This window comes from Marmota monax, unplaced genomic scaffold, assembly GCF_021218885.2.
Source record: "Marmota monax isolate L192 unplaced genomic scaffold, Marmota_monax_Labrador192_F-V1.1 WCK01_AAM20220418_F8-fsc00072, whole genome shotgun sequence".
Lineage (NCBI taxonomy): Eukaryota > Metazoa > Chordata > Mammalia > Rodentia > Sciuridae > Marmota > Marmota monax.
The window spans coordinates 3,054,372-3,546,673 of NW_026692356.1; the positions used below are offsets into that span (position 1 = coordinate 3,054,372).

The 492,302-nt window shown below is 43.1% G+C and overlaps 1 protein-coding gene across 4 annotated transcripts; it reads right to left on the reverse strand.

The window, feature by feature from the left end:
• Nucleotides 1-12,510: 12,510 nt before the first annotated feature.
• On the reverse strand, nucleotides 12,511-417,755 carry Camk1d (calcium/calmodulin dependent protein kinase ID). 4 transcript variants are annotated; one of them, XM_046442306.2, is made up of 11 exons: nucleotides 417,602-417,755; nucleotides 241,432-241,563; nucleotides 150,309-150,383; nucleotides 72,295-72,433; nucleotides 65,821-65,947; nucleotides 50,293-50,368; nucleotides 30,526-30,638; nucleotides 28,664-28,742; nucleotides 21,357-21,444; nucleotides 20,128-20,245; nucleotides 12,511-18,469 (listed from the first exon to the last, which is right to left on the reverse strand). In XM_046442306.2, exons 1-11 carry the CDS (start codon nucleotides 417,691-417,693, stop codon nucleotides 18,351-18,353), a joined length of 1,158 nt encoding a protein of 385 aa, XP_046298262.1. In that variant the 5' UTR covers nucleotides 417,694-417,755; the 3' UTR covers nucleotides 12,511-18,350. The 4 variants fall into 4 exon arrangements, with proteins under 4 accessions (XP_046298262.1, XP_046298263.1, XP_058434605.1 ...); XM_046442307.2 differs by having other exon boundaries at nucleotides 20,124-20,245; XM_058578622.1 differs by lacking the exon at nucleotides 417,602-417,755 and adding an exon at nucleotides 220,907-220,990.
• Between the last annotated feature and the right edge of the window lie 74,547 nt (nucleotides 417,756-492,302).

The window sequence follows — 492,302 nt, forward strand, 5'->3', positions numbered from 1 at the left end:
ATTTTCCATTCCAATTCATTTTCAGAAGAGTAGACCCTTCTCAGAGTCAAAATCATCAACAAGACACCAGAGCCAGGGGTGGTTTTGCATCCCTCTTTCTATTTGCCAGTGAAACCTCTGCTCCATCCCCTTCCCCCTTTAGGGGAACACCCTGCCTGTTCCTGACCAGGCCCTCAAAGTTTCTCATGTTCTCCTAGGCCTCTAGGATATATCAGACGCACACAATCAACAGGCTGAAAGGAAACATCTGGAACTGTCTCTGATGGAATTGATTTGGCTCACTGCCCTTTGAAGTTGTCGTGAAGACTGCTCACGGGCCAGGCATGTCTGAAACTGAAGGCTGGGAGACGTCTGTACTGGTGGCGAGTGGGCCTCATCCATGCTTAAGCAAGGTCCAAGCACGCTGGTGGACTCCTGTTCCCAGTGTTTCCCAGAAGCCCCTACACTTCTTAAATACTTGACTGGAATGCTCTGTTGTGCACCATCATGTTTTCAAGTGTAAAATGAATGACCAGAGGGAGTGCAGAGCTTGGATAAAGGGAACATGAACTTGAGCTGAGGAAGTCAGTGCCCAAATGCCCTGGCTTGGGGAAAAAATACCCAGAGGTGAACAGCATTAGGGAATCATCGGCATTCATCCAGGATCTGAGACTGTCACGGAGGCTGCCCAGCTAAGAGCCACTGCTGTCACTCCCATCACTGACTCAGTAAATCAGTGATTCATCTAACAAATGGATATTTAGTGCTCACCAGTACACTGGGGATATGATGGTGGAGAGCCAAAGAGTCATGGTCCTTGCTCCCGTGTCCCTCCTATCCACTCTTCACTGTTTAGATTTGTAACAAAAGAGCTGGGGGTAAGAGGAAGCCAGAGGGTGCAGCTGCTCATCCTAAATGAGGAAATTAACCTAGTAGCCTCCTCAAGTCTGCTCCAAGTGTGAATCTGTAGGAGGGTGCCTTTAAGAACATCACAAGCTAATTCACAGCCACTTCAGGAAATGTTCCAAAACCATTTCATATTCCCTGGGAAAAACAGGACGGCACATACTAATCTCTGGGGTGCTGGGGCACCTTGCTCTGCTTTACCCAAATTTAACATCACACAGTTTTCCTAGTCCACAGCATTTCTCTCTGCTAGAGATTGAGTCTAAAGGGAGACCCTGCCAGAGAGTAATCTTTAATCTCCATTTAAAAAAAAATGACAATAGAAGTTTCCAGCTACTTTTAGCTACTTTGCAGTTGTGGTGGGGGGTGGAGGGTCTCTGAGGAGAACATAAGGAGAACCAGCTATGTGGTCTCCAGAGAAAGCAATGACTACCCCTTTTGTCCCCTGGATCTTACCTTGTAGGTTGGAGAGGATGCCGGAAGAGTCCTGCTGAGCACTCCTGACCCTCTTGTTCTTGCTAGAGTTGTAACAGGCTAAGCCACAGAGTGATTGTCCCTTCCTTCCATGAAGAGCTACAGTAGAAGGCTATGTGCCCACAGCCCAAACTGAGGGGCTATTTCCCTTCACATCTTTGACCAGAGACTCAGCAGTGGCTTCTTCCCTAAAGAGCACCTGGTCTCCCCTGTAATTTCCTCCTGCCGGCAGGGGGCGCTGTGGTGCCCAGGAGCTCTACTCCAGTTTGGCTGCTAGATCTGCTCCTCAGAGGATGCAGCAGCCAAAAGGCATTTAACCCAGAGTTGCCATCTTATTAGGCTGGAGGTGTTGAGAGACAAGGCCAGGTCAAGATGGTGCCTGGCATTTTGCCAGAAGGGGCGGTTCCTGCTGCCTCCGGTGCCCGCTATTTTTGAGCTCTCGCGGAGTTCCTAGAGAGTTCGCAGTGGGTTGGTTGAGTTCCGGTTGAGCTCGCAGAGTTCCTGGAGGGTCGCGTGGGTGGCGTTAGTGTGAGTTTGAAGATAAAGTTCGTTCGTGCTTGAATCTACAAGTGGCTCGACCTCCCGGTTATTTGTGCCCAGCCAGACTGTGGCATGGAGGTATCACTGAGGAGTTGGTAGTTTGTTGGGCAGCCAACCTCTTGATAATTAATTACTACCTATAACTCCTGTGCTTTATGTATAGCTCACCAACACCATCTTCTTCTTTGATTCCTCACTTGTTGATTTCTGTCAGCAAACAGGTCCAAGAAAGACTGTGTTCCTTGTTGAAGAGGCACATATGCTGGGGCTGGTTACTCAGGGTGCATGGGTTTTGGCCAGCAGTGCCTGGGCTTCCTGGGAACTTTACAGAATCTCAGGCCCCATCCCAGAGTGACTGAATCATGATCTTCATGTTAACAAAGATGCCCTAATTTTTCGTGTGCACATTTAAGTTCAGGCAGCCCTGCACTAGGGGACGTCTTTAGGCCTCAGTAATACCACAGATGGTGCTCTTTCTGGTTAAGCATCTTATCTGCATCTCTCTCCATTTAACTCTTTGTACCACAGGTCACAAACATCAGTCAGCAAGCAGACTGGAACCAGAAAAGGACTCACAATTTCACAGTGCCCATTTCACTCCTAGATTAGTGTAAGATTTACCGCTGTGTGGTAGGCTTGGGTTTTCAAGACAGTCACCAGGAGGTCTGGAAGTACTTTCCCTGCCACTGAGGCAGTGTCCTTAAAGGGGTCTTGGTTACAGTCTAGGCTACAGACTGGTTGTGAGGGTTGTCTGATTCCTAAGTATTCTAAGCCTTGCCTGTGGATGGATGAAATGTCTCCTGCATGTATTAATCAGTTATTATAAAGACATAGATGCCACTTTGATTGTTTTAGTCAGCTTTTCCACTGATGTGATTAAGATCTGACCAGAACAACTGTAGAGGAAGAAAGGTTTATTTAGGGGCTCACAGTTTCAAAGGTGTTAGTCCATAAGTGGCTGGCTCCATTCCTCAGGGCTCAAGGTGAGACAGGACATCATGGCAGAAGAGTGTGGCAAAGAGAAGCAGCTCACATGATGATCAGACAGCAGAGAGAGAGGATTCCACTTGCCAGATACAAATATATACCCCAAAGTCACAACCCAATTTCTACCTCCTCCAGCCACACCCCACCATTTCAGTTACCACTCAGTTAATCCCTATCAGGGATTAATTCATGGATTGGGCTAAGACTCTCACAACCAATCATTTCTCCTCTTAAAGTTCTTACATGGTCTTACACATGAGCTTTTGGAGTACACCTCACACCCAAACTATAGCATTGATTAATAAAATAAAAAATTATTTTAAAGGTTTTTGCGCTGTCTCTTCGTCGATTCTGCTCAATACTAGGCTGAGTTCCATGAAAAGGGGCCATGTTCTCCAAGTTTCTCTGGTGGTCTGAAGCTATAAGCTCCCCAGGAGTACCTTAACCAAGAGAAAAACCTTCTATTTTCCATCCAGTTGTAAATTCTCAAAAGATTTGTCTTTATAAAGAATTAAATATAAATATTAACCATAATATTAACCTATTTTAAAAAAATAGACTAAGAGAATTGTTTGTGCATGAATTATAGTTGCAGGTTCATGAGGCTTGATTTAAAGAGGTACAAAAGCCCTTGGCAGAAGGAAAGAAAAGAAATGGGAAAGAAGGAACCACCTGCAATGTCCCTACCTTCAGTCTTATAAGTTTCCAATTTGCATATGGTCATGTCCCTAATTACAAGCACCTCTAATGATAGACTTCTTCCATTTAGATCTATGTTTTTTTGAATCATAACTTTTTCACTTTCAAGAACACTTAAAAATCAAGAATTTAGATCCACTAGACTTGAAAGCTAAATTTCAATTTGCTGTGTTACAAACTCTTAAATCATTATTAAAACCCCACATTAATGTAGCAAAGATAAAAACTTTGTTCTGTGGAAGAGAGTTTCTTTTGTTCTGATCTTGTCCCTTTAATTTCCCGACTTTGTGTTTGTGTGTGTTATATGTTCATAAGTAGGTTTAGTACTATAATTTCCAAGTACATAAACATCCATATATTAGGAACATGCTCAAAAATATTTTATCATCAGGATTCACAATCAAAACTGTTTAGAGATCACTGACCTAGATTAATGATGTCTTGCTGTCTTTTGTCAACAAAAGGACCAGAAAAGTCCTCTTACTGCCATTATTTAAAACCAGTGTCATGCTACCCACATTCCCCGAGCCTGAGTCATCTTGTTAATGTACACATTTGAGCTTGTTAATTTAACACCAGACTTGGAGGGGAGTAGCAGGAAATGTGCATTTCATGACGACTAGAAAAGTTTTACCTCTTTTTCTTCTCTGTTCTGGGCTGGGATCCAAGTTTGAAAAACAAAACAAAACAAAAAACACACCCTGAAATTCCTGGGCTCAGCTGATTTTTTTCCCATGTTACTCAGGAAACAGCACACCTGACTTGGCAACACCTTTTTCCAGGCAAAGAGCAAGACCCAAGAGGGGTGCTGGAACCCATTGTAATTCTAACATGGCACTTGGGCTATGTCTGAGCAACAACCAGAAAGTTTTGAAGGGCTAAAGTTTACCTTAGAGGTCTTCTTGTCAAATTCATGTAGTCAATGTATAAATGGAAAACAGAAGGACAAAGATTGGAATGAATCACCCAAGATTATAAAGCTCATTAGTGACACATCCGGGACTAGGACCAAGTTTCTGGACTCCCCTTGGGTTCAAAGACCTTCCCTCAGTGGCTGATGTGGAGGAAATCACCATGAGAAATATAGAGAATTTTTGGCTTATGATGAGACAGAGCTAGATAATGTCTAGTGCTCAATGATCCCAGACAAGTAGACTTTTTTTTCCTCATTTTTTAAATTGGTGCATTATAGTTGTACATAATGGTGGGATTTGTTGTTACATATTCGTACATGCACACAATATAACAATATAATTTGGCCAATATAACTCCCCGGGTTTTTTTTCATTTCCTCCCCTCCCTTTCCTCTATTGATCTCCCTTTGATTTTCATGTCCCCCCCCCCACACACACTTTTCCTTTCCCCTCTAGCTTCCACAAAATCTTCTCTAAAGCACTTGCTCTTGAGCCAACAAACCCTCACCCCCATCCTTATGTTGATAAAGGCTTGGAGACTACTGTCCCCAGATTAGTAGAAGACAAAATAGAATTGATTGGCCCCTTTCTGAATTCTATACTCCCCCAATCAACTATTGGGACAGATCAAGTCCATGAAAACCCTGGACAACCGACACCCATTGGCAACCCTCTCTTTGGACTTCTCTCTCTTCAGGACCTCTGTTTTTTCTTTCTTTCTTTCTATTATTCTAGTAAATTTTGTTACTTTACTGTCACCCTTGTGTCCCTGGATTTCATTCTTCAAATTTTTGAGACAAAGAACTCACCTGGCAACCTGTTATAACCTGCCATAAAAGGGAGATGGGGAAAATTGGGGAAATGAATGGAAACTCAGTGAGGATGCTTGTGTGTGTATGTGTGTGTGTGTGTGTGTGTGTGTGTGTTACTCTCTTCCGTATCCTCAGGGCATGGATCAGGGTCCAGCATGTAGGAGTGATATAGGACAGATTAGGCTGGATACCCAAGGAATTTTCAATAAACAGGTTTATTTAAGCTGCAGTGGTCCAGAGGGGCTCATGCCTCAAAATCTCTGGACCCCGAGTCTGGAAATTCTTTAAATTTAAATACTCAGTGGGGTGGTTACATGCCAGTGGGTGGGTATGTAACAGTGACTCTCTGTCCTAGACTCTGAGGCTGGACAGATGTTTTACAAGTTTTTACCAAGAAAACAGAGATAGCATCTTTTGCATAGCAACAAGTTCTCCTTGAGACACACTCTATCACACCTTTGTTTGCAAACTTGGCACGTCCAAGAAAGAGGAAGTTTCAAACCACAATGCCCTCTATGGAAACCCTGCTGACATTCTTTTGACACTCTTGGAGACTTTAGGGTAATTATGGGGAGGGTCTTTGGAGAAGCTGAATCATGGCAAGGGTCTTTTGGGTGGGGGTTCCTGGTATGTTTCAGGAAGTACTCAGGAAGTTTCTGTTGAATGCAAATATCCTCCCTGAGAAGACGGAGGGGGTACCGATGGAGAGGAACAAGCCTTCACGGTGCTTATGCTTTGCTTGTGAGTGGCCAAGGAGTTGACAGCTGGAAACTCAACCCAGAGAGCAGGTGAGGAAAGACGCAGGATGCGCCCCGTCCACCTCCTCCTCTCAGTATCCCGCCTGCTGTGGGTTGTGTCACCTGCACTGGGGAGGCCTCAGTGAAAATTCACTTTCTAATTTTCTTCTAGGCCCTTTTTTTAGCGGGTTTCTGCTGCTACTTTCCAGTCTATTGGGTTGCAGGTGAGAGATGCTGCACTGGCCCTGAGCAGACCTGACTGTGACCCTTACATGTCACTTTCTCTTTCTCAGACTCAGGTTCGTCATGTATGTGGCAGAGCTGTGATCTGTGCCATCCCCACTTATCTCCAGGGGCTGTTCTGAGGACCCTGTGGTCATTCATGGCAAAGTGCTTCAGATCCCGTAACCCCTCCTCTGTGCATGCATATCAGAGGGCAGGGCCACCTCTACTCAGTCCAGCTGCACATTTTGCCTGGGAGCTTGTCCCTGCTCTTCATCAGACAGGGGATCCAGTCCACCTGACCTCTTCCCAGGTAGCCTCTGCAGGTGGGTTTAATCCTCACTTCAAGGACTTATTTTCCATTTCTACGTGGAGGATCAGTACCCACATGCTCTTTAAAAAGCACCATATACTTTGCCATTTGGTGGACCGTGTGTGCCTTTGGACTTGAGGTGTTTGGCTCAAGTTAATTTTTCTTTGGAGGGTTCAAAACTCCTTCTCAGTTGCAGCTTCAAACAACCTCGGGACAATTTGTTAATGCTGTTAGTGTTTTGTACTATGCTCTTGCAGAAAACAGAATTATTTACTTATTTACTTACTTTGTGGTTCTAGGTCTGAAACCCAGGGCCTTGCACATGCAGGACAGTTGCTCTACCACTGGGCTACATCCTCAACCCAAACAATAGATTTCAAGACATAGGTGTGTAGCTTTGAAAACCACTTGGTGTTTCCCACCCTCCAGTGTCTCCACCACCCTGCGTACACTTAGAGTCTGCAGCCCAGGCTCAACCTGTCTTTCTGTTCAACGAGGACTACTATGCAGTCAGGAGCACATGGACAGCAGGAAAATGGTGTGGTGGGCAGACTTTTAGAGCCCCCTGTGGTCCCTGCAGCCTGGTCCCTGGCACTTTTGAGCAACCCTTCCCTTGAGTGTGGGCTGGGCTCACTGACTTGCTTCTAATGAACAAAGAATGGCAGAAGTAGTGGGGTACCTCTCCACAATATGTTACAGAAAGACGGCACCTTCCATCCATCTGGGGCATTTCTCTCTCAGATCACCTCATTTCCTAGTGAGCAGGCCCACATGGTATGGTAAGGAATGAGACTTCTACCATGAGGTGCCAGGGACGAAAGCCTAGCCATGGCCATGAGTGGGCTGCATGCAGTCCTTCAGTCCTGCTCTAGTCCTGAGATACTGTGGCCCCAGCTGACAGCAGCTGGACCACAGCCTCTGAGAGTCCTGGAACCAGTGGCACCCAGCCAAGCTGGACCCTGACTCCTGAACACAGAAGCCATGCGACAGTCCATATTTATAGTTAGAATCGCTTATTGCCACGCAGCTGATAGATAGCTGACATGGATGGAAATACACCAGAAAAGGTAGAAATGGATTGAAGAAAATGAGGGGATCGAGGGTTAGTACTTCAACATGGAAATTGAGGGGAGGGAATGCAATTTAATCCATAACAGTCCCTTACTATTGGTGTGGCTGGGACAAGGCTTTTGACCTTTTTGTGCCTCAGTTTTCTTCATCTAAAATGGAACCATTGAGTAGGGTTGTTATGAGAAAAGGAGTTAGTATTTGGGGGATGTTTGAAACAGCGGCTGGTAATAGACCACTGCAAAAATCTGTCAATTCCCATGATAATAGATGATATGATAATAACTGTGGGCTGGGGTTGTCTAGTCTGCAACCAGCCACTCGGTGGCCAGGTCTCTGGGTTCCCCCCGGCTTTGCAGGGGAACTTCTCTCTGTCTCTCTCCATCTACACAGAATTTAGGAGATTTTGCTGATGAGGGTCAATGAGTTCCAGAAGGTTCAGAGGGAGGGTCCAGGAGGACTGGTAAAAGACAGAAGATTAATTCAGACAAGAGGATATACCATACGCTGGCTGAAGCAAGACCGGGAAAAATTGGGCTGGACTATATCCTGGACTCTTTTAGAAAAAGGCTGGTTATCATTTATAGTTCCAGTCCAGATTTGCTTAGTTGGAAGCCATGGAGTTTCCAGGTAGCTGCTCAATCTCCCAGCTCAAGGTGGTGTGATGATTTGGCTGCGATAGTTCCGTCCTAGTGGTACTTGAGAATCACCAGCGGTCCTAGTTCAATTGACTTGGACCTTAAAATTTTCGAAATGCTCCCAAGGTGATCTGAACATGCCACATGGATGAGAATCACTGGAAGAGACTCCCCAGAGCTCCCCTTGCTGCTACTCAAAGGTGGTCCAGGGACCAGCAGCAGAGGAGCCTCCTGGGAGCATGTTAGAGATGCAGCAGTTCTGACCCCAGCTGAATTGCTAAATCAAAATCTGCATTTTAGCTGAATCCCAAGAGATGAAGTGTGAGAGGCCCTAGGCTGCAGCTCAGGGAACGCAGCAAGGAGGAAGTGGGGCCCTTTCCAATTGCCTGGCTCTTAATGCCTTTGTCAACTCCAGGTAGCTCTATCTTCTCCCTGGGAGTGCCACCTGACAAGCACCTTGGGCTAGGTGGGTTCAAAAGTCAGCTGTCTTCCTGTGCCCCTGCTGGGGAACAGCTGGCCCTCATTAGAGAGGATGTCCCAGTGCTCTTCTGCATAATTAGAGCCAGATTGGCCTGGCGGCTCAGAATCTCTAGTGTGCTTGTGTTCTGATATAAACAGCCTGACCCAGCAAGGGAAGAAAAGGTTTAGATTCTGCCTGCTCAAGAAAGCCTATGTACTGCTGAAGCCAAAGAAATGTTCCAGGGAGGGGGCAGGAAACAAAGACGGGGGGCAAGAGAGAAAGGGAATCTGGACTCTGTAACCTGTTGATCAAGAGCTGCCTCTTCTGGCCCCTTGTCTTTCTGGAACATATGTTGCTGGTGCAGACACATTAGAAAGATGAGCTCATGCTCGGTGCAGTTCCTCTCAGGGGAGGCTGAAAGAACAGGAGAGATTGGAGACGCTGTCTTAAAAAATAAATCAGTAGCTTTGAGGGCAACTCGGAGAAGAAAAGCAGATACCAGGGCAGCGTGCATGTCAGGGATGAAACTTCATGTGCACAGACATAACTTTCCAGCGTTATTAATCAGGGCTGGAGAATAGACTTTAAAAAAATAGAAAAACAAAACCCAGCCATGTTATCATTATTGTCTGCGTCTCGGATTCTAGATCAAATCCAGATTCTATGACATCTCTCCTGAGAAATAAAAGTGAACAACAGAAAACATATGGGCTGATACACAGTAATGATTATGATCTCTCCGCAGGTCCTCCTTTATTATACCACATGTAAGGCCAGACTGAGCTATTACAGAAGATAAATTTCCCTTGGCGGTATAGAATGGACCCTAATAACGGTCATGTTCCAAAATGTTAACTGATTTGACATGTCACTCCTCAACTCAATAATTTGCAATGGCTCCCAGTTACCTACTAAATAAAATCCAAATGTCATGGTTTGGAATTCAATGATGGCACCAAATCATGAGAAGCAGGACAGCAGAATGGGCTTTTGTGTCGACACAAGCTGAGTTTCAAACTATATTCACACATACAACTGACTCTGGGTAAATAATTGATCTTTTTTGAACTCATTTGGATAATCAGAACCCCTTCCTTGCTAAAGCTGAGGGTCAATGTGATATTGAATGAAATGCACTTAGCACAGTAAGTCCTCAGTAGTGACACTAGTTGCAGTGGTTATTATTGATGACAGTAACAAGGCTCCTCCAGTCTACCTCTCTCTCCTTTGGTTTGCCCACATCTTATGTGCCCACCCAGTGACATAGGTGCTGCATTCACCACCTCTGTGCTCCTGCTCACATTGTTCCCCCTAAATTCTTCCTGTCCTTCATGCAGCTTTTGAGAGTAGGAGATTTACTTTAATTTTCTCAGAGTGAAAACTCTGAATATGGCAAGTGCTCAAAAGAATGTTGAATGCATAAATGAATGAATGTATGAAAGTGTGAGTGGATTTACCCAAAAGCACTGCTGGACCCTGTAGGAAAAACAGATCAGGGAGGACTGAGGGTCCCTAGGTCTAATTTCAGGGCTGCCAATGGATCTCAGTGAAGAGAGGCAGGGGAGGCCAACCCACTCTGGAACAGCATGATGCCTAATGAGATCTGTAAAGTGCTTTTCTGTGTACCAAGCCCTGGGTGATAGACTCATGAAGGCTAAATGTGCTCTTCAATTCTCAAACCCTTGAATAAAAGAAGACAGATGGACTCCCACTGGAGTCTGGCCCTGGCTTCTGAGCTCCCAGCTGGAGCTCTCTCCAGCCTTGCAAACCTGATCAAAGTTCCTGCTGGGCACACAGCACATAGTCTAATGCTCCAAAGTCCTCTGAGCCCACCCAAGACAGCGGGGACCTAAAGGGCGTCTTTGTATGAATTGAATGGAAAACAAGCACCTTGTCCTCCAAGCCCTAGTGCTCGACTTGGCACAGAAGGTGCAGATTGGAAGCCAACCCCGACTGTGGCATGGCATACACACATGTGTGTGCGCACACTGCTATGCTGAGACTGTGTCATTGGGGTACTCTTTTAGGGACTGCACAATCTGGGAGCTCAATATAGGTTTTGCAACCAAGTGGGCAAGAAGATGTGGTTGGGCACAGTTCCTGACCAAGTATACATACCTTAAAGGCCAGCAGCCCAGCAGAGTGGCGACCTGCATGGGGATGGATGTGTTCTGGTTTTTGAAACGGTTTTTATGTTACAGTAATCCTTCTTGGGAAATCCTTCAGAGAAAGGCAAGGGGATGTGGGTACACACAGTCTGTACCTGCTTTGGCCATCAAGTACAGTGTGGCTCTTTCCTGGATGAACAATCCTACAACTGTAAGGAGGCATTTGTTTACTTTTGCACTTGATTTAATAAATCACCTCGTAAGCGTGTTCTGGTCACCAACAGATATTTCCAAGATAATTTTTAAGACTGAAATTCATGTTAAAATATAGGAAATTTGGCATGAATTTCAGCGCCAGTGGAATATTTTGTGGGTCAAAGGGAGCTTGGATCAAAAGGATAGAGGTGCTGGTCCATGTGACTGGAGGGACAAGCAAAGAAAAATAAAGTTTGACTTTAAAACATTTGAACTCCTAGTCCCTTAAAAATACCTGCTTTCAATTAGGGTCAGTTTTATACTTCTGTGTATTTCTTTGGATTAGATTTACAGTTAGTTTGTTGGACATCTTTACCATTAATAGTTCTTTCAAAAATGTTTAGACTGCCAGGTGTGGTTGCGCAGGCCTGTAATCCCAGTGGCTAGGGAGGCTGAGGCAGGAGGATCACGAGTTCAAAGCCAGCCTCAGCAAAAGTGAGGCACTAAGCAACTCAGGGAGACCCTGTCTCTAAATAAAATACAAAATAGACTGTGGCTCAGTGGTCAAGTGCCCCTGAGTTCAATTCCCGGTACCCTACCCCCCCAAATGGTTAGACTACCAAAATTCTTTTGTCCCATAAATGACAAAATTCTTTGTCCCATCTCATTAATGATGTCACCTAGCCATCCTCTGAAGGATCCCTTTGTTTTGATACACCTCCTTATTAGGTTCTGGTCTAAGAGAAGAAGAATCAATTTTAAAAGAACACATCAGACAGTAACCCCTCTACTTCTGGACTCCAGTCCTTATTTCCCTAAGATCCATGTCATTGTTTCTGATACTGGCTGGAAGGGACAGTTTTGAGTCTACATTTCTCAAATGCATATTCAATCATTTTCCCCCTCTATACAACCACTTCATATTTGGACTGGAGGAGTCCACAAAAAAATCTGATGAATTATGGATTATAATTCCTCTCTCCCAATTTCCCTCAAAATATATTAAACAAAAAAGCAGGCGGCTTTCTGTTTGGAAAAAAGCTTCCTTTGGGCATTGAAAGTATAGGCTGTGTTGGGGATGTGGAGGTGTGTGAGTGTGGATTGCTCCAGCCTGGGACTGCTGTGCCCCCCCTACTCAGAGGTTCTTCCTGAGGAATCAGCATCGGCTTTTCCTCCAAATGCCTTTGAATATATAGTGTGATCTGAGTTCCTGAGACCGCCTGCAGCCAACTTGTGCAGTAGCAAGAAAATGGGGGAGTTTTCCTGTCCAGTGGGCATTGAACTTGGGCACACCCCCACCCCTGAACTCAAGATGTGCTCCAGCCCCCTGCCACTTCCTGCTCCCAGAGTAGGCAATATAAAATATTTAGGGGCAATGCAGGAGTTTCCAGGGTCTCAATCCAAACCCCTTCCTTCAAATTCAAACTTCAGAGAGAGGAAAAAAACAGACCACGTATATCTGAAGGTGATTAATTGTCTTTATTGGAGGAAAACAAGAAGTCATCAACCTCATTATCATTATGATAGAAATCTTGATATGTATACATGATTGTCAAGGCAGAGAATCATTTGCTACATAGACCCATGAACAACTTTGCAATGCCGCAAACCTATGGGGGTTAAACTTCTTGCAGAGTTTATTACATGCATGGAATAAGTGCACAGTTTCCCTTCTTTTGGACAAGCATGTTTTTATGGGAAAATTGAACCCACCGCAAGCTGGTAGTAGTCGACATGGGAATGTTCCTGGGTTTGACATTGTAAGCTTTTGGAAAACATGCTCACTGTTGAGGGAGAGCCGAAAGAAGGGTAATTACATTATGTGTAGCCACAAAAGCCAATTTGGAAATAGTTCCAATGTTTATTCTGGGCAGAGTGTACCTTTGATGTCTTCTCACCTGAACGTGGGACTAAGATAAATGTTCTCTGAAACATGCCACCTTGTCTTTCAAAATGAGCACCCTGTTGCCATGTTACTGCCTTTCTGTTGACATTTGGACAGCATCTCAGGTCACCCTGAAACAGCCCAAGACCATGGAAGGACAGTGGCAGGCTTCAGAGATACAGGACTCATTTCTTTCCTTCTATAGCTCTTTTGCAGCCTGACAACCCTGTGCCAAAGCCCTGTCCACCCAAGTGCAGGGCTTCTGGAAGGCTGGTCTGGCAAAACTAAGATTTTTCTTTGGGAAGCACTTCAACTAGTGTTTGGGGCTGTTGAGTCCCTAGTGATGTCTCATCTCTGTGATGAAAGCCTCAAACACTCCTCTCATTTTCTTTTTTTCCTGTCCATAAGAAAATAAAATCACCTGTAAGTAAAATAATACAGCAAATCATCAGAAGACATAATAATCACATGAGAAGTTCCCCAGAAACAAAAAAATAATGTTAAAAAACAGTACGGCATATGCAGAAGCGGCCTTAATACAAAGGGTGAACGCAACAGTTTGTCCCTTTGGTGTAGAAAGATACAGACACTGAGAAGCCATGGCAGTTTGCTTTGTCCACAAAACCACATGCTGAATGTTTGGCTTCCAAATGCACAGCCTTTGGATTTGCAAAAGCAGAGCCCCCAGAGCCACAAGCTGTGCTGCTCCTGCTGCAGGAGGCAGGGTAGTCTGGGAAAGGCTAACTCCTTCCCGATGATTCTGGAGGCATCGGCTGTCATGTGGAGCAGGAGGCAGGCCAGGCCTTGGCCAGCATGCAGGGCAGACTTCCCAGCGGGGCCGGCTGCTGTGCATATGCCTGGGCTGCAGACCACGATGCACTGAGACCACCAAGAAGGGACCTGGTGAAGGAGTGTGGGCTTTTATCTTCCTCTTTCTCCTCTTCCTTAGATCTCCCTGCCACCGAGTTGAAGTTTTCGAGCTTACTCATCTGCATACAAATCTTCTTGGAGCCATCAGGAGATAAGCCCCAGTTTGAAAAAATAAACTGTTTTTCCAATCTCAACATTTTTCAATTCTGCAAACCAAAGGATTGGAACACCTTTTGCAAAGGTCTGGTACATTCACAGCCCCAACCTAGGACCAGGTACTCCCTCAAAAGGGTGGTGGGTTACATACAGGTATATACATTTTTTTTTTCTTTTGGAAACAAACTGAACAGTGTTTGGTCTGGAATGTGTTTAAGGAAAAGGTAAACTTTGTGGTGTATGAGGAGACAGAACAGGAAGTAGTACTGTTTCAGTAGAACATGCAAAGGGGTCGTGCACTGCCTGAATCAGAGGACCATCACTGCGTTTGCCAGGAGTAAGTGTGCAAACCTGGGAAGGAGTACATTTCTGTTTATGAAAATGGGAGGAGCTGCCCTTTGCTGGCCCTTGACTTTCTTTCTTATATCCAGCAGTGCATCTATGGCGGTCATGGGAAGGAAGGGGTGTTGGGGGCTGAAGCAGAGGCACTAGCCCCAGGTCTCATGTCTTTGACTCTGGAGCAATGGATCCAGTGTGGCTTCCCCAGCATGGAGAATCTATTTCAGCCCTGGCCCTCTGGATCCAAGGGGCCATGGGTCCAAAGCTCTAAAATACTGAGTCCATCTTCCCTGGGATATGGCCTTTTCTTTCTGTTTCCACAAGTGGAGAGAAGTCCCCTCTCCCACCCATAATTCACCCAGGCCATACTGGGCACCAAGGTGGACAGGTGGACAGCATATCAGTCCTGGGTAAACCAAGTCGAGGCTCACTATGTGGACTGCGTTCATCAGAATGCTGATGTTTTCTAAGAGCCAAACCTTTTTGCCTATTTGACACAGCCATCTTCTTTTGCCCCAGGCCTGATGGCCAAGCTCCCTGGACACTACCTTAAGACCTAGCTGGAGAGTGGCACCCTCTCAAAGTCACGAGCTGCTCCATGCTTTTGAGGTGAGATTCTTAAAGAAGTGACCGGAATCAAGGTCAAGAACACTATGTCACACCTGCTCTGTTATTTTATTTTTGACATGCTTTCAGCATAGTTCTTTTCTTTCCAAAGGAGACATGAAGGGCGATATTGTCTTTTCTAGTTTCCATGGAGGCAGGAGCAGCACACACTGGTTATTGCCAATCCCATAAGCATCCCTGGGGGTTCTGTCTCTCTAGCTGGGCAGCACCCGATCTCCTCAGGGGTTTTGTGGTGAAGTGCACTTCACCTAGGTATCCCTGCCCCTCCCAGACTCAACTACCTTGACCTCCCCAATCTGGGACTCCAGAGCATACTGTCTCTGCTGGAAAGCAAGGCTCTGCAGAGCAGGGAGCTACCAAGACTCTAGAGGTACCTTGGTGAAGAGTGATAAGCTGATAGCCTGTGGGACCTGAGCATAGCACCCACTCAATTCCAGATGAATGCCAGCTGCTCCTAATGCCTCATTTATGAGATGAAGATTAGGGGGTCAAGAGAGACAGACAGGCAGTGAAGGGAAGATGATTCGAGAACACATTCAAAATTGAATATCCATGTGAGGGGAAATAAATTCATTTGCACAGAGAAGGTGAAAGACCAAATGGGGGACTTGGGGGTCAAGAAGAAAGCCAGAAATGGGGCCTGTGTGTCTACCCATGGCTCAGCTGAGCATTCTGGGTGAGAGTATGAAATGCTCAGTTAATCCTAGTGGAACTGACATCAGTGGGGGGCTTTGCCATTCCATTTGTGAGGCTGTAAGCAAAGGTCTACTCTGCATCCTCTTCTTGTTTCCTCATAAAACATAAATAATGCCAAGTGGTTGGAAGAGAACCTTTATCTTTTTATACCAAGGGCTCTCTCAAAAGGGCAGACTCTTCCATATGGTATTTACTTCCCCATCTTTCTAAAACAATGGAAAATAACCTAAGTCCAGTGGCATCAAGACAGTGATGCTTCCTGATGTCATGATCAGCAGAATCTACTACTGGGCCCAAACCAGTCTCCATCTTGCACTGTTTTTGGGACCTGACACTCCAAGGGCCAAGTACTGACCCAGACAGCTCAGAAGGTACCTGCACAGGCTCACCCTTCACCTGTTCTGCATTTTTCAGGTACAAGATACTTTTAAATAACTGCATATAACATGCATCTCAGATATCAGCGCCAGAAACTATTTTCATCACCAATAACAGAACCTGGTTTTAAATGTTGCTTTCTAAACACAAATGCTGTGTGTTGCACACAGCAAAAAACAAAAACAAACAAACAAAAAAGAAAAAAAACACAACTCTACGCACATTACAGGTACCAAACTCAGGCTGATTATCTGATGCCCAGTAAATTTCTATTTACTTTTTTCTTATACTGTATGAACCTGAATGTTTCTGTGACACTTATTGGTAAGCAACATCCTAATCAACCTCTTAGAGTTTTCTCAAGAACTGTTTATAATACTTATGTCCTTGTCTTTCTGAGGGGGAGAGGTTGATGCTTCTCCAGTTTACATGACACTTGATTTTCAACTGGGCCTGCTATCATTTTACAGGCTTTTTCTAGACTTTTTGCACATTTTGAAGAGGGTAAGCTTAAATTTTCACCCCGTTCGCTTGTGTGGCAGATGCTCAGCAGGACTCCTGCCAAGCAGTGAGTGCATGTGACACATGTAGAACAGGTAGACCAGCTGCCCCTCTTTCCAGTTGCTCATCTATATCCTGCACTAATGTCCTTAGGAAGACAGGCTGGGGCTGCTGAGCCTGATAACACTGTGTATGTGTGTGCATGTGTGTGTGTGCATGTGTGTGTGTGTGTGTGTGTGTGTGTGTTGGGAGGGCTGTGTAGCACTAAAAGTAGGCAAAAGTGTAGAAGTGACAAAGATGGTTTGCCCAACAGGACCTTCCATGACTGGCCATTCACAGGAGAGGGGTGTGAGGCCATCAGCTGGGATGGCCACTAGACCATCAGGTGGACCTACTGACACCCTCCGTGGGCTCAAGGATGACTGTGCAGAATTGAGCCAGGGGCATTAGATGGGCACAAAGGCAGAGGGAGGCTTTGGAGCCACCTGCCTGGGTCTACAGAGAGCCTCCTGGGAAAGTGTGCCCTCTGTTGCACACTGCTCTCTCTCTCCTGCACACCTATCTACCACGTGGGTGCACAATGTGGCCTAGTGTCCCTGGACATTCCTGGTTTTAACATTAAGAGTTCCACATCCTGGGAAATCCTTCGTACCAGGCCAACTGGGGCATTTTTGATTTCCGGTTCCACTGAGGAGAGGGATGCCTTCACATACACGCAGGGCCTGGCTGAGGTCATCTCTGAATGTTTCCATGGGTGGCCAGTGTCCTGCGCACTTGGTAGTCACTTCTTCTTATCACCCCAGATAAATGGTTCCTTCTTCAGGACTGTTATCCTCCCCTCCCTTAGATAACATTCATAAACCAACAGGGTAAAAATATGGAGAAGCAACTTGTGAGTGTTGGAGGCCATTTTAAGTATAAGATTAGAAATGCATCTTTAAAAAACAAAGAGAGATTAATTTTAAAACTGCATAGCTGAGATCAGAGTTTCGTCGGTTTTCCCTCATGAGAAAAGAAGGGTGCACATGGGTTCACTTTAAACAGCACAGCAGCTTGCCCTTTGGTAAGGGAGGCTCCTAAATCTTGGCATTGTGGACATCTCGTTGACTGGTAAAGTCAGCCTGGGAAGCTGATCCCGGGTCTCCGGGGAGCAGGTGTCTTGGTTTCTGCTGTGGTTGGTGTGGGTTTTGCTGGAGAATCTGCGAGGAAAAGTTTTCTGCAGGCTCCTCCCCAACCCCCCAGAACTGCCCCTCCAGAGAAAGAGAAGTAAAGTGCACTCTCAGCCTTAGAGACAGATTCTCGATCCTCTTATTAGAATTTTAAAAAATACCTTGAAATTCTCCCCGGAGGGGGGGAAAAATCTCTTAAAGGTTAACATAAAATTACTATTGAAGAGCAAACGATAGAGGTCATGTAACTGAGAGATATAGAGCAAGAACACATACTTCTTAAAAGGAAAACAAAATCCTAATGCATAATATTTACTAATATTTAAATAATCCAGTTGAAACCATATTTTTTTTCCATGAAAAAATACACCCTAGACGGTTGCCTACGCTGCAGAGAGTGGAAATGGTGGAGTTGGGGGAGAGGAAGAAGAAGGTCCATTCGGTTAGAGCTTTGCAAGATTCATATATACAGCACCAGGTCCTATTAATTCAGCTCCCCTTGAGTCAGTAGAGTTTGTGAGAAATGAACACTTCAGAATTGCAGTATAAAATATGGCCATAAAAAAACTTGTGTCTTCCAGTCCTACGCAGGAAGGTGCACCAGGCAGGGCAGGGTCTTGGTGGCCCAGGGCTCCCCTTCCCTGGCTCCGCCCCCTGGTTCCCACCTCCAGAGCCGGTCACTTGCTTCCAGTGTGCACTGTCGTCACAGTGGTGGGCCTGGGTCTCCGCTCGGCTCCAACTCCTGAGACCCCTGACGAAGAGGAAATGAAACTACAGAGCGTGGAAGGTTCCAGACCTGCAGGGGAAGAGCAGACACTTGGGTTCAGAGATTCAGAAGAAAATTTGCAGCCCTTTCCCATCACAAGGGTCAGATGGGTTGGGTCTGTGGGGGACCAAACATTTGCCCACCCACGTGACTCTACAAGGTTTTTTTTTTCAGTGCTAGGGGTTGAACCCAGGTCCTTACACATGCCAGGTATGCACTCAACCACTGAGCTACAATCTCTCCATTTTTGCCTCCCCATAGGAAAACCATTGCAATATGTTCAAAATGCTTTATGCATAGACCCAACTCTCCTCTCCTCTTTTTTTTTCATTATAATTATAAATGCTTTGCATTTGTCTTGGCCACCATGATGAGTAGGCCCATCTACTGAGCACTTACTGCATAGGCTTTGGTTGGGTGTGGAACATATACTGTCATTGTAAGAATTGTTCAAATCTTTCAACAGCTCCATTAATTAGGCATTTTAAGAATGAAGAAAGAATCAGATATCCTCTTTTGGCCCCTGGTTGGTGTGTTGTCTATACTCTGGGCTAAGAAACACTTGGCATTGTGAGCATCTCATTGACTGGTCAATGTTTACTTTTTCTTGTGAGAAATCAGCAGCCCTTTGACCTGGAAAAATTCCTCCCAGGCTGCACGCAAACCCTCCATGGGCCCTGCTGCGGGCTGCATTAGCTGCTCCAGCAGTGCATGTCCCCAGAGAGCTTTGCACACTCAGACACAGGGAGATCCATACAATTAATTAATAAGATGAGCTTTGCCGTCAATGCCCACACACAATTCTTTAAATAAAAAACCAACTGTGGGTTCCCTCTGGTCAGAGTGGGGGAAAGATCTCTATTGACACATGAAGGTGGTCCACAGGTGTATGTGACTGTGTCAAGGAAGCTCATGGATACATCCTAGGAAGATTGTGATTGTGTGTGTTGGGGGGTTGCAGTCCTGAATGAAATGGGATGATCTTTAGTGGAAGGAGAACTTTTTCTGGGAAAGAATTTGATGTTCAAGGTGGAGCCAAGCTGAAGGGCTGCTAAGTGGTTAGGGAGATGAGAATTGATGGGGACAATCAAGGCAACTGTCCAAAGCAGAGAGGAGCCACTGGATGGCCTAGCATGAGACAGAGAGGACAGTAAAGAGAGGGCAGTGGAGGGGGGACTAAGATCTTGAGGATGTCAATGCTAAGTAAGGATAAGGGATGAAGAAAGACTAATACTATTTTTTTTATTGCAAAGTCAATGTACTTCCAATAAATGAGCTCCAATTATCATCATCCTCACCAAAAAAAAGTTAAAAGTCAGTGAGAACAACCATCAGGAGTCCCTACCACTCTCTCCTCCATCCACAGAATTACTGCACAATGAAAAGCAAATTGGAGGGGAAGGAGCTAGACCACGAAGTATCTGGGTCTCACGGAGACAGGCCCAGCTGTAGGGCCCTGGAGCCATAGGTGGATTTCTCATCTATAAATGGCAATAACAGTATCTGGTGTGTGTATTAAATGGTTCAATTAAAAAAATAAAGCCCTAGGGTGGTTGGGAGCATTAAGTGGGATAAAATATGGGAGGTGCCTGGCAGACAGAAGGCACTGGGCAGGACAGCTCCCTCTTCTCCGCCCCAGGCTTGTCTCAAATGCCCGCTAAAGAATTCTGGTTTTGCTACATACGCACAATCTTTTTGGCTGGCCAGACTGAGGCTGCTTGAGACACCTGCATTCGAGCTGTCCAGGCTGCTGCCGAGATGTAGTCTTCTCATATGCCTCACGACAGCTGTGGCATTAAATGCTTGCTGAAATTTAAGACAGGAAAATACCGGACAAAATATTCCAGATAGTTAGAAAAGACCCTGATGGCTTCCTTTTAAGCTCTGCTTACCCCAAGTGTTGCGAACTTCTCAAACCATTCTCAGGACACTTCAGAAAGAAAACTTCTATTGTCCCTTCTTCCAAAGTGTGCAAAGTTATTTTAACACCCCCCCTCTCCAATTAAAATAAATTTTGGAGATATAAGAAGAGAGTTTTCTTCTGACCTCATAAATATATACAACAAATGTAAGACAATTCTCTCCATAATTTAAGAGATTTTCGAATGAAAGGCATATTAGAAGAGTGTAATATATTAAAATGTGATGCTTTAGAATAGTATTTATTTTCCTATAATTGATACTTTTGTCCCAATTTATGGCATTTCCTCTGAATAAAATAGGGCAGTGGAATTAATTGTGTTTCTATATAGTCACTCGCTATTGACTCTCATGGAAAGAAAGCCAGCCCTTAATTACCCATGTTTTTTAAAACATAGTTTAGATCAAAAATCCATGATCACAAAACCTCTGTGGTTTATTTTCTATATTTTTGAATTTTGCATTAAATCAAACAGCATAGTGGGATTCGTCATTTTCTATTTGTACATGCATCTAACATCATTTGGTCAATTTCATTCCCAAGTACCTCCCCTTAACTTCTATGGGTTTAAATCCATTGCATTTTTATCAGAAAATATTGGTGAAGTCAACTCATATTTCCTGTTTTCTTTCCCCTTCCACATCACTTTAGTAAAAGCTGACTCTTCAAAGTTGCAGCAAAGTGAAGAGAGATGAAGGGGTTTATATTGCTTATGAAATGGCAAATGAGTAAGAGCCGGCAGGATTGCTATCTTTGAATCTCAGAGGGGAAAGGTTCAATCACACATGGTATCCCTCTTACACTATGGTCCTCCCTCCAGGTCTTAATCATTATCAGTTAAAATTAACAAAATTAGCTGGATGAGGTTCTGGGAATTTCCATCCAATTAGGGTGATAGTGACCTTTAGAAGTAATAACGCTCAAATGACAGAGCAAGATTCACGAGAGTGGTTAAAGTCACTGCGAATTAAAAAAAAAAAAATGCTCAGGACTTACTCTCCATTTGCTTTTGGCAAAGTTCTTCCGGATCTGGGCACTGACGGACTCATGGATATTTTTGTTGAGGGCCGTGTCACCAGCAATCCTGAAATAGAGGCAAAGATATTCCTTCAAAAAGGGCAAATGGGTCCCAGGTTGTTTCCCAGGGAACCTCCTCCTGTCCTCAGGAAAACATAGCCTCGTGAGAGGGTGACTTCTCTCACCCTGTGACTCACCCCTCAACTCACACACGCCACCACATCACCCCAAGGTCCTAGCCCACTTTCTGTACTCTGTACCCTTCCCTGGATCTGCAGACACTCTCCTCAGAACCTTGCCACCAACCTCTTGTTTTTCCCTCCTTTGCCCTGAATTCACTTCCAGCCTGTTCCCTTTCTGGGACCCCCTCCCTCCACTCCAGCTCTTAACCTGCAAGTCTCTGAGCTCACACATGTCTTCTGACTGCTCTGACCACCAGAACCTCCCCAGGGCCTGGCTTCTAGCTTCCTTGCAGCCAAGGTCCTGACTTTCTGCCCTCCTCAGGGCCTCTCCTCCAAGGACCCTGTGGGTGTGCTCACCTCCCTCCTGGCTCCATCTCAGCTGAGCTAAGCTCTGTGGTGACATTCTATCCATCTGCCCCAGCCCTGTTCTCCTACCTTCTCCACCTCAACTCAGTCCTGCTTAGTGCATCCTCTATACTTGTACTTTCTAGAAAGTTCCAAGAACTTAGAGGATCATGTCCAATCTGTATTCAACTGGGTCCTTGATTGTCCTGGGCAATCTTTATTATGGTTTTAGTTTATTTCCAAGCCTTTTCTATTGGTGTGCTCTTCTACTCCATTCTCTCTCTCTCTCTCTCTCTCTCTCTCTCTCTCTCTCTCTCTCTCTCTCTCTCTCTCTCTCCCTCCCTCCCTCCCTCCCTCGTCTTGCAATTGCCACTTCTTCCTCATCTTACAATTGCCAATCTTAGGACCTGGAGGTCACTCACAGCCACACTCTTCTCTCACCCTTCTTGACCATGACATCACCTTCCCCTTACATCTGACACCTTGGCCTGCCCCTCTGATCAGAGAAAGCTGTAGTCTTTTCTTAGTCTTTCCTGGGCTTTGATCCTTCCACCTTCCTTTTCCAGTTTAATATCAAACAATACGATTTTAGATTGGTATCTGATGCCTGGAGTTTATGGAATCTTGGAAAAGTCAAGGGGCAGGTGCCAGAGTTGTGGATCACTCTCACTGGCCGGAAGGGAACTGGTACAGGAGAAAACCTTGCACCACCCAGACCCAGTCTGCCCAGGCCATGGAACATTCCAGATATCACATACTATTAATCCCAACTGCTTCGGGAAAGGAAAGGAAGAAGCTCAGGGCTTATTCAGGTAAGAAATCATCCCATTAAACCTTTCTTTCCCTTCAGAATTGCAAACTTGGTCAAGGGCCAAGACACTGAGTCCATACCAGGTAGGTCCACATTTAGAATCCAGTCTAATATTCCCAGCTGACAGCATCTTTCCCCTAAATATATTCCCCTCTTCTCCCAGCAGGGATAAAGACACAGCCAAGAGGAGGCTCAGAGAGCAACTGATGTGAGCCAAGTTTTCATTTCCAACAATTGCCAATTGCCCCCTTCCCCAGACACACATGGGTGAGACAGAAATAGCACATAGGACTGGACAAATCCAAAATCAGAGGAGCAAACAGGTTGGGGAGCTGTAGGCCTCTTTATTAAGTGTTTTCTCACGGGAATGCTTTTTTCTGGACCATTTTAAAGAGCTAATCCTCAGAAAAGTATAGCAATTCCAATATGTTGGTGGCCAAGTCTTTCTTGGAAATAACTGGGCCAAAGTGGTAGGAAATGTGGAATTCCTCAGATTGAACGCTGCTTCGGGCCAGAGTCAGACTCCAAACCAAACAGGCTGGGGAGCAGGGGATGTCAGAGAGTCTGGCCCTGGGGTTCCACCTGCTTCTTGGCGGTATGGTCTCTGATACTTTGGGCCTGGGGCCTGCTGCCTGCGCTGTGCTTCCCACACCTTCTCTGTGGGTTATCCTGGGCCCAGATGTAAGGAAAAGGCAACTCTGAGTTATTTTAGGAATGTTTCATGTTCACTTCCCACAGAGTCCTGGGCTCTACTACAGCTGGGTGAGAGTCATGCTGGGCAGCAAGTGGCCCAGAGGCTCCTGCCAGGCAGTCATCGAGGGTACAGTCACCTTGGGCCACAAGTACACAGCATCGTCCTTAAATGCGCACCATAATGAAATGGTTGCTACTGCTCACAGTAAGCTAGGAAGGTGACCCTAACGACGTGGCCACCCTGACGCTCAGTGATCCTAGCTTCAGCCCTATTCATCAACAGCACTGGAAGAGTGGGGTCTTAAAACGGAAGGGATCAGTGGTCTCCCAGATTGTCTAGGAATTGACGAATGTTTCTGAGACAGAAGAATTCCTGTAGAAATCTGTAAGCGCACACAGATTCGGAAAGCTATGGGTAAACATCTTGTTCACGTCTCTTGCTCCCTGGTTTTGTCCTCTACATCACCAGTGTAGACGACCTTTACAAATCGCACCTTTTGTGGCCTGTCTCACTAGCCCCTGCACTCCCAGAGCATACACGTGCCCACTCCTTGCCCTTGGTGCTTGGGGTTTTGTAGGTGATCCACTCTCCCTCCGTGGCCTTGGTTCTGTTTCTCTAGCCACTTGCTCAAGGTAGGCCTGATGCTATTCCAAACAGTGCTTTGCTGGATTCTTGGGCTGCTTCCCAATTCCTATGGCCAATCAGTGCTAGCATGGCTGGAGCCCTGAGGAGGGGAGGGGGTCTCTGTCAATAATCGGGAGCGTGATGGTTAATTTTATGTGTTAACCTTGGCTAGAACATGGTACCCAGATGTCTGGCTAAATGCTAGTCTGGATGTTGCCGTGAAAGTATTTTTTAGATGAATTTAACATTTCAATCAGTAGGCTTTGAGTAAAAACTATTTTTATGGGTGGGCCTCATCTCATCAATGGAAGGCTTTGAAGAAAAAAAGAGGAAGAGGGAATTCTGCCTCTGGACTGTTTTCAGAGTTGAGCTGCAACATCCGATCTTGCCTGGATTTCTGGTCTGCTAGCCTGCCCTACCCATTTATCTAACCCCACAGTCACATGAGCCAATGCCTTAACTCCCTAACATCAACCAATCTTCTATACACTCATCACTTTAGTTCACTTGTCAATGAAACTGGAGACAGGTGCTCAGAACAATCCGACCTGAATAAATGATCTCTGGTAAGATGGCAGGGTGCTGCCCTATAATGGGGATGGGTTCCCATGCTGCCGCCCGTCTTTCCCTACCCTTGGACCATCAGTCAGCAGCCTGTGGGTTCCTGAACCTCAGTGAGGGGCTGGGAAACATCTGCCTTCTCCAAGGAGGGCTTTACAAAGAGCCTTCTTCTGCAAAGAGACGGGTCTGTTGTGAGGCTATGGGAAGGCATCTGTGGCTCCAAGGCCTTGCCTAGTCCTGGGTGGCTTGGAATAAGTAGGACAAACAGTGTGCAATACTGAATGATGGCTCTGGTATGATGGTATGTTGGCTGTGCTGTGGTCACAGCTTCTGGAAGAGCGGTGTTGGATAATGCTGCTCTGCTGACGTCCTTATTTCAACAAGTCTGCATTACCTTCTGAATCCTCTGCCTGGCCAATTTTACCTAATAGAGAAAGTACCATAAATGCAGGCAACAGGGGGTTTTGGTGCTAATGTTTGTATCTGATGCATTTGATGTTACTGTTTTCCGTGTTTGACTTCCTGGGAAGTCAATCAATAATAAAATTCTAAGAGCCCTTGGGGGAAAACCCCTCTAAATCAGGTGACATTCAAGAGACTGCCCGCAGGCAGGCACATCCTGCCATGAGACACGGGCTGACAACTCTGAGGCCTTCACCTCTGGCTTGACCTCTCTCCTGAGCTCCACACTCCAGCAGTGCACCTGCCGCAGTCCAGCACATGCAAAGCCCAGCTCATCTCTCCACCTAAGCCCTTCTCTCCCAGGCCTTAAGCTGGAAACTTGGTTATAATCCTGGGCTCTCCCCATGCTCTGCCAACACCTGGGGCCTTTCCAGCCCTGACTGGAGTGGACAGACCCCTCCATCGCTGTTATGCTCCCGTGGGAAGGCCACCTCCCCATTCTGGCCTGCACCTTCCTATCCTGCTCCACACCCATCTACCACCCACCTTTATCCTGCAGCTGGAGGGGGCTTTCAAAATCAAACCTGACTTCCCAGCTTAAAACCAATCCAGGCCCCATCACCCAGAGGGGAAAGTACAAATTCCTTAGGTCGATAATAAAACAGTGGTAAGTCACATATATTAGGTGTCAGATTTGGTCTCTTTGTCACATGCATTATTTCATTTAACTCCTTGAAAAACCCCTCAGGATACGTATATTGTTACTTATGATCTGCATCCTATAGAGGAGACCAAAAGCCAGGCCAGATACCTGCTAGTTCCAGTTCTTCTTTCTAGTCTCATTTTCTACTTGTTGTCTCTGTCCACTCGGACTCCAGAATACCAGGTGCTGGTGGCACCGTGAGTAGATGCACAGTGTTTGGTCCCCATTCTGTGGCCCAGGTTGCTCGTCCTGCTTGGAGCTCCCTTCTCTCTGCTGGCCAGGTGGAAACCTCAGGAGCAGGGCTGGGCTCACCCTGCCTCTCTCCCTGCCCCGTCAGAAAGATTTTGTTTTGATTTTCAAAAATGCTCAGTAAACTGGACATGGTGGAGCATGCCTGTAATCGGGAGGCTGAGGCAGGAGGATCATGAGTTCAGAGCCAGCCTCAGCAACTTAGTAAGACCCTGAGCAACTCAGGGAGACCCTGTCTCTAAATAAAATATAAAAAGGGCTGTGGATGTAGCTCAGATGTTAAGCACCCCTGGGTTCAATCCCAGGTACCAAAAAAAAAAAAAATCGCGAGGAAGGAGAGACCAGGTTTGTACTGGCCATCTTCCCACCTTCTAGAGAGTGAGGCTGGCTGAGTGAATGGGCGCTAGGAGGCAAACCATTTCCCTTTCCTCCTCAATAATTGCAAAGTCTCACAGCTTTAACGGCCCACTGTGTATGAAATGGGAAAGTCTTTACTATCTGTATTATCACATACTTGCCACTAGTGTCTCAGGTGACTTTATCTTTATTTTTTATAGACGAACAAGTTATCTTTATTATTTATTTATATGGGGTGCTGAGGATCGAACCCAGTGCCTCACACATGCCAGGCAAGCGCTCTGCCACTGAGCCGCCACCCTAGCCCCTCAGGTGACATTTTAAGAAACATCCAGACACACAGTGGAAACTCCATGCCTTTGAAGAAAACCCCTCCCCCCACCTTCCTTTCTCCCTCTTCTCTTCTCCCTTGAAGTGAGGCAGTTCTGGCTGGAATCCTGCCTTTGACATTAGTTAGTTGTGCATTTTGGTTTAAGTTATCTTTATCTTTCTGTTTCCTTAGCTCTGAAAAGAAGATAAAACCTACACTGCAGGGTTCTTCTGAAGAGAGAAAGTGACACTGTAAAGCCTTCAGCACAGTGCCTGGAACAGGAGACTCAACAAGCAGCTGGCGTTATGAATCAGAGTGCTGTGACGCTCGGTCAGGACAGTGCCTTTCCACAGGTCCCCTGTGGGAGGGAGGCTCACAGCATAGGGAACTCTGCAGGCGATGCTTCAGAAGATGGTGGGCTAACCAGGGCAGTGTCCTACAGTGCTCCTTAGGGGGTCTCCCTCCGGAACTCAGCTCTTTCTCCATGTATTATCCTCTCTTCTCCTTTACCTGCAGTGCTGGGGACAGAACTCAGGGGTTCATGCTGCCAGGCAAAGTGCTCTACCACCGAGTGACACCCTTGAGCCCCTAGTTTCATTACAGTGGGTGCTATAGTTTGGGTCTTAAATGTCCCCGAGAACTCGTGTGCTGAGTGCTTGTTCCTCAGAGTGGCACTATTGGCAGGTGGTGGCACCTTTTAAGAGGTGGGGCCTCTTTTTTTTTTTTTGGTACCTAGGATTGAACCCAGGGGTGCTTAACATCCGAGCCACATCCACAGCCCTTTTTATATTTTATTTAGAGACAGGGTCTCACTGAGTTACTCAGAGTCTTGCTAAGTTGTTGAGGCTGGCTCTGAACTCATGATCCTCCTGCCTCAGCCTCCTGATTACAGGCATGCTCAGTGGCCTTTTAAGAGGTGACACCCTTGAGCCCCTAGTTTCATTACAGTGGGTGCTATAGTCTGGGTTTTAAATGTCCCTGAGAACTCATGTGCTGAATGCTTGTTCCCCAGAGTGGCACTATTGGCAGGTGGTGGCACTTTTTAAGAGGTGGGGCCTCTTGGAGGTCTTAGGTCATTGGGGTTGTGCCCTCAGAGATTGTGGGACACCAGTCTCGTTGTTTCCTGGCCACCATGAGGTGAGCATCTTCCTCTACCATGTGCTCTCACCGTGATGTGCTGCCCCACCACAGACCCAAAAGTGACAAGGCTACTGACTATGGACTGAAAGCTAAAACAAACCTTTCCTCTTTTTAAGTTGACTGCCTCACATATTTGTTATAGTAACAGAGAGTTGACTAACACATTGAATATTTTACTACTCTTAGAATTCGTTTCAAAATGGATGCCCACTGGGGTTTTCATAAAAAGAGTTACAATTAACTAACATTTGCTCTGCACAGGACATTGTAATAATCCTTTACATGTGTTACTTCCTTATTTATTATGTCAAATATATACATTTGGGAATGCTATGCTCATTTAATAATGAGAAAATTGAGGCTCAGAAAAGTCAAGTATAGACTCAAGTTCACGGCTAGTCAACAGCGAAGCTGGGTTCTAACTTAGAGAAGCACAAACACAAGGCAGCCCCAACTGCTCTGCTGAAAATGTGCAGAACTCCATGAAGCATCAAGAAGCCCCTCTAGAGTGAAAAAAAAAAACTCACTAATTGGAAAACCATCTGAAAAGGAAAACACATACAACTTCAATCCGTTTAACTACTAATAAACTCAAGGAATGGAACTCCAATCCTAACACCTCCCTGGGTGATTACCTTCAATAAAAATGATCCTCAGCAACTTTCTGTAAACTGAAGAGCTGCAACTATCTTTTGCACCGTTGACTTCTCATGAGTGCATTCAGAAGATTGTGTCCGGTGGACACAAAAGGGTTCAAATGTCAGCTTGGGCAGAGGAAGGGCCCTGGCCAGGATGAAATGAAACGAAGACTTGGGTGGATTTCCTAAATGAGGGCCAGCAGGAAGTTTTTTTCCCTGGGAGCACATGACAGACAACATGGTCTTCACTGTGTGGGGGTGGGTTCTTACCATGGGTGCCGAGCTGCCTGCTCACACGTGTATCTTTTATTTGGATCTTTCTCCATCAGATTCCGAATGAAGTCTTTTGCTGTTCAAAAGAAAGATACAACAAGGCATTACTTTGTGGTGTGACATGTGACAACAGGATGCCCCCACATATTCAGGAATGTCATATGTAGCATAGGATACCCAAGACCAGCCCTTCATGGACCCTGCTGTATCTCAGAAACAAAAGGTACCAACCCAGGCTTTGACTCCAAGGGTGACTTGGTGAATGAGGAGACAGCAAAGCCAGTCTGGGACCCTGACTTCCATCTCCAGGTCCCTTGTCACTAGCTCATCTTTGGTTCTGAGAGGAGAGGCAGTGACCAGATGATCACACGCCTGTCTTCAGTTCACCACTGCCTCAGGGAGGTCCTCCCCATGGGCTGGACAATGCTGTCAGGTCCCGGGCCAGGTGTGGAGGGAAGCCAGTCCCTAGGGCCACCATCCACAGCCCACTCAGCCCATTAGGAACCCATGGACATGAAATGAGCCGTACAACGAGGTACTCCCTGGGGAAGGAGAGTGCTCGGGACCCAGGCCAGGACCTTGGCCCAGAAGCAGGATGCTGAGGCCAAGAGGGCAGGGTCACAGAAATGAAGAATGACATGGTGTGACAGCCTGAAGCCTGTTGTGCTTCAGGTGTGGGAGCACCCTGCCCACCAGACTGGGCCTTCTGGGGGCCAATGCTTCTGGTTATGCCCTCCTGGGCTCAGAAGCACAATATTGCCCAGGGGGCTCTTTTCTGCAGGCCTTGTAGGTCTATAGTGTGGGCCTGGGTGTCAGAAGATTGAGGAAGAAGGCAAGGTGTTTCCAGTTAGGAGGAAATAACAATAAATAATAAAGTGCTCAGCCGGATCAGCTTGTCAGAGACTGTCTGTTGTTCCATCTGATCCTCTGGAAGATGGTGTGTTACTCCTCCTTGGGGAAACTGAGGCCTGCAGACACTTTGCCACTCTGCCCGGGTTTTGGTTTGGCTCTTTTTCCCTCAGGAAAGATGGTGAACTTTGTCGGGGACATTTCTGTGTGGTACCACAGCTAAAATGCAGGGGCGGGAGTGAGGGCTGGGGTTTGAATCCTAGCTCAGCTGCTTACTTGCTGTGTGATTCTGGTCCAGTTATTTTATCGTCTGGGACTTCAGTTTGTCCATCTGTCCAATGGGGATAAAGCAATACCTTCTTGATGGGTTATCCTGAGGACCGAGGGAGTGGACACACTAGTGTTCTACACACAGTTGGTGCTTGATAAATGACAGACAATAATGTTTCACTCCCAGGGCATGGGGAGGGGAGGTGGAGAATGAGGAAGTCCAGGCCCTTTGGTAGGGCTCAGGTTAGATGTTCCAAGCCTGTCTTCCATTCAAGCCAGCCTCCAAGTCAAGGCCAAATATGTAGCTCATAAAGCTCCCTTGGAAGAGGTCATGGACTAGAAGTTCATGTCCCCTAGAATTCATGTTGAAATCCTAATTCCCAAGATGATGGAATTGGGAGGTAGGGCCTTGGGGGACGGATTAGGTCATAAGGGTTGAGCTCTCAGGAAAGAGATTAGTGTCCTGTAAAGAGAGACCCCAGAGAGCTCTCTGCTTGCCTGTCCCCCATAAGGACAAAGCAAGAAGATGGTCTATGAACTGGGAAGCAGCCCTCGCTAGACACGGAATGTGCCAGCAACTAGATCCTGGACTTTCAGCCCCCCGAACTGTAAATGTCTGTGGTTTAATCCACCCAGGCTGTGGGTATTTTTGATCCAGCAGCCCCAATGGACCCAGACAAGAGCCCTGGGACCATTCTGGTTTAAGTGTCCTAGGGAGCAGCAGCGCAGGGCAGACCTACCAGAGTCGGAGATGTCATCCCAGTAGGGAGAGTCGAACTCATATTCTGCCTTGAGGATCTGTTCAAAGAGCTTGGAGTCGTTTTCGTCATAAAAGGGAGGGTAGCCACAGAGCCTGGAAAACAAGGCAGGGTAGGGTCTGAGGGTCTGTGCCTCTGCTGTGCCGCCTCTGCACTTCCCCTGGAAGGAAGAGATGTGACCTACCCTGTTGAGGTCACCTGAGCTCTGCAAGCTTCGAGGACCATCTGAGCAAAGGAGCCACGTGTTCTATGGGCACAGGTGGCCCCCCAGTAATCACGATTCAGAAAGTAGCAGAAAGGGTTAATCCCAGTGATCATCAGAGGTAAATACATATATTTAAACTCACATTAACTCTACAGTATATTAACCAGAGACCCAGGCATCCTAGCAACCCTAGTGTTATTGATCTTATGTGGTCCCTAATAGATGATGAGTTGGTGGAAAGAATAAAGGAAATATTTTAAGTTTAATATACAATCTAGGGTCCCTCTAAGTTCATTTTATTTAAAAAATTATCATAGGAAGAAAGGGAAATTTTGCCACCTTGAGTACCAGCCTGCCCTGAGTGGCCGTAACCCACCCAGGATTGCCCTTCTATGCCCACAAAGGGTATGGGGAAGGTTATAGTTTCGCCCATAAACATGCAATAAGTGTCAAAAGGAGGTGACATGTTTGTGACTCTGCAGTATCAGCCACAGTACCATTTCAAAGTTGGCTTTTAGAAGGTTTAGTTAGGATGTTGGTGGAAGAAACTTATAGATCCAGAAGGACTGAGGATCATCGAACAAAATAAGAGGAACAGAAATTTTGATTGAAATATACCAAATACAATTTTGACACAAAATTGTGCCTTCTGGGGGTCGGGGCGAAGCTCACTGGGAGAGTACATGCTTAGCACGCATGAGGTCCTGAGTCCTGTGTTCTACCCCCAGTATAAAAAAAAAAAATTAGTTTAATTTTTCAAAAGCATGGTTTCTCCTTCCAGCTCTGTTCTCAGTCTCTTTACCTCTGGAAGGCCACAGATTCATTTCTGGGTACAAAATTTCCTTTTCTGAAAATAGAGGCCACCAGACTAGAAAATTCCTAATTCTTTTTGGTTTAAGCTACTGCAGCTCTTCTCCCAGTTTGTTCGATTGGCTAAAACAGGTAAAGACCTGGAGAGGGTGGGAGGGAGGGAGGAGGGGATGGCGGGGCCTAGTCCCGGAAGGCCAGGTGCAAAGCTGGACAGCACATATCTGGCTTCTGGGGACAGAAGGTGACAGCCACCTTGCTGTCCCTGTGCTAAGCCCTGGAACTTCACGCATAGCATACCTCTAGGTTGTTCTAAACACAGCCACAGCCTAGAGACCAGTTTAATGAGAACAAATTAGTGGGAACCAGAAGACTGCAGGTCTGTGAGGATCAAACTCTCAGCCTATGAGAAATGTATTAAGGTGAGAACACGGCGTGGGACCACCCATCTTCAGCTGCTCCCACCAGGAGAGGCAACTGGCACCAGCCACTGCAGAGGGCATGAGTGGTGGCATTTTTCAAGGCTGAGAAACATTCTGCAGGACGATAAGATTCAAAATCATTTATCCCCACTAGGCCATTTCAGGGGCTGAGTGTTTGGAAAATTTCATTTTTCAAGATTTGCTGCTTTTGGCGAAATGAACAACAGCCAGCACTTCGGAAACCACCAGGCACATACTTCATGCACAAGGAAACCCCAGGCCGCCTGGAGATGGATATGTAAATTTTTCCCATAATGAGGATTTGGGCTAAGTGAAATGTGCATATTAGGAAAAGCAGACAGAGCAAATTGTTAGTTTGTCTTGGAAAAAAACTAAATTTCAGATATGTGAGGTTTTTGTTTATTAAAAACCGAGTATGTTTTACTTTATGGTTTGGCTTTCTTTTCAAGAAAAAAAAAATCTTAAAAAAAAAAATCCCAAGAAAGATTTATTCTTCTGGTGCCAATTTCTTTTCATTTTAGCTCTTTTTTTTTCTTTTTTCTTTTATTGGCATACAATACTGTGTTCACACGGGTGTACTGAGGACAGGAGAAAATGAAATGGATCTAGCTTGGAACCTAAGTGAGTTAAAATTAAAGAAGATTTTTAAAACAAAGATTATTAGTAGTTTGTGTGGAGGAAACCCAAAAGAGCGCCCTCTTCTGTTCATATATGGAAAGGGGATCTGGAGCAGTCATGGGGATGCTATTAGCACTTGTAATAATCTTCTTTTTTCTTTCTTTCTTTTTGTACCAGGAATTGAACCCAAGAGCGCTTAACCACTGAGCCACATCCCCAGCCCTTTTTATTTTTATTTTGACACAGGGTCTCACTAAGTTATTTAGAGCCTCGAGAAATTGCTGAGGCTGGCCTTGAACTTGTGGTCCTCCTGCCTCAGCCTCCTAATCCTCTGTTCTTTATGGGTGTTACTGAAGTGTGATTTACTTTTTCATATCAAACCTTTTAAATAATCCTTGATATATAACTCAAAGATGATAAAGCCATTCTCAGTTTTCCAGGCCAAAAAGTTTATGGTTCAGAATAGCATGGAAATTTCTCAACCCGATGATGGCTGTGCCTCAGAAAGGGAACCCACTCTCAAAGGACCCTCTCATGGTCCCCATTGCAGCCATGGAACTATCATCCAGGAAGTACCCTCATACCTTCTAGATTTCCTGTTGCTGTTTAATTTGTCATCCATCAACCTGTGGCAAGTGTGTGCAAACAGACTGCTAGTTCTAGTAGCCTCAGTTGATTCCTTTTGGTGGATTGAGAACTCCACCAAGATCAATACTGCACTATTTTACATACACCTCTCCCCAAGAGCTAAATGTCCCAGACATCTCCCATCAGCCCCTTTAGAGCCACCTGCCCTATGCCCCGGAGGCAGTCTGTATGGACAGGTGAACAAGGGCAGTACTCTCTGACATTGGAGGGGACCAGTCCATGGGGACCACAGCAGAGATGGGGAAGAAGGGAGAAGATCAATGATAAGCCCCTCTGACCTGGCTCTCAGGCGGGTTCACCTTTGGACAGAAGGCTGTGCCTCTCCTGGGAGCATACTCAACTGGATCCTGTCTCTGATCCTGGTAACAAATCCTTCCCTCCCATCCTTCCTTGGGGCCTAGCAGGATTTGATCCCCTCACACCACACCTTTCTGTACAGTCCTGATACCATTCTCATTTCAATGGCCAAGGGACTAGCAATGCAGCAAAGCCAGGGCTCAAGCCCATGCCACCTACTCAAGATCTGTGTTCTTAATTCCTGTGTTGATTCGCTGAAGGGAAGCCTACTTGAGAAGGGAACCTTCTGCTCCAGTCTTGACTTTGAATTTTCTATGTGGGTCATTTGCTTTGCTCTTGCCCCAACCCCTTCATCTGCAAGGAGGACCCTGTGATAATAGGATGCTACTTTTCCAAGCCCAGCTCACACAGTCTGGGGCCTGTTTGCTAAGGTGCTCAGAGCTAGCTCCTTGTACACAAGATGTTTCTTGGTTCTGGACTGGGGTAAAAGCTGAGCACATTACCTGGACTGTCCTGTCCCTGGCCTTCGCCTGACTCTGGCACACCTTAGAAGACTAGTTGGGGTGTTATGAGGAAGGCCTGGCCTCTCTCTGCAGGTGGAGCAGGTGTGTCACAATGTGCTTTCACTGCAGTGCACAGAGCTGTGGTGCTACTTCTCACACTGTCCACGGCCTGATCTGTCCATGAACTCCTAAGGCAGGACCATGCCTTACCTTAGTATATGAATTCTCAGTCCCCAGGCCAGGACCTGCCTGCAGCTGATGCTGGACAAATGCTTAGATGCCCGGACACATACTTGGAAAAGAGGCTCCCTCCATGGCTGCTGAGCCCCAGAGGCTGGGCTCTGAAGCAGAGATGAAGACCTGGGGTGCAGCAGAACCCCACTGCCCCAGCCCAGGGGGATCTCAACGTTCTCTCCTAACCTGACTCCCCACTGCATGTTCCCCCTACAGGAGGCATGTTGGAAAGACCAACATTCTACGTCATTCACAGACATTCCAGAAGAACCCAGTGTGCAGGCCCGCCTTTGAGGGCAGACTGGCCTGCTTCTGTGGAGAGGATGCAGTGTGGTCTGGGTTCCCCAAAATGGCACTCCTGGGCATGGACCTATTCCATACAGGAGAAGTTTTTCCATGGAGAAGGCTTTTAACCTAAATGAATGTGAACATCAGCAATGGCCCACTGTGGCTGATTCGGCAGTGAACTGTTTTTCTTGGAAACTGAAATGCTATAATAGCATAAAAGCTCCTGTCGAGAGGCCCAGTGAGTTTACCATGGTCATTATCCTACATTAACTTATGTTCTTCTGCTGGCTTGTCTTTGGCCACGGTTCTGCCTCCCTGCAAAAAATGGACATGTGCTGAAAGGATGTGCAAATATGCCACCTCTCTGTCTTTATGTACCTTCATCTCCATCATTCACCTCAGCCCTGGATTCTTGCCCATCTCTTGCCCCTCTTGAATGATGAGCTTAAGGTCCTGTTTTTCCTAACGGCTTTTGATATCAGAGACAGACACCAAAAGGTCAGGAAGAAGATGGTAACAGAAGGGACAGTGAGAAAAGGCAGTGACTTGAATTATAAAATTAATTTTATTATACCATTCTTTTCTATGGTAAGAACGCTTTAGATGAGATCGACCCTCTTAATGCATATTTATACATTATTGTTGACCTTGGCACGACATTGTAGGCAGATCTCTAGAGTCTATACATCTTGCTTAACGGAAATGTTGTGCCCTTGGTCAGTAACCTCACCTTTCCCTCTCCCTCGGCCCTGGCAATCACTCTTTGATTCTACAAGTTTGATTCTTAGACACCTCGTGTAAGCAGAATCGCGTGTATTTGCTTTTCTGTGCTCCTTTATTTCACTTAGCGTAAGGCCCTCAAGGTCATCCATGTTGCAACGCATTGTGGAATTTCGTTCCTTTTGGAGGCTGGATAGTATTCCACAGTACGTATACACTATCTTTTATTTCTCCACTCATCTGCTGATGAACATTAGGGTCGTATCCACCCTTTGGCCATAGTGAATAATGTTATGAACATGGGGGTACGATGGCTCTTTGTGATTCTGATTTCAATTATTTTGGAATATTTCTAGATTGGATGGGTGATACTATTTTGAACTTTTTGAGGCACCTCCAGAGTGTTTTCTTTAGTGGCTGTCCCACTGCATCCTCACCAATAGTCACTGTCTTCTGTTTTCTTGATTTCCTCCAAATGCATACAAATGGTCTACAAGTATATGACAAAATGCTCAGTGTTACTGATCATCAGGGAACTGCAAATGAAAATCACAATGCAAACCACCCCACACCTGTTAGGATGGCTCTGATCAGGCAGTGACTTTTAAAAAAGTATTTACACATAAATCTTATAGTACTTCAAGGTCTTAGCTAACATATACATTCTACTTAGTGCCTGCCATGGTTTGAATGTTGCCTTCAAAACTCATGTGGCGTTTAATCACCCTTGTGACAGTTCTAATCACCCTTGAAGAGGTGATTAGGTCACAAGGCCTCTGCTCTCACAAGTTGAATACTGCTGTTATCTTGGGACAGGGTTCCTGATATAAGGATAAGTTTGGCTCCCTTCCTCCCTCTCTGTTTTGTAAACTTGCCCTTGCCCTCTCTTGCCCTCTGCCTTCTGCCTTCCACCATGGGATGATGCAGCATGAAGGCCTCTCCAGAGCCAGCACCATGCTCTTGGACCAGAACCATGAGTTAAATAAACTTATTATTATTATTTTTTACAAATTACCCAGTCTAAATTAGCAACAGAAATTGGACTCATATATTTCCTAAGGTATACTTAGCATACATTTACCTAATATTTATTTTGTACCTACTATATATACCAGGCACTGGATCTGATACTGAAGACATAATGATAAGAATCACTTCCTGCTATTAAGAGCACAGACCAGTGGGAGAGAGACCTAAGCAGATGACCATGACATAGGCAGTAACAATCACAGAGCTATGCAGAGGCTATCATGGGAATGCACAACATGGGCATCTAGCCCAAGTTATTTTGTGGGGAAAAGAAGAGGTAGGTTCCAAGGTCTTATCTCAGAGGATGAGTAGAAGCTTTATAAGAGAAAGAGTAGGGGCCTCAGGCAGGAAGGGCCGACCAGTGATAGGGCCCAAAGGAACACAGTTTAGTAAAAAACCAAAGAGAAATTTCTGCAGCTGTTGCTACTACTGCAAAAATATAAGTGGGCTGATGGATCAGGCAGTGGGCCTGTGCCCTACACTAAGTGGGGTACTCTGTCCTGCAGGAAGCCCCTGGTGGGTAGACAGAGCAGCAGTTGGGCCCCTGGTTTTGCATTGGGAGGGTTGGGCTTGAGGCAGAACAAGTTAGCAGCTGCACCACAGGTAAAGGGGAGACAGGAAGGCCAGGGAGTGGTGGCTGGATTAGAGGAATACAGGTTTCAACAGCAGCTCAGAGACAGAGTCTCCAGTGTGATGACCGGAGCTGCCATCCATGCAGGGAAGAGCACAGGACAGAGTCAGTCCTTGGACTAACTGTCTACATCCATAGCAGTGCTTGGCAATCTCAACCTCCCCTTCCATGGAAACTGCTGCACTCGGGAATAGACTCCAGGCTGCTCCTGGTGGGTGGGGGGAGGGGCTGAGATAACACAGGGCAGCACAAGGCCACCTGACATCAGGCCGGTTAGCCCAGTAATGACACTGGAGCTTGTCTAGGTTTGGACTAGAGGCCGAGCAAGGGCTTGGAGGACAGGAAAGCCGATGGTAGGAGGCAAAGGCCTTGGCTCAGAGGTGATATTATGAGAGCAGCCGTGCAGGGCTGCGGGTACTGGGGCTTCCAGTTCATTCCACACAAAACCATGTAGCAAATCTCTTTTCCTGTGGCGACTGAGGAGAATCTATTCATTGTAACCAGGAGTGCCAACCACCCATGGAGCACAAGATAGCAATTCCATTCAGGCCTCAGTGAGCGGGACCAGGTGTATGTGAGGGATCCTGGCTAAGGCAGCCAGCAGGCAGCTGGAAACGAAGGCCAGAAGCCAGGGACAGAGCCTGGCCTAGCATTTGCACTAGAGCTGAGAGCGCGGATTGGCTCACTCAGTGCAATTCCACAGACATGACCAGGGGTCGCAGACATGCCCTCCACAGGCCTAATCTGGCCCACAAATGTGTCTGCTTAACCAGCAGTGATTTAAGATTTATGTGACTTGGAGTGACCACAGACAGGAGCTGCTCTAACCACCTTACACAGTCCCCACCAGACCCCACTGTCTTATGTACACAACATTTCTGCCTGCGCATGGGCTACCAAAGCTCAGATTTCCCAGAAGCTTAGAATGGACTAGATGGCTGGGTAAGAAGAGCTTACCCGCACTGCAAAACAAACAGGACTATGGGTTCCTGGGAGACAGAGGCTGTGGTGTATATAATATTTCTGTTCTATCTTTCATTAGCACTAGAAATGATTTAATGGATATTTGATTATGGACTGTTCTTTGATGAGTGGGAAATGTGTGACATGAAACATGTGTGCTGTGTGAGTGTACATGTGTCTACACCCGTGTGTGTTTGCAACAGCACATACTTAGAGTCATTTAAGCAGGATTGTGCTGGACTGGAGAGGCAGCTCAGTGGTAGAGAAACTGCCTAGCCTGCATGAGGCCCTGGGTTCAGTCCCCAGGATCAACAACAACAACAACAAAATAGGACTGAACTCTCCAGAATGGATATATATTCCATTTTCCCACGTACAATAATTTTTCAGTAAAGTTTCCCAATGGCCATTGGCATCTGCCATAGCCCAAAAAACCTTCAACAAATACTCCCTGACTTTCCATTGTCCAATCCTGGACACCTTCCTCCATGTGGCAGTGTCCCTCTCTGCAGCTTTTCCTACCAGCAGTTGCCTATATGATGACCACTCAGAGCTGACAGCCCCTGCTCTCAGTCCAAGACCTCAAACCAGTAGCTGAACGTATGTTTGAAGAAGTACTCTGCAGCCAGGTGTGGTGGCACAGACCTGTAATCCCAGTGACTTGTGAGGCTGAGACAGGAGGATTGCAAGTTGGAGGCCAGCCTCAGCACTTTAGTGAAGCCCTCAGCAATTCAGTGAAACTCTGTCTCAAATAAAAAAATTAAAAAGGGTTGGGGATATAGCTTAGCAGTAAAGCTTCCTTGGGTTAAGTCCCCAGTGCCCAAAAACAAAACAAAAAAACTTTGCCCAGCAGTGGGGCAGGGGGTTGTCAACAAGTCATGGGAGTTCTATTCTGAGGTTCAGAAGTCATCACCTGACCCAACCCCTCATTTAGGACACTGGGAAAGAGAGATGAAGGGATGGTCTCAGGGACATGGTAGAGCATCTGCTCAGAGATCTGGCTTAGAAAAACAAAGCCTGTTTTGATTCCATTCTACTGATATTTATAGAGCATTGACAGGGGCCAAATGCTAATAATCATATAGCAGTGGATAAAACAGACTTGAGTCCTGCCCCTCCAATTCTATAGTCCAGCCTTATCTAAAGGGACAAATGGAACATCTTCTACAGTAAAGAATCTAATTGTGGTCCCATAGAGGTTAATCACAATAGCCACCATCTATTGAGCATTTGCTGTGTGCCAGGCACAGAGCTAGACAGGTTAGGTATATTGTCTCATTTAATTCACAGCTGAGAGGTAAGTTTTCCTTTATCCTCAGTTGAAGCAATAAATGCATGGGAGTTTAGACAACTCGTTCCTACCTAACAGGTAGAACAGAATTATGTTTCTCAATTGTAAATCTCCTGAGCCAAGTCATATTAATATCCAGCCAGACATGTCGCTACAAAGACAAGGGACATACCAAACATGTTCTTTTCCCAGCCTGACTCTGAAGCCAGGTCATGATTTTTGTTTATGATACATTTGGAAACAGAGCAGGAAACAAGGCCATGTGACCTGCCAAAGAACAGCTCAGAGTGCCTGCAGTTATAAAATCAATGCCTAATGTTCTACCCAGTCTGCCTTCCTGGAAGACAGATGGGAGGGAAATGGCTAGGACCATTATGGTCCTGTCTGTGGGAGAGAGGGGGAGAGAAAAAATGAACCTCGTCTGTATTGAACCAAATTCCAATAGGAGCCTGTCAAACTGCTGGCGTTCAGTGCTCTGTTCCCATGCATAACTGTCCAGACCTACAGAAGCAGCAGCCCCCTCCTCACAGGGTCTTAGAAGATTGATGGATGGGGCTGTAGTTCTGATGGGTCTTGTTTCCCGATGGGGGAGCTGGGAAATAAAGATACACATAAGCAAAATTTCTAAGTATCTGTGAAATGTGCTTCTGAAATGCTGAGACTTATTTTTAAATCATAAAAATATGGTAATGCAACAGTCCATACTGACAACGAATGGCAACCCCGAATTCTCTGCTTTAGTCTACCTGGGGGGAGAGGTTCTGAAGGATGATGAACCCATTTTTCAAGGAAAGGTTTGTGCTGCTCTCTAAGGACAGATTCCAACTTGGCTCTCAGCACTGCAGAGTGGCATGGTGCTGGCGTTTGGGTGGACGTTCCCCAGTGTCTGTATGTTAAAGGCTTGGACCTCATGGTGGCACTGTTGGGAGGTAGTGGGGCCCAGTGGGAGGTATTTATGTCACTGGGTGGGGTGCAATGACTGCACCTAATCTTAGACTCTCTAAAACTGTTAGCCAAAATAAACCTTCACTTGTTATAGGTTAAGTATTTCAGGTATTTTGTTATAGTGACAGAAAGCTGACTAGCACACATGGCTCCCTCAGACTGGGATGTAAAGGAAAGGAGACACAGATTCAAATCCTGGCTCTTCCTAGCACTGGTTGAGTGACATTGGGGAAATTATTCATCCTCTCTGAGTCTCAGCTTATTTTTTTTCATGGGGAAAACAGGGCCTACCTTATGGAGATAGTAATATGTAGGATATACACACATACATTTGAATGTCAAATGTATGTATGTGTATATACACACATATGTTCATAATGTATATACATATTATATACTATATGTAAACACTATATACTAATATATATAATAGGTAAAACAGGCAGAAAGATGAGTGGATGAATAAAGTAGCTAGATGCAATAGATAATAGATGCTAGAGATTTTACACATATAGATAGCTAGAAGTACATAGAGATATATATTATATATATCTTTATATGTATATATATTATATATATCTTTATATATAGGTATATATATATATAATATATATATATCTATATATTTCTATTTATGTATAATCTATATCTATCTATCTATCTATCTATACCAGGGTTTGAATCCAGGACACTTAACCACCAAGCCATATCCTCAGCCCTGTTTTATATTTTATTAGAGACAGGGTCTCACTGAATTGCTTAGGGCCTTGTTAAGTTGCTGAGGCTGGGTTTGAACTTGCAATCCTCCTGCCTCAGCCTCCTGAGTTGCTGAGATTATACGCATGTGCCCAGCAGATGCTAAAAATATAACATAAGGAAGTGGGTCACACAGCAATCACTAAATGCCAATTCCCATACCCTTATCTCTGTCTTCCCTTTTCCATTCCACCAATCCCATCAAATCTTCTTCAGGTTCCTTCAGCTAAAATATTCTGATGTAGGAGAGCGGCTGCTGAGCCACTCTGAGAGAAAAGAGCAGATGAGTTCCAAGGGACTCAGTCCCATGTCCCATGACAATCATGGCAATGAAGCAACACATTGTAAAATGTTGGACAAGTCTCCGTTAACAACCATCCACTCTGAACTAGGTGTCTACACTGCTACAGAAGCAAGAGTAACAGAGGTAGCCATGGTCATCATTTGTGTGCCTTGTGTTGACCGCAGCGGTGGAGGGTAGCAGACCTGCTCTTAAACTTAGTTCTTTTGTGCCATATTTCTGAGCACTGTAAGAGCGGCCGAGCTGTCCTGAGAGCACTTTCCCAGAGGCATGCTCATTGAGAAGGCTTATACGCAATAGGCTGAGGTGCCCCAAGTGACTGAAACAAGTCAGCCCTGTTTATATTGCAAACTTGATAAGCTACATAAGGCCAGCCCAAACCCAGTGGGTATCTAAAAAGCACTAGCAAAATTAACCACATCTGGGCATCCTTCCTTGGAACACTCAAGTACCTGATGTGCAGGGGCCATTGAGAGGAATTCAATGAGTGTTCATTGAGTGATTGTCTGGGACATGCACTAAGGAATCTGAGTTTCATTCATCTTACTCTGGATAATATGTCTGATTTTAAAAAAATAATAAAATAAATCAGAGCTTTTAAAGGTGACATATCTGTTGCATTTATGTACAAAGCCCCTTTAGTGAGCAAAACAGGTTTCATACATTAATTGGCTTTATAGAATAGAATGACCAAAGAGATCTGAGTCGTTACAAAAATGCAATCTGATAATTTTGCTGAGCCTCTGTTTGATCATGTGTGTTCCCAGGGCTTTCTTATTGTAAACTTAGAAGAGAACCAGAGAAACTAGGAATGGTTCACAAAACCACTGGCAGGGTAACTCCAGGTTCTGTGCTTTTGATGCAAATTCAACAGATAGATGTCCCCATCATCCCCTCAGGGTGGATAATGCCCTGAAAGCTGAGGATGGGTAAGCAGATTAGGGAAAGTGGTTTTGTGTGTGTGTGTGTGTGGGGGGGGTTGGGGGGGCCACATTCCTTAAAGAACATCACAAATGGAACAGAGAGGCTTGGGAATGGAGGAAGGAGAAAAAGAGGAACAAAACACTTCCCCTCAGGTGAGAAGTGCACTGCCCAATCCATCAGGAGTCAACTTTTTGATTCTTGCATCAGCCAAACAGATATCACCCCCAGGAATTTCCAGGGCATTAGCAAAGGGGCCCTGGGACTCCTCCTTACAGGGCCAGGCACATCACTCAGCTCTTGTTCACCCTGAAACTGAGGACACAAGGCAGACCAAGAGGAGGGGCGAGGAGAGCTTCCCACAGCCTGGAATGCTGAGTTAGGAAACCCAGTGAAACTTTCAGCAGTGAAAATTAGTTTTTACGGGTAATGAACTTCAGACCAAAGCACCAAGGGGTGCAGACGTCCAATCTGGAGGTGATCAACACCAAGCACAAACCGAGCATGCTACAACCAGGGAGGGTTCCAAAGAGATTTCTGCATCTAGGCTTTGCCTTCTCTGTAGTTAGGTTCCTTCTCCTTCCTGGGCTTCCTTCCTTCTTTATCTCTTTCTTTTCCATCCTTTCCTCCCCTCCTCCCTCCCTCCCTTCCTTTCCAGGTCTGATGCATGGGCAGCCAGCCACCGGCATGCACTAGCAATCCAGCTGGGAGATGCCTCAGGCCCTGCATCCCATGGCTGGGGCCTCTTGCTGCACCTCGTGGTGACCTCTGGCTTTCCTTCTCAATCTCACAGAGCACTTTGGAGACCAGCTTGAATGCAAGCCTGGGATGCAGCGAGGAGAGGAGAAGCCAGAAAGAGCTCACAGGGCACCACAATATTTGGAGTTGCAGCATGGGCTTTCTCCCACCCACCTCCACCAGGGCTTTCTGGGTGCAGGTGCGGACTCTCTCCCCTTGCCACTTCCACGTCCACTCTGTTAAGCACAGAGCCTGCTCAGCACCTGCTACAGGGCTGCCTCGTGGAGGGCTGGCCGTTCTCCTTTCCGTGCCCTTGTTTGTTCTTTTCTCTGTCTATGCACGGTCTCTTCCCTGCTGTTGCTGATACTCCATAGCAAATATTTAAAAGCACAACAAAAGCCTCTTTTGATTCATCCATGTGCTCAGTACAGCGCTAAAAAAACCCATCATATGGCCTGACATACATTAGGCTCAATAAAAGAATTAAAAATCCCGATAATTCTAAGATTATATTTTTCTGATCCTCGTGTTTTATATATCGATAGTTTGAAGCTGGTTCAACTCTTTCAAGCTGTATTTTTTAAAATTATGTTTCCAAATGAATGGGGCATCTTCTCTCACACACAGGAAGCACATCTTATCCACAGATAATTGGGTCGTGAGGAATAAACCGTCACTCTGGCTATGTGATGGTCTTGCAGGGACTATTTGGGGAGGGAGACTTTCCCTCCGTCTGGCTGGCTCTCTCCTGGCAGATTCCTTCCTGTCTTTCCAAATCCAGATGGCTGTCACCTGTCCTGTGAAGTCTTCCTCAGGCCCCAGGCAGTTCCTGGCTCTGTCCCAGGAGATACCACAGTGGTCCCCTCTCCTTTCATGACACCAGCAAGACTGGATTGTAATTTATGTTTACTGTCAGTCGCCTCTGAGATCGGGGCAGGGATGGATCCATTTCTACAAACCCATCATATTGCCTGACATACATTAGGCTCAATAAATGTTAATTAAGGGCCTGCATGTCAATCCCCTGCCTTCCATTCTCCAGGCTGAATAGCCCAAAGCATTTAGCTGCTACGTAAATGACAGTTTCCAGGAGATGATGCTGAGATGGAAATAACAGAACAGAGGAAGTAAAATGTTTTTCCAATGGACACAAAGCCATACCATCTAGGGTCAGAAATTAATATATTTGAACCACTCTCTTCCATCTTCTTTGTCCATGATACCCTTTCAACCCCAGGGCCTTTGCAAGGCAATGACACAGATATTGAAGGCTGCCACTCTTCCTGAAGTCACTGGCAGGGAGTTGTTCCCACTATCTTGGGAATGCAGAATTTCTGTACTTCAACTGCACTGTGGTCAAACGTCTCCCTCACTCCTGTGCATACTTTGCACCCCCCATTTGAAACTGGAGTATTTTGAGGAGATGGATGTAAAGCAATCGGCACAGACAACGAATTAAGTCCCTTCTCTGAAGCAGTGGAGTCAAGATCATGGCCCCCAAAACAAAGCTGAAATATGGCCAAGGAGGACTTGCATCTAGACTAAAGCTACAGGGACTCACAATCCACAGGAGGAGTTTGGCATCCTTAGGGCCCACTCTGTATAGAGGACAGAGGGAAGCTGGGGATCTTTCAGAAAAATCCTTGCAAAGCAGACAAATTGGAATCTAATGAATGACCACAATTACTAAACCTGGGAGTTATAATCACCCACCCCTGCGCAACTACAGAGGGTTAGGCTAGGACAGAAGGGAGGGGCAGAGTGGTCTTTACGGCAAGATAGAGGAGGGGTGGGGGAAGCTGGTCAGCCTCAGCCCCTCCAACCAGACAAGAGGAAGAGATTCCCTGCTGGAGAGAAATTGCCCTTGGCTGAGAAGGGCGGGCTAGAAACTAATCCAGCCTTTCTGAACACACCAAGGCTACCAACTCCATCTCTCTGACTACTTGTCTAGGAAGAAAACTTGTGGTGTTAACTGGTTTCTCCTGGACTAGTCCCCAGGCGGGGAGTGGACATGCTTGTCTGTTGACATGCATATCAAATTACCTTGCTGGGCACAAACTTCATGGTGATTTAGTAATGAATACTCCAGTTTTTTTTTTTTAAACCTCTTTTGTGTCTAGTTGCTCACAAGGAGTATCTGAGCAAGATGAATAAACAGATCTATTTAGTTTCTAAATTTCTAAAGCCAAAGTCCAGACAGTAGGCCCAGGGTGGGCTGAATGGGACAATGTGACTCACCTGGCAAAGCTCACTCACATAACAAGATGGGTGCTACCTGCAGGCAATGTCCGTGGATCTTTCTTATTCTTATTAACACTCCTTGTACTGAAGGGGGGAATGGCCCGTGCATGCTACAGGCTTGGGCTGGGGCCTGGTGGTTACAATGCATTCTGTTCCATGGATGCTTGCTTTCTTATTTCCTCCTAGGACATATGTATTCCATAAAGAGCCAGCTGTCAACTGCTTAAAGGGATGGGGACTGCCTTAGTGAGGATCATCCTTTGTCTCAGAAAATGGCCCCAGCATGCAGATTAGGCATTTCCAGCTCCACTCTTAGGAAGCTAATGAAACTATCTACATGGGCAAAGCAACATTTATGTGACCTAGTTTCAAAAAGTGAACAATCTAAGAGCCCAGTGAGAAAGTAAGGGCATTGCTGTAAGTGTTCTGCCTAGAGTTTCTTCTAGGCAGAGAGGTCAGAGGTCTCATGGCCAAGTCCACTTGAGCCTGCCCAGCCTGCCTTCATGCCAGATTCAGTTGGGGAGTGGGAACCTCCTTAGGATCTTACTCTGTTTTCATATCAGCCAAGAGTCCCTGTGCATTTCTGCAGCATGTTGTAGCCCCAAGCATAATTTAGGGAAATGATCATTAAAGAATCTCCTTGAGGTTGTGAGAAGAGAGGCAGACTATTTGTTATCACAAAATCAAATTTGGCCTGGGAGCTGCTGATTCGAGTTTTGAGTATAGAAAATTATTTCTCTGGAACTTGTGCTGCTCTGGCTAAGCCGGGTCCATTACACTGCGTCCTCTATTTCTCCTAGTAGCTGAAGCTATGTGGGAAAAGATTTTTATTTTTTTGGCAATTCCTAATCCCCAAAGGAAGATCCCTGGCAGGATAAGGACCCCTCCAGTGATTTTTCATAAAGGCACATCCTTGATAGGAAAAACTATTTCTCCTTCCAAATGACAGATAATAGAGAAATGAGTGTTGAGGCTGAGGGAGCCAATTTAGCTGTGTCTGCCCTGGCCAAGGGAGCAATGTTTACATAGAATGTGGAAAGGTAAAAGAATCGGTGCTAGGGCCTGTCTTAGCCACTTTTGCTGCAGTCTGATATCTCAGTGTGACAGGCCTATCAGATGAAAATAATAGTGCTGAGCTCCAAGAATCTACAGAGGCTAACCACTTTTCCATTCCAGTTCAGAGGAAGAATGAGGAGCTTGATGTGATCCCCTGGGCATTGAGGGCTCCCCTGGGAGCTGCCTGTTGGTCTTGGCATGCTCAGCAATTTTGCTCACAGCCTTCAGTCAATAGATAGGAATGTGAGACTGGGCATGGTGCATGGAGAAGTAGCAAGAGCCTGAGATTGTGACCCATAGTTCTACCTTTTAATTCTGGTTCAACCTGGTGCCAACTCTGTGCCAAACACCAACCCCAGGCACAGCACTGCCCCACAAAGTCTTCATGAGCCCTCCAAGTGCCATAGCACTCCTGCCCCTGTGCCTGCAACCCTCTCCTGCTCAGATGCTCCATCTTGCCTCTCAGCTTCTATGAGTTTTATCCAACCTTCTAGATAGACCTCCCCACCCAGAACACCACCTGCCATGATGGATAAACTCCGTGAACTCTTGCAGCTTGCTGTGCATGTCAGATCACCAGCCTCAAATTAATCATTCTCAGTGCCAACAAGTAGCATTTCTAGAGTACCTTCTCTGCTTCAGGCTCTGTGCTAGGTCCTAAAGATGGCAAAGATGCCTCTCATCAGAGTACCAGTAATGTATATGGCCAGACACGCTGGACTCACAAGCCGGTTAACATATTGATGATGCTAAATTTGTGATTGGTGGTTCTCCATGCTCAGCGTGTTATATAGTAAAGTAAACCCAGGATTTGGCCTGTCACTCAGAGGAGTCTGAGCATCTTATAGGATATAACTGATGCCCAAAGTTCATTCACTCGCAGCTTGGGGCCCTTAGAGCTTTGCAAGGAGTCAAGAAAATCAGCTTTCCATGCTGGAGCCTGACAGTCATGAAACTGATGTGAAGGTTTTTCTGGGACCAAGTTGGTGGTGCCCAGGAAGTGAACTTATCAAGTTGTTACTTAAAGACAAAGAAATATGGTCTTTGCTTACTACTATACTTGAACCCTGTTATGGTTTGCATATAAGATGTCTCCCAAAAGTTCCTGTGTTGATTCAGGAATATTCAGAGGTAGAAGGATGAGACTATGAGAGGTGTGACCTGTTCAGTGTCCCCTTGTTTGAACAGACAGACTGGGTGATAACTGGAGGCAGGTGGGGCATGGTGAGAGGAGGCGGGTCACTGCGGCTGTGCCCGGGAAGGGTGCATCTTCCTCGAGGCCCCTTGCCCTTTCTCTGCTTCCCAGATGCCCTGTCCTGAGCAGTTTCTCTCTCTCATGCCCTTCTGCCATGAGGTGCCACCTCGCCTGAGGCCCAGAGCAATGCAGTCAGCCTATGATGGGCTAAATCTCTGAAACTGTGAGCCAAAATAAACTTTCCCTCCTCTAAATTGTTTTTGTCAGGTTTTTTTTTTTTTTTTGATCATAGCAACCCAAAGATGACTAACACAAACCCTGAAAAATATAGCACTGTATACTACAATTTAAGTGGAGGTGCCACTGTTGAAGTCATACCCAAGTCCATGTGCCGTCCCTCCACCTCAATGTCTTCTAAACCCCACGTGTGCACGTGCTCCTCAGTGGGTACCTCTGACCATGGTGGCCCTCTTTCCACATTTTCGTGCCAATGGGTAGGTACCTGCTGCCACTCCATTCCCTGCCTGCTTCTTCGCTGGCAGAACGGTGATTTCACTTTGGGTTTTCCCTCCTCCACTCTCACTGCTTCACTTGCCAATCAGGAGGATCCCATTTACTTTGCCAGTAACTGGTTTAGAAAAGGAACCAGTTAGTTCACTCTGGCACTTGCTCTATCTGCCTCGTGAGAACACAGCCAGAAGGCAGTAGTCTGCAAGCCCAGGGGAAGGTGCTCACTAGGAACTAATCTGGCCCAGTCCCCTTGGACTTCCCAGACCCCAGAATGGTGAGAAATGAATGTCTGTTGTTTAAACTACCACTTTATGGTACTTTGTTATAACAGCCTGAGGATGGAGACCTCATGACTTAGTTTTAAGTTTCCACTCCCAGTAATTCTAAGAAACATCAGTCAACATGCATCTCTAATAGCTGTAATAAATCTCGCCCTTAATGCCAAGAATTCAGGGAAATAATTGTGTGTGTGTGTGTGTGTGTGTGTGCATGCACATGCGTGTATCTCTCCAAGGTGAGTCTAGAGACATGGATGCTGACCTAACTAGTGGTTCAAGGTTCAACCAGATACAAAGAAACAACCTGCAGGCCAGAAAAAGGGGCTATTCCCCCCCTCCCCAGTTTCAGGGAAGATTTCTCTGGACTATCAATATCAGTTTTGCTCCTTGGTGGGAAGGGGACCAACCTATCTATTTCCTTAAGTCATGTACAGGGAAATTGGGAGAGGCAGGACCTCTGATCAGAATTTTGGTTGAGAAATTATGGAGCCAGGGTGAATAACACAGAATGTCCAAGTCTGCTTACACAGAACCCCCCCCTGCCCTCGCTCCAAAATGACATGCCAAACTGTGTGCACATGAGATCTGATTCAGAGTCAGGGTTTGTGACTTATCAGATTCCCAAGAAGGTCTGTAACCCACAAAAGGAAGAAATCCCTGCAGAAGATGCCGGCATGCTTTGAAAGTGCTGTGGAAGCGTAATATCTTAATTTTAGAGCTCAAAGGAAGCTGCCTTCATCTATTTCCATAAATGGGAGCCCTAGAGGCCAAGTATCATAATAGATAAAATTCTCCTGCAATAATGGCAAGAATGTACAGGAACCGTCACCTGAGTCCACAGTAAACTACAAAAGCTACCCAGTGGAATGCTGTTGTAGAAAGACCATTTGCTTCCCAGATAATGAGGCATGGCCAATGGGCAGGGGGTTGTTCCTATCATTCCAGAAGGAGAATAGGACATTACATACTGTCAGAACCTTCTCCAGTCCCAATCTCCTACAGTCCTTCATTGTGTGTAGGGTGCTCTGTTTGTCCTTCTTTGGGGATGATGAGGAGGGGGATTAATTTCTATTCAATTTCAGAAACTAGTTGGCCTAAATCAACCCTAAAAGTTTGTCACAAAGTAAGCATTTGAAAGTACAAATTGCAAAAAGAAATTGCAATTAAAAATAGCTTTATGGTAGACTTCAGCAAAACAAAATATAATGATAAGAAGCAAATACCTAATCCTAAAATAATTACAAGTATATCATTTAGGACTCCATTTCCTGGGTATGGAGATAAGGTATCTAAGAAGAATTGAGGAATCCAAAGGTAAAATTCTAAATTTTCATCATGATTTTTCCTAATTGCAATTTCTTTGGAATATGTCCTATTATCTTCATAGTGATTGGTATTCTACCTGACCTCCCCCCCCAAAAAAAAAAAAAACAAAAAAACAAAAACTAACAGGGCATATGAAAAGATTTTCAATGTTATTAATTACTGGGGAAATAGAAATCAAAACCAAAATGAGATACTAGTTCCTACTCACCAGGATAGCTATAATAGAAAAACTGGAAAGTGTCAGCATTGGCATGGACCTGGAGAAATTGGAACCTTGTACACTTCTGGTGGGAAGGTAAGCAGATGCTGTTGCTATAGAAACTACTAGTGGTTTCCTTGAGAGCTAGACATAGAATTATCATATAATTATATTATCATATAATTCTATGACCCAGCAATTCCATTTCTAGATTTATAATGCCCCAAAGAATTGAAAGCAGGGAATTGAACAGATATTTGTATAGCCATAATCACAACATAATTCCCAAGGGTCAAAAGACAGAAGCACAAATAAAAACTTTTTTAAAAAGAAGAAACTCAAATGTCCATTGATGGATAAATGGATAAACCAAGGGCGGTAGATAGATATAGTCAAATATTAGCCTCAAAAAGGAAGGGAATCTAAAATGCTACAACATGGATGAGCCTCAAGAACTTTAGGATAAGTGAAATAAGCCAGCCACAGAAGGACAAATACTGAATGATTCCACTTCTACGAGGTCCACAGAATAGTACAATTCATAGAGACAGAAGGTAGAGGGCAGTGGCCCAGGGAGGAGAAGCCCGGGCAGCAATCAATACTTACAAGATGTAGGCGATGACTCCGATGGACCAGCAGTCAACGGCTTTGCTGTAAGGTTTCTGGGCCAGAACTTCAGGAGCTGTGGGATGATAAAGAAGATACACAGGCCTGATCATTTAAATGTCTGGGACTGAAGATGCTTATTAGGACTCTTTCCCCCCTGTATGTTATTCACACTGAACTCGCCATGAGTTTGAAAACTGCGTTGAGGGCTGAAGTGTAGCTCAGAGGTAGAGTATGTAGGGGCTTAGCATAAACAAGGCCCTGGCTTTGACTTCCAGCATCAAAAAAAAAAAAAAGATACTAAATATAAAAATTGAGTAGAGAGATAGGACCCATTTTATTTGTTGACTTTTCTAACTAGAAAAACAATTGAAGATGTGTGTGTGTGTGTGTGTGTGTGTGTGTGTGTGTGTTTGACTAGAGATGATCAATCCATCAGCAAATCTTTCCTAGATGGCTATTTCATGATAGTGCCAGGCTCAGCACTAAAGCTCAGCCCAGCCTGCCGTGAGAAGTTACCCTCAGTGTGGGGTCTGGAGGATGTGACTGCACCTCAAATTGACTCAAGGCAAATTTCTGGCCCTGAGTAGGTGCCCCGGGGACACAAAGGCAAAGGACCCTGCCTCTGCCTTCATGGACTCTCAATGAGATTTGAGGTTTGGGGTGAGCTACTCATCAGTACCCTCATTTTGTTTGCTCACTTTTGAAGCAGGAAAAATGTGACTGAATCTCACTTTTCTTGAACCTAAACCAGCATCCCCGCAAGAGCCACCCCTCCTCAAGGCTTGGGCTCACTTGTACTATTCCTGCCCTCCCTGTTCCAGGCTGTGGGCTCCAGCCCAGAGTCAGAGAAACCACCCAGTGTTTAGTGACCAGCGGCATCTGGTATGGTTGGCGTTCCACGCAGGCTTATGCTGAGTAAATACATAGGAGACAGTGAGTCTTACAGGCAAGTCAAAATCTCCTCTCTCCCCAAAGGTGTCTTTGGTACACACTTCCCAGAACAATTAAAAGGATAAAGAAAATAAAAACCGTGTTGTCCTTGTTTGGAATTGTGTGTTCTCTGACCTTTGGCTGCATGAACCCACTAACATCCTGACCATCATTATTCTCAAATTATAGGTGATGACACAGAGACACTGAGAAGTCAAGTAACTTGGCCAATGTAATATGGCTGGAAAGTGGCCTCTACATCCATTTCCTCAGAAGGTACCTAACCCCTATTAAGTGCCTGCCATCAGCTGGGGCCTGTGTTAATCATTCATAAATATTTTCTACTTGAATCCTTTCAAGAAGTCTGAGGATCACCATGATCTGCACTTCAGAGATAAGGAAACTGAGCCACAGAGAAGCTAAGTAATTTGTCCCACGTCAAACAGCTATACACAGAAGAGCTAGAATTTGAAACCAGGTCAATCTGACCCTTGACCTGGCTCTTTTACTAGAACATACAGTTTGAGAAGAAAAGAGCTGCTTCCGCCTCTAAGAAAAGTCCTCTTGCAGAAAAATCAACAGGGAAATCCTCTCTTTCATTCTGTTGAAAATAAAAACCTTCCTAAGCAAGAATAGGGAGGTATATAAACTATTGTTTAGTGTCTCTGTTCATGAGAGGCAAATAACATCCATAGATCATTCCCAAATCTAATTTTAGGTTTGAGTCCTAAATTCCTCCAAACCTCTTATCTGATTTTTTAAAAATGAGAGCGTAAGAAATATAGTTGCATACCCTTTCTTGGCTATGCTCACTCTCAATTCACTAGTAAAAGGAGGGACAGAGCCATATAGTCACCAACTGGAGAAGTAGTCCCTGGACAATTGTCCAAATTGAGGCTCCTTTATCCTCCAACTGCTAAAGAGCATATTTCTCAGACTCTTCAGTTATGGGAATTGACAAAGAGAAGTGGCCACACTGGCATAGATGGTCCAAGAAGTGACTGAACTCTCAAGGACTTTCCAGGGCCATCCTGTGGCACAATGGAAAGGAGGCCATAAAGCACCCACTGGCCACTTTCCCCTCCCTCAGAGCTGCTGTAGATCTCGGGAGAGCAGAGCCACGCTGGTGGGGCAGAGGCCCTGAGCCCATCACAGGAATCCACAGGGCCAGCCAACCTGCTTTAGCTACTCCACTGACCCAGGTGTCAAATGGCACAGAGTTACAGGGAGTCAGCCCAAGGTGCAAAGCACAAAATGTCATACACCAGGTACCCAATGGTGACAGACACACAAGGGAGCAGTGCAGAAAGGAAGCCATGGACACTTCTGACAGCTGCTACCAGGGTATGAGCATGGATTGGGCCCATGTCCTGAGCCTCAATGTACTGAGAGAGGACAAAAACCATAGTCCCTGAAAAACAGGCATCTCTCCTAGGATCAGTTCATTCTGGCTTCCCTATCTCCACCCTCATGCATGGGGGGAGGGAGAAGGCTTTAAAAGAAGATCCTCCTCCTGCTTGTCTATTGAAAAAAGGACTGTACTGGCCACCATCCACACATTGGGGAAAATGTTTGTACATCAAACATTTCACCTGGGGTTGGAGCTCAGTGGCAGAGCACTTGTCTAGCATGTGTGAGGCACTGGGTTTGATTCTCAGCACCACATATAAATAAATAAAATAAAGGTCAATTCATATAAATCATTTCACCTTCAGTCCAGCAAATTCACCAACATACTGGGCAGTTGTGCAAGACATGGCCAAGACTTGAAAAGCAAGTGGCTGACTTTTATGTAGCTTGGAGCTTGGATGTTACATGAGATGTTAAATAGATCCTTGCAGCCACAGACTACACTTAAGTAAGTCCTAAATTGTGAGATTCTGCTTAAATGATGAAGTTCATAACATCAAATATGTGGTTAAAAACAATTTCTGGTTTGGATCAGTAACATGGATGTTAGGGGGAAAGTTCTGAGTTATAAATATTAGGATAATAATATTGTGTGCAGAAATCCATGTATTTGTGCCAAACTTTTCTTGTTCTCTTTGTTGTGTTGTATCTGGGTTATGTCTACAACATAATTTAAAAAAATATATTGTTTTGATTTTTTGTTTGTTTGGGTTTTTAAGGTTTTTGAGACATGACCTTGCTAAATTTCAGAGGCTGGCCTTAAACTTGCGATCCTCCTGCCTCAGTCTTCCAAGCCGCTGGGATTCTAGGTGTGTGCCACAAGCCTGGCTAACATACAATTACTTTTTAACCAACTGGCTGTGAGTAAAGCGTCTGCATTCTGGTGAGGATCTTAACTGTACTTGGAAACAAACGCAGGGGCGAAGATACAAGTGTAATGTCATGATAAAAGATAAAGCAAATAGCTTCAGAAGTAACAATCCCATCACCTTCAAATACTCTGAAAACTGAATAATGACCCATATGCCAATGGCCTGAATTCTAATTTGACTGTAATGTGATTGCAGGAACCAAGTATCCTTTGGAACCCTGTTTGAGAAAGCCTACCTGGATCATTTCCAAGAGCTTCTTTTCATCTCATAAGAATTCTTGAAATAAGATAAATTCTCAGACAATCTTTAAAACCCTGGCGATGTAATGTGCCGACCAAATCATGGTGAACTCCCAGACCTGGAGGATAGTTTTGCTTGCTCTCCTCCTGTGTTCTGGAATTGGCTCTGCTGTTTCATCCATCTGCTGAATTGGCTGGGCTGTTTTGGGCTGACTGACTCCCATTTTCCTGGTTCCTTTCAGCTCTGGGGAGTTCACGTCTCCCTCTGATCTTTTCAGAGGTCAGTTTTCATGGTGAGAACCAGTTAAACTCCTTGGTATTGTGATATTGGTCTCACGCTGCTTGACAAGAATTCCTCGGAAATTCTAAAATATGGCAAGCATCCTCTTTGACAAACTTTGAGAAGACAAATGAATTCCCAGGCCCACGAGGGGCAGAACACAGTCTATCCAGCCTTGGAAAATGACAAGGCTCTCTGGGCCACGCCCTCTCAAGGCTGCCTGGAGATGCTGACGAACTGCTTCATAAAGGAGAAATAATGTTTTCCTTTAAGAATCCCAATGTGGCAGGAGGCCCTGGCAAGGACTCCCTACCAAAAGAGGGAGACTTTCAATTGGAATAACTTCACTGGAGCTCTTGACCAAGACAGTAGCTATTAAAAGGCTCCTGGTTAGTGGAGAGGCCATCAGCCGCCAGGCAAAGCAGGAAAGGGTTTATTTTCCTGGCACAGCCACAGTTGAAGGGACAGCCACACCAGTGGAGAGGGGCACATGCATTCCTCCTTATGCGGATGATGCAACCAAGTCCCTGGGGGCTGTCGGCCTGTAAAGAGACTCATCCACTTGGAGTTGTTGAAATGGGCATATGCAAAGTAAATGGCAGGTCTAACCTAATCATCTCTTAGGCTTGGCCAAAGCCAGCCCTTTAGACTTAGAGAGAGGGAGGCTGGGCTCTGAGTGTCATACAGGGCATGATGGTCGGGTTCCCAAGTCCATTCGCTCAAATCCTACAATACGCTAGCCACCTGTGATTCCCAATGTGTCTTAAACACCCTTTACTGCTGTGTGTGACTCACACTGTCAAACAGCAGACTTGAAGGTACTGGAGAACAGGGCCATGCTCTAATCACTGATGTTGAGGGCTAAGCACATTCCAGTGGTTAACATGTGGTTATCAACTGAACCCAATCAAGTCACCACACATGCCATTATTTCTACGCAAAGATGTTTTCCAAATTCCATACATCAGAGCTACCAATAAATTTAACTGTACCAAATATTTTTGGCGAGTAGGTACAGGAAAAACAAAATAGAGAAAAAAAAGACAAATTGATTTTTGGAAAGCCAGCCATGATCTATTGGGATATCCCTATATTAAGTAAAGACTAAATTGACCTCTAAATATATTTGCATGACCGATGAGTTCTGACAGGAATTTGGGGCCTTAAAAAAACAGAACTCTCCTAATTCTCTACAAATGGATATGTTGGTCGATCAGGCTACTCTTCTTTTAAAACTCTTAAAGGGATTTCAGAATTATTAGGTTTAAAACTAATAGGCCAAGCTATTCTGTTCTATGAGTGCTCAGAACCACCGTCCTGTTTGGATCTCAGGTGCTATTCCTGTTGGAAACTTCCTTAGTTGACATCTATAAATCCAAGCTCATCTCCATGTGAACCCTGCAGCCTCAGCAGAGCATCCCCTGAGCCCTCAGAGATCTCTGTGGACAGATGTGGTACCCTGAGTCCCCGGGCCTAACTCGGGCAATTTAGAAAACAGTAGGTTTAGAATTTTAAATAACTGGATTTACTACTGTGAGATCTGCCTCCAACCCACTTATGGAAAATTCCAGTTCCTGGGCAATGTCTTCTATAAACCAAGCTATTTTATGTGGATTTACAGGAAGTATTCTTGGTAAAGGGAAGGACTCCAGAGATTTGGGGAAGGGAAAAAAAAAGAATTTCCGGAAGCTTTCATTTTGTCAAAAAAAAAAAAAAACAACTTAATTGCTGATTTTCCTTACCAAAGGGGAGAGAAGAAAACAGAGAAGGCAGAGAGCCTTCTGGGGGTGGGGCACTGTAAGCAATCTTCCTGAATTCATAAAGTAGAAAAAGAAGTTTCCCTTTTCCTGAGCACCCAAGCACATGTCACAGAGTAGTTTCTGATGGGAGGGTGCAGGAAACCGAGAAGGCCTCACCCTGTTACTAAATTCATGGTCAAGGTGATTCATTCTCCTCTTTGGATATTTGATCTATGTTTCCTCTCAGGACTTCAAAGATGACTGGGCTGGAACACAATGAGGAGGGAGCAGCCCCAACAGGACCTGGAAAATATTTCTCCCTTTATTCAATCATTTAACCAATAGCTAGCGAAGGGCCTCCCTGGTCCCCTCCCTGGGGTGGAGCAGCAGACCCTGGCTCCAGTCTTACAGGGAGCTCAGACACAAACCACAGAAGTAACCAGGGACCAGCTGTAGCTGCAGCCAGGGAAGAGGCTGAGGCCAAGAGAGAGGAGCCCAGCAGGCAAGATGGGAGAGGTGTTTTTGATTTTTAAGTCAAATTATTCTGAATGAAACTCTAAAAGTACTGATTTTACTCTAAATAAAAACCTATGATTTCAGTCCCTGGATTGAATCAGAGGACCGAATTAAGACGAGGCTCTGTGCCAGTATATCTTAAAAAATTATCTGTTCATGCCTCAGTTTCCCCTCTTCAGGGGCACCTACATTCTGTCCTAGAGTACCTTCATGGGAATGAACTTGAGCTCAGCTGGAGAGCTGCCTGTGGGGCCTCCTCTTAAGAAATACCATTAGATACAACTTCAGAGCTAGACACTTGGGTCACAGTGGCCTGCCAGACCTTCAGGAAGAGGTGAGAAGAAACACAGCCCCCAGACAGATGTTGTGGCACACAACACCTATAATCCCAGCTACTTGGGAGGCTGAGGCAGGAGGATTGCAAGTTTGAGATCAGCCTGGACAATTTGGTGAGACCCTGTCTCAAAGAAAAAAAGAAAAAGAAAGAAAGAAAGAAACACAGTTCCCCTTGCTGGTGATGAGAGACAATTGTCTAAATCCAATTTCAAAAAAAGTAGTGACACTGCAGGTCAGAGTGGTGCTTTCTTTTAAACAATGGGAGAGAAAGATGACAGTGGCCTGCTCCGAGAAGGTGATTAACAATTTTAGAGATCAAGGAGAACCAACACTAGCTTTTGTCTTGTTAGAACGCAGACATACATTTCTGGGGAGAATTTGGCTCCAGTAAGAATTTCACCATCACAGGATGCGATGTTGGAAGTGCCTGGTCAGGTTTGCTTCCTGGCAGTAGAACTGTCCGAAGCAGGGACATTAGAGAGAAGGAAAAAATTTCACATAAAGAGGGGCTTTCCTGTGAATGACGTAGTAAACAGCTATTGCTTCCTCCACATTTAGAGTTTTGTGATGTGGATTGGGGGCAAATTGGATACAGCTGAAATACAGAGTCATTCATTCCTTGCCCGTGGCCTCTCCTCCACCCAGAGTCTCAGAAGAGGAGTGGAAGTTTCTTGGGACAGCTCTGATCTCTTCCTGCAGGTATAGATTCCTTTGCCGTTTTTCATTCTTCACCGACAGCTGTAATTTACTACAACTGTCTTGCTAAGGAGCAGTACTCTGATTTTCCTAGTAGCTTCTTAAATTTTACCACAGGCCTGGAAAGTCCCCATGAAAGCACTCTTCTGGTTTTGTAATTACCATGCTGATCTGAGCTGGGATTACTGTCGAATGCTACCCAAGCCAAGACGCAGCTGGTGGGTGGAAGAGCAAGGCTGAGGACTGGGAAGGGAGTGGTGGGGTTTGGGGGGAAGCTGGGATTTTGAAATGTGGGAGAGACTTGGAATCCAGTGGGCTGGAGGACATAAATGTCTAAGTAAGGCATTTCAGGGCGACATGGCAACAGATAACTCTTCTGCACGATCCTTGCAGGTGCTCCAAGAATTTAGCCTCCCACCTGTCTGGTTTGTGACCATTAGTGATGGCTACTTTGCACTTAGGTCAATCCCGACTTTTGAAACCTGACAAGAAGCAACAATTAAAAATTAAGAAGACTCCTATAGTCATCCCAATGTTTTGGGTGCAGAGGGAGAAGGAGGAGAAGAAGAAGAAGAAGGAAGGAAGGAGGAGGAGGAGGAGCAGAAAGAGGAGCCACAAAATGCTGCTGACCCTCCTTCCCATCACAACAAAACGGTACCAGTTCAGAAACTGTGAACCCCATCCCAACATCAAGTGTTTCGAGGAGAATCACTAGAATAATTCCAGCAGGATAGATGGTGCTTTAGAAAAACTGCATTGAGAGGGAAAAAGGAGGGGATAAAAAGGGATATTCGTAGGACTGGGGATATAGCTCAGTTGGTAGGGTGCTTGCCTTGCATGCACAAGGCCTTGGGTTCAATTCCCAGCCATACACACATATACAGAGTGATTTAGAGGTAAGGGTGTAGCTCATGGTGGAGTCCTGGGTTTGACTGCAGGCCGCACCTCCCCCTTCCAAAAAAGATTTATCATAATTGTACATGTTGAAGGGGCTCCTCAAAGGCAGGTTTTATCCTAATGATGAACTTTTGGTGCCTATCCATGTTTGCTTGTGTCCAGGAAGAGACCCCACAAGTCTCTCCAGGCAGGGAGCCCTCTCCTCTGTAAAAATGGGGTGGAAGCAGCACCTGGTGTTGCATCTCACACATGTTATGGTGTGAGATGCTCCCTGTGGGCTGTCACCAAGTGGCTGCTGACAAGGAAGGAAAGAGAACATTCTTATCTGGATCCTCCACCTACTCCTCTGCCCCTAGGACAATTTATCAGTTTCAACACTAACAGTCTGAGAGGAGGACAGCAATGATGTAATGCTTCCAATCAGGACTAAAATATGGCACTTAGGGGGGAAACAGTGAAAACCAAGCTCTGCCAGGGGTGGGGACACCACCACATTGAAGATGAGCTTTAAAGGGCTGGGGCAGAGAAGCTATGAGGATTATGAAAAGAACAGAGATTATCAGGCTGTCGAGGACAGAAATGGGTGACGGCCATCAGCTTAATTCAATTTTTTCTCGTCTGTTCTGAGTGAAGATAAGAAAATGACCGCCATTCTCCTTGACATGTGGATACTTACATACTTCAAAGACACAAAGTCACATATCTATAGAAACACATAATATTAGAACAGAGGAAAAAAAATCACAAGGGGACACATAGTTCAGCTTGTTTACTTTACATAAGAGAAACTGAGAGCCCAGGTGTTTAAGTCAAGAACCTCGACCTCTCTCGGGCCAAACCAATGGCAGGGAGACTCACATTCAGGTCCTCTGCTGTGACGGCCACCAACTACACTTTGCCACCTGGAGGCTGGAGGTCCCCATTCCCATGCCGTGGTTTTCAAAAGCGCATCCTAATCTCAAGTCTCACATCAAGTTCTAAAAATGCAGCGGTCCCTGCATTAAGGGCATTCCTCTAACTGGACGAAAATACACTCTGAGCACGCTGACCAACTGTTCTCCATCTCCAATTAGAGAAGAGCAAGACAAAACGTGCTTAAACTATTTTAGACAAGTTCAGTCAGAGACAGACTAAAGAGGGCCACCATGGTGTGCCCTGCCCTGACAGCCCCAGTAACTTAGCCATCAGCCACCATCTCCAGAACCAAGGTAGAGTTCTCCTACTTCCAGGTAACGTCCAATCCCGAAACAGTTGCTCTGCCCTCCAAAGGAAATACTGATCAGTCAGCACTCAACAAGGCTTCAGGGAAAAAAAAAATTCACTTAGTTCAGAAACATCACAAAGCTGTTAAAAACCTCCATCACCAGCCTCCTCTCTCTAAAGTGAAGATGGGGAAATCACCCTGGTAGGAGAGCAACATGGTGCCTTTCTCTTGAAGACATTTTGACACTGGATCTATAGACAAAGATTTGAAGTTCTGTTGAAAGAGTTTAGTTTGCTTTCTGGTTTCAGAGGATCCGAGCAATCCTATCAGTGTGCAAATTGCAACATTAAGGAAAAAACCCATCAGGCTCTTCTCTACCAAACCTGAGTACATTTGTCATCTCTGATCTCTTTTATCAATTACATGATTGAAACACATGCATTCTGTCATTTACTATTGATGTTCAGTGAGTCAAGAGAATACATTTGGATATTTTAATTAATGTAATTGAGCAGGCAATGTAAATAATTTACTAAATTTCTTAGCTCTGAATTTTGCTTCTTATTGATGTCAACAAAGGGAATGTTATTCTTGACTTCAATTAAATGGATTCCATAACCAGGTCAATATTATATTGACAGCTAGCATGTTGTTCTGAGAAGCTAATTTCCACCAGATGGGTCCATCGCTTCTCCTAAATTATCAGCAATTACTAATCTGTACCAGCTTTATCTCCAAGCCTGCTCATTTCTCCAGATCCTACAAGTAGCAGATGGTGACTCTGAGCCTCTGTTCCCTTGCTTCTTCACATTGCTAACTGTCCATATCTTTCTATCCTTCCTTCAAATTCCATTTTCTCCACGAGTTTTTCCCCTGGTTATTCCATCCCTTGGCAATCCCTCTTATACCTGCATTTTCAAGTTGCTTCTGAAGTACGTGAGTCAGATCATATTTGAAACATGCTACCATACAAGTATCTGTACTGCACACTTGCCACGTTCTATTGGGGAACCTCTAGATAGAGCCAGCCCTCCAAGTGGCCTGCAGCAGGAACACAGTGACCTGGCTGGAGGGATGTCTCAATCCCCTATCAGTGAAATGACTTTTGTCTCCACGGGCCAAGGCTCCCCATAAAATCCTAGCAGCTGCTACACATAAAAGGGCAAAGTTCAAAGTGCTTAGATTCCTGTTACCTTCTCCTAGAGCACCGAGTGCTTGAGGGTCACTGGGGGAAAACAGTTCTGCTTCATTGTCTCTTCATTATTGTTAGAGAGTTCCTTTAAATTAAAGTAATAACTTGATATTATAGTAATAACTATTAAGCTGAAGAGTCATTTAGATAATAGCAATAATAAAACAAGGTTTCACAAATTGAAACCAACACTTCTAACTATAATGAGTTTGAACTAAAGCTGTAGAGCTGTAGAAGCCATGGTAGGTGGGGGGTGCGTTTTTCGTACCACATACACAAATTTGTTTTTAAATCTGAATGTGCCAGGCTGGGAGCAGACAGAAACCCCCAGGGCACACAGCTGAAGAACTGTCTGGCATTTCTGAGAACAAGAGGGCTGTGCTGTGCCTTCTGGAGAATATTCCTCCATTGGACAAACTTAGTTCAGGCATGAGTGATAGTGCTGTCAGCTCTGCCTCCAGTGTTAATGAATCAACAATGTGTGTTTAAAAAGTGATTTTAACAGAAACATACATAAAACAAGGTCATGTGCTGACCAGTTGACGAAAATGTTGTGACCAGAATGTTGTGACCCAGCAATCTGCACAACTCAGAAGCAAACTTATTTGCAAACTTCTGCTCAATTCTCAGGCTCTTCCCCTGCAATTGAAGTCAACAGCCTCCTTCTGGATGTTTAGGCTGGAAAACCTCGAATTATCCTTGACTTTTCTCACCAAAACCCCACTTCCAATATCTCAGAAAATCTTCATGACCTTGACTTGGGAATATATTTGGAATCAGACAGCGTTTCATCACTTCTGTTGTTACCAACTTGGTCCAGGCCCATATTATTTCAGCCCTTCTAACTGGTCTCTCTTCTCCCACCCTGGCCCCTCCCCACTGTCATCTATCCTGATCCCAGGCTCCATCCCAGGAGGATCCTGTTAAAAATCAGATCATGTCCTCCCTTAACTTAGCGCCTCCAATGGCTGGGCATCATCCTGAGCAAAAGACAAAGTCTCTACAGTGATTTCCAAGTCCTGGTTTGTACACCTGCTGCACCTGACTTCTCTGGTCTTCTATTCCTCACCCCCTAGTCCTTGCTCTTTTCTCACATACTTCTGCTTTAGGGCCATGACACTGTGCTTGGGTGTGTTCCCCCCAATATCAACATGGTCAGCTCCTTCAATTTTTTTTTTGGTACTAGGGATTAAACTTAGGGGCTTTAACCACTGAGCAACATTTCCAGCCTTTTTTATATTTTATTTAGAGACAGGGTCTTGCTGAGTTGCTTAGGGCCTTGCTAAGTTAGTGAGGCTGGGTTTGAACTCAAGATCCTTCTGCCTCAGCCTCCTGAGCTGCTAGGATTGTAGGTATGTGCCACCGTGCCTAGCTAGCTCCTTCACTTCTGTCAAATCTTTACCTTGTGTCACCTTAATGACGGCTGCCTGATCACACCCCTATACAGGCACGTGGACACATGCACACCCTTATCCTCTCCACCACTTTATCTCTCCAGGTAGCGCTTACTGCCATCTAACAGATACATTAATTTACTCAGCTTTTGGCATATAGCCTGTTTCCCTCCCGCTGGAAGGCAAGGGCCAGAAAGGTGAGGATTTTTGTCTGGTTTTCTCTTTTTTCTTTCTACTGATGCATTTCCAATGCCTCAAAGAGAAGGAAGGCACGAAATCAATAATTCTCCCATGGAGGATGAATGTCACACTCAATGTACACTGTCAAGGTTCACCTGACTGCCTGTCTCTCACAACACTGAACATTTTGAAGGCAAAGCGGGTACCTTACTCGGATTTGCATCCAAATCCCATCATTGGGATTTAGTGCACAGTAGGAACTAAATAAAGGCATGTTGCATGAATAGAAGGAAAGGAGACAAAGAAAATATGCTAATATTTATGAATTTTGTGCTTTGCTTCAAAAAATCAACAAGTGTCCATTCAAAGATGAATAAGAGTCAATCAATGATTGAGAAAAACCCGTGGTGTGGTGGAGAGAGACACAGATAAACATAAACTCTAAGGCAAGGTAAGCAGAGCTACCATACTGCAAAGGACCAAGGAAAATAATTAGGACAAGATGGGAAAGGATGTGGATTGAAGGAAGCAGCTAAAAGGAGGTTGCATTTCAGCTGGGTTTTGATGGTTGAATAGGAGCTTGCCATGCAGATTATGGGGGCTAGAAATGACTCCAGCTCAGATTATGACTGCCCAAGGGATATTGGTGAGGATATGAGCTCTTCCGACAGCTCTGCTCTGAAGTTGAGTCCCCTCCACAGGTTCACTATAAAGTCAGACTCTCCAAGGAGTCTCAATGCTCAGTAAATATGAACAAACTGGAAAGCTACTATATCCCCACAGTCTTCCTCTCCCTCATCTCCTCAAACAAAACTCTGTAGCTGATGACAGAATCACCTAATGGCTTGCCCAGCTGCCCTTTAAAGCAGGGGACCCTTCTAAACATTGTTCCTGGATTACTAGTGCCTGACACAGCAACAGATAGAACCAGCAAATAGATCTTCAGGTGGCAGTCACTTAGAGACACATGGAAACCTCCATTCTGTGGGTTTTGCCAATAGGCAGAGGAGCGAAAATCAATCTAGAAAGTGCTAGAGCTTTCCAACATCAGAGCCCAAAATGAGAACAGTGAGATGCACGTGTAAACACACACACTCCTGGTCAGAGCATTTAAATCACAGCCCAGGAGCCAAGTCCCTGGAGTGGAAAGTGGACATCAGGAGCTCCACAGCCTGGGGAAGGTAGCCTGGCCTGGGGACCTTGCTGAAAAGAACACAGCCTCGGGACAAGGAGATGGGCCCCCCCCATGACCTAACAGACCTTCTCATTTCCTAATGGCGACAATTCTCTGTGGTTGGAACAGGATCCCCGCCCATCTTTTTCCGAAGCCAGAGGGTAGGCTTGTCTCATTCATTTTTATCTGTTGCTTGCATACCACACACACCCACATTTCTGCCCAGCCCCTGGCATACACGTCTCGCTCACAATCCAAACCCAGCACCTCTCTTCTGTCCTATCCTGGGAGAGAAGATCACTGACTGTGTGCTGCTCTCCCTCAAGGCTGCACTGGCCTCTTAAAAATGTTTAGAGCTGCACCAGGTGTGGTGGCGCAGGGGCCTGTAATCCCAGCTACTTGGAGGCCGAGGCAGGAGGATCCCAAATTCAAGGCCAGGCTAGGCAACTTAGGGTGACTCCATCTCAAAATAAAAATACAAAGATCTGGGGGTGCAGCTCAGGAGTAGAGTGCCCCTAGTTCAATCTCCAGGCCCAGAAAAACAACAAAAACTGGCCCGAGCACCTCCCGCTCTTGCTCCTGTGCATAGTCACCAGCCAGGCACATGAGCCTCCCGTGGGAGAGCTCCCCACAGCTTCTCCTCTCTGCCACTTTTATGCCATGTGCCTCCCTCCTTCTCCATCTGCTCCCTTCCCTTCTCTTGTTTTACTACCTATTCCCCTCCCTCTTCTCTTTTCTTCCTTTCTTTGATTTACTCTGAGAATCAAACAGTTGCCAGTTTGACATGACACCCTAATTTCGTCAGGCCTTAAAGGGCCATGAAGGGGCTGCAAGTTCGCTGGGAATTTCCCACAGTGCTCTGGTGCCTCCGGACCCAGAGTTTGAGGCTAACTTTTCTTAGCTCCCTGGGATGGTTCTATGGTTGGTGCCAAAGATGCACAGGAAGGATGCAAGCCAGGCGGTACTGTCTCCTCTTCCTGGGGCTCACCCACTGTCCTCATGGAGAAAGGCCATCAGGGTTGACGTGACAAGAATTCAGCCTTGTTCTCCGTTTTCCAATCTCCTTTCCCCTTTGCTCTCATATATGGGTGGCTGAGACATACACCCTGTCTTTGGGTGTTTGCACAAGTGCATCTTCTGCCTGGAACCCCACCTTCCTACCTCACCTGTGGCTGGCCTATTCCTGTCACCTACATAAGTGCCCGTGTCTCCTCCTGGTCCTAAAGTCAGTCCTATCTCCTTCTGGCCCTGAGTTACTCTACCGTGTGCCCTCAGTTTTATTTTCCTCCTAGCACTCATGATCTGAAATGGTCCCATTTATTTGTTTCTCTCTGTCGCTCCAACTATAAAGCAAGCTTCGGGAGGGTAGGCTCTGTGTCCACCTTGTTCACAACCTCACCCTTGGGTTCAGAATGAAGTGGGGTTCCCAGTAGGTATTGTGCTGAGCGAGTGAACACATGGATATAAACAAAGGTCTCAACATGTTCACCAAGAGTTCTTGCTATGGCGTGGAGAAGTGTCCCCCAGTGGCCTTTGTATTAAAGATCTGGTCGCTAGCCTGTGGTGCTTTTGGGAGGTAATAGAGCATTTACGAGGTGGGGCCTAGCAGGAGGTGTTCTGGTCATTGGTTATGTGTCCTTGAAGGGGATATTCAGACCCCAGTCTCTTCCTCTTTCATGTGTAAGCCAGGAGGTGAATGGTTTTGCCACAGGCTCCCCCATGAGGTGCTGCTTCACCACTGTCCCAAAAAGCAACAGGACCAACTGATTATGGACTGCAGCTTCCAAAACTCTAAGTCAAAACAGATCTTTTCCCTTTAGAATCTGACTCTCTTAGACGTTGGTTCCAGTAATGAAAAGCTGACCAGTAGTTCCAATGGCCTCCCTCCAGGTCCCAGAAGACAGAGGATGAAGCTCAGCATTCAAGGGTTGAGATCTGTCAGTATGTTCTCTGCATTTTTATGTGTGGCACAGGATCTGCAGTTCTGATTTTAGGAAAAGCTTGAATAATTCCTGGCGTGGCCAGTACAGATCAGGATTGGCTTTTTTGAGAGAATGACTTTATCACAGTTTGAACCAGGTTCCTCATATCAATATTTCCTCTCTGGCTGCATCTGTCTCAACATTTTGAATGTTTTATTGTGTCTGCACCTCATTGTCATCTCAATGTTTTGCTGTAAATCACTCAAAAAATAGATACATGCAATATTTCTGGTATTAGAATCCGGGAATTCATCCAAATTAACTGCAGGCCTCCAGTTGGGCTCCCAATCAAATCAAATAGGATTTATACTCGACTGTTAAAAGGTTTCAGGGGAAATCACTTCCCTGCTAACTTGTTCCAGTGTTTTTATTCTTCCCTCAAGAGAAATGAAGGCCAGTGTGATCACATGCCAGACTCGGAAGACTAAAAAGACCCAAGGAGTTGACGTGGGGACACACACATACGTGCCCATACTCTGCTTACCCACATAGCCGGGGGTTCCACAGGCAGTGGACATCACATCTCCTTTGCCCTCCATTTTTGACAATCCAAAGTCACTGATCATTATTTTGGATTCTTCATCTTGACTGTAGTACAACAGATTTTCAGGCTAGAAAAAAAGGAAAAGATGAAAATTATTATTATTTTTACAAATCATGTTTAAAGCTGGGTTAAATATGGGGAACTCCTCACCAAACCGCAAAGCCTGTTCACACTTAAGAAAGTCCTTGACCTTTAGGCACAGCAGGTGCACCAATGAAAGCAACATTGGTAGGCATGGTCCAGAGGGCGGCAGGGAATCTGGCCCAGGGTGTTGAGTATTTTGCCGACTCATGAAGATTAACCATATTTTAAGGCCATCTAAAAAGCTGATGCTTCTTGGACTTGAGGATTCAGTTCTTGGTTAAGGAAGGGGGCTTCACAGTAAATAAAATCACTTCTGCGGGTGGGTGCTCATCTGTTCCTTTCTTATTAGCAGCCCTTGCCCGCTACTTTTCTCGAATCCCAGGGCCTCTCTCCCTGTCCTCAGCATCCTCCCATGGTGTCCTGTAGTTGTGGCAGATGGGCTGCGTCAGTGCCTGCTGAGACTGTCAGGCACCTGCTCGCTTCCCTCCCTGGGAAGCAGAAGGATGGCATCTCCGACAAATCTGGAGTTGGAAGATGCAGTACTTTCCAGCCCAGTGTCCTTAAAGACTCTGAGATGCTGTGTGCATTTCTACAAAGCATGGGTTGCTTGTTCTCCTCTGAAGCACACAGGACAGAGCTCAGACAGCAGGCGTGCAGAGCAGAGGGCTTTTGACATTTCTTACAGTTTCTGTGTTCCTTTCTTCACTGCAGTTCCCTAATGCCTGAGTACCTCGGAAGGGCTGAGGGGAGGCAGCTGAGGGATTGAGAGGGGAGACAATGAAGCATCCTTGTCCATTTTATGTCAAGCTGGGGAATCTCATTGCTCAGTGTGTAGGGCTCACAGAGACTGAGTTGCTACAGCCTTGGAGCTTGTCCTATGTCACTGAGCTGACCACCTGAACACAGAGGACGGACTTGCTTTTTTTTTTTTAATTTTGGAAAGAGTGGCTTCAGCCAGGTGCAATGGCACAGGCCTATAATCCCAGCAGCTTTCGAGGCTGAGGCAGGAGGATCGCAAGTTCGAAGCCAGCCTCAGCAATTTAGCAAAGCCCTAAATAACACAGTGAGACCCTGTCTCTAAATAAAACATTAAAAAGGGCTGGGGATATGGCTCAGTGATTCAATGATTAAGCACCCTTGGATTCAATTCCTGGCACCAAAAAAAAAAAAAAAAAGAGTGGCTTCAGTTAATGATGCTGTCCCTGTGATAACATCAAGGACTGTGGACTTGGCTGTTGTCCAGGAACATTCACCCTACAGGATGTTTATAAAGATTTACTGAGTGAATAATCATGGCTCTCATTTACATGAAACCTAAAGGAAACACAGCGTTAGGAATCTGAGGAGGAAAATCCTTTCCCCACACATTTCCCATCCGGCTTCCTCCACAGCCTGAGGGTGAAGCGGTTGCTTCTCCTATCAGAGGTTCCTAGTGAATCTTTGGTTCTTAAGTATCCAATTTTAGGAACTATTCTATTGTTTAGAGTTTAGAAAAGTGGTTCTTTGCACTGTCTCGAGGCAGAATCACCTGAGAATGTTATTAATGACATTATGAATGTATCCTATGGCACATCTGAGATGGGGCTCAGACAGCTGGATTTCAGAGCTCCAGGATGGTGGTAGGAGGGTTGTATTGTGCAGCCACTGCTGTTAAGAGGTTCTGAGAACTGGCCAAGGCTCTGTTCTGGACCAAACTTGAGTCAGGCTCCTCTGATACCTCTTCTCCAAGCCTTGACCTTGGCCTCCTGTGGCTCCCTCCCCTGCTCACCCTGCACAGCCCAGTCTTAGTAAGACTCTGGCTCATCCAGCATAGAGAATTCCACCCCTGGAATCTGATCATGTTCTTCATCCTCCACTTGTGATGTTGTTAAAGAGAAAAATTATTCAGACACTTGTGAAAGATGGTAAGCACTCTTTACCACTACACTGGGGATTTGCAGTAGGGCGAGATCAAACTCAACCCCAAATACTACAAGTGGAGATTTATAGCCCAGGAGGAGGGTGGGGTCAGTGGAAGAAACAGCAATGTGAGGAAACCTTGGAACTAAGGGAGATTCTGGCTAAACTGAGATTTTGCAAAAGGTGGGCCAGAGGACATATATTGTGGGTGGGGGTTAAGGAATTTGGTCAGATATGATATCAGGTATATGATTTTTGCTAAACTGATTAAGAGGATTCTTGCTAACCCTGGACTAAGTTTAAGGCCAGAGCCCAAGTCAGGGACTGTTTAGAGAAAGCACTAGGGAGCCTGGATGAGGTTGGGCCAAGTTAAAGTTTAGCCAAGGAGAGTCTTGGCCAGTTCTCAGAATTTCTTCACAGCAATGGCTGCACATCAGAATCCCAGTCACCCAACCACTCAGAGCTCTAAATTCCAGATACCTGGGCCCATCTCAGATCTAAAATCCAGATGCCCAGGTCCCATCTCAGAGTTGCTGTCCATTTCTAAGTCCTTGGCTTGTCTAAGCAAAGATCTTGTTATTTACTTTTGGCAAAAGTCACCCTACCCCCAATGTCCCCTCTTAGTAATTTTTTCATCTAGGAGCCCACCAACAACTGTTTCTAGATTCTAAGCAAGGAAGAACAACCCCTGTTCTTGCTGTGTCTGGAGCTGAGCTCTGTCTCTCTTCTCAACTATGCCAAGTCTTGAATAAGGGCTACCTTACCACTTTAAAAAGTGTCGACTGAATTTTGTTCTTTAACAACCCAAAGGAAAAAAAAACTATCCTTCATCCCTAATAATAACAACATAAAAAGCAACAGGATTCAATAGTCACAGTGACAGGCCTGAAGCCTGAGATGAGATCAAGTTTGCAGAAGGATGCTTTCAAATCAGTTTTAAAAGAAAATAAAATGGGAGAATCAGAAGTTGAAATAGGAATAAGGCTTAGGAAATGGGGGAGGGGGATGGTCTCAACCTAAAAGTGTATGTTGCTCATGCTCTTTTCTGAAACACAGATTGGGGATTATCCGTTGATGGACAGCATGGATCTGCTGATACATGCATAAAGTGGACTTTTCCTATTTCTGATTTTTAATCTTCCTCGCCCCAGGATGTCTACAGCTGTAGAGGTGAGCAGGAAGGAACGGAAGGCAAATCATCTCAGGCTGCTAAACAACACTTAAGACAGGCACAGGGCTGCCAAACAGCCAAGAGGCCCTCCCCACACATTCCCCCTAGAGGAGACTCTTTTGGGTCAATAGAAAGTTCTTTTGAAGAACCATTGCACCTGAGGATGGTCAATCAACTAGTCTTTCCCAGTCTGGATGGATAATTTGAATTGGCTCAAGTCTAAGGAAAGATAATAAGACTTTTCCTGCAGGGTGGAGGTAGGGGAGCAGGGTTGGAAGGCCTAGAGACATTCTGGATGGGAGGCCCCAGGGTTTGTGGGAGGACTGTCGGGGTGGGTGGCATGGGGAGGGGACCTTGTCACACTGTATTATAATTCTGCCTAGAGTCCTAGAATAGCCTGGACTCACCTGTAAGATTATTTTGCTGCTTATTACAGCATCTTTGCAAGACAACTAGTGGCCAATACTCAAGGTACAATATCAGTCTCCACCCTATATAACGATTCCAGTAACAGTCTTTAAAAAGATCTGAATCAACATACTTTGGATAAAGCTAATGTCCTATAGAATCACACTCTTAAACCGGTAATCGTCAACTGGGGGCAGCTGTGTTCCCCAGGGGACATTTGGCAATGCCTGGAGATGTTTTCAGTTGTCAGGACTCCAAGAATGGTGCTGGAACTCATTGGGTAGAAGCCAGGGATGCAGCTAAACATGAGGGACAGGATGGTCTCCCGTACAAAGGACGGACTAGCTCCAAATGTCAGTAGTGCAGGGGCTGAGAAACCCCAGTCTAAACCAAGGTGGCAGTTGTGGGTACTTCCTGTCTCAGTCCGTTCATTTTGAAAAAAAGATCAGATGATTGGCCCTGGTAGATTCCAGGGGCAAGGAGACACAAGAACACCTTTCTAGAAAGGAGGAGGAAGTTTATTTGCACATGGGGGTAGTGTCCAAGTTGGGCACTAATTTTTCATTAACATCATCAAGCTCTCTACTGCTCCGGCTTGGACCACAAAGGTGATTTTAATTTTCTCAGATGTTAATGAAAATATAATGTTGCAATCCCCACTTCCTCTACGTAGATCAAACCTATCTGTACTTCTGAAAAGAGATCCCAAAAAATGTACTAAAAATGCTTATGTTCTTTCCACAGTGATATGCATAGTGGGTTTTTTTTGTTTTTTTTTTTTATGTTTTTTTTTTTTTTTGGTACTAGAGTGGAGGTTGAGAACCCAGGGGGTGATTTACCACTGAGAAGCCAGCCCAGCTGTTTTTATTTTGAGACAGCATCTCACAAAGTTGCTTAGGGCCTCCCTAAGTTGCTGAAGCTGCCCTCAAACTTGCGATCCTCCTACCTCAGCCTCCTGAGTCACAGATTACAGGTGTGCTCCTGTTGCCCACAAGCCCGGTGTTCTTAAAGTGCCACAGGCTGGGAGCACCAAATATGTCTCCAAAAGCATTACATGGAAGCAAAGAGCAGAATCTCCCACTCAGCCCATCTGCCTTTCTAGGAGGTAAATAAAACTGCTCTTCCTGGATGTAGCTTATCTGCTTAGAAATTGTTTTTCTAGTAAGCACAGAAAATCAGACCCTCACACCACATCCCTGCAGTCACAACACTAACTTATACGGCTACAGCTGCCTGCTGTGTTCTGGAAGCACAGAATAGGCACTTGGTGGAGCTGCAGGAGAGCAATGAAGCTCCCCCCAACTCCCCCGGCCTGAGGGCACCAGGCCAGCTCATCTAGACTGGCCTTGGCTCTCTGCAAAGCTTCCAGGCCCTGAAAATTAGCTCATCGTGCTCATGCCCATTTCACCCATCAAGAGATCTGCAAAGGGCAAAGGCTGAGAGGACTCAACTGACATCTCCATATCCCCTCATCCAGTGGTTCTCCAACAGAGATTCCTACACCAGCATGAGCATCACCTGCAACCCCTTTAGGTATGAAAGCCCTCCAGCCCCTGGGAGCCTGGCAGAATCAGGACTTCTGGGCCAGGCCAGCAAGCTATGGTTTCACTACCTCTTAGCCAGTTCTGACGCATGCTAACATTCTGCGTATCTGAAAAGAGATCAATAAAATAAAATAAAACAAAAGGTCCTAAAATCGCCTTTGGCAAGGAAAAATGGAAAAAATGAGAGAGAGAAATTGATACCTGGAGAGAAGAAAACTCCACAATGAGTCAGTGTGTGTGTGTATGTGTGTGTGTGTGTGAGTGAATCCAGGGCCTTACACATGCCAGACAGGTGCTCTACCACTGAGCTTTATACCCCTACCCATCCCAAGTGTGAGTTTTTATAAAAAGAAAAGCTATACCATTTTATCTCATTTTATCTCTTGACATCCAGAAACAGATAAATGGGCAGATGCTGAAGTTCCATTTAACAAATATTTATTTATGATTGATTCCTGACATGGATTCAGATTCCCCGCAGTTGGTATACAGTGTGGCTTCGCTACAACATGGTCCTTTTATTCATGCTATGGGTGGTGGGTGTGCAGGCTGGGGTGCATTTCTCTCTGGCCTGGTGCGTTTAGCTCTGGGGCCTGGACCTGTAACTATGGTAGCTTGGATCTACTTAGAGCACGGCGACTGGGCTGCTGCTTTTCAGTGTTCTGAGAGGTTCATCTGGGTGACATCTATGCTTTGTTACCTACATGGACCTGGGTCGGGGGATAGGAATGTGATGGGAAGGTGCCCACAGGCAGGCCTGGATCCTTCAGCACTAATGGATGAAGGGTCAACATGTCAAAGCCTCAAAAGAAATGATGAGGAAGGAAGCCGCAGGACACTGGCAGAAGGCTGTGCCTATAGCTCATTTAGCCGACCTTCCCGCAAACCTTCCATGTCCCCTCTCTCTCCTCTCCTGGTGCCTGCCTCTTGCTCCCTCTCTTTCATGTGCCGTGCTGTGCTGAAATGGGAACTGAACTTGGGCGAAGGGCTTTGATGGTGTTTATGTCTCGAACAGAACGATCTTTCCGATGGGCTTGAAGTAATACACACCCCAGTTCTCTGTGGCCCTCTGGTTTTATCGTGGTGATAAGATCTCCCCAAACAAAGATCAGCCACATTGAACTTCATCTTGTTCCAAGCTCCTTCTAGGCTCCCAAAGAAATGACAACCAAAAATACACTGATACCCGCAGTGTGTCCCACTCCTCTCTACTCAAAGCATCATTCCTCTCTCAGAATCAGTCCTCTTGGACAGGTGCACTGGGGGTTGAGGAGTAACTGGGGGGGTGTTGCTAAGCAACGGCCTCACCTTGAGGTCCCTGTGGACGATGCCCATTCTGTGCAGATAGTACACAGCATCCAGGACCTGGCGGATCAGAGTGCTGGCATCCTTCTCTGTGTAGAATCCCTTCTCCACTATCCGATCAAACAACTCACCACCGGATACGCTGTTTTTTAAAAAAAGAAGAAATCAAGAGTTTGAGAGGAGCTGTCATAATTACTCAGGGAAAACCATCAATAAGGTGATAAAAGACCCAGACTGCATTTCAAAAAGGAATCCATTTTCAGGTTTAGATTTTGCCCCACCTCTTTCCCAGAAGTGTCCTCAGGAAGTGTTCCACTGTCACGACAGTGGAAATGTTCAGAACACAATAAAAGGAATAAAGCCAAACCAGGATACATGTACTCGTCAGGCTTTAAGAAATCTCTCCTGACCTTGGCCTCTGTTCTGCTGTGATGATATAAGGTCAAAATACCCTTCCTAAATGTTGGCACCATCAGATAAGGGGAGGGGGCAATCCTGTCTAGAAGTTTCCTTTGTGTGAGAAAGGACCCTTACACAAGGGGGGATGCTGTGGGCAAAGCCTTGGCCTCCCAGCAGGACATCTGGGTTCTTGATCAAGTTCTGCTTTTAATATACTGAGTGGCTAAGCACTCCTTGTCTCCTGGGACCTCAGTTTTTGCCTCTGTAAAGTGAGAGCGTTAATCTAGTCAGCCATTTCAACAGAGAGCAGGCACATGCCCTTGGAGGTATCACCACGTCCATCAAAGTCATTTGAGATTTACAGAAGAGAAAGAAATAAATAAAGACACTGTATCATATTATCACATGGCTTTGCTTTGGTGTTTATGGCATAATTTCATTTTAATTTGTTTTGAAATTCAGAATGTCTTTAATGGTTGGTTGGTTTGTTTGTTTGCTTATTTGTTCGCATTTATCAAAATGGGGACAAAGGTCAAGGCCTGGGGGACAAGCTCCACAGCCCCTTTCGTCTCTGAGATTTCATGCTTCTCTGGGTCTAATGAAGTAATGGAATGGTACAGTCCAGAAAAGACTCAACTAACTGCCTTCACATTTTTTAGAGTATACACTTCTCTAAGAAAAGCAGTGCTTTGTTCAAATCATCAAGCCTTTCTAGAAATAAACTTCAGGGACACATGAACACTATTACAAAGAAAAAAGAAGAAACAGATTTTTCAAGAACAACATGAAACAGTTTGTTTGAAATATTAAAATCATAAACCAGTTTTGAAACAACTCTACAGCTTTAATGCAACAGAAGATGCATCCTGGTAGAAACACACACACATACACAAAGGTATTAATTTCTACAAGTCATATAGCAATTAATGTGCAAGAACTTTGTAAAAAGTTAATAAAGAAATAAAAAAACCCAATTGCAGCTATAAAAGGCTTATGTGTTAGTTTTTTCTATTACCTAGAGTCATTCCAAGTAATATTGTGCTTGGATGTTTCATTTCCAAAGCAAACTGACAAGCTAGATCAGAAAGGAAAGGCACTCAGGAGAAATAAAAAGCAATTCAAAGAGTGAAAAGAAATGGAAACAACTGAAAAGACACTACTTTTTGACAGCTATGTTGTTGAAAGAATCCATCCTTAGGTAATCCAAGGTATCAAGACATATTCTCCTGGTAACTGAGACCAAGCTTGCTCCATTCCTTGTTTTTCTAGAACTTTTCCCAGTGAGTTTCAAGGTCTGAACCTTTGCAGAACTCAAGGATGTACTACAGGAAATAGATGTCTGCCAAGGGCCAGGTGAGCCCGAATGCCTGGAGGCTTACACCTCGTTATTTATTGAACACTCATTTGACATTTATGGGGTGCCCACTATGTGCCAGCACAATGACTATGCACACTTGGTGGCAATAAGGCAGCATTAACGCCAAGGGGGAAAGTTTGTTGTGTTCCTGACCTTGTACCCATCTACCATTGGTCCACCTTCCAATGATGGCACAGCTATCTAATGTTCCAGTACTTTCTCTCTAATGGCCTGCCTGCTACCACCGCCTCTCCTCTGCAGCTGTTGTTGGAGCTGGGGAAGGAATGCTTACCCCTCCTAGCAACCTTGCCTCCTCCTCTGAGCACTCCACCTCCCAAGTCTTGCCCAGTCCTCTGTCTCCCTCAAAGCTGATCTGCCAAGTTCCCCACTCTCTCAAGGTCCCTTTTTTTCTGCTACAGGATACATATGGTATTGATGAATTCTGTTCAATTTAAATATGTGCACTACCAAAAGGGCCACAATCCAGTGAAAACTAAAGAATCAGTATGGAAAGATATGTAACATCACTATATTCTGTGCATTTAATATTCTGCTTCTTAAAACTGCAAATTGCACCAAGGCTCTGTTTTTGAACATTACTCAGAAATAATTTGGTTTCCTTGGAAACCAAGGAACAGGGGAAATGTTTAGAAACTTGACAATAAAAAAATATGTAACAATACTAATTAAAAAGTCTAAATTTGCAAATCATTTTAGACTTTTCAACTATCTCATTAAGTGTGCTTTTTAAAAGTCCGCTGTTAGGGAATGAATGTTCCCCTTCATTCTTACTTGGAAGCTGTAAGCCTAATGTGATGGTATTTGGAGGTGGAGCCTTGGAGAAGTAATTAGGTGTCAATGAGGTGATGAGAGTGGACCCTGGGGTTGGAATTTGGGCCCTTATAAGAGGAAGAGAAACCAGTGCTCTCTCCCTCCACCATGGGAGGACACAGTGAGAGGGCAGCCATCTGTGAGTCAAGAATCTCACCAGAATCAGACCTTGTTGGCACCCTGAGGCCGAACTTCCAACCCCCAGAATTGTGAGAAAATAAATTCTGCAGCCTATGGTATTTTACTATGAAGCCTGAACTGAGACACCCACTTATTCTCAAAAGCACTTGAGAGGTAGGCAGGGCTAGTATGATGGTCCAAGAATCACTGCTGAGGAAATAAGTTTAGCTTCATGGTGAGGCACAGGTGTCACTCTCCAGTTGGGAGGCCAGGCTTTGCTTGGCTGCTGTTTGGCTGCAGAGCTGACTGATAGGTCATTTTCCTGAGTCAATAACCTTCCCTGGGAAACCTCCTATGCATGTGGTTTAAAGCTCCTTGTTAGACATGGAATCCTCCAATTACAGCATCCGAAAAATGTTGGAAAGGACTAGGGTCAGGAGATTAGGAGAAAAAGAGTAGAATCATAACAGATCAAGAGATAAAATGGAATCAATGGTAGCTGTCTTAGTCTATTTTCTGTTGCTAAGAACACAATACAATAGACTTGGAATGTTATAAAGAATAAAGGTTTATGTTTCTAGTCCAAGGTCAAGGGGCTGCATCTGCAAAGCCTTCTTGCTGGCAGAATCCTGAGGTGGTGTGGGTCTTCATGTGGAGAGTTGGGGAGTTTATAAGAGGCCCAGCCAAACTGCTTTTTATAACAGACCCACCCTTGAGATGACCCATTAACCCAGTGATTTTCTTATCACATGAATGCATTAATCCTTTATTGAAGGCAGAGCCCTAATCACCTCTTAAAGGTCCTACCTGTTCCATTTATTAATATCTCATACTAAATATGACATTTCAATGTATATTTCAGAAGGGAAAAACCATTTTCCAATCATAGTAGTGGCTATTGGGAGAGAGACTCAGCTTCAAGGGTGCAAAGGTGGAAAGATGAATGGAATGCCAAACATTAAGGAAGCAGAAGAAAGAAGAGATGGTCAAAAATTTGCTGCTCTTCTGAATTCCATCTTTGAATTTTATTTAGAACAACCTGTCTTGGCATGGAACTTGGGTTCACTCAGTCTCTGATCTTCCTCACTCATTAGAATGTACTGCTATCATATTGTATGTGGATTTGAATTATGCAAATGTGAAATAATTCGATATAATAGTCTCAGCAAAATTTCAACTTATTTGCAAATTTATCAGTAATACAAATCCCTTCAAAATGAAAAAAATTAATTGTCAAGAAACATAAAAGTTGCTGGGTTGAATAAAGAGTAGCTCTTTGTCAGTATACCATGCATTTTTTTTATGATTCTGGGAAAACCAGTTATTGTTTATATGCACTTGAACTTCACCTGATTTTAGGAGATATTATCATTTTATCTTAAAATTAATTGCTTATTACAATTGAAAATGTCTGTGGCTTCCTAACATTACCAACCACACATTTGCTATAAGGAAATACGGGCATTATTGCTGTAAAGTGGGCTCCATCAATCTATTCCTCTAGAACAAAGTCAGATGTAATAAAACAACATGCAGAAGGCCAAATGGTACAGGGCTTCGAGTACTCTGAGAAATATTTGCAGCAGTGCTGGGTCATAAAAAGCAGTGGCACAGAAAATATGCCTTGAAATTCACGAAAGCAGAGACAGTGGAGAGGACACAGGTGACATGCTACAAGAACAGTGTGGTCTGGATGTGCCCCAGAGCTAGGCTGGTTACAAATATGTTTCCTAAGAACCATCTGCCCCTTTACATTTAGTCCCAGGGGAAGTGCTCTTGAAATATACAGGCTGTAGTTAAGAAACCATTTTTCAATCAAGAAACCCCAAGGTCCAGAGGACGGATAGGTACATTTTAACCCAGTTAAGTGAAAGGAAGTTTCCCTTCTCCATCTTTTCCTCAGTCAAACCCCAACCTGGCACTGTCTGGGATTCCCCTCCTCCCCGGCACCATCATCGGGGCTGGTGCCTAAAATCCCCACGGCTGTATCTAGCTTTGGTCCCTGCATACCCTGCTCCTGGGGGATCAGGGTACCCTCTCCAGGGAGATCCAGGCTTAATCTCACACAACCTTGCCCTCAATATGTCCCTCCTTCAACAAATCCTACTTTATTAATTAAAAAAACACCTTTATTCTTAAGAATTCCATTTCACAATATCTGCCAGGTCTTGATCTGTTCAGAAATTTCCAAAATATAAATTCATGCCTCTCTATCTAGTAAGCCAGACAGATTCAACCCCTTCTATTCCTTATACTCTGATTTTGACCATTTTGCCTTCCTGGTTTTGGGGTGTAACAGACTGATTTGTGTCCCCCTAAAATCCCTATGAAGTCAATCCCCAGTACACCTTAGAATGTGAGCACATTTGGAGATAAGGCCTTTGGAGAGGCAATTAAGGTTAAAGAAGGTCACAGAGGTGGGCCCTAATTCAACTGGACTGGTGTCGTTATAAATAAAGGAAGAACGATCGGTGGTAGAGTGGGTACTTAGCAGGCTTGAGGACCTGGATTCAATCCCCCAGCACCCCCAAAACAAGAGGCACCAGGGGTACTGTGGATACAGGAGGGACCATATGAGGACAAGGTAGTCATTCACAAGACAAGCAGATATTCTCAAGAGGCACCAAACTGCTGACATCCTGATTTTAGACTTCCAGGCTCTAGAACTGTACCAATAAAATCCCATTGCTTAAGCCACTCCATGGTGTACAGTCATGGCACCCATAGCAAACCCATCTGATGGGCACCAAAAGGGTGTTCCATATTCACACTGTGTATCTTTTATTTAAGAATTGTATGCATCTTTCCTCAGCATGCTGTGTATCTCTGAATGTACAGTCTCTTTTTATTATTTTTTTCAAAGTTTAGGTTCAGGGGGTGGGGGCTCAATGTTTGCTACTTTATTTGTATTGCATGCTTTGTTTATTCACCAGATCATTGACCAATCCTATATGGAGCCAGTCAGTATGTTGTCCCTAGTCAAGTGGGGTTGTCATACACAGCCGAGTGAAGCATAAAATCAGTGTTCCGATTGTGGTAGGAAGAGGAGTGGTGAAGGTGTTTGACTATAAAGGTCGCTGAAAGGGACCTTGGGTACAGGGCGGAAGGATGGGACAAGAGGAAGTGAATCTGTCCTAAAAGAAGGAGCCATATTTAACTAAGTGGAGAAAAGCCAATGGGCAGGCAGAGCCCAGAATTTGAATTATCAGGACACAGGGGAGTTAGTGGAAGGAGAATTTGCTGAGCTGATATCTACAGGGAAATCGTCCATGAAAGAATGTTATTTCAGCACCTAGAGCACACCAACCATTTGGTGCGCAGTGCAGGTTTGTGATGGGGGAGCTACAAAAGAAGCTCCAGTTGATGGTCAAGACTACCGGGACTAATGACAAAATTGCCCAGCAGGACATCACAGAAGGGAGAAACCAGATAGTAACAAGGCTTCCTGGAGGACATGCCTGAACTACCTCTGTGTCCTGCAGCCTGGCATAGTACTCAGTGAACTTCAGAGAAACTGAAGCTGGACCTTGAAGGGAGGGAGCCTCTGAGACCTTTGCTTGGGTGGGACCTCAGTGACAGCATCACCTGCCTTCCATCTATACCTTCAGTTCCCAGCTAGCTGCCCCTGAGGCTGACCAGGAAGAGTGTGGCTATGGGTGAGAAAGAACTAAAGGCATCTGGATTTTGTTTGGGAAATCTACTTGTGGAGACGATAGAGAAACTGTACTTTTGTATTACTTAGGGGAAAGAGGGTTAAAAGATATGTGAAGAAACTATTTGCATGATCAAGATTTTGAGAGAAAAAATAGCTAATCTCATCTAAACCCAAAGCACCTGTTCACATTCCAAAAAAAGATCATCACAAATCATTTTTGAAATTTTTTTTGTGCCCCAAGAGGGCACGCTATTCATATTGAATCCCCAGCACACATGACTTTTCAAGTGGGAGAAAAGAAAAATAAGTAAATATGTGAAAAAATAGATAATGTGAAAAAGTGCCAGAGGATTGGAAATGCTGTGCAGAGTTAGACCCAACGGCATGAGTACCTGGTACAGCCACTTTTAAATGGGTTGGGAAACAGTCCTTCTCAACAACAGATCATAAGGAACCAGTAAGGATCGGGGGGAGAACACTCCAGGCAGAGGGATAAGCCTGTCCTAAGACCCCAAGTGGGGCAGAAGTCTGGAGTGACTATAGCTTGATGGGAAACAGGGACAGTGTTTTCAAAAACAAGTTTATGGGAAAGGAAAGCCGAGGTTGCAGAGGACCATGTAAGCCGAGGGTCAAGCAGGGTAGGTCTATTCTCCATTTGATAAGAAGTCACTGGAGCGTTTTTCAGTCTGGTGGGAGGCAGGTGAAGTGATTTACCCTTTTAAAAGATCACTCTGGTGCCTGCTGGAGGTGGGCTGTAGATGCATGAGAGGAAGCTGGCAGATCAGAAGGGGGTCAGGTGAAGTCTCTCACTGGGGAACACAGGAGTCAGAAGTGGACAGAGGCAGGGTACGTGTTAGAAACACAGTAGGCAAGGCTCATGGAGGAAGTTGGTAGGGGACCCCAAGAAGGAGAGGATCCCATTTATTTTTTCTTGCACAAGTCGATGACGACACCACTATTTAAATGGGGGCTGTGATTATTAATTTTATGCATTAACTTGACTGGATGGGGGGGGTACCCAGGTTATTTGAATAACAATGATTTCTGGGTGTGTCTGTAAGGATGCTTCTGGATGAGATTACGATTTGGATTGGTGGGCTCAGTAAAGTAAATTGCCCTTCGCCACGTGGGTGGGCAAATAATGCAATCTATTGAGGGCCTGAGCAGAAAAAAAGGTGGAGGAAGGAGAAATTGACTCCTTTTGCCTCCTGCCTGACTCTTCAGCTGAGGTATCAGTCTTTTCATACTCTTGAACTTGAATTTATACCATTGGTTTCCCTGGTTCTCAGACCTTTGGATGCAGACTGAACAATACCACTGACTTTCCTGGGTCTCCAGCTTGTAGATGGCAAATTGTGGAACTTCTCAGACTCCATAATCACATGAACTTATTCCAACCAACCAGTCAACCAATCAATCAACTGATCAATCGATCAATACCTCCTATGGGATTTGTTTCTCTAGAGAACACTGACTACAACAGGGGCCCTGGATAAAGAAGAGATTTAGAGGAATAAAAATATCTAGAGCAGCCTTGACCAATAGAATTTCCTGAGATGATGAAAATGCTCTTTGTGGGTATTGCCCAGAATGGTAGCCACTAACCATGTGTGGCTAGTGTGCATTTGAAACATGGCTGGTACGACTGAATAACTAATTTACAAATTTTATTTATTTTAATTAATGTAAACAGTCACTTTGTTTTCAGTTACCACATAGGACAACGCAGATCTAGAGCCCTAGGTAGAATATGTTGAGTCTGCGATGCCTATTGGATGAAGCAATCAAGCAGGTAGCTATTTTTTTTTATAAGTCTGAAGTTCAGAGGACAGAGATTAAAATTAACAAGACATCACTATTTTGAAGCTCTTTAAAGCCAAAATGTGATCAAGCACTGAAAAAGTGTAACTCAGTTAGAGAAAGGGGTATCTAATGGCAGAACTCTGTTAAACTAGGAAGAGCTAGCAAAGTAACAAAGGTAGGAAGCAAAGAAGGAAATAGGGTATTATGGAAATCATGGCCAGTCCTACAAATGCTGCTGAGAGATCACGTAAGAAGGGGACAGAGAATGTCCATTTTGTTTGGCAAGATGAAGGCAAGGACTGGGGCGGAGATTCATGAGTCCCCGGCATAGGAAATGGCTGTAGACCCTGGGACTGGAGAGTTTCTGGGTATGCAGAATACCCAGCTCTGAGCTCTCTGAGACTCATTTTTCTCATCTAGAAAAGGGCTGATTGTATCCATTTTAAGAATTAAGTAACACAATAAAAAGAAGATGCCTCTGTGAACTCATGGCTTGTTTTAGGTCCCTTGTGAATGATAATTCTCTCTGCCTTTCCTTGGGGGACCTGGTACCACGAGCACTGATTGACAGGGAATTCTCATGAAGGAAACTTTGAGGATCAAAAGAGTTGCCTCTTGGGCAGGATGACTGAGGGGCTGCTGGTTATCCACATTGAAGAATCCCTACTTTTATATTTCTGTTTCCCACAGACAGGCAAGGGATTTTTTTTTTAAAATATAGCCAATCATTTGACCAGGGTAAAAAATTCTGTCTTACAACACAATCTTATAAGTGAATACTGTGACTTCTGCACCAACTAGATCTCTTTCTGTAACTTTATAAAATAGGACTTGCAGGTGAAGTTCAGAAGGTATGGACCCAGTCTGGCATATTCCTGGAGATGTTCTAGGTAAATGAAGTGCTCATTAACCCCAGATGGTGACCTTCTGGTGGAGCTTAAGCAGTATGAACTTTATGCCAACAGATGTTCCTGAATGTATTAAACATAATATTAGAAAAATTATCTCTTTGACTATTACATATTGATTGGCCTTTCTACAATTAGTTCCAATTGGGAAGATTTTACTTGGCAGCACAATTATTTTTCTATTATAGTTTTTCTAGTTTTAAAGCAATTTTGCATCCCTTGAGTGGATAACAACTGAAAGAGATAGAAGACAGTTCTGGAATGGGTCTAGGAATACAATTTGGTTACAGATCGCCTGCAAAATTGACAGTTCCCGCATGGGGAATTGCCAGTTGGCTGTAAGCACATCTTGGTCTATCTTGGGTAAATGACTGCTCAAAACTGATGGAGAACAATTATGCAATTTCACATATGCTCAGAGAGTTGGAATCTGAAGGCAACTGATAGGGCCCTAATTTTATGACAAACCTAAAAGATGCATTTTTAATTTCATTATTCAGTTTTAATGGGAATTCATTATACGTGTTTATATTTGTTCTGGTGTTCCTAAGCCAACGTGGATTTCTACTGAAAAACCAGCACATGTGTGGGAGAGCACATGAATTTAGATGATTCAGGAAGGATTTAAGATGTCCTTTGAAACAGCAAGGATGAAACAAAAACTATCTGTCCAAGGGTCAGCCTTGCAAGATGTCCACTGCCTGTGCTGGTAAAGTCTCAGTGGCTCTCAAGTTCACCTTCCAGCAACAGCATTGAGAAAGGCACACAAGGACAGGTGCCCAGTTCTGTCCACTGCTGTGCCTCAGACCCTTTCCGCCTACTGAAGCTTCACCTGTTTTCATCTTTCTATTCCTACTCATCCTTGAAGCTCCTGCTTGAATGTCCCTACTTCAGAAGAGCCTTTTCCTAACCTCACACGAGATTAGGTTGCCCATTCCATCCTCTCTCGGCACCCTGTATTTCTAGAGCACACACCAGCTGTCAACAATCATTAGCATATTCATGTGTGAGGCCTGTCGTACTGTGCCACCCCAGCCCAGACTGAACTCTATGAGGGCAGGGCCCTGTCTGCCTTGTTGGTTGCTTGTCCCCATCCCAGACTACTGAACTACCTGCCCCAGAGAAAAAGCAAATGAAATATTTGCCAAATAAAGACTTGGACAAAACTGCACAGTGAGTGGAGTGTGGGTCTAGCTGGGCGTGACCTTACATAGTCTGTGCCATGGGACACAGACAGAAATTTCCTGCAGCAACTGGATGCCAAGGTAATTCTTTCTCAACCTCCACCTCCTTAATTAATTAATTAATTAATTCTTGAGTCCCCCACCCACCTAAATTGGTTACTGGCTTGCATATTATAACTTTATCTCGCTAATCATCTCTCCCCTTTGTCTCTTCTGCTTTGAGTTTTGCTTGGAATGTGCACTGTACTTTCTGAATTATGTTCTAGAGCCCCTGACCCATCCACTAAATGGCTTTTCCACTTGGCTGTCCCTGGTTTTTCGCAGGGACCCTGAATATAAGGGTCCCTATGCCACAGAAGGTCACATCTTAAAGCATATAAACAACAAAACCCTTGAACACATTTTCATAACCATCAATTTAAAAAATCATACCAAAAAATCATTTACAGCAATGCGGTAAAGATGAGTTAGTGATACAGGGCAGCCTGTGGGGACAGAGTGACCTCCCTCGGATGTCGATGACTAAATGGCAACGTCATGGTCCAATCCATGTCACGTGGACAGGGTGAGGCAATCAAAACTGACAGATCAGGCCACAGAACAAAAGCTGTCAAGTCATGGCCACTGGTTGTCACTTGTATACTTTGACAGATAACTGCCTTCCCTTGTAATTGCACAACTATGCATTATGCATGGGAATGCCTTTGTCAATTCCTGTGCTTATTTAGAATTAAGCAGATGAAACAGACCAGGTGCCAGGTAGGCAGCCACTGCACCTGGTTCCTGCTCACTCGGCTCCAAGGGCTTGCAATCTGAGAAGAAAACCTCTCCTCCTGGCTGTGCAGCTTGAAAAACACATTGCCTGTGTATTCTAGTACTCACAGTAGGCAAAAGTACTTCTTACTGAAGGATTCCATTTTTTTTCTTCCTAGCACCCACACATTCATCCTTCACAGTTGGTGTAGAGGCAAAGAGATACCACATGACATTGAATGAGACTACTACACATTCCAAAAGAGCATTTTAAACGACCCATAAGATCACATTATGTTTGCATTATGTAGTAGCCTTAATGATACAAAAATGACAAAAGAAGTTTTTTCCCCCCAATATTTCTAAGAATGGATATTACTAACCTCAAAGAATGAACAGCAACTGTATGAAAATGATGGTCTTGACATTGGGGTTGTAATTTAAGATGAATAGCTCCTTTGCATTATGCCTGAAATTTAGGAGCTACTTCTGGCAAAGATTGTTAGTCAAGGTATATAGCCCTGGTTAGACCTATTCATGCTTTTACACTTGGATTCATTTCCCTATAAAGAGAAATTATCTACTAAACTATCTGCAGTTGAAATCAAATTTAATGGAGAAACAGAAACCACATAATGGATTAGCAGTCTTTGGGGCCACATTTTGTTATACTGTCGGTCATTACTGATCGAATAATCAATCACCATTGATTGACTAAAGAACATTTGGGGGCTGTGCTGCCTGGCACAGTAAAAAGTGTCTTCTGGTGGGCAATAGAACTAGCTATTGTCCTCATGGAGGAGTCACTCTGGCCACCAAGGACCCCACGACTCAAAGCTTATGGCGACTACCAGTGCTTTTTCAAAGCCTAAAGAGAAAGCTCTTTCTAGGAGTCCTTTGCTTTATTTCTTCAGGTTTTATAACTATCCTAAAGGAAAACTCTACCAGTGTCTCCACCCTCCTCCTTGAGCCCCTCCTGACCCTTGGCATCCCTCCAGGCCAGAACCTAAGTCTCTGGCTCAAGCCTGCAACCCTAAGAGCTTTCTGCAGTCCTGTCCTTTATTCTCAATATTAGGACATATTGGCTCTTCCCCGCTACAGTTTTACAAGAGACCCTTGACAAAATTACTTCTCACTCAGAGTATTCTGATGGCTACTAAGTATGGTTGCTTTTGAATAATTTTTATTTATTTTTTCTTATTTTTCAGGACTGGGTATTGAATCCAGGGCTATGTGCCTGCTAGGAAAATGCTCAACTGCTGACCTGCCTCCTTGGCCCTAGAAAAATCTTTAACAAATAAGAATAGGAAGAGTTTAGTTACCAAGAAGCATGAAGATTAAAGACAAAAATCTCATTGTTCTGGACTAGACCAGATGCTGGGGCAGATTCTTAATACCTCTTTGCTGCATCTCTGACTTGGGCTGTGATGGTTAATTTCATGCAACTTGATCAGGCCACAGTGGCCAGATTTTTGACCAAATATTTTTCTGAATGGTTGTGTCTGTGAGGGTCTTTTTGGATGAGATTAACATTTAATTTCGGTGGGTAGAATAGGGCTAACTGACCTGTCTAATGTGGGTATACCTTATTCAATCAGTTGAAGGCCTAAATAGATCAAAAAAATGTTCTTTCTCCCCTGAATAAGAGGTAACTTCCTGCTTGACGACCTTAGCACAACCCCAGTGCTAAAGTAGTCAAGCACTGGCCTTTTCCTGCCTGTGGACTGGAACTGAAATAATAGCTCTTCCTGGGTCTCGAGTCTGCTGGCTTTTAGATTGGAACTTAGACCAACAGCTCTCCTGGGTCCTAATTTGCCAACTGCCAATCTTGGGACTGTTGGCTTCCGTAGCCATATGAGCCAAGCCTTTAACTTATCTGTCTATGTACATCCTGTTTGCTCTGTTTCTCTGGGGCACCCCAACACAGGTGCTTTCAGCTCTCAGGGATCCATTAGCCCCAATTCATGGCATTATGTATGGCATCAGATGGAAGAATGCCTGGGCTCTGTGGTACAGGGACTTTGGATGCCTTTTATTGATGTCCCTCCTTTCACTTGCAGGGAAAGCCACATTCTGAGCTTTAGGGGTGCTCATCTGCTGTCCCTCAGCTCTGCAGAGGCACAACTCCTTGGCCCTGCCCCAGGTTGTATCCTGGGTAAATCACCTTGTGTCAGTAACTCCAATCACAGCTATAGAAGGGAAAACATGGGCAGCACAGGGTCAAAGAAGAGTAGAACAGCAGGGGCAGTGAGGTTAGGGAAGCAAGACAGAGAAAGTACTTTCAGGCATTCTGGTCTGAATTATTGAGAGTCTCCACAAACATTTTCCTGGAATGGGAATGTTACTGCACAGAAAAATCACATTTATAAAGAATTCACCTACCACTGCAATGTCCCTCTCAATTTCTGGCAAGCTTTTCTAAGATGCACAAGCCCCAGGTGGACAGGTTTAAGATTCAGTAATGTATTCATAGCTACGCAGGTAACTCTAGGCATTGAGCCAAGTGGTAAATGTATTTCTGAAGGACAAAAACATAGCAGAACCAATTAGAAGTCTGAGATGCTATCTAAGTAGGAAAGGGGCCCTGAAACACATCTTCAACAAAGTTACAATTCTTTTTTAAATTAGTTCATGTTTTTTTGTGGTGCTGAGGAAGGAACCCTGGGGTTTGTGCAGCCAGGCCCATGCTCCACCCCAATCCAAAGCTACTGTTCTCCATTCACAGTGTTCTGGACTAAATGTCTTTCTCAGACTTTCTTGTATTTGGAAAACCAAAAAATCCACATGGAGCAATTCTTTAAAACCTCACCTTAGGGAGAGAGACACCTTCTGCAGTGCTACCTGCATTATTTACCTTTCTTATTCTCTTTGGCACATTCCATTAGTAGTATCTTAGCTTGGTGTGTGTGGGGGTGCATGTACATGTTTGTGGTTGTATGTTTATTTTGAATTAAGAGTTTTGGTTCATGTGGGTCTTAAAAAGAAGAGTAGGTCCGGGTGCAGTGGCGCATCCCTGTAATTCCAGCGGCTCTAGAGGCTGAGGCAGGAGGATCTTGAGTTCAAAGCCAGCCTTAGCAAAAACAAGGTGCTAAGCAACTCAGTGAGACTCTGTCTCTAAATAAAATACAAAATAGGGCTGGGGATGTGGCTCGGTAGTTGAGTGTCCCTGAGTTCAGTCCTTGGTAAAAGAGCCCTTATGAGCATCCTTTACATCCTGGGAGTACAATGGCTATCAGCAGCCATGACCACTGAGCACTGGTAGGAGGCTTTGTGTGCACAGAACTGAGAGCTTCAAGTACAGAACTGGACTTGTGTTTTGAACATTCACCTTCCTTTGCTAAGTCTTTTTAAAAATATGCCTCTCTGCTGTGCACATGCTAGAATGGCTAGAATCTAAAAACAAAGCAAAAAAAAAAAAAGGAAAACAAATGTTGGCAATAAACATGTAGAGAAATTGGAACCTCAGCCATTGCTGGTGGAAATAAATGAGAACTACGGAAGCCACTCTGGAAAATAACTTCACAGTTCCTCACAAAATTAAAGTGTAGACTTACAATATAACCTAGCAATTTCATTCCTAGGCATATACTCAGGAGAATTCAATACATATGTTCATATAAAAACTTAAATGTCAATGTTCATAACAGCTTTATTCTTAATAGTTGGAAAAGAGGAAAGTACCCAAATGACCATTGATGAAAAAAATGGATAAATAAATGTGATCTACATAATCCATTTATGGAGTATTATTTTAACCACCAAAGGAATGCAGTACTGATAGATGCTGCAACATTTTAAGTACACTGAAAACGTGCTAAGTGACAAATCCAGACACCAAAGGCCACATGCTGCAGGACCCCATTTATATGAAACATCCAGAATAGGCAAATCTCTAGAGAGAGAGAGAGTAGATTTGTGATTATTCAGAGGAAAGGGGAACAAAGAGTGACTGCTAATGGGCACAGAAAGTTTAATTTGGGGGTGACGTGAATGTTCTGGAATTAGTGTGGATGGTCCCACAACTTTGTGAATGTACTAAAAACCACTGCATGGTACTTTACCAAGAAGTATCCGACTTACAGCCCTTTTTGACAAGGTACCCTCTTCTCTTTTCCTAGACCCATTATTTTATTAAAAGGATAACAAATAAGTCCCCTGAGGGTGTACTCTTATGTCAACCTTGGAAATATTTTTGTCTTGCCCTGTCTTGACCCATCTCCTCTGTGTCTATTCTTTCATTTTTAGTGACATGGAAAGATGGTGTCTTTCTGGAGCAAATCTTTCTTTTTTTAGACAGCCTTTTCTCTTTTTCCACTTTCTGTCTGCACACACCTATCCTTACTTAAACAGCCCCCACCTGGAACCTGGGTTCTTATATTTGGAATAAAGTAGAAGAATTATAAAGCACAGAGCCCTTGTCAGAAGTGGTATTCTTAGACAGCCTCTGGGAGTGAAGAACTCCTTGGCACAGCCAGTTGAAGACATTTTCTCTGGAAACAGCTCTTCATTACATCTTCCAAGGTCTTAGGTGACCTCAACGAGCTGCTAAATGGCATCTCACTCACATATTATTCCTATCAATAGATCCTTTCATTTAAGAATTTAATTGCACTAAAATCTCACTAATGTAACTTGCTTCAAAATATACTAGGCCAATTTTTTTTTTTAAACGAGTGTGCTATTAACAAGATGAAAACGTTCTAAAACTGGATCAGGGAGATGGTTTGCACAACTTGGTAAATTTACTAAAAATCATTGAATTCTATACTCAAAATGAAGGAAGATTATGGTAGAGGAATTTTTACACCGTGATAAAGTTGCTATAAAAACGAAAACAAGAAATAAAGAGCCCAGCACGGTTATACACACACCTGTAATCCCAGTGGCTGAGGCAGGAGGATCAGGAGTTCCAAGCCATCCTCAGCAACTTAGGGAGGCACTAAGCAACTCAGTGACACCCTGTTTTTAAATAAAATACAAAAAAGGGCTGGGGATGTGGCTCAGTGGTCCAGTGCTCCTGAGTTCAATCCCTGGTACCCAATAAATAAACAAACAAACCAGGGTTTGGGAGCTGGAGAAGTGGGTGGGTGCAAGTCAACAGCAGCTCAGTGGCAGAAACTGGTGAAGGGTCACTGTAGTGGATGCTGTCGTGTCTGCTTAGCTCACTCCTTAAGGACAGTCTAGGTGCTGGAGTATTGGTTGATGATGGTTCCTGGCTGGGTCCTTCTGAAGGCCTCTCCTATTTAGCATAAGAGCTTGCTTGCTTGTCCTATGTCACCCTCGATTGGGGCAGCCTACATCTAGACAATGAGAAGATATAAACATCTATCCCTGCACCCTTGTTCCAAGTCAGGAGAAATAACTGAAGGGTCGCTTCAGCTCCAGAGTTCTGGGAAGTGGCTGAGGCCTTTGTCTGGGTGGATTTGCAGGGCAGCTCCCCTGAATTCCTGCTCTGCTTCCTTCCCTGCTTTCACAAAACCACCTGCACCCAAACCTCTGCTTCAGAGGTTGTTTCTGGGAAAACTGACCCAAGACAGAGAGAGACTCATTATATATTATCTCCACATTTGTAAGTGTTGAACATTTTTCACCATAAGAAGCAAGAAAAACAAAAAGTTCCCCAAGAAAGAAAGATGGGTCTGATGTTTTCACAGAGTAGCTGTTAGGGTGTCCCTCAAAACTCATGTGTGAGAAAATGCAAGAAAGTATAGAGGTCAAATGATTGGGTTATGAGAGCCTTAACCTAATCAGTACATTAATCCCCTGATAGGAATTAACTGTGAGGTGACTGTAGGCAGGTAGGGTGCGGCTGGAGAAGGTGGGTCCCTGAAAGTGTGCCTTTGGGGTATATAATTTGCCCTTGTTGAGCAGAGTTCTCTCTCTCTCTCTCTCTCTCTCTCTCTCTCTCTCTTTCTCTCTCTCTCTCCTTCCTGGTGCAATGTCCTGAGCCACTTTCCACACTCTTCCACTATGTGCCTTACCTTGGGCCTAGAGCAATGGAGTCAGCCATCTATGGATTGAGACCTCTAAAACCATGAGCCCCCAAATAAGCTTTTCCTCTTCTAATTGTTCTTGCCACAGTTCTTGGTCACAGCAGTGGAAAAGCTGAATAAAACACTAGCTAATATGAAATCTGTTGTTCAAAGGTAAAAAGGAATAGAATAAGGAGGGCCAAGAGATGGCCCTATCTGCCGTGAACTAGATTGCTGGCTAAGCATTTGAGCAGTGCTCGGTGGGCACTGTGATAAGAACCATGAGATGTACTTGATGGGTTTGCTGAATTGATAAGGCCTCTTCTCAATCTGGCTGTCTGCCGTAGTTCCAAGAGTGCACAGTCTCTGCTAAGCACAAAGAAAGCAATACAAGGAAATCAGAGAGAACTGAGATTCTCAGAAAGATGAGATGCCAGGAGAGTCTATATCCAATCATGAATTTAAAGTGCATTTGTTTCCTACACTTAATACAATTGCACCCTCTACTAGAGAGCCTGTAGGCCGGAGGATAATAAGATTTCAGTGATTCGATTGAAGTCACTGGTGGGAGCATTTTAGAACACACTCCACATATTCACTCTGTTACATCCAAAGCAGGGTCTGGATGATCCTATTCCTTTAGAGAGTCCAGGAGCCACTAATTATCTGAAATTGCTTTGCTTAAAAAAAAAATCCAATATCTTGTTAGAAATCTCTGGTTATCTGACCATTACTAACTCCCCGTGGCCCAATAGATGAAGGCCATTGTTATATTAAAAAGTCCCCAACCAAAGAGATGTAAATTGTCCCATGCAAAAAATAATCTCTTCAAAAGAGATGCGGCCTTGGAAGTTGCTGAAATTTGCTCCTTGGCTCCCCTCCTTGTTTCTTGTTTAGTCTCAGCTTCTCCAGCTTGAAGCTCACCTGGCTTTGTCATTCTCCCCTGTCTGCCCTTCTGGCTGCATCTCTTGGTTTTGATCTTGTCCCTCTCCCTTGACATGAGACCGATAAGACGTGAATAATTAGTCAGCCCGCTGCATCTGAGGGCTTCCCATCCTTGGATTCAACTAACTTTGGATCAAAAATATTAGAAATCAAAACTGCATCTGTACTGAACATATCCAGAGTTTGGGGGGGGTGTCATTATTTCCTAAATAATACAGTATATAATGACTATTTGTATAACATTCACACTATATTATGTATCATGTCATCCAGGGATGATTTAAAGTATATGAGAAGATGTGCAGAGGCTCTATGCAAATCCTATGCTGTTTTACACAAGAGACTTGAGCATCTGCAGATCTTGGTATCTCAATATCAGATACCAATGGGGGATGGGTACCCCCCCGTGGGGGTCCTGGAACCCATCCCCCACAGGTATCTGACATTGAGGAACCTCACTCACAACACCAGGTTCTCTCCTACCTGTGGATTTCCCTCACAGCCCAGCCTCTCTGTGGATCTTTCTCAGCAACCAGACCAGGGGTGTCAAGTAGCACTGCCCAGGAAGAGGGCAGAGGAGGGGCTTGGGACACTGCTGGGTACAGAAAAATGCAGAAGGGAAGCAGGAAAATGACCCCCCAAATGACGGGACAAAAGAGCATGAAGGACGGCTCTGTTGCCATGCTAGTTGTTACATAATGTTTTCACAAGTCAGAAAACACATTTGTCGTAAATAATACCACCTTTCAACCCATCACTGCCGAAAACTTTTCACTTCGCAAAAACATTTTATGCAACGGGGTGAATTCATTTGATTCTCACGGGCAAGCTATCGTTGGCCTTATCTTAAGGATAAGGTTACAGGAAGGAGAAGTGATTTGGTTGGAGAGAAGCAGAGATGAAATGAAAGAGAGAGTACATTACACTTAGAGGCCTTTCAAATATTCTGATTACAAATAGTAAATGCTCAGCATAGACAATATGGAATATATGCAAAACACCTAGAATTTTAAAAGCCACCCCAAATTCTACCAGCTGAGGGCTCCCACAGTTAACATTTTAACTTTCTTTCTCTTTGTTTACATTTTGAATTATGCCTAGACAAAATACTGGGATGCAAGAATTACTCACTTTCGTTCCCATCAAAATTCGAATGTCCAGCTGGCTCCACTCTTGGCAGGATTAGCTTTATTTTAATCTTTACTCATTTCATAGTCTACACACACACAAACACTGCTTTAATTTGCATTCTTTAATATTGAACTTGAATGTTTTAAATTTTTGTTAGCCACTTCTAATTCATCTACTTGACTCCTTATATGAAATTGGTTTTCTTATCCATTTTTCATGCATTTTTGGTTGGGTTTTATATTAATACAAATCCTTATTTAAAAAGGACCAGAAAACTTATAATGTTATACACTGCTTTGTGCTTCTAAAAATGCATTGCTTGAGAATCAATAAATTGTCGGTGCTACCTTTACTAGAAGTTGGCAGTTATATGAATAAATAAAATTATTCTGCTAAATACAATAATGATGTCTATCTCTCCTACAGTTTGAGAACTCATTCTCTTGAAAGTCTGAGGCCACTTGCAACCCAGGCTCTTCTGACTTTCCTCCCTGGGGACACAGGAGGTGGTAGGAGAAGGGGTTGGGACAAGGCCTGGCCTGCAATAAGAGGCAGTGGGAGAGGAGAGGAAAGAGGGCACATGGTCCTCCCCATGGGGAAAAAAACCTCATGAGCTCTGTGGAACAAGAGAGCCTTCTTGGAATCCTGGCATTTGACATAATGATGAAAATCCCTGGATGAATAAGGAGGTTGTCCTCCATGTCAGCTCCCAGCCAGTGCCAAGACTCAACAAGGGGAACTCAGCATTCACTGGCTCAGTGCTACTGTACCGTAAAATGCTTCAAGGTGCCTGCAGTGGAATTTCAATCAAAATCAGCTTATCCTTCTGTTTCCCTTGTGATCAGATCATACTGCCAGCCATCTCTCAATCCCACTGTGATGGAAGACATGGGCGGGAAGCAGACATTGAAGAGTGCAGCTTTTAAATTTATCTCTCTAAAGAAGCAGGTGCCAACTAGGCTGCCCCATAACTCTTGGGATTAGGACCTGCCAGGCCGCCAGCCTCACATCTCAGTTTGCTGCTCCCAGCTGAGATCACAGCAGGGTCCTGGGGTTTGGCAACCAGGGCCAAATGGTCCAGAGAGAGGGCTGGTGCCCCCAAATGTCTACAAGCAACCAGCTCCTGCTGGGGATGCAGGCCTCTGCCAGAGCTGTCACTTGATGGGACAATGCAGGGTAGGGGTGAAGATGTTCCTCTGCTTCTTGCTTCCTGAGTCTGAATAAGTAACTTTCCTCTCTAGAGCTCAAATTTGTAAAATGAGATATTAATTGCACTTACGAACCTAAGTAACATGAAAAATAATTAGACAAAGCAAGCACTTGACATATGCTACCCATTATTATGTATTATGATGATTATGGTGCTGATGTTATTCTAAGGCACTCAAGCTAGGCAAATTCCTGGGATTTGCCATTTTACACATGGGACTGAGTAAATGTTTTCTGATTTAACGAATGTTATGAATGCTGTGTTGTGCCAGGTTCTCTGCTAGGTGTGGGGAGAGCCCTGATCCACTAGTAAAGAATTTTTTATGTTCAGTCCCATAACAGGCAGCTTAAAGGGATGCAGACAACACAGAAAGATAAAGCATGCTTAATATTAGTAAAAAAAAAAAAGACAGCTAAGGAAGGGAATAAAATCTAAGGTGAGCAGAAGGGAGAGCTTAGCACACAAAATCCAGGCAATGAAGTTGCCTGTGCTTGGTGACTCCTCTAAGATGTTTCTCATAGCTAAGAAGAAGATACAGGCAAGTCAAATAGGTTTGTCTGTATAATTAACACAAATCAATCTTTCCAGGAAAGCACAGAGATCTAGGATTTAGCTCACACAGTCAGCTCCATCCACAGAGTATTTGAGATATATAAGATTGGATCGTCTCATCTTTAAATCTCTGATCTTTTGAAGTTTTTAAAAATAATTTAGAAAATGGACACAGATTCAATAATCATATATTTCATAGATACATATGGTTATTAAAAGTCATAATGAAATAAATTTCTGGCCAAGGAAGCAAGTTCAATTCAGGAACCATTGAACCATGTGAGCTCAACGGCCCAAAGGAATTCTACTAATGTGTCGTTATCAGCAACAAAAATTGGATTGGGGTGTAAGGCACAACAAAAGTGAAAAGTACTGAATAAAGACCCAACTGGGTAGTGTTTTAATTTTGGTGCTTCTAGAATATTAGCTGGTGCTATAATTCTTCTATGGTTGAGACATTCTGGAATGACTGGTTAACTGAATGTCATGGGGGATTGATGATATTTGCCACCATCTGACTATTGCCAAGCCAGATGGAAATCCAGTCAATTAACGAAGCGGTTCTTTGTCATGAAGTATTAGAAGATTTCTGCTGTGTTTTTCAACTCCTCTGTCTGGTCACCAAAACCCCAAATCAGTAGATCATTTATGACTCCCACCTGATATTAATTAAAAGCTACTGCCATATAAGAATAGAAAGAAAAAATACCACTCTCCTCCCAGCTGAAGGCATGGGGCCTCACATGAAGATTTGGGGTAACATCATGATATTTTAAGTAATTACTATATACCAGGAACAATGCTTGACATCTCACGGACATGATCTTATTTAGCCTTCAGAACTGCCCAGATATATACCACTATACCTCCACTCAGCAGGCAAGGAAACTGAGAATGTAAGGAGTTAGTGACCTGCAAGATGTAGGTGGTGTCGTTCAGGTCTGAAGTGAGGTCCTCTTTGGCTTCACTGTGCTGTCAATCATAAGATCTAGAGGGCCTGGCCAGATGCTGGCACCACTGCCCCTCATGAGTGCTGTCACCTATGGACTTCAGGTCACTCCTTTTTATTGATCAACAAGCCTGTCATATTCTCCAACACACTCCTTTCTTAACAGGCATGGAGATGCTCCTGCCCATCTCAGGTCCTTGAGTGCAAGTCCACAGATCTTCCGATGGTTTTTCCCACCACCTTCCTCCTCACCCACTCAGGCTCCTGATCACACCCTAGACCTCGTCATTACCAGTAACCGCAAGGCTTCCATGATCTTACTACCAGGCATCCTCTCTCTCATCTCCACTTTCCGTCTTTCCAGCCTACTCCTTCCAGTATCTAGACTTCAATAATCCTTCAACCCCTTGGAGACCAGCACCCCACCTTTCCACCTGTCATCTTTATGTTGCCCCATGCCAACTCCACTCTCTGTCTTGCTCCCTTACCCAGCTTCGAATCCACAACCAAGCCTTATAATTGCTCCTTTCAAAATACCCAAATTCTTCTCCCTGGCTTACTTACTTGGCAAAGCTGGGACCCTGGTTACATCCAGCGTTACCTGCTCCACATCTGCACTGTGCAGCTGAATAGAAGGTGAAAGACGCAGGTTTGGTGACCAGTCTTACCGGCCTTATCTTGAGACTGAGTCTCCTATGTTGCTCATGCTGACCTTGAACTCTCGCCTCTTGCCTCAGCCTCCTGAAGGTCTTCAACTACACGTGGCCCACTGTGCCTGGATGGCCTCACTTCCAACTCCTGTTCGTGCTGACCCCTGATGGTGCCTGACCATCAAGGTCCATTTTCTCGTCCCTTCACTTTCTGACTCCTGCTGACAATCATTTCACAACTTCCCTCCTCCATCTGTGTTTTGCAAGATTCTCAGCAGATGATCCAGTTTTCACCTTCACTAGGAAAATGGAAACATCAGAAGAGAATTTCCACAGACGCCCACCACCTGAAGCATCTGCGTCAAATTACCTGGCTTTCCTCCCCCTTATAGAGGATGATGCCTTCCAAAGCCAATCCTTCTGCATGGGCACTAGACCATATCCCTCTCCACCACTCAAGGACCCTGTTTGGGCAATTCTCCCCACTTTCTTCCCCAGTAACTTTCCTTGCTCTCTGCAGGATCACTTTTATTGGAACACAAATAGAAAGTACTTTTCCTCATGAAAACAAAGACATCACTTATCCTGATCTGACCTCACTTCCCCTTACAGGTGGGTTCACTAGACCATCCCTCTCCCACAGATGTCCCTCGTCTCTCTGTATACACTGGATTTTTCTACAGTACTCAGTCCCTTCACATAAACTACAGTATTTACTTATTTAATATGTTTTTGGCATTTTCTATGTTTGTAACCTATCGAAGGGGCATATTCAATCAAGATTTATTGAATGAAAGCACACGTCAGAGTGGCCTTGTCCATGTTCCAGAGCTCCATTATTGTCGGAATTCTATTATTCTCGACTGTGATGGCATAAAAAATGGATTGGTCAGAATTTTAATAACTTTATTGAGGCAGTAAGGATCATTTCAATTACTTTCCAATTTTTTTTCACGTCTTGGAGAATCTTCTTGAATTTTCCCCCCTCCTTACAGAATCTGTAGTCATTATATAACTGCTTACTTTGGGGAGGGTTGCTGCACATGATCATCTCTAGTGATGGGGGTCTCCTTTAGAGATCTGTAGGCAGGTCCCTGCCCTAAGGTGAGCAAAGAGAGACAGACAGACAGACAGACAGACACACACACACCAAGGCAAAAATGCCAGAGCAACTTAAAAGGAGGCACTGATTTGGCAGCCCAGGCAAGCAGCTCTGCAGCATGGACAAGGTGGGGGAAGGGTGAGCAAGTAGTTTCAGGGCCAAGAAGCCAATCTGCTGCATCTGATGGAGCTGTCCGCAGCTCAGAATCATCTTCTAATGACATTAGAAGCAAAGTCTCTGTTTCAGGCTTATTACCACACCGATAATGCAATACTGATCCCTTTTTCCAACATGCTGACACTCACAGCCTGCAGTTCCAAAGCATGGATGGTGTCAGGCCACTTTAAACACTTCTGAGGCCAATTCACAATCATAGGCTATCTCAGCCCCGCAGTGGCTAACTATCCTCCGTCAGGGGGTCTGCTAATGGACTAAAATGACTAGGTAATTCAAATGCACAGACTGACATATCTAGTATGGCCCGAGGATCTGCACCAACCAGACTGCAAAAGCAAAGGGACTGACTGTCCTTGCATTTTTTAGAACCACATGGGCAGCTAGAAAAACATGCAGCATTCCCTTAAATCTTCAATTATACAAGAATGCAAATCTGCCATATTTCTAAAGAAATACAGGGCTGTGACTGATCAGCATATGGCAAATCTGGACCTGCAACTCAGTGGGGTGGAGACAGCATCTCTGCCTCACTCACAGGGAGGCACTCGACACATTTTGTAGGCTAAATGGCTGTGATCCATTTAGAAATGTGCACATTTGAAAAAGTCTCTAGCTATTAGCTGCATCCTATGGTACATAACAATACCCTACAAACTGTCCTCAGAAAAATCAAATAAGAGAAAGAGCAAGCCTCACTATGCGAGGTTGCCAGTTGTACTTAGGGCTGTGTGTGTTTATGAGAAACACAATGATGTACAAGATTGTGCCCCAAAGACACTTTCAGCTCAGTTACGAGATAACTTATGCCTCTGAATGTCTTATCATCCCGACAATTATGCTTGTTCTATGAAACATAATGGGCCAGTACTCGTGCACAATCCAGTACAAATGCTGTCAAAACACAAACTACTTAGGTATTCACATGCTCTTTCAGTAAAAATGCTACAGGAAACCAGTTATTAAGAAATACTATTATATAAGCGCAGGCCAGGGATGCCTGCCTTGTCCTCAATGATGATTTGACCTCAGATCACAGAGACACTGTGACCTGATATTTTTAACATTTTTGGACTGGAAAGGGATTGTTTAAAAATGTCTTCAGAGGGCTTTAAGTGGTAGCCTAACATAGTCAAAATAAGCCCTGCTTCTCTTGCTCAAGTAATAATGAGGTTTTGTTTGTTTGTTTTTATTTTTACAAAATGGTAAAATCCTAGCTGCCGGCTATTTGCCCCATGATCCACAAGCCTCTCAGCACCAGCTGCCTGAATCTGAGCGCCTGGGCAGAGCAACTTGATGCAGAAATGCCTGGATATTTGTCACAGGCACCGCTGGCCATAGACCTGGATTTCATACTATTGCTCCTCACCTTGGAGCTCTATGGCTGGAAACATGGCACAGAGAATAGTGGGCTCAAGTAAATTCTTACCCGGATGCATGAACATGTGGAAAGAGTTTTTGAAATGAGCTTTGAAAACCACAGTCAGAACAGGTGAGGTGGTGGGTCTGAGATTCTGTGAGATGTGGGTGCCAATCCAAGCTCTCTCACTTAGGCAAGTCACTTACGCCTCCATATCTCAGTTTCCTCAACCACCATAGAAGGTGGGTGACATTTTGATGATTAGAAGCTGAAACTGTTGAGCACAGCTTTGCACGGTATATAGGAAGTATAAAAAGAATGGCTAATAATGATAACACGTTCTGGCTGTGGCCTCTGTAGAATTGTTTTTGAGGACATGTCTCTCTTAATTCTGCTGCAGAAGTAGATCTAATTAAAGTTGACACTGTGTAAGTGTGTGTTCTACTTGACCACAGTATTCCATTTATATCATTAAAATGTCATCAATTCTAGTTTATAGGTTAAGTAAAAAATTTTGAGGAACTATTAGTAGAAAGAAGTATATGACATATGCATATGGATGAGATATTGAAGGGTTGTGCCATAAGAATTCCTTTTCAATGTGTTTATGATGTGTGGGCAGAGTAGAAAAATGAGCATTTTTTATTTTGAAAAATTTAAGTGCTTCCTGCCTATAAATCTGTTATGCAAACAATGAGATTTAATGAAAAACATTCTTGGTAGGGGAGGACCAATTTTAAATATATGCAACACCCAATATCCAAATTCACTTATGGCCAATGGCTGTGGAACAAAATTGGAAATCCTCATAGCAAATACTATTTTGAGTACATTTTTGATACTAAAAGTCAGCAGAATACAGTAAGCGTTTTTGACCTTGGATGGATGTGAATTAGGAATGTTTCTTTAAAAAGAGAAATTGTCTATACAATTTAAAAAACACATTATTCAGTAGTGTGTCATAACCTGGAGAAAAATGACCAATTTTGGAATTCTTCATGTTTTTCCTCCTTCAGAAACAGGTGTAGACATGCCTTAAGGTCTTAGTCTAACCTGCTGGATTCCAAAGTGAGAAAAGAAGTATTTTGAAAAAATTAAGTATTAATTGACATTATCAGTGGGTATTTATAATTGTTGTTTTGTTTTGTTTTTCCAGTGCTGGGGACAGAACCAAGGACCTTGCACATCGTAGGCAAGTGCTCCACTACTGAGTTACATCCGAAGTCCTAAGACTTTAAGAAAGTTGTTAAAAGTTATCTAATTACTAACTGTTCTAGCTAAATATTCCCTTAAAAGACCTTGAAATGTTACCCTTAACCTATCTAAGTTGAGGTTTCATTTTATTCTCTCTTTAAAATGACCACTTGCCTGTCCTTTAGGCCTAGGAAGAAAGAACCCTGATTTTTTTAGTTTAATGTAAAGGAGCTACAAATATATTCCCACACAGAAACATACGAATGCCTCGGGCTGGGGAAGCTTTGCCATGTGTGACAACATACTTTGGCTCTTGCATTTTGTTACTGAATCCTAGAGCATGTGGCAAGGAGCCAGGGCAGGGATCTGCAAGCTGATTTCACAGAGGACTGCAGATCTGAGGGGTTCTCCAACTGTGTCTCCAGTCCAAACGGCTCAACAAAAGCACGATGGAATTCTCACTTCTGCTGCCAAATATTGGACAAATGTGCTGAGTTATTATTTGTGAAGTTTAAATTGTTGAAAAGAATCATGGTGGAAAGAAACACATCTTTACTTCTTCTGCGATGATATCAAATAGCTCCAGTGCAGAAGCTGGGATCCATCCCATCTGGTCACCTGTTAGACTCCAGGGAAGATGCAGGCTGAGCTTCAAGGCAGACCACGCACTTCCTCACCTGTCAATCTCAGGCAGCTCATTGCCCTGGTGTCAAACTCTTTCACGGATTAATGCCTCCCCAAATAGCCTTTTAAATGCAAGGACTTCTCCCTTGACAACAGGAATGTATTTGCTTGCTTTCTTTCAAGTGGAGTTACAAGGTTGTATTTTTGTGCAGTAATCACATTCCATTCTTACTACAGAAGATGCTGAGTTATAGCTGTAATGATCTAAAGCAGATGAGAAGCAAGAACTCGGCAAAGCGATGGTCACCCACCCAGAGTTACTCCAGAACCCATTTGGGACTCTGAAAGCCCCAGAACACAGATCCTGAACACTGGATTCCTTCTCCACACACTGAAGCCAACTTCCTTACACTTTTCTAATAAAAGGCAGCCAAAGATTAAAAAAAGACACGAATCCAGAAATGCAGTTTAAAAACCAATGGACTGCAGATACCACTCAGTAGCACAGCACTTATTCAGCATGTGCAAAGCCCTGGGTTTGATCCTTAGCACCGCAAAACCAAAACAAAACCTGTTAATGGAGTTTAAAACCACTGTGAGGACATAAAAATGGTAATTGATGGTATATTTTAATGGGAAAAAATCCTTTCAGCTTACATAATAACGATTCTACCACTAGGAATTTCGCACTCATTAATAAATGTATAGATGAGTGATAAGCTTATATAGCAGCAAAAGATACATGTTCATCTGAGCCATATTTCAACTGCTGCATGTTTTTATGTGACTGCCACTGTGTTATTTCAAATAATCCATTTCCTTTACTTTCTGAGATACCCTGAAAATAACACTGGGAAACATAGGTGTTAATTATTTGGGGGGGGGGCGGTGTCTGTCATTAACCAGCTGTGTGATATCAGGGAAGCTACCTAACCTCTCTGAGCCACAGGTCCCTCCTTGCCATACAAGAGAGGCACAGTGCCTTTTCCTTCTGGAGCAAAAATTCTATAATTTTCTTATTTAGATTGTCAAAACACCTAATGAACTTCTGTTCTTCCAACTGTAGCCTGTCTCTTTCCAAATAATCATTAATCATAAATTCTAAATTAAAGTGTGACTCACCGAGACAGCCTTCATTAAGAAGGTGTGGGTCTGTACATGTACAAACCCACAATACAAAGCCCTGGGGCTCTGGTATCTTCATCTAAACATGCTCTTTTTTTTTCCCCCCGCCTAGTACCTCCCATTCTCCCTCCCCTGAAACCCTTTGTTTTCTCTACTGGTCTCCCTTCTATATTATATTTTTAATTTAATAGATACACGAAAGTGGGATTCATTGTGATACACGTGTGCACATGTACACAGCTTTGATCAACTTCATTCCCCATTATTTCCCCTTTCCCTTCCCTCCCCCACCTACCTCCCCCTAATCTCCTTTCTCTACTCTATTGTCTTCCTTTTATTTTGTGAGAATGCATGTGTCTGTCTGTCTGTCTGTCTGTCTCTCTCAACCTGACTTCTTTCACTTAGCATGATGTTCTCCAACTCCATCCATTTATCAGCCAGTGACAGTGGGAGAGATATTCCCACACCTGGTTGGTGGGACTGCAAATCAGTGCATCCACTTTGGAAAGCAGTGAGGAGATTCCTTAAAACACGAGGAAAGAACCACCACATGATCCAGCTACCCCACTCCTCGGTATTGATCCAAAAGAACTAAAACCAGCGTACTCTAGCGATGCAGCCTATTCAGTGTTTATAGTAGCCAAGTTATGGAACCAGTCTAGGTGTCCAGTCACTAGGTGAATGGATAAAGAAAATGTGGTCAATACACACAATGGGGTTTCTATGAAGCCATAGGAAGAATGAAACCATACATTTATCCTCGTCTCCTCCCTGTGCTCAGGAGCTCTTCCTCCCTCTCCTCCTTTCTACCTTTTCTCCACCTACTACTGAAATCCCAGCTCACACACTCCCCACTTGCTTCAGGGACACGACTGCACTGCCACTAGAGAGCCTTCGTTATTCTTTACCAAATAATCCCACTGTCTGTTTCCTGTTTTCTCATGTTCCAAGCAGTTCTTAAGAAAGCTCAGGCTTTTCAACATCAAGGGCCCTGCATGACATTTCTTCTATTTCTGCCATGACACTGGACAGTCAGTGAGGACAGTTTTATATTGTAGTTTCAATATAAAGCCCTTTGACTTTACCTGGTCCAGATCCCTCTGTAGGCTGTGGAGGAGGGAACCGACCAAGTGCTTCACTAAGTACTCCTCAGAACACCCCAGAAGTATTCCTGTCTCCATTCCACAGATGAGGGTCCTGAAAGACATAATCCCACTACTCCCAGGAGATGACTTGATCATGTCTCCTGTCAAGCCTCTTTGGATCATTTACAGTGTTATAGACTTGAATGCCTGTGTCCTCTCCCAGATCTGTATGTTGAAAGCTAAGCCCCAGGGTGGTGGCATCAGAAGGCAACTGGCTCATCAGAGTGGAGCCTCATGAACAGGATTATAAAGGAGGGCACAGAGGGCCGCCTCACCTCTCCCTCCATGTGAGGACCCAAGAGATGGCTGTCTGAGAACCAGGACGCTGGCCCTCTCCGTACACAGACTCTGTGGGTGCCTGGATCTTGGACTTTCAGCCTCCAGAACTGTGAGAAATAGATTCCTATTGGTTTTGTTTTGTTTTGTTTTTATACCAGGGATTGAACCCAGGGGCACTTAACCACTGAGCCACATCCCCAGTCCTTTTTTATATTTTATTTAGAGACACGGTCTCTTTGAGTTGCTTAGGGCCTTGCTCAGTTGCTGAGGCTGGCTTTGAACTCGTGATCCTCTTGCCTCAGCCTCCCAAGAGCCTCTGGGATTAAGGCATACACCACCACACCTGGCATTTCTGTTGTCTCTGGCATTCTGTGAGAACAGCCTGAACAGACTAGAACAAAGTCCAAGAGGATAGAGTGACAGAAAAGCATTCACGAGCAACACAAACCACCAGCTGAGGTTTTGAAGGAAATATCCAGGAGGGAGGGAGCCCTGAGATCTGCCCAGAAAACAATGCGAAAAGGACCCTCCACCAGGTGGCTTCGCCCTGAAACCCATGGTCTCCTCGTGGGTCACCAGAGGTTTCCCTCTGCCCAGCTCCTCCCCTCTCAGCCTGGCTCCAGCTTCTCTCCAAACCTCTCACCCGTCACTCCACCCTACAAGTCCTTCCCACTCACATTCCCTAATGCATCCCTGAACTCAGGAAGATGGGCCTCTGGTCACAGAGCCCATGCAATTAGAAAGCAAGAAGGATTTAGATAACTCCTATACAGACTTCTGCTACAGATTTTAGGTCTACACTGGTAATTCCCACAACTGGAGCCCAGTGCTGTGACCACTAGCACTCATCTGTAGAGAGGAGGCCCTAGGCTTACTCAACCCTAATCTCCCCCCCAGTCATTTCCCATCTGGCCACAGGTCCCGTGAGTACTACCAGAAGCACCTTGCTTATGCATGTGTCTACCTACTAGTAAAGGGGTTCCCTCTACTAGACAGTGAGCTCTGGGAGTGTAAGATCTTTGTCTGCTTTGTTCCTGCTATCTACCTGATGCCTAAGGCCCTGGTACCTAGTAGATGCTAAAAAAAATATTTCTTGGATGAAAGAATAAATAGTAGCCAAAGAAGGCAACACTCTCAAGGGCAGCGCTTGGACCAGCAGGAGCCATTAGAAATGCAAATTCATGACCCTTTCCTACCCAGAACATGGATCCCAGATTTTGATTTGCCACCAACAGGGCAAAACTGAGTGATAAGTGACCTCCTGACATATTCCCTCTGATTAAGTTCCTGTATGGGGTTCAAGAAGGTGTTTTCATAAGCTGGATGGGAAAGGAGTGAGAAAGCAGAGAAATTGCTAGCTCTTATCAAGGACATCTGTTCTGTGAGAAAATGCATCATGAGTCGTGTTACATTACTAGTTGATTAAAATGTGCTGGAACCAGGGCAAGCAAGGAGACTGCGCAGATTGCACCACCGCCCGGCCCCTGGTCCTGTTGAGCTATGAAAAGGCCATGCGATTCCATATGCCCGTGTTCCAGACATTAGTCCCTGGCAATGAAGAGCCCTGTGATGCCTGGTAAGTTCACCCTCCTTCCTCCAGGTGTCTGCTCCTCCCTCATCAGTAGCAGCCTCTCCACCATGGATACTTCTTAAATACACAGGGATGGCTTAATGTCTGCTGTTCCTGTGGCATGATTTGGCCAGCCATGCCAGGCATCTTTATCTTGCCCAAAGACACAAGCAAGGCCTACCCTTTTAATCATCTCACATAGTGCCTCATCAAAGGTTTCTGTTGAATGAATTAATCAATTCCAGAACACAGCTGGCCCTACTCACATGGATCTTGCAATTACTTCTAAGGCTAAAAAGATTAAAGAATGATAGAACACACAATAGGTTTCTCAGCATGACTTGCCAAGAGCAACCACCTTTCGGGGCGGGGGGGGGGGGTTGTTGAAAAGCCATGGATATGAATACTTGTTGATTCCTCTGGGCCATTAAAAAAAAAAAAAGCTCCTATTTTCATATCAAACTTCTGCTAAGACAATCAGAGCATTGTGCCAGACACTGGCTTAGGACAATGGAGCAGTGTTTGCTTGAGTTGAGATTAGAGAATTTGTCAACAGTCATTTTATCTGAGATGTCACCTCTGGCTCTCATTCCCCATAAGCAATGGTTGGGTTGAAAGATTAGTAGGAATGCCTGGAAGTGACTTGTTGGAGCAGCCTGGTCACAGATTTGTCAGCTTTCCATCACTTGATGTATATCTCTCCATGCCGGACACCAGTTCTTCTGGGTTGTTAATGGTCAATGTCTAGACTCTTGTCTTGATTGTGTTCCTCCAGATATACCTGGAGACCTGAAACCCGGAGGGCCACACTCTGCATAATGCTCTGATGCCTGCCTCTTCCCTCACTGATGACCCAAGAGTTACTCCTTGCTACAAAGAGTACACCCTGACTGAAGTTCTGAGCCGCAGTCACATAAAATCACATGCAGTTCAAATGGAAAATACTTTGATGGACATTGCCCTGTCATTTGCCTCTAAGAGGTGATAACAGCTGAGTATTAGAAACATGTTCTCAAAATTCTGCGCTGCTCAAGGGGTAATCGATGGACAAGTTGGATCCAAAAAGTCTGGGAGCTTGTTTGAAATGCAAATTTGTGGCTTGTCTCCTATTCAGACTTATTTATCAGAATCTCTGCAGGTGGGCCTGGAAGTCTGCTTTAACAAGAATTTCCGGGTGAGCCTTAGAGGTCCAAAAACTTGAGTTCTGTTCTAAAGCTCTCCCACCTTGAGTTCTCAGTCTAGAATCTAATGCTGGAATGAGCAATGATTATCTGCCTGTATAACTGCTAAAAGAGGGTTATCTGTGGGTTTACTCTGGGATAACTGCTCCGCAGAATTCAAGATGAAAAACTATTCACTGAAGGAGGTTAAGATGGGCAGGTGCATGGCCTGGGAAAAGTGGTTTTAACTCCCCAAAGAAACAAAGCTTGCTGGTGAAGGTCCACTTAATCTATGCTTCCTGATGCTGCCCACATCTCTGTGGTGAGGGACATAGGTGAATTTCTCCTTAGACTGTGTGCACCATGAGACCTACTGTGGGGCAGTTGTGAAGCCAGGGGAATGTTTAACAGTCCTACTGGGAACCTGCAAGGAGAATCCATGGTCAAACTCCAGGGTCTGTCTCACACATACCCTGCCCTCTGTTTCTTTTTGATGATATCAATCTACCCCATTGGGTTTCTGTGTATTTGCAAATGTGAAAGTACCCCCAAAGGACTATGGGAAAGAAAGAGGCAAGTTTAGCAGGTAATATTAAATCTGACGAGCCACCTGTGCTGCTCTAGGTATGGACCTCCAATGCTGTCCTTGGGGAGGGGAAGGCCCACTTATGAGCCACCTAAAAAGTACAATATATTTGGTAGAGAAACACAAGTGGAGAGAAGAAGAATCAAGAGATGAGACATTTCATCTTTGAAACAACAAATTCATAAGCTAACAGAAATGACGAGTCATGGCACATAGTCATGCATCCTGAAGATCTTGTATCTTTAAACAAAGTGGCCAAACCCTCCAACCAGCAACTCTAAACCTATTAATTCAGCTTGAAGCTATGGAGGCCTGCTTGCATCATGATTTTAAGGCATCCTTTCAAATTCACTCAAGTAAATTTTTTAGGGTAAGACAATTTATTTCCCCCAAGCATAGATTTTAAAACCTAAGGGAGCCATCTGGTGGCTTAAGTGTCTGCTAATTAAAATCCTCTCGGGCACAAGATTCGCACCCCCTGGGCACTGTCACTGGGCACAAGATAAAACAGTGCTGAATAAAAGCATTTTAATAGTGTATAAAAATCCAATCTTGCCATTTGGACACAATCAAATCAAAATTAAGGATGAGTATATAGAAGAGTAATTCTGGTATTATTTTTTTTTCTATCCCACTGAAAGAGAACCCAAATAATCAGTAATAAAAAGTTGCATTTTGAACTCAATTTTAAAACCACATTTCAAATACAGTAGGAGAAAATTGATTCAATAATTCCAAAACTAGAAGTCAAACCAAAAACCATGCCCCATTGGCTGGCTGAAATAATGTGCAGATTTGCTTGGCTTTGGATCCTGCTCCCACATTGCAAGGAATTCCATAAAGTGGGGTGGGGAGGTCAGCAGCAGCTCAGAAAAAGAAAGATTCAGCTCCCAAGCACTGTTCGTAAAACTGATTTGGTTAAACACACCTTTTCTTTCTGGTCTGCAGTGTCACGCTGCAATTATTAATGGCTTCAGTACAGCAGCTCTTTCTTCAGATGTTGACATTCCTTTCTCTGTAAGAGATCTTTTCTTTCCTCCTCATGGAGAAAAATGTCCACATATTACTCTCATCAGGAAGAAGCAAAGATCACTCCAAAACTTCAGACGGTGCCTTGAATAAGATGCGGTTCTGCTCACAATGAACTTCATAAGCTTTTCCACTAAGGTCTTGCTTTTTCCAGCTTGCCCAGTGCCAACTGCATTACTGGGAAGGATTGTTATTGTATTTTTTATGAGGAAAACCCAGTTCCTTTCATGAAAGCCTAATTATACCAATTTCACCAGCAGCCATGAAGAACAAGCAGTTAGGAGGTCCTCATTATCTCCTTTATAGTTACTGTTAAAGTGTAACTTGGCTGTAAAAATGTGCCAGAAAGTTGGCGTAAATGTTGAAAATCGAAATGTAATTTTTCAAATTACTTACAAAACCAATACAAAGACTGTTATTAAAAAAAAAAGATACTATGTCTCCTGAACTAGAATTCAAACCAAACATAATAAGACAAGACGATAAAATGTACATTTGGCTGGACTATTTCTAAATTTAAGGCATTCTGCTTTTAATGTTGACAACACATTCAAAATGAGAAAATATCACGGAGTGGGACAGCGCACCACACCTGCGCTAACACACATGGTTAGAAGCACTGCTGATGGCATCTGGGGTCTAGAAGGGACTGGGGAATGTGCCACACTACTCCTTCCTTTGTCCCTTGCTCCCTGAACGTGGACCTGACGGAATTCCAGACCAACCTGGTGTCGTGCCCCTGCATCCACTTCCCCGTGGCCACCTATGCCCTGGTCATCTCGATGGAGAAAGCCTATCATGAGCAGCCCTCGATGGTCGAGATCACCAATGCTTGCTTTGAGCCGGCCAACCAGATGGTGAAGTGTGACCCTCACCATGGCAAGTACATGGCCTGCTGCATGTTGTACAGGAGGGACGTGGTCCCAAAAGACGTCAATGCGGCCATTGCCACCAGCAAGATGAAGCGCAAAATCCAGTTTGTGGATTGGTGCCCCACTGGGCTTAAGGTGGGTATTAACTACCAGTCCCCCACAGTGGTGCCCGGAGGAGACCTGGCCAAGGTGCAGCAGGCTGTGTGCATGCTGAGTACACCACTGCCATCGCAGAGGCCTGGCCCACCTGGACTATAAGTAAGTTCCATCTCACATATGCCAAGTGGGCCTTTGTGCACTGGTACGTGGACGAAGGCATGGAGGAAGGGGAATTCTCAGAGGCCCGAGAGGGCCTGGTAGCGCTGGAGGATTATGAAGAGGTGAGTGTGGATTCTGGGGAAGCAGAGGCTGAAGAAGGGGAAGGATACTGACTGGGAGGGTGTGACTGGCAACTCTCCCTTTCTCTCGCTCTCCTGGGCGCACACACTGTAACATTTATAGGATATATTTACCTATTAACTCTCTCAAGAGAGAGTTCCCATAGCTGGGTTGTGGCTGATGGCAGTGGCCTGGTGTCCAACCCAGTCTCGGATTGCAACATCCTGTGCAGTGGGCCGAGACCCCAGTTCAATTTTAAAAATTTACTTACAATGCTACTTAGGCAACTGTCCAGGCAAAGTGTGTGAATGACCCCCGCTGATTTAGTTGGATTGTTCTAGCTCACATCCCACAGCACAGCTTTTGTCTCATAATGTGGGCAACAGGCACGAGCAGGGTGCTGGATATGCAGGATGTGGATGTGACAAGTTCCCATGAAGTGACACACGGTTATTGTCATGAACCAAGTGTGACATTTCTCCCAGAGCCCTTCTGTCTCCATGCACATCTGTAAGGCTTTGGGAACAAACTGGTTCAGCCCAACAGTAGATAATCCCATAGCCAATTCATCTACCAAAGTTGAGAAATATGGCAGGTCTAATGCCGTCAATGGTCTAATTTGGGGTGATCTTGCCCATCTTCCAGGGGACATATGGCAATATCTGGAGACATTTTTTATTTCATGACTACTAGGGTGCTGTTGGCATCTGTTGGAAGAATCCATGGATGCTGCTCAATATCCTAGAATACTCAACACATCCCTCCACAGCAAAAAAATTATCCAGCCCAAAATGTATAGTGCTGAGGTTAAACATTCCTATCCTAAAGAATTTGAAAACTACTTCAGAAGGATGATTTGTTGGTACACATGAGGACAAGAGAGAGGTGTTTTTTCTATTCTTCTCCTTGGAAACAGAAGCTTAGTACGCTGCCTGACACATAATAGGCATTCAATAATTATTTATTAAATTTATTTAAATAAGCAAAATGTCATCTCCCTGCCAGATCCAAGTATAATCTGATGGAAGGTATAAAGGTCTCTAAGTTTTGTACATTGAACTTAAAAACGTAGCATATTATGGAAGATCACATGGTATTTTTGTACTTTGCATGCAAAAATTGGATTTTCATAGAAGCAATTTGAGCTCTGCATTGTGGCAATGACTTCTTTCCATTAGTCAAGTCTGCAGACAATCACTGGGTCTGCACAGTGGTATTGGCTCCACTGTTTGACTACCTGGAGCATTTCCCGATCGTCATTTATGTTTTAGAAAGTGGAAAATGATAAAAATGCAACTGAAATAAGTAGTAAGAAATGAATATCTCAAATGAATGACAGTAGAGGGGGTAGAGAGAGAAGAGGGGAGGGGAGGGGAGGGGAGGGGGGATAGTAGAGGATAGGAAAGGCAGCAGAATACAACAGACACTAGTATGGCAATATGTAAATCAATGGATGTGTAACTGATGTGATTCTGCAATCTGTATACGGGGTAAAAATGGGAGTTCATAACCCACTTGAATCAAAGTGTGAAATATGATATATCAAGAACTATGTAATGTTTTGAACAACCAACAATAAAAATAAAAAAATTAAAAAAATAGTCAATAAAAAAAAAGAAATGAAGATCTCATAATACTTATGCAACCGAGATGGGACAAGATGGGAACTCGTGAAATGGAGCAAAAGTGCCCAGGTGGATGCTCCATCGTCTCTACCTAGGTAACCATTTGCATTTAGTTGAAAGAACCAAAAGCCAAGAACTATGTGGCATGCTGGTAATATATCATCAAAAACTGTGACTTTAAAGACTTGGGATAATTAGAGACTTTAAGTCTATTGCCATATACTTATGAAGATATATACAAATATATCTTAAACCTTCTGAGATAGGAATATTTAAGTATATGCATTGTTCAACTTCTGCACGGTGGTGCTTGCTTTGGAGACTACACTATGTGTGAAGGTAGAGAGTTGTCTAGATTTATATTCTATAATACAGAATGTACCTATTGGGACAGGGAGGGATTGCGGGGAGTCAACAATGGGAGCATAAAGTGGGGAGATCATCCTCATGGTCAGCAGGGCCTCCCCAACATTGCTGGGGAAGACTGAGTCCTGGTCACTGGCTGTGATGAGCTCTGGCAGGGATGTGCCCACAGGGGAAGTGGAGATTTCAGAATATCTATGAAAGCCCAATTCCACCAGCCAGCAACGTACCCCCACGCCCCTCTCTTGCTCTGCTTCCACCCATCCAGGTAATCTTCTGATTATAGTTTCCCTTTGCAAGTATTTTTGCCTAAAGGGAAACGCTACATTGCTTAGCAAACACAAACCCACTTGACAATTATACATTTCAGTATGAATTAATAAAATAGTCATTCTGTGTCTTTTGATTAGCGAGATTCTGTTCTGACGAAAAGATCCAAGCTTGGTATGTTGGCACACCAGCAGAGGTCTAGAAGTTGGGCTGCAGGTCCATCTGGGTCAATGCCACACCATGGGGCTCTGCTGACATGGCCAGCTACCTTTTCCCAGGTCTTACCCAATCCTCATGAACACCAATAACCAATCGAGTGACTAGCCAAGGATAGCCCACCATCCTTTCTTCCTTTCTCCCTATTCAGATTTCTGCAAACATTGATCAAAGTCTGCATTCCTTCCTTGGATTTTAGCAATGGGCACTCCTGGAATTCTGGGGAGCAAAGTTAACCTAAGACCATACTTCAGGGCTGGGGATGTGGCTCAAGCAGTAGCGAGCTCGCCTGGCATGTGCGGGGTGCTGAGTTCAATCTTCAGCACCACATTAAAAAAAATAAAATAAAGATGTTGTGTCCACTGAAAACTAAAAAATAAATATTAAAAAATTCTCTCTCTCTCTTAAAAAAAAGACCATACTTCAACCCCCAAATCAAAACAAGAACTATAATAAGCCTAAGTCTCCTCCACAAGCTTCCTGTCATTTGATTTCTTAAGAGGTGCCCACTTACAGAAGCCCTACAAGATATCTGAAATGGAAGCAGTATCTCCAGGAATGGCCAGAAGGGTCCTTGCCTCAGGAAATGCACTTGGTCACATGACTGCTCAGCTTTTTTCACAGTGACTTTGTCTTCTCATCAGTAAATGTGTGTGTGTGTGTGTGTGTGTGTGTGTTTTCAATCCTCAGCACCATATAAAAATAAATTAGTAAAATAAAGGTATTGTGTCCAACTACAACTAAAAATTAAAAAAAAAACTCTTGTTGTAAGTAGTAAGGTGAATGTTTGATCCCCAGCTCCCCACCCATAAATTCATATGTTCAAGTCCCATGCTCCAATGTGATGGTATGAGGAGATGGAGCCTTGGGAGCTGAGTAGGGTTAGATGATGCCATGAGGGTGGGTCCGTGTGATGGGATTAGTGTCTTTATAAGAAGAGACACTTGGGCCCTCTTTCTACCCACCATTTGAGCACACAGTGAGGAGGTCATCTGCAAACCAGAAAGAGAACCCTCTCTAGGAATGAATCAGCCAGCTCCTCAATCTTGGACTGTGAGAAGCACACAGCCTCGGACAGGGTTTTGCTGTGGTGCTTTGCTATGGGAGTACCTCCCCACTGGGTACCTCCACATGCAATTCTTGGGGTTGGCTTTGCATTGTCTTGCTGTGTGTGCCTGTTCTAGCACTTGCCCTTCCCATTACTGCAAGGACTCTCGACTCAAGGACTGCAGCTTAACATCTGTGAACCCACCACAATGGCCCTGGCAGCAGGATGCTTTGAGAAATTCACTTCATGCAGACTCTGGGGAGCTTCCACCAAGGGAGAGGAGGGCTGTCCTTGGGAGGGCTCTTGAGCTTCTTGGTGAAATTCTGAGAAGCATCTTCTACATCTGTTCTGTCTCTTATCCATTCATAGTAGCAGATGATCCATAGACAGGCATGGATAAAATACACAGATCAGCAAGGAAACGAGCCTTTGCTCCTCAAAAGCAGCAATAAACCAAACCAAGGAGCACATGACAGGTTTGCCAAACACACTTTACAAACAAAAATTTGGGAAGAAAATGATCTAATGTAGGCACACAAAGCATCTGAAATTAAGCCTGCCTAAGAAAAAAAGTGTTACCTTTATGAGAAGTATACAAACAGAATTTTGATCAACCTTTATTTTGGATCAAGTTATTTTTCACGGAATATTTAAAAAGTAACATTTTATCATCTTGCTGCCAATGTTCCCTTAATTCTAGACTGGCACTGGTTTTCCTACAGGAATAGGCGGTGCAAGGGGAGCAGATACTTAGATCTGTTAGAAAGGACAGACACGCAACAGTGTGAGGACCCTGGCTCATGGCCACGTCCTTCCCTACCTCCTATCAACAAGGATTGCAATGACCTCCACTTCCTCTCAGGGAAGCAAAGAACACTCTGTATGGCATTGTTTTCTATGAAAACTCATCTAGCAGTATTAACAAAGAGCAATACCTTAGAAACCATTTAGGGTCTCCACACTCAAAAAAGGATAAATACAAATGAAACATTTAAATGAAAATTAATTGTAAAATCCACAAAAGGTAGGAAGGAAGAGAACTTGTTAGTCGATGTGTTCTTGTGCTTATTAATCTAGACCGAGTTACAAGCCGAGTTCTTTGCTTTCCATCAGGTAAGGACAGTTTCTTTCCCCTTTAAATGCCTGTGAAACAGGGTCTGTGTTCATTGTGCTCTTCCCCCTCCTCCCTCCAGGTGGCGCCTCCGTCCCAGTCCACTTAGACTGCCCTGTTATAATTCCTCAGAAGCCATATCACCTTCTGTGACTTAAACAGCCAGTTTCTGGTTTGCTTTGTGCCAGAAACCAACTAACTGTTCCTGGAATCCCAGTGTGGGAACACTTTCTTAAACTGAAATTAATACAAAAAGGCAGAGGGGTGGGGGTGAAAGGATAGATTTTCATGTTTCACGTGCTATACAATAGATTTATGTGGGAGATGGATTCTGCTGTGATCAAAGACTAGCAATGTCTACAAAAGCACAGTCCACCAGAAAAGTATCCATTTTATAGTCTAAACAAGGTGGTTGTAAACTCCCCTCCTGATGGGTCAAATGCCAAACACAACGGAAATGCATCTATGCTCAGTTATGGACATATCTTAGTGTACATTTGGGGGGCACATGTCCTTGATAGGGTTTTGCTCATCTTTGTATGCTAAAAGCACTGCTGTGACATTAGTTCTTTGTTCTTAGTAGATTACAGTGTTTTTCTTTACAAGCTCCCTTCTGCCTGGGTCATGCTTCCAAGTATTGCATTTCCACCGAGTAAGGCTGGATCAAGCCTAGGCAGCAGCTGGTGGGTTAATCCAAGCATTTCTGGCCACATATTATTTATTCCAGCCTCATAATTTGCAGGACCTGAGTCCTAAAGAAGCCTGTGGTGGTCTTCCTACTTGCTCTCCAGAGGCTAACAACTTTGATACACAAAGTCAACGGCTGTCACATTGTAGCAATATATCTATGGGCTCTTAATTTTTTGCCTTTATGTTTTACACAGCTGGTGTAGTTTCTATTATATTATAGATGTTCAATAAACGTGTATGGAATGAATGATGGGGTACAGCTCAACTTCTGAAAGTTATCTGTAGACTGTTTGAAATATTCTGGTGGATGCGGCATGATGTTACATAAAAATATTTGCAGCATAAACTATTTCCATTCCATCTGCAACCAGCTATGGTTTTTATTTGCAGAAACATACCTTGAGTTCTGAGCAGGAAAACAAAATAAAAATGAGTGTCTGTCTTTGGATCAGTTGGCTACAAATAATAACAGATAATTTTCTTTTGAAAAACTGTATGATGTATACGGTTCTAAGTATACATATATGTAAAATTTATACATAATGAAGTTATATATACATATTTGATAGGTTTATATATACATATGTATAAAACTTAATCCTCACAACAATCTGTGAAATAAATACTATGATCATCATATTTTAAAGAGGAATCTGAAAAACAGAGAAATTAAGAGATCTGTTCAAAGCCACTCCATAAGCTGCAGTGTCAGGCTGTAAAAACTATACATTTGGACTCCAGAGCTGATTTGCTTATTCACTGTACTGTACAGCCCCCCCCCCCCATACCAGGTGGGTGTCTCTCATTCTCTTAGTGGCAAGATTTAAGTGGCACCCCCACTAAAACACTAATACCAGGAACCCTGGTGGGAGGTGGGGGTAGGAAGGTCTTTGCAAATCTGGCCTCACTCAGCTCCCCCAGTAGCTGGTCGTTGGTGATGGTCTAGCCTGTATGTCATCATTCGCCACGGGAAGTTTTAAGTCCTTCAGTTGAGAATCTCTGCTGCTCTTGGAATTTCCAAGTGCTTCTTAAAGCTCCCCTCTCTAATCATGATGAAATTATGATGACAACCTCTATTAGTCAGGAGATGCTAGCTGTAGGCACAGACAAAGCCCCCAAATGCATAATGGCTCAAATGTATTTCCTGCTTACGCAAAGCTCACCATCAGTGCCCCCTCCTAGAAGTGACCCAGGGATCCACTCTCCTTCCTTCTGGATGTTGAACCTTTTTTTCAACAGGAAGCTGATTTTTTCCATCGGTCCAGAAAGCACATAAAGGATTTTGCACTGGAGGTTTTGATGAGCCAGGCCTTGAAATTATACATATCATTTCCACTCACATTCCACTGGCCAAATGCAAGTCACTGGGCTGAATCTAACTGCAGAATTAACTAGGAAATGCAACCAGCTCTGTGCCCAGGAAGAAAAGTTAATGAGTTTGGTGAAAAGCTAACAAGCCTCTGTCACAGAGGCTAATCTCAGAATTAACAAAGAAACAATCGATAAAAGAATGTCTAGCCCCTACATTACATCAGTACATCAGACATTCCTTTTCTCTTTTTTGGGTGTGTTTGAGAAAATGATGACATTAGAACTTATGAATTCTTCATTTTTCCTAGGTAGATCGATTTTGATTTCCAGCAACCTTTTCTAGAGAGGATCCATGCAGTAAAGGAGGAGCTCATACAAAATAAAGCCAAATAAGATCTTGGGGCTTCTTGATTAATAGGTTTCCTTCCAGGCAAGGAGACTACTGTAGATCTCTGTCCATGCCCACTGGTCATGGATGTGCTGGCAGGAGGATGCTTCCCCCAGCAATTAGGACTTCTGCTTCTACCTTGCCTTTACAGTGAACGTCACCAGTATTCCAAGTCATCCTCTGATGGGACTAAAGCCACATGTGATGGGTCACACAGAAGCAATGGCTGCCGATGCTTTTAGAAAATGTAACAAGTGAAACTGCTGTGGAGGAGACAGGGATGAGGACTGGAACCCACTCCCCCTATCGTGATTCTGAGCTCCCTGACTTACCTGAGGACCCCAAGGGGGATGAATTTGAAAGCCACTGTTCAGGAGGAGCAGCAGCAGCCACTGCAGAGAGCTGTGAACAGCTGGGGATGTGGCGCATTGGCAGAACACAAACAGCAGGCGTGAGACCCTGGGTTCAGTCCCCAGGACTCCCCCCGCCCCAATAAAAAAAGATAAACTGACAAGTAACTCTGTGCTGTTACTCCAGGAGTCAGTATTTCTATGGCCACCTCCACAGCTGTTTCCCCAAGTATAACAACTACATGCCATGGAAGCATATTTACTGGATGAATGAAAAAATGATGAATTTATCTGCCATTCACCTGTCAGCAGATCACCTTTCTGGGCCAACACTGGGAACACATTTAGAAAAGCTTACATGCCTAGGGTCCAGCCACCACATGCTGCTAGCTCCCCATGCCACCTTCTGCTGCCAAGAACGCACGTGATCATACCACCACTACCAGAAATCCCAAAATTAGGACTATATCTTTGTCTCTCCCCAGTTCCATTTTAACCCATCAAACCAAAGGACTGTGTAGGATCCCAGATTAACTCAAGACTTAGAATGAATACAGAGTGACTGACAGCACATTGCAGTAAGAATCAAGCTGGGTGAGATGGTGCACTCCTGTAATTCCAGTGACTCAGGAGGCTGAGGCAGGAGGATCATAAGTTCCAGACCAGCCTGGAAAAGTAGCTCAGTGGTGGATTCAATGTCTAGTAGCACCAAACAAACAAACCCCACCCCCCAAAATAGGCATTCCAATTATTCCTAAGCCTTTATAATGAATTAACGGCCCCTTAAAGGACTTGTCTTTTGGAAGATACAAATATTCGAATTCCAGAAGACAGAACTTCACTGAACACAGTTGTTTTAATCCCCGCCCGCCCTCCCCCCACACACACACGTACTTCAGATTATAAGCAGGGCCATGAGGTATCATATCCATATTATCATTGGCACCATCCACGGTGGTTGGCAGGGGCAGATAATAAATAGTGGTGAAAGGAACCAACCAAGAAAGCAATGAACAGAGAGGAAGGCACGGGGTAGGAGGCCATTTTGTAACACAATCTGAAATACTCTTAAAGCCATGCTGGATTTTCACAAGAAGAAACTGAAGTCAGACAAGGGGCTACCCTTTATCCTAGGCCCACGGATAAAGGGAGAGTGAATCCAAGTCCCACAGATGGTGGGCTGCGTAGGCCTGGTCTGGTTGTACGGGTCCTTGATCTGGAGCCCAGAGATCTGGGGACTGGCAACTTGTCTTTGCTAGACAGCTGGAGAGCTGCTGGTCTTCATGGTTTACGTTTCTTCTGGGGCTGATTTTCAGTGTTTTAGAGTAAGCATGGTACTTTGTGTTCTATGTCATAGGGAACGGGGAAGAGAGCCGGGAGCAGGAGAGGCTGTGACCAGTCAGTACACGAGGAAGGCAGAAGAACAAGCAGCTTGGGACCAGGAAAGGACCCCCCAAGTGCATGTGCTCCTGTAAATTCAAAATATAGAAGACACTGCAGATTACTTTTTCACTTTCAAAATGCACTATCCAAATTTTACGAAACTAGGTAGTAACAGTGTTTCTATCCTGGGTTGAGATCTCAGAGATAACCATTTCGAGCACCCTGTGGGAGGGGTTCACGGAACAAGGACCAAAAACAATAGGCCAGTTACTCTGCTGGGCTGGCCTCCAATCAAGGTAACAGACCAAGAAAATGACCCAAATTCCAGCTACATTCACCTATCCATCATGTAACTTTTTTTTTGGAGGGGAGAGTTACCAGGGATTGAACTCAGGAGCACTTGGCCACTGAGCCACATCCCCAGCCCTATTTTGTATTTCACTTAGAGACAGGGTCTCACTTAGTGTCTCACTTTTGCTGAGGCTGGCTTTGAATCCTCCTGCCTCAGCCTCCCAAGCCGCTGGGTTTACAGCCATGTGCCATCACACCTGGCTCAACTTTTCTTTTTTTATTAGGTAATGAGGAAAATCATGTATGTATCCAAAATGATGAATTAATGAACAGACCTAAAAAAACAGGGCATCTGCCTTATGCTCTTTATGGCACCTTCCTGAACTCTTCCCCTTAAAACTAGCAGTGTTTTTATTTCATTGTTTGGAAGCATCTTAAGCAGTCCCCATATAAACATGACAAGCTTATAAACAAAGGCGAATAAACACATAAAAGAAAACATACACACTATCTACCACCACCACCACCATCAACAACAACAACAACAACAACAACAAAAAAAACAAACAGTAAATACAGTAGACAGAGCCTAAAACAAGAAGTGCCCAGCATCTGTTGTTCTTTCTTCGATTTCTTCCTGGTAGCTCCTTAGCAAAGGTGATCCTTCCTTAGTAATCTTTCCTGCTAAATCTGCCTGCAGTCCACCAGCCACCAAACAATAAAAAAAAAAAAAATTAAATTAAATGAAGCGACAAAGCTCAGCAGAAATATTTTCAAACTGATTAAATCATAAATTCAAATGTCTTCCCAAGGCATTAGGTAAATAGATATTTTCATGAATAGTGCCACAGGGAGGAAACTGAGTCACCCAACAAGGCTTTTGTTGACAGATGGAACCACACAGGCCCTTCACGGTCCCTCTTTGCACACCTCAAGAGCTATACTTCCTTTTGTTCTTGTGAAAAGGCTTCCTGCCATTTCTGAGTTAGCAGATTATTTGCTTTGGGCTATGAGTCTCAGTTCAAGATAATTTTATTCTCTTAAGATTTAAGAATGCATTGAATTCTTTATATTTCTCCTGTTTTCATTTCCTTCCCCACATTCTACTGCATTGCAAAGTCTTCTATCCTTAGGTTTGTTTTAACAATGCAAACGGGGTGGGGACAGTGGGTCCCCTCTATAGCCACTGTCTTCTCCTTTAAACAAAGAAAAAAAAAATCCAAATCCTCCAACAACTGTCTCAGCACTCCCCACATTTTCTCAGCCAAGAATTTTCTCAGCTACAAGTATTGCATCTTTACAAACCCTCAACATCTTTTTGCTGTTGTTGCTGTTGTTGTTGGGTTTTTAAAAAGCTTTCCATTTCTATAATTGTGGAAGCTCCAGGCTCCACCTGGGCTTTCCCAGAGACCCCACAGTCAGGTTCTCACAGCCCCTAGACAGAGTGACTCACCCAGGGGGAAGGTCTCACAATGAGGGGAGATGTCACCTTCTCCCAATAGACCTGTGCTCTCCCCTCCTCTGCCACAGCTCAGGCTGTGTCCTTGCTCTCTTGGCAACAGCTCCAACCAGATTCTGCTAAGAGGGGCCGCCTCCTCCCCACCTTCTTCCAGCTCCCAGTTTCCCGTCCAAGGTCAGGCAAGCTTCCAGCACCATCTCAGCTGTCTCTTTAACCCCTCCAGCCTTTAGTCCTTTGAGGCTCCTTGTGGTTTTTCAAATATTTTGATGATTTAGACCTGCCTGGTTCAGTTTGAATCTCCAGGACAACCATGAGTTGTCCCTACACAGCACACTGGGTTAGGCACTGTGGAAAACAAAAGTCATCTTCTTCCCCAAAGCACATTAACCGTGGAGCCTGCAGAGCCTCTATCCCTGCCCCATGTCACCTTATTGTTTTATGATTGCCTTGTACATGGGAGGCTATCAGCATCTGCCACCAGGGATTGAACCCAGGAGTGCTTAACCACGGAGCCACATCCCCAGCCCTTTCTATGTTTTATTTACAGAGAAGGTCTTGCTGAGTCACTTAGGGCATCGCTAAGTTGCTGAGGCTGGCTTTGAACTCACGATCCTCCTGCCTCAGGCTCTGGAGCCGCTGGGATTACAGACATGTGCCACCATGCCCGGCTCACTTCACTGTTTCTTTTGAATCCCGTGCCACACAAGCAAGGCAAGGCAGATGCTTTCCCAGCTCACAGAAGCTCAAAACTAAGCTCAGAGGATTTGGATCTGCCTCCAGGGGCCACAGTTAGTTTGAAAAAAAAATGAAACTTTTTCTTACTTCTAAAGTTCAGTCTTCATACTGCCTTGGGTTTTGGACAATTGCTACAAAATTGCAAGTAAGTTTCAAAATCAATCATGGCACAGTTCATTAGAACTCACTATAGTTATTATTGGCAATAAAGGAAATGTTCCAGATTAGCCCAGGAGGTGACTTCCTTTTGGGAAGCGACTGCAGTGGCCTGGACAGGTTGTAGGTAAGGCCCCGACCAAGATGGGACAATAATGTTTTAAACTGATACGGATAGAGGTCAATCCTCCCCTTCTACCTGTGGACATTCAGTTCATTCTAGGACTTAAGGTGGGGGAGGGACTCACTCCAAGAACTTCATAGAATCAACCAATGAGGCTTGAGCCGGACTCTTCCTCATGTGATAAAACAGGCCTGCCCCACAACCTTCCCTCCTAGACACTGAGTCTCAAATCTCTTCAATTTTACAATATGCAGCTTTGAGAGAATTCATATCTAAATGTAGAATGTAGATGTCTATGTGTAATGTAACATGCTTCCAAAAACCAAAATATTGGGGAAGTTAACACTGCATAAGAAATTCCCACAAGAATGAAAGGGAACAGGAGAAATACATTTTGAAGGATGGAGTGTAGATTCCAGCTAAGGCTTTTACTATATGACATAAAAACTTCAAGACCCTCACATATAATTGGAGTCATTTAAAACAAGCAAGTTGTCCCTATTTAAAACTCAATAATATCTTGGTTAAGGAGTTCATACTACCTGAAAGTCAGTATCTAACCATCTCAAAATGAAGAGATGTAAACCACCCATGTATCCAAAAGGCTGGGAACGTAAACTCTTCTGGAAGTTAATATCTATAAAATGATTCCAGGAAATGAGTGCTCTTAAAGAGAAAATAGACATGCAAATTATTTTAAATTAGAGGCAAAGAAAAACATCAGCTCTTTTGCTGAGGTCATCTAAAGATCATGGGAAGAAGTAGCAAGAAGTATATTACAAACTTGGGCCCCCAGAGGCATACCTGTAATCCCAGCTCTCAGAAGGCTGAAGCAGGAAGGTCACAGGTTCAAGGTCAGCCTTAGCAAATTAGCGAGGCCCTAAGTAATTTAGCAAGACTCTGTCTCAAAATAAAATAAATAAATAGATAAATAAAGGGCTACCCTGGGTTCAATCTCAAGTACACACACACACACACACACACACACACACATAACAGAGTTGAACAAAAAAACCAAGTTGCATTTATGTTATCTTGAGTATAGTTTTATTATCCCAAGTTGAGGTCCAACTAGGATCAGAGATAAGACAGGAAAAACATAGAGCATATTTGTTACCTTTCCTATGCTTTTCTGATCATCAGATCCTGTTAAGTTTCTTCATCTTCTTCTCACCTCCTACACTCTCACCACCACCCAAAGCCTGTATTTTTTACAGAGAAGGTAAACATGTTCGGTTGCCACCAGGACTTTTGGAACCTCCAGAAATAATCTGGGAGTGCCCTGTCAGCATGGTACATCATCCCTGTAACACAGGTGGCAGAATCCCAGTTGCACTCACACATCTGCTGAGAGGGGCATGAAGGACAAGGCTAAAATGATGGGACATTGAACTTTACTGTGTTGCAGGAATACATTCTGACTTCTAGAGAGGGAGGGTCAAACAAGATATAATGTACGTCCAGCACTGCAATGACAAAGCCACCCTGATGATTCCTCATCAAAGAGTAACCCAGGATCACATGTGGGGCTAGAGGTCAGGAGGGAGAAAATCCATTCACAGAGCACATCCTTTGGCTGGACTCTGTAATAAGCATACGTAAATCCTTAGGAATCCTCACCACGAAAAAATATGACTTCAAGAGAGTATGTTTGGGGCTGATTTTGTAGTTATGGAACGACTCAAAGAGGCTCTTGCCTGATGCGTTGGAGCTAGAGGGGGCCTGGACTTGAAGGGCAGGACTGAATTTGTTCTGGAATTCCCCCATATCAGTGCCAGTGCCAGCCGTTGCTCCATCTTTATTCCACGTCTGCCATATAACGACCTCCAGGAGACAGTCCCTGCCCTTCCTCCCCAGGTTTGCCCACCTGCCCTGCCACAAAAGCTTTATTTGACCCTCTAACTCTCTTCTCCTTTTCAATAAACACTCGCAACTCTTGTGGAAAATAAGGTATTGAGATGCCTAACCGGATTAGTAAATTGGAATTCAAAATCAAAATTACACAGAACGAATTCTACCCCAGTCACAACAAACAAAACAAAACTAAACAACAGCAAAAACAACAACAAAAAACCATTCACTTCATATTAAAACACATTATTTATTGCTGCTTTCTGATAAACTGAATTTACAGAAAACGTAATTATCCAAGTCTCCAAATTTTTTTTCTAAATTCTCTCTCTCTTTTTTTTTTTGGTACCAGGGATTGAACTCAGGGGCACTTAACCAAACCACTGGGCCACATTCCCAGCCCATTTTTGTATTTTATTTAGAGACAGGCTTAGCAAGGCTTGCTTTTTGCTGAGGCAGGCTTTGAACTCATGACCCTCCTGCCTCAGCCTCCCGAGGCACTGGGATCGTAGGTGGGTATCACTGTGCCTGGCTAAATTCTGTTTTTAAGAGAAAGAAGCAATTGACACTTGAAGTAGATCAATTGCTGAGTGAACAAAGTAAATTCCAAGCTATGTTCTGGAGTCGGGATGTGTCCCCCAACGCCTCTCCTTCTCTAGCTGGAAAACTCTTATTTGCCCGGCAAGTTTTCCTTTAGGGATCTTTGTGATGGGTGATGTCTTCCCAAACTGCAGTTAGTAACTTCCACTAAAATCCCAGACAACTTTATGCATACCTTTCTCCATTCTCAACCTTCTCATCCCATTACAGTTTGGAGGTTGAATGACCAGAAAGGCCCATGTGTTAAAGCTTTGATCCCTCACCATTGGGCGGTGAGGCCGACTAGAAAGTCTTTAGGTCATTGGGATGTGTCTCTGAAGGGGACTGTGTATCCAGCCTCTTCCTCTCCTGTTTCCTGGCCAGGAGGTGAGTGGTTTTCGCCATCACATGCTCCCCACCATTGCCAGTGGGTACCCCCACCAGAAACCTAAAAACAACAGGTCCACCTGATCATGGACTGGAATCTTTAAAACCATCAGCCCAAACAAACCTTTTCTATTTATAATTATCTCAGGCATCTTGTTACAGTGATGGAAAGCTGACTAACAAAGACCCTAAATAGCCATCAAGTATCTACAGGTCCATTTCTGCCTCTGGGCAGATGAGTAGCTGCTCAAAATTTGCTCAAAAATTGCTTATATTAGACAATAAATGACACAACCACAGAAACTCTATCTTTTCTACATAATATCTACATATATTTTTGCTGCACCACCATTCTTAATTTTGGCATACTGTAATTTCCTAAATTAATTAAAAATGAAATGATTTTAGTATAACTAACTATTGAATAAGGATGTTACAGTATTACGCATCTTGTAAAGATGTCCAATTACTGCTACCATGAAGCCACCTGTTTCTAGTTAGTATTACCTTTAGTTAATCTATTATGCAATTAATAAAAGCATTCCTGTTCCCTAGGCATTCCAGCTAAATGAGATATTGCCTATTTTTGAGTAGCACAGACCAAATATCCTATTTTGATGAGACTGAGAGAAAGTCTATATCCTCTGTAAGTATGCTGAAGACCTTCATTCTGGCCTAAGTCCTGGTTGCACAATAATGCACTTTATTCCTGGTTCCACTTACCTTGAACAGGAGTAGCTCTCTGTCTGGAAAAGCATACAGTACACACACACACACACACACACACACACACACACACACACTCTTCCGTAACAAAAGCATAAAACATTTTATTATCCTTACTATGGGTGGTACTTTATAATTTTCTATTCTGTTTGATTTTCTTCTTTTTAAACCTGGATATAATGCACTGAACTGATCTCAGTGTTCAATAGTTCAAGACCTGGGTGTGACAAAAACCTAACCTGTGATCTGAAACCATTCATTAAGTGAGCTCATTAATTTATCCCCAATCCCTGCTGAGCAGTAACACCGGACCATGAGAGACAGCATACCCACTGCCCCTACAGTCTGATTCTGCCCAACAACCTTTTTTTTTTTCTTTTTGGTACTAGGAATTGAATCCCAGGGACCCTCAACCACTGAAGCAAATCCCCAGTCCTTTGTATTTTTTGAGGCTTAAGGCCTTACTAAGTTGCTGAGGCTGGCTCTGAACATGGGATCCTCCTGCCTCAGCCTCCTGAACCATTGGGATTACAAGCATGTGCCACTGTACCCCATCGATTCTGGCCAACAACTTTTATCAGTTTTTAGCTCATTTTCCTAGGATCAAAATTACTACCAACACCACTACTGCAAATAATAATAATAATAATAATAATAATAATTTATTAGAACAAAAATTAAATTATATTTAATTCATATTACATAACAGAAAATAGGCTTTTTATGGGAGATATATGAAATGATTGCTGTCACACATTGAAGGGAGTAACATGGACAACATTGCCTACTGTCTAAAGTCTCAACAGCTGTGCCACCTTGCACTCACAAAGTTTGATGCAACTCATTTTATTGTCAGTTGTCACATTATAATCTGTCAATCATCCAGAACACACACTGCACTTGACTTCTAATACTTGATGGGTCATTCAAAGAAAATCTTTTTGAGGGTTATCACTTTAAAGAAGAAAACATAAGACTCTTGAAAATATGGCATCTTCTGGAAGATGGCTGTGGCAGAGGAAGGTCTCGGTGTGTCCACATTTCCATTGTCCCTAGCCATTTTCACCAAATGTCTCATACAAAACTAAGATAATAACTCTAATGATGACACTGAACTTTTATTTATAGTCCTGCAATGATGAGAATTGCTGACTGTAATTAGCCACACTTACACTGAATGCTGGGTAACAGCAAGGGGCTTTACATAAATAACATTACATTTTTTAACTTTGCCCTGATGAGGATTCTTCTTAAAATTATATTTACGAGAGTAAGAAGAGGGGCTGGATAGAACACAGTTCTGGGCATACCTGCGGTGAGTGTTAATTAAGACCACTAATTGGAGGGTCAGTTGAACACATTTCAAAAAAGCTGGGAAATAATTCAAAGAACAACACCGAGTTATTTTTTGACTCACCATAAAGAGAATCAAGTATCAAAGCACACAGGATCCATCTGTGGAATTCATGCTTTTGAATAAGCAGCAGCATTTACTTTATGATGGCTTTTCACCTTTTTATTGAAGCCAGATCTGTCTCTCACCACATTTAGGCATCACAGGGATGGGTGCTGTTGGACAGGTGTCACTTGCAGGTTGGCCTCTCCTTGCTGTGTTATCACTTGGCCTGTCATTCTGGCGGCTTCCATATTGGCTGTCCTGAGGAGCCCTGCCAGCAAGGCTTATTTGACAAGTAGTTATCTTCTTCATGGTGACCAGCCACTTGCTTAGAATGAAGCCTACTTGGAAATGACTCTGAACTATTATGGGACCTTAGCTGTGCCATTTATTTGCTAAGCCTCAGTTTCTCTGTCTGTAAAATGCATGTGTGCATTTCTCAGTAGCCCTAGCCTGGGCATCACCATCTGAAGGGAATATGCTCTCTAGCAGGTAACTAAGATAATGCACAGTCCCAGTGACTTTCAGCCACTGTGATGCACAGTATCTGAGATCTTCTGGAAGCACGAAGTGGGACTATAAATCGCTCTCAATGCTACCCTCTGAAATCCTAGCTTGGCTGATCAGGCTATGAGACTGTAAGCAAGGTATGTATCTTTGTGTACATGGTTTCCTCACCTCTAAAATAGGGATCTCAATAATACAACCTACCTCAAAACGGGGATTTAGGGATGAAGTGAGATAATTTAAGCCAAGTGTTTGCCAGTCTAGGCCCCACTACATGCATAAGCCGTTGTCAGGACACAAGCATTTTTGCACTGATGTTTGTTCAAGTTGCCCTTATTGGGTGTCTTTGCTGCATGAGGCACAGATGGAGCCTGTCATCGAGTAGCTCCTGTGAATGTCAGAAACAGATGCCCAAAGGGCTGGGGGTGTAGTTCACTGGTAAAGTGCTAGCCTAGCATGCACGAAGCCCTGGGACTGATCTCCAGCACCAGGAGAAAAGAAAAAAGAGAAAGAAAAGAGAGAAACAGACACCCATGCCTGGTCATCTGGATGACTGATCAAGGGCTCCTATGCCTCCAAGACAGACCAGGTTTAGCAGGGGTTTAACTTGGAAACAAGGACAATCTGACAGAAAAACTTCCAACAACCTCATTCCCTTGACGTTGACCTCAGTTCGTATGTAATTTTGTATGTAATGCAGTACTTTCTGTGCTGTGTCGGGGACAGCTGGCTGTCTGGGAAGAACACACATGCTCCCCTGTCATAGAACAGAACGCTGCTTCTAGAATGTGGTTCCCAACAAGGGAGCCCCCATTTCCAGCCCACACATCAGCTCCCCATGCATCTAAAGAGGAGCCACATATATGAATTCTGGCCCAAGAATGTGGGAAGAGTGTGCACTGCTTCTGGGGCCTTCATAAACACGCCCACCAGACCCCCTACACGCTTCCTCTTCCCTTCTGCCAGCCAGACATCTATACCCATGTGCGGAACAGGAGACTCTGCCTGCCTGGTCTCTGAATGGACAGTTGGAGAAGCAGCGCTGGTCCCCAGCCAGGCTCCCAGATGGATAGCCCATGGATGGGAAATATGCCTCTCATGTTAATCCCCTCTGATTTGGGATTCATCTACCCTAGGGGGAAAGAACTAGAGATTTCCTTTCTAGGAATAAGTGGATATGTTTGGAGAAAAATAAAACTTATAGCAGACTCTTAAAGTGGATATCAGGAAATGATGCAAAGGCCATTGGAAAATGGATATTGAGAGAACATTTTAAAGTGGAAGGCACAGTCTGCAGAAGAAGCTACACTAACTGAAACGAAATTGAATCCGGGAGAGGAAACAATTGAGCTGACCAGAGGGAGTCTTCTCCACTCCTTGCCCCTTCTGTACTGGAAGATGTCTGAAGTCTGATCAGTAAGGAAGCCTTAACATTCATCATCATTATCTCATTAATTAAAATCTTTGTGCAGGCTTTTCATTTTGGCATTTTCTTTCTTTTTTCTTTTTTTGGTGAGTTTTTGCTTGCAAATCACTTTTTCATTTTGGTGATCAAGCCATAGGAAGTGAAAACCCTTTGGACACTAAACAATCTATGTGCAACTAAAAAGTAGAAAAGTCAACTTTAAAATAGCGGTAAATATTCAATAATCCCCAACAGGCAGGGGGAAATTTTATGCTTCATATATCTGTAGAAAAGAAAATTAAAATATAAGCACTATCAATCCTCATGACTGGTGAATTCTATATTTGCAAATTCATACTCTTTGCTATGATTCCTTGGTAACTACAAAATCAGTACTTGTAGTTTTGAGGCAGTTTTGTGGTCTTTCTTGAAAAGGAGCAGAGGAGAGAAAATTTGAGTCACCAGATGCACATGGTCCCAGCTGAGGTCAAACAAAATTCATACCTGTCACACTGGTTCCTCTCACAGGTGTCCGTTTTTGCATCGATTTAGTGCCAGATTTTTCACATTTTTGTGCTTTTTGTTTAAAACAACAGCACTCACACATAGTGCTTAAGTGCTATCTTGGTTTCCTGAGCTCAGGAAAGCTGTGAGAGGCCTTATGTATTCCACAGCTTTGTTCAGGTCTGAGTTCTAGTGCTGCTGGTTGCAAGTTCAATGTCAATGAATCAGCTACACGTATTAAATGAGGTGTCTTTAAACAGAGGCATACATAAAACAAGGTTATGAAAATTTGCGACAGCAAGCTCAAAGGAACCTAATCCTGTGACTTACCTTGGTTCAGTGTTTGCTAATCCAAGGTACATTCTTGGGTACACCTAAGAATCTCAGTGAATTTTAGAATTTCATGAGCAACTATTAAGCATCAAACATCGTGCTGAACTCTTGTGCCAGCATTATGTGTCTGCAATTTAGGTGGAAAGAAAACCGTATCCAGTCTGACAATAGACTGCTATTCATAAAGTCCCTATTTTTAGAAAATTTGGCCCAATTAGTCACTATTTCAGTAAGTAGCAGCTACTCCAAGGCCACACAAGCTTTCCTGTCAAAGTTGCAATTCATGCCAAGGGAACTGAATGCACTTCATGAGATTTAGTAGCTGACTTCTGGAAACCGCAAAGGTCATTTCCTATAGAAGACACCACCCAAAAGGCCTCCTGACCTTCCACGTCACGTGGCCACAGAATGGACACAGCCCACAGCCCACACCCAAGCCATGCTTGGCCAGATTCCAGACCAGAGGCAGAGGGTCAGGCCCATGGGTAGAAACACTGGAAGAGCCCCCGTTTCCAGGGTCTTCCACTGATTCTCGATTGTACAAAACATCTTTGCCTTCTCAGACACCCAGTGATGCTGCTGCAGTTCAGCCAGTTTCCTATTCTTATTCTTGGTTGTTTTATATTTAACACAAAGTAATAATCCAGGAGGTCAAAGCCTGAGCAGCTTTCTCTAGTTTCTAGGGACTCTCTAGACAAAATCTAGACTCATTCTAGATCTTGAACATATGAAAGGTAGCTTGAGCATCCCTGATCTGAAAATCCAAAATCCCAAATGCTCCAAAACCAGAAGCTTTTTGAGCCTTGACATGATGCCACCGGTGGAAAATTCTACACCTGACCTCATACAACAGGTCTTGGTAAAAACATGGGTACACTAAAAATATTGTGTAAAATACCTTGAAGGTATGTTTATAAGGAGAAGATGAAACATAGATAAATTTCCTGTTTAGACTTGGATTCTGTCCTCAAAATATCTCCTTAAATGCATACGCAAATATTTTAAAATCTGGAAAAAACTCAAAATCAGGAGACTTCTGGTTCTACATATTTTGGATAAGGTATACTCAATCTGTATTTAACTCAGAGTTGCTTCCACAGTTTCTTTTAAATTCTAGGTGTATTATCAATATACCCTGTTTTGGCTTGCATTTTATACTGCTCCTAAGAGAAGTTAATTATTTAATAGAAATCATATTAAACTTATTGTCATTTTTTTTAACTTCAGTGAAAAGTAACACACATATTGACAGCAAATAAAACTGCCTAGCTGTGAACTCTGATCCACTTTGAAAGGATCCAGGCAGCTATATGTTCTGGAATATTCCATAATACTGCCAAGATGGAGACACTTCCAATCCTGAACTATTTTGTATTCATACAAAACTGACACATCTTCATAAGCTATTATCTTTGAAGATTCCATTTTCCTATCAAAGGAGGAATTTACTAGGACTACTTGTTCTACTGCATAGAAAATTCTTATGTTTCCAAATACAGGAAGAAGCACATCAAGAATTACAGGTAGAATTGAGCCAGTAAGTGACAGCTTTCAGAGAATGACATCTTCATCCATTAAGGCAATTATTGTTGAACACGAATATGAACATGTAACTCGAGGAGATGGATATATTTTAAGAAGCTCAGACTCCTAGGACAATTTGAAAGCAGCAATTTCCAAGCCTTTCACTCTAGAAAAATTGTTGAATAATCCAGGAAACACTGAAGCACCACATGATTCTTTAATACGTTATTTTCAAAAAGTTATCATGGTCCTTTATTTTTTAACAGGCTACCTTTTGAATTGACTATTCTTGAGTCATTTGGTAGCTCTGTGGATCATATCACAGAACTGTTGAATTTTGGAGCCAGGTATGACATAGCAAGGAGTCATCTAAACAAGGTCCTAAGTAACCAAAAGGAAGAAGCATGAAGGACCCCTGTGGGGGCAGGAGGCGCTTCTGCATGTCATTCTACTCCGCCATACACTGAAGAACTACGCCCCATAATCTAGTGTCAACTATAATTTAAAATAATCATCAATGCTGGGCATTATCTCACTGTCAGATTTTGGTGACCACAGGGCCAGTGGGGACAGAGAGGAAGTTGGGCCTGGGTGGGGCTGAAGCTAAAGGAATCTGGCTATTCTGAGAATAGAAGCTGAGGGAGGCAGAAACCATGGGTCCCAACGATGTCCCAGGCCTAATCCCAGAAACCTGTGAGTATGTGAGGTGATGTGGCAATCAGGACTTTGTACACGTGGAGATTGGGAGATTAGCCTGGACCCTCCGGGTGGGCCCAGTGTAACCCAAAGGTGTTTATAGGAGCCAAGAAGGAGATGTGGTGACGGAAGCAGAGCAGCAGGGCAGGGGAGAGAGAGACTTGAAGATGTTTTGCTGCTGGCTTTGAAGAGGGAGGATGAGGCCAGGAACCCAGGAAAGCAGGCGGCCCCCAGGAGGCAGGACAGGCAGGGATCTCCCCAGAGCCGCCAGGAGGAACACAGCCTTGAGGACACCTAGACATAAACATCTCCATAACATAATGAATGTGTGCTGTTTTCAGCCACTAATTGTGTGGTGATCTGGTACAATGAAGTAATATGCAGGCCAACACTTTGTAGGCCACTGCCGTAGGGGTGAGATGGTGAGATGGGGTAGGGTCAGGTTGTGGTCAGCACTACAGGGTTCAGTGCACTAAGCTGGGGAGCCCATCCAGCTAGAAAGAGAACCTTGGCCAGTGACTAGAGGAGGCAGGCTAGAGGAGTTCAGGGCCCTAGTCCCAACAAGGACACCATAGCACCAGTCATACTGTGCTGAATGCTAAGCCCTGGAACTTGGGTGAGCTGACTGGAGGTCCCAAGATCAGCTAAGGGACTTCAGGCCTGCAGGCACCCAAGAAATTACCCCCAGGCATGCCTTAGGGCAAGAAAGCACATTCCAGGTCCTATTCAACAGAGTGGGAAGAGTGGGTAGTATCTTGCCTGAGGGACTGGGGTTGTGGCTCAGCAGTTGAGCTCTCACCTAGGACATGGGAGGTGCTGGGTCCTATCCTCAGCACCACATAAAAACAAAGAAATCAAATAAAGGTATTATGTCCAACTACAACTAAAAAAATATTTCTTTGAAAAAAAAATCTTGCCTGATTAATCAGGGAAGTCCCCCAAAAGAAACCCAGGATCTGGTCAGACAGACTGAGGATGATGAGGCCTGAAATAGTAGTACCTGGGGTTACTATGCAATAATGAGATAACAAAATACTAAAGATAATACTACTTTTTTAATCATATAGAGTTGTAAAACATCTGCCTATGCGTGATATAAACTCAGAAGTAATAATATCAATAATCTTGACTTCATGAAAATAAAAGATAAAAACTTGGTTGTGGCCAAAAACAATTTAAAAAGTAAAGAGAAACTGGAAAAATGTTGGTAAAACATTTAACTGACCCAAGAGTAATTTTTATATTAACCAAAGTGGTCTTATAAATCAATAAGAAAAGCACAAACAATTTAAATAGAAAAGTGGGCAAAAACATAAGCAAGTAATTTCCAGAAAAATAAATTCACTGATTGTCTCAACACACATGGATTGAACATCATCTCTGAGCTAGACTGAGCATCTTCTACTGCTGAAGTTACTAGAAATGAGCAGTAGCAAGACAGGCCAGGAGCCTGCTGTAAGGAGCAGCAATGGTAAATTTTAAGTGTCAACCTGGCTAGACCAGGCATCCAGTTCTTTGGTCAAAAACCAATGTAGATATTGCTATAAGGCTGAAAATTGGGAACCCTCCCTACTCTACCAAGTTCAAACTCAGCAGCAACATAAACTCTTGCCTAACTTGAGGTTGCTGACTTGTCTTACAGGTCTGAAACTTTAAACTGATTTTCTCAAGTATTTTGTCACAGTGTGTGAACTTTCTGATCAAATGTTAAACTCCCAAGTCAAAATGAACCACAGGAATAAACTTACCAACTGCAAACATCAGTTTGTTTTCTGCTTAGTAATAAACTGAATATGAGGACATTTTAAATTATAAATTACAACCTTGGTTCAAACCCATTCTTAATATCTACTCTTTTGTGAAAAAAAAAAAACTTCCTTTATATGTGCTTTTAGCTGCATTCTCTGTTCAAACATACTTTTAATTTGGGGTGAGCGGTGACAGAGAGGCACAAACTCCTCACAAAACAATGTCAAACCAACACAAGGAGAAATAGGTTATTAGAGCAATACTTTGTTTGGTGAATGAGAATACTTAACCAATTAATAGAGATTAAGCTTAGTCTGAAAGAGGTGGTGGTGGGTGGGAGGAGAGAATTAGAGCTGGTTGCTGGGAAACCTTTAAGTCAACAAATACAGTCACCCCCTGGGTGACAATAATGGTCATAATCTCTCTTAGTTTACTCTGCATTGCACAAGGCAGGCGCAGGAGGCTGTGGGATGCAATCTGCTTCTTCTATGCCGCTGAAAGGCAACTTAAAGCTTCCTTTCTCTGAAGCATAAACAGCCTCTGAAACTCTGAAAAAACAGGGCTCATTACCAAAACACCGAGGGTGAGCTCGAGCTATAAAGGTTTTAGAATTTAAAGGAACTTTATGCTCCTGAAGGATCAGTACAGCCATGCTACCTCCTTCATAGGAATAAAGACTTGAGAGGAGTTCTGTCCTCCCAAGGCAGGAAAAAGCTTGTGAAATTCAGCCTCCAAATTTCATTGAGCTGTTAGTAATTTCTGTAATCTCTTCTTTATGCATCTTCCTTTATAAGCTAACTAGAGATTAGTAACTACTACTGGGTTTGTATTTGTTCTTATTTCAATCAGTAATTTTTGATTTTACTTTTTTTAGGATAAAAGCAGAACTGCATTCTGGATGTTCTTCTAGGAAAGCCACTGACACCAGGTGGAGCTTTGCCCCTTGAGCCACATGGGCATAATCATAAGCACCCGTTCTGGTGGACAAGAAGGAGTTCAGACCAGGAACAAATGAGCCCCTTAAAAGCCACTCTTGAAAATGCAGTGACATGTGTCACAGTGAAACGTCCTGCTCTTGCGAAACAAAATGGGATCAGAAAAATACTCTGTAGGCAGAGCCTGATTAAAATTGGTATTTCATTTACCTCCATGCCCAACTCTCATGTCCATTTCCTATGAGCAGGGATTATTTATAAGAATCAGTTTTCAACTGATTTTAACACTTAGATCGAATATAGGTCTAACCTGCAAATGCATGTCTCTATTCAGTTGTAAGTCTTTTGATCATAGAAGCCAAAATACACATGGGCTTATGAGTTGAGAAGTTCCCAAGATGTTTTGAGGGAAGATCAGGAGGTCTATTGACAAGAAGGCACAATTGTTTTGAGCCACATAGTGGGAAAGAGAATTCCTGATATTGCAACTCTTCACGGCTATTAACTTCTAGCATTTTCTCATTTGTATTCAGCTCCAGAATTGAGAGAAATGGCCTCTGGGTTTGGCTCTCTGACTTGCACTGTGGAAAATGATGTCTCCCATCCTATCACCGCGTGACATCCTTTGGTTTGGGAACTCTCAGCAGCACATGCACATATGCTCTTTGGTTTCATCTGGTGATCGGTTTTTCATGAGATGATATAACTTAGTTAGGATTTAGGAGCCATCCGTGACCATCCATCAACAATTACATCACATTACAACAATATCAGGAGCTCAGGAACTCACCAAGAGTCCACGATCATATATTAAAGTAACAGTAGGAATTAAATAGCATCTTTAATCTTACTATGAATGTAAAACTCAGTAGAGAGAGGGGGGTGGGGAGAGAGAGAAAGAGAAAGGAGAGAGAGAAAGAGAAGTAAACATTTCTGGCACATGAATTTTGGAGCACAACACAGTAGGCATTGTGTTAAAAGACAATTTGTCAAAACATACTGTGTCATTTTTTTTTCTGAGCACAGAATCAATAAATCCAAGAGAATGGCTTATCTTCAATCAACATAAATTGCTCAGTGAGATAATTAAAGACCCAAGTCATTAAGGGCTCAGTACGAAGGCTGATATTAAAAATGAATCTGTTCTGAAAATGAGCCACATCGGGTCTCTTCCTAGTTAGAGTATGATATTACACATCAACGAAACCACCTGCCTCCCTCAATCGCAATCTCTATAGAGGAGGATTTAGGTTCTGATTATGCCAGTAAAATGAATTTTTTTTTGTCACAGTGGTAATTGATTCTCACAGCTGTAAGAATTATTGGTGGTAGCAAAATAATTACTATTGGAGGTTGGTGGTGACAGCTCCAGTCACCACCAACTAGAGAGAACCAAAGGTTCTTACAGATCTGGCAAGAGATATGGCTTTACAATGAAGCCATAAAGTCCTATGGATGAACATAAATGGGGCCTCATTAACTTTTTTAAAAATATGGCAAATAAAGAAAAAAAATTCAAATGGTATAAAATGGTATACCGTAAAAAATCATTTTTCCTGCTCTTTCCTCTAAGAATCAACCCCTAGCAGTTTTCTGTATATTCCTCCATGCACTTCTGCACATAGAATCATAGGTGTCCATATGCAACACTGCTTAAAGACATAAATAAAAGTATACACTACAATGTCAAGCTGCTGCTTATTCCTTCACATCTTATCTTTGCAATTATGCTGTATCAGCACATGCAAAGTAACCTCCTTCAGATATACAGTTAGTAAGTACTTATATGATACAAATGAGATCACTTCAAATGTACAAACAATCTTAACTTCCAGATAGGCTAATGAGCATCAAAGAACCTTGGAAACTAACTGTGCCCATGGAACTCCTTCTGGCTATTGCCATTGGGACTCAAATCCAGAAAACTCAAATTCTTTACATGCACAGCAAAATGCATCAGCTCCCTGGCCATAAACAGAGGGGGAGCTGTAGTTGGGAGATAATGGAAGAAAATAAGATGCACTTGAAGCTAAGAAGCAGGTAAGGCAGAGTCCCACCTAATCCTCCTAATCTCCAGCAAAACTACTGAGAGTCCAAATTCCTCATTATTGTCCACTTGTCTGTTCCCAAAGCAAGAGTCAATTTTCCTTGGAGCCCTCGCCTGTCCTTATTCTTCCATGACTTGGTTTCTGCTCAAAAATGCCATCCACTCTCTCCATCAAGCCCAGATGATTGAGAACAGGGAAGACAGTAAATCATCACCGAGAAGGCCCGGGGTGGATTTTCTGAATAAAAATATGCATAATTCAGGAGTCTGAAGAACTATTCCTGGAAACAGATGATGAAGAACTCAGGCTTTTTCCAAGGGTCTGGCTCAATTCACTATCAGTTAACAAGCTGTACATCCCGGGAAAGCAGATATTTGATTAAACTTAGTAGGCAAGAAAGGCACCTATTGTTGGGTCCTGGTGGCTCCTCCAGATGTTAGAGGGAGTCACTCAGCACTGAATCCTGTATCAGATGCTAAAATGCAGGCACACTTGGTGTCCCCAGAGAGTTCTACCATGTAAAGGTCACAGTTCTGGTACAGTGGAGTTGGTAGTGACTAATGCTGCATACCTCTTGGGAGACAAGGCTTAATCCCCAGGGGCCCTCCAGAAACACATTAACTTGCTACTGTCCTGCCTCAGCCTCTAGATTAGCTGGGATTGCAGGCACATGCCACCATGCCCTGCTCTTCTCACCCCTCCAGTAACCATTTATTCAGAGCCCCTAGTGACTAAGCAAATGAGAAAGTGTTTGGGGGCAACCAAAAAACATGGTATTTTCACTCATAACAGATGCATAAGTACACTTTAAAAGTGATGAGGTTAATTGCATACAGATGTGATCTTTAATATCTCTGACACACAAAAAATTAAGCTATAAGACAGACCAAAGACTAAGGATAGGGAATTTATTTTATTTTGCCTTTGAAGGAGTAATGCATATGCACACTGCAGAGCCTGTTGGCCACTTTGGGCTAAGTAGGGCAAATCAGAGAGGCCCATGTGCAGGGACTTGGTGGCAGCTCTATATATTTTCTAACATCTCAATGTTTTAAGGACCCAGCAGTCTCCCTGGAAGTGTCAGGTTTACCTGATGATAGAGGTGTTGGGTAGATCCATAACATATGATGGCATCTCTGTAGAGTCAGATATGATAGGAAAAGAAAAAGAAAACTATTGTTGGATCAGACATTAGAGAACAGAGTGTCTGAGAAGGCTTCCCACCCAGGATATTTTCTACTGATTTATGCCAAGTTCTTTGGAACTTTTATATCAAGAGCCCTTGGTAAGGATCACCAGAGGAGGTAGCTAATTGTTAAGACGTTCTTAGGTAGAGTAGAAAATTATTGATTTATGGGTCTAAATACTAAAAAACATGCAAATGAGATGGTTCTAAAATAATTTTCAAAAAATTGTTTATTTAAAAAAATATGAATTGAACAAATTACTATAGCCACGGTATGCAAAAATGATATAATTGGTCAGGTTCTTGTGTAAATATCATACATTCCGATTTGTGATTCTTATAATGAAAAGAAGAAACTATAAGAAAATGTTCAGAAGATGTTCAGGATTGAGCCAGATTTTTTTTTCAATTGTTGCACTAATTTATCTATTTATTAGACCTCCTAGTGACTAAGCTAAGCTAAGATCTCTAAACTCTGGAAATACAGTTCATCTGGAATAGGTCATCTTGTATTGTATACAGCAGGTAAACATGTGCCTCAGGTGGTTGGTATATAATACTCCAGATAGAAATGGAAGCCAAGGAGCTGCCTCCTGAGACTCCACCAAGATCTGTAACTGAATAATGTGTTTCCAGGACCCCCCTGGGAATTAAGCCTTGCCTCCCAAGAGGTATGCAGCAATAGTCACTACCAGCTCCACTGCACCAGAACTGTGACCTCTGCTAGGCCTTAAGGAAGCAAAAATGCTAAGAGAGTGATCCTATTTTCCAGGAGTGTAAATTAGAAAAGGCAACCATGTAAACAAATAAGAGCAAAATAAATAAATAAATAATAAAACCACAGTATGAGGCACAGTGAAAGAAGAAAGAAAGAAAGAAAGAAAGAAAGAAAGAAAGAAAGAAAGAAAGAAAGAAATCAGGAAGGACTATCTTAATTCTTACAGGGAAGGGAGGTTAAGAAGAATATTAGAGGGCAGAGGATAGCTCAGTGATAGAGTGATTGCCAAAGCCCTGGGTTTGATTCTAACTCCAGAATTAAAAAAATATATATGTTTTAACTTCTTTCTGTTAATTATCTAATTATTAGAAAATAACATGTAGAATAATTATTCAGCACAAATTCACATGAATTAATAACTTTTTAAAATTTTATGTTTCTCAATCCGTATCTGAAGAATTCATTTTTTTACCCAAATTGGATTTATTCTTTTTGTTGTAGAAATCATACCCAGCAAGGCACCAGGTGCCACAGGGAGGGATGGAGAACTCAGGTTTATTGATGCCAGAAGACCCAAATGAGTTAGTACTCTGAAGTTCTGAGCTGAGGTTACACAGGGCGTTTATAGGAAATCTGACATTATTTCTTAACCATTACAACATTGGTGGGTTTGAATTCTCGGCCTCCATGGCCAAAGACTATGCACAGGGAATTTACGATAAGTAGTTCACAGGTGTAGAACAAAGACAGTAAAATATATGTGATGTTATTGAGAAGTGGCCTTCACCACAGGCACAGTAACTTCAGATGACTTGAGTTTACCTCCTTAAGAACTATAGTTCTAAGAACTAAGCCAACAAGGTTATAGTTAAGATAGCAGTTAATTGGCCTAGCAATTAAGTGATATAGATACATTTCTACGGAGTTCAGAAAGTTACAAAGTATAGGAAAATTAACCCTTTCCCCAGGCATTGATTCTCATCATAATGTTCATATAACTCATTTTATAGTCAGATTTGGTGTCTCTGACACATTTTAATTTTTCATAAAATTGTCTATAATTCACTATGAAGTTGCATTTTATGATTACTAAGTTTTAAGCTGCCCACAACTTCAATTTTTTCTTCTCTACTGACCATAATATTTTTAACTTGGAAAATACTCTTTCTGTACATGCTAAAACACCTAGTAAGTTCACCACAAATCCTGATAAATGTGCAGATTCTGAATTGTGAATTTTTAATCAAAATATATAAATGGTTCAGCCTAAACATTTTTTTATAGGTATGGTTATTTTGCTACTTTTCTTTAAAAAATATGAACTTTCTTTGAAAAAAATACTTTTTTTAAAAGGATACAACTGCGAAATAAATTATCCCTACTAATGATTTTTAAATTTTTCTCCCAAATTGGATGCTGCAATCTATTCAGACTTCTCAATTTCTTCCCATTGCTGTACAGATATAAAATTATCCAAATAAAAATAGAAGCTTCACTAAGATGCTTTCCACAGCCTGAATTATTTCAAAGCACAATTATAGATTTTGAAAACTAACTCATACACTATTTAAGCTTTCATCATTTAATTGGTTCAGTTTCTTTTGTAGGGATTTGCTTCAAGATTTATTTTCAATCAATGATTGCAATTACCTATGAACTTCAAACATTACTGTTTGGGGCACTTAATATATTAGTACATTGATTATAGATTTCCAACTTTTTAAAAAATTTTCGAATTTGTTTTAATTAGTTATATGTGACAGTAGAATGCACTTTGATACATCATATATAATACAGTATAATTTCTCATTCTTCAGGTTCTACATGATGTAGAATCCCACCAGTCATATAGTTATATATGTACACAGGGTAATAATTTCTGATTCATTCTATTATCCTTCCTACCTCCCTACCCACTCCCCCTCTTCACTCCCCTCTACCTAATCTAAAGTAACTCTATTCTTTCCTAATCGCCCACCCATTGTGAGTTAGCATCTGAATATCAGAGAAAACATTTGGCTTTTGGCTTGGGGGGACTGGCTTATTGCGCTTAGCATGATATTCTCCAGCTCCATCCATTACTGATAAATGCCATAATTTCATTCTTCTCTAAGGTTGCGTTTTTTTAACCAATGCAACCAAAATATGGGGAGTTTGTTCACAAAGAAGTTTGATACCAGTTTGGTACATTTAAATCAATTTCCAAAGTACTCTCTTCAAAGGCCATGGAGCAGATAGCTTAGGAAGGATAATACGTGCCTAGAATAAACAGGAGAACAGAAGAATCTAACCAGAATTGCAGGAAAGGAGATCAGACCCGTGCAGAGAGCTGGGCTCAGGCTGGAAACCTGCCTAACTCTATGGTTTCCTGCCCAGGCCCTGCAGCCCAGATGCAGATGCAGAGGAGGCAGGCTGCTGCACTGGCGCTGGGTTCTGCATTGCAAGGTGGCTGCCTCAAGCAAAGAGGGAAAGATGCTGTCAAGAGAGTGACCATGGGGATGAAACTGGAAGCTTGTTAGGCAGGATAGGGAAGCCCTGGGGGTTGGGGAGACACTCAGGGGTCCTCAGCAATGTCAAATGACAGACATCAAAAAAAAAAAGAAAAAAAGAAATTGAATTGCCTCAGCTAGCCTGAAGGCAGTGAGAGAACCTAAGATTTCGGAGCTGGGCAGTCTTGCAGAAGACAGTCCTAGAGAGTGGCCACAGTGTTGTGTTATTTTTTACTGCAGATGTAAGACAGGAGCCAGTTGGTCATGGAGCGCGGTAGGTCACAGTGTGGGTTGTCCACATCGACACTGAAAGCACCACACTGGTCACCCTGGTCACAGAAGCTGGGGAAGGGGGTAAAACTCTATGAGTCAGTCACCAAAGTCAACATATGAAAGAGCCTGGCCAGACATACAGGAAGGAGGAAGGCTGGCTGGGGACAAGTTGAGACCTGAGCCACAAAGGAACAAGGGTTTTTCACTTCAAGATGTAAAATTAATCCTGGGGATGTGGCCAAGGGGATCTAACAGAACTCTACACACCTGTTTCCACACCAGAACCAAAGCCTCTCCACAAGCTTTGTTCCTTTCCCCCAGGACAAAACTTGGAATTTCATGCATTCCAGGGGCTGCCACACCCCAGCATCACCAAAAGGCACTGTTCATAAGGTTCCACAGATTCAAGGAGATGAGATTTTGAAAATCTCATCTCAGGAGCTGAAAAGACTTCCCTAGCAAATGCAGAAAACCCACCAACTGGATTTCTAACAACTATACTTGTTTCATGCAGATTTAGGCTGAGAACACGGGGACAGCAAAAGACACATGAGATCATAGTATTTTAAACCTGGGACCTCAAGCTTGTCTCATAACAAACAAACAGAACAACAACAATAAAAACCCCCCTCGGTTTCCCAGATAGACTCATATCATAGATAGAGGCCAGGCACTGAATAAGAGATCTCATCAAAGACAGAAGGGAGTCCGGAGTCAGTGGCTTCCTCCTTTGATCCAGTGCTCTTTCCACTTACAACATTACTAAATCAATTTCTTAAATAAACCTTGTAAGATTTCCCCCCAATATCTTTCCAGATGGCTGATAAAATCTCTCAAGTGAGAAACGTTTGAGATGATGGACACGCCAAATACCCTGATCGGATTGTGACACTGGGTGCATATGTGGTGCTCATGGCAGAAGGGCATTAAGAAGTCAGGGCAAGCTGTACCTGCAATGCTTGCCCTGAGAGGGTCTGGATGCTTGAGAGGAGTCAAGGGGCATTACAGAAATTAGAGAAAGTCCAAGGCAGGAATTCACACATGGTATTTGTAGGGCATGGTTTCTTTGGAGCAGAGCACTGTTTCTTTGATTAAGTCATCAAACAGAATTGCAGTCTGGGAATACATCAAACTAGAATGTCTAATCAGGTATATTCTGCATTTTTTTTTTTAACTGTGTAGGTGTTCTTTCCACAAGCTCCAAGTTTTTATCTACTAGGAAAAGAGAAGCAATGAAGACTCATAATAATAGGTTCTTTATTTTTATCTAACAGTCTGAGCTTGCTGACTTTCAAATATTAAATCTAAATCTCTAAATCTAGTAAATATCTGTACAATTCATAAATTAGGAAATGGATAATTTCTGTAATTGATGCTTTATATTCTAAGCCTGGTTCTTCTCCTTAATGTACTTTTATGGATTCTCAAAATCGAGTGTTGGTGACCAGAAATTACTTTTCTTTAAACTTTAAACTTTAAAGATTGTTCATAGAATGTATGGAAATTGGGGAGGGGGTGTAGCTTAGTGGTGGAATGCTTGCCTAGCATACATGAGGTCACAGGTTTAATTCCCAGCTCAGGAAAAAAAAAATTATAGAATTTAAAAGTTATACATACTTTCAAGAACTCACTAGATGTTTAATGAAAGAGGTTCTGTGCCATTCAAACTGGATTAAATTTGGTAATTGGATGTTTAGAAAAATGTCGTGAAAATTTTTTTTTAAATATTTATTTTATTTCTTAATTTTAGGTGGACACAATATCTTTATTTTACATGTAATGTGGTTCTGAAGATCGAACCCAGTGCCTCATGCATGCTAGTCAAGCCACAATACCAGCTGTGAAAATTTTTAAGCAAAAAATGTACTAAAAACATGATTATAAAACCTCTAGACAAAGAAGGACTATGTGTCTCTGTGAAAGGGCTAATTCACCAAGAAGAGATATAATAATTATAAACATACAAGCAACAGACATCAGAGCCACCAAATATATGAAACAAGCATTGACAGAATTGAAGGGAGAAATACAGACAGCTCGAATAGTAGGTGACCTCAATACACCAGTTTCAATGACAGGACAACCCAAGAAAAGATCACACAAGAAATAGAGGACTTGAACAACGCTATGGGCCAAGACACAGAGAGAGCTCTCACTCCACCAGCAACAGAGAAACACGTCTTTCTCAAGTTCACATGAGACATTCTCTAGGAGAAACCACACGTTAGGTCACAAGACAAGTTTTAAGGAACTTAAAAAGACTGAAGTCACACAAAGCGTATTTTCAGATCACAATGAAAGGAAACCAGAAATCAGTAGCAGGAGGAAAATAAAAATTCACAAATATGAAGAAATTTAATCAGCACAATCTTAAACACCAGTGGGCCTAAGAAGAAGTCCAAAGGAAATTGGTAAATATTTTGAGACAAATGACACACCAAAACCTTTAAAGTACAGCAAAAGCAGGACTCAGAGGAAATTCGTAACTGTAAAAGCTTACACTGAAAGAGATGAAGGCTCTCCATTCAAAAGCATGACTGTATGGGCAGCTTCATGAAGCTGACCCTGCTAACACTGGTTCGTGACTGCACTGAGGCTCAGTTTTCTTTCTTAATCTGTTTACTTCTCAGCCCTTTATGTCTCAGTAGGATTTCCAGTGGACAAAATAAATAAATAAATAACAAAGCATATTCAATATTTAGCCAGGAGAGTGAAAGAGCAGCAGCATTAGCCAGAAGCACTGGGTTGGCTTCTGCCAGTGTCTCCAGATATGTCTCCTGCCAGGATGTCACACCGCCAAACTGAACCCAAAAGCCCTTCATGGATTAATCCTTCACTGACTGAGTCCTCCCGGATGGAGACTCTCCTAGATGGAGACCTTCACAGAAGAAGACCTTCCCAAATAGAAACTTCACAAAGACCCTCCCAGATGGAACCCTCATAGTTGGGGTCCCTCCCAGACTGTGCTCTTTGTCCCATCCCAGCTCCTCAATGCCTCTTAGAACCAGTCCTTTGGTCAGGAGCCCCTCACCTCACCAGCATGTCCATCTGGCTAACTGAATAGCCTCTGTTTCAGGGGGCCTCCTTTTAGAGGACCCTGAAGAATCCTCCTTCCCACCCACTTAATACTGTCCAGAAACCACGGGAATTCCATTGGTGTCCATGGTCAACAATGATAAGATTTTGTTAATTTACATGTAAATACATTAAGGTGTTACATTCAGAAACTTCTGTCTTCATGATTACGCTTGGTTACTTGGCTTTCTATTGACAGTAATAATTTGTGTTCTAATTAAAAATGTTTCTGGGAACACAGTGTATAAACTGTGAATACAATATCCCCATGAAAGCTAATACCAGAGACCTCCCAACCAGGGAACTGTTCAAACAGCGTCTTGCGCAAGCCAACAGAGAACATAAACCATATTTCTTCTTGGAGCTGCATATATTTTTATGTCTTGGGTTACTTGGGAATGAAATTGAGATTCTTTAAACAACATGAGTTTAATTCTTCATTTTTCAAGCTCAGCAGGTAATTGGTTATACGTATTTTAATGCTATCATGGAAGCAATGAAATATTTAAAATATTTGTATCTCACATGGAATAAGCACAATGTAACAAATCACAATGATAAAAGGCACCCATCCATTCATTCATTAATGGAATATATTATTTAAGTAAAAATTTAATAACTCTTGTTAATGGAGTGAAACTGAGCTAGTGAATTCCTATGTTGTTAATGAGAAAATTATTTTTCCTCACAAATCACTATGAACTAGAATATTTTCTAGTTATCTTTGCTTTTAGAATACTTACTAAATCACAATTAATCAAGTTTTCCAGGTAAACTGAACTGTTCACATTAATAATACCTACAAGCCAGGTACAATGGCATGAGCCTATAATCCCACCAGCTTGGGAGGCTGAGGCAGGAAGATCACAAATTGAAGTCCAGTTTGGACAACTCAACAAAGACCATCTAAAAATAAAAAGGGCTAGGGATGTAGCTCAATGGTAAAATGCCCCTAGGTTCAACCCCTAGCAGCCACCCACCCACACCCACAAAAAAATTTCCTGTAAGAATTTTCTTCCTGGAAAGGGCTATCTGGGATTATATCACACACTGGTCAAGAGTGTGCACTGGGCAGAATGGATGCCCCAACCTCTGTGATCAGGTTCTTCATGTAAAATTGGGATAATACAGACTCCTAGGTGTGTTGTAAAGATACATGAGGAAACAAATATGTACTAACCATTATTACTTTCTATGTGATCTTATTAATGGAGCAAATAGTTATCAAGTACATACTGTAAGGTGTGAACAGTTATCTAGCAGACAACAAAGCCCGGGTTACCTTTTCTAAGATGGCGACAGTACGGGGATGGGGACAGGGAATGGAGGTGCGTGTGGCGGGAAATGGAGGAAGCAGTTGCTCTTTTATTCAGGAGGGCTGGGGGTATATCTCAATGACAAGGTGACATCTGGCAGAAATTCCAGCATTTCCTTCATTCGGAGAGCACTAAGATTTGTAAGGGGCAGTGTTCCAGGCAGAGGGAAGAGCGGGAATAGAGGCTCCATGGGGGCGCAAACCCAGCATTCTTGAGGAACAGCAAGGAAGCCGTTCAGGCTGCAGCTGGATGAAAGAGAGAGAGAGAGAGAGAAGTAGGACAGAAGGTCTGAAGGGTTCCCAGGAGCCAGGACAGAGGGAGCCCTGGAGCCCAGTGAGGACTAGTCGTTGGCTGAGATGGGCTGCCAATGAGAGAGTTCAACAAAGGCAGAGCAAGGTCTGGCTAATACACCAGAAGAGAAAGCACAGTGGGGAGGGTTTGGGGGAGGAGCAGGTCTTCTACATGATGAAGGCTTGGGTGGGGGTGGTAGCTGTGGAGAAGATGAGAAGCGATGGGATTTGCTCTAAATCATAAAGTTGGTGACCACTAGATTTGCCAATGGGTTTGTTGGTTGTAAGAGAAAAGGATAAGAATTGACTCCAGGTTTTTGGCTCAAGAACCAGAAGAACAGAGCTGTCACTTGCTAAGATGAGATAGACATCAGGAGAAGCAGATTTTGTAAAAAAAAAAAAAAAAAAAAAATTCAAATTTACTTTGGATATGATAAGTGAGTGATGCTTCTTACACAGCCAAGTAGAACCACCCAGTAGACAGTTGGATATAACAGCCTGGAGTTCCAGAGAGAAGACAGATATTCAAGTTAACCACATATAAAAATTAGTTCAATAGCAATGTAATCTATCATTTTTAAGAAAAAAGAATATATTTCTGATGCATCTTTTCAATTATTTCAACTTTGTTTATTTTCCTGCTCAAGCTATTATAGATATGAAAGGGCAGGAGTTAAGGGGTATCCTTCATTATCTCTAAATACATGGACTGATATTCCACAAGCAATGTAAGATTTGAAATAAACTCAAAACAAACTGATTTTTCATCTATAACTGATCTCAGTGTCATACTGACCCTCCTACTGTCTAAAGGAGAATGTTCCAAAAAAATAGCATTTTGAAAAAAAAGGTAGTCTTTGAAAAAAGGTAGTTGTTGAAAACCCCAAATAAAATTTGAGTGTAGACCTCTATAAACAGTCAAGTCTCTTTTTCCTCATAGAGACAAATATGCTGCAATACTCAGAATCAAAACAGCAATTTAAAAAGTAATAAAATTAGGGTGCTGAGCATCCTCTATTATATTTGAGCTTCAGTGTTCAAATTAATGTTTCCTAGGAAACCCAAAACCTGCCAGGCACAAATATTGCAAAATACACTCCCCTAAAATGTTACATCCTAAGTATTTAGAAATCAAAGACTTTCTAAGCTCTCCAAAAACAAAAACAAGAGCAAACACAAATAAGCAACCAAAACAACAAAAAACATTTTCCATTGACCCCAACTCCCCCCCCCCACCACCAGAAAAATGGATTCTTAGGAACAAAAACTATTGAGTCTTGCCAAACAAAAACCAAAATATAATAACAAAAACAATTACACAGCCCACAAAACCTTCAAACCAAACCAATGATTTCCCCAATAGTAGTAGATTTTGGTACATCAGGGTTTTCTCTCATTGTTTTTTTCTTTTAATTTCTTTTCTTTATTTCTTCTTATTTTTTTATCATTTCTTTTTATAAATCTCACTAATTTAGATCATTAATGAAAAAGAGAAAGAAATAAGAGAAGTTCATTTCAATTTATTTCTGAACTGACAAAATATTTTATTTTGTTTTTTTAAATATGTATTTTTTAGTTGTAGTTGGACACAATACCTTTATTTTGTTTACTTTTTTTTTATGTGGTACTGAGAATTGAACCCAGGGCCTTGCAAATGCTAGGTGAGCACGCTACTGCTGAGCCACAACCCCAGTCACTGACAAAATATTTTAAAGACGTAACTATGACATTAAGATACACTTAATATTTTAAACTAAACTGTTAAAGTTTTACCAGTTCTGCTGGGGACTAACTAGAATTCATTGTGATGACATGATTGTTTAGATAGAAAATAAATATACAAAACAACTACTAGAACTCATAAGTGAATTTAGCACAAAAAAATATAGCATTTTGAAAAAAAAGTATTTTATATAATAGCAGCAAGCAACTAGAAAAATGAAATAGAATCCACTTAAAATAGGATCAACAAAATGAAATATTGAATACAAATATTGAAATACAAAATATTGAATCAACAAATTAAAATATTGAACTTAATAAACTGAATATTTCAGAATAAACTGAACAAAGATATGGAAGGCCTTCTTGCTGAAAATTATAAAACATGATGGAGAGTAATAAAAGATCTAAATAAATCGAGATTTGATGTTTATTAACAGGAAGCTTATTTTTTTAAGCTTTCAATTGTCCCCAAACTGAAATATAGATTCAATGTAATCCCAAATGAAATTCCAACAAGCATTTTTTAAAAGTTGATTGTAAAAATCTATATGAAAATAGAGACAACCTATTTTAAGAATGCTAAAGCTATTTTAAGAAAGAATAATAAGGTTGGAGGACATACACTACCTGATTTCAAGATTTACCATTAAGCTACTATAAACAAGAAAGTGTGGTAATGAAAAATGGACAGATATATAGAGTAATGGACCAGAATAACTACAGAAATTAACCCAGCCATATGTGGTCAGCTGATTTCTTCCAAAGGTTCCAAGGCAATTAACCAGGAAAATAAAGTCTTTGCAATAGATAACTCTGAAAATTGGACTTCCCTACAGAAAAAAAAAAAAATCAACATCATCCTTATCTCACTATAAAAATTAACCAGAAATTGATCTTGTAATATATCTAAATGGAAAAGCTAAAACTATAAACTTCTAAAAGAAACAAAATTTGTAACTTGGGTTAGGTAAAGATCTCATACAGTCCCCAAAAGAAATCATTAGAAAAAACAAATTGAGCTTTATCATGACTAAAACTTTCCCTATTCAAAAGGTACCATTAAGAATTAGGCAACAGATCCTCATCATTATACAAAATACATGTATGAAGATGTGAACTTGGTGTCAACATACCTTATATAATCATAGATATGATAAATTATGGTATAATGGTGTATTAAGAATTGTAATGCAAAAATAAATAAATAAATGAAGAAAGAGAAAGAAAGAAAGAAAGAAAGAAAGAAAGAATTAGGCAACAGTTTCTTAGGTATGACAGCAAAGAGCATAAGCAACGAAAGAAAAAATAGACAATGTCAAAAATTAAAAATTTTGGTGCTGCAAATGATACTATCAAAAAGTAAAAAGACAACTCAAAGAATAAGAGAAAATCTCTATACGTCACATATCTGATAAAGGATTTATAGACACTCTAAAGAAGTCTTAGAACACAACAATAAAAAGTTACTTAATTTAAAAATGGATAAAGAATCTAAGTAGGAATTTCTGTAAGAAAGGCACACTAGCAGCCAATAAGAACACACAAAAAATGGTAGTCATCAGTTAAATCAAATCAAGAGATACTAGTTCACACCCATAGATGGCTAATGTCAAAGACAGACAATAGCAAGTCTGGTGTGGCTGGAGAAAGGTTGGATCCTCATCCAAGGCCCAGGGCTTATAAAACAGTACAGTCGTTTTGGAAAATAGCCCTTAAAATGTTAAACACATATTTAGCATTTAATCCAGCAATGCCATACCTAAGCATGTGCCCAAAGGAAATGAAAATAATGTACACGAACAGGCCTCACATCATTATTTCTAACAGTCAAATAAACTAAATCTTTACTAACCAATGAGCTGATACACAAAATGCAGTGTATTTATATAATGAGATATTATTTGGCAATAAAAAGGAATATAGTCCTGATATATGCTACATGGATGAACCTTGAAAACGTTTAAGTTAATTCAAAGAAGCAGGTCACAAAAGACGGTATATTGTATGATTCCAATCAAGCTACAAGATGGGAGGAAACATTTATACTACATATATCTGACAAAGGTTAGAATATATAAAGAACACCTATAGCCCAATAATATAATGATAATCCAATATAGACTGGGGGAAACTTTTGAAATAATTTTCTATTTAAAAAGATGTACAAATGACCAATTAAGGCATAAAAAGCTAATCATCATAATTAATCACCAGGGAAAGACAAATTAAAACCATTCTGAGATTCTGAGATACCATGACACACCCATCAAAATGGATAAAATAGAACACTAAAAACTTCAAAAGTTAGCAAGAATGTAAGCAACAGAAATCTACATACACCTCTCGCCAAAAAACTAAAGTGGCATTTCTTAAAAAGTTAAACACAATACTTACCTTGTAACCCACTCATTCTACCCAAACATACATCCACTACACAAAAATTTGTGCATAAATGTTCATAGCAGCTTTATTCATAATAGTCCCCAAACTGAAAACCATCCAAATGGCTACTTTAGAAAAGTGAATAAAATAGGAAGTATCTATACCAGAATATTACTCAGCGATAGAAAGGAATGAGGTACCGCAGACATGCTACTACACAAATGATTGTCAAAGTCATGAGTGAAATAAGCCAGACACAAACAGGGACATACTATACGACTTGATTTCTAGTCATTTCTAGTGAGTGGAAGATGGTCATTGATTGGATTATGGCAAAGGAAGGAAAACTTTGAAGACCACAAGTAATCTTTTGAAGGTAACAGAAATTTTCTGTATCTTGATTATGATAGTGGGTTTATGGACCTGAGTTTATCTCTTCATTCCTGAACTGTCCAATTTAAATGGATGCAGAATATTGAATATAAATTATACCTGTATAAAGCTGATCTTTTAAAAAGTAGTGGAAACCAAAGAAATATGCATCAATACAAGTTATCATTTTGTAATTAGCATATCCAGTGTTTGTGTAAATAGTGCTTCTAGTTGCTTATTTGTGTATGTACATAATTTTTTTTTTCCTTAGGTCATTCAAACATTCATTGCTGCTAGGTCAGGATTTTGTGATTGATTTACCTAACAAATCTCATCCAGTGCCCCCCAAACGATAGTTCCAGCCTAACTGCTCTCTGGATTCCCAAAAATTCTGAGTGTGGTTCATATTAATCAGGTCTTCTCTAACTCCAAAAGAGGGATGATGATGTCCTTGGTAGAAATTCAGGAGGTGGGGGTGGGGACAGCTGTGCCACCAATACGGTTTCCAAGTTTTGAGCTAAGGTTGGCTACATTCCACACACTCTGATGCTCTCGTGGGTTGCTTCTTTACATACGCTTCTGCTGGTAAGCGTACGACCAAGTTGCTTAGACAGGCAAATTTAAATCTACTTGGACTTGATCTCATAAAATTAAAGACCATCTGCAGAGACATCCGGACAAAATGATACAGATGTCCATAAAGAAACCAGCATGTGCTGAGGACCTACTCTTTGTGACAGTTTTCCACACATTTTCACATTCACTACTCACTACAGTTCTCTAATGTAAATATTATTATTATCTCCACTTTTTCCCACAATGGAAACTGATATGCAGACAGACCCCAGGCATTTGCCCAAATTCACCCAGTTAGTAAGAGGCAGAGCTGAGATTTTTGTATTTGGGGTATTTTAACTGATATTCAGTATATTTCCATACACTCAAAAGTAAAGCAAGTAAATGTATTTAACTTTGGATTCAAGTTACTTTATGCATTACCAATAAAAAAGTACCCACTTAAATACACAGGTTTTTGTGGCATTTTTACTTATCACTGAAAGGTCATATTCTTCTTATTAGGTGAGATATATTTGTGTGTGTGTGTGTGTGTGTGTGTTTTAGGGTGCTAGGGATTGACAATGGAGTTCTACACTAACCCTTTTATTTTGAGACAGGGTCTCCCTAAGTTGTCCAGGCTGGCCTCAAACTTGTGATCCTCCTGCCTCAGTCTCCTGAGCTGATTACAGGCAATCATGCCCAGCTCACTTGAATCTTTAAAGAGTAGACTCTATAATAAAATAAAGTCATATGAGCTTCCAGGATGTGTTCCCAAATTTGGAAAAAAATTACTGGAAATTGCTCTTGGGGAAAAAACAGGAATGTGGCAAATCATAAAACAAAAAACATGGGATTAGGAAAAATTATACTTAGGTAATCAGAGGGTTAACATTGAACCCATCAGTTAACTGCTTAATAGTCTCCAGAGAAAAATTAAACATATGCTTCCCAATTGGACATTTAAAAAATATTTACACAAAATGTCATGACCTACTAAAATATTTTGCAGATAATAAATGGAGTGATTAACTGAGTGTGGTGGCATAGGCCCATAATCCCAGCGACTGGGGAGGCTGAGGCAGGAAGATTGAATGTTCAAGGCCAGCTTGGGTAACTTAGTGAGATCATGTCTCAAAATTTAAAAATAAAATAAAAAGAAGTTGGGCACAGTAGCGCATACTGGTAATCCCAGTTATTCTGGAGGATGAGGCAGAGGGATTACAAATTCAAGGCTAGTCTCGGCAATTTAGCAAGGCTTTAAGCAACTTGGCAAGAACTTGCCTCAAAATAAAAAGGATTGGAGATGTAGCTCAGTGGTAAAACACCCCAGAGTTCAAACTCCAGTATCAAAAACTAAATAAAATAAATAAAAGGGCTGGGGATGTAGCTTAGTGATAGAGCACTTACCTAGCATGTGCTAGATCTTGGGTTCAATCCCCAGCACCACCAAAATAATAGCAGTAAAATAATGCGGCAATGAGCACTTATTTGTATCCCAACATGATCCCAATTTAACACGTTGTTTAAACATTCATAAGGAAGAGAAGAATACATGAAAACTAAACTGTCAGCTTAAACATCAATTCTTATGCATACCTTTGGCAATTCAATGTCTGAAAATCATTAATAAATTAATTAAATTAAGTATATATTTTGATCTTCATTAAAAAAAATCCTCTTCAGTCATAGAGCTCAATAAGGCAGTGTTCCAAAATTTATTTTCTCATATACTGGCTAAAGCATAACATCCTGTTGCACTTTCCATCACTTAATTCTAGTAAATGTCCCTGGATAGTCCCAGATCATAACACTTAAAAGTGTTTATGTGAGTGAAGAGGCCAGTTTCATCTTAAATTAAAAAAAAATACACATTCAAGTAAAGTTTCTTTCTGAATATTCTGTTGATTACTTCCTCCCTCCCGGTCATCTCCAGTTTTCCTGGAATGCAGAGGTAATCGAATGTGGGCGATAGTGCCCTATTTGACTCCAGTGAGACTCGTCTCGTGCCTGGCATGGAGCCCCATTTCAACCTCGTGTACATGTATCTGCCAGCGGAAGAGAAGGGACAGAGTACACAGCTGCCATCTGCATCCCTCCCCTGGCATCCCGGGGAATGAAGACAAGGGTGGGAGTTTCTCCTAGAGACAGGAGCAAAGTGTACCCCACAGTGGAGTGTCTTCAGGCAGCAGCTCTCGGACCTGGCACATTAGAAAGCAATGGAGAGACCCAGCAATGGTAACCTGGGACCCCACAGCAGGGTCTCCGCTCTAACCTACCAGAGGCAGAGGCCTGTGGACCTCCGTGTGCAGAACACAGTCTCCAGACATGTTCAGGCTTCTCTGGTGCCCCACAGGCCTCACCACTCCCTCCTGTCTCTCCCAGTCTACTGCATCCATTTATTTCAACACTGGTGTTTACAATCCTGTTTGCACTCATCAATTAAACAAGGTACTTACAGCTGCATGACCAAGTACAGGTGATTTGGGCTTTCATAAATGTCTTCCAGGGCAACTATGTTTTCATGCTTAATCCTAGAAGAAAAAAGAAAGCACACTGGTAAATACAGTTGGACATGAAATCTTTTAAACACAGGTGCCATTATAGCAAAAAGTTCTAAGACAGAATCAAAGTCCTGAATGACACATGTAAGACTTCTCCCCAAATTTTTTTCAGACTCTTTCTCTCAACAGTCCTCCTTTAATCTCTGCTCCTCTTCATTCCTGAGACTCTAGATACTAAAGTTTAGCAATAATTTAACTATTCCTGCTCCCTGTGTATCGCCATAGACCAAATATCTCAACACCCTGTTATCTTGCAGGACCCAGCTTAAACGGCTGAGCTCCTGACCGTGGAATCTGACTGCTCCATCTTCTGCTATCTCACAAAGCCATCCATCACAGACCAATTTGAACTGTCAATTGTATGCATATCCATCTCCCATAATAGCCTATGTGTTCCAGGGAACAGTTTCAAGGTCAGGTTCATGGATCTAGTGTAGACAAAAGAAAACCAGCTTGATCCTTTCATTGGGGTTCATGTTTACCACAACACCACATGTCAATTCAGTTCCCAAGTGAAGTAGACCAGTACCATACAAAATATGGTTGCCAACAAGCAGTCCCAGAATCTCCTGGGAACTGGGTAGAAATCCAAATTGTCAGCCCCACCTGGGTGATACAGAATCAGAATCTCCGAAGGTATAGCCCAGGAATCTGTGTTTTAATAAGATCCTCAGACCACATGTATGCACAAAATAGAGCTTGAAAATACTGTATCAGACCAGTATTTCTCAAACTTCAGTGTACCAAGGAGCTTCCTGTGGGTTACAATGTAGATACTAATTCAGTGGGTCTAGATTGGGGCCTTGGCATTTGCATTTCTCACCAGTTCCCCCAAGAGATGCAGGTGAGGATGCTGCCGGACTGAGGACCACTCTCTAAGCAGCAAAGTCCTACCTGAAGAACCCAGGAGAAGGAAAGATCCTTAACCCTACCCTCTAGAACTATGCATCAAGAGTAGTTTCTACTCAGAACAGAAGGTGCCATATTTATTTAATGCATTTGAAAGAAGAATCATTTCATTACCCACTGAGCTAATGAGTTCTTACCATGAACCAGCCCATCACTGAAATGACTGCTGAACCATTTAAAATCAAGCATGTAACACTCAGAATCTCATGAACCCCTTGAAAGCAGAGACTACATTATTCAGGCTGTTTCCCCTTTGCACCTAGCACAGACCTGTGTAATCAACATTTACAGAATGAATGAATGATATTTAAAGGTTGTTGCCACTAAATAGCAAGGAACAACATTAGGTATCTCATCACAGAAAATGGAAGCAGTTTTCCCAAGTGTGAGATGTCTTCCTCTGAAAAAGAAGTTTATAAACTAGAATAAAAAAATACCCATATGGGGCTGGGGCTGTAACTCAGTGGTAGAGCATTTGCCTCGCAGGTGTGAGGCCCTGGGTTTGATCCTCAGCACTACATAAAATTAAATAATAAAGATATTGTGTCTAACTACAACTAAAAAAAATTTAAAAATACACATATTAGCTTGCCTTTGAGTTGAAAGAAGAGAACAAGATAATGAACTAAAAGTGGCAATGCGTTGCTTTGATTTCTTATTAATTAATGCAGTTGTTTTGTCGGAGCTGAAATAATTACACTAAATTCACATTTCATCTGATTGTCAAGCAGAGCACATAGTTCTTTATTTGTCAGTGGTAGTTACTGTATGACCTGAGTAAAATACTATCAGCAATGAATTATGGCAATATATCAAATAAACTGTCATTAAGGAAACCAAGAGAGTTTAACTGGGGACCTCCAAGATCCTAGACATTCGTGGCATTACCATCATCAGATATACCCGAAAGAATCTGACCACAAAAAGTAAAACACATCATGTGGATTTTCCCGTTTTTGGAAATTTAAAATACCTGCCACGAGAATTGTCACATGGGCACAAGTACTTTTATTCAGTCAAATTAATTTGGGAGCTAATTAAGAGTATATTTTCAGAAATTGGGAGGAATGGGATTACACAGAGGATTGCTAGATAAAATACAAAGCACATAGTTACATTTGAATTCTAAATAAACAACAAATATTTTTAGTATAAGCATGTCCCAAATATTGCATTGTTTTTACCTGAATTTCAAATATCGGGGCATCCTCTATTTTCATGTGCTAAATCTGATCACCTTAGTTACACAAGGCTCTCAGTGATCCTCTAAACTGGGCTAGAGATTGGCACCTGCAACTCTGGCTCTTCTTGGAGGTTGAGTCAAGAAGGTGGCTGTTTGAAACCCAGAGTTCAGCCATTGAATAGTTAACACAGATTCAACTCCACACAACCAACTGTGCACAAACCACTTGCCTATTTTTTTTTTTGGTGGGGGTACCAGAGATTAACTGAGGCTCTCAGTCACTGAGCCACAAGCCCAGCCTTAATTTTGTGTTTTATTTAGAGACAGGGTCTCGCTGAGTTGCTTAGCACCTCACTTTTGCTGAGGCTGGCCTTGTCTCGAGATCCTCCTGCTTCGGCTCCTGCCTAGCCAAAATAGCAGACTAACAAAATCAGGCCACAGTCCCCTCATGGGATGCACAGGATAGATAAAGCCAAGCCTATTCAATCTGACAGGACTTATGTGAGTGCTACCTTGAAATTAATTTTAATCCATGGGAGCATTCCAGAGAGGAATTACAGATAGGAGGGACCATCTCAAATAGAAGTCTTGCACTGGTTACAAAGATGCTATCTTAGTATGTATCCCTCTAACTCATGTATCAATCAATCAGGCAATCAAGCAATCACTGAGTTTCTGTTATGTGTCTGGCGGCGCACAAGAAAATTATAAAATAAGGTTTTGCCTTCAAAAAGATTATCATTCAGATGGAGAGAAGCAGGAAGCAACGAGAAAAGGATTAATGCTGAGTTCTGCAGAATTGCCTTTAAGGTCAGAGAAAGCAGAGTCCTTATAGGTCAGTATTATGGAGAAGGTCTCAGGAGAATTACAGGGCTTGAGCCAAGATGGGTAACATTTAAGGAAGCACATTTGAGAAATTTCAAATAAATGCTAAAATGGCCTCTAAACTATTTCTTAAGAAAAGTGTTTTAATTAGCTTGGAGGTGTTAGAACATGACAAAAGAAAACATTCTAGGGCCAGGGTTGTAGCTCAGTGGTAGAGAACTTGCCTAGCACATATGAGCCACTGGTTTGATCCTCAATACCACATAAAAATAAATAAATAAAATAAAGGCATTATGTCCATTTACAACATATATATATACACATATATATATTTTAAAGAAAACATTATAGCCTCTCACATCTGTTTTCAGTTACCTTGTTCCACCCACAGGACCCTTTATGGTATACAAAAACAGAGCTTAAAACTCAAAAATTATTTTAGTACATAGATTGTCTTAACAAAATGCCACATGAACATTCGTACATTTCTAAGACTGGGGCAGAATCTATCCTACAGAAATGCTTTCCCCTGGCTGAATTCCCTCATTTCATTATTCATTCAACAAATATGCATTGGGTGCCCACCAGGAGCCAGGCACAGTCCCATATGTTATGAATCTAGGTGGCCAAGACATAAAGGGAGACAGTATTAGCCCCCATGAGCTCACACAGGTGACAGCTAGAAGACTGTCTCATATTCACCAGAAATTGACCTCCTGGTAATCAGTAGTTACTCTTAGAAGCAACAGAGAATAAGTTTATATTGTCTTTCTGCAAATATTTGAGGGTTATAATAGCTCCTCTGACTCTCCTTATCATTGACCCATGTTGCAATATGGTTGATCCTCCCCCTCAGTCCCCTATTGTCACTCCTTTGTTCAGACTATGGTATTCAGAACTGAAAGGAATGATCCCCATGGAAAGTATGGCAAGAAAAGGGCATGGCAGAGAGTGTGTTTGATACCTTTTTATTAAATGAATGGATAATCTTAAGCCAGAATCAATTAAACCACCAGATCATTTTTCCTTGAACTTCTAACCAAGATTTGCTTTCTGACTCAGACTTTAGAGTTTTAAAGTTTTCACCATTAGCACTGTTATATTCAATCCTTTTGTGTCCCGTGCAGTATTCCAGGTGTCCAGCAGTATGGTGAATCTTTAGCCATTCATTTATTGTATTTATTTCCCTCCCAACGTTGGACCATCTGCCTATTTGGTACACATCCATCCCATATATGTTCCTCCAAATTCCTAATTAAAATCATAAGTGGGAAGGTTATATGAAAGAGCTCCATGGTATTCCACCAGAGACCCCAACAAGATAACTGACATCAATCAGCTGGCTTTGATTGCTCTAGTGGCAAATCCAACAGGGCCATTATCCAGCCCATATTTTACCATCCTATCCATAAGGAGACAATTATATGTTTTGCTGAAGTGGCTTTCCTCAGCTCTACACATCACATAAGACTATTTAAAATGGAAATGGGATGTTCGGGAAGATTTGTTCTCAGTAAACCCATGTTAGCTCCTAGCAAATACTATTGTCTTTACTAAACGATCACAAGCCATCTGCTTAATTTTGTATTCCAGAATTTAACCGTGCATTGAATTCAAGCTTCTCAGTCTACAGATCTCATATCCTTCCATTTTATGTTTGGAAAACTTGACGACATCTCTGGTATTGTTTTCTCAAACATCTCAAATGTGACTCCTCTGTGATAAATGCAATTTCCTCAGTCTCCTAGGGTATAACATATCTCAACTTTGTGATGAATAAATTTTATAACTTTCTTTAGATGCTACTTACCATTTTATATATACCGTTTGTTGAGTGTTAATCATGTGCAAGATTTGCTGAGTTTTTGTTTGGTGCTCGATACTGAACCCAGGGTCTCAACCATGCTAAGCACATGCTCTACCATTGATTTATAGCCCAGCCCCTCGTGACTTAACTATTTCATTTAATATCAACAACAACCCTACAAAATAGTCATTATTTTCCCCATTTTTGAAAAAGAAGGGAGAAATGGGAGGCCAAGATCCTAAGAAGGTAAGTAAGGGTTCCAGGTTTCTGTAACTCATTAATTGGCCCTGCTGAGATTGGATTTCAGTCTGTCCTGACCCCCAAACCCTTGTTAAAGCTATTATAACTCCATAGTAACTAAGTTATAATGAGAATATCCAAGAGCTCATGTAAATTCAGGTGCTATAATCTAAAATTATAGAACCTAAAGTCAAAGTTTCCATTTTATCACTAACAATACAGTATCCACTCCTGGTGGTGCAGAGATTTGTTGAACCACTGATTCTTATGGATGCTCTCAAGACACCCTGGTTGTAAACAACCAAACAGGTGAGATCCTAATAGGTCAAAGCAAACCACAGAAGAGATGTTCAGATGCAGAAGAGTGCAGAAATAATAATTAGAAAGAGCCTCTCATTAGCCCATAACTGCTAGTGCCATCATCAAAATGGAGAAAAAGTGGGCAGAGAAGAAGTGGAAATGTAGGTTATAAGAAAATCAAAAGACTGAAGTTCTGTCAACTTGCATAGCTCAACCCCTATGTCAACATTCAGTCCTCCCAAAGCATGGCCAAGAGGATTTTCGTACATGAGGAATGCTCATCCACAAACAGCAAGCCCTTGTAAAACACATGAAATTTAAGATAAAAATAATTTCACTGGAAGCAACTCAAGGCATTAAAAAGAACCTCATTTAATTTTCATCACCTATCATTTACCAGGCCTGAGGTATACATTAGCTGACACATCTATGAATACAGGGTAAATGGTTTATGTGACAATCTGCACTCCAGTTGCCGTAGTCCCCATAATGGACAGAAGACATGGATAAAGGGAAGTGAGCCTAGGCAGAGAGAGAAAAGCTGAATGGGCATTGATACAGATGTCTGCCTGCATGATAACTGATAGCCAAGCAAGAAAACACTATACAGAGCCAGGAAAACATTTTTAAATTAATTCATGCAGAAAGAAAAAAAATCAGTGCCAAACGGACAAGTAGGCCCCATTCCAAAGCCCCTAAGCTGAAGGGAACATCAGGACGAGAAGATGGACATGCTACTGAATACACCCGCTTCTACGAACTGATAGCAACATCATCTTCCCCTCCAGCCTAATTTTCCACAGTTCATGATCCACAAGTTTTGAACCCTGTGTCAAATAAGAGGGAAAAAATGCACAAAAAAAAAAAGAAAAGAAAAGAAAGGGAAATCGTAGTTCAGCATTTCTTGTTTTTGTTTTATTTTTCTTTCTTCCTTCCATCATAGTTCATTGATCTGGAGGGAGAAGATTGTGGAAGCAATTATGAGATATTCAGAGAAAGAAAAGGGCAACAAAATACTTTTTCTTGGTATCATCATTTTCTGGAAATGGGAATGCATCTACTCAGCTACTCAGGTTAGAGAGGCCATGTGAGGATACGAGATGGAAGGAAATAAAATCAGAAGGGATAGACAGGAGGCAAGCATACTACCAGGAAGGATAGGGCAGGGGTGGTGGGACCGGATCTCCCTGCAGAGCTGCAAGGGCGCAAAACCTCAAGGCAGAGGTCAGGTCGACGAGCCAGCTTCCGGTCCTCCTCTCTCAGATGCTTCCGGTTCACAGTACAGTCTGGGAAAGGCCTCTCTCAAGGGAAAAGCATGGGTCATCTCAGGCAAAGACTGTAGTCAGTCACCACATCTCACTCTGGTATTTCCCAAGCAATGCAGAAAGTTTGAATTTTACACACACACACACACACACATAAATTCAAATAAATTACAGTTCCCTGGCTTGGAATGGCCTCAAAAATAGCTGAACAATATTTTTGTTTTGGCAAACTCTCCTGTTTAAAAGTAAATGCTTATGGTTTTCTCAAAATTAAATATATGTATATATAGATATAGATATAGGTAGATATATATAGATATAGATATACAGATAGGTATATAGATACATTGGCTCCTTTCAGGGGTCAGAATTTTTTCCCTCATATCATACACAGTATAGGAAATAATGCTGAGAAAATTTGGGTTAGTGTCAGTCACAAGAGAAAGTGATAGCAAATATTTGCCAGATGGTTATTTAAAAATACCTTTCATTTGTGTAACATAGGCACATTCACAGATGTTATTTCACATAACAATAATCTTATACTGTAGGCATTATTACCCCTATCTCATAATGATCACATCCAACTTGGAGTCAATGGTTCTCCTCCCTACTTCCCTCTGGTCTCACTCTCCTCCTAACCCATCTCTCTGCTGTCTCCTGAGCTATTACTCCAAATAGAGAGTTGATCAAACTTCTCAGCTTGAACCCTGGCACTAACTCCCTGTCGTCCAGAATAGAGTTCAAACAGCTGGCGTGACTGAGAAGTCATTAGTTACTTGGTCTTCCTTTGACCATCCCATCTCGAGAACTTCTGCTCCCACCCAAAGACCAAAGCTTCGCTGGACAAAGGTGGGCAGCTCTTCCACACCCTGCCCTTCCCAGCTGTGCATACCCTTTTCTCTGGCCAAACTGGAGGGCTCTTCCTGCATGTTCTTACTAACCTACTCATCCCTTAAGACTCAGTTCTAGATCTCCTCTACAGAGAACCATTTGCTAATTTCTCATGGCTCACATGACCTATCACCTCTCCTTTGGACCACACTGGTTCTTTTATTACTTCCTTACACATACTGCATGATATCCCAAGTATCTGTATGCATGTGTGTATATACATTTAAATGATTTTATATGCAGAGAACAAAGTCTAGAAGGATACATATCAAACCATTAACTAATTACCTTGGAAAAATGCTAGAATAGGAAGTGAATTTCACTTTTCAGTTTTTTCTCGCCTGGGGTTCTTTATCTGAACACTAAAAGAACACAGAAAAGGTGAGTTGAGAGATTGGTTTCTTTAATTCTCCCCAGGACAGTACCATTCTAACTGCATATGAGAAAACTTATTCAATATATATCATGAATGCCATAGATATTAGGGCTCCATTCTCTTGTTGAACACAAGGAGTGACAGTTGCTAGACTGTTGTATTGCCCAACTTTTACAAAGAGGTGTTTTTTAAAAGTTCTTGATCAAAATCATTAACATCTAGTCCACCAAGATATATTCATGATTATGCAAACAAGGAATCATGTGCGGATTAGAAGAACTGCAGTCAGGAAATCACAGTGGGTCTCAGCTCTGATGCATCTAACTGCAAGATTTTTGACAAGGTATTAATTTTGTTCCAACTTGATTTCTTCATTTGTTAAATGTACAAAAAATTTGTGATCTCCATATCTACCTATCTACCCACATAAACATATATGCTTATATACAATATATATACACACACTTACATATCATATTATATATAGACATCTTTAAGAGCATAGGCCACTCCACCAACCACCAGAATTCAAAATCCAAATCTTCAAATCACCTCTCTTTGCTGCCAGCAGAGGGAGCTATAACCAATGGGAGACTAAGGAGCACAGACTATGATACCTAAACCAATTAACATCTTAACACCTGCCAGTTTTGTTGTTGTTTAAGAATTAAGGCTGCTTGGAAATATATTTTGGTTCAGTGATTTTTAACATTAGGAAGGCAGGTTCATTAAAAATCAGTCCAAAGAATTTGCAAAAAAATAAAAAATAAAAAAGAATTAAGTACCATGTATTGATATTCCCTCACTGTAAAATGAGTTTTGTTTGGAATCCTTAAAAACAAACAAACAAACCAACAATAAGAGCCCTTCTGCACTGCTGACCATAGTTTCTTAAGGCATCGCAGGCATCCTAAATACAACACAGTGTCCACAGAGGGAGGCACAGCCAGCCAGTTTTTATATGAAGATACCACTAGAGCTAGCAATTGTGGTACTCTCAATTGGCATTTATGGGCTGGTTCTGTCTGTGTTTAACCATGTTCTGGTCACCTCACTTTTCCAGAATCTTCCAGCCAAACAGGATACTTTTCTCCAAGGTTTTTTTCCAACTTTACTAATCAATGAATCTAAAATTATAATGAGGCAAAGTACATTAAGGTATATGTGAGATCCACAAAGCTTGACTGTGAGCCAAGAGTTGGTGTTCCCTCAATAGCCTTGCTGGGTCATGCTCTAGTTTCAGCAGGAGCTCTCCTGCATGGGTAAACTGTCAGCTCGATATGGAGTAGAATTTCCTGAAATATGAAGTTATTTACACAGAACCCCCCCCCCACCCACACACACACACAGAGCCTCTACAATGCCTAGGACTCGTTAAGAAATGCCTGAGTGATGCTTTGTGTCTAGAATAGCTCCAGAAGGTCCAGCTTGGCCTGGTTGTCTTTAGTCCAAAGCAGAAATAAATTAGGTCCAATTCAGTGTGAAAAATCCACTGCCTGGCACATACCACTCAATGAATACGTGTGGAAAAATGACTTTAGGCTTTCTTAAAGTCTTACAGATTTCACATGCTCCAAGGCTCATTGACTGAAAAAGATTAGAATATTTGACGATATATGTCTTTCCTACTTCTGTTACTACCATTGATAAGTTATCAGGGCATCCCAAGATGTGCTGCATGTTAAAATTACCTGAGGAGTTTTAAAATATGCTGACACCTGGTTGGGGTGTAGCTCAGGCTTAGCTTGTGCAAGGCCCTGGGTTCCATTCCCATCACAAAGAAAACAAAACTTATACCTGGTTTTACTCCTGGAAATTATGACTTAATTGGCCTGGGGTGTGGCCTAGGTGTAATGATTTTTTTAAAGCTTCCCAAGTTATCCAAATGTGCAGCAAAATTTGAAACCATTGGTAAATTACTGAGAAAGGATTTGCCTGTAGATACTTGGGAGCTGGTACTTCCACAGTTTCAGTGACTACTTTAAATTTATCTTGGCTGAATATATTTATTTGATAATAGGTCTGATACGAAAAGTAAGATTCGGGGTGTCCAGAGGACGAATGTTCAAGACAACATGGCTAATGCTTTCCTCCTTTCAGAAAAAGAAAAATGGACAAATTCATGAAAAATAGTCAAATTCTAACGAGCTCCTCACAACATTATCTTGTAATATTTCTTAGTAAGTCTTGGAAACACTAACACATTCAGGAGAACTCTGTCATTTCCTTCTTTGGGTTTTTGTAGCTTTGCTGAAGGGTAATACCTGAATAGATGCCTGCAGCCTTGGAGAACATTAAAGTGTATGCAAAGCTCTTCTGAAGGAGCCCAACTCTTGTAACCTGGATGACTAGTTTCACTGATGGGAGGCTACAGCACTCAGAGGCACCTTAGAAAGGGAAATCTCAGAAAAATTCATTCTAGCTTCACTGTGGATGCTTGCGACGTGAGCCAGAGGCCACCCCTGCATGAAAGACAGTTGAGGGCATGCAGCCAGCTGCCCACTGCCTGGGCTGCTCCCTGTAGCTTAGTCACACCCACACTGTGCCCTTAAAGAAGACACTGCACTTGAGTTCATCAAGTTTCTTTGAGGCTTCTAGCTTAGGACACTCACATTTCCATAAGCCTAAGTGAAAGAGGGTCAAAAGGATGTCACCGGAATCTTGGGGAAAGACACCATTGCCCTTTTCTTTCCTATGTCTCATGCCTTGAGCTTTCTCTGACCCATGCTGAAGGCCCTGAGGTCAACAACTCCAGGACTGTGCTGATCCAATAGGTGGCTGGAAGGACAGCTCGGCTGTCAACTTGGCAGAAGGCCCAGTCTTGACAGCGCCAGAGAGTCCCAGGCCCACAGGGAAGGAAAGAGGATGCCCCGGGGCAGCTGCCTCTGCTCACACAGGACAGGAAGCTTCTAAGACACAGGCGAATGTGATCCTGGACATCTCACTACAGCTGCTGAAATATGGTGACATTTATTTAGAAAGTAGGAAGCGAACTGTGAAAGCAAAAGATAGGGTCAAAAATAGGAAAAAGAAAAATAGAAAAAGAGAAAAGACCATTTGGGACAGCTGTCTAGTATCTGTTCCTTGTCAGACTTAGGGGACCAAGCTGAACACCGTGAGATGGGCCTCGATGCTCTGGGAGAATGCTCACATTCAGAGAGAACAGGGCAGAATTAAGTACTCTTTAATTTTTGCACTTCAGTAATCAATGCTGCCACAGTCTGTTCAGGGCAGACCAGACTTTAGAAAATCAGGCATGTTCAAATGGCAGAAAAGATCTTTCAAGTGCTTACATGTTGGGAATTCAGGAGGATGTTTGCGGTTAGCTGGAGGTGTGTTTGCTAAAACAATATCTTACTTTCTGATTATCTTCATCATAAGATAATAAGGGCCAATTCTGTATTTTTTTTTCCTTGAGAAAATAAGAGCAAGTTTCATCATCCCTGAGATTAGAGTCATGATTAGAAAGAACAGCACATTTGGCTTTGTCTATGAGTTTTTAAAAGGAGGAGTGTGTGTGCTACACCTATCCCCTCTCTGAATCACAGATTTATGGTAGGCAGGTGTTAAGTTCTGGGTTTACAGTTTGATGATATCCTGCTAATAAAAGATAAAGATAATCCAAAGGATGTCGACTCTTTAGAAAGTTCTAAGAGTGAGTTCCAGGGCTGGGTGCAAACTGCACAGGCCATTAGGTTGTGGTTAATTGGCCAGCTGCATTCACCTAGCTTTCTATTTCAGGGTTTAATAAGGAATTAGGACTGCAGTCATGCCTTGAGGGGTAAGGGGGACAGAGAAAACCAGTCAATGGAATGTCCCTGACAATGACACTGGGGGTGGGGGCGGGGGCGGGGAGGTTGGCTCTCACTGTTCTCCTGTTCAGCAGAACAGCTGATGTGCCCAGGTGGCAGCCACGGTCTGCAAGTCCAAAGGCAGGGAGGGCTGGGCCAGGCTGAGGTCACACACAGGCCACTGGGTATATTTTAGGCAACATTGCCTTTTCAGAGCCAGGCATAAAGACTCTTTCCTTGGAGCATCAGGGCATATTAGACCCATGACCGGACTCCATGAAGGTCACTGTTGACCAGCGCTTTTCAATCTGCCCTGCTCCCACCACATCCTTTGGTTTCTCAAATATTTTAGAAAATGCAAATGAATAAAACCTACCCAGGTCCAGCCCCAACAGACACCAAATGGGAACAACATGGAGATTTCTACCATGTTTGTTTATGTACCACTGACAGAGCTTATGACAAGCCAATGGAATAAAATGATACCACTCTACATTTCTTCCCTGTTTATGCACTGGAGTTCTATACAACATGTTTTTTAAAAATCTGGCTACTGGGACTGAGGTGCAGCTCAGTGGTAGAGCACTTGCCTAGCATGCGTGAGGTCCTGGGGGTTGGATCCCCAGTTCAAAAACAAAAAATTCTGCTATTAAAAAAAAATGCAGGGCTGGGGTTGTGGCTCAGTGATGGAGCACTCGTCTAGCACGTGCGGGGCCCTGGGTTCGATCCTCAGCACCACATAAAAATAAATAAGTAAAATAAAGGTATTGTGTCAACTACAACTAAAAAGTAGTTTTTAAGAAATGCAAAAAAGACAACAAACAGGGCTAGGATGTGGCTCAGTGGTAGAGCTCTTGTCTGGCATACATGAGAAACCCTGGGTTCAATCTCCAATATCACCCAAAATAACACAAACACACACACACACACACAATAAACAAACAAAAACAAGGTGCCCTAGTGCATGCTTGTAATCCCAGTGACTCGGGAGGCTGAGGCAGGAGGATCACAAGTTCAAGGCCAGCCTCGGTGACTTAGTGAGGCCCTAAGCAACTCAGTGAGACCCTGTCTCAAAATAAAAAAATAAAAAGGGCAGGGAAGATGGCCCTGGGTTCAATCTGGGTATTCCCCCCACCCCCGGAAACACACACACACACAAATGCAGGGGGGAAGGGAGCCAGTAACCAGTACAACCTAATGAAAACTATTAGACTATTTTTATTAACATATTTTGAGCACAAAGGGAAGATCTGCCCTCAAAAAGTTATTTCCAAAGATAGGCTCATGGTGCTTCTTCCTAAATCTTTCACCTCTTTAGAGATCTAAAAAACAAACAAAAAAACACACAACAACAACAAAAACAAGAGATCCTACCTTAAGCATGAATAGTATAGAGTCATTGCAAATGGCAATTTGATATCATCAAAAGGGCATAATCTATCACATTTATGTTGTTAATTTGAATTTCTTTCATTTTATGCATAAGATATTTGCAGCTTGTTTTAAGATTTTGCAAATTTAAGAAACAGTAAACACAAATTAGGGCAAAAAAAAAACCCACAAAAGTGCTAACACAGGAAGAAGCTGGAAATACTATGGAGGGAGGAGGTGAGGGAGGAGGAGATAGATGCATGCGCACATCTCCACACTTGTGCACACGTGTCATTTTTGCCCACTTGAGCCCAGTCTGAAGTCCCACGGTGGCTGGGTCCAAAGAGCCCGAGCCGCTGTTGTGCTGGAGGCTGAGGGAGCAGCCAGCATTGCTTAATCCACTCTGTGGGCCGAGAACCTGCTGGAATGATTGATTTCAGAGAAAGGACGCCAAGAACACGGGAGGAGTGAGAAGCAGAAAGTGTAGGGGGGGAAGAAGCAAAGGGGGGGGGCGGGGGCTCCTGAAAAGCTCATGTGTGGGGACTGTTTCCCAGGCTCAGTGTGCAAAATCAGAGGGCAGCAGAAACCCCGTGAGCATGTGGGATGGTGACCTGAGGGAGCCATGGAGTGGGGGGAGCAGATCTGGGGATGAAGACTGGCAGCCGTGGGATCCTGCAGTAGGGTGTGGAGTTAGATGAGCCACCTGGGTTTTTTTTTTTTTTTCCTGTTTATCTTTTTATCTTTGGAGCAAAAAGGATCCGTACTCCTGGTGGACTTAGCAACAGGAGATCAAATGTTTATCGATAATGAATAAATACATATGAGTTGTGCTTAATAAGACAGCGCTCTGATGTCGCAAGGTTATGCTTAATAAGACAGCGCTCTGATGTCGCAAGGTAAGAGGGAACAGAGCACAGGGAGGCACTGCAGCCTGGAGAAGGTGGCAGGGCAGGGAAGGGGCAGGAGAAAGCGGTCCTGTTACGATCACCATCTCCCTTTCTTAAAGTTCACTGCTTGGAGCAGCATCATGGCACCTTATTTGCAGAGAGCTTACATAAAACCCACAGACCCAGACTTCCTAAAACATCCAGAGAGTACACAGGAGTGCCCGACACGAGGCCAAGCAGTGGAGATGGAAAGATAAATAAAACAGAGTCCCTGAAGCCAGGTGGCTCCCAGGCCTGGGCTGGAAGACAGATGTGCATGTAAATATCACAAAACAGCCCAAACACTGTCCTGCCAGAGCCGGATGCAGGGAGACAGAAGCACAGCCGGCTCCAATGTCTTAATCTGCATCCTGGGGCGACCTGTGTTCTGGGCCTTGGCCAGTGAGTCAGGCACAGAGAGAGAAGGGAAAAGAGCTTGTCTGAGGGGGAAATGTCTGCAAAGACACAGAAATGCAAGGCCTGCTGTGACTGCGACAGAATCAGGCAGCCTGCTCTGTGGACTGGGGAGGATCATGAAGAGCCTTCACGGCCAAGATCACCTTTGGGGTCGATGTTAAAGAAACTGAGAAGCAATATGCTCCTGTAAAAATCCAGCTCTAAAAAAGGAAAGGTAGGCTAGTGTCTTCTGTGGCAGGGAAATGTCACTGGGCAACGAGGAGCCGCTCCCCACCAACTGTGCCCTCTCCTCCCTCTGGCGTGACTTTACACATGGAATTTCACTCTACTTTTAATTTCCCAAGCGGACAGTTCATTTGCACGTTTCTCTTTCATCAAGAACAAGTGGAGAAAGTCAATTTGACTGCAGTGTAAACACCTAGATTTCCTTGGAGAATGAGACCAACTCTGGCAAGGACGGACGGAGAAGCCGACGTCCTGCAAAATGTCAAGTTCACAATTCTTTTTCTTCATTCTGTTTTTTCCTCTAAAGGAAAGGGGGATCGTGAAAATGAAAATGCTATCTGTCATTCCTGGAGTTTCTTTCATCAGAGTTTTCCTACATCTCCAGAATCAGAATATTCTTGGCTGATTATTTATGGCAACCTTCAGAAAATATGGGTAAGATCTCCTCACCTTCAGCAATGAGAGACTCTGTTTTTTTGTTTTGTTTTGTTTTTTGGGGGGAGAAATAATATTTGTTGAATGAGGAAAACTTTCATGACTAAAGAAGCAAATTAGTTTGCAAAAAGCCTATTAACTGCAATCCTAATTTTATTTATTTTTTCCACTTTAGTTTCTTTTCTTTTCCACTTCAGTTTCTTTTTTTATTAATTTATTTTACAATACAATGCATTTTGACATATTGTACACAAATGTAGCACAATTTCTCATTCCTCTGGCCATACATGGTGCAGAGTCACTCCAGTAGTGTAATCATACATGCATATAGGGTAATAATGTCTGTCTCATTCTACAGTCCTTCCCATACCTGCAACCCAACCCCTTCCCTCACTCCCCTCTACTCAAACCAAAGTTCCTTCTTTCTTCCCCATCCCTTGCCCCATTATGGATCAGCATCTGCTTATCAGAGAAAACATTTGGCCTTTGGTTGTTTGGGATTGGCTTTTTCACTTAGCATGATATTCTCTAGTTCCATCCATTGACTTCCAAATGCCACAGTTTCATTCTTCTTTAAGGCATTGTGTATATGTACCACATTTTCTTTATCCATTCATCTGTTGACGGGCATCTAGGTTGGCCACCACTCCAGGTCACTTCTGACAGTTAGGGATGCCCTCAACCCACCAAGAGCCTCCAGGCTTCCTCCAGCACAAAGCCCTGGCCCTTCATCAGAGGGGCCTCTCAGTCCTTCAAAATGTCAAGTTCATAAAGAGTTAGGAAGTGATGAAGTAATAACCATCTATCTGCTCTCTTATCTGCTTAACTGACTTCAAACTCGGAACCTAATGATAGCCATCAAAGTCAAGGGATAACTCTGTACTAGAATGCACTCAACCTTGGCAAAGCATGGATCTCAAAAAACACCTGCTACCCAATGAACATGAGCCCCTCTCACCAGATCTACCAAAAAAGAATTTTTTTTTTTGCAGTGCTGGGAATAAAACCAGGGCCTCACGCATATTAGGCAAGTGTACCTCTCAGGTACACACCCGGCCCCAAGAAACAACTTAATAAATAAAATTGGAAATCAAAGTAACAAACTATTATACAAAACATGTTCTGCCTCCTACAGGGTTTGAGTTTTTAATTCTCATAATCCTCAAAAGATGGTAGCACAAGGACAGTGGGCTCAGCTATATACTTCATGTCCCATTTCTGACCGTCCAGAACCTTGACCTATACATCCACATTCCCTGCATCCACACACCTGCACAGAAACTTACCTAGGACATTCCACCATGGTGTTGCCAAATCTTAGGAGGAAACCCCCCACCCCCCGCCCAGCAAAAAAAATAGTCCTTGTGGACCCTGGTAGTATTAGAGGACATTTGAGGGGTGTTTGGGGGGCAGGGCAAAGAGGAGGACACAAGCATGGGGGGAAGGTCTCCTTGGTCTGTGTCCTTGACCTTGCAGACGTCTCCATTCCAAGGGAAGGCATGGCCAACACCAGGTAAGCACAGATCTAAGAATGGAACACAGAGCTGTTCCTGCCCCACTGAGAGTCAGCCTTCCTTCTCCTCAAACGTTTATATGCAAATACATATAGAACATAATACCTATATAATGCATATATAACTGCCTTCTACAAAGCTTTGGTATATAGAACATTGCAAAGGAAAAGAATCCACAGGGCAATTCAATCATAGAGAGTTATGAAGTAATGAAGTAACACCTACAATTCAGTTGGATTTTATACATCTTTTCTGTTTCAATCCCCCTTTTGGGGGGGGGGTAATAATTATCATGTACATCAAGCTTAGTATGTGTGGAAGACAGGGCTAATCACATTTCATTTTGATATCTAATTTGAACAACTGAAAACCCTAGCAGAGAGGCCTCGGATTTCTATTTTACAAGGAAGATGACTGAGATTCAAGGGGGCAGGTAATCTGTCCGAGGTCTCACTGGGAATTACATGACATGACTTGAATTCAAACTTAGGAATCCAAGCACACTTTGTAAACACACTTCTTTCTACATCAGCTGCCTCAGAAATCAAAATATGGATACATTTCTCTATATTTTTGTTTTTGTTTTGTACTAGGGATTTAACCCAGCATGTTTCCACTGAGCTACACCCCAGCCCTTTTTATTTTTATTTTGAGACAGTTGCTGAGGCCCTCACTAAGTTGCTGAGGCTCGCTTCAAACTTGTGATCCTCCTGCCAAAGCCTCCTGAATAGCTGGGATTACGGGCATGAAGCAACTGTTTCCAGAGAAGAAGAAGCTTTACTATTTCTACATCATAACAATGTTAGTTACATAATAAGATTTTTTCCAAATTTCTACTTTCCTTGTAATTGTGGTCACAGAGGGCTCTTTGGAGTCACAAAAGTCAGAGAAGCTGTGAACTACTAAAATGAAAAAATATTAAAAATGGTCACTGGCATTTCAGAAAATTACTATTCTAATATGGTTTTCAAAGGGAAACAACTTTTAAAAACAATTATAAGAATGTTTTGCTTTAGAGTGACCTTGGTTGTAAAGTAAGACCTGAATTTTTATCCAGTTTCTGCATAAGAATATTAACAGTATTTCTTTAAGCAATTCTTCCCATGGAAATTTATTTTTTGTTTAGTGGAAGATACTAAACAGAAGCTTCTACTTACAATGTTTCAATAAACTAAGCAATGTGAGAAATTACAGAAAGTCTTCAAAGAGTCTGAAAAGAGTTTATATAAAGCCACATATATTCACGATAGAAATAGACAAATTAACTTTAACATTTCCTTAGGAATCTTCACGTTACAGGCAGCATTTTTGAATGAACTGCTTTTATGTTATTTTTAAAAACTCAGATGGCAGGGTGGACACAGGATGGCCTTCCATTAACTATGAACCCCCCTTTCTTTAGTGGGCTCTTGATTTTTTTCCCTTGGTGGGCTACATCATGGTATTCAACCCAGGGCTATGAAGACCCTACTGTACAGTTTTCAAATCCCAAGGAGAGAACTTGGAGGACTCAACAGAAAGGTTTTGGACATCTTATTACTCACTCCTTGGTGGCTGTAGGCCTGGGTACAACGGAAGGTCCTGCCCACTAGGCAGGTGGACTGCCTCTGACGTTTTATGAGTACTTTACCACCAGGGTCACTCTGTTTAGAACCTTACCTAAAGGCTGCAGTTAAGGGAAGTGTCCAGCCCCCTCCCCCCTCTCCATTTCCTTCATTATCACATTCTTCTCTTTTCCTACTGTAAGCATTCCTAGGCTCTGATTAGTGTTTAACCCAACACACAACTGGCACTCTGGGGAAAGCTTACTCTACTCTAGGCAGGAAGACTAACGCATTTAGTTCAGGCCTTAAACAAGGAAGCAACTGGTGGAGGAGTTACTGGCAGCCATCCTGATTGTAGAGTGAGGTTGTGCAGAGCAGGGCAAAGAGAAGGGCAGAAACCAGGGTCTCAGCCTCTTTGTTCTCTTACTGAATCAAATCAAAGAAGTCCACTCTGTCTCTGGGCAACGAAACACACCAACCAGCGAATTCCACTTACTGTTGACACCAACGTGATCTTTGCCTTCTGTTGCTTACAATCAAATCATCCTAATTCATACAGATGGTTCAAAGAGTAAAGAAGTTCATATATTCCTTAGCTGTTCCATAAGTATAAACAAAAATAAGAGTCATATTTCATATCTGAGTTGAGAAAAATAATTGAAAGTGATAGCTCAGTAATGAATGTTATTATTAATCTTGACTAAAATCAGGAGCAGATAAATGGCTGCTCCTGTCAAACAGAAAGTGTGGGGAGATGTTAACGTTGCCTTATATATTTCATGAAAACATTCATCCACTTAAAAATGGAAAAAGAACAAGGAAAGCAGAGGAGGATTGTGAACTTTGGAGTGATTCTAAAAGATCTGAGGCAAATGGTAAAGATTATTAGATGCTAAAAAAAAAAATGATAGCTTTACAGGGAAAAAAAGTTGTGCTTCAAGCCAGTTGTGAAGGTTATCTAACCTTCAAATGATTCCACTGGGATTCCTGCATATTAGAAAATGTATTCCTAACACAGGAAATTTCTATACAAGTGATTTGACACATCTTTCCATTTTCTTCAGGGATAAAGGAGCAATCCTTTTAATGCAGCCTTATAGGGATATTAATATGAAATTAATATTAACTCGTAATGACTTATGAAAGAATAATGCCAAAAGTCATTTTCCATGTGGAGCTATACAAGATATGATTCAGAGCTTGCACTGCCAGGGAAGAAAATGTATAATTGAGTAGAAAAGCTGGGAGCCCCTTCAGAAACTGAGGGAAGCCTCCCACTCAAGATTTACTGAAGTTCTAGAAGCTTCCCAGTCCAAGATGACTAAGAGCCCAGAACCCTGCAGTTCAGCAGGTGCCCCCCCCATCCCCACCCCTGTGGAAAAGGTGAAAAGCTGACTTCTGGGGAGAAAAGTCATGGACATTTCCAGTGCCTGAGCCCAATACTTTGGGTAAGGAAATATCCATTTGGATGGCACATCAAGCTACTGAATTATTTGGCACCAAAATGAAAGGAACTTCTCTTGGTATAGTTCTTGAGTTTAGTTTGTGTATTTTTTTTTTACTCACACTAATGGAAAAAGAGACATTTATTTTTGTTGAGACTTTCAAAAAAGAACTCTGCCCTATTCATTTTGCCCAGGTAGCCTGGTGGGAAGGACGACAGGGCAGGAAGTCTGGGGGCTCCTGCAACTCAGAGAACTCAAGTTCACACAGACTGCAGAAGAACAAAGTGTGGATGTAAATAAAGGCATTAACCCCAGGTTTTACAGTCATTTAAGAAAAAAAATGTTATATAAGTCACTCTCCCAAAATTACTTTTGACTCATCATTGTTACATAGACTCTGGGAAAAGTCTTAAGGTTTTTTCACAGAATATTCCCCCACACACACTCATTGGAAATGACTCTAGAACATTCTTCTACATTGTCAAGGTCCAATCAGAACTAGAAACCTTAAAATAAACAAAAAAGGGTGGGTGGTAAAATTAAATGAAAAGAAAAAAAATCAGATGATTTAATTTATTGTGTCATTTGTTATTGGTAGAATTATTTTTGGATCTAGCTTCTGGCCATATGTAAATTTAATAAACAGGCCTTCCATGTCTTCATCCAAACTATTTTCTTTCAATATTGAAAACAACGTGTTCTGAGCCAACTCTGGGAGAAAAATTCTTAGAAATTTCTTTTCTGGTTTATACTGATTCACTCTTCAACGGGCTTTGGGTGTGGCTGCTTAGTTAATCATCTAGCCATTTAATTGTGGTGTTATTTAGTTCATATTTTCCCATTTTGTCTACAAGGGTATTAATTCATTCCACAATGATATATTAAACACTTCTTATGTGCCAGGCCCTGCAAGTACCAGAATAAATGACATCTGGCCCCAACTTCAAAAAAGTCTAATCCACAGACCACTAAATAATTCCAATACAGCGATGTAATAGGTACAGCTTCTCAGAGCCCACAAGATTTTATGTGTCAAAATTTTGCTGAAAACCCACCATAATAGAATGTCTATTATTTTTTCTAATAAACCATCTAATTTGTATGTTATAAAAAAAAATAAAGCAAAAACGCTGGGTACAGTGAGAGGCCTGTAATCCCGGCAACTCAAGAAGCTGAGGCAGGATGATGGCAAATTCAAGGTCAGCCTGGGCAACTTAGTGAGACCCTGTCTCAAAATAAAACTATAAAAAAGGGCCAGAAGTTTTCAGTGGTAGGTCATTTGCCTAGCCTCCATAGGTCTTAGATTCAGTCCCCAGCACCATGCAACATGACAGGGCACAGCTCCTACAACAGCTTTGGTCAGGAACACTCAGGAACAATGTTCTTTTTACCCAGTGCAGGGAGATGCACATGCTACTCTGATTACAGATCATGAAAAACAAATTTTTTTTTCATCTGCTTATCCATTTCTCTCAAGGTTACCAGAGAAAATAAAGTAGCTCTTCTGAAAATTTGTAGCTGTTGTTTGTTCAACAGACTTGCAGATAATAAAGTCCCCCAAATGATACTCAATTCCAGGCAGGCAACAGGTATCAAGTACCTGCCTGATTCGCTGGGAGCACTGTGCCAGCTCCCCGAGGTTCACCTGAGAGACAGACTCTGCAATTCCATTGCAGTGGGAGGACCTAGAACAGAGGAGTCCATCCGTCTGCTGAGGACCACAGAGCTAGGGTTTCTTGGATTCTAAATTCCTTTCCCTTTTCACCACCCCTGCTGGAAAAACATGCAACTTAGACAAAGCTTTGTCTAACTGGAAGGGGTGAGGTCAAGTAGACAGCAAACACAATCAGAGATTTGGAGAAACAGCCTCACAAGCAAAGCAAATGAGAAGAGTTTTCGAGGGGTAGAAGCTGCTGGTTCTGGGAATACAGATTCTTCTGTCAGGGGAAGGAGCTGTTCTGCAGAATAAAAATAAGGACATCTGTCGTTTTCGATCATCCAGAAGGGGAGCTTCGTAGAACATTACCTTAGAGAATCTTCCCCCCTCTCATTGAAGTCACAGAGTTTAAAGTTCCAGTGCTTTCGAAAAATCATCAATTGTGTGAATGAATCCACAAGAGCTTTCACACAGAATATCTGGTGCACAGAAGTCTCCAATTGAACTCCAGGAGAAACAGAATCCCCCCAAAGAAATACATATCTACTAGTCATTTGATCGTTAAATAAAAATTCTATTCCAGGAACATTATAATGAGAAATACCTAAGGGCTTAAATTATCTGGTAATTAGCACAATAGTATGCAAATTGGTGTAACTAAACAAATAATGAACAGATGGACACTGGAAAACAAAATAAAATGCTAACCATACAGTAAATAAACATCAGATCGCCTCTAAAACAAGCTTTCACATCATCATGTCCTAGAGAACATGCAGAAGAAAATTCTCCTGAGGACTTTTTGGCAGAGGGTGTGGGGGTCAACTTAAAGCCCTTTTGGATCTGATTATCTGAATCTCTTGAAAAGCCTTTTTTCCATATTTGCAAGGCAGAAAGAGAAAGAGGATTTTCTCTTTCTGTTGCTCAAAGTCCCATGTGTCGCTGCCAGCTGAACTTATTCCATTTAAACCTTCAACAAATAAATGCTGAGCACTTTCTACGCCCCAGGAATTAGTGAAGTATTAGAGGTAAACAGGCAACCGGGGGATGAGGTCCCAGCTTCAGTGAAGACGACATTCCAAAGTGGGCAGACAGACAGCCACCAGGCAGGGCGGCTGGGACTGTAATAAGCAAGAGGAGGGCCGTGGGGGCGGGAGGGAGCGTAATGGAGATGTCGAGGTGGGTGGACGCCTTTCCACCTATCAGAGAAGAAAGCCAGCCTTGCCTCCCCGCCTCCCACTCTCCTTCATATTTATAGATTTGATGATACAAAATGATGGGGGATGCATGGCAAATGCTGGCTGGATCATCCATTTCTTTGGCAAACATGTATTGAGCTCTGAGGCTACAACTGCTAGGAAGACCCTCAGGCTATCTGCGAAGACTCCAGCCACCAGGCTGTTCTGTGCCCAATCAAAGGTCAAGACAGGACAGGAGGGATCCCAGCCAGGGTTAGGGGCTCAGGGAAGACTTTCCATTGGAGGAGGAGAGTAGGATTTATTCAAGTAAAATGGGTGCCATGGGGGGGACAAAGGGGAAAGGGTCTTCTAGACAGGGAACAGCCTTTGCAAAACAAAGCTCAGAGTATTGGGAATAGCAGGTGGTTTAGTGGCTGGGTTATTAAAGGATGGGGGAGAGAAGAAGCTGCTTGGATGTAGAGGGAGAAAACCAAGAACAAGAGCTAGATTATGAAAAGCATGAGACCAGGGGTACAGGCTTCGTCCAAATGGCAATGAGGAGACATGAAAGTATCCAAGGACACCAGATGATGAAAGCATTGAATCTGCACAGGGGAAGGACCCAAGGTCTGCTAGGAACTGGCCTTTCCCTACTTCACATTGTACTTTAGGACAAGGCTTAAGTTGTTACCGAGGCAGAGAGGTAGGGGGAGGAGAAGGACTTCAGCAGACCCAGAGGACTCCTTTCTTTCTCCCAAGGCCCCTCTGTTGCTTCCCCACCCTGCTCTGCCTTGCTGGCTGATAGCACAGGTTGTGGGACAGGAGACGCTACTGGGCTGCGCTGGCCTTCCTCTACCCTTGAAGATCAGAAGCCAGCTGATGCCTCTGCAGGGTGTTCCCTCTTATTTGCATGTCAAACTAGAGAAAGAGCACTTCCCTCCCATCTAAGTGATAACACCTAGTCTGGTGCCAGGGCTCCAGAAGATTGCTCACACGTGCATGACCATACACACTTGACCCACCTGCCCCCCAAATGAGGGCACCTTTATGTAGCAGAGCCCTTCCTTAGACCTCTCACAGGACTAGCCTTTCTACACCTCTGTCCACACACCAGGCACAGCCAAAGATGAGGCTAAGAAAAAAAAAACATGCAATATGTCCATGTGTTTGTGTGAGCTCATCGTCAGTGGTGAGGTAGTAAATGTAACAGCAGATTCACTTCCTCCTACTAGACTTGAGAACCACAGCCTGAATTTCTGGAAGGGGAGAGAATTCTAGAAGTAGATACAGTAGTCACGTGGTAGGAATGTAGATTTCCAAATCCTCCAAATAAGAAATATGGGAATGCACTGGGGTGTAGCTCAGGGGAGAGAGAACTTACCTAGCATGTACAAGGCCCTGGGTTCAATCCCCAGTACCAGAAAAAAAGAAAAGAAAGTATGGTTTTAACTGTCAGCTGTTTTTATAGGTAACCTATCTGTTGGTGCTCAGTGGTTCCTCTGTTCACTAAGCAAGAAAAAATTAAGTACAAAGGAAACACAGCCAGAATTCTCAGAAAAGGTGAGAACGATTCTAATCCATGCTGAAGACAGTTATCCAACAGAAGGCCAGAGGCCACAATCAAAATTTCAAACTGAAATTCACCACAGAACAAGAGAAAAAGCCTCTGGTTTGGAGGAAGTTGGTTTCCACTGGTTCCTGATAAAACCTAGTGTTTCACTTTGTACACTGGTTGGCTGGATACCTTGAAATAAGTTATTTAACCCCTTTACATGTTTTCTCATTGGTAAAAACTGTGTATATAATACACCCCTTTCAGGGTTCCAGCAATAATTTAATCAGATATTGTTTATAAAATACCTGGGATGGTGTCCTAGCCAAATAAATGTGTCTATTAGCAAGAGAAATTGTAAAAGTTCCAAGGATTCTGTAGGGTGAGAAAAGTTCTACAGGTGAATGGTGGTGATGATCACTAGACAAATTGGGAATATACTCATGTCACTGAACTGGACCTTCAAAAATGGCTAACATGGTAGATTTTACGACAATTAAAACACACACACACACACTTCCAAGGACAATTTGGGAAGTGTTTGAAACGTCTGCATGAGGAAACTTGCAAAGTAATCAAGAAGGTTTCTTCTCCTTTGAACAGGATGGTTTCCTTTCAAGCCTAGTGAATTGCTTCTCATTACTGAAATATGCATTTTAAGTAGTGAATTGTTACTAATAAAATATTCCATGGAGTATCATTTAAGTGTACAAAATGAAACACTGGGTTTTTTTCAGGAAGGACATATTTTAGAAAGGAAGGAAGAAAAGAATTAATCATCATATGTTAAAGCCCCCTTCAGTTCCATAGATCATTGCTCCTATTCTCAACTTAGGTTTAACACAAATAAAATTGGTTTTGCCACATTAAAATATGGCAGCCCCATTTTTACTGATTATTGACACCTATAGGACCATATTCCAATAGATCTTCAAGACAGTCTTCTGCCTTCCCTGGGACAGTGTCCAGGGACTCTCCTCACCGTTAATGCCCCAGATTATGGTTCTGTGAGGACAGGATTTGCTCTGGGCCACAGGCTTACAATGCACTTAACAAATAATTGGTAAGTGAATAAGACTTTATATCTAACCTATTCCTAATGGTGATGTCTGAACAGTTTTGCCCTAACTTCAGATGCTTTATTGCTTACACTTGTTATAACAAACAAACAACTTAAAAGGATGCTGAGTTTCCCAAAAAAGGTAGAAAAGGAGCACTTCAGCAGGACTGGAAGTCCCAGGAGATGATAGCCCTCAGCAGTGCTATCCACCATAACCAGATTTCAGTCACATCTGCACAGTTATGGAGCTGGTACTGCTGGTCCTCTGTGTACAGCTCACAGACAGACCAACCCCCAAACCTGCCTTCTGCATCACATCCCATCTGATGTCTTCCATGGCTCCTATCAGTTCCTGAAATCTTCTTGTTTTTCATCCACTTCCCCCACCCCTCCAACCTCCAGAGGAAATCCCACCAAATGAGAGACTCGTCATCTCCATCACTATCAAATCTAATTTTCCAGCACACAACAGAGCTCCTTCCAAATGAATGAATGAATGGATGAACCAAGAAGTGAACAAAATAAATCCTCATCTCCTGCTTCTGCTGTCACCCAAGTCCCATCCAACATGGCCAGAACCTTGGCTGCCATGATGAACTTAAAGCGCCCAGCTCCTGTGATGGTGAAGCCCTCCCTTTGGGGAACCTTGAGACCTTGCCTTTCAGAGGCAGGGACACCTGAAGGCCAGTAGGCAGGAGGAAGAAGAGCTGTGCTGGACCCTAGTTGCAAGGGTATAAAACACTGGTGTTACAGAAAAGTCAAGAATTACCATGACACTCACCCTGTGGATGAGAAGGTCAGTCTAAATTCTGAAGGGCAGGACAGATGGGCTACCTGAATGGACAGAATCTGACAGGAAAAAAGGAACATATGCTCCAATTAGACTGGGGACAGGAGTTCCTCTGTCCCTATGACACTGAGCAATACAATAAGCTGAGCAGCTCATACCCTGTGCTCTGTCTCCGTTGAACCACTGAGTAAAGAATAAGTGATGGGAGCACAGGATGGTCACTTGGGGTTTTCTGTGTGGCCAAAGGATTATGGGGCACCAGTCTGTTTGGAGGTGTCCTCTGACTAAGCAGATGACCTTTCCCCCTTCTCTCAAATGAACCATCACACATTCCATTCTGTGCAGCTTGAGAAAGAGCAGGTCCAGGTGAGGAAGGGAGGTGTCAAGAACAAGGGCTATAAAGGAACTGGTTGGCCACAGGGGGGGACAACTCTTCCCAACTGGGACGGGGTTGAAAATCTTAAAGAAACACACAGGAAATCCTTGAGAGTGGACTCCAGTGCATCCCCTGATCCTCACCAGCATGCAATGTCACTCAAGAGAGGCCCAGGGTGTTCCAGGGAGAATCCTCCAAGGGCAGGCTGTACCAAACCCAAGAAATATTCTGTGTGCGAGCTTTAAGCTTACCCAGACCACAGCCTCGGGGAACCAAGTGATTGCAAAAGGTCAAAACATCCCTGATGAACGCCGCGGTGCCTAACATTTTTAAGAAGAATAACTTTAATTTCCACACAGCCCTGGGGACCAAGTTTTTAGAACCACCATGAATGGTCTGCTTAGGGATCTAATGACCCTTATAATCAACAAGCCCATTCTGCCCTTCCACTCTGTACTGTATCAGTACACTTGAAGCTGACCTTCTCCAGCTCAATCTTCCATGGAGATGGAGAGTAACCAGCCAGAAACCTCAGCTATTTAAGGATCACCAATTACTGCTTCCCCAGGGAGAAGACACACGAACCCCTGCATTTCATTAACCCCTTTGCACAGGACCACTACTGCTCCCTTTCACCTCTCTCCTTGCCCCTCCCTGGTACACGTCCAATTTCTCCACGTGTTCCCCAAATGTGGTGGCCAAAACAAAACGTGACACTTCAGCGAGGGGACCCATTCCAGAAATGAAGAGGCTCGGCTCGGCTCCTTTATTCCTCTCAGAGCAGGAACCACCGCTTGCCGGAAAATACTCCACTTCGCAGGCCAAGCATGGGTCAGTATGAAGAGAGAACACTCCGTGGGCCCCCAGAAGGCCAGAGGCCCAGCCTTCCAGCTTCTTGGAGTTTCATTTTTCTTCATCTCTAAAATGGGAATAACTACACGGGACCTATCTGCTCCAGGCTGCTGTTAGCTTCACATAAATGGGTAAATTCTTAAATCAGATGCTGGCCTCCAACAACTCCCCCTGCAACTAGAGTATCCAATGGCCTTCTCACAATGGTCTGCAAAGCCCTGCGTGATCTGGCTTTGTCAGCTGTTCTGACCACTTACCCATTCCTCTGCTCCACCACAGGAGGCTTCTTGCTATTCTCCACTGTCTAAGGCTGTTCCCCTCTTGGGACCTTTCCACTCCTATCCCCTGCCTAGAACTCTCGTCCGCAGATCTGCATGGCTGTAACTTGGTTCCTCTAATTTCCAGTGTCTGCTCAAAAGCATTTTCTGAAGTCCTCATCCATCCTCATTTAAAATAAACCCACATTGAGCTGAGGAAAGAATTTAGGAGCAGGTATTTTGAGGAAGGAGATGAATCTCAGCTCCAAAGTTGGCCAACCACCTGGAAGCCTGTGATAGAGTTCAAAGGTACCATGATCAAGTACAGACTTTGTCCACCACCCAGAAGAGCAGGGCAGCACCCAGCACAGGAAGGATGCTTTGGCTACACTGGCAACAGCCCACCCATACATGGTGCTTTAAGATCAAAGTTGTTCAGTCATTTGTCCAACAAATCCTTGCTGAGCACCTCCTCTTGCCAGGGTTGGAGATGGAGACAAGAAGGATAAACTTCCAGACAGTGGACATGTCTTCCAACCACTCCATCCTATCATATGACAGTTACATGACCCAAATGGCTGATTCCCTGAATGGTGGCCCCTGCACAATGGGGGAAAACGCCTCAACTTTTCAAGGCCACACTCAATAGTTTGAAACCTTCTTTTCCAAGATTTACCATCCTCCTTAAAGTCACCTACTCCCAATTCCCTTACCAGTTTGATGATATATGTGTATTTTGGAGGGGAGGGTTAACCAGGGATTGAAGTCAGGGGCACTCAACCACTGAGCCACATCCCCAGCCCTATTTTGTATTTTATTTAGAGACAGGGTCTCACTGAGTTGCTTAGTGCTTCACTTTTGCTGAGGCTGGCTTTAAACTCATGATCCTTCTGCCTCAGCCTCCCCAGACGCTGGGATTACAGGCATGTGCCATCATAACCTGGCTCGATGACAAATGTTTTACTCATGCGAAAACTGCTGTGAGGGCAGTCACAGAGGTGCTGATCTCTCAACACTGGAATCACTGCATACTTTCAAAGTAACACCTGGCATGTACCTTCAGAGCTGTTCTCTTCCCTCATTTTTATGCTGTAAGATAATGAATCATCCAGTACCGGGAAGGAACCCTGAAGATTACAAGACTTAGCTGTTTCTGTCAGGGAAATTCCACTGTCCTTCCCCAGGGCTGCATCCTCCTGAGCCTCCCGCTCATTCACTGATCCTCAGGCGGACCCTTTGAACAGCACACCGTCTCTCATCCTAAAAACAGCATCTGCAAAGTGCTTTCTTATATAGTGCATGAAGTGGGTCCAGCAGGAACTTCAAGAAGGGAGACACAGAGAGATGTGAAGCCATCACAGAAAGCTTTGCAGGTGATATAAAGACAGCAAATCTCACCAGGAAGAACTTGGATGAGAAAAGAAGAAACCTTGGTATTTATAAGGGATGAGGGAAAAGAGGAAACGCAAGAGAGAAGGTTCAGAGGCAGACTTGAGGTCGCCAGTAAAGAAGAGGCATTAAAGTTACATGGGAAGTAACTAAGTTATAACTGGCTTCAAACATCCAAGTGAAGAATTTGAGCTGGATTTTCAGTGTTCTATATTCTTAGGATTGGAAAGAAATATAGAACTAAACACAAAGGCAAGATAAAGGGCCAGGGTATGAGAACACAGGTGTCGCTTTGCCCTGAGGTCCCTCTGACCTCCCGCTCAGGAGCAGCCTTGGCCCCTGGACTCTTCGCCGTCGCCTCTTGCTGTCCATTCATGGCACTGGGAGGGATGAAACCCAAGGTCTGTGAATGCTAGGCAAGCACTCTACTGCTGAGCTACACCCTCAGCCCTTTCTTTTCTTTATGATAAATTTTGAAACAGGGTCTCACTGAGTTTCCCAGGCTGGCCTCAAACTTGGGATCCTCCTACCTCAGCCTCCACAGTAGCTTGGATTACAGGTGTGCACCAGCACATCCCACTTGCCCTTCACTTTTGATGAAGCCACCAATAAACACTGGCTTAAATCCAGAAAAAAAAATGGCACATTGTAACCATATCAGGAACTCTAGTATTAAAAGCACGCAGCTCAAAAATTGTGAGAATTACTGTTTGGCACTTTTCTGCAAGACAGTGTGGAGGTTGAAACAAAACTAGAGGTAGAGAATGCGTCCTCATCTGTAATAACTATAATCAGGGCCTTCCCACATAAGCTCGTCACTAACAGCCGTGCTGCTTCTCGCCCTGCTGAGTGACAGCTGACAACCTCCACAGGAGAACAACATGCCGGAGTCGAAAAGAAAGGACAGCTGTATCTTTCACTCTGTCTCTTCATCCGTTTTACCTTCTATTTATATGTAAATGGGTTTTTAAAATTTTTTATTGGTGCATTCTAATTATACATAATAGTGGGATTCATTATGCCATATTCACACAGAAACATAATCTGATCAGTCTCCTTCCCCAGCACCTTCCCTTTGCCTCCCCTCCCCCCTCCCCTGATCCTCTGGCTCTACTTCAATTATTATTAATTATTATTGCTACTACTCTTAATACTATTTTAATTTGTGCATTTCGATTATATATATAATAAGCAGGATTCACTGTAGTATGTTCATACATGGATAGAGCATAATTTGGTACATTTTGTTTGCCATACATACTTCATATGTAAATGTTTTTATTGTCATCTTGGGCTTTCAATGCTTTGGAACAAGATGTTTTCACTACATTAGGTACAAAGTTTATTACATAAAGTTATAGTGTTAGGAACCACAATAAAATAAATTTCCTGGTAAATTACACACAAGGGTAATATTTGCCTTTGTTTTTAATTAGGAAAACTCTAACAGAAATACCCCCTTTGTTTGAAGTGGAGACTGTTATTTCTGTTTGCTCCATAGATCCACAACACTTTCCAGAACAAACTGGAAGGTATGATGAGACCGGAAAAGTTCATTGCACTCCTAAACGCAATGCTTTAATGTCTTGCTTCTTCCAAGGGGGCAGCACTTCAACAAGTACTACCCTAGCAGCAGAATCAAGGAAAAGGTTGTGTTTCTTTTTAATATATATATATTTATTTATTTATTTTTATGTGGTGCTGAGGATGGACTTGCATGTGCTAGGTGGGCGCTCTACTGCTGAGCCACAACCCCAGCCCAAGGAAAGAGTTTTTACAAGTAAAAATTCTACCTATAATCCCAGACCCTCGGGAGGCTGAGGCAGGAGGATCACAAGTTCAGAGCCAGCTTCAGCAAAAGCGAGGTGCTATGCAACTCAGTGAGACCCCATCTCTAAATAAAATACAAATAGGGCTGGGGATGTAGCTCAGTGGTTGAGTGCCCCTGACTTCAATCTCCGGTACCCTCCCTCCCCCAAAATACTCTAGGACATGATCCCAGGTATCATGAGTCAGAATCTCTGAAAGGAAGCTCATAGGTGTTCCTGAGTAACATCCTTGGTTAAGAAGGACTGGTTAAGACAGACAAATTATTTTCTTTCTTTTTGTAGACAGGGTCTCACTATGTTGCCCAGGCTAGCCCCTGACTCCTGGCCTCCAGAAATCTTCCTCCTCAGCCTCCTGAGTAGCAAGAATGACAGGCAAGCGCCTGGCCTAAAAAAATTATTTTTAACTGTGAATTTTGACCTTCAATAAACTCTCTAAAGAAAATTCAAGATGTGAAAAATTCTTTCTAGTATTCCTGGAAAGAAACAAGCATGGATCTTTTTTTTTTTTCATGTCAGTGCTCTCTCTTCAGAACAGAAAAGAGACCTTAATTCCCTGCAAAGGGCAGAAGAGGATACAGTCTCAGGATGACGGGTACAGGAAGGAACCTTTCTGTAAGCGTGTAGATGAGTTCACACTGTAGCCAAACTGCGTTCGCTCCATTTCCCCCAACAAAAGCCGCTCCAGGCTGGTACCTTTCAACAATGGGGTGGGTGAGAACATTCTAGTTACATGGTGAACAACCAGTGCTCTAAATCAAACAAGAGGAACACAGAGCGGCCAGGCCCCATGCAGTCATCAGGGCTAAAGGGGGAGGAGACAGCCAAAGGGGCAGAGGTGCCGGATTAGATCATTTCCCTTGGTTCCTGGAAGTGAGGCAGGATAAAATAAGTTGGGGATCAATTCTGAAGGGCTCTGAGGGCCAGGGCAAAGGACAGGGTATCCTGTCATTAACACACACGTGGCTACTGAAGCTTTTTCATGCACAGGGGCTGACACAAAGCAGCCAAACACAATCATTAAGAGCGTGGCCTGCAGCCAGGCTACCCTGGATCTGAATCCAGGTCTTTCAACTTCAACTGTGGGATCCTGGGCAAGTGACTTACCCTCTCTGGGCCTCAGTTTCTCCCCCTATTAAATGGGGATAATAATAGTACCGACCCCATAGGGCTGTACTGAGGACCAAATGAGTTTGTCTTTATGAAGAACTAAGAACATAGAAAGTGTGTGCTCATCCTATTCACAAGTAATTCTGGGGTGAGTTTACAGGAGAAAAGACTGGATGGAGAGAGACCACAGGGAACATGTCACAGACAGAGTGTGTCAAGCTGCATCCACTGGATGAAGACACAGCTTCTGAGGGGCCCTCTGATGACACTAAAGAGAAGGCTAAGAGGGTAGAATTGGCCAAGAACGCAAGCAGGCAATTAGGCACGAAGGAGAAGAGAGTAGGCTACTGACCCAGGGACATGGGTTTGACTCAGCCAAGAGTCCCTGGGCCAATATTTAACCTAAGTCTTGCTCTCCTCAGCTGTAAAAGGAGTTGATTCTTGGGACGTGCCTTGTGGAGTTGCTGGCAAAGATTAAATAAACCAGTATAAAATGGTGTGATTTAATGATTCTTTAATAACATATTACTGCTATGGTTTGGATAAATGTGCCCTAAAGGATAATCTATTAAAGGTTTGGTGTCCAGTCCATGGTGCTACTGGGAGATGGTTAAGCCTTTAAGTTGTAGAGGCTATTTGAAAGTCTTCTAGTCACAGGGGGCTGTGACCTCCAAGGGGATACTGGAACATCAGCCCCTCCTCTTTTTCTCTTTGCTTTTCAGCTGTCGCAAAGTGAGCAGCTTGCTCCACCATGTGCTCCCTGCCTTGCTACAGGCCCAAAAAGCAAAAGGGCCAACAACCATGGACTGAAACTCCCAAAAAAGTGAGCCAAAACAAACCTTTCTTCCTTATAAGTTGATTTCTCGGGTATTTTTGTTACGGTCATAGAAAGCTGACTAACACAGTTCTATACCAGAAATATAATAATATAAATTGCTTAGCAGAGTTTTTGGCACAAAGTGAACAGTCAGTCACACTGAGGTCACTGTTCTTATTTTGAGAGTTAAATGCGCCTAAGAATTTTAAAAGTCTCACGAGGTGAGATGAAGTTAAATTACTCATATTTGCAGTTGCTCGTTCATTCATTTGTGAGCACCATGGTAGGTACTAGTGTCGCTGTGGTGTACAAGAAGACCTGGGCTTTGCATTGATGAGAGATGAGATTTCTCCATGAATCACATCTAGAAGATGGGAAGGAGACACAAAAGGAAGCTGAATGGAGAATGTTCAACACAGCCCTGACCCAGCTGATAGGTTTACCCTTATAGACATTACCTGGCTCCATCCCTATAGCCTGGTATCAGGAAAGACAAGGTGTCATTATCCAGGCCTCCAGGCAAAATCCTAGGAGAAGTTGGGCTGTCCCTGGCCACAGAGCTAGGACCATCTGAGCTGTTCTTGAATCCAGGGCTTCTGACTAGCACACCTGTTCTTCCCTCCCTGTACCGGCAGACTGATGAGGCCACCCAGCCCGGCTCCAAGCCCCTCTGTGTGATCCATGGCTCTGGACGTCGCTCTGAGCAGCCACGTCCCTTGACCTGGGAGCAGCCACCATGCAGATCCTGTGCTACAGGCTACAACCACAGGGCAACAGCTTCCCACAGAGGCAGAGGTTTCTACTGCCTACCAAGCTGTGGACTTCTTCCTAGTGGTAAGTGAAAATCAGAACACTGAACCAACAAGCTGAGGAGGTGGGTCACAGTGCTTCACAAAAGCCACTCTGGCCCTGTTCTCTGTGGTCCAGAGAAGAAATACTCAGCCTCAAAAGGCCCCAGAACAGAACATTTCATTCCAGAAAGAAAAACCATCTCAGACCAGCCCCCTTTTCTCCCATGGGGATAAGCAGAGCCCCTGATGGATATCCTGCAGAGCATGAGTGGATGTCCGCAGCCTTTTGTTGAGGAAATAATCACTTCTATTTCAAGGAGAAGGTTTCTGAGACTTATCCAAACAAACTCCAATCAAAACCATTGTTGCCACATGGAAAAGCAGATGGGAAATGTTCCTTTGCCGACCTGAAGAGTCTGCAGTCGCCATCCTACCGTCCACCTCATTTTATAAATAATCCTCCATCATTGATCAAAATGTACTATTGAAAAAAGTAATCATCTGATAGCCAATCGATCGCTTAAAACAAAGCAACCGGTTCAGCCTCCTGGGATCCCAATTTTCTCAATTGGAAAATGAAAAAGATTTCAGTGTTTGGTCGGGGTGTAAATTGCAACAAACTTTTTGGAAAAAACAATTTGGCATTAGAATGTAAAACATGCATGCCTTTGATCCTACAATTCCACTTATGAGAATATTTCGATAGAAATAAAAGAACCCAGGATAAAAGGATACACACAGGGGGTATATAATCCAAGAACTATACGTAGAGGCACAAGCAAACAAATATACAGAAACAACTGGAAAGTCTATCAACAGGGAAATGGCTTGTGAATAAATTACAATATTCATATCATAGTATACCAGGAAGATATGATTAAAACAGATGAGTTGGAGGCCTTTTATTAAATATAGCCGAAAAGACAAAGAGACCAGGAGAAGAAATGACTGTTACCAAGATAGGTAGAAATAACCGTGGAAGCTGAAGAGTGGATGGACATGATTGGACTGATTTGGGAGACCAGAAAATCGAAAATCCAAGCCCCAGGGAGCCATAGTGAAAAACAACATAAAGGGATGCTGTACTTTGTCGAATGCTTTTTCCGCATCTATTGAGATGATTATATGGTTCTTATTTTTAAGTCTATTGATGTGGTGAATAACATTTATTGATTTCCGTATATTGAACCAGCCTTGCATCCCAGGGATGAATCCTACTTGATCATGGTGCACAATTTAGCCAATCCCCAAAAAAAAAATGCCAAATGTCTTCTTTGATATAAGGAGAGTAACTAAGAACAGAGTAGGGACGAAGAGCATGAGAAGAAGATTAACATTAAACAGAGATGAGAGGTGGGAGGGAAAGGGAGAGAAAAGGGAAATTGCATGGAAATGGAAGGAGACCCTCAGGGTTATACAAAAGAACATACAAGAGGAAATGAGGGGAAAGGGAAAAATAATACAAGGGGGAGAAATGAAGGACAGTAGAGGGGGTAGAGAGAGAAGAAGGGAGGGGAGGGGAGGGGGGATAGCAGAGGATAGGAAAGGTAGCAGAACACGACAGTCACTAGTATGGCAATATATAAATCAATGGATGTGTAATTGATGTGATTCTGCAATCTGTATATGGGCTAAAAATGGGAGTTCATAACCCACTTGAAGCAAAGGGTGAAAGATGATATATCAAGAACTATGTAATGTTTTGAACAACCAACAATAAAAAATAAAAAATAAAAATAAAAAAAAAAGAAAAACAAACAAAAACGGCTGGTTTGCATCCCCAAGCCCCAAAAGGCTCTGGGAACTGAAGGTACCAGATATCACCGAGGGTTGGGCTAAAACCAGGACGACTGGATCCGTCTCTGCGAGGACCATTTCGATGCCCAGACACTGCCCATATCCTGAAGCAAGCCCACGGGTGCTCTCTAGAGAGATCCACTGACAGGCTGCCATAGAGCTGGGGGGAGATGAAAGCACTTCAGAGGAACAGGTGGCTGAACAAAAGCCCGTCCCCAGCTCAGCCTCCGTCCCCACCAAACACACACGTACAAATGTCCAGAGCAGCTTAATTCACAGCTGCCCGAACCTGGAAGCAACTAAGGTGTCTTTCAATATGTGAGTAGACAAACTGTGGAACATGGGGACAAAGAATATTATTCAGCACCAAAAACAAATGAGCTGCTCAGCCTCAAAAAGACATGGAGGAGACTTACTTGCCTGTTACTAGGTGAATGAAGCCAATTTGAAAAGGCATGTAACAGAATGATTCCAACTGTCTGTGGAAAATGCAAAACCATGCACAGTAAAAAGATCAGTGGTGGCTAGGAAAGGGAGCGAGAACATAAACAATTGCCGTATTCATTTCTGCATCACCTGACTTAATATGATTAATATATATATTAATTTTTCCCATGGGGGGGAAAAACCAAAGTAACACAAATTGAATACAAAGGATTAAACTAAATGATCTCTACAGGTCCAATATTGTACAAATGCATGACTTTTTGCCTATTTAATCTCTTTACTGAAAGTCCATACTTCCGTGATTTACTAAAATTTGACATTTATCCCAGACAAGCCCAAATTTAATCTTCGCAAATCTTTTAAAACCTCAAGTAAAGACATCTCTGTATTCTACCATGATTTGACTGAGCATACAGCATTAAAAAGAACAAGAGTTTCACAGATTTCCATGAGTGTGGCTAACCAGAGGGTTGAGGCAAGCCACACACCAGCGAACTGCCCATGTACCAGTGACCAGTGGACAAGGGGAGGTGTACCAGCCAGGAAGCCTGGGAACCTGTCCTGTGCAGGACATTTAATTTTCCCAGCAACTGTGAAGGCTACTATGAATAGGAAATTAAGGCTTAAATACATTCAGGATCAACAGGAGCCATCATCTCTGTCCCTCACTCTTCTAAGCAAAATTCAGCTGTTAGCTAAGTTGGGTTCACCTGGATCAAGAAGAGTTTCAGTCCCTGAAATCAGGTAGACTCCCTGGGATAAAAGAAAAGACAGGCATTCACCATAGCCCAGAGGTGCTGACCACCTAAAACATCCATTGAAAGATGAATGGATAAGAAAATTCTGGAATGTGTGACAACAGGGATGAATCTTGAGGACATTATGCCAAGTGAAGTAAGCCACTCAAAGAAAGGCAAATATTACACGATCCACTTATAAATTACCTAAAATAACCAAATTCACAGAGTCAAAGAATGGAACGGTGGCTGCCAGGGGCTCAAGGGGAAGAGAAATGGAGAGTTACTAAGCAGAGGGCCCAGGTTTCTGTTAAGCAAGATGAATGAACTCCATAGACCTGCTGTACAACATGGTATCAAGAGTCAACGGAAACAATGTTCATCTAAAAATTCATCAAGATGGTAGATTTCCAGTGCTTTCCAAAAAAATAGAATAAGATAAAATAAGAGAAGGAAATTTACACATAGACAGACACACAGACACATACATAGATACACTCACATGATAAAGATCAAAACACTAAGAATGGGCAGGTGGGGTACACATCTGTAATTTCAACTATTCAAGAAGCTGAGCCAGGAGGATGGCAGGATTATTTATAAAATGAGGTTTGAGACCAGCCTCAGCAACTTAGTGAGACCCTGAATCAAAATGAATGTTTTTTTTTTTAAAAGGGAGGGGCTAAGGATGCAGCTTAGTAGTAGAGCACCTTTTGGTTTAATCCCCAGAACCCCCAAAACAAAACAGAACAAAAACACCTAAGAATGATTTTTAAAATAGCACTTACTACTTTGGCAGAAAAAAAAATGCTATTTTGGGAGGGAAAGAAGGAGCCTATAAAATGTGCATCCCTTGTCCTAAGCTATCAGAATGAGCCCAGCTTTTCAATAATAGAGTCCGTCTCTAACTATTTGTTTTATTGTGCAATTTCCCAAAGATTCTTCCTCAGAAAATTTTGTATTATTCCATGGGAAAAAATATGTACTATTGCATGAAAAGAGGCTTTGTGTTCCAATAAATTTGGAAAATATTTTAAAAAGGGAAGGAAAGAAGGAGGGAGATTGGGGTGGGGGACAAGGACTCCTTGGCCACCCCACCCTGGGCTTCTCCCATCTATAGCAAGCAGCTTCCCGCCCGGTGGAGGCTGGGTGCTTGTTTCCCACAGAAGTTGTGGGCAGGTTCTTCTCTGCTCTTTCAAATACATGCCATTGATTCCCAGTCCCCCTGCCTCAACTCAGCCAGGAAACATCCCCTCTTCCTTAGCATCTCGGAACCTTTATATTTCCTCAACAAACAAAGTTCAAGTTATTTCTCAAGGGCTTCCCTGACTGGGCTTTTCTTGCATTCAAGGGGCCCAGAGCAGATGGGGTTAAGTACAGGGGCCCAGATGCTAAACTGTTGGGGTTCACAGTCCAGTTCTCTACCTCTGCTTCCAAAAAGGGTGCGGGCACCACCCGTCATTGCCACCTGGCGGTAAGGCCGGGTTCCCACCAGGCTTCCACTGACACCGGTGGACAGCTTCCCTTTCCTGCTCAGCAGAGACCTAAGCGGTCTCAGGTGGGTGGGGTGGGGGGGCGCGTGCAGGCAGTGACAGGAATGAAAGTCTCAGCTCCCCATAGCCCCATCATGGTGTGGCTGTTGGGGGACCTGGTGTAGCCTCATGGGACGGAGGTCTGGGTTCCCCACCTGGTCTTTGCCAACATAGGTGGCAGAGGGCCGCGATTTTCTTCAATATTTTTTGTGCTTCTCCTGCTAGGCTGCCCTTCCCTGGTCCTCTGGCTAAAGAGAAAGCAGGACTTTTGGGGATTTTTGCTTTTGTGTTGTTGTTTCCATTGGGTATCGGCATTTTTAGAGTGCCACCTTTTGGAGCTCCAACTCTGGGCTGCATGAGGCAGAAAGAAAACACAGGGGCCTCGCCACCGTGTTGTTCCTTGGATCCCAAGGTCCCGGACCCGGTCTTTCCAATTTGCAGCATCTTCCTAGGTTTGCTTTAGAGCTAGGATCCAGTGTTTTCAGTTGGACTCAGCAGGAGAAATAGAGGGAAGTACCTCTACCCAAATCAAGACGCAGATTGAACACAGATGGCGATTAAAATCCAAGCTGCATTTTTTTTGTAGATATAAACAAGATTATTCTAAAAATCTTACATGAGAGGCAAAGAAATTCAAATATAGCACAAAACAATTTTGAAAAAGAATACAGGGAAAGGAATAACTCTGCTTGATTTTAAGACCCATAGTATACTATATAGACAGCGGCACTGTAAGGGGGACAGACACATAGATCAATGGAACAGAAGGGAGCATGCAGAAATAGACACGATGCCCAAGTGATTTTAACAAAGATGCAAAAGCCAGTCCGTGGAGAAAGGCTTTTGCACACGTGGTCCTGGAGCAACTGGAGCATGAGGCAGAAAAGCCAGGCGTAAGAGGCAAGAACAGAATCTCAACCCAAATCACGCACCTTCTACGGAAAGTAGATCAAAGTGAGCATGAAGCTACATGTACAGGCTACAATTGAGAAACTTTTGGAAAACAAAAAGAGAACATTATCAGGATCTAAGGTCAGGCAAAAGCACTCTCGGACTTGACAAAAGTAAATGCACAGAGCATCAAAAAATGACAAACTGAACGTCCTCAAAATTAAAAATGTCTGCTCTAGCAGGGTGAGGTGGCACACGCCTGAAATCCCAGCAGCTCGGGAGGCTGAGGCAGGAGAATCATGAGTTGTTCAAATAATCCTTAGTGAGTCCCTAAGCAACACAGCGAGATCCTATCTTTAAATCAAAAATAAAAAAGGGCTGGGGATGTGGCTCAGTAGTTGAGCACCCCTGGGTTCAACCCCTGGGACAATTAAAACGTCTGGTCTGGGACGACCCTGCTAGGAGTATGAAGGATAAGCTACAGAGTGGGAGAGAATACTTGCAAACCACACATTCAATCACGGACTAGTACTCAGCCTACACAAAGAACTCAGAAGTCTCAGTAAAAAAAGCGAACAGCCCCAAATACAATATGAGAAAAAGATAAAATATTTCACCAAAGAAGATGAAGAGAGGGCAAGTAAGCACAGGAGGATATGTTCAACATGATTGGTAATCAGGGAAACCACCACACAATTACAGCTCCCACACAATCCCACAACCCATCTCTCAGCATGGCTTAAGTAACAAAATGGTGGCAACATCGAGTGCTGGGCAGGACGAGGAAACCATCACCCACTCACTGCTGGTGGGAATGTAAGGGGGCACACACCTGTCAGGACCAAACTCTGGCAATTCCTTTAAAAACTAAACACATGACTACCACACAACCCTGCAACTGAACTAGTGGCCACGTGCCCCAGAGACATCAAAATTTCTGTTCATGGCGCACATGTCTCGAGAGGCTGAGGCAGGAGGATCAAGAGTTCAAAGCCAGCCTCAGCAAAAGCTAGAACTTGCTAAGCAACTCAGTGGGACCCTGTCTCTAAATAAAATACAAAATAGGACTGGGGATGTGGTTCAGTGGTTGAGTGACCCTGAGTTCAATCCTTGGTAACCAAAAAAAAAAAAAAAAATCAGATATCCAGACAGTGACACCCAGACCAGGGAATACGAAGTCTTCCACAATAACACGGAGTGAATTACTGATACACACAGCTGGGTGTAAATCCAGAGAATGTTGGATGAAAAAGAAAATTCCCAAAGGTGACATGCTGTATGAGCTCATTTATGTAACAATCCTGAAATGATTACTATAGAAATGAAGAACAGAGGTTAAGGGGGATGGGAACAGAAGTAAAAGGAATTTGCTGCAAAGGGCCAGCCTGGGGAATCCTGGAAGTTTCTGCATGTCTCTGGGGCATGTGGCCACTAGTTCAGGATTCCCAGCACGACGCCATTTTGCTGTGGCCACGGGGGAACCTCGGGAAACCAGTTCACGGATCTTTCTGCATTATTTCTTACAATGTCAGGTGGATCTACAATAATCCCCAAATTAAATGTTCCACTTAAAAATTCCAGCTCTGTGTGGATTTGGCCAAGTTATTTGCCCTCTCCATGTCTCAGTGTTCTCAGGAGCATAACATAGAAGAGTAATGGCACCAACCTCACAAGATCAGGTGAGACTGATCAGTGTACTATGCATAAAGTCCCTGAACAGAGCTTAGCAGATATTACTCAAAAAATCTTAGCCAATATTGTTCCACTCAATAATTCACGAATCTTCTTTAAAAGCAGACGTCTCACCTTGGGAGGTAGCTGGGCACGGCAGTGAGAGCAGTCTTTGGAGTAAGGGCGACCCAGGTTTAAGCCTCAGCACTGCTGCCAATCTTACTGTGCATCCTTAAGCAATTTACTAAGACACTCTGAACTGCCTTTTGACAGCAAATGGAATTAATAATACCTCTCATGGGGTTATCCTATGGTTTGGATGATGTCTTGCCAAAGTCCATTTGTCAAAGGCTTGGTTCCCAGGGTGGTACTACTGGAAGGGGGTGGAATTTTAGGAGATGGCACCTAGTGGGAGTTCCTTAGGTCACTGGGGGCATGCCCTCAAAGAGGACTGTGGGACCCTTGTCTCCTTTTTTTTTGCTTCCCAGCTCCTGAGGGGAGTGATTTGCTCTGTCACACACTCCTGCCATGATATGCCACCTCATCACAAGCCCAAAGCAATGGGGCCAAAACTCCAAAATTCTGAGCCCAAATAAACCTTTTATCTTTATAAGTTAATTAGCTCAGGTTTTTCATTATAGTAACATGAAGCAGCCTATTACAGATTCTCAGGATTAAAAATGATCAGCATATATAATAGGCACACAGCAAATAATCAACAAGTGATAACTATTATTACTACTATCTTTATATTCTATTTATTATAACTTTCTTCCCACATAAATTTTAAACAACTTAAGAAGAGTTTCTTGTCTTTTCCTCATGAATCCTTCTAAACACAAAACATAATGAAACATACAGTGTTCAATAAGTATTTGCTTAAAAAGAAACACTCTGGCAAGATTTGATGAAATTAAATATATATATATATATATATATATATATATATATATATATATATATATGCCCTCTGCATAATATACAGCCCCCCCCAGAAAATCCCCACATTGGCCCACAAAGGGATCTGTACAGGGAGGCTATCAGGACATTCTTTTGACATACAGGGCAACCCAGGGAGTGATCATTGGAGCAATGGAGAGAAAGACAGGGCAGAAGCAACTAAAAATAAATGCACTAGAATGAAACATAGTAACATGGCCAGATGTTAGCAACAAGGTGGACAGGAAATGGTAAGAAACAGAAGAGAATCTACAGAAAGCCACTCATGCAAATTAGCAATACCAGTGCCCACGTCACAGGGATTACTCTGCCGCTCATGAAACAAGAAGGGGGCTGCAGGTGTAGCTCAGTGGTGGAGCACCTGCCCAGCACGCACAAGGCCCTGGATTCCACTCCAGCATCCCCCAAAAGAGAAAAAGCCAGAACGGAAGATTTTGAATGTTTTCATCATGAAGAAAGGATAAATGTTGGAGGAGACAGGTATGTTTAACCTGATTTAAATATTACACATATATTAAAACATCAGATGATATCTCATAGATACATACTTATAATATTTGTATGTTTTTATGTAGCAGAAAATAAGTTTAAATTCTTTTTTTTTTGTACTGGGAATTGAACCCAAGGGTGCTTAAACACTGAGCCATATCCCCAGACCTTTTTTATATTTGATTTAGAGCCACTGAGTTGCTTAGGGCCTCGCTAAATTGACGAGGCTGGCTTTGAACTTATGATCCTCTTGCTTCAGCCTCCCCTGCCGCTGGGATTACAGGCATGCGCCACAGCACCTGCTTAATTTAAATTTTTTAAAAAGAAAAAAACCTCAGGCATGAGTCCCAACCCTGGATCTGCTCCCACAGAGGGCCTGGTCTTGACAGTGTCAGAGCAAGACTCTGAGCCCAGTGCTGGGCACACCACAAACAGAGGCTTACAGCAGCCGGCACACAAGGTTAAAAGTCTGGCACTGGATAAATGTCCAGGTCACCTTGCCATGTGCCAGCATCCAGAGATCTGATTTTTAAAAGCAATATGCTTAATGACTCAGGGAGAAATACATGTTTTTTATTCTTGGAACAGAAACTGAATGCACTCAATATTCTTAATTATTCTTTTATAAACACGAAGCATTAGTTTGATGAGTTTCTTTTTGTATAGTTTCCTATAATTTCAATAAAATGTAGAGAAATGACATCAACTTTTTTATTTAAAAAAAAATCATACAAATGCTCACATAGACGCTGGCGCACACACACGCAAAAAAAAAAAAATGACACAATGAAAAAACTTAGGAGAAGGCCTATGTATCCAAAGCCACATGTTAAGTTCTTTTTGGTGACTATCTGGAGTGGAGAGAGATGGGGTCAGGATGATGTGGATAAAAAGCAAAACGGAGCAGAACCTTGAATCTGCTTCTGGTCGCAGCCCATGCACCCGTGGCTGTAATGAAGTCCCCTCTCCACAACCTGGGACCAAAACCAATGAGGATGAATACAAAGTAAGTATGATGTTGACAGTGACAGCAGCCTACCCTAGGCCTTGTCCAAGAGGTAGAAATTTAAAAAGACAATTTTGAGTTGACATTTCAAAACAAGTACAGATGCCCTGCTCTAACCCAATTATTGATGTTATATAATAAAATTAATGATCTGAAAACACATGACTTCATGTTTCATTCTGAAAAGGCTCTATGGGGACTTCAAGGACCTCTCCAGTGGAAAACAGCACCTTAGCACCCACATTGTTTTTCTCATCTCTGCCTTTGGTGGCTGCTTCCATATTGTATCACTGGTGAATCAGAAATCTGCCGTCTGCAGAAAGAAAGATAACCTGTCAGGTACCTTGGTGACTAACAGGGCCAGGTAATTGTCTATTTACCACTTTGGAACTTGACACTGGGGCCCAGAGTCAGAAAACAGATGCAGGCAAGATAGAAAATTATGTCTTTCCTCAAAGTTAATAAACAGCTCTCCCGGAAGCAGAAAATGGAAATTGTCATGCTCCGGGTCCCTCACTTTCTGGCTGTCATGACATCCACATCTGCCTATCACACAAGAGGCTTCTCCTGCTCCAAGGAAAAATTAATGTTAACTAATACATTTGGGGAAGGAAAAAAAGGATAAATGGTAAGAGTTAACATGAATGATGCCAAAGTTAACAGTGGGGGGTTCTGATCCATAGGATTCTGTATGCTTTTTTCTCTTTCTTGCTTATGTATTTTTTCCTCATTTGTCTTCTATGAAAAAAGCATTGCTTTGATGATTGTGAATAAAATTTTTTTAATAAAATAAGAGGATCCGATGATCAGTTAGAAGCCTTAAAGATCCCTGGATACACTAGTCATTTTACTGCAAAGCTTAAATGCATTTTCAACTAAGTTTATCCCTGATCAGATGGGCTGTGAGTGTGTCCTTGAGGAAAAAGATCTACCGCTCGCCTGGCTTAGAAGGTGCTCACGGTGAAATGTAAGCTGATAAGGGCCTTGAACTCTAGTGACTCAACAGGGACAAACACTGAAAAGGCAACTCAAGGCTAGCCTCCCTGCCACCACATCCCCCAGCATGCCCCCCAAACACAGGCTATTTGCTTAACAAATGCTCCTGAGGTGGGTGCCACTTAACACAGGGCCACCTGTTGCAGGCTCAGGAGGTGGACCTGCCTGGTTCTACTCTTCACTCCCTAATGGCTGAGATGACCTTCGACCTCTGCCCTCTAGCTTTTTCTATAAAGGGTAGGTAAAAAGAGCAGCTAATGGGCAGGGGTCTTGCAGATTCAATGAGCTGATGCATGCAAAGGAACAGACATGAACAGATACTGCTGCACTACAGCTCTGGTGAGTGTGGGCTACTGAAATTCGGATGGAGATAATTCAAGTTTTTGTTTTTTCAATCAATTTTGAAACATTATATAAGAAGTTTAAGTTTGCCCATTCTTCCCTAATAGGAAAACTAATCTCATTTCTTCATATTTCCTTACCAATTTGTAACTATATCTTCTCTTAACTATATCTTCATATTTCCTTATCAACTTGTAACACATAAACACTCTCTCTCTCTCTCTCTCTCTCTCTCTCTCTTTCACACACAGACACACACAGACACACACGCACACACTCATGCACACCTACACTCCTTTAAGTTCCATTTCCAAAAAGAGGAAAGGACCTTAAATAATTCCCTAACAGAAACTGTACTGGATGGAATTAGCTACTCAAATATATTTCTACACTTAGAATGAAATGGAATGCAAAACATGGAGAACCTCAATGGCAAATCCAAACCATTTCCTTCTGCTTAGAACTATCAATGGCTCCCACTCACCTCTACCCTCTGGGCCACATGTTCCGCCTCCTCCCTCTCATGTCTGTCACACAAACACCCTTTGGGGCCCTCTGACTTCTACATCTTCCCTTCTCAGAGTACCCTCCAGCTCAGTCACCAGGTGCAGCCATCAGACTCATCTCTAATGTTGCTTTTTTTGGGCACCCCTGGGTCTGAGCACCTCTGCATTGCTGAGTTGGGAATGTGCTTACCTCACCACCAGGTTCTGCAATTATTCACACACACCTTTCTGTGAAGGAAAGGTTGTGGCTGACCCTTCTGGGTGAGCAGTTTCTAACACAATATCTGGTGTGACTGCTGCTCAAAGAATCAAAGCACATGAGACACATCTGTCTTCCTGCATTACAACAGCGCGCAGCCCTAGAGCATGCTCGTGTGGGCTTCTTCATGGTTAATGAGCAATGTGGGGCAGAGGGGAGCATGCAGGGTAACCAGTCTCCCTGGGGAGGTGGGGTGGAGGGCTCCAGTGTTTTATCACAAACACGAACTCAGTCAAAACTTTAAAAGAGATCAGGCTATAAAGTCAACACGAACAGCAAAAATTACACAACATGGTAGTCAAAATTTCCCATGATTTTTTTTTGTGTGTGTATGTGTGTGTGTAGTATTGGGGATGGAACCCAGGGCCTCATGCATGCTAGGCAAGCATTCTACCACTGAGCTACATCTCCCACTCCCATGAACATTCTTTTAGTTGTCCACAAAATATAGTGTGCATACTTTTGTGCATTCAATCTAATAAAGTAATCCCTATTTAGAACTTTGTAACATATAAAACTCTGTATGGATTTTGTATTTTGTCAAATACAGAAAACAGGCAAAATAAAACTTTATAGTATTTTTTCATTACAGAAAAAAAGAGAAAGACCATGATTGGATTGGCTTGATTTAAATGTGTATATAATATAAAGCCATGGCTTAATATTTTTGTCAGTGACCTAGATTCAATTGCATGTAATAATCACAACATTTATTAAACACTTGCTTCCTGTCAGGCCATGTTCTAAGAGCTTGTAAGTATTAATTAATTCCATTTCATAACCCAATGAACTAAGTACAGTCATTGTGACCATTTTATGGAGGAGGCACTGAGGCATACAGAGGTCAAGTAAACTGTGCAAGGCGACCTGGCTACTCACCCCAGAAGCTACTCTTAGAGCTGAGGCAGTCTGGTCCTCTTAACCACACCCTATGCTGCCTTCCTTCAGTCAAAAAATCATAATAATTCAGTAGGAAAGTATGAGTTGGGGCAGGTGTGAACTAACAGCAATTGTGTATGTGGAAAGGTAAAATCTTGGTAAGCACTGGTTAGAAAAAAAATCAACTCTGGCAAAACATGTGATGTGGACAACCCAAAAAGTCACTGTGATCCTTAGACCACTTTGAAACTTTGTCTAGAACTAGCTGGAAACAGTCCCCTTGTACATTTGCTGGGAAGGTCAGCTCACACCTGAAGCACAGGGGATTAGCTTTATTAATATTATAGAACTGAAAATATTTGAAAGAACCAAGCAGGAATGCAGAGGGAAAGGTGGGGCAGAACCCAGTGACAGACACCTCTGGAATGAGACTCCTACAGGGCAAGTGACATTCTTCTCTCCGCCTGTTTTCCTTTCTGTAAAGTAAGGACATTATGGCTTACCTTGAAAATTCTTGCAAAGAGAAATGAGGGGTTACATTATGTCCCAAGCAAAATATGTAACCCACAGTAATCCCTCAATAAAATTAACCACTATCATTATCATTGTCACCAAGCACTAAGGGAAATATCTGAGAAAGCAAGAGAAGCTTAAGAATGAATTTCCTAATCATGACATTGTCCTGTCAAGACAGTAACCTCTCCTTCATTGACAGTCCTGTCTAGGAGTCAGGACTGATGACATCCCTTCATCCGTGGTCCCCAAGATGGTCGAGGCCCCTTTCATCTGACATTTTTATGAGTAAATGATTCCATGACCCAGCCAGCAGCACCGCAGATCCAAACCAAAAATAGAAATAACAGACACACAAAGTAAGTAAAATTTATGCCTTTGGCTTCAGTTGAATTCAGGCGAAGCACACTAAAATCTTAGCATGCTTTTAATGGTCCTTCATTTAACTTGCTTCTGACTTCTATTTCTTACAAACATTCAAGACGGCCAACGTGGGAGAGCAAGCGTTAACAAAGCCAAGCAGCCACATCAACAAGAAAAACCGGCCCCGCCCTCAGCGGCTGCGTAATCAAAGTGAGATGAGGTCCTGAGTTTCAAAACAGAAAAAGCCCGCAGTTTCCAGGCCATTCCACATACTTCCCATGATGAAAATGTAATCAGATTTTCAATAACGCTGCCCTATTTTTTCAGTGGCTTCTCAGAGTTGCGTGTGATGCGATGGCTGTGATCTGAGCACTCCTGGCTTGTTGCCAGGGCCACCAGCTGCCCATGTTGGAGGGCCATCCATCACACCCAGGCGCCGATTTAGAAGGTGGCAATTCCGGATATGAGTCCCAGACTTTGTCTTAAAGTTTCCTGGGGCCTTGCGATTGCTAGGGGAAGAGTCTAAGGATGCATAGATTGAATCTTTGGTTTCAGTTGGGGTTGTCCCTAAACTATAGGGAGAAGTGGATTTCAGGATTTGGCCCTGCCTACCTTTCATCCTGCCATCCATCAAGGGACAGAGGCACCACCCCACATGCTGTCTACTCAGCTCTGGAGACACAGCAGGCACACTCTTCTATCGAGCTATCATATTCCCCAAAGATACAGTCCAAACATGGGTCCCTATCATGTCTTTCCCTTATAGGACCCCTGTGCCAAGACCAAACTAGCTGGGTTGATTTTTGTTTTGTTTTGTTTATTGATGAAAAAGTTCTATTTAGAATTAGCTTGCTGGACTCACTTTAGAAGATCCCAATTTTGTCAGCTACTCCAAAACATCACAATCAGGAGTCATTGGAATATACGCCTTCTTCTCTCTGTCAGGTCTGATCCAGGTGTTGACCTTGGCCACATCAATGTCACAGAGCTGCTTCAGAGCCGTCTGGTCTGGTGCTTGTTGGCCGTGACATCCACAGTGAACAGAATGTTGGTAGTCAGAGGAACGCCACAATCACACGCGGCCAAGCTGGTTTCTTCAGAGGGTACTGGGCTGCCTCAGGAGCATCAGTGTCTTGAGCTGCCAGGAGTTGGTGATGTGAAGATCTCCCCTTTGTGTAGCTGCAGATGCCCTTGGCACTGCCTTGCTGGCCTTTGAAGCCTTGACTTTGGCTTCAGCTTTGGGAGGGGGCAGGATCATCCTTCTTCACCTTCAGCACCATCTTGGTAAAAGGGGCTAAGGGTTTTTGTTTTGTTGTTGTTTGTTTGTTTTTAATGCTACAATACTAACATACAGATGTTATGATGTCAACAAAATCATGGAAAGTTTAAGCTCCTGGGTGTTTTTGAAATCATATAGTTCCAGCATTTCGTGATACAGGTGACAGACCTGCCTCACCTGGAGAACATGCGTCCCACAGGCCCTCAGGGCAGAGCCCCCTCTTTATCTCTGAAAATGCCTGCTTCTTCCTCCACCAGGGAAAGTAGGGGGAACTCTGGCGTCTCTTTCCCCTCATCCAGTCAATCACCTGGTGCAGCCAGGCCCCCATTAAACCTACAGTGTTAAAACTTAACCTGAGACAACTGGCATGTGGAGAATGTGCCACGGGATGTCAAGCCCTCCCTGCCTCAAAAGCTGGCTTTATCCTCCAGTGAGGTCTCTCCATGATCCTTAAAGGTTGCCATTTTTCCAGCTCAGAGATTTTGAAGTAGAAGCTCCGACAACACCCAGTAGCATCCCCTGGAGGTCTCCAAGGAGGACGGCCAACTGGGCAAAAGCCTAGTCTGTCTTCTAGCAAAGCACTCCAGAGCCTATCTGGAGAGGGAGAGCTTTTAATTTTAACTACTGCTCCAGCAAGTTCCCATTTTATTAGCCCGTTGTTAATGGTCTCATCTCAGAAACAAAGTGCCCATTGAAGTGGAGTGATAAGGCCTTATCAATGAAACCTGGAGCAAGAGAAACCACAAGTGACAGGACTTGGGGCGCAGGCAGGCCGGTAGGCAAGTACCATCTACAGCAGCTCATGTGACCTCAGGCCTGGACTGAGCCTCCTCACCAAGAAGCAAATAACTGATGCCAGAATAAGCTCAGATGAGTCCCCAGAAACCAGGAGAGGGCATAGGAACTACAGGAATGAATATTTCAGAACATTAAAGACCCCAGATGGTCTCTCTTGTATCCTTCAGAGATGGGCAGAGGCCCATGTTAATGGTTTGGGTAGAGTTTTCCAGGTTCTTTATACTTTGATGGGGTCTTATTCTCACCTCTGGGAACTCACCAGTTAAGAAGCAGCACATGGTATCAGTTGGAAAACGGGCCCTGGAACCAAGGCCTACATTCAAACCCTGATTCTGAGACTCATGCAAATTTAGACACATGACAAAGTTCTCTGTGCCTCATTCTCTTCATCAATAAAACGGAGACCAGCAGGGCTTGTTGTTTGGATTGATACGTACAGTGCTTACAAGAGGGCTTTGTCAATGCCGAGGGCTTTGTAAAAGTGTCTGCTGTTGTTATCATTTCCTTTAGGGGTTCTCAGGTCCTGACTCCTACTAATCAAACTCAACAGGAAACAAATGTACTGGCCAGAAAGTCAAGGCATCATTTGGAATGGAGACTTATGGCCAACAGGAGGTGGGAGAAGTCAGGTTAGCTGGGTAGAGGATGTCCACATTTTTGTTTTCTTCCACACTTGCTGGTTCAGACTTCCCTTTGCCACCACTTTCAGTCAGTCATACTGGGAGTGCTGACACCATGGAAATGTATAAATGCTACAAATCAAGTCTTCTTCCTCCTCCCAACCCCTCCCTGGAACCAGTTGTTAAAATCTTACACTTGGCAGAATGGTCCTTGGGGAAGCATGAATGGCCTCCTCATCACACACACAAGGAACACTTTCTAGTCTATTTTTCTTGAATGCTCTGGGTGTTTGGGGGTTGATCATTTCCTCCCTCTCAGACCTGACGTCTCAGACTCTGACTTTCCTTCTGCTTCTCTTATATTTGTTCAGGGTCTACAAACTCCTCTTCTCCCATCAGGTCCTGATATGTTCATGTTCCCCACAGTTCTCTCCTGGTCATCTGTCCTTTAAGACATAGCCAGGTCATCATTTCCCCCTCGACATCCTGGGCCTGCCTGGAGTGAGTTCTGCCCATGGCTGGGAAGCACCTGGCTATATCTGCACCAGATATGAATGCCCATTTCCTTGCATGGCCTCTCTGCTAGAGGATAAGGACCTGGCAAGATGGACTTGGAATTGCAGCAACAATAAGAAAAACAATAATGACAAACAGCTGCTACTGGCACTTATGTCTGCCAGGCACAGCCCCAAGTGCTTTACATAGACAATTCCATTTTCTCCTTACACCAACCCTATGATTTCACCCATGAGACACTTGACACTTACACAGCTGAAATTATTTGCCCAACTCTACACAGACGAGCCTGACCCTGAAAGGCCAAAGCACTGAACCACTGTCCTACAAGGCCTTTCCTAGTTTGCTATCCCAAGAATCTCATCCAGCATATGTTTAAGGAAAAAAGAAAGCGAGAGATGGAGAGATTGTCCTGGGTTCAATTCCTACCACCAAACTAAATAAAATAATACAGTCTTTCTGATGTGCAGTGGAATTCTTTACGGTTGCCATTTCTCAGGCCTGTGGTGCTGCATTTTGTGTGGTAAAACGTAACCTGAGGTTCCTTCCTGCCACTGCCTGAGTGACAAATACTCATGTATTAAGGAAAAAGAAAAACTGCTCCTTAAAACCTGACAGTCTTAAATCTATCCACACCAATAGCAAAACACATTAACCTGTGTAAGTCTGTTACTGTTGCCTTTGCTTTGTATATCTTATTTGGTTTGGTTTTGTTATTGAATTACATTTATATATATATATATATATATATATATATATATATATATATATATATATATATATTCTAATTTTGAGCTCCTGTTAGTGTTAAAGCAAAATTCATTTTGCATCTCGGTAGAAAAGTTCCCTGATACATGGGAAAGTACCCAAAGTTGTTTTCTTGCTTTAGATCCTCAGGGCCATTCCAGGGCACAGGTCCTGGATGGGAGGTTTAGACTTCTGCATCTGCAGCAGATGTCGGGCCTGCTCAGGGATGCTGAGCCCATGCGAACAGTGCAGAGAGATGTTCCCAGGAAACGAACACCCCACCAAATGTCCAAGAAGGTCTTCTAAATCCTCCTCATGACAAAGCCCACAGCACCTCTCAAGAACAACTTCCCCTTGATGAGAGATGGTTTGCTAGAAGGTTCCCATACAGCTGGCCTGTATCATCCTTACTAAAATAGGGGGAATGAAACAGGGGTGATAAATTTTTACTTGGTTTTAAAGTCCAGGAGGGAAAGGGAAATAAATACAGTTGGAAACATTTGTTCTGCCCAGTCTGAAGATTTCACAACCAAGCCTGGAGCCAGAAGCCCAGAAAGGGGTCCCTGAAATGACCCCCAAGTAACTCACCGGGATTTGACTCGACTCTCTTCTAAGAAGAGAATGTCTGCGCTCACATTTTCTCACTGAATACTGCTGCACCACGGGAAGGCAAATTCATTCTCAGCACTTGCTGTGAGTTCAGCTTTGTCTGTTCTCCTAGCTAATTAGTAAGACAGCTCACAGGTCGTTAGATTTCCCACATCATGTGGATGAGGGACATCGAGTCTCAGCTGTCACGTCTGTGGCACAACCAAGGATACATCTTGTATGTGGCAATCTAAGAATCACCTTCCCTGGTCCCAAGTTCACTCCTCTGTGGGATGCCAAGAGCCCCTGGACAGCAGCCCCTTCACCCCCAGCCATGAAAATGAGTGTGTTCATCACCTTTTCGTCACTATGACCAGAATACCTGACATGCAACTCAAAAAGAGAAAGATTTATTTTGGCTGATGGTTTCGGTCCACAGCCGGTTCCACTGCTCTAGACCGGAGGTGAGGCAGGGCTTCATGGTCCAAGGGCAAGGCAGGGGAAAGCTGTTCAGCTCACGGAGGTCAGAAAGCAGGGAGAGAACAAGAGAAAAGGGTCAGGGATGGATGCAGTCCCCAAGGGGATAATCGCACCAGAGGGACTGCAGGCCAAGCCCTCCCTGAGCACTACTGGGCTTTAAGGAATCAATACATAAAGCTCCTTTCTTCTGCCAAGTTTAGAAAAACACAAAAAATAAAACAGAGAAGATCCTCCTAGGGGAAGGATATAAAAATAAATAACCCTATTCCTGATAAGGCAGTGGCAGACCTGGCTTTAGACCTGGGCTTGGCTAATACCTGTGCATTAGGAAGCTCAATTGTTAAGGTGTCCCCTGAGGAAGGGGATCAGAATGGGCTTCCTGCGCAGGCCACTTCCTCTGAGCAGACAGAGGCCCACAGGGCCGAGCTGCTCAAGCCTGCCCCCTTCTCCCAAGCTCTCCACTGAGCCTGGCAAGTTTTAGTTTATATTCTCTGATAGAATCCTTTCAACAACTCTAGGAAGTAGAACTTCCAACAATTCCATTTACAGATGAGACAGGAACACTCAGACCTGGGGTGGGGGGGACATTGTCCAAAGTCACCCAGGCAAGACAGGAGGTGGGATTTGCAGCAGCTGTGCCGTGCCTAGCTTCAAAGCCTGCACTCCAACTCTGCCCAGAGGCCAAATCCAGGCCACGCAAGGTAAGTGCAGGATTTGGCCCAAACCCACACATTGCTAGTAGAAGGAAAAGACAAATTCAGGACTACTTAACTACTTTCTCATCATCCACACAGATCTTCTTGTTAGCGTAAAGAGCTTCAATTCTCCACCCCAGTATCAACAAGGAGAAAAATTAACCTTGATCATATTAAAGATTTCATCTACAAAGTGATTTTGCTGCCATGAGAACCCATTCCACGGAGTTACTGATGACCTTGATGCATGTCCTCTACCCAGGAGGACAGAAGTTAGAGCCAGCTGTGACCTACTGCACAGACTAGTGGCAGCATTCACCCAGATCAGTCTCCTCTACCTTCCCTAAAGGGCAGAAACATACAGGATTTCAGGAAGATCCAATGCACATGTAATGGGGGCAGAAAGTTTGTTCTTTCATCTGTTTCTCCCTTACTTTTAATTGTGGTTCCCAGGGGCACTCTATCACTGAGCTACATTCTCAGCCTTTTTTTTTTTCCAATTTTGTGACAGGGTCTCGTTAAGTTACAAATTGCCCAGGCTGGCTGGCTGGCCTCAAACCTGTGATCCTCCCACCCCAGCCTCCCAGTTGCTGGGATAACAAGAGTGTACCACGGTACCTGGCTGAGCTAGTGACCTTCTAGAACAATTTGGAGAAGTACTGAAGGCTGGGAACAAAGAAAAATGAAAAATGCACAGAAAATCCCAACTAATACAAATAGGTAACGTTTATTGAACAAAAACCATGACCCAAGCACTATTCTTGTTTTTGATGAGTGTTGATTCATTTAACATCACACCAACTTTTAATACACCGTTAATACACCGTTCACTCCTTTGTACAGTCAGAGAAACAGAGAGTGGAGAAGGAATCTACCCAGTGGGTTTGTGGGTAGCTGAAGCTCAGGCCTTAGAACCCACTCGGGACCACCATGTTACAGACACTGATAATCAGACATGGAGACTAAAAGGCAAAGTTTACCTTCTTCCCTTCCCTCTTCCTTCCCCACTCCTTCAGGGGAAGGAGAAGGAATTAAATATACATTCCTGTCCTCTAGTCGGGGTGTGGACAGAGATTGGGACATCATAGTGAGATGCCACATAATTGCTGAATTTCAGATTCCTCTTCTTCCTTTGTCTGAGGTCAGCTGGATAATTAAGAAATGGCCTACTCTAAGAGTGAATGGGCATTCGCTCTCCTGGGAGATGGGGACAGGTGACTCAAGAGACAGAACTGGGCTTAAATTATTTGTCACTTCCTTGCTGGGGACCACAGGCATCATGAGCTTCAGGTTTCTCATCTACAAAATGCCTATGATAATGTCTAACCCCCAGCATCCTCTGAGGGAGCAAAAGAGCTCAGCCCAGTGATTGGCAGGTACAGAACAGCAGCACCTGGGGCTCCCGATTTCACAAACGGCAGGCAGTGACTCCTCAGCCCCTGCTCAGATCCTAACAGAACTGAACCTTGACAGAGAGAATGCACTCCATGGTCAAGATCATCAGGAAGCCACCAGCTGGATTCCTGCCCACCTTTCTAGCCCCACCCTAGGAGACTGGTCCAAGATTCCCATAACTCTCTGGCAGATCTCAAAGCCAAAGCCTTATCTACTGAGATTTGTTCTCTTAAAAACCTCAGTTAAAAAGGGGGAGTAGTGGCACACACGTTAAGCAGGAGGATTGCCAGTTCAAGGCCAGCCTCAGCAACTTAGTCTGTCCCAAAATAAAATATTAAAAGGGCTGGGGATATAGTGCAGGGGTGTTCCTGGGTTCAATCCCCAGTGCCAAAATAAAAAACAAACAAAACCCTCGGTTAAAAGTCAACCAGACATGAACTGGGAAATGGGCAGGGTAGGACCATGTAGAAAATGAGCTGGGCCTAGCTTCTGAGAGCTGTCTGGCTTCCTAGACTCTCTGACCCTAGAGACGGCTCTGTTTGTGAGAAAGCATTGCCTGCGCGGGAGGGCCTGGGATTCCTCCCTGGTGGTCATGCTCCTCGGTCAAATGAGGAAAACGGCACCTGCTTTAGCTCAGAGAGCTGTTCTGGTTGCTATCAGTTCTGCATTGCACAGCACATGGGCAATAGGGCTTACGTTTTGCCTTTTCTCTAACCCGGACCTGACAACGTGCCCCTAAAAGACAGGACTCCCATTATCTTTGCAGTGTCCCTCCCTGTCAAATTGAGCCTGGTGCCTCCCAGCCCCTACATGCCCCAGAAAGCTGCCGGACAGCCACTGGCAACAGCCCCTCCAGTCTCAGGCAAGAACCTGCCCAGGCCCCAAGGAGACGCTGAGCTGTTTACTTTGGGTTTCCCAATAACTCCCGCTTCCCAGAGCTCCCTGCCAGAGGGAGGGAGGGAAGCTGTCTCCAAGAGCCCATCCAAGGGCAGCACACAGCTGAGGCAGACTTGTGGGCCACACAGGCAGAGTGCTCTGATGGCTGGCGACAGCTCATTTGTCTTGAGGGCCTCTCCTCCTACACTCCTCACTTTCATGGGCGCTATCACTCTGTCTCCTCTTTTGAATCATTATTCTGGGGTCAACAGGCAGGAGTTACGCCACAGAAGTTCTATTTAACTCACAGAACAGAGGATGGAGAAGAATCCCTGGGGGGTCAGAGTGGACCTCTGAGTGGACTGGAATAACCAGGTGTTGGGAGGAGGTGGGTGGCCAGTGATAACATGAGCAGACATGCATTCAAACACTACCGACTTCCCATGCCCAGGTGTGTGTGTGTGTGTGTGTGTGTGTGTGTGTGTGTGTGTTTCTCTCATGTATGTGCATAGCTTCAAGCTTCTCTCTACTTTCTATCTATATATTATAAGTATATGGTTCACAGGGAGGAGCCCTGACCCAGGAGCTAGGAGATTTGGGTTCTCATCTCAGCTCTAACACTTCCTAGTCTCATGGCCTTCATCTGTCCAGGTCTAAGCTGTTTCCTCTGTAAAATAAAATATTACACTGTATCATTTCCCAAAATATCGTCCTACAGCAAGATGAGTTCTGTGATCAATTAAATGTGCAGATGCTTCACACTACCAAAAGAGTCATTCCCTTCTCCCTGTGTTGGAGAGTCCCAGTAACTACAGGAATCAGTCCCTTTGCTTTTTCTAATTACCCTAGACACATAGCAGATAAACAACAGACATTCTAGAAAGTTCACTGAAATCAGAATCAGAACAATCCCTGCAAGTGCTCAAACACTCGTGCAAGTTGCAGGTGGTATTTGCTACCTAAAACAAATCTTCTCAGGAATGAAGACTGGAGATAATTGAAAGTGATCCTCAAGTTCCTGAGACTCTATGATTAGCCTCAAATAGGCATTTCCAGAAAGTTCCTCAGAGAAGCTAAGCACAGTGCTCAGGTCTTGAGTGAGGAGAAGTTTAGGATCCCATGTGCCAGTTTTGCTAGTGATCATGGCCATGGATTTTGGAGAATGAAGTGACACATTTCAGAGGCTGAAGCAAGATGATCTATTGATCAAGTGAGGGGTGCTGGCATGGGATGACTTTCCCCATGAAAGGACTACCAGGTTTCTTGCACAACTGGTGTCCCCATTGAGACAAGGACATGGCTGGAAAAGCCAGTCAGGGTGGGGATGAGGAATGTGGAATGTGGACACACTGAGCTTGGGCTAAATGCAGGAAATGGTATTGGGAAATATCAAGTGTGCAGTTAGAAAGACATGTGTGATGATGAGAGGCAAGATTGGGACTCAGATACGACTGATCTGAGCTCCCGTGGCCTCATCTCCCCAATTCTGGCCCAGACATGCAGGTGTGACAGCCTTCAAGCATGCCTGCAGCCCAGTGCCTGTCAAAAAGCAAGACATGCAGATACTCCACAAATAAATGTTTACCAAGAGTTTAAAAGGTACCCACTGAATAATCCCAGCACCCCGGGAGGCTGAGGCAGGAGAATCACAAGTTCAGAGCCAGCCTCAACAACTTAGCGAGGCCCTAAGAAACTGAGTGAGACCCTGTCTCTAAATAAAATATTAAAAAGGCCCCGGGGATGTGACTCAGTGGTTAAGCACCCCTGGGTTCAATCCCTGGTTATCACCCCCCCTTAAAAAAGTACCCGTCAGGCCAGGCATGGCGGCACATACCTGTAAACCCAGCTCCTCAGGAGGCTGAGGCAAGAAAATTACAAGTTCAAAGCCAACCTCTGTAACTTAGTGAGACCCTGTCTCAAAATAAAAAAAAATAAGAGGGCTGGGGTATAGCTCAGTGGTGGATCACTTGCCTAGAACGCATGTGGCCCTGGACTCAATCCCTGACACTGAAACAAAACAAAACAAAACAAAACCTATTGCTTTTTTTTTTAATTTTTTTACTTAAACTCAAATCGAGGTGTTTCCAGTAGGCCAGAACTCATAACAGATAAACTGCACCTACTGAGCAGGAGGGTAAGGCGACCCACTCACCGCTCCTAATTCAGGATGCTCACATGGCCCTGTGCTCCATTAGAAATGTCACCTGCTCATTTGTAATATAGCTCCTGTCACTCAGGAATCTTTCTTACATTGGAATTGTTGCTCCCATCCTTTTGGGGTGAGATGTAATTGGCTTGAGGGATTTCCTGCTATCTGTAGCCTTCCTGTGAATGTAAGGTAAAGAGACTGTGGATGAGATGGCAAGTGACTTCATCCTGCATTTCCCTGGATTATTTTACTGTAACTGAACTTGGCTCTGGATAGACTAAGAACTGATCATATAAAATAGGAGTCGTCTGGGGAGTAGAGGACCTCAGAGTGGACCACTGGGGGCGGAGTTTCACCTTCCCCTAGTTCTGGAAGAAGCTGCAGCCCCGCCTCCTGTGAGAGGTTGCAGAATGGATCCCCCCCCACACACACACCAGATCCTTTCCTCTAGCAAAAAACACAGGCAGGGACTTCTGAACGTTTTCCTCTAGAGCCAACTGTCCCTCCAGGGACCTAAGGACACCAGGTGAGCTGACACATGTGGACAAGGTCAGGCTGAGGCTGCTGGAGGGAATAATGCCCTGCTTTGGACTTGAAGTTGTGTTTGGAACCTGTCTCTTTGAGGACTGAATTGTGATTCCAGAAAAGAAGCCATACCCTGCCACACTCCTTCTTGTCAATCATGGCCACCCGGGAGATCCAGAGCTCAGACCACAAACTTTCCTCCAGGAATACGAATACTCAGCTATGACACAAGCAAGATAGAATGAAATGACATTTGTTATAAAGCAAAAACTTGCTCACGTTATTTACAGGACACTCAATGCTTTTGATTACAGGTTCACACCACGAAAGACTCATCAAGGATTTAAAGACTTCTGAGCAGACAGCTTGTTGGGTTAAGTCAGTCAAAGAGAAAGGTCTTTCATTATCAAACTTTTGGGTTGCTAAAAAGGAAAAATGTCAACATTTCACCCCATGATCCTGGCTAATCGAAGGATCCCAGAATGTCCTTGGAATGTTCATGGACATGTTCATATTTATTTTGTTAAAAAGAAACAAAGTGTGAGTGAGTTCCAGAACAGGGACTCTTTCTAGGTTTTGCCTTGCAGCATGGAGTGGGAATGCTGAGCTAAAATCCAGGGCTGTTGTTTGGGTCCACGGCTTCTGAAGCCACCTCTAAGTTGAGTTCTCAAGCAGAATGCTGCATCCGAAGCGGGGAACCCACCAGCTCTACAAGTTAAAGGAGAGCACCTGGAGTCAAATCTGCTCTAGAGAGTATTTCTCCTCCCTTTTTTCTTTTACATTGGGTATTCTGATTAACAGTTATCCTTCTTATTACAAAATAAAGCCACTTGTTATTATCAAAGTTTTTTTTTTTTTTTTTTTTTGCTTTAATGACACATAATGTCATTCGAGAATCCTCTGGTTGATAAGGGACTTTTACAACTTAAGCATTTAGTCTCCAGAAACTGAATCTAGGGAAGCCCCAGGCCTCCCCTTGAACCCATCTGGAAACTATCTCCATAGTTATGGGCAGAGGCCATGTGTCCCTAATGCCAGGAGCTCCCAAGTGCTTCCAACAACACGAGCATCTCTCACCTGAGGAGATAAAGGCCAGAGGGGCATGACTGTTCCTCCCGACTCTCCTGAGCCTGGTCATGTTCCTGGCATTTACCCTGTAACGGGTCTTCATGAAAGACACGATAGGGAGGGAACACTGGGGTGTGTGGAGGTGGGAGGAAATGGAGGCACGTGTCTTGTTTGAGACGGTTTCTGCTTCCTGGTATTGCATTGCCTAATCCCTGATGCCAGCCAGACAATGTGAGATCACAGACCTTGCCAGGATCAGTGAGCCAGAGCTGACATAGTCTTTTCTGTCAACTCTCACCCTCAGCTGGGGGCATGGAGTCACCCAAACCCAAAAACATTGACCACAGTTTTACAGCTCAAGAAAACAGAGCGAGTGGTCCACCTAACTCCCCCCAAAATACTAAGTCATCAGTACTGCTTAGTAACTACTGATGATAATCGACACCACCAACCAGAAGACCACATGGACCCAGACAATCCCCAGAAACATCCCTCACCTGTCTGAATTTGCAGGGAGATTATAGCCTTTCCTCAAGCCTATGAATATCCGGGCAGTCTTTCGAATCGTTAGACAGTAATTGTGTGTTTTTGCTGACTCTGAAGTAGTGTCTTCTCTATGCTTTCCTTATTCAACTCCCACCCCAAATGCAACGATTACATCACATCACACATATTGAGATATTTTGGTCTCTGTAGACCCAATAAAAATAGATTTGCTATATCCAGGCATCGCACACAGAACCGATCGCATGTCTTTTACAAGCCACTTGTTAAAAGGTTAATCGGCCTTGGTTTCATTTATCTTCCTCCCAGGTTGCACAATCTCAATCAACCACCTTGAGGCCACCAGCACAGATCCCTTCTCCTCCCTTCAGACCTGCCTTCACCCTGCAGCCCAGACAATAACAGGAAGATCATTTGCCTTTGGCATCGCTCTATGACAAGCATTCTATCTGTGGCAAATTCAAAAAGAGCACCCGGGGATTTAATCTCTCAGGAGGGCGTTCTGACTACGCAGGAAACAGAGTGGCCCAAAGCATATTCCACTTTCTTTTGAAAATGAGATTGCTTCCTGAGACATATAAAAAGGCACCCAGCACATAGTAAGTACTCAATAAATATTAAACTACTCTGGATATAGCAGAAAGTGGTGTGTCTCAAGAGCCCTTCATGGGCAAAGGATCTGCATCATTCAGATTTTATCATGCTGGAGAACAGCTGTAGGGAATGAAACAAGCCCAGGCTGAAGTGGGGCCCACACGTAATCACATGCTTTGAGCAGATGCGCCACCATGATGTCTTGCCACCGATGCACATAAATAATGGAAAAGCAACGAAATATCCTCAAGTATTTTCATTTCCACAGCAGGGACCCAGGTTCAGCTATTGCTTTCATGTGGCGAAAGTGAAAATCAAGGCATGAATGAGGTCTTTCTGAAGCTATTACATGATTATCCTTCGCCAAGGAAATGTGGCTAGAGCGCTTGTGTAGAAAGACGTTGGTAACTTACAAAGCCATACGTTTAACAGTGTTGTCCATCTTAATGTCAGTTTTAAAGGCAGAAATCTGTGTATGTGTGTGTGTGTGTGTGTGTGTGAGATGCCCTCCCCCACCCCCATGGCACACAGCAAAGTAATACGCACACTTGGTGCTAAAAAATGTTTGCTGCTGTTTGATACATTATGTCTAGGTAATATCGAGGCATTCTGATGAAGAACACCTCCCAGAGATCTACTAAGAGCACAAAGCTACCCAGTGCCCATCAGCAAATAGCAAGCTCTTTTCATCTCTGGATAGAAAGTGAGCAGAGATGGTTAATGGGGAATACAATCCTAAGGGTGGCCCAAGAGATGCAGCAAGTTGGTACAGAAGAGTTGCCCGAAGATCTATGGTTGGAATGGTTTCAATCCACAGGCTTCAGGCTACAACCCTCAATCAGGGAACACCCTGGCTGTGGATGCACCTCTGTAAAATGAAAGGTACCTGTCTCCGTGTAGGGTTAGATGACAGCCATCTCTTTCCATGGCAAGTGCCATGCAGCCACCTGCTCATTTATTGAGGTCCCTCCCAGGAGGGGAAATCCTCTTGCCTCCAGATGGTAAATGCATCTGTGGGAGGAGACTACCAACTGGGGGGCCAATGATGGTAACTCTTGTTAGCAGTGCTGTAAACTGGAGGACACCATGTGGAGAATGTCCTGGCCTCAATTCCTATAAGTTCAAAGTGAAGTCCCCAGAGGGGGGAACATGACAGCTGAGTTAAGTTCTCAAGAGAATGATGGATGCTTCCCCAACCATAAAGGGCATCACAGGTTCAACTAAGCACCTCCCATTCTGGAAGTCAAAAAGCAGTCACTTTCCAAACAGACACTGTCCCATCGGCTTGACCCTAGGGAAGGAGAAGTGCTAAGCTCCTCCGGGAGGCTCAGAAATTCTGCAGGGCAAAAGCTATGTACATATCACAGACTGTCACCACTGATGGGCACCCTGTAGGGACTCAATACATGGTGACTGAATTAAACCCTGAAATGCACAGAGAATAGCCTCATTTTAGCATTTGTCTGCAACATCCTAGGCTTCACCATGGTACTCACAGGGAAGAGAATACTGTGCTCCCCTTCTCTTCACCAGTGGGGGGCGCTAATAAAGATACAGGGAAGACCTGCAAGAAAAATACAGGAAATGAAAGGAAGAGAGAGAGAGAGAGAGACCAGGTGTGAAAAACTAGGCGGCATGGGCAGCTGGGAGGGCAGTATGGATGGCAGTGATAGACCAGAAATAAGCTGAGTGGCTCCAAAAGACCCCTGATTTCAATACTGGGCCTCACCATGGTTGCAGCTTCTAGGGAAAGGATTCAGAACTACTGCCAACATCTGAGCACCTCTAATCACATGCTGCAGCAGAAGCTGTACCTAGGAATAGGTACCTAGGAGCAGCTCAAACTGTTGACAGGGGCACAACCTAAATAAGCCCTCTGGCTTCACTTGCTCTTAGATAACTTAAAAGTCACTAATTTTGGAGCTCACATGGCTGCATGACCACCAGGTTAGCTACAATACTAGTGATCTACATCACTAGTCCCCCGCCAGCTTTACTGTAAATCCACCTCTGCCGTGTGGGCTATGATGATACGCACAGGATATGACAGTCACCTGGGTCACTCTTCAGGTACCTGAAGGCCACTTTTGCTAAAATCAATGACTCATCACTTGGGCCTGCAGACCTCCAATGGGGGACTGGAACAGCATGAAAACGCCTGGCGTCTCTGCCTTCATATTGAATCTGCCTTTTTTGTTGCCTTAATCTTTGGGTCAGATTCTGCTCAACTCTGCATGTAGACATGTTGATCATCTGAGAAATGTTTTACCCAGACATATAATAATATAAGGTTAACTTGACCTGGACTTGCCTGGTCTCGCTCTCTCGCCCCACTTTAAGGCTAAAGCCACCTACCAGCCACCGTGACTGGAAACACCAGACAATGAAAGGAGTGAAAAGAGGTGGCACCCCAATTCCTCAAGGGAGATCTCCTGTTCCCAGAAAAGACATGAATACCCCTCCCCTTTATCAGCCTATCCCCCCGCCTCATTATTCCTATTCTATTTCTGTCACCCCTCAGCCTCTGGAGATGAGAAGCTGATTTGTGAGCAAAGCCTTTCTTTCTACCCAACACTCGTCTCTTGGGCACTGGATTTTCTGTGGGATGAGCTTCCAAACCCCAATTCAGTAACAAAACCAGGAGCTTTGAGGCATTAACAAAAGAGTTAACTGGGAGGCCCTTAGGCTGAGGTGACTCCAGGAGCACACTGGGTCCTACTGATGCAAACGGAAGCCCAAGATCAAGTCAAATGAAACTTGAGCTTGACCAATCAGAAACCACCAACTAAACTCCTACTAGGGACATTCCACTAGACTGTACCCAAATAAGGCAAATCAGCTGTAGCCAATCAAGTAACAGCTTCACTTGGATTAGTCGACCTAGAAAAGCTCATGGTCCATGCTGCTGGAGCGGGGCTCTGTGAACCATCTCGGGCACTGCCCAACCCATGAGTCTTTAATGCTCAAATAAATTCTTAAATGTATTTTGTCTGAAGTTTTTATTTTAATGGGGGGGAGCGGGCAAATGCAACCCTCTTCTAATCCAGCCCCTCCCCAGGCTTTTCACTCCCTGGGTTATGTTCTTTTGGGGGACTGAAGTGCTCCCTTATCTCCCCCACTCCCTTTTCAGGGCATCTTAATGCCAAAGACTGTTCCCAGACTCCCACATGCAGGTTCCATATGCAGCCTCTTCTCCCCCAAGCAGAGAGGTAGTCCTTTCAGAGGAGAGAAGACATACGAAGGCAGAGGCTGCCCCTCCTGTCACAGAGCTATGAGATTTGTCAAGGGTCACTACATGACCTGCACAGCCCAGTGCAAAATAAAAAATGCAGGGTGTCTTATCCAAAAAAGTAGAGGGAAATGTTCCCCCTTCTTCCATAATCTCTTTTTCAACCTGTCATGGCATGTTTTTAATTTAACATTAACTCCTTCAGGTGGCAATGATCACTAGGCAGGGGCAGGAGAGTGAGTGGCTGTCAGGCCGTTGAGTGGGAACTCCTACAGGCAGCGATGCCACACCCCCAGAGCACACTCATCAGACTGAAAAAACACAAATGCAGAGATAAAATCAGGACTTTTAAGAGGGCGCTAGATGCATTAGCCAGCAAGGTTGCAAAGGTCCTGGGGAACAGGCACTGGTTCCCAGGTCTAGAATTAGAGGGAGGGTTTATTTCCTAAGCCACAGAATCTCTGTGACTCCTCGGATTCTGATAATCCCCCATATTTCCAACCCTTCCCCCTCCTCTTGACCTTAGCAAGAGGTAAATCTTCCTGGAATCATTTTGAGAATCATTACTGGAGGCTCAGCAGAGAGCCTGCTTCCCTAGCCTCCCACTGGCTATGTCAGCACCTGCCATATTAATCACCCTTTGCTTAAACCAAACAGAATCGCTCTGCTTGTTCCACGTAGACCCTGACCAGTGTTCTTGGCTCTTCTCCCATGTCCCTGGATGCAGCGTCCTGGGCACAGCTACCACGCGGCAACCCCGCCTAAGTCAACTACTTCTGGGACTCAGGCACCAGGCAGGTCCAGGCAGCTTCAACACGGGTTCAACCCCCTGGGAAAAGAGATATATTTTGTTTTTTGATTTTTTGGTAAACTAGCAAAAAAAAAATGAATCTGAAAACTGCCTATTTCTCAAGCAGACAAACTAAGTCTATCTATCATCTAAATTAGCCTTTAGCTTCCTGATCAGACCACACATTTCTACATCTGACAGAAATGCCCAAGTTCACAGGCTCCCTGAAAATTGACAGCAGGGAGAAAATGCACAGCCCGTGACACCAGCTCAGTGGGTGGGTGGCTCCACATGCTGTGGAGGCTGAGGAGCACTGACGGTCTCCGCTGCGAGGCATTCAGAAGGCAAGGGAAATACAACTGGGATCAGCATGTCCCAAAATGTCACTCTGAAATTAGTTGCCTGTAAAAATAAGGATCGCACCTTTAGAGTTAAGCGTGTTTGAGCAAACCAAACTTGTTTGGTATAAAAGAAATTACTACATCTTGAAATGCTTGAGGTAGGTTGTTAGGTGGTGGTTGGTTTTTTGTTTTTACTTCCGCCAAATCACATTAATGCCAATTCGACACGTCCCAGTGTTCCTCCTGGTAACAGGAATATTATCGCTCTTAAGATGAGCTCATCTCTGATGACACATAGAGAATTTCACTCCTGTGGTTTTTTTGTTTTATTTTGTTTGTGGTTTTCTTTTCTCTTCCTTCCTTTTTTTTTTTTTTTTTGTACTGGGGATTGAACCTGGGCCATGCACATGCTAGGCAAGAATGCTACCACTGTGCTACATCCCCAAACCTTTTTATTTTATTTTGAGATAGAGTCGTGCTAAAGTTCTCCTGATTGGTCTCAAACTTAAGATCCTCCTGCCTCTGTCTCCCAAGCAGCTGGGATTATAGGGGGCACTCCCATGGATTAACTAGAGCGAAAAGCAATGCAAATTCCCACGTGGCTCAAAACTGCATAACCAAAGGCAGATGTTGCCAAGGGGCAGTCTGAGCAAAAAGGTCCAGAAGGAGTTAGATTTGGGGGTAGGAGAATGAGGGGATTAAGGATGAAGACCACTGACAGTTCAGGAAATATTCCAGGATAGAAGATAAAATGTTCGGCAAAGAAGTTAAGGACAGTGGTATATTATCAAGGTGGGAAGAAGAAGGCGGACCTCAGTGCTGTCACATTTCGACCTCATTCGGTCATTCACTCATTCAATGCTTATGAAGTGTGAGGTGCTCAGCACTACTGTCACCCCGTAGATACAGAAGTAGATGTCACAGAAGTGGTCCTTGTCTCTAATGTGGTTTAGAGCACAGAGATAGTAAACAAATCGACATGTAATCATACTGTGCAGAAAAAGGAACTGACTCCTCTAAAACAAGGGTCGGTCAACTACAACCAGCAACACCCCACTTGTTTTTGTAAATAAAGTTTTATTGGAACTCAGTGCACACGTTCATTAGCATAGTGTCTAGGGCTGCCTCTTTACTACGACCATGTTACAACTCGCCAACCTAAAATACTTATTATTAAGTCCTTTATAGAAGATGTTTACTGACCCATAGTCTAAAAAAATAAAACGGGAGGTCTAATTTAGGCCAGAGTTTAGGGGGACTTCTCTAAGAAAGTGACATTTAAAAGGCATCTGAAAGATGAGGAAGGAGCCAGCCAGAAAGAAAATAGAGTTTTAAGCAGAAGGAACTCAACAGGGGAAGGCCAGAGGCAGAAAAGGACCTCTCAGGTTAAAGGCTTATAAGGGGTGAGATAAATATGATTAAGAGAAAGTAGCAGCCTTGGGATTTCTAGCTAATGATAGTATTGGTGTTAGTAACCAGGAAAGTAACAGTCGCAGTGTTCTTTCTGGTTATGGTTCTACTTGACATGTATTAACTCTTTTGTTCCTTAAAGGGCCTTATGGTTTCAATGTGTTTGGAAATGAGAGGCACAAACTGCTTTTGCATACACTTTGCATAATATTGAAAACACATCAATTGCACCATCACAGAAGCCGGTGGTTGGGTGGGCTGACAGACACCCGGGAGGCCTAGCTCCCAGCTCCTATCCCCTTCAAGTAGAACACCTGGGCAATGTTACTGCTCTGAGAAACTGACCCACAAGATAATGCCATCACTTTAATTAAACACCTTAATTAGGGACATTCACAAGAAAAATGACCCTAATGGGTAAATTTTTAATCTTATTTGTGATTTTAGACCTTTAATCCATATTGAGAAATACTGGAAAATAAAACAAATTTTTCTTCTCAAAAAAGAGGAAAGAGTGGATTCCCAAAAGGAAGAGAATAGATAAGTCTGACAACATCCTCCTTGGGAAATTCTAGAGAGATTACTAAATGAAGTTTTCTGAGCAGTCAGAAAATTCTGAGGCACTAACTCTAAACTAGCACCAACCTCCTTTCCTGCCTTGGCAGGGTTACCAGGCTGCTAGGTCAGGAACCTGCCACAGATAGAGCATACAGTAAATACCCCCAAGATTTCATTTTAGGGGTTCATTTATTCACAACAATATTCTAAAAATATGAAATGGAAAATTTCAGAAACAAATGATCAGTTTTAAAATGCTCATCATTCTGGGTAGTGTGATGAAATCTTTTATCATTCCATCTAGAATGTCAATCATCCCTTTGTCCAGTGTATCCACCATATATATGCTACCTGCCCATTAGTCATTTAATAGACGATTCTGTTATTTGAATGACTATTACAGATATGACAATGTTGATATAAGATTCAAGACTATCCATGATTTCTGGCAGTTACTGGGTTGGGGGGCAGGGTTCCTTAGAACATATTCTCCAATGATAAGACAGAACTACTATATGTCAATTTCAACCAAGACTCATTCATACATACTATTCGAAAAGGAAGAGGTGAGTGGGTCTTAAAGCTACTATTATGTAGATATAAAGCTCGCAGCAGAACCATAACCAGAAAGAACACTGAATCAGGCAGGGCTGGGCTTCCTCCAGGTCTTTCCCCATGTAGAAGTAAGTGCAGCCCACCTGAATGAGAAAAGCAAAAGCTCTTGCTTTCAAAGCTTGCTGTAATAAGAGAGTTAGCCACTGTCACTTATGCGTTTGGCAGAGACTCAAAGGCAGGCGGTTAGGTGGAAAGCTTCATAATGGCAAAAAGGGAAGGTTCAGATATGTCCTAAGTGGAGGCTGTTGAAATAGGAACAGGGACTTTGCAGAAAGACTGACAGAGGCGGGGCCTCACCTGTGATTGGTCAGGAAAGCACACTTGGCTTTCTGTTTGGTTCTAAGTTTGAAATGAGGACAAGAATTAGAGCAGCTGCCAGTTATTGATCAAATCTTGGCCATTTGGGGCCAATTGCTACAGGGTTATTGTTAGACTTCCTGACTGGCTGCTACAGATTGGAGGTTGGATTTACTTTTATATATGGTCTGGCTGTTGTCCACTGGTATAATTATCTCCTTCCCACCACCCCACTGAGTCTAAGTTGGGCAGAACAAACTGTTCAGGTCAGTTTGCTTGAAAATGGCACAAATACATTTTAGAAAATAGAGAAAAAGAAATTCATGGGTCCCAAATTCAGATAAGATAGAATTAAAAATCAATTAACAATCTCTCCCAAGGAAAATCAGAGGCACAAAGATGGACGAAATGTAAATGTACCACAACAGGTCACTAAAACAACACTGTCAGCAACCTTAGCTGCTAGGTGGCTAATCAATGTGTAAGTAAAGTGGATGGCCGATTCATCTGCCACTGGCCATCCCAGCCTGGGCAAGTCCTCTTATGAGCTATAATGGTGCATCTGCAAAATAAATAAGTCGAATTAAAATCTCTCAGTTCCTTTATGGTTCTAAAATTTTATGGTCTTATAATTCTATCCACTTGGGTGGTGCTTTTATTGTACAACTTTATGTCTGCCCAGCTAGACTATATAATTCATCAGGAGCTTGATTTGAAAAAACAAAAGGAATCACACCCATGTTTTGTTAGAGTGCATTCATTCAACAATAATTATGGAACAGTAACTATGAACAAAGTGCTCTCCCTGGTGCCCTGGCAAACAAAGCAAAACAAAACAAAACAAAAACTGAGAGGCATCCTTAAGGATTATAGTTGAGAAGAAAGGATATGCACATACCTAATTCTGAAGCTAGAAATACAGTATTCAGCGTCCTAAAAGGATATAGAAAGTGCCACAGAAAATAATACTCTGTGTAACATGCTGGATGTCCTCTCTAAAGAGTCCAAAGAGAATGATCAGCTTGACATTGTACTTTTTTAGCATACTGTAACTTGTAAAGAATTATAGTTTGCTTTAAGTTTAATTTGCTCCTATTTCTTTTTTCTTTTCCTCAGCTTTAGGGTTTGGCACATCAGCATCATGCAAGCAGATCTCCACTGCAATGGGCATTCCAAAAGAGGATTCATGCCAGAATATTGGCCACTCTACCTTTTACAGGATGTTCTGGCCAGAGGAATCCCAGTCTCAGACATTACTAAATAACTGCAACGAACAGGGACAAATGTTCCCATGAAGCTTGTGTTCTTTAAAGTCTCTGTTCCCAGGAAGCAATCAATGATGAAAATTGCAATTTGTAAAAGAAGCAGCTTCTAAGTACAAACACACCTTACTTGGTATTGTCACTAGCAAGAAGGAACTAGGGAGGATTTTTCACTTGCCCTGTCCTGATAAGGAGGCCTACTTTTTTCATGCTTGCAGTTCTGCTGCTACCATTCAAAACTACTTCCGTTTTCTCTAATTCAAGAGAAATGCACAAATCACAAAAAGCAAGCTAAGGTGGTCAGGGCAGCATGGCCACTGCCTGCAGGCTTACTTTTCAAATGGCCTCCAGGCAGGGTGAGTAGGTTGGCCTCTCTTCCACGCCAAGCAATTCTGTGGAACATTTTGTACATTTTTCACACTCTGTTCCTTATTTTTAAATTACAATAAATAATTTTTTTTAAAAAACTGCACTTGAAATTGGCAGTTGACATCTCTCAAGTTTGATGCACAACCAAAGTAACTTCTTAAACTGCAGTGGAGAAAGGCAATTTGCTTGTGGTTCTTTCCCTCTATGATTTCCTCTCCAGGGTGCAAGAAAGACCCAGCAGGTGCACATGGTAGGGACAGAGACCTGCCTACAGGAAACAGAAAGAGCTTGGAGACCAACAACTAATAGTATGAGGGGAGGGGAAAGATAGTCATCTGAATAAAGACTCAAGATTTGCCAAATCTGATGAGGGATTTGGAGATCCCACCTGATATTTACCCTATTTGTGGCGAATCCCCAAACAATTAGCAGGCCTTTTTGAGAGTAGGGTTTCTCTTTGTTTTACTGCAGACTCTCCTGGGTGTGCCTCCCATTTAATTTCTGTGACTAAAAGCCCTCAGGGAGGAAGCTACTTTGCAAACTGGGCTAAGCATGCAGTCAGCGAATCTCAAGCTGCCTAATCATTATTCTTAACAGGTTCTCCATCTTCACGGGGCCAAACCAGCTAAGGGATTCTCCCCCTCCCCTTCCCCACCACCGCCCAGGCACCATCACACACATCTGGTAGAGCTGTATGCCTTGCCGGTTGTCACCCACATAGGGGACACAAAGGGACAAAGAGCAGCACCTAGGGTCCCAAAAATGCCCTGCCAATTTCCATAAGTACTGAACCATCCAAGACCCCCCCCCAATTTTGGAATATTCACTTTACATTGACTTGCAATGCGCCAACCCATTTCAACACCACAACGTGAATGGGAAGTATTTTATTTACTATTCCTGTGTTCCTACAGAACTACATGTAAACATATCCTTCAAAACAAACAAACAGAAAAAAAACCCAAATCACAAAGAAAATCACTGTTGAAAAGATCCTGAAGGCAAAATCTTTAATAATCCAGTATATCCTCCTAGAACAGCCATTCCCTAATTTATCCACAGTGATGGTACAGCAAATTCAATTAAAGCATATTTAAAATATCTTTCAAACACTTCTCTCTTGAATATCAAATAAGAGAAGGGTGAATATATTTTTCTATGTGACATATGAATATGAATTATTGTATTACAAGGAAAAAAAGAAATGTAGTATAGGCCACACAAGCCATGCTGTCTGTACACAACCACGAGCCCGCACCTCCTTCTTCCAGATGCTTTAGTCTGATCCAAACTTTCTCAATTCTGGCTGCACATTAGAGCTACCTGGGGAGGGTTTTTTTTTTTTTTTTTTTTTTAGTATTCCTGTTTGTGATACTGGTCTCGAAAATCAGGATCAGATCCTTGTTCCCCAGTGTAGAAGATTAAACATCCAAGAAATGTCAAGGCAAGAGTAGAAATTTATTTTACTACTATTTATTTATTTACTACTATTTAATTGTTTATTTATTTATTGCTATTTAGTAGAAATTTAAATTTTATTTAAAGGATAGAAGAGAAAGAGAGAGAGAAACTCCTCTGGAGAGGAGGGGACCCAGAACTGGTGTCCATGGGAGTAGGGGAGTCTTGCCCCTTTAGAAATTTTAGGTTTCCCTTTTTCTCATGCCTACATGACCAAAAGACATAGAAAGAGCCCTTGGCGGGTGGGGGCTGGGGTTATGGTTCAGAGGTAGAGTGCTTGCCTACCATGTGTGAGGGTTTGATCCTCATAAAAATAAAATAAAGATATTGAGTCTACCTATAACTAAAAAATAAATATTTTTTTAAAAAAGAGCCTTTGGAATGGGGGTGGGGAGGTACTTGGGTTGAAAAATGTGACCCTTCCCCTCCCCCAGGGGTGTTTGCAAGTGCTGGGAAAGTGTTATCTACCCATTCCCTTTTCTTTGATAATCAGCTACCTATCCTTTGCCCCATCTCATCTGGACCCTAGTCCCAGAGATTCTGGTAAGTTATTTACCTTTGCAGCCTCTCAATGTTGCAAAGAAGTTTGTTTTCCCTTAAAAGGAAAAAAAAAACATAAAAATCATAGCATGCATCTTGGAGATCATTTCCAACTATATATTTTACAGAGAGGAACCTGAAACCCAGAGTGAACCATGTCAAAAGCATTAACAGTGTCCCTGTTGACAGGGAACCAAGAAAACCGAAGCAAATCCTCCTGGAAGCGTGGGGTTAAGGTTGGCCCCTGGTCCTAGGGAGCTGGTGTTCTCCTGTGACTCACCTTCCTTATCAGGAACACAAGAGAACATCCTAGAACAGCAGTTCTCAGAAGCTGCTCCCAGGCCTGTGGCAGACAAGCTTGCACCTGTCATGATGATATCAGAAAAATAAGCACAAGAAAGTGAGAGGGTTAGGGGTTTTCTTTTTATTTTAAAAGACTGTCCTTTATTCTGGCATTGTATCCACCTTGCATTATTTCATGATGTTGAGTTTTTTCTCTTTTGTGAAATGAATTTAACAACAGACCAAAGGAAGCTTGTCTGTCCCTGTCTGGATCAGCATGATGAGGGAACCAATAGGGACCTATGAAGGACACTTTTGCAAAACATAGCCAGGGTGAGGGGGGCTTGAAGTTAAGTCACAGGAATGGTTAAACCCTAGAAAAAAGATCATGAATTCCTAAAACAACGTCCAAGAAGCAGATCTGGTTTCCTCTCCAGGAAAATTTCTGCTGTCTGTTTCTTTCCCTCCAGGAGCTAAAATAAAACCAGGATTCTCCCAATTGATGTCATTAGCTGGGGTGGACTGAGGTTGGTTTTCTTTAGCTAAGGCACAAATGCTATAGGTTTGCCTGAAGCTGCTATTTCTGAAAACAGAGTAGAAACAATTAAAGCATATTTAAAATATCTTTCAAACACTTTTGGAAGACTTATACAGGTTTGTAGCAAGACAGCCATTGTGTTATTAATTCACAGAGACCCTTCCATAAAAGGATGCACACGTGAACAGTCCTGTTCTGAATGCTATGTCCACATGACCCCCTGTCACAGCGGTGACCCTGTGCCAGCATGCGGCCAAGCACTCATGCACTGAGGGAAGGAAATGGCCTTTGAGCCTGACAGATGCTGTGGTCGAGAATCCCCCATTGGGCTTCAGAAGGACTACAATGGCAGGTCACTGATGGCCGGTTGTGGTAGTCCAAGCTGATCTTCAGGGACCTCTACCCTTGGTCACCCCATTGGAGAAATGACTGCAGGGTCAGAATGCAGACTGAGGCTGAGGCAGCTTAAATCAGTGTTTTCCAAAGTGTGTTGTCATGGCTAGTATCACCGAGGACAGATATGCAGAACCTCAGGCTCCAGAACCTGGAGATGGGGCCCAGCAATCTATGTTTTCCTAAGCCCTATAGGTAGTTCTGACACCCCTTAAATTAGGAATAACCAGTTTAAATCTCTGATTAGTTCCCAGAAAGACTAGCTGAGTTGTGAAGGATTTCTCAACAAGGGCTTATCCTCAGCTGACCTCTTTGTAGGAAAATGCACACATTTGGTCTGAGTAGCCTAAGCTCCCAGCCTAATGACTATTATGATGAGGACAAAACCTAGCTGCTTACAGTCCAAAAGCATTACTGGTTTATTTCAAGCTTTGCATGTTTTCTCTTATTTCAGTTGGTTGGTTTTTTAAAAAAATTCAAGTATTGTAATACATGTTTGTATTAGGAGGCAATATGATATACACACACAAAACAAGGCTTCGATTTGAAAGAGACCTTGATTTTAATCCCAGTTTTGGCAAGCTACTGAACCTGTGAGCCTCACATTTCTCATCTGTAAAATGGAGATGCCACTCATGTTCCTTTGGTGCTGTTTTAAAGTCTGAGCAAGAATGTGTATGCTCAGCAAATAGCAGCATATGCTATTACCATCAGCGTCATTATCATTGCCATTCTATCTCCTCCTCAAAGTCACTGCACATCACATCCTTCTTCTTGGACAATGGCTCTGTGAGTCTGGTAAAGGAAATTCATTTTTGTTTTCTTCCTGGTGAATCCATTTTACTCATCCTTAATTATCACTCGAAATGCATTGGCACTTTTCCAAATAAAATCAATATTTCCCTGGGATAAGCCTCTTACCCTTGCTAGCTTTCTAGTTACTTCTACAAATCTCAGGGTTCAGGCATTGTTTGGAGAATCTGTAACACCTGAATTACAGGCAGAACCTGTAACACTTGAATTCAGCTTCCTGCATCCCAAGTGTTGCAAAGAAAAGTAGTTGTTCCAAGAGTGTAGAAATCGTAAGAAACTCTTAAACACTGTCCCGAGTGTTGAAAGCCACTTGGCCAACATAATGTTCTGATTATCAAAAATCCTGTTAGTACAATCACATGCATGTAGCCCTTGAAAAGATTTTTGAACATCTGAACACAGAAATGTCACCTGAATGAGAAGGGCCAAAGCAGGGAAGTGTCAGGAACAGAGAGGTGCTCAAACCGAGTCACTAGTGGACAATGTCAGATAAAAATCTAAGGGATTTTCCTGCCAGGAAAACAGCATCCCCTTTGCTGTTTATCTTAAAACACATCTGACTGGAAATGGGATGAGCTATTTTAACAACGACGACAGGTGTCAAATTCTATATCTGCCCAGAACAATCCCACTTATTTTACACACCAAGGAAAATTCAGCTCATGTCATTGGAACTGTAATTTGGAAGAGCCATTGAGAAATCAGCTCTCCCAGTCCCCTCTCCAGGTAGAGTTAGAAGAGTGAAGACTGTGTCCTAGGTTCATTCCACTATTAGATGATCTTTGCCTGATAAGAAATTGTATCCAACTTAAATTTCATCTACAATTTCTGTGTTCTTGAGCCCACGTTGACTAGTGGTGAATGGTGGTTGTTTATTTTCTCTGAGATTCATTATCTTCACTGTAAAATAAAGGAGATGGATGATGACGTCTACATGTCAGGATTCTGAAAGAAAAAGAGGTTGGGAGGAAGGAAGAGAGGGGACAGACACGGGGTCCCACAGAATGCTGGCCACTCAATACAATAAGATACATGGGAACTAATGTCCCTTGTCAAATCTCTCACACCAGTCACTTCTGTCTCCTCCCAGAGGCTACTTCTAACCCTTGACCCCTCCTGTGGCTCCCCAGAAGGCCTCTCCCAGCAACCCCCACCTTTTCCTCAGGCTGGTCCTGAGGATGTGGTGCACCATGACTTCTGCTTCTCTCTCTTTCTATTGGGGCTTACACAATACAAGCCTTTTTGATTTGCACTCCATGTCTCAAGTTCCACGTGAACCTTGCTCTGGTTGACAGACCTGTTTGAACAGTAAGACTTCCCCATACAAAATCCACTTTGCACAATACCTGAAACAAAGTTGCCAGGGGAGTTCATCTGCAGCTAATTCAAATCCGGCAGAATCACTAGCTTAGTACACCAAATACTGTGACCCAGGAGACAAGCCACAAACACTGGCAGGGTACAGTCTACCATTGAAGCTAAGTTTTAAAAAGAAAAATGAACATTTTAGTCTGACGGCTTGGTGCAGTCTAGATGTCCAATTCAGGAACATCTGTTCATTTAAATGACTTACAGATCATGTGGATAAGCAAACTGTAGCCTTAAGAATCATCTACAGTTGGAGAGGTCTGACTCCTGCAGCCAGGTCTGGATGATGGAACCTTCTGGAAATCCCTCATGGGGGATTCTAGCTGTCTGCAAAGGCCCTATGAGGTTCCACATGGTGATCTTTTCCTCCAAAGAAGAGATGGGATCATTGGGTTTTCTGCTTAAGGAAAAACACACTCAAGCCAAGCACAAAGCAAAAGGTTTAAAGTAGGTGACGTTTAAAATGATTCCCCCTTAGAAAAGACAACAAGGAGGTCTGCAGGCTCCTTGACTCAAAGCCACTCTGAACCTCTGTCTTATCTAGTGGGAAGCAGGGGCCTGAATAACCAAAGAGGACCCAGTCTCTACCTTGAACAATGTGAACAGTGACTGAGGTGACACAGACCAAGGTTCTCCATGATGGCACCAGCATCTAAGAGAATGGAGAGAAGACTGGGACCAGCTTAGACAGGAAGGCTTCATGTTCGAGCAACACTGGAGAGGGTTCTGAAAGATGGCTAAGATCTTTGACAGATAGAGAGAAAAGGGGACAAGGAAGCAGAGCATATTGAGAGAACAGAAAAGAGTTCTTTTTGTTTGCCCCAGTGGGAAGAACAGATTTCCTCCACAAAGACCCTAATATCATGATGCTCTGCCTTACATCGCCCCAGGTCAAAGGCAATGTAGTCAAGTGGCTATGGACTGAAATCTCTGAAACCATGAGCCAAAATAAACCTTTCCACCTTTAAACTTATTTTTCTCAGATATTTTGTTACAGTAACAGAAAGCTAACTAACATAGTGAGGGAAAGCTGTTGTAGTTGTCCTCACATAAAATGGTGAAGACCAGAAACAGGTGTATAGATATGGGGAACCAGCAAGGAATCCTGGACTTGTGTGCGGAGAACTCCCCTGGGCTCATCCTGGCTTGAGTTTATGGGTAAGGAGGACATGGCACCTGAGGGTGAGCACTGGGATGGTTTCATGATACAGAATCAAGGTGACCACCCTCCTTCAAGTGCCTCAGGCTGGTGGGGATTGACAAAGGCCTTCCCAGTCTGCTCATTGAGAATCCAGGATGCATGTACAAGGATTCTTGTGCCAGTTCTATGGCCTCTCACTGTCTGTCCCCTGGACTGGGTTTTGGAGCTATCTGTGCCACTGGCAAGGATATGACTCCTTTTTCACTAGACACTCCAACTGTCTATTCTGAGATATATGGCATGCAGGTGGAGTGGCTGACTGAAATGTGCAGATCAAGCCAGATACTATCATACACAGGTCTGCACAGCTCTAGAAATACCGGCCCAAGTCTCTAGAACAAGGGGCTCCAAGTTGTGTCAACTATGTACCCTTTTAGTACAAAACCCCCATATAGGAATTTATTTATAAATTATAACAGATATACCACTATACTGACAATTTCGATAAACTTTATTTTCTCTAGTACTCACAAAAATAACATTTTGCTTTCGCTAGAAAACCCTTATCAATGATAGTATCTGAAGTGCGATAATGAAATTAAACATGTCATGCACTGTTCTATTCTTGTACCATATTTGATGAAGAACTGCCAAGAACAGAAATGTCGACTCTCCCATTTTCTTACTGTAAGCGTGTGCCTGCATTTTTAGTATCATCTTTGAGCCACCGTTTCCTTTCAGGAATCTTCTCGATTCTTGATCTATTTCGTGAAGGGTGGTTTAGGTACATCCAGGCACTGTAATCCACAGATCCACTTCCCTGGCCACATAAAAATGGTCCACAACATCTCAGGCAGAAGGCAGGTGAGCAAAGATCTCTGTGGGGCCACTTTTCCCTCACAATGACTCACACGGCCGTGCCTGTCTGCCTGACAACCGTCAATCTAGAGTGAAATTTGTGATTCTCAATTTCTTTCTTGCTCTTAGAGACAAAACAGTAAGTAGACGTTCTAACCTTTCTTTCTGCATCCCAATGGGCCTTCTTGTCGACCCACTCTGGAGATCAGTGCTTTGGAGAGACATCAGTGATGAAAATTCTCCATATTAAAGAGAGAAAAATGAGGAAATCTCCACAGATGGATATATGGAAAGCAAAGCAGACTGGGTGTTGAATTTTGAAAAATATTCCCAGCTGGGAAACAGAAGGAAGAGGAGGAGTCAGCAAAGAAGAAAGAACCCTCAAAAAATGAGGAAGGTGAATATACTCATAATATGTCATCATCAGGAATCTGAGAGCTTTAAGAAGCATGCTGGTCAAGTGTTGGTCAACAGGCCAAATGTTTCAGAGATGTCAAGAGGACTCGATACTATGAAAAGGCCAAGATGCTTGGCAACTCAGAATTAATCGGTGATCCTTGAGAATGCAGTCTCAGTACCATGAAAGGGCAGAAAGCTACCTTGTAAAGGTGAATGAACTGGTGAGGAGAAACACAATTTAAAGAAGCTTAGTAACAAAAGAAGGCAAAAAAGAAGGAAAGAGAAAACTTTCCATTGTTCTAGAAGTCAGGATTTGAGAGGATGGATCATTCCACTATATGCCACCATGAGTATGAAATATTTGCTTCATTTGATCCATCTTAAAAATCTAGACTATAATTAGGTTCCTGGCCTTGATTTCTGTCCTACTGTACCACATCTCTGCCGTGCTGGCTGTCAACTACCATCCTAACACTCAGTCTCTCGTCTGTGCCTCTCTGTAAACCAGCTCCACTAATGATAAAAATGAGCCTGTCCATCATCTCTCCCTCCTGCTCTGCCCAGGGTGTCTCCTCCAATCTCCAGCACAGTGGACACCCACAGCATCACTGACCAAGTCCCGCGTCAGGATACGTAGGCCCCATTTCTACCACAGGGTTGCAGGCCTGGGATCTGATTGCTTCATTTCTCTCAGGCCTATGGGGTCCTATTAATTACCCCTGTCATTTGGTATCCTGTCAGAAGCAAAATGGCCACATGAACAGACAGACGCCAGGCTCTGCTCTTTTCATTGCTTCTCTGTTTCTGTGTCTGGTCCTAGCATCTTCCCAACCACTCACCCTGAAAACTCACTTCCCTCATTCCTCATCTCCCAATTCTTGCAGAGTTCTGTTGATCCTTCCTCCTTAGTTGTTCCGGGACCTTCCCTCTAGCCAGGGCTTTCACAGTCAGACCCAAGGAGTTTCTATTCTGACACTGTCCTAATCCACCCCCAGCTACCTGCCACCCCAGGACTCCTCCTTGATCTTCCCCATCCTCCTCCACACAACAATCTTCCAGTTACCCCACTGTCTTTAGCTTCACGAGTGTTCCTCGGGGCTCTGGCTCCAGCCACCCCCTTCCTCCTCCCTGGGGTCTTCTAAAACCCTCCAGCCAGTCTTCCAGAAACAGCCCAGGCTTTTCATGTCTTTCTGTCCACCCCCGATCTGGCTGTTCCATCTGCTGATCTGTTTCCCCTGCCTCCACCCAGGAAAAGCCTACCCATCCTTCAAGGTCACCTTCTTCTGATGCATCAAGTGGCTGACTGGCCCCTCTCCTGAGCCCTTCTGCAAAGTGCCTGCACCCCTCCTATGGGACGCTCAGGCTGCCTTGGCACACAGTTGCTAGGTCACTTGACACCCTCCCTGAAGTGTGGGAGGGGTTGGCTTCATTTTCCAAAATGTGCATAAGTCATGAATAAGGTTCAAGAAACAAAATCCACTAATCCATCTCAAAATGGTGCCAGTTTCTTTCCAGAGGGTTATTTACTCACTGAAACTTGGGAGGCATTCAGAGTGTCTTTTTTATATTTAAAATCCTGTTGAAGGTGTAACAAACCTCAAGCAGAATATACAACAGGGGATGTCCCTGGTAGCCATTCAATCATCTTACTCTGTGGCCTATATTTTAAAAAAGAGGACTCCATGTCCCACCAAAGAAGACCCAGCAACAAAAATGGAAATGTTGGGCCAATTCTGCCAGGGACTTTTTTTTCTTTCTTTTTTTTTTAATGCGCCACTGGGGATTGAACCTTGGGCCTCACCTTTTCTAAGCACACAGTTTACCACTGAGCTACACTCCCATCCCTATGACAGGGATTGAATGAATTTTAACAAAACTTTCTTTTTTCTTTCTATGTGGGTTTTTTTTTTGTACTGATTTCCATCTTTGAAATGAATTCAAATTTATCATTCTCAAAACATTTTTGTTTGGTTAAATGCGTTTATGTTTTCAAAATACTTGACAATTCTATGCATGCAAAGAAGTACAGCATTTGGATGTTTTCAGAGGGAAGGGGGAATGCATGTCATCTTCCTCAATCTTCCCTCTTGTGAAATTGGTATAATTCAATTCACCAAAAATATGCCAAGTCCTACTATGTAGCAAGGACTTTGCCAAACACAAGAAATACAATGGGACCATTCCTATGTGCCAGGAGATTTAAATCTGCCGGAGAAGGAAGATAATAGGCAATTACTCTATATGGTGACAAGTGTCACATGGAGGGAGATGCCAGGCACTGCAGGAGCACATAGTGGGGACAGCTCAAATCATACTGAGGTTCTGGAGGAAAATGTCCTAGATCAGTGTTTCCCATGGATAGATAAGCAAATGAATGCCCTGGGGATCTGGGTCAAGATTCTGATTTGTGGCTCTGGGGTAGGGCCTGAATATCTGCATTGCTGCTAGCTTTCAGAAAATTGAGAGGCTGTTGGGTCAAGGACCATACGGCCCAGAGGACCACACCAGGAGTGGAGGCAGCATTTCAGGTAGACAAAATGATGTGGAAACAGCAGTGGGGGGGGGGGGTGCATCTACAACACTGCCCATTTCTATTCCAATGAATCTGAGAGATAAATGAAAAGAAAAGAAAAGGGATCTAGGAAAACACCAGTCACTTTGGAAGTGTGATGTGGCCTTCTGTCTTTGTCCATTTGGGTTGCTATAACACACTACCATAAACTGAAATATATTTCTCACAGTCCTGGATGTGAGAAGGCCAAGATCAAGGTGCTGGCAGGCAGATTCAGTGTCTGGTAAGCACCTCCTTTCCGTTTCCTAGCTGGTGCTTTCTAGCTGAATCCTCACATGGCAGAAGATGCCACTTAGCTCTTCTGTGTCTCCTTCTTAAGGTCTCAATCCCCTTCAGGGAGCCTGGTGGTCTAATCACCATCCCAAGCCATCTCCTTGTGGATTAGGACTTCAACATATGCATTTGGAGGACATAAAACATTCAGACCATAGCACCATGCTAAATAGATGTAAGAGCTCTCTGATTCACTGTAATTAGAAGAAGAAACATAAACCATCCAAAAGTCTGAGCTATAAAACATCATTAAAGAATGTTGAGTTATTCTAAGCACTTACAGCCTCTTGAACCCATGGCTCCCCAGGGTACCTGCTGTATCCACTTAGACAAAAAGGTAATTACTGACATTGACTAGTTTCAAGAACTTAAATGTATTCCTTTACCTAGGTGGGTTTTATAAGTGCTTTTCATTCTGTCATTTGCCCACCAGATAATTTTTAATATTAGCAGAAAAGGTGACCTTCAATTGGATTTAGGTCCTTAGTAAAACAGAGCTCAAAATAACAGGATTTTCTATAATCCACGTAACACGACACCATTCCAAAAGGCACCCTGAAAAATTCAAAGTGACATGTTAATATTAAAGGTTATTTTATATAAAACAATTACAGTTTATGCAAGTAAGTAAATGCAATTTGCTGCTGAAAAAGGAAGTTAAAGGTATACACTCTAATTGAACCCTTGAGTACAGAGAATACAGGAGTCTGAAAGATGTTCTCTGAAAAGTCGGATTGCCACTCGATCCATCTGTGCCTCCAACTTGGTGGCAATACCATGAAAAGAGGCACATTTCCTTTTCTTTTTGTAATTGTGTATGGACAGCATACCTTTATCTTATTTGTTTATTTTTATGCAGCACTAAGGATTGAACCCAGTACCTCACACATGCTAGGCAAGTGCTCTGCCACTAAGCTACAGCCCCAGGCAGGCACATTTCTTGAGTAAGTCGTTCCTTCAGAACATGGTCTCCATTCAGAAGTCTGTGTTCTACTGATTGGCACTGTGAGTTTCATAAAAAGAAAACCACTCTAAATTATGTGTTAAAGAGGCACATTATCTTTTTGGAAAAGATATGACTGGATATCAATAATAATAGACATAGTAATTTAATAATGATTATTACCAAAACACGTTGTCTAAATGAGCTAAAGCACCCAATTCCGCACAAAAAAGAAAAACCAGATCACTTAAATGACTGTTTAGAAAGTAAATAAATGGTGGCAGTCCTCCTGCAGGACCATCCATTCAATAAGCAACATATTCATGGATCCTGGAGATGGTTCAACATACCTTATCAACCAGTTCCCACAATCTTCTATGAGGTTTTAAGAAATAAAGCACATAAGGGAAAGAAGGGGAGGGGAGGAGAGGGGAGGGACGGGACTCACAGTGAAGCCCAAAACAAGTCAATCAAAGTTCCAACCGTTCTTTCGACATTTCTAAAGAAAAAAACTCAGTAAAAGTGGTACCCACCTACAAAGTACCACATTCTAAATCCTACAGAACATGGGGCCAATCCAAATGGCACCTTATAGAGTAGGAGTGAAAGCTCAGGAGCAGAGCTCATGCACATAGAGTATGCATAAGGCCCTCTGTTCCATTCTTAGCACCAAATAAATATGTTCAAGAGGAACTTTATGCAGTTAAACAGAAGGAGGAGGCCACAAATCAATTTACCTCCCAAATTTTCATGTAATATAAGACATACCTAACATTCTAACTCAATCCCAAGATTTGAGGCACTACATTAAATCTGTGCTCTGTCATTCATGAGAACCCGCCTCTCAGTTGCTGTGCCACCTGGCTTTGTCCTGGGGGATGTCCCACCTGGATTAAATAAAACCACCACCGTCATTGGGAATTCAGAGCCAGGGAATCAGATCTGGATGAGAGGAAACAATTTAAACCAATGTACTTCAACCTGAGGACCCACTCATTTTAAAGAAAGAGCTGCAGAATCCTCTGCTCTAAAACCCAGCAAGGAGACTCATTAGAAAGAATCGCTAATGCTGGAGTAAAAACTTCTTTCTGCTGGTTTACTTTCATAATGAGAAAAATTTGCATACTCATATATAAAAATGTGTCGTTGAGGAAAATTCCACAGCCTCTCGAACAGGCTGGCTTACCCCCCACACCGCAGAGTTCTCAAAGTGACTCACTCATTTACAGCTCAAACTGCCCCTTCCCTGCCTCGCCTGCTCTGCACGGTCCCTCAGGATGACCCAGTGTCCCCCAAAACATTCTGTTGTCCCTGATGGCCCATGAGAAGGTGGCCCTCCCTGTTTATAGAACATCCTCTGAAAGGCACAGAGAGGGCAAAGGATCCAACAGCAGACAAGAAGCTGCACACACCTCCCTGGCCTGCAACCAGATGCACGTGTGGGAAGGTCCTCCGGGATTATGACCTCACACCAGAATATCACTTTGCACAGTTTCCAGATCATTCCACAATCTGTGGCTGCCTTCTGCCTACCGCACGTCTGAGAAGTATTATGTTCATTTTATTGACAAGTAACTGGCAGAGAGGGCCATGATTATTGCACACACCTGAGATGGAAACAGAGTCTTTCCAATGTTTCCTCTTAACACAGGCTCTGCAACTGGCCTCTGAGCTCCTTTCCGACGAATACCAGAGACTATCAGAAGCGGCTTGGGGCAGAACACCAGAGTGACCAGGCAGCCCACCGCAGGACAGCATCACCGCCAAAGAGGAGAGTCAGAAAGAAGAGCACACGTAACTGAAATCACAGGGGGAATTTCTGAACCCAGATTCAATATCCCACCCTGGAATCTGGCCAAGCAGCGGAAGTAGATTCTTTAGTCCTTGCCAAACATGCCAAGGGGCTTTTAAAGATGAGGGAGAGTTATTTTCTTGCTTTCTCCTGCAGGATACTCTGCAAGACCAGGTAGTGTGGTTATGAAGAAACGATTCTCAAGTAAAATCCCAGAAACCATCCATCTGACCCCACATCTGCCCTGGTTAGCTGTGCAGCCTGGGGCCAGTCTCTTCACTCTCTCTGTTTCTTTTCTGGAAGTCAGGAGAAATGGACCATGATCTCTCAGCTATTTTTCCAGTACTAACACTCTATGTCTAACATCAAAAGCAAACAGTAAGAGATAAGATTTTTTTCTTTGTTTTTCCAGCAAAAAAACAAAAACAAAAAAACAGTAGCTGACATAATCTTGACAACCCTGTCACTACACTGAGTACATCACTACAGTGTCCTCTCCACTGGAGAGCGGCCACCACCTCATCACTGCTGGCACTGTTTCCTATATCATCAGGGCCTCCCTGGGCTCCAAAGGGAGGCTTGCATGGAAGTAATCCTTGTGCGATGTGAGTTCTTCAGCACCTGGCAGTCCCGATATCACCCCCATTTCTTTTTTTTTAAGAATTTTTTTTAGTTGTAGATGGACACAATACCTTTATTTTATTTATTTATTGTTTTAATGTGGTGCTGAGGATCAAACCCAGTGCCTCACACATGCTAGGCAAGTGCTCTACCACTGAGCTACAACCCCAGCCCCATCACCCCCATTTCTTGACAATGGATGCAGGGGTTGAAATAACTTCCCCAAGGTCAGGCAGCTTCTAACAGGATGCAAACTTAGGAAGGTTGACTCTTAAGCTAATCAGCTCACAATTTATGGTAAGAGATTTATTCTGTCACCATTGAGTATCTGCTATAGCCTGTACTAAGAATATGTGGCCCCTTTCCTCAGGGAGAACAAGGAGACACCAGATAGATCTAGTTGTAATGGAAAGGGAAGACTTGGTTTGACCTCCTGCTCTACCTATTTATTACATTATGTTAAATCTAAGTCCCCTCCTCTGGGGGATAGGAATATCCACTTTGCTGGTTTATTGTGAGGATTCAATAAAACGGTGCTTATAGAAGTCCTAGATAGTTTTTAAATCAAAAAGAAGAATACCTGGACTTAAAATTTCAAAGGATCTGTATAAATTACTCTGGATTTCAGAAGACGAGGTTGGAACAAAAGTTTGTATTCTGACTTGAAAGTTATCTATTAATTTAATTAATTGACATCTATTTCTTACAATTTGTTGTTGGGAGTCATGAGACTTAGGTTCCCTATTGGTTTCTGCTAAGGTGTCCCAAGTGCCAAAGGTACTTTCCTAACAGAAAGATGGAGACAGCCCCCAGGTAAGGGCTCTCTGCTCCCACCTGGGTTCCCTCACTCACCAAATTACATATTCCACACCTTTCTATAAAATGGTCAAAACAGTTTCTGCTCTTTCCTTCTTCATAAAAATATCTCAAGCTCTCCCGATAATATAATGACAGCGGGAATACCTACTATTTGTATAATACCTAACATTAGAACATTTTAACATTAAAAACCTTTCATGTGTGGGCTGGGGATGTGGCTCAAGCGGTAGCACGCTCGCCTGGCATGCGTGAGGCGCTGGATTTGATCCTCAGCACCACATAAAAATAAAAATAAAGATGTTGTGTCCACCGAAAACTAACTAACTAACTAACTAAATATATAAAAATTCTCTCTCTCTAAAAAAAAAAAAAAAAAAAAACCTTTTGTGTGCTTAATTATCTTCTTCAGGTACCTTCAACAGCAGATTTCTGACAGTCTTGAGGGTACAATTTATAGAATGAAGCCAAGTTTTCAATAAAAAGATGTAAGCAACTGATATGTGGTTAACATTTGTGCATGTGTGTGTATTTATACAAATATATAGTATATTTACATACGTGTATATACATAGGTACATATACATGTGGGTTTTGGGTCCATCAGTTCTGTAGCCTTTAACAAGAACCAAAATACCACATCTACTACAGCAATATATTTGTTTAATATCCTTGTATGTATCTGGATTCCCAGATGATAATTAATACTTGCCTGTATCATATAGTGAAGACTATTTTTAAAATATTTATAAAAGTGTCTTTAAATGGATATTAAACATCATTTGTCAAATTCCATACAACAATTAATTTAGAAAAAAAAACTCCTTTGATTATACATTGACCAAATCCTGACTTTGACCAGCAAAGCCCCTGACTTTGATTTTAAGACCTGAGAGAAAAAGCTCATTCTATAGCTTTCAAATGGTGAATATTGTTTGTGGGGTAGTGGGGATTGAACCCATGGCCTCACACCCGCTAGGCAAGCACTCTACTACTGAGCCAGGTAAACAATTATTTAAACCATCTAAATAATAACCTTGGATTTCAAATATGCTAAATGAAGTGCATTCACAAATTATATATAATTTAAAATAAATAGGGAGTTAGATGTAAAGTTTCACTAAAATAATTTATTTACCCATATAAATAACACCAACAAAATGTAGAAGACAGAATGGACCCAACTAAAAGTTAAACAGTAATAGCAAACCTTTGGTGTATATTTATTTTGTGTTCTGTATTTGCCATCGTCATCTCTCTCATTATCCTTCCACTTAATCTTTCATGTAGTGTGATTCTCCAATGCAAGTTGTTCACACATTTTTTTTTTTTAGAAATACTAGGCTCTAACACACACACACACCACTTTCCTTGGAATCATTTGAGTGGCATTTGTATAAATCATTAGCAAATGTAAGTTTACAGAAGAAGGGAGACAATATTTGCCAAGATATATCATGAGAGGAATCGAACCACCACCTCGTCTACACACAGCTGAACTCCCTGAGTAAACACCCACAATAGAGGACAGGGAGGTGGCACAAGGAAATGAGCATGCACATGATTGACACTGTTTCAAAAAGCGTGTTAAAACACATTGTTTCCTCCACTACTCGAAACACCTACAGAGTGATATATATAGTATTAAAGGTGGCAGGAACAGCCAGACTTGATTTAAGCGATTTAAGTGCATTCTGTTGCCATAGGAGAACCATCTCTGCCTCTCAGCTGCCTCATCTTCTAGAATACACCGGATTGGTGGAGAGAGCTGCCATCCCCTTACTCACTGTGATGGTTCACTTTGTGTGTCCATCTGATTGGGTCAAGGGATGCCTCCATAGCTGGTAAAGCATTATTTTAGTGTGTCCCTGAGGGTGTTTCTGAAAGACATTAGCTTTTATTTAAATTAGTAGACCGAGAGAAAAAGGTCTTCTTCACCAATGTGGGTGGGCATCCCCCAACCCCATGAGGCCAGAACAGAACAGAAAGGCAGAGGAAGGAAGCATCTGTTCTTTCTGCTCGAGCTGGCACAGTCATCCCTGCCCTCAGACATTGGTACTCTTGGTTCTCAGGCCTTCAGACTCAAGCTGGGACTTATACTGTGGCTCCTCTGGTTCCCAAACCTTTGGGCTGGGGCTGAATCTCACTCGCTGGCTTTCCTGGGTCTTCAGCTTTCAGATGGCACACAGTAGAATTTCTCTGTAACTGGCCTCCATAACTGCAAAAGCCAATCCCTCATAATAAATCTCCCTGTGTACATCTCCATTTATTCTATTTGGTCTTTTTCTCTGGAGAACCCTAGCTAATGCAGTCACCAAAGCCAGGGAGAATTGGAAGTTAGTGCAGAATTCTCCTTTCCCCTAACCCCCCTTCAGATAATCAGCATCTAAGTCCCAGTGATTGTAGCCTCCTTAATCTCACTGGCTCCCCCACCCCTTGTCTCCCTTCTCACTGCTGTGCCTTTAGTTCAGGGCTGGATTCAGGAAATCCAGTCTCAGAAAGCAGACATGGTACATCAGAGTCGGGTAGACCTTGGTGCTGTGAAATCTCAGAGGCAAGGGCCCATTTGGACATCATCAAGGGGGACACCCTGAAGAGCTTTTCCTGAAGCAGGAAAGTGGGACAGAGGCAATCATCTGCTCCTTTCAGAGGGACAAATGAAACACGGTGTGGGTGGAGAGGTAAAAACTAGAGATCGCCAAGCAGAGGGCTGGCTTACAAAGAAGCTTGGATTCTATCAAGCAGATGGCTTTTGGGAATGAAGGTGGGAGGGCCAGCTTCAGACATGCGTCTAAACCCTCATTCCCACAGTGCTGGAGGAGGCCAACTAACTGTTCCACGAGAGCTACACTCCACACAATATTTGGGAAGCAGACACCACAGGGAGGGGCACTGCAGAGACACAGTGGTCAGGCCTGCCCAGGCTCATCCGAATATCCTTGTCTTGCAGTGGGGACTACAGCCAATTCTATTTCCCTTCAATTCAAGGGGTGGGCAATATCCAAGAAGTTAATAGAATTCAAACGCATTAATTCTTGATCTCAAGTCAAACCCAAAATGTTCTTAGATTATTGAGATGAACAAAGCACGTGAGAAGGGCACCTGGAAACGCCCAATGTGTCTCCTCGGTCTCTACAGCTGCATTGGCATCAGACCCATTTTATTTCTTCTTACAGACACTCCCAGGTCAATAAAATACATATTGACCTCGGCTGAGTCTATGATCTGCCTGTAAGGAAGGACCTAACTCAAAAGGAAGTTGAGCAAGGCCCCAGCATCAAGCATAATAAGAGATGAAGTACATCAAACAAGGCAAGACAAGATGGACACAATACCTTTATTTTATTTATTTATTGTTTTAATGTGGTGGGAGGCAGTTAGCCACGCTCGGGACCAGGTGCCTCCACAGAGTCTGGTTTCAATAGGTACAAGATAGGCAGTGAACAGAACCCAGCAGGCCTAGTGTCCTCTGTAGACAGCTCACACGTGCATACCCATGGCAAGACTTTGGCCCACACGACACAACACAAGAATAACCACCACCAAGTAACTCACCACCACACCCCTCAAGCCCTGTTTTACATAAATTGCTTTTTTTTTTTTTTTAATCAAGGGAACTTTCAATAAGGAGTTTCCAGGTAACCAAGGGTTCTGGGATCACGAGAGCAATGCCTGATTCCCTGGGTGTGATCACATGGCATTGAGCCATTACTTCACACACTTCCTACTCACATCCTCCATCCCAATGTTACCTCTCCAGAGACTTTTGAGTCCCCTTCTAAGTACATCAGATAGATCCTCAGAAGCTTTACTGGTGCCTGAGAAATTCAAGTATCAGCTTTACTAGAGGTTAGCCATTTTCAGTTATTGGAAAAGTGGTTTTGCTCTCCCCCCAATCAATGAATTGCTATTGACATACATGTTTCTCTGACACACACAATAAACCAGCATTTGGCAGTGATTTAAACAAGCCAACAGGGCCAGCCTCCTGTTGGAACTAAGCTGTGGGAGCCAGAACAAGTCAGATTTAAAGTTACAACAAGTTACCCCTACTAGGAATACAAGGGCTGTTCTAGATTCATATGTTTTGCTTCTTCTGTCCCTTATTTCTTCAGCTTCATGCATCTCCTCTCTTCACCTCTCCTTTAAATGCAGACTGATTATATATTTGCCTTTCTATCCCAGCTAAAGTGCTTTATGTGTTGCTGTAAAATTAGATTTGGGCAGCGCTTGCCCTCTAACTCAATAATACCACAGAAATCATAAACTATAATCCAAGCGAGGTGTATATCGTGGATGATGTTCTATTCCATATGCATAAGAGCTCCGTGCGTGCAAATGCAGCTAGCCATTCTGTCTGGAAAAGCTCGTGATGAGTCATATACATCCAGCCCACTGAACACCAGCTCAGGCCAGCAGCTCTCCCTGCTGCATAGCAACAGCCTACCACGATGCTTATCAGGGGTTTTTCCCTTGGAGCTTGGCTTAATATCTACTTATCAAGTAGAAAAAAATCATTTTGGAACTATTTTCAGAGCAAGTACAAAGACATCCATAAGGATATATTAGCTGCATTACTTTTACCCAATGAAATAAATAAATCTCTCACCCTACAATAAACTTAGCAGGTAGGAGGGCAAGCAGCCTCTCAAACTGGCCTCCTTGGAGGAAACAGCATGTAAATATTCTAACAACCAGGGGATATGGAAGAATTCAGAATAAAGCAGGTCTACCAGGGACCCCTCACCACCACCATCTACAATGACTCGTTCAAAGGGTCAAAAGTATTTTTTAGTATGTTGTTTCAGAAAATTTTAATATCCAGCAAGTGCAGATCACAGGTGGGCTCCAGCCCTGGATAATCAACTAGTCATCTCCACTTGGACATCCCCAAGAGCCCCAATTCTCCATGTCCAAGTCAGAACCCGTCACCTACCCTCCTGCTTTTATATTTCTGATCTCAATTAATGAGGTCACTAGCCATCCAGGCATCCACATCAGAAACCCATACTTATCTTGGAATCCTATCTCTCCCTCGACGTCTCCTACTCCTTCCAAATCTCTACATCCTGGAGATGTCACTGAGCTCGCCCCTTCACATCAGTCTCAACCCCACAGCCCCTGTTTTAATTTGCAGCTTCTTTATTTTTCTACTGATTCTTCCGATGACCTCCTAACTACTCTCCCTCCATAGCAAGTCCTCTACCTCCAACCTAAATAAGTTTTGCCACAATAATCTTCATGAAAAATCCTGGTCATGGTGCTCTGTTCATTAAAACCCCTTGGTGGCTTCTCAGGGATAAGTTCAAAGTCCAAAGTAGGGTACACAAGGCCCTCCACAATCCAACCTCAGGTCCCCCCAGGCATCACCTTGAACTGTTTTTTCTGGTAATAGGAGCCACTTGGAGTTCCCGAGCGCCCTGGCCTGTCTCCCATCTCGAACCTCTGTTTGGGCTGCTCCTTCTGATTGGAATGTCTTCTGCCTTTCTGCCCCAGCAAAATATACACATTATATGGACATCCCCGTTCTACACAACCTGTCCTCAACCCCACTCTGAAAGAAGAACCAGGAGGCTGGGGATATAGCTCAGTTGGTAGAGGGCTTGCCTCGCATGCACAAGGCCCTGGGTTCAATCCCCAGCACCACAACAATAAATAAATAAATTTTAAAAAATAAATAAAAGAAGAACTAGGAATCCCGTCTCTTAGGCGCCTGGTCATGCTTATATAGCAGCATCCAAAACTTGACTGCACTAATTAGATCTCAGGGGGCAAGAACTGCATCTACAACAAGCCCAGAAGTGCTTTCAGATGCAGGCTAGGAAACTGATTAATATTTGTTAATGATTGAATGTCTCCATGACAGTATTTTAAGAGTCATTCCAAACTGTTTTCTTTCTTTGGGCTGCTTATGATGTGGAACTGCCTCTTATTCTACTTTTAAATCATTTTCAGAGAACCAAAATAAATAAATAAATAAATCAGTACAAGAGATAAATCACTTCCTATCCCCCAAGAAATCATTTCTTTGTTCTTGACTCCTGAAAGAAGAGTCATGCTTGAAGTGCTTGCACAGCGAATGATAGTGAGAAACTATCAAAATGATTTGTTCCAAATCCTTTCCGGCGCCCCAGGTTTTCAATGCCCTCACCCTGGAAGTGATTATATGAGTCACACACAGGGTAGAGACACTACCCTGTTAAATTAAAGCAGAGTGTCCGTGGCATAAACCAAGACTGGCTTATAATACCTACATCCATGACTCCTGGGATGTGGATGGAAAATAACATTAAGAATAGAAATTGACTTCCTCGGTGTTTTTACTTCTAAGCCCACAAGGGAGCCACATAAAAATAAAGGTGCCACCCTCAGTTCAGCAGTAGATGCCCCGTGCCCAAAGCCAAACCCTTGAAAGGCCCTGGGGCTACCCACAAGTCTTTCTAAAATGCCAAATATCTACAACTTCATGGCACCAGCGGATCATTTCTCTGAGCACTGATTTCATATTGGAAGATGGGCAATTTAAATAAATGTTTCATTAACATAGTGTTTTCCTGCTTGATGCTAATGTTCTTAATTTGTTTTTCCAGACTCCCTTCCATAGAATCATTTCCTGTGATGCCTCTCAGGACAATCTGAAACTCTTTGGGTCCCTAATAGACAATTCAGAGAACCTAGAAACCAACCAAACAACCAAACAAATAAGCAAAAACCCTGACACTAAAAAGCTACTGAGACCCATTTGTCCTGAAATACACATCAGAAATGCTCTGGGTTCTTGTTTGAGTCACACAAAGGTCAGAACAAGATGGACCGTCCTGACCACCTCCGTGGTGCTGGGTTTGGACAGATGGTGGTGAAGCATTGTTCAGTGGGGCACAATGGTCCCAGAACATGAGTGAGGCACGGCTTCTGCAGGAAGAATGCAGAATGTCTAACATTTTTGTTTTCAGGCCCTAGAAGGCTTGCTCCCGCTCTGCTGTGTTTATCTGTACCAGGACTCTTGCTAGGTTGTGATTCCAAACCCCAAAAATTTCAAGGATATTTCGAACATCTTTTATTAATAGCAACACAAAAATTTCCATAGCTCACTGTTCAGATAAATGCCAGACAAGTAAAAGCAGGTGCCATATAAGGGCTCATTCCCCCAAACTTGGTGAGACAATGGCTCGATTCTAATACGGTGGGGAGAAACGCCAAGCACAACACTAAAGCGTGGATCCATCCACATCAGAATAGATTGTGTGCACATTTTCTAGAGGGGGAGACGGGATTTTGATTCGGTCTTATTATACATGGAAGCAAAACTAAAACTCAATGAAGAGGTGAAGCACATAGGCAATCAACACTGGACTCTTCTGGGTGCCCCGTGCCATGTCTGTGGCAGAGAGGAGGAAAACACCATCCCAAAGCCCAGAACCAGCTCTGCCACAAGTGAACTGCACAGAAAGAGGCTTTGGATGTGGGTCTTTGTTTTGTGAGCTTCATCTCCCTCTTATAAAAGAAAGCCAATGTAACAGCAATCATAATGGTGCTCAGAGCAGGGGTGGCGACAGCTTCCCTTCCTGGGGCACTTCCTGTGCAGCAGGGCTGAGGTCAGCGCTTTGCACACACCTGGCAAGCGCCTGGTCACTTTCCCCTTTCCACACCCTGCAGTGGAGAGGAGGTGAACTCCACTGCACAGAGGGGATGCTGTTATTCAGGAACTGGTCACTCAGCCAGAATGAATGGCAGGCTCTCCTTTCAAGTCTGCCTGACATCTGGGCTCTGTGGAAAGGCTAACTACCTCCAATGGCTGCCAGTGGATTTTACTAGACAGACCAGATCTAAGTGGAAAGGGCTTGGGAAGTGCTGTGTGAGTGTCAGTCATCATCTGCAGAGGCCTCCGGCCAGCAGCCAGTGGCCCCTCTGACCTCTGGGAAGCCCAGCCTGGCAGGCAGGAGGAAGGACACGGGGGCAGCGTGGGAGGAGGGCCAGGCGGCCTCCTGACACTTACTTTCTCAGCACGGCGATCTCATTCTCTATACTGCTTTCCTTGCCCTTCAGCGCCTTCTTAGGGATGCACTTCACTGCGAAGAGTTTTCCAGTTGCCTTCTCTTCGGCTAAAACCACTTCAGAAAAAGCCCCACTGTGAATAGAGAGAGAGAGAAAAAGAAGACTTAAGAGTCCAGAATTCTAGTTTTGCGGCTGCTCCTCTGATCCTATCTCCAAAGTCTGGGTAAGGACAGCAATAGGTCTGATCGCAGGCCTTACAGCTGCTGCTTATCTAGCACGGCTCCTTACAAACATCCCCGTGCAAAGAAAAACCCAGACAAGTGTGTCCTCCCACAAATGGACAGTGGATGTCGACACAGGTTTGGACCAAAGGGACACCGCAGGATGACCTAGGTTGGCCATCTGCAGGGCCACCTGCACAAAGGGGTGACAGCATTCCCCTGGAGCCAACAGGAAGAGTCCTGGGGCAGGATCCTCCTGCAGAGAAAGACGGGGTCTATCTGCATTTGTCAGCCTCTCTCACCTCCACACAGACTAGAAAGTCCTACTGAAATCCCCAGATTCCCCACAGGAAGGTTTCAGAGCGCTTCACAAACATTGAATTAATTCTTGCAGATAGGTAACGATGTAATTACAGTGTGAGTCGGTGCAACACGTGGTATTGACACGGGGTTAATTAATCGGTAGGGGTAGGCAAGTTTTCATTAAGCAGCTTATTTCCTTCTCAAACCAAACAAACAAATAAGGACCACACAGTGGGGAAGACATGCCTGCCTGAAAATATAAATTTAACTCTGTTAGGACACAGCCACACACTGGAACCAAGATGTCTGGAACCAGAAAGCCTGTCTCTCTCCCCAGAGGTGCCACACCCGGGCTGGGGCCAGAGGCCCCAAGAACTGAGACACACAGACAGCCTCCTCCACCGTCTCCAGATTCAGGGACTGGGTTCACAGTACACTAGCAAGGGAAACCCCATGACATACTGAGCTGTTCTCCGTTCCCCAACTTCAGGAGCATCTCTGAGTTCCTCGAGAGATGCTAAAGATGTCTTCTACACAACCATGACTAGAGACAAACTCTGCTGCATCGATAGAAACCACCAGAAGCATCCATGTGGCCCCAAGGCTTTGGGGCTGCATTCTTCAGTCAAGAGCAAAGTGTTGGCTCAGCCAGGAGGATGTACCTGCCCTCGCTCTCCTTCCCCATCTGACAGGACCCAAGAAGACAAACACATAATTTAAAAATCCCTTCCAGAGAGAGGAATTCCCGTCCAGTTGGTGCACCCGACTGTGGGTCCTCGGGACACAGATCCTACTGGAATGCTAACTCTCAGGACAGAATTCCATCTGTCTTTAAGGCTGGAATCCAATTACACAAACCTGAGGGGCAGAATATGGTCCATCCACAAAATACTCACAGGGAAAATGTCAGAACAAGGACCTTCTGCCCAAATCCATAAATTATTAGCAAGTAGGATTCTCCCCTCAGAAGACTCTACGCTGAGCCTTCTGGAACCAGCCAGAACAATAATCATTAAATATTAAGACATTAAAAACCCACAATGGTGATGGAGGAAATCAAACTGCGCTGATAATACTTGGTCACTGCCAGTGGCTTTGGCCCAAGAAAACCAGTTCAGAACAATATCGGAGACTTGCCCTGAGCGCAGGACCCCTGCCTCCCTCTGCTCTAACTGAGGGGCTTCACCTCACAGAGGGCCCCTGGATAGAAGAAGACCCTTAACTTTGGAGTAGGTACGTGCTTCCTTCCCCCATCCCCCAGAAGGTGGAACAAGGAGTGTAATGGGGAGAAACATCAGGGCTCAAGCACCCTGGGTGACTCTGTGCCAGATATCCCACTCATTCCCCTTCGGTTTCCACCTGAGTCCCTAACTCTGGGCTGCTGCAGGGAGCTGGAGCAGGGTGATACAGTGGTGTCCCTAACTGTGGGAAGGAGGGACTGTTTGTGATCCTGGGCACAGATAGGTACAGGAGTCCCCAGCTTGACAATCCTGAGCCAGCCAACGAGGCATCTGTGGAAGGGCTCGGAGAAGGCTGAAGACAGACAAAGAATCCCCAGCCACAGTTACCAAGTCATGCCGCAAAGCCAAGGATATAGTTGTCCCATCATCTCAGAATGAAGGCTAGCCTGCATTTGCAATCCCAGAGACATCCCCAGAAGAAAGGAAAGCAGGGACCTGGACAGAGATTTGCACATCCACATTCACAGCACTATTCACAGCAGCTAAAGGTAGAAACCATCCAAGTGCCCACTGACGTGGTCAACACACACAATGGACTATTACCCTTAAAAAGGAAATTCTGACACATGCTGAAATATGGATGAACCTTGAGGATGTGGGCTCGTTGAAATAAGCTGGTCACAAATAGACAAATGCTATATGGTCCCACTTATGCAAGATCTTTAGTTGAGTAAAATCCATAGAGACAGAAAATAGAACAGTGGTTGCTGGAGGGAAGGGAGAGGGACAGTTATTGTACAGTGGGGACAGAGTTTCTGTTTGGGAAAATGAAAAAGTTCTGAAGACGGACGGTGGTGATGGCTACAAAATATCATGAATGTACTTGAGGCCACTGAACTGTAATTTTAAAATGTAAAAGTCTATGGTATGCCATCTGACCAAAATAAAAAAATAAAAATAGAATGTCTGCCCACTTTTTTTTTTTTATTTCCACTCAATGGCTTTCCTTGAGAAGAGAGACCACTGGAAAAGTTAGATAACCCTTTTCACTCATTACTTCCCTAGAGGGAAGAGGAATCATGGGAATGATCACAGGGTACCAGATGGCATGTACCACTTGACATTTACCAAGGGCTCTGGCATCTATCAACTAACCCAGTCCTGACAACCCCACCGAGTACAGTGCACAAGTGGAAGCTACTGTCCCTCCATGTCAGACAGGAGAGCACTGAGCTCAGTCACAGAGGGAGTGCAGAGCAGAAAATAAACCCTCTGAGGTCCTTCTCAATACAGAATGCGGGGCTAATGCTCTCTGCGCCAGGCGGCCACCTCAGGAGTCTGAAGGTGACAGTGTCCGGGTCAGGCCCTCTGGCTGGGGCCCTGCCTTCACTCGCAAGCTGCAGGTCCACTCACTTTCTTATTTAGCCAAATGAAGTGAGTTCATCTTCCCTAAGACTTCCAAAGACAGAGCTCAGGTCTTCTTAGAGGATATACGACTAGCAAAAATTTTTATTGTTTCTACAATAAACAAAAATCACTTGAAGACGCTTTCCCTGTCCAAGAAAGCTAATTTAAAAACATCAAAAAACAAAACTCATGAATGAAGAGTGGTTTGGACACCCTCAATGTAATTACACAGCACCACGGTTTCGGAAGGGGGTCAGGGAGGGACAGGGAGCTGGTGGCAGGAAGTACTACAGGAAGGAAAGTGGATCTGAGAACCCACAGAGCCTTCAGACAACCCAAGAAAATGAAATCCAAGGAACAAAAGCAGGGACAAAGAATGACAATGTCTTAAAAATACAAAGAGGTCAAGGCAGGTTACGCTGGGTCAGTCATAAAACACAAGCTCTGGGCATTTAAGACTGAATGGTAGCCAGGCGGTAGCGCAGGCCTGCAATCCCAGCTACCCCGGAGGCTGAGACAGAAGGATCCCAAGTTCAAGGCCAGCCTGGGCAAAGAGTGGGAAGGAAGGTGGGTAGGGGCAGGCACGGAGTAAATTAAATTCCATGCAGGTCTGATTATGTCCAAAATGAACCCAAATGTTATGTACAACTACAATGCGTCAATAAAAGCAGAATAAAATAAAAAGGGCGGGGATGCAGCTCAGTGGTAGAATGCTCCTGGGTTTTATCCCCAGCATCTCTCTCTCTCTCTCTCTCTCTCTCTCTCACACACACACACACACACACACACACACACAAAGAAAGCTGGATGGCAGGGAGCTCAGCCAGCTGCGATTCCACTTGCATCTGGAGATGCATGCCTGAAACCGTCCACACCATGCCCTCTCCTCTGCTTTCTGCAAGCTGACTGCTTCTCTTACCACCACTTGACTGGAACCTGGAACCAGGTGGCCTGCCACCCCCCCCCCAGGCTCCCCATTGCTAAACCCAGCCGTGGCTTCTCACTGCTGGTCTTACAGGTCTCTGTGTGCCATGTGATAGCCTCCATTTCCTTCCTAAAACTCTTCTTAGTTCCATGACATTGTTCTCTTCTTCCATCTTTCCATCCACTCTTTTCTCCATCCCCACCTGGTCCTCTTCCCCACTTCAACCAGCAGTGACACTCAAGGTCTCATCCTTACAGTCCTTCTGCCTATTCTAGGTTCCCGACCCTGAAAAATTCTGCTTGTCTTCCTAGTTTCAACACCCTCCTACCCAGAGATGGGTCTCCTAAGCTTTGTCTATATTTGAATTTTCTTCACATGCAAAAGATTCTCTCTGACTTCCACTAACTCACTGACCCTGCTAGACGCTCGGGTCATCCATTAAATGGCTCAAATACCCTGTATTCTTCCAATCCTCCACCACTGCTCTGTGAATTACCTGCCCAACACCCTCCTGGTCCCTGTTCCCCCAGCAAATCTACCTTCTATCCACCTCCTATCTGCTCCTGGAATTGCTTTTCTAAAACAAAGATCTGGTTAGGTTGTCCCCTTTTTTTAATTCTTTGAGGTTCCATGTCCACAGAATCAGGTTCAAATCCTCTGCAAATTAACCAGGCATCTGAAGCCCCTGCAAACGCGACCAACTCAGTGGGCCCATCTACCACTATAGCCTCCCCTCCAACACCCTCAGCCCCCACCACACACACCTCACCTTCACCCAACCACGCCACTAAACGGCAGTTTCCCATACTTGCCCATGCCCTCTCACACCACCCGCCTTTGCTCAGGCACAACTCACCACCCCTTTCCTTGAATGTCATTTATCCGTTTGCTTGGCAAAATGCCATTTTTTTTAAAGGTCCAGGTATATTTCCTCCTCTGTTGAGGTTTCTCAATTGCCTCTCACCTGGACAGAATGACACCATTCTGAGGCACATGGCTTATACCTACATTTCCCCACTGACATGTATCACTGCAAGCCTCAGGGTTTTGTCCATAGGAGCACAGGGGTTGGGCCTGATTCTGTTCTGTCTCCATACCCAATGGTTCTGGGCACCAGCTGGTGTCCAAGACAGTTTTGATGATCACCATTATTTGGGAACTCTCTTCTGATTCTCAGCTGGCTCTCCACATTTTTGCTGTGCTGAAAATCCAGAAAATAAATAATATTCTCTAATAACTTTCCACTCAATGTTGAGAAGAACCATTTGTCTCTTTCCTCCTCCCACCATGAGACTGCAAGTCTCCGCATAAGCCTATGGAGAAAGGCCCTCCAGGGTTTCTCATGAGGCATAAAAATTCTTTTGAGTCCTTCCTGATCCATCTTAAACCTTTACTCATATGACTGAATGTGTAAGTAAAAATCTACCGTTCAATGGTCCTGAGATCACCTTTGATCTTGACTGATAAAATGTTAAATTTGTGGATTTATGGTACAATATTTCTTCCCATAAACCTTCATCCTGCTGAATAAGATAAATAAAATCTGATAGTAAAATAGAAAGCAGATTTTAGATGAAAAGACATTAGAAAATACATAATCATGGCAGAAATAAAAATTCCAGTATTCTGAAAATTGCCCTTTTTTCAAGTTGTAACAAAACATTTATTTGAATTATAAAGAAAGCCATTATTCTGTTTATAAAAATACCAAGTTTCCACCAAAATTAAATCTCTGTGACAAATTATCAGAGAGGTCAGACAAAAAGTTATTCTTGAAATGCTAAATATTTTCTGCACCTGGAGATAAGCTATACAACTTGCTAAAGTTGAATCCTTCCCCCTTTTTTTCTACATTTCAAAGAAAATCAAATCCTCACCTGGGGGCAGCTGCCTCTTATTGTAAGCCAGGAGAAAACAATCTTTTGAGAACTGTATTTCCAGAACTAAAGGGGATGTCATGTTTTCTAAAGAATTCTAAACAACTACTCTTTTAACTTTCATAAATGATGGCTTCTGAGAAGGCTGTTTTGTTTTGCTTTTGTTTAGTAGTTTCCAGACTGGGATTCTGTTGTTATGATGGCACATCATACCCACACTACCTACCCAGAGGTAACCCCCACTGCGTCTCCACACACCTGGGCACACGCAACGGTCCATGATCAATGGGAGGACAAGGCAAGGAAGTAGGCTAGGCTCTGGGAATGCCTCAGCTTCCTGATTTCCCAGAAAAGGCAGCAAAAGATTCTTTTACTTTCACTAACCATGTACCCTGAGGATGCCTTGGCTAAAAACTGACATGTGAACTTCAGATACACATGTACCTTCCAGTGGTTAAAAAATATTCATAGAGCCATGCAGAGCATCTTAATTCCAGATCTGTGGCTTCTACTGAGACCAGAACTCAGAGCGAGGCCAAGCCCATAGATATGCTGGCGAACTCACCCCCTCACTAGCAGTCATTATTATAAAAAGCAGAAGCCAGGTCTGCTGGCGTGCACCTGAAGTCCCAGCTACTCAGGAGGCTGAGGCAGGAAGATCCCTTGAGCCCAGGAGTTCAGGGTCAGCCTGGGCAATATAGTAGGACCCTGCTTCTTTAAAAACTCTTTTTAAAAAAAGAAACTGTGGTAACTGCTTTCCCAAATTTTAACAATCTTTAACCTTAATTGTTAATAACAAATATCAAATAAAAAGGTAGTACCCAGGCTGCCTTTAGGTGTGCCTAAAAAGCACACCACTTAATTTCTGTTCTCACATAAGAACAATTTAATCACAAAATGAGTTAAACTTAAACCTCGAAACAATTTATTGGGACTGGCTCATTTCAGATGCTCCGCCATGTCAGTCAAATTGAACTGAAAAAAACTCCTTTAAAAGGCTCCTCTGACTCCCAACAAGGATCAGGAATTCTAGAGCTGTCTCTTTGATGCATGACAGTACACTAAACCAACCATTCAGTACAATTATATCCATCCCAAATTAGACCAAAAGATCCTCAGATGGTGCTAAAATGATCTGCCCTATTAGCTTAGAGTCAGCTACTATTGGCTCATTGCCTTTTTCTGCTTTTTAGTCATTCTACATACAAATCAGATTGATTGTATTATTAACTTTACTAACAGCATCGCCTCCTGCTCATGGCCATTAATGTACCAAGCAACCCGGCCTACAGACCTACCCCCCCAGGCCTCGAACCATAAATCAAAATGTTCTTTTCTTCTAAGCATACTATTTTTCCTGGTGTCAGGCCAGGGTAATATTAAAGACTGTTTTTTTAAAAAAAAAATAGGGGGGAAAAAACTCAATAGCAAAAAATGAGGTTGGTGATATTTGGCTTGAGAGAATACAGGTGCCTTTTAGACACATTGTTCCCCAGCAGAATCAATTCTTAAAATGGAAAAACCTGTCTGCTAACCCTAACAATAATCTTACTGACCCTAGAGAATCCAAATGGATAATAACAGCACTGGAGTCAGACAGACTCTGTGTCTAAGCACCTCTCTGGGCAGAAACCAGGCAACTTGAGAAGTGACAACTCTTTCTGCTAAAATCTTCAGTTAAAATCTCCACTAACTCACATACCACTAATGACATTTTAGAGTTCCAATTCAGCATGCTGACCAAAAGAAAACCATGTCCAATCTATAAAATAAAGTCCTATCAAGCCAAAAAAAAAAAAAATTCTTCCATAACAGATATGTGTGCATGAAAATTGCTATCCAATTTAGATACAGCATCTATTCATTAAAGTCTATCTTCTGAAAACCCCTACTTGGCAATTATATAGGAAGCCATATGTTTGTTTATGTGATGCTTAAGCTAAAAGTATTAAAATTCTTATTTCCTAAAAAGTAATCGATAACTGAGGCTCTAATTAATTTGGACAGTGCCTCACCCACCAGTTCCAATTAGAGACAGCTTCCTGACTTTAGGGTAGACCTGAGGAGCACAGAGACTCCAACAGTTATGCTTTTCCACTGAAATATTCCCATCTTCCTCTGCGACTAGTAAACCCCAGAAGGACAAGCAACCCCGCCCCCCATAATGGCTTCAAGAACCCTGATGAGGCGTCCTTAAATATTCCTACAATTAGCCTGGTTTTTGCCCAGATCGATTCTCATCCCCAGTACCGCTGTGTGTTTCAAAAGCCACGGGAGCAGGTCTGGGTGATAACAATACTTGTCACAGGGGGAAGGCATCAGAATGCCAGCTCTGCCATCGTCGGTGACATCTTCAGTTTCTGAAGGCTTTTTTCCATGGCACTAAATCTTTACTGTTCATAGAGTCACTGATCCGAACGCAGGAGACAAATAAATTCCAAATGAATGCAAACTGCCACACTTGAAAGAGCACGCTTCACTTCCCGGCACAACTTACCCCTGGGCTTCTCTGACAGGCTCCCACCTCTCCTCTTGGCTGTCCTCACTCAGGGCCTTGTCAAAGGCTGATATGGAACCTGAGTGAGCCAGTCCCTTTTTTCTTATCACACCAATAGGGCCTGGCTCCGGGAGGTGGCAGCAGGATAAAAGATGAGTCCTTCTGGAATTACAGAGTCTCCTGGAGCCACAGCTGAAAAGTCTAGAAATACTCGAAGCCAGTCGAGCGCCTGTCATAGAGCTCTATTCTACTTGGGTGACAGAGGGAATGACCTGGAGAAATAGAACCCCAAGGACACTCTCCAGTTTTCTTGAACAGTGCGCAACTCCCAGAAGGCACTTTTCACCATGGTCCTCCCGGATCTCCTGTTTGAGGAAGATTTCTCCTACAGAAGTGGCTGTTCAGTCACATTTTCTCTTCCCTTCCTTTTCTGATGAGGACACAAGACCTGGCAGACATTCCCTCTGACTGCTGCCAGGCACCACTGTCCTCCCAGTGCTAAATGCACAACCTCTTTGGTAGGGAACAGAGGGTGTCATCATCAAATGGTGGACACTGATGGGTCGGGATATTCGGGAGTTACCCCAGCTGATTGTCCCTCACAGGTCATGCTCACTACTGGGGACCCACTTCTTATATTTGTTTGTTTGTTTGTTTGTTTGTTTTTGGTAGCAGGGATTAAACCCAGGGGCGCTTAACCACGGAGCCACATCCCCAGCCCTTTTTTGGATTTTGTTAGAGTCGGGGTCTCGCTAAGTTGTTGAGACTGGCTTTGAATTTGCGATCCTCCTGCCTCAGCCTCCTGAGCCAATGGGATTACAGGTGTGTGCCACCACGCCCAGCCCCTCTTCTCTTAAACACCCGCATAGGCTTACTTTTATTCTCATCAGGGAAGATGTCTCAGCGAGAAAGATGAAGAAAGCTTCCTGCCAACAGAACACACATCCATGTACTTTTTAATATTCCAAGCTCACTCATAAACATAACCACAGAGTCCTCCTAGATACAATGATGACTACATGAAAGAGGTATTTGGCTGTATTTATGTAAAGAAAATATGACGAACAGTCTCATAAAAATAAACAAAAGCTTGAAACAGCAAAACATTGGAGAGATCCTAAATGTCCATCAATAGGGAACAGGTTAAGTAAGTAGCAATCTGAAAATACAGTGGAGTACAATCAGCCATTTAGCATAACTAAATAGATTTATGTGTGCTAATATAGAATTATCCCCCAGATATATTGAGTGAAAAAAAAAATAAAGGTGCAGCTCCCACTTGTATAAACATACACTCGTATGCACCAGTCTCAGGAAAGAGGAAGTAAAGAACATGGTTGTCTCTAGGGAGGGACCTGAGCAGGAGGCTCAAGGGAAGACCTACTTTTTACCCGTTTTATTAGGTGCACACAGTTTTTCCATTTAAAGTTAATGAAGTAGAGAACATTTTGGGGGGGAAAAAGAGATGAGAATAATCAATAATAATCTATGTAAAATGGCTCTCTGGCTAATTAAAGTCTTGTTCTAGATATTATAATTGGATTAATCAACTAGCTATGTCACATTGACAAAATGTCAGTGACAATCCTGTTCTATAGCCAAGTTCACCCTTCATGCTGTAAGAATAACCCATCTAAAGAGGGCTGGTGTGAACCGGTTAGTTAGACCTCTAGCCTGGATCACAGTCAGACTGGACATTTTCACTGGTGAAGAAATTCAGTAGCTTTTTGAAGAAAAAGTTTTCTTCATGGAGGCCATTCATGAAGAACACAGGGACCATAAATAGCCCTAGAGGACTCATTCACAGAGAAGGGGGGACTTCAAATGGGTCTTGAAGAATAAGTATGTTTCAACAGATAAAAATAACAGAGAACAGGCAGACAGGAAAGATGAGAAGCAGAAGGTGTTCCAGGGCTAGGGGGACCCTGTCTAATAGGACAGGTGATACATGCAGAAGAGGAGCATCAGCGGGGTCAAAGGCGTGGAGGGCAAGCACAACACTCAGAATGTGCACATGGTGTGTGCGTGTGTATGTGTGGCTCACGTCATTCATTTCACAACACTATAGAATCTTATGGTGACAGGATAATGCACCCCCACGATGCCCATGTCATATCCCAGACCTGTGAATGTGTCCCTTTATACAGCAAGAAGGACTTTGCAGTTGGGATTAGTTTAAAGATCTTAATACAGGGAGAGCATCCCATATTTTCCCAAGTAGATGCAATCACACAGGTCCTTATAAAAGAAAGACAGGAGGGTCAGAGATGTGACAAGGCAACAGAGGTCCCAGTGATGCCATAGCTGGGAGGGAGCCACAAGAAGGAAAGAGAGTGACCCCTAGAAGCTGGAAAGGGCCAGGAATGGCCTCTCCCTGAGAGCTTCCAAAAGCCCCACCTGCATCTAAATGATGGCCCCGAAAGACTCACTTTTGGACTTCTGACCAAAACTATGAGATAATAAATTTGTGCTGCTTTAAGTCACTAAGTTTTGCTAATTTATTATAGCCATAATAGGAACCTAATGCAAATCTATATTATTATTATTTATCAATGTGGCAACTGGATTCATGGAGGTTCCAGTTGTTATCCAAATCTCAAAGCCAGTGACTATGACATGATTCAAGCCCAGGCGTGATGGGTTGTTGGAGGCTGCCTTGTAAGAGCCTGGACCACACTGTGGATGCTGAGAACATCAGATGGGAGAGTGTGCACTTGACACAGCAAACAGCCAGGGGGGGGCAGGTCTTAGAGGGAAAAGTGAACAGAGATGATTAATATGCAGTATTCTCCATCCAACCAAATGTGCTAAAGCACATTTATAATGCGTATGTGTGTGTGTGTGTGTGTGTGTGTGTGTTCTTTAACATCCCTCTGAAGAGAAACAGGTAAGTGTCCTTCCTGTCCAAGTCATATAACTCCCACATTCAGGAAGTTCATATATGGCCCACGATTTTCCTTCTCATGCTACTGAGTAATCAAAAACACTTTGTTTTCCCCTTGAAAACTCCTCCCTCTTTCTTCTCCCTTTAGCAAATGATTGCTTCAACGCTGACCCCATTTCCCTTTGCTAACCAAGTGAAAGACCCTGAGCATCTTTTGACCACATAGCTGCATCTGGGACAATTTCATAAGTAAAGTTGTCAACAAAGTGTGGCCAAGCCCAGGCTATGCTGTCCTTCCTGATGAGTATAGAGTTGGGTTGCAGAGAACAATTCCTTTCCCCAGAAATTGTTCTGAAAAAACTGGAGCTTCCCAAACTAGATAATTACCACCACCACCACCACCACCACCATCATCATCATCATCATCATCATCATCCCAACACCATCAGCAGCATCACTATCATCATCATCACCATCATCACCATCATCATGTCTATCCCAACTATACCACCATCACCATCACCATCATCACCACCATCCCAATACCACCACCATCACCACCATTGTCACCGTCAGCATCACCATTATTAAGGGCTGCAGGTGTGGCTCAGTGGTGGAACACTTGTCCAGCATGCACTAGGCCGTGGGTTCCATCCCTAGTTTCCTCCCCTGCCCACATACACAACTTTATTAAAACCTAATTTTAAAAACTGTTTACCAACCAGTTTCTAATCTCTATCAATAAGCCCTGCATGGTAACATTATTATGCCCACTTTACAGCTGAGGAACCAGGTTCAATGAGGTTAAAATTTTTACCATCACATAAGGAACTGACATTTTCAATCTGGTTTGATGTAAAAGTCGACGCCACCTCTCCGGGTGTAGTAAATTTTACAATTCCGAAAGAGTAAAAAAATGAGATACAGAGGATTTTTTTCACTGTATTTCCCTCTCCTCTCAAGAAAAGGTGAGGGTGTGTCTAAATTCCTGTTTCACAGCAATTTGGGTGATGATAGGTGAATTCTCTGAGATTATGGACCCTCCAGTGGAACCAGCTCCCACTCCAGCTCCCCAGGGCTAGGGTAGAGGTACTTCCATGAGCCCACGCTCCCAATTAGAGGAAAGTAGCTGAGGTTTTAAGCTGGACTTTCTGTTCCGTTCCTAAGTCCTTCCTCGTTGTTCTAGAATTGAATCTTAAAACTCTGCCTCATAATTTTCATTCTTTTCAACAGTACAATTACTCCGTAGATGCAAATTGACCCTTATATTGCCCCATGTGGTAGTCCCTTCTCCTTCTAAACTGCCCACACGTCTCATTATTCAATTCCTGCTTAATAGAATCAACTCCATCTCCAAGCCCAACGGACAGGCCCTCCCGTTGTCTACGACGTAATCACATGAAGACCATCAGGGCTACAAGGAAAGCTCATACCTCACAGGCCTACCTGCTGCGGCAAAGCTTTATTCCCATTCACTCACAGGCTCACGGGGACTACCAACCAACTGCCGCGAGAGCTGATTATGGACGTGATGTTGCTGGCCAAAAAGAAGAGCAAGACTTTCAGCTACCCACGAGAACAAGACGGCTCCCTGAGACGACACCCCCCACAAAAAGTGAAGGACCAAGTGAGCCCGAGAGCACGGTTCCTTGTACTTTTCTCAATCTCTTAGCCAAGATGGTTATGACCCATCCCAGGGAAGGTGGGAGTGAACATGGGGCTACTCTGGTGCTAACAGGCCCTCTCCAGTCCCAAAGGACTGGACCATGGCCTGAACACTGTGATCTCCCACCCCCAGAGACCCCAGCCCCAGGCACAGGCTGCTCCACTTGGCCCATAGGGCAGAGAGAGGCTCAGTTTAAAGACACACAGCAAGTAACGTTTCCTTGACACACAGAGTAGGCCACTCTGAGATTTCAGATAAGCCCAAAACAGGGTAACTCAACACAGTGAGATTCCCAGGCAGGGTGACTTGAAGGCTCCAAAACACTCGACTGCCTAGAAGTGTCTCCCCAAATTGGCCCATGTGCCTAGATGTGTGTCCCCAAATTGGCCCACGTGCCTAGAAGTGTCTCCCCAAATTGGCCCATGTGCCTAGATGTGTCTCCCCAAATTGGCCCACGTGCCTAGAAGTGTCTCCCCAAATTGGCCCATGATTAAGGTGCTTGACAGCCCACGGGGAGTCACCTCTTTAGGTTGAGACAGAGTTATCAACTTCCCCTGGTTGTGTCTCCTGGGCGACATGCCCATGTGTCACCTGGAGACACGAGCACTACTCAATTGAACGTCCTGAATGAAACTGGAAACCATACACAGTTTCAACACGAGCTAGCTCACATATAGTAGATATGGCAGGTGTGGGTAAGAGCTAGACGCATAGAGAGATTGGCGGAACTACAGATGGACATGCAGGCATGAATAGTTGGCCAGGATAGGCCTCTTGCTGAGAACTGACAGGACAAGCATAGAATCATGGGCATATGTGAAAGACTTTCCCAGAAGCCGGGGAGCAACAGCTGGAAGGCCTGGGACCTGTGAGGGCACTTGTGAGGTTGGTTAAAAGAACATGAGGCCAGATGCCAGGAGCTAGGTGGAGAGGGATGAATTGGGCTGCAAGAGATCCAAACACCCTCAGGACCTGTGGTCAAGGCAAAGATAAGGCAGATTTTTTTCTGAGAGACAGATGTATAGATCCACTGGTTTTAGCACTCACTTTTTTTTTCCCTTCTGTGTGAGAGTTAAGAAAAAAGAAAAAGAATCAGGCCAGAGCCGGCTTCCCAAATGCCATAATTCTAGCTAAATTAATTAATTGTTCTCATGTTCCCTGACAAAGATTCTCCACTTAGCCAAACATTGGTGAGGCTCCTGAACCTTTTTATGCAACTATCTCGGCCCTCCTTGTAAAATCTGGTTTGGGCAAGAATCCCCTGTCCTGGACATTGGATCACCTGCCCCACCTGCTTAGGTTCCTCATCCTCCCGCATCCCCAGGTGATGTCTGGTCACCTTGGTCTGCCTTCAGCAAGAATAGGTTGAGTTTGCCAGAATCCTCCTTACCCCTGATGTTTCCTCTTCACAATTTCCCATCCACTGACCACCATCCTGCCCCTTGGTCATCAATTCTCCCTGGCCCATGCTGTACTTGGAATTGAGCCCCACTCGTCAGTCCCTCTGCAAGACTTTGCTGTGGTGGGCCCTTAACCCACCACAAGAGTCTTGAACAAGCCTCCCTGTCCCCTTGCTTTCGTAGGCATCATTGAATAATTTTTTCCTCCAACATCCCTAAAAAGAAGAATTGATGTCAATTTAGTCAAAAGTTCCTTGCTGGGTTAGGATAAGGCCCTTGTTCTTCCCTGAATTCTCCCAGGAAGCTGCTTGCAGTCATCTCTTTCTTGCCTCAGTTCTGCCACCTGGAAGAGGGGTGTGAGGCTCCACCCTCGGCTTCCCCCTTCAATCAAGTGCAGCAGGGGAGGACCCCAGACTGGCCCTCAGGCTGACGTCCCTGCGAGGAAAGGCTCAAACCTGGGCGCCTGTCCACTTCCCACGCACACACTGCAGGCCTCTCTCTGCCACAGCGCTGGACGCACGGAGAATGATAATGCTGTTCTGCATCTCATCATTCATCTGCCGGACGCCTAGCAACTGGCCTGCACCTCCTCAGGCTCTTCCTGGAACTGGGACTTCATCCTCACAATGGCAAAAGTCATGTATCGACAAAGGAAGGTTCTGGAAATGTGTCAAAACCACACACCCAACAAAAACCCCAAACTGCTATGATTTTCCTTGTTTCTTTCTTTTGCTGCATATGTTAACACTTCTGAAAAATGTGCTTAAAGATATAAACTAGATTCACCAATGTTTTCATTAAACTGGATCTGACTCCCAGCCAAATGAGCTCCCTTCACTTCACCTACAGGAACAAACTACCTGGTCTCAAACCTGGAATTGAGCCCCACACGTCGGTGCCTCTGCAAGACTCTGTCAATCTCCAGGACCCTGCCAATCTCGGCATCTTTCCAAAGGGTAAATGTCAGGGGTGACTATAATGGTCATGTTTGCTTACTTGATTTTTAAACAAAAATATCAGACCTACCTAACTAAACCAAGTACATCTCCCTTCCCTGTAAGTGCAGCCATGGACTGACCATGACTCTCTCTCTCCACCAGGCTCACAGTATTTGAACAAAGAAGATCAAAGTACAAATTTTAAAAAGGAGAAAGACAAGAACACATGGAAGGTCATCATCCTTCAGTAGAGCTTTTGACTGTGTTCCAGCAAGCGATCTTTAGGAAAAAGAAAAAACTCAATGTCTTAGCCACATTACAATCACATGTAAGGAAAATCTGGGTCCTTTAAAGAGTTAACGATGATTACATTTCTAACCAAAAAGAGGACAGTGAAAATGTTGGAGACATTTTAGGAGAAAAGAATGAGAACGTGTAAGTTAATCTTCCTTTTTTGGGTGGGGGATACTGGGGGCTGAACTCAAGGGCACTCAAGCACTGGGTCACATCCCCAGCCCTATTTTGTATTTTATTTAGAGACAGGGTCTTAGCACCTCACCATTGCTGAGGCTAGCTCAGAACTCAAGATCCTCCTGTCTCAGCTTCCCGAGCCGCTGGGATTACAGGCATGTACCATGGTGCCCAGCAGTTAATCTTCTTAAGCAAGAAACAAAACCTACAAATCTTACTGGAAAAAGGAAAATATTCAAGTCCTACAAATAAAATATGGACAAAGAGTTAAAATACACATCACACCCCAGCTCCCCACTGAGATTACCACGTGCACCTCTCCAGGCTCGGTTCAGAGAAACCAAGCCCAGCAGAGACCCTCCATGAGCAAACCCATGTGGGAAGGATATAGTGCACAGAATGGCCAAGAAACATACTCACTGATGCTCAAAACTTACTAGTAATCCAGAAATGCTAATTAAAACCTCGATAAGACAGCTTTATTCTCAGCAGGTTGAGAAAAGGTAAATCTATGTGGGAAAGCTGCTGAGTAGAATTTGCTTCAACGTTTTTGGAAACTAATCTGGCAACCGTTAAGTTACATTTTAAGAACTCTCTCTTCTAGAAATAAAGGCATTATAAAGAGATATGTGTATAAACATACTTACTGAAGCAGTATAAGAAGTGAAAAATATTTTTTAAATAGGAATTTTTATTAAGAGTAGAATGGAACAGTCATCCTGTGGGATATGATATATCCATAAAACATAATAGCTATTAAGTTACATGACATGTCACAGCCATAAATCCTCATCTAGATGGATCAAACACCCCAACTGTAAGTATCCAAAACAAGAAAAGTCCACTGTAATAAAGTCATTCGTGGAATAATCTATGGCAATTAAATTAAATGATGATATCTACATGTATTAGCAGGGATAAATTTTGAAGACATAATGGGTGAAAAAAAAAAAAGGTTACCAGAATATTCTATTCATGCCCACCTATAAAAGACACACATCCACAACACTGAACCCTACATTGTTTGGACACACTACATACACTATGTAGTGAAAGTAAAAAGGCATCCATCCAATAAGGGTGCACACCAGCTTCAGGTAGAGGTTGCCCCAGGGGTCGAAAGAGCAAATAGAATGGTTTCAGGGATAAAGTGGCAGGTACCTGTATCCATAGTTTTGTTTTTTTTTTTTTTTAAAGAAATCTGAAGCAAACATGACAAATGTTAATTAACATTTGCTCAATCTGGGTGGTGGGTACATGGTAGTCTGTTCATTTATTTCTCTGTACTTTTTGGTAAATTTGAAACATCTCATGATTAAAAGAAAAATTAACCAAAGTCATAATAGACAATGGTGCCTTCAAGAAACTGCAGAGAACGGGGACGCAGAAGGGAAGGAAACCCTCAGTGCTGGTGGATTGTCTCAGGACAGTCCCAGTTTGAAGATATCATCCCAGGACAGTAGGAACAGGCCTGACTTTCACTCTTGGAAGTGTCCAGGACAAGTGGCTTCACCTCTCTGAGCCCATGTCCTTGTTTGTAAAGTGGAGACACGACCCCACAGATCTCACGAGGTCACGGAGAGGGTTAAATGAGAAGAGGAAGATCACACCTTCACTATGTAGGGTGACCAGCAAATACTGACTGCTTTAACAAGGAAATAGGCCCTGCACCAAAAAATGTTCACAAAACAGGCCGACGACTCCAGGCAGAGAGAACCAAATGTCACCTGGCCAAACTCAAGCACTGAACTGTCACAAAGTGGTCCTCTTTGAGGAGCAGGAATCTTCTAGAATAAACTTTGACCCACAGAAAGGAAGGCCTTGTCCCAGCTGGCAGAGTACGTGAGCTTACAGAGAGTGTCAGAATCTAACTAGGAGCCCTGAGGTCCTAAGAATGGCCTCGGGACATTGGCCAGACAGTTGTACTCACTTGAACTACTTAACTCCTGGCCTTACTACTTCCTTGAGCTGATGTCATGGAATACTCACTGGACTTTCTCCAGAGGAGGAACCCCAAAGGGTAGAGCTAGCCATAAAGATGCTGGAAGGGGAGGATGAAGTCCCTGTTCTCGTATGTAGAGGACAAAAAACAAAGTCCCAGGGCAATAAAAACAACGAGGGTGTTGTGTGGTGGCATGGCAGGAGGTTCTTGGAGCCTGGACTAGGTATGGGACACAGGTGTGGAAGGGCCCAGCAGGTGCATGGATACTGACAGGGATGGGGAGCCTCGAGCTGCGGCAGCAGGTAGAGGTAGATGAGTTCCCAGCCTTGCAGGCCCATCTGGTCATGTGACTGAACTCTGCCAATAGAATAGAGTGCAAGTGGAGGCTGTGGCTTCCACCTGGCCCACAGACACTTCTCACAGGTGACTCTTCATTCTGGTTCACCACCTGCTTGCTCACTGTTGAACCATGGCTCAAAGAAAAGACCACTCACTCAAGCAAGCTTATATTGTGCACACCAGAGAGCTGATTGGCAACTGTCTCACCCGGAAAAACAGGGCCAGAGGACAGCAACTGGTCTGATTGCAGGGAAGATTTTATATCACCAAAAGTGACAAAGGCGGGTGTCTTGGGAACTTAGAGCCAGCAGGGTTCTGGCCAGCGTAACACAAGGGCACATAGCAGGTTTCTGATCTACATTTTTTCACATCTCAAGGTAGGGAGCAAACTCAGATTCCAACACCAAAGTCAATGAGGAGCCGCTGGGATTTCAGGGAGGGTTATCTGGTCAAGGAGTAACCGTAGGTTCAAAGCACCAGCAGGAATCCCAAGCAAGTTTTGAAAACAGCAAATTATGGTCAGGCCAAATAGACATCTTAGTATTTTACAGTAAAACAGAAATGAACTTTCCATGACTTTGTGATGAGATGGTCCCTAATCTTAAGATGGAGTTGGGCTGGGTTCAAGACCACTACATGCAAAGGTCTTCAAGGTCCTATAGGAGAGAAGGCCACAGATAGGAAGAAGCCCAGATCTCTTAGTCCCTTGTGTGAAGACTACTGCCAACAAGGAACATCCACAGTGGATCCGATAAGAGAAAAAAATAAAGGCCTATTGATAAGCCACTAAAATCTGGAGGTACATTTGCTACAACAGCTACTGTGACCCGAATACATCAAGCTACAAGATTACTCAACTTCCTTCCTTCTGAAAGCTCATGGAGGCCAATGACAAAGTCATCTTGTGATGCTCACAGAAAAGCTCCTTCAAAGCAGCTGATCCAGCTATCAGGCATATATTTTTTTTTTTTTGGTCCGTTGCCCTGTCTCTTAATCTGAAATAAGTTCATGATGGCTGGATCTCCAGCAGTGAGTTTATGACCTTGAGGACAGAAGTTTCTTTCTAATGGTGATATAACAGAAAAAAAACAGTTCCTTATGTTCGCTGAGCCTCCATACTGCCCCAGATGCCCTATTTTTAAGATTCTTCTACATGAAATAATAAGCCCACAAGCTATTTGTGCTATATTAGCAGGAACTGTTACTATCAATCAAATTTACCTCTTTACTAATAAAATAGCCTTAAACATTTCCCACATAGAGGTGGACTGTGTAAAATTGAAGAGCAGTGGGCACTAGGTAACATGGAGCCATTGGAACTATGGCACAGAAGAAGCACAAAATATAAAGCAAAAAAAAAGTGTCTACACTGTAGACACATAGTAAACAAAACTGGAAGTTTTCGGTGTAAGAATCATGCTCTAAAGAGATAAACTCATGACATGACTGGTTGGTCTGTGGAGTACTGCGCCACTTTACGGAAAATGACCAGGAAGCTACACGTGGAGGGAGGGGTGGGGCATTTCCATCTATTCCCATAATCTCACAACCAGATAAGCAATCCAGCGGGGGCTGAGCAGAGACACGACATCGCTGTCAATCAACTAAGAGACGCAGCCAGAAAGGTCGGCCTTGAAAATAAATGAAAAGAATAAAAATGACTCTTTGGGCCAAGTGATCAATATGTGCCTGCTGAATGAAACAATAATAAAGAAGAAACAAGGCAAAGTGCCCTATCAAACTGAGAAAAGGAAACCCAATCAGGATTGGAAACACTCAGGCTTTTTCTATTATAGAAATGATTTAATTGCTCAATAATCTGCCCAGGGAGGGGACTGCCAAGCAGAAGGGATGAGCCACCCTGGCCAGGCTCCCCACCCTTGTGTAGCGTGCGGCATCATTCTTTATTGGGAAGAGGTGGATAAGGGACCTGTTAAAAATTAACTATAGGAGACTTTTCTGACTCCTAGGTTATAAATCTTTGTAATTAGAGATGGAAAACCTCCTTTGCCTTTATCATCAATTCCCTGACCTCATCATCCGACAGTTATTTGCCACATCAACCACCCCGTGGGGAAAGTCACCAGAAGCAGTTTTTTAGTTTGTGACCCACCCAGGGAGAATATTATGAGAACATCATTGCTAGGAAACAAAGAAAGGCAATGCCAAGTCAGGGGACAGCAATTTCAAGTCTTGCTCCTCATCTGTAATTCGTCTGCATTCTGTACTTTGCATTTGAACATAGAAGATGAGCCTTGAAGGACTGCCCGACCAGGCTGCTCCATGCAAAATGGGAGGTTTGGTTTGATTTTGCTCAACTCTGATGCTTCCCTGGAGTCTCCCCTGCTCTGTGGTGGTTCACGATGGTAGATACAGTCATCGTTATGTTCATCATTAACCTGCTTCCAAATAATTGGACTTTGCCCACAGACAATATGTTTAAGCAAATGTGATGCATACAGATGAGTGAGGTCTAGGCCCTAGGAATCTTCTGCTTCTGGTCATTTCCATGCATCCCTGGAAACCATGATCGCATTTTAGCACAAGACAGAAGGGGGATGAGTGAACTCAGGGCAGGCTGTTGGACACAGTCTTGCTTTCTGCCTGACGGTCCCTAATATAGACTCAGCCCTCAGAATCCACAGGCCCTACATCCATGGATTTAACCAACTGCAGGTTGAAAATATTCAGAAAGAAGTTGTGTCTGTACTAAACATGCACAGATTATTTTTCTCATCATAATTCTCTAAACAATATAATACAACTATTTGCAGAGTATTTACATTGAATTAGGCATTATAAATAATCCAGAGATATTTTAGAGCATATGGGAGGATGTGTATAGGTTACAGGCAAATTCTATATGAATTTACATTGGGAACTTGAGCATCCATAGAGTCTGGGACCTATGGGGATCCTGGAAACAAGGACCCATGAATGCCAGGGGACAAACTATATGCTATATATTTCTGAAGAAGGACAAGTATCACTGGCATGTCATCGTAGAACTGTGGCTGCCTCTGCACCAATGGCAGTGCTGATGTTCATGGAAACTTCATGTGACCTCCACTCCCAGTTGTATTTTCTACAGGGGAAGCTTCACATTCAGGGTCCTCGAAGCCCATGCTCAAACTGTCCCTTGCTGGACAATCTCAGACTTCTGATCATCTCAGAAGGGAGGAAGCTTGTAACTGCAGTGTAGAGAGAAGGAGGGGGTCCAAAGAGCAGTATGCAAAACGAGTTCTTGGCAGAATGCACAAGGAAACCACTGCCTCCCCCAAGCTCCAAGGTCAAGGGAAGACTCTCCTGGAACCCCTGTATATTCTCCCATAAAAATCACAAGAGGACCTTGGTGACTCTCCATTTGTTACCTCACACAAAAAACTATTAGCATGTGCATTTATGAATTGTAATTTCCCACCTGAGTGTCTCCCACACTTCAAGGGAAGGTCACTAACTTCTAAGACTCAGAAGAGCCAGCAAGACCACCCAGCCCAGTGTCCTCATCTCCCACAAAAGGAAATGGAGCCAAGAAAGGTGGAAGGATGTATAAAAGATCCAGCTGCTTGTAACTCTGAGGTCATTCAGCCCAGTGCCTTTCCCAAACAAGAGGTTCACATTCAGCCAGGAGCGGTGGCACACACCTGTAATCCCAGTGGCTCAGGAGGCTGAAGCTGGAGGATCATGAGTTCAGAGCCAGCCTCAGCAACTTAGCAAGGCCCCAAGCAACTCAGTGAGACCCTGTCTCAACATAAAATATGAAAAGAGGCTGAGGATGTAGCTCAGTGGTTGAGCGCCCCTAGGTTCAATTTCTAGTACAAAAAAAAAAAAAAAGAAGTTCACATTCCCCTGGGCTACAGCCTGCCAAGGCTCCCCATACCCAGCTTAAAGGGAGCAGCTTCAGCATCTTCCCAGTGCTAATGCCAATAACCAGAGCTTAGTAGCACACAGCCTTTGGACTCAGCCATATCCTGATACAAATCCCAACACCAGCACAAATTAGGGTGCTGTGCATATTAGGGGAAATAACCACCCTGGACATCAGTGTCCATATATATAGAAGAGGGACACTATTCCTTTCCTTAGAATTGCAGTTAACGCTTCATGCTTCAGTGTATTAATCAGCCTGATTTGCGGTGGCTAGCTGGCTAAATGTCTTTTTCTTGAGTAACGTTTGAGTCTATTTTCTGCTGCTTCAACAGAATACCTGATACTAGGAAACTTCTAAACAATAGACATTTACTTGGCTCAAGATCTTGGAGGCTGCAAAGTCTAAAGGTGTTACACAGTGGCCAGCAAGGGCTTCTGAGCTGCAGTATCATGGCAGAAGAGCGGATGATCAGGTAAGCAGGTACAGAGGAGCTTGCTTTCATAACAAGGCCACTCCCACAGGAACTCTTGAGAACAGCACTACTCCACTCATGAGGGGGCCAGCAGGACCCAATCAACTCTTAACGATCCCACCATCCCTTGATACCGTTGCATTGCGAATTAAGGTTCCAGCACAAGAACTTTCTCCTTCATAGCAAATATGTAGGAGAAAATTCACATTGAAGTTATTTCCATTTCCAAAGCCTCACCTCCATAAGCTCCTGACCAGGGATCTTCACTCACCTCACCACCACACAGGCAAAAGCTATCCCTCTATCCATGCCCACACTTCATCACATGGAGCCTGAAAGGCTCATGAGTATCCAGCCCTAGAGAAAAACTTTTACAATAGATTTTAACTTAAAGGCTTCATGACTTTTCATGACACTCATATTTTAAAAGTGCATTTGCTTAAGGGAAAGCCTTCCTTGCTCAGTAACAATAAGAAAAATTTGTGTTAGACCTCAGACCTCTGAGAAAAAGACCTCTCAGCTCTGTACGGTACATCTCTAATGACCATAGAAAACAGACTAACAGATCCACTCATAAACACTCATGAACACTGGCCATCTACAGCATTTTATATCCTCTAGATCAAACAAACAAATGGCAAGTAGAAATTATATATAATTAGAATGATTATTGAAAGCAAAAATTAAAATGGATTTTTAAGATATATAGACATAGTAATATCATGATTATAAAGAGAACACAATAAAGGAATTAATTTTGTTGTAGAGCTTATATTTAATTCAATTGATAATTATATTAATTATATTTAATTCAATTGATAAAATACACCCCAAAGTAGACCATGAAAATGTGGGTATGTATACGCTGTAATCCCTAGAAAAATTCTACGTATGTAAAGAGGGGAGGGACCAAAGTCAACACAAACATATATTAAAAATAGCAAATAATCCAAATAAAGGCAGGGCAGAAAAGGGCAAACAGAGTAACAAAAACCAGAAGAGACAAACACAACACAAATAATAAAGTAGTAGACCCAACTCCAACTACACCCATAAGTACATTAAATAAATGTTCCACACATACCAATTTAAAAGGCAGATATTTTCAGATGGAATTTTTTTTAAAAAAGATCCAAGCATAGACTATCTATGAAAAACAAAACTCCAAATATTATATAGACAAGGTCTACTTAACAGGATGATGAGCAAAAGAAAGCTAGATAGAAGTATCAAAGTAATTTCAAAACAAGAACATCCAGAAACAAAGAGGGCTGCCACGAGAGGCTAACAGAATAAATCCACCCAGGAGAAATACAGATATTAAATGTGCATGTACCTAAAAATAGGACTTCAAAATACATGAAGAGCTGATAGAATTAAAAGGAAAAATAGGACAAATCTAACATACTTGAATGAAGACTTCAACATTCCTCTCTCAGTAATAAATAGAACTACTAGACAAAATAAGAAAGGAGGGGCTGGGGCTGGGGCTCAGCGGTAGCACACCTGCCTGGCACGTGTGAGGCACTGGGTTTGATTCTCAGCACCACATATAAATAAATAAATTAAATAAAGGTCTATCAACAACTTAAAAAAATATTAAAAAATAAGAAAATCGGCAAGGACGTAGAATTTCTGAATGCCATTATTAAATATTACTAACTGACAATTAGAGAAAACTACCCACCAACAACAGAATATACAGTATTTTCAAACGCACATGGAAAATTCAACATGATATACTACATTCAGGATCATAAAACAAATTTTAAATTTTTTAAAGAAGTTAAATGGTGCAAGGTATGCTGTCTAACTCTAATAAAATTAAGTCAGCTACCATTATCAGGTTATCTAGAATCTTCTGAAATATTTATAAAGTGAACAATATTTTTCTACATAATCCATGAGTTAAAAGAAGCAAATTAGAAAACACCCTGAATTAACTGAAATCAAAACACAACATACCAGAAAATAGTGCAATATAGCTTAAAGATAAATATATTATATATATATATATATATATATATATATATATATGAAAGAGCTAACTAAAATCAGTAATATAAGATTTAGCTTTAAGAACCTGGTGGGAGATGGGTATTAAGCCCAAATTTGGCAAAAGGAAGGATACAAGATGAACTAAAGACAGAAAAACAGTAAAGAACAACTAAACCAAAAGATGATTCTTTAGAAAGATTGATAAAAGCTCTTGCTAGGCTGACCATGAAATGAAAAGAAAAAGAACACAAATTTACCAATACCAAGAATGAATGAAGAGATATCACTACAGATCCCACAAACATGACTACTGGGCAGGAATGTAGAACACTTACTTAGCAGTAGAGAACTTGCCTAGCAAGTACAAGTTTCTGGTTTGATCCCCAGCACCGCATGGAAGGAAGGAAGGGAAAAAAATACAATGAACAACTTAAAACCTATGTATGTGATAACTGAGATCATATGTGAGCAAACATTTTTTAATGAAGAGATTTTAATATTTAAAGCTTACTGGCTTTATGATCTCTGTTATAACTACTCCACTTTGCTATAAGAAAGCAAAAGTAGCCATAAGCAATAGGTAAATGAATAGGCTTGGCTCTGTTCCCATAAAACAGAGTGGGTCTTAGTTTGCCAATATTTGACTGAGATGAAATATACCAATTCCTGACAAGATAAAAAACATCATTCAATAAGAAAACAGTTACCTGAGTATACTCCTGTATATATTAAGAAAATTGAATTTGTAGCTAAAGTTTTTCCAAAAAAGAAAACTGAAGACACAGGCAGTTTTACTGATTAATACAACCAAACACTGAAAGAATAAATAATATCAATTCTATACTATTCCTTCCAGAAAACTGAAGAGAAGGAAAAACTTTTATTAAAAAGGATTTCTCTGATATCAAACCCAAACCAAAGCATTACAAGTTATACACTATTAGTAGGAATATAAAATAGTACTAATTCCTCAAAAAATTAGAAATGGAACCACCGTATGACCCAGTTATCCCATTCCTTGGCATATATCCAAAAGATCTAAAATCAGCATACAATAGGGATGTAGACACGTCTACATTTACAGCAGTGCAATGCGCAGAAGCTATGGAACCAGCCTAGGTGCCTGTCAATAGATGGATAAAGAAGATGTGGTGTATATATACAGTTGAGTTTTCCTCAGCTATAAAGAAAAATGAAGTTATGGCATTTGCTGGTAAATGGAAGAAATTGGAGAACATCCTGCTAAGTGAAATAAGCCAGGCCCAGAAAGTCAAGGGTCAAATGTTTTCTCTGATATATGCAATCTAGACCAAAATAAGAGGGGGAAAAATGGGGAGGTGAGGGGCATAATTCCATAAAAACAGAAGAGAGATCAGTGGAGTAGAAGAAGGGGATTGAGAGGAAGGGACGATGGATAGGAAAGGGAAAGAATTGTGGAATGAATCTGACCAAACTTTCCTATGTACATATATGAATATACCACAGTAAAGTTCACCTTTTGTGCATCCATAATGCACTAATTTTTAAATATATATATATAAGAAAGATCAGTCGAGTAAAGGAAAGGGATTGGGGAAGGAAAGAGAAGGAAAGGAGAAATACTAGGTCTGAATTGGAACAAATTATATTCTATGGTTGTATAATTACATCAAAATGAATCTTAATGTTATGTATAACTAAAATGAACTAATAAAACATTTTATGAGTTGTACACTAGAACATTTTATAGTTGTACCCTATATATGCTCTGCTGTTTGGGGAAAACATTGTAAAAATCTATTGAATCTAATGTTTTTTGGTGCATTTAAGGGTTAGGGTGACCAAGATCAATACTGTCCATCTTATTTCCTTACAAAAGAACTACAATAATCACCAAATAAATTCTAGACTTGTGCATGCTTATTCTTTAAAATTTTGTCTTGAAGATTTCTGTAGGTACATGAACATTTAGGATTGATTTTTTTTACTTTTTTATATATCAATATGACTACTTAAGAATTTTATATAAATGGAATCAAATTAATTCAAATTAGTGATTCTCTGAAGGATGATTAACTCTAGCATTAGCAACCTCAGAAAGCTCCCACAGAAGGTTCAACTGTGTTGACAATATTTTATTTTAAATTTCACTTGATGAATACACAATATTTTTATTATCCTTTTATACCTTGTCTTAAATGCTGTTATAATTAAATTATCAGTAAGGTGGCATGTGAAATTTTTAAAATGGTACCCAAATCTCTCATGGACATAGATATAAAATTTTTGACAAACTAATTTGTCGAAGTTGAACCCACTAATATATTACAAAGATAACACATCACAACTATGTAGTATGTATCTCAATGATGCAAAGCTGGTTCAACCCTCAAAAATCAGTGCAATCCATTTTAATGCACTAAAGAAGAAAAACCACATGATCAACCCAATAGATACAAATCAATTGATAAAATCCAATATCCTTCATGATTAAAAACAACTTTAGCAAACTAAACACAGAAGTAAATTTTCTTAACCTGATAAAGGGCATTATTAAAAACTCTACAACTAACATCCTATCTTTCCCTGAAGGTCAGGAACAAGGGAAAATGTCTGCTCTCTCACTATCCCTACCTCCTAGTCAATATTATAATCAAACTCTGAGTGCAATAAAGCAAGACAAAAATGAATAAAATAAGCAAATAAATAAAAGGACACACATTGAACAAGAAGAAATACAACTAAATTTGCAAATGGCATGCTTGTTTACTTAGAAAATCCTAAAGAATCAAACAAAATTTTTTAAAAGCCTCTAGAACTATTAAGTAAATTTAGCAAGGTCACAGAATGCAAGGTCAATATGTAAAAGCCAATTTTATGCTACCTACTAGCAATTAATAATTTAAAATCAAAATTTTTAAAAAAATACAATTTGTAATAATTGCGAAAAATGAAATGCTTGGGTATAAGTATAAAAAATAAATACAATATTATATGTTAAAAACTATAAAACACTGATGAAAGAAATCCAAGAAAACCTAAGTAAATGGGAAAACAGACCATATTTATGGACTAGAAAATCAATATTGTTAAAAAAGTAGTTTTATTGTAGATTGTTGTAGATTGATAGTAGATTGTTAAGATAGTAATTTTTCCCAAAGTGGCCTACACATTCAACACAATCTTAAACCAAGTCCCAAAAGAAAATCTGTTGTAGAAATTGACAATTCTAACATGTATAAGCCAAGGCAAAATAGATATAGAACTCTCAAAAATCAACAATAATCCCGGCATGGTGGTACACACCTGTAATCCCAGCAGCTCTGGAGGCTGAGGCAGGAGGACCACAAGTTCAAAGTCAGCCACAGCAACTTAGCAAGGCCTTAAGCAACTCAGCAAGACCCTGTCTCAAAATTTTTAAAAAAAATTTTAAAAGGGCTGTGGATGTGGCTCAATGGTTAAGCACCCCTGGGTTCAATCCCTAGCGCACATACACATAAAACAACAACAGCAATAAGAAAATCCCAGTTTTTAAACATGGGTAAAAGATTTGACAAATACGCCACCAAAGATACACAGATGGCAAATAGGCCCATGAGAATATGCTCAAGATAGTTAGTTATTAGGGAATTGAAAATTAAAACCACAACGAGATGCTTCTACATGAGTAATAGTACAGCTAAGATTCGATCTTTTTTAATTGACAAGAAAGAACTATCAAGAACGTCAAGCAAGCAGAACTATCAAACTGTGCTGGTAGAAATATGAAATGGTTCAAAGGCTTTGGAAAACAGCTTAGCAGTTTCCAATAAAGTTCAACAGGTACTTACATAAGACCAGGGAATCCACTCCTAGGTATTTACCCAAGATAAATGAAAATGTATGTACACAGAGAAGCCTATATGCAAATGCTTATAACCACTATATTCATAACAGTCCATGCTGGAAGCAACCCAAGAGCCCTTCAACTGGTGAATGGTTAAACAAACTCTTTGCCATAGTACAGTGGCATTCTACTCAGCAACAGGAAGGGACACACTGCCAGCACATGCTATGACATGCACAAATCTCAGATGCATTATGCGAAATGAACGAAGCCAGACTCAAAAGGCTGACTACCATATCATTCCTTTTATGTTGCATTCTAGAAGAGGAAAACTATAGCAAAAGGTTGCCAAGAGTTAAGGAGAACGTGACCCCATAGGGAATTTGAGGGGGTTATGGAAATGTTTTTTATCTTGACTGTGGTCAGGTTACAGGATTATATGCATGTCAAAACCTGGAGAACTGTGTGCCAAGTGATTTTTTAAAAAAATATTTTTATTAGTTATTGATGGATCTTTATTTATTTGCTTGTATGGGGTGCTGAGACTTGAACCAGTGTCTCACACATGCTAGGCAAGCGCTCTACCACTGAGCCACAACCCCAGCCCCCCCAAGTGATTTTTAAAAACTGTATAAAAATTAAAATGGATTTTGTAAAAAAAAGGGGGGGGCTGTAAACATATGTGAATAAATAAATGGAACTATGTACCACACACTTCCCTCCCCTGCCCCCAGTACTAGGGACTGAACCCAGGACCACATGCATGCTAGGCAAGCCCTCTACCCCTCAGCCACATTCCCAACCCAGGCACTTCTTACTGAGTGGAAAAAGTAAATAATATGTTTCTTCCCTCAAATTGCAAGACGAGTTGCAAGACAGCTTTGACCAGAGCCGACACTAGTTCAGTGTTCTTTTTAAGATCCACACCAGGAAACCAACCAAAGTAAATTGTTACTGAAGCATTATTTATTTGCAAAGCAGACTTTGAAGCAAGGCTGACCTAGGAGTTGGAATCCTCCCTGACCACAGACTTCTTATGTGATTTAAGACAAGTAACTTCAAGTTTCCTTCTCTGTAGGAAGGAAATAACCCTCCTACCAGTGTGGTTGTGAGAATCAAATTAAGTAGCATGGGCCCACAGGGCTGCATGTAGCATTTAGACTAGAACTGAATGGACATCATTATTCTGTTTATCACTGTAGCTGCACAGTGCTCTGTGCTACCTAATAAATTTTTTGTTAACTTGATGCAAATACTCCAGAATGTGGTCCAAGGGAGCCCTACACTTTCACCACATTTGCATAATAATAAGTAGTATGCTAAATATAAGCAGTATGTGTGTATGTAGGGATTCTCTCGTGCCAATAATCCATGATGTGTTCTATCATCCTCCTGCCTCACGGCACAGGCAGTCAAGCATACAGCTAATTGTCACCTGGCACTCACATTAATACAACCTTACCATCTCCATACTGCTGTCCCACTGAGAAGTGCTTTCGGGTCCATTTTGTCATTGCCTGATGCTAGCAAGTCAGGGAACTGTTGTTCTCTCCAGGAAAGCACAGTGACAAATGCTCTTTTGCAGAAGGCAGCATTTTTAATCTTAAAGCACAGCCTACCACTGCAGTCAGGCAGACGGAGGGATCACAAGTATTTGATGTGAACCCAGAAGATAAATGTGGAAATAAAACCACATCCATCATTGGAGCTTTCACAATTCTCAGTCCACTCTAAATTTAGGATAATGTACCATCAATCCAGCAAACATTGATTAAGTGTTGTGGGGAATGAACCCAGGGCCTTGCACATGCCGGGCAAGCACTCTTCCACTTAGCCAGATCCAGCCTGATTAAACACTCTTTGTGCAGAAGTCCAGGGCTGTGCCCTCCAGAAACTCAATATTCATAACAGGCCTTACTATGTGGGCCTAATGCATATGAATGCCTTCAGTAGCTAGAGGCTTAGCACTGAAAGCAGGAAGGCCCATACGCTTACACTAAAGCTCTTTCATTCTGCAAAGGACCATCTGAAGTATATTCAGTCTCAAGAACCCAAAAGGCTGCCAGAATGGCTTCCCCAAGGCATATCCACCTATGCTTACAGCACTCCTCACTTTATTTCCCAGTACTGAGGATTGAATCCAGGACTTACGCACACAAGGCTAGCACTCTACCACTAAGCTACATCCTCAGTCCTTTTTTAATCTTATTTTGAGGCGGGGTCTTGCTAGGTTGCCCAGGCTGGCCTCGAACTTGTGATCCTCTTGCCTCTGCCTCCAAGTAGCTAGGAATACAAGCATGCACCACCACCAGGGTGGCTGTGACCTCACCAAGGTCTCATTATCCCACCCGTCACCCTAACATAGAGGGAGCTCGGGAAGGCCTCTGGTTGGTCAAGAGACAGACATATAAAAGGCTAAATGATAAACCCAGCAAAACACCCAGCCAGCCAGCCAGCTACAGCAAGACATACTTGATTGTGGGACTGTGAAAAAAATGAGTCCCCAACCGAATGTTCTCTTGTGGGGCTGGCCCCGGGCAGTAAAGCCAAACTCCTGATACTCATGATGGGAAGAGAGCACAAACCCCACAGTGTCCTTTCAGGTGTGTGCCATCAATTCCGTTCAAGAAAAGAAAACAAGTGAGGCAAAGGTAAACACCCTGGGCCTGCTTTGGGCCATCTATCATGGGAACTGTCAACACGCGCCCCGCGCGGCTTGCTTATTTTTCCCCTGCACTCTTGGAACACAGTAAAATCACCTGCACCAGGAAACTTTTTTCCCTGGGAAGTAAGCAAACGCCCATGTGAGCTTTTCTGAGCACAACCTTAGTGAACAAAGCACACAGATGGCCCGTTCGCAGCGTCACGCCCCCTTCCAGATGAAAAGTCACCTACCAAGGGGCAAATGAAAAGCAGAAAAACAGCACAACTGCCACAATCGAGGGGTAGAAGCCCTGGGAGCCCCGGTGAGGCCTTGTCTGAGAACACAAAGACATGCTCTGTTTAGTAACAGTCCCAGGAACGGGCTGTCTCCCTAGGGGCAGGTGCAACAAAAGCGGGCTTTGGAGCCAGGCATGGTAGCTCAGGCCTGTCATCCCAGCGGCTCTGGAGGCTGAGGCAGGAGGATCACAAGTTCAAAGCCAGCCAACAACAGCAAGGGGCTAAGCAACTCAATGAGACCCTGTCTCTAAATAAAATATAAAATAGGGCTGGGGATATGGCTCAGTGCTTGAGTGCCCCCAAGTTCAATCCCTGGGAATAAAAAAATTAAAAAAAATTAAAAATGGCTTTTTGCTAGTGTGGACTCCATAGTTGTCCAAACCCAGAGGCAGCTTAAGGCAGTGCCTTTTTGTGCCTTGATTTCTCCCAAATGAATCCCAAAGGTATTCAGATCCATTCTTCTGTGTGCTTCTTTTGGAAAGGGTTTTAGAAACATTTGGGTGAATCCACACATGTTGATATTTATTTATGCACTCAGGCTAAGCCTTTTAGATGCACAACAATGCACTGGCTTTTTGATTACATCAAAATATGCCAGACAATAGCAGAGCTTCCTTTTGTGGAGTGCTTGCTTTATTTTCAAATTTGCTTTTTCATAAATAAATGATTTCATTAGCTCGTTTCCAATAGCCCTGTAAGGAATATGGGGCATGAATTGCTGTATCCACTCCTCAGATAAAGAAACTGAGAAACAAAACACATGCATTGAATGTACTCATACAGCTTTTCCACAGCACAGAGCCAGGTATCACCACACTCGTAGGTCAGACATGTGCTCCCCACTACCCAGGGATGCCCCTGGCCTGATGAGAGATTGCAGACAATCCACTTTCATGACCTCTGTATTGAAAAAAAAAAAAGTCTCTATACTCCTCCTGTCCTGGAGTAAGCTCCTTCTGGGTGGCTCTCAGTTCTTGACATCATTACACATTTGAATTAACCAAGGAATGGTTTAAAGAAATCCCAATGTATGGGTACCACCCAGAGATTCTGATCCAACTGGACTGGGGTAGGGCTCAGGTGCATGAGTGTGTGTGTTTAAAGTTCCCTCAGATGATTCTAATCTGCAGCCATAGCTGAAAACCCCTACCCTGATATACAATAGAGCTGACTATAGCATTTGAGTGATAATTCATAAAGGCCAAGGAAGGGAGATGTTCCAATTCCAAAATCCCAGACTCCCTGCCACTAACAGCCTGCTGTCATTGACAGCCAGGACAATTGCCAGCAAAGGAAAATGTGAGCATATTCTGCAACACAAACCAAATGCAAATTCAAATTCTGCCTACTGCGTAAGTACTGAAGGGATGAACAACGGAGGTCAAACCATCCTGCTCTGGAATCTGGGGCTTTGCAAAGTCTAACTGCACCAAATCCTTTCCCTTCCCCAGTCTCCATTTCTTATCGTGAGCAGGGACCGCCTTTACGGAAAGAGAAATCAATTGTGTGCACACTACTGAATTAAGGCTGTTCACTGCTTGTCAGGGCTGAGGCCTGCATTCCTTTGCATTCAGTTGCACTGTCTTCCCTGCAGAATGAGTACATAGGAATCCAGAAAATCCTCACTTACACATTTGTGTGCCCAAGGTGTCCTGCAGAAGCCACTCCTCTGACTGATTCAAGGGGGGCCAGATTGAAATCTCAGGTCATTGGTGACTCTTGGGAAGCCCTAAATTACAGGAGTGTCCACGGATGGCAGCAGGACCATGTGTCCCTTTGGCAAATGGTCCCATTCTTGCTCCACTTGTTTTTACCTATGTCCTATACTTTGGATCTTGAATGCCCATCTAAGACCCATGTGTTCAGGTCCCGGTCCTGAGGCTGGTGCTGAGGCTGGTGCTGTTGGGAGGTGGTAGATCCTGTAGGAGGTGGGGCCTCATGGGAAGTCCTTAGGTTACTGGGGACATGCCCTATGGGTATAATGGGACCCCAGCCCCTTCCTCTCTCCTTCTCATTTTCTGCCTGGTCATGAAGTGAGCAGGTTTGCTCTGGCATGCACTCTCCTACCATGATATGCTGCTTCTGGGATGTTAGGAAAACATTCCAGAAGCAATCCCCCAAAACAATGCAGCCAATCAATCCTAGGCTAAAAGCTTCAAAACTATGAACCAAAAGAAACCTTTTCTCTTTATAAGTTAAGTACCTCAGGTATTTTGTTATTGTGATGGAAAAATGACTGACTCACCACAGTAGGGAAAATATATGCAATTCTCAGATATGTTCCTCAAGGAAGGAGTGCTATTGTGGTGGGTAAAAGGAAATGGTTAAATGAAATCTTAAGATAGCTTTAGAAAAGGCTTTAAGAAGCCAATACAGCTTCCCAAACTATCTTAAACTGAGCAACAGAGCTAACCTAAGGTCCTAGAACACACATTGATGCTGAAGGCCTCAATTTTGGTATATATTCAGATTCTTATTTATCCACGTATTTCCATTTTAAAGCCTAAGGACATTTCCTCCCTGCAATAATGAAAGCAAGCAACAGCACTACTGATCTTATTTTCAGTGATCCTAGTCCCCAAAAAGGAAATACATGCCCAGCCAGGGAGCCTCATGGGAAACTCAGGCTTTCATAGAATTTACCCGGAGCCACCTGGCTGCTTTTGAACCACATCACCAATGAAGTCCTGGATGAAATGGGAAAAAACTATGATGTTTATAAGCATTAATGGTAGGACTCTGCTAGAGTCTACTTTTAAACAAGGGTCACCTGGAAGTCACATTCTAAAACTTTAAGGTTCTAGAAAAAAAGCATGCCATCACCCCATCTGTGTCAAGAGAAGCAAATTCCCCTCTGGAAGGAAGCCGACATTGCAGACTGACTCCTGTCAGGACAAAACACTGGTGTGGTCAAGTGCTGGTCTGTAGTGGCTCTTCAGCCAAGAGCTGGACTCCGCATGAAGGAAATGGTTATGTTTTGTGCCTGAATCAGGGCGGTGACTGGCATACTCACCAAAGCCAAGTGGGAGCCTGTTGGCCTTCCCATTAGCAGCTATGAAAAGAAAATCATGCCTTAACTCCAGTGAGCAGCCTCTGAGATCTGGCCTCTGCTGCTGCAGAGATGCCTTCCAGCATCTTTAAAAGACAAAATGTCATGTGAATGGTCACAGCCTCTGTCCCCACTCACCCTTTTTGAATATGACTCCTGCTACCAGACCTCCCTGACCTGGGCCTTAGTCCTTTCCCCAAAGGGGAAGGGCTGCTTCTGACCAGCGAGGCCAAGTATATCAGCCCAACAAAGGGAAGGAGACCAGAATGAGGAGAGGCAAGGGAGGTTTCCAGAAGTGCTATTTGCTTAGGAGCTCCATTTCCTTTAAAATTCTTAAAAAGAATCTAGGAGCTGGGCGCAGTGGCATATGCCTGTAATCCCAGCACCTTGGGAGGCTGAGGCAGGAGGATGGCAAGTTCAAAGTCAGCCTCAGCAAAAGCGAGGTGCTAAGCAACTCAGTGAGACCCTGTCTCTAAATAAAATACAAACTAGGGCTGGGGATGTGGCTCAGGGGTTGAGTGCCTCTGAGTTCAATCCCCAGTACCCCCACCCCACACACAAAAAAGAATAATTTAGGAAAAAAAGACATTCCATTTTCATTACTTTTGGATAAAATACAGAACCAAGTCGAGAGGCTGCCAAAGCCTCCCCTTGTTTAAGAGTTATAATAACCAGGCAGAGACCTCCAGATGTAAAACTCACTTGGGAGAGGGAGACCCCATGTGTCAAAAATTGTGATAAAATATGTACAACATAAAGTTTATCATTTTAACCTTTTTCAAGTTCATTGGCATTAAGTACATTCATACCATCATGCAACCATCACCACATTCATCTCCAGAATTTTTTCACCTTCCCCAATGGAAACTTGTACCATTCAACATTAACTCCCCACCCCGCTCCCCTAACCCCTTGTGACCACCAAGCTATTGTTTTATGTCATCTGTCACTCTTCTTTGTGTCTGACTTATTTCACTTAGCACAGTGTCTTCAAGGTTCATCCATTTTGTAGCATGAGTCAGAATTTCCTTCCTTTTATAATATAAATTATAATATCCCATTGTATGCATACATCACATTCAGTTTATCCTTTCATCCCTCCTTGGACACCTGGGTTGTTTCCACCCTTGGCTACTGTGGACTATGATGTGTTTACTTTTGGAAGGATTAGCCTGAGGCACCAAAGAAAAACCTAGCACAGAGCTGGAAATGAGGGCTTCTCATTGAGAGCAGGCAAGTAGATGGAGATTCGACTGAGAAACTGTCTTCCTAGAGCTGTTCCTCAAAATGTCTTGGGATTCTTGTAGAAATGTTAATGTCCCCATCCTATCCCAGACCCAGGGAATCAGAACCGCTGGTAGAGGTCCCAGGACTCGGCATTTTAAAAGCTTCCCAGAAGACGAGGATGTCTGAGGATGATCTGGTTCTAGATAGTATGCTGAGGCTTGGGGACCAGATGAGATGACCAAGGTGCCAGTATAGAGAAAGGAGGGGTCACTCTAGGGCACGATCTTGAGACGCATCCATATCCACAGGATGGAGGGATCAAAATGTGCCACCACCAGAGACAGGGAAGGATGAATGGGCTATCTGGGAAATGCAGCCGACAATCCATGGAGATGAATGAAAGAATCAGGGATGGAAGTAAGGGTCCAGCAGAGGGTAAGCAGCATAGGTGGGAGGGACCTGTTGGTGGTTTTCCAGAAACAGAAGTCTCAAGGAGTCACCATGGTGCCTTTGTGCAAATCTGGAAAAGCTCCCTCTCTTTGGGGGTGCCCCTGGCCCCAATTCTACACAAACTGAAGCAGCTGCTAGGCTGAATCAATTGGCTCTGTCATCCAATGACCCTCTGTTGTTTTGGAAAAGGAATAAGAGGATTTCCTAATTCTAGAGGGAATGCAGGAGATGGAATCCCTCATAGGCACAATGTAGTACATCTCAACCTTCAGCCTTCTTCTATCTGAGTAACAGAAATTAAAAAGACTGGAAGAGGGTCCTATGGGCAAACCATCTTGCTTATGACAAACCATCCATTTCTAAAGACAGATCCTCAAAGAAATCACCTATTTCCTATTTGGGAAACCTATCTTCCACCAGGCCCAGGATTTCCAGGGCTTTTTTTTTAGCCTCTTTGTGTTTCTCTACTGTGTTGATGGGCTTGAGGGATGTACTTTGCTTACTAATCACCAGAAAAGAATCATGAGGAAATTGGGTTGCAAGAAAGATCCAAGTTACAGACCAGCAGACCTGTACAAACAGAGCTGTAAAGTTTTCAAAATTGTTCAGAGATTCATCATCATCCATCCTTAAAAATTTTAAAGAGGTGCTCAGTGTTGTAAAAAACACACAATAAATCATTTCTTCTATTAATTAGTATAGTTCATTTGAAAAATGTTCCCAGTCCTTTGTTTATATGGGGAATATTAAAAGATCATTTTCTTTCTCCTTTTCATTAATTCCAAAAACATTTATTGAGCCGTCTGCTAGAAACTAAAGACACAAAGTAGACAAGGCCCCCAGCCCAGTGCTCTGTAGTACCAAGTGTTGGATGGACATGGAAGAGAGGGCCTGGATCTTTCCATCAACTGTTTTACAGTGTACAGTGTATCTTAGAGTTTCCAAGCACTCTTTGGACACTGTGTTTTCTGAGCCTTATAGAAATTCCAAGAAGCAATCTACCAAGGCATAATACATTCATTACACAGATGAAAAATTAAAGGTTTTGGAAGCTAAGCAACGCCATCTTTACTTATTCAGCATGCAGTGTTTACCCTGGAATCCACCTACACTCCCCTTTCTCATTTATGACTTTCATGCAGAAGAAAAAATTCTGAGACTCCCCTTCTTGGGGGAAAAATGGGGAATTTTCATATATGTGAGATATACAAGGGCTGAAAAGGAGGGGGGGAAGGCCACTAAATCACTCGCTCTATGGGATCAGCCCTTTTCTGCTCTGTTTCATCATTATCTGATACAAGCTACATATGCAGTCCTGGCCTTAATAAAGACCAAACAGTGATAAAGCCACAAAGTAGAGATCCAACTTTGTCACGAGAAGCATAATTAAACCCTCATAAACCAGATGCTAGTTCTGGTCCATTTTCTTTCACTAGTGTTTATTCCTTATTGTGCAATCGTGCCACACAAGCAAGAAAGGACAGTCATTGCTTGGAATGAACATGACTTATGCTTGTTCTGTGGACCAGGGAAAAAGCTGGATGGACCACTTGGCCAGGAAACATCCTCTCCAGGAAATAGAGACCAATTACAGGCTCAAAAATGGCAGGGACCCTGGTAACATTGGGAAACTTTTGATCTACCTTGGAGATAGTTTCTAACCACCATTTCTTTGCTTTTAAAATTATAGAGCAGGTTTAATGATCTCTATATCCTTGGCACCCTTGAGACACAAGAGGCCCATCAGCTCCTCTACCTACAAACGTGCAGTTCATGGAGACTCTTGGAAGCCTTCTGTTCTTACACCTGAAATCACATATCCACACAGACAACCTTGCCATCAGGTGTCCCTTAGCTCCAATTGGACACCTCTTGTACTAAGACTAAGCTCTTTCACTGTTTTTGCACCTATTGGGACATGATGGGGCTAATGATGACCATTAAACACCATTAAAAAAAATAGCAATGTAGAGGCAGAAAGACACCAGATACTAAGGAACAACACGATGACAGTGCATTACTGCCCTGCTTTCAGAAGTAGGAATAGGTGACACCTGTGCTCAGACATGCTGCTCTGTTGCTACTGGCTGTTCTCCTAGTTGCAAGCTCCTAACTAGTGCAGCTTCTGGCCTTGTCTGCAAGAGATTTGGGCTGACACCTCAGAAGAATATCACAGGAGATAAGAAATCAGAGGACAGGTCAAGGTACCTGAGGCTGTGCATTACACAACTTGGAAAAAATCTGAAAGAAATCATCTCCAGGGAGGTATCAAGAACAGACAGGAAGTAGCCCCAGGGTCTTGATGGGACATGTTCCCAGTGGAACTCAAATACAGCCTTTCTGTGTTGGGTACCATGATAGTTAATCGTGTCAACTTGACTGGGCTACAGGGGGCTCAGATAACTGGTAAAGCGTTATTTCTAGGTGTGTTTCTGAGGGTGTTTCCAGAAGACATTAGCATTTAAATTGATAGACCAAGTAAGAAAGATCTGTCCTCACCAATGTGTGCAGGTGCCACCTAATCCTCATTTGAGGATCAGAAAGGACAAAGTGGTCGAGGAAGGGAGAGTGAATATGCTCTCTCTTCTTGAGCTGGGTTATCCATCTTCTGCTTTCAGTTCAGCTGCACTCCTGGTTCTTAGATCTTCGGACTCTGGTACTAACATGGGCAGCATCTGCCCCAATTCCTGAACCTTCAGACTTGACTGAGTTACACCACCATCTCCACCACCTCCCCAGTTCTCAGGCCTTTGTACTGGGACTGAACTATAGCACTGTCTTTCCTGGGTCTCAGCTTGCAGACGATGGCAGATATTGGACTTCTCAGCCTCCATAATCATGTAAGCCAATTCCCAATACAGAAATTAATGATAAATGAATGAACAGATGGATGGATGGATGGAATATATGCTGAATATTTGGAAGGGTTTTTGGTCCACTGAGAATAGATAGATTAGTATATATTAATGTGTGTATATGCATATAATCTTATTAGTTCTGTTTTCTGGAGAAGATAGACTAATGCAAGTACATAACTCTTTTGTCAATATGTACAGGTTCTCTACCAGACAGGGAGTGTAGGAAAGCAGGAGCTTTGTGGAATTTTTTTTTTTTTTTTTTAAGAGACAGAGTCTCACTGAGTTGCTTAGGGCCTTGTTAAATTGCTGAGGCTGGCTTTGAACTTGTGATCCTCCTGCCTTAGCCTCCAGAGCTGCTGGGATTAAAGGTGTCCACCACCACCACGGCCAGCCTGTGGAATTTCTTTATGTGTCACACGGAGCTGAATGTCCTCCCACGGGAACTTTGGGTCTCCTCAAGTAAAACCCACTACCACAGGCCCAGTATATTCCATGCTTAAGAATCTGGACTGTAACTTTAACATCAACACAAAGTGGGATTCCAAGAGAAAATATTCTAACATCAACTTCCACCCTGCGCCCTCTACTATAGAGGCCCATCACTCAATTCTACAAGGTTGACTCAACAAGAAAGGAAAAAGGGAAAACCTGTTTTCTTAGGAAACACAAAATAAAAACCATCAGAGAAGGCATCAGTCTCAGTTAATCCTGCACCAAATGTATTTATTCATCAAGACTGGAGTCAACTGCGCCGTGCGAATTTTCTGTCTCGTGGTAAGATCTGTACTCACGAATGTTCCCACCATCTCTTCCCACTACTGCTGCTAACACCCCTTCTCTCTGCACACTCCACTTTTCCTTCCCTCCTTCTTCCCGGCCTCCTCTCCTCACTCACTCTCTCCTCCCATGTTAAAAGTAGCCCAGGCTGCCAGACGGCTGTGACACATGCCAACAGGGGACCTGCTACTCAGCTGTAGTTTTTGGTTCACGCATCTCATTGAATGTATTTAAATACATCATATGCAGGCCCCTGGCTGCTCGAGACAGGGAGAGAAGCAGGTGCTCCTCGTGCAACCCCAGCAGCACACAAGGGCAGGAATAAGATGGTACACACACACACAAACACACACACACACACACCATATATACATATGCACACATACACATATTCACACATACACACGTTTGCACATTCACATACACACAAGTGCACATACACTAACACACTGAATGGGCAACAGTACAGAACTGATTAAACCCATACCAAGGGAGAAAATGCAGAGATGCTAAAATTAAGGAGTAAACACAGGGCTGTTGAAGCCAACTCCCCCTCGCAGGAAAGATGGGCTCCAAGGAGAGAAGAGTGAAATGGCAGATGAACAAACCTTCCAGGATCTCGAACAAACCACAGAACTCCAGGTTCCAGGCAGGTGCCCAGGCAAACGTGCCTCCTCAGTGCTCCTGGAATCACCCCTTCCCTTCCCTCCCAGTGCCAGTCCCAGGACAGGACAAGTGGCCTCACACTCGGAGCATGAGCTACCGTGGCTGAAGAGTGAGAGTCCTGGCACCGGACTGCCCAGATGAAAGCCTGGCTCTGCCACTTACTGGACGGGGCCAAGGGCGGCTGCTGTGCTTCTGTTTCTTCCTCTGTAATATGGAGGTAATGACAGCCCCTGACCCGTGGGGCTGGTGAGAAGACAGGGTGAGACTGCCATGCAATGCTGTTCAATAAAGGCTGGCCCCGTGTCCAGCTCAGCTAAGCCCGTGTGCAGAGACACTTCAGTGCCTACACCCATTTTGCACACGCTTTTGGAAAATACACCCTTGGGGCATGCCAGGGCTTCTCAACAATGGGACCACTGACATTGGGGTTAGATGATACTTTGTGTGTACAAGGGGACTGGGGTGTCCTGTGCAGCATCCCCGATCTCTTAGCAGCAACCCTGATCTCTACCCACAGATACAAGTAGCAACCCACACAGCCCCCAAATGTCTCCAGACATCGCCAAATGTGCTGGGGTGTAGGGATCGCTCCCAGTTAAGAATCCCTAGAATATACTTATCTTTTCAAATAAATCATGAATTCCTGGACAACACAGCCCATGCTATTTTTTTTTTTTCTTTTTATTTCCTCCAAGCACGTAATTTAGGACTGCAAATACCAGGAATGCTTAACAAGAAGAAAAGCAAGATGTGGCAACTAGGAGCAGGAACAGCACTGACAGCAAGGACCTATGCCCCTGGGTAAACTAGACTTGAAGGCACATAAGATCCTCCACATCCCTTATGATATCATAAACAAGAGCCAGAATTTCTGAATCACTCTGCTTAGGGGATTTGAGCCAATGCATAGTGTTTTAATATACAAGGACTCAATAAAAATTTGGAGAATGAGTAATTTTTGTCCCAGGGCACTATTTAAAGAAAAAAAAACTAACTAAAATAAACAGGGACTTGCTACTACCCACATAGGCTGGGACTACCACGTCTCCATCTTCCCTGTACTTTGCTTGGTTGCTTTATGAGAAGCCCTGTGAGCACGGGAAAGGGCGTAGCACCTAGTGGACAGGAGTCTTGGTGCCAGATATTTGCACGATTAGCCCAGAGGTCTTTGGCAAGATGCCCGTGGCAACTTTCCTTCCCTCATCTGTAAAGTGGGAGCAATGCTGCCAGCCATAGAGGATTCTTGTGGCTTTTCATCAAGGTGATCTGTGTGAAACTGTTTACATCACAGGCATTTAATAACAGTATGATTTCTTTCTGCTAACCAGAGGATGTCATTGATAATGTCATTTCTAATCAACAAAGTAAGAGGTGCAGGAGGTACCTCTGTATATAGTTGGTAAGCCCCTCACCAAAAAAAAAAAAAATCCAAACCTTGGTGTTTTCTAAAAGAAAGGTCAATTAAATGACAAATTGGCAGAATGCCCAAGCATTTTCAGACAAACAATTCTATCCTATCAACAGAGGCCAAGAAAGGTTAGGTGATTTGCCCAAGGTCACAAAGTGAAGGGTGAGCCTGGCCTGGTCTTTTTATCTATACGGATACCTAAATATGTTACGCTTCCTATAAAATCCTCAGTCACTGGCAAGGCAGGCCACCTCAGCAATGACACCTCCAAGCCCACAGGTTATGGCCCTGGTGCTGGTCATTCAGCACCACCAGAAGAGATTCATGCTGGGCAGTGCTACATCACGTGGGCCTCTGGCCTCAGTGTGGTCTGAGAGAAGGTAAGCCCAGGCCTGGATAGGTAGAGAGGGCCTTGGGCTAGAAGTAGATGGGTCTTGGTAATAGAAGTATCCAGAGATGCTTTGGCTAAGGTTAAAAAAAAAAAAAAACTCTCTGGACAGGTCTGCAGAGTGAATGATTCTGACCCAGGTGAGAAAGAAATCAGGCAGTGTTCTTCTGCCCTCCAGAGCCAACAGCCACCATCTCTAGCACTCTGGTACTCTCAGGGTCTTACTATATGACCCACGGGGAATCCTTCTTCCCCTCATTGGTTCTCCTCACGCAGACTTCAGACCTTAGCAGTCTGCCCAGAGCACACGGTAGGTTCAGGAATGATACCCCAAGGTCTTGCTTGGCAGAGACCTGCTCTGGGATAGTGGGCTGCTAATATCCATGTCCCCATGAGAGCATTTCTACAAAGTTCACCAGCTAACTGGCAGTCAGCCACACTGACTTTGGGGGTCCTCTTTCCTTGGTTGCTCAGAGGTAGAAAATCTCCCTTTTTCAAGCCCATTTGTTGAAGAAAAGTGAGAAAATTGCCTTGCTCTTTGCTCTTCCCACCAAATCCCATCCCAGTCCCCCAAAGTACACCACCTCCCAGGCTCCGTGGAAGGGATCCAGGTTTGGGGGGAAATCGATCCCAATGCTGTAGGGCCAACTACATGAAAGTGTTTATTTCCGCTCCTGGCTCTGACTTGTCTGTCTTGTTTCACTTGATTTTTCTTTTTTTTTTTTTCAGAAGCAACTGGAAGGTAAGGAAATCATGAAATATGCATGTGGATATGGATTGTGGGCGGCAAAGAAAAAGCAGCACGGTCCTTATCAGAATGAAAAAAGAGGTGCAGGCTGCCTGCAGTGAAATAAGATCCAGAACCATCCATCTGCATCCTAGCCAAGGTTATTGGTCACCCTAAATGACTTTATCAGTTCAGCCTCTGAGTACCAAGATTGATAAAAAAGATAAAATATGGAAGAACTGCCGGGGAAGCCTTTATTTACCTGATCCTAGTACTATTCCTCTTGCACCTAAGCCCATTAATCAGCAAGTGATAGAAAGGATTTCAAATCACCAACTTTCATATGAATAATAAAAAAGCAGAAATCTAGAAGCCAAGAACATAGACCTCAGATATGATCTGAGGGAAGTCACTTGCAATCTATGCCTTAACATATCCACGGCTAATATTATACAAGAGTATCTGTTACCAAATTTCTATTGTGAAACTGACATAAATCTTTAATTAGATGGCATCCCGTGGAAGGAAAAGCTCTCTAGACAAAGCAAGGCAATAGAATCCTTGCTTCTCTTCACAATTCTTCAGATCTACAAAGCCTAAATATCAATCAATCCATCTATCTATATCTATCTATCTATCTATATCTATATCTATAAATATAGATATATATAGAGAGAGTATTCAGTGGCAACAGTGACTTTGGTATTGTCTCAGGGCCCCCAAGGTCTGAAGATCGGCTAGTCTTTCATCTGCTGTCCATCTTGGAGGTCCCCTTCGCCAACACTCACCGCCATCTTCCTCCCTTTGGAAGCCAGTCTCTTTCCTGTGTCACCCCCACTCTCTGAGAAGCTGGGGTCTAGCCCCTCTCTGAAGACATCCAGTAATGGGAACTCACTCTATGCTTCCTGAAGGGCTTGTTCTCTTCAGTACCCAGGTGTTGCCCAAATTGAAATTGGACACATCAATACCTACAGACATACCTTAGCCAAAGCATCTCTGGAAAATTCTATTACCAAGACCCACCTACTCCTAGCCCAAGGCCCTCTCTACCTGAAAAACCATTCAGTCTGGCCAAGGCCACAGTGTAGGACCCCATGTCTAAGGGTTCCTGCTCTTCACAAATTCTGTGCCCTGGTTCCTAATAATCCTCACAGTCTTGTCTTATTCCTGTTTTTCCTCTTTCCTCCTATCCTCCCCCACCCCCCTCAAATATACTCTCACTACACCCTTCATCTACTGTTCCCAGCCTCGGCACTTTCCAATCTAATCACCTAATTTGTACTCTCTTGCCACTTCTGAGGCTTAAGTTTAGTCAATTTTCATAAATCAGGCTTTCATGAAATTGTGCACATCTCAAACCCAGTCATTTGGGGGTACAAATGGAAAATTTCAAATAAAATCTACAGGAGTTTGAATAACTGCGTTGCATAATTTTGAACAAGTCAAGTCAGCTACCGAAACATGGGGGCATACTAAATCTTAACTCTAATAAAATTTAACTCCATAACAACCATCAAAAGAAATTCAACTTTCTTAATATGTGATTAATGGATTGTTTATTAATGAATCATTCTATTATATTTATAGCTAGATTGTTACTGTCACAGAGACTGCTGGCTATTCTCTGACTCTGGTATTCTCTCTTTCACTGAGATTTAAAGCCCTTGATTTCAGGCAAGGACCATACAACTCAGAATGGAGGCTATATTTCCCATCCTCCCTTGGAATTAGGCATGACCACCCAACAGGCAGTGAGTCCACATGGCCCAATATCCTTTCCTCTGTTCCTCTGCCTGGAATATGGATGCCTCCACTTGGGTCCCTGAGATCAAGTCACACCAGACAGAACAACAAGATGGAAGGACTCTGGATCCATGAGAAACCACACTGGCCCTTAGAACCCCTTCCAGGGCTTGTACAAGAGACAAACACCTCCTGTTCCACTTTAATCACAGTTATTCATCATTTTCTATCACTTGCAGGCAATCCTAATCCTAAAAGATAGTCATTAAAGCTCAGGGTCTAAGTTTTAAAATTGAACATCACCTTCATAAATTAATTAATCAAGGCCATTGACTGAGAATATACGTGTATGCACACCTTAAAGAACAAAAAAACAATTTAAGAAAATACATATATGTAAAGAGATCTTTAAGGAATAAAGGACATTTTTCCTACAGTAGGTGAATATGCATCTGCAGGTCATTCTTTCACCTCACTAAATTTTTGACAGATGAGTCCTCTCCTACATTCTTCCTTTCTGAATCCTACCAGTGTAACAAACAGGGATATTGTCATCATTTGCAATTGCCCAAATGTTTATTCCTCAACTTTCTGAAGGGCATCAAACCTTAAATGAACAATACACCCCAGTGAACCATTCTGGAATTCTAAATTTCTTACACAGTTACATATCTTGCACCATTTACTAGGAAATGGACTTTGATTTTTAAATTACGATATTTTTTTTTTTCCGAAAACTGCAAAGAACTGACATATTGAAAGAGAAGCATCTTGGATAATTGGAAAAGGCATATCACAGTTGGAACTAATTGGAAATATTCCCTGATAATATTTAGCTCATCCTAAAGAGTTGTTAAAACTGATATCATTATGTCCTACATTATTATAAGATCACTGGTAGATAGGGCATTAAAAGAAATAATTATTTGCCTGGGTCTGAGAATTTTTTGTGAAATAAAAGGCATTTTCATTTTTCATTAAAGAGAGAGAGAGCACAATTCACAAGAGTGAAAAGATGTGCATTTGGAAGTAACCAGAACCTGAAGTTTATAGCCCACAAGCTTGCAGTTTCAGTTTTCCTTTAATTGAAGTATTTTGATAGTGCTGTTTTTCACTCTAAATGAAAAAGTTTTACATAAAACAAAATTCCACGTTGAAGCTATTCCTGCACCAGTGATCTGCAGTTTATCTTTACAATTCATTCTACTGCAGGGTATGGTGGCACACCCCAATAATCCCAGCTACTGGGGAGGCTAAGACAGAAAGATCAAAAGCTTGAGGCTAGCTTATCTCAAAATAAAATTTAATTTAAAAGATGGGAGTGTAGTTCAGTACTGGAGCACCATTGGATTCAATCCCCAGCCCCGCCCCCAACACACACACACAGAAACCATTTCACTGCTAAATCTCAAATTCATGACAGTGAGATGGTCAGATGTTAACTGAACCAAGGAAGGTGAACAGCCGCAAGAAAATTCAAGGCAAAGGTAAATAGAAAATGAATCTCCAAATGCCCAATTTTATGATAGGCTGGTTGGAAATGGCAAGGGGGGTCCAGGCAGCAGCTGCCCCCCCACCCCCGCCTGTGATGTCCTGATTTAATATGTGCATAGGTAGACATGTAACATGAATGTTAAAAATTAGCATGTATTTCCCAAGAACACACCAGCTGATAAAGAAAAATGGCCCCAAAGTAAGCTGTATGCCAAAAATAAACAGAGAAAAGCTGGCCTGGGATTCAACATTTTCCATAGATAATCCGCCATAGATAATCTGGTCCTGTAACTAAATTTAAGCTTCTTCTAGTATTTATCTTCATCTGATGTACTGTACTATAAATGGCTGAGATTTTATCCTGTCATGAACGACATGACACCTGTCAGGCCTGAGACAGCCAGCCCTGCTGGGTTCTTCATCCCCAGGAAACCCCAGAAGGTCACCTCCACCTCCACAAACCCTGCACCAAAGCGGTGTTTATACACTAACCTGGATCTCAAACCTCAGGATCAATGTCCTGTGATATGCCTTCAACTACTCTCACCATGCCGTTCCACCTCACCTTCCCCAAACTGCAATCCCCACATTTTACAGCAACATGCATTTGCCACATGTCCTGATAAAGCTCAGATAAAGAGAGACGCTTTCAAGTAAAAACCAACAGTGCAGCCCAGCTGAGATCCTCTTGATCCTGCCTCATGTACAATGGATACCTTAAAACAGGTTGAATCCACAGCACTGCAAAAAAAAAAAAAAAAAGAAGACGAAAATCCCAGATTCATAATTGCATGATTGCTGAGGGTGTAGCTCAGCAGCACAGCACTTGCCTGGCATAACTGAATCCCTGGCTTCAATCCCCAGCACTACAAAAAATTAAAAATTAAAATTAAAAAGATATACAAACTAGCTGATATCATAGGTACTATCCTAGGCTAAAAGACACAATCAATCTTTTTTCCATGAAAAGGTGAATGTATTTGTGAATTCTTCATCTTTCTTGGTGGTGGTGTCTGTAATTTGCTTCTGCATTTAATCTCTAACCCTAACCCTAATCCCGTTACCAAAGAAATACAATCACTTCAGCTTATAAAAGGTAATTCCAACAGATTGTTTATTCTCAATGGCCAGGGGACAGCTGGGATTGGGTTTGGGAGTTCAGACACTTAAGAACAGGAATACAAGACTCTTCCCAACCTCAGTCCTGATGTCTCAAGCATGAATTCCCCAAACCCCACGGATGCTGCTCATCCCACACTTTCAGCTCCCTCCAACTCCAAGAAAGTTTGATTGGCTCGGGTAGGTGCTTAGCACACTTGCTAGGTGTTCTAGTAAATTCAGGATTTTCTCCAGTATTCCAAAGATTTGTCTTGTCACTTTTACATAGGAAATGTATGTAACAGGGACTTGATAAGTCAGATGGGAAAGGGTCATGGAAAATGCATGGAACTGGGTCAAGTTTGGGCCATGGAGACTCCTTACTCGGGCCTGCCAATCAGGAAATGCCGTTTGTTATAAGCTAATTCCTCCCCCGCCCAATTCATACACTGAAGTCCCAACTGCCAGTAACTCAGAATATGACCTTATGCAGAGACATAACCGGGTTATTAATGGACATACTCAAGTTAAAGTGAGGTCATTAGGGTGGGTCCTCCTCCATTATAATTGGTGTCCTTATAAAAATGGAAAATTTGGTCAAAGAGACAGACATAGAGGGGAGAGGGCATGAAAAACAAAGGGAGAATATGGCCTTTGACAAGTCAAGAAGAGAAGCCTAGTACAGATCCTTCCCTCAGTGCCCAGAAGGAGCCAGCCCTGCCCACACCTTGATCTTAAACCTCCAGCCTCTAGAACTCTGGAACAAGAAATGTCCATTGCTGAAGACCCCGAGTCTGTGGTTCTTTGTTACAGCAGCCTTAGTAAACTGATACACCTCTATTTCCTGTAAATATTCCTGACATCCCAGCTAAAGCTTACAAGAGGGAACGTCAAGCAAAGTGAGACAGATAAGTCCTTGCAGCCCATGAAGTCACAAACTCTCCTTTGCTTTCTCAGAATGAACCTGAAGTTCAGACATCAGGATGGAGATGCAGGACAAACAGTAAGACACACAGGGCTCTCCTCTACTATTAGAGTCAGGAAAACAAATGGATAAATGATTGTCCCTGAGATACAATGAGAACATAGTCATTTCCATGTGAATGTCACTAAGAGCAGCAAGAGAGAGCAGTTCAGGGGGCAGGCAGTGTAGAAAGAGTACTAGACTGAGAATCTAGGCTTCGAGGGCTGGCTTCACCACTCACTGGCTAGGTGGTCAGGAACAATCCCACCACAATCTTCTCTGATGTGAGTAAGGGAACAGGGGATCCAGACTCCACCAGATCAATTGTTCCTTATCTACCGTCCATAAATATATTCCAGGCAATCAGTGAACACCTGGAATTGTCCATGAAACTGAAGGTGTGTGTGCATATGTGCATTTTTATTGTGAGAAGATGCAGTTGGCATTAGATGTTTAAAACAATGTTTAAAAGGTTAAGAACAGGCATTAGGAAATCATAGAAGTTTCCTTCCTGCACCTGCCCACCCCCCCCCCCCCGAATGTCACAAGGTGGGGAAGCTGGTGGTGTCCGCCACTTCTTCCTCAGGGCCACTAGGAGCCTTCCAAAGGTAGCAGTCTAGTCTGCAGACGGCAGCTTGGGCTCCTCAGCCTCACTGAACTCTCTTGGTTAGCCAAGCTGCCGTGTTCCTCCTAGGAGGCACCAGTAGTACCTATTTTAGAGGCACCCCAAGGGACACAGCAGAGACCGGGAAAGGGCTGTCTATAGAGATCAACTGTGTCATGAAAAGATTTGCCTACATGGCTCCGCAAACACATCACAGTGCCCTGTGAGGTTATTAGCAAGAATATATAAAGCAATCATTCAAGGCTGCATCCATTATAAAAGCACACTGTACCTGTCAAAGCTGACAGTCCGTGAAGCACCAAGCAGAGCTATGGAAGCTGGGAAGCCTCGATCAACCACAGACAGGCAGGAGTCGGGCTCCGAAATTAGCTGCAAAGATGAACAATCTTATCCTCAGAAAGTATTGATCAAGGGTCACCTGCAGCAACAGGAGCAGACAGTCCCTTGGGATCCGCTCAAGGAGCTCTAAGCCACATCTCTGCCAGGCAGTTCAATATGCCTGGGGGGCAGGTGGGCACCCACAGATGACTGAAGAGCCAGCCAGCCCCCTTGCTGGATATGGAAGATCTACCCTGTGTCACAGCAAATAAACATTCATATTGGCCATAAGTACATTTTTTGTCACTCCATTTCCTGGAGAAGAGAAGCCACAGTTGAGTATTCTGTCCACGCAGGGAATGGTGGGAGGGCACTCTGATGACATTCCCTGCTCTCTGCCACAACATCCCAGAGTGGAACGGCAAGGCCAAGGCCTTCTGTCATGAAACCCATGGTCAGTGCTGTCCACAGTCATCCTTCTCAAAGGGACAACTTAACAAAAGAACTGAAGCTTCCAGTTAGAAATGTGTGAAAACAGAAGCGGTTGAGAATCATGGTCACAGGATGTCCCCTCTGTGCACGCTCCATGCAGAATGCTTTATATGACCTCAGGTGATCCTCTCAGCAACTCTTGTGAGGCAAAACACTCCTTTCACAGATGAAGAAATGAAACATAGCCTCCCATTTCCCATGGCTAGTAAGTGACTAGACAGGGCTCAGCCTCGGCTAGCTCAGAGATCTCCTAAGAGGACTTCCTGGATCTTTCATTTTGGTGGAACTTTCTTTTAGACACAGCCCCCCCACACACACTTACTGGTGAGCATGACAGGAAAAACAATGTGTATTGCCTTATTTTGTAGCACCTCAAAAAGTTTTTCTTTTGTGGTGTTAGGGACTGAACCCAAGGTCACACATGTAGGCAAGCACTAGACCACGGAGTTATAACCAATAACTCTGAAAAAAGTACTTTTTAAATGACCTTAATCCATGAAGCTATATAATTTTTAATTAAAAAATAAAACAAGTAAATAAAAGTTTTCATAGCAAAGGCACTGTCACTTGGCTTCCCCTCTGTCCTTAGTTGGGTGACGGCCTCATTCAGTCTGATGAGCTCAATTCATCGCCATCAGTTACATACCAAAACAGCCCAGCCAAATGTTCCCAGGTATTGTCCATCAAACCCTGACTTCTTGGACACCTGCCCACATGCACCTGTACCCTCCAGTTACAACCAAGTGTGAACAGGCCCGAGGAATCTGCCAAAGACACAGAAGTGGGGGGTGGAAACCTGACTGCATCTCCACTGAGCCAGAGTTTCTCAAATCTCAGCCTCTTCAGGGCATGACTCTTCTCTTCATTATAAAGGGGATGTAGCATGTGAGCCCTGATAACCCATCAAGACAAAAAAGAACCACTACAAAGGCACAGTGAGGCTGGAACCTCTGAGATGTTCCATCAATGCCCATCCTGCCATCTCTTCCCTCTGTGGCACTATCTCCCTCCCGGCTCTCACTTTTCGGTCTTCCCACCAAGCTGGAGCAGGGTCCCTGGTTCCCTTTACACCACAGATTGGAACAGCCTCGAGTGGTAGAGTACTCTATCCAGGGAGTGCGTGGTGGCTGCAGCCTGCAAGCAGCTAGCATTGATGACAGTTCCAAGGGCGGCACTGCTGTTCCACCATCCTTATCACATTCTGCTGAATTGCAACATGTCCTGGTCGTTTGCAAACCAGGCAGGGAGGGGATGGCCTTCAAGTTGTTCCCCATGCTCAGCTGTGAGTGCACATTAGCAGAGCCAAGGACCAGCGTATAAAGGGACAGCTGCTCTCACTCAGGGACCAACAAAGATTTCACCCAGAAAAACCGTCTCAATTCTGATCGCTGGAGACACCGACGTGGTACCAGCCTGCCTTCCAATGTGCTGGTCAAGGTGTCACCAACACCTTCAGAGCCCAGATCTAAGAAGGAGGCTGCCCCTTCAGAGCTGCACCATGCGCTCTCCGGCCAGGGAACATCATGTGCAGTGGCACCTTCCTCTTGGGCTAAGAGCCAGAATGCGGTGTCAGAGGTGTCTGAGCTCCTGGCAGCAGCCAGAACATGGGCACATGTTCCCTACAGAGCCAGTTTCCCCTGTAAACTATTGCCACTGCAAATAACCAACCTCAGGCAAACTCACATGACAGCTGAAGAGGTTTTGAAATAACAGTGGGAGAGATTAAACAGAGGGGTATCAAGAGCATGAGGATTTATACACTATGGTAATGACCCTGACGGGAAAGGTGGGGATTGGCCCACTCACTGATTTCATGTAGACAGTCTATATCCAGAAGTCTACCTCAGCACCTGCATTATCTGGGCTCACTGCTTGCCACTGTGGATAAGTGGGGTCAACCTCTCATTTCAGGCTCTGTAGAAGATTCTCTACAGATAAGGTTATTTTCTCATATTATATTCATCCAGGACAAGTAGGTCACTGGGCATATTTAACTATCATTGTATATGTGGTTTGCACACCCAGCCTCAGGGGAAAAAAAAAAATCTGCACCTACTGGATAGTCAGTACTGGAAACTTGATCTCAGACTTGCAACCCCACAGAGCATACCATTTTCCCCAGTCATTTCCACCTTAGGGTGAATGGTGTTGAGAGTTAGAGGGGGTGACCTCTGAGAAGGAAATGGAGCTCAAGAAAGAGGTTCCCTGAGGTTCCCTGAGGCCTCAGGAGATGGTATTTTCCAGGCTTGTGGTCATCAACAGAAGCTACCCCAGGAATATCCTGAAGTGCCACTGTCCCTTAACAAGAATGGAAGGGCCATAATCCTTAAGCTTTTCTTGTGGTTAAATGAGAATATACTAAGTAGGTATTTTTCTGATGATTTTCTGAGCCTGACAGCATCTTTCTGGTGACAGAAGTCCCTTGTAGAATTCATCAGTATTGATTCCAGTTATTGGTGCCCTTCTTCTGGGTATGTGTCATTACAACAAGGCTCATGGCTTGCTGCAGGCACTCGATGATTAGGAAAGAACTCGGGAATAACTTTAGAGTCAATCCAATAAAAACCAAACTCAAATACACATGAAAAAGTACAAATCCACCCAAGCTCTCTCTGTCACAGGGCAACTCCCAGGTCCATTCAAGCTGTTAGAAAATGGTCCATGAAATAAGTCATCAAATTATAAGCCTTGTGAATTGATCGATAAGGTCACTCAATTTTACTTGTTAAAGGCTGGGAGTTGTGGGTGGTTCATTTGAAATGATTCATGTGTTCCTGGTAGGGTTCATATAAATTATAATTTCCCTAATAAAATAGGGGACTTGTTCACTAAAAGGATCTTTAGAAGAAGGCTACTTTAATGCAAAAGAAAAAAGAAACTTAAATTTTTCCTTTGGCTTTGGCTTATTTATTTATCTTTTTTTTTTCTTTCTTGCACAGCTAGGGATTGAACCCAAGGCCTCAAACACATTGGATAAATGTCCTACCACTGAGCTACATCCCCAGGCCAAGTTTAAACTTTTATGCAAGGAATTCTATAAACATAGGGCCTCTGTAGCTGTAAGTCTCTGACCCACTGCCAGTTATACAAAGTTGAAACCACCAGAGACCCCAAATTTTACTGCTGTCCTTATCCAGTGCCTTTTTCTATCAAATCTTATAACAGGAAGGTGGAGTTTTTGGCTGGGCCCCAAAGCATAAGTTTACTTAGCAGATGGTTATATTAGGGCTCTCCAGAGAAACGGGACCAGTAGGGTGTGTGCGTGCATGTGATATTTATTATGAGGAACTGGCTCATGTGATTCTAAGAGGTTCCAAGTCCTAAGATCTGCAGGGTGAGTGGACAAGCTGGAGACCCAGAAGCTCCACTGGCGTAAGTTCCAGTCTGAAGACCCGCAGGCTAGAGTCCCAGAAAGAGCCGATGGCTCCATTCAAGACAACGTCCTGGGTGGAAGGCCATCAGGCAGGAAGTGTCCTCTCTCACTCAGGGCAGAGTGACCTTTCGGTTCTACTCAGGCCTTCAGTTCATCAGACAAGGCCCCTCACATTAGGGAGGGAAATCTGCTTTCTTCCATCTACAGATTCAGATGTTAATCTCATTTGAAAACATTCTCAGAGACACACTCCAAATAATGTTTGGCCAAATGTCTGGTCACACCATGGCCCAGCCAAGTTGACACATAAAGTTAACCATCACACTGGCCATGGTGGTTTTCCACAAGAAGAATATGGAAGCAGATGTCAGGGACCCACAGGGAGCTGAGGATCATGGATAGAATGTACTTGAGCAGCTTAGAGAAAACCATCTGAGGATTGGAGCCCCGCCGTGGGGCTCTGGGGTGGAAACCTCCCTTAGAATCAGCCTTCTGTGAAATCCAGTAGCCAGAACCCCAATGGTCAGCAAGGATGGCGTTAAATCTTGTCCTTCTGTGAACTGCATCATTACAAGCTCCTACTGCTACCAGGTATACTAAACCCTAGTTAATCCACAGGAGGAAAAATATTACATCTAGGTATTTTTGGGAATTTCCTTCTAAAAGCTTAAATCCTTCCTGACCTGTGACCCTAAGAAACTGTTCACACTCTCTGTTCCCAGACAGAGAAGCTGCATCATAGAGAGCACCGAGCAGTGTGGCCAGGGGCACCATGAACTGGAAGACACAGTCTGAGTCCTATCTTCCCTCCCAGGGTTCCCAATAACCAGGGCTTCAACATCCTGCAGACTGATGGGCTCTGTCAGCCCAGGCCTCTGTTCTCCTCCAGCTAGGGACAGGTGGCCAGCAGCAGTGACTCGTATAGCTGGGGGTGCCTGAACCCGGGGGCAAGCAGGTAGAGGAGCTCAGGCCTCCTCACGGATGCGTCTGCATACCTTCCCCACGGTGAGTAGCAAAGGGGCCCTGCAACTAACACCATATCCCCCAGAACCCCAGCAACCCAAGAACCACTGAACCAGGCACCCTCAGACTCCAGGGCCATCCGACAGGCACCACCTGCCTCAACCCCCAGAGCCGCACCCTCCCCTCACCTCCATCTCACGCTGCAATAATGTGCTTTAGCCATATTTGCTAAAAATACATTTCGCTTCTCTGTTACACTTACTAATACGTTCTATTTCAAGCCTGTTTGCATTCTTGCCTAGAAATACCCGTATGGGGAGCAGTGAAAACATGCAAAACGTTCTAACCACATTCCCCTCAGACAGGCTCCTCTCCGCCCCGCTGTGCTTAGCACACAAATCCCCAAAGCAAATCTTTCCACCCAGGATGGTAATTGGTGGTGTAAAAGAAAGAGCCAAGGGTAGGAGGGGAAGGGAAGAGGCCAATCAGGACAGAGATTTCAGCTGGGCACACAAGGGAGTCCCCGTGCTTCCTCCTCCTCACACCTGCCCTCCACAGGCACAGGCCAGCCCCAGCCCAGAGCCACTGTGACCACAGAAGCAGCTGCAGAAGGGTCTCTCCATGGAAGCCGCATGACTCCGGTTAGAAACCTGGAGACCATTGAAAGAGAGCCACAAATGAGGCTTAGCTCTATGAACCACCACCCTGGGAGATGTTTTCCACATCAGAGGCCCAGGGGCGTTGTCATCCTTTCCACTGCACAGGCCGGCCCCCCCACGAGCTCCCGCCCCCTGAGCTAGTTTCCCTGCCTGGCTTCCTCGGGCCATCTTGGAAGAACGAGTGAGCTCGGTTGCCAGCAGCTTCCTGACTTTGCTGGCATTTCCAAGAACTTCAGCTCTCTCCTGTAATTATGAACAGGATAATAACAGCACTCCATCTCTGATCTTTGCCTTCCTGTAGGGAAGGAGGTAGAAGAAGGATTAGATGGCCAATTTTTCAAGCCCTTAATTCATGTTTCCTTCTTCCTGCTTTATCCCAGGATCTCTTTAATGGGCCTTCCTGCCTCCTAACCCAGAGCTCATTTCCCTCTCTCTGGAGTTAAAACACAACGGTGACTAGGTATTGCTGGCTGCAGAGAAGGCGCTGAGAAAGGGGGACAGGGGCAGAGACTGCAGTACTGGGCCGGAAGCAGGGAGGTGGGTGCCTTGGAGTGAAGCCAGGGTTCAGAGCCCAGCTGGTGCAATATTTATGTCCTTCTTCCTTATTGCAAAGCTCAGGGGCGACAGTCCTGCAGATAAACACCGAGTGAAGCTTTTGAAATGCCAACTTGGGCCTGGTCACAGGACCTTGCTGGATATAACACACTACCATCCTGGTCACCAGTAATGAAATTAGTTCATTTTTTAAAAAAAAAAATATTTTTGTAAGAAAAACACACGAAACTAAATGATGGCCCTCTACAAAGACAGACCAGTCTCCCCAAATCTGGGTGCTCCACCTGGTTGCACACACCAGAAATGGCTGAGCAGAGAGTGATCCAGATGGTCATGGCAGTAGGGGACAGGGAGACAAGGGTGAGCATTTCTCCAACTGTGTTCTCTCTTTCACTAGCACCATGATTTCCAGGGAAATGATTAACAACCCTCAAACAGAAGAGCCTAACAACTGAAAGTGTCTTGACCCACAACAAGAGCAGTTGTTATTTATGTAGGCTTTATTCCGCTCTTAGTAACACAGGGCATGAGTGTACTCAAGGATCTTTCCAGCCCGCACAAGCCATCCCACTGATCAAAATTAGCCTTTGGCTTCACAGTGGATCTTCAGACTAATGAGTTACATTAATCGGAACTAACAAGACAGTCTTGGCCACAGGCTGTTTGTCAAGCATGCCCAGCAGGCCTCTGTGCAAATACGTGCGGGGAAAACCCAGGAGCACCCAGGAAGTTCCCCAAACCTCTTCCCTTCCCACTTTCTCTGTTACTCCTCCCATGAGCATCTAAGACACAGCAGCTGCCAAGACAGAAGAGTTCCCTGCTTCCCAAGAGAAAAACAAGTTCTATGACTGCAACTTGCCTTCCTGGAGCCTCAGGAGAGGGGATGCGGCTGGTGACATCCCTTCACAGGAAGCAGGTGACTCGCCAGTCAGCCCCCAGCCCAGGCCTTCGAAAACAAGCGGGAATGCTGAGAGCCCACAGGAGGCCCACCACAGCCCTGCAGGTCCACCCAGCTCAGAAAGGGACTTGCAGGAAACGCCTGATTTCCCTGGAATCCCCACCCACCCCTACTGCTTCTGGGTGCTGCTATGAACTCTGGGGGGCAGGGCTGGGGTAAAGAAAGGAGAGGAGCTGGCTCTGAGGGCTCATGGCTCTTTTCAGAGAGGTTAAGAGGATTAAGGAGGTAATTGTAGCTTCTGGAACTCTTGGCCTATAAGATGCTCTATAAATACCAACAACCACCTCATGGAGGGAAGACACATTTCACTGCCTTAGAGGTAAATACCACATCGGCCCCCAGGAAAGAGGGGACCCATCATGGAGAAATGTTCCACCATCCTAAGTGGACCAGCGTTGACTAGCTATTGAATATAGTGAGTGACCCACAAAGTGTCCAGCTCCTGTTTAAAACTGGAGCTCCCTGGACTGCCTGAAAGGCAGTAGAGCCTGGTGGTTAGGGACATGGACTCTCATGGGAACTCTGGCTCTGCCCACTGACCAGCTGTCTGGTTTTGGGGGGCCAAGTCAGAAGAGCTCCATTTCCTCACCTGTAACATGGGAGGACAGAACCCACCTCACAAGTTGGTGTGAGGATTCAACATGATGTCAGCAGACCCTGCCTGCTACAGCAAGTGGCATTTTTGCTGGTAAGCATACCTACCAAATGCACAGCTCTGAAGCATTTTGTCCATTCCTTAGTATTTAAAATCAGATTATTTTAGCCTAAAAATCTAGAAGAAGGAGGAAGGACTACGAATCAGATGTGGATTGAGTGCTGACCCCATGCCCAGATGTGTGTGGAAGAGACAAGAGGGAGAAGACGGGTTCTTGGCTGTGAGCTCACCAGAGCCCCATCAATGAGGGGGTGCTCAGACTCTTATCTTCAGCGGCCATGGCATTTGAAGGGAGCAGAGTACTTATCACAGACATTGTAGAGAATCACAGGCGCAGAGTGAAGGAGCAAAGCAGAGCGTTCGTGGATTCTCTGTTGTTTAGAGTTCTGCATAGACAACGCAGTCCCTTAGTTCCTACCTTCACGGTGCCCTTTGCCTTCGTGCACCTGTACAGGATCCAGCTAAAAGAGAAAAGAGCTGCTGACCTGAATCTTCCACGAGAAGGCCTCAGTCCATCCTGGGCAGTGGGCAGGCTTCCCTCCATGAGCTGTTGAGTAAGTCCAGGTGGGAGTCCCCATCACCGAGAGCATGATTGCAGTGTGGTTTCTGGACCATCAGCAGCGGCACCTGGGAACTTGCTAGAAATACAATTTCTGGGCTCCATCATGGACCTACTGAATCAGACCTCCCGGGGGTGGGGCTGGCAGTGCGTTCCCTCACCCTGCAGGGGATTCTGCATGCTCATGTTGCAGAGTCAATGACTTCAAAAAGGGTGACTTCAATTCTTCTGAGTCACAGTACCCTCATTCATAAAGGAAGTTAATTCCACTTATCTCATAAAGCTGATGTAAAAATTAAATAAGAAGGGTTGTGGCTCAGCAGTAGAGGGTTCGCCTAGCACATGTGAGGCCCTGGGTTCGATCCTCAGCACCACATAAAAATAAATAAAATAAAGGTATTGTGTTCAACTACAACCAAAAAAAAAAATTAAAAGAGACAATATATGTCAAACATTTGGTATGGTGCCCCAAACACGGTAGGCACCAATATACTGTAGTTATTGTTATATGCATCACCAATGTCTGTGGGACACATTTACAAGACAGCAGTAACTCAGAAACAGCTGGTGGAAGGTTGCAATCCACAGCAGCCCTGATTATCAAGGAAGTGCTGTAAAAGAGGTTCCAGGAGAGAAGCTAAGAGGAAATGGCTAACCCTACACATGGCCCAAGGGATTTGGAACCCACAGTTCCCAGGATTCTGGGGTGACCCATCCATGTTACCCGTGACCCAGGTTTCAAGATCCAAGGAAATTCCCACCAACTCTGACTCCTCAAGGAACCTGGGGTTTGGAATCCCAGAAAATAAAAGCTCACCCATTTTATTGTTTACAGAAAGGTAATAGGAGTTTCGAGGAAATGCCTCCAGAGAGACGGTCAGAGGTATCTGTGCACACACACTGGCATTTAAATGGACTTCGTTATTATAATGGACATCCTGAGAATGTGTCCTAAATTGCCAAAAGGGACTTTTAGTAAGAAAAAGTGATATAAAATATATCAGGCAGGAGGCATAACGTCCAGACTGGCAATGTCTGGAATTCAAGAGGTAAGCTGGAAGTATTTCATCTTGAATACCGAAGCACCACTACCCAAAACAACTCTGACGAAGGTCAGAGGCTCCCAGCAGCCAGTGCAGGGACACTTGTGGATCATGTTCTCCCCTCTAGCATTTAGAAGGTTACCACTCCCACCTCCCTCGACTTCCCACCCCTTGACTCCCAAAATACCAACCACTGTGGCATGGACCTTAAGTGTCCCCAAAGGTCTATATGGTAAAGGGCTGGTCCCCAGGGTGACACTATTGGGAGATGGTGAAACTTCAAGAGGTGGAGCCTACATGACCTTGAAGGGGATTGGGGGACCCCTAGCTCCTTCCTCTTCCTGTCTTTTGCTTCTTGGTCATGAGATAAGCAATTTTGCCCTGGCTCTTGCTCCCTATCACTGCCATCTGGCACCCCTACCAGAGGCCTAAAAGTAACAGGTCTGCCTGAGCATGGACTGGAACTTCTACAACTATGAGCCCAAATAAAACTTTTGTCTTCATAAGTTGATTGTCTCAGGTATTTGTTATAGCAGCAGAAAGTTGACGGACATCCCGTCTGTCCTAGTTGCCATTTTTAACACTCTGGCCCACCCTCCTCAGCCTTCCCTGTGTTCTCCTCTTTCTGGCTCTTGTGGCTGCTACACGTCATCTTGTATCTTCCAGTCAGTTCACCAAAATCCCAATCTTCCTGCTCTGAAGTCTGCCATTGTGCATATGCAGATGGTGCGTGAGACCAAGCTCCAGGTCATCCATCCCTGAATCCTGGCCTATCACCTACTTTGTCACCTGGGAGCAGACAAAGAAGAGGACAGCCTTCCATCTTTGTTCTTCTCCTCTTCTTGTGACTCGTGTTCTCTCTGGCAATCCCACACCCCTGAGCTTGGGGGATAACTCCACCTCATTGGCCAGCCTCGGGTCATTCCTAAGCATTTCACCTTTGCATCTAACCATCTACACACCTCCCCCTGGATGTCCACCTGCACCTCAAGATCAAGGTTCTGAAAGTGAACTCATTGGCTTTCCCACAACACCTGCTCCTCTGACCTCTGCCCCACTCTAGTCCTACAGTGCAGAGACCTGGCTCGGAGAATGTGGAGAACGAGGTGAGCCCCAGCACCAGGACTGGTAGGCCTGCCGGGAGTCTATGAGGCCAGAAAACAAAAGGCAGGAAAAGAGAGTAGTGACTAACCTCAAACCAACTTCAAAGTAGGTACAAAAATAGGTAGGAACACTTATAACATTGAATACCAAGTCGTTCTCCTAGTTTCAACTGTCTCTGTGAAACAAACCAAGAAAATATTAACCTTCACCACAGATTTCCAAAATTAAAAAATCCTGACACGATTAGAAGAATTTTTGTCAAGAAATATAACCACCTTCTCTGAATAAGAATCCACATTCACACTAATTATACAGTATCTTTATTTCATTTTCCAGCTCCATTATATAGCCATATTGTAATGATTTTTCTCCTGCAGATGATCTGTAGATCCCAAGGAGCTTCCTCCCCCTTTTTGGAGAAGCCCCAAAATAAATGCACACTCTGGGTGGTGTCTCAGCACCACCCCTATCTGCCAGACATCCAAGGTCATGGTCATCTGGTCACCCAAGCTAGACATCAGAGATTCATTCAAGACTGTTCGCACTCCCTCACGGACCACCATGAAGCACACACTCCTGAATTCCGTCACCTCTTCCTCCTACACTGTGCTCGGGCAGCACTGCTTTGCCTGTGACTCCCTCCTGCTTAACTCCTGCAGCCCTGCCACAGCTCAGGGAGCCACCACCTCAGCCATGGAGTGTGTCCACTGCGCTTCCTACCCGATACATGGGGCACAGAGGACCAGGTGTAAAACACATGGCTCCTTAAATCCCCCTTTAAGATTATGATTCATCTGACATAATAGAAAAGAAAAGGGAACCATGAACAAACTAATTACAGTTCCCAAACTCAGGTCCAGGAAGGGCTAACCCTTCACAGTACCCGAAAGAACTGGAAAGAAGGAACTCAGACATCTGTGCACTCTTGTTCACAACAATATTATTCACAATAGCCAAAAGGCAGAAGCAAGCCAAGTGTCCATGGACAGAGGAGTGGATAAACAAAATGTGGGACAGACACGATAGAATATTACCCGGCCCTAAAAAGAAAAGGCTATTCTGACACATGCTGCAATATGGACCAAGCATGAGGACCTTATGCTAAGTGAAATGAGCATGTCACAAAAGACATATGAGATCCTTAGAGTAGGCAAACCCAAAGACAGAAGTGGAATAGTGGTTGCCAGGGGCAAGGGAGAGCAGAGATGGGGAGTCATTGCTTAATGGGTGCAGAGTTTCAGTTTTGCAAGATGAAAAGAGTTTGAAAGGTGGACGGTAGTGAAGGTTGCAAAACAATGTCAGTGTGCACAATGGCACTGAACCCAACACGGGAAAACAGTCACCATGTCACCATGGTACAGTTCGTGCAGTGTATCTTACCACAATAAAGATATGATTTGAAAGAAATGCCCACATGGAAGAGGTACCAGTTAGAGACAGTGTCTCTGGCTGCCTCTCCCTCCTTCTCTTTGAACAACTTTCCAAAGGCTATTAGCAGAACCACCATCCTCCCGTGGGACCCAAGAGAGAAAGGAAAGTCCAAAGGGACTCAAGTACATAAATGTGGTTATTCTTCAGTTCAAACATTCAATTCCGTCAGCACCTGGGCACACATTGCTTTACACTAAGTGGGCTTAAAAACAGGTTCCAGGGGCTGGGGAGGTAGCTCAGTGGCAAAGCGCTCAATTAGGATGGGCAAGGCCCTGGGTTTGAGCCCCAAACACTGCAAAAAAAAAAAAAAAAAAAAAGGTTCCAGAGAGCTGCCTTTTCAGTATATGTAACTCTGAGAAAGATTCTAAAAGATTCTACCAGGTTCCTCCACAAAAATAGCAGGGGACTTGTAAGCAGCTCAAGCCTCATCTGTCTCTAAAACTTACTTGATAAACTTCAGCTTCTTTGCCCCAGGACGTCATGCCCTCCTGTGGCTCCTCTACTCCAGCAGCTGCAGCAGGAGGGACAGCAGGCGCTCAGGAGGACCATGTGGTGCCCCAGAAGAGACTCTCTGGCTGGAGGCTACCCCCTGCTACTGGGTGACTTCATGCAAATCTTGGCCACTCTCATCTCAGTTTTTTCATCTGTAAAATGGAGACCATAGTGGTTCCGACCACTTAGAGTTGCTCTGGGGATTAAGTGAATTACATCCGTGAAATAGTACTTTGCATAAGGACCATGTGAAGGCTAACTGTTGCTGTTATATGACATGCAAGGACCTTCATGCAGTGGCCACTTTTTCCAAGTGACTTCTGTTCCCCGATCCCTGCGCGGCATCCATGCAGCACATCCTCGCCAATGCGCCACACTGCCCGGGCCTTCGGCCTTTGCATTTGCTGGTCCTTCTGCATGGCACGGCCTGCTCCCTCCTCTCCCACACTGACCTGGAAAACTGTCATGGAAAGGGCATCACCTCACTGGGGATGGCTTTCCTGACCCTGGTCCAGACTTAAAAAAATCTCTCTCCTCTGGTTTCCACTGACTGCTCACTGTGGCCACCCCAGTGCTGACCTGACTCCCCAGGTAAGGAAAGGTGAGCTCCTGGAAGGTCAGGTGCCACTCGTCCCTGAACATTCAGCCTCAAGCAAAGAGCCTGAACATAGAAGATGTTCAATAAAGGCGGAAGGAAGGAAGGAAGGAAGGAAGGAAGGAAGGAAGGAAGGAAGGAAGGAAGGAAGGAAGGAAAAAGAGTGGAATTGGGACTAGGGACAAATGAAGAGGAAAGAATAAGAAACAGGCCTGTCCCTTGAAACAGGCTAGAACACTGCTGCATGAGGCCTTCCTCTGTGAAGGAAGAAGGGCAGACTGCAGTGGAAGGAAGCAGAGTGATATTTGAACCACAGGAAGGAAATCACAGCAAGAGGAGGAGGAGGCAGAGATGCACAGGGCACACCAGGCCTAAGCCATCAATGCTTGTGACACATGAGAGATGATGGGGATCAGTGTGATTGGCACGTCATCTATCTCTGAAAATGTCTTCACATCTTGGTGAAGTGACTCGCAGTTTACTGTGTCCTGGACAAAGGAGGAGGATAAGAAGCAAAGAGACTTTTCAGATTAAATAGGAAATCCCAAGGGCTAGGGATTATAGCTCAGCGGTAGAGCATTTGCCTGGCATGTGTGAGACCCTGGGTTCGATTCCCCAGCATCGCGAATGAAAAAATAAAATGGGGAGTCACAGTCGAGCTCAGAAACAGCCTTTCCAACATGCAACGTGTCTCTTTATTGTTGGGTAAGCAGGAAAGGAAGAAACCTAAGATCCATTTCGCAGGTGGGGTGATGGGTGGGGATGGGGAGGGACAGCGCCTAGTCCTGTCTTTCCTGATTCTCAGGAGTCTATGAGTTGAAGAGACCCTGGCCTGCACCCTGGCAGCCAGCGTGGCTCCTGGATTCTAATCCTCAGGCTTTGGCTGTGGAGCTCTGGAGGAAAGACCCAGGACACGTTTCCCATAGTCAGCCAATATGCAAAGCCAGCCCCACCCTGGCCCCTAAAAAACAGGTTTGCCATCTTGAAGGAGATGCCATTCACAGCCCAGATGTCCACGTGAGGCTCATGCCCAGAAGTCATGAAAGAGAGCCAGACAGGAAACCTCTCCCTCTGGTCCCCAGACACCCTCATCCAGAGCAGTGGCTAACTCTCACTTCCAAAGCCAGACAAGCCTGGGTCCTGCTGTCTGGGCAGAACATGTGCACAGGGAGAGAAGGAGTCATGAAAGAATGCCACTCAGCCCCAAGCTGCCCATCGATACTGGCAAATGAGAAAATAGAACTAAAAATAGGAATGTAGAAAAATAATACGTGGGGAAAACATGTGGTGAGGACAGAAGAAAGGGAGGGAAGGAGGAAGATGATACCCTAACAAAAACAGACGAGTCAACCAAGACCCCCCTGAGCAGAGCCTCTGCCCACACCCTGGCTCTGTTCAATCGGTGGCATTGTTTAATGCAAAAGTGCTATGCCTTGGGCCACGAAGCACACCTCAGGCCAGAGTTTCCTGGGCTTCAAGACACAGGAGGATCACCTGTTCAAAGCCAGCCTCAGCAAAAAAGCAAGGTGCTGAGCAACTCAGTGAGACCCTGTCTCTAAATAAAATACAAAACAGGGCTGGGATGTGGCTCAGTGGTGGAGTGCCCCTGAGTTCAATCCCTGGTACCAAATAAATAAATAAAGGCATATATGATATTTTCTAGAAAGATTTACAATATGGGGAAATACCCAAGATATACCATCTTAGGATAAATGCAAGAAACAATATACAATATAAAAATAATTGGGTTAACTATTTATGTCCAAAAAAGCAAGAGAAATATACCAAAAAAAAAATCAACAGTAGTTTTCTTCTGAGTGGTGGGATTAGAGTTGAATTTCATATCCTTCTTCCAGTTTTTATTTATCACACACACAAAAAAATTGCACAGTTTCCTTAATTCAAAATGGTAACCCTATATGTACCACATAGAAAGTCCATGTTTCCAAAAACATTATAGAAAATCATTATGAAACCCAGGAGGCAAATGTAGACCTCTAGGCTGGCTATGTTTATGTAATTATGGGCATTTTGAGACAATTTCACAAACCTAATTATCTGGTTGTTTACCAATACGTGAACATTTGGAATCACTTAGACATTATCTGCAGATCCCAAAAGAAATCTCAAACAATCAAGCAAAAAAAAAAAAATTACTGTCCTTTCTTTCTGGCATTCATTTATTTATATAAATATCAGAATAAGCTCTAAAGAAAATTTTAAATACTTAATAAGAAAAACCCAGTAAGCCAAAAAAGCAACAACAGGAGAACAAAACAAGAAAAAAAGAAAATCTGCCAGGAATAACCATGTTCTGAAAGAAGTGATTACACACAATGACAAAAGACTCATGTCCCACGTGCATTTCCCTAATCCCTTGAAAGGGTCATTTCAACTAAATTGTTCTCCAAGTACAGGATCGAATTATTTCCTGCAGAAAGTGCAAATGTTAAAGCTGCGTTCTTGAAAACCTTATGAAATAATATTATACCATAAACACTTTTGCAAAAGCTTTTTATTCTATTAGCTTTTCCTGGAAATAAGTTTTCAGGGTTTCCCACATCATATGCTATGTGTTATGCAGCTATGTGCTTATGAATTAGTAATTCCTGGGAAAGGCGTGTCTTTTATTTTCCCTGTCTGTGGCAGAGGAGGGCAAGCCAGGAAGGGGTGTATGATGCAAATGTCCCCTTTCTCTGTTATGCCCTAACGGAAGCAGTAAATGTACTGCTGCCTGTGCGTCCTGAGGCAAGGCCAAGTTCATAGGAAAGAGTTAACTCCAGGAGTTAGCCGCACAGGCAGAAATCCAGATTTTTTTTTTCCTAAGTCTACATGAAAAGGAGAGGATGGGGGAACCACTACCTTCTAACCTAGAACACTGGATTTAATTCAGGAGTGCAAAGATGCTGGGTGGCTTTTCACTCCCTAAATAGAAACAAGGCCATGTTCCCATTCAGAAGGGCCCCTTTAGGCTCAGCAGGCAGCGAACTTCAAGAGCCCCAGGATGTCCCAGACAGCACCCCACCCTCCTCTCCTCACCCCACTTCCTCTTTATCAGGGGAGCTGCATGTCCCCATGCCCTGGAAATTGCTCCCCATGGAGAAATTCGCTTCTTTTCTGTGGGCATTAATTACCCACCTTTCCCAGGCACGATGCTGTGTGGGCTGCTGGAGCAGAGGAGATTTGGGACTGGAAAGAGGCTGCTAAATAATGAATAAAAGAAGCACCACCAGCCCTCCAACACCTAATTATCTGCTTGCCTGAATCCAATAGAAAAAAACAACCCCAGGAAAGAAAAGGATGACAAAGAGACTAATTTTTCTCAAACATTCTAGAAATTCTGGTTCAGAACTGGGAGGGCCTGGTCCGGGACTTGAACAAGATCAGACTGAGTGCTCCTGCGAGCCCAAACTACTCCATGTTTCCCCAGCACACGGGCTGGAGACCAGGTTGGGGTGGGAAGTTTATGGGGGACCCTGAGCAGGAAGGGCACAAGTCAGAGGACTGGCCTGTCCTGGAAAAGGCTGACAGCTGGACCTCCCTGCCCCATGGCACCCTGGGAAAGTCCCTCCCCCCATCTCACTGGGGCTTCCTCCCCACCCCTCATTGCAAACACACCTGTCCTCTGCAGCTGGGAACCAACTTCATCCCAACAGAGACCCAGAAAGCTCTGCTTCTACCTTTGACCCAGAAACCTCTGACTGGTTTTTATTATCCCCATTCATATTTCACCATTTAAAAATCACTTTAAAAACAAAACATACTGGAATAAAATCAATGCATCATAGGAACAACAGGTGTGGACTATACCAATGGCAATATCCTGGTTGCAGTCTTGTACTATATATCTGCAAGATGTCACCCACTGGGGGAAAATGGGTAAAGGGGACCAAGAATCTGTCTATATCATTCGCTACAACTTCATGTAAGTTTACAATTCTCTCAAAAAAAACTACACTAAAAAAAAATAAGAACATACTGCGTAAAAACATAAAGAGACCAACCAAAAGATCATCCTACTTATGGGTGGTTACACAAATTAAGCCTGGTTTCTGTAGATGCTTCTGAAGTTCATTTAATCAACCAATGTATATGTCATCCCTACAAGGCGCTACCCCAGGCACTAGGAAGCCTGTCAGCTGATGTTCTCAGCTGCTGTGCGGTGATAAATGGCCTTTAGGAAGACCTATGTAATGGATGGTTTCCCTTTTAACTGAGAAGGAAATATTTAGACGTGCATTGAAGAACTGCACTCTACAGGCCCTGGGATGTGGTCCCAAAAGTTCTTCAGCTACCCAAGTCCCAACTATCAAGAAGAAATGAGGGTGGACCCCCAACCACCAACTCTGCAAGTTGACTCCCTGTTGAAAGGCAGCAGCATCTCCTCCCTCCTTCATGCAGCGATGAGTGAATTTCTCAAGGGGCCGAGGGAACCAACACTTCACTTAAGGTAGAAAGCAACCTCCTGGTACTGGGTTTGCTTCAAAATGAGTTTCCAACTCAGGCACAGTGGTGCACATCTGTAATCCCAGCAACTCAGGGGGCTGAGGCAGAAGGATCACAAGATCGAGGCCAGCCCCAGCAACCTAGCAAGACCCTATCTCAAAATAAAAAAGATCTGGGGATGTAGCTCAGTATTAGAGTACCCCTGGGTCCAATCCCCAGTAGAGCAATAAATAAATAAATAAAAACAAAATGAATTCTCAAAACCCCTTATGCCTTTTAGCTAGAAAATTCCAGAGAACTTAGATAGGTGAATGTTCTCCCAGCCTTGACAATCCTTGAAACGTGTTGCTTTGACAGCTCTTCCTTATCCAGACCAGAGGTAGCCCTCTATTAGTGTGAACATCCCCTGTGGTTACCACAGTGACCTCCCTAAAACACAGAAGGCATGGACACGTTCCCTGGGCACAGGGCATATCCAAGGAATACAGACTTCAAAAAGGGGTAAACCATGGCCTATTTAGTGCAGGTTGTATTTATCAACATATTTTTAAACCCATTATCTCATCTCCTATTTACAATATCCCCCCAGATAGGAAAACTTAACAAACTCATTTTGTAGGGGAGACACGAGTGTTACCAAGGATTGAACTCATGGGGCACTTGACTTCTGAGCCACATCCCCAGCCCTTGTTTGTATTTTATCTAGAGACAGGGTCTCACTGAGTTGTTTAGCACCTCCCTTTTGCTGAGGCTGGCTTTGAACTCGTGATCCTCCTGCCTCAGCCTCCTGAGTGGGATTACAGGAGTGTGCCACTGGGCCCGACTCAAACTCATTTTTTAAATGAAGAAACTGAGGCAAACTCTCTCAAATATCTATCAATGCTTGGTGACTCAAGAGTGATGACTCAAGATTCTCTCAGCCCTTTTCTGGCCTCCTCCTATCTGCTTTCACTAATAAGCAGGCAGCAGTTTAAAAAAGAGAGACTGTGGGTCTCAAGTCGGAGAGGTAAAGTTGAACCCCACCTCCAGGACTCAGTGAGCGACCTTGCATTCAGCCTCCTTGAACCTCTGTCTCATTATCTGTAATAGGGGACAACACCACACTGCAGGGCCAAATCTATATAAAATGTGACCACTGTTCAAAATGGTACTGCTTTGAGGCTTGTTAAAAGTTTCTTTTAAAATAAGATTGGAATTAAGAACTAACCACCAAAATAAAATTGGGGGGTTATCAGAAATTTTTTATTACCTGCAAAAATCCCTGAATTCATGTGTAGAGCCTGTCTATAACTAGTGGGCTACTACAGAAATATCAAGATGAGCAAGAGTTTTCATTTTTTTTATCCGAGTCAGTGAAGAAATGCTACCGCATTACCTTACCCTTCAATTAGATATCCACCCTTGAACTTCTGCACAGAACGGAATTCCACAGAACTCTGAGTACTTTATGAGAGATAAATAAATCATGTTCCTTGGCAATCTTTTTATCAGATATCCACACAATGCAAACACAGAATTTAGGGCTGATAATTCTCTTCCTGAAATCCAGAACGGTTAGAGAATGTGCGTGATATTGAATCTAATGTTCTGCTTTGGAAAACTGCCTTCTGAACCATAAGTGGTTTGTAAGTGGTCAAATTCAAAGAATATGAAATACAACAAAACATATCTAAGATGAATCTGATGGCTTTTTCTGCCTTTTCTGACTGAGCCACTAATGCTGAACTTCTTAAAGTGCGGCACGCGTGCTGAGATTAGGTAAAGTCCCAAGGTCATTTGGTACACCTCCTGGCCTCCGTCCTCCTCAGCAGTCTGTGGGATGTTAGAAATGCTCAAGTCCACGCTCTCTGCACGTGGGAATCCTTTCTGGAAGGCTGGACAGCCCATCTGTTGAGACCTGTGCTACATATCTGCCCAGAAATTGTCCTATTTAACTTGTTCCTTAGTCATCCAACAACCACAGGAAGAAGAGGAAGAAAAGAGACAGTGCACTTTATTATTGTTTTGAGAGATGTTTTAAGTAGTTTTCAGACCCCAGCTTCAACTCAACTCCAGGTGAGGGGGGGAGGGGGGAAAGCAGGTTTGCCTGGCTGAGAGCTGCCGAAGGCAACTCGAACATCTTTTTGCAAGAATGGGTCACTCTGCTAATGGAATGTGAACGGTCGGTCACACACTGGGACCAGCCCAGGCTCAGTGATGTCAACCAACATGCCCTAAGGCCAGTCTAGGAAACCAAGGTCACACGTTCCTAAGTTCACCCTGCAATTCCGAGGGAACAGATCTGATAAAATTCCAAACTCCTCAAAGATGCATTGTTATGGTTTAGATATAAGGTATCCCCCAAAAGCTTATGTGTAAGACAATGCAAGAGGGTTTAGAGGTGAAGTGATTGGGCTACGAGCATCTTAACCTAAGCAGTGAATTAATCCCCAGATAGGGATTAACTGTGTGGTAACTGAAGTGGGAGGATGTGGATAGAGGAGGTGGGTCACTGGGGGTAGGCTTTGGGGTTTGTTTACATTTTGTCTACAGTAATGAGACTCACCCCCACCCCCAAAACACACACACACACACACACACACACACACTTCCTGGTGCCAAGTCCTGAGCCGCTTTCCTCCACCATACTCTTCCGCCATGTTCTGCCTCACATCAAGCCCAAAAGAATGGAGTCAGCCATCTATGGACTAAAGACCTCTGAAACTGTGAGGCCCCAAATAAGTTTTTCTCCTCTAATAGTTCCTGTCAGGTCTTTTGGTCACAGCCCTGAAAAATCTAAGACATGCATCAAGTCCTACAAGCAACTGGGAACAGGAAAATGCTATGACAAGCCCCCATGGTCACCTTTCTGTATATTTCTCAGGATGACAGGGGATTTGGGGACACCCAAAGCATCTCTTCATCATACCGTAGAGTGGATTTATAGTGACCATGGAAGTAGAGCCTTAATTACTCTGCTTTTTTTTTTTCTTTAACCCTTTAATCTGATTTCTGGTGCTTTCTCAACTAGATCACAAGTCTAGGAATTCCCAGGAAAATGTTGGGTCTACAACACTTCGAACTATAGTTTGGATCAGTCATAAGGAAAATCTCAGACTCCCAAGTCTGCCCATCTGGCCTGTTTTCCTCCTTCATTCCCCCGAGCAAAACTTAGTCACTGTTCTTGTAGACCTGGGAAGACAAGGAGTGCTGTGACCACTGCCTTTGATCTGGGTCCCTCATTTTCACCAAAATTTAATTGAACCCAAAGAGACAGAGAAAAATCTCTTTTAAAAAATTATTTCATCATATCATAGAAACTTTTTGAAAATAACCAGTAAGAATCTTTCATCTGACTCAGAAACTATGAAAGAGAAATTTGCCAATAAAAGAACGGAATAAGAAAATAAACAAACACGGGAGAAATATGTTTCAAATACCGACACTATCTACTGTGAAAATATCTCCATGGTCTTTTCAAACAATAACTGTCACGAAGACAAGAGGAATGTGAGGGCCATGCAGTTTATCTGTGTGGACATGGGGTTTGTTTTTTCAATTTTCTGTAGCTAACAAATTATAGGAAATAAATTTTAAGAATTATTTTTGTTCATTCACTCCCTGAATAGAAAAAAATATTTTTGGTCATAGTCATGTCTTATCCATATAATGACCGATGATTATAGTTACAAATGACATAGACTACATTAACCTCAATATATTCTCACTGTCATAAAATCCAACTAAGAAGATCAAATCAATTTTTTATTTATTTGACTAAATTCTAGTCTCTGGCCAACTTAGTGGCAACAGGTTGGGGTACACTGACCTAGCATGCTGTGTTTTTTTTTTCTTGATTTGAAACATATCTAAAGTGATAATGGTATTATGGTAAACTGAAATCCTGATTGCTATAGCTAAAGATCAAATGTGAGAATTTACACCACTTGATTATCCTATGTGCGACAATATTTTTCACAGATGCATCACAAATACATAGGAGTACACCAGCAATCACCCTGCTGACCCGGCGTGCCCTGTGCTCCTCTCACTCCCCTTGGGCTCCAGCCACGTGAGTCTTCTCTCATCACTAGTTTGCTATCCATTTGCCCCTTTCAAGAAGGAGCCTGGGCTTCAGCATTCCCACTTACAGCACCTAAAATAGTGCCTGGCATGTCACAGGACTCAATGAGCACTTGCTGACTGAATGATGGAACTCGCTGGTTTAGCCTCTGAGAAGATAAACAGAGAGGGCGGATATACCCCTTCACCCTGCATTCAGCCACCTTCGTTTCCACCACTTGCTTTGGATCAATGTTAAAGGATGCCCTTGTTGGTGGGTGGGTGCTTTTGCATGATTCAAGGGTCAACACGATAGAAAAAGGTCCACTCAGAGGCGTCATCCCTACACCTCTTCCCAATCACTCCCTTTATGAGTTTCTTACATTTATCCTTCCAGTATTTCTGGATGCAAATACAAACAAACTCACACATATATTTTCATATCCCATCTTTCTTATACAAACACTGTTCTCCACCTGGCTTTTTTTCATTTGGCAATGTACCTAGAGATCTTTCCATATCAGAACATGGATTTGCATCATTCTCTTTTAGCAACATATTATATAGCATTCCAGTGTAGACATACACCTTTTATCCAGTCCCTACTGGCTGATGGACACTTGGTGGCTTTCAACATTCTGGTGCTGCACACAAAACTTCAGTATGGCCTGTGTGAATGTCATTTTGTTACATGTGCCATTGCTTCTGCAAGAAAGATGCCCCAAACCAGGGTAAATGCTTCTGTAACACTGGTTCACTCTGCCTGATTCCCCTCCCTTAGGGCTGTTCAAAAATATGGTTAGGTGTTAGAAAAAGGTAGAGAAACCTTGGCTGTATATGTGTGATATGGGTCCCTAGAATGTTTTTTTCCATTTTTGTCGAAGGGACTGCTAACCTATTTCTTTACTTTCATAAATACAGCCTCTTCTAAACTTTAAATCAACAAAGTATCCCCGCAATGGTGGTCTGAGTTCACCTGCCCTATTCTACTAGAATCCACCAATTGTCCTAGGTTAGCAGATTCTCCTTCTAGCAAGCTCTCAGAGGAAGACAGCATTCTAGAAAAACCTTCCAGTTAATATGGGTGGAATTAAACTTTGATAAGAGAATTCAGGGATTGTAAATCAGCAGCAAATATTGTTTTCACTACAAAACACAAGATGACAGGAGAACAGGTACGTAAATGGTTATTTTAAAATCTTATTCCAACTCAGGAGATCCCCCAAACTACTTTATATTCTCGGCATTTTTAGTAATTCATGCCTTTTTTTCAGTTAGGATCTATAATTAGAAAATGACACCTATTTGCTGAATTAACAAAAAGGTCCTTTCCCACCCCTTCTTAGAGGAGGCATGAAGAAACGGCATCCTTCCCCACGAGAACCTGCGCTTTCAGGAAACTACACTTCTGACTGAGAATGTTTATTGTAAGCAAAGGGCACAGAAGCCATGGTCTGTTTTGGATCAGCATGGATTGGCTAAATACAAGTCCTTCTAAAATAAATTCATTTTTTGTTAATGGTTTTCTATATCACCTTCAATTTGCTTTAAAATCATCAGGCACCAGGCACAATGGCACATGCCTGTAATCCCAGTGGCTCGGAGGCTGAGGCAGGAGGAATGCAAGTTCAGAGCCAGCCTCAGCAACATAGGGAGGCCCTAAGCAACTCATCAAGACCCTGTCTCTAAATAAAATATAAAAAGGTGCTGGATTCTGCTGTCATGTATGACTAAAAAAAATAATAAATAAATAAATAAATAAATAAATAAAAATAAATCATATGGCAAAAGGTGCTGGGGCTGGGGCTCAGTGACTAAGTACCTCTGGGTTTGATACACAGTACAAAAAAATCATCAAGCATATTATCATCTCCATATAAATTTCAATTGCAGAGAGTTACCTAATTGATAACTTATACTCAATCCACCAAACACATGCACAAGAATGTTTTTGGCCACTTTATTTTAGCCATATGTCCATCAACTAAAGAATGGGTATTAAAGATTCATATAAGGGAATACTACACAGCACTGGGAACAAATGAGCTACTTTAACATAAGTATGACTCCTTATATATGGAATTCAAAGAATTCAAAACTAATCGATCTTGATAGGAGTCAGAATAATGATTATCTTTGGGGGTGCCAAAGGGCTTCAGGGAGCTTTCTGTGGGTGCTCGTAACGTTCTACATCTTGACCTAGGAGGTTGTTACATGGGGGAAAACTAAGATTGGTGAACTTTGCTAAATGACACTACACCATCCTGGGCTGGTCAAGCAGCATCCTATCCAAGAACTCCCTACTTCAGAAGTGGCAACTAGAAGTACTTAGGCTATTTATATTCAAGTGACACCACAGCAGAGTAAACATCAGAATTTTTTTTCCTTGATGGGATTAGTGATTTGTTGATTATCTTGAAGAATGTTAAACAGCATACTACAGGGACACAGCCACATCAATGTTTATAGCAGCTCAAGTCACAATAGCTAAACTGTGGAACCAACCTAGATGCCCTTCAGTGGATGAATGGATAAAGAAAATGTGGTATATATACACAGTGGAATATTACTCATCATTAAAAGAAAAAAAAAATCATGGCATTTGCAGGTAAATGGATAGAGCTGGAGAATATCATACTAAGTGAAGTTAGCCAATCCCAAAAAACCAAATGCCGAATGTTTTCTCTAATATAAGGATGCTGATTCATAATGGGAATGCAGGGGTGGGAGGGAGAGCATGGGAGGAATAAATGAACTTTAGATAGGGAGGAGAAGGGAGGAGGCATGGGGGTAGGAAAAATGGTGGAATGAGACGGATGTCTTTACCCTAAGTACATGTGTGAAAACATGAATGGTGTAGACTCTACTTTGTGTATACAAAACCAGAGACATGAAAAGTTGTGCTCTATTTATGTAATATGAATTGAACTGCATTCTGCTGTCATATATAACAAATTAGAATAAATAAAATAAAATAAATTTAAAAAGAATGGGGTGGTTGTGCATGCCTGTAATCCCAGAGACTCATGAGGCTGAGGCAGGAGGATTGCAAGTTTGAGGCCAGCCTCAGCAACTTAGTGAGGCCCTAAGCAACTTAGCAAGAATTTGTCTCAAAATTAAAAATAAAAAGACCTGGGATGCAGCTCATGGTAAAGCACTGCCGGTTCAATCCTTAGTACCAAAAAGAAAAAAGAATGGGGTAAAATAATTTAGATAGTCCCTGTCCCTGCATATAAAGAATATAAGAATCTTCCAGAAAGACCTACAACTATACTCAGATCCCTTAAAATGTCCAGCCACTGGTTTGGAGCATTATGGCTGCCTGATGTCTGTCTTAAGAGGAACAGAATTCTGCTTTTGGAATACAGATTGAGCGTCCCCTGTCTGAAATGCTGAAGACCAGAAATGTTTCAGATTTTGGATTTCAGACTTGGTGATATTTGTAAATGTATATATAATGAGATATCTGGGGGTTGGGACCCAAGTCTAAAACAAAATTCACTTACATTTCCTGTATACCTCTACACATAGCCTGAGGATAATTTCATAGACTGGTTTTAGTGTGCCTGCATTCCAACAAAGATGCCACTGTGTGAGGTCAGGTGTGGAATTTCTCATTTGTGGTGTCATGTTGGCCTTAAAAGCTTCAAATGTTGGAACAGTTCAGATTTTAGATTAGGGATGCTCAACCTGCATTGGTAAATCTGCCACAAAGAACCACGAGGCCAGAGCACCTTTGAAGGCACAGAGCTGGGATTCCAGAACTGACTACTTGGACCGTGCTGGGCCTACTCGCCAATACATTTCTGTTTCCTAAGCATCTTAGGCAGGATTTGGTCTGAAACTTGCTTTCACTGTAAGCTGGTAATGAGGATATAGAATAGCGAACTCTCATCTAAAAACTCTGGTGGCTCCATGACCAACTAAAACAACCTAATAATGTGTATGACCTATCATTCACTTCTCAACAATTACACAGACTGTGACAGCATGGAACCTGCAGACACAGAGCTTGGTGACAAATTTCCTTATAAAGAAATGAGGAACCACTGAGCCACATCCCCAGTCCCATTTTGTATTTTATTTAGAGACAGGTTCTCACTGAGTTGTTTAGTGCCTCATTAAGTTGCTGAAGCTGGCTCTGAACTCTAGATCCTCTTGCCTCTCAGCCTCCTGAGCCACTGAGATTACAGGCATGCACCAATGTGCCTGGCCACATATCAGTTTTGATGTGTTTAACATTTCCCATTTTGATTGTGGATTTGTCTATTTTTTTCTTTTAGTTTTAACATTTTGCTCTATGTATTTTGCACCTATGTATATTTTTATATGTTATATGTATGCAGATTTAGAATTATTAAATCATATTGATGAAATTTAAAAAAAAAAAAATGAGGAGAGGGGCTACAGGTGAGGAAAACTGAATAAGTATGTGAATGATTACTCAGCAATACACAAAAAAGCCAAGCAGGGGAAGGTTCCCAAGGGCATCCACAGAGCTTTGCTGCAGGCCCCTTTGTCTTCTTAGAGCTATAGAAGATGTGGTCGTCATATCTGCCAACAACCCAACCAGATGAAAGACTCAGAATTCCAAAAGATCTGGACAGGCTGGTATAGTGAACTGGGTCCAACAATATTAAGTGTATGATAAGGTGCACAAAACTTAACAATTTAGGATAAAAGAGGCCAGACACAATGATAAATCATATAGAGTTTTGCTGCATGTATAACTTTAGGGGGTTTTTATGGCATTTAAAACACCAACTTTGCCAGGGGCAGTGGTGCACACCTGTAATCAACCTCAGCAGCTCAGGAGGCTGAAGCAGGAGGATTTCGAGTTCAAAGCCAGCCTCAACTATTTAGCAAGGGCCTAAGTACCTTAGAGAGACCCTGTCTCTAAATAAAACACAAAAAGGGCTGTGGATATGGCTCAGTAGTTAAGCAAACCCCTGGGTTTAATCGCTGGTACCAAAAGCAAAAAAAAAAAACACCAAATTTTATTTTATTACTTGGTGGTGTTATTATTTTGATTGACATGTTAGAAATGGGTAGCATCATGAGCTCCAGGATGTGGGGCTTTGAAAGACCTTAATTAGTTCTAGCTGTCAGGCAGCTGAGAACAACTCCATGACCACAGATATAGTCTGGGCTGTAAAACTTTAGGAGTTTTGAATAACCATAAGCTCAGGTTCAATGTGAACCCAAAGTGTACTGTGATCACCAAAATTGTAATGTATACACATTACATTTAAATATATAGCTTACTCTCTAAAATATAATGCAAAACTGTTTGTCTGCCAATGTTCATATAGGTATTATTCACAATATCACAATAACATGGAAGCAACCCAAATATCCATGACATGAATAGCTAAAGAAAATGCAGTCTAGACATGCAAGAGATATTATTATTCAGTCTTGAAAAGGAAGGAAATTCTGACATTGGCTACAATGTGGAAGAGGAACCTTAAGGACGTTATGCTAAGTGAAATAAACCAGTCACAAAAGGACAAACATTATATTATTTCAATTATTTGAAGTTGCTAGAGTAGCCAAATTCTTAGAGGCCAAAAAACAGAAGAATGGCCACCGGGCTAAGGGAATTGGGAGTCGGTGTTTTCCAGGTACAGTTCCAGCCTGATAAGATGCACAAGTTCTGGAGATGGTTAGTGGCAATAGCTGCACAACAGTGTGAATGTCCACCAAGACACTGACATGTATGCTTTAAATATTTAAAAAGGTAAATTTTATGTTACATTTTAAACGACCAAAAAATAATAACAATAACACAATTTTTTGCTTCATTAATTGGAACAAAGGTCATTATCTAGCTCCATACTCTGCTTTCAAAACATACCCCAAAACACAGCATGGTGTCTACACTTGACAAGAAATCAACAAAGTCCCCAGAATCTACATGCCCTGGTCCCCAGACCCAGGGGCAGAAGGTCCTTCAGATGGAGGATCTCCTGGGCATGAGCCCTCTCCAGAGCAGTGCAGAATTCCTCTAGTAATGAATCTTCTAGAAATCTTAACCCCTCACTTTGCTTACTCTCCAATCGTACCTCCAACACACACACACACACACACAAACAAAAAACCACCCTCAAGTCTGTGACTCAAATGCAAACAAGTGAATGATCTGTTCATCCATTCAACATTCAGAGTCTGGAAGAAACGCTGAAGGTCGATTCTTTGAAATCATTTACCCAAAGAGTGCATATCGTGTGAACAACAATGTTTATTGAAAACCACTGTTATCAGAACTTATCTCATTTCTCTCATCCAGCTAAATAAATTATTCTGTGAAGCTAAGGCAGAGAAAAGGAAGCGCCCCAGAGGAGGAGACCTACAAGGTGCACCATAACACTGGACCCATCCCTGGGGACACCAGGTCTCAAGAGGAAGGTAGCTGTAAAGAGGAAGCCTGCTCCACTCTCCTGTCCCCATGCCTGTGGCTGACTCTCCCTGAACCCTGTCTGTCCCCCTCCTCCCCAGGGAAGGAGGCAGGACTTCCTCACTGGCTGGGGAGGGACTGGAAGGGCACAAAATCAGTGGCTTCTCTGTCCCTTGTCTCCGGAGCCTGCTGGAGCCCACAGACTCCCTGCTCCAGGAGAGGACCTGAGGGGTCTGGTGTGTGCTGAGACCAGCAGGCCAGTCTGTGTGACCCTGAGGTTCAGATTCGGAAGTCCTTCGCTGCCACAAACAACCATCCTCCCATTTATCCTTTATCCAGAATAAAGCTAATATTTTGGTCTCCACCTGCCTGGCCCCTACTTCCCAGCTGCTTCAGACCTCAAGAGAGAATATGTCTGTCCTATCGTCAGGCCCCTCGTGTCCACCACAGCCAGCACTGTGTCTCCTACACGACAATGAGCCAGGGCAGGTTTGGGCAGGAAGTGTGAGAAGCTGGTGCTCACTGGGGAACCTGCCCTGTGCAGGACATCCGCTCAGCCCATGATCACCTCTGGGTGGGCAGCCCCTGATATCGAAGCGTGACTCTGATTCTTCTTTTATTCTGGAACAAAGGGAGCTCCCTTGGGTACCCTGAACAGAACCAGAACTTAGTCTCCTTGAAGAAAACACTAGAGTCTCAAATAAAAGTAACTCCAAAGGGCTACCAAAGGCCTTGCTGTGACTCTAAAGGGCCTCCCAGAATGCAAGCCCCCAGTCCTGCCTCCTCAAACCAATACATCCCTCTCTCTGATCAATACTCAATTCACGCTCCTGCGCCTCCCTGGGGCAAATGCTAGGTCTGCCCAATACAAAGTCAGGAGCAGTATGAGACGCAGGCAACCTGTCCCTGTGGGTCCCTGTGGATTCCATGAGCCCCATAATTCCCATTTCATCTGGCTACAGAGTTCCCATTTATGTCTCTAAAGTTTGGATCCACCTTCTTTAAGAACAAGAATAAATGAACACAATCAGCAGCACCTTTAAAGGTATTAAACCTGAAGTGCTGATCTGATATGAACCTTCGAGATCATTCAGTCAGTTTGGCCTCCTCATCCCTCAGTCAAAGCAACCATGGTACTGTAAATGCAGCATGTGACCCCAACACAGTGGGGAGGCCTGGGGATGACCTGACTGGATAGTAGAGGACAGTAAGAAGGTACAATTAATTATGTAACACAAAATTCATGAGAATTTTGGTTTCATGGGATGCTTCCATCTCCTTTTCCTCTCTTCCTTTCCTCTTTCCTTGGCTTCTTTCATGGGTATGAGGGGACAGATCCAGACTATCATTAAAGGTGGAAGGTCAAGAAGTCTTTGATTGTTTTTTCTATGTACATGCATTTTTTAATTTTTATTTATTTTTTTGCAATTCTATTGAGATATGATTGATAAATTAAAGACTACACATATTCAGGATGTACAATGTGATGTTTTGATACATTTATACATTGTGAAATGATCACTAAAACTAGTTACATATGCATTGCCTGAAAGTTATGTGTGTGCAAGTGTGCATGAGTGTGTAACATTTGAGATCTACTCTCCTAGCAGATTCCTTAGCATTTTATTTAAATGGAATGAGTTCAATAAATAAATAGATAGCTGACCTGACCCATGATATACACAGCTGGCTAGCAGTACAACGGGTTAACAGCACGCCTCGTTCCTTCCAAGGCTGTTTCCAGTGTTTTACGTTCAACATGTGGTAAACTGAGTTTTGATGAAGAAGAATAAGTTGCTAGCTTGTCTTCCTTCCCTGACCTTAGTGACCAGATATGCATTTGACAGTGGCCTGGGTAGACATCAGTGCAGCAAGAAACCAGAATCTTCCATAACATACCAACAGAGCATAATAGAATTAGTGCATAAATAATAGACTTAGTTATACAGCAATAACCATCAACTACTCCCCACGCACCAGGCACTACGCTAAGTGTTTTACAAGAATGATCTCAGGTAATTAGCACAACACCATCACAACACCTTCTCCACTGCATGATAAAGTAACCAGGGCACACAGAGAGCCTCAGAAACCTGCCAAGCCAAGAGAGCGTTAGGCGCCACTTGGTGCTCTGCATGACTCGACCATGCATCTTCTTCCTTATGGACACATTCCGCTTCCAGATAGTCACATCCAATGTTTTTCAATGGGAGAAATTTTAAAATACTGCAGAAGAATGAAGACAAAAAGTAGAAGAGAAAAATAAAATCTGCCCTACAGGCCAAAATAAAATGTCTGATTACCAAAAACAAAAATCAAAAACAAAAACAAAAATCTCTTCTCATGAAAACTTCAAATTATTCAAGTGCTTAACCATCTTCTGCAAACAAACCTGGGCAGGGAGTCCACACAGCTCTGCAATTTCTCTTCCAGAGAACTGTGTAGAGGTTGCCCAGTGGGCAGCTGAGGCCTGAGGCTACCCATCTGGCCTCTCTCTCAGTGCACCATAATGGAAAGGTGCCATTCATTCCCTCGAAGGGAGGGTTTCTGCAGGAAGAGTCACATGGGAGCCAAAGGAGAATGTAGTCTGCCTTTTAATACCTTTGCTACTTTCATCCTTATGATTTAATTACTTCTTCAAAGTCATGTCTTCCAAGTTAAAATGAGACACAGACAAAAAAAAATATCCAAACAACCAATTGCAGAAAAGATGAGATGTCTTAGGATGAATTGGGGAAGTTGGCTTTTGAAATATTCCCTCACCCTGTTCCAAAGTCCCTTCCCTACATTCATTCAGTCCAGTTATTCCCAGCAGGAATATGTTTAGGATGTCTCACGTACTCTTAAAACAGGCCACAGAATTATCAAAGCAACTTAAATTAAGAAACAGCAGATAGAATTTGAAGGCATACAGGAAAAGGGGAACAAAAATCAGATCAACATGGACAGAGTTCTAACTTCAAGGGGCTTGAGAACTACTTGCATAGACATTACTGCAAAGGCTCAGACTATAAGAGGAGAAAGGATTTATCCCATGGCTACCATCTCTACTCTAAAAACCTGAGCATCTTGAAACATCCGCAGGCTGGATGGTGAAGGTAATGGATGAGGCAAAGAGGCCGTCTATCACATCTGCAGTAGAAACTGTGTTATCTAGAAATGACTAGGGCCTCTTACACAGAATACCTTCCATTTACTAGTTGGGAACTTCTTGTTCCTTTCAAAAATTTATTATTGTTAAAATTAGTATCTGACATTCACAAAACTCCAACAACATGTCTATATCTGCTATTATGGCTGCATCATCTGTTCACCTCTGAACTGACTTTCAAAACATTGTTAACTTCATCCAGCCAACAACAGTCAGGCATGAAGATAAGAGAGGCAATTAAAAGTTATACTAACAATAAAAATAAATTAGTAATATAATTCTCTATGGTTGTCAAGGCATGGTTTATGACTTTTACATTAGAGAGACTGGGAACTTTCTTTTTTTTATTACCACAGACTGTGCAAAAGCAATGATTTTTAATAGCTAAAGGCAAGTCAGGAAAAGAAAAGGCCTTGGGAAAGTTTCCAGATTAAAAAAGCACGTTAACAGCACTAGACGGTGTGTTCTGAATACCCACAGGGAAGCCTGTCTATGCTGCAGCCCAGCTGGGTCTTCATTTTTATGCCCACATTGTTGTGCTATGTTTCTTACAGCCCATAATGGCACATGAAAGCCAGTCAAGGATGAGGGACAGCAGGACTAAGGCCCATCTTCAAGCCAAAGGAAGCCAAAACAAAATGGCAGAACCAAAGCAAAGTCGAAATACATTCTAGCTGTGCGCTGTTTAAACAGATTGCAAGTGGTTTTATTTCAGAACTCCTGTGTGAAGTCTAATCAGCCTCAAAGTCTCCCAGACCAGGAGAATGGAGGTTTCCATGATTGTTTTTACGCCTGACTGTAGGAGCACAGCACATGGCCCACACCGCCAGGAAGGCAATTACATTTTTCTCTTGTAACTAACTGATTTCTATGCTTGTCTCGGTCCTCTTCTCTGCCATTACAAGGATCCTTCAAATGGGAGCAATAGAAATTATCCATTTGGGGCTGGGGCTGGGACTCAGTGGTAGAGCACTCGCCTAGCATGTGCGAGCCACTGGGTTCGATCCTCAACACCACATAAAAATAAATAAGGTATAAAAAAAACACATCAATCTTAAAAAAAAAAAAAAGAGAGAGAGAGATTATCCATTTGTCTGACCACAGCACTTGGCATATAGTAGGCACCCATCAGATCTGTTCCAAAAATACTGAATAAGTTTAATAAATAGGCAATCCCTGAGAATTCCTGCTCATGAATATCTTTCCTACTCAAGCTAAAATTAACTTATTGAAAGTTAATTTCTTTGGATCTGTTTTCCAGGGTCCTTAACAAATGAGATAAAAGAAAGTAGGGGGTCACGGTTCTCTGGACTTCCAGGAGCCTATATAGAGAGGGAATAAAAGAAAATGGCCCCAAACTGAAGAGAAACATTAGACAGGAAAGAAACAGTGAGGGAGAAGAAAAGGTAAAATGAGAAGGCAGGAAAGAAAAAAAAAATACCAGAACTTTTGCCTGTAGTCTACCATCTCATGACATCCTCCCATAGCTGAATTTGGGGGCATTTTTAAATGTATTCACATTCAACAGGTTTCTCTTTACAAATGAAAAGGGTGAAGTAAGGTACTCAATTTCCCAAAATGCTCAGTGATGGCTGAAGTACCTTTTTGATCTTTGCCTGGTTAGGAAAAAAAAAAAAAACTAAAGAAGAAAAGAGAAAATCCCTCCATGTACCCTCTTTCAGCAGCTAAAAGAATAACATCATTAGAGAAACTTCAGAAAAAGGAAAATTCTGAATGAAGTGTTTTCAAAGTTTGGAGTGACAGATAAAAGCTGATAGTGAACGGAAGGGCTCCTCAAGTCTCTCTAAACAAAACATGAGTCAAATAAAACTTCATCTTTGCATAATGTTCAAGAGAAATCAAGATAGTAAGAAAATCAAATTATTAATAAAGATAGCTTTAATAACTTTTTGAGCGTATGGTTTATATTTTACTGAGTCTGGTCCATTCCAAAGCTTTAAGAAGACTTGAAGAATTATCACAGATGCATGTTATGCCATCAAAGAGAGTCTCTTTCATAACTTTAAAAATAAATTGCAAATTTCCATTTTTTTCACACTTTTATGCAAGAAAATTCATTTTATCCAATTTCCAATCCATTCTATGCTCTGAAGACTTCACTGAAACTGTTACCCAGTGCTTCTCAGTTTATTTGGGGTTTTCAGTGCCATCTTTGAACATGGAATAAATATATACAGAAAAGTTAAACTGAGACTGAAGGGGGGGGGGGGAGAGTTTGCTTTTGTCATACCAAATTAAGCAAAAAAAAAAAAAAGCATCCAAAAGGACTAAAATATAGTAGGAACAGCAGGAGAAAGACCTACTGCTTCATAATTACTACATAATTAAAATGTGACTTTCATGAGGAATTGGAAAGAATGAATTCCCTGCCAAGAAGCCATGTCTACCTTTCCCTAGATTTAAAGAGAATTTGCTAGGGGGACGCAGCCAGTGGTAAAGTACTTGCCTACCTAGCATGTAGGAGGCCCCAGGTTTGATTCCTAGCACCACAAAAAACAAAGAGGTTTTTTTTTTGCTAAAAAGGAACACTAAAATTCTAAAAAGGCCACTAAATTCTTTCCCATTTTGTTTAGAAAAATAAAATCTCCCCAGTCTGCTTTGTACCAGACAGCAGAAGAAACAAGCCAGTCCTCAAACTCTCTCAGGATTCTAGGGACGGTCAAGTTCAACTGCAAACCGTTTAGAAATGCAGTTCTGCAGTGTGGTCTATTCAGCAGGTTTCACACTGGTGAGGCTCACTAAAGGGGAGGAAAGGTTCCTACCAAACACTGCACTGGTTATCACAGCCCAAAATGCAGGTCGACAAAAAAGAGACACAACATTTCAGTCACATTGACTTCAACTCTGTAGTTCTTAAATGGTGATAAAACCTCCTGCAAATATAAAGAAGTATACATGCACAGAATAATTTTGAAAACATGTGGCTCTCACTGTCTGGCCTATAGTCAATAAAGGCACCCATAGATTGGAGCTTTCAATAAATATTAAACCACAACAAACAACCACGCAGGGATCTGAGACACACAGACTTTTACCCTGTCAAGAATGACTTCAAAGAAGAGCCATGAAAAAGAAAAATAATTTTAGCCTGTGGGATATAAAGCAAAGTCCTAGGCGTTGGGGCTTGGAATAATAGCTTCCGGTAGATGCAGACAATAGTGCCTGACGAGGGGAAGATAGGGAAAAGCCTGTACCAGAAGGCTGAGGTCTTGGGATAATTCCATGGAAGCCAAAATTAAGCAGAAGCATTATACCTTTGGAAAAAAAAAAATAAAGCAACATCATGCTATCTAAGGGTACAGTTCACATTTAACATCTAATGGCAAGTGGATTTCTCTGTTGCTGTTGTTTCACTAAAGTCAAAACTATGAACTGTGTAATAAAAGGCAGCAAAATGGAAAGGAAAGACAGAGACTCCCTCTAAGGAGAACAAATGTATCACATTCCTACTGCAATGCCTCAAACTTCAGACGCTCTGCTGAAAATTCTGAGTCTCAATGTCAATCATCCCTAGCACAACACCAAAAATGTACAGCCACAACTCCTGGGTAAGAACTCATTAATATCTGGCAAATTTCATAAAAGGGTTTAACTCCCAGACTAGTGAAACAAATATAAAAAGGTCCATGGTAAGGACAACAATGTAACCTCAAGAGAGACATGTCCATGGGCTGTTCCATGCTCCCCAAACAGGGTTTTCTTAGAAACTTCTTAAGAAAGGAACAGAATGAATGTCCTGGGGCATTGCGCTTCTTTATCCTTCCAGTTCGGAGAAGACAACAGCCATATGCATGATTCCACCAGGACAGGGGAAGATGAGGTCACCTACCTTGTGTGAAGCAAAGGAACAGGAGGCCTAAGTATCTAAGAGTGGCTTGGAATGATCCAAGGCAGATCTGTGATTCAGGGGTCAACGTGAAGCAGATGGGGACCAATGCTCAAGACCAAGGCCAATAACTTTTATCCACCTGAATTGCTCTCTGAAGAGCCTGGCACATAGTAGGTATGCAGGAAAGAGTCAACATAGCAGGTTTGACCACTATCCTTTGAAAGACCTGCTTGCAACATTTGTCCCTTGTCTGGCATCTGAGAACTTGGACTTTGGAATGGTTCCCACCACCCTAACTGGAATGAGTATCTCACTGGGCCCAAACTATTTATGCAAACTGTGTGGTTTACGCTCAACACCTGCTTTCCTTCTGGGAGTCTGGAATGTGGGCACTTGCTGGGCAGAGGGTGCCTATGTAACCAGCTCTCAGTAGAAACCCTTGACAGAAAAAGCCAACCTGGATTCTAACTAGTTGACATTCTGGAAAAGGCAAAACTACAGAGCCAGACGTCATCAGGGATAGTGAGAGGGATAAATAGGCAGAGCACAGAGGATCTTGAGGGCAGTGAAAATACTTTGTGTCACACTATAATGGTGGATGCACATCATCATACATGAGCCCAAACCTATACAGTACACTACACAAGAGTGAGCCCTCATGTAAACTGTGGACTGTGGGTGACAGTGTGTCAATGCAGGTCACCAACTGTAAAAAGGTACCCCTCTGGTGGGGGATGGTGGCGGGAAGCTCTGAGTGGGTGAGGGCATAGGCTATGGGAACTTTCTGCACCTTCTGCTCAATTTTGTTGTGAACTAAAAATGCTCTTAAAAGTAAAATGTATTTAAAAGAAAACAAATAAAAACAAACCAAAACCTGGATTCTGAGTCTCTGCCCAGCATCCCTGGTGGACACCACTTCACATCTTGTCACACTCCTTGCTGAGGGCACGAAGTGCATCCTGTGTGACTTCACAGGGAGAGGACTCTTGGGAGCTGGCATCTGGTCTCCCCTGGAATTTACCCATGATGCTTTTCCTTCCACTGATTTTGCTCTGTGTCCTGTGACCGTCCAAATCTTAGCCATGAGTATGACTTTGTGCAGAGGCCTTTTAACCTGCTGGGGAATCATCAAACTTGGGAGGGGTCTTGGGGACAAACACACAGGGCTTAAGATTCATTTTTGCGACTGTCCAAGAAGCTCGGACCCCAGATCCGGAAACTAGACATGACCACTTATGACCAGAATGCTCTTTCTCAAGTCCTAATGCCAGCATGCCACACAGATGCCCCCACTGGGCTCTGCTGCCAGCAGAGAGGCCTCCTCCGTGAGGATCTGAGGTGGGCCAATGGCAGCTCTTGGGTTTATAAGGTTGGAAATGCCAGGTGTCTTCTTCCCATCATGGGACCAAGGCTCCACTGTCACCTTCTCTCCACCAATGAGCATAAACCTCATACAAGTCAAAACAAAAACGGTTAGCAAGCCTCAACAAAATCCAGAAGAATCCTCTCCACCAGCTTCCCATATTCTTCTAGGGTCGCTGCACTACATTCCCCGTGGACGAATTTTCCTCCCAAGGGCCTGAGAAAGAGCATGTGGCTTCCTGTGAATGTGAGGAAGAGGCATTCAACAAATCCTGAGGCCCATAGCAGGCTCCAGACTTTTTGGACAGTGACCCCTAGTCTGGCCCAAGGCACCAGGAACAACCCCCCGGGGACAAGCTACACACAAGGGAAGACCAAAGAACCAAAATGACTTTCAAGCCAAGGACAGGTCTGGGTTGCAGGTGGAGGAGGGTCCTGGGCAGCCAAAGGCACTCATGGGCTCTTACTCACCCAGAAGCGAGCCTTCCTTCCTAGGTTTGACAACACAAGGCACAACCCTCTCAGGCTTTTCACCTGTAAGCAATCAAGGCAGGAGGGCTCAATGGCCCAAGACTCAGGCACCTTAGGCTGCGGTCCCAACTACATCACCCCCTGACTCATTTCCCACACCAGGGATGAACAGGGATGGAGCCTCAGTGAGCTCTGACATCTGATAGTGCATGACTGTGCTTTGAAAGTGAACATGTACAGATATCCTCGCACATTTATTTAGCAAATAAATGACATGCCAAGATGTATCAGAGACACAAGGACAATGAGAAGGGTTTTTGCCAGCCTTCAAGGAGCTCGCCATTGACTCATAAAACTTTTGCATTCCTTGACACCTGTGAAAATACCCCCCAGCCACAGGTGACCTAAATCCCTCATCTGTTCAGAAACACAAACACAAGAAGTCTTGGTCCCGGTGGAATCCCTGCAGGCGTGAAACAGTGGGAGGGTAGGACAGCAAAGGAGGGGCTTGGAGATGACCACTGAGATTCATGACAGAGCTGTCCTTAAACTGTGCTGGCCACAAAGCAGGTCAGACCTCACAAATCAGCTGCCAAAAGACAGCTTGGGAGCTGGGGAGGCAAGTGGAGTGATAGGAGGGGCAGGCAGGTTGCCTGCAGGGAACAGGAACTCCAGCCTTTTGCACAAAGATGAGCTTCTACAAGAGGCCCCTGTAGAACAATGGTGCCATGCGTCAGTGAAGATGAAGACCCTCCAAAGGTGCTGAGCAAGTGAAGGAAGAAAACTAAGACAGAAATGAGATCCAGAAGCACAGCTGGGAATATGGAAAACAGCTGGGGATCCATCGGCATCAACAAGGCTTCTTGTTAGGGGACTGCAATCTGCTTCCTGGTTGGCTCCCTTCTGACGCTTCTTGGGCTGGTCCACTGTCACAAGATAGTCGTCACATGGGAAGCTAGTGACTTGCCCCAGGCTGGCCTTTGCTAGACTGACCTTAGTGGCTTTCTAGTCTCAGAATAGCTGGCACAGGCTAAAGGCCTCTAAGGTGCCTGGGCTAACACTGAGCATTTGGGGAACCTCTCCATGAACACAGAGCACATTTATTTACACATAGTTCAGAGTGCTACTTAATCGGTTTGAGAACCCTACAAGGGCTTTTTAAACTTTTCAATTATGGATGGAGATTTGCTAATAAAGGGCCTTAAATCTCTGGGATTCTTCAAGCAGTCATCTGCTGGATGTCATTATCCCTAGAGCCACCAGCTAACTCTGAGTCAGTAATAAGAGCTCATGGCTACTGTAATCCTAGAGGCTTGGGAGGCTGAGACAGAAGAATCATGTGTTCAAAGCCAGCCTCAGCAAAAGCGAAGTGCTAAGCAACTGAGTGAGACTCTGTCTCTAAATAAAATACAAAACAGGACTGGGAATGTGGCTCAGTGGTGGAGTGCCCCTGAGGTCAATCCCCGGTAACCCACTCACTACCCTCCCCACCAAAAAAAAATGTTCATGGCTAGCAGAAAGAATGGCCCAGAGTACACAAGCCAGGGACGTAGCCTACATCACAATACTGATTAGAGGCAGCCCTGCTCCGGCTCCTGATAATTCTAACAGGGCCCATTCACTGGGCTCCCATGACTGAGGCTCCCTGCCAGATTCTTCACACACATTATCAGGAAACTGCAAGCCCTAAAGGATTCCTTTTAGCAGAGGAGATTCAGGAAAGCTGAGCCACCTGACAGAGATCATTCAAGTATGTGTCTGACTCCAAATGCCACAAGTACTCCATACTATCATCAGGTGGCCAGTTACAATTTGAAAAAAATAACGATCTTTTTTTTTTTTTAATTTTGTTAGTATGTGGAAGAAAAAAACATGAGGGCTGGTTGCTCAAGGTAAGAAAGCAAGGGTGCTTCCATCTGTTGACATATGCAAAAAATACTCAATACTACTCTAGGCCTTCAAGAATACTAAGGGTTTTCTAAGAAAGGAGCAGGATCTTGAACATGTGGCTGTTTGGCAGGTTCATTAGCAGGTCACAGCTAAAGGGTCTCAACCTATGGCCTTGTTTTTTCCTCTTTTCTATAGTCTTCCTTCAACAAATAAAAACCAAGAGCCAGCTTTCTAGATAATCACATGTAAGGCATCTAGGAGAGACATTAACACCATGTTTCTGATCCTCTTCAAATAGGCAAATTCTAAACTGCTCCAAAATTCCATGCATTGTCAGTTTCTGCTTTCCTTGACCTAATTTTATCTTTCTTTTGTTGACTAAATAAACCAAGCAACATGGGAGGAGAGGGCTCTAAGAAAATCTTGACTATTTTGTTTGAAAAAGCAGAAACTTTTTTTTTAATCAAACCTTTAAATCTGAAGCAGGGGAGGAAATGACTATGTACCTGGGGCAGGAAATGAGGACAGAAGGAAAAATATCAGCCCCGGTGATGAAGACCTGTGTTCTGTAGAAGAGCACTTGGTAGTGATAAGATTAATCAGCACATCTCCAGGAAAATGGTGGACACAAAAGTAGCTGCAGCAGGTAAGGTTTGCAGCTGAGAGATCAGAGGATCTCCCAGCTCCTCTTGTCTGCACAAGAACCACAAAGAGGGTAATTTTGAGCAAAGAGGGTAATTTTGAGGTTGGCTGAGTTGAAGCACCTGGTGTGTGGTTTATCGGTTTTTCCCTGGTGATGTTATATAATTCATGTACCACCTGCCCCTGGGCCCAGGATGCATCTGGGCACTGGTCTGTGGTTCTTTTCTGTTACTAGTGAGCTAGTTCAGGCACTGTTCACAATCCCTCTGTCACATATGCATTTCCTCTAATTCCATGTGCCTTATGCCAGACTCCCCGAAAGGGTCTCCCCTTGCTGTACAGAAGCTCCCATTGCTGAGACTCTTGGGCTTCAAGGAGTGCCAAAGCATGGAACAGACCAGTGAGAGCAGAACACCAGTGACAAGTAACCATGAAGCTGGACAGTGGAGAGTCTTCAGGGAGCAAGCAAGGCCAAGTGCTGGCATCCTCACAGCCTCCACAAACTGCAAATCACCATTCCTCAGATTCACCCAGAATCCTTCTTCCTAACAGACCTAGAGTTCACCACAGCGCCTCTGCTCAAGAGGATGTGGTCAAACCTCCTTGGTTATCTTTCCCCAAGAGAGACCTGACCCTAGACCCCAACATATAGCTGAAAAGAAAATCATGGTTGGATGCACACTGACGTCAGAGAAAACAGGCAGGAGTCTGCAGAGAACAGCCTCAAATCCTGCACGGACGTGAGGCGACTGTAAATCTTAAAATGTAATATAGAAAAGTTGGCCCATAGCCATCACTTCTAGCTTTCCCAGGAAATCCCTTGAGGGAAGGAGTAAAGAAGGCAAAGTGAGAGAGGCTTGATCACTCAGGCAAAGAGAGGCTTTAATAAAGCAGATGACAGATGTCCCTGGATGCTGGCCCTGGAGCAGGAGGAAGCGCCTCATCTGGCCCATCCTGCTACTCAGTAGTGAGGCAGGCGCTCTGAAGGGCTGCACTAGGTTTGGCTCATCTGAGTAGATGTTGGAAGAAGTATGGGAGCCCCTGCTTGTCCCTCATAGTGTACGTGTTCACCTGAGTCTCTTTGGACGATCAGGATGGGAGCCTCTCCCCCTGCCACTTAGTCATCTGTTTGTGTCACCTCGCACCTCAGATTCTGAGTGGGCATGGCCCCCAACTCACCCAGGCCCAGCTGTGTGCCCAGCTTCCCTCTAGCAACATCGCCACCTACACTACACTAGATAAGGGAGGTGCCCCAGCTGACCTGGCTCCTTCTTTGCCCTCAATAAGCTCCAAGGGGCACAGGCAGAGGGGAGATGTGTGCTTCATTAACTTTTCTACGAGAGTCCCTCTAACATTTTGGTTTATTGTTTTAATTTTTTTTCCCTTCGCTACTACAGTAATAAGGCAATACAAACAAGGTGGAAGAAGCATACATTTTTAAAAATAAGAAAATGAGGCTAATCTAATTTATTATTTAAAAAAGAAAAACATATAAAACCATTCATCACATGTATGCACCAAAGGTCTAAGTCTGAAAAGCTCCAGAGACTTGCAACAAGAAAAAGAAAAGCCCAGGGACTCTGCCAGTTGGCACATTGCCATTGTGGACGTTCATATCTTGTTTGCTTAGTCCAAAGCCTTCAGTTCAGACAATGGTAGAGGAAGGAGAAGACATATTGATTCAAGTAAAAGAGAAGGTCTCTCAAGTTAGTCAGACAGAGGAAAAGATTCAAGTAAAAGAGAAGGCCTCTCAAGCTAGTCAGAGAAAGAAAGTGTAAAACAGAAAAAGCCATCAGGGGGAAAGTTACAACAGGAGACTGCTACTAACACCTTTCTATCACCAGAGGACGTAAGTGTCCAACTAACAAGGCCACCTCCATATGCTGGGAGGCCCCCAACCCCCGCAGTTGATAGTTGGGATCCTGAGACAAGATCTCAAATATTAACATGCCCTGTATTTGAGGCAGGAGGGCAGCGATTTTACCAAGTTTTAAATTTCAAAACAGTGAAGCAGCTAAAAGAGGCTGTAACAACCTATGGTCCTCAAGCACCCTTCACTGTAAGCATGGTCGAATCCATTAACAACTTGAACATGACGCCAGCAGATTGGGCTAATATGTGTAAAGCTGTGCTAAATGGAGGACAATACCTGTTATGGAAGGTTGCCAATGAGGAATTTTGCAAGGAGACGGCTAGGCGAAATGCAGCAGCTGGTTATCCTCAGAGAAATCTAGATATGTTGTTAGGAAAGGGACCTTATGAGGATCAGCAGCAACAAATTGCATATGATCCTGGCGTATACGCACAAATTGCTGCAGATGCAATTAAGGCATGGAAGACTTTACAAGGACATGGAGGTTTACAAGGTCAATTATCTAAGGTAATACAAGGAGCTAATGAACCTTATGCTGAATTTGTAGATAGGCTTATTCAAACAGCTACCAGAGTTTTTGGGAATACAGAACAAGCAATGCCATTACTAAAACACCTGGCTTATGAGCAAGCGAATCGTTGGTGCAGAGATATCATTAGACCATGGAAACATGAAGATTTAAACACATATATTAAATTATGTAGAGACATTAATGAACAAGAGCAAGTCGTGGCAGCTGCAGTAAAACAGGCTTTAGATGCCAGAGACATTAATGAACAAGGGCAAATTGTGGCAGCTGCAGTAAAACAGACTGCGGCATTTGGTGGCTCGCACGGGGAGCGACTGAGGGTAAGTGAAACTGCTCGCCCCTGAGGGCAGGGCGAGAGGATGGGTAGCCATTTTAAGATTCCTCTTTTATTTTGCTTCACTTTTGTTTTAAGTTGCCTGTCCCTGGAGATGAGTGAGACGGAAGAAAAACCGCTCACATCTGAGGAAAAACTATTTACGTCTGAGGAACAGATAGGGAGAAAGGACGGATGCACATGTCAGGAGGATAGAAAGGCTATAATGACTTTTTGTTGTTCCCTTTTTATTTCATTCTGTCTCGGTTTTGTTTGGCGTCATCTTGTTGGGTTGTATTATAGTAGAAATACGGGATCAGAAATTAGTAAAAAACAAACTGAAAGAGTGTTAAGTAAATTGTTAGAGGAAGGAGGCATCTCAGTAAAATCAAGAACAATCAGGGCATACGTTGATACAATACAAAAATGTAGCCCATGGCTTTTTAAGGAGGAGTTTTTAAATCTTCACAATAAGACATCCAGCACTCAGCACACGGAGCCCAGCTCCAGCTGTGCCGTGAGGAGGCATGCAGGGATTCAGCCTGGAGAGCTCTTGGGCCTCAGTTTCTTCATTCGCCATATCAACAATGTGCTGTCCCACTCTCAGTTCCACGTGGCCCACAAGTGGAACTTGGAAAAGGCATTTAATTAATTCAAATAACTTGGGGTACAGGCTGATCTGATGTAGTGAAAGCTCTTAGGTAATCTGAAGGATACTGATGCCCTTCAAGGTCATCCGAAACAAGACCACATGACTATGGGACGCTATAGCACCAATGGCTGTTCCACGTGAGCCCACCTACAGACAGGAGTGGGATGCACCCAAGTTGCCCCCTTCTCTTGAAGAACAGATGGTGCTGCCTCAGGTACTTATTGATCATGTTGCTTTGTTGAGCCACCCCTCTTCATGCACAGTGCAAAGGTCAACACGGGCTTGGTCCCACCAAAGAGCAGGACCGGAAGTAATAGGGGATTTCCTACCATTACACTGGCTACTGACTTCCATCCAAGAGAGAACGACAAGAAGGAGGAGCACATGTGTGTACTTTCATCATTATTTGCAGCAAACCAAACCAAAGCAAAGGAAGTCTGCAGGGGATAGGAGAAAGCAAGCAGGATATAGGTGGCATCCAAAACAAAAGGAGTAGGTGACCCACACCACTGGGTGATGGGGTATTGTACTTTTTGTTTTTTTTTTTAACTAAATTTATTTTCTAACTGATATACAAAACCCAAAAAGTGTGTGCATATTAATGTGGTGCCATGTAGTGTTTTGACACCTGTATACATTGTGTAATTGGGACCCACATATCCATCTCCTAAAACATTTATCACTTCTTTATAGAGAAAACATACAAACCCTTTTTCTAGCTCTTGGCCATGCACATTACTGTTACCTATAGTCACTCTGCTGTGTAACAGCACCCCAGAGCCTCTTGCTCCAACTTAACTATATCTTAGTACCCACAGACACTCTTTCTCCATCCATCCTGCCTCTGGTAACCTCCATTCTATGCTCAACCTCTGTGACATCAGCTTCGGAGTGATAGAAAGGGTTGTTCTGAGAACTACGTTCACCCAGCCCTTGTAGCCATTGGGATGCCAAGAAAGTAGAGTAAATTAAGTGAATGCAACCTATTCATGTGCACACATTGGGGGGACACGCCGGAAGTGAGACTGCACGTAGAACGCTGTCCATGTGACCACTCCCTCTGCCTGCCTTCCAAATGCACCTGGGTGGTCTCAGAGTCACCTTTCTCAAACCTGAACTCTGGGCCAAGTGCTAGGTGCTGGGCACAACAGGTGAACAGAGGACCAGGCAGACCTGCATGGTCATGGGATGTTATGAGAGGGAGGATGGGGTGGGGAAGGAGACATTCTGACAGTCAGTGGTCAGGAAAGAACACTTGGAGAAGGTGGCAGCCATATGGTGGGCTGGAGTATGAGAAGAGGCCATCAAGGCAAAGAGAGAAGGACAGGGGAAGGGTGGGTGTCACCAGAGAGGAAAGAGAGTGTACAGGCCAAGATGGGAGGGGGCTTCGGCACTGGAAGAACTCGACAGAGAGAAGCCAAGGTGGCTGAAGGGCATGGTGAGGGAGGCACAATTACCAGGGACGATAGTGGCCTGGAGAAGTGGCAAGGCCTCACACATTTGGCCTCTTAAATCAGTTCAGGCTGCTAGAACCAGGAACCATAGACTGAGAAACAAGAGAAACGTATTGCTCGCGGTTCTGGAAGCTGGAAGCCCATACTCAAGCTGCCAGCATGGTCATTTTTCTTGCAGGATGGTAAGGGAGCTCTCTGGGGTCTCTTTTAGGAGGGTGCTAATTATATTCACAAGGGCCCCACCCTGATGACCTAATCCCCTCCCAAAGGCCCCTCCTCCTACCACCTTCCCCACAAGGGTTAGCGTTTCGGCACTCAGATGTGGGAAGGGTACAAGCTCAGTCCACAGCAGTGAGGAAGCCAGACTGTGTTTTGAATGCAGTGGGACCCCAGTGGGAGCTCTGACACAAGACAATGTCATGATCCAAATGCTGTTTCCCCAGGATTACAAATGGTGCCCAAGAAACAGCTAAATTAAAGAGGGACATGATGAAAAGAGGAAAGGCACCAGGAAACTACTGCACCCACCCAGAAAAGAGAGTGTCTTAGATGAGTATGATTGGGGGCGGGGGGTCACCACTGAGAACAACAGAGGCAAAATACTAAAAGTGGGATAAGAAAAAAAACTTTGGTGAAAAAGAGCCCGAGAGTCTTTTTTTTTTAACTTTTGTTAAAAGTTTAATGTCTTCATCTAATTCACAACTAGACTAAGCAAGAAGGCTCAAGCCAGCAAGGTGCTCTGAGCTGGTCGGATGCACTTCGTGGTCAGGAGTAAGTTCAGTAAAGCCAAAGGTCCTTCCTTCCAGCACTGTGACACTTCCCCAGAAGTGACATGCATGAACCCAAATGAAGGGAAACAGAATCTTATCCTCCAAGAGTGCCAGGGGGACAGAGCAGAGTAGCAGGTTAGTCTCTGCCCTTCCAGATCTCTCTCCCACCTTCCTCCTGTCCTGAAGGCCGAGTCTGCAGATGGTGTCACCCAGACACACTGGTCCTCTCACTCAAGGGTCAGCCAATGGAGACGCTGTCTGAAGAGTAGAGAGCAAAAGGACAAAGAAGGAGTGTCCTTCTCTGCTCTGTCCCTGCTCCAGTCCAAGGTTCCAGCAATGGCTGTCCCCACACCAATACCGTCTGGGAAAACTTTCTGTCACAGCTCCAGAGCTCACTGGGCTCCTCCCCTGGTCACCTTGTACCTGAAGGTGGTACTAGTCTCTGGGTGTCTGAATAGCTATTGCTGGTTCCTTTAACCCCACCCACTCTTCTGCAATCAGCCCCTCTGTCAAAGGCTCTCCATTTGACCCACTCAGACAGAATGAGTCCCCTTTCCTGCCAGGTTCCTCTGCAAACCCAAGGATTCTCAATTGTCCCCAAAAAGTCTCTACAGCAAACACACAGCAGCCTAAATAAGAGAGTCCTGAGCAAGGGGGTGCACCTTCTTGGCACCAGGGGCTGACTCCATGCCAGGCCTAACTATACCACAGCTCAAAGATGTCTCATTAAGAGAAATAGTAGCAGGGCTCAAAATAACAGCCTATCATGAACACTGTGCTGAAGAGGAAATTGTAAAATAATACCAGGATCAGCTAAAGTTAGCTAATGTTAAAGAGGTGGCATATACAGGGCATGGGCTATTTGCCAGTAAGTCACAGTGAACCTGAATGACTTAATGGCAGGATGAGAATTTTCTAGACTGTATTCTTGGTTCTTCCATCAATGCATTCAAAAGTGTTCCTAGTACAGGACTTTAAAGTCTTTCTGTCATCATATATGGGACAACCAATACATTTAATTTGCCTATCTTGAAGGAATCCTACTTTAGTCTTGCCCATTTTTTTTACTTGTTGAACAAATAGTTATCAAGCATTTATCATGCAGCAGGCACTGAGCTAGCCTCAGAGACCTGGGACCAAGACACAGTCTTTGCCTTCCAATTAGAATCTCTCTGAGCCATGAGCTAAACAAATAAGCAATTATAATACACAGTGCACAGAGCTAAGTCCAGGTGCTAGGGAGCATGGGAGAAGGCAGTCCCTTGTCTAGGGCTGTGGAGAGATGTAGGTTTCCTGGGTGGAACAAAACCAAGGATGCACAAGAGCCAACCAGAGGAGGAGGAGCGTCAGGCTGGAAGAGGGACCCATATGTGTAATGAGGCAGAAAAGACCCAGAAAGGTCCCAGTCATTCAATGTGACTGAAGTAGAGGTGGAGGGTGTGGTGACCCATCCTGAAAGCCTTGTTAGTAGGAAAACCACACACAGGTTGAGTATCCCATATCAGAAACAGCTGGGACCAGAAATGTTTCAGATTTGGGGAATTTTTTTTCAGAATTTGGAACATTTACATGTACATAACAAGGTACCTTGGGGATGAGACTAAAGCCGAAACAAGGAATTCATTTATATGTTATATACAACTTATGCTCACAGCCTGATGGTAACTTTATACAATATTTTTAATGCACCTTTGTTCTGACCGTGACCTGTCATGTGAGGTCAAATATGGAATTTTCCACTGTAGCATCACATTGCACTCAAAAAGTTTTGGATTTTTGGAGCAGTTCCAATTTCAGATATTCAGACTCGTGATGCTCAACCTGTAGTTTATCACCTCCACCAGGACAAGTATAAAAGTGATATGTTTATACTTGGAAGAGACACAAATCAGGACTGTCCTAGATGAACAATGTATGCTCACTGTACTGGATGACACAGGAGGCAGTTGGAACTTTGTGGAAGATGAGAAGTCCTCAGTGGATTCTAATAAGCCAAGGAGTAATAGCATCGGTGTGTGGTTTTTAAAAAGATTGCTTTGGGTGCATCATGAAAAACAGACCAGAGGTGTGTTGAAGTCTCCCACCTCTGGTCTGTTTCACACCTCTCTCGCCACTGGACAGATCTTCCAAACAAAAGTTGAATAAGGAAACTATAGAACTCAATAACACTATTAATAACCTAGACCTAATTGACATATATAGAGTATACCACCCAACATCAAGCAGTTACACTTTTTTCTCAGCAGCACATGGATCCTTCTCAAAAATAGATCATATATTATGTCACAGGGCAACTCTTAGACAATATAAAGGAGTAGAGATATTACCATGCATCTTATCTGATCATAATGGAATGAAACTGAAAATCAACGATAAAAGAAGGAAGGAAAAAGCATACATCAATTGGAGAATGAACAATAGGTTACTGAATGATCAATGGGTTATAGAAGACATCAAGGAGGAAATTAAAAAATTCTTAGAGATAAATGAAAACACAGACACAACATATCGGAATCTATGGGACACATTGAAAGCAGTTCTAAGAGGAAAATTCATTGCTTGGAGTTCATTCCTTAAAAAAAGAAAAAACCAACAAATAAATGATCTCATACTTCATCTCAAAATCCTTGAAAAAGAAGAGCAAAACAACAGCAAAAGAAGTAGAAGGCAAGAAATAATTAAAATCAGAGCTGAAATTAATGAAATCGAAACAAAAGAAACAATTGAAAAAATTGACAAAACTAAAAGTTGGTTCTTTGAAAAAATAAACAAAATCGACAGACCCTTAGCGATGCTAGTGAAGAGAAGAAGAGAGAGAACTCAAATTACTAGCATACGGGATGAAAAAGGCAATATCACAACAGACACTTCAGAAATACAGAAGATAATCAAAAACTATTTTGAATCCTTATACTCCAATAAATTAGAAGATAGTGAAGGCATAGATAAATTTCTTAAGTCATATGATCTGCCCAGATTGAGTCAGGAGGATATAGAAAACCTAAACAGACCAATATCAATTGAGGAGATAGAAGAAACCATCAAAAGACTACCAACTAAGAAAAGCCCAGGTCCCGATGGGTATACAGCAGAATTTTACAAAACCTTTAAAGAAGAACTAATACCAATACTTTTCAAGCTACTTCAGGAAATAGAAAAGGAGGGAGAACTTCCAAATTCATTCTATGAGGCCAACATCACCCTGATACCTAAACCAGACAAAGACACTTCAAAGAAAGAAAACTACAGACCAATATCTCTAATGAACCTAGATGCAAAAATCCTCAATAAAATTCTGGCGAATCGGATACAAAAACATATAAAAAAAATTGTACACCATGATCAAGTAGGATTCATCCCTTGGATGCAAGGCTGGTTCAATATACGGAAATCAATAAATGTTATTCACCACATCAATAGACTTAAAAATAAGAACCATATGATCATCTCGATAGATGCGGAAAAAGCATTTGACAAAGTACAGCATCCCTTTATGTTCAAAACTCTAGAAAAACTAGGGATAACAGGAACATACCTCAATATTGTAAAAGCAATCTATGCTAAGCCTCAGGCTAGCATTATTCTGAATGGAGAAAAACTGAAGGCATTCCCTCTAAAATCTGGAACAAGACAGGGATGCCCTCTCTCTCCACTTCTCTTCAACATAGTTCTCGAAACACTGGCCAGAGCAATTAGACAGACGAAAGAAATTAAAGGCATAAAAATAGGAAAAGAAGAACTTAAATTATCACTATTTGCAGATGATATGATTCTATATCTAGCAGACCCAAAAGGCTCTACAAAGAAACTATTAGAGCTAATAAATGAATTCAGCAAAGTGGCAGGATTTAAAATCAACACGCATAAATCAAAGGCATTCCTGTATATCAGCGACAAATCCTCTGAAATGGAAATGAGGACAACCACTCCATTCAAAATATCTTCAAAAAAAATAAAATACTTGGGAATCAACCTAACAAAAGAGGTGAAAGACTTATACAATGAAAACTACAGAACCCTAAAGAGAGAAATAGAAGAAGATCTTAGAAGATGGAAAAATATACCCTGTTCATGGATAGGCAGAACTAACATCATCAAAATGGCGATATTACCAAAAGTTCTCTATAGGTTTAATGCAATGCCAATCAAAATCCCAATGGCATTTCTTGTAGAAATAGAGAAAGCAATCATGAAATTCATATGGAAAAATAAAAAACCCAGAATAGCAAAAACAATGCTAAGCAAGAAGTGTGAATCAGGCGGTATAGCGATACCAGACTTCAAACTATACTACAGAGCAATAGTAACAAAAACAGCATGGTACTGGTACCAAAACAGGCGTGTGGACCAATGGTACAGAATAGAGGACACAGAAACCAATCCACAAAACTACAACTATCTTATATTTGATAAAGGGGCTAAAAGCATGCAATGGAGGAAGGATAGCATCTTCAACAAATGGTGCTGGGAAAACTGGAAATCCATATGCAACAAAATGAAACTGAATCCCTTTCTCTCGCCATGCACAAAAGTGAATTCAAAATGGATCAAGGAACTTGATATCAAATCAGAGACGCGCCGTCTGATAGAAGAAAAAGTTGGCTACGATCTACAGTCGGTGGGGTCGGGCTCCAAATTCCTCAATAGGACACCCATAGCACAAAAGTTAATAACTAGAATCAACAAATGGGACTTACTCAAACTAAGAAGTTTTTTCTCAGCAAAAGAAACAATAAGAGAGGTAAATAGGGAGCCTACATCCTGGGAACAAATCTTTACTCCTCACACTTCAGATAGAGCCCTAATATCCAGAGTATACAAAGAACTCAAAAAATTAGACAATAAGAGAACAAACAACCCAATCAACAAATGGGCCAAGGACCTGAACAGACACTTCACAGAGGAGGACATACAGTCAATCAACAAGTACATGAAAAAATGCTCAACATCTCTAGCTGTCAGAGAAATGCAAATCAAAACCACCCTAAGATACCATCTCACTCCAGTAAGATTGGCAGCCATTAGGAAGTCAAACAACAACAAGTGCTGGCGAGGATGTGGGGAAAAGGGTACACTTGTACATTGCTGGTGGGACTGCAGATTGGTGCAGCCAATTTGGAAAGCAGTATGGAGATTTCTTGGAAAGCTGGGAATGGAGCCACCATTTGACCCAGCTATTCCCCTTCTTGGTCTATTCCCTAAAGACCTAAAAAGAGCATGCTACAGGGACACTGCTACATCGATGTTCATAGCAGCACAGTTCACAATAGCAAGACTGTGGAACCAACCTAGATGCCCTTCAATAGACGAATGGATAAAAAAAATGTGGCATTTATACACAATGGAGTATTACTCTGCATTAAAAAATGACAAAATCATAGAATTTACAGGGAAATGGATGGCATTAGAGCAGATTATGCTAAGTGAAGCTAGCCAATCCCTAAAAAACAAATGCCAAATGTCTTCTTTGATATAAGGAAAGTAACTAAGAACAGAGTAGGGACGAAGAACAGGAGAAGAAGATTAACATTTAACAGGGATGAGAGGTGGGAGGGAAAGGGAGAGAGAAGGTAAATTGCACGGTAATGGAAGGAGACCCTCAGGATTATACAGTGGAGGGGGTAGAGAGAGAGGAGGGGAGGGGAGGGGAGAGGTGGGGAGGGGGGAGGGTGGATGATGGGAAAGGCAGCGGAGCACAACAGACACTAGTATGGCAATTTGTAAATCAATGGATGTGTAACTGATGTGAATCTGCAATCTGTGTATGGGGTGAAGGTGGGAGTTCATAACCCACTAGAATCAAAGTGTGGAATATGATATGTCAAGAAATTTGTAATGTTTTGAACAACCCACAATAAAAAATTAAAAAAAAAAAAAAAAAAAAAGAAAAACAGACCAGAGAAAGGCCTGCTGTGGAAAGGAGCAAAGCCAGCACAGATGTTCTAGAGAAATTCAGGGAGGGGATGATACAGGCTGACTGCGTGCAAGTGTGAGCAAGGAGCAGGGCTGCCAACAGAGAAGTTCAAGAGATTCCAATGAAATGTAAGAAGTACATTTCTTACAGGCTGCGTGCCTGGATATTCTGTGTTCTCATCCATTATTTCAGCACTGATCACACTTGGTGATTAGATTAGAAAAGAGAGACAAGACCAGAGGTAAAGGAAGAAGCAAAGATTTTTAACTGGCTGTGAGACTTGGGCACCAGAGAAGAACGCCAGGGCCAGGCAGAGATGGAGGACTTGGAGGGAGGCATGTCTGGGGAGGACAAGGACAACTGTTGTGAAGGGCTCACTCTGAGACGTGTGGATGGCTAGATGTCCAGGGAGTGGCTGGACAGAGAGGCTACAGCTCAGGAAGGAGATGTAAGCTGGAAATGGAGCATGGGAACTATCCCCATGTGGGATAATAAAGTGCCCCCTGGATGGGGTGGGGGTGGTGACCCCGTAGAGACAAGTGCCCATGGAGGGCTAGGCACACAGGCTGCAGCGAGTGATAAGTCAGGGGATAAAGAGGCAAAGAGGACAAGATATTTGGCCTTGAAGGGTATAACCTGACAGGGTTATGTGGCACTGAAGACAGATCAGGATGCTTCAAGGGAAGGTGCTAGAATAATCTGGGCACTTGCAAATGGCTTTTCTAATTTCAAACATCCCTTCATTCAGGGGCTTTTTCTTGATTTCAGCACCACAGAAACCAAACCTTAAAATAACCAAATTAGTCAAGCTAAAGCATTCGTGGCTGTCTGAGCAACCCTGAAGGGAAATATTCCTTAGATCCATATCTGACACATGCACACTATCACATCCTGTGGGCTGCAGTCTGATTGGACAGAGGAAGACTGAATTTCCACCACTGACACTTCAAGACAAACAGACAGGCTGCATGCCTGGATACTCTGTGTTCTCATCCACAACTCTCAGCCTGATCAGAGGCAATAGAATTCATTTGTTGCAGGGCAGAATTTAAAGGACCTTTCCTTGTGATGCTAAATGGCCATTCATAATATTAGATTAGATCCATGGATAGCACAAGAGGAAAACCCTCAAGTTCTAGAAGTAGAGATAAGCAGCATAGACATCCTTCTTTCCTCTATTATTCTGTACCATAAAAGCAGCACCACCCAAAATCCTGCACTTTCTAGATATAAACATGAGCTGTATACACATATGTAACTGCTCCCAAAATAAATACAGAATAGTGTGTCCATTTTTACAAACAAAACCCATTGCACTACCCACATATTTCCTCAAGAGAGCTCAGACTGGTAAAATATTTCCATACCAGAATACTAGTTTCTATTTCTCTGTAAGGTCTTTGCAGGGCAGGGCAGGTGGGGAGCTCTAAACTTCTCCTCCATTTTTCTTGGGTGTTCCAGTGGCCTGCTATAACTTGAAATACACCAGTTATTCACAATAGAGAACTGCAAACCCTCATCATACCTGTCATTATGTGGTAATGCCCATGGACATGGGCACCTTCAATCAGAGCTATCAAGTTATTTTTCAATCCTTATGTAATTACCCCATTACCCACACACACTGAAAATCAAGAACAACTGCAGGAAGGATAGATTCCATTCTCTGCCCTCCTGTTATCCACAAAATCCTTACTGAGATTCATCACCAACAGACTTACATGCCCTAGCACCTGTTGGCAGCGAAACTGAAGAAAGAAGCTTCAAAGGGTATAAACCACAGAGCAATGAAAAATTGTTCCTGACTACTTACGGAATAAGATAACATCACAAGGGTATGGCTGCGGGCTATTAAAAATAATTCAGTTAAAACAGAGCCAGGGGCTGGGGCTGTAGCTCAGTGGTAGAGCGCTTGCCTAGCGTGTGTGAGGCACTGGGTTCTATCCTCATAAAAATAAAATAAATTCAATAAAGGTATTGCATCCATCTACTAAAAAGAGTCTTTAAAAAAAATAAAACAGAGGGCTGGGGCTGGGCTCAGCAGTAGCGCACTTGCCTGGCACATGTGAGGCACTGGGTTAGATTCTCAGCAATACGTATAAATAAATAAAGGTCTATCAACAACTAAAAAAATTTTTTAAAATAAAACAGAGCCAGGAAAACAAACAAACAAACAAAAAAAGTCCAGGCCCCTGGGATCATAACTCAGTGATACAGCATGTACTCAGCATGCACAAGGCCCTGGGTTTAATCCCCAGCACCAAAAAATTTAAAAACAAAAATCAGGTAAAATAGTCTGGCTGTAACAAGGAGACAAGAAGCTAGGCTGAGACCATTGGCTATGGCTTGGTGGCAATGGTCATATTTGGTTCTATGCTGGCTCCAGGACCCCTGGGTTTTATTCCCCACTCACTCATGGAAAGCACCCTGGACCTGTCCTGCCCACAAATGCCTTGACCCTCAGTATTAGTTGTAAGCTAAATGGTTTATGAATAGGATTTTCCTCCTCTCCCTCAAGCTCTCAAAGCAAAGCACAAGCTGATTCAAGCTTGAGAGAAAGTTCTTTCCACCCTGGGATGTGAATGCAGGAGGGAGACAATGCTCAGAGACCTGGAACACACCTGCCTGATCTTAAGACTTCCTTAAGAATTTTGGGGTGGGCTTCACCTGGAAATCAAGAGGTGAAGGATTATTAAATATAATCTGCAGGGCACTGAGTGGGCCATTCAAGCCAGCAAGAGGGACTTCTCTGGAAAAATCCCAACCATGGGGAGGTGAGAGCAAGCTCATGGAACATGTACCACGGTACACAGTGGGGACCCAGCTGCACCACCAAGCCCCTCCTCATCTAATGGCCAGTGTATTGGACTCCTCAGTTGTCCCAGATACCAATGTGAGCCCACAAGAAAGATGACAGCCCTCAGAGAATGAAAAAATAGACATCTGACACTTTGTAAGAGAAAAGTGGAGTCATTCTCAGGTAGGTTACTAACTTGGCTTTTGCCATAATTGTGTGGCTGTAATGCACTAGGTTTTCTCCTGAAACACCTATCTTCTCAGATTCACAACAGCCCTTTTAAAGACAAAGATTGGTAGAAATAACCAGAAAATTCAAATTCTCTAGGACGTGGCATTTTTCTAAATAACTCCAAAAAATGAATACACTTGGCTACAATTTCCAACACAAAGTCCCAAACCAAAGAGCAATTAAACTAGCAGAACTTGATTACCTCCAGATTAACTAATCTAGAAAATCCACTGCCAATAATGCTTTACTGGAATTAGAAGAACAAATTGTTATAATTCATAAAATAATATTATACAATGTTCATTCATTGGAAGTGGGTCATCAAGGTAGAAAAGGATAAAAGGACTAACATGTCATGTTTCCACTACCTGTCACTAAAATGCCATGTGTTTAAGTTACAAAGATGTGATTTTTCACTAAAACTGGGGGGAGGGGTGAAGAAAGGTAGTCTAACCAATTCTTTGTTGCTTACTAAAAATTTCTTAAAACTCAATTTGGTTACTGAATTCACTCTGAAAGTGGGACACACCAAGAAAGAGAAATGCTCCTGGTGAAACAATTGTGGTATCCATTATTCATTCACAAAAGAAAACTCAAAATATACAACAAAATTCCTAAGAAGCAGAAAAATCAGTTTTTCCAATCTCAGTATTTTCTGTAACTAAGAAATAATAGGAACTCTATTTTTGCTTTTTGGTGTGTGTTTTCTCTTTTGATCTAAGACTGAATCACTTTCTGGCTTCATTCAGAATCCACTGAGGCCCAATGGGAAGTTAGCTGTTTTTTGCAGAGTTTCACGCACTAGAAAAACCATGGTTCTGACTCATTGCTAATGTGTGCCCTGCGTGTAGTCAGTAAAGGCTGTGGAAAGTCAGGAAACGGCACTTGGCCCGGGATATCTAGTGGATTTTCCCATCTTTTACATTAACTTGGAAAATGTTGCTTCCCAACATTGGAAAATGTGACTGCCCAGAGCCAGTAGGTGTTGGGATAACCCAATTCTATTCTTTTTTTTTTTTTTTTTTTTAATTTTTTATTGTGGGTTGTTCAAAACATTACAAATTTCTTGACATATCATATTCCACACTTTGATTCTAGTGGGTTATGAACTCCCACCTTCACCCCATACACAGCTTGCAGATTCACATCAGTTACACATCCATTGATTTACAAATTGCCATACTAGTGTCTGTTGTGCTCCGCTGCCTTTCCCATCATCCACCCTCCCCCCTCCCCACCTCTCCCCTCCCCTCCCCTCCTCTCTCTCTACCCCCTCCACTGTATAACCCTGAGGGTCTCCTTCCATTACCGTGCAATTTACCTTCTCTCTCCCTTTCCCTCCCACCTCTCATCCCTGTTAAATGTTAATCTTCTTCTCCTGTTCTTCGTCCCTACTCTGTTCTTAGTTACTTTCCTTATATCAAAGAAGACATTTGGCATTTGTTTTTTAGGGATTGGCTAGCTTCACTTAGCATAATCTGCTCTAATGCCATCCATTTCCCTGTAAATTCTATGATTTTGTCATTTTTTAATGCAGAGTAATACTCCATTGTGTATAAATGCCACATTTTTTTTATCCATTCGTCTATTGAAGGGCATCTAGGTTGGTTCCACAGTCTTGCTATTGTGAACTGTGCTGCTATGAACATCGATGTAGCAGTGTCCCTGTAGCATGCTCTTTTTAGGTCTTTAGGGAATAGACCAAGAAGGGGAATAGCTGGGTCAAATGGTGGCTCCATTCCCAGCTTTCCAAGAAATCTCCATACTGCTTTCCAAATTGGCTGCACCAATCTGCAGTCCCACCAGCAATGTACAAGTGTACCCTTTTCCCCACATCCTCGCCAGCACTTGTTGTTGTTTGACTTCCTAATGGCTGCCAATCTTACTGGAGTGAGATGGTATCTTAGGGTGGTTTTGATTTGCATTTCTCTGACAGCTAGAGATGTTGAGCATTTTTTCATGTACTTGTTGATTGACTGTATGTCCTCCTCTGTGAAGTGTCTGTTCAGGTCCTTGGCCCATTTGTTGATTGGGTTGTTTGTTCTCTTATTGTCTAATTTTTTGAGTTCTTTGTATACTCTGGATATTAGGGCTCTATCTGAAGTGTGAGGAGTAAAGATTTGTTCCCAGGATGTAGGCTCCCTATTTACCTCTCTTATTGTTTCTTTTGCTGAGAAAAAACTTCTTAGTTTGAGTAAGTCCCATTTGTTGATTCTAGTTATTAACTTTTATGCTATGGGTGTCCTATTGAGGAATTTGGAGCCCGACCCCACAGTATGTAGATCGTAGCCAACTTTTTCTTCTATCAGACGGCGCGTCTCTGATTTGATATCAAGTTCCTTGATCCATTTTGAATTCACTTTTGTGCATGGCGAGAGAAAGGGATTCAGTTTCATTTTGTTGCATATGGATTTCCAGTTTTCCCAGCACCATTTGTTGAAGATGCTATCCTTCCTCCATTGCATGCTTTTAGCCCCTTTATCAAATATAAGATAGTTGTAGTTTTGTGGATTGGTTTCTGTGTCCTCTATTCTGTACCATTGGTCCACACGCCTGTTTTGGTACCAGTACCATGCTGTTTTTGTTACTATTGCTCTGTAGTATAGTTTGAAGTCTGGTATCGCTATACCGCCTGATTCACACTTCTTGCTTAGCATTGTTTTTGCTATTCTGGGTCTTTTATTTTTCCATATGAATTTCATGATTGCTTTCTCTATTTCTACAAGAAATGCCATTGGGATTTTGATTGGCATTGCATTAAACCTATAGAGAACTTTTGGTAATATCGCCATTTTGATGATGTTAGTTCTGCCTATCCATGAACAGGGTATATTTTTCCATCTTCTAAGATCTTCTTCTATTTCTCTCTTTAGGGTTCTGTAGTTTTCATTGTATAAGTCTTTCACCTCTTTTGTTAGGTTGATTCCCAAGTATTTTATTTTTTTTGAAGATATTTTGAATGGAGTGGTTGTCCTCATTTCCATTTCAGAGGATTTGTCGCTGATATACAGGAATGCCTTTGATTTATGCGTGTTGATTTTAAATCCTGCCACTTTGCTGAATTCATTTATTAGCTCTAATAGTTTCTTTGTAGAGCCTTTTGGGTCTGCTAGGTATAGAATCATATCATCTGCAAATAGTGATAATTTAATTTCTTCTTTTCCTATTTTTATGCCTTTAATTTCTTTCATCTGTCTAATTGCTCTGGCCAGTGTTTCGAGAACTATGTTGAAGAGAAGTGGAGAGAGAGGGCATCCCTGTCTTGTTCCAGATTTTAGAGGGAATGCCTTCAGTTTTTCTCCATTCAGAATAATGCTAGCCTGAGGCTTAGCATAGATTGCTTTTACAATATTGAGGTATGTTCCTGTTATCCCTAGTTTTTCTAGAGTTTTGAACATAAAGGGATGCTGTACTTTGTCAAATGCTTTTTCCGCATCTATCGAGATGATCATATGGTTCTTATTTTTAAGTCTATTGATGTGGTGAATAACATTTATTGATTTCCGTATATTGAACCAGCCTTGCATCCCAGGGATGAATCCTACTTGATCATGGTGTACAATTTTTTTTATATGTTTTTGTATCCGATTCGCCAGAATTTTATTGAGGATTTTTGCATCTAGGTTCATTAGAGATATTGGTCTGTAGTTTTCTTTCTTTGAAGTGTCTTTGTCTGGTTTAGGTATCAGGGTGATGTTGGCCTCATAGAATGAATTTGGAAGTTCTCCCTCCTTTTCTATTTCCTGAAGTAGCTTGAAAAGTATTGGTATTAGTTCTTCTTTAAAGGTTTTGTAAAATTCTGCTGTATACCCATCGGGACCTGGGCTTTTCTTAGTTGGTAGTCTTTTGATGGTTTCTTCTATCTCCTCAATTGATATTGGTCTGTTTAGGTTTTCTATATCCTCCTGACTCAATCTGGGCAGATCATATGACTTAAGAAATTTATCTATGCCTTCACTATCTTCTAATTTATTGGAGTATAAGGATTCAAAATAGTTTTTGATTATCTTCTGTATTTCTGAAGTGTCTGTTGTGATATTGCCTTTTTCATCCCGTATGCTAGTAATTTGAGTTCTCTCTCTTCTTCTCTTCACTAGCATCGCTAAGGGTCTGTCGATTTTGTTTATTTTTTCAAAGAACCAACTTTTAGTTTTGTCAATTTTTTCAATTGTTTCTTTTGTTTCGATTTCATTAATTTCAGCTCTGATTTTAATTATTTCTTGCCTTCTACTTCTTTTGCTGTTGTTTTGCTCTTCTTTTTCAAGGATTTTGAGATGAAGTATGAGATCATTTATTTGTTGGTTTTTTCTTTTTTTAAGGAATGAACTCCAAGCAATGAATTTTCCTCTTAGAACTGCTTTCAATGTGTCCCATAGATTCCGATATGTTGTGTCTGTGTTTTCATTTATCTCTAAGAATTTTTTAATTTCCTCCTTGATGTCTTCTATAACCCATTGATCATTCAGTAACCTATTGTTCATTCTCCAATTGATGTATGCTTTTTCCTTCCTTCTTTTATCGTTGATTTTCAGTTTCATTCCATTATGATCAGATAAGATGCATGGTAATATCTCTACTCCTTTATATTGTCTAAGAGTTGCCCTGTGACATAATATATGATCTATTTTTGAGAAGGATCCATGTGCTGCTGAGAAAAAAGTGTAACTGCTTGATGTTGGGTGGTATACTCTATATATGTCAATTAGGTCTAGGTTATTAATAGTGTTATTGAGTTCTATAGTTTCCTTATTCAACTTTTGTTTGGAAGATCTGTCCAGTGGCGAGAGAGGTGTGTTGAAGTCTCCCATGATTATGGTGTGGTGGTCTATTAGACTCTTGAACTTGAGAAGAGTTTGTTTGACGAACATAGCTGCACCATTGTTTGGGGCATAAATATTTATGATTGTTATGTCTTGTTGGTGTATGGTTCCCTTAAGCAGTATGTAGTGTCCCTCTTTATCTCTTTTGATTAACTTTGGCTTGAAATCTATTTTATTTGATATGAGTATGGACACGCCTGCTTGTTTCCGAAGTCCATATGAGTGATATGATTTTTCCCAACCTTTCACCTTCAGCCTATGTATGTCTTTTCCTATCAAATGCGTCTCCTGTAGGCAGCATATTGTTGGGTCTTGTTTTGTGATCCATTCTACTAGCCTGTGTCTTTTAATTGGTGAGTTTAAGCCATTAACATTTAGGGTTATTATTGAGATATGGTTTGTTCTTCCAGCCATATTTGTTTATTTCTGTTACTAAACATTGTTTGTTTTCCTCTTTGATTGTTTCCCCCCCCCTTTACTGTCCTACCTCCCACTGTTGGTTTTCATTGTTATTTTCCATTTCCTCTTCCTGTAATACTTTGGCTAGGATGTTTTGAAGAGATGGTTTTCTAGCTGCGAATTCTTTAAACTTTTGTTTATCGTGGAAGGTTTTAATTTCATTCTCCATCCTGAAGCTTAATTTCGCTGGATACACCATTCTTGGTTGGAACCCATTATCTTTCAGTGTTTGAAATATGTTATTCCAGGATCTTCTAGCTTTCAGAGTCTGTGTTGAAAGATCAGCTGTTATCCTGATTGGCTTGCCCCTAAATGTAATCTGCTTCCTTTCTCTTGTAGCTTTTAAAATTCTCTCCTTATTCTGTATGTTGGGCATCTTCATTATAATGTGTCTAGGTGTGGATCTCTTATGATTTTGCACATTCGGCGTCCTGTAGGCTTCTAGGATTTGGGATTCTGTCTCATTCTTCAAGTCTGGGAAGTTTTCTTGTATTATTTCATGGAATAGACTGCTCATTCCTTTGGTTTGGAGCTCTGTACCTTCCTGTATCCCAATGACTCTTAAGTTTGGTCTCTTAATGTTATCCCATATTTCTTGGATGTTCTGCTCATGGTTTCTTAACAGTCTTGCTGAGCTGTCTATGTTCTTTTCCAGTTGAAATACTTTGTCTTCATTGTCTGATGTTCTATCTTCTAAGTGTTCTACTCTGCTGGTAGTATTCTCCATTGAGTTTTTAAGTTGGTTTATTGCTTCCTGCATTTCTAGGATTTCTGATTGCTTGTTTTTTATAACCTCTATCTCCCTGTATAGTTGATCCTTTGCTTCCTGGATTTGTTTGCGTAATTCGTTGTCGAAGTGATCTTTCATTGTCTGATTTTGCTGTTTAATGTCTTCCTTGATACTCCAGATCATCTGAAGCATGTATATCCTGAATTCTTTATCTGACATTCCATCTGCTGCAGCTGTTACCTCTTCTAAAGTTGCGTTGACCTGCATTGCTTGTGGTCCTTTCTTTCCTTGTCTTTTCATACTGCTTGCGTATCTTTCCTGCAGGTGCGGGCGGCGGCTCTGCTCTCTCCTTATTCCAATTGGGGTGTCGTGGCTACCACGCCGGCAGGTCACTGGGCCTGTTCTGGGAGCTGGTGGCGGCTCTGTTCTGCCCCTACTCCAATTGGGGTGACGTGTCTGTCGTACCAGCAGGCCACTGGGCCTGTCCTGCTGGTCGGTCGCAGATCTGCCCACCTTTCGGGCACGAGTGGAGGCTCTGCTTTGCCCCTACTCCAATTGGGGTGTCGTGACTACCCCGCCTGCAGGATGCTGGGTCTGTTCCTGGCAAGGGAGGCGACTCTGCTCTGTCACTACTCCAATTAGGGTGGTGTTTGTACCCCGCCGGCAGGCTCCTGGGCCTGATCCGCCGGTCTGTTGTAGGTCTGCCTACCTTGAAGGCGCGGGCGGCGGATCTGCCCTGCCCCTCCTACCACGCCTGCGGACCCCTGGGCCTGATCTGCAGGTTGATCACTGGTCTGCTCACCCTGCGGGCACGGGTGGCGGTTCCGCTCCACCCCCACTCCAATTGGGGTCACGTGACCACCACACCGGCAGGGCCTGATCCGGGCGTGGGATAAGGATCTGCTCTGCCCCTACTCGAGTTGGGGTGACGTGTGTACCACACTGGCAGGCCACTGGGCCTGACCCGCCAGGCTGTCACAGGTCTGTTTACCTTGCAAGCGCGAAGGGCGGCTCTGCCCTGCCCCTCCTACCACGCCCATGTACTACTGGGTCGTGGGTCTGCCCACCTGGCGGGTGTGGGTGGCGGCTCCGCTCCGCCCCCTCTCCAATTGGGGTCACGCGGTCACCACGCTGGCGAGCCGCTGGGCCTGCTCCGGGGGCTGGCGGCGGCCCGGCTCCTTCCCTCTGGCTCGAGTACAAATTGAGGAGACTCGGGTGACTGAGCCTCACCCCCCTTACCAGGAGACCAACTGCTTATGTCACCGCTGGTATTGATGAAGATCTGTCCTCCACCGCTTTCTGCTGACATCAGATCTCTGCCATGTTGGTATCCTATGCGAATGGCAGCATTTCGTTCCCCTTGCCAGGCAACCCAAGCAATGGGTGAGTCCTGACCTGCCCTCAGCAGGACCCGGACCGAGACACAGTTTCCGCGGGCTCCTAGCCCCGGTCCAGGGAAGTTCCGGGAGCCGGAACTCGGCCGCTCCGTGCTCGGTGTAAGCTCCTATAAGTGTAGGCTCCAAGAAGCAGCCCCCGCAGGCTCAGTTCCGGGAGCCGGAATTCGGCCGCTTAGTGTTTGGTGTATGCTCTGATAGTAGCAGGGTCCAAGAAGCAGCCTCCGCGGGCTCCGCAGCCCTGAGCCAGGGCGGTTCCGGGACGGTTCCGGGAGCCGGAACTCGGCCGCTCTGTGCTCGGTGTAAGCTCCTATAAGTGTAAGCTCCAAGAAGCAGTCCCCGCGGGCTCAGTTCTGGGAGCTGGAATTCGGCTTCTTGGTGTTTCGTGTTTTCCCAATTCTATTCTTGAACCTTCCAGTAAGTGGCCCCAGGCAACCAACCTTACCTCATTAGGCTTAGTTTTCTCAATTTTGTCTTTTACTTATTTAAAAAAAAAAAAAAAAATGAAACAGGGCAGAAAGAGGAGGTGGGGATTCATGAGATCATGCCTGTTCAGTTTTAAAGAAAATAGGTGGTAAAATCATTAAAGCTCATAAAAAGCTCCTGTCTCTAGGGTGTTTCGTGGCAGTGTGATTGTTAGTCATTTGAGATGATGAAGTTACAAGTGCATGACCTCTCAGGTACCTTTCTAAATTTTAGGTCAAAAATAGAGTTTGTTTCATCAGGAAAGTCAAACAAAAAAGCAGAAAGCAGATGTTTGGTAGAAGCATTCCTCCAACCAGACTGTACCCTCAGCTGACGTCTGTCATCCCCAGTGACTCTGTGGGACATCCATCAGCAGGCAAAGCACATCATTTTCCATCTCCCACCAAGTGGGGTCTAAAATTCCTGGGCAAATGCAATAACTCGGTGCTCAATCAAGTGATGACTAGTTACTATTTTGACTAGTTTCAATAACTTTAAAAGGTTTCATTTTGCACTACCACGTTAGGAAAAAAATGGCATGCTAATCATCGGCAAGGATGTGCCGAGACGGATGTTTTGTGTACTACTTCTAGAAATGTAATCAACACCTTTCTGAGAGCCAATTATGGCACCATAAAAGCCCTTAAGACTTATGCATATCATTTTAGCTTTTCCCTTTCTCAGAATGTATCGCAAGAAAATTATCAAGATCGTGAAGAGAATAAATAAATGGAAATAAGTCATATGTTGAACAAGAGAATGAATAAACCACAAAGGTACAACCAGAGAGTGAAATATGAAGATGCCATTAAAAAGTATATTTGCAAACAACTATATAATTCATGTTAAGTTGGGGAAGAAAACAGGTAGGAAAATATCTAGTCTATGATACCAATTTAGTTAAATGCAATTTAGCCAGAGAGAACAATAATCATTTAGGGTGAGTCAACAGTAACACAGGTCCTTCTCTGGTAATAAAACAGGCCCATCTCCATCTCCACCTGTCAACAGCTGGCCATCCTTCTGTCCTTATTACCACATCCAGTCATATGTTTCTCTTGACAACATGTCACCTGCCTCGTCTGGCCTCCTGGGCGGAGAGTTCCCTGCAGGCAAGAACTGGTCTAAATATTACTTCGTACAACAAGCAATTTATTTAGCTCCTGCACCCTGGGGATGCTTATTCAGTTTTGTTCAATTCATGATATGTCATTTGGCCTGGAAAGTCCAGATGGCAATTGAGACCTTCTTTGAAAGAAAGTACAGATGCCTACTGCCCATTACCTTTTCACATTAGCATGTGGCCACTACCTTGGGGGACCTCTGCATTCCTTGCTGGCTCACTCATTCACAGGGATGGCCAGCTGTGGGCTTACTCTGACCCTCATTTCTGAAGCACCAGGAGGCAAAGGAAATGCCGGGAGGCTTAGAATTCACTAAGGCTGAATCCCGGCCCCCAGGACAACAGCCCCTAGCAAGGCCTGCTCCCCCACCTCAGCCTGAGCCCCTGAGGCTATCCTCTGTAGAGGCTTGAGCAATCCCTCTGGATGAACGCCATCCTAAACAACTTGTGGCCACCTACTGATCTGCAAGGGATCCCACCTCTGTTTTCTTTCTCTAGAACCTGTTTTCTCTGGCACTATGGTACTCCCCAAATTCCTGGCTCTCTTCAAAGACATGACATTGAAACTCGGTTCAAATATCCCCTACAGTCCACACACTGTCTGGGCTGTTCTCTCTCTCCCTCTCTCTCTTACACACACACACACACACACACACACACACACATACGACAGAAGGAAATTCAGAAGGTCATATGATCCATCTCCCTGTGTTTAGGCAATAATAATAGTAATAGCTGATATTTTTTGAAAACTTAAGGTCTTTCCATGGACTCCTCTATGAGACAAGTTCTGGGACTATTCCTTTTGACAGCTGAGGAAAGAGGCTGCAAGAGCTTAAGGAATTTTTCCAATGTTCCCCAACTACACGCAGTGTCACTCTGGATCCCCAACTACATTAACCCAAAGTCCACAGGCTGCAACAGTCTACAGCATCTCGGCATTGGAAGACTTTTAGGGAGTCCACCAATGAACCACTGAGACACACCCGGGAGGAGGCTCATTCCTGGCAGCACGTCCCAGGAAAGCTGAGAGTGATGGAAAGGCCCCAGAGCAGGGTCTGCTGAACTAATAGAAAAGCAAAGGAACAAGCCTGCAATGGCTGCAGAATCTACCCGCCAAACAGAACTGCCCTGACTCTGGAAAAACCATAACAGACTGTGGCAAGTTTCTAGTTCTCGCCACTGCCAAGGACCAGTCGCAGCCCAGTAACATCACTGTCTTCAGCAATTCCACTCTGCACTTCAGCCTTCCCCCTCCGCTAGCTCCCCCAGTGCACCCTGGGTGGGATTAGTCCACATCAACTAGCAATGAATTATATTAATATTATCATGCACCATTCAGTGGCTTATAAACGAAGGCCTCCTGCCAGAGAGCTGGAGAGTAGAACAGGGTGGGGAATCTTCAGTCATCCTACCCGCCTCCTTCCTCTCTGAGCTACACTCTTTTTCCCTCTCTGAATTTTATGTGCAACCAGCAATCAAGACAGGAAAACAAGCAAAGTTTTACATACTGACAAAATGCTGATTTGTCTATTCTATTAATAATACAAAATCTCAGCAAACGCAAATGGCACTACATGAATAATTCCACAAAAAGTTAGATCCAAACTCAACATTTCCATCTGAATTGACATTTCCAGAGACTTCTCCATTAATATTGTTAATACTGATTTTGTAAAAGGGATCATCCCTTTTACAGGGACTTTCCCAGTATTTCCTAAGGGAAAATGATATGGACACTAAAAACACTAACAAAAACAATGTCATCAGGAGGCTGAGGCAGGAGGATCACAAGTTCAAAGCCAGCCTCAGCAACAGAGCAGGCCCTAAGCAACTCAGTGAGACCCTGTCTCTAAATAAAATACAAAATAGGGCTGGGGATGTGGCTCAGTGGTTGAGTGCCCCTGAGTTCAATCCCCAGTACCAAAAAAAAAAAAAAAAAAGAAAAAAGAAAGAAAGAAAGAAACCCAATATCAAAAAAAGAATCATGAATAGTCTTTTATTCTGCTATATTGCACATCTTAGCACAAGAATACCCACAATTATATATTTCTGACTCACAGTTAAATGCATAGCATACCTTTTTTAAAGAAGACTAAATAATCATGATTTCAACCTGCTTCAAATTGGGACGATTTCTCAGCACTAACTTCAGAAAAATTATGCAAAATATAAGTAAGTAATATCCTGAAATACAATCGTGGACATATAACATATGGAAGAAATAATTCTTAGAAAAATGTAAATACAGATATAAATATCATCACCAACACATACTTCAAGATACTAAAGGAAATGGCTAAGTGATGTACTAAGTAACTTTGGTTTTGGAAAGAAAAATCACACACATTTCAAGTAATATTAATAGACTAGAAAAGCTTTGGAAGAATGCAGCACCAATCTTCAAGAAAGGGGAAGTTAATCTGCTAAGCAAGCTGATGGTGTTGGTTAGCCTTCTGTCACTATAACAAATATCTGACATAATCAATTTCCAAAAATAAAAGGTTTATTTTGACTCATAGCTTTGGTGGTATCAGTCCATGGTTGGTTGGCCTGAATGTTTTGGGGCCTGTTGCAAAGCAGCACATCATGGCAGGGAGCAAATGGAAGACCCAACTGTTTACCTCATTGCCAGGAAAGAAAAAATGAGAAGGAGGAACAGTAAGCCCTCAGTGACCAGAAGACCTTCCATTAGGCCCTACCTCTCAAAGTCTCCACCACCTCCCAACAGGGTCAAGCTGGGGACCCAGTCTTTAGCATATGGACCTTTGGGGCACATTCAAATTCCAAACTATAACAATGGTCCTCACTGCAATAATGGAACACATGAAAATAGAGGAGGAAGGTCTAGGGTCTTGGAGCGGAGCTTAATAGTTGAGCTCTTGCCTAGCATATGTGAGGCTCTGGGTTTGAATGTTTTAGGCAAAGTGTTAAAGCACTGCAAAAAAAAAAAAAAGATACAGGGGAAAATCTATAAAACAAGGAAAGGTAACAGAATCAAGCTGAGAAACAAGACAGATTTATAAGGAAAAATTAAAGAGGGTTAACCAGATCTTTTTTCTGTAGAAATTCCAAATGAATGTTAAATGGAACCTTTTGAGCACAGATGAGAAATTGACTCTCTATAATTTATTTCCTTAATTTGAACTGAATTTGGCATCGAAGAGGATCTGAAAACCTCAAAACTGTCTACACAGGCAAAGCCAAATGGAGCATTAAGGCCATCAATCACCCAACTTATCATGGCAAAGGCCTGCAACACCCAGACTGACAGGGTTTTCCAAGGAAACTATCCAGAGTCAAATTAATGGGGAGTCACTGATACATTTTCTTCAACACTTTGCCTAAAACATTCCAGAACAATGATGAAAGCTCAGCAGAAAACTTCCAGAGAGGTGCCTGTAAGTGGACATTAATGTCAAATTTATTTAAATACTGAGGCTTGAGAAAATTGCAAAAAGTTTGAAAAATGCAAAATTGTCTCCCATTGAATATGAGGTTGTGAGGCATAAGCGATAACATGTCTGATCAAAAAGTCAAACCAGGAGTCCAGTGGCCAACCCACTCTCCCCAGTTATTTCTTCAACCACAGAGGAGAAAGGTGATTTCAAAGATAAAACATGCCATACCCAATATGCCCACTGCACACAGCCTGCTGTGTTCTTCATACTGTGAGTGCACTGGAAGACACAGGGATTTTGCAAAATATAAAGTTTACCACAACTGTCATCAGGAAATAAACCAGCTAAGAGTTAGCCAACCTAATAAATACATCCCTCCTTTCCCACCACCTCCAGCTCCTTATCTTGAATTTAAAGTATGAGAAAATTTAAAGGTTAAGGAATTAAACTATTCATTTATTAGATTATGGTTCTTAGACATCAAGATTTCAGAGAACTATGATACTTTCCCAATAATTAGGAAATTGGTTCAGAGTTGCCAACCCTTAATCTTTAAAGTAAGGTCAGTCCATCCATACTAGCATATTATCTCCATCATTTCAGGAAAGAAAGGGTATTTTTATCACCAGAAAATAGGAAAGACAGAACATCAAGGAGAAAAAGGGATGATCCCTATCATTTAATAAATTTGGATTTCTGGAAAAAAAGCCTCACACTTTTTTGTTTTTCATTTTATTTCAGGCCAGTGAAAATTATGTCATGGGCCAGCACCAAGCAAAAGTGGTATAAAGCAAGGATTCTCAAAGTGTGGGCCAAGGTCCAGCAGCAGCAGTATCACCTTGGGAACTTGTTAGAACTACAAATCCTCAAGCCCTGACAACTCTGGAATAAAGCTTAGGAATTTATATTTTATCAGGCCTTTCAGATGATCCCAGTGCAGGATAAGTTTGGAAAAAACTCTGGTATGAAGCGTATGATTTCAAAATTCAGAAGTACAAAAGAACCCAACTCTGTGAAAACATAGTTAATGTGTCTTCCCAAACAAAAGATGACAGAATTTTAGTCTGAAATATATGGTTACAACAATGGGACAAAACATTTAAGCCAAAACTATCCCAGATCTGAGAAATTAAGATGCACAAACATAAGCAAATGACCAGCACCTTTTTCCTCAAATGCACATTTATGTGTCCTACATGGGGCTCAACAACACCATCACTATCACTACCATCATCATCATCACCATCACCATCATCACCACATCTTCTTCTTCATCACCATCACCACCATCACCATCATCACCATTAGCACCATCAACATCATCATCACCATCATCTTCACCACCACCATCTTCATCACCATCATCATCACCATCATCATCCCCATCACCACCACCATTATCATCACCATCACTATTATCCTATCAACATCATAGTCAATCATCTTCTTCACCACCATCACGATCATCATCATCACCACCATCATCATCATATCATCAACCCCATCCCCATCACAGCCATCATGTCCTTCATCACCATCATCACCATCATTACCAGCAACATCACCATCATTACCATTATCACCACCAGCATCACCAACAACATCACCATCATCACCACCATCCTACAGCAGGTACACAGTCAGGAAAGGGAAAGAGCCTTACTTCTGTAGAATGCTCCATTTGGTTCAGATCCACACTCAGGCTCCCAGAACCTGCCCTCAAGTGGGCAAGGAGAGAATCTCAGCCCCATCCTGAGGCGAGCATAGAAAAGGGGAGTTCGGAAGACATTCATAAACTCTTTCCAGGGACAGAAAAAAAAAAAAAACACAGGAGGGCCAAACACGGAGGAGCAAGGGATGCATCGGAGAGAACAGGAGGGGGAGGTGGCTGGAAAATTCAGTGCCAAACACCCCCGTTTCACCACAGCCTGTTTTCGTTAGATCTACCCCAGGCATCTGCTACAACTCACAATTGGCTTCATTTCTCATAGGCTCTGATTCCACTTTCCTTCCTCTAATGTCTGTAATGAGGTGTGATGCGCATGCAGAGGAAGCCGACTGGGGAAAGCACGCAGTTGCTGGCTTCCCCTCTGCTCATCCCATCCACAGCCACCAATGCCACCAGCTCACACAGCAGGTGGGGTCCCAGGAAACACCAAGAGATGAACACTGTGATAAAAGCAAAGCCCCCCTGCCATCAAGAGATGGAGGAGCACCTGTGTGTTGTCAGAGCCCTTCAGTCTTCTCCTCTGTTTCTCTAACCCTCATTTTCACCTGAGACTCCAGTCCACAGTGACAGACTCAAACTCCAAGCAAGACTGATCAAAAGCCATCAACAGATGTCATGTCCTCTCTTTTAGAGTCATTGTTTCGATTCCTGTTTCTGTAACTATTATCAACAACATGGGCAGGTAGAACGTCACTATAAATTTAAATGCATCCACAACATTATTTCTACTGAAAATCCCACAGCGCGTCAACACAGCCTCATCTCATTAAGGCCCTCGCAGGGACTCCTGCCATCTTCCACCTCTGCTCTGTGAGCTACCTAAACCAAAGGCCGACCACTGGCCCTGCTGCAGGCACCTGCCCAGCAAACAGGCAGCTGCCTCTGCCAGGCTGCGCGAGATGGGGAGCGCATCACAAATGCTCACCGCGTATGCACACTCAGATGCTCTAAGGTAAGGTCTAAATTCTTTTTAAACCAAAGTCAGAAACTTCTGAGGTCAGGTCCTCGCATTCCACCCATGCTCAGATATGCCCACGGAATAAGAAAACAAGAAACTGAAGGCTACGTGCTGCCCTGCTGTGCGTCAGGAGAGAGTGTGCTTCACATGTACAAGGCCCTGGATTCAACCTCCAGCACCAAAAAAAAAAAAAAACCAAGCATAAAAAATAAAAAAGAGAACTGGGGTTGTGGTTCAGTGGCAGAGCACTTGCCTTGCACATGTGAGGCACAGGGTTCAATACTCAGCACCACATAAAAATAAACAAAATAAAGATATTGTGTCCATGAATAATTTAAAAATATTTTTAAAAAATAAAAATAAAAAAGAGCCAGGCACAGTGGCACATGCCTGTAATCCCAGCGGCTCAGGAGGCTAAGGCAGGATCACAAGTTCAAAGCCAGCCTCAGCAATTCAGCGAGGCACTAAACAACTCAGTGAGACTCTGTCTCTAGATAAAATATTTTTAAATGACTGTGTTGAGAGCCACAGCCGAAGGGGCCCCAGAAAACTTTCAGACTGCCAGCTGATGATTGGCTCACAGCAGCCCCAGCAACATCTAGCTGATTGGCTCCTATGCAGTGATGCTCATTGGGCTGTTTCCCCTCCCTTTCAGACCACGGAGCTGCTCATTGGGGGACTTTTTTGGCTCCACCCACGTGACCCAGCCAATCGGCCTCAAGAGCAGGAGGATTGTGGGAGGTGGAGAGGCTGGTGGTTGAGGGAGAGGCTTGTGGGAAGCCGGTGGTGGCAGTTGGGCTCTGAGGGTTTTTCCCGAGGAGCTGTTTTGTTTGGCGTGTGTGGTTCTAAAAATAAAGTTCGTTTCTTTTGACAAGTGGCTCCTGAATTGTGCCCAGCCAGACTGCGGCATTTGGTGGCTCACACGGGAGCGACTGAGAGTAAGTGATAAGGTAAACTGCTCACCCCTGAGGGCAGGGCGAGAGGATGGGTAGCCATTTTAAGATTCCTCTTTTGTTTTGCTTCACTTTTGTTTTAAGTTGCCTGTTCCTGGAGATGAGTGAGACGGAAGAAAAACCGCTCACATCTGAGGAAAAACTATTTACGTCTGAGGAACAGATAGGGAGAAAGGACGGATGCACATTTCAGGAGGATAGAAAGGCTATAATGATTTTTTGTTGTTCCCTTTTTATTTCATTCTGTCTCGGTTTTGTTTGGCGTCATCTTGTTGGGTTGTATTATAGTAGAAATACGGGATCAGAAATTAGTAAAAAACAACCTGAAACAGTGTAAAGTAAATTGTTAGAGGAAGGAGGCATCTCAGTAAAATCAAGAACAGTCAGGGCATACGTTGATACAATACAAAAATGTAGCCCATGGCTTTTTAAGGAGGAGTTGTTAAATATATCACAATGGAACCATCATGGTGAAGATTTAGAAAGAATAGAAAAGAACAGCCCAGGGACTCTGCCAGTTGGCACATTGCCATTGTGGACGTTCGTATCTGGTTTGCTTAGTCCAAAGCCTTCAGTTCAGACAAAGATAAGAGGAAGAAAGCTTAGAGCAGAAAAAGCCATCAGGGGGAAACTTACAAAAGGAGACTGCTACTAACAACTTTCTATCACCAGAGGGCGTAAGTGTCCAACTAACAGCGCCACCTCTACAGGAGACTGCTACTAACACCTTTCTATCACCAGAGGACGTAAATGTCCAACTAACAAGGCCACCTCCATATGCTGGGAGGCCCCCAACCCCCGCAGTTGATAGTTGGGATCCTGAGACAGGATCTCAAGTATTAACATGCCCTGTATTTGAGGTAGGAGGGCAGCGAATTCACCATGCTTTAAATTTCAAAACAGTGAAGCAGCTAAAAGAGGCTGTAACAACCTATGGTCCTCAAGCACCCTTCACTGTAAGCATGGTCGAATCCATTAACAACTTGAACATGACACCAGCAGATTGGGCTAATATGTGTACAGCTGTGCTAAATGGAGGACAATACCTGTTATGGAAGGTTGCCAAGGTTATGGTCCTCAAGCACCCTTCACTGTAAGCTTGGTCGAATACATTAACAACTTGAACATGACACCAGCAGATTGGGCTAATATGTGTAAAGCTGTGCTAAATGGAGGACAATACCTGTTATGGAAGGTTGCTAATGAGGAATTTTGCAAGGAGATGGCTAGGCGAAATGCAGCAGCTGGTTATCCTCAGAGAAATCTAGATATGTTGTTAGGAAAGGGACCTTACGAGGATCAGCAGCAACAAATTGCATATGATCCTGGCGTATACGCACAAATTGCTGCAGAGGCAGTTAGGGCATGGAAGACTTTACAAGGACATGGAGGTTTACAAGGTCAATTATCTAAGATAATACAAGGAGCTAATGAATCTTATGATGAATTTGTAGATAGGCTTATTCAAACAGCTACCAGAGTCTTTGGGAATACAGAACAAGCAATGCCATTAATAAAACAACTGGCTTATGAGCAAGCAAATCGTTGGTGCAGAGAAGTCATTAGACCATGGAAACATGAAGATTTAAACACATGTACTAAATTATGTAGAGACCTTAATGAACAAGAGCAAGTCGTGGCAGCTGCAGTAAAACAGGCTTTAGATGCCAGAGACATTAATGAACAAGGGCAAATTGTGGCAGCTGCAGTAAAACAGGCTTTAGATGCCAGGCCAAGAACATGCTACAATTGTGAACAAACAGGACATTTTAAAAGGAATTGCCCCATAGGAGGAGGGTTTAACAAAACTAGGTATCAAAGGAGTAGAATACCGGGTATTTGCCCACAATGCCGTAGAGGGAGACATTGGGCTAATGAATGCCGTTCTCAAACCACCATAGAGGGTACTCCATTATCAAAAAACGAACAAGGACCAAGTGTTTATCCACGATATCGTGGAAAAAGGCATCGGGCTCCATTGCCAAAAAATGGACAGGGGGGCCCAATGCTCCAGGGCCCAAAACCACAAATATACGGAGCACTGGAGGAACCCAGCAACCCCATCAGGGTAGTGCCCAGGACACATTGTGCATCAGATCCCTCATCAGACAAACCAGAGGGAGCGCAGGGTTGGACATATGCACCTCCGCCAGAGCAGTACTAACTCCAGAGAGGGCAGTTCAAATCATTCCCACAGGGGTAAAAGGACCTCTTCCCAAAGGAACAGTAGGCTTATTATTGGGACGCAGCTCTTGTATTCTAAAAGGACTTATGATAAGTCCTGGGGTAATTGATCCCGATTATGAAGGTGAAATAAAAATTATAGCCAGTTCTCCAAAGGGTATATCAGTAATTTCACCAGGAGATAGAATAGCACAGTTACTAATAATACCCAGCCTACATGATAAATTTTCCAGTTGTACTGTAGAAAGAGGTTCCAAGGGATTAGACTCCACAGGTGTAGATTGGGCTATGCTTTCTTTAAATTTAGATTCTCGCCCCATGCTAAAACTACATATTCAAGGACATGAATTTAATGGGCTACTGGATACAGGTGCAGACCTTAGCATCATCTCTCGTCAAGAATGGCCAAAACATTGGCCGTTACAACAAGCCACTCAAACGCTTCGAGGCCTAGGAGTGGCGACTAATCCCCATAGAAGTGCAATGGTATTAGATTAGAAGGATCCTAAAGGATGTGAAGGAACTATACAGCCATATGTATTGGATCATCTTCCCGTAAATTTATGGGGACGAGATGTCCTAGATCAATTAGGTTTGACATTAACAAATAACATCAATCAAAATGCACCCACTATTATGACTAGACAAGGTTTTAGGAAAGGAAAAAGATTAGAAAAACAAGAACAAGGTATAGCAGCACCAATACAAATAGATCAAGGAACAGACAGACATGGGTTGGATTTTCAGAAAGGGCCACTGAGACAATAAAAATTACTTGGAAATCAGAAAGACCAGTGTGGGTTCCTCAGTGGCCCCTGACTAAAGAAAAGATACAAGCAGCCCATGACCTGGTCAAACAACAATTAGCGGAAGGACATATACAACCTTCTGTATCTCCCCATAATACTCCCATTTTTGTCATCAAAAAGAAATCTGGTAAATGGAGATTATTGCAAGATTTAAGAGCCATTAATAATGAGATGGTTATTATGGGACCTGCTCAATTGGGGATTCCTCAATTGTCTGCTTTGCCAAAAACTTGGTATGTTTTAGTTATAGATATTAAAGATTGTTTTTTTTCAATTCCAATTCATCCTGAGGATAGTCCACGTTTTGCATTTACTATCCCTGCACTGAATCATGAAGGTCCTGATCAGAGATATGAATGGAAAGTACTCCCTCAAGGGATGGCTAACAGCCCAACTATGTGTCAAATTTATGTTAACAAAGTAATCCAGCCACTTAGAAATCAAAATCCTGAACTACAAATATTTCACTATATGGATGATGTATTGTTAGCACACAAAGCTAAAAACACATTGCTAGAATGTTATGCCACACTTACAAACTTATTAAAAATTATAATCTAGAGATAGCAATAGATAAAGTACAATTACATTTTCCAATTAATTATTTAGGAGTTCTATTATCCTCAACCATGGTCCGTCCACCAAAAATTCAAATACGAGTAGATCAACTCAAATCACTTAACGACTTTCAAAAGTTATTAGGAGACATAAATTGGATAAGGCCTTATCTAGGTATACCAACAGGAGAGTTGGGACCTTTATTTGATATCCTAAAAGGTCCATCAGATCCAAATTCACCCCAAATGTTAACGCCTGAAGCAAGAAAGGCATTAAAAATCATTGAAACATATATGGAAAATATGCATTTGGATAGAATTGATATAAGTTTGCCTTTATTATTTATTGTACTACCAACAAAAAATATTCCTACAGGAGTATTTTGGCAAGAAGGTCCATTATTATGGATACATTTATCTTATTCTCCTAACACTATTCTTACTAGGTATCCTGAGGCTGTAGGACAATTAATACTCAAAGGAATAAAAGCAGCAAAGGGAGTGTTTGGAATTTCTCCCAATAAAATTATTACTCCATATACTATGAATAAAATTGATGAGTTAGCTAATGAGTTAAATACTTGGGCAATAATCATGTGCAAATCTAATGTTTCATTTGATAACCACTTTCCATCTAATCCTTTATTGTCTTTTTGGTCATCGCATCCTGTAATTTTTCCAAAAATGACAAGAAAAACACCTATCATGAATACTCCAAATATATTCACTGATGGATCAAATAATGGTACAGCAGCAATAGTTACACATGATCAAACTTTTACATTTTTAGTACCCAAACAATCAGCTCAAAAGGTAGAGCTTAATGCAGTATTACAAGCTTTTGTGATGTTTAAAGATTCTGTATTTAATTTACTTTCCGATAGTCAGTATATAGTTAATGCTATAGTATCCCTTGAAGATGCTGGTAGGATTTCCCCTTCCTCTACTATTTTCTCTTTGCTTTCCACTATACAAAGTCTAATCTGGGACAGAAAAGATCCGTTCTTTATAGGACATATCAGGGCACATACAGGATTGCCTGGAGCCCTTAGTTTGGGCAATGATTTAGCAGATAAAACTACACATGACAAAGACCTCTCCACAGGTGTGGCTGTATACTGGACCGGTAGTCAGTGACGGGTAAGATCCAATTGCAATGGTACCAACCTAAGACAGGAGGCTGACACCTTGAGGTCAGCTCATCCGATAACGGGTAAGGACCATATGTACTATTGGACAACCTAAGGCAGGCACGGTCCCTAAGCCACATGCTTGTTGTTTAAACAGAGAGGGGGAGATGTTGAGAGCCACAGCCGAAGGGGCCCCAGAAAACTTTCAGACTGCCAGCTGATGATTGGCTCACAGCAGCCCCAGCAACATCTAGCTGATTGGCTCCTCTGTGGTGATGCTCATTGGGCTGTTTCCCCTCCCTTTCAGACCACGGAGCTGCTCATTGGGGGACTTTTTTGGCTCCGCCCACGTGACCCAGCCAATCGGCCTCAAGAGCAGGAGGATTGTGGGAGGTGGAGAGGCTGGTGGTTGAGGGAGAGGCTTGTGGGAAGCCGGTGGTGGCAGTTGGGCTCTGAGGGTTTTTCCTGAGTAGCTGTTTTGTTTGTCGTGTGTGGTTCTAAAAATAAAGTTCGTTTCTTTTGACAAGTGGCTCCTGAATTGTGCCCAGCCAGACTGCGGCAGACTGAGCATGTGGTTCAGTTGTTAAGCATGTCTGGGTTCAATCCCCAGTATGTACATACCTACATAAAAAAGACACTACAGGCTAGCAAGGGCCATCTCGTCCCAGGGAGGATCACTGTATATCAAGACTGGCCCAAACACCCCATGAGCTGACATTTAGAGAAGCCACGTAAGGGGAACGGAGGGGATGGGCTCACAGCCTAATGAATGAGTGATCCAAGTGCGTATTTCAATGTGGGATGGGATCTGCGAAGATGAGAGGGAGTCAGCTCACTAGGAACATTCTACAAATGTCCCAGACATACAGAGGCCACCAAAACAAACTGTCACCCCTACCTCCTTTGGCAATTAGTCAAATTCGAGAAGATCAAGGACACTGAAAAAATCTGCAGAGATCAGCCAAAAATCATTATTAAAAATACAACAAAGGATGTCTTTCAAGATAAAACTGAGGCTAGACTGATGGTCTAGAATTGCCTTTGCTCTGGTCCCAACATTGGATGTGTGTCATTTATCTAAGAAGGAACTACTACTCTTGCCACCACCTTATCATAAGGCATGTGTCCTCCTTTGATTTGTGAGACAACCAAAAAACTATCAATTCACTTTCCTCGGGGAGCAGCTCTCCAGACAGGAGTACAAATATGAGTCTGTGCAGACTGGGAGAGGAAATCAGGTAGATGTACACCTCCATTAGACTGTCTTTCCCTTCAAGAATTTTTGGGGCAGGAGGTAGGTGAGTTCTCCAAAGCCCTGCCATTCCTGCCTACCTCCGTTACCCTCTCCACGTCCACTAACCAGACGGTATCACTTTATAAGTGTCTTATAGACAAGAAAATGCATATGTTTGCACAAACACACACCAGAAAATCGCATCTCTGGCTTGTTATCCCCAACACCTTTTTCAAAAGTATTAGTAAATTCAATCTATCAAGAAATATTGCCAGGCAAGGTAGTGCTCACAAGGTAGTGGCTCACAAGGCTGAGACAGGAGGATCACAAGTTCAAAGCCAGCCTCAGCAACTTAGTGAGACCCTAAGCAACTCAGTGAGACCCTGTCTCTAAATAAAATACAAAAAAGGGTTGGATATGGTTCAATGGTTCAGAGCCCCTGAGTTCAATTCCCAGTACCAAAAAGAAAAAAAGAAAGCAATGTTGATTTCAATATGGCATGCAAGTTAACTTGATGAGAATTATGAGACATCCCTAGGAAAATAAAAAATATGCCTTCACAGTTCAAGTAACATGGATAAAGAAAGTGCAGAATGTCCATACAATGGAATACTATTTGGCCATAGAAAGAAAGTTCTAATACATGCTACAACACAAGTGATTCTCGAAGACATGTCAGCAGTGAAAGAAGCCAGACCCTAGAGAACAAATTCCTTATGATTTCACTTCTGAGGTACCTAGAGTAGAAAAAACTTATAGAGACAGAAAGTGGAATAGAGGTTAACAGGGACTGGAGGGGAAGGGATTGGGCAAGGTGGGGTGTGCTTTATTTAGCTTAAAGTTACAGAATTTCTATTTGGGACAATGGAAATGCTTGAAAATTAATGATGATGGCTGCACAGCATTGTGAATATAAATAATGCCACTGAATCATACACTTAAAATGGTTAAAATGACAAGCTTTATGTCACATATATTGTAGAGCATTAATAATATACCAAAAATCAGGGGCTGGGGTTGTGGCTCAGTGGTAGAACACTCACCTAGCATGTGCAAGGCCCTGAATTCGATCCTCAGCACCACATAAGAATAAATAAATAAAATAAAGGTATCGTGTCCAACTACAACTAAAAAATAATATATACACACACATATATATGTATGTGTATGTATATGTGTGTGTGTATGTATGTGTGTGTGTGTGTATATATATATATATATATATATATATATATATACATATACCAAAAATCATCAAATGGTACTTCTTACATGAATGGATTGCATGGTCTCTGGATTTATGCCACCGAAAAGCTATTTTTAAAAATGAAATGAATTTCAAGAGCACAAGTGAGCCTCCTGACCACCTCAACTAAAACAGCATCTCCCTTCGGCCCCCTTGTCCTCTGTCACAGCATTTATCACAAGTGTAGCTGGTTTATTTGTGTACATATCCACAGCACAGCATCCTTTGCCCCTCCTACCATGCGTGGAGGGGTCCCATCCATGGTGACAGGGACCAGGGGTCTTGCTAATTGGACTCCCAGCAACCTAGCCTGGCAAGTACTAAATAAACATTTATAGAAGGAGTAAATGAGCTGAGGAACTAAGTAATGGGGAAAAGCAAGCAAGGGACAAAAATCAGAAGAGAAAAACAATACCAACTTGACTTGACCAGTCCAGGGAAATGCCAAGGAGTGAGGACATGTCACACCCACATACTATATATGGCAACCGAGTTGAGAAAGAAGGTGTCCCCTTCTCTGAGCTCACCCCAGCTTAGCCACACCCACTTGACCCTGAGCCACGTGGGCAAATGAACCCTTCTCAGGGGCGAGATGGGAGAATGGGCCTGACTTCGGTTTGAATATTTTCACAAGCAAATGCCACAAGCATCCTGAGATCACACTGGTGGTGTTTCAAACATAGCATTCAAGGACTCAAGAGTCAGCAGTCCATGTCCCCAAGGGAGGAGTCTGGTTTTCTTTTCCCCAGAAGATTTGTTTTGGTGGAAGGAGGAAGCACTTAGAACATGAACCATTGAAAAATGCTCAAGAAAATCATCGATGAGAAGCTGGAGGTGGTCTGACATGTAATATTCCATCAACCAGCATTTCCTTCACCACATCTCCAATGCCTGCCTGTGTGACAAGAGCTGAGAAAGCCAAGGCAGCCTTCCCCCTGCCTCTGGAGCCTTGGGGAACCTTCTAGAAGAAGGGGTTACTGTAAAATAATGAAGGAGGGAGCTGGAGAACTGAGAGTCACAGAGAAGAAGAAGAAGATGTCAAACAAAAAAGCAGATGGGGTTGGGGGAAGTAGGGAGGGATGGAGACGGTTAACACAAACAGTTCAGGAGGCTGAAATCTGAAATCCAGGGTGGGGACAATGACAAAAGAAAGAGTGGGAAAGAAGCCTGGTCTGGGATGATTCGCTGAGGTTTTCTTCCCTAGCAATGGTGAATTACTGAGGGGATTTTAAGCTGGAGCATAGGTGACATGATCTTGTGTGCATATTAGGTCTGTCCCTTGTCCCTCACTCTTTGTCCCTGTCCCCTCAGCCCTTGGGTGACTTTCCCTCTCTGGAAGGCCTTACCATCTCCATTTTTCTTCTCAGACTCAGAATGAGCTAACAGACTAGATGGTAGGCAGGGACCTCCAGAACCAGGCTCTTTCCTCCAGGCTAAGGAAAGGTTGTCGAGAAGAATAAGAGAGGTGAGTGGCTGGTGAGACACAGATGTTAAAAGAAGCATTTCAGAGTTTAGGGACATCCAAAAAGGACAACAGGCAGTGGGGGCAAAGGGAAAGGAAATGGCAAATGGGAAATTTGGGGTGGGGGGGGAGATGTCTAAGTACTGGGGGCCTCTGCAGAAGGAACCTTCCTTAAAAAGAAACGAAAAGCCTGCAGTGTGGAGATGCAAAGTTCAACTGAGGCACTTGGCTGGCCTCAATCTCCTATGCAGAGAGGAAGGGAAGACAGACGAAGAGTAATAGGGTAAAGGGCTGAAATAGCCCTAGAGGACATGTAATGGACCCTTAGAGAAGATGTATGGCAATGGAGCTAGATGCATGATTCTGCAGAGTGTCCAGAAGCTAACTTAAATAAAAATAAATACATAAATCTAATGTCGGGTATTAACTTGCATTTTCTTTTACTTTTTCCTTTCTTTACACTTAACTTGTTAATATCTGGAATTGGGTGATGATGAGACGTGATGGTTACTATCTAGGGATGAAACTGATTCCCCAAAGGGTATGTGGAAGCAAGTAGGGGCTTTGTGGTTGTCACAGTAGGGGAAAGGATCACTGTTGGGTGGTGGCAGTTAGGGATACTGACTATCCAGATGAGCAAAGCCCAGACCTGAGCTAGGATGAATGCTCTTGGCCAAGTGCCCATAGGGCCCTCACTGAGAGATACAATGAATTGTTTCTTCCCAACTGGTTCACCCCTCACCCCACTGCCATGTGATGTATTCACATATTCAATTATACATTTGACAAGTAAGTCTGGAGTGGCTCCTCCACACCAAGCACCCTTGACCGCATGGGTACAAACAAGTCAGACACCATATCATTTGCCCTTTCCTCTGCAGATTTCAAAACATTCACAGAGAGATGCGATAAATAAAGCTTTGAAACTCATAAACAACTTTAGAGGACTGGCAAGTTATTGCTAAGCAGGAGTCCCATTGGTCCTGATAAGAATTCCTTGTAATAAACACTTAACTACACATGCAAATATTAAAGGGAAGTGTTTGTTCTTGGGAGAAGGTTAAACAATATGACCACATCATATTGAGACTACACGTTTGCTTAGCAAACTCCTTTTTCACCGAGACTCTCTCCAGCAAACCTCGCCCACCCCTGTTGATTGTCACCAGGCATTCCAAATTTATGGGGGTCTCTATTAATGAGGTTTTGACACTCGGGCTCTTACAGAACAAGACAATTACAGGTGTTAATTGTTGTGTGCTTAGAGCCAACAGACTGTGGCTAATTTTTTTTAAGATAACTGCTTAGGACTGTGAGCACACGGAATATACGGTCCAAGCAGAACAGTGGAGTTTTGTTGCTAGTTCCTTGCCTGCCTTTGGGCTGAACATATGAGGAGTGTGTATACAGTCCCGTCATGGTGTTTTCTACAAAGAGCGTGACACCAGGGCTCACTGATTGAAGCAATAGTTTTATCAGCACTAAATCTGTACTGGACAAAAGTCCTTCATTCTCTGACCTCAAGAAGGTGAAACTCTTTAGGGCCACAAAACCAGCTGGCTGGACTGGAACTGGCCATGGATGTCCCCAAAGGCAAGAGTGGGGGCAACTTTTGCCAGTATTTCAAAAGGCTCAACAGAAACCACATAGCGACCCATCACAGACTAAATCACATTTGCTTTAGGCTAGACTTGAATCAAGGTAATGTGCAGCAGCCATGATGATACCCCAAGAACAGAAAGCCCTCCGTGGCAGGTAGGTTTGCCCTTTATCAATGAAAATATAAGGGGAATGAATCAATGTTCAGAAATAGTTTTCTTGGTTACTGTAATTAAAAATTGATCTCCAAAATCTCTTATATTGCCAAACTCCATGATTTTAACTTTCACAGGAAGTTCATACCAAGCATAACCCAGGGGCTGGGTCTGTAGCTCTGTAGTAGAGCGCTTGCCTAGCATGCTTGAGTTCATTCCCAGCCCAACAAACTAACAAAACAAAGGTTGACCCAACCTGAGGGTGGCCCCGCACAATGCTTAACAGTAACAGCTTTCTCTCTTAGCCTTCCTACAGTTGTTTAAATCTTTGCAACTAATTAAAGGTGTGTTTATTTACAAGGTGTGTCATAGTTCCAAAAAGAATTAGATGCACCTGGGTAGTCTCTGAAGCTATTAACCCCTTCTATCCCAACATCCCATATACAGGACACCTATATTTTTTTTAATATTTTTTTTTATTTTTTAGTTATCGGCGGACACAACATCTTTGTATGTGGTGCTGAGGATCGAACCCGGGCCGCACGCATGCCAGGCGAGCGCGCTACCGCTTGAGCCACATCCCCAGCCCCTACAGGACACCTATAAAAACTTAAATTGAGTAATTTTATAGGCACCCTATAAGCACGTCAATGGGACATGATGGGTTCACGCTGGGTTAAGGAAAGGTCTGGATTTGATCAATTAGCAATTGTTTCTTCAAATTCTTGTTCTTTAAAAGCTCAAGTAACTAGATGTCCTTCCCACACACACCTTTTTTTTTTAATCTTCCTTTTTTTCAAAAGCAAAAGAAAAGTTTTTAATAGGCCCCAGTGCCATCGCCGGCCACAAGACACCACATACTGGGAAGCCAGGGAGTGCCCTGTTCTGTGACATGGGTGAGTCTCAGGTCCTTACCAGTAACATCAGGGCCATACTGTCCTACTTTGAGGCCTACTATAGAGAACAGTTGAGATTCTTAAGGAAAAAGAAAAACCTTAATGGTTCAAAGCACTGTATTGTGGAGTTTATTATAATACATATTATTATTAACATACCATTATTTTGTTTTGTTTTTGTGGTACTGGGGACTGAACCCAGGGTATTCTACCACCGAGCTACATCCTCAGCCTTTTTAAATTTCAAGACAGGGTCTCACTACATTGCCAAGGCTGACCTCAAGCCATAATCCTGCATCAGCCTCCTAAATAGCTAGGATCATACTCTGGTTTCTCTTCAGATCGTATAAATCTTTCGCCTTTTACTAAATAGCTAGGATCACAGCCGTGCAAATAATAAACTATTAAAGCTTCTGAATTTTTGAAATTAATTTTTGTTTTGTTTCGTTTTGTTTTTGCAGGTGTTGAGGATTGACACTTGCCAGGTAAGAGTTCTAGCACTGATCTATAGCCCCAGCCCAATCAAATATTTTTAAACAAACTAATAAAAAGGCTTTTAATCCACATTCTCCGTAGAAATTCTATAGCATACCCTTTCTTTCATAAGCAGAAAATAAATCTCTTAGAAACCAATTCCAAATCTCAGATTTTATTTTTATTTACTTATTTTTTATCTGTTCTTTTTAGATATATATGGCATACATACATGGAGTATAACTTATTCTAATTAAGATTCCATTCTTGTGGTTGTACACAATGTGGGGTTTCACTGGGTCATGTATTCATAATGAATATAGGAAAGTTATGTCCGATTTATCCTTCTATCTTTCCTGTTCCCATCCCTCTCTCCCTCCCTTCCCTTCATGCCCCTTTGTCTAATCCAATGAACTTCTATTCTTCCCTGCCACTTATTGTGTGTAGCATCCACATATCAGAGAGAACTTTTGGCCTTTGGTTTTGGGGGATTGGCTTATTTCATTTAGCATGATATTCTCCAGTTCCATCCACTTACCAGAAAATGCCATAATTTCATTCTTCTTTATGGCTCCGTAATATTCCATTGTATATATATGCCATATTTTCTTTATCCAGTCATCTGTTGAGGGACACCTAGGTTGGTTCCATAGCTTGGCTAGTATGAATTGAGCTGCTATCAACATTGATGTGGCCAAGTCACTGTGGAATGCTGATTTAAATTTACAGTGTTTATGTAAGACCTGTCTATATAATGACTAGAAAGAGAACTGTTTTAAATGCCCACCGTGCCAGGAACTTGGCCAAGAAACACCATTTCACACGATCCTCACAAACAAAAATGGGACCGATTATCACCATTATACAAGGAAAATGTATAGACACAAGGCAGGGACTCTTCCAAGACCCTGTGCACTTGAAGGGCTAAACAAGGTCCACCTGAAGCCAGAGAAGTGTCTTCAGCCTCTGCACTATTCCATGGTGCTGATGTCCACAGGTAGCAAGTGGGTGACATTTGACATGGGGCACTTCTGAACACCAGCCCACACCCATCATTGCACCTGGTTTTAGGTGCCCACGCTGGCCCTTGACCAGCTTTTTCAGGCTTTTCCCTTCCTCCCGGGGCTTGTTCCTCTTCTTTCCACACATTATACTCCCGGCTCCTTTTCCAATAACAAACAGATCAATGAAAATTGCTTAAGTCAATAATGTAGGCAAAAACAGGCAAATGAAACAAAACCAAACCAACCAACCAACCAACCACCACCACCTTGCTTCCTGTCTTTCCACCAGAAAAAAAATGTATCTATTTGCCTGATGTATCTGTTCACCTGAGCACCAGCCAGGGGGTCTCACGGGGCCATGTGACTCTAGGAATTCAGAATCAGTTGCCTTTCTCCCACTCAAACCTGCCCCTGTGTGCATCTCAGCAGAAGGCACCATCTTTTATCCAATTACACAAGCATCAGACCTCAGCCTTTCTCTCTAGGACTGATGCTCCCAAATCTAAAATGGTCCCAAAGAAGGAAAGTGGACTACACCAATACTATACCTTCTATCTGCTCCATCCTGCCTCTCTGCTGGGTCTCTGTCTCTCCCCTGACTCCCACTTCCTCCACTACAGAGCAATTTAACTGGTTCCTCTGACACAATCTTATTCCTTCCAACAATAGCTTCAAAGCAATCTTTCCAACACACAAAAAGGCTGCTCACGTTCAACTCCACAGCAACGGGATAGAATCCAAACTACTAAGTGGCAAAGTCCTTGACAACCCAGGTCCCCTTCGATTCTTCTCTCTGCATTCCCCTATACTTGCCTCCACCTCAAAACAGCCCCCCTGTTCCTTCAGCCTCTGTGGTAGGCCCAAAGCTGATCCATTGACCTGGAAGTCCCCTCCCCCTTATTTAGGTGCTAAATTCCCTCCCATCCCTCAGTGGCAGGCCCAGCACAGCTCCCCCCCTGACTCTATGACAAACTCCAAGGCAACCTGACCACTCCCTTCTGGAGCTGCTGGAAGGAACCTCCCCACACACCTGCCAACCCTCCAGCCTTCTCCCTGACCCCAGGGCATGGCACCGGCTGTCTTCGTACCCCCAGCACCCAGCACATGCCAGGTGCAAAGTAGGGGCTCAGACTAATGAACTAACTATGGGACAACATATAAGGAAAGAGAACGGTTGGCTTTATAATATACTCAGACTTGGAATCTGATTTGAGCCTCTAAAACATCCTATGAACAGAGAGAGGGGAGGAGAAGAAAGGTTTTCCTAGACCAGAGATTTGTCCCAGAAGAAAAAGAAGAGGAAATATGGAGTCCTCATTTCTTGAAGACTTATGTCATATTTGGGGAGAAGGTAATGAGTCCTGTCCATGAAGATATAGAGCCCACAGTGGGGATCCCAGGGAACCAAGACACATCTCCAGACATGCTCTTTTCCTCCAAATATGAATGCCTCCAGCCATGACAATTACATTTTAGTACTCTTTAGGAGGGATTAGTAGTTGTTGAACCAGCCACTCTTAAGAGGAAAAGCTGAGGCCATGCGAAGTCAGAGGATGAATGAAGATGGCTGTGAATGTAAATTAGGGGACCCGTGCAGCTTCCAAACCGCAGGCCTCTTTGCTGAGGCCTATTATCTCCCAGTGACACAAGCTTTAGTCAAACAATAGAAGAGTAACTCAGATGCTGCCCTTTACCCAGCACTCCCCTGACTGCTCAGACTTGAAGAAGTAAGTTCATGCTCAAGTTTAAATGGAAAAGTGGAGCCGGGAAGGTTGCTCAGTGGTAGAGCATGTGCTCAGTAGGAAGAAGGTCCCAGGTTTGAGCCCAAGCACCAGCAAAAAAAAAAAAAAAAAAAAATGAAATAAACAGCAAACATGATTCCCATCATTAGAACACTAAGGTTGAACTTGGAAGAGTTACTAATGGATCCCATCCTTAGGGAACTGCTTTCAAAAACTGTCCTGTGAAGACAAAATATTTCTCCACTCCCTTCCAAGTCTGGGTGCAACCTCACCTGAATACATATTACCCTGAAGTTACTCCTTAAATTCCTAAAGTCATAACACCCATGAGGAAATCACACATGAGTAAGTTTTATTATTTGTTGTTGTTGTTTTATCAAGTCACGACCAACACTGAATCAGCTCACACCGAACCACAGCTCCTGGGGGGAAATTCCTATAAGCCTCTGGTCACATCGACTGACTGATACTTAACCCTGTTCTCTGTGTGTTTATGTTTAAAGATGCCTCGTTAAATGCACATCACTCATTCATTATCACTGAACTTGTGGCCACTGGCACCACCTCTCAGGCCCAACCCAGGCTAATGTGACACGTGGGTTTTCTCGGTAAGGCTCATCACACTTCCTGGCGCTTAGGAACTCTGGGGCACTTCAACACTACAGAGGCTCTTCCACCTACCAGTGGGTTTGTATCCTGAAAAACCTGCCCCAAATGGAAAATGTTCTATGTTGAAAAAGCATTTAATATGCTTAGCCCAGCAAACATCAGAGCAGCAATGCAGCACCCTGCAGAGCACTGGTTGCTTTCCCCAGTGACCACAGGTGGCGCTGACTGGGCCCTGCAGCCCACTGCCACTGCCAGCATCATGAGAAAGGATCTTACTTAATATTGCCAGACCAAAAGAGATCAAGATCCAAAATCCAAAGTACAGTTTCAACCACGTATGTCACCTTCACACCACTGTAAAGTTGAAAAAACCTAGGTCAATCATCATAAGATGGGGACAGTCCATACACCTGGGCCATTTAAACAGCAAAATTACCAGCATGAAAGAGACGGCCTAAAGAACACTTGTTGACTGTCTGAGAGCTGAGACAAGAAGGCAGAGCTCTGCCTTGCTGATCTCAGCTGGGAGCAGGCATGTCACCTGGCTACTCGGGTTCCCCTCTGCTCCTGTCCCCAGATGACTGCAAAATCACCTTCAGTGCTGTTGGGAGTGAGGGGGTGGGTGGCAGTAATTCACAGTGACCAGATGAATTCACAAATACGGAATCTGGGAAAAGTGAGGATATAGTTCGTTTTACACTTGAAATACTATTGAGGGGCTGGGGAGGTGGCTCAAGCGGTAACGCGCTCACCTGGCATGCGTGGGGCGCTGAGTTCGATCCCCAGCACCACATACAAATAAAATAAAGATGTTGTGTCCACCGAAAACTAAAAAACAAATATTTAAAAAATTCTCTCTCTCTCTCTCTCTCTCTCTCTCTCTCTCTCTCTCTCTCTCTCTCTCTTTTAAAAGAAAAGAAAAGAAATACTATTGAGCACCAATGGGCACCACTGCTGTGTTCTGTCCCAGTGGGCATCCCAATAAAACTAAGCCATGACATGGCTCCTGTCCTTAGGGAGCTTGCTGCCCAGCAATGACCCTCACCTTTATCCTCCAGAATGCACCTGGGGACCACCTCTTGCTCCCTCAGGCCACTGAGCCTCCAAAAGACATGTGCATGGTTTGACAGTACCCCCACTGCACCCCCACGCAGGCTTTGATACACCTCCTGCGAGGGCATGCTCCCTCCACTCAAGAAGGACCTGCTGGAGGCCTGGTGCTATGGGACACGCCTGTAATCCCAGCAGCTCAGGAGGCTGAGGCAGGAGGATCATGAGTTCGAAGCCAGCCTCAGCAACTTAGCAAGGCCCTAAGCAACTCAGTGAGACCTTGTCTTTAAATAAAATACAAAAAAGGGCTGTGGATGTGGCTCAGTGGTTAAGCACCCCTGGGTTCAATACCCAGTACCAGGAAAAAAAAAAAAAGAATAACCTGCTGGAAAGAAGAGGTTAATGGCAATGAGGACGCAGGTGTAAGAAGCACGTGGCACAGAGCTCAGGAAGAGCAAGAGGAAACAAGCGCCGGCCATGACACCACTCCAGGCCCCATGTGCTTATTCCATTACCTGCTGTTTCTTTGCCCTTACGTCAAGAACACAAAAATAGGAAAAGAACAAATGCTGAACCTTTTTTATCCAAAGCAAAGACTATTCCTCTGAAAACACAAAAAAAATCAATTGGGGTGGGGAGCTCCATGCATTTCATTAGACAACGTATTTCCAAGTAAATGCTACATTCTCCTTTTAATATATTTTCGAAACGTATTACTGTACATGTTGATTCCGATGTACGATCATCATTAGCACAATGATACCTGGATGCAAGAAACTTTTAAATATCTATATCCTGAATGCCACAGGAAATTTAATTTAGATACATATACATATTTTTTTTTTTGCAAGGACAAGTATAATACCAGAGGATAAAATTCTGTGGGAATAGAATATGAATTAAAAAAAAAGAAAGAAAGAGGTAGAAATTCCAATAGTTGAAGAAGAGCTTATTCTAGGAGTTTTTTAAATGGATAATGATGGGTATCAAATCTTCATGGCGTTTAGATTCCACTGGTTACAGCTAAAATAGTGATGTCACTGTTCTATTTAAAGATGCCAATATTTACAATAAAGTTGAAATAATGTCCTTTGCCACCCGTAAGCTATGATGAAAACCCTCAGCTATCAACTCCCAGTGTGAGAGGGGTAGACAGCTTTCCCAGACTATTTTAGGGACGAATTGAGCAAAAAGAACTCAAGATCAGCAAAGGGCAGAGAGGCTCCCAGAGGAGGGCCCGGCCCTTCATTCCGGTATAGTCCACGTCTTAAAGTGTTTTAAGAGAAGCTGGCTATCTGGATTCCCTCTGTAGAATTTACCTGATTTTTTAATATGTTGGTTCAAAAAAAGTTAAGCAAGTAAGCCAAACAAAACATACCTGTGGGCCAACGTTTTTTCCACCTTGGCTCTCAGCAACATTCATCCTCCATCAACATTTCCATATACTTCAAAGAAAGATCCATACAGTGCTTCCTGTGTGCCAGGCACTGTCCCAGGCCCTGGGAGCACAGGGTGGCTAAAACACTTCCCTGCCCTCAAGAAGGAACAAGAGAGATCCACAAGCAGACAAACGTTTCCAATGCAGTCAGTTAAATTCAGTGTTAGAGTCAAAGCCTTGATATAGTGGCCACAGGACCTTTGCTTGGATAAGCAAGAAATAAATGGTGCTATCTGAAAAGCCTTGGGGGTAAAGAGAAGGCAGCTCTGAGAAAAGTAAGGTTAGTGATTCGGCCCAGATACCTTGGAAAGGCTCAAAGGGCAGTGTCTGTCTGTTAACAAAGGAGACAGGAGGAGCCACCACCAAGGATCCTGGAGTGTCTGAAAGAAAAGAGTACCCGCAGTGAGATAAAAAGCAGCCCCGCTCCTCATTTTTCATTCGTGTGTTAAAAACAGGAGCATGATAGAAATAAACCATTGAGATGAGATCCAAAAATAATCTTAACTGGGCACCAAAGCTCATATAAAAATTCTTATTTTAATCACTTCTGTAAAGCAGCTGAAAGGTACAGACACCAAAACTCAGCTTGCAAAGCAATCAACTTAATCTGCTTCTTTGAAAGATTAATTAAAACGGAGATTACCGATGGCTGCAGATGAGCTGGGTCCACTGCTGGGGCACAGTTGAGATGAGAGAAAAACGGTTTTCAAATCACACAAACACAGCTGCAGGCCAAACACAGAGATGCTGCATCAAATCTGCCTCTTCTTAGGCCCGTCATTCAATTCCTAGGGATGATCTTTTGAGTTGAAGACCCAGTCCTCGGGAAAGGCATGTGGTGGGACTGGACACACCAGGCAACAGAAGCAGGAGGAGGCTGACCTACTCAGCTGAGGCCCCAACAGCTGCATAAAGGAAAATCCCCAGTCCCGGGAGCCAGGAAAGGAGCAATCAACGCTCTGTTGATCTTAACTCAAGACTCTAAGTGCTTGTATTTAAGATGTTGCAAGAATCTACTAGCTAAGGCCTAGATCGGAAGTAGAGATAATAAGAAACCAGAAACAGTGGCTGGGGCTGGTAGAGCACTTGCCTAGCATATGTGAGGCACTGGGTTTGATCCTCAGCATCACATAAAAACAAAAAAATAAAGGTATTGTGTCCATCTATAAAGACAATATATATATTCTTTAAATAAAGTCTCTCTCTCTCTCTCTCTCTCTCTCTCTCTATATATATATATATATAGAGAGAGAGAGAGACTTATAATATATATATATATATATATATATATATATATATATATATATATATAGAGAGAGAGAGAGAGAGAGAGAGAGAGAGAGACTTTATTTTAAAAAATTACAGAAAAGAGATGATACCATGCCCATAGCCTCCATTCCATGGGGCCTGGAAGGAAAGTTTTCTCCAGGGGAGGGCTACTTGCCCCCTGCCCCACATACAGCAAAGAGGAGATTAAGTCAGAAGCCCTTATGCAAATTCTGGTGGGAGGACCCAGAATGTGAACACAGTGTCACTGGGCATGACCCTGAAGTGGGAAAAAAAACCTCAACAGCAAAATAACAACACTGACAACTGTTCCCAGAGTTCTTAGTTCCCCAAGAGGAAGGGGAGCAGATGACCAAGACACAAGAAGAAAGGACAGCAGAGGTGCCAAGGAAGGGCTGGCCTGCCCCACTCCCACAGCCACCTCCTCGAGGACACTGTGGACTTCCATTTGTGGGGCCCTGGATTGAGGGCTACTGAATGCTTGAAAACCAGCTACTCTCTGTTAAAATGCCCCCGGAAGCTAATAGAACCTTCCTCAATGCACTCGATGTCAGAAGTCCTGACTTCCAGTCTGTCAAGGTGGCCCTTGTAAGCCACTTGGTCTTCCTGCATCTCTCCCTGTGCATGAGGAGGTGGGACCAAAACTTAGAACCCCTTTGGTCCTTCCCATTCCAACCTGCTCTCATTCTCCTGGCAGGACAACTCCAACCCAACCCACAAAAGACCCCCTTGACATCCCACATCCTGGACTTTCACCGCACTCTCCCACTGTGCGGACAGCCAAGGGATTCTATCATCGCTTTATTTTTAGGAAGATGACATTCAGAGAAATACACTTAGATTTTGGGATCTTAAATGTAATACCTCAGTGGCCAGGTGCTGTGCTGCATGCCTGTAAATCTCCGTGGTTCAGGAGGATGAGGCAGGAGGACTGCAAGTTCAAAGCCAGCCTCAGACAGCCTTTTAGCAAGGCCCTAAGCAACTTAGCGAGATCCTGTGTCAAGTTAGAAAATAAAAAGGGCTGAGGATGTGGTTCCATGGTTAAGAGCCCCTGGGTTCAACCCCTGTTACAAAAAAAAAAAAAAAAAAAACAAGTGACTAAGACCTAAATTTAGCCAAGGTTAAGAGCACAGGTCCTGGGCTGAGGCTGGAGCTCAGTGGTAAAGCACTTGCCTCACATGTATGAGGCCCTGGGTTCGATCCCAAAAATTAAATAAATAAATAAATAAAGATATTGTGTCCATTTATAGCTAAAAATATACATATTAAAAAAAAAAAAAAGTATGCAGGTCCTCCTGGCATGGGCCCGCCTTCACTTCATTGCCTGTAAAATGGAACAAGTGACAAGAACATTCCTTACATGGTGGCCGTGAAGGTCGGTAAGCATCTGTAAAGCACTTCCAACGAGATCTGACACCAAGTGCTGTACATTTCAGTTACTACAACTGTTCTATCTACTATGAAGAAGCAGCTACAAATTACGCCCGGGTCAAACTGGAGAGGTGCTGGGCCGCCTGTGATGTGGGGCTCACCTGCAGCAGAGACAAAGCCCAGCCCAGCCCTAGGCGGAGGGCGGCCTCCTCCACAGCCCTGCCATCGCAGTCCAGACCCACTTGGCTGGGACCACCTTCCAAATGCCCTGCAGGCCCTCCACCTCCAACCCCCTGCCCCAGACTCTCGTGTGTTCCCAAGGCCCAGCTCTGCTCATGTTCCCACCTTCTGGATATTCTAACAGTTCCTGTCACCAACTAACATTATACCCATTTCAGCCTCTAGGAGCCTCGAAAGCCACCCAAAACTAACCCCTCACCTATAAACCTCACTTTCTGCTCACTCATTCTCATGTCTTTCATGCCGGCTACCTAATGACCTCCCACCTTTTTATGTCCACCCCACCGTCTCCTATGGGCAGCACAATTAGAAATGGGCCTTTGATCCTTGTCCCTGGCCAAGAGCTCCTAGCACAGCCTTCTAATACCCTCCCTGAGAGACAGAAGGGAAAAGAGCACTTTTGCCTCAGAATCGTACCTAGGTTTACACCAATGAGGGGACTCTTAGAGGATGGGGGCTCCTTGGGAGAGGACCAACCACAGGAATTGAGGGGAGGGGCTGGGGGCGGAGTCCACCGCCAATGGCCACTTGGATAATCAATCCTGCCTACATAATAAAGCCTGGATAAAGATCCTAGGTGAATGTGTCTGGGAGCTTCCAGGTGGGGACAGGTGGGGCAGGTGGTGTGCCTGAGAGGGCTGGAGGCTCTGTCCCCACCCCTTGTCCTGCTCTACGCAGCTCTCCCATTTGGAGACGTTCCTGAGCTGAAGCTATATAATAAACCAGTAAACAAAAGGAAAGTGTTTCCCTGAGTTCTGTAAGCCCTTCCAGCAAAGGATCCAAAACTGAGGAGGGCGTGAGATTCCTCCATGCATAGCCAGCTGGTCAGAAGTACCGGTCACAGCTGGGCACTGTGGTGCACGCCTGTAATCCCAGCAGTTTGGGAGGCTGAGGCAGGAGGATCATAAGTTCAAAGCTAGCCTCAGCAACTTAGCAAGCCCCTAAGCAATTCAGTGAGACCCTGATTCTAAATAAAATATTAAAAAGGGCTGTGGATGTGGCTCAGTAGTTAAGTGCCCCTGGGTTCAATCCCTGGAACCAAAAAAAAAAAAAAAGAAAGAAATACAGGTTACACAGCCTGTGTCTGGGCAGTCTTGTGGGGCTCAGCCTTCACCTGTGGGGTCTTTGTTAGCTTGTCTAGTGTTGCAACTGGATTCTATAATACCCAGCTGGTGTCCCTAGCATTGGGAAATTGCTTAACATGAGGGAAAACCCCATGTATTTGGTGTCAGTAGTGAAATGCTGAGAGGGAAAATAGAAATTTACCCTCTACCTCCACCCTTTATGAAAACCCTGCTGTCTCCTGGGGAGATGCTTCTGGCTTGGCACGTGGGTCCCGCCCATCAACCCCGCTGATAAAGCTGGACTCCTCCAAGGTCTGAATCATGTTCTCACACATCCACCATATCTGCACCAGCCCTGGTGAAATTTGGTCTCCATTTCCAAACGGGCCTGGTATTGATGTCCACTTACAGAAGGCAGAGGAGTGTCTTCCCAGAGCCGGGTCTCAGTCTCAACTTAACCACTTACTGACTGAATGTCCCAGGGTGAGAAAACCTATCTCACTGAGCTCAGGACAAATAGTGATTATATAAATGCTTGCCACATCTTAGTTTCTCTTCACCTTCTCCCTCTTGTGGAATTCATTATTTTTCAAAAATTTATTATGATTATGGAGACTTATACGTTTTCTTCCTTATTAACACTATAAGTGCCTTGCATGAAATATTTCGGTCTTCTCAAAGTGCTTAGCATAATGAGTTACACTTAGAGCTAAAAGATCATGTAGACCTTAAAATGGAACAAATTTCTGTTGAAAAGTTGAACTCATAGAAGTAAAGAGAAAAATGGTATTTTCTAGTAGCTGGTCGGGGGATGTCAGTCAAAGGATACAAAATATCAGTTCAAGAGACCTATTGTACATCACAAGGATGACAGTTAACAGCTATAGTGTTGTATTCTTGAAAACTGCTGAGAGTGAATTTTGAGTGTTCTTAACACACACACACACACACATAAAGTAATGCATATGTTTATTGATTCAAATTAGTCATTCCACAATGTACACATATTTCAAATGAGACATTGTATCTGATAAAAATAGTAATAATGAATCATCTTTGAAAGCTTAGAATGGAACAACCATTTGACCCAGCTATCCCACTCCTTGATCTATACCCAAAGGACTTAAAATCAGTATACTATAGTGACACAGCCACATCAATGTTCATAGCACCTCAATTCACAATAGCTAGGAGGCTGAGGAAGGAGGATAACAAGTTCAAAGCCAGCCTCAGCAACAGCAAGGCCCTGAGAAACTCAGTAAGACCCTGTCTCTAAGTAAAATAAAAAATAGGGGTGGGGATGTGGCTCAGTGGTTGAGTGACCCTGAGTTCAATCCCTAGTACCAAAAAGAAAGAAAAAAGAAACTTCCACAATAACTAAACTGTGGAACCAACCTAGATGCCCTTCAACAGATGAATGAATAAAGAAATTGTGGTATATATACACAATGGAATATTACTCAGCATTAAAAGAGAATAAAATTACGGCACTTGCAGGTAAGTGGATGGAGTTGGAGAATATCATGTTAAGCAAAGTAAGCCAATCCCCCCAAACCAAAGGCCAAATGTTCTCTCTGATAAGTGGATATTGATCCATAAAAGGCAGGGGGGGAGGCCGTGTGCCATGGGAAAAATGGAAGAATTTTGACTGGGCAAAGGGGAGGGATGGGTGGGGAGGGCATGGGGGCAGGAAAGATGGTGGAATGAGCTGGACATCATTACCCTGGGGATATGTATGATTGCACATATGGTGCAATGCTACATCATGTACAACCAGAGAAATGAAAAGTTTTGTATACAATGAATCAAAATGCATTCTGCCCGTTGTGTATAACTAATTAGAATAAATTTTTTAAAAGTAATAATGAATCAATACAAAGGAAGGAAATTCTAACATGTGATACAACACAGATGAACTTGAAAACATTTGGCTAAGTGAAATAAGCCAGTCACAAAAGGACTATAAATACTGTATGATCCCACCCATGTGAGGTCCCCAGAGTGGTCAAATTCACAGGGACAGGAAGTAAAATGGTGGCTGCCAGGGGCTAATGGGAAGGGGAAGTGGGAAACTGGTGTTTAATGGGTAAAGAGTCTCTGGGAAGATGATAAAGTTCTGCAGATGGATGATGAGAAGGACACAACAGCATGATGTAGTTAAGGCCACTAAAATGAATACTTACGATGGTTGAGATAGTAAATCTCCAAACCTATATGTTTTAGCACACTTAAAAAAAGAAAATTGACTAAATGAATAAATGAATCAACTATTTTACATTTACTATTTATGTTATTTTCAAATCATCTCACCATTTTAACTTAGACTATTAATGACAACAGCTATCCTGCAGACTTAATATAGACATCCCACGTTGTTCTGTGGGGGAAAACCCCATGTTAGCTCTTGAACCTTTCAGGGATTTATTTATGCTTCTAATTACAATGCACTGTACCCGGCACTGAAGGAAAAAGAATTCCTAGTCTCAAATTCACCTGCAGGTACTATAAGAATTTTTAACAAGCCTCCTAAATTTAACCAACTGGGATGTTTTGTTTTTCTTTAAGAAATATTTGAAAACCATCATCCTGAAAAGGAATATTTTATTCATGCCAGTTAAGTAGTGACAGGAAAATATTCAGTACTCAAAATGGAATGAGAAAAAAAAAAAAAAACGGTCAGCATGAATTTCCAACGGCATCTGGAAAATTGGCAAAAGAATCAAGAATGTGAAAAGCAACCGGCGAGTCCAGCTGCGGTGAAGTCGCCTTGCTGCGGAAATCCTGAGTGGAAGATGAGCTGCTATGATCGATTGCTGGGAGCATTTTCTCTATATGAAACATCTACCTGAGAGCACTTTAGGAATTCCCAAAGACAGTCTCTGGAAAGCTAATTTACACAATGATCCCAATTTAATCAGGGAAAAGTACACCTCCTGTTTGTCCCCAGAGCCCTAAACTGGCTTGAAGTTAAAATATTTCATCATGCAGTGTGAATAAAAAGAATGCAGGCAAAAATCTGATTTTTAAAATAGAAGCTAAATTTTACCCTTATAGCCAAAAGACTGAGACACCCACCGTCCTTGAGAAAAGGCTATCCTCATGCTAAGACATTGGTGGCCCTGAGCTTAGATTCCCCGAGTCATGCCCAGCTCTGGGCACATAGCTGACCCCAGGCAGAATCCCATTAACTTGATTCTTAGAGTTCAAGACTATGTCCACCTTTCTGTGTTCACCTGCATTGAGTCTAAGAACCTTGTGGCTGCTCCCAGAGGTGGCTGAAGCTATGCTTCAGACCAAGAGGGACCACTCACTAGCTGTGACTGTGGGCATATCCCTCTGCCCACACTGGGCTCCCCTCTCCCTGAGGGTCATTTACACATTAGATGAGCTGCTTTTGCTCTCACTGAACATGATCTAAGGGAACTGAGGGACTGAGACACACAAGGTCTTCAGAAGTCCTGAAGCTTGTGTTCCACACGGCCCTGTGGGTTTTACCCAGCATACTGAGCCCTATTCTATCACTTCTCTCTGTGAAACACTATAGATACACAGGTACATATAAAATATATACAAGAAACGTACAAGATAGACACACAGAGAGATGGTGTTTTAGTCAGCTTTTTTGCTGTTGTGGCTGAAAGACCCAACCAGAACAATTAGAGGGAAGGGAAAGTTTGAGGGCTCGTGGTTTCAGAGGTCTTAGTCCATAGAAGGTCAGCTTCATTCCTAGGGGCTCGAGATGAGGTAGGACATCATGGTAGAACAGTGTGGCAGAAAGAAGCAGTTCACATGATGATCAAGAAGCAGAGAAAGATTCCACTCTCCAGATACAAAATATATACCTGATAGCCATGTTCCCAATGAACCACTTCCTCCAGCCACACCCCTCCTGCCTCCAGTTACCACTCAGTTAACCCCATTGGGGATTAGTTCACTGATTAGGTTAAGGCTACAACCCAATCATTTCTCTTCCAAACCTTCTTGCATTGTTGTCTCTCACATGAGCTTTTTGGGGACACTACATCTAAACCATAACAGATGAAGACACAGACATATATATATAAACTCCCTTCCAGCTCTAGAAATTCTACCATTAAAAAATATCTTGGGTAGGGCGCGGTAGCATACGCCTGTAATCCCAGCGGCTCAGGAGGCTTGTGAGTTCAAAGCCAGCCTCAGCAATGGCAAGGGGCTAAGCAACTCAGTGGGACCCTGTCTCTAAATAAAATACAAAATAGGGCTGGGGATGTGGCTCAGTGGTTGAGTGCCCCTGAGTTCAATCCCTGTTTACTACCTCCCCACACAAAAAAAAAATATAAATAAATCTTGGCCTCTGAGTCAAACAGAGACTGAAATCACCACCAAGCGGACTGTGAAAATTCTGCACTAGCCTTGAACAAGGCATATAGTGCCAGTGCTTTATAAAAGGTCAAGTACAGTATTCACATGACTGATTCATTCCTCCAGAGTGGTTTACTGGTCACACAGATGACCCAAAATGAAATCTCACCCAGGCCCCACCAGCTACCTCCCAAAGTTGAACTGGCCTTGAAGAGTGTGATGGTATATCCCTTGGGTAATGCTAAATGACCCACAAGAAAGTGGCCTTCTCTTTGAAGCTTCAAGACAGCATCTACTACAAGGGTATATGCTAGATTTATTCCCTCCCTTGACCTAAATCCAGATGGAAGGCATAAAAAAAAAATCAGAAGACCACGGGAGACTATCAAAGTGGGTTTTGTAACCACTTTGCTCTGTCCTGTTCCCCAAAAAGGAAGCAAGCAGCTTCAGACCAATACTACTTGACAAGGACACAGCGTCAAAAGAGAGTGTTTCCTTATAAATAAAACTTTCAAACCCATGACCATTAACACTCACCCAAAATAACTGGGTGATCGCCAACCAGGAAAGGGCAACTTACTAAAACTGGCCCTCCAACCTCCAAGAGGCTCGGCGGAATTCTTGCTGTGAGCAGGGGAGGAAGCAAAGTCTGGTCATTCTGCCAACGTGCTGGGAGGCACAATAACTAGGTCACGTTCTCACTCGGGCCTGGATGAAGTCACTGGCTTCACTCCAGTCCCTGTGCCCTGCGAAAGGATGAGTCTCATTCTCACATTCAGCAGCTCTCCTTGAAGCTTGAGAAAGGTTCTCTGGCCATATACTGCCAAGTGGTACAATGTCAGAAATCCCCAGAGTCTTCCATATCCCAAGGAGCCTGTCCCCAGAGCCGTGGGGAGACGGTAGCCTGGGTCTCAGTTCAGACCAGGGCTGGTGCAAGGTAAAACATGCATAGGCTGTGGCCAACAACCTGCTAACCAGACCCCTCAGTTCACTCCATGTACAATTTTAGCAGGAACCGACCATACACTCTGACGCCACCCTGGTGTGCAGAACACTCCAATCTGGAGCTGGCAGTGAATCGCTAGAAACCTACATAATTAGCCAGCTTCCCTAGCAGATGCTAATGGGCACTCCACAGAAAGCCAATCTCACCTCCTCTTCCAGGTCCTACAGAATGAGATCAATCAGACTGGAAGAACCTTCCACATTGTGCAGCAGGGAGTGTGATTTACATCACGCAGATGTAACTCTGCAGACTTCACAATGTGCTTCACAATTGAAATCGCAAGCTTCACTTTTATGCAAGGCTCATCGAGCATTCTTCTCCAATGACAGACTTTTCAGAACAGCATGAATGTGACTCCAGAAGGGAGTGCTAACAAAACTGCATTCTTGCAGCATCTCAGGACTTCCAAAACTGTGCGATGTTTTCTTCCATAGTGGACAACCCTCGAGGTTGCCCCACAGTGGATCTGAAAATTGCTGGCACTTCTATTTCTAGGCAACCTCAGAGCTGTTCATGAGCACCTCAGAAGCCCCCCAACCCTGCGTTTTTAGCAATTTATCAATTTGAAAGATATGTTAGGAGTACTTTTGCTTTTAACCTCTCCAATTAGCAGAGAGGTAACTCTTCTTGTGCTTCTTAACAGCCCTCAACAGAGATAATAAACAGTCGCACTGCCAAAAAAATGATTCTTGAGAAACAAAGAATCATACCAACCAAGTCCAGGGGATATTTTCATGCTTCTAACCAGTTCTACTTGACACCATTAGTTGCAAAGATTGATGCTAGAGTCTGGAGAGGAAGGTACGTTTCAAAGCTGACTCTGGTAAAATTCTATAATAACAAGGGCTTGAATTCTCCTTCCCAATGGAAGTGGAAAAAAAATACCTAGAGCCCTGGTATAGTTTGGATATGGTCCGGGTGTGCTCCACAGGAGTTCATATGATAGGAGCTTGGTCCTCATGTGGTTGTCAAGGGTGGTGAGACCTTTAAGGGGTGGGACCTAGTGGTAGGTGGCAAGACTGGCCCCTCCCCTCATCCTAACTTCCTGTCTTGTCAGGTGATCTCTTCCTCCCTCTCAAGCTTCTGCCATGGTGGTACAATCTGCCACAAGGTAATGTAGCTAAGGGGGCCCTCAGCAGGGTACTCTACCTTTGAGCCACACCCCCAACTCTAAACCTCTTCTTTTAAAACTAGCCACAGGTACTTCATTATAGTAACAAAAAAACAACTAATACAAAACAGTCTCCCCAACTATCAGTGAAGGAGCCTCTGAATGAAGACCTCCAGTAAAGACACTTCAAGGGAAGATACCAGATGCCTCCTGAGTACCACAGCTCCAAGAATCATCCAGAGCTACATGCAGAGCAAGCAAAGATGCTCAGTCTGGCAAGAGGCCTACAGAAAGGAAGGAGCTAACAGGGAAAGAGCTGGGGTTTCTTCTCTCCCACGGTGGCTCCATTTCCTCACTCACTGAGGGTGCAGCTTGGTTTTGGAGGAGGCAGGCAGGAGGGAAAGGAAAGGATTTTCTGGCCCAATTTTTCAAATGAATAAAATATTACATTTCAATAGAGGAGTGTTAGGATTTATTAAGCAACTATTATGAAAGGGTGACAGACACATATATAACTTTTATTAAAATCTTACAATGTCTATGTATGTTCGATTTTTTTAAGCTCTCAAAGTTAGCTATTATGTGTGTGTATATAAAATGTGTGTGTGGATGTCAAAGTATGGAAGACGTCACTATTCTGAGAATCATAATAATTATAAAGTAATTATAAAGTAACATTAGTTCTATATAATTATTACTTTATTAAAGTATTAAAATGGGGCTGGGAAGGTAGCTCAGTGGTAGAGTACTTGCCTAGCACACACAAGGCCCTGGGTTTGATCTCATAACTAATACATAGTGACTATAGAAAATCTAGGAACTACACCAAGACAAGGAGGAGAAAATTAAAGTCACCAGTCATTTCGACACCTTGAGATGACTGGTGTTAATATCAGTGATGGATATGCCCCAACCTCTCCCTACACATTAAAAATGTTCTTTTACAAGACTGGAATCATATCATCTGGTAATTTATTTTTTACATTCAACGGTGTATCACTGACACATGTCCTTAAATAAAATCCCGTGTCACAATTTAGAGTCCATAATGTCCCATTGTATTGATATGCCATGACTTATTTTATAAACTTTATATTATTAAATGAGTTATTTCTAGCTTATGATTACCATAGGAAAATACAAGTGCCTAGATAAAAGAGAGATTTTTTGTTTTATTTTTGATACTGGGTATTACACCAAAGGGGCTTTAACCTCTGAGCTACATCCCCAGCCCTATTTGTTTGTTTGTTTGTTTACTTATTTATTTATTTTTTATTTCAAGACAGGCTCTCCCTAAATTGCTGAGTCTGGTCTCAAACTTGTGATCCTCCTGTCCCAGGTCCTGAACTGCTGGCATTACACACAGGCACCACTAGACCCAGCTGGAAGAAAGATTTTTGAAATGCCTTACTGAGATATAATTCACAATTTAAAGTTTACAATTCAGTGATTTTTAGTATGTTCACAGAGTTATGAAATGATTGCCACAATTTTAGAACATTCTCTTCACCACCCTCCACAAAAAAATAAGTCATTCTCCACCATCACCCACCCCCAGCTCTAGGCATCCAGTAATCGACTTTCTGTGTCTACATTTGTCTATTCTGGACATTTTGGGTTTTGTTGTTGTTGTATTTTGCTTTTTGGTGTTTGTGTGTGTGTGTATGTGTGTGTGTGTGTGTGTGTGTGTGTGTGTGTGGTGCTGGGGATTGAACCCAGGGCCTTCTGCATGTGAGGCAAGTACTTTACCAACTAAGCTATATCCCCAGCCCCTATTCGGAATATTTTATATAATGCAATCATATATAGGTTTTTATGGGGGGGGCGCTATTTTTGTTTTTTTTTGTGAGTGGTGTCTTTCACCAAAATGATCTCAAGGTTCAAGGTTGAATTGTAGCATGTATCATTATTTCATTTCTTTTTTAGTGCCACATATTATACCGTTGTATGACAGGCTACACTTTGTTTTTTCATTCATCAGTTCATGAAGATATAACTTTTTTTCCACTTCTTATCCACTATGAATAATGCTGATACAAACATTCATGTGTAAGTTTTTCGATGGATACACAGTTTGACCTCCCTTGAGACTCTACCTAGCAGGAGAACTGCTGGCTCGTGGTAACTCAATGTGGAACCTTTTAAGGAATGGCCAGATGTTTCTAAAGAAACTATACCATTTTACACTTCCACTAGCAGTGTATGAGGGTTCCAATTTCTCCACATCGTCATCACATTTATTATTATCTTTTTCTTATAGTCACCCTAGTGGGTGTGAGGTGCTATCTCCTTGCGGTTTTCCTTTGCAGCCCCCTGATGGTTAATGTTGTGGACCATCTCTCTTCATGTGCTTACTGCCATTAGCATCTTCTTTGGAGAAATGTCAATGCAGATCCTTGACCCACCTTTAATTGGGTTGTCTGTTAATTTTTAAGTTGTAAGAATTTTCTTACATACTTTAGTTACAAGCCCCATATCAGATTTTTCAAAAACATTCCCCATTCTGTGGGTGGTCTTTTCATTATCTTAATGGTATTCTTTGAAGCACAAAAATTCATCGTTTTGATGGAATATGACTTTTTTTTTTTTGCCTCAGCTTAGAAGGCATGGAAGTTTATGCCCATCTTTTCTTCCAACAGTTTTATAATTTTATCTAATATATTTCAGTTACTAATCCATTTTGAGTCAATTTTTGTGTATGATGTGAAACAATGGTCAAAATCAATTCTTTTGCATGGAGATAATTAGTTGTCCCAGAAACATTCTTGAGGCTGGGATTGTGGCTCAGCGGTAGAGCGCTCGCCTAGCACGGGTGGGACCTGGATTGGATCCTCAGCACCACATGGGTCTATCTACACCTAAAAAAATAAATATTTTTTTAAAAAGACTATTCTTTCTCCCTTTGAATTATTTTAGCACCCTTATCAAAAATCAATAGATCAAAAGTGTCAAGGTTTATAGATTCTCAATTCTAGTCCATTTGTCTATGTACCATTTGTCTTTAATCCAGTGTCACACTGCCTTGATTACTGTAGCTTGGTCATAGTTTTGAAATTATGAAGTATGAGTCTTCCAACTTTGTTCTTTAAGAGTCTTGGCTATTTGGGGTCCCTTATATTTCTATACAAATTTTAGAATCAGCTTATCATTTTTGAAAAAAAAAAGGCAGCTAGGATTTTGGTAAGTATTGTGCTGAATGTACAGATCAATTTGGAGGGTTTGCTATCTTAATAATACGATGCAGTAATACACGCCTAAATCCCAGATATTCAGGAAGCTGAGGCAGGAGGATCCCAAGTCAAGACCAGCCTGGGTAATATAGCAAGACCCTATCTCAATTTAGAAAGAAAAATTGAGTCTTCCAATCCATAGACATAGTATGTCTATCCATTATTTAGGTCTACATTAATGTTTTTTCAGTGATTTTTGCATTTGCAGTACAGAAGTCTTGCACTTCTTTGGTTAAACTCACTCCTTAATATTTTATTCCTGGGCTGGGGTTGTAGCTCAGTGGTAGAGTGCTTGCTCAGCATGTGTGAGGTACTGGGTTCAATTCTCAGCATCACATAAAAATAAAATAAATAAAATAAAGGTCCATCAACAACTAAAAAAAAATTTTTTTTAATATTTTATTCCTGATGCTATTGCCATTACTTTCTAATTTCACTTTTGGATTGCTCATTACTAACCAATACATAAGTTTATTTTTGTGTACTTATCTTATGTCTTGTAGCCTTGATCTAATAGTTATCTAGGGGATTACCTAGGATTTTCCAACTATAGGATCATATCACCTGCAAACTTCATTTTCCAAGTGCCCTGGTTAAACCTCCAGAAGTGGCCGGAGCTGATGTCCCTGCCTTTTTCCTCAACTTGGGAGGAAACATTCATTCTTTTGCCATTAGTATAATGTTAGCTCTGCAAGTAGAATTGTTGCAACTATTTGTTCTAAAAACTTTTAAAAGACTATTTCAGAGCAGCAACCATTCATGAAAGACCCCAAAATATGCTTATTTCCCCAATATGCAATGTTCTCAATATTTATTTCTCTAATAAAATTTTAACATTCTTTATACTTATACTAGGTAGGAAAGAGACAATGGCTTTTTTAAAAAAAATTCAGGAATTTTAAGAAGTTCAGGAACATCTGAAATACACATATTTAATAAAATCCAGTGCCTGGGTCTGGTGAAATAAACATCTGCTAATACAAAGTCCAAGCAGTGGGTGTCATGTTAGAGTCAATGTGACATTGCCCTAATTGCCAGCTACTCGATGCACAGCAAAAAAGGAGAGGTGATTCTGTTTTAAATTCTTTCTCAGTTCTCCTTGCTGAGTTCTCATTCTGTGGCTCACCAAAATTAGTTCCACCACAAAAGGCTCTTTACAATAACTAAAAAAACATTTGGAAAGATCTATTCTAATTGTAGTTAAATCTGTAAATCCTAAAACAAAGAGGGATTTGACAGTTACCTAATTTGGTTATTCAGTCAAATCTAACACTTCAAATCAAAAACTACATCCTGGAACCTGGATTATGCAGTTTGATAATTTTATTTATTTAGTTTTAAATAAATAAATTATATTACAGCAATGTCTTAGTTAGCTCTGATACATATAGAGAGGTGCAGAGAAAGCTATCTGGACTGTAAAAGACCTGGCCTCAAATCCTAGATCTTCACAGCTGTCATAGTACATGCCTGTAATTCCAGCTGAGGCAGGATGGTCACAAGTTCAAGATCAGTCTGGGCAATTTAGCAAGACCCTGTCTCAAAAAAAAAAAAAATGGGGGGAGAGGTGGGGGGGGAGGTGGTCCTGAAGATGTAGATCAGTACTAGAGGACCCCTGGGTTCAATCCCCAGCACTACACCACCACCACCACACACAAACACACACACACACACACATTCTCTCTCTCCCAGATCTTTGCACTACTACATATACATCGTTGGGCAAGTTACTTACCCTCTATGTGCCAATTTAAAAAAAACAGCAGAGATGCTATGAAGATTGTAGCACACATTATTCATAAAATGCCTGGAACAGAGTCAGTGCTATTATTTTTTATAGTAGTAGTATTTTTCAACTAAACTTTTCAGGAAATGAGGTAGTCTATTTCATTTAAATTTCTGATTTTCAAACTTTCGTAGTTACAAATCTTCCTAGGCATGAGGGTGTAGCTCAGAGGCAGAGCACTTATGTTGTATGCTCAAGATCCTGGGTCCAATCCCCAGCACCATAAACACACACACACACACACACACACACACACACTCACTCACAAAATTAATCTTTCTAAGCAATATTAGCCTTTTGTGTGTCGTATTATAGTAAACAGACAATAGCACCTTTCCTTCATTTCGAAGCATTTCATGTGTGAGATCTTATGTAAATTACCAAAAGATGTGTCTGCAACTAGTCTATAATCTAACATAAATAAATGCGATGTATATCATGAGGACTTTACATCGTAGGTGTAAAGAGACATTTCTCCATCACCCTCTTTGAGGACTTACAAATGACTATTATGGAAAAGAGACAGTCTCTTTGGAATTTGAATGAGCCCAAGGGACAGACATCATCTTGTAAGGGAAGTCCATTCCCAGCTCGGTGTATTATGCTCCTCAGCCTTCTTTTCTGAGACAGATAATGGGATTTCTGGGCAGAGGGGACAAGGAGAAGAAAGGCAATTATGTTCCCTTTTGTAATCTGGTCTAGTGCAAAGAAGGGGAACTCCACAGTCTTTTTCTTTTCATCGATTTGCTCACTGTGCCAAAAAAAAGTGCTGTAGGTGGGGGGGCATCATCCTCTGAGCCTCAAGGGCAAGAATAAACATCACAGGAGAAAAGGTGCAGAGATAAAGAGATCAAAGGTGCAGGTTGGGCTGAGTATCTGCTGAGAGATCTGGCACACATTCCAAAACATGATTTTCATTAATAATTCCAAATATTAGCTTATGCAACCATTGCTCACCTCTTCCCATTACAGAGTAGCCACAAAGCCAACAAACTGAAAATGTGAAGTGATATGAAATAGATATATTTAATCTTTGTCTCCAGTTTCTGGGTCACAGCTTCAAAAAACCCTTGAAACTTCCTGAGTGACAGGAATGAGAGATGCATCCTTTGTTATAATATTTGGTTTTAGTCCCCAGCTCTTGACTTAACAGCTTCTAGATCCTTGGAATCTCAGGAGTGATAAGAGAGTCTTTATGTATGCTAATAGAATGACTGGTGGCTGGGCACACTGGCCCATGCCTGTCATGCTAGTGACTCAGAAGACTGAGGCAGGAGGATGGCAAGTTTGAGGCCAGCCCCAACAACTTAGTGAGGACCTAAGCAACTTAGTGAGACTGTATATCAAAATAAAAATAAATAAATAAAAAGGGATGGGGATGCATTTCAGTGGTAGAAAGTCTCTGGATGCAATCCCCAGTACTGCAAAATAAAGAAATAAATAAATTGGGGGGGGGGGGGGCGGTGGCTGGATAGCTTCAAGATGCAGAGGGTGGGTCCAAGAAGAACCAATTGCTTGATTAGAGAGCCTCACCCTCTCACCTCCAGGGAGGGAGAGGGGCTGGAGACTGAGTTAATGGCCAATGATTGCATCAATCATACCTAGAATCTTCATAAGAAGCCTAAATGATGGGGTTCAGGGAGCTTCCTGGTTGGTGTACCCCAACCCCACAGGGGTACTCAGGACCTTCTCGGAGTTGCCTTATGCACCTCGGCATCTGGCTGTTCATTTGTATTCCCTGTAACATCCCTTCTAATAAACTAGTAAATGGAAATGAGTGCTTCCCTGAGCTCTGTCAGTCATCCGAGCAAATCGTCAAACCTACAGAGGGGGTCACAGGAATCCCTAATTTCCAGCCAGTTGGTCAGAAGTGCAAGTTAACAGCCCCAAGCTTGGAAGTGGGGCAATCTCTGGGATTGCAAGTACTGTGACCAGTTAATGTCAGAACAGAAACGCAGGGCACCCGGCTGGTGTCTGGAGAGTCAGGGAACTGGTTGGTGTGGGAAAACCTGAGGGTGGGCCCCATCACTCCCCTAACCATCTCCACTTTGTCCCTCTGACTCCACTTGTCTTTGTGACTCTTTTTCTTTCTGTGGTTACCCTGAAGTCCAGGAATTACAGGCCTGGTTGGTAAGACCTTTATGACAAGAGATCAAAACTATCCTCAAGCAATGAACAGATCACCCCAGGATGAGACTGCCCCCCTAAGCAGGAGCCATGACCCCAAAATGGAACTGAGGCTCCCCCTACTCAGGAGCAATCATCTCACTATGGGAACCAAACTGCCCCCTCAAGTGCTGATGACCTCCCCAGAGCTTCACAGAACCAATCCTGAGATAATGATCAACCAGACCCAGGCCTGACCAAGGTGACCTACTCTGCCAGCTCTGCACATCCTCCCATCATGCAAGCTCTCACCCCTTGCCTTTGTTCCCAACCTTGACCTCGAATTTCTGTCAGTCCCTTGAAGACTGATCTTTGGTCACTGGACCCCTATATCTGTTCTTCCTGGTGTGGTCATGCTGACTGACGCTCCTTCCCTGCCTTTCACCACTCCTGGTCTCTTTGATTGATTTGTTGGGACCCCAGGGGCTCAGGGCCTTCACCAAGAACTCCAATAATGAATCCATACTTTGGGTCTTAGAGTATGAGTGCATACAAAATCAGCTTTTTCTTTTCCAAAATTTAACTCATACTTTCTGTTCCCAAATTACCAGAAAGGCCTCATGTACACCCTAAAAACTAACCCAGTCAATGGCATTGCCTAACATATCATTTCTACTAGTGAAATATGTTCCTGTCACCAGCTAACGGCGCATCTGAAATTATCCAATTAGCAAGACAGAAAACTGACCAGACTTCAGGGGGAAACTTGGGCTGCTTTTGAATGCCACACACACCCTTCAGGAAACTCAGCCTGTGTAATCAATTCTGAGAAGCGTGCGTGATTTTTCTATTAAAGCCTGTGAATGAGTCGAAAGGCAATATATTTTCCTAGCTGTGAAAATTACAATCACCTCCCAGAAGTTCCTGTCTCAAAAAAGGTGAGTGCCACACAGGCAAGCCGGGGACAAAAGAGAGGGAACAGGGCTATGTCCACTTCATAACAGCAACCACAAGAAGACCCCTGCTCCTTCTGCACTCACAGCCTGTCACCTCCCTTGTTCCCAGGACTGGGCTTTGCTGAGCCACGAGCTCACAAATTAAACCAGTATAAAATGTCCTGTAAAAGGGGGCCACGCATACAGGCCTCTCTCATAACGTCAGCCACAAGAGAATGCTAGTCAACAACTAAAAATCACAGAGCAGTAATAAAAAAAAAAAAACAATAATAATTTAGCAGATAGGGACCCCTGTACTTATACTCCAGGAAAAAAATAGTCCACTGAAGTAGAAAAGGGGAACAATAGCAAGATGGTCATCAAGCAGGTGAAACTCCGCCCACTCATGTCACTCAGGCTAAAGCAGGCCCTAAGAACTTCACATCCACTGGTTCAGTGAATTCTCCCAACAGCCTGAGAAGAGGTACATGCCACTACCTCCCTGCAGGGGCCATGGATAAAACACTGGAAAGAGGACAAGAAGGAAAATCAAAGTCATTTTACTCATGTCAAAGAAGAATCCACTCATCTCTGTCCCCTGAAGAAGTTTAGCATCTGACATCCCAAGGCAATAATGGAAAGTGTCCTAACACCAGAACTTGGGGGATTTGAACTGAATCTGCTACCTGCTTCCTGCATGGCCCTGTGGAAGGTACTCAGCTAACCCTGGCCTCTGTTTCCTCAACCTGATCAAGAAAATAGATGTTCACAAGAAAATAAATGTTCCAAACTCCGAAACTCCAAAGTCCAGAATATCCCTACATCTACAAAACAAAGGGAGGACCACACCAGGCAGGTCCTCTGCTAAGCCTGGCTTTCCTGAGGGACATCATACATGAAACTGTGCTTTTCTAGTTCTTCCTAACTCCCATTTTTAAAGAAATGCAGCTCAAAATTTCTCTTTGCAGGATTCAGATTTTCATCTCAATTGCCCAAGTCTAGCTGTGACTACCCCAGGAAGGGGCAGCATTAATTCTATGACTTTATAGGGTACTGGCTCTATTGTTAGGGCTCAACGTATGTACAAAACTGACCTTCTTTGGCTATTATTGTCAAGGCCCAGCCAGGTCTTCTTTTCAACTTTTACCTCCTCTTTATTTCTAAGTCTAAAGGGAAAAGGAAAGCTTTCAACTAAATCAAAAATAGGAGAGATTTATAAAATGCCCCAGCGGCTCCACACAGGCACACGCTATTCATTGTTTTCATCTGAACCTCAACTATTCATCTTTACCCCAAACAGATGGATAAATGACCCAGCAGCCAATTATATCATTACCAAATGAGCAACCCCTACATTAGTTGAGAAATGCTCTTCAACGTATATTGACTAGGATGGCCTCCTGGTAAAGATCATTACATTTTAGAAGGGCCATAATCACATCAACAGCAGAGGTGTCCTTATGTCAGCTGCTTCATAAAAGGCAAGATTTTTTTTTCCTCCTTTCTGTTGTCAAACTGAATAATTATTACATAAAATAAGCTACGAGTGTAACTGGTTCCTTGAAGCATTACAAACCTTCCCTCTTACATTTAAAATCATTGGTCCTCTTAATTGGAAGCTGGAACAGTATCACAATAAGTGCTCTGCTGGATTCAGACCTGAAGAAAAAGAGGGTTTCACCTGATGTTCAGTCACAGGTGCCTCCCTCCCCGGTTCCTATGCCACCTCCACTTGCAGCTTCCAAGCCAAACACTGACAGCTTTCACTCACAGTCCTCTCCCCAAGCTCCCTGCAATGAGAACCCCAAGACACCACAAGCACATGGCCTGTGAACTCTACCCATTGGAAAAGAAAACACATGAACAAATGCCTTCCTTTTTCCTACTTTTGACGAACTATGTAGAAAGTACTATGGAAGGATCTTTTTCTAGTTACTCCTGCGGAAAGTCATGTTTTTTAAAATTTTTTTATCATAGTATTTATAATGCATGCACACACATTCTGAACTCATTTTAACTTGACACACCAAATGTTAAATATGCTGAACTATGCTTTAATTATCAATCACCAGGAGATTCAGTTACCCCTTCATTTACAAGGATAATATGTCAAAATGACAACTCCCTCCTTTTTTTTTAAATTATGCTAAAGGATTTATACCAATCCATCTACTTTATGTCATATTTAAATATATATGTATAGATTTATGTACATACATAAATATTTATAATATATAAATATATAATATAAAATAATATCTAAGAATGAGTATATAATATATAATAATATGTAGTATCTATTATTATGTATATAATAATCGTTTTTAAGACTATAAGGAAAAGGAAGGCTTTCAACTAAATACATATAGCTTAGGAGTGAGAGGTATCACATTTGGCCATGAATCTGAATGGCAAAAACTGGCCCCAAATTAAGTGATTTCAGCCAATATTTATTGAGCATTTAATAAACATCAGGCATTAAGCAAACACACAAATCTGATAGGATTTATCCATCAACTCCTCATCACAAGTGTATGCTATGTTCACCATTTTGACATCCGTTTTATGGATTATAAGTGACGGCACCGTGTTATGCGGACAGATATGCCTGGCAGGCAGCAGAGCTGAGAGTCAGGCACAGGAGTCCTGTCTCCACCCAGAGACTGCCAATTCATAATTCGTAAGATCTACCAGGTCCCAGGATTCTAGAAACCCCTGAAATGTTTTTAAAATAGTGATTCAGATTTTTTTTTAATATACCAAAACATCATATCTGGATAGGGATTTCACAAAAAAAAAGGCATTTTCAAGTATCTAAGAAATTTTAGTGTTTGTTAAACTTTAACTACTAACTCTAAAATAATGGTAGTCAATCACTAAAGTGATAATAGTCTGAAAGGAGCAGAAAGTTTTATAATTATAAGGTATCAGGACCAGCTCGGTGGTTTGTGGAGCACCAGGCAAAATGCAAACGGGAGACTCTTGTTCAAAAAGCATCCAGAAGTTCAAGGTGGCAGGGCGTGGTGGTACTCTCCTGTAAACCCAGCAGCTGGGGAGGCTGAGGTAGGAGGATCTGGAGTTCAAAGCCAGCCTCAGCAACTTAGAAAGACACTTAGCAACTCAGTGAGACCCTGTCTCTAATAAAATATTTTAAAAGGGCTTGGGATATAGCTCAGCGGCTATGCATCCCTGGGTTCAATCCCCAATACCAAAAAAAAAAGTTCTAGGTGGAGAGAGGAGTTCATTCAGTAAAGCATGAGATCTCTGCACATGGGTCCCTTGACAACCAGGCAGGTGGAACATCTATGAAACTGGCCTGGAAGGGATCGATGTCTTGAATCAAGGAGATCACACTGGACTCCAAAAGAAAGAGGCCCAATGGCCTGTGAAATGACTACAATCTAGGCTCCTCTGTTGGATGCTTTCTCCAGGATTAACCACGGGCACACCTGGAACCTGCAGCCAGAATGCTAAACAGCTTGGTTCCTGATACCTCTGGTTATTAACTCAACACAAGACAGTTTTTAACCCTTTCTTATTGCTAAAAAGATGCCTGTGACAACATGAAAGGTCCTCCTTCCATGCGAATCATTACAGAAACTAAGATTTCAAAACACATCCAAAATAGAAGCAATGAGTAACGCTGTTATGTCGTGCTGGGAGATCCTTAATGGAGGGGATGTTCACCATGTTTGATTTTCCTAGTGTCTGTCTCCTGGTGCTTTCCAATCATTGAAAATACAAAGAAATCACTTGAGATACATAATATGTGATGAGTCCTTTATTACACAACTAATATTGACTCTTTAAAATTAATAAGCCCTGAGAAAAAGTAAACCCCAATCTAATAAACTTCTGAATAACATTTACAATATGCCATAACAAGAAAAGAAAAATAATTATTTTAGTGTGATCAAAATCACAACAAAAAGAAAACTCAAGCAAAGGAAGAACAGCAAGCGTGAGTCAGAGAGCACCGTCCAACTCACCTGCCCCAAGCCAGCAGCTTGACACCTGCTCATGCAAGAGACAGGGATAGAAACCCTACTCTTGTAGGTTTTAGCCATTTGAGAAAATAAACCAGATGTTTCCAAATTTCTGGATTTCTAACTGGATTTTCCATGACCTTTTGCCAATGGATACCTAAGCTATAAATGATGTACATTTTTCCAAGTTCTAGAAAATCATACAATTTTGTTTGCCAGAATTCTGGGACCTGTGCTACAGCTGGCTGTTTGGGGTTTTTTTCATATGTAGTTTGATTTGGTTTTTGTTTATTTTTAAAATACTCTTATTCAAAATCTCAGGGTTCTCTGGATGTTTTAAAAATTATTTTCTTCATTTTGCCAGGCTAGACATAACAATGCAATAATAAAATGTATTCTTGACTTATAAAATAGCTCTTGAGCCCATGCGTCCCTCAGCACAAGGCGTGAGCCAGGTCATGGATCCCAGTTCCCGGCACTCTCTCTCTTACACACTGAGTCCAATACAACTTTCAGCTCAGGTTCAAGGGCAAGGCCTTCCTGGGCCTGAGGAGAAAGTAGCAGGGATGAAGCTCTGAAGACTCAATAAAAATGTGTATGTCTACACAGACGTACACCAACGTCCCCCTGCTAGCACCCTGGGTCCAGGCCAGCGCAGGCGTCTACAGGATACCCCTGAAGGAAGCCTGAAGCTCCATCCAAGTCAGCTAGAAAGGAGCACAGCCTTCCAGAAGCTTCTTCAGATCTAGGTTCAAGCCTCTGTCCTGTGACTTCTAAGCCACATGAGCTGAGGCCAATCAGCTCTCCTCATCTGTCATACAGTACTAAATCCACAGAACGGTTGACAGATTAAATGGCCCATCAAGTAGTCAAATGTCTAGGAAGCACCAGGACCTAGAATATACTCAAATACTGGTAAACCACACCATCCTTTATCAAACCACCTCTGTGTCTTCAACACCAGCCCTGGAAACCTCCCCAGAAACGCAAGTACTAAAAGGAAATGGGTGTTGGGAACAGAAAACTTTTTTCTTCTTTTTTTTAACTCAGAAGGTTTGGCCCAGGTACCAACATCACTTTTATTTCAGAGTCAATGAATCTGGAACATTGACACAAAGCATTTGCTGAACTTTGAGGAAGAAAAAAACTCAGGAGGTACTAACTATAAATGTCCTGAAATTTCTCACCCTATCTTCAGTCCTACAGACATCACGTCTTCTGAAAACAAATAGTGCAAACCAAGGTATCATCCTCTGGAATTAGAAAAACTGGAATTCAGAAAAAAAAAAGTCCCAAAACCATTAAAGGGCCCCATTTGTGAGGGTAAAAAGAAAAAAGTCAAAAACACACTGTTTCCAGGAATAATCCCAAGACTGCAACAAGTCATATTGAAGAGGGAGACCCTCAAGAAGGTCAATAACAGGATAATAGAATAGAATAGTGTTGGACAGGATAGCCCAGGGCTCAGCCAACCTGGGCTGCCCAATTCACAGCAGCATGTAAGGAGCCAGATTTCATCAATAGTTATCTTCTATACTACCGAGGAAGGATCTTTTCTGAAGGGACAGCAATGCTAAATCTATATCCTAAAGATGTTTCTTGAGATTCAACTTCTTCCTCTAAGCACAGTTCTATAGCAAAGAGGCCTGTGAAGAGCCCAGGGACTGCTGGACGAAGTGACACACGCCTGTAATCCCAGCAGCTCAGGAAGCTGAGGCAGGAGGATCGCAAGTTCAAAGCCAGCCTCAGCAAAAGTGAGGCACTGAGTGAGACCCCATCTCTAAATAAAATACAAAATGGGGCTGAGGATGTGGCTCAGTGGTTGAGCACCCCTGAGTATCAAAAAAAAAAAAAAGAAAGAAAATGTCGAGGGAGGAAGCCAGGCAAAGCCCACGGATCAAAAATGGACTACAGCTAATCATGTGGTGATTAATCCACACGTGGAAAGTGGGTGACGATTTAGACAAAATCCAGAGGAACAAAATATGGAAGAAACATTCCCAAGAGCTTATCAGTAATGAAAACATTTAGAAAAGCCAGCTCCCTTAGTGACCACGGAGGCAATTCCATTGCTCAGGAATTTTTAAAGCAAACTGAATTCTCTGTCACACAGCGTGCTGGGTATTTGGGGAAACACAGAGGCCATCAATCACAAGGGAGAAAATGTCCCTAGGCTCTAGGCACTTCAGGTGCATCAGACAGAGGAACTCGCACAAAAGAAAGAGCACAACAGAGCTGTGACAGACAGCAGGGGTCTAAGGACACAGGTAGGGAAGCCCAGAAGGGGGCTGCATGCATCTGGGAGGGATCCAGGGAAGGGATCAGACCCTGAGGAGTGTGTGGGCAGGCGCTGGGAGCAGGAGACAGTTGATACTGGGAAAGTGTGTGGTTATCAGTAGGACACTGTACTGCAATCACCAGGAAGAAGAGGACCACATCTCCCACTCATCACTCAAGCCCCAGCTGGGACAGCACTGGCCCAAGTCAGCACTTAAAAACTATCCATGAAATGAATACTTAACTGCCATCCAGGAAGTGACTGGTTTGAAAAGCTCCACTAGAAAGCAACCCCCTTACCAGCTCTTAGGATTGGTCTCCATCTATTATCTATGTTCAAAATTCCTAATGAACCCCTATGAATCCCTAAAACACTTCAAACTGTGTTTGAATGGCTTGTAGGTTGCTTTGCACCACAGAGATACAGGGGCAGGTCCAATTTTCTCTATTAAGAACCCAGGGGGCAAAATTTACAAAACTGTTCAGGGGCGACCCTGCAGGGTAACAGCTGGAAACACTGGCTATGGCCATTGACAGGTAACTTGGGTTCAAATCCTAATCCTATCAACTAGTCTATGTGCCATTGGTCAAGTTACTTAACCTCTCTGGCCCTCAGTTTCCTCACCTCTAAAATGGTGACAACAACAGTATCTTTTTTTTTTGGACTGCTGTCAGGTTTCAGGAGAAAAGTCATGTAAAATATCATACTTGCCATAGCATTAAGCACCTACTTGATGAAGAATAATGAAAGCTATTCATTATATTATTAAAAGCATATGTTCCTGGGGCTGGGGCTGGGGCTCAGGGGTAAAGCACTCCCCTAGCACGTGCGAGGCCCTGGGTTCTATCCTCAACACCACATCAAAAAATAAAAAACAAAAAATAAGTATGTTCCTTTCTCTTACAGAAGCCAGTGTTCTCCATGGCATATAGCAGGTCATTACATACTCACAGAGAATGCTAAGCTTTTCCCATTCCTGATTTCTGGAACTTTCTTAGCAACAGCCCGAATCACTGTCCCTGAGCCCCCAATTCCGATGAGATGCCCCTCCTCTTGCTTACACATTGTGTTTCCCCCCTCCAGCCACACCACTGCCACACTGAATTGGTATTATACATCTGTCCCAAGAGTTCCCTGAGGGTAAGAAATACGCTTTGTTCACCAGCATCTTCTCCATAGTGCCTGGCATGGGGCAGACTCGTAATTGACCAAATCTGAGAAACTTAAAAACAAAACACAGTGGATTAGTCTCACAATTCTCCAAATCTGATTGGAAGTCTGACCAAGGGGAATAAGCAAAGGCAGATTTCCAGGTGGTCCTGTCCAGACATAGCCATTTGAATTTCTAGTGCCAGGACAAGTTCGAGTTTCTCCCTTTCCCCAGGGCTAAGTGGGATCAGAAAGAGGGACCTTGTCTGCCCAGCATCCAAAGAACCCAGGAGTCTCCTTCAGGGTTAGGATCTGTTTGGACAATACCCCACTGGCCCTGCTGGATCCCACATAGCAGATCCCAAACTCTAGCTTCCCGGTGAGCTTTAGAAGGTGACCAATTCTAAGGACCTTCAGGTGGACCATTCCCACAGTCCCAGAATGTGGTTACACTCAGGGGATACACATTCAAGAAGTCTTACAAAAGAGGACCGACACTGGGGATGGGATGGGGGGTCACATGTCACTGGTCCTGAACTCAGAGCATACTATGTCTAACCCCCACTGGGACTCTGCTTGGGAGCCTCCAACCAACGCAGGGCCTCCCAGGACAGCAGGCAAGTTCCCACCTGAGCAACACAGGGTGACCACAAGATGGAAGCTCCCAACTGGTAAGCAAATCCCATTCTTTAGGCAGGCCATGAGGGTCACAAACAGTATAGCCATCTCAAGCCAGAGAGGCAGAAGATGCTGGGCTCTTACTGCATTTCTCACCTACTAGGAATTCAGAAAGGGTTTGTGAATGAATGTATGTATGTTTTGATAGATGGATGAAGGAATGGATGAATGAATGAGTGCTATGACTCTGGCTGACTCTACCAGCCTCTAGCCTCCTCCCCGGCATAAACATTATTTCCATTCCTTAATTCTAGTCCAATCCCTTGTGATTTTCAAGATCACTTTCCCATCTAACTCTCCAAGCTCATTCTAGCAAACTCTTTTAACCTGATCCATAAATGTCTATTAATGCTTAATTTCTTAAACTTGAGAGAAATGAATCTCCAATGGTCCTCCTGAAGGCATCAGTCTTTTCAATGAAGTTCATCACATGATGGGGTCCAACACCTATCTGCTTAAAAATTAAGTCAGGATCTGTTCCTTGTGCACCTATAACATGTAGCAATGTAGCGTGCTTCATATCTATTTTTTTTCTTTTTTTCTTTTCTCTTTTTTTTTGGCAACAAAACCTCATCATAAGCTGAAAAGGCAGGTACTGTTATCCCAATTTCAATGAAAAAACTCAATGTAACTCGCCCCAGGTCTCACAGTCACTAAGTAGTACAGGTAGGATTTGAACTAATCAAAGCTGGTGCTGCTTTTCTTCTGCTGGTCTGTTCATTTTCTCAACAAACATTTACTAAGCACATCAGGGTCTCTCCTCAGCTAGGTGCTGTGTGTCCATGAGACCTGCTCTGCTGGGCGTGAGGATGCCTCCTCAACACAGGCCTGACTCAGGTCTTTGCTGGTGAGACCCACAGGGATCACGGGGCTGTTTAGCTGCAGTTCCAATTCCTAACTAGGGGGCACATGGCCTGTGAGCCAGAACACAATAGGGGAGAAGCAAGCAGAGGTAGCAAAGTCACCAACTACAGGCTCTGAGTTCTCTCTGGAGCCCATCACGTCCTCAGGTGCTCATCTCACAACACCTGCAAAGCAAATTGCCCAGAACACAGGGATGTAACAGTGACAGGCACAGGCAAACCTGGCAGAGATGGGTCTTCTCTAGTAACATCACTGGTTACTGGGGCAGGGCTTCCTAAAGTTCCCTCTCAGCGTCCTCACAGACCACACCACAGGAAGGGACTTGGCCAAAGCCCCAGTGGTCTGGATGCAGTCAAGAATAACTGTGGGATCTCAGGCAGATCACTTGATCTCGAAACACCTGGCTTCAATGGTTCATACAATGAGAAACCGGGTCCAGCTGGTCTACACTGGAGTTGGACCTCCACCATCAAATCATAAGACTGTTCTACAAGAGGTTGGCTTAAGGCTTCAGGTGTCTGTGGTTTGGCAGAAGAAAGGGCCATGTATGGAACAGTATTTACTTTCTACACCAAGCAACAGAGAAGCCAGGTTCCCATGACTTGTCCTAACCAGAGAAAGTCAGCCACACTCGGATAGAAATATTTTTTATCTCCTTTTTCTCACATATATAATTAGCTCTCTGGAATTCTGTTGAGCAGGGTCTCATCTCGACACCAGGTTCTATCAGTCACACTGTTAACTCTGGGAATGTGTCTGGAGGTGGTGATGAGGGTAGAGATGGTGATCATGACAATGACCTAAACCATCACCCCAACCACTACTTAATAAAATCAGACACCCACAGTGCTCAGCAAAGACTACCCACTCCAGTATCCACAGCCAATATTCAACCTGTGCTCAGTGGTTCAACCCTAACAGTTGGCAAAATACTGAAACACCAACAGCATTTAAATCAGTAAATATCCACAGGCCCATCTTACCCCAGGGGGGCACTCCCATTGCTGGCCCTTTGGGCACCCTCTGAGATCTCTCTACATCTCCCACCCTAGAAGGACAGCCCAGGGTCCATCCAGCCAATCAATTCATCCTTAAAATCCTTGGCATGCCATGGTTTAAGTGTGTTTCCCAGAATTCATGGGCAGAAACTTAATCCACAAAGTCACATGTTAATGGTATTTGGAGGTAGGGACTTTGAGGAGTAATTAGGATTACACAAGGTCATGAGGGTAATTAGGATTATATAAGGTCATGAGGGTGGAGCTCCCATGATTGAATAGTGGCTTTATGACATGTGGCTTTATGTGTCATCATGCGATGCCTTGTGCTGCCTTGGGACTTTACAAAGGATCTCCATCAGCAAGAAGGCCCTTACCTGAGGCCAAGCACATGCTGGCATCACTTCTTGGATTTCCAGAACAGTGATATATTAAATAAACTTCTTTCCTTTATACACTACACAGTCTGTGGTATCCAGTTATAGCAACAGAAAACAGACTTAGACAATATTTTTCAAATTCTCTACAAGGATGACAGGTTGCTCTTATAATTTCTTTAAAAAGTTTCTCTTATGTTACTTGAACCCTGAGAATGAAAACATTAGGACACCTGAATGGGTCTGTATAAAATATAATATGAAATCTTAGGGGATGTGTCATTTGTAGATTCAAGGTCAACATAAGACCCAACTTCTGTGGGACTCCTACCCAAAAGATAATAGTTAGATTTTGAAGAGTGGCTATGATGCTAACAAGAAAGAATTTTGGGGGCGTGGGGCTGGGATCAAACCCAAGTCCTTGCACATGCTAGGGAAGCGCTCTACCACTGAGCTGCACCCCCAGCCCCAAGAAAGGAATATTTTTAAAGCCGTCTGCTTGGTAAGATAATAATACCTTCTGTTTATGTCTGCCCTCACTAAACACCTGCATCACACGTGCCTTATCTCATTAGGGACTTATCAATGTAAGCAGGTGTAATTCAGGTGTAATTATCTCCATTTGACAGAAAAGGTAATCAAGATCCAGAGAGGATAAGATTGAGATTCTGGTTCCTCAATGGAAGAGCCAGAAGTAAGATTCAGGGGTGTGCTGGAGCCCCCTTATCCCAGCTTATGATAGCCTAATTCATAGGTTTCCCAAGAAGGTTGTTAAACCATGGGGGGCTTGAAATCCACCCACCCCAGTGGGAGTATTTACACTATGGGCACCAGCAAGTAATACAAATCAGGGCTTCCCTCCTGCCTGGGCTGGTTTACAGTACACAGAGGCTCCAGTGGTCTCCTGGTCATACCATGATACAACCACAGAACAGTGAGGTTTGGGCCTTTCTCTCCTATTTTAACAGTTAATGGTTCTCTATTCCATCGGCTTCACTAACCAGCTTGTTACCTGCATGAGATAGGAAGATAACCACTGCATTGGAGTCAGAAGACTCCTAAACCTCTACCTGCCACTTAGCAACATTTCAACCTGAGTCATTTAACCTCTCTGACCCTCCATTTTCTTATCTGTAAAACGAGGGCAATAATTGCAGCTCACTCACAGGGCTATTGGAGGAATCGTGGATGCAAAAACCACTTTGCAAACTGCAAAACACCAAACAGCTGTGGAAAACAACATGGCTCTTCCTCAAAACATCCAATGGAACTACCACACGACCCAGCAAGTCCACTTCTGGATATACGCTCAAAGAACCAAAAGCAAGGTCTCCAAGAGAGATCTGAATGCTCATGCTCTTAGCAGCATTATTCACAATAGCCAAGAGATCAAAGCATATCCATGTCACATCCATTGACAAATGGACGAGCAAAATGTGGTACACCACGCCACATGAATTGGAAGGGGTTGGCCTCAAAAAGCTAGGAAATTCTGACCCCTGCTATAAGACGGATGAACTCTGAAGATAAGCTAAGTGAAATAGGCCAGACACACAAAGCAATATTCAGTTTTATGTATTTTTTTAACCATGATCTTTAAAAAAAGAAAGAACACTCAAATATGAGGTCTTCTAGAACATTATATCCCAGTTGTTGAAAAGAACCAAAGAACCCAGCGACTCAGGAGGCTAAGGCAAGAGGATCATGAGTTGAAGGCCAGTCTCAGCAACTCAGTGGGGCCTTAAGCAACTTAGTAAGACCCTGTCTCAAAATTAAAAGGACCAGGGATGTGGCTCAGTGGTTAAGTGCCTCTGGGTTCAATCTGCGGTATCAAAAAAAAAAAAAAAAAAATAGACAAAAGAATGAACTAAAGAGCCCCAGAAGGCCCACAGTTTTTTCAAATCATTACTAGGACTGCAAACTCCAGTTTTATCAGCCATGCTGGCATAGTCATAAAGAATCCAAGGAATATGATCCTTGTAGATTATTGCCAAACTCAGGATGTCCCTTACTGATACACAAGGTTTGTTCGAAGAGTTCATTTTATGTTTCTGTTGGAATTTGAGGCATATTCTGACAGAAGCGTCAGTTTTCCTTGTCTATAGGATTGTACTCAGGCCTAGAGGAGCCCTGTCCATGGGATGACTGAATATTGGCCCTGACAGTCTTGGCCTGGCCCTGGGAGCCCCTGAGCTGAGGGAGGAGGAAGAGCAGAGTAGACCTCAGGGACAGCCCTGGGCAGAGGTGCTGCCCTTAAAATCTCTTACACAGTGAATGACTGGCAGGCTTTCAACCTACTGCAAGAGATTTGTAAAAAATTTTAAGGCAGATCCCAAGAAGTCATTTTGTTTTCAAGATTGAGGAAGTTTCAGCCTGTATATGGACGCTGTTTGGGGTCAGAGGACACTGCCCTGCCAGTCACTCAGGGAGACCGCCTGACTGTACAGCTCTCCTCTTTCTTTCAAGTTTCTAAAACTATGAAGGTTTGGGGTTTGGGATTAATTGGTTTGTTTTCCTTTTTCTTTTTTCTTTTCCTCCTGAAAACTGTGGGCCTTGGTGGGAGGAGACAGAGTTGTGAGGGGAGGCACACAAGAGTGTCACTTGAAAATCAGGTTTTACCACAAGAATGGGAAATTCTACTCCATGTATGTGTGATATGTCAAAGTATATTCTATGGTCAAATATCACTAAAAAGAATAAATTTTTTTAAAAAAAAGAAAAATAATACTTACTTCTTGCCCAGACCACTAAAATCAATTAAAGAAAGAAAAAAAAGAAAAGTAAATCAGGTTTTATTTAATACAATACCTTCAGACACAGTTCACAGCCCAAATCCAATTTATTGTAAAACCAGTTTCAATGATCTGTGTTCACGGTCATGAAAGACAGAGAAATAGCCTTTCAACAAATAGAATATTAACTACTTTCACTTTAAGACCTTGGTCCCCCTGTTCACCCTGTTACAGAGGTTCCCAAAAATCAAGAACAGACACTGGCCACCAAAAGGGCTGAAGTGGAACAGTCAAGAAAAGGGATAATGCCCCATCTGGAAATCAGCTCAAGCGTTATCCTTGCATGCTGTGACCTGGGAAATTAAAGACTTTTGAGACCTTCTTCCACCTTTCACCCAAACCTCCCCTATGAAAAGACTGGGACGGAGCTCAGAGTCTGACCTGGGCTAGACAATCACTCTACCCAGCTACACCCTGCACCCCAGGAGATTTTTAAACAAATGATTACATGTGCTCATGTGGTACACACACACACACACACACACACACACACACACTGCCATTCTCAAACACCCGAACATTAAAATAAACTCAACACATGGAGATTTCGAACGACCTGACTCCACGATGGGAAGACACTGACCTGAGTCATCTCATCCAACTATGATTTGCAAGAAGGAACAAAGCAGAAACATTAAAGCAATTCTGCAAAAAAAAAGGAAAAGCAGAGCAGAGGCTGAGGGTGGTGGGAAGACCACCAGCTCAGGTGGAGAGGGACAGACTTCCTGCACCAGCTCAGGAGCCATGAGAGGGTCAGAGGGACAAAGCTGATGAGCTAACTAGAGGAAGGGAGGAACCTGCAACGTGGAGCAAACTAGGTCAACTCCGACACACGAGTGGCCCAGAGGACGTGTCAGGCCGAGTCTTTGGGTTAATGCTGGCACCACGAGAACTAATCACCTCCTGTTGGGAGCAAATGTTGAATGGCGCAGTGTACCCTCCAAATCTGTGCAAATGGCCTCTGGGGAGCAGGGACTCATGAGAGGGGACTGGCATTCCCCGAACACAGACTCACATGCCAAGCTCTATCCCACAACCCTTAGATTAGGTCCCAGGGTTCCCGTGTTTTACCCCCAAGGCCATGGAGCTCACAATGGTAAAAATAATTCCTCCAAAGCTAGGAAGCAGTAGACCCAGCCAGGATCTACCTGTACCCATTCCCATGCACCCTCGGAGCCCGGATAGTTAGCTCCTCACTATGCTCCTCAATTGCCAAATGCAGACCTGTTTATGGCTGCTGAAATAAATTTTTTGAGAGATCCCATTTGCATCACCTTGCATATTTGCAACAAGAGCTTCCAAAAATCAATTTCTGACACACAGTGACAGATTCTTCCTCACTGGTACTGGCCCTGAATATTCTTGTGTAGTCAACTTACAGCTTGATGACATTTACTATTTATGTGCCAGGTACCTCTGTAAATCACTGAATCCTTATATCAATCCCACGTGGCAATGATTTCTATGAAGATCTTAACTCAGAAAGGTTAAGAAACCTATCCAGGGACACACAGCTATGAATGGTAGTGCTGTACCTAACTTTCAAGTCCATTTCTTGTCTCCCCTGCCTGACCCATCTTATAGGTTTATCTTCAAGATTTGGTATACACCAGGAGACAGAAGACCTGTATTTCTGAGTCCTGTCGAAATACTGGGGAAAACAACACAAAGCACACAGCCAATAGCTGAAAATGTTGAATGAACATGGTCTGCCACAGAAAGAACTTGACCTGCAACATCTATTTGGAAGTTACCCTTGCTTCTGACTGCAGCCTGAATAATCCATACATTGCAAAATAACTCTTAAAAAAACAAAGTGGGATGTAATAAAAACTAACCCAGAGAAAAAAGTGATCTTCCAACCTCACAGAAAGTCAAAGTGCATAACCAACACAGACTGAGAAAAAAATGATGTTGGCTTCTCTCCCAGAGTTCATGTATCCTCCTGGTTAACTACATAAATGCTGGAATTGGCCATAGTGAGAAAAGAAACCAGGATCCACCAGGCTTGTGTTGGCTACCTATAGGCAGTTGCTTCATTAATTAAAGAAAGGTGTCCCCAGTGAGCTTTGGGCTCCCTCATGAGGTTCCCTCCCCATGAAATCTGACATGCTGCCAGGATGGGTCTGCCACCCTCAGGCAAGCTGACCAATACTGTGACACTTCCCTGCTGGACCAATGCCTAAGCCTTCCCAGAGGAGAGAAGAGAAGCAGGAGGAGAGAGAGATTGAAGGGGATTTAAAGAGATTTATTTGGGGGAAAGGAAAGATTAAAGGGATTTATGGAGACCCAGCCAAAGAAAGACTCAACAAGTTAACCCCTGAAATCCTCCCAACAGTACACAAATGTCCCCAGCCAAGCCTAATTATCATCCATTCAGATGCCAAGTTTGAACCAGAAACTGTACTTGAAACTAGTCCTCATTAGCCCCTCTGGGAACAAGCTCTCCCCCCAAGTCCCATTCCCAGACCCCCCTGTCCTCATCGATAAGGACACTTCAGCCGATCGTCTTTTCCCAGTCAAGAAAAAATGTTTGACTTTTTCTTTCCAAATACAGAACAGTCTACCAAAGACAGGGGTCATACTATTGTCCACTGAATATTTGGGTTTCACGTTCCCCAGTCAAATGTGAGAGTTACAGGTTATGGGCCCGCCTGTCAAAGAGATCTAACCCTTCCTATTGATATAATTTCAAAGCATAACACTGTATCTTCACACAGATATTGTATTTGTGTGCAGATCTTCCTGCTAAATCCCCAGCCTGTCACAGACTCCCACTGTGACAGAAGAGGTGGTACCTCGAAACTCCTTCCCAGAGCATCATTCTAAAAATGCTAGAGGTCATCACCAGGGCAGTCCAGAAGCCTACAGGGCACATGCTTGCCCCAGAAACTAGTCTTGCCTTCCCCTTCCCTTTAATTTTAGAGATGAAGAAGCTGAGACAAGGAGAAGGTACTGTGGGCAAATGGCCAATCAGAGTCACCGGGCAGGCAGAAGAGTTGCTCAGAAAATCTCTGGAAATAGTGAACAAAACCACCAATGGTATGTACCTACCAGTTCTTCCAACCCCAGATCCTTGGAGAACCCCATGTCCAACCCACTAGCATCTCCTATTGGCTCTACCTTCAACATTCATCTAGAATCCAACCACTCATCACCTCCAATTCTAAAAAGCCATTATCCCTCCTCTGGATCACAGTCGTGGCCTCCACACTTCCACTCTTGAGCCCAGACCGTCTGTTCTAAGACCAGCAACCCTAGGGAAGATGAAAAACCTAGGTCAGATCAAGTTTTTCTTCGGCTTAAATCCCTCCGAAGCTCCCAATTTCTCTTGAAGCAAGAGCCAAAGTCTACTCTTCACTTACAAGGCCTTTCCTTAGCTCTGCCCCTCCTCCACCCACTCCCCACCCACCCCGACTTCTCCTACCCCCACTGTCCTTCCCCTGGAGCCTCAGCTCTAGCTACAATAACCTGCAGGCCTCAGAGTTCCCAGGCATGCTCCTGCCTCAGACACCTGCCCTTTCCTCTGACTGGAACTTTCTATCGTTAGCTATCCCACAGATCCTTCAGATCTTAATTCCAATGATAGCTTCTCAGTAAGGCCTTTCCTGGCTACCCGACCTCAAGCTGCCACCACCCCCAACCCCACAAATGCTCTCTCCCTAACTCATGTTCTCCCTAATGTGCACAACACAAAACACACTATTTCACTTCTTCTTTCTTTTATCTCTTGGCTCCCCACCAGAAGGGAAGTCCAGGAGAGGCTGCATCCTCTCCTGCTGGTTCAAGGAGATATCCTCATGCTTAGAATACAGGAGGCGTTCGAGAGATATTTTCAAGTGTATTTGAGGCTCAATTTATACCATGCCTCCAAACAAGAAGTCCAAACTGATAGCAAATAATGCTACTGGGTTACCCTAGGATAGAAATCTAAGGTTCCTGGCCCTATTTTTCTCTTAGCAATATTCTTTCAAAATGCTTATCACGGACACTAAAATTCTGAGTAATCTCAGAATAAATACCATGAAATCAACCAGCCAAATACACGAACCACCTCAAGAAGCTTTGCATTCGTTCCCCATCCTGCTTACACACACACCCCGTAAAAGAGAAATGAGTCTGTTTCCCATCTGGGCTTTCAGACAAATCAATCACCTGTGTGTTCAACGGGTGTATTTATTGACCAATTTCAGAATAAGCATTTTAGGAATGAGGCAGGTGGGGAAAGACAGTGTTTGCCCCACAGAAAGGTTGGCTTATTCTCTTCCTGAATAAGCCAGCAGGCCCTTCTCTAATGAAAAATAGAACCCACTGTCACTAACACTACACCAGATAAGGCAGCTGATTGGGGGCTGTTTCAATACACTACCTGCACAGTCCTAAAAATGCACCTCCAAACAGAAACAGCCACACTTAGCCACACAAGAGAAGCCCCTGAGGAGCAACTGCAAGCACCTTCCTGACACAGGTGAACCCCAATATTTTAGGGTTGTCAGAGCACTTGAAAATCACTTAATCTTGCCTTCCCTTTCCCTTTAATTTTAAAGATGAAGAGGTACTGTGGGCAGACGGCCAATCAGGCCATACAACCCCTAAGTGGCTAAGCCAGACCCAGGACCCAAACTCAGATCTTCCACAATGCGGGACCAACCACCTACAGACAATAGTGAGTTCAACTTCAAATGGTCAGTCTATATGAAAAACGTGTACTCATACCCTGCAGAGATGTGGGTTTATTTTCTAGAACATGCCATTTTCCATACTCTAGGGGAAATGAGATATGTTGGGAAAGTCATTCTGTCTGTACCAGGTATTGAGGCCTTATCTAGTCACATGTATTTCATAGCCTGGGAATCGAAAAAGTGACTTTCATGAGACTTCACAGGTACCACACCAAAGCTTTCTTCCATTCCGTACACTTCTCCAAATGGTCTACATTAGGTTTCTGTTCTAACAGAAGTCACTGAATGCTATCTACAGCAGAGATGGCCCAAACAGGCTCAGCAAATGCGCCAACAGAAATGTTTACCATTCCTAATTTGCTGTTACACAACATTTATTTGCTCTCACCATGTGCCAAGGATCTGAAAACATGTTGTTGATTAATAAACAGTAATTAAGTCTCACTACCTAATTCAGAGCTCTGGTTAGGTTCTGGGATTCCCTTTTAAAGAAGGCCAAAGTGAAGGCCATGAGTTGAAAGGTTTTTTCCAAAGGCCTGACTCAGAGATGCATCAGCCGGCTCAGGCCCAGGCCACAAAGCCTGTTCCTTTCCCCTGTGCTGCTCTTTGCTTCCTCAAGGTCTTTTCCACCCTCCTGGGCCAATCCTCACTTCCATTTCGGCCCCACTCTCCAGCAGCATCCATCTAACCACACTGACCAAATGGCTTGACCCTTAGCTTCCAACAGTAAATGTTCTGCTCTGCAAGGAAAGATACCTGGATGCAACAGCCAAATATCAGATTACACAGGCTGGCAAGGTGAGCGCTCCTCGGGTTTTACAGTGCTTTATTTCAAAAGCGGTTTAACACTGTAAGCTGACAGCCTTGCTTCTTGGGGCTTTCCTGCCTTAGGATCTTACAGACATATGGTAAAGGTGTGACAAACAATGTGATTGGAACTGCAGAGGTCTTTGGGAAATGGACTCCAATTACAATTGTTGATGCCTTTGACTCATGCCAGACTTCATTACAAACAGGATAAAAGACCAAACTCAAAATTCACTCAATGGGCTGGGGTTGTAGCTCAGTGGTAGAGTGCTTACCTAGCACAGGTGAGGCACTGGGTTCGATCCTCAGCTCCACATATAAATAAATAAAATAAAAATATTGTGTCCACTAGAAAAAAAAAAAACACTCCAAAGGCATAGGAAGTTACCTTCATATTAAGACTCAGGCCCAGGTCCCTAGTTTTGACCCAGGGTGAAATGGACATACTGAACTTGGGATCACTTCCAACAAATCCAAGGAGACAAAATGATGTTGATAATCTAAAAGCTTTGAAATTCTTACATATTTAGATAACAGGTTATCCCTTATGTTTTACTTGCATTAATATTATAGTTAGCTTTTCAAACACTAGAGTTAAGTCATTTTTTTTTTCTATGCTGGGGATCAACCCAGGACTTCATGCATGGGCTCTACCACTCACCCACATCCCCAGCCCAAGTCTAATTATTATTAAACATCTGCTAAGTGGCTCAACCCCATATGGATAATCAGGAGTTGCTCTGCCTAGCCTTGAATATCAGTCCCACCACTTAATAGCTAGCTCATATTTGCCAGGTCACTTAATCTCTCTGATGTCTCAGTTTTCTCAAACACAAATTGGGGATAATAGTAAATACCTACATTATAAGGTCACCATGAGATTTAAATGAGTTAATACACACAAGGCATTTAGAATAAAAGGTATCCTGTCGCCCATGGTTACCATTACTATTATGTCTTTGAGTAAAAAACATCTTGAACATTTTATTTCATTCTTCTAGGACCTCTGCCAGCACTACAGTGGGAAGTTTCTTTGCCAAGAATTATTTCCAAGGCAGAAGGTGACACTTTGGGGGCCTAGAAGAAATCCATACCCAAAACTTACCAGAATGGGGCCAGAGTCCAGGAAGCTGTTTGGCCAGAGCTAAGTCCAGCACCAGAAGGTAACACCTGCAGTCATCCTCAAACAGCAGGCTACAGCAGGAGCCACTCAAGGGAGCCACAGCTCACTGAGCTTCAGCAGCCTGGCCACTGATCTGCCTGCCAGGAGACTGCAGGCAAAGGTGGGTAAAAGCCATTAAAGAGACACATTCACACATGATAGGACTCCACTCTCTCCAGTCCCCTCATCTTGATGTCACATAGTGAGTCTCTGGATGGCAAGCAAAAAGCACAATTCTAATTTCACAGTGACTAGAGTTTCCCAGAGTCACAACCCCAAATGTGAATAAACCTTAATTAACCCCTTACCTTGGAAACCCCTCTTTATTAAAAACCTAAGCACTTTCAGATTTCATTTAGACAAAGACGGCAAGTCAGTGCCCACAGGTGCCCTCCCAAAATACAGCAGCCACAGCACCTAGACTCTATTCCAGTCCTTGGCACACTGGCTTCCCCAGGAATCTGAAACCTGGTTGGGAATGCCGCCTTCAAAACTTCTCTCTGGGGGATCCACTGCAGATGTGGGGGTGGGGTGAGGAATATGACTAACAACTGCAGTGGACCCTGAGCTCATGGCAGAAGGTAATGTGGGTATGAAAATAGGGTCTGGAAAGGCAAGCAAAACACAGAAACAGTTAGGGGGGAGGGGTTGAGGGGAGGGGGGGAAAGGAAGAACAGAAAAGAAGAGTACCACCCGGACACTGATTTATCCATGAAACACCTCTTTCCTGATTAAATCAACACTTCCCTGACCCCCTACACAATGTTCATTTCTTACAGCACGTGTGTGAATTTATATGCACTGACAGACACGGATGACAGCAGAAACGGAGCACACGGGGGTTGGGGGGACAACTTGAACTTCAGGCTCATTCAGCAGTGCCTGATTCTCTTTCACTATCAGCCCCTCTACGTAGAATCTGAAGCGCTCCAAAACAAAACAAAAACCAACTCATGGGCAGGAAAGGAACCGTGGCTGAACGGAGCAGCAGCACATGCTTGGAGCACTGATAACCATCGACTTCTGATTATTTCTGCTTTCTTGAGATGCAGCTACCAGCATCGAACTAAATGTAGTGCAGGAGAGAATCGCCCGGTACAGAGACACTCGCAGACCCTCCCATGGGGACACGCACCCCAGTGCCAGCGGCTGAGCCCGTGTGAAATGTACAATCACTCAGGTGAGGCTCTGCCCACATGTGACCCTGAACACTGCGAAATTCTTCCATAATCGCGAGGCCATCCAAAGTCTTGCCTACACCTAGTACGTGCAGATTTAATTTCATGTGAATACATAATGTAAGGACAGAAATGGGAATTTTCTCGTGGCCACGACTCTCTCCATACACATGGTGAGTAAATGCACACAGCCAGTAAATAGCGATATCCACCATGCTCAGCCCACAGTCACGCGTGGGGAGAAAGCGGTGGCGAGGGCGGCGGTGGCAGAGGAAGTGGAAAGTCGCCCGCTCGCGTGGGCTGTTCTCCGAGAGCCCAGAGCTCCCCTTCCCCCGCACAGGAGCTGTGCCACCTCTGGGGCGCAGACCCACGACGCGGAGGTCGCGCTGGGGGCTCCGCAAAGAACCGGACAATGAGGATGCCCTGACAAGCCAGGATCCTGCCGCGGTGGCGGTGGTGATGGCAGCCGGAGCTGCTTAGGCAGCCGACACCGCGGCCACCTCCACCCTCTTCTCCCCAGCGTCCACTTACGTCCCGAGGGTCTCCTTGAACTCGAAGATCTTCTTAATATCTTCGGCTTGCTTTTTCCAGGATGAGCTGCTCTCGCCGTTCTCCCGGGCCATGGCAGACGAGCGCGGCGCGGCGCGGCGCGGTGGGGCGGCCGGGGGCGCGCTGGGGAGGGGGCGCCGGGGGCGCGGCGCGGGCGCAGGGGCGCGCGGGGATGCCGGGCGCTAGGCGGGAGGCTCGGGGCCGCCGCAGAGCTTCCTCTTCTGCAGTTTCCTCTTTCGCTCTCGCCGCCGCCGCTGTCGCGGTCCCTCCCTGGCTCTTATTTCTGCTCCTTTCGGTCAGAGACTTCCTGCCGCCGCCGCTCGCCTGCTCCTTTGCCGCCGCCTGCCAGCCTCACTTTCTGCTACTTTCTTGCCTCCCTCCTGCTCCCTCCCCGCCTCCCGCCCCGCTTCCCCCCCCCACCCCGCCTCCTCCCGCGGGCTCCCCGCCCTCCCCGCGCGCCCCGGCCGCCTCCCCGCCTCCCGCGCTACCGCCTTCGGGGATGTCCCGCTCCCCTCCCGGGGAGCGCCGTGCAGTGGGCGCGGGGGCGCCGCACTTGGCAGCCAGGCCACACTCCCCCGCGGTCAAGCGCCCTGGAACTGAGCGAGGGCAGGTGCGGGGACCCTGGCAGGTGCAGGGCGCTGGGGCGCTCGCGAGAGAGCCCTACTCCTGGAGGAGCTTTATTGTGGAGTCAAGACTGGGGGCACCCGGGCTTTCCCTCCTCCGGCGGGAGGGGGCGCCTTTGCGTGGCTCTCGGAAGCGCCGGGAGAGATGGGGGTGCGCAGCGGCCGGATACCGGGCGCCCAGGGCGGGGCGCCTTTTCCACGCGCCGGGGACCAGCGGCCGGAGCCGGCCAGGCCCGCTGACAGGCGGGTGGGCGGGGGCCGGTTGTTATGGCGACGGGCGGCGGCGGTGGGGATGGAGGCGTTGATGGGCGTGGACTCCGGCCCCGCGGCGCCGGCCAGCGCGGGCTCTCCCGGAGCTTGTCACTCCCCTCCCGACTTGCCGGCTAGAGCTAATTCGCATTGCACCAAATTCAGCCTCACGTCAATTTCGGTACCGCGGAGGAGAAAGCCTGGGAGTCTCGGGAACGGGCACGCGCGGGACTCGCCTGCCACTGCCTCGCAATCCCTTTGGAAGCAAAACTCCTGGGTTTATTTGGCTGCCGTGCCGCGGGTGGATGCGGGACAGCGCGGGCTGCCCTGGCTCGGGCCTGGAGCAGCGAGCCTAGCTCACGGTTGTACTCTGCTGGTTTCTCCCACTCGCCTCACGACACTCTGCGGACTCAGCACGAAGTGAATGTCTGCCCCACACCCTCCATGAAGGAGGTCTGCCCCTACTTATCACCCCCACCGCGACCCCCGCAGCGGGCTTACTGGGGAGACCAGGTGGCGGGCACGTACCTCGAAACATCCTTTCCTTCAAGTTGGAGAAGGTAAACCCAAAGAATTGCCTCCTTCCTCCCATCTCCCAGGTGAACTTTGGCCTGCCCACCCACTCCCGCTATGTACCTGTCAGAGGGCAACCCACGTGCTGGTTCCCTAGATCCCTAGCCCCCAATCAGCAGGGACTACCTTTTGATGGGAAATTTTTAGTTTTAGTATCAAGACTTCCCATCCCTTAGGGCCCCTGTGCTGAGTTAGGTAAACAGCCATCTCTTGATTGGGGACACCTGTCCCATTTTCCCAGGACTGTTCCAATTTCCGATTTCACTGTAGAAGTGAAAAGAAAATCTGCTTTTGGAAAATGAAACTTAATCCAGCAACTTCTGCGTGATTCTGACCGTGGACTGACTTCAAATCCTTTATTGATCCCAAGGAGGTCAGAAGCCAGCCCGACCTCCCTTCCCTGACACTTTAGGTTTTAACCTAAGGCTCTCCAAACTGAGGAAAGCAAAGAGGGATTACAGCCCACAGGGCTTTAGGACTGGATATGTACTGAGAAATGCATAGTTAAGTGAGGTGTGAACACCACAGAGTGTAGTTACACAAACCTAGATGCTGTAGCCTATTACACACCAAGGCTATATGGTATATATATGCCTAGGAGCAGAATGAACAAAACAAGATTAAATCAAGCACGGGAGAAAATGATGCAGCTGGAGACATGGTAAATATGAGATATCCAAGGCTGCTGCCAGCATAATACAGCAACCTATTTTACAGTAAACTTGTTTTATAAGTAGGAGTACATTCTCAAGTAATGATTAAAAGTTCAGTATAGTAATACATAAACAGTAACATTTTTTATTATCAAGTATTATGTACTCTACATAATTGTATTGCAATACTTTTGAAAGACTGGCCGCACAGTAGGTTTGTTTACACTACCATCACCACAAACACATAATGGGTTGTGCTATGATGTTATGATGGCAATGAGGTCACTAGGCAACAGAAATTTCTCAGCTCCATTATAATCTTATGGGACCACCCTCAGAATGTAGTTATGCATGCATGACAGTACTTGCCAGTAGAACCACAGAATAAAACTCCAAACTCAATTTCCAGGAGGGATAATGAGAACTACTAAGAAACTTCTCACAGATGGGGCACGTCACCAAAGTCCAGGCAAACAGCATCTCCCTTCAATATTACACATTAATAACTTCTATTTAGGACTGGTTATATACTGAGAAATGCATAGTTAAGTGAGGTGTGAACACCACAGAGTATAGTTACACAAACCTAGATGATGTAGCCTACTACACACCTAGGCTACGTAATGTCAATAGTGGGATTCAGAGCCTAAGTCAAATAAGGTCCCAATAGACACTTTTCCATGTCTCTCAGTCACCATCTTGTCTTTTATTTCTCCTTCCCATCCTCTCACTCTGTTTCCTTCCCCTCCTTTCTCTCCTATTTTGCCCTTGCCCCTTGCCTAAGGAACAACCTCCAGAGCTCACAAAAATATTTCTCTACAGAGACAGCAAAGGTAAAGAGAAAGGAGAATGAAGTTTGACATTTCACATGGCTCTGTAGCATGACTTTTCCTACAAGGTTGTAAGCTCCATGAGGGCAAAGAACATGTTACTCTTGGCACAGAACCCAGGGCCTCGCACAAGCTAGGCAAGAGCTCTACAGCTGAGCCCCAGCCCCACCTCTACCCCGGGCTTGCCTTCTTTTCCCAGTCTCCTCAATGATGTTCACCTAGTATTGGTTCACCTAGTTGGTCTCATGGAGACCAACTTCCTGAGAAAGAACACAAACTTTTAATAGAGAGTTGGGGAAGTTAGACCCAGAAGAATGGATCCCCAGAGCCCAAAAAAGAAAGTGGAAATGTCAAAAACAAGTCCAGTCTGACTTGATTATATTCATTTCCCCCTTATCAGAAACCAAGTAAATAGAAACTCTTAATCCTGGAAATTGCAATAAAAAAAAAATAAAAAAAAAAACCTGGGGCTGGGGTTGTGGCTCAGTGCTAGAGTGCTCGCCTGGCATGTGCGAGGCCCTGGGTTCGATCCTCAGGACCACATATAAATAAAGGTATTGTGTGCAACTACAACTAAAAAATAAATAAATATTTTTTTAATATTAAAAAAAAATCCAAACCCTGCATTCCCCTAGGAAAGGTTAAGCCTTAACCTTGTGCACTTCCCATTTTTGTTTTAGGGCCATTGTTTCAACTGCCCTCCAGGGTAACTGGTGGTTCTCTCCAGCTTGCCATGTTTCTCAGAAGGAACAAATGATAACTGGGTCTCTTTCTGTGCTCCACCTTCAACTCTGTTGCCAATAAATTATTACTTGACAGTCAAAGGTTGTCTCTTCCCCAACAATTTCAACTCCAAAAATCTCTGCCAGGTATTTTAGATTACTAAGGTTTAGGTACTACTAGGGTTTGGGTGTTAAAAGTCCCTGTGGTAAAGGATCTGTTGTCCCTAGAGTGGCACTTTGGGGAGATGGTAGAAACTTTTAAGAGACGGGGCCTAGTGAGAAGTCTCCAGGCCACTGGGGACATGCTCTTGAAGGGAGCTGTGGGACCCTCTTTTTCACTACCACCTTGAGGTGAATGGTTTGGCTCCCCCACATGATTCTGAAATGATGTGCCACCTCCCCACAGGGCCAGAGCACTGGGATCACTTGACCAAAGACTGAAACCTCAAATAAACCTTTTCTAAGTCGATTATCTCAGGTACCTGTGGTTTGGTTTGGTTTTGTTGGTTTTTTTTTTTCTTGGTTGTTTTGGTTTGATTTTGCATTTTTGGTGCTGAGAATTGGACCCAGTGTCTCTCACATCTCATGTGCTAAGCACATGCCCTACCTCTGAGCTACACCCCCAGCCCTTCAGGTATTTGCTTTAGTGACAGAAAGCTGACTAACACAGGTTCAAAGTCTTTATATTTCCTTAAAGCCCTTAAACTCTTTTTTAAAGAGCTGAAAGAAGAGGCACTTTTAATAACCCATCATTAAAGAGTTACTAATTTTATGCCCATAAAACTCTTCTGTAATCAACCCTTCTACCAATACATCATGTTTACATGGCCCAGCTTCAGTACTGGCAAATGGTGTGCTAGAAATAAATACTATGTAAAGAAAATGCACAGATTAAATTTGAAATCTCTAAATTACCACTCACAGTCTATCATCCATAAAGTGATAATCCAAGAAGGCAAGGCTGAGTGGCGGAAAGAACTAGAAGTCCAGAAATGAGCTTGAGGCCCAGTTCTGCCATTATTTTTGTGTATAAGGAATCCTGTGTATCTGAGTGTATATAATTCAGTTTGTAAAATGTGGGATAGTAGGTGGACTAGATGATCTTTAGGACTCCCAAATCAGTGGGTTGTTGCTTTTTTTGTTTTTGTTTTTCATATGATACAAAGCTGATCCAGAACATTATTCCTTTGTCTCTGAAAATGTAAGAATTCATTTACCCAAAATGATACTAATTGAAATTGCTTATTGTGCTGGGTATGTAGCTGAGTTTTGGAGCACTAACATGTGTGAGGCCCTGGGTTCCATTCCCACCACCACACAAACACACAAAAAAGGTAAAATTTATATTTTGTAAAATAATGTATATTTTTAAAAAATAATTAAACATGTATATTTTCATATATATGTATATATAAAAATTAGGCATGACTTACACCTAACATGAATAAGTTGTTTAAATTTCAACAAGGAATATTGCAATAAAAAACACTTCCTTATTTGCAAGGAAAAACACTTCCTCATGAAATGTTGAGTGTCTTTCTCCATTACGTGGACTATTTGAAAACACTTTGAGATGAAGGCGTCTTCTTCTCATAAATGCTACGAAACTGTTGGCATTGTAAATTATCTACTTAGTCCTTGGAAATAGGAGAGAGTTTCTGGAGTATGTTTCCTGTATGTAGATGATTGACAGGAGTTGTTGACAGTGTGCACTAGGAAGGGCATAACTAAATGACAGATCAGACGAAACTGCTAACCTTGCAAAGAGCAGTCTGTCAGGCAATGTAGAGAAGATCCTCAGTATTGTAGCTTCAAATCTTTAGCAGAAGGTGTAAAGACTAACATAATCTTTTGTCACAAATATGGGTCATAAAGAAACTAAGTATTATCCAAGAAGAATTCCAGCTGGCCTGGAGATGTCTAGGCCCACTGCTTACCAGAACCTCTTTGAAAAGAGCTATTCATGGAAAAAAAAAAAATATATATATATATATATATATATATATGGTTTAAAGATGATGAAAAAATTCCTTCAATTAGAAAGGGGGGCTATAGTTCAGTGGTAGAGGGCTTGCCTAATATTCAAAAGCCCTGGGTCTGATCCTCAGCATTGTGAAAGAATGAAAAAAGAAATAAATGAATGATTGATATCAATATATGTCCAAAAATGATGTTTTCTCAGGAAAAAAAAAGTCATGTATATTGGAAATGTATGTATTCCAATATATAATATAGACTTTTCTATAGCCATGGCTGATAATAGAAGGCAGTGACTACAAAGTCGTAAGGAAAACATTTGTGATACAAGAATTTCATAACACCATCTAACACTTATTGAGTTCTTATTATGCATCAAGCCCTGTTTTAAGTGTTTTCATTTGTTAATCCTCACATCAGCTCTGTGAGGTAGGTAGTATCATTCTCATTCTCAGTGAAGGAGATTAACACATGGAAAAGTTAAGTAACATACCCAGGTCACTCAGAGTGAGGCCACAAAACTCAAGCATCCTGCTCAGAGTCATGCTCCCAACTATTATACCAGAGTGCCTCTGTCAGAATGTTCTTCAAATAAAAGGCACCAAGAAAACACTGAGAGCTTATTACCAGACAAAAGGGAAATGGATGTTGAACAAGCAAACACAATAGAAATCCACCGTAATGTAAGATTCATATTTTTAAAAATTAAAAAAGAGAGGAAAAGCAATACATTTGTTCAAAACCAAACTAAAAGAATCGAATGACTGCTGAATCTCCAAAGGTCTATGTTTTTATTATCCAAAACATTTTTAAAGTTTCATTTGTTTCTCAAGCCTCAAGGGACTTTTAAGTGAACGCATCCCCTTGGGTATTTGCATCGAGGACATTAGCCTGGATCTGTCTGTCTTAGACCTGAAAAATGTCCAGACCTTTCCTGACTTTCTCCCCGATGTGCATTTAGCTTCTTCTGCTACTGACATTGAAACACAATCTTGTCAGTTCATATTAGAATTAAGAGTCTATTCTTAACAACTCAATGAGATGCATCTGGCAATATGCACAGATGCATTTTAAAATTAAGGACACTATAACAATAAATATGTTGCCTCTTATATAGGGAACGAAACCTAAACAAAAATGGTGTCTCCCCTGATTTGCTAACATAAACTGAATTTTAGTTCATCTACAACATTGAAACATAATCTTCCCAGGTTATGTTGGAATTTAATAGTATATTCCAAACAGTCAAGGCAGGTACAATTGATGACATGCATTCATGCATTTATAAAAACTAAGACATTTAGTTGACAAATATATTCCCTTTATGCACAAAGCCTCCAAAGAATTCCCCTGAAGCTATTCTCCAAAATTCCCTCTCTCTGCCTCTCCTTTTTTTTTTTAATCTTTTCCAATTAAAAAAAGAAGTAAAGTTGAAATCATCAGAAGCCTGAACAGGGTGCAGTGATGCAAGCCTGTAATCCCAGCAACTCAGGAGGCTGAGGCAGGAGGATTGCAAGTTCAACTCAGGAGACTATGGCAGGAGGATCACAAGTTTGAGGCCAGCCTCAGCAATTTAGCAAGGCCATAAGTAGTTTAGCGAGACTCTGTCTCAAAATTTTAAAAAATTAATAACTAAAAAGGGCTGGGCAAATCTTTACCACAAGCACATCAGATAGAGCACTAATCTCTAGGATATATAAAGCACTCAAACCAAAAAAACAAATAACCCAATCAATAAATTGACCAAGGAAGTGAACAGACACTTCTCAGAAGAGGATTACAATCAATCAACAAACAAATGAAAAATGTTCAACATCTCTAGCAATTAGAGAAGTGCAAATCAAAACTACTCTAAGATTTCATCTCATGCCAGACACAATGGCAGTTATCAAGAATACAAACAACAATAAGAACAATAAGTGTTGGCAAGGATGTGGGGGAAAAGGCACACTCATATATTGCTGGGTGGTACTGCAAATTGGTGCAACCAATCTGGAAAGCAATATGGAGATTCCTTAGAAAACTGGGAATGGAACCACCATTTGACCCAGGTATCCCACGCCTCGGTTTATACCCAAAGGACTTAACAAACAGCATACTACAGGTTCACAGCCACATCAAAGTGTATAGCAGTTCAATTCACAATAGCTAAATTGTGGAACCAACCCAGATGTCCTTCAATAGATGAATGGATAGGGAAGCTTTGGTACATATACACAATGGAACATTACTCAGCATTAAAAAAGAATAAAATCATGGCATTTGCAGGTAAATGGATGGAATTGGAGAACACAGCTAAGTGAAACGAGCCAATCACAAAAAAACCAAAGACTGAATGTTTTCTTTGATATGAGGATGCTGACTCATAATGGCTATGGGGGAGGAGCATGAGAGGAATGGAGAAAATTTAGATAGGGCAAACAGGAGGGAGGGAACAGAGGGGGACAGGGGTAGGAATGACTGTGAAATGAGTTAGACATCATTACCCTAAATACACGTATGAAGACATGAATGGTGTGGAAATACTTTGTGTACAATCAGTGACTTGAAAAATTGTGCTCTATGTGTGTAATCTGAAATGAATTGCATTCTGCCATCATGTATAACAAATGGGAATAAATAAATAATTTAATAAAAAATAAAATAAAAAGGGCTGGGAATGCAGCTCAGTGGTAAAACACCCCTGGGTTCAATCCCCAGTGCCAAAAAAAAAGAAAGAAAGAAAAGAAAAATAAAAAGAAGTTTGACTGGAAGATGCTTCTTTATTTATTTTTAATTATTCAGACTATAGACAAGAATGTTGAAGTAAGGAAAGAAACCAATCTTAACAAATATCTTTCAGCATTTGGTAAATTACCAGTTCTGATATATCTGGAGGCTTAGGGACTATAAATTCTAACACTGACACGCTGACCTTAACTATTCCTCTGTCCTTTCTGAGGGCCTTCCTGGCTCTGTAAGACAGTTGTTGAGTTTGTACTTTGAAATAGACCCTGTGCATAGAAAAATCAATGAAGCATAGTTTTTGCCCTCAAGATGTCCAAAGTCTAATAGAGGAAAACAAGCTTGTAAATAGATAGCAAGAACAAAGTGGGACTTAGGCTATAATGGAGGCTTGTTTGTACAGAGCATGGTGCACAAGCACTGGTTAGGGAGAGCCAGCTTCCTGGAGGTGTCAGAATAGGCTTCTCAGAAAAGATGTCTTAGAAAGTGGGTCTGGTAGGATTGGTAAAATTTGCCAAGCAAAGAAGAGAGGATGTGGATTTCAAACAGATGGGAAAGCATGTGAAAAGATGCAAAAAATAAAGAATGGTGTTACCATCAGAAGAGTGTAGCTTTGGTTCCAATCCCCAAAATCTTAGTGGTTTATAATAACAAAGATTTGGTTTCTCACATCCTTCATAAATTGGCTGGTGACCTGCTGGCAGACAAGACACCAGTTTTAAATTTTGCTAATTGCTGCAACAGAGGGAACTCAATCCGGATTTGCACCAGCAATTAATTGCTCTGTCCAAGAAGTAACATGTACCACTTTTGCTAGCAAATTATTGGCTAAACTTGTGACACAGCCCCACCCAAACAAAGAAGCCAGAGAGTGCAATCCCATCACAAACCCAGAAGATGGAGAGAGAGAAATGCTGTCGACTTATAGTATCCTGAGGGGGCTGGTTCCAAGAGTCTTCCTCTCACTCCCAAAACCAGTATCTGTAGATGCTCAGGTCACTTGTACAAAATGGTTTAGTATTTGCATATAATCTATGCACATCCTCCCATATACGTTAAATCATCTCTTGATTACTGATCACACCTGATAACTCTATAAATAGTTGATACATTATATTGGTTTAGGAATAAGGACAAGAAAAAGAGGTCTATAAATGTTTGACACAGATACGATGTTTTTCCAAATGTATCTGATCCATGGTTGATTGAATTTCTAGATGCTGAACCCATGGATGCAGAAGGAGATTGTGTTTGGCAAATGGTGCTAATATCACCATAAAGGTGCCACATAAATAAATCTCTGTGTTCAGTAAGCATGTGTGTTAGAGAGTAGGAGACTGGAGGCTGGGGAAAACTTGAAGGATCTGTCTGTGAAAGGTCTCACTTGAAACAAAAAAATAAAATGTGGAGTGCTTCAATCAGGGATGATCAGGGTTGAAAACAGAAACATCAGCACCACCCCCGCCCCATTCAGCAATGATTCTGTCGCCTATAGGGAATGTATGGGCCTTTGGTGGCTTTTTTAATCCTGGTGGGGTACAGCCATAAGCTCCATAGAACAGTGAACAGCTCTAAAGGAATTCAGACTAGCAGCTTCTGAGAAAATTGCAGTGTTGCTTCCTCCATTCCTACTTTGAAGGTTAGTAATGGATTTTAATTTCTAGTCATTAAGGAGTGGGGACATCTGGGGTGAAGTATTAAGGATGGGCTGAGGATGGTCTAATTAACCAGGATTCTAAAAGGCAATCTACTATTGGGGCATCCCTATGAGGCATTAAAGTCTCAGAGACAGTCAGGGTCAATTCAGGAATCTTAACTCCAGGTCTATAGAACTGTGCCCTGGAATTGTGTTATTGGTGTGTAGGTTGGTACACTGTGCATAGGTGACTTTGCAGACAGCCCAATGCAGGAAATCAGGAAATGAGCCACCAACTAATTCGCTTGTCAGTCAGTGGGTCTGGTGAGAGCTGTTTGCCTGTTCAGGCTTTTGCCTTAGGGCTGCAGGGGAACAACCTGAGTAAGTACAATGGGGGGGGGGTTGTTATAACAAGACTTGGGTGAACGGTATCTTGCTGTGTCCCAGTACTGATGCACTAAATACAGGATACAATCCAGAGCAACATATAGCAGTTTTTCTTATTTAATCCACAGAGCAAGGTGTTACACAGAATAAAAGAACCGAGGTCTAATCTGACACCTACCACACTCCCTGACTTCAAGTATTTTCCTTTCTTCAATTGGGGATAACATATGGAAATGGAAGAGGGACAATTGCAAATCACTTTGGACTTCTTATAAGAAAGGCAGCAGATAAACATAAGGTATTAATAGTATGGATCTTTTTCTTTTAAATAGCTGTCACATCTGGCTCTTTGTTTTCTGCCTGGATTATAAAATGAATGGCTTCAAAACACACACACACACACACAAATCCGACTAAATCACATCCACCCACAGACTTCTACTAGATGGGTGCATTTTATATCAAGTGTAAATAATCTTGGAATGTCACAGATTCCTTTTTTCCACAGGGGTTTTCAAACAGAATAAAACCTATCAATTAGAGATTCTGCCAATACATTATTCCCTAAGAGTGTAGGCATTACTTTTTTTTTTTTCCAGAACTGGGGATTGAACCCAGGGTATCCTGCGTTTTAAGCAAGTGCTCTACTATTGAGCTACATCCCAGCTTTTTAAATGGATTTTTTTTTAAGAAAGAGAGAGAGAGAGAGAGAGAGAGAGAGAGAGAGAGAGAGAGAATTTTTTTAATATTTATTTTTTTTTAGTTTTCGGCGGACACAACATCTTTGTATGTGGTGCTGAGGATCAAACCCGGGCCGCACGCATGCCAGGCGAGCACGCTACCGCTTGAGCCACATCCCCAGCCCTTAAATGGATTTTTTGGGAGGGGTTTTGTGTGTGTGTGTAGGGGGGGTTGTTAGTTGGGGGGTTGTTATTGGTTTTTTTCTTTTTTTTTAAGATAGTATCTTACTACGTTGTCCGGACTGGTCTCAAACTATCCAGCCTGATCCTCCTGCTTCAGCTTCCCAAATAGCTAGATTACAGATATGAATAACCACACCCAACATTGTTAACTCTTTGAAACCAAAAATTTTCAAATCTATCACCAGCAACATATAGCAGTTTTTCTTATTTAAACCAGAGACCAATACGAGAAGACCAGCATTTTTATAAAGGAAAATGATGTGTAGCTTCGTAATCAATTAATTAACATTAAACTTTTTTTTTTCAGTGTTGAAGACTGAACCCAGGACCTCATGCATAATAACTTTTGAATTTAGAAAAATACAAAAAAAAAAAAAAGATATTCTGCTCCAAGTTGACAATGTACCATGATGGAGCTGCTGTGGTTCTTTAACTCCAAGTGTTTCTGAAAGCAGGAAAGGTGAGGGGGAGATGCCCACTCAAAATGTTACAGGGACACAATTCAGTTGTGTGTGTTCCTGGACTAACCACTCTCTTCGGGGCTCACAAATCGAGGCATCTGAGGGATAAACACCTCAGGTGCACACAAATCAGTCTGCAAGATTATTGGATGAGGACACCATCAGATGCACACAGATAAACACCTCAGATGCACACAAATCAGTCTGCAAGATTATTTGATGAGGACTATACCCCTCACTGTGTAAATATTCTACCTAATGCACTTGGGACCTTGAACTGACAGATGTTTATATTACCAGCCTTGACAAAAAGCCTCACTCCTAATCAAATTTACACAGGAACTAAGCAAGGGAACAGGGAGGAACTTGGGCCCTGAATATTCTGCACTGCCTTAGCCTTCCTCGTTCCCCACTCCCTGGAGCCCCAGGCTTCCAAATCTCAGACATCTCCCCAGTCTCCTGAAGGTTAACGATGCTATTTCCCGCTGAACCAGCCAGAAACAACACTGGAAGTGGGTTTATTTTTACCCCAGGCTTTGCCATCTATCATTACTGAAAAACTAAGAGACAGGTTTTGGCTGCATATCCTGTGGAATATTCAAGATCTCCATGCAGAATTTGGCCTCAGTCTGCCGCCTTTATCTCATCTGGAGCGGTCTCCTTCTTCTCCCTGCCAATGTTCCTCATTAGCAAGGATATTTGTATTCAAAACAAGAGACAGTTTCTTTGGTCAGGCACCTGAGGGATCCTGTGGTGACATCATATGGCAGCATTCTCTGACTGATGTCATTGCTTCTTTCATGGAAACAAATCATGGGTACCTTGGATGACATGGTATGTTTAACCAAAGGGAGGGAGAATAGGTAACAAATTTAAATATTTCTTGCAGAGTTCTTCAGTATGCAGACTGAACAGCAAAAAATACTTGTTCTATTACAGGTTATTCTTTATGGCTTTTAAAGATATTTCACTTTTTGAGGGCATCTTTTTCCCTGGTTTGTAACATGGAAATTGTATTGCCTGCTAATTGGATGCCTTTCAGAACCCTGAGATCCTGTAATGGAATTCCTTGGGGACTCCATTACCTCCTACATTACATTCAAACAGTTCTTTCTTGGTTTGCAAAAGTCCTGTGTTCATGGAAACTTGAAAGTATCTACCTTCTCATCTTTTCCAGTCAAGCAAACTTGATTAGAGCCTTTCAAAGCAACCAGAAGAGCTTCTGGTTGGTGACTGTGTGTCCATACTGTGCAGGGGTCTAGACCCCGAGCCCTTTGAACTCTTATTTTCATATTTAATTTCCATCTATTTCTCTCTTCTGTTGATTTTCTTTTTTAATAATTTATTTTAATTAGGTATATATGACAGAATGCATTTTGATTCATTGTATACAATTGCAGCATTTTCATTTCTCTGGTTGTACACAATGTAGCGTCACACCATATGTGCAGTCTTACATGTATTTAGGGAAATGATGTCCATCTCATTCCACCATCTTTCCTGCCCCCTGCACCCTTCCATCCTCCCTCACCTTTGCCCAAACTTCCTCCATTTTTTCCCAAGCCTCCCCCTCCCCATTATGGATCAGCATCCACTCATCAGAGAGAACATTCAGCCTTTGGTTGTTTGGGTTTGGTTTACTTTACTTAGCATGATATTCTCCAACTCCATCCATTTACTTGCAAATGTCATGATTTTATTCTCTTTTAATGCTGAATAATATTCCATTGTGTATATATACCACAGTTTCTTTGTCCATTTATCTGTTGAAGAGCACCTAGATTGGTTCCATAGCTTAGCTATTGTGAATTGAGCTGCTCTAAAATTATAATATGGCTGTGTCACTCTAGTATGATGATTTAACTCCTTTGAGTATAGACAGAAAAGTGGGATAGCTAGGTCAGATGGCGGTTCCATTCCAAGTTTTCTAAGGAATCTCCATACTTACTGCTTTCCAGATTGGTTGCACCAATTTGCAGTCTAAGCACCAAATTACTACCTGCTCTTTTGAACCCAGCAAATACTCTTTCAGGATGGCTTTTGACAGATGTGGAAACTGAGGCATCAGACCCCCTACACACACTTAGGGCCATAGGGCTGATCAGAAAAGAATGGAGCTTGTGCTGGGGATGTAGCCTAGCAGTAGAGTTCTTGCCCGGCATGCACAAGACCCTGAGTTCAATTTCCAGTGTCAAAAGCAGAAAAACTCAAGGAAGCCTGCAATAGGTCTTTCCTGAAAGTAAAACCATGTTGCTATCCTGCTTCCAAGGAAGTCCCTGAAAGGAGGACTGATGGCTCACTCTGTCACCCCCACTGGATCACAAGTACCTGGGTTAAACGTGACTTCTGGGTGTGTCTGTGAGGGCTTTCCAGATGACATTAGCATCTGAATCTGTGTACTCAGTAGATTGCACTCCCCAGGGTGAACAGGTATCTTACAATCCACTTAGGATCTGGACCAAATAAAAAGGCAGAGGGAAGGAATTCCCCCCCACACACTTTTTCTCTTCCTGCCTTGTTGCTTGAGTCTAGACCTTGATCTTCTGCCCTTGGCCTGGGATTTGTATTGGCTATTGGGCCTTCAGACTTGGACTGAAATTATACCACCCATTCCTGGGTATCCAGCTCAAATACAGCAGATTATGGGATCTGTTGACCCTTAGAATTTGTATATTACAAATCTCATCCAAACATCCTAATAACAAAACATAGGATTCTCACATAAATATATTTATTTCATAAATAAATACCAGAGCCAAACTTAGTACCCAAATACCCTGGAAAATTTTTGAGTCCTCTGTATATTAATATTTGGTGATGAGAATGGCAAGGGACAGGGAGGGCACATGCAGGGTTCTGCTCTGCTGCTAGCATGGGATCTGGGGAGTATTCACCAATAGCAAGGCAGACGTTAAGCCTGTTGGGTTCAGCTGTCCGGAGAGAAGCCAGAAGTGGGGTTTCCCAATTCTCCCTGGTGCGCTGACCCCTCACACACTGATCTTGACAGCTCTGCTCCTGATATTCCCCTAAGGGATTTAAGTCACCAAGCAATTAAAACCCAGACGCTGGGTGTGTGTTCTGATTCTGAATCAGGGCGGCTTTTGCAACATCCAAATTATAACCCAGAGATCCAGTGCTGCTCTGGGATCCCTGAGGTGGCTTCAAGATGTCACCTGCGTTTTCAAGTGCAAAGCCCAGATTTCTTCTTCGTTGCCCTCCCAGCACATTTCACATTAAGTAAACAATTGCAGTGATACGATTCTCTCCCAATCTTCCTACAGCTCCCGGCAGAAGGTCAGTGGGGTTTTTCCTCTGGTGGTTGGCTGACTCAGAGCTCTCCTCTCCCCATGCTCGCCTTGAGGAGGCCGCCGCGGTTCCAGGTTTTCTGGTTTCAAAATAAATTGGCAGAAATCTGAAGTGATGCCAATACCGCCCTCCTGCCCGCAGGCAGTTGGGTCCCAGTGGGAGGTCTCTTAGCAACCAGGCTCAAATCAAATATTTGGGCGTCTGGACACATTCTGATTGGAATGAGATCATGAACAAAAACTTCTCTCTTTCCCTCGACCCAGCTACCGAGGGTTATGAAAAGATGCTGAGCGCCCCCGAGCTGCCTCCCTGTGCCCGGGATGTCTGTGACTCACTAAGTTCAGTGAGAGGCAGTCCCCACCATGGGGCAGCGAGGTCCCAGACCTGCAGGCCACAAGTCTATCTTCTATTTCTGGCTTGATGAGGATCCTTGCACTCTAATTTTTTGGATGCTGTGCCTACATAAAGCCCGAAGTTTGAAGTTGACCCAGTCCGACCCTGTGTATACAGCACTTTCCAGAAATCAGAACATCCACAGGGTGTGAGCTGCAGTCCACTTCAGAGGAAACCCTGTGGGAAGAACGAGGGCTTCAGCACGATCCTCCTCCATCTGTGGACTGGTCCTTTCCTCCACCATCCCCACAAGTGACAAATGGCAAATGAGTGGGAGAGGGGGACAGAAGAATGCCAGCCAAGAGCAGTTTTGCTCCTCAAAGATGAAATATTTGTTTAACTTTTTCAACAATTGGAATCTGTTTTCCAACCTCAAATCCTAGGTTATTCCTGTAGAACTCGGGAAAAATGAAATATATCACATTTGGCTTTGCTTGCTAATTCCAATTAGTACTCTTAGAGACTGGGGAGATGTTATTTCAGCTTTTATGTCTATAATATGGACTTTTAAAGTCCTGGGCTCTTGATCTCATCAGAGATGGGCTAGCCAGAGCTCCTCCCTTGGCCCAGTTGTCCAGCCCTCTCTCTGCATCTTAGGCCACTCCATGTGGTCCCTGGGTTGTCACTTCTATGTGCACAGATGTTTCACCTCTCCACTTGAGTCCCCAAAAGGTTGATACCATGTCTTACACCCGCTTGTCACCTTTATAAGACACCTCATCCACAGCCCTAGGTCCTAAATAAACTCAATGAATTTAATTAACATCCAAACCATAGAGAAATGTCATCTTTTCCTTCAATGGTAATGAACAAATCAGAAAGCACAGAGGTAGTGATTCAGGCACCATTGGTTTGCCTCTGCCCCTCTCTAGTTTTGTGGCCTTGGGAAAGTTATAGGAAGCCCTCTTAGCCTCAGTTGCTTTATTGGAAAATGGAAATAACAGCAGTCTCTACTGGGTTGAAGTGTTTTGAGAATATTAGACAAACATCTAACACAAAGAAAGTCAATAAGTGGGAGTTTTCATTGTCAGGGCTCTTTGACTTGAAACACAGAATCTTTTGATCATCTGAACCTTAAATGAAAGCACACTTGGGTTACTTAGTTGTTCTGATCATAAAATTATTTTAATTCTTTATCTTAAAAGCTGTGGAAGATCACAGAATGAGTTAGCACCTAGCTTCTCTATGTCTTAAGGTAAACTATATCTTTTCTAAATCACTCCTTGCTTTAAAAGATGGACACACACACACACACACACACACACACTTATGGCAATGATTTGTTAAAATTATTATTTTGGTCAAAAACTGTTAATAACTAAGATTCGACAGTGACCCTGAATTCCATTTTGAACATCCTCCCCCCAGGTCTCCTTTGAAAGTAGTGATAAATTTTTGTTGATTTTGTTTATAAGATAGAAGACACCTGAATTCAAGGCCTGACAGATGTACTTGAACACAGTGTCAAGGTTGGACAATGGACACATTTTATTTTTTCAATCTCATCAGCAGACAAAGAAGCCAGCATTATCTGTAATAGCTGCAGACTGGAAATGACCAAGTGTCCAAGAGGCTAGGACCATGTTCTTTTACAAAGCAATGGAATATCTGACTTTTTCTTAAGACGAAGATTCTATTCAAAATAACATTAAGTCGAAAAGCTAAAAACCATGATTGCATTGATACGACAACCAGGTTTACAAAGCAAATAAAGGGAAATAAGATTTTCTAAATAGTAGAGGTTTCTAGTAAGATGTAATCTTGACCTCCAAGAGTACTGTTTTCTTAAATGTCTTCATTTTAACTTCATGTACTTTGATTAAGTACTTGCTTATATTTATAAAGTAAACCTTTCTCACAGTGAAACTTCACATCATGTACAATCACAAGAATGGAATCCTAATTAGAATAAGTTATACTCCATGTATTTGTGTCAAAATACATCCTACTGTCATGTATGTCTTAAAAAGAACAAATAAAAAATATTTCAAAATCAAGTAAACCTTCCTTATATTCCATGATAACAGAGCATTTACTAGGTCCTAGGAATTATTTGGGGTGGGTGGCAATATGTTGTGATCCTGGACCTTACCTTCTACTGTGGGACATGGTCAATCAACAAAAATGTCACTGTGCCATTTTACAAAAGACTTTCACTTTCAAATTTCACAGGCCCACTGTCTAATAAGTAAGGTTTAATGTACGCATCTGAGAGATGAGAGAACTAAATAGGCCAACGTCAGCCAGTGGGAGGTGACGGCTGGGATTTTAACCTAGGTCACCCGGGTCTTCTGCTTTGGCAACAGCAGGTTAAGTCATTACACCAATCTTCCTACCAGAGACAACTTAAAAAGCTGGATGAAATATTTGTTGAACTTTTTCAAAAGCAAAACAGCAAGAATAAGGTGGTAAGGAAACATTTGCCAAAACCACGGAGAAAGCAAACCAGAGAGGTTAGCTCAGCCCCACAGTTTTTAGCCTAAGGCACTTGTCGATCTGGAAAAAAATCAAGTTTGAAATTGACCTGTTCTTCTGAGAGCCTCACAAAGGTAGGGGAGCAAAAGCCCAGGGCTCACCAAAAGTTCAGGATTCAGATTAACCACTCCTCGGTTTAAACAAGGTCCTCTGGGTAGGGAGAAAAGGATTTCTACAGCGTGTAGGCTTGCAGACAAGTTCAGGTCTTGGGCAATCCAAAAGTCTCAGACTTTGAACTTGGATTAAGGTGGTTCCAGCTGGTAGTGCCTTCCTCCCAGAGCCCAGCAGACACTGTGAAAATCCTCCCTGGAAACAGAGTTCACCATTATTATTATATACACATTATTCATGTATACACATGTAGATTCACATATATGCAATGCCTGACACCATCTAAGAGAATTGAGGCACCCAGGAAAACAGGACATTATGAGCAAAGTAGCAACAATAGCCAATAATGGGGCTATGGTTTGGATATGGGTTGAGTGTGTACCCCAAGTGTTCATGTGTTGAAATTTAATCCCCATTGTGGGGTATTCAGAAAGCAGAAACTTAATCCAACTAGAATACAATGTTCAAGTTGCACCCTTTAATCAGGTAATTAGGATTAGGATGGGGCCATCAGTGTAGAACCCCCATGATTGAATCCCAGCAGCTCTACAAGAACAGGGAGAGAGCCAGGCGCGGTGGCACAAGCCTGTAATCCCAGCAGCTCAGGAGGCTGAGGCAGGAGGATCGAAAGTTCAAAGCCAGCCTCAGCAACACTGAGGCACTAAGCAACTGAGTAAGACCCTGTCTACAAATAAAATACAAAACAAGGTGAGGAATATAGCTCAGTGGCCAAGTGCCCCTGAATTTAATCCCTAGTACCCCATCCCCCAAAAAAGAGAACAGGGAGAAAGACCAGCAGACATACAATGTGAGCTCTGTGTCTCTTGCCTTGTGATGTCCTGTGTTGTTTCAGGACTCTGCCAGCAAAAAGACGCAGTTCTTCAACATTGGAGAAGGCCTATGAGACAAAATAAACCTCTTTTCTTTATCAAGTAGGCTATCTCAGTTATTTCATTGTAGTTACAACAAAAAACAGAATAATACAAGTAGAAACAGACTCTCAAAAACTGAAAATGAGGATTCTTCATTTTAGACTATAAAACAACGACATCGACTATATTCAGAAACATAAAAAACATACTTGAAAATTTTGACAGGGAGCTGTAAACTATAGAAAATTTTGTAAAATATTTTTTAAAGAGTCAAATAGAAATTCTCAAACTGAGAAGTGTAAGTCATTGAAATTAAAAACCCAACGACTGATTTAGTAGATTATCACAACTGAGGAGAGAACTGGTGAACTGGAAGAGAGGTCTTAAAAAAATAGCCAGAATTCAGTCTGAAAAGAAAAAAAAAAAGTGGGGGGAGGATATAAAAAGAGAATGTGTGTTTAAGAAAGACAAGTGTTGTATGTTTTCTCTCATACAAAGCTAGAGAGTAAAATAGACAGGAAACCATTAGGGTAGAAGAAGGGACATGGTGGGTGGTGGGGGGTGGAGGGGGTTAGGGGAAGGGATTGGGGAGTAGTAATGACCACATTATGTTATGTGCATATGTGAATCTTAAACCTTGGCCTTATGAGGCCAAGTGTGGTTTTCTCTCCATTCCCTTGAGGACCATCTTCCATCGAGGCCTGAACACAGTGGAGAAAGAACACCACCATCAGGAGGACTGACCTCAAACTTGCCATTGTCCTGTTTCTGCCTAGCTGGGGTTACAGGTGTGCACCACTGTAAGGTCCTTGCTTAGCATCTGGATGGCCATCTTAAGTGAGGCCGCCATTTTAAGAAAAATCTCGCTTCCGGCCCAAGAGCATTTCTGAAAAAGGCTCACCACTCCCTCATACCAACCCCACCCTTAACCACTGGCATTAGGACCCACCATCTCTAATCCCTGAGCCGGCCCCATAAAAGTCCCAAACCCCAAGCCTGTGTCGCCTCTCTCCATCTATAGAGGGATGGCCTTCATGTGTCAGCTCTGACAAATAAGCCCTGTGTGTATCTCTGCCTGGTCTCTGTCTTTTATTTCTTGTTTGCCCATCTCCCGGTTCCTTGCTTTCCTTTCAGCCACCACACAAGGCTGAAAGTGCTGGGGTTTGTTGTTGTTGTTGTTTATTTTTTAATATAAGATTGCTAGTTTTTTAGTTCCTTCAAGAAGTACAGCCCTGGATCTGGGGTGTGGCTCAGTGCTCAGCTCTTACCTAGCATGCACAAGACTCTAGGGGTGATCTCCAGTTGCACAAAGAAAAGAAAAGAAAAAAAAAAGCCATAAGAAAGAAACACAGCCTTGTACTTGGTACTAAGCACCAGCAGACAGGGGTGTGGAAAAATGGCCATGACTCTTAAATAGTCATAGCGTTGTAGCAGATCTCTTCCTTCTATACTGATGCGGCCTTCCTCAGGATCTCCAGCTCCTGTCCTCAAGTGACTGAAGAAATCATCCATTGGTGAAGTCCTACCCTTGTGTTCAGAGAACGGGAACAGACAGGTGAAGCACCAACCAGGTTGCAGGTTGGGATGTGACGTTCTAGATGAGGTGGCCCAGGCTCAGCCCTGCCACCAGCACCCATGCACTGTAGACAGACACTCACTCCTGGGGGGCCCAGGGTACCTCCTATAAGATGAAGGATTTGGAATAGAGCCAGTCATGGCAGACAGGAAGCCTGAGTGGGAGAGGGATGTCTGGCCACACCCTCCAGGTAGAGGTGAGGTACGCAGTTCAAAATGACCCTAGGTGATTCTGATGAGCCCTTTCCAGAGGACACCCCTGCACATGAGGATAGTGCCTTTAGGTCCCTTGCAAAAATAAATGTGTTGTGTTCTCTCTCTGTCCCCTCTAGACTATCCTTCCCGACTCCTGCTTCTGCCCCTGTAAAGCTGGAAAAGTGGAATGTATACAGCAGATGCCCCCGGCTCTGGCCCCATCCTGCACAAGCTTCGTCTCCACAATGGATTCAGGGAGTTACTGAAAAGCCAAGTGGCAGCTCCCAAAGCCACTCTGATAAAACAGCTCCCGCAACAAGCTAACGAGTGATCAAAATGCAACCACGGAAAGCAGCTTCACGGTCAAACCGAGCTGACAGCAGAAGTACCCCACAAGTTGTCATTTCCAATCCCTCATTCCCATTGGCCTGTCTCTCCCTCTCCAAAGTCCCTACAGCCAAGTTCTGCCTCAAATTCCACAAGTGGCCTCATGTGACCAAGTCATGATGTGAACTTTGTCACCCCAGGAGCTTAGAGGAGTGCTCATATTCTGGATATGAAATGGCACCCAGAAGGAATTCCTTCAATTCAGAAGGTGAGGGTGCATTGTGGTTTCCAAAGAGTGTTCACATTGTGGAAAGTTGGCAGTGATAAAATGTTGCATCTGGCCTCGTGAGGATTTGGAGGTCCTAGGGAAGTGAATTGTTCTCCATATAAGCAGCAACATAAATCTTTGCTGAACTCTCTGGCTGCTGCCCCACAGAGGAGTACAGAACAATTACCCACCTACAAGACTAATTAGGTGCCCAGGGAAAATGAATAGCCACCTCATGTTGTCTTGGGATGGCCATGTGACATTGCTGCTACATCAGCCAGCGTACCACACGTGTTGGCTGGCCTTGCCTATTGTGGGAATGAATTCACACCAATTTGTCTGTCCACACCCTTGGTCAGCTCTCTGTCCTTATGGCCAGTGGCAAATATTTAGAGAATGTCTGGCGGTTGGCTACAGCCCTGGAAAAGATCAAAGCTCACTGGTGTCGACCCATACCAACCTGTTCTTCATGCACAGAGGACAAGGAGGGCAGGTGGATCCTGCCATGGGGCCACCCCTAGCACTTGGCAGCTCTGCAGTTCTTCCAAACTCCGATCACCAGAACCCCAGATTGGGAATCCATAAGCCCAGTTGAGTCTAAAAGTGACTCACTTGGCCACAGAGGATTTTTGTTTTAAGTTGACAACATTTAAAATGCAGATTTCATACAAAAATCTGGATTCCTGCTGCTTTGGAAAAATTAGAAGCTTGAGTGACACTTCTGATTAGCTGTCACTAGAGTTAAATAGTCCTTCCAGCTGAGGCAGGGGCACACCAGGCACCAGAATCCTACCAGAGGCAGAGCTGGGCTTTGTGGGCCCTGAAGCTTATGTAATTTGGAGTGACTTCTCAAGAAAAATAAATTGAAATTATAAATACAAAATTGCTAGGCCCCTCCAAGGACCTGAGCACGTGAGACCTCAAGAAGCCCACACACCATGTGCTGCCACAGAAAAGCCACCTCTGGGCCCACCCACGGCTATTGCTTCACACCCAGCCTGGTTCCTGTGTGCTACCCGCCTGGCATATAGGCATTTGAGTCAGTGACCTCTTGCCTATACCTTATGGCCTCCAGCCTCTGCTGTCATTTCTAGTCCACAGCCCAAATTTCCAGCAATAATGTAGGTGGTCCCTGGCCCTCTACAGAGAGCTCAGCCTTCTTTAAACTTTAGAAACTCAAATGAAAGCTGGTTTCATTTCATTTAAAAGAAGTAAAAAAGTAAATAAATAAAAGAAGAAGTCTTGATGCCTTGTAATTCCTTCTTCTTTTTGAAAAAAAAAAATAGAAAACAGGCTTGGCATACACCTGCCATCCCAGAGACTTGGGAGGCTGAGGCAGGAGGATGGTATGTTTAAGGCCAGTCTGGGCAACTCAGTAAGACCATGTCTCAAAATAAAACGATAAGAGCTGAGGATATAAATCAGTGGTAGAGTGCTAACCTAACATGTGCTAGACCCTGGGTTCAATTCCTAGTACCAAGCGGGTAGGGGGAAGAGTCTAGGAATCTGCCTAGAATTTATACCAAGGGATTCTTTTCTAGCACAGAGATGTATGAAAAGCAATGAAAAGGAAAAGGATAAGTGTCTGCTAGGTCTAATCTAATTTGTATTCAGTTTGGGATGCCCATTTGGCTCACCGAGATTGCCCTAATCTGAGACATCAGTATCTAAATGGCTTCTTCTTCTTCTTCTTCTTCTTCTTCTTCTTCTTCTTCTTCTTCTTCTTCTTCTTCTTCTTCTTCTTCTTCTTCTTCTTCTTCTTCTTCTCCTTCTCCTTCTCCTTCTCCTTCTCCTCCTTCTCCTTCTCCTTCTCCTTCTCCTTCTCCTTCTCCTTCTCCTTCTCCTTCTCCTTCTCCTTCTTCTTCTATGCAAAAGGAGGGGCTGGAGTTGTAGCTCAGTGGAAGAGAGCTTGCCTGGCATGTGTGAGGCACTGGGTTCAATTCTTAGCACCATATACAAATAAATAAAATAAAGATCCATCAACAACTAAAAAATATTTTTAAAAAAGATGTAAAAGGAAAGACATTTAAAAAAAAAAGGTTTCCAAATGCATACTGAACCATATTGCCACAAATAGATCAGGATGACCTGCAATAATCATTGAGCACCCACTGTGTACTAATACTACCTTCTGTACACTAAGCATTGGCCTGGATACAACAGGGGAAGTGCCCTGTGGGTGATTGCAATGCAGTTGCAGAAACAGATACCACAGAGGAATCTAGATAACAGAACTGTAACAGAGGCTTGCAGGAATTCAGAGGCCTGCCTGGGCAGTGTTCCCAGAGTAGAGATGTCACTTGAACCCCTGGACCTGGATGGGTAGGGAGCAGCACTGAGGAAATTTCACCTGGAGAGAACTATGCATGCCCAGAGGCAGAAGGAGGCCTGGCAGAGAAGCAGACAAGGTCTATAGGAGGGCCAGGGGTTAGGAAGTAAAGGAAATAGGAAAAGAGGTAGAGAGCCTATCTCAGAGGAACTTGATTCTAGATGAAAAATTTTGGATTGTCCAATCCAGTGATAGGGAACAATAAGCATAATAAAATTGCATGTGGGCAGTGTTTTTCAGTTTACTGAAAATAAACATTGCTATTTATTCCCTTTTGATTCTTACATAATATAAGCATTATACAATACAGGTTTGTTGTAAAAAAAAATCTGTAAAATGGCAAAACCTAAAAATTTGCCTGTAATCTAACAATCAGTAATAATCATACTCAACATTTTGGCATATTTTTCTACTATTTCTAAAAGAAATTTAAATATAATGTATTTTATATATACATATAAAATTAGCATCCCTATTCTCACTTTACACCATATCATGAAACTGTCTCATGTATTGCATATTTTGTGAGATCAAGATGTTACTAGGGGTTTGGGGTTGTGGCTCAGTGGTAGAGCCCTTGCCTAGCACATGCGAGGCCCTGGGTTCAATCCTCAGCACCACATAAAAATAAATAAATAAAACAAAAGTATTGTGTCCAACTACAACTAAAAAATATATATATATTAAAAAATATATATATATATGTTACTTGTTCCGTGATGTTCCATTTTCTTGATGTACATGATATTATTCGTGGTTGCTCTTTGTTGAAAATTTAAGTTGCCTCCAATTTTTCAATTATTATCAATTATGCTATAATGAGCATCTCCGATGGATAAATATGCATTATTCTAATTAATTCATGATATGAAATTATTAAAGGATGTAAACATTTTTAGGACTTGATATATATCAACAAATCATTGTCAAAAAAGATTTTACCAATTTACACATTTGTCATCAGAACATGAAAGGACTTGTTTTCCTGCATATGTCCCCTCGAGTTAAGTATTTTTTTAAATCTTTGCTAATTTGAAAAGTGAAAAATGGAATCACAGAATTACATTTAAATACTTATTTTTGGAACTTGTGAGTTTGAATTTTTTAAACTGTAGTTCTCATTAGTGTGCATTTCTTCAAATTATTTGTATAATTCATTGATGCAAAACATTTGTTTTCTTTAATCATAAACATGTCTGGGATACAGGTATAGTTCAGTGATACAGAACTTGCCCTGGCTATGCACAAGGCCCTGGGTTTGATCTATGGGAGGGCCCATGCAAAAAAAGGTCTTAACAGCCAGGTGCAATGATGCACCAGCAAGTGTAGCCTCTGCTACTGAGGGCAGAGAGTTTGGGTCCAGTCTGAGCAACACAGGGAGTCTCTGTCTCAACAGAAAAAGAGAGAGACAGGAAGGAGGAGGAGGAGGAGGAGGAGGAGGAGGAGGAGGAGGAGGAGGAGGAGGAGGAGGAGGAGGAGAGAAGGAGAGCTCTTAATTACATTTGATTAACATTTGTTATAATATGTTCATATTCAGACTAAAAATGGTTTTACATTTTATGATTTGATTAATCTTGGCATTAATTGAAACTTTATTTCTCTGATTTTTAAAAAATTGCAAAGTCCTCCTTTGCTCTAAGATTATTTATATTTTCTTTTGGGTTTCCTTGTGTTTTCATTTTTGCATTTTATTCATTCTATCTTGGATTCGTTGATAGGACTTTACTTCTGATGGTGAAAGTAAACACAGCTGGAGACTTCTTCCAGATACACCATTCTCCTACTGTCATTCATCAGATGCATCCTTTTAGTAATGGTTTGTGAAGTTCCTTTATCACCTATTTTTGTTATACATTCTGGGACCTGCTTCTTGTCTGTTGCTTGGGTGACCCCCAAAGTCCCCAGTCCCTGGCATGGCACTCTAGGGAGGTGGTAGAAGCTTTAAGAGGTGGAGCCTAGTGGGAGGTTTTAGATCATTGGAGGGGATGCCCTTGAAGGGAATTGTGGGGATTCTGATTTCTTCCCTCTTCTCTCCTTCTCATTCTGGGTACAAGATGAGCAGCTTTCTTCCACCACATGCTCCCCACCATGATGTGCTGTCTCCCTCCAGGCCCCAAAGCAATGGGCCAATTAATTATGAACTGAAACCTCCAAAAGTGTGAGCCAAAATAAACCTTTTCTCTTGTAAGTTAATTACCTCAGGTATTTGTTACAGTGATAGAAATCTGACTGTTCTATGCACTTGTTTCACTATTTATGCTGATAAATACCCTAATTGCTATAATCTTACAATATGCATACGCTACTTTGATTATTGGACTCTTGCAATATAGTACAATATTGTCTGCAGTTTTGCTTTTCATGGTTTCAGTTACTTTTGGTCAACTGCAGTCTGAAAACATAAATGGAAAATTCCAGAGATAAACAATTCATAAATTTTAAATAACTTCTATTACAGTATGTAGTTATAATTGCTTTGCTTTATTCCTGGGTATTATTAATCCCTTATTGTGCCTGGTTTATAAATTAAACTTTATCATAGGTATAAATGAATAGGAAGAACATAATCTATTATCTGTGGCTTCAGGCATCCACTGGAGTCTTAGGACAAAAGATAAGGGAGATGACAATATAGAACTTTTCACTGTTTCGGAGATCTTCCCTGTGCTTTTATAAATAATTTCCCGTGAAAATGAAGATCATCCATTTGTCTCATTTCTTTTCTCCTACTTATTACTCATGTAAGAGACAAATGTTCTGAGAAACAGATGTCTTGATGAAGCCTAAGAAAGAATCTTGCAATTTTCTGCCTCCTCTTTGGTAGGAAAAAAAAAAAAAGTAAAAGGCATGGCCTGATTTTAAAATGGAACACTTACTGAATTGGAAAAAAAACAAAACAAAACACTAGTAAAATCTGAACATAAGCTTGCTTCATTTTTTCAAATTGAGAATGGGTGTGTTAACCTCATGAAAACCTGAATCTGTAAAGAAAGTCAAAGTTATGACCATCGGAGCTTTACTTTCCTAAATAGAAACCTTTCAGAGTAAACATAGAATCCATACAAGTGGATTCCACTTCTCCCATTCTTTAGGAGTGGCACATGAATCATTATCTCCACATTGAGCTTCATCTATTGGGCTCCTGTTCTTATAAAGTAGGTTCACAGTGGTAGGTAGCAACCACCTATTCAGCACCCTCAGTTTGGGATCAGCTGTTAAGGATTTAGGGAAGATGGATTCATCCGGGTATCGAACTTGGCAAATCAACTTGACTTGTAGTCTTTGCCATCATCATAAGCCACATCACATCTGTGTGGAACCCACATCACTATCAGAACATGGTGCCAAAAAGCCTTGAGTCATAGATTTCCCCTACACTGTAAGAGTCTTCCCTGCAATTCCCATTCAACCAGCTTTGGAAAACCTGTGTCCTGGGTCACAAACAAACTCGGGAAGCTATGAGTCAGCCCAACCCATCCCCATCCCTAGAAAACAACTCAAAAGGTCTGCCTTCTTAGGGAGAAGCAAGTCAGTTTTCCTCACTTGCTAGGCTGTGAGCTCTTGCAGGACACGGTCTGCACTTTGCTTATGGCTCTACCTTCAATGGATAGCACGTGGCTGTCAATCAGTACATGCATGTCGAATGAATGAAGAACCAATGGGAAAGTGAAACAGCCTAGCCTTGGCCAAATAGTAGTCAGTGTCAGTGAAATTCATCTTGGCCCTTTGGAAATTCTTACATTCCTTGAACACATATGCAATTCCTTTTATCTATCTGTTTTGAACAACCGTAAAGAATGCCAAAAAATTAAAATAAAAAGATAAATATGATGAGCAAAGCTACATCACATCCTGGTCTTCTTGGGCCTGGAGTTGTAGCCTAGTTTTTTTTTTTTTTTTTTTCCTGTAAGCAAATAAGAATGGGATGAAGGAGACAGGCCTATAAGTGGAAGCAAGTATGCAAATGAGCCCCTCCGGAAACAAGCACTGGTCTGGGACAGACCAATGAGGCTTCCGATTTTTTTTTTTTTTCACATTTTGTTTGGACTGTGTTCTCCGGAAAACTGACATTCCTGAGGAATGTCTGAAAAGGACTGGCTACATTTAAGCTCCCCCCTAGCCCTAAAATTATATGAATCTAGAAGGGGCTTGTCTTTTCTAGAAATGGCCATGAGGGAAAAAAAGAGCCTCCTGAGTCGGGGAAACAACCCCTTTTAAAGCAATTACGTTGGGTTTTTCCTCATTCACAGTGATATCCTCACTGCTCTAATATACCAAAAATACACATTCCACACCATTGCACACCAACTACTGGCTATTACCAAGGTATTGTGGGTACAGCAATGGAAAACTTCAGAGACAAGTCAAACCTCATTAAAGCAGACCAAATCTGAGAAAATTTTTTAAATTTGATTTTATTTATTGACTATTTAAAATATTAATTATTATTAAAATATTAATAATAATTTAGTTAAAAGACAAAGCATACAAAAATATTCTCAGAGAATTCCCATTGCCCTTCCTGATATCCCATTCATACCCACTCCCTTTAGATCATCAGTTTTAATCCTAGCATTTTTAAAAGGAAGGTGATGACCCCAACTAGCAAATGGTCTTTGTGGGGACCATTTGAATAAACAATGATCTGGAATGAAATGTCTGTGTCTAAAAACTTAACACTCAGCAAAACCAGTTTATCTTAAACAGTGCCCATGTCCTTGTTTTTCTTAGTCATTGGTATAATCTTCAAAGAAATTATTTTGCTAAGTAAACACAGGAAGGCTTCAACTTAGCTGCTGCTGGATCACCATGAATTCTGAACTTAATGAAACTGCACCATAGGTTGAGATTCATCACTTTATCATTTACCACAAAACTAGTACACAGTTATCTCCTTGGTTATCCACTTGTGCAGCCGCCATCTTGTTGGTCTGGTGAACCCAACTTTGTCTTTATATATTTATTTTTGTGGAACTGGGGTTTGAGCCCAGAACTGCTCTACTACTGAGCTATACCCCCAGACCTCTTTAATTTCTATTTTTGAAAGTGTCTCACTAAGTTGCCCAGGCTGGCCTCAAACTTGCCATCCTGAATTGCTTCAGCCTCCTGAATTGCTGGGATTACAGGAGTGTACTACCACCCCCAGTCTTCCTTTTGCTTTTTTCTGTTTTTGGCAGTGCTGGGGATTTAACTCAGGGACACAAGCGTGCTAGGTAAGAAATTTGTCACTGAGCTACGTCTCCAACCCCCATGAGACTGACTTTTAAACTCGGTCTCATATGTTCCTTGGTTCCCAAGCTCCAGGCTGCTCTCTTATCCCTCTTCCTGACCTCCAAACCTGAGCTGCTGTAAACTCACAAAATGTAAATTGATGCCAATATTAGTCCAAATAAATCAAGTAAGTCCATCAATAATGGATCCCAGAAGCAAACAGAATTTTTACAAGTCATCTGGTGTTTGAATTCGCCCCAAGAGCATCCCCTTTATCCCTACAGAGGACCACAGGCAGCTGTGGGTAGAACCTGGTGGGTAAGAAAACAGACATTGGTACTAAACCAAACTGGGTTTCAGACCCAGCTCTACCGATGATGTTAGTTGGTGCTCTGAGCCTCAGTTTCCTCATCTGTGAAACGGAGGAGAATGCATGTAAAAAGCTGGGCATGCTGCCCAGGACAAAAAGCAAGTTCACAAAACAATAGCTAATAGCAGCAGCAGCAACAGAGAATTCCTTAAAAGGAGGCATGAACAGTCCCCTTCCATTAACAAGGAACAGAGGAACTGAAATCATTAACACATAAAAGGAGGATGGAAAAAGCAAGCGACAAGTAACAGTTAATATATTTGATAATCCAAAGATCCCTTCCATGAATTAGACCTCCCACATGGGAGCCAGCTCTTGAAACTGCAGCTGTCTCTGGAGAGTTATGTGTAGGGCACCTCTGGAAACTAGGCCAGTCCCGGTGGATGGTCAAAAAGCATCAAGTAATTGCTGGAAGCCTGCCAGAGCCACTGACGTAGAAGAATGAGCCCCTAGATGTGTGGGAAGTGAGCATGTGGCTGCAGCCCTGCCGTAGGGTGGGGGTGATCACCCTATAACTCAGCTCAGCTGAACGGATAGAATAGGGGCCCCACCCCCACCCCAAATACCAGCAGCGCTGACTTAACAAAGGAACATTGTTCCAAAAGCTTGTGGAGACTTTGGCTTTGGGAACTCAAAACACAGTTTGCTCAAAAAAAGGTGTGACGAGGGAGCTGTTGGGTATTTTCTGATCAGGTCCATAAAGGTGTAGCTAAGGCAGAAGCCCTGAGCCTGACCCCTGCAGCCAGTGACCTGCTGTCTGAGTCACAGCAGCTGAGCAGCAAAATAAACCTCCCTGTGCCTCAGTTTCCTAATCTGTAATTTAGAAATAATAACGCTTCTAACTTGCATATGTTGCAAGGACTGAGTTAGAGCACGTAATTGTTTAGCTAGTACTAGACAATAGTAAGTGCTCAATAAATTAGCTGTCATAATCTTTATCATGAAAACTATAAGGACCCAGAATAGGAGCCTCAGAATAGCTTGGGAGCAGCGGGCAGGCCTCCAAGAAGAATCAGGAATCACATAAGACCCCTGTGGTGAGGAAGGACAGGGGAACCAGCCTCCCCAGGCAGCTATTAATGAGTGCTTACAATGTCCTAGACTTGGTGCTAAGAGTTTTCCATGCATCCTCTTCTACTGTTCCTGCCAACAAAACTCTTGGGGAATTATTCTTGTGATCAATATTAACCCCCATTTGTTCATGAAGAAATTGGGGCCCAGGAAGGCAAAGGAATTCATTTAGCACCACTGGTCTCATCCGTGTTAAGCAAACCACCAACCACCCCCATGTGCCACAAGACAAAAAGCCTAAAACTCTTGGACCCCAAAATCATCCTTCTCTCACTCTGACTCCCTAAGAAATTCCAGGTCCCTGCAACATTAAGGTAACATCACCTAGGAAGGAGTTTCATTTGTCCTCTTTCTTACTAGAACATTCTCTGCACATAGCCACTCTCTCTCTCTCTTTAGTCCTGGATCCATTTCCGGTACCAGGGGCAGTGGTAGCTATGCAGAAGGCACAGGAGGGTTAACCTGCATGGTACAGGAGGGGAAATTGGCACCAACATTTCTAGTATTCATGAAGACTGGTGTCTGCTACTTATGAAGGCAATTCAGAAAGATAGGTGCTATTACTGCACAGGGTTTTCAAGAGACTTGACATCATTTATTGCTCTATTATGAGGCAGAGGAAAAAACCTGGTATACACTGAACCACTAGAGATGAATCGGAGGAGCAAATGGGTATCTGCAGATATTCACCATGGCGTTTAAGTCACTGAGTCTCGAAAATTCAGGTTTGAATAAAGTTGGATGAAATTGGAGAGGTGCAATGGGTGAGACCTTCTTCTGTGTGTGAAGGAAAAACTGCATCATCTGTAGGGGAAGTAGAAAGACCAATCCCAGACTCCCAAAAGAGGTCTCGCGTTGGCGAGAAGGCTGTATTCCAGCCGATTGAGGAGAAGGAACAAAGACAGAGGAGGAGTAGGTCCATGGAGAACTTAACACACTGACAGCAGATGAGAGACCAGAAAGTCAAGAAATTAGGTATCTTAGCTTTGAGTCTTACATAGGACATCTGGCTTACTAAGTGAGCAAATATTTACTGGGCATCTACCAAGGGCCCAGCAAGTGGGGTGTAAGGAAGAATTTATTGGCTGTAAACATGGTGACTCACTGAAGCATCTTCACCCTAGGACTGAGGAAGGATCCACTTCACAGGATAGAGTGAGTCATCTGTGATGGCTAAAGTCAAATTCTGCTCAGAGACAGAGAATGGGCTAGCGGATCAGTTTCCCGGAAGACCAGGTTTTTGTTTGGGGGGTTGAAGTCACAAAACTACAGATTGAGGGGATTCAGATTTTGGCAAAAGGATATATTATTTTGTTCTTAGGGATATATTATTACTTTTCTTGTGGTTCCGTTTGCCTTTTCATAGTTTCCAGTTTTGTTCATTGCCATGGTTGCAAAGAAAACATCTTTAAATCCTTGAAAATCAAATTAAAGTCAAGAAACTTTTTCCTACTTAATATTATAAGAACATTTGTCAGGGGAGTGTCCTGGCCCTTAGTCAGAACTCCCCCTCACAAACTGGAGAATTTTCTCAAGGCAGATTATCGTATGTTGAACAATGAAATCTCTGCCTCTTGCATGATTTTTTTTAAATAAGATATTTTCCTTCTTAGATGCACTTTACAAAAACGACTGTTGGTTTTGCAGGCATATGTTCACCCAAAGTTCTTTGTACAAGACTAACAAGAGTACTTTTTTTGTCTTTCGGTTAAGAAAAAGCAGAACAAATATGTAACCCAGATGACTTTGGGTCATTTCTATCAGCAAATTACTCTATGTGAATAGTAATCAATAGATAAAATATTTTATTAAAGAAAATGGGTATTATAGTGGCATGCAGCTATAATTCCAGCAACTCGGGAGGCTGAGGCAGGGGGATTGCAAATTTGAGGCCAGCCCTGGGCAACTTAGTAAGACCCTGTCTCAAAATAAAAAAGGGCTGGAAATACAGCTCATGGTAAAGCACCCTGGGTTCAATCCCCAGTACTGTAATAATAATAATAATAATAATAACAATAACAATAATAGAATAATTAATAGAAAACGGTTATTGAAACATTTTCCATCTCAAGGTTACACTGTCGTTCCCCTCACAGCATCATCAGCAGGCAAGGAGAGAAAATGAGGTATAACCCTTGTCCTCGGGACTGTAAATTCTGTTTTGTTTTGTTTTGTTTTGCTTTTTACAACATTCAATAAATTTATTATTTCATTTTTTAAGGTTTTTTAAATTTATATATGACAGCAGAATGCATCACAATTCTTATTTACACATATAGAGCATAGTTTTTCATATTTCTGGTTGTATACATAGTATATTCACACCAATTCGTGTCTTCATACCTGTTCTTTGGATAGTAATGATCATCACATTCCACCATCATTAATAACCCCATGCCCCCTCCCTTCCCCTCCTACCCCTCTGCCCTATCTACTGTCCGTCTATTCCTCCCATGCTCCCGCTCCCTATCCCACTATGAAGCAGCCTCCCTATATCAAAGAAAACATTCGGCATTTGGTTCTTTGGGATTGGCTAACTTCATTTAGCATTATCTTCTCTAATTATATCCATTTATCTGCAAATGCCATGATTTTATCCTCTTTTATTGCTGAGTAATATGGAAAGCAGTATGGAGATTCCTTGGAAAACTGGGAATGGAACCACCATTTGACCCAGCTGTCCCTATCCTGGGTCTATACCCAAAGGACTTAAAAACAGCATATTACAGGGACACACCACAGGAAGGTTTATAGCAGCACAATTCACAATAGCTAAACTGTGGAACCAACTTAGATGCCCTTCAATAGATGAATGGATTAAAAAAATGTGGCTTATATACACAAGGACTCTAAATTCTATACTCAGGACCCAAACTGTTCTAATGAATGCAATAAAATAACATGTGCCTTAATCAAGTCTTCCTGCAATTAATCTTAACAATAAAACAAACAGGATGTTTACTTGACTTGAAATTACAATTGATATAATCCTTAAAACAGTTTGCCCAAATGGAATCACTGGGCATTTTGTCTGGTTGGTATCATTCATTCATCTAGCTACTTAACATTTATTGAGCACCTATTATGAGCTAGGCACCATGAAAAGTGTTGAAGTGAACAAGTAATCCTAGGGCTTGTCTGATGGGTGGGTCTTGCTAGCTTTCTTTGTAATGGGGTGATGGTAACAATGAGGATGCATAGAGCAATACTGGAACAGTCTCTCTTCTCCCCATCTTAGAGTAAGCTGAGGATTTGGAAGACATCCAAGAGTCTGAGAAGAGGCTTTCATTCCTATCAGCTTTTAACCGCTTCTTTGACACTAACTTCTTAATATTACAGCAAGTTTGTCCTACTTCTACCATTAAAAAGCTCTAAGTGGCCAGGAACTGTGACACATGCCTATAATCCCACAGACTCTGGAGACTGAGGCAGGAGGATCACAAATTCAAGGCCAGCCTCAGCAGTTGAGTGAAATGCTGTCTCAAAAACAAAACAAAACAAAACCAAAACAAAACAAAACAAAAAAAAACCCTAAAAATGAAAAAGGGTGCTGGGAATGTAGGTCAGTGGTAAAACACCCCTGGGTTCAAGCTCCAAGTGTCTTCCTGCTATTTCTACTCAATGAAATCCCTCTCCGAAGACCAATGGCCACATAAAATGAAGTCTGAAGAAACCAAGCTTAAGCGTCTAAACATAGGGCCTTTCAAAGAGGAAATCCATACTCTCCCTTAGCACTACAGAAATCCCGTAAAGGAGGCTTCAGCAGAGTCAAAAGATTTCTGCTTGCTGGACCATTGCTGCAGACCTCTCAGCCATCAAATCTGTTAGCCCGGAGGCAGATTCGGCACATCCCCATCAAAATTCCAAGGACATTCTTCACAGAACCAGAAAAGGCAGTTATAAAATTCATTTGGAAAAATAAGAGACGCATAATAGCCAAAGCAATCCTTAGTAATAAAAGGAAAGCAGGAGGCATTGAAATATCAGATCTCAAATTATAGTTATAGTAACAAAAAGAGCATGGTACTGGCCCCCAAACAGGCAGGAAGACAATGGAACAGAGTAGAATACATAGAGACAAGCTTACATAAATACCAGTTATCTGATACTATAAAAAAAAAAAGGGCCAAAAACATACATTGGCAAAAAGATAGCCTCTTTAACAAATGATGCTGGGAAAACTGGTTATCCATATGTAGAAGAATGAGATTTGAACCCTATCTCTCACCCTGCACAAAAGTCAACTCAAAGTAGATTAAAGACCTAAGAATTAGACCAGAAACTGCATCTGCTAGAAGAAAATAGAGGCCCAGCACTCCAAGATGTTGGCACAGGAACCAACTTCCTTAAGACTCCTAAGCTCAAGAAATAAAATCAATAAGTGGGATGCCATCAAATTAAAAAGCTTCTGCACAGCCAAAGAAACAATTAAGAGCCTGAAGTGAGAGCCTACAGAATGGGAGAAGGTCTTTGCCACCTATTCGTCAGAGAGGGCATTAATATTCAGAATATACAAAGAACTCAAAAATAAGTAAATAAACAAATCAATAAATGGGCAAAAGAACTAAACAGACATTTCTCAAAAGAAGAAAATGAATGGCCAGGGGCTGGGGATGTGGCTTAAGCAGTAGCGCGCTCGCCTGGCATGCGTGCGGCCCGGGTTCGATCCTCAGCACCACATACAAACAAAGATGTTGTGTCCGCCGAAAACTAAAAAATAAATATTATTTTAAAAAAAGAAAATGAATGGCCAATGGCTATATGAAAAAATATTCAACATCTCTAGCAATCAGGGAAATACAAATCAAAATTACATTGCTATTTCATCTCACTCCAGTCAGAATAGAAATTATCAAGAATACAAATAATAATAAATGTGGATGAGGATGTGGGGACAAATGTGCACATGTACATTGTTGATGGGACTGCAAATTAGTGCAACCACTCTGGAAAGCCATACGGATATTCCTCAAAAAACTAGGAGTGAAACCACCATATGACCTAGCTCATATATACCTCAGTATATATCCAATAGATCTAAAATCAGCCACATCAAAGCTGATAGCATCTGAATTCACAATAGCCAAGATATGGAACCAACCTAGGTGTTTCCATACCATCCTAGATGGTATCTAACAGAAAAATGGGTAAAGAAAATGCGATACATATACATGATGGAGTAACTACTCAGCCATAAAGAAGAATGATAATATGGCGTTTGTTGGTAAATGGATGGAACTGGAGATTTTCATGCTAAGTGAAACAAGCCAGTCCCCCAAAATCAAAGGTGGACGGTTTTCTTTGATATGAGGAAGCTAGTCCAAAATAAGCGGGAGAGAGGTTAAATAAAAAAAAAGAAAGAAAAAAGAAAAAGAAAAGAAAGAAAGAAAGGAAAAAAATGGACAAGAAAGGGAATGTCACCAAAATAGAGGAAGTATCAGTAGAGTCAATGAGGGGATCGAAGAGGAGAAAGAAGGAATGGGAAATGAGAAAAGCAGTGGAATGAATCTGACCACAGTTTCATATGAGCATGCACCGATGTGACATGATGGGTCCTGGCATCTGGTGTATCCACAGGACACTAATTAAAATAATAATACAAATAAATAAATAAAATAATAATAATAATAAGGAAACTGTAAATAGATGGAAGAGGGATGGGTGTCATGGAGAGAGGGGAGGAGAGGGCAGGAGGCAAGTGCTAGGGACTGAATTCAGCAGATTGAGTTCATGCTTCTGTGATTATGTCAGGGTATATCCTGACATAACTAAAAAGAATAAATTAAACTATCATAACTAAAAAAAATTTAAAAATAAATCCATTAGCATGGGAACATTTTATCTGTGAAGAAATGAATTGATGTTTCCCCCTTGGTCTTGCAGTGGAAGGCCTATCCTGCTTGGAAACAAGATAACTGACCGCACATCTCTTACACGTTCCCCCACTGGAGCTTCCGTATCTTATCCATTCCTTTTAGCTAATATTCCTGAGCCCTACAGTGTACAGAAGGTTTCCAAGAGGTTGATAGATATAAAGCCTCTGATGTGGGAAGGGGAGACTGACAGATTTATACTCAAGTAAAATTTCAATAGGCTCTATAATGTGAGTGCATGCCGAGTTCTATGGGAGATGAAGGGAACAAGTGTCACCTCCTGAATGGTTCTCAAAATGTCAGTGTGAATTCTCCATCTGGGGATCAGGGTGGCAAAATTCTAGGCAGGAAGAACATGAAGAGCAAAGAGCAAAGATGAGATTGCTTAAGGAAACAATCAAGATTGTTATAGTTAAAGCTTCGTCCCAGGGTTTCATAAACTGACTTCCAGACCACTCAAGTATGATCGAATCAAGCCTTTATTGAAGCACACGGGTGGCGGCTGACCAGAACATAAAGCTGTTCCCCTGATCAGCCCCGAACAATTGCAAGGCCATTCCTTATAAGCCTGAAAACCGCAAAAAGGATGTTCAGGGGTCCAGCCAATGCAAGCAAGCCAGGTTACAGAAGCGGGACAGTGCAGTCAAGCGGAGGAAAGCCTAACCAATCACAGTTAGACCAGTCACCCCAGTTAAGAAACAGAGCCCCGTTACCCTAGCTATAGAAACAATACCCCATTAGGTAGTTTTCTGTTCTTAAAGGTTTCTATAGAAAAAGGAAAAGAACATCTTGCCCCAGTCATGACTCTTCTACTTGGCATGGTTGTTTTACAGGATGAAGTCATAAAACAAAATGGAGTCACATTTGCTCCTACTATCACAAGATGGTGAGAGGAGAGCCTACAGAAGGGGAGAAAATCTTTGCCACCTGCACCTCAGATAGAGCATTAATCCCCAGGATATTTAAAGAACTGAAAAAACTTTACACCAAAAAAACCAAAAAACAAAAAAACAAATAAACCAACCAATAAGTGGGCAAAGGAACTGAACAGGCATTTCACAGAAGAAGAAATATAAAAGGAAATATAAGAAAAAAATGTTCAACATCTCTAGCAATTGGAGAAAAGCAAATTAAAACTACACTGAGATTCCATCTCACTCCAGTCAGAATGGCAATTATCAAGAACACAAGGAACAGTAAATGTTGGTGAGGATGTAGGGAAAAAGGTACACTCATACATTCCTGATGGGACTACAAATTGGTACAACCATTCTGGAAAGCAGTATGGAGAGTCCTTAGAAAACTTGGAATGGAATCACCATTTGACCCAGTTATCCCACTCCTTGGTTTATACCCAAAGGACTTAAAATCAGTATGCTATGGTGACACAGTCACATCAACACTGATAGCAGCTCAGTTCACAATAGTTAAGCTATGGAACCAACCTAGGTGTCCTTCAACAGATGAATGGATAAAGAAAATGTGGTAAAAAAAAAAAAAGAAAAAAAAAAAGAAAATGTGGTATATGTACACATGGAATATTACTCAAACAAAAAGAATAATGAAATTATGGCATTTGCTTGTAAATAGATGGAGCTGGAGACTATCATGCTAAGTGAAATAAGCCAATCTCTCAAAAAAAATCAAAGGCCAAATGTTCTCTCTGATATGTGGATGCTAATTCACAGTAAGGGGGTGGGGCTACAGAAGAATGAGGTACTATGGATTAGAAAGAGGAGAGTGAAGGGAGGGTAGGGGGTATGAGGGTAGGAATGATAGTAGAATGAATTGGACATTATTACCCTGGGTGCATATGTGATTATATGCCCAGTGTATATCATGTACAACCAGACAAATGAGAAGTTATACTCAATTTATGTATAATGTGTCAAAATGCATTCTACTGTCATGTATAACTAATTTGAACAAATAAAAAAAAAAGATGAGGCTGCTTGGTAATGGGTGAATCTCAAGCACCCATTGTAAACAAGTCTACTGTGCCCCAGGGACACTGTGAGTGGTGAGAGTTAAGAAGAAGTGAGAGGTTGAAAGGCTACTGGGTATGCCATGGTAGGGATGTATTACACATCTATCACAAATGGGGAAACAGGATTTTCATCATTACACATGTCACCTAGGCACAGGTTACTCTCAGAAAAGCAGGGTTTGACAAATAGATTTACCTTTCTCCATCCTATGAGAGCAGGACCGAGGAAAGAGTGAATAATTCAGAGATGGAAGACATTGAAGGTCTTTGGTTATCATTGTCCATGGTCCTTGCAACCTGTTCCTTGCCTAGCAGAAAAGAGCAGCATTACCATTGGAGGTCCTTGTCCACTTAGCCCAGCTCCATCACCAGAATGGCTGCAAACTGAGCTGCTTCTTGCCATAAACCCCATGTACCTAAGCTAGCTCAAGGTCAGAGCTCATCCCTATTGCCCACATTCCTGGCCTTCCACCACAGGGCCAGAGAGGTCCTCTGCTACAGTTTGGATCTAAAATGTCCCTCAAAAGAACCATGTGTTAAAGACCTGGTCTCCAGCTTGGTGCTATTTTGAGATACAGTGGAACCTTTAAGAGACGGGGCCTAATGGGAGAAAGTTAGGTTATTGGAGGTGTGTCCTTGAAGGGGGTTGTGGGATTCTGGTCTCTTCTCTTCCTCTCTTTTGCATCTATGATATGAGGTATGTGCTTTGCTTTACCACACACTCTCTCCAGGATGTGATGTTTTACTACAGACCCAAAACCAACAGGACCAATTGACATGGACTGTGAGGCCCAGCTGTGAGCCAAAGTAAACCTTTCCTCTTATTGATTATCTCCAGTATTTGATTATAGTAAAAGAAAGCTAACGCTCCCTCTCAGTAATGAGCTTCCTTTGGGTGTTGTGGTAGGCCTTCACTCCAAAAGACTGACTTATCAGAATTGCAAAAATTGCCCCACGTGTATAATAACCTGTGTGGCATTCTAAGTTCCCTGAAAACAGGACAGCATAACGGATGAGTGATATCAAACAAGAAATCAGAATTCAAGTAGGGTTTCATATGTTTAGGTCTCTTCCACAAGCAAACATCCTGTTTGGCTTTACTAGTGTATCTCAGAAGCATTTGTAACCACCACACCACCTCTTGTCCTGGATACTTGACAGTACAGCTTTCAAATTCTGGTATCTTCATTGCTTCTACAACTTCAGACAAATGACTAACCATGAATTCTTAGGCAAGTACTCATCCTCCCTGAACTTCACAAGATGTGCCAGGACTGGATTTAAGTGCTGTGTGTCAGGACCACAAGATGACTTAGATAGGTTTGTAAAATATCAACCATGACATAAAATGTTAGCCACTATAATATTAATGATTATGACCTACAGCCTAAGTCTCATAGACACCCAGTGTACACAGTTGTGAACAAAGAGAAGAACCCACTCTCAAGGCCACTGACAGAGTGGAGAAACATAGCAAAGATTCTTTTGTTTCCAGTTAATGGTCTAGTCTCACATCGAATGGCATTGTCACAGGTTTTTCTTTAGTCTTTTTTTTTTTTTTTGGCAGAACTTCTAAGTCCAAAACACAGTTCAGCATAAACAAAGGCCTGGCTCTTACCCAACTTATTCATTAATGAATTAATTCTCCCTTGTTCCATTAACCTTGGGCCTGAAGCATGACTTAGCACTGGTGGAATCAAGAACTCCAAGCTATTTGGAATGTAGTAACTATTGCAGCAAAAAAAAAAAAAAAAAGGAGTGGCCAAAATAACTTGTGACCTCACTCCTCTCTGCCCATCTTAGCTTTATCTAGTCTTCTAGAAAGTTCCATGAATCAAAATGATGAGAGAAAAAGGGTAGAAAAAGAAAAAAAAAATGAATGAGATAAAGATGTGCTACAGGTTATATGCTGGAAATAGGTACCTCTATTACACCTACTTACACAGAAGCATTTACTTTTCAAATCTGTGTGCTCCCTTCTCCCTGTCTTTCCTGCCTCACTTTTCACAGACATTTTTTTAAATTTTATATATATATATATATATATATATATATATATATATATATATTTTTTTTTTTTTTTTTTTTTTAACCCTACATGAAAATTTACCATCTTAACCATGTTGAAGTATACAGTTCAGTAGTGTAGCATTTCTTTCTGGGTGAACCTTTCTCTCTGGCACACTGAGAGGCAGCTGAAGGCGGCACTGGTGGGTACAGCTGGAGCCACTCCAGAGACAGAGGACATTTTCTGGTGCTCAGTGAAGCCCTGCACCCAGACCTGTGCCAGCTCTTGTGGAGAATCCCAGGGAGACTGACCTGAAGTTTCCTTTTCTTATGGAAGTAACCAGCCAGATGGAGAACTGATTAGGAACAAAGACAAGCCTGTGTATATTTAGTCTCCAATTTGGTGATAGGGCCTACAGACGTTGGGGAAGCTGGCAAAATTGAATCTAGTGTAAACCACTATCACAAGGGAAGGTGCTGGAACAAGGAAGATGGGCATTTCCCAGTGGGATCAGAAAGGCACCTAAGGCAGGCATTGAGCTGGGCAGAGGCGGGTGGTGAGAGGAGAGTGAGTGGTGTGAGCTCAGAGAGGTGAGGCACAGCTTAGATAGGTAGCCATTTAAAGTATACAACTCTGGCTCAGTGGGAAAGCACTTGTCCACCATGTACAAGCCCTGGGTTCAATGCCTCGCACTGCCAAAAAAAAAAAAATGGAATTCAGAGATGAGGTTGGGATTAAGGTTAAGGAAGATCCCAGGCCTGAGTCTGTAGAAAAAAGTAGCCTTTGCAAGGAGGGCAAGAGAGAGGAGTCGAGCAAGAGTGATATAATGAATGCAATGTCCTACCAAGTAACAAAACTCTCCAACATTCTTCAGCAAGATTTCAAGGATGGTAATCCTGGGGAAACTAACCAATGCTCAGCATGCATGAGGTGCTGCGTCCCAGCTCCCAACCCCCACCAGAACCCCATCTAATTATCATCTGAAGAAATGCTATCCATTCTTGTTTTTTTTCTTCCAGTGCTGGGGGATAGAACCAGGCCCTCACTCATGCTAAGCATGTGCTCCACATTGAGTGCCATGCCTAGTCCTGCACCCACTTTTGAGTATTTTCCAAAGACTAAAATGTTCTGTTCTCCTTCTCCTTCCCCTCCTTCTCCTCCTCCTTCTTCTCTTCCTCCTTCCCTTCCTTTCTCTTCTCCTCCCTTATCCTTTCCCTCCTTTTCCTTCTGCCTCTTCTTCTACTGGGGATGGTATCCAGGGCTTTGCATATACTAGGCAAGCACTCTACAACTGAGCTACACCCCCAGATCTCTGGTTTCTATTTTTGAAAGTAAAATAAAAATGAAAAAAATAAATCACTCTATATGGTCTTGTTTCCAACTGTCCTGTGTTCCTGCCAGTGGTTCTCAAAATTAAGCACGCATCATAATCCCTGGACCTGGAGAGCTTGCCACATGATGCCAGACCCCACCCTAGAGTTCTGATTCAGTAGGTCTGCAGTGGAACTAAAGCTTTACATTAGTGATGAATTTCTGGTGACACCAATTTTCACTGCCGTGGGACTTCTTCCAAGATGACCTGTACAGATGCTCTTTCCAGTTCAAAGATAACTTCCTCTTGGAAGAGAGAGATGAAGACAAAAAGGACCTCCAAGATGCAGGTCTTCTGGGTGTGTTCATTGTGTTTGGTTGGCTGCACAGAAAATGGAAATCATCCAGACAAAACTCCTTAGAGGTTTGGGGTATACTCTGCAGAACTTTATGAAGTCAAATAATTAAAATTTAATCTCCAGAACCTGTGCTTGAGTCCTAGTACCAGCATGCAGCAAGCAAACACCTTGTAATCATAAAACCTCAGAATCTTGGAGCTGGAGGACACCTACTCTAATCCCTTCCTCTTGAATATAAGGACATTTTTGAGGCTCAGAAAAGTCAAGTAACTTGTTCAAGACCTCAGAGCCAGTGAGTAGCAGAGCTGGGATTAGAACCCAGATTTCATAACTTTCAAAAATTACTAAATTATTTAATGTGGAAAAAAAAAGAAAATGAAGAGTTCTGCTACCCATACTTGTTTCCAAACTTTGAAGTCACAAGCTTAGAGATATAAGTTACCATATAGGGCAGTGGTTGGGGGTTTGCTTGGTAGTAGAGCACTTGCCTAATATGCCTGAGGTCCTGGGTTCAGTTCCCAGCAGTGCAAAAAAAAAAAAAAAAAAAAAAAGTTAGTTACCAAATAGGGGATAAAGCAGGGAAAAAGTGTACCTGATAATAAAAGGAAACCTATAGGAGATGTTTTTGTTGGAATTAGTAAACAAATTAAAGATTGTGAAGGAAAAGATGGATACAAAGGGTAAACAAATACTGAATTTTAAGAAAGCCTTAAAAAAAGAATCAAATGGAAATCGCAGGACTGAAAGATATATCTGAAATTAAAATTTCATCCCATGATAGTACAAAGGTGGTCATAGCAGAAGAAAGATCAGTGAACCTAAAGACAGGTGAAATTTTCTAAATTAAGCAATAAAAAGAACAAAAATTTAAAAATTAGTGAGCAGAGGCTCTTTGACCTGTGAAATTGTCACAAGCCATCTAACACAAATGTAACTGGAGTCACAAAGGAGAGGAGAGTGAAAATCATGGAGTAAATATTCTTTAGTAAACATAGGCTTAACATTTCCAAATTTGAATTTTGAAAAACAGCAATGCATTGATCGAAGAAACTCAGCAAACCCCAATATAAGTTCAAAGAAAACCAAATATAGGCATATTATACCCAAGATGTTGAAAGCCAAAGATAAAGTAAATATCTTGGAAGTAGTCGTAGTAAGTAAATAAATAATTAGACACATGCCATGAAAGAAAAAAGTAATAAGATAGACAGCTGACTTCTCATCAGGAACAACAAAGGCCAGAAAACATTGGTAGAGCTCTAATAATATTACTCAAAGTAGACTTCAAGTCATGAATATTACCAAAGGTCAGAGGGACATTTAATAATGATAAAGTAAAAATATCAAGAAGATAAATATGAAGCAAAAATCAACAGAACTAACAGAAGAATTTGAGAAATTCATGATCATCTCTGGAAATGTTGACATCTCTGTTTGGTAATTGACAGAACAAATAAACTACCAGAAAAAAAGATTTAAACAGGCCTGGGGTTTAAAGCTCAGTGGTAAAGTGCTTGCCTTGCATGCATGAGGCACTGGGTTCAATCCTCAGCACCACATAAAAATAAATCAATAAAATAAAGGTATTGTGTCCATCTACAACCAAAAATATATATTTCTAAAAAAAAATTTGAAAATACTCAACCTAACTGACCTAACAAACATTCCTAGAACACAACACAATCATGGAAGACTCAGCTTTCCAACTGTATGTGGAAACTGGACTGAGATAATGTATTGAGCAATGAAGGAAATTGCATTCAATGTATAAGAATTAAGATCATATGAAATGTGCTCCTTGACCACCCTGAATTAAGCTAGAAATCAATAGCCATTAAAGTATCTAGAACTATGAGCTCTGTGTGGTAACCTCTGAACACATGTGCCTATTTAAATTAAAATGAATTACAACTGTAAATTCAGTTATTCAGTCACATCAGTCACATTTCAAGTGTACAATAGCTACAAGTGGCTAGTAGTTATTATTTTGGATAGCACACAGGAATATTTTCATCATCACAGAAAGTGCCTTTGGACAGTGCTGTAGAAAACTTCCAAATATTTGGAAATTAAGCAATGTACTTCTCAAAGATGGGAGTGTAGCTCAGTGGTAGAGCACATGCCTAGCACATGTGAGGCCCTGAGTTTGATCCCCAGCACTGCCAAATTAAATAAATAAATGAAACAAAGGAATAAATGCATTTCTAAATAACACATACATAAAAAAAGAAATCAGAGGGGGAAATTGGGAAAAATGGCACTGAACATCACTAGGAAAACCTCAAAATTGTGAAGTATTGCCAAAGCGGCACTTAAAGTAAAATTATAACTTTAATACTTACATTAGAAAGAAAAGAAAGAACCAATTATCTGTTTGCATTTTTTAAGAGAGAGAGAGAGAGAGAGAGAATTTTTTTTAATATTTATTTTTTAGTTTTTGGTGGACACAACAGCTTTGTTTTTTTTTTTTAATTTTTTTATTTTTTATGTGTCTGAGGATCAAATCCAGCACCCCGAGCATGCCAGGTGAGCACACTACCTCTTGAGCCACATCCCTAGCCCCTTGTTTGCATTTTAATAAGGTAAAAAAGAGCAAATTAAATTCAAAATAAAAAGAAGGAAAAAATACAGAAGGTCACAAAGAAGATCAGTGAAATTAAAAAAAACTAATAGCAAAGAAAATCAACGAAGCCCAAAGTTGCTTCTTTGAAAAGACTTAAAAATTTGATAATCCCTAATCTAAAGGGATGGGGGCGGGGGGAGATAAAGAATAAAAATTACAGGGCTGGGATTGTGGCTCAGAGGTAGAGCGCTCGCCTAGTGCAGGCGGGACCCGGGTTCGATCCTCAGAACCACATAAAAACAAAGGCATTGTGCTGTGTCCATCTACACCTAAAAAAAATAAAAATATTTATTTTAAAAAAGAATAAAAATTACAAAGATAAAGAATGAAAGAAAGGATACATTATATACCTTACATTAAAAGAAAAATAAGGGGCCTAGGGTTGCCGTCCAGGGTAAAGTATTTGCATAGCAAGCATGAGGCTCTGGGTTTGGGCCCCAGAACCAAAAACATAAAAAGAAGGAAAAAGAAGGGAATATTATGGAAACTTTATGTCCACAAGTTGGAAAACAGATAAAATAGATAAATTCCTTGAAAAGTACAATTTATCAAAATTGACAAAAGAAGATAGAAAATCTGAATGGCTTGATACTTATTGAAGAAATTGAATATGTCATTAAAATTTTTCTCATCAAGAAACTTCTAGAACAAGGTACCTCTTCACTGGTAAATTCAATCAAACATTTGAAGAAGAAACAGCGCCCATCTCACACAAACTCTTCCAGGAAAGAGAGGAGGCAGAAATCTTTGCCAACTGGCTTTAAGAGGCTAGAGAAACTATTACAAAATTATATTAGCCTTATAAAATCCAAAAAAAAGGGCATTTTGTAATGTATAGACGGGTATCTCTCAAGAACAAAGATGCAAATATTAACAGGGTATTAGTAAAGCAAGCAAACAATATTTGTGACGATATATCAAAACCTAGTAACATTTCTTCCAATAATGCAAGATTGTTTTTAACATTTGAAAATCAATAAATATATTTCACCATATTAGCAGAGTAAATAAGAAAAAAATCATATATGGTCATCTCTGTGGATGAAGAAAAACCATTCAACAAATTCCACTCATTATTCAAACATCATAATTGACATTGAAATATAGTCTAAAACTGAGAACAAGGCAAAAAATGTCTGCTTTCACCATTTCAACGTTGTAGTGTAGTTTTTAGCCTATTCAATCTGGCAAGTTTAAGTAATTAATGGTAAGGCGCTTGAAAAAGAAGTAAAGTTGCCTTTGTTCATTGATGGGAGAATTGTTTATGTAAAATAAAATACCCTAAGGAATTTGCAAGAAAAATAATCGATTATAATGAAAGCCATTGTATTTCTGTATGCTATCAGTAAATAAAATTTAAGAAAAATACTATTACAATAACATTAAAGCCATGACATATTTAGAAATATGTAAGAGACATTCAAAATCTCTACCTTAAAAGTGCAAAACATTGTTGAGAAGACTTTAGAAATCCTTGAATACATGGAGAGATGTACTGTATCTATAAGTCAGGAGACTCAACAGGGTGTGGTGGCCCAGACTTAGAGACTTAGAAAGACTCTGTCTCAAAAAATAAATAAATAAAAACTAGGAATATGACTCAGTGGTAAAGTACCCTTGGGTTCAATTCCAAGTACAAAAAAAAAAAAAAGTCCAAAGACTCAATTTGTGAAGATATCAATTCTAACCAAAGTACCTTATAAATTGAACATGAACCCAGTCAAAATCCTCCCAAGTGCCAGGCATGGTGGTGCAAGCCTGAAATCCCCATGGCTCAGGAGGCTGAGGCAGGAGGATTGCCTGTTCAAGGCCAGCCTCAGCAAAAGCTAAGCAGCTCGGTGAGACTTTGTCTCTAAATAAAATACAAAATAGGGCTGGGGATGTGGCTCAGCTGTTGAGTGCCCCCGAATTCAATCCCCAGTATTGCCACCACCCCACAAAAAAAGTTCCTCCCAAGTTATTTTTGTAAAAATTCGTTTTCATATTCTAAAATATGAAAACAGCCAAATTGATCTTAAAATAAGAAGTACCAGGTTGGAAGATTTAGACCTCCCAGTTTTAGGGCTTACTTACAGAGACAGTGTGTATGGTGCAAATAGAGACAAATAACTCAGAAGAACAGAATAAAGAGTCTAGAAATTGTGTGCAGCCAGGGGGTGGTATATGAAATGTAGTCAACTTATTTTCAACAAAATTGCCTCAGTGATTAAATGGGGAAATTCATTTTGATAAATTATGCTGGAACTATTCAATATCCACATGGAAAACAAATGTACCCTTGCCCCTACTTTATGTCATGAATGAAAATTTGAGATGGATCTTAGACAAAAAGTAAAAGTGAAAATTAAATACCTCCAAATAAAGCATAAAGGAACATTTTGTGACCTTGAGATTGGCAACAATTTCTTAGGATACAAAAAGTGTTAACTATGAAATAAATGATTGATAAACAATCAAATTTAAATAATTCTGTTTAAAGCATAGTATTAAGAAACTGAAAAGGCAAGCAACAGTCTGGGAGTATTATGCAATACATATACCTAGCCGAGGTCTTCTATCCAGAATATATAAAGTACTTCAGATCAAAAAATTTTTTAAAAACTCAGTTTTTATATGGGCAGAAGATTTTTAACAGACATTTCATGAAAGAAGATACTATATACAAATAAGTAATAAGTCTCAGAAAAGTGCTCAAAATCATTAGTCAGCAGGGAAAATGCAAATTAAAATCAGAGTTACATGCTACTTCCCACCTATGAATGGTTAAAATTTCTTTAAAAAGACAGACAATATTAAATGCTGACGAGGATGTGGAGCAACTGGGATTTTCTTAAAATGCTAGTGGAGTGTAAAATGGTACTACCACCTTGAAAAACAGCTTAGCAGTTTTTCATAAGGTTGAAAATATACCTACCAAATAAGGTGAAATAAAATAAGTAAATCATGCAACTACTACATGATCTACCAATTCTCCTCCAGAGAATGTAACTAAAGGAAAGGAAATCATATTCCTTTCTTGCAAGCACTGTTTACATCGGCTTTATTCACAATAGTCCCCAAATAGAAACAATCCAAATGTCTATCAACAGATGAAACAAATTTTGACATATGAATACAATGTAATACTATCTAACAATAAAAAATAAGTTATTAATACATTGAACAACACATGCATGGTTCTCAAAAGCACTGTTGAGAAAAGATGCCAGGTGCAAAAAAAGTAAATATTTAAGTTATTCTACTTACATGAAATTCTAAAATAGGTTATTAATATATAATGAGAGAAATCACACAACAACATGGTTTGCCTCTACTGGGAGTCATTTCCAGGGCTGGAAATGGGTATGAAGGAACCTCCTGGATTCATGGAAAGCTGTTTATCTTGATTAGGGTTGAGGTTACAGGAATACATGCATATAAACTCATCCACTGAACATTAATATGTGTGCATTTCTCTGTGTGAAAAACTAGACCTCTATTTGCAAAGTACTGGAAAAGAATATGGAGAGATTTGTCCGTGACTTTTTCTCAGTGTTGGCAAAACCAACTGGCTGAACCCCACCTCTGTGCATTCTGGGACACAGCTCCTCATTGGGCTGGGACTCCTCTCTCTGGGAGGTTGCTGGGCAGACAGGAACTTATCCGCTGGATTTAAGAACATGGAAGCCAATGATGAGGAAAAAGGAGAGGGAGAGATGTTGTTGGTGTACTTGGCATAGAAGCCAAACTGGAGTGAGTGGGAGGTGAGGGTGTAGAGAGAATAGTAGCAGGGGATTGAACTCAGGACCTTGACATGCATATTTTTGGTTTTGATTTATATATATATATATATATATATATATATATATATATATATATATATATATATACATATTAGTTTTTTAGGTGGCCACAATGTCTTTATTTTATTTTTATGTGGTGCCGAGAATAGAACCCAGTGCCTCACGCAAGCTAGGCAAGCGTGCTACCACTTGAGCCACATCCTCAGCCCCTTGACGTGGGTTTTAAACATGAGCTCTATCACTGAGCTAGACTCACAGCCCAGAGATAGTATTGCTTAATCAAATGAAAGACTCAAGGAAAACAGATTTAAATATTTTTTGAACTATCTGGAGAAGAGGTTGGAGGAAATAACTTTGTCCACAGTAGTGTATTCAATAAAAAAGCAAGAAGTGGCAGATCTGACTATATGACCTATTAAAATTTTGCCAAAAATGAAAAAAAAAAGATTAAAATGCAAACAGACCAGGAAAAATATTGAACAAAAACTGACAGTTAATAGTTTTATGACCATGAGAAAAATTATTACCAGTTGATTTTTTTTAGATGTCTCCAGTGGAAGAGCAGGAAAAGGACATAGATCTATGATTCAAAGGCATAGCCAGTAGACAAATACATGAAATCATATTCATTGGTCCTGATAATAAAAGAAGTGAAAGTATTAAGTTTTTGTTTTGCTACTAAATTAACAAAACAAAAATTTTACTAAACATAATTAATACTGGCAAGGATGTAGTTTACAGATGAAGAAAGGAGGTAATATAATTATATTTGATTTGTAAATCATATTATAAATGGGCATAATTCTTTTCAAAATCACTTGGCACAAGACATTAACAGTCATCAGAATGTTCACTCCTTGTGTATGCTCTATGTGTGCAAGGTCCTGGGTTCATCCCAGTACCAAAAGTAAATAAATAAATAACCAAAAATTAAATGAAAAAAAATTCAAAACAAACCAGGCATGCTGGTGCACGCCTGTAATCCCACACAGACTAACAAAAACAATATCATCAGGAGGCTAAGTAAGGAGGATCATGGGTTCAAAGCCAGCCTCAGCAACTTAGCAAGGTCCTAAGAACTCAGTTTTAAATAAAACTGTCTTTAAATAAAATACAAAAAAGGGTTGGGATGTGGCTCAGTGGTTAAACACCCCTGAGTTCAATCCCCGGTACAAAATATATATATATTTTAAACACACACAAAAATGTTTGTAGTCTGATGCTATTGTTTACAGAGTCACCCAACACTACATTGCATCTGGCCTGTGGATGATGTTTTTTGTAGGGTTCATTATAACAAAAGAAAAAGGGCAGCAGTTGTAATATACAAATGGAAAGAAATGATTAGCAGTTTTGTTAAGAGTTCAGAACCTGGAACCAAACCAAATGGTTTGAAATCCAGCTCTGCCCCCCACAGGCTGCATTACCAACAGCTCTCTGAAATCCACATCTGAAACATAGAGAATATTATCACCTATACTATACTGGAAAGGATAGAACATTAAATGAGATGATACATGGGAACACAGAGCATTCTGCTTAGCATATAAGATAGTACACGTTAGACATTATTAATCCTGCCACTGGATGAAATACCATTTAGCCATAAGAAGCTTAAAAATATGAAACAAAAGTTGGTAGAATACTTCTCAAAATACCCATGGTATATCATATGCCAAAAAAAATCCAATTATAAAAATTATTAGATGGTAATGAGCCATCTATCTCTAATAAATTGACTGCAGAGCACCTGGAAGGTATCAAACAAGCATGATGAAGTGGTGTTAGGGTGATAAGAGTGTGGATACTGCCAGTGTGATAGTAGGAGCAAATGTGACTCCATTTTGTTTTATGACTTCATCCTGTAAAACAATCATGTCAAGTAGAAGAGTCATGACTGGAGCAAGATATTCTTTTCCTTTTGCTATAGAAACCTTTAAGAATGTGGAACTACCTAATGGGGTATTGTTTCTATAGCTAGGGTAACGGGGCTCTGTTTCTGTAACTGGGGTGACTGGGCTAACTGTGATTGGTTAGGCTTCCCTCTGCTTGACTGCACTGTCCCGCTTCTGTAACCTGGCTTGCTTGCATTGGCTAGACCCCCTGAACATCCCTTTTGCAGTTTTCAGGCTTATAAGGAGTGCCCTTGCAATTGTTCGGGGCTGATCAGGGGAACAGCCTTATGTTCTGGTCAGCCGCCACCGGTGTGCTTCAATAAAGGCTTGATTCGATTATACTTGAGTGGTCTGGAAGTCAGTTTATGAAACCCTGGGACAAAACTTTAACTATAACACCAGATCCAGTGGCACATGCATGTAAAACCAGCAGCTCAGGAGGCTGAGGCAGGAAGATCGCGAGTCAAAAACCAGCCTCAGCAAAAGCAAGGCACAAAGCAACTCAATGAGACCCTGTCTCTAAATAAAATACAAAACAGGGCTGGGGATGTGGCTCAGTGGTTGAGTGCCACTGAATTCAATCCCGAATCCCCACTCATACCCCCACCCCCAAAAGAAAGAGAATGGATACTACTTTTTATTTTTTTTAACTTGTGACTTTTAAAAAAATATTTTTAGTTGTAGATGGACACAGTACCCTTATTTTTATTTATTAATTTTTATGTGGTGCTCAGGATCAAACCCAGTGCCTCACATGTGCCAGGCAAATGCTCTACCATTGAGCTACAGCCCCAGCCCTTGTGATATTTTCATAAATAAAAATAAAGTCACACAGCACAAAACCTCCTATATCAGATCACGAGGTTCCTTTTTTGATTCAGCAATCAAGGAGGCTAGAGCCATCTGCCTGGACTGCCAGTCCCCCTCCTCATTCGTGGTCCTTGACTGCAACTCTTATCCTCACTGTCGGCTAGCCCAGGACACTAGTCACTTCCTGTTATTAACTGTTACGTTCCTATGGGGCCACCTCCAAATCCTTTTTTTTGTTGAACACAGGGGCCCTTAACCACTGAGGCACATCCTCAGCCCTATTCTGTATTTTATTTTGAAACAGAGTCTCACTGAGTCACTTAGGGCCTTGCTAAATTGCAGAGATTGACTTTGAACTCGTGATCCTCCTGCCTCAGCCTCCCAAGCAGTTGGGATTACAGGTGTGTGTCACCATGCCCGGCCGTGACCTCAGAATTCTAAATGAAAGGCTCCATCTTTTCAAGCTGTCTAACTGCGTTAATAGTGCCACCAACTTTGTCTCTGATGCTCTACTCTTAACAGAGTATGTTCCTACCTGTACATGCAAGTAGACAAAAGAGCCATGGGAGATGGACCAGGCTCTGGGGTGCCTTCTTCAACCCCACAGACAAGAAAAGCCATATTTTCTAGACCAAGCGTTACCTGGAAACCTCCTTCCTAATATTCAAAAGCCCCTCTGTCTGTGCCTAATCAGGATGATTAGATAGGGTTTTGCCTGCGGAGCAGAGTGGTTCATGCCTATAATCCCAGCAAGGGAGACTAAGGCAGGAGGATTACAAGTTTGAGACCAGTACCAGAAATTTATCAAGGCCCTGAGCAACTCAGCAAGACCCTGACTCAAAATAAAAAATTACAATGGTTGGGGACATAGCTCAGTGATAAAGCGCCCCTGGGTTCAATTGCCAGTACAAAAAAAGAGGAGGGGGAATTTGCCTTTGTTTCCTGCCCTCCATGTGTTAGTTATTTCCATAGGATGCCAAGTTTGTTACTGTGAGAATAGCTGAAGTGGTTGAGACCCAATTTAAATTCAACTACAGGGCTGGGTTGTGGGTCAGCGGCAGAGTACTTGCCTAGCATGTGTGAGGCAGTGGGTTTGATTCTCAGCACCACGTATAAACAAATAAATAAAATAAAGGTCCATCAATAACTAATAAAAAAAAATTTAAATAGTAAAAAAGTAAATTCAACCACAGTTTGTAGAAGACCATATTTTATTTATTTTTCAATATAAGTAGCTAAAGGTAATTGTAACTAAAACCTGCCTGGCATGAACTTGTATTACGGCAAAATCATTGCTGCCACTCATATTTGTGGCTGCAGCTCAAAGAAGTCTACAACATTGTGTTTAGCATACATTGAGCATTTCTCTGCTCTAGTTTTTTGCAAACATCAATTCTCATGGTTGAAAAAGAACAGATCATGTACTCTGATCTCCACGAGGTTCCTGGGTCTGATTTACAATATCTCCACCAGGAATAACCATGGCAGTTTATCCCTCTTGTAGTTGATTTAACTGTGAGCAAGTTCTCCCTTGAGTTAATTCATAACTCACTGTCTTCACCTTCTACGGTGTGACTCAAAACAAGTTCCAGGCGGTTTTGGGTTGTGGTTGCTTTTTTAATGACCTGAAAGTTGACAATTTACCAAACAGGTGTTTCATTTACTGGCACCCAGTCAGAAATATGCGGTTCCCTGGTTTGTTAAAATAATGTCAAGGCGTTAGATTTTAGCCATCCAGCTATGTTCCACCCAAAAGGAGCAAATTAATCTTTTAGGCTCTGGGGCAGTGAGTCATAAATTCCATAAAAGGCCCAACTTCCAGTCCCTCACGGTGAGGATTACTGGCTTCTCACCCTGAGTGTGATCCCCTTGATCCTCTTGAGGCAGATGCTGCTCTCTCAGAGGGAGTTCTGAGGAAAAGTGATTACCAGGCCCTGACAGGAGGAACTTCTCTGCTTAAGAAGTAAAGAGGGGTAGGGAGATGGCTGAAAGAGATGGGCTGAAAGAAAACACTTATTTAAAGATTTAAAACCTAAAGTAATTACGAACTAAGATGATGAAACCATGTGTTCACGATTTTTATGGGAAATGATTTTGAATTGAAAGTTTTCTGCCCCCTGAACTGATCAATCCAATGCGAAGGGGCAAATGACACGGGTGAGGACACAGGTTTGCCACCAGCTTGTGCTTGAAAAGATTACTCAAGAAACAAGATGGGAATTTAAGAAAGGGAAAGAAAGAAAATATAAGAAAGAGGGACCCAGAAGGCCTGCCAATTCTAGATTCAAGCAGCCAAATTCTAGAGTCGGAGGACGGGATTTCTGTTTCTAAGGGTCCCACTTTGAGAGGCCCCTTGAATCACTCAAAGTTCTCCGAAAATATCTATTTGCATGAGCCTGGCCTTGGATCCATCTCATCTTTCTCAGTTATGAAGTCACTTAAGCATCAAAAATGGCGTTCCACTGGGATGGACACAAGCAATTTCCAGTCCCTGGCCTGGTGGTTTGCCAGCTGGTCCACCTCTGTTCATCTGGTAGGGGATTTCCTGCTGCCTGCAGGAGACAGAATAGCTGAATTCCAAGATATCAAGCTTGTGCTGATTTTCTGAGCCCACATTCAGGAAATAAGACAAGAAGAATAATTTTCCTGAACAAAAAGGACAGTATTAAAATTCAGCCAGGCAGCTCTTGCCAGTTCGGGATGAATGGCTGCCATTATTGTCCTGAGGAGAGAGATAATGAGGCAGGTATGAAAAGCAAGGCCCCCTTCCCATGGGCTCCCTGACACTTTCCTTTCGCATGAACCACTCTCATTGCTTCTCTCTGAGGAGTCCTCCTAGAGACTCGCCCTTACCTGGGCAGGGTAAAGACACAAAGTGCTCTGATAGGCTCCTGGCTGGGCACTCCTTCAAATCCATAGTCTTTACAGATATGTTTGATGAGTGCATAGATGACAGCCTGGGTGGAGTCATGGTCAGACCAGTACACAGTGCCCAACTCTGCCTCTTCTCTTTCATCCTGAGTGACCTACCTCAGGCCCCACTTCACCAACAAGTTCTGCAGCTGGCAGGTAACTGGGCTGCTGGTAGATGTTACTCCAACATGTCCTTGGGAGCAGAGTAGGGGCTCATTTTAAACCAATCATCAAAGTGTTTCTTCCTCCCCTTAGAATAGTCCGTTGTGGGGCTGGGGCTGAGGCTCAGTGGTAGAGCACTTGCCTAGTCTTGCAAGGCCCTGGGTTTAACTCCAGTCCTACGAAGAAACAACCACAACAGCTAAGTTGTGCAAAGGTCTGCAAAGTACAACTATCCGCCTCATTGCAATCCCTTGATGCGTTTGTGTTTCTTGCAGAGCACTAGCAAGTCTACCTCAACACATTCTGATCGTGAGTCCCCTGGAAGAACAACTGGAGGAGTTCACATGCAGAAGAGAGACCTCTAGGCCCACCTCCTATCTCCAGAGCTTCTGCAAATGATTCATTGGTCTTGGCCACCAGAATGCCCCAGTAGCAGCTGAGAGATGAAGATAAGGACTGGTCTTCCTTCTCTTTGGAGGTTTTGTCACATTCAGTGAACTCTGCCACAAGAGAGAGATAAGAGCGGGGTAGCTCACTTCCCAACGGACATTGTTTCTGACCCAACAGATGCTTGCCCCAAATCCAGAGAAGCAGGAGCTGCTCTGCAAATATTTACCTTGCTTTATGGCAACAAGGCAGTACTAGTTAGAGTTCTATTTAACCTCGGGGACACATGTCCCACACTCCATTCCCTACACATGCATAAAAAAGTCTATGTCCTTTCTGGTGGGCTACGTGTCCAAGTATTGAAAACCATGTGAATGTTGGACCCTTGGAGTTCTAAATCATCCAGTCAGCCATGATTTGAATGTCCAATGGAGAAAACATTCAGCTTGCTTTCTTGTGTGTAGTGAATGGCTATGGCTTGGCCTTGGAGTTCAGACTTGTCCTTCCAGTCTCAGAAATGAGTGTCACTGGGTAGAAATATAGCTCCATGGTAGAGTGCCAGTTTAGCATGGATGAGGCCCCTGCACCAAAAAAAAAAAAAAAAAAAAAAAAAAAAAAAAAAGTGTCCCAAGCAGATTTTTCTGGTTCTGCTGCCAATCTTCCCACAGATAAATTAAGGAAACTAAGTGTTTGATACTTAAACAAAACACAATAAAGAGTTGTGGATATAACTTAATGATGGGCCATTTTCCTATCATGCTAGAGGCCCTGGGTTTGATTCCTAGTATAGCAAAACAAAAACAAACAAACAAAAATTCCACACACTCACTGAATAGAGAGAGGACCTGGCCAGTTACTGTCAAATATATTCCACTGGGAGCTAAGAAGAAATTAACCAAATGCCTTCAGAGACCAACTTAACTAAGCCACCTTCTCCACAAAATGTTAAGTGACAGCTTGGAGTCCTTTCAATAGCATGTTACTAGAAAGCCTTGGTTCGAAGGCACAGCACATATAAACAACAAAGAGGGAGACCTGAGTCACTAAGAATCTAGGAAGCAATTCAGACTTTTGTCTCCATCTAAACAGCGATGTCCCTGTGCCATACGCCTCACCTCTCATGAGTATCAACAGGAAAGTCTTTGCATTAACTTCCACATGCATGGGCGCCATCTTGTGGTGAATTCCTTTACAACTTGGGAAGAGCAGAGGGTCAGTTTTTTCCACCTTATATATTTTGTGAATATGTAAGTATTCACACAATTTTTAACTAGTTTAAGAAAACACCTTGATGGGCTGGGAATGTAGCTCAGTGGTAGAGTGCTTCCTTGCACATGTGAGGCACTGGGTTCAATCCTCTCACCACATAAAAATGAATAAAGACACTGTGTTCTTCTACAACTAAAAAAGAAAGAAAGCACCTTGACCTTCCATCTCCTAATTGAAAAATAAAAAATAGTCCATGGCACATTTTCCATTGGATATAAGATTTCATACATATGAATTGCAATTTCCCGACCCCAAAGTTAACAATTATAAAATGGGAAGAACTTGTGAGGAAGAAATTTGAAATACTTGTTTCTTTTAAGCTGGGGTCTTGCTATGCTGCCCAAGCAGTCCTTCTGCCTCAACTTCCCAAGTAGCTGGGACCACTATATGCAGATTTTTTAAAATTGTGGTACTGGAGATGGAATCCAGGGTCTTAAATGTGCTAGGCAAATATTACACACCCCTAGCTCCACCTTTCTTTATTTGAGAAAAAAAAAATGTGAGCCAAAGGTTATTTACTTTTTTTTTTTTTTTAGAAAGAAGTAACAGTGCTACCTTTGTGAATCTTACAGGCAAAGGATGCAGCTGTCCCCATTTAATTAAGAAAAACGTCACATGGTGGACCATATACCTACAGAACCTGGGCTGAAAGGAAGATTTCTTGGTTTCTAGCCCCATGCTCTTAACTTAAGATCTTAGAACTCAGTTTGGATAGTAAACCACACTGGTGAGGAGTGGTGTGGTTATGAAATCAAAGTTGGGGTCTGTGACCAGGGAGTGATAAGGACTTGTTAGTGCAATCCCAGGCTCCTCTCAGGATTCTTTATGTCACCCAGCCCACCTTCCAGCAAACAGACTGCCAGATTCCCTGTTAGTCAGGGTTCTGTGACTATAACAAATACTTGAAGCAGTCAACTTACAAAGACGAAAGGTTTATTCTTGGCTCACAGTTTTGGATGTTTGGGTACATGATCAATGGTCCCATTGCTTCTGGGTCTGTGGTGAGGGAATGCATCCTAAAGTTTCATTGCCTCCTGTTAGTGCCATGTTGGAGACCAAGACTCTAACACATGGGCTTCAAGGGATGTTTTAGGTCCAAACCATATCATTCACCAGCCTATTAAGATACCAGAATCCCCCAAAACTTCATAAGTCCTTCTCTTCCTGGTGGATCAAGTTCACAGGGGTGCTCACCGACGGCTCTTGGCTTATTGTCTGGTGACACATCTCATGACAGTGATCACCAGAATAACCCAAGGCCCTGACCATTGAATAAATACCTGATTGATTCTTTAAAAAAAAAATCAGAATTCTTTCTTGTCCAAACTCTGAGTTCTTTATTTCAGATTAAAATTCAACTATTAGGGGCTGAAGTTGTAGCTCCACAGTAGAACACTTGTCTCATATGTGTGAGGCACTGCATTCGATTCCCAGCACCACATATAAATAAGCAAATTCGACAACTAAAAAAATATTTTTTTTAAAAAAAATCCAACTATTAAGGATTAAATACCCAGTGGTACATGCCAGGCACATAAATTCTCACTTGGGCTAGATTTGTACAACCCAGAGGGCTGGCGGGTCACTCTCCTGAAAGAAATAGCTACGAGCAACATTGTGAAGTGGTCACAGTTGTTTCCAAGGAAAGCTGAGGGGAGCACCTGAAGGTGACTCTGGGGGTCAGGAGGGCCCCTGACTTCAGCCCTCTGGAAGCCAGGTGCTGGACCTCACTTGGCAGGTGGTCAGGGAAAGCCAGGGCCGATGCCCTCCATCCTGTGAGAGATGGAAACAGGATGTGGCTGGAAAAAATCCTGAGATCAAAGCAATGTGGCTGGAAGTTAGCCACGGCTGCCCATCCAGGGACGCCATGGAGGTCCAGGAGTGGAAGTCATTCCACGGAGAAACCTGAAGTGGAACAAAGGAGGAAAGCGTGTGGACAGAGGCCCCGGAGGAACGAGCCTGAGGATCTCACAGGTCTCCTCCTGCCCCAGTGTCTCAGCTCACCATCATTTTATGGCTGGGGCTGCAGGGGGGAGACCAAGGGCCTAAAACCAGAAATATGTTTTTGTTTTTGTTTTGAGCACTGGGGATGGAACCCAAGGCCTCGGTCACGGTAGGCAAGTGCCGCACCACTGCCCCAGCGCCCTGGAAGCAGTGATTTGCTGTGGTCTTAGCAGGCAACATAAAACATCAGGAGGAAGAGGAAGTCCCCACAAGGGGCAGAGGGTAGCCGGGTAGTGTGGTGCCAAGGTGTGAGTTCTGGTTTTCCATTTCCTTCTTGTTCCATTCCAAAAATACTCTGGGGACGTGTTTGTGAGCCACCAACCTGGAAGGAGGAGGAGAGGCCCCAGAAGGTGCAGATGGAAGGCGAAACGCCTAGGGTGTAATTAGGCGGTGGGAGGCAAGTTGGAGATGGGAAAATAGACTGGGGAGAAGCAGTGGAAATAGCTGCAAGGCTCCGAGAAGAGCTGAGAGTGGCACTTAGGAAGTCAGCCTGGAGCGGAGAGGGTCCCCCCGGACAGGGAGCAGGAGAGGGTGAGAGGGTGGGAGGCTGGGGAGGGAGGGAGGGCAGGCCCAGAGCCTGGGGTGGGATGGCATCTTCCCCCCTGGGAATCCTGGCGCTTTGGGGTGACCTCCTCCACTGCCATGCTGGTCCTTCAGCTGCGCTGGGCTCTGGCTCTGCTCTTCTCATTCAGCTCCAGGTTCAGGTTCAGGTAGGGTAAGTGCAGCGGGAACAGGTGACAGCCACGTGGGGAAGCGTATAAGGATTGCATGGGAGGCTGTTTTTTTCTGAGGGCCATCGTGGATGACAAGTTCCAAGGGAAGAAAAAAGGAAAAAAAGAAACTAGAGCAAAAGCTTTTCTTAATCTTTTTTTTTTTAATTTTTGATGTTTTCATTAGTGCACTCTAGCTATCCATAATAGTGGGGTTCGTTCTGCTACAGTAATACATGCGTGGAATGTAATTTGCTCCATATCAGCCCCCAGTACTTCCTTCTTTCCCTCCCCTCCTTCCTCCCCCTTTCTCCACTGGTCTTCCCTCTATTTATTTATTTTTAAATTGGTGTTTTATAGACACACACAAAAGTGAAACTCACTGTGGTGTATTCATATATGTATATACCATCATTTGACCAATTTCATTCTGCAGTCCCTCCCTTTTCCTGTTCCTCCTCCATCCCCCTCTATGTGGATATTATTTTTAAAATTCTTGTTAGTTATATATAACATTAGTATACATTCTGACATAATCACAAAGGCATGGAATAGAATTTGCTCTAATTTAGTCCCCAGCAATTCCCACCTCCCCAATCATCCCCCTGATCCTCTCTGCTGATCTTTCTGTAATTTATTTATACTTCTATATTTTTTTTAAATTAGTATCTTGTAGATAGACTTGATGTTGGGATTCACTGTGGTCTGTTCATGTATGTGCTTAGGCAAGTTCGGTCAGATTCATTCCACTGTTCTTTTCTCTTCCTGTTTCTCTTCCTTTTCCTCCTCCTCCTCCTCAATCCCCTTTGTCTATTCCACAGATCACACAGGTTTTTCTAGAAGCAGAATTTCCCACAAGGCAACCACTACTCCTTTCTCTGCTGCTCACTGTGGTTGTGGATCACACTGTATCTGCTGGTCTGGGGGCAGGGAGCTGGGGGGAGAGCCAGCTCCTGGGTCTGTGGGACCTGAGGGTGACAACGCCCCTGGTCTGGGCTGCTCTCGGGAACTGACTTGTCTCTGCCCCCACCCACCTTCCTCCACTTGCAGTCTGGCTCTACCTTCATGGGGCACACGTTCCTTATGGCAGGTGGGAATTAAAAGAGAACATGACCAGAAACATTATGGATGCTCTTCATGCAGTGTCCACAGATCCGAAAGAGAGATGAGGCAAGGAGAAGAAAGGGAAAGTCACAAGGATAGAAACATTCAATCTGAAGAGGGGAAAGAATTTGGAGAAAATGAATAGAACCACTGGAGCCACAGAGTAATAGCAGAAGGATGAACATTTGTGTCATCAGAATCTTGGAAGGAAAGCAAAGATTGACACCAAATACATACAAGTGGTTCCTGATTTATAATGGTTGGACTGAAGATTTTCTTACTTTACAATGGTGCGAAAGTGATATGCATTCATAGAAATCATGCTTCCATTTTTGGATTTTGAGCTTTTCCCAGGCTAGAAATAAATGGTGGATGTTCTCAAGGTGATGGGCAGTGGCAGTGAGTAGCAGCTCCCAGTCAGCCACACCATCAGGGGGATATAATTATGGATAGTTACTATGTGGATGAGCTAGAATGGCCACTAGATTTGGTGTGTCAAATGCATCTTCAACTTATGATGTGTTCTGCTTACTAACAGAGTGACCCTGAGTCATCCACTTACCCCCTTTATGTATCAATGTTCTCATCTACAAAATGGGGTAGTAATGCCTTTGTCTTACACACTGCCCCAAGGATTAAATTAGCTAATATACAGTGGTTACAACAAGGCTGGGCACACAGAAAGTACTCTGTGTGTTAACCCATATTGTAAGTGCTCAAAAATCACTAAAATGGGGCTCAGGCTGTAGCTCAGTGTAGAGCGCCTGCCTCGCACATGTGAGGCATTGGGTTTGATCCTCAGCACTACATAGAAATAAATAAATAAAGATATTGTGTGTCCATCTACAACTAAAAAATATTTTTTAAAAAAATCACTAAAATGACTTTTCACATCATTAGTGGATTAGCCTTTGATCTCCTGTCCAACAATTGTCTAAGGAATAAACTAAATTCAAAATAAACCCTATGCTATATGTGTTTTTGTTAAAAACATGTTGAATATCAGAGTGCTCAAGAATGTTCTCTTCAGGGCTGGGGTTGTGGCTGAGTGGTAGAGTACTTGCCTAGCATGTGTGGGGAACTGGGTACGATTTTCAGTACCACCTATAAATAAATAAAATGAAAAGGTCCATTGATAGCTAAAAAATATGTTTAAAAAAAGAATGTTCTCTTCATAAATCAAATCTCAATTGTAAATGGTGCAAGACAGAATACAAATTGATACAGAAGTATTTTTACAAATAAACATCAATGTCAACTGCAAGTCTGACAGATAAAATTTAATTATCTTTACCCCACTAAATAGAATATTTTTGTCCAATCTTTATCTCCATTTCTCACTGGAGAGCTCAACCTGAAGATTTTGTTATAGGTCCTCTCAGTAACTTCCCTAAGACAGTTGCTATTTTATAGATTTGCAAAGACAGATGTGCCTGTCTACATTTCTAGGTGATTTAAATTGCAGTTCCTCTATCAGATTACATCATCTGAAACTTATGTCCTTAGAACTCCCAAAGAAATTCCCTCAAATTTAAAAACCAAATTCTCTCTCTCTCTCTCTCTCTCTCTCTCTCTCTCTCTCTCTCTCTCTCTTTGGTCCAAAATCAATATATTGATATATGTAAGAAATATTGTTGAATTTTCTGCCAAACTATAAAATACAAAGATAATCTCCATTATACAAATTTCACAGTATAAATTCCTGGAGACAATGTAGTTCTTCTGATCAATTAACATGTGCAATTTGTATTGCTATTAAGATTACAGTTCAGTGGCTCTCCACCTAACCTGCATGTTAGAATCTTCTGGGAAACTTTTCACAGCTACTTTTGCTCAGGCCTGATCTGTACCAATTCAATGAGACTCCTGAGAATTGGGACTCAGACATCAAAGGTTTAAAAAGTTCCCCAAGGGATTCTAATATGCACCCAGGACTGAGACTCCCTGCTAATTTATTTTGTTTTGAAGCGCGGGGGATCAAACCCAGGGCCTCTTCACACATGCTAGGCAAAGGCTTCACCACTGACTTACACCCCCAGCCTCAAGCTGTACTTTAATTCAGACTAAATTCCTTGAAATAATTAGACAAGAGCAGATGCAGTGGTGCATACCTATAATCCCAGCTACTCAGAGGCTGAGGCAGGAGGATCATAAGTTTGAGGTCCTCCTTAGCAACTTAATGAGACTTTGTCTCAGATTAAAAATAAAAAGATGCTGGGGATGTAGCTCAGTGGCAGAGTGGCCCTCAGTTTAATATCTAGTACTGAAAAAAAAAAAGTATTAAGTTATGGAGGACGAGGAGTAAATTACCCAAAAATCTTGGCTAAAAATGTTTTTGTTTTTTGTTTTGGTGGTGGTATGGGGGCACTATACCCTGAGCCACATCCCCAACCTTTTTAATTTTATTTTGAAACAGGGTCTCAAATAAGTTGCCCAGGCTGGCCTAGAACTTGGGAACTTGTCTCAGCCTCCTGAGTATCTGGATTATAGGCATGAGCCACTACACCCAACTTATTTTTTTTTTAACTGTCATCAAACATACCTTATAAATCACTTAAATTCATTTTTGTAAAATCATTAATTTTTGTGTGTGTGGTGTTGGGGAGAGAATGCAGGGCCTCAGCAAGGTAAGTACTCTACCACTGAGCCACATCCCCAGACATCTCAAGTCATTTTTGGAAGTAGGTATAAAATAACACCTAATTAAAAACAACAACAACAACAAAAAAAAAACATTCATGAATTCATAAAAATCCTTCTAAAACTTATAGTATTTTTAACCATACTGGTTCTTTACATAAGAGATCCATGTTTCCAATTTTGGATTTATCCTCTGGTATAGGAAGTAATGCTAATTTTTAGGAGTTCAAAAACTTTCCTTTGAGCTCTAAATAGTGGGCTCTAGTTCTAATATCCTAAGATTTGGTAAGGGTTTTTTCAGGGTTTTTTTTTTTTTTTAATTTTTTATTGTGGGTTGTTCAAAACATTACAAATTTCTTGACATATCATATTCCACACTTTGATTCAAGTGGGTTATGAACTCCCACCTTCACCCCATACACAGATTGCAGATTCACATCAGTTACACATCCATTGATTTACAAATTGCCATACTAGTGTCTGTTGTGCTCCGCTGCCTTTCCCATCATCCACCCTCCCCCCTCCCCACCTCTCCCCTCCCCTCCCCTCCTCTCTCTCTACCCCCTCCACTGTATAACCCTGAGGGTCTCCTTCCATTACCATGCAATTTACCTTCTCTCTCCCTTTCCCTCCCACCTCTCATCCCTGTTAAATATTAATCTTCTTCTCCTGTTCTTCGTCCCTACTCTGTTCTTAGTTACTTTCCTTATATCAAAGAAGACATTTGGCATTTGTTTTTTAGGGATTGGCTAGCTTCACTTAGCATAATCTGCTCTAATGCCATCCATTTCCCTGTAAATTCTATGATTTTGTCATTTTTTAATGCAGAGTAATACTCCATTGTGTATAAATGCCACATTTTTTTTATCCATTCGTCTATTGAAGGGCATCTAGGTTGGTTCCACAGTCTTGCTATTGTGAACTGTGCTGCTATGAACATCGATGTAGCAGTGTCCCTGTAGCATGCTCTTTTTAGGTCTTTAGGGAATAGACCAAGAAGGGGAATAGCTGGGTCAAATGGTGGCTCCATTCCCAGCTTTCCAAGAAATCTCCATACTGCTTTCCAAATTGGCTGCACATATCTGCAGTCCCACCAGCAATGTACAAGTGTACCCTTTTCCCCACATCCTCGCCAGCACTTGTTGTTGTTTGACTTCCTAATGGCTGCCAATCTTACTGGAGTGAGATGGTATCTTAGGGTGGTTTTGATTTGCATTTCTCTGACAGCTAGAGATGTTGAGCATTTTTTCATGTACTTGTTGATTGACTGTATGTCCTCCTCTGAGAAGTGTCTGTTCAGGTCCTTGGCCCATTTGTTGATTGGGTTGTTTGTTCTCTTATTGTCTAATTTTTTGAGTTCTTTGTATACTCTGGATATTAGGGCTCTATCTGAAGTGTGAGGAGTAAAGATTTGTTCCCAGGATGTAGGCTCCCTATTTACCTCTCTTATTGTTTCTTTTGCTGAGAAAAAAACTTTTTAGTTTGAGTAAGTCCCATTTGTTGATTCTAGTTATTAACTTTTGTGCTATGGGTGTCCTATTGAGGAATTTGGAGCCCGACCCCACCGAATGTAGATCGTAGCCAACTTTTTCTTCTATCAGACGGCGTGTCTCTGATTTGATATCAAGCTCCTTGATCCATTTTGAATTCACTTTTGTGCATGGCGAGAGAAAGGGATTCAGTTTCATTTTGTTGCATATGGATTTCCAGTTTTCCCAGCACCATTTGTTGAAGATGCTATCCTTCCTCCATTGCATGCTTTTAGCCCCTTTATCAAATATAAGATAGTTGTAGTTTTGTGGATTGGTTTCTGTGTCCTCTATTCTGTACCATTGGTCCACCTGCCTGTTTTGGTACCAGTACCATGCTGTTTTTGTTACTATTGCTCTGTAGTATAGTTTGAAGTCTGGTATCGCTATACCGCCTGATTCACACTTCTTGCTTAGCATTGTTTTTGCTATTCTGGGTCTTTTATTTTTCCATATGAATTTCATGATTGCTTTCTCTATTTCTACAAGAAATGCCATTGGGATTTTGATTGGCATTGCATTAAACCTATAGAGAACTTTTGGTAACATCGCCATTTTGATGATGTTAGTTCTGCCTATCCATGAACAGGGTATATTTTTCCATCTTCTAAGATCTTCTTCTATTTCTCTCTTTAGGGTTCTGTAGTTTTCATTGTATAAGTCTTTCACCTCTTTTGTTAGGTTGATTCCCAAGTATTTTATTTTTTTTGAAGATATTGTGAATGGAGTGGTTGTCCTCATTTCCATTTCAGAGGATTTGTCGCTGATATACAGGAATGCCTTTGATTTATGCGTGTTGATTTTAAATCCTGCCACTTTGCTGAATTCATTTATTAGCTCCAATAGTTTCTTTGTAGAGCCTTTTGGGTCTGCTAGATATAGAATCATATCATCTGCAAATAGTGATAATTTAATTTCTTCTTTTCCTATTTTTATGCCTTTAATTTCTTTCGTCTGTCTAATTGCTCTGGCCAGTGTTTCGAGAACTATGTTGAAGAGAAGTGGAGAGAGAGGGCATCCCTGTCTTGTTCCAGATTTTAGAGGGAATGCCTTCAGTTTTTTCTCCATTCAGAATGATGCTAGCCTGAGGCTTAGCATAGATTGCTTTTACAATATTGAGGTATGTTCCTGTTATCCCTAGTTTTTCTAGAGTTTTGAACATAAAGGGATGCTGTACTTTGTCGAATGCTTTTTCCGCATCTATCGAGATGATCATATGATTCTTATTTTTAAGTCTATTGATGTGGTGAATAACATTTATTGATTTCCGTATATTGAACCAGCCTTGCATCCCAGGGATGAATCCTACTTGATCATGGTGTACAATTTTTTTGATATGTTTTTGTATCCGATTCGCCAGAATTTTATTGAGGATTTTTGCATCTAGGTTCATTAGAGATATTGGTCTGTAGTTTTCTTTCTTTGAAGTGTCTTTGTCTGGTTTAGGTATCAGGGTGATGTTGGCCTCATAGAATGAATTTGGAAGTTCTCCCTCCTTTTCTATTTCCTGAAGTATCTTGAAAAGTATTGGTATTAGTTCTTCTTTAAAGGTTTTGTAAAATTCTGCTGTATACCCATCGGGACCTGGGCTTTTCTTAGTTGGTAGTCTTTTTATGGTTTCTTCTATTTCCTCAATTGATATTGGTCTGTTTAGGTTGTCTATATCCTCCTGACTCAATCTGGGCAGATCATATGACTTAAGAAATTTATCTATGCCTTCACTATCTTCTAATTTATTGGAGTATAAGGATTCAAAATAGTTTTTGATTATCTTCTGTATTTCTGAAGTGTCTGTTGTGATATTGCCTTTTTCATCCCGTATGCTAGTAATTTGAGTTCTCTCTCTTCTTCTCTTCGCTAGCATGGCTAAGGGTCTGTCGATTTTGTTTATTTTTTCAAAGAACCAACTTTTAGTTTTGTCAATTTTTTCAATTGTTTCTTTTGTTTCGATTTCATTAATTTCAGCTCTGATTTTAATTATTTCTTGCCTTCTACTTCTTTTGCTGTTGTTTTGCTCTTCTTTTTCAAGGATTTTGAGATGAAGTATGAGATCATTTATTTGTTGGTTTTTTCTTTTTTTAAGGAATGAACTCCAAGCAATGAATTTTCCTCTTAGAACTGCTTTCAGTGTGTCCCATAGATTCCGATATGTTGTGTCTGTGTTTTCATTTATCTCTAAGAATTTTTTAATTTCCTCCTTGATGTCTTCTATAACCCATTGATCATTCAGTAACCTATTGTTCATTCTCCAATTGATGTATGCTTTTTCCTTCCTTCTTTTATCGTTGATTTTCAGTTTCATTCCATTATGATCAGATAAGATGCATGGTATTATCTCTACTCCTTTATATTGTCTAAGAGTTGCCCTGTGACATAATATATGATCTATTTTTGAGAAGGATCCATGTGCTGCTGAGAAAAAAGTGTAACTGCTTGATGTTGGGTGGTATACTCTATATATGTCAATTAGGTCTAGGTTATTAATAGTGTTATTGAGTTCTATAGTTTCCTTATTCAACTTTTGTTTGGAAGATCTGTCCAGTGGCGAGAGAGGTGTGTTGAAGTCTCCCATGATTATGGTGTGGTGGTCTATTAGACTCTTGAACTTGAGAAGAGTTTGTTTGACGAACATAGCTGCACCATTGTTTGGGGCATAAATATTTATGATTGTTATGTCTTGTTGGTGTATGGTTCCCTTAAGCAGTATGTAGTGTCCCTCTTTATCTCTTTTGATTAACTTTGGCCTGAAATCTATTTTATTTGATATGAGTATGGACACGCCTGCTTGTTTCCGAAGTCCATATGAGTGATATGATTTTTCCCAACCTTTCACCTTCAGCCTATGTATGTCTTTTCCTATCAAATGCGTCTCCTGTAGGCAGCATATTGTTGGGTCTTGTTTTGTGATCCATTCTACTAGCCTGTGTCTCTTAATTGGTGAGTTTAAGCCATTAGCATTTAGGGTTATTATTGAGATATGGGTTGTTCTTCCAGCCATATTTGTTTATTTCTGTTACTAAACATTGTTTGTTTTCCTCTTTGATTATTTCCCCCCCCCTTTACTGTCCTACCTCCCACTGTTGGTTTTCATTGTTATTTTCCATTTCCTCTTCCTGTAATGCTTTGGCGAGGATGTTTTGAAGAGATGGTTTTCTAGCTGCGAATTCTTTAAACTTTTGTTTATCGTGGAAGGTTTTAATTTCATTCTCCATCCTGAAGCTTAATTTCGCTGGATACACAATTCTTGGTTGGAACCCATTTTCTTTCAGTGTTTGAAATATGTTATTCCAGGATCTTCTAGCTTTCAGAGTCTGTGTTGAAAGATCAGCTGTTATCCTGATTGGCTTACCCCTAAATGTAATCTGCTTCCTTTCTCTTGTAGCTTTTAAAATTCTCTCCTTATTCTGTATGTTGGGCATCTTCATTATAATGTGTCTAGGTGTGGATCTCTTATGATTTTGCACATTCGGCGTCCTGTAGGCTTCTAGGATTTGGGATTCTGTCTCATTCTTCAAGTCTGGGAAGTTTTCTTGTATTATTTCATTGAATAGACTGCTCATTCCTTTGGTTTGGAGCTCTGTACCTTCCTGTATCCCAATGACTCTTAAGTTTGGTCTCTTAATGTTATCCCATATTTCTTGGATGTTCTGCTCATGGTTTCTTAACAGTCTTGCTGAGCTGTCTATGTTCTTTTCCAGTTGAAATACTTTGTCTTCATTGTCTGATGTTCTATCTTCTAAGTGTTCTACTCTGCTGGTAGTATTCTCCATTGAGTTTTTAAGTTGGTTTATTGCTTCCTGCATTTCTAGGATTTCTGATTGCTTGTTTTTTATAACCTCTATCTCCTTGTATAGTTGATCCTTTGCTTCCTGGATTTGTTTGCGTAATTCGTTGTCGAAGTGATCTTCATTGTCTGATTTTGCTGTTTAATGTCTTCCTTGATACTCCAGATCATCTGAAGCATGTATATCCTGAATTCTTTATCTGACATTCCATCTGCTGCAGCTGTTACCTCTTCTAAAGTTGCGTTGACCTGCATTGCTTGTGGTCCTTTCTTTCCTATTCTTTTCATACTGCTTGCGTATCTTTCCTGCAGGTGCGGGCGGCGGCTCTGCTCTCTCCTTATTCCAATTGGGGTGTCGTGGCTACCACGCCAGCAGGTCACTGGGCCTGTTCTGGGAGCTGGTGGCGGCTCTGTTCTGCCCCTACTCCAATTGGGGTGACGAGTGTACCACGCCGGCAGGCCACCGGGCCTGATCCGCCGGTCGGTTGCAGGTTTGCCTACCCTGCAGGTGCGGGCTGCAGCTCTACTCTGCCCCTACTCCAAATGGGTTGACGTGTCTGTCGTACCAGCAGGCCACTGGGCCTGTCCCGCTGGTCGGTCGCAGATCTGCCCACCTTTCGGGCACGGGTGGAGGCTCTGCTCTGCCCCTACTCCAATTGGGGTGTCGTGACTACCCCGCCTGCAGGACGCTGGGCCTGTTCCTGGCAAGGGAGGCGACTCTGCTCTGTCACTACTCCAATTAGGGTGGTGTTTGTACCACGCCGGCAGGCTCCTGGGCCTGATCCGCCGGTCTGTTGTAGGTCTGCCTACCTTGAAGGCGCGGGCTGCGGATCTGCCCTGCCCCTCCTACCACGCCTGCGGACCCCTGGGCCTGATCTGCAGGTTGATCACTGGTCTGCTCACCCTGCGGGCACGGGTGGCGGTTCCGCTCCGCCCCCACTCCAACTGGGGTCACGTGACCACCACACCGGCAGGGCCTGATCCGGGCGTGGGAGAAGGATCTGCTCTGCCCCTACTCGAGTTGGGGTGACGTGTGTACCACACTGGCAGGCCACTGGGCCTGACCCGCCAGGCTGGCACAGGTCTGTTTACCTTGCAAGCGCGAAGGGCGGCTCTGCCCTGCCCCTCCTACCACGCCCATGTACTACTGGGTCGTGGGTCTGCCCACCTGGCGGGTGTGGGTGGCGGCTCCGCTCCGCCCCTTCTCCAATTGGGGTCACGCGGTCACCACGCTGGCGAGCCGCTGGGCCTGCTCCGGGGGCTGGCGGTGGCCCGGCTCCTTCCCTCTGGCTCGAGGACAAATTGAGGAGACTCGGGTGACTGAGCCTCACCCCCCTTACCAGGAGACCAACTGCTTATGTCACCGCTGGTATTGATGAAGATCTCTCCTCCACCGCTTTCTGCTGACATCAGATCTCTGCCATGTTGGTATCCTATGCGAATGGCAGCATTTCGTTCCCCTTGCCGGGCAACCCAAGCAACGGGTGAGTCCTGACCGGCCCTCAGCAGGACCCGGACCGAGACGCAGTTTCTGCGGGCTCCTAGCCCCGGTCCAGGGAAGTTCCGGGAGCCGGAACTTGGCCGCTCCGTGCTCGGTGTAAGCTCCTATAAGTGTAGGCTCCAAGAAGCAGCCCCCGCAGGCTCCGTTCCGGGAGCCGGAATTCGGCTTCTTAGTGCTTGGTGTTTGCTCTGATAGTAGCAGGGTCCAAGAAGCAGACTCTGCAGACTCCGCAGCCCTGAGCCAGGGCGGTTCCGGGACGGTTCCGGGAGCCGGAACTCGGCCGCCCCGCGCTCCGTGTTCACTCCGATAAGATCAGATTTTAAGAAGCCCCCAGGCGCTGAACCCTAGCAATCTGTCTGCAAGCCGCAGGCGAATTGCAGCCTGAAATTACCTGTTCTATGGCTGAATGAGCTGCGGTCAGTCAAAAACAGGTATGGTGACGTCAGTTTACCAACATGGTGGCTGCTGGCCTCCTCTGTGGTCTGACCGGTGTGGAGAACCGAGATGGACCGCTTCCTTCCCCCGTCTCGAACCCAGAATTCAGCCCTGAGTGCGGTGCTTGCGCGGCTGGCAGAAACTGCAGCGCTGTAACCCTGTGTCTCTATCCCAGCGCGCGTTACAGACTCTAGCCCAGGGTTTTTTTTTTTAATATTTATTTTTTAGTTGTAGTTGGACACAATACTTTTATTTATTTATTTTTATGTGGTGCTAAGGATCGAACCCAGGGCCTCACTCATGCTAGGTAAGTGCTCTACCACTGAGCCACAACCCCAGCCCAAGACTTGGTAAGTTTAGTATTAGTGTTCTATTGCCATGGAAACAATGGCCATCACACACACATACACACACACACACACACACATCCTATTTCTGTTTCTCTGGAAAACCTCAACACAATTATAAATGTCAACTTGATCTTAACTTTCTTAGAGGTATAATCTTTCCTTTCCCAGTGGCTTGATGAAGACAGGCCATATGTATCCATCATTAAGGCCCCTCAAGGGCCCTGAAAGGGACCTGTGTAAGTCAAGCTGTATAGTAAGTAAATTCACCCTTGTCCTTTAAAATTGTCTACACTCAGTCTTCAGTTTAGACAATCTTAAAGTGGTTCCTATTCTATTTGTGAGTGGCATCTGACAGCTCAGAGACTATAAGTATGATTTTGGCTACTTTTGTTAAATTCATAATCTTAATTTGTCTACATATTTTTTTCATGTATTAATTGCCAGGGCATTAACAAAATACCTTAGATTAGATGGCTTACACAGGAGAATTTATTTTCTCACAGTTCTGGAGGCTGGAAGTCCAAGATGAAGGTGTGGGCAGGGCTGGTTCCTGAGGCCTCTGTCCTTGGTTTGCAGATGGTGTCTTCTCTGTTCTAATAGGGCCTTGCCCCTGTGCATAGGTCTCTCCCTGGAGTCTCTCTTTGTGACCAAATTTCCTTTTACACAGCCAACAGTCATACAGAATTAAGACCCACCCTAATGGTCTCCTCTGAATTACATTAAAGATCCTCTCTCCTAATAACATCACACGCTGCGGCTGGAAATTGGAGCTTCAGTGTATGAATGTTATAGGGCTGGAGGTGAAGCTCAGTGTTACAGCACTTTCCTAGCATGTGTGAGGCTATGGGTCTGAATCCCAGCAGAGAGAGAGAGAGAGAGAGAGAGAGAGAGAGAGAGAGAAACGTGAACTTTAAAGGGAAACAATGGGTTGCCTAACACTTTATTCTCCACTTTCCCACCCACTCACAGTCATCTGGAACACTCTTGGATGCACCTCCACCTAGTGTGTATTTCATTACCTGGAAGAGTTCACTCATCTTCTAAGCCTTTTACTCCTTCCCTCAAGGAGCTTGTAATGTAAACTAAATACCACAGACAACTACAAAATAAGACAATAAAGTAGGAAAATAGCTGCTAGTTTGGACAAGGTGGACTGTAGTTCTCCAGAAGTTCAAAGAAGAAAGGGAATTGAAGGTGTGTGGTGTCTGTAGGGGTTTGGGGTTCATGTGCAGAAGAACTTTAGAGGCATTTGAATGAGGCCTGATATTTAAATAATGGTTCTAAACCTGAGCAGTATACTAGAAATACCTGGGGGACTTTTGAAAACTACTGGGCCCAAGAGATTTCAGTTTAATTGTACTAGCCGGATCCTTTCAAAAATATAACCATTGGGAGCTGGGGTTGTGGCTCAGTGGTAGAGCTCTTGCCTAGCATGTGTGAGGCACTGGGTTTGATCCCTGGCACCACATAAAAAAAATAGAAACAAACAAAATACAGGTATTATGTCCATCTACAACTAAATATATATATATATATATATATATATATATATATATATATATATAAAATATAACCATTGATATATTTTTAAAAACTCTCCAGGTGATTCAAATATACAACTAGGGTTGAGAACTGCTGCTTTAAGTGGACAGATGAAGTAAACAGGGACAGTCCAGGTGAGCAGGAAGTCATGAGTGGCTGCATCAAAGCAAGAATAACATGGCACACCTAAAGGACCAGAAGCTGAGAGCAGCTGGAACTGAGGGTGCTTCAGAGGTGGTAGAAAATAAGTTTGGAACTACAGCAGGGTTTAGGAATCGGTATGCACAGGGGAAAGTCGGAAGGAAGTTAGAAACCAGGCTAGCAGGCTCAGCTAGTCGGTTACCGCAAACAAGTGAGTTTGAGGACATGAGGGTTTTGACATGTGGCGGTACTGGGACAGAAATGCAGAAGTGGCTGGAGAAAACATGGGGGAGGAAGGATCAGCTGGACTTGCTAAGTGGGTACGCTGATCAGTAAATAAATAGGGGAAAATAAGAGGTCAAGTTGTAAATGATTTCAAGGCTTCAAGGTCAGGGAAATAAACAACAACAACAATAATAAGGTTAAAAAGGTTGGTGTAGAGAGCATGAATTTGGCCAGCCCATGAACTCATAAGATTTCAACATTCTTCAGACAGGACTAACATTTCACTTGCTCACATGATGTCTTGTTCCTAAAAACTGCTCTGTACACTTCGGCTAGAGTTAAGTGAGGTAAAATTGGCACACCTAAGCAGACGTCCAGATGTGATTCTGAACGTGACAGAAAATAGCCACGAGGTGAGTAGCACAGCTGGGTCCTCCGAGTGGGAGGTTCAGGATATCTAGAAAGGGTTGGTTAGTGTTTCTGGAACATCTCCACCCAGCATTCGCATTCACCATGGCCCTCACACATGCAATGGACAGGTGTGTTTCAGTCAGGCAAGATTTGGTCCCTTTTCTGGTAACAGTTCCTCAATTTTCGTGTGGGGAACTTCCCCTTTCTTAGGGCGCACAGTCTTGCTGAGATTGTCCTTCAAAATGCTCTGGCCCACGCTCACTGGGGTTTCAAGCCACCATTTGAACATCAGCCCTCAGGTCTTACATTAAACCTCTCTTCTGCTGAGATCTTCCCATGGCTTGATGCCTTCCATCTGCCTTCTCCTCTCAATGTCTAGAAAACCATTGTCCACATTGCTCAAACCAGCAGTCAATTGCTCCTTAATCTGAACTGGGCCAATCTCACCCTCTCTCCTCAAAATCTGAATCTCAACACAATAACATCAGTACAGAAGCCAGAATCTCTCTGTAACAGAGTCCTGGAAACTACCTATGGGATCTCTGAAGTTTTTCAAGTTCCTGTTCTCTTTGTGGCTTACTTGCTCAGCTTTAATCCTCTGAGGTACCTCCTATCCTTCCAAGATGTTCCTCTTGCTGTGGTAAAGCAGTTAGTTTCTGTTGCTTACAACTGAATCTTCTTAAGTGATTGGCCACATTTCTTCCCATGATTCAAGTTCTGTCAGTTTGGGTTTGCATTCAGAATCCAGGAATGAGAATCTCATTTCTTGTGATCTTGTCTCTTCTAAGGCTCATGATTCCAGGGATGCTCAATGTTGACGTCAAGGAAGACAAGTGCTTCACAAGCAATGGGAAAGGGTGGCAGCCATCTGACATCCTCCTACCCTTTCATTCCTCATTGCTTCTAGATCATGGATCCCTCTGCATGGGACAAAACTCTTTAAGTTGTCTGTCATAGCCCCTCCTACTCCATTTATTATCTTATTATGTTTAAGAGTATCTGAGTATTCTCCAAACCTTCTTTCGCATGCCCTTACCCAGTTCCCTCTTTCTTTGGGTGAACATTTTTTAAAAAATACTAAGGGAGCTGGGTGCCGTAGCACAGACCTATACTCCCAGCAACTCTGGAGGTTGATGTAGGAGGATAGCAAGTTAAAGGCCAACCTCAGCAACTTAGTGAAGCCCTGTCTCAAAACAAAATAAAAACAGCTGAAGAAATAGCTTAGTGGTAGAGTGCTCCTAGGTTTGATCCCCAGTAATGCAAACATAAATACATAAATAAATAAACACAGAATACTATGGGGCCGGCTGGGGATGTAGCTCAGTGGTGCCTTGCATGCTCAGGGCCCTGTCAGAGCCACAAAACAATACAAACAAACAACACAGATAAATTCTGGCTTTGGATGTTTGGGCTTTCACTGAACAGAGAGATATGCCTTTTACAGGACAGCAAACAAAGACCCCTAAAAGTGATAATGTCACTTGACATTAATGGAACACTTTTCATCTTCAAAGAGACTTGCAGACATTGAAGAATAGGCTGCTAGTTCTTCCCAGATAAGAATAAAAGCATAATGCTGGGTACAATCCTGTCCTATTCCCCAGACCTACATAATGGGCCTTGTTTATAAACAGTAGCTGAACCAGATGACTTCTTATGAAGGAAAGGGGGTGGGGGGGACTTAGGGGGGTGAAGAAAGTAAGAAAGAAGAAAAAAAGAGAACTAGCAACTTGTGACTCAGTGTTGGGACTTGGAATGAGAGCCTGGAGAGAAACACGGCTTTGGCCTGGCTCTGCTGCCAGTTATCTGAATTTGTGATGCACGGAGATGGAGTCATTGCCAGGAATCCCTCCAGCTGTGGCAGGGCATCTTGTGATGATTCTTCCTTATTCCAAATTCAGGGGTCACCTTGCATCCAATAGCAAATTAATTTGAACCTAACTTTTGTAATATGTGTGCACACACATATATAACCTCTGCGTTTTATGCTGCCCACTGCCCTACCTCACCTTTCTTAATTGAGGCTGGGGAGGGAGGTTCATAAAGAACCAAACTTCTTAGCCCATGTTTTGCTGTGATGGAGTAGAAAGAACTCAGGGAGAGTAAGGACTGGCTGGCTCTTGCTTAAGAAATCATGGCAGAGGAAGATGAGCCCACAGCTGCTCAGAGGAACTGTTGGCTAAACTTCTTAGCAGTTAGGCATCTGTGAACTCACACATAGGCCAGGTGTGAAGGTGGGGGCCAAAACCTTCCCACAGCCTGGCACCCAGGACTCTTACAGATCACGATATTTCAGAGTTTAGTTCCCCACAAAGAATTAATTCTGCTATGCCCTGATTCTCCCAAGCACAACCAATAACCATTTCTGTCCAAGTCAGGAAAATCTGACAGAGTGTTACTGAGGAAAGCCCTAAATAAACCCTTTAGCTTCACATGATCTTAGATAACTTTAAAAATCGCCCATTTTGGAGGTCACACAGCTGGGCGACCACCAGCTTCGCTGCAGGTCACATTAGCAGTGATCTACATCACTAGTCCCCCACCAGCTGGGCTGCAGATCATACCTCTGCTGAGTGGGCTATGATGATAACAGTCACCTGGGTCACTCTCCAGGTACCTGAAGGCCACTTTTGCTAAAAACACTGACTCTTCACTTGGGCCTACAGC

What these genes read in the sequence shown, in the direction of transcription:
- Camk1d (XM_046442306.2), bottom strand. Translation starts at nt 417,693, where the DNA reads ATGGCCCGGGAGAACGGCGAGAGCAGCTCATCCTGGAAAAAGCAAGCC. An exon ending in TTCAAGGAGACCCTCGGGAC is followed by an intron (nt 241,564 to 417,601) that starts GTAAGTGGACGC and finishes CTCTATTCACAG; the next exon opens with TGGGGCTTTTTCTGAAGTGG. An exon ending in TTGCCAAAAGCAAATGGAGA is followed by an intron (nt 20,246 to 21,356) that starts GTAAGTCCTGAG and finishes CTTAAATTTCAG; the next exon opens with CAAGCATTTAATGCCACAGC.